General features: G+C 39.8%; 5 protein-coding genes and 1 non-coding gene across 19 annotated transcripts; 4 read left to right on the top strand and 2 right to left on the bottom strand.

The window, feature by feature from the left end:
• Positions 1–40125: 40125 nt before the first annotated feature.
• On the top strand, positions 40126–113200 carry LOC126334694 (dihydrodiol dehydrogenase 3-like). Its single transcript, XM_049997194.1, has 7 exons — positions 40126–40405; positions 56747–56938; positions 60993–61190; positions 61268–61503; positions 83712–83871; positions 83964–84061; positions 113004–113200. The coding sequence occupies exons 1-7, from the start codon at positions 40331–40333 to the stop codon at positions 113044–113046; spliced, it is 1002 nt and encodes a 333-aa protein (XP_049853151.1). The 5' UTR covers positions 40126–40330; the 3' UTR covers positions 113047–113200.
• Positions 113201–163588: 50388 nt separating this feature from the next.
• On the top strand, positions 163589–165526 carry LOC126335923 (probable serine/threonine-protein kinase DDB_G0267686). Its single transcript, XM_049999397.1, has 4 exons — positions 163589–164067; positions 164289–164531; positions 164621–164755; positions 165010–165526. The coding sequence occupies exons 1-4, from the start codon at positions 163589–163591 to the stop codon at positions 165524–165526; spliced, it is 1374 nt and encodes a 457-aa protein (XP_049855354.1).
• Positions 165527–199856: 34330 nt separating this feature from the next.
• On the top strand, positions 199857–201060 carry LOC126334693 (U3 small nucleolar ribonucleoprotein protein IMP4). Its single transcript, XM_049997193.1, has one exon. The coding sequence runs from the start codon at positions 200010–200012 to the stop codon at positions 200949–200951; it is 942 nt and encodes a 313-aa protein (XP_049853150.1). The 5' UTR covers positions 199857–200009; the 3' UTR covers positions 200952–201060.
• A 35529-nt stretch (positions 201061–236589) lies between these two features.
• Positions 236590–466290, bottom strand: LOC126334690 (zinc finger protein ubi-d4). 4 transcript variants are annotated; one of them, XM_049997177.1, is made up of 11 exons: positions 466082–466290; positions 433062–433171; positions 406357–406616; positions 389718–389885; positions 351039–351200; positions 350642–350714; positions 335407–335760; positions 296792–297027; positions 285222–285360; positions 259902–260014; positions 236590–243719 (listed from the first exon to the last, which is right to left on the bottom strand). In XM_049997177.1, exons 1-11 carry the CDS (start codon positions 466153–466155, stop codon positions 243591–243593), a joined length of 1818 nt encoding a protein of 605 aa, XP_049853134.1. In that variant the 5' UTR covers positions 466156–466290; the 3' UTR covers positions 236590–243590. The 4 variants fall into 4 exon arrangements, with proteins under 4 accessions (XP_049853134.1, XP_049853136.1, XP_049853135.1 ...); XM_049997179.1 differs by lacking the exon at positions 335407–335760; XM_049997178.1 differs by lacking the exon at positions 389718–389885 and having other exon boundaries at positions 466082–466278.
• Positions 375479–375553, bottom strand: Trnat-ugu (transfer RNA threonine (anticodon UGU)). The gene has a single exon. It is a non-coding gene; the product is annotated as a tRNA-Thr (tRNA).
• On the top strand, positions 466284–544460 carry LOC126334691 (E3 ubiquitin-protein ligase Hakai). 11 transcript variants are annotated; one of them, XM_049997188.1, is made up of 8 exons: positions 466529–466712; positions 467893–467939; positions 468078–468160; positions 503012–503136; positions 514489–514576; positions 519115–519302; positions 531025–531213; positions 543806–544460. In XM_049997188.1, exons 4-8 carry the CDS (start codon positions 503029–503031, stop codon positions 544421–544423), a joined length of 1191 nt encoding a protein of 396 aa, XP_049853145.1. In that variant the 5' UTR covers positions 466529–466712; positions 467893–467939; positions 468078–468160; positions 503012–503028; the 3' UTR covers positions 544424–544460. The 11 variants fall into 11 exon arrangements, with proteins under 11 accessions (XP_049853138.1, XP_049853147.1, XP_049853139.1 ...); XM_049997187.1 differs by having other exon boundaries at positions 466558–466933; positions 468051–468160; XM_049997183.1 differs by having other exon boundaries at positions 466577–466712; positions 468051–468160.
• Positions 544461–576716: the final 32256 nt, after the last annotated feature.

Here is a 576716-nt window from a genome sequence, read left to right as displayed (position 1 = left end):
GCGCTCTACTGAACTGCACCTGCGCTACACAAGTGGCTGTACAGTGTGTCCGGAAAGTTCTGTATCCCTGGGTTAAAACAGTATATTGTATAATGGAGTGCTACAGCGCATCTGCACGTGCACCATCGAGTCACACTCACAGATTAATGCGTCTCCGTGTCCTCTTCGACATGTTTGCTTCCTAAGCAATTCTTCCCTATTCATTTCCACCTCTCGAACATGATGAGAATTTTTCTATCAGAAAATCACATCCCTCCTGTATCAAGTGCTATATACCGCACGTTCACCATAAAATACTTTTAAAAAACCTTAGCAGCTTCTGCATGTTTGCGACTGCGTGTAGGCTTATATTATCTCTTGAGCAAGCGTGACCTTTGAAAAATTGTCAAAAAACCACGGCAGGCTGCTACTCTCCTCTCCATATCGTTCTCAGACAATTCAGAAACATTGGTCTAAATCCCTTTATTTCCAAAATTTGTTCACCACGATACAAGTTGAGCTATTCTTTTGCAAACTGATGTTACTGGAGACAGCTCATGTAGCGTAACGACGTAAGTTTTGTATAAATGATTTTCTTTTGACATATGACCATGTGCAGACTTCGTCACCAACGTCAGTTACAAAACACTTCAGAATTATTTAAACTCTTTTTATAAGTGGTCGCTGAATGCTTCTTGAACGAAACTGTAATTAAAATCTCATCATTTGAGTCGTATGCGCAGAATTACGTCACTCAGTCCAAATGGTTTGCGCAAACTTTTTTAAATTTAAATATCATTTGTTTTTTCTCAGACATTATATTAACGCAAGAATCTGCTTTAAAAAATATTAAAACCACATTGAATAAACTTTAAAGACTCAAACTCGCGATGAACGTTGTCAAAATTAATAATCTTGTCAAATAAATCAATAATTCTTCATAAATAAATTCTCGGAACACGTATTTAAACTTTTGTAGTACACACTAGTTTATTATTTTCCTGTATACTACATATAGACGTGAACCTGAGCCTTGACAAGATAGGACTGAAAATTTACAACATGATTAAACTTTCTATGACATCATTGTTGTAGAAACATTACAAATTCTTATATTTTCAGTTTTTCGAAGCACGACGCAAAAACTCGGTTTCAGGATCTTCTGTTGCTGTTTGGCTGTCGACCCGCGACGTATAGTGGCCAGTAATTTTCTCTCTGGTCCCGGCAGCGAAGATGCTGTCTCCGTTCGTTGCGCCGCCCTCTCCGTACATGAAACATAAAAATAAATACAAAACTTTAGATAATTCACAACAATTATAAATATTACAAAATACCTAAACAAAACACTAAATTAAACTTACATTCACCTGCAAACTGGGCTGACACTGGTGGATGGGTGACGCTTCAATTTCACGTCCCACTACACTCAGCTGATTGAGCATCGGCGGCACACATTCGCTTCCCGTTTTCTTAAGTCAACTTTGCGGCTTACTGTAGGCTAACTCAAACAAAACCACATTTCTCTGTATCAAGGTTTGTTGCTTTCCGAGGTGGAGCCTTACCACCTTCATTATTTCTGTCATTGTTTTCCCGGACTGTGCATGTTAGATCACTCACTTACAGTCCACTATTCGCCCCTCAGCAGTGAGACTGTGTCCACACGCATCCTCTAGGCTTCACTACCGAAAAAAATACAATACTGAAACCAAAAACCCAATACCACGAAAAATACTTTTCGTCGATCTGAAAGCGAAGATAAAAACAGTTTATTTCGCCAGTTGTTTAGGTAAGACTTGAAAGGTGCGCTTACACCTGTACGCCTTGCGCCCAGTTGCCGTGCGACTGCTTGCCGCAGACACAAGTGGAGGCGCGCCTGTAGTTTGTATGCCTTTTCCTCATCATTTGCGTACTTAGTGTGAGCCCGTACCTCTCGAACTTTACCTTCGTGGTCTTGCCATGATATACTCGTAAAGTAGGAAGCAACCAACATATTGGCTGTCTCTTCTAGGAACGTACGCTGTTGGAATTTTAATAGTAATCCACACAATGATGCACAACGCCTCTCTTTTAGCGTCTCCCACCGAGCTGGTTGTGCATCTAGGTGACACTTCCACGCTTACGAAATGAAACTGTAACGAAACGTGATGTATTTACGTATCTTCTCTAATTCCTCTATCAACCCTATCTGGTATGACTTTGTAACCTTCCAACAGTAAAAATAATATGTATAGCACATTTAGTATAACCTACCAACAGATAAATTCCGTAGCCTACCAATAACAAAATGTGACTAATCTCTCAATAAAGTTGTGGCTCACTTATAATCTTTCAATAATTGACTGTGAATTTAAATTGGTAAATTTTGGACGTCATCAGTGCTGCGTCATGGCCCTGAAAATTCATTTTGAATAAATTGAGAAATCTTACCTCAATGAGGTCGCCGGATAACGCGTATATATCTGCTCGTATAAGAAATTATTCTGGCACAGCCCAGTACAATGCTGGCCGCTAGATTTGTCATGTATAAAAAAAGAAAACTTATTTTTCTTTACGATAATCGGTATGATCATGGATTGCAGAAATTAGTAAATTCTTTAAATTCAAATGAATGATTGTCAAAAAAGTTAATTTTATTTAAAAAATTATTAATATATGATGTTTAAAACATTTACATGGGACTTGATATAACAATAGTACAAATTTTGTTGTAATAAATTACATACGCGCGCACCTATTTTTACCTTATACTACATCGCTTAGGCACCGCCATCGCTCCCCACGACCGGCCTCGCGAACTCCATACACCTGACTGCTAGCTACTACTTACTCCTACTGCTACTGACACTGCTCTTACTGCAGCCAACATTACACTCTGATCTGAGATTCTCTTATAGCTTACATATCGCAGGCAGCGCGTGAGCAATCCATCGAAATTACATCTGCTCGAGTGCGCTAACAATAAATTCCTTAGTCATGGACCTCTTACAACTTCTCTGCATAAAACTGCATCGTCCACGAAAATACTCGTGGAACGTGCGGCTTCTTTACTAGGCATTTATACGTATCGTCAAAAGTAAAGGTTCTGTAACATTCCCTTGGGACATGTCACAAGGTACTTATATATCTGAAGATTTCTCTCTGTTAATAACGAAGTACAAGAAACTCTTAAATCTGGTTTGATATTCCTTACCCTGGTATTTTTTAAATTAGGGGGCAGTGTGCAACTGCATGCGGACGTCAAGGAACGTGGCATAGTGGGCACCGAAATCTACTGATTTCTGGATCTCGTGGTCGAACAGAGCGAGCGCGATCTCTCGCGATCATTGTTTCCGGAATCCATGTTGATTTCTAACAAGCAGATTTGCAGGCTCCAGAAAGGTCATAATACGCGAGGATAAAACTTGTTCCAAAAATCTACAACAGACTGACGTCGGAGATATAGGCATATAGTTTGTGCTTTAGTTTGATGACCTTTATTGAAAACGGCAATGACTTATGCGTTATTGCGGTCATTAGGGACCCTTCGCTCCTCCAGCGACCTATGATAAACAAATCAAGATGAAAATTTCTCCATAAAATATTCGTCTAATACATTTGCTAATGTTTAAGCGTGTTTAGATAGTGGAAAATTGTCAGAATGAAGTACAGCAGCAACATAGACTTCTTACTAATCAGTAAAAAGGAGAATACACTAACGAAATACAGATCACTGTTTACATAAATATAGTTAAACATCTAAAAGTAAAGACAGGATATGTAGGATCCAAAATAAGTATTCGTTTGCTATAGTGAAAACGGCACTGAACACAGCTAGTATGAGGGCTATTTGGAAGTAAGAAACGGTCACGAAATGGAAACCACAGTGAGAATGTTGGGCAGTGTCTCTAGTATGCCTGTAGAAAAAATGGTTCAAATGGCTCAGAGCACTATGGGACTTAACATCTGAGGTCATCAGTCCCCTAGAACTTAGAAGTACTTAAACCTAACTAACCTAAGGACATCACACACATCCATGCCCAAGGCAGGATTCGAACCTGCGACCGTAGCAGTGCACAGTTCCAGACTGAAGGGCCTAGAACCGCTCGGCCACATCGGTCGGCATACCTGTAGACAGCGTCACATTGTTCCTCTCAGTTTTGATTGCATAGTGAGTGCATACAGATGTCAAGAAAATAATGTCTCCCGCCAAGCATTGGCGCCTTCCGCAAGATTTCGCCTGATTCCATCAACCCCACATAACGTAACTGTCGTGCATTTCTTTCTTCATGACACTTCTCAGCCGCACTCCCCAGGACCAGCAAGGACGCTCCTGTGGCATCTTCAGTGGGAATGTTTCAGCACCCACCATTCAGTCCAGATCTGGCTCCCTCTGGTTTCCGTCTCTGCTCAGATGAACCGCTGGTTATGAAGACAAACTGGCACAGACAACAAGATGGAGTTCAGTGTAGAAATTGTCGGGAAGCACAGTAGGCTGCATTCTATGATGAGGGTATTGGAAAGTTGGTACAACGCTAAGACAGACGCCTAAGTCGTAGCGAAGACTATGTAGAAACTTCGTGGGAAGTTGTAACTAACTGTTGCAAATAAAACAGATTTGATTTTCATTGTGGTTTCCACTTCGCGACCTATCGTTACTTACTTTCCGACTAGCCCTCGTACTTAGTAGGGCCTCTATTCCTCTTTATAATCGATTGCATTTTCCTTTGCACGGGTTTCTCCAAATATTCTGTTGTTTGTACTGTAATTTTACGTCATTCGTTTAGTAGAGCGTTCTTTAGACCATTTCTATTAGGCATCTGTTGATTCCTCATATTTTTGTCGAGTATATTCCACAAATCCTCAATTAGATTAATGTCTTACGATGGTGTCGTCATCCAGAGGGGAGTGACAGCAGCCACAGCCTTGCATCTAGAGCTTCACGTTTCGGATCTTTATCTTGTGTGGAAATCCCAGAAAGACCCATTTTATTCACACTTCTGGATAGAGATTTTTTTAAGATGCTCATGTAAACCATATGGTACATAATTCAATCAATAAAACATACATCCCTCACACCAGTTCCCCCATGCAGCCTCGGACAAGTTCTGAACATCCTCCATGTTTAATTGAGGCTGTTATATTTCTCTCTTCGTGTTCACAATTCTTTTTTTTTCATACTGTTACTTGCCCATTTGGCTTCGACAGCTTAAATCGACTCTCGTCATTACGTACAACTTTCTTCCAGAAATCAAACCCATCATATCTTTGTTCTCTTGCAAATGCAGCTCACGTCCTTCTGTTGATGTTATTGATGTGTAGTCTTCTACAGGTTGGTAGGCCTCCATACGCAGCTAAAGCATATATTTTACCACCCGTGCTGAAACAGATTTTCCTGTATGCATTTGAACTGCAGCAGAAAGCTATGGAGCCCTTAGATTTTGATTTTTATTGATTTCTCAACGTAGCTGTCTTTTTCGATCTCAGAGAGTACAGCATAAAGACCGCTCCGTGACTGATTTCCGTACGTTTTGTTCTGATTACATCTGTGTATCATAATATCAAAGTCTTCGCTGTATTTGGAAGTCCTTCAATGATTTCTCTGATTTCTTTAAAAAATTTACGTTTTCGAAACAACTTGATGCGACGTTTTCGATTCATATTAATTAACTGTCACTCAATGGCTATAAAAATAGAGAGAGACCTATCCATAAAACAACTTTTTGAGGAAAGGAAGAGAAATGTGTGTCAGTGCGGCACCATATATAGGATCCTGTTTTCTAGACGAATACTTATTTGACATCAACTGAACAACGATTTTAAATAACGTGCATTTGATCACATGTTAAGCAACGTATGAACCCAAATTTAGGGTTTAACCAAGATAAAGAAATATAAGAGACAGTCAGATGACAACAGAACACCCGCCTCAATAGGAGCATGGAATGGTTCCATCCAAAAGTAATCACCACACGAGTTAAGAAATTTATCCACTGGGAAACGAGACGATCAGTTCCTGTTTCGAAGAACGCCGTCGGCTGCTGACGGATCCACACTTCTTGCACTTTCTCGTCCAACTGAAACCAACGTTCATGTATGTCTTTCTTCATGTCACCAAAGATGTGAAAATCACATGGCGAAGGATCTGGACTGTACGGAGGATGTTGAAACGTTTCCCATCAAATCGCTGAAGCCTAGCCTTCGGGCAGTTGGCGGTGTGGGGACGGGCATTATCGTGTAACAGAATGGTTCCGTCTGACGTTTTAACTTAATGGCGCGTCGGAGTTTGTGCAAAGTGTCTTCACAGTGCTACGCATTGACTGTGGTTCCACGAACGACGAACTCGACGAGCAGAGCGTCCCTGCAGGAGAAGAAAAAGGCTGTCATTACCTTACCGGAACTTCTGTGAACAACTTTGAATTAGCAAGGGAGGTGTGGGATGTTTCCACTGTTGTCTTTGTCATTTGCTCTCGTGCTGTCGGACCCCCATACTGGTAAATGGGCGAAGGCTACAGTTCAGTGATTTGGTTGGGAAACTGTGAAACCTCCGTACAGCCCGGATTTTTCACCATGTGATTTTACATCTTCGGCGACCTGAAGAAAGACATGCGTGGAAGTCGGTTTCAGTTGGACAATGAAGTACAGGAGTGGGTGCGGTTATAGATCCGTCAGCGGTCGACCGCTTTCTACGAAACAGGAACTGATCGTCTCGTCTCCCAATGGCGTAAATGTCTTAAAGCGTGTCGTGATTACTTTTGAAAGGAAACATTCCACGGTCCCGATGTGGCGGGTCTTCGGTTTGATTTGACTGCCACTCATAGCTATTGATCGTTTATTAGCTATTTTTTATGTTGTGCTTGTTATGTTCTATGCGCTGTGGTCGGACGAATACCTTTTGGAGTCACTGTAGGCCTATAGTTTCTTTTGTCTGTTCGACGACCCCTCTTGAAGACGAGAGTGACCTCTCCTCTTTTACAAACACTAGGGACGCTTCGTTTCTCCAGCCAATCACAAAAGGTAGTCATTTTACGTGGTCAAAAGACTACTGAGAAAGAGGTTTCCGCGAAAAAAAAAAAAGAAGGCTACGCAATTCATGAGGGTGGTAGCTGGCTGACCTTCAGGTAGGACACGACGACAGTAATTCTCGCCAGTGCGAGCAGATAGCGACTTCTGAAACTAATTACGTATCGAGTCCCATGCGGCTTTTCGCGGATGATGCTGTAGTATACAGAGAAGTTGCAACATTAGAAAACTGCATCGAAATGCAGGAAGATCTGCAGCGGATAGGCACTTGGTGCAGGGAATGGCAACTGACGTTTAACATACACAAATGTAATGTATTGCGAATACATAGAAAGAAGGATCCTTTATTGTATGATTATGTAATAGCGGAACAAACTCTGGTAGCAGTTACTTCTGTAAAATATCTGAGAGTATGCGTGCGGAACGATTTGAAGTGGAATGATCATATAAAATTAATTGTTGGTAAGGCTATACCAGGTTGAGATTCATTGGGAGAGCCCTTAGAAAATGCAGTCCATCAACAAAGGAGGTGCCTTACAAAACACTCGTTCGACCTATACTCGAGTATTGCTCATCAGTGTGGGATCCGTACCAGGTCGGGCTGACAGACGAGATAGAGAAGATCCAAAGAAGAGCGGCGCGTTTCGTCACAGGGTTATTTGGTAAGCGTGATAGCGTTACGGAGATGTTTAGTGGCAGACTCTGCAAGAGAGGCGCTCTGCATCGCGGTGTAGCTTGCTGTCCAGGTTTCGAGAGGGTGCGTTTCTGGATGAGGTATCGAATATATTGCTTCCCCCTGCTTATACCTCCCGAGGAGATGACGAATGTAAAATTAGAGATACTCTAGCGCGCATTGAGGCTTCCCGGCGAACCATACGCGACTGGAACAGAAAAGGGAGGTAATGACAGTGGCAGGTAAAATGCCCTCCGCCACACACCGTTGGGTGGCTTGCGGAATATAAATATTGACGTAGACGTAGATGTAGACTGCAGCGAAGCTCCAACAGACAAGTGGCGCTCGGCTGCCGGCCGCAGGGATGAAGGGGAGGCAGCGGCCGCTGCTGCGACGCCACCACTTTCGCTGCCTGCTCCCCTCCCCTCCCCAATTCCCTTACCAACCAGCCCCTAATTGCATTTGCCAGCGTCAAATTGTCCTGGCGTTTCGGCAAAGGCAGGGCAGGACACGAGCTGGCCTGCTCTCTTCCTGATGGAACTCTGAAGCGGGCGGGGCGGGAGTGGGGCCAGGGCTTGTCTTTCTTGTTAAAAGAATAATGCGACGCGAGTGCTGGCAAGCGGAGAGCAGCCAGATCCGAACGCCGGAAAAACTGCGCCGACTTCGACAGGCGCTGCTCGGATATCCTCGGGAGTCGCCTCCGAGGAAGGGCCGGTAAGACGCTGGGCGAACTGGCACCGCAGCCGTCGTTCAGGGACTGAGTCGAAACGACAGTTGATTCGAAGTGAAGGAGTGCAGTTGCTTTGTCTTTTTTTTACCAGGCAGATAACGGTTAGCATAAAAGTTCTCTCATATTTACAGCTCTAAGTTTCAAGCAACAGTATTATTTATATGTGACGGTACTAGTATCTGTTCCCGAAAGAACAGTTACCATAGATGAACATGCAGCTTTGCTAGAAATGAAATGATAATTAATTAAATGGACACCCTAGCTGCAAACAGGCATTGATGTACTTCGTTGAGGACATGTTGAAAATGTGTGCTCCAACTTGGACTCGAACCCGGGATCTCCTGCTTACAAGGCAGACGTTCTATCTACTTGAGCCACACTCTCCTCTGTGGCCTCTGTGGTTCAGATGGATAGAGCGTCTGCCATGTAAGCGGGAGATCCCGGGTTCGAGTCCCAGTCGGGGCACACATTTTCAACATGTCCCCAATGAAGTACATCAACGCCTGTTTGCAGCTAGGGTGTCCATTTAATTAATTAGCAGTATTAATGTTGAAAAATTGACTGGCGTACGGAGTGAAACCGAACTTGAGGTTGTTCCAGGACATTTCCTGAGTGTTTTAATGTAAAGCCGATTTTACATGATCGACGTCCTTGTCTCAGTTGACAACTCGAGACAAGTGAGTCTACTGCAGCGCCTCTGGCGTTTTATTCCTGTACTGACAGTGAGTCTCGTATGTCTCGAGTGGTCGCTCTCGCTACAAATCAGCACCAAAACTGCGTATGTTGTGCGAGCTGTCTCCTGTGCAGTTCGGCGCCTCAACGGCGAAATTTCACGAAAAAAAACAAACTATAGTAACAAAATGTAGAAAAAGCAAAATGGAGTATATTAACGACCAAACCAATACTCATAGTTGATGTTCTTGTCAAAGGTCGTGTGGTGACTGCTCTACACTCCTCAGAACTAAACGGAATAGGAAAATTGACATTTACACATTTTAAAACACATAGTTATTTGTTCGAGAAAATATACACGTGCAAATACATGAAACAATATCTAGAACGCAGTAAATTGCGCCTATTCAATTTATCCTTTGTCTATTGTTTTTGGCTCTAACAGCCAAATATCATCGAAAATTATTTCTCTCATCAAATAAATCTGAGTTTCTCGCTGTTGAAATAAATTTCATCTATTTACGTTTCTATTTATGCATATTGTAGGCTTTTTCTCTGTAAAACATAAATATTGGATGATATTAAAGTGCAGTTACAGAGTAACTACAGCAAAACCTTGTGGGTTTTCTGAAGTGTAACTGCGGAACTGATTTACAATTATGGCCACCAGGTGCAAATCTGGCACTGTGGAAGCAAGGAGGATGTATAGAAATGTTTCTTCCAGCCGCGGCAGTTCTAAGCGTCAGTCCGGAACCGAGCGACTGCCACGGCCGCAGGTTCGAATCCTGCCTCGGGCATGGATGTGTGTGATGTCCTTAGGTTAGTCAGGTTTAAGTGGTTCTAAGTTCTAGGAGAGTGATGATCTCAGAAGTTAAGTCCCATAATGCTCAGAGCCATTTTTAAGTGTTTCTAGTAGGAATGGGATGTTGGCAGAAAAGGTCAACCAAGTGAGAAAAGAATAATGTTGATTTTATTATTAACCACCGCTTACACAACTTTTTCAATGTGAGTATGGGAGACGTGTACAAAACGCTGCACAGAGCCAAATTTACACGTACTGGCAACAGTCAGGACTAATTTTTTCAGCACAAAGCAGCTCAACATTAACGCATTAGCATATCTACCAAGTTTCGCTGCCATACGATAATTATAGCCCGCAAATGGACCTTCTTGAGTAGCTGCACTTTAATTATAACCACCTGGTAACTTTTCACTTTCAGATATTTTGTCTCCTTTGTAGTAAACACTAGCAGGAAAAATACCAAGACCTCACGCAATTTTTCAATGTGTCGCGAAAACAAACAAAACAACGTAATAAAGATTAAGAAGACACGAAAGGACCGAATGCATTTCTACAACAGGAAAAGTGCAGCCAGAATTGGTTGTTAGCAGGCACCAACCTAACCTAACCTAACCTAACCTAACTCTCCCATCTTTCTGCGCATGCGCAATGTGCAGCATACGTGGAAATTCTGAGGTTCGGACTCGGCACAATCTATAGATCACTGACATTTTAAACAAACTCGCGATGTGGTTGGCTGCTGATTTACACGCAGTCACCAAAGTGCACGAACTTCTAGTAGTCTATTTTGACCAGAAAGTCGCTAGTGTGAAACACGCTTGGGAGACATGTGGTCTCCAGTGGATCGTAACACAGTAATAATGTAACCATGAATTAGTCAGTAAGTTGCTCCCTATTACCTTTGTTTCTGTGAAAACACCTTCAGGTCAGTGAAAAATCGTATAATACACAATGACCAAAATAAGGAATGATCTAGTTTCTCGTTGGCGTCAATACACAGAAGCAAAAGTACCGTGATACGGTTGCCGTCACTGTGGGAATAGCTGAGCATAGTGTCGTGGATGCCGCGATTCCACTGAACTCAGTGAACCCATAAACGACGTGCATATTGGCCATCTCTTCATCAATAAATCTTTCCATACTACTATGCATCACTGTTAACTTACAACTTACAGTGCCCGAAAAACAAACTCGAAACATACCGAGCAATACGAAATGCAAGCTTAGAGTGAAGAATGACATAGACATTACTGTTATCAAAAGCAGTCACCGTTAAGTCAATAGAACAAGATTTTTTTTTTACAAACAAGACACAAAGAGCATACTGTCGTCATGCAGCTACCGGTCCCAAGCCCGTATAAAGGAGAAAAGTTGGAGTCTAAAGAAGTCATAAACAGTAGCTAGATTTCTACCTCAGTCGTAAGCCTGTTGACATGCATACGTTGACGCGCAACAGAGATCATTCGATTTAGCAAGATGGCAAGTTCCCTGGCACAGAGTACTACCAATGTGGTAACCAATCCATCGCTGCCAAAGTCGACGTCAGTGAGCCGACGGATTCTGGGCGCCTCACACTGGCATGCAGGAGACTGAAAAATAAGAACGGCTGATACATCGTTACACTCAACATTTACTCACCCCTCAAACACGGAAAATTGAAAAACCTTACAGGGGTCCTAGCTAAACACAAAAATAATCATTGTAACAGTGTTGTGAGAGACGGGATATATAGATGAAGCAGCCTTAGAATCAGAACGATATCAGATCCTAAAGGGGAAGCTAAACAAGAGAGCAATGAAGAAAGCACCTCACCTTGAGGCAGGCCTTGTATCCAACAAACAACTCCAGGGAACCATGACTGACTTCAGCTTGCAGTAGGCCCTCCACATTTACCTTTAGGGGAACAAATAAGATACACTATCGCTCATTAATTCCAATAAACCTAATAACTGACATATAACTCCCTTTAGATCCCATATAATACCTTGCCTATGGCTAAGTAAGCGAAAGAGTAGCTCAACATATGTAAACATGTTAGGAAGTATGGTTTTCATCTACATGTAATATTATCCAGAAGAGTGTTACTTACACACAAAATAGTTACCTGAATGGCTACGTTTGTTTACCTGCATGACGAATGAATGCCCATTCCATAGCGCCCTTTTGTTCACTGCAGTGCTGTGATGTCTGTAATTGTACTTCAAACAATGGTACGATACGTACTACATGTTCACCGCGTTTCAGTTCCTTAATGATCGTGTGCACGTCGTTATTATGACTCGAAGAGTGGTGATATCCAAAAACAAACTTTCTGCAGGTGCAGCATTCAGACAAGCAGGTTTATCTATGCCCCAAATAGCGAAACAATGTGGCGCAGCTACAGGGGGAGTGAAATATACCATTCACCGCCAGGTAGTAATAAGGACCTACCATGACCAGAAAGACTTCGTAAAACAACTAAAAGTGGTGACGAAGTCATCACAGTTACTAGTTCGAGAAATATGCTAAAAACAGCAACATAAATTCGCGCAGAATTTGTAGAAATGAACAAAAAAAATCTTTGCACCTGTAACAAGCTGAGTGATTGATGCTGGCTTGAAACGACATGTGACTGCGAAGAAACCACTTCTGAAGCCCGTTAATAAAAAGAACAACTCGAATGGACCAGGAAACATAGTAAGTGGACACTAAGAAGGGAAGAAACTGTTATTTACAGATGTTTTGTGGTACCAGGAGGAGGACATTTGTTTCGAGGGTAATCCCAAAAGTAAGGTCTCCTATTTTTTTATAAGCGCATAGACCTGTTTGTTTCTACAGTGGTTTACATCAGGTGACAGCTTGAACATTTAGCTATTTTTCGACATAAGCACCATTTCTGTCGATGCATTTTCGTAGACGCTGTGGCAGTTTTTGCATGCCCATGTCATACCAGTTCGCCGCCATGCTGTTCAGAAAGTTATGAACTTCTTCTTTCACCTCGTAGTCGGAGCTGAATCGCTTTCCGGCCAAATGTTCTTTTAACCATTCCAGAAAGTTGTCCTGTTCGGTTGCAAGGCGGTGAAGAAATGCGCGGGAAGCATCAACTCGTTGCCGCATGTGGTCTTCAGTCAGCCTGCGTGGGAGCCATCTTGCGAACACCTTCCGGTAGTTCAATGTTTCCGTTAAAATTCTGTGAACGATGCGTCGGGAAACTTCAGGAACCAACGTGCAGAGATCACCAAGGTGACCCGCCGACCTTCACGCATGCTTTGCTTAACATTCGACACTCTCTCCTCAGAAATTGACGGTCTCCCGCTCCTTTGTTCGCCATGGATTTCTGTTCGACCAGCTACAAACTCTCTACACCATTTACGAACATTTTTGACATCCATGCACGTCTCACCATATACTTCTGTCAATTGGCGTTGGGTTTCAATCGGCGCAGTGCCCTTTGCGTTCAAAAACCGAATAACTGTGCGCAATTCACACTTGGCGGTAACATCCAACGGGAGCTCCATTCTCAACGGCTGCCAAGCCAAGACTGAGCGCCTGAGAGTGGCGTACGCATGTTTGCACACGCATGAAGCACTCTTCATCACAGTGTGACCAATTGCCACACAAACAGAGTTACGTGTTTATAAAAAAATAGGAGACCTTACTTTTGGGATTACTCTCGTACCTACCTGCAGGTGAAGGGATAGCTGAGCATTCCACATTCCACCTACGGCTAAACACATGACGGGAGGGGGGAGGGGGGGGCTCTATTATGGTTTAGGGATGTTTTGCAGGAGACAGGGTTGGCAACATTGTGAAAATAAAAGTGTGTGTGGACCAGAAGCACTATCAGCGCGTACTTTAGTATGATACCATACCATGTGGACTGCACTTAATAGGGAAATGGTTCACATTACAACAATGGCCCAAAACAGAAGGAAAAACAGATGGTGTTGAAAGACATGGGGTGGCTGTCCCAATGCGCTGCTTGCAATACTGTTGAAATGGTCTAGGATGAATGGATACATGTATATAGAAAGTTCACATAATAACCATGGAACATCTCTGGAATGTCTTCAGGGTGTGTGGAATGATGTAGAGTCGTAATACCTAAAAAATATTGTTGACGACTTGCCTCGAGTTTGTAAGGCAGTCATTAAGTCCAAGGGACGATAGTTTGATGAAAGTAAAATATAAGTTTTCAGTTAGTATCATACATTTTATTATACATTATATTTGAAATATCTGATAACAGTCCTGGTTTATTGAAGTCAATGAGCAGTGCTGTATACACTATGTTCACTGCACATGAACCCAAAAATGAGATTAACAGAAGAGATTCAAAGAAAGTAGAATAATTTCGGGAGGACCTGGAAGACATAATACCCAAGACACTAACCCAAGAATGTTATCATACTTCTTGGAGACTTTACCGCTCAATTCGGGAATGAAAGAAAATTCAGGAAGATCATTGGGAATTATACAGTCCATGACAGGACTAATCAGTACGCCAGGCGACTGATAAAAGTTTGTAAGAATTTTCATCTGATAATGAAATCTACAGCATTTAAACATCTTTCAAGAAATCAGAAAACATGGTTATCTCCTAATGTTCTGCTAGGAGGGATCCAGATTTGTCATGTGGCTATCTCGAGACATGTGTAGAAGGAAATTAAACTCGTCAAAATCCTGAGGGTGCAAACTTAGATTCAGATTATATTTTCTTTCCAAAATTAAGGTCAATACTCTATTGAGAGCATAGCAAACTAAAAATATAACCTATACTGTAACGTTTGATAGAGAGGCACACGAGCAAAATATATATATTTTTTTAAGATGGGCTTTTTTAAGAGAACTGTCAAGGATGGGGCCAGCTAAAAGATGCACTGTCAGACAGTGCAAAGGAAACCGTTTGCTTGGAGAAAAGAAGAATTAGATTAAATTAGATGTACTTTTCGTTCCATTAGATCCATACTGGAGAGAACCTCCAGGATGTAGAACATTAGAAAAGAAATACACACAATAAATATTTACAAATAAAAACAAATATATTAATGTACCTTCTATGGATATCAAGTGAACTGGTCCTTATGGTGTAAAATAAGTCACAAAATCTTAAACTTTTTTATTTACAAGGTAACAGCAAACTTGTCACAAAACGTGTAAATGTTCAATACACTAAGGTGCACATATCAATGTAGAGGCTATTGTAGCTCCGCATTCTCGATTAGAAAAACGATTTTACATAATACTCGGATTATTTGATATTATTAGTAACATTTACATATCAGTTGGTTCTGCTAAGAAATTCACCAACGGAAAATAGAAGTAGAAAGGGTTGACCACCACTAAATCCTTTAGGATCCTCCTTAACTGGAGTTTATTGTAACAAACCTGTCTCTGGTTGGTACAATGTTATTTAAAATGTGTTTTCCTGAACAATGGATAGCTTTCTTGACTGGAGTAAGTGCCTTTAAAAATTTATGAAGATTCTTTTATTCTACGAACTGAGCTGTTGATTTGAAAAGAGATATATTTTAATGACAAATTTCATTAAGGAATAAATATATTGGGGAACAGTTGTTAATAATCCTAATTCCCTTAAAAGTCCTCTGCAGGATGTTCTTGGGTTCATACCACAAATAGTTTTTATTAGACATTTTTATCTTTGGAAAACTTCAGCTTGGCTTGATGTGTTTCCCCCCAAAAAATGATTCCATATAACATTAAATGAGAGTAAGTGAAATATGCAACAGTATTTATTTTTATATTTCCTATGTCTGACAGCATTCGCATTGCAAATTTAGATTTGTGTAGGTGTTTCAGCAGTTCTGTGGTACGCCCCTCCGAGATGAATTTATTATCAAAATGTAATCCCATGAACTTAGCTCTGTCAATTTTTTTTCTCTGTTAGGCATGTATTTTATTTATTTTGTTTTATTGCTCAATTAACCTCACCAGATTAGGACCTTAAGGCTCTGTCTTACATCTGGCTAGGCACTCCACATAGCAAACATCTTACAAAACATTCCCAATAATAATGATGATAGTAATCATAACTGAGACTAATAACAACAATAATAGTAAAGGGCATTTAGAATTATATAGATTAGCTTAACACATTTGAGTCCACAATTACTATTATCAGAAACGGAATGGATAAAGGAAGAGGAGAATAATGAAATGACAAATAAGGGGGAGTCCAGTGATTGAGAAGAGATATAGTAAATATACAGTATGGTAGTATCTGTTTATTAGCAAGTAGCCATAATTATTGTTCATAGGTTGGCGTGGTATGGTCGAAAAAGCGTACGTACAAATTTATCACACACACAAGCATTCGCCACCAGTTGCAGCTTGCGTGAACTTTTATGCAAGAATTCTTGGAAAATGTCATCACCAGAGCCTATTACAAAGAGTATTGGTATCCCTACAAGCTTCTTTATAAGCTTGGAAGGAAATACTTTTTTATATTTCTGTATTGAATGAAGAGATGCTGACACCTTCTTACAGATCGCATTTGTGTGTTTCGTACAGTCTAAGCGAAAGTCCAAAATGTCCCCAAAGTTCTTTGCAGAAGCAGAAAAGGTTGTTTCCGTGCCATTTGAAGTTAATGGTGGAAGAGATTCTCTGAACACAGAGGCAGTAAGTCTTTTGTGAGCGACTAAGATTGCTTGCGTTTTATTTGGGCTGAGTTTCAACGCCTTTCTCTGTGTCTGCACTGATAGGTCAATTAAATCGGCATTTACTTGGTGGATAGTTGTGCACCAGTTTGTTGGACTTGCACTTACGTGTAACTGTATGTCACCTGCTCGTAGGTGATGTTTCAATGGGAGTTAACGGTTGACACATCATTAACATCTAATGAGAAGAGTAATTGACCCAATACTGATCCTTATGGGGCCTCTAATGGCACAGCCCTCCATTGTTCCAAGCATTAGACACTGTTGGCGGTATGTAAGAACTGAATGGAACCACTGTACAACACTTGAAGAAAAATTCTGATTCGTGAGTTCAGCAAGTAGAATGTCAAAGTCGACACTGTCGAAAGTTTTACTGAAATCCAAAAAAAAAAAAAAAAACACACACACACACACACACACACACACAGTAGTCGCCGCTTTTTGTTCACAGCTTGTTTCATTTCGTCAGTAATTTTTATAAGAGCTGTTCTCGTGCTGTGATTTTGATAGGAACTGAGCTGATATTCATCTTAAAGTTTATTTGATGTTAAATATTTAGTAAAGTGTTGGTGAACTATGTATTCTAAATCCTTAAATAATGGTGGTAGAATGTACATGGGGCTATCGTCAAAGGCAAACAGCCTTCTTGGATAATGTTTTTACGGTTCCCTGCTTCCTGGCGGTATGGAATACGCTAGAGGCCAGAGAATGATTAAGAGTGTCCGTTATGTTGGACACTAGAAGATCGATGTGTAAACTGACCATTTGCACTGTCATATTATCGTCCGCTGCAACTTCCAAATGAATTAGCACAATTGATTTCCGGACAATGTTAGGGCTTACCAGCTGCAAAAAAAAGTTTTTTTGCGTTGATCAAGTAAAGATGTAAGCATGGCAAATTACTCATTTGGACCCTCAATTGGAACTGGAGGTTCAGCTATGAATTTTGGTTTGCCCATTCCTAGAGCACATAGATTTTTCCACAGGTCGGCAGATCTGTGAAAATTCTCAGATAGTGGACATACCTACCGTTGTATACCTCCCAGGTTGACTAACTCGTTTCTGTAGTTGCTTGTAGGTGTGTTGATCACACGTATACAAGGTGGACTCATCTGGGGCAAGGGATATATTAACCAATTTCAAGTAATTTTGGCCTGCTGAATACGAAAATAATAATATTTTTGTCGATTGACTCTAGTTTTTTAGATAAAGTCAATTCATTTATACTGGCAATAAAACTATGAAAAAAGAGGGCAATATTTTTTAAAACGTTTATTTTAAAGTTATCTGATGGTTTCATATAAACAAAGTCCTATAAATGATACAAAGAATAATAAAATTAATCATAAAAACAAAAGCATATAATAAGAACTAGGAAAAAACTTTGTATGAGATTTTCTTCGGTGTTTTTGTTCTGGACAGTACCTCTGCAAGTTCCAGCTGTAGTCTGCTATCAGATGGCGATCCCAACGGCTTTGATATTTTCCTCCATAATCTTGATGTCCTGGTGGAACGGTTCCCCTGTTCTTCGCTGCAATCGCTCCAGATGTCAGGATATTCATCTAAATGATTGTGCAAAAAATGCAATTTGACGCTCATATTAGCTCCTAGTTTTTGGCAATTCTGGAGCATTTTGTCTCCTATTTCGGAATATTCTTCAGCTTTGTGATTCCCCAAACAATTTTTGACAACTGATGCAAAGCTTGTCCATGCTTCCAGTTCAACATGGTTCATGTAGTTTGTTTATAAGAATATGTTCAAAATATTCAAATGTGTGTGAAATTTTATGGGATTTAACTGCTAAGGTCATCAGTCCCTAAGCTTACACACTACTTAACCTAAATCATCCTAAGAACACACACACCCTCTGCCGGGATCAGCCGCACAGTATATGAGTATAGATTTGTGGCCCATCAAAAATTCCTGCTTTTAACTTTTCTACACTGAGATCAGGAAATGACTGACAAATATATTTGAAGCAATTTTCATTCCTATCTAAAGCTTTAACAAATTGTTTTACATCAAGTTTAATATGTAGTGGTGGAAGAATGATTTTTTTCTGACTGACAAACAGTTTACGAACTATGTTATTTTTTCCTATAGCCAGGTTCATTCTTGGCGGCCAGCGTTTCCTACTCTAATGTTCATTTTTCCCACAGCTGTCCCATAGACAAAGAAAATAGGGATATTCAGTGTATCCAATTTGTGGACCCAATACAAAAATTCACCTTTTTTAAATCTACACACATTGACCGCTTATGTCGATGAAATTAAATGTCAAGTTAACATTATGATTTAAGAGAAGTTGAATGAGCTATCGAAAATGAAGCCAATTTATTTCCGTTATGCAGTAACACAAATTTAGAACTTTTTTGATCTATCTGGGAAAAGTCGCCAGTGTTTTGGTTGGTATACTGGAAAACCCATTAAATTTAAAAGCCCAGAAATATCACTATGATATACGATATCATTCGTCTTGTTAAAATATGGAAGAATGTCGCGCCACCTAGTTCAATAGGACATTACTGACAAGCCAGGCGGAAAGCATTGTTTTTCTTTTAGTCTTGACGCAAGAAGCTCAGCTGATTTCTTAGATAAATTTTAAATCTCGAATCAAGTCGTTTAGTTCGTCGTGAGAAAAGTCTTGCAGTGTAGGACTGCGTTCTTTGAATTCACTTTACTACGCTTTTAGTCTGACTGTCTAACATTTTGACGTCATCACACTAACCGTAGGATAAGGAAATAAATATTAGCAAATCTTCACTATGGAAGATAGGTGGTTTGCGGATTGTAGGTTTGGTTAAACCCAAGAGCGCTTTTTGTATTGATTCATTCTTTTACATTCACAGCACAAAAGTAGCAATCATGGAGGTGGTTTCTTAGCTCTATCCAAGTCATCGATATTCCAAACGGAAGGCTTTTTTCGTCCCCCATGAGTCGCCAAGTCGAAGTGACTTCACGCATCTTTTACAAACTTTGTGTGGGGCCCAACATTTACATTGTTGCCAAAGTTTTTTTTCCAAAATATGCCCGATAGCTTTGTTGTACAACATCATTTATACACCGTCGTTACTTTTCTTGACAGTACTTAGCTCATATGTAGCAGAAACGGTTGGGGTTATTAACACAAGACTTCCGTGAATAACTCAAACTTACAGTAACAAAAACGCCCAAACAGAACAATTGCCCGAAGTAACTGACACCATATCACGTTTGTAGAAAAACTGTAACGACTGAGTAACTCAAGAAGCTTCCCTGATCAAAACAATAGAGATAGAAAGGCAAACAATGAAATCTTGTACACATTCTAAAACCGATTTGTGAACGAATCAAAAGTTGATTTTTGAATGTGTACATAGTGTACGTGATGTCTCTGCTAGAGGAATGGTTCAAAAAATGGCTCTGAGCACTATGGCACTTAACATCCATGGTCATAAATCCCCTAGAACAGGCGCCGACTCCATGGGGCCTGCGGGGGCCCGAACCCCCTCAAATACATCAGTAATGAGCCAAAACAAATAATTATTACGGTAGTAGGAAGGTTAACTGAAAACGAGTGCTGTAAATCATGATAGTGTTACGGTGCTGCGGACACACTGTTAGAATGTCCCCGGTGCGCGAACCTTTGGGTAAAGTCTAGCGCCGGCATGCAAGCGCTGCAGCTGCGGCGACGGCGACAGCAACAGCAGAAGGGCCATTTAGCGCCCTTATAAGTCTGAAGTCATGTCTCCGATCAACAATGGGACAGAAGCGCTTGAAGAACTTGGCTGTTCTTCATGCCCACCGACGTGATTATTAGCGTAAATTAAATTAGCTTTTTAAGAAAATACCGTGCGTGAAACTTCCTGGCAGATTATCCTTTCTTTCAGAAGAGCTAGTTCTACGTGGTTCGCAGAAGAGCTTCTGTAAACGTTGGAAAGTAGGAGACGGAAGTACTGGCAGAAGTAAAGCTCTGAGAATGGTGCGTGACTCGTGCTTGGGTAGCTCAGCTGGTAGAGCACTTACCCGCGAAAGGCGAAGGTCCCGAGTTCGAGTCTCGGTCCGGCACACAGTTTTAATCTGCCAGGAAGTTTCATATCAGCGCACACTCCGCTGCAGAGTGAAAATCTCATTCTCTAAATACCGTGTATGTTTCGTTTCTTTTTTCTAGGGCCAAAAAACGTGTCAGGCTTGTCGAGTTTCCCGGAGTGTCGAGTTATCGAGAGTCCAGTTTTCAGGGTTCTAATGTTGATCATATCACTCTAAAATGCTTAAAAAACTTGAAAACTCACTATTTTTCATCTAAAATTTAGAAAATTTCCCGGGGCAAGACGCTGGTATCCCCCCCTCCCCCAATATTTTTTATAATATAGGAAACTAAAACCCGTAAAGACAAGAAATAAGCAAAGCAGTATACACTTCTTTAATCCTTAGGTCCTAGCATTTTTCTCGCTGATCTTGCTACAGCTTTACACGGCGTGCCTTTCTTTCTGTGAAAGAGTCTGTTACCTCATCAAAATTCGTCAAACGTTTAGCTACATGAAAAATCGGAATGTCGTAGTCTGTTAGTGAAGAAGCTGTGAACACGTATACTACCCAAGACTATTTTGTCACTGAATGCTAAGGTAAAACGAAATAGGCCTTTCTCATATTCCATCAGTTGTAACACACGCCAAATAAAAAAGACTGTTTTGGGACAAATGGTCATTTTATGTACCTCACTTACATAAATAACACGACAGAATATAATTCACTAAGTACTAAAATCAAATGCCTACTACAAGCAAAAAGTTTTATGTTAGGAAATAGCTTCGCATGTCATTCACACACTCCAGTTTCCCAAGCATGAGATTGAAAAGTAGTAGCACAAAATTTTTATTTAAATTTTAAATCGTCGTATTTCTCTATATAATTTGTGTGATGTCGCCGTTTCTTCTCCTTCCTCGTTCTACCAAAGAAGAAGGACCAGAAGAAGGCCGCTGCAACCGTGGCCGAAACGTTGGTTTCTCTCCAGCAGCAGTAGTTTTATACATTATGACGCGGTACCATACCCAGGAAACATTTATCTCAGCAAATAACATGTCTTACATTTCCTCGAAAATATATGCTTTATGCGTCAAACTCTTCAGAAATATGTGCGCTACAAATTCGGTTAAGGCTGATCTCCGCCTGAGAAAGCATGGTATGTAGAGGATATAGGTCAGACATGTCACCCACACAAGAACATTGTGATGAACATCAGCGTCATACACGTCTACCCCAATCGGAGAATTTGGCAATTGCAGAACGCTGTCTGAATACAGGACATCGCATGATTTATGAAAAGACGTAGGTTTTATCCTCGGCATCACCTTTCTCGGATTGAATCATTAAGGTAGCAATACATATCCATAGAGCTGATAATCACCAGGGATGCGGGATTTCAACTGAGCACAGCCTGGAAACATGCATTGGCTGCTATTAAATCATGACAAGAAAATCTGGCCGCACTGTTAGTAAACGTAGCGTACAGCGCACGCACCGGAGGGCGTTTGAGTAAGGCGCCATCTATCTGCAAATCATCGTGCATGCATGTTTTCTGCAGCTGTGCGTTCTTTGCGCTGTGTTCTTTAAACAGGTGCAGATACCGTCAGTCGTACCTAGCCAACAGCAAGGTTCGACCACCTGAAGAAGTCGGACAGTTACTCCGACGAAATAGTGTGGAATTTGCACGACGTCATAAGGCGGCTAACCCGTGAAGACTATTTACAACATAACCGCTTGAACAGTCGCATGATCATAATTCATGCCTCCCTAGGAGCTAGTACCCTCTTCTATAATTCCATCAGCCAACCCCTAGTTTATAAATTCTTCCAAAACTGTTGTAGCAATTGTGAGATTCTGCTGTGCCTCTGATACCTGGTGCTTTGTTTCCTGTTGCAATCCTGTGTTGTGTTAGTGGCGTAGCACGCAATGGCCCTCGCAGAAGAAACAAATCTTCAAAGTCTAGCAACAGGTTCTCCAGTTGTACCCTATCCACTCCTCTCAAATGCTTCAATTTCTCACGTAATGTTCTCCCAGCAGCAGCCTCTGCCCCTTCACAGCCAGAGCCCAGTGTTGCTAATAACATTCCGTCTAACAACTTAACTTCTTCGTCAGCAAAATTATCCACACTGGCGGATACTACGTTGCCTCTGACCCTCTATGGTATGTGTACAATACTACGTTTCACCAAACAAGACACCACATCCAGTATGTTACTACACTCCAGCAGCTCGATCATACACAACATATCAACTGGTAATTCAGGCTCCAAATTCATCCATAGCGGCTTCCTGATGCCTCCTGACACCCACTCATGCGAATGAAGCCTTAATGTCATTGCTCGCAGTTTAACTGACTATTTTGTACATTAAACATTCTTCATGACAGATCAACATTGCCAACAGTTTCGCCTATTTGGAATGTTTTCCCAGTAAGTTCTACTGCACGTCGTCAAAAGTCAGTTATGGCATGATTATGATGCAGAAATTCCAACCCTAGGATCATGCTGTACCCCTCAATTACATGAAACATCACTTTTACACATTTCTTAAATCTGGTTGCTTCGAACAAAAAAGCATCATTAACGAGCCCAATGGCCATATATCACTTTCCTCTACCCCACACAAATGATGACATGACTGGTTCCTACTAACTTTCTTAAGGCCACTGCCACATGCACTCCTGTGTGCACCAAAATATTATATCTTTTTAACATCTCTAACATAATCTTGCTGTCTGAGACACCCTTTATAGCACATTCTGCCTCTGCATTCACCTTACTGCATTTACATCTATGGGAAACTCCTGACAGTGGCCGTGTGGCTTCCTCCATAGCTTACAAGACGCTTTCTTGCATCTGGACCATCTCTGTTACCACCCTTGCATCCTTGTTGGTGGCCTGCTCCTCCCCCACTACCATTCGCACTAAATCACTGGACATCTCTATTAACTTCATCACTCCTTCATCGTTGGTAGGCACTGTCTCTGCATATGACCTGTTCATTCACAATTAAAACACTTCACTTTTGATGCACATACATGTTTTCAATCTCTCATCCCTGCATACCTAACAATTTTCTTGTATCTGGAGCTAACCTAACACCAACAAGGAGACTTTTAGGTGCCCCCGTACAAACCCTCCTAGACATCACTGGTGCCGAACCTCTCAGAAAAGCATCGAGTGCTCCCTTCTTGGCCTCCTGCAGCACCATATTTTTCATGTCAACGTTCTGCAATAACTCACAGGTGTGAACATTAAACTTTCTAATCCTAGCTATGAAGTTCTCCACTGCTTCATTATATCTTCTGGACACAGTACTCAACCGCTTCTGAAAAAATTAAACACTATTCTGTTTCCTGGTCTGCTGTTACAACCCCTATCTCAGTTGATGAAAAGTTACTGCTTTATGCAATACTTCTGTGCATCTTACGATCAGTTTCGCTTTCCCAGTCAAACTTAACCTCACAATCTGCAATGACTGGTTATTTGATCAACTCCCTAAGTAAGAACTTCCACAAATGCTACTACAAACTCAGATGATCTGACAGAGAAGAGAAAAACAAGGTTAGCAATAGCCAGATCCGTCCCTAGAACCTGTGATCTCAAAAATTTTATTTTGTGGTCTTTCTCCACAAATGCATTATTTACAACCACACTGTCTCCTCTCAGCTGAGCTACTTGATTCACTGGCAATGCAAGGGCTCCCACTGGTGACACCTTGTTTCTCTGACTTCGCCTCTGCCTCAGCCTTACCAGGTAGTCACAGAGTAATCTATCAAACCACTTTTCTTTTTATTTATAAGCCACTTGGACTTCCTACACAGTCTGTTTGTGTGCTCAAAATGATTACATGTAAAACAATTCTCTGCTACCAATTTAGCACAAGGGGCAGAGTGCACAAGCAAATTATATTGAGTACAAAATGTGGACACCAAGTACTCATTTCTAAAATTCCCCTTAAATTGCAACAAGTGAGGTGGCTCCTCAGACTTTGTAAATGTAAATGAGGGGGGGGGGGGGGGGGAGGCAGCAGCAATGGGTGAATGTGAAGCCTGAATTACCAGTTGTTATGTTGTGTATGATAGGACCACTAGAGGGCAGTGAAATATTAAATACAGAGTGCTGTTTGGTGAAACATATTATTGTATGCATACAAGACAGAGACAGAGGCAAAGTAGTATCTGCCAATGTGGATGGTTTTGCCACAGAAGAAATTAAGTTGTTAAAGGGAATGTTATTAGCTACAGTGGAGATTCCAGACAAGGAAGACAACCACCCAAGGGATGCTGATTATGATGAGGGATAGGCTGCTGCTAGGACTGCATTTCATGGGAAACTGATGTATTTAAGGGGAGTGGATAGGATGCAAATGGAAGACCTGTTGCTACAATTTAAAGATTTGGTTTTTCCTCAAGATCAATTGTGTGCTATGCCAGTAGCACAACACAAGATTGCATTAGGAAACAAAGCACCAGTGTATCAGAGGCAGAGCAGAATCCCACACTTCCTGCAACAAGTTTTGGAGGAATTTATAAACAAATAGTTAGTTGATGGAATTGCAGAAGAGAGTACTAGTTCCTGGGGAGGCAGGAATTGTGATTATGCTGAAAAAGTCTATTGACATCTCAAAGAAGAATCAGTTTTGTTGTGTTACTGCGACCTGAATAGTAATACTGTGACAGATGCCTGCTCATTTTCAAACATTTTGGAGACAATAGATAACATCGAGCAAAGCTGGTGCTTCTAGACAACAGATATAAGGAGTGAGTACCATCAGTTTGAAGTTGCTGCAAAAGACAGACAGAAAACAGTGTTTTCAACACCTTGGGGACACTACCACTACATTAGGATGCCTTTTGGATTTAAGAATGCATCAACAACATTCCAATGGCTGCTGGATGGAGTTCTGAAGGATCTGAAACTGCATCAATGTCTCGTGTATCTTGGTGATATAATTGTCTCTTTTCAAGGGATATGCAAGAGCAGAGACAAAGACTGAGGAACATCTTCAAAAGATTACAAGCAGCCCATTTGACAGACAGCACAGAAAAATATCACTTAGCTATCTGGGCCATATTGTTAGTAAAGATGTTAATACAGGCAGCGCTAGAGTTTCTAATACCGCAAACAATCAAGGAATTACAATCTCTTCTCAGTCTCATAAATTACTGTAGAAAATTTTTCAAGGGGTTCTCAGGCATTGCCAGGCCACTTACACAGTTGCTAAAGAAGGAATTACGTTTATATGACCAGAAGAATGAGAGAAATGCCAGAAAGTATTCATCAAGTTGAAGAGAGTTTTACATCAAATCTGGTGTGGTGTTTCTAGACTTTCAGAAGGAGTTCTTCATTATCATGTGAAGGTTGAATCATGCTCTGGGGTGTGTTTTAAACCAGGAGATCCTGTTGCCTATGCCTCAAGACAGTTGAAAAACAACACAGAAGAATTATTCTACAACAGATAAGGAAATGCTTAGCTTGAAATACAGAGTAATCAACTTCTGGAGTTACCTTTAAGGAAAGTAATTCAAGGTAGTGATGGAGAAGGATACTTTGAAGTGTTTACTTGGTTTGAAGGATGAGACGGGCTTTCAAACTCAGTTGAGAATGAAGTAATCCACAAAGCAGGAAGGAAACATGGCGATGCAGAAAATTAGCAGGAAATTAGCTATAGTACAGGCACTAGGTCAAGATGTTGGGGAATGGAAAACAGTTCAGAACACTGACTGAGGTGTAAGCAGCTTGGCAAACAACAACTATTTAGCATGCACAGCAGATTGTTACATAGAGAGATGAAACTGGAGCCAAGATGAAACTCGAATTGCTACATGATACGGATGATCACATTTTATCAGCCCATGGGGGACGTCAGGCAATCAATCTGAGAGTGTGAGTAAAGTATTAATGGGAGGAAAGCAAAGCTAATGTCAACCGATATTCCAAGAACTGTGTGGATTGTGCTCAGATAGGTGATTTGAGTCAGAAGCAGTTACTGTTACAGAGACTGCTGGAAGTAATTCAACTGTTCAGTTTCATTTGGGGGGGGGGGGGGGGGGAGGGAGGGAGGGGAGTGTTAAGCCCTTTCAATCGAACACTGACAGGTAACCATTTTCTGCTGACCACAATGTTATTGAACAGGTGGCTATTGAACTTTGTGGTGCCAGAAATGATAATAATGGACCAAGGAACAAACTTCATGTCAGATCTGATGAAAGAGTTATGTAAGTAACTGAAGGTGAAAAACTTTACCCACAATGTAATGGAAAAGTGAAATGAGTGCACACACATCTGAAGACACTTAGTCATTACGTGAACTCACACAATTCAGACTGGGATGTATTTATGCTTTCCAGTGAGTGCACACAACACCAAATTACACAATGTACATGGTTGTCACCATGCAAGGTGGCTTATGGGAAGAAGACACCATTTGATATGATTATCCAGAAAGTAGGTATGAAAGGATAGGCAGTATGGGGGTTTGATAGAACAGTAAGGGAAATATGGAAGTATGAGTGAATACCAATCTATTGGAGAAGCAGGAAGAGGCAGTGAAATGAGGACAGGCATTACCTCAGTACAAAGCAGGTCAGTGGGGTTTTTGTTGAGCACATATACCCTGAAGGGAAAACAAAGAACTTCGTAACATGCTACCAGGGCTCGTAAAAAGTAACTGAAGCTACATCACCAGTAAATATGAAGCTACAGGTGCCAATGAGGGTAATAATTGTGCATGCTGGGTTTCTGTGAACATTTAAGGGTGCACTGGAAGCAATTCTATGAGAGGTATTGGTGAAAGTGAGTGAAGAGACGAAAAAGAAGAAGTTGAAGGATGAGCATCTAGGGAGAGAGGTTCAGCAACCTCAGGCTCATTAGACATTAAGGATTGATATGTAGTGTGTCTTTTGTGGTTATAGAATATTTTTCTTTTATTCATAGTATAGAATATTAATGTTATTTTGGATAAATTTATATGTTTTTGTAAGATAGGTTTTATGGTAAGAATATGGAGACATGCTGTTCAGAGACAACAGACTTCTGGGGGGAAGAGGAACTGATACTCGTCCATGTCCCCAGGTTGCCATATGCGATGAAGGCTAAAGAACAAGGACACTAGGTTTGGCAATGCTGTACCTCTTCACTGGAGGTGGAATGGGGGCACTACAGAGTCAGCACCTGGGCAGAGGAGTTGTGTTTCCCACACAACCAGATGTGGTGTTATCTGGTGACAGGTGGTTATTAGGTTTAGTGTTTCATGTGTGGAATTTGTGAAATGAAGTTAAGAGTTTGGAAAAAGGTTTTGCTGGGGTACAACAATTAGTGCTTAGTAGCACAAGGCTCAGAAAAGTCTCGAAGGAACACAAGAATTTGCCTGAGGCACTTGGCTGATTAAAGCCCTAGATGGAGAAGGTGGTCAGAGTGATTCCACGTGAATCCAGGAGAGTAAAAAGTGGTTCAACAGACTCTGAGGGTCATCTTTGAGACAGCAGACTTGTGCGATGTAGGCAAGTTGAACAAAACAGGAGGTTAGCAGGGGCAAATAAATTTTCTGTGGAGTAGCAATCTATGCAGATCATGAACTTGGAGAAAGCATACTGAACAACACAAGCAAGCTATGGTAACTGACTAAGAAAGTCTTGGATTATGACAGGTCCTTGGCTATCACTTGTAACTGGGATCTGGGAGAAGTACAAGGCCAAATTCAGGGTTCTGGATGCAATACTACTGTTAACAAGGCTACTGCAGTCCCTGAGAGATAGTGTCCGGGACTCCAGGGTGGAGTTACTGAATCTGTAAGAAGCTATCCATCAAGGGCTACATGAGCAGTTAAGTATTGTCTTGCTGTAAACTGAAATTACAGTAAGTGGTGGAGGCAAACAGCCAGAACTTTCCATTCTACTAACATAGTCCAATGGTGGTTGTAACAAAATATACCACGTGACTGTACATGTCAGTGAAGGCACCAGTAGCACACAAGCATGCAGGTGTTTAGGTGTATTCTGTGTACACTTATATGGTGAAGTTAGTGGAAATTTGTGCATGCAAGGGAGGAAGGAGTGCTGCTATTTGCAGAACATGGTGGTGAACATACAGTAATGACCAAGAGTGAGCTCTAGTAATACTACAGCAGAGTACTCACCACATGTCTGATGCACAAAATTGTGACAATTAGGAGTACATGCATCACGCAACTCTTCAGGCATAAAACAGAAGAAAGTCCTTGCCAAAAATATGTGATCAAACTGGAGTAATATTTTCAGAGGTCGGGCTTGCATTGGAGATGTCCAAACAAAACCTTACCTTCTTTAACAACACCTGGGAACCTAGCCTGGAACATTCCCTATGCTCTGCCTGTCTCTCATGTATTTGGAATGACAGACCATGTGGAAGGCTGATCCAGGGCTATTTCCAGTTCCCATAAATTGGATACCATGAAGAAGAGATGAAAGGTAAATTTACAGAGTCAGTGATGAAGACAGTAATTTTTGTAGTTGTTAAGAACAGCCAATTTGGAGGTTACATATCAGTTTTACAGATTCGGAGTAAAAGTATTACAATAGAGTTCTGGGCTGGGATACGAGTCAGGACCCAAATCTTCTACATAAGGAATGGCTGTGCAGTGCTTTGACCCAGTCTTTGTTTGTAAAATTATTATTCTTTAACAAAACTAAGGAAAAGCAGCAAGGAAGTGCCACAGAGCATTACATTAACAGTTGCAGCTTGGTAGCCACAAGTGTGGCAACATGTGGGTCACAATAACAGATATGCCAGTGGAATGCACAGTGATTATAGCTGAGCTAAATGGTAAATGGTGTAGCACAACCAAAATGGTGTAGCAAGTGGGGTGGTATCATTACACAAGAACCCCTCTCTTGTTTTGGCAACAAGACTACCGTGAGTTTTTAGTAAAAAAATAGGCACTGGAGGCGTGTAAATAAGTGTGGCTTTTAAGTAAGGGATCCTTCATCATCGCCAATAGGCAGCAGTATCGCCACAATGCTAGAGTAATGCCAGACAACAAAATGAATTAGTACCACCAGCAGCAGCTGTACATTGGAAAATGGGCTGCACCTGCCACCTGCACTAAGTCCTTCACAGGACACAGTGCCTCTGCCCTACTGATCTGCCATCTGTACCTGCTGACAGCAACAATGAGTTCCTAGCAAGATTCGGTGCCAATGCCAGCAATCTTCTGTCTGTGCATAGCCACCTTTGCATTCCACTGCAGTGACATGGGTGTTGGGCCACTGGGCCTACATAATGCCAGGGGAAGTGGCGTTGTGCTGCAACCATGGCCATCTGCAGAGCTGAGGAGCTGCCTCATAAGTTAAATGCCATCACAGCACAAAGCAGTGCATTACTGACATGAATGCCCATGACCTATTGGGTCTGCATCCTCACCAACATGAGGTTCCAGTCCAGCAGTCTCAAGCAAAAGCTGTGGCCCATTCATCAGTCCAGCCAAACTCAGTGAGGAGATGTGTACCTACTTCCCTACAACATGTATGAATAGCAGTAAAGGTCTTTGTAATTATTAACAGTGTTTGCCCTGGGCCCCACTCCCTGTCACCACCACTCACTCATCCCTCAGCATGCCCAACATGCTACACATAGCACACAGAATTGCCTTTGCAGTTTAACCTAGCTACAGCCCATGAACTGTGAGCTGGCCAGTACTGCCAAGCTAAATGTTCCAGCTGAGTGCTGGCATGTGCTCACTAGACAAAGCAATCCACAGTACATGGCTCTGTATGTAATCCAACAAACAAGTAGGATAAAGTAAGGCTTATGACAAAGTGGGCTCGTATCAAACAGGACCACTGAGAATAATGAACACACACAAAAAATGGCACTCACTTCACAGTGAGTGGCAAAGTACGGATGTAGATGATTGGGGTGGTCCATACATGTGGAACCATCCTTCTAAAGGAAAAACAGAAATATGAAATCAACAAGCATGATATTGGAGAGCACTTGATATTCTCCATCTGTAGCTGTTTTGTTTGCACATCTTTAGGTTTGTCTTCAACAGAGCCCATTTCATACAATTTCATGAGGTGTTTCACACTGCACTGAGGGCAATTGATGGTCTGTCTGTGTGTGTTGGTTGGAATTCTCTACAATAACATGGGTGACCCTCTCGCCTGCTATCAGGATAATCCCATTGTGTTTGGTCTGTTTTAATGCCATCAGCTTTCATGTCATCTGAAAGAATAAACATCAGTCATAAATCAGGAATCAATTAAGCTTTGCTCAAACAAAAGACACAGTTGTTTTTCTTGTACTATTCTCTATAAGTTTTATATGACATATGACCCACTTCCATTTGAAAATTAAGATTTGCATCCAATATAGCAGCTTCCAAAGTGGCTGCTATATTGTAACAGAAACTCACAGGTTTTTCCCATCTCTCATCATCTAGAATAATGTGTGTTGTTCAGTGACAAATGTTAAAATGGAAATGGAAATATTAAGCTTGCACTGAGAGATAAGCAACAATTCCTTAATGTAACTGTGTGAGCCGCAGTTTCTTTTCTTTTTTTCTCTTTCCAAAGTAATGGTTTCCTGGTTTATTTTACTTCATTAAACTTTGTCTGAGTAAGCACAAATAGCAGTGTAAAGGCAGTTAATTGTTAACACAGTTTGTAACAGTTGCTTCAATTTGCAATTATATGCCTTCACTGATTCCATATCAATGACATCTCTTCATGATGGAAACTACAGAGCATGCATTTATTCACACATAATATTACATAAAATCCTATAGTAATGAGAGTCTTTTGGAATGTGGAATGAGTCAAGTTTCACATTAACATGTAGAAGTTGCCACTGTAGGCTACTTCTGTAACTTCTCACGCTCATAATCACAGGAATTACTTTACATAGTTACTTTACCAATAGAAACTCCAACTCCTCTGATATTACTTATAATTCTATGTTAACATTGAATTAACATTTAGAATTAAACAGAAGAAGTTATCCAGACTATGAATTTAATGAAAAATTTTATTGGTTATGGTCACAGGTATTTCAATATTAATTTTATTTACGTTTTCAAGATGATGGTAACACAATGATGCTCTTTTGGTAGATGTAGCGTCAGTTTTCTCAGATTTTTGTGCCATAATAAGCATTGTCATTAATTTGTTACAAGTTAGCAACAAGACAGCAGTTTCTGTTACAACATTTTGTGAGTAAGTGTCTACCTTTGTGCATAGAGAAATTATTGCAAGATGAAACCGGCAGTAAGAAGTCTCCAGAACTTGGAAACCCAACACAACAGACTGGTTCTCTCAGAACTTGCTGCTAAAAGGACCAGATTGATTGTTCGCAAGAAGTAGGCAGTCAACTGTTTTTCTCTGTGTACAAGTATTTAAGAGAACAGACTGGGAAAACAGCCACTCTCACTTTTTAGCCAGACTTCTAGGACACAGCAAATGCTCTCATGATTGATATAGTCTGCTGTCATGCTATAAGAACTTGCAATGAAGGTCCCACGTTGGTAGAAGTTCCTACTGAGTGCTGAATGTACAGTATAACAAAAGCAGCTGCTATGAGAATCAGTTATTTAGACCATTTTGTCTTTCACAATTTGTGATAACTCTTTACAGATTTAACAGTGGTAACATGAATGAACTATCACAAACAAGTCTTGACATCAACCACACTGCCACTCAGGTAATGCCAGAACTTTCTACTGCCATTATATCATTACCCATCTATACATCTGTATTAATGTATAAAATAAAACGTAAACACAGAATAAACCTAAATAAAGTCACAAAAAGCATGGCCTCATCATATGTAAAAACAGTGGACATCTAAAATGGCAACCTTCGCTCCTTTCTAACTAAATCATTACAATAACATAATGTATCATGGTATAAATTTAACAAAAGGTCCCAAATATCAGACATGATCCAATGAAAAAGTCCAATAATGTTTAAGATGTGTGCTAAAGATGTATTCGTGTTGTTAGAACCTAATGATGAAAGTGAAAACAACATGGTACAGCCTAACCACAGACCCATTGCAACGTATATGAATCCCACAATTTTGTGACAATGTAGCTCCAAAAAATGAAAAGTCCCTCCTCTGAAAACTCTTGATAACTATGTACCCTTCAATAACAAGATATACCAGACCTCAAGTATTGTTTTCACTATTACACTCTTCTGTGATAAACACTGACCCCTAACTGCAAGAAACAAAACTAAAATACCCACTTTAAACAGCACATTCCTCTATAACAAAGCCCTCCTAGAAAAAAACCGAGGAACCTGAAAACAGATTTAAATACCTATAACCTAACTGCTACAGCTCCATTGTCTCAGGGTTGGACCTTGCCGTTGGTGGGTAGGCTTGCGTGCCTCAGCGATACAGATAGCCGTACCGTAGGTACAACCACAATGGAGGGGTATCTGTTGAGAGGCCAGACAAATGTGTGGTTCCTGAAGAGGGGCAGCAGCCTCTTCAGTAGTTGCAAGGGCAACAGTCTGGATGATTGACTGATCTGGCCTTGTAACAATATCCAAAACGGCCTTGCTGTGCTGGTACTGCGAACGGCTGAAAGCAAGGGGAAAGGGCATACAGCTTTACTGTATGATTAAATGATGATGGCGTCCTCTTGGGTAAAATATTCCAAAGGTAAAATAGTCCCCCATTCGGCGGGAACTACTCAAGAGGATGTCGTTATCAGGAGAAAGAAAACTGGCGTTCTACGGATCGGAGTGTGGAATGTCAGATCGCTTAATCGGGCAGGTAGTTAGAAAATTTAAAAAGGAAAATGGACAGGTTAAAGTTAGCTATAGTGAGAATTAGTGAAGTTCGGTGGCAGGAGGAACAAGACGTCTGGTCTGGTGACTACAGGGTTATAAACACAAAATCAAATAGGGGTAATGCAGGAGTAGGTTTAATAATGAATAGGAAAATAGGAATGCGGGTAAGCTACTACAAACAGCATAGTGAACGCATTTTTGTGGCCAAGATAGATATGAAGCCCACACCTACTACAGTAGTACAAGTTTATGTGCCAACTAGCTCTGCAGATGATGAAGAAATTGAAGAAATGTATGATGAAATAAAAGAAATTATTCAGATAGTGAAGGGAGATGGAAATTTAATAGTCATGGGTGACTGGAATTCAATAGTAGGAAAAGAGAGAGAAGGAAATGTAGTAAGTGGATAAGGATTGGGGCTAAGAAATGAAAGAGGAAGCCGCCTGGTAGAATTTTGCACAGAGCACAACTTAGTCATAGCTAACACTTGGTTTAAGAATCATGAAAGAAGGTTGTATACATGGAAGAACCCTGGAGATACTAAAAGATATCAGACATATTATATAATGGTAAGACAGAGATTTAGGAACCAGGTTTCAAATTGTAAGACATTCTGGGAGAGCATAAGGGAACAATTGTCAGGAATACTGCCTACAGGAAAATTAAAGAGACCTTTGCAGATAAGAGAACCACTTGTATGAACATCAAGAGCTCAGATGGAAGCCCAGTTGTAAGCAAAGAAGGGAAAGCAGAAAGGTGGAAGGAGTATATAGAGGGTCTATACAAGGGCGATGTACTTGAGGACAATGTTATGGAAATGGAAGAGGATGTAGATGAAGATGAAATGGGAGATACGATACTGCGTGAAGAGTTTGACAGGGCACTGAAAGACCTGAGTCGAAACAAGGCCCCAGGAGTAGACAACATTCCATTGGAACTACTGACGGCCTTGGGAGAGCCAGTCCTGACAAAACTCTACCATCTGGTGAGCAAGATGTATGAAACAGGCGAAATACCCTCAGACTTCAAGAAGAATATAATAATTCCAATCCCAAAGAAAGCAGGTGTTGACAGATGTGAAAATTACCGAACAATCAGTTTAATAAGCCATAGCTGCAAAATGCTAACATGAATTCTTTACAGATGATTGGAAAAACTAGTAGAAGCCGACTTCGGGGAATATCAGTTTGGATTCCGTAGAAATACTTAGAAGAAATATTAAGGAAAGGCAAACCTACATTTCTAACATTTGTAGACTTAGAGAAAGCTTTAGACAATGTTGACTGGAATACTCTCTTTCAAATTCTAAAGGTGGCAGGGGTAAAATACAGGGAGCGAATGGCTATTTACAATTTGTACAGAAACCAGATGGCAGCTATAAGAGTCGAGGGGCATGAAAGGGAAGCAGTGGTTGGGAAGGGAGTGGGACAGGGTTGTAGCCTCTCCCCAATGTTATTCAATCTGTATATTGAGCAAGTAGTAAAGGAAACAAAAGAAAAATTCGGAGTAGGTATTAAAATCCATGGAGAAGAAATAAAAACTTTGAGGTTTGCTGATGACATTGTAATTCTGTCAGAGACAGCAAAGGACTTGGAAGAGCAGTTGAATGGAATGGACAGTGTCTTGAGAGGAGTATATAAGATGAACATCAACAAAAGCAAAACGAGGATAATGGAATGTAGTCGAATTAAGTCGGGTGATGCTGAGGGAATTACATTAGGAAATGAGACACTTAAAGGAGTAAAGGAGTTTTGCTATTTGGGGAGCAAAATAACTGATGATGGTCGAAGTACAGAGGATATAAAATGTAGACTGGCAATGGCAAGGAAAGCGTTTCTGAAGAAGAGAAATTTGTTAACATCGAGTATAGATTTAAGTGTCAGGAAGTCTTTTCTGAAAGTATTTATATGGAGTGTAGCCATGTATGGAAGTGAAACATGGACGATAAATAGTTTAGACAAGAAGAGAATAGAAGCTTTCGAAATGTGGTGCTAGAGAAGAATGCTGAAGATTAGATAGGTAGATCACATAACTAATGAGGAAGTATTGAATAGGATTGGGGAGAAGAGAAGTTTGTGGCACAACTTGACCAGAAGAAGGGATTGGTTGGTGGGACATGTTCTGAGACATCAAGCGATCACCAGTTTAGTATTGGAGGGCAGCATGGAGGGTAAAAATCATAGAGGGAAACCAAGAGATGAATACACTAAGCAGGTTCAGAAGGATGTAGGTTGCAGTAGGTACTGGGAGATGAAGAAGCTTGCACAGGATAGAGTAGCATGGAGAGCTGCATCAAACCAGTCTTGGGACTGAAGACCACAACAACAACAACATCTGTCACCCACATCAATATATAATGCTTCATTCTTCTTACCTGTTAATTCTCATTTTTCAGTTTTCTGAGCAATCTCACCAGAATTATCATTAAATTTTTGTTTTATGATTTAATCTTTCTTTGCTATGTCTTCAGTCCTGTCAGTATTGTTCAGGGTGCTTCAATTGCATGTGTTGAGGACCACAATTTATCTGTTTTATTCAAGTCCAAATACAATTTCATTTGACTAGTCTTTGTGATGTTCCCATTCTGTGCCATAATTTATTTGTAGCTTTAATCATATCAGAAGTAGCTGGGCAGGAACAGTTGGATTTATTTCACCCTCCCTGTTGGAAGAGGAATATGATGCTCTCATGTGACAGTTCAAACTGGGCATCCCATTTTTCAAACAGGGGAGCTCATTTTTAGCATAACTTAGCCAACATCTGGGGATACTATAGAATCCCCCAGGAGCAGAGGGAGCACTTTTACATACTCAGCTGTGGTTTCTTTTTTCTAATACTTGAAACATAGCAATATACTAACTTTACACACTATCAACCTTTCTTTATATACCCAAAGTCAAGATGTAAATAAAATAGAAAGAAACTTCCACATGGGAAGAATATATTAAAAACAAAGATTCCAAGACTTACCAAGCAGTAAAGTGCCAGTAGACAGGCACAATAAAATAACACACACACAAAATTTCTAGTTTTTGCAACCAACGGTTGCTTCCTCTTTCCTGAAGAAGCAACCGTTGGTTGCGAAAGCTAGAAATTTTGTTTGTGTGTTTGTGTGTTATTTTATTGTGCCTGTCTACCGGCGCTTTCCCGCTTGGTAAGTCTTGGAATCTTTGTTTTTAATATACAAAGTCAAGATGTGTTTAACATAAACATTAACTGTAGGAATTTGCATCCCTGAGTCCCAGTATTCTGAAAATAATAGAAGAAATGTATCATGAAATACTCTTTTCCTTTGTTTTTGAACAGTAAGTAAATTTAAATTTTCTGCTTCATCTACCAGCAACCCGTTATAGACCTTTGAACTAGAATATAAAACTGCATTCTGAATCCCAGGTAGGGATGCATAGTTTATATGAAAGTTATTTTTGCTTAAACATAATATTGTTTTGACAATATAGGGTTATTGAACTAAACAGGTCATCTTAAATTCACTCTTGTTATTAATCTCTAACACCAATAAGGGGTGCATGTATCGGCACATAACTGCAACATTCCCTAGGTTCCTGAAAGGCATCTGAAAGTTTTTCAGTTATTAACCGTACAAAACATTGCTACTACATACTTATGTAGAGTAAGTACTTTCTGTCTTAGCTGCATTGCCCCAGAAGATTTTGCAGTAGTATACTAATGAGTGAAAGACCCCAAATAATGCAGCTAAACACAATTAGAGAGATGCAAAGCAGGCAGTGTACACCCATTGGTGTCCACTAGATGTAAGCCTGTGTCCACTATTTTCCTGGCTGTGTCTGGTATGGATTTTTAGGCCTTTGTTAGTATACTTGTGTCATCAGCAAACATCACAGTTTTTATAAGCAAAGGAATGCATTTAGCATGTTTTAATACAAGAATATAATAGTAGCTTTTGTGGAACTCTGTTTGTTTTGGTCACTAGTGGACACTCAAGAACCTGCAGAGGTGAAAATGTCAAAGAAAAAAAGTGAAGTATTGAGAGGAACTCTGTATAAAATTCAGAGCAAGTGAAAGTTCACTAGATTAACACAAGACTATATGAGCAGAGTGAAAAATATAGGACCTATATGCGGGAATTCCATTTGGATTGTAGCCCAAAGAAAATACACTTAATACTGTAAGACTCTAGAGGGGGTAGCGGGGAGCAGGTAGAGAGAGAGGACAAGAACCTCAGGAATGGTATTTTGTATCAGTAAGTACAAATGTCCACATTACAGTATGTCATACAGTGAACTGAATAAGCAAGATGGCGTGGGCCGTTAGCTTAAAGAGTCAAAGATCTTGTGATGGTGGAGATATGTTGTTCGTATTTGTCGATGCCACACGTGTTTATATAGTTGACGTATTTTTGAAAGCACAACTGGTTAACTGCTACTCTGTCTGAATTTTGTAAAGTATTCTTCACAAAGAAACACACGCAAAATCTCACACATTAAGTCCTTGTAGAATATTCTATGGTTTTGCCAAACCCATTGATTGTGTAAATTGCAAAATTCTACTCAGTAAACAGAAATGTTATGGTGTATCTCTTGCATCTTCATATGAGAAAGCATTGAGTTATATTGACACTGTCACAGAAATAGAACAAACGGAGAAATAACATGTTTAGAGAACCAGCATTTGAAGCTGACTGCCAAATGATTCTACTGCAGCCAACATACATCACATGTAAGGACCATGAAGATAAGATATGAGAAATTAGGGCTTGTATGGGGGCTTATAGACAGTCATTTTCCCCTGACTCTATTTGCAAGTGGAATAGGAAAGGAAATCACTAGTAGTGGTACAGAGTACCTTGCACCATGCACTGTATGGTGGCTTGCAGAGTATCTATGTAGATATAGATGTAGGTACCAAAAAGTTTGATACTGAATCCACTCTTGATTACTTCAATGAACAGTTCAGAGACTGTAATTTTGGCCAATGGCACATGCCTACTAAGGGCCCAAACTTAGTCTTGCCACACACAGCTCAGATAATTGCTGGAGAGGCTAGCAAACAATATAAGTCTTCATGAAACAAGATTCTTTTTATGCAATTTCAAACAAGCAAAAATGGCCTGCTAGTACACGTAAAAACAAATACTTTGTGCAAGTAATGTTTTAGAGCAGTTCTTGTCTAGAAAATAAGCACTCTAGCTAAAATGCTAAAAAATGTATTAAATACAGTCTTGGCCACAATAAAATGTTTATTTGCAATAGTAACCAGTTTCAGTCAGAATGTGACCATCTTCAGACCATTTACATTGTAATGATAGGCAGTGGCTGTGGAGCAGCAACTGCTGGGAGCAGCTGATGTTTATGGAACCACTACACCTCCTCAGTTTACTACCACCATCTACCATCATGGTATAAATGGTGTGAAGATGGTCATATTCTGACCAAACCCAGTTACTATTGCAAATAAATACAAATTTTTAAACTTTGTACTAAATTCCTTAGGATGCAGATATATAATAAGTTAAAATGGAGTCAACACATAGATAAACTAATCAGGAATCTCTGTTTGGAAAGGTTTGCACTTAGGCCTAAAGACCACTAATCTAACATACATCAAGAAATTTTGAATAACTACTAAATGAAGACAATGAGAAGCCCTACTACTTTGAAAGAAAATTAAAAGAAAGATGAGATTATTGACTTATTTTGCATATTTTCATTCCCTATTTTCTTATAGAAATATCTTCCCCAACAATTATTCAGGAGCAATGAGAATTTTGTAAATAAATGTAGAGCTTCAGAGGTCACTTCAAAGCACTTTGAATTTACTCTTTAATGGCTTTTGTTGCTGAAAATAAAAATTAGTTTCAGCTGGACTGTGATCAATACAATCATACCTGACAAAGCAAAGACTTTGGGATTCTCTATTAAACCAAAAAATTTGGAATCCCTACCAATTCAAAAGAAATTTACAAACATACCTCATTAAAACACTCTGCCTACAAATGATCTGATTAACTTAATCTAAGAACTGAAAATTCCTGTTACCCATATAGCAAGGAGCAGTATTCATGATAACTAATAATGTATTGTAAACAGGCCTCTCTTGTTACAGATTAAGGTAATGATTTTATTTCCAAGATACCAAAGTAATGGAAGATAAACAGCAGCTAATTAAAATAACTGAGGAAGCACCAGCTTTCTTTCATATTTAGTAAGTAGCAATTAGTTGGTATAAGTACAAATAACACTGAGCCTGATAAACAGATAATCTCATGGAGGTGGTGGCTATAGAAATTGTTTTTATTTTTCTTCAAATTTATACAATTTATGTCTGATCCATAGCTTGTGCAAGACATTTGCATCAAAATATAGGACTGTATCTTATTTTAAGTGCTTATCTAGGTGCACTTAAATGTTTAATATATATATATTTATATGTGACAGGTGTCTCTGGATATTTTTTGATTTTTATTTGATAAGAAATTTGTTTATTTTGACAAAAATTACACAATGGGTGAATAAATCAAATCAGTTTATCCTGTATTTCATCTGGAGAAACAGGTTATTGCAGGTAATTTTCTGCTATAATGTATATTTTGACTCATAAACTTGAAATTCTGTGTATCACTTGTGCACACTGAGTATGTAAATAAATAATGTTTATAATTAGAAAGTGAAAAGAGTGTTTCATCAAACAGAGTTGAACTGCCATTAGATATGATATTTAATGTATTATTTTCTTAAAACACTTAAGAATGTTCTTAAGATGTACACACTTTCCCATTTCAGCTTCAACACTGGGTTATATATTCTGTTATCAGATTCTGTAAAGCAGTTATTGCCTGCAGTTATGAAATATTACTTCAGATATTTTCGCTGGAGCAACATGTAACTGACAGACACCAAGAGTAGCCTTATCTTCTTCATTACAGCTAATCTGAACAACATGTGCTATAAAAGGAAACTTTCTTCCAAGGGCAAGTTACATAAGTGGCATATTATCATAGAGTTACTATACAGTGAAGGCTCACTTGCTGTTCTGCTGTGGTGCCTGTGGTAAAGGAGATGTCGGGAAAAGTGAATTTTCTTGAACTGCACAATGGAAGGAAGATGCCTATTATAGGATTGGGCACCTGGGAGGTAAGGATTACACAACACAAATCTGAAATAGTTATTGTTCTATCAAAAGAGAAGATCTTTCTTTCTTAAGGCTCAGTACAGTTAAAGGTATGTTAAGACAGTCATTTAGATGCTGCTGTTAAATGGTTCATAGCTTTGCAGTTTTATGCATACGCATGCATCAACAGCAATAAAACACCCCAACAGCTGATTCAAAAGCTGTTTTTTAGTTTAAGAATTAATTAAAATGGCAATAGTAGTAATTACTATGTTTGTGTCACTTGAAGTTTCTCAAAATTATTACCTCTATGCAGCCAATCCATCTGAAAGTGATCACTATTGTTTTTTTCCCATTTTATTTAAAATTATTTTTTCATGCACTCATCAAACTGGTGGCTTTTTCAGATATCATACCTACAATTAGTTATAAAATGAGCTTACTCTGTAAATTGGAATATGGTGATGACAATAATAACAAATAATTTGTGTCTAATAATGGTCTTGCACTTGCATAAATATAATAATATTAATAATAAAACAGTCTTACTTAAAAATCATACATTTATAAGAAATTAAATCTTCACAGAAATATGAGTTGCTTCACAACCAGTGAAAATGGACTAACAATCTTGCTGCTTAAAAGTCATCTATCAGAAAAGATTTCAGTCTAGCACTGTAACATTTTTAAATGATCTTCAAACTGAATTGTATATCTTATTAACCTGTGTAACTTCCAGACTTATACATGATGATTCAGTTAAGTCATAATGGTGTAGAATTTTGACCCACCAAAACATTTGTGGGTGTTAACTTCCCTTAAGTGTCCTCCAATGCTTTTATAATCCTGCATAGTAGTTTCATGACCAATTTTTCCATCCTTTCTTACTTGTTGCTCTTAGACAGAAACAATTTCCTGGCTTTCCACTATTCCTTAAGTTTTTAAGTGACATGTAAGTTGCCCATTGTCTTCAGTTTAGTTGCTGTTCCTCTTTTATAGCTATTACTAAAGATGATCAGGTGTGGATCCCAGGTGGTGGATAATGGAATTAGCCACATACCAGAAAAATGTTCACTGGAAGCACTTATTTTTTTATCTATATCCATTCGAGGTATCATAGCTAACTATTGAAGAATGAAATAGCATGAAAACTAAGCATCTGGTAAATGGCAAGGGATTCTAAAACTTACAAGGTAGCTCTAACACAGGATAGTTTTCAGGCCATCTCATGTGGATGTGCTTGCAGCCTGGCCAGTAACATTCATACCAGCTAAAGACACAAATGCACAAGCTGACCTACCTGCTGCCAATAACAATTCTGACATGGCACGTGAATCTGCGGGTAGAACTGGCAAACCACAGGAAGATGAGTATGGGAAGAAAGAAAGGCAGACCTTCCACTACAAAAGAAAGGAAAAATTGTCTATAAAAACTGATTTTCCATATTTAGATAGAAGCAACTGAAAGAAACACCATTACTGTCCTTTACATGCTCACACAGCTGTATATTTCAGACCAGTGTTCACAGTCATAGTGCTTAGTGAAATACTGATAACTATAAGTAGACACCTCAGTTTTGATTGTGTAAATCATGACAGTCAGACTTCACTGCTGTTATAGTTCTTAAATTAACTGCATGATGTGTGTGTTTCTCTGTTTAATAGGTCTAATCTTGCATTTTTGTAAGTGTAAATTCATTCAGCCTGTAGCGCAGTAGTTACTTATTTGTTTTGTTTGGAAAGCAACTGTCCAGTTGTTTTGTAAACCAGTCAGTCAGGCTCCAGCTCTCATCTGGTACACAAGTACAATTACGGAGTGGCAAGCTAAGTGTTTATCTTCTCCTGTGTTTTCCTTGTAGTATATTTTATATTTTTTTGTTTTTCTCTGTTTAAGAGGTTTAATCTCATGTTTTTGTAAGTGTATATTCATTCAGTCTCTAGCGCAATAGTTGCCCACTACATAGCTTATTAACACATTAGCGTCCATTGGTGACACATCAGGAGGGTAGCAAGTTACATATCTAGAATTGTCTGTTTTTATAGTTCACTTCTTCAGTTAGTTTTGCTAGGATGGCTAGTATGTGTGCTTACTGTGTTCAGACGAAGGAGGAGCTGGGTGCAGTTTGCAAACAGCTGAATGTGCTTTTGACTACAGATAGTCAGCTTCAGGCTGCTGTCTTGCGGTGCAGCAGTGGCAGAGAATCTGGTGCAATGCATGGGACACCTCAAGAGTCACTTGTTGTGCCCAGGGGTTCTGCTTCCGAGGAACCTCCTAGTGCACCCGACACAGTGGATCCACCCTCACAGCAGGGTGAGTGGAGGGTGGCAAGATGTTTGTGTCATTTGAGGCAGACGGCCAATGTGGAGACTGGCCGCCTGATGTCACCCATTCACCCTGTAAGTAGACACATGGCATGGTCTGAGCAGGCACACAGGGGTATGGGTTTGCTAGTTTTTGGAATCTCCAATGTTAGGCGCATTATGGAGCCCCCATATGCAGATAGTGTTCAGGGCTGGAAAGAAAGCCAATGTGCACTCAGTATGTCTGCACTCGGTATGTCTGCCAGGGGGCCTCATCTGAGATGTGGAGACAGCCTTGCCTGCGACTATCAAGCAGGCAGGGTACAGCCATCTGCATGTTGTGTCTCATGCCAGCACCAACGGCACCTGTGGCATGGGTTCTGAGGAAATCCTCAGTTCTTACGGGCGGCTAGTGGAGGTAGTGAAGACTGCTGGCCTCACACACAGGGTGCAAGCAGAGTTTGCAATTTGTAGCATCATTCCCAGAGTTGATCGGGGTCCTTTAGTTGGGAGCCAAGTGGAGGGTCTCAGCCAAAGGCTTCATCAACTTTGTGATGGTCTTGGCTGCAGGTTTCTAGACCTACACTATCATGTGAGGATTTGTAGAACTCCCCTTGATAGGTTAGGGGAGCACTACACAAAGGAAGCAGCTGCTCAGATAGCAGTGTATTTGTGGAGTGCACATGAGGTTTTTTTAGGATAGGCAGTAATTTGAGGTGCTCTGATAAAGACCAACCATGGTTTAATAATGAAATTTAGCAGAATTTGAGGAAGAAAAGGCTGTTGTACTGTTGGTTCAAAAGATAATGCACAAATGATGACAAGCAAAGGTTAGTAGAGATTCGTGTCTCTGTGGAAAGATCTACGCACAAAGCATACAACTGCCATTGTCAACTTTACCAAAAGATCTAGCAGAGAACTGGAGAAAATGTTGCTTGTAAGTAAAATTGCTAAGCAAAACAGGTCTGAGACTTCCATTCAGTCATCTGTTGACCAGTCTGATGTGGCAGTTGAAGATAGCAAAACAAAAGCTGAAGTTTTAAATTTTATGTTAAAGAAATCATTCGCATAGGATAATCATACAAACGTACCACCATTTGACCATCAGACAGATTCCTGTATGGACAACATAGTAATAAGCATACCTGGCATAGAGAAACAACAGAAAGATTTGAAACCAAATAAATCACCAGGTCCAGATGGAATCACAGTTTGATTTTACAAAGAGTGCCCCTAACTCAGCTTGAATTTATCATGAAACAGACCCACGAAATTACAGACCAATATCCCTCACTTCTGTTTGCTGCATGATACTTGAAAATATTATCAGTTTGACTATAATAAACTTTCTTGAGACTGTGAAGTTTATACCCATGAATCAGAATAGTTTTAGAAAACATCACTCATGCGACTCTCTGATTGCCCTTTTCTCACATGATATACTGCAAATAATGTATGAGTGGTAACAGGCAGATTCCATATTTCCAGGTTTCTGGAAAGCATTGGACATAATACCCCATTGCAGGTTGTTAATGAAGGTACAAGCATATGGAACAAGTTCATAGACATGTGAGTGGCTTGAAGATTTCTTTAAATAATAGAATCCAGTATGTTGTTCTTGACGGCGAGTGTTCATCAGAGACAAGGGTATTGTCAGGAGTGCCACAGGAAAGTGTGATAGGACTGCTGTTGTTCTCTATGTACATACATGATTTGGCAGACAGGGTGGGCAACAATATGCAGTTGTTTGCCAATGATGCCATGGTGTATGGTAAGGTGTTGAAGTTTTGCATCACCTTGGTACAGAAATTTGGATGATGATGATGATGTTTGGTTTGGTTTGTGGGGCACTCAATTGCACGGTTATCAGTGCCTGTACAAATTTCCAACCTTTGCTCAGTCAAATCTTGCCACTTTCAGGAATGATGATGAAATGATGAGGACAACACAAACACCCAGTCGTCTCGAGGCAGATGAAAATCCCCGAACCCACCGGGAATTGAACCTGGGTCCCCTTGCTCAGGAAGCAAGAATGGAACTGCGAGACCATGAACTGCTGACAGAAAATTGGAATAGACATCAACATAAAAGAGATGGTAGTCTAGATTGCTGTACACACCAGTACCTCTAATACCTAGCAGCATGTCCTCTTGCATTGATGCATGCCTGTAGTTGTCGTGGCATACTATACATAAATCTATCAAGGCACTATTGGTCCAGATTGTCCCACTCCTCAACGGCGATTCAGCATAGATATCTCAGAGTGGTTGGTGGGTCATGTGATCAATAAACAGCCCTTTTCAATCTATCCCAGGCATGTTCAATAGGGTTCACCTCTGGAGAACAGGCTGGCCACTCTAGTCGAGTGATGTCATTATCCTGAAGCAAGTTACAATATGTGCACAATGGGGGCACAAATTGTCATCCATGAAGACAAATGCCTCACCAATATGTTGCTGATATGGTTTCACTATTGGTAGATTAGATTAGATTAGATTAGATTAGATTAATACTTGTTCCATAGATCATGAATACGACACTTCGTAATGATGTGGAACGTGTCAGGTTAATGAAAGATGTCTCTACAAGGTATTACATTACACAAAATATTGCATGACACTAATGTTTAAGTTAGTTTTTTTCCCGCCCTTAATTTATATCTAAAAATTCAGCCAATGAGTAATAGGAGTTGTCATCTAGAAATTCTTTTAATTTATTTTTAAATGTTGGTTGACTATCTGTCAGGCTTTTGATGCTGTTTGGTAGGTGACCAAAGACTTTTGTGGCAGCATAATTTACCCCCTTCTGTGCCAAAGTCAGATTTAACCCTGCATAGTGAAGATCATCCTTTCTCCTGGTGTTATAGCTATGCACACTGCTATTACTTTTGAACTGGGCTGGATTATTAACAACAAATTTCATAAGTGAATATATATACTGTGAGGTTACTGTGAGGATCCCTAGATCCTTAAATAGATGGCTGTAAGATGACCGTGGGTGGGCTCCAGCAATTATTCTGATTACACGTTTTTGAGCAATGAATACTTTTCTACTCAATGATGAATTGCCCCAGAATATGATACCATACGAAAGCAGTGAATGAAAGTAGGCATAGTAAGCTAATTTACTGAGATTCTTATCACCAAAATTTGCAATAACCCTAATAGCATACGTAGCCGAACTCAGACGTTTCAGCAGACCATCAATGTGTTTTATCAAAATTTAAAGAGAGTCTGTTTGCTGAGAACCACTTAATAATTTTGTGAAAAACATCATTTACAAGTACATCACTTAGTTCTTGGGTTTTGGATGTTATTACTATACTTGTATCATCAGCAAAAAGAACTAACTTCGCATCTTCATCAATATGGAATGGTAAGTCATTAATGTACACTCCTGGAAATTGAAATAAGAACACCGTGAATTCATTGTCCCAGGAAGGGGAAACTTTATTGACATATTCCTGGGGTCAGATACATCACATGATCACACTGACAGAACCACAGGCACATAGACACAGGCAACAAAGCATGCACAATGTCGGCACTAGTACAGTGTATATCCACCTTTCGCAGCAATGCAGGCTGCTATTCTCCCTTGGAGATGATCGTAGAGATGCTGGATGAAGTCCTGAAGAACAGCTTGCCATGCCATTTCCACCTGGTGCCTCAGTTGGACCAGCGTTTGTGCTGGACGTGCAGACCGCATGAGACGACGCTTCATCCAGTCCCAAACATGCTCAATGGGGGACAGATCCGGAGATCTTGCTGGCCAGGGTAGTTGACTTACACCTTCTAGAGCACGTTGGGTGGCACGGGATACATGCGGACGTGCATTGTCCTGTTGGAACAGCAAGTTCCCTTGCCGGTCTAGGAATGGTAGAACGATGGGTTCGATGACGGTTTGGATGTACCGTGCACTATTCAGTGTCCCCTCGATGATCACCAGAGGTGTACGGCCAGTGTAGGAGATCGTTCCCCACACCATGATGCCGGGTGTTGGCCCTATGTGCCTCGGTCGTATGCAGTCCTGATTGTGGCGCTCACCTGCACGGCGCCAAACACGCATACGACCATCATTGGCACCAAGGCAGAAGCGACTCTCATCGCTGAAGATGACACGTCTCCATTCGTCCCTCCATTCACGCCTGTCGCGACACCACTGGAGGCGGACTGCACGATGTTGGGGCATGAAGACGGAAGACGGCCTAACGGTGTGCGGGACCGTAGCCCAGCTTCATGGAGACGGTTGCGAATGGTCCTCGCCGATACCCCAGGAGCAACAGTGTCCCTAATTTGCTGGGAAGTGGCGGTGCGGTTCCCTACGGCACTGCGTAGGATCCTACGGTCTTGGCGTGCATCCGTGCGTCGCTGCGGTCGGGTCCCAGGTCGACGGGCACATGCACCTTCCGCCGACCACTGGCGACAACATTGATGTACCGTGGAGACCTCACGCCCAACGTGTTGAGCAATTCGGCGGTACTTCCACCCGGCCTCCCGCATGCCCACTATACGCCCTCGCTCAAAGTCCGTCAACTGCACATACGGTTCATGTCCACGCTGTCGCGGCATGCTACCAGTGTTAAAGACTGCGATGGAGCTCCGTATGCCACGGCAAACTGGCTGACACTGACGGCGGCGGTGCACAAATGCTGCGCAGCTAGCGCCATTCGACAGCCAACACCGCGGTTCCTGGTGTGTCCGCTGTGCTGTGCGTGTGATCATTGCTTGTACAGCCCTCTCGCAGTGTCTGGAGCAAGTATGGTGGGTCTGACACACCGGTGTCAATGTGTTCTTTTTTCCATTTCCAGGAGTGTATATCAAGAACAGTAAAGGACCTAAGACCAAACCCTATGGGACCCCGTGCTTGATAGCTCCCCAGTTTGAGGAATCAGCTGTTGTATTAACATTACATGAACCACTTATTTCAACTTTCTGCATTCTTCCAGTTAAGTATGAATTAAACAATTTGTGCACTGCCGCCCTCAAACCATAATGATTTAACTTATCTAAAAGAATTCCATGATTTACACACTCAAAGGCCTTTGAGAGATCACAAAAATACCAATGGGTGAAGTCCGGTTATTCAGAGCATTTAATATTTGATCAGTGAAAGCGTATATAGCATTTTCTGTTGAAAAGCCTTTCTGAAAACCAAACTGACATTTTGTTAGTACTTTATTTTTACATATATGGGAGGCTACTCTTGAATACATTACTTTCTCAAAAATGTTTGATAGAGCTGTCAGAAGAGAGATTGGGCGATAGTTGTTGACATCCGACATTTCCCCCTTTTTATGCAATGGTTTTACAATGGCATATTTCAGTGTATCAGGAAAACACCCTGCTCCAAAGAGGTATTACATACGTGGCTGAGAATCCTAATTTTCTGTGGGGAACAAGCTTTAAGTATCTTGCTGGAAATGCCATCAATTCCGTAAGAGCTTTTACTTTTCAGTGAGTTTATTATTTTACTGATTTCAGAGGGAGAGGTTCGTGGAAATACAGTTGTTTCAAATGGCACAGGTAGGAGGATGGAATTCACATATCGTACAGTCATTATAGCACCTACCATGACCACCAGTGGTGTACGTCAGCCCAGCATAAGGCCACACCAAAACAGCAGGGAACCTCCAACTAGCTGCACTCACTGGACAGTGTGTCTAAGGTGTTCAGCCTGACCAGACGATTGTCTGGTTGAAGGCATATGCGACACTCGTCAGTGAAGAGAATGTGATGCCAATCCTGAGCAGTACATTCAGCATGTTGTTGGGGCCATCTGTACCGTGCTGCATGGTGTCGTGGTTGCAAAGATGGAGCACACCATGGACATCAGGAGTGAAGTTGCACATCATGCAGCCTATTGTGCACAGTTTGAGTCATAAAACAATGTCCTGTGGCTGCATGAAAAGCATTATTCAGCATGGTGGCATTGCTGTCAGGGTTCCTCCGAGCCATAATCCATAGTTAGTGGTCATCCACTGCAATAGTAGCCCTTGGGCAGCCTGGTTGAGGCATGTCATCAACAGTTCCTGTCTCTCTGTATCTCCTCCATGTTCAAACAACATCACTTTGGTTCACTCCGAGAAGCCTGGACACTTCCCTTGTTGAGAGCCCTTCCTGACACAAAGTAACAATGCAGTCATGATCAAACCATGATACTGACTGTCCCAGCACAGTTGAACTACAGGCAACAGGAGCTATGTACCTCCTTCAGGGAGGAATTACTGGAACTGATCTTCTGTTGGAACCCTTCCATCTAATAGGCACTGCTCATGCATGGTTGTTTACATCTTTGGCTGGTGTAGTGACATCTCTGAACAGTCAAATGGACTAAGTCTGTGATCAAATATCCCCAGTCAATGCCTATCTTCAGAAGTTCTGGGAACTGGGGTGACGGAAAACTTTTTTTTGGATGGGTGTACTACAACACACTACTTATTGTTCTCATAAAGACCACAAAGACAAGATTACACTAATTACAGTGCTCACAGATGTGCTTACGCACTCATTCTCCAAACACTCCACATCCAAACTTCACAAGAAGAAGTCCTAATAACTGATACAATGAGAAGTACCATATAACATGCATTTCATAGTATTTTACAGAAAATTCATGTAGCTATACCCATGATTTCTTAGATTACACAAAAGCAAAGGTCTTTTGTTTACAAGTTTTATAAACACAGATATATTTGAACAAATTTTACTGACTTTATCTCTGTGCTGCACTTCAAGTAAATAATGATCATAGTTGAATGAATATTCATTTTTAATCACGTTTGACACTTGTTAACATACTCTTTTAATACCACGTAAAGCAAAGGCATTTCAGAACACAACTGTTACATGTAGTACAGAATGTTAATAGGTCTCATTAAAACTTCTCTTCTTAGGAGTGGTGGGAGTGTGAATAGCTTATAACTCACAGAATTATTGATAAAACTGTAAATATGTGATCTATTGTCCATTTTTCACTGTTTAGGTGTAGATTATGATACAGTCACAAAGTTCTCCATCTCACTCCTAAAGGCATTTTATTCTGTCTGAATAATGTTGATCTCATCAACCAGAATGGAAAAAGTGCTATACCACAATTAGAAACAGCCTCATGTTATTTTGAGAAATGTTTCTAATGTAGCTATTGCTGTAATGAACAAGTTTGATAAAACAAGTCTGGATGAGGAGTGGATATTCTGTGTAAAATAGGAGTAGATGTTTGAGAGTATGACAGATGTATCAATAATTACACATCAGGCAGTCTATGATTCCATCATATAAAGTTTTATTTTTCTCACTTGAAATAATTTATACAAAAAAGACTAAATATCCTGTAGTGACTTTCCTAAAAAGTTTTACAGCTGAAGAGTATTTTTTGAACAAATTGACTCTTTCATTTATATCTTATTCTCAGTCCTACTCGAGCTCAGAATAATTTGTAATAAGTGATGCACCAACTCATAAGATAAATCAAATGTGGCCATGCAAAATTAGACAAAAAAACTTGTTCTCCCACACACCAAAAATTAGTTCTTTCATTTGTATCTTATTTTCAGTCCTACTCAAGCTCAGAATAATCCATAATAAATGAGGCACCAATTCATAAGATAAATCAAATGTGGCCATGAAAAAATAGACAAAAAAACTTGTTCTCCCACACACTAAAAATTAGTTCAAGGAAATATGGATCATCAACCTGACTATCACAGGGAAAATTTTGATGGAATGGTACCCCCCCCCCCCCCCTCCTCTACACACTATGCACACACATATCACCATCTTCAATACTTCTGATCTTGAAGTATCTTACACACCTTTACTGTAGGATATACTAGCTTCAGCTAGTAAAGCTTCACTTCCCTCACTAAAAGTATTACTGCACTGTCATATTGCCCTTTCTCCATAAGCAAGTACACAGATTGTTGTTTAGAATATTGCAGGATAATTCTCTACAATAGCAAACAGCAATTGTTGCACACAAATTATCAATGTTGAACACTATACAGATATTTTCTGCAAAAACAAGTATTTTTATCATCAAGATAATTATTTATAAACATAGTGACACCTGTTAATAGATGATATAAGGCACTGCAGATATTAATCACTAGTAGGAAATACTGTTACTATATTTCCTTTTTTTCTGGAGGTCCCAAAAATATTTTACCTCTAACTAGCAGCAGCACTTCTGTTGTAATGAAACATCAATCAAACCGTTAAATTCTTCTACTCTCTTGACAGTGAGTTGATGTATCAATGGATGTTTCCTGAAAGACTAAAATGTGCAGTAATACCACCAGTATATGAATGTAGAGATAAACAATTGACCTCTGATAATTATAGACTCATCTTTCTCCTTCCAGTTTTCTTGAAAATGTTGGAGAAGAGAGCTTCTAAATATCAAAAACTTATGTGATAATAACCTTTGACAACAGCTGAAAATGGCTTCTGTAAATGCTTCTCTTCAAAGAAAACAATGTTTGATCTATCAAACTCAGCTATGTTAGACTTACAGTTGAAAAATTACCTTTCCCTATTTTCTGTAATCTTATCAAGGCCTTTGATTGTGTAGATTACAAAATGCTGCTTCAAAAATTAATACGGTATAATGTTAAATGCATTCTCCTTAAAAGGATGGAGTCATATCTCAATAGTAAAGAATGGAGGATTCCATTAAAAATTATTTTAGAGGACTACAACTAAATTTGTGATTAACAGGCATGTTGGAAGACTCTTCAAAACCTGAGCTGTTTGCTAATGATGTAAGTATACTGATAAAGGGCCCAGACACATCCACAAGAGAGACAGACAGAAAAATAATGAAACAAGTTGGCAATTGGTTCACAGTAAACAGCTTAACCCGAAATCTTACAAACTCTCACATTATGCATTAACAAACAAATGAAATATCTTATAGGTGCCAGAATACACATACTCATACTTACATCTGCTCAGCTACATTGTTGCAATTACTACATTGTGCCAGCACTGCAGCTAAGCAGGGATGATGGGTTGTGTCAGGTAGAATGCAAAGGGGAGAAAGGAGGCAGGAAGTACGATAAGGGTTGGGAAAAGGCACAGTGAATTTGGAGGGAAGAGAGAGCAGAGAAAGAGGGGGACTGCAGAGAGGGCAGTATGGCTGCAGAACGTTTAAAGGTAAGCCATCCTCACACAGACAGGAAATCCAACTGTATGAGATACAGTGCCAGTGCTATATGACACACACTGGTTTATGTGATGTGACTGTAGTGCTCTCCAGCATCAGCTCTCAGTTCTATGCAGCTTGAAAACCACGCAATTTGTTTACAAAAATGGAGTAGCGTAAAATTCCTATGCTAGCTCTATTAAAATGCAAATTTCCTCCATCTTTTATGTAGTAGTCATGTTGCTCTGTCTGTAGCACAAATAAATAAAGAATTTGACAATACCACAAAAAGGATAGGTCCTGTTCACCATACGGTGGAGATTTTGAGTCGCAGACAGATACAACAAAAAGGCTGCTATACAAGTGAGGTTTTGACCAAAAGACCTTCTTCTAAAGTAGACAACACACACATTCACACAAGTGCAGCTCACAAGCATGACCACTATCTTTGGCCACCAAGGCCTGACTGTGAGCACCTGTGCATGATGGGAGAAGCAATCTGGGTGGTGGCAAGAAGGAAGAGGCTGGGTTGGGGAGGGGGAGAGATTGGAGGTTAGAGATGGGGAATGGGAAAATGCTGTTTGTGGGGACATACAGGGATGTGGTGGGGACAGGGTACAATAGCTAAGTGCAGAGGGAAGGTTAGATGGGTAGGGGAAGGAGGGGGGAAAGGAGCAGAAAAAGAGAGAAGTAAAAAGTCTGTGGGTGCATTGGTAGAAGAGAAGGCTGTGTCGTGCTGAAGTGGGAGCATGGAAGGGAGTAGGTAGGTGAAGGACAGTAACTAATGAATATTGAGGCCAGGAGAGTTACAGGAATGAGGGATATATTGCAAGGAAAGTTCCCATCTGGAAAACTCAGAGAAACTGGTGCTGGCAGGAAGAATTCAGATGGCGGAGGCGGTGAAGCTTTCATCAAAGTGAAGAATATTTTCTTGGCAGCATGCACAGCAGCTGTGTGATCCAGCTGTCTCTTAGCCTTCACAGTTTCTCAGTATCCATTCATCTGGACAGATAGCTTGTTGATTGTCATGCTCATGCAGAACACAGAACGGTAGTTGCAGCTTCGCTTGTAGATCACATGACTGCTTGGAAGGGTAAGTGATGCTTGTGACCAGAGTAGTGTAGGTAGTGGTGGGAGGCTGAATGGAACAGGTCTCGTATCTAGATCTATTACATGGATATGAGGCATGAGGCAAGTGGTTCGAAGCAGGGGTGAAGTAGGAATCGACGAGGATATCGTGTAGGCTTGGTGGGTGCAGAATACAACTGTGGGAGCAGTGGAAAGGATAAAAGTAGGATATTTCTCATTTCAGAACACAACAAGAAGTAGACAAAATTCTGGTGGAGAATACATTTCAGTTACTGCAGCCTGGGCCTTTGGGATGCAGTGGGTAACTGGAGACAGAAGGCTTGGGAGATTTGCTTCCTTGGGAGAATAATTTTGGTCTGTAAAGGCTTCTGTGATACTCTTGATATAGTTGTAGAACAACTGCTCATCACTACAGACGCAATAGCCACAGGTGGCTAGGCTGTGTGGAAGGGACTTCTTTGTATTGAATGGGTGGCAGCTGTCAAAGTGGAAGTATTGCTGGTGGTTTGTAGGTTTGATATGGACTGAGGCACTAATGTAGCCATCTTTGAGGTAGAAATCAATATCGCAGAAGATAGCTTTTGGGTTGAGGAGGACCAGATAAAGCAATAGTGTTGAGGCTCTGGGGGAATATGTATAGGTGTCCTCACCCTTGATTCAGATCGTGAAGATGTCATTAATAAATCTGAACCAGCGGAGTGGTTTGGGATTCTGGATGGTTGGGAAGGATTCCTCCAGATGTCCCTGAATAGGTTGGCATAGGATGGCAATATCTATGAACATATTACAAGACAAGAAGGCAAGTTCCATGTCCAGTTTCTAAGGTCATCAACTTATAAAAGTTTATGAAACTGAACAAACTCACTCTGCTAGACAGAACACTTATATTTAAATAGTATAAAATTTTACACAAAATATTTTTATTATTTTTATAAGAAAGAGTGCCAAACTTTTGAAAAAATGTGAAAGCAAATAAAATACATTTTGATATGTTTGTTGTTGTCTTCAGTCCTGAGACTGGTTTGATGCAGCTCTCCATGCTACTCTGGAATAATCCTGTTACACATTACTTCTCTCAGCGCCTCAATCAATTGTTATATGCTGAACTTCTGTAACAAATGGCTTGCATTTTATGTTATGAAGTACTGAAGGTTTTAATTAAGAATCTATTACTACCTGATATTTAATCATAATAGAGCCTACCACAAAAAATGGGTTTTTGATTAATCATTAATACCATTGGCTTAAAATGGTATACTTTCAAAACACACAAGTTATGATATAAAAATAATTAACACAAAATTTTTTAACCACCAATATGACATTTCCATCATATTATTACAGCAAATTGTACCACCAGTGATGCATTCTTGAGAGATTCCCAATGTGCTGGTGCTTTGAAGCAGCAGATATTCATAGGATACGAGTTTTAATACAAAACTCATCAAATATGGACTTCAGCTGAAAATAACAAAATCCAATCTCCTTAGAGTGTTCTTGCCTTTTATTGGTTCAATGTTTTGTAGTGTGTTGTTGAAATATCACAGAACTTATTTTGGGTTTCAAGTGCAGCAATGCCTCCTCAATGTGAAATAACAGGAAGTGATGTCAAAAACTCATACTCATCCCATGTGAGGACAGCTTTAGGGTCATGGGGCAGGTGGGGAGGTAGGTAGCAGGGATTGAGACCAGAAGGATTATGGGATGGAAGGATGTGTTGCATTCACGTAATTCAAAGAAGGTGGTGTTTGGAAGATGGATACAGATGGCATGAGTGATGAAGCAGATGTCAGCCATTGCAGTTAGGTTTATTATGCTCATTGGCACTTTTTGCTTCTGGATGGTTAGCCTTGCTCTTTGCTACAGTTTGGGAGTGGACACTTGAGGTGAAAAGCTGACTTGTGGTCAGGCCCACATAAATTGCTGTGCACAAATTATAGAAGAGTTGGTATATGATATGATACCTTTCACAATTTGCCTAGCCTCTGGCAGGATACAATAGGTCTGTGATGGGAAAGTAGTAGAATGTCCTGCATGGATGTATTGGGCAAGTGGTTGAGAGTACGTATGGCATAAGGATGGGCTACGATAGCTTATAGATTGGGTGGGTGGTGAAGTATCATGTTGGGAGTGATGTGAGAGATTAAGTATAGACAGCTTATTTCTAAGCACAAAGATAAGTACTCAAAGTCCTGTTGAATGCTATTGTTAAGTCTAAAGATTTCTTGAATTAACAAAGATTTTCAGCTGCAGCTACTGTCAAGGAACTTGAGCTCATCATATAATGTGAAATAATGGAGTGTGAATTGGCCTATTTTTATTGCCTTAAAATGTATATACAAGCAAAAAATCCCTTTACTGTGAATTCACAGTTCATAACTCTGTGCTGAATATAATGAAATTTGTAGAAAAATTCTTTGATATCATGCTGGATATGAGTCACAAAGTGGCTGGAATAACAGATGACCTTGATAAGAGGTACACCAGAAAAACATGGGGCTCAGCACTGAAACTGTTATGTACTTCATGCCACCATGCTTCTAACTAGCGGACACCATCAATTATCAAGGCTGGGCAGAACACCTATTGGTACTTGTCAAAAGTGGGAGGTGACTGCCACCCCACCACAACGTCCAGGAGAGGAGTAGTAGATATACACAGAACATATAACTCAGTAACATCTCATTACGTCACATCATCTAACGACAGCATCTCAGTTTGCTGTCAAAGTATCATGCCTCTGTGACACTCACATCCAGCATGACACATGATAAATTTTTCAGCAACATGTCTGCCACAAAAGACTTCAGTCTCATGTTAATGAAATTTACTTAAGACGGTAATAGATTATGTGCACTCTTTAATTTTGTTTACTTGGTTGCTCTTTACTTTTTTAACATTTTTCTTCTGCTTCATTTTATAATTTTTCCTGCAGTTTACCTTAAGCCCTATTACATTTTCCATTTTATTTTTTGTGAATAACAATAAGTTCATTATGCCTCTCTCTGTTCAGTAATTACTAATTTTTGTGGAACCTAACTACATGAATTGCATGTGATGTTTACTGTCCCATCTCTCCAACTAGTACAGCAGAGGTTTGAGTCAGTTAACGTACACATTTTTGTGTATTTCTGAATTTTGTAACTATTTATTTTAGAGTCAATGTCCTGTGAAACATGTAAATCTTTTTTACAGTTTCTTAAAAAATAAAAACTTGAGATAAAGAAAGACAATGGTAACTTGTGGATCAGTTATCTAATATGGATGTTATGACATAGATTAATCTTTAGACAGTTACTTTTCTTACAAATACGCTTAGAATTTAATCTCCTAATATTTATCTGTGCTACTGTAAGAATAACAAGAATCTAGTATGGCTGCTGCTTACATGTTTTAATTTGAAAGGGTTTTATATTTTCAAGTATTATCTGACATTGAAGTGATAGGAACTTTAGACATGGGTAGGCAGTGTGCCAATGACATGTTTCAACTGCCTTTCTCATTCTTTGCTGTTATCTTTGATAATAATGTCAACACTAAAAACAGGCAACATTCATCACAGATGTTTAGTGTGCAGAATTACCTATTAGTCACATATGTTTTTTGTGGACACTAATCAATCATGTAAAATCATCCCTCATGAAAGTACTTTTTGTTTCAGATGTGTTACAATCTTTGCACTAAATATGTGCTAGAGCCTGATGTGGAGCAAGGCTTTCATTCAATAACTCATTCTATTTTAAATTCAGTGGACATATCTATTTAAAATATCTCTCATGTTTTATAATATATACTTCTCACAAACTTCATAGTGTGATCTTAATTTTATAGGTTCAAATACTGTCAAAGGATGAAGTTGATGACAAAGAATTAGTCAACGCAATAGATGCTGCACTTGAAATTGGTTATAGACACATTGACACAGCTTACCTTTATTGCACAGAGAAAGCTATTGGAAAAGTTTTGAAGAAATGGACTAGTTCTGGAAAAATTAAGAGAGAGGACTTATTTATTACAACTAAGGTAAGAGAGAAGCTGTGTAACATATTTTTAAATTTGTGTTGAGTTCTGATATGCAAAGTAGCTCCTTAAAAAATACATGGTATCATTATGAACACACTGTGTGGTATTCCAATAAATACTTACACAACTGAAGGATTTCCTTGACATGATAGATTAATGATGTGCTTCCAGGTGTTCTGTCATGTTGTTATTTCCAATGGATGCACAACAACTCAGCAGAACACCTGTAAGTGTACCATTAATTACATAAAGACCTGTTCTTAATTTAATTAAACTTTATAGTTTCGAAAACATCAATAACCACTAAATAGAGTAGATTCCACTATTGACTTGACTACAGTCTAGCTTAGTTTATAAATTTTCTTTCTGTTCATGCATTTGTAAGAAATGATAGATCCATTACTTGTACATGAAAATATACTTTACCAACTTAACCACAGACAGTTGAATGGTGATAATGTCTGAGATATTGTGGTATGTATTGTTTTGTCCCATGGTGACACAGAGAACCCAGTCATGTTAAAGTTCTAAAAAAGTATGGAAACAGTGAAATTTCCAGCTAAAGTTGCCACTTTGAGTTGAACTGATAATGACAGATTTTAGAAAACGGGCACTAAAATGAAATGAAATATTTGCATTTTAAAAGTGCAGTTTAAATTAAGTGGTTATCATTTAAATTCCTTTAAAGATATTTTACTCGCAGTAAAATAATTCCATGTATGAAGTCCAGAGAAAAATGTAGGTAAATAATGAAATACACAATGTTTAGAGACAAACTTTGCTCTCCAGAAATGTGTTGTCCAATGTATGAATACACAAATAGTGAACTCTTGCCCCTGGTACTCTTACTAACTCAGGTGTTTATTCACATTCACCAACCTGTCATAGTACGAGTTTAGAGAACATCCCTTCTCTCAGTCATAATTGCCATGATTCTGAAACACCCTTCAGTTGTAGTGGCTTATGAAACATGACACTTTTCTAAGTTCCAGAAGTTTATATTCTTAGAAATAAAGTTTCTGTGGCCTTGCATCTCTTGAAGCACATTACTCATGAGCATTTGTCACACCTCATGAAACCTATATTTTACACTCCAATGAATTTCGTACATCATGTTGAACTTGCTTACTTAAAAAAGTACCAGTTCATATCATTTTTAAAGCATTATTCCTAGTTTCTTTAAGAATATTCATGTCAGATATTGCCATCAGATTTTTAAATCCAGAATGCCTCCAAAAACCACCAAAATTAAATAACTGCCTCATACAGACATGTACAAACATTCAAGAAGTGCTGATAGAGCAGATAAAATTCGTGTAGGTGACTGCTTCCCAGCCCAGTATCTGACAATGCCAACAGGCATCCCAGTTTTACAGTTTCCATTGCAGGTATGATTCACAAATTTTATCTGAATTCTGTGCTATGAGGAAACAGAATTCAGTAAAGAGGACTATAGTGCTTAAGCAGTACTTCTTTTGGTGGTGGCTAGGAGCTAATGTTACATTAGGGAAAACAATTTTTTTTTATTTCAGGCTATGAATGGCTTAAACAGACGACTTTCACTTAACTGAGATTAAAACGTGGTCTTTATTTTCATTTTTTTATGAGAAATTTCTTTGTAATCTTGTTTCTTCAGCAGTTCCTGTAAGTCTGCTTGTTGAGTCGCTCTAATTTCATCTCACTGTTCATCTGTTACATTTTCTCTCAATCTATTCATTTTCTTCCATTGTGAAACAAAATATGCTTCTCACTTCTTATCTGCTTCACTTCTTCACACACCATGATAACAGTAGAGTTAAGACATTTTATAGAAGGGGATAAGAGCAAGGCTGCACAAAAGTTAACAAAATCCAATACCTTAATATTAAGAAAACACAATCTCATAAAACTAACACACCAGCTGAGCATAACAAACTGGGACAAATTATTTCAAAACTGTGATTCCAGTGCCCAAACAGTTTATGAAACATTCCACAATTACTCAACAGGTACTTTAAAAGCCCATCTTGTTCAAAAGAAATATCATAAAACAAGAAAGGGTAAATTGTGGTACACCAAAGAACTGGAGAATCTAAAAAATAAGCTACTGCTGTTGAAGCGCTTGCCAAAGTAAACAATTCTAATGAAATTAAGGATCTCGAAAAAACCACTAAGAAACTGTATAAGAAAGAGTTACAATTGGCGAAACAAAGTACAACACAAATCTCAGTGTCTGTATATGTGCGGATGGATATGTGTGTGTGTGTGTGAGTGTATACCTGTGCCTCTTTCCCCCCAAGGTAAGTCTTTCCACTCCCAGGATTGGAATGACTCCTTACCCTCTCCCTTAAAACCCACATCCTTTCATCTTTCCCTCTCCTTCCCTCTTTCCTGAAGAAGCAACCGTGGGTTGCGAAAGCCTGAAATTTGTGTGTGTGTTTGTGTTTGTTATTGTTTCTATCAGCGTACCAACGCTTTCGTTTGGTAAGTTACAGAATCTTTGTTTATATATATTAAAAACAAAGATTCCAAGACTTACCAAGCAGGAAAGTGCTGGTAGACAGGCACAATAAATAAAACACACAAACACACACACAAAATTTCTAGCTTTCGCAACCGACGGTTGCTTCTTCAGGAAAGAGGGAAGGAGAGGGAAAGACGGAAGGATGTGGGTTTTAAGGGAGAGGGTAAGGAATCATTCCAATCCCGGGAGCGGAAAGACTTACCTTAGAAGTCTTACTCCAAATCCCATTCCACTTTCCTTGACGTTGACCTCCATCTGTCCAATGGCCAGCTTCACACATCCATCCACATCAAACCCACCAACAAGTAACAGTACCTCCATTATGACAGCTGCCACCCATTCCATATCAAACGGTCCCTTCCCTACAGCTTAGGCCTTCGTGGCAAACGAATTTGCTCCAGTCCTGAATCCCTGAACCATTACACCAACAACCTGAAAACAGCTTTCGCATCCCGCAACTACCCTCCCGACCTGGTACAGAAGCAAATAACCAGAGTCACTTCCTCATCCCTCAAACCCAGAACCTCTCACAGAAGAACTCCAAAAGTGCCCCACTTGTGACAGGATACTTCCCGGGACTGGATCAGACTCTGAATGTGGCTCTCCAGCAGGGATACGACTTCCTAAAATCCTGCCCCGAAATGAGATCCATCCTTCATGAAATCCTTCCCACTCCACCAAGAGTGTCTTTCCGCCATCCACCTAACCTTCGTAATCTCTTGGTTCATCCCTATGAAATCCCCAAACCACCTTCCCTACCCTCTGGCTCCTACCCTTGTAACCGCCCCCAGTGTAAAACCTGTCCTATGAACCCTCCCACCACCACCTACTCCAGTCCTGTAACTCGGAAGGTGTACACGATCAAAGGCAGAGCCACGTGTGAAAGCACTCATGTGATTTACCAACTGACCTGCCTACACTGTGACGCTTTCTATGTGGGAATGACCAGCAACAAACTGTCCATTCGCATGAATGGACACAGGCAGACAGTGTTTGTTGGTAACGAGGATCACCCTGTGGCTAAACATGCCTTGGTGCACGGCCAGCACATTTTGGCACAGTGTTACACCGTCCGGGTTATCTGGATACTTCCCACCAACACCAACCTATCCGAACTCCGGAGATGGGAACTTGCCCTTCAATATATCATCTCTTCTCGTTATCCACCAGGCCTCAATCTCCGCTAATTTCAAGTTGCCGCCACTCGTACCTCACCTGTCATTCAACATCATCTTTGCCTGTGCACTTCCGCACTTCTGCCTCGACTGACATCTCTGCCCAAACTCTTTGGCTTTAAATATGTCTGCTTGTGTCTGTATATGTATGGATGGATATGTGTGTGTGTGTGTGTGTGTGTGTGTGCGCGAGTATATACCTATCCTTTTTTCCCCCTAAGTTAAGCCTTTCCGCTCCCGGGATTGGAATGACTCCTTAGTCTCTCCCTTAAAACCCACATCCTTTCATCTTTCCTTTTCCTTCCCTCTTTCCTGACGAAGCAACCGCCGGTTGCGAAAGCTCTTGCAATTTGAAATGTTCTGTATTTTGTTCTAGCTACCAAGCTGGGCAATGAAGCCTGAAAAGGTTGAGAAATACCTTAAAGAATCACTGGCAGCATTGCAGTTATCATATGTTGACTTATATCTGCTTCACCATGCTGTTGGCCTAGTTGAAATCGATGGTGACAATGTAGAGGCATATCACAAGTATCCAACACCTGATGTTACAACAGACCACGTTAGCGTATGGAAGGTATGGTTCGCAGTCATTGTTTTACTCCATCAGACATCTTTGTGAGACATCTACTGAAATATTCTTTTCATTACCAGGCTATGGAAGCACAAGTAGATGCTGGAAGGGCATTGTCAATTGGGCTTTCCAACTTTAATGCTCGCCAGGTCAAGCGTATAGTAAATTCAGCACGCATTAAGCCAGCAAACCTGCAAGTTGAGGCACAACTGTATTGCCAACAGAAAGAGCTCGCTGCCTTTTGCAAGGCCTTAGATATCACTGTGTGTGCTTTTGGCCCTATTGGATCACCAGCTCTAAGTACTACTGGTGCAAAGTAAGTTTACACATTTTTATCTACCACAATGTGAAAGATTTGCAGTTATGGTGCATGACTCCTCATCTTGTTCTTTTATGTTGTTGTCTGAATTCATTCATTTACCTCCAAGTAAAGTTTTAATACAAGTTGTATTACTCTTAGCATTAAATCAAACAGTGGAAAGTCAACAGTATAATACAAACAATATGGTAAGGATAGATTGCTACTCACTACACAGAGGATTGAGTCACACACAGGCACAATGAAAAAGAATGATAGGAATATTCAGCTTTTGGACAACCTTTATTCAGCTTTGGATATCCTTCATCACATGTATAAAACTCAAACACATTCACAAAGAACAACCCACGAACACATGAGCAACAATCCCAATCTTATAATCCTGTTTTCTGATAAAGGTTCCACCAGCATGGTTATGAACCAGAGAGATTACCAGGCAGAGAGACCTAGTCAGCTGTCAGGTACATTCACCTACAAGCTCTGTCACATTCCACAAATTCCACAGGAACTTTGACTCTTCCCCATCCCCCAAGCCCTCCCCTAAGCCTCTCTCCTCACACCCCAGCACTCATCATACTCCTACCTTCTACATGCTTGTTAAAGTACACAAATCTAAACACCCAGGATGCCCCAACATGGCTGGTTACTATGCCCCCAGTCTTCTGACTGGTTTGATGCAACCTGTCATAAATTTCTTTCTGGTCTGTGACACATTTTCATCTCAGAGTAGCAACTGCAAACTATGTCCTTAGTTATTTGTTGGATGTGTCCCAATCTCTATCTTCCTCTACAGTTTTTATCTTGTACAGCTCCCTCTTGTACCATGGAAGTTATTCCCTGACGTCTCAACAGATGTTTTACTATCCTATCACTTCTTCTTGTCAGTGTTTTCTATATTATATTCCTTTCATTGCTGATTCAGCAGAGAACCTCCTCATTCCTTATCTTAACATACACATCTCAGATACTCATATTGTCTTCTGTTCTGGTTTTCCCACAGTCCATATCTCACTCTCAAACAATGCTGTGCTTCAAACATACATTCTCAGAAATTTCTATCTCAAATTAAGACCCATGTTTGATACTAGTAGACTTCTTTGGGCCAGGAATGCTCATTTTGATAGTGTTAGTCTTCTTTTCATGTCTGCCTTGCTCCATCTATCATGGGTTATTTTGCTGACTATGTAGCAGAATTTCTTAACTTCATTTATTTAGTAATCACCAATTATGATGTTAAGTTTCTCACTGTTCTTGTTTATGCTACTTGTCATTACTTTCATCTTTATTCAACTTACTCTCACTTCATATTTGTACTCATTAGACTATCCATTCCATTCAACAGATACTGTAATTCTTCTTTATTTTCACTGAGAATAAGAATGTCATCAGTAAATCTTAACACTGATATCCTCTCAACTTGAGTTTTAATCCCACTCTTGAACCATTTTTTTTATTTCCATCATTGCTTCTTCAACACCTAGACTGAACAGTAGGGGTAAAAGACTTTCCTGTTTCACACACTTTCACCCTTTCTGACCTGTGCACCCCATTCTTGGTCTTGCACTCTTATTGTTACCTCTTGGTTCTTGTACATACTGTATATTAGCTAGCTTTCCCTATAGATTGCTCACATTTTTCTCAGGATTTTGAAGGTCTTGCATCATTTTACATTACTGGTCTCTTGATTTTTCTTCAGTCTTGCCTCTATTATCAACCACAAAGTCAGAAAAGGCCTCTCAGGTTCCTTTACCTTTCCTAAAGCCAAACTGATTGTCATCTAGCAGATCCTCAATTTTCTTTTCCATTCTTCTTTATGTTATTCTTATTAGCAGCTTGGATGTATATGCTGTTAAGCTGATAGTGCAATAACTCTCACACTTGTCAGACTTTTCAATCTTGGGAATTGTGTAGATGATGTTTGATTGTGCAATAATTCTCACACTTGTCAGATTTTTCAGTATTGGGAATTACGTGGATGATGTTTCTTCAAAAGTCCGATGGTATATCACCAGTCTCATACATTCTGCTCATCGGCATGAATAATTATTTTGCTGCCACTTCTTACGGAATGTTAACTCTCCCTTCTGGTTTATTTCATTTTAAATCTTTGAAAGCTCTTCTAAATTCTGTGTCTAGTACTAGATCCCTTATCTCTTCCCTACTGACCCTTGTTTCTTCGTCTATCACGTCACCATGTAAGTCCTCCCTTTCATAGAGGCCCTCAATGTACTCTTTCCGCCTATCCACTTTCTCCTCTGTATTTAACAATGGAATTCCCATTGCACTCTTAATCTTACCACCTTTGCTTCTAGTTTTACCGAAGGTTGTTTTCACTTTTCTATATACTGATTTGGTCCATATGACAATCATGTCTTCTTTGATTTGTTCATTTTTTCACGTAGCCATTTCACCTTATCTTGCCTGCACTTTCTATTTATTTCATATCTTAATGACTTGTATTTCTATATTCCTAAATTTCCCTGAACATTTTAGAACTTCCTTCTTTCTTCGATCAACTGAACTATTTCTTCCATTACCCATGGTTGCTTTACAGTTATCTTCCTTGTACCTATTTTGTCTTTCCACCATCTGTTACTGACCTTTTTAGAGATATGCATTCCTCTTCAACTGAACTACGTAACTGAGCCATTTATTATCAGTCTCTGCAGCCTCAGAGAACTTCAAGTGTATCCCTTCTTCATTAGGACTTCTGTGTTCCACTTCTTTGTGCATTGATTATTTCTGACTAACCTCTTAAACTTAAGCCTACTCTTCATCATTACCAAATTGTATTCTGATTCTGCATTTGTCCCTAGGTACACCTTACAATCCAATGTTGATTTCAGAATCTCTGCCTGACCGAAATCTTCCTGTATCGCCTGGCATTTTCCTAGTATACCTCCTCCTCTTGTGATTCTTGAACAGAGAATTTGATATTACCATTTGAAATTTGTTGCAGAACTTAGTTAGTCTTTTTCATCTCTCATTCCTGCTACCGAGCCCATTTTCTCCTGTAATTTTTTCTTCTACTCCTTCCCCTACTAATTTGTTTAGCTTCCCTGCCGTGTTCAAAATTCTGACATTCCATGCCCCAGCTTGCAGAATGTTATCCTTTTGTTGGTTATTCAATCATTTCTCATGATCACACCTCCTTAGTAGTCCCCTTCTATATACACTCCTGGAAATGGAAAAAAGAACACATTGACGCTGGTGTATCAGACCCACCATACTTGCTCCGGACACTGCGAGAGGGCTGTACAAGCAATGATCACACGCACGGCACAGCGGACACACCAGGAACCGCGGTGTTGGCCGTCAAATGGCGCTAGCTGCACAGCATTTGTGCACCGCCGCCGTCAGTGTCAGCCAGTTTGCCGTGGCATACGGAGCTCCATCGCAGTCTTTAACACTGGTGGCATGCCGTGACAGTGTGGACGTGAACCGTATGTGCAGTTGACGGACTTTGAGCGAGGACGTATAGTGGGCATGCGGGAGGCCGGGTGGACGTACCGCCGAATTGCTCAACACGTTGGGGGTGAGGTCTCCACAGTACATCGATGTTGTCGCCAGTGGTTAGGCGGAAGGTGCACATGCCCGTCGACCTGGGACCGGACCACAGCGACGCACGGATGCACGCCAAGACCGTAGGATCCTACGCAGTGCCGTAGGGGACCGCACCGCCACTTCCCAGCAAATTAGGGACATTTGCTCCTGGGGTATCAGCGAGGACCATTCGCAACCGTCTCCATGAAGCTGGGCTACGGTCCCGCACACTTTTACGCCATCTTCCGCTCATGCCCCAACATCGTGCAGCCCGCCTCCAGTGGTGTCGCAACAGGCGTGAATGGAGGGATGAATGGAGATGTGTCGTCTTCAGCGATGAGAGTCGCTTCTGCCTTGGTGCCAATGATGGTCGTATGCGTGCAGGTGAGCGCCACAATCAGGACTGCATACGACCGAGGCACACAGGGCCAACACCCGGCATCATGCTGTGGGGAGCGATCTCCTACACTGGCCGTACACCTCTGGTGATCATCGAGGGGACACTGAATAGTGCACGGTACATCCAAACCGTCATCGAACCCATCGTTCTACCATTCCTAGACCGGCAAGAGAACTTGCTGTTCCAACAGGACAATGTACGTCCGCATGTATCCCGTGACACCCAACGTCCTCTAGAAGGTGTAAGTCAACCACCCTGGCCAGCAAGATCTCAGGATCTGCCCCCCATTGAGCATGTTTGGGACTGGATGAAGCGTCGTCTCATGCGGTCTGCACGTCCAGCACGAACGCTGGTCCAACTGAGGCGCCAGGTGGAAATGGCATGGCAAGCCGTTCCACAGGACTACATCCAGCATCTCTACGATCGTCTCCATGGGAGAATAGCAGCCTGCATTGCTGCGAAAGGTGGATATACACTGTACTAGTGCCGACATTGTGCATGCTCTGTTGCCTGTGTCTATGTGCCTGTGGTTCTGTCAGTGTGATCATGTGATGTATCTGACCCCAGGAATGTGTCAATAAAGTTTCCGCTTCCTGGGACAATGAATTCACGGTGTTCTTATTTCAATTTCCAGGAGTGTATAACCCACCAAACATTTCCTCCATAGACTCTCCACAGTTCCTGTTTCTTGACCATCTGGTAATCCACCCATCACTGTCAATGCTACCTCCATCTACACTAGTATACCCAATGCCTTGACACTAATGAGCACTACCTTTCCCAACATCCAAGTGCCTCTAGACCTACAACCTCCTTCCACATCACCATGACCAACTACATCCTCACCCACAATTACTACTCCTTGGGAGGTATCATCTACAAACAAATCCGTCGTACACCAATCGGCACCCCATGGCATGATTTTATGTTAACTGAAATGGGCTATCTACAGAAATCCTTGACAGTGACCCATAATCTCAAATCTCTCATGTGTTTCGTATACACTGATGACATCTATATGATATAGACAGGCAATGATGACACCCTATCCACATTCTTCCAGAACTTCAACATTTTCTCCCCCACTCTTTTCACCTAGTTCTCCTCAGCCCAACAAGCCACCTTCCTCAGTGCTGACCTCCACCTCAAGGATGCCCCACCAGTACTTCTGTACACATCATATCTGCCAGCCATCAAGTGACTGTTACTCATACCACACCAAGAAGCACAGCCACCCACAGCCGTTGCAGCTTTAGTGACGAGAAGTCCTTGTCCAAATGTACCAAAGGCCTCACTGAGCTTTCACAGACTGAAATTACACTCCCAGCCAAGTCCAGAAACAGATCTCTCATGCCTTGTCTCCCCACTTAACTGTCATCCCCCAAATTAACTACTGTCATGACTCAGTATCACCAAAAACTGGAGCAATTGAAATACATTTTCTAACAGGGTTTCAACTATCTGTTATCATACTCTGAAATAATAAATATCCGTCCCACTATCCTCCCCATCCCTCCCACAGAGCTATTCTGCTGCCCACCCAATCTATGCAATATATTTGTCCATCCCCATTTCATCCTTGCTCCAAAACACTTGCTTCACAGCTCACACCCCTGCAACACCTGTTGTTTTTACCTCCTTCCATTGCCACCTACTCCAGTCCTGTCACAGGCATCTCCTACCCCATCAAAGATAAGGCTACCTGTGAAAGCAGCCACGGAATCTATCATCTTAGCTGCAACTGAGTGCTGTGTTCTAAAGAGCCAAAGAAACTGGTGCACCCGCCTAATATCGTGTAGGGCTCCCTTGAGCATGCATAAGTCCTGCAACATGGCATGGCATGGACACAACTAATGCCTGAAGTAGTGCTGGGGGGGGGGGGGGGGAGAAATGACACCATGAACCCTGCAGGACTGTCCATAAATCCGTAAGAGTACGAGGGGGTAGAGATCTCTTCTGAACAGCACGTCGCAAGGCATCCCAGATATGCTCAATAATGTTCATGTCTGGGGAGTCTGGTGGCTAGCAGAAGTGTTTAAAATCAGACTGATGTTCCCGGAGCGACTCTGTAGCAATTCTGGACATGTGGGGTGTTGCATTGTCCTGCTGGAATTTCCCAAGTCCATCAGAATGCATAAAGGACATGAATAGATGCAGGTGATGAGACAGGACACTTACATTCATGTCACCTGACAGAGTCATATCTAGATGTAACAGGGGTCCCCACTCCAATTGCACAAGCTTCACACCATTAGAGAGCCTCCACCAGCTTGAACAGTCTCCTGCTAACGTGCACAGTCCATGAACTCATGAGGTTATCTCCATATCTTAGTAAGTTTAGACCTGAAGTTTGGATATTAATTGAAAACTTTTATATTGTTTAGGTAAACAAAGAATTGAGCCTACATTATATAAATGTTTCATTTATTTACAAACTTTACCACTTTGGCTACTTACTAGAGCCATGTACTTGCCACTGTTACAAGCTGAGAAAAATAAGAAATTCAAATGACAGTTGCACTGCAACATACTGGATATTCTTTCTAGCTGCCAATTTTGATTTGGCTCCAGCAGCATACCTGAGAGTTATGTACTGATTAATGAAATAAATAGACTGAATGTTTATATCTTTTGCAACTTTATATCGTATTCTCATGTGGTTTAGAGGTTTCTGCCAGTGGCACTACTTATTCCTTTATAATTTTTTCTCCCATACCCATTAAAGTACTTCTTAAATAAAACTGTGAGACATCTGGAGACACTGTAAGGTTTCAGACTAATTACATAATGGCAATACAGAGATTTTGAAAGCATATTTTAAACTCCAAAACAAACCCATGGGCAGATGGGGACACCAGTCATAATTTATTTATTATGAACCGCACATGAAAACTGAAGAGACTGCCAGAGGTGAAAAATTAAGGGGATGGAATGTGGATAAAACAAAATAACCAGAAACTGCCGAGAATTTCAGATGAATTATTGGATAATTAGTGACTGAAATAGGGGAAATAAATAGAGTACAACAAAAATGGTTACCTTTGAGAGATGAAATACTAAATGCAGCAGAGAGTCAAATAAGTAAGAAAATAAGGCTTTGTAAAAATCCTTGGATATCACTGGAGATAAGGAATTTGGTTGACAAAAGGAGAAACTATAAAATGTAGTAAATGTAGCAGGCAAAAAGGAATTAGTTGTCTACGAATGAGATTGACAGAAAGTGCAAAATGGCTAAGCATGGATGTCTATTGGACACATACAAGACCGTAGGAGCCTACATAACCAGGGGAAAGATAGATACTGACTATAGAAAATTAAAATGACCTTTGGAGAATAGAGAAGTGCCTCAATATCAAGGACTCAGATGGTAAGCCAGTACTAAGCATTGGGAAGGCTGAAAGACGCAAGGATTACGAAGAGGAGTTATAAATGCAAAATGCATTTGTAAACAACATTAAAGAAATAGCAAAGAAAATAAATGAAAGTAAGATGGGAGATACAATACAAAGACAAGAATTTAACAGAGCACTGAAAAAACAAAGTTGAAACAAGGCCACTGGGGTAGATAAGATTCCCACCAAATTATAGAGATCCTTGGAGTAGCCAGAAATGAAACTATTCCACCTACAATATTCATTTAGACAGATGGAATACCCTTACACTTTAAGAAGAATGTAATAACTCCAATTACAAAGAAGGACAGTCCTGACTCCTATGGACCACTGGTTTAGTGAGTCATGGTTCCAAAAAATTGACAGGAATTATTTACAGAAGAATGGAAAAACTGGTGAAAGTTGACTGAAGAAACATTTAAGCATTTGCAAGTTTGGAGAAACATTGTAGTGACAGTATTGACTGGAATACATTCTCTGGAACTCTAGTTAGTGAGGACAACATATAGTGAGCAAAAGGTTATTTACAACTTTTATAGAATCCACATTGCCATTATAAGAATCAAAAGACATAAAAGAGAAGCCGCAGTTGAGAAGGGAGTTTAGCTAATTCACTTTATTAGCTTTGTTGCTCTTGGTAGCTGGTGTTTGTTCTTTCGATCATTGCAACATGCTGAAAACAATCAGTGATGGAAGGATAGTTTGAATAATGTGTTGGAGTGTCTTAGACTACAACTTCTGAACTATGTACCTGGTTTCATTACATTACATTAATACTTGTTCAATAGATCAAGAATATGACATCTCATTATGATATGGAGCATGTCAGTTTAACATAAGATTTCATCTACTGACTACAACAAGTTTTCATTCAGAAATTCTTTGAATCACACAACAGAGGCACAGCTTAAGTCATCTGATGCATCTCACCTGGGGCAGCCAGATGACAATAGTCAAGAATTTTTTGTGTCCAACCAGTCAGACAATAATGCAAAAAGTGCATTTTTCTTGCATATTAATATACAGTCATTAATAAATAAACTCACGGAAATTGAATGTTGGTTGGAAGAATTAAATTACGATGCTCTGCTAATCAATGAGCACTAGTTAAATCATAGTGAACTTGAATTAAGTGTACCTCTCGATACCAATTAGCATGTTACTGTAGAAAAAATTTTTAGCATGGTGGTGTTTCAATCTTCATCAAAGAAACAAACAATTTAGAATATGAAGTGATAGATGTAAATTCTCTTTGTACAGAAGCAGCTTTTGAAGTCTCAGCAATAATGGTACAATATGTGATCAAAAGTATCCAGACACCCCCAAAACCATATGTTTTTCATATTAGGAGCATTGTGCTGCCACTTACTGCCAGGCACTACAAATGAGCAACCTCAGTAGTCGTTAGACATCGTGAGAGAGTAGAATGGGGTGCTCTGCGGGACTCATGGACTTCAAATGTGGTCAGGTGATTGGGTGTCACTTGTGTCATATGACCATATAAGAGATTTCCACACTCCTAAATATCCCTAGGTTCACTGTTTCCAAAGTAATAGTGAAGTGGAAACATAAAGGGACAAGCACAGCACAAAACACACAGGCCGGACTCGTCTGTTGACTGACAGAGACTGCCGACAGTTGAAGATGGTCGTAATGTATAATAGGGAGACATCTACCCAGACCACCACACAGGAATTCTAAACTGTATCACGATCCACTGCAAGTACAACGACAGGTGGGAGCTGAGAAAACTTCGATTTAATCGTCGAGCAGCTGCTCATAAGCCACACATCACACCAGTAAATGTCAAACTAGTCTTTGCTTGATGTAAGGAGCATAAACATTGGCTGATTGAACAGTGGAAAAACATTTGGTGGAGTGCCAAATCACAGTACACAATGTGACGATCCAATGGCAGGATGTGGGTATGGAGAATGGCTGCTGAACGTCATCTGCCAGTGTGTGTAGTGCCAACAGTAAAATTCATAGGCGGTGGTGTTACGGTGTGGTCGTGTTTTTCATGGAGGGGGCTTGACCCCTAGTTGTTTTGCATGGCACTATCACAGCACAGGCCTACACTGATGTTTTATGCACCTTCTTGCTTCCCACTGTTGAAAAGCAATTTGGGGATGGCGACTGCATCTTTCAACATGATCAAGCACTTGTTCATAATGCACAGCATGTGGCAGACTGGTTACACGACAATGGCATCCCTGTAATGGACTGGCCTGCATGAAGTCCTGACTTTTGATCGCTTTTGATCACATAGTGTACCAAGTCATGAACTAATAGTGTACCATTCTCCTAGTAATAACACAGAACAATTCACAGAAAATCTCAAAAAAACTGATAATAATGCTCTTAAAATACAATAATTGGGCACTTTTTATATTTGGTGAAATTAACAAGATATTAGGTATAAAACCAAACTTGTGAAGCATCTAGTAGACATATTAAGATCATTAAACTTCTAATGTCTAAATGACAAACCCACCAGGCTCATTGCTTGCTTAGATAATATAATATGTGACTTTCAGCCAGATAAAACTGAATTTAGTACTGTAAACCTCGACAGTCAGGTCACGCAGGGTTTTGGCTGTGGCACCCCCTAAACAACAAAACAGACAGTTCTTCAACTGAACTAGGAAGAGTAATCAGGCCAATCAATGAACATAACTTAATCAGTTAAAAACCAATCCTAATCACATAAACTGGGATACAGTACTTACTAATTACATGCCTGCCATTGATCAACATGGTAACTTTTAGAATTATTAGTAAAAAAGAAACCTTAACTCACATTGGCCCAAACATCAAAGAAAACATTGAAAGCAGCATCACAGAAAACACCAAAAGCAGAAATGGAGTAATAAACTGCAAGAACTAAGAAACTGGTATGCACTACACCTGCATAGACTTAGGAAAGAAATTATAGTGCACAATGACAGATCACATCAGGATCAAGCTGAGAAGGAAGCTTACACAACAGCAAGGAGGTTGTATAGATCAGAAATTAGAGCAGCCAAGAGGAATGTGAATGACAAGTACAAACTCAATTCAATAAACAAGTGTAAAGCAGCATGGAAAGTTATCAAAAAAGAGATAAGCTCCAAAAATGAACGAAACAACATTTCAGTCCATAAAACACCATAAATGCACACTTTATCAGTTCTGGCTCAAATAATAATCTCACTGAGGATTCAAATAAAGCTGCAGTTTTGCTTCCAGCTCTTGATAGTAGCAATATAACAACTTCTGCTGGACTCGTGTATCCTACAGACAGGTTGGCAAAGCAATTGCTAAACTAATCATATCAAAAATTATAGAATATTGTATGCACAGGCAGATGAACCAGCATTTTGAGCATAATAATCTATTTAGCTCCTCACAATATAATTTCATACCTCATATTTCCACTGTAAAAGCAGTTGAGACTATCATCACAAAAACATATGACTCTTTTGAGACTAAGAAAACAACCTGTGCAACTCTTCTAGATCTGAGGAAAGCTTTTGACCCTGTCTCCCATAGTATACCTATAAAAATTCCTCAATACTATGAAGTTGGAGAGGATGCTCTTCACCTTACTGAGTCATACCTAAGCAACAGAAAGCAGACAGTAACTATAAACAACCAAAGGCCAGACTCATAACCAGTTATGACAGGTGTTCCACAGGACTCAGTACTGGATCCGTTCCTGTTCATTGTATATATAATATGACTTACCCTCATTTCTGCCTTGTCAGGCAGTACTGTATGCAAATGATATGAGTCTAATCATGCAGGTTGACAATCCAGAGGAGCTGCAACACAATGTAAATGTAGCAATGGACCGATGCACTAACTGGTTCCAGGAAAAACTATTTACAAATTAATAACAATAAAACTGAAGACACTGTTTTCAATTTAAGTTGCTCTAATGAAGATCAATAAATAATCAAACCATTAGGTTTCCATACAGACCAGAACCTCACCTGAGCGAGTCATATTGAAAATTTGTGCTCAAAACTTTCTCGAGTGATTTACCTGCTTTACAAACTAAGGAATAATGTAAGCAAAACCCTACTAATATATGCATATTTTGGATTTTTCCACTCCCACCTTATCTATGGAACTCTTCTATGGGATAATTGCCCCAGCTCAAAAATTGTATTAAAGTGGCAAAAAAAGTCTGTCAAATGTATAGCATTGAGTCCAACAGAACCATGTAAACATCACTTCAAACAGTCCCAAGCCTCTAAATGTATAGTTGCCATCTCAGAGTTAAAGAGAATTTAAATAATTTTAACGTAAAATATCAATTGTCCCTACAGAAGGCAAGCTAAGTTTCACAACAGCCACAAATTTTTAGGTCCCAGATTTTTCAATAAACTTTGAAAAGCTGCCCATTCTGCTCCCTATAATATGTTTAAGAATGTTCTAGCAGAGTGCTTCAAAGAGGAAGCATACTACTCATTAAAAGAGTATGAGGAATCAGATTTAAGTGAAATGAAGTTCTGACTACTGTTATATTACATTGTAATAAATTCCTAGTTACAAGTTTCCTACACAGATAATTTTCACATTACTTGTAAAAGGTGCCACTTATGTACACATTTTTATGTAGCCTACTTTATGTATCTTAGCTTTATATGTAAATAATTACACCAATTACATGGAAAATGCTCAAAGGTTAATAAATTCATTCATTCATAATTTGTTTTTAAGTGCTGTTTGGCTATCTGTCAGACGTCTACTCCCATTTGTTAAATGACCAAACACTTTTGTAGCTGCATAATTCACCTCTTCCTGTGCCAAAGTTAGATTTAACCTATAATATCGAAGGTAATACTTTCTTCCAGTGTTTCAGCTATGCATTTTGCTATTATTTTTGAATTGGGATTGGTTATTAATAACAAATTTTATAAGTTAATATATTTTTTGTGAAGATGCAGTGAATATCCCCAGATCCTTAAATAAATGTCTGCAAGGTGATGTTGGGTGGGCTCCAGCTGTTATTCTGATTACACATTTTTGTGCAATGTATACTTTTTCTGTTAGTGATGAATTACCCCAAAATATGATGCCATATGAAACCAGCAAATGAAAATAGGCATAGTAGGCTAATTTTCCGACATGGTTAATAACAAAATTTGCAATAACCCTAATAGCATAAGTAGCTGAATTCAAACATTTCAGTAGATCATCATTGTGTTTCTTCAAATTCAGTTTACCATCAATGCACACACCCAGAAATTTTGAATATTCTGCATTAGCAAGAACCTTCTATTCAAAGTCTATATTTATCAATGGTGTTATGCCATTTACTGTACAGAACTGTATATACTGTATTTTCTCAATAGCTGGTACAGTGTCTACTTGGGTAAACTAAATATAATTAGTGATAAACAGTTTGGATTTAGAAAAGGTAAATCCACAACGGATGCAATGGACTCCCTCGTAAAATTAGTCCTAGATGTGTTCGAGGCTAGGGACTATGCCCAGGCTACATTTTGTGACCTGAGCAGAGCCTTTGACTGTGTAGACCATGACACTGTGCTGAAAAAGCTAGTTTACTATGGTTTTGATGACAACAGTATAAATATGTTCAGGTCTTTTCTAGAGAACCGTCAACAAGTTGTGTGCATTGGTAGGGAGAAATCAAATTTGGTTAATGTTAGGTACGGAGTGCCTCAAGGGTCGGTGCTTGGACCTTTACTGTTTATACTAATGATTAATGACCTGCTCTTATTCATAAATTCTCACACAATATTGTATGCTGATGACACAACTTTTCTACATAAAAGCTCTGATCTAGGTACACTAAAAACACTGACTGAAAATACCCTTGCTCAGTTCTCATTATGGTTCAAAGCTAACGGCTTCCTACTAAATGAAAACAAAACCCAGACACTTTACTTTAGCCTCAAAGAGATTCCCAATTACCAAGAATTAGAAACTGTTAAATTTTTAGGTGTTACTATTGACAATAAATTAACATGGGAACCACACATTAAAAATATATTAGCTAAACTTTCAAGAGTCATTTATCTAATTAGAAATTTAAAAAGACATGTCCCCAATGACTATGTGAGATCAGCATATTTTACCTTCTTCCAAAGCATCATCTCTTATGGAATCTTACTGTGGGGTAGTAGCTGTCATGTAAATGACATTTTACTTTTACAGAAGAAAGTGATCAGAATAATAATGGATTCTGATAAAACAGAACATTGTAAACCTCTGTTTATTAAATTGCAGTGTCTTACAGTAATAAACTTATTCATCTACAATGTTTTATTGTACATTAGAAACAATGTCTCTAATTTTGTGTTGAGAAATGATATTCATAGCCATAATACTAGAAAAAGAACATCTGTAGACGTACCATATCGTAGATTATTAAAATCGCAGAACTCCTACCTAGTTCTCGGACTAAGGATGTTTAATAGACTAAGTGCTGACTTTAAAGAACTGCCTGTAAATATTTTTAAAGCTAAATTATACAAGCTACTAGTGAACAATCCGTTTTACACCATTGATGAATTTTTTAAAGATGAAAATACTGTATTCTAATGTGTACCTATTTTATGTTTAAACCAATTTACATCGATATAGTAGTTTATGTAGAAATATAAGCTCTTGACTTTGTCTATTGCTGTAACCAGCTGAATGACAATAAAATTATTATTATTATTATTATTATTATTAGTGGGATTTATGCTCTGCCATGCACTTCCTGGTGTTTTGCAGAGTGTTGATGTAGATGTAGATTTAGCTATAGAATTTAGTGAGAGTCTATATGTGGAGAACTACTAGATAATTTTCTGAAAGATATTATTTACTCTTTCCTCGGCTAATTCTTGTTTGTTGGGTGTGATTACTATACTTGTATCATCAGCAAAAATAACTAGTTTTGCACCCTCATGAATATAGACTGACAACTCATTAATATATTTTAAAAGCAATAAGGGACCCAAGACTGAATCCTGTGGGACACTTTTCTTGTTACCTTCCCAGTTAGAGAGTTCTGCAGATTTTTGCAGACCATCTGTACTGTTAATTTCAACCTTCTGCATTCTTCCAGTTAAATGTGAATTAAACCGTTTATGCACTGTCCCACACATACCACAATACTTAAGCTTATCTAGAAAATCTCATGATTCACACAGCCAAAAGCCTTTGAGAGATCACAAAAAATTCCAGTGTGTAATTTTCTGTTATTCAGAGTATTTAATAGTTGCTCAGTGAAAGCATATATAGCATTTTATGTTTAGAATCCTTTCTGAAATCCAAATCAACCCTTTGTTAGTACTCCATTTTTACAAATATGTGAAGCTACACTTGAGTACATTACTTTTTCCAAAATTTTGGATAAGTCTGTCAGAAGTGAGATTGGGTAGTAGTTAGCATCAGATGTATCCCCCTTCCAATGCAATTGTTTTACAACAGCATATTTCAGCCTATCTGCAAAAATGCCCTGTTTTAGTGAGCTACTACATATGTGGGTGTGACTCTTATTTATTTGTTGGCAACAAGCTTTAAGTACTCTGTTTAAAATGCCATCAATTCCAGGTGAGCTTTTACTTTTGTGTGAATTTATTATTTTCACTTGTAGAGGTACATTGAATTTCAGTTTTATCAAATTGCATAGTTACTGCCTCTTCCATATACAGCTTTGCTTTTTCTAATGAACAGCTTGATCATATTTTCTCTCTAGAACTTAAAAGGTGATTACTAAAAACATTTTCTACTTCTAACTTTTTGTTAACTGTTAGAAATACAGAGTTACTCAGTTGCCCTGTTTCCCTCTTAACAATATTTAAAACATTTTAATTTTATTATCAGAGGTGCTAATCTCAGACTTAATTATGTAGTTTTGTACTTTTTAATAACATTTATTAATACAGTGCAGTAGCTTTTATAATGTTTGACTCTTTCTGGATCATTATTCCTTCTAGCTATAAGATATATTTCCCTTTTCTGTTTGCAGGGTATCTTTATCCTCTTAGTAAGCCACAATTTTTAGATGCTTACTTACACTTTTATCTCAGTTTTCTAAAGGAAACTGTTTTTAAATATACTCCCAAAGATATCATGAAAGAGGTGAAATTTTAAATTAGCATCAGGTTCCCTATACAGCCCATCCTAGTCTAAGTGTTGCAAGCTTTCCCTAAAATTTGTAATTGTTGACTTATTAATTGCACACACTATTTTGGAGGTTTCTTCATTATAATGTGAAATATACTCCCTGGAACCTGTCATTATTAACAATACTAAGTCATGAAATTGTTAGGTGGTGTATGTGGGAAGATGTCAGTGATATAGACCAAGAAACAGATGGAAAAGACAATGATTTTACAATAGCCAGTGGTCACAGTTCTGCTAGTAGAGGCTCATTCAGAGGAAAACTTCAGGAGAGTTGTGATGGGGACCTTTCTGTTTTTTCAATAAAATACATAAAGTTATAGTTAAAATTAAACCTGTTAAGAGTGCTGATAAAGAAAAATGTAGATCCTAACACTGAATGTCAATTTTGCAGATTTTCTTTTTGTATGTATCAGGTGCAACTGTTATGTGCAAATTAAACCTTGTAATTTAGTTTTATATGAAAATTTACTAGCTCTAGAGCTTTATAATTTTTCAGTATTTAACTCGATTTTCTAACAATTTGTTTATGTGTATTATTTTGAAAAAACTGCGCAAAAGTATATGATTTTGTGTGATAAAAAGTAAAATGCTGCAGGTTTTATTTAGTGCAACAAATCAACATGTATTTAAACATCATTTACATAATTGTAAAATAAAATGTTATCAAACTTAAATTAAAAATTTCATTTGATTTACACCTTAAATCTCAGTTTAAACAGAAGGGGTCTCAGAGACCCCATATCAAGGTATATGTTCAGAAAAGTCAGCTGAGGGTTAATACCACTGTTGAAATAATAACAGTGGATGGTCAGTTCAGGTTTCATGGTTCTCATTTGGATGCAGGTAAAGGAATGATTCACACTTCATTTGGTTACAGTTCTTTTTATGCAGTTTAGTGCAGTAGTACCCTCAGTGAAATAAGTAGCAATTGTTTAGTGTGGTTAAAGGGAAGAAAACCTAAGTCTCAAGTTTAGTCACTATTGTGGGTAGCACAACATGTAATTTCACAAGGATAACACAATTTTTTTTTTTAAGGTTGATTAATCACGGTCAACAAAATTGAATGCAAATTTACAATGTGAAGTAATTACAAGACACTGACACTCATTTAATAAAAAAACATACGACAAGAGCCTGAGATCCAATTCAAGCAAGAGGTGTTTTTGAAGTAAAAAGGCGTGAATTTGCAATGCAGATGACCAGCCAAACATGGTCAGAAGTATATTCAGGAGCACCTGTAAACAAAAAATTCAAGTTCATGAACCTATTCAAATGAAAATTTGAGGAGGCATTGTCTAAGATGGTACATTCTGTTGGGGAATCTGGCAGAAAGAACTGAGTATTGAAAGATATCAAAAAATCCTCTGAAACTCTCAAATATCTCAGATCTATTAAGTAAATAAGTGTGACCCAGCCTTCTTATAGTTCTTTCTCAGAAACAAATGGACATATGGTAAACTGCTTCAGGAAGCAAAAAGAATCCAAAATGATATGACCATAAAGCAGTAAAATAACAAAAGCAAAGCTATTTGGTAAAGATATTTTAATCAATTAACCCTAAAGAACTTTCCAACTTTGTAAACAACTACTTTAGTAGTATAGCAACCAAACTGCAAGAAAAGTTTCCATAAACACAACATACAGCTGCAAATAAGTAAGTACCTTACACAATGCCAGTGGTTCCTATCAATGGGGGGGGGGGGGGGGGGGGGGATCAGGAGGTTTGTACATACAATGGAGAGTAAAATGACTACAGGTCTAGATGATGTTCCAATGTGTCTACTAAAAGACAGAATTAGCAGCATAACAGCACCCCTAACAGACATTGTAAGTGAGTCATTCTCACCAGGTTGCTTCCCTGACTACCTAAAGCATGCAGAATTTCTTCCAGTACATAAAAAACGTGATAGAGAATATGTAGAGAATTACACACCAGTTTCATGACTGTCTTCCTTTCCAAACGCAATAGCAACTATTATGGAAAAGAGACTTATAGATTGTTTAGATAAATATCAACTTCTGTGCAAGGAACAACTTGGCTTCAGGTCTGGAAAAGGAAGAGAACTTTTGTTAACTTTTATATAAATAAAAGCTAACAAAAGTTTCTTTAGAAGCACTAGCTGCAGGAGAACAAGTAACTGGCACTTTTCTAGACCTTGGTAAAGTTTTGACACAGTTGGTCACAAAATACTTCTAGATAAACGGGAAGCAATAGGTATAAGGGGGATGGTAAACAAATGGTTTAGGTCTTCCTAGTAGACAGAGTCTTCTGGACAGAGACTCGAACTCTGGACCTTTGCCTTTTGTGGGCAAGTGCTTTCGTAGAGCACTTTCCCATAAAAGGCAAAGGTCTCAAGCTCAATTCTCAGTCTGGTACACAGTTTTAATCTGCCAGAAAGTTTCATATCAGCATACACTCCGCTACAGAGTGAAAATTTGATTCTGGAAACATCCCCCAGGCTGTGGCTAAGCCATGTCTCAGCAATATCCTTTCTTCCATGTGTATAGTTCTGCAAAGTTTGCAGAAGAGCATCTTGAAGTTTGAATGGTAGCAGACAAGGTACTGGCAGAACTGAAGCTGTGATGACAGGTCGTGAGTCGTGCTTGGTAGAGCACTTGCCCACGAAAGGCAAAAGTTCTGCGTTCAAGCTCAATCTGGCACACAGTTTTAATCTGCCAGGAAGTTTCATATCAGCACACACTTCACTGCAGAGTGAATATTTCATTCTAGATTATAATAATACTTAGAAAGTGTATTACTTGTGTGAACATGTACTTTTTTAAATGGAACAATGCCTATTGACATTAACAAACTAAAAGTAGGGTAAAATAGAATGTGAGTGGTGTTTATTGCAGCCTTCTAGCGAAAATCATTTACAAGATATTGTATTTTGGAAAGTTTCCATGCTGACACTTGTTTGTGCTATTCAACCTGCTTAGTTTCTACATACAATGTTGTTACATTTGTTTACAGTGTGCTTGTGTGTTCCTTGAGTGCAATGTGACTTGCGAGTCATTAGTTTGTGACAGTCATAAATGGGGTTTACCAGTGCAGAAAAATCTGACATGCTCACAGTGTATGGAGAGTGAAGGTGGGATGCAGTTCATTCTTGTACACTGTATGTGGCAAGATATTCCAATAGACATCAACTACAACTATTACAACCTCTTCACCCCAGTTACGTGAAAGTGGTAGTGTAACTCCAGACAGCACAACAGAAGGAAACAGGTGATGACAGAAGAGGAGGAAATTAATAATCTGGTTCTGTTTCAGTTGAGCCACATGTTAGTTCCCATGGAATCGCAATGAGTGGCATGAGTCAGGCAAGTGTCCTATGCATTCTCCATTAACAGAGGCTCCATCTCCATCACATCTCTCTCCACCAAGAGCTGCATGGAAATGATTATGAGAATCATGTTAACTTCTGTTCAGGGATATTAAGACAGGATACTCCAGATGTATTAGTTAGTTTATTAGTTATGAAGCCACATTTATCAGTCATGGTCAGATAAACAGCCAAAACATGCACTATTGGTCTATTGACAATCTCCATTGGCTTTGTTCGGTGGAATGTCAGTGTCCATGAAGTATAAATGAGTGGTGGGATAGTGAACCATCAGCTCACAGGCTCTTTTTTCACAGACAGAACACTGAACACACAGAAGTATAGCAGCCTCCTAACAGACCGTCTTCCACAGATGCTAGAAGATGTTCCTCTGCATAGGAGGAACCTGTGGTACCAACATGATGATTGTCCAACCCATAGTGCATGAAGTACAACAGCATGTCATCACAAATCCAGTTGTTTCTTGGCCATAGTTTTTCAGTGGCCATTCATGCAGACAGACAGCTTCTTAGTTGTCATACCCTCATAGAATGCAGCATAGTGGCTGCATGAATGGCCACCGACAAACTGTGGCCAAGAAACAAGTGGACCACCCTGTTGCTGATCAAGTTGCCAAACATAACATTCTTCGTTTCAATGATTGCTTCACAGCTTTTCTGAATTGCCAGGTAGGAATTTTCCCTGCAATATATTCTACTTTCCCATAACCTTCCTGGCCTCAACCTTCATTAGTCATTGTCCTCTCCCAGCCACCCCCTTCTCTGTTCCCATTCCAGCACTACACAGCCTACATTCATCCATCACACCAGCGTTTTTACTTCTCTCATTTTCTGCTATCCCCCCCCCCCCCCCCCCCCCCCACCTCTCTGCTGCCCTCCATCTAACCTCTTGACTGCACATAGCTGCCCTACCCTTTTTCCACCTCATTCTGGCGTACTCCCCAACAGCAAGTCACTGTCTGCCATCCTTACAGATTCAGATTCAGATTCTTTATTGGTCATTTAGCATTATTACATGCAATAGACTTCATCAGTTCACTTAACCTATTAATTTTACAAAATAAATTTTGATATCGGGCATTTCTAAAAATTATTCTAATGAATAGAATGGATTAGTTAACAAGAAGTTATGAACATTGTCTTTAAATAATTTGTCAGGCTTGATTGGCCCATTTTTAGAAAATTTGTTATATATTTTAATTGCCATATACTTATGACTATTGTTAGTTTTAGCTAATCTATTTTGTGGCAATAGCAGAGAAGTACAGGTTCTTGTATAGTAGTCATGCCTTTGATTTATTACCCTTAAATTAGGTAGTTCAGCAAGTATGTAGTTAACACTGTCAATAATATATAAATTAATAACTGTTAAAATTCTATATTTAATGAACAATGGTTTACAACGTGTTCTATTATCTACCTTAGCCATTACTCTGGTTGCTTTATTCTGGATCACCATTATTTCATTTATTTTTCTGCTGTTTCCCCAGAGTATAACCCATACCTTAAAACAGATTGAAAAAAGGCAAAGTGCGCTCTCCTTACATACTCAAATGTCACACAACACATCAGTCTCTTCAACAACTCTTGACAACCTAACCACTATGTGATCAACATGAGAGTTCCATGTTAGACTGTTGTCGAGTACGATACCTAAAAACTTTGCCTTTTGTTTTTCTATTTTTGTAGTCTTTGATAGACTGAACCACATATTCTGGGTCTTTTCCTCATTTAATAGCAGACCATTGGCATTAAACCATGATATTGCATTTTCTTTTGCCACTTTCATATCACTTACATGGTTATCAAGTACATGGTGTACAGATAGAAAAGTTGTGTCATCTGCATACATATATGTCTTTACATGTATATTTCCTGGTAAGTCATTTATGTGTACAAGGAAAAGAAGTAGTCCCAATTTAGATCCCTGTGGCACTCTGTGTTGAACCTTGAGTATGTTTGACAGATGACTTCCTGAACTCACCACTTGTTTCCTTTTATTGAGGTATGATTTGGTGAGTTTTAAACTTTTATCACATATTCCATAGTACTCAAGTTTAGAGAGCAAAAGTGAGTGGTCAACACAGTCAAAAGCTTTGCTCAGATCACATAAGGTTACCTGTGTGTGCACATGGTCCTCAAATGCTGCTAGAATGTCTTTAACTAAGAGCTCTATGGCATGTATAGCTGACCTTCCTTTTCTGTAACCAAACTGTGATGCACTTAACATACCATCCAGTTCTAGGTACTCATACATTTGCTGATATATTATGCCTATCCCTCCCCCTCCCTGCCCCAGCCTCCTCCTTACGCCCACACAGTAGCCACTACCATCATGCACTGGTGGTGCTGCTCGCAGTATGACCTCACTTGCCTGAGACTCCAGTCATGTGTGTGTGAGTTGCATTTGCGTGAAAGTGCATTTGTATCTAGTTTTGATGAAGACCTTACTAGCCAAAAGCTATATTTGTGATAACCTTTTGCTGTGGCTACCTGCAACTCAAAATCTCTTCTATATGGTGAGTAGCAACTTCTCTTTTTAAAATATTGTTACATTCAATCCTGAAATTTGCATTGTTTGATTTTTGAATCATTAAAACATTTAATGTTTCTCTATTTTGTTTATTAATCAGTCTTGAAAATTTCTGTGTGTATGACATATCCTAATGAAGTGACTGTTACAATGTACAGACATGCAAGTTGTATGCACTGTGGGCTCTTGGGACTATGCATGTGACTTGCTGTAGTGGTATAGGAAATTTCTAACATGTACAAGAAAAAAGAAAATTTTACCAGCTTTAAAATAATTTAACTTATGATTATTTTGTGATAAAAGCAGATTGATTTATGAAGAAATTGTTTTAAAAGACATGATATCATGACTTGCCTATTCCTATCCATACATGATAGAGTACACTACTCATTAGGAAAAGACAAAACAGAACTGTGAATAAATGCAAATGAACACTCTGAGGACACCACAAAGAAAGAGAAACTAATGATACATTTTAGGATGTAAATATTTGAAAAATTACAAAAACCACATGACTATTAAAAAATCAGATCAATGCATGGGTTACTCATGATCATACTAGACATCAGATGTGAAATGTCCTTGCTAATTTCCTCAGAAATTACTTAGTCCAAGATGTTACCTTTTCACATTGACATTTAGTATTTTTATATTGTGATATTATGACCAGCTTGATACTGTTTAGTTAATACCTAATGCAAGGTTACAATATAATATTGTCTTATTTGGAGTGTTCTGATATTGACAATATGTTACAGAATTTAACGAATTCAATTAAAAATCAATATTCATAGTGATATGTTTTCGTGGCAGTTGTTTTACAGAAAGCAGCCAGGATATAAAATAACACTTATTTTTCAGTGTACCCAATTTGTCACCATTGGCAGATCCTGTTGTGAATGAAATTGCAAGGAAGTACAATAGAACACCAGCACAGATCCTTCTTCGGCACTTAATTCAACATGGAATTGCTGTAATTCCAAAGAGTTCAAATCCTAAACGCCTAAAAGAAAATTTCCAGGTATGAAATTATATAATTATGCATCAGTCATTGTTTAAAACAATTTCTCATATAGTTATGGTGATGTGATATAAAACTGTTGTTTGTTTCAGGTGCTTGATTTTGAATTGAAAGAAGATGATATAGATAGACTCGATGCATTAGATAAAGGAGGGAAAGGTCGAATTTTCACTGAAAATGTGATGAGGGGGTTAGTAATTAATAAACCATATTAGTAAGAAGCTGATTTACATACTATATGATTAAAGATTTGAAATTAATGTGTATTTAATAAGCAACAGAAGAAAACAGTAAGTGCACTTATCACTGAGAATGCTACTTAATGCCACAACAATTCAGTAATAGTTTGTTCTTTTTTTAGACAGTGTTTTAGTAATCATAATTAATGTTGAAATTACGAAATTCAGTCACTTCTCTCCTATATCCTCCAAAATTATTATTGATTATTCCCCAAGTACTACCATAGCAACATTCTTAGCTTAACTCATAACATTAGCTATTTTCAAACAATTACTGAATGAGCATTTGAAATTATTACACAACAAAGACAATTAAAGTGCTGGCCAAGACAGCATATGTCATCACACTTACATGAGAGAAAAGACAGAGATGCCAATAATGGATAATAATGTATTGTTACAATACAAAAATGAATGATGATTGGTACCAGCAATCCCATAGAAGCACTTTAGCAGCCTTCAGTCACAGTGTAATATGTATGATCGTGACATCACTTCATCAACCATCAGTCACAGTGTAATATGTGTGACCCCATCTCTCACCTACATAACCCACTGGCCTTTAGAGTTTTAATGCTCCATTTTTTCATAAAAGTCTAATGTCTCCTTTTGAGACTTCATCTGACTCTTTGCACATGATCACTTATCTACTTTGGCATATTTGAAAACCAAATTTCATAGATAAATTAATGTTTATCAATGTTCTTTGCTATAAAAGCTATAAAGTTTTTACAAAGTTGGTAGTTCCTTACATTTGTGGGTACAAGTGAATTTCATACTGAAATAACATTCTGAACACCACTTTCAACGAATAATGCTTTATTATAATTAACATATTTACACAAGTTGATGAGTTCAACAGTAAACAAGAGACTGCCTGAGTCCTCTGTATCAAGTATATCTTAGCAAAGATATTTCACATTACTCGATACATCAATCCATCACAGAACCTTCCCTCAGAGGGTGGAGCACAGAGTAGGAGCAGTTAGAGAAAGGGAACAGGACTTACGTGGAGGAAAGTGAAGACATGACATAATCTTCTAACCATGCTCACTGACATAGAGGTCAACCCACATGGGAGAGTCGGACATGGATAGGCGTAGGTTTTGAGGACTTTGGCTGAACACATTGGACATGAGGTGTGAGTATACTGTTCTCGCCAGTGGAAGTTCGAAGACAGCCATCTACAAAGTTAATAGGTAACTGGAAAACTCAGATGAGTATTAGGTTACAATCAGAGTCTCTGAGGGAGTGAGGTGGTGAATGAATAACAAACAAATAGTCTTTATGACATTGCAAGGAAATATCCTTGATGGGGTACACAGAGACATTGACAGTGAATGTAGCTGTGACAGCAGAAGGCATTGGAAATGAGAGGAAAGGTATGACCAATTCATTACATGCAACACTTTCAGTGCTAGGAACACTATCACTAACACTGCGTCTACAAAGAGGGAAAGTATGGGAGGTGGGGGTGCCTATTGAACACTCACCGATGCAGCTACACTTGTATTGAGCTCTGAGTCCTCATCATCTGAGGTGTGGCTAGCAAGAATCCACACTGGTTTGAGACTGTTTGTGGTTTGCCATTTAGCATGATCATCACAGTATTTACCGATCAACTGAAATCCCGAAGAGGTCCTTAATATCGCAGAGTTATAGCTGGACAAATGGTGTCATCTTGTAACATAATAAAGTCACATCTTCAAAGGTCTCTGTGGAGAAAAATTTGCAGGTGTTTTTGTGCGTGGGGTTGTGGTGTGCACATGCACACAATGTGAGAACAAACTTCCTTGACTGAAGAAGGCGGTACCTCTTCAACAGTAGTATTAAGAGTCTCAACAAATTCAGCAGGTAGGGGATTTCTACCAGTGAGGCTTTCAAATTGTTTTTGTAGACTGTGCATATGCCCAATAGAACCCACAGAAGTGTGTCAGATCATGAGCCTAAGTGAAACATTAAAGCTTCTTTCAGCATTCAGTGCCAGCATTTAACCATTCTGTTACTTTGTGGATGATAAAGCTGTTGTACAAAATTATGCGGCACCACACAGAGTGCACAAGCAGTCAGAGAGCAAAGATTTGAAGTGATGGCCCTGATATGTGATGATGGATGAAGGGCAGCCAAAATGGGAGAGCCACAGAACATGACCGATGAGTTGTTAACTGCTCGCAGAGTCATAGTGGAAGGCATTGGTGGTGTAGTAGACAATGCTGAGGTGTAGCAATAGCATCAGCACCAGTGTCAACCGAGAAGAGTATATCACTTACGAGGTCATGAACATAGTCTGCCTGGTGGTAGTTGTTTATTATGTGATGACAAGTGCTGATGTCGGTTCCCTGTAGAATGCCGGTGCGATGATGGGCCTAATTCAGCTCGTGGCGCAAGTTTGGGTCCAGCAAGTGAGGCCGGCAGCACTCCTGAGCTGCATCCCCATGGTTGATGTGATACCAACACAGAGGATACATGGACTGCAGCTGCGAACTTGGGGAGACATCTGTCATTGCAGTTGTGGATGTGCTTGAGGCAATGCTGGAGGCCATAAGCGCAGGAGTGGTGAGCGCAACAGGCTTGCTACTGCCACCAATAGGTAGCTCCTTGACAGTCAAGGTTTTCAACTAACATGACTTCCTGCAGTTGTGCATGCAACTGCATGCTGAAGTGTTAACATGATTGCCAACCATAGGGAGTGTTGATGAACTCGGCACAGAGATGAGCTGATCATGTCTTATGATTTTGTCGACATTGTCTGCCAGCCATAAATGCATTACTAGCGTGTCAGTATTATGGGATGAAAGTTGTAGTGTGAGAGCGGATGGTATTTTAACTATCCAGAGAAACCACAGCACTCCATCTTTCACCAGGGTGGAGATGATGTGAGCTGACCGAGCAATACTTCATGCACTGTGTGATGAATTGCCTCTTCCAGGGTTATGAATAACTGTAAATTCTGCATGTTTGTAGAGGTTCCTTGTCAGTTATGTGAAGATGAGATCAGATTTCAAATCCATATGCTCATTTAGAGCTGTAAGCAATGTGACAAACCATGCTTTGATGGATAGGATACCATGAACATTCAGAATTCTGTCAACTAGAGAAAACCATACCTTTGTACTGTTGTTAATAGGTGGTAGAAGTTGTAGTAAATGTCCAGAGCAAGACAGCAGAATAGATGGAGCAAACACTGAAAAATGCATTAAGACTGTAGAGGCTGGAGCAGTAGCCAGGCATTTGGCTGTATGCTGTCCTTGAGGTACATGCATATAAACCAGCATTGCAGGCATGGTAGACACATGACAAGTGTGGCAGAAATGGCCAGGGGCTTCAAAAAATTTGGAATGCCTAACTTAGTGATTTGTACATTGTTTACAGATTCAGATGCACTAAATAACCTTAATGTAAGAGCATGGGACAAGGCAGTTTGTGGTAAAAGTTCATTGTTCATGCCCTGTTGCTGTTGCACTGGGTTGAACACTTGTAGATTGTTGTCAAATAGGCCGAGGTTATGTGTATATGTTGGCAATATGGCATCATGGTGGAAAGCCAGAGACCTGGGTTATAGGTTAGGCTTAGCAAGTGATACAAATGGATCTCAAGATATTACAGAATATTCATGCACAGAGAAGCCACTCGACAGAGCAATGTGATATGTAAAATGTCCTAGGAAATGTCCATGGTGCGTAGAAACTATTGCAGCAAAGTTCATTGTCAGCACTGTTTGTTGAGTGAGTTGTGCCATTGATGAAGGAAACTATTCACAGTTTTCAAATTTCACACAATTTGAAGCATCATGATAGCAAATCAGATGGATTTCATAGCAAAATAACATCCCGAGCACCACTTCAAATGAATAATGCTTTATTATAAGTAATACATTTGCACAAGTCAACCACACAGTTTAACAGTGAACAAGAGACTGCCTGGCTCCTTGGTACAGACCAAAGATTTTAGTGCAGATATTCCATATTACTCAATACATTTATCTGCGACACATTGTTTATGGTATTTGAGAAGCTGCTGTCTAACAACATATTTATCCACATAATAAGTTAAATATGGGCTGTGAGCAGCTTGTTTCATCTTTGGGGTACATGCTAAAATCCACCTCCAATCATCACCACGATAATATGCATGTTAAGGATTTAACAACAACTGACAGTATAATGCCTTCCTCCTAATCATCAATAAATTTAATGAAGTTGATAATAAGCCATTGTAACTGCCATGCAGACATTATCCACAATCAGTTTCCAAGCTTCTCCTGCAGTTTAATGATGTGGGCAACTTTAAGACAAAATGTGACTGTCCGTAGTCACATCACCAACTCAATTCCTGGTACATCCAAGTGTACAGTTGACTTTGCTGAGTAATCATTATTTACATGCTCTGTCATGTTTCACTTTTTATTAACTAAATTCCTGAATGGTAGATAATAAATTGTATGGGGCAAGGGAGACACTTATCATACAAAGGAAGCTATGAGTGTGGAGGAAAGAATGATGTGAACTTCTTTTTTGTGGAAGATGGGTATGCTGCAGTATGTTTTCCTAAACCTGTCAAAATAAAATAAAAATTACAAGATTTCAAAGAAAGGCCTTCACATAACCCCATTCCACCCTAACAATGCAGCTGCACATAAGATGGTAAAACCACACACATTTCTTTAAGACATTGCAATACAGACTCTTTCACATTCACCTGGCAGTTGAGATCTACCTTAATATGTTTTCTAGAGTTCTATATCAAACCAAGGAAGAAATAAACCACCTCCAAGGGGATGCAGCTGTTCATTGGGTGGCTAATACACAAGTATTTTTTGAAGACACAATCATGCAGTCTTCCTTTCTCACCTAACAGCCCAGATCTGTCAATCTTTTTACATAAACTTCTAACCAAGACAGAAATAAATCTTACAGTGACATTGGTTTCAGTCCTCAGAAGTAACTGTGCCTGCTTTTGAAGCATTCCTGAAATCTTCCATATGGAAGTATATTGTGAAGCCTTTACTCCATGGTATGAGTCAATACAGAAAAGCATTTTATAAAAATGTGAAGGTGTTAGTTTCTGAAAACTTTCAAACATTCCTTTATTTATGTTTCAACACCAAGTACAAAACGTTCTCCAACATAAACCCTAGTTTAAGAAGCAGTTTTATTTCTTTAAACAAACTGTAAAAAAAAGCTCTATTTGTATCAGAATGGTCAATGCTACTATCAGACTTCTTTTAAAACCCATAATTCAAGTTAATGAGTTTACCAAAAAATAATAGTCCCGTACCTTAAAATTTATTGAGTGCTTGGTATTCAAAGCATAGTCCCTACTCAGCAGAGCAAATGTATCTTATTGCCACATATGGAGTGACTGAAAATTATGAAAAAAAGTAAACAAATCAACCATTTTTAAAGCATTGCCAGTGACACAATGCACTTGCCGATGAATTTTATGGAAATAATGGAAGTAGGTTTTGCTGCTTGCAGTCTATTGTTCATTTAAAGAGTAGATGAATTTCAACAGTGAATAGAAGAATTTAATAGAGCAAGTTTGAAAGCAGACCTGAAATTTGATTATAGTAAGACTAAAATGTAAAACTGTCCACCTCCGTAGCTCAGTGCCAGGTTTGACTCCTTGTACTGCCATGGATTTTTCTTTGGAGGGGTGGGGGGTGGGGGGGGGGGGGGGGCAGTACATGAGTGAAAAGTAGCAGCTTCAAGGTCAAGAAAGCTGACAATGGCCAGAAGAACTGTATGCTGGCCTATGCCCTTCCATACTGCACTTGAATGATGCCATCAGCAGAGGACTACACGGTCTGGGCCAGGTGCATAGCTTGCTACTGCTAAAATCAAAACTCAGTACATTCAAAATAAAAATCGCAAATTAACTATGAACTCATAAAAATAATTTATAAGTTTTTGTTTGTAGAGAAATCAGAGATGATGATTGTATGGAAGGAAAACTGTTTGAGAAAGAAAGTTTGCAATGTTTGTGTATTAACAGTTTTGATTGTGGCAATGAGACATGTACTTTCAATTCCAAACCAAGTCAAAGACTAACAGTAATACGGTGTGCAATGGGGAGATGCATGGTTGGAATTATTAGAAGAAATGGGGAAACAAACAAATGGATCAGAAAATAGACTGAGGCAGAAGATTTAACTGTGCCCGTAATTGGAATGATCGTGGGCAGAACTTGTAGCTAGATGAATGGATGGTAGATGTATCAAGGTGGTACTTTGTTGAAATACAAGAGACTAGAAAACCCAAGATGAAAATGTAATGAAAAGTTGGTAAACGACATTATAAAACATTGAGGAGATTAAGAAGAACCCTTATGAAACCCAAAAATTAAATTTATTGTGTAATAAAATCAGAACAATAGCCAAAATGAAGACTGACTGTTCAAAAGTGCACATTTCCACATCTGTGTAGTCAAAATCCAATGCTTGTTAACATTCAAAACTGCATTGCCTCACCCCATGCACTGTAACATTCTTCAGTCCTCCCTGGCATATTCTCCGCAATGTGATCACGGTGTTGTTACTCAAGCCTGTCCCATTCTTTGGGAAAAGACCTCCTGTAGTCATTCAGCACATGACAGTCCTGCAACAACACACTGAAAATTTCAAGTGGTCCCATGATCAATCAAGTTAATGTTAGCAGACAGTGCAGGCAATTCCATTTGGTTGATTCCTACATCTTACAAGAAGATGATCACAAGGTGGAGTAGGGTGTACTCATGCATTATTACCTTCAAAGGGGCAGCCATTTCTGAAATCTTGACTGCAGGGGTGGACAGTAGATTGGAGGATCATGTTCTGATGCTGCATAGCCATCAGATTACCCTGTACTGCGATGAGAAGCATCCAACATCTGTTAAGGGTATTGGTCCAAAACATAACTGACTCAACTCCCTGAAGAACGCATAGGAGTAGTTCATGCCTAAAACGTTAGTTGGTATCTGCCACCTCCACATTCTTCTACAAGCCATCAGGTGTTAGACAAATACTGCACTCATCAATGTAGAGAATCCAATGTCACTGATCCAGTTTATTCTACAAGCATTTCATTGCCTACCTTATACACAAAACATGGTGGCATGGTACTTGTACTGTTGTTCATAAACAGTGCCTAAAGGGCAAATTGATCACATAAAGATGGTTATACACTGACTATGCTGATACAGCACTCCTAGGTACTTCCAGAAAGGCAGTACATAAAAGCCGCATGGGGTAGCATCTTGTCATGGTCCGGGCAGCTCCCCCCGTTGGGAGTTTGAGTCCTCCCTTGAGCACAGGTGTGTATGCTGTCCATAGTGTAAGTTACACTACTGGCCGTTAAAATTGCTACACCAAGAAGAAATGCAGATGATAAACGGGTATTCATTGAACAAATATATTATACTAGAACTGTCATGTGATTACATTTTCACACAATTTGGATGCATAGATCCTGAGAAATCAGTACCCTTAACAACCACCTCTGGCCATAATAACAGCCTTGACATGCCTGGGCATTGAGTCAAACAGAGCTTGGATTGCGTGTACAGGTACAGCTCCCCATGCAACTTCAATACAATACCACAGTTCATCAAGAGTAGTGACTGGCATATTGTGATGAGCCAGTTGCTTGGCCACCATTGACCAGACGTTTTCAGTTGGTGCTGGACGGGGCAGCACTCGAACATTTTCTGTATACAGAAAGGCCCGTACAGGACCTGCAACATGCACTCGTGCATTATCCTGCTGAAATGTAGGGTTTCACAGGGATCGAATGAAGGGTAGAGCCATGGGTCATAACACATCTGAAATGTAACATCCTCTGTTCAAAGTGCCGTCAATGCGAACAAGAGGTGACCAAGACGTGTAACCAATGGCACCCCATACCATCACGCTGAGTGATACACCAGTATAGCGATGACAAACACATGCTTCCAATGTGTGTTCACTGCGATGTTGCCAAAACACAGATGCGACCATCATGATGCTGTAAACAGAACCTGGATTCATCCAAAAAATGACGTTTTGCCATTCACGCACCCAGGTTTGTCGTTGAGTACACCATCACAGGCACTCCTGTCTGTGATGCAGCATCAAGGGTAACCGCAGCCATGGTCTCCGAGCTGATAGTCCATGCTGATGCAAGCGTCAGTGAACTGTTCATGCAGATGGTTGTTGTCTTGCAAATGAACACCCCCCCCCCCCCTCTTTGGACTCAGGGATCTAGGCGTGGCTGCACGATACATTACAGCCAAGCAGAGAAGATGCCTGTCATCTCAACTGCTAGTGATACAAGGCCATTGGGATCCAGCACAGTGTTCCGTATTACCCTCCTGAACCCACCAATTCCATATTCTGCTAACAGTCATTGGATCTTGATCAACATGAGCAGCAATGTCATGATACGATAAACACAATTAAAATAGGCTACAATCTGACCTTTATCAAAGTCAGAAACATGATGGTACACATTTCTACTCCTTACATGAGGCATCGCAACAACATTTCACCAGGCAACTGCTGTTTGTGTATGAGAAATTGGTTGGAAACTTTCCTCAAGTCAGCACGTTGTAAGTGTTGCCATCGGCACCAACCTTGTGTGAATGCTCTGAAAAGCTAATCATTTGCATATCACAGTATCTTCTTCCTGTCGGTAAATTTTGCATCTGTAGCATGTCATCTTTGTGGTGTAGCAATCTTAATGGCCAGTAGTGTAGTTTAAGTTAGATTAAGCAGTACATAAGCTTAGGGACCGATGACCTCAGCAGTTTGATCCCATAAGACCTTACCACAAATTTCCAAATTTTTGCAGTATATAAATCTGTTGTCTTCTTCTCAGATTACTTATGAATCATGATTTGTAGGTAGCAGAATTTATCTGGTGGTGTTGACTGTGGGAAACCTTTACAAGGCAGACTTTTAATATTTTGGACAGACAATAGTGATTCACTGTTTGAATATAGTGACTGTGGTGTACAATAATTCAGCAGAAAATTTCCCTTGCTGAGAACCTTTCTTGCTGAAAATATTCCAACCAAGTGAAAGCATGTGGAAATGTAGAAAGACTTAAAATTACCAGATTTCAGAATCAGGAACTCCTTCTTCTGGCATAATAGGATTGCACACAAAGGGACTGCTAATGTGCAAGGAAACAAAAGGTTTGACAGAACCGTGGGTCAAGAGAAACTTACCAGAGTGAGAGATTCCAGATAACATGGTGGAGAAAACAGTTGCCATACCGTGACTATGTGTTTCGCAATAAAGGACTGTGTGTTCTCTCTTTCTGTGAATATTCATCCAACACTACAGTTTTTAAAACAATATCTGAAAGCTGGACAATGGTTGCCCACAAACTGGTATAGGACATGATTATTTCACGGATGGCTCATCCTCATCCTTTGATGGACAGGGTTTTGCCAGTAACAGAACTGCTGTAAGTAGTGCTGGGTGTTAAAAAGACACATATTAGAGTGCTATTTTTGTGGAGAGGGGAAGGGGGAACAAACAATTACTGCACGTGGTATTTTGGAGAACATGAGATATGATAGGCCTCATTTCAGGGTATGATTTCAGCAAATCATACTATTGTTGAGGAAAATGGTCCAGGATACTTAATGGCTAATGAGTGAACTCATGTGCTGCTTGTGATAGATTTTGGCAGTACCACAGCTGCTGGCATGGACCAAGAAATTGAACTCTTTTGGTTCTTACCCCTCATAATATTTAATTTTTCCTTTCTTGGGATAATTATCCCAGGATAGGAACCACTGGTCAATGGATTTCTCTTCCCAAGCAGATTTGCTTAGTATGGAGCCCTCCTGGATCCCACGGTTTTATTCCTGATTGTCTATATATCAGTCTTTCATAGATGTAAAAATTATTGGTAAGTAAGATGTAATTATGAAAGGAACCTTCTATGAGGGGAATACTGATATAGTGGAAGGTGCCATGAATGATGACTCAAGGAAATGTCTTATGTCTTTTATATGAGAGAGCAGTATCTATGAAGTAGATTTCAGATGTTGATCCACAAGAGCAGCAATATGTTTAGTGAGGGCTTTGAAACCTATGGGATGACCAATAAAATCAGAACTTTAGAATTTTAGAAGAAGATGGCAGTGAGTACCTTTACAGGGGTAATATGCTTCATGTGTTGAAGTGTGAGTCTTCTGGATGGGCCTGAATTTTAAAGGAGAGACTGGAAGTCGGCTTGAACCTGAGGGTGTGAACCTTCAAACAAATTTCGTAAGTACACGTGTGAAAGCTGGGATGGGCCTGAGTTTCCAGGAAGAGATTGGAGATCAGCTTCAACCAGAGGGTGGGATCCTGATGATATATGTTATAAATACAGGTGTGAGACCTGGCACAAGCCTTTCCCAGGTCTTCTGTTTGTCAAGTACCACAGTACTAAACCCCTATTCTGCTGTGAGGATAATAACTGAGTCCTAGTTTGAGGAAAAGAAGAGTCTTGATTTCAGCAGCAGATATATGGGTTGTGGTCCTGTTGAACAGAGCAGAATTGGCATGTTGAAACAATCGGAAAACCTTTGTAAGGCTTGTAAGTAGGAAGTGGTATTATGCAAGTAGTGGTGCACCAAATTGCAGTCACAGGCAGACAAGGATGAGGTTGGCGTTCAACATTCAAAAGGTTTTGTGCAAGAGTAATTAAAATGAACTAGTTGTTTATATTGTATGGAAAGAAAATCTTCATTTGGGCAACTTGAATGAAAATGGTAAATGAAGAAAAGATGGCTGTGTTTGGGAGTACAGACAGGATTACATATTGATCCCCTTTTGATAACTGTTCCTTGGAACTTCACAGATAGCTTTGTTTGCACTGCCAAATAAAAATAAAATTTAAACTCTTTCTTGTTTTGTCTACTAAACTCAAATCTTGCCTAATACAATAATTCTTTTATTATTCTCATAATGTAATAGATGAATTTTGCTATTTGGGAAGCAGAATAAGTGACGATGGTCAGAGTACGGAGGATATTAAACGTAGACTGACAATGGCTGAAGAAGATAAATTTGTTGACATGGAGTATACATTTAAGTGTCAGGAAGCCCTTTCTGAAAGTATGTGCATGGAGTGTAGCCATGTATGGAAATGGAACATAGATGATAAACAGTTTAGACAAGAAGAGAATAGAAGCTTTTGAGATGTGGTGCTACAGAAGAACGCTGAAGATCAGATAGATAGATCACATAAAATTGTAGAGGGAGACCAAGAGATGAATACAGTAAGCAGATTCAGAAGGATGTAGGTTGCAGTAAGTACTTGGAGATGAGGAGGCTTGCACAGGATAGAGTAGAATGGAAGGTTGCATCAAACCAGTCTTTGGACTGAAGACCACCACCACCACCACCAGAACAACAACAACATCAGCAACAACACAATGTTCACTAAATCTGTTTTGAGTCATGGTCCTGGGTTACTTTTCTTGTGAGTTTTTCTGTATTATTAAGTCACACTGGTAACATTTCCTCCAGCTCATTCCTCTCTAATACCAGAAGACACTTCTGTTTCTGAAAGATAGCAAGTTTACAACTTTCTGTTTGTTTCCATCTGCTTGTGATTGATGAAAAGATGTTCTCTCTTCATATTACATGTTAGATTACAAAAATTTTGTGTCATGATCAGAAGCTGCTTTATTGAAACTAACTACCAGTTTTCTTCATCCAGTCACAAATTGAAACACGTTTCTTATGTTTTTCTTATGCAGCAATTCCACGCAACAAGCTTTAACTCCATCACAACTCGTGCGGTGTGCAGCTGCCAAAACTTTTATTTCAGACAAAACTGAATTATATACTGGTTTCACCGAGTCTACAGTCAAGTATGAAACCATTTGCGTGCAACTCATTCCATGCAACGAATGGAGCAACCCGATGTCATCATGTAAGCTAGGCTTAATGTAAACAGTTGTGATGTCACACTCATCAGAGGCAATTTGCTGTTATGAAGCAATGCATAGTCTTCCTAAAGCCATTGACACATTTTGGTGTTGGCAGACACTTGTGTGAGCACTGTGTTTTGTTGCTGCATATGGCGCATTTCCTTGTCAACTTAGTTTTATTTTCAAAACAAAGATTCCAAGACTTACCAAGCGGGAAAGTGCCAGTAGACAGGCACAATAAAATAACATACAAACACACACACAAAATTACGAGCTTTCGCAACCGGCGGTTGCTTCGTCAGGAAAGAGGGAAGGAAAAGGAAAGATGAAAGGATGTGGGTTTTAAGGGAGAGGGTAAGGAGTCATTCCAGTCCCGGGAGCAGAAAGACTTATCTTACCTTTTATTTTCATATTTTTTTCCTCTCTTTCATGTTTTATTGCTGCAGTATTATTCTGCAGTAGGGAGATACAGTCCTTTCCTTTGTTAGAGTATTGGTTCTTACCAGTCAGTTTTACAAAAATTTAACTCAAAACTAAAACAATGAAACACTCCCATAATTATAAAAATTTCCCTAGTTTTTCCCAGTTTTCTCCCGGATGAAAAAATTCCCAGGTTTTTCCTGCATCTCCCAATTGCCCCGGGTCATATACATCATTATATATATTACCTCATATGGTGTAAGAGTGGTAGACGAATCGCACAGTTGTTACAAAATTGAAACATATGTCCCATTTTCAGCAGATAATGTAATAGGTCAACATCTTTGACATGGCATGATGAACTTTCTCTGTTCTCCCAATGGCTTGAGGGTGGAAGGGGCATATCTGCAGCTGGCAAATTCATAGCATTGACACACAGCTTTATAATATCAGACATGAAATTGGTATCCTCATCTGTAACTAGTGTCCTCAGAACACAAAATGTGAGCAACCGCTTTATGGTCAGGAATTGCAGCCATTACTATATAATGTGAGAATTGGTCAATTACAGCCAATATGTGTTTATTTCTTGTTGGTATTTTATTAAATGGGTCTAAAATGTCCATCTCAAGCATTTCAAATGGTTTAGATGCTTCCTGTAGACGTTGTAACAGAAACAGTTGGTGGCTAACTCATTGTGCACAAGATATGCAGTTCCTGACATATTGCTTAGTATCTAGTTTTCTAGTTTTCCACCAAACTTTTTTGGCAATTTGTCTATCAGTTGCACTTTGCCCACCATGGCTTACAACATGTGGTCATGCACTTGTCCCAAGATGTCATTCTGGAAAACTGCAATACTACCACTTGTAGTCTACGCTTTGTTGTTCTGCACAGCAAGCCATTCTGGCCACAAACTGAGGTTCACTCTTGAACTACTGATAGTCAGCATCAGCAGTTGGAGCCTTTTGCCATTCAGCAATGCTCCTGCCCATCATTTGTAGAACTGCAATTTTTCTACACAAACTTTCAGCATTAGTACGCCTTTTCCCTGGCTTGTGTATTGCCTCATAATCAAATTCACTAAAACTAAGTGCCCACCTTGCTAATCTGCTGTAAGGGTCCTTCAGTTCTAATAACCATTTGAGTGCAGCAGTACGTTGAAGTTCTGGCCATACAAATAACAGCAGAAGTATGTAATATGATAGATTACTGCTAACAGCTCCTTCTCTGGTGTGGAATAATTTTGCTCTCCTTTATTTAACTACCAGGATGTGTACATTACAGATACTCCTTGCCATCTACATTCTGCCTTAAGACAACCTCAAGAATCTTATTACTTGCATCACAAAACAGAATAAAATCTTTTTCAAAATTTAGGAATGTCACAAATGAGTCTGATATTGGTGCTCACTTTATGTCATCCGACATTCAGTAGACCATTCAAATTCTGGACCATTTCATAAGAAACAGTTCAAAGGTCTGGCAATTTCAGCAAAGTCCTTTACAAATTGACAATAATAATTCAGAGAGTGATGAAACTCTGAATCTGTTTAATTGTCTCTGGTGGCGAAAAATTCTGAATGGCTGAGACCAAGCACGGATCTGTTCTCAAACCCTCCTTGCTAACTACATTCCCAAGATAATTTACTTCTGTTCTTGCAAACTGACATTTACTGATGCTTAGCATAGCTCTAGTCATGCTGTTCTCAGTCTTTTGAATACTTCCTACTTCCTCCAGTCGTCATACATGCTCTTCCATGACCTTTGAAAACACTATAATTTGATCAAGGCACATCACACATTGTTTTGGTTTCAGTCTCATAAATACACTATCGAACAATCTCTCAAAGGTGGCAGGTGCATTCTTGAATCTGAATGGCATTTGATGATATTGGAAATGACCCCCCGGAACAGAAAAACCTGTCTTTCGTCAATCCCCTGGCGCTACTTATAGTTGACAATATCTGTTCTTTAAATTCATTGTGGAGAAACAGTTACAGTGACCCAAGTTGTCTAGAGTCTCTGTTATTGGATGTGCATCAGTAATCATTCATGCATTGAGGTATCTGCAGTTGGCAATCTGGTGACTTCTTTGAGACCAGAATTTTGGTTGCTCACCAGGGACTATCCCTATACTCAATAATACCATTAGCTAGCTGCTGGTCAATAAATGCTTAAATTACTCGTTGCATATACCATGGAACTTAGCATGGTTTCTTTAACACTGGAGCATTATTCCCTGGTGGCATTCTGTTTTGCATGTGTGACAGTGCTGGTAATGAACCACACAGATTAAACAAATCCCAGAAATGCAGAAACAAAACTTCTCTTTCATTTCCCTGTAAATGTTTCACTTTATCACTTAATGCAGCTGCACTAACAGTTTGTTTGTGGCAGAGGTCTCACTTGATCTGTCCATGTTGTTTTCCCCCAAAATACCAAAATTAGCAATTAGTAAACCCTTTGGCAGACTCACATCATCCCTGCCAAAATCATCAAGACTGGAAGGAACCATAAATTTTCCATCAATGTTACTGACGCATATTAAACACCCAATTTTTTGTTAATTTCCAAATACTCTACAACATATAATAAATCATTAGGTGTATGGCTGTATCTGTGCTTATCCAGATCAACTTCCCTGTATTATTGCACTTTCGTATCATGCAAATTGATCTTAGTGCCTAGTGTCCACAACTTATTTGGTACCACCTTCATGATAGGTGGAAATCTTGGGACAGTTTAACACTTATAACTGTTGTCCATAGCAGAAACAACGTCCCGCCAAGCTCAACTGTACACTGCCAAAGATCAATTTTTGCCCAATGTTTAGCAAGAAAGTTGAGTCCCAGGATCACACAATACCCCTCACCAACAAGCGGCAATACTTCTACATGCCCTTGTAATCAGTTATTTCCCACATTAAAACTGAACAGTGTCGTCCCCAGTAACATCACCTCATTATCACATACTTCATGTGGTGACCTCAGTCTCTTTCTGCCCAACAATACAGACTGACTGCTGACACAAGACCCTGTGTCAACCAGAAATTTGTGTTCCCCGTGATTTACTTTGCTTACCACACAACATCCCATCTCTGCACATGGCTCTGCAGACTCTTGTTCTACTGGGAATGCCATCTGATGGATGAGGCATTCCTGTTCTTCTTTGATGACCAATTGTTAGGAAGTTGCTTGTCCCATGCTTTCTTCCAACAATCAACTGCTTACTGGCCCAACTCCCCGCATTCATAACATTTGGGCTGATGACATTGTTTCCTGATGTGATCCATGCAGCCACAGCTAAAGGCTTCACTTCAGAAGAAAAAAAACACATACACTAATCACTCTGTCTTCACATAGCAATGTCAATCTCCTCCAGTTGCATAGTAATCCTAATGGCAGCAGATATGTCACTTGGGTTCTCCATTCTCACCCTCCTTGATGTACCAGAAAAATGGGCATGTACACTCAACATGGTCTTATTTTCTCCTGAATCGAGGAGTCCTTGCTCAACCCCCCCCCCCCCCCCCCCAACAGCTTCCCATTGCTTCATTCTCCTATGCAATGTCTTGTTGTCTTGCCCCTGCTGCACTGTATTTGTAACAATGCAGCTATCTACCCCTTCAAAGCTTCCACTGTTTCATTCACAGTAGATGCTCAAGTGTCTGGCATTCGTGTAAATTCCATCTCTCATTATGCCTGAAAAGAAGGAAACTCTACCCACAATTGGCAAGAAATGAATTAAATAACATTTAATATCTAAACTGTATCTTAGCCCAATGAGATTCTGTGCACTGGAATTCTCTGAGACCACACCTACCACACACACTACAGGTAGCTAACACAGCTTGAACACATGGCCTGTCAGGCCCAGATAAATTACAGTACAGACATCTCACTGGCTGCAGCTGAACATTTTTACTGTTCCCATGGAACTAAGACAAGTATACACGTTCCCATGATCAAACAAATGACACTTTTAACATACTGTGAACGTCTCTATGGCTTGACATGGTCGTAACAAAATGCTGAATAAGAAAGCAAACCAATATCAATCACTCATCACAGTGCATTGTTATGAAATGCAACTTGTAGGTGCTGACCTCACATCAAATCTGTGTAGATGGTCAGCTACTGCTGTCCTAGATTTTTGGGTACAGAACTAGGTGTAGACATCTCTACTGCTGGCAAACACTTGCTGAAATCAGATATAGGAGTTGGGTGGAATGCGATGATGGGAACATAACTATGCTCGAGAGCACCAATATAACATCACTCAAGACAACAGATTTATTACAGCAATACAGGATGATCTTCCAAAGTGCCACATCACAGATGGGCTGGCAGAGAAATAGCCTCATCCACAAAAGAGGGCTGGTATGTGCTTGACTTGTGGTTCCACCACTGCAGCAAAGTATCAGGAGGCAGCAGTTATGTGACAGGGTGAATGTCAACCCACAGATGCTGTAGGCCTCCAGCTCTATGCTTCCATCTCCAAAATGCTGGCACCGACATCAAAGATTTTCACTCAGAAGTTGCATCCTTGGTTCATCTGAAGTACTCACTGACTCACTGGGTTCAGCCCTCAGCCCCATTTAGGAGACGAGAGGTGGCAGCATCAGCATCAGCCTCAGGAACAGGATCAGAAGCAGCAGTGGTCCTCTTCTTAAAGGCAGATGATGGACAGTGTCCTGATCATGCAGGTCAAGCCTCCAGCAGGCCTGCATGGTGACAGCGGCCTCAGTGCCCCATCAACATTGCACATTGCCTCAAAGTTGGCAGTGCAGCTGGCAGCAGCAGTATCCTTCTACATGGACTCATGGCTCCATAAACGTTCAAAGACATCTGGGCATGATGAGGGACAACCACCTCAGTAACCTGTCTCACTGGACAGCTGTAACTGACAGAAGGTCTTAAGAGTCTGAGACTACACACTGGGCAGTCAGCAACCAGGCATTTGTTAAGAAGGGTGGGGTATTTAATTTGGCTCTTCACTATCTGCTCTGTGGCAGTGGGAATGGCAGTGACATTATGTGTCCTGGTTTTCCCTCACTGTCAGTTGTCCTAGTGACTTTAGACTTCCACGACTTCATCCTTCAGAGGCTCTTTCCTGCTCGTTCAGCACCTTGATACGTGTTGTTGAGTTGTACCCTGACCACCTGCTTTGTCACTAGTATGATGCTATCTCATGGCTTCCATGATATTATGCTTTGCTTGAAGACTTGGCCACTCGGTCATTCCCCCATGCTGCAAAAGCTTCCATGTCTGCCGCAACTCACTCAACATTTCCTCATAGCCAGCAATCTATTGGTCATTGACATTGGTGGTTCAGCTTCTGGCGGTGCCAAGGTAGAACTTTGACAAATTTTTTGTGTCTGCCAGGGTACTACCCTGGGGCATAGCAAAATGCATACAAACTGTAAAAAGCTAAAAGAAAAAAAAAAAAAGAAATGCCAGACCACTGCAACATTAATACCTGAAAGCTGCAATTGAGATGAAATTACATGAAGCAATGCAGTGATGGTTCCAGAAGAAGAGAGTAGAAGGAGTTCTGGTTTAAGGTCTGATGTAAACAGAAAGCGAAATAGAGTTTAATGAAACTGTATAGACTGAAAGAAAATTTAATGCTTCATCAAGATGACTGGCTCATTTAAACAATGTTACAGGATTCAAGAAATTGCTGTTCAGGGAGAGCAACTTAAAGTTAAAATAAAATTAACAAAGGAGTAGTTGTTGCTATTTGTGAGGGATTCTTCAGTTACATCAAACAAAATAATTTTTCCATGGAACACTTTTACAATACTGATGGAACTGGATTGTACTGTAAGAGCATTCCAACATGAGGTTTAGCCTCTCAGCCTGAAATGCATGCTACTCAAGAAAATACGAGTGGACAAAGGCTTATTGCTCTTTACTGTGCAAATTTAAACTGAAATGGTTTGTTATTGGTGCATAAAAAATACCTACATTCAGCTTTACTTCACTTGCATCAGAAAGGAGTCTCAATGGACAGTACTATTTTCAGAGTCTGGTTCCATTATTTGTTTGTTCCTGCTGTGCATATGTATTTGGAGGGGGGAGGTTTACCTGAAAGAGCTATTCTTTTACTGGACAATGCACCTTGTCATCCTGCAGAAGATGTAGGCTACTGGTTTACGACAATGGAGTGAAGTGCCTTCCACCTTTCCTTACATCAGTCATACAGCCAAAGGACCATGGTGTGAAAAAAGCCATGAAACAATATAATCAATCAAATCTCATGAAACATTTTGTGCAAGAAGATTCAGACATCTTTAGTTTGTGGAAATCCCTGATTGTGCTTGATGGAATCCATAATATTTGTAAGGCTTGGGACAACATGATGATGACAGCCATAGCACACTACTCAAAGAAAATTGCAACAGCCTTTCCTCTGTTAAAAATTACTTTAAGGTTATAGTAGTGAGGAATGTCTGATCAATCCTGTAAACAAATTTCTGGTTGTGAAGCTACAGATGACAATAGTTAAATAGTGATGCCTAGAAACCAGTATTTGTGCAGCTGAGTGATGAGCCTTGGATATGGTGAAAAAAGAGAGTGAAGAGAAGGCAATCAAGGAACACATTATCACACGCACTGAGGTACTGAAATAAGTGGCCTGTTACTAGAGTGAAGAGAAGGCAATCAAGGAACACATTATCACACGCACTGAGGTACTGAAATAAGTGACCTGTTACTAGACTATGCAAAACATGATTTGTTTGACTGTACTGATGCTGTGACTCCCTGGTAAACAACAACCATCCTCAAGTAAAATTAAATCAAAAACTGAGACTGAAAAAATTGGGTGATTTTTACCCCAACATAAACTCAAAGCAAGTGGTCTGAAATAGAGTGCAGTGTAATTTTGCAATTAAATTTTCAGTTTCCAACACATAACATGTAAGTAATGCAGTGGGCTTTTGCAAGTAGCATATAGCACATTTTGTAAATGCAGTAAATTGCAGTTTTCAGTAAAAAGGTATGTTTTGTGTTACCTGTATTTCTCAGTTATCTGTGCAGTCTTGGATCCAATTTACATTCCACCAATTACTTTCCATAACCATTCCTTGTCTCAGTCATAATTATGACTTTTCTTTGCATTGTATTCCTCTGCAGGCATTCCATAAATACTTTCTTAGACTTTCATTCATGTTGCACTGCTTTTAACTTTAAAAATTTCTATTAAAACACCCTCAAGCTCCAGACTTGCATACTTCAAAGGTCTTCACACACCTCACTGGACACCAGTAATGGAATTCTGTTATTTTCATTGTTAACTACCTATGTTCCAATACATCTCTTGAACCACACAAACATTTTAAAAAATATTTGAATTTTTGCAAAACTTTTTCTGTGTTGTTACCTATAGTGCCATCTGCTATCTCAATTAATGCTATGTGGAGTCCACCCAACATAAGATTCTGTTGGGTCTTCTTCATAGTCTCATTATTTTCAGTTGAAACACTTACCAGATTTAAATGATAGCTTCTCACACCCACTGAAAGACATTTTATAGTTTCATTGAATGTAGCATATTCTGTCAAGTGACTACTATCATTTGACTGAAACAGTTGTCTTCTGTGTAATAACTGCCTTTTTTTTATTTGAGATTATCTTTTATTTAGCTTTCCTTCACATCTGATACATCTTTGGCTGTTTACATAAGCACCTGTATTATAAACTGACTTTGTATGTACAAAATGTCTGTATAATTTCAATTTTCTGAGACACTATACTTGTTACTTATTTAAAGTGGCGCACCTGCCCAGTCTTAAATAAATTCTCATAATTTGTTTTTCAGCCTTCCTGTCTGATGAGTTCGTTTCATTCAAGATTAATATCTAGTTTTACTCTTCATCTTATGAGCCTGCAGTTGGAACTTTGCTAACCTTTTTTAATGCCTCTTAGTCCCATAGATTTTCATCTTCACCAATGTTCCTGTGGTGATTATTAGATGCTTTTAACAATTAGTAATGATTTAACACAACACTCTCAAGTTTACTTTTTATTCACGTTCATTATTATTGTACACACAATAAGCAGTTTGCTTGTAATGGATTATATAGCTTTAATAATATAGATTGCTAAACTCCATAAGCTTTGAATGGTCCAACAAAAGTTTACAAGTGGTAAAGACTAACAAAGCAACTTCATTGACTGACATAACTTTACATAATGAACAATAGGTGATGACTGACTCATTCTTATATTAAGAAGTGAGTAGGTCAGATATTACAAAAATGTTAAAATACAAGGCTATTACATTCCAAGTGTTAACATAAGGTTTAGAAGAAGTAAAAAAGTATATAAACACATTCGACAGTGATTTACTTATGTTTAATGATAAATTGTATCCTATTAAACTGGTATAAATAGTGGTTCTGTTTAATGGGGTGGAAGTTTTGCTGCACACACGACTCTACAAAAGCTCACAAAAAATTTTCCAGAAAGTCAAATTTCCTAATTGATATATTTCACAAATTAAATTAAATTATTCTAGGAAAGTCACACATTTTTGGAATCAGAAAAACTGAAGTTACAAAACTATCAGAGTAATTTTGACATCATTACATTTTAAAATTTGAAAATTCTGAAATACAATAATTTTGAATAGGAGTAACATTTGAGTCACACATTTTTCATAAAAGATAAGACATTCTTTAGAAAGACAGGAATGAACACTTTCAAACACTGTAGGCCAATCCTAAAACAAACTGCTATTAGTGGGGTTGTATTTTATAGTGCTCACGGTGTACAAAGCTCTTAATTCATGAATATTTCTTTAAATAAAACGTTTTCATACAAACTAATTATATTGTTACTGCCAATGAGCAACATTATGAGTTACTATTTATGGAAATGGCAGTCTTTTTGTGTAAGTGTGACAGACTTTGATTTGGCTTATGACCATGGCAGTAAAATGTTTTTGTTTATAATAAATTTCTCTTTTGGTGTAACAGTGTGTCACATAGGCTATTTCTATGACTGTCTTCATTCTCATTTACATGGCATGTCATTTGTGAGAAGTCATGAGTATTTCTTATTATAAACAATATATAAACATTAGTAACATGACTGATATTGGTATTAATTAATTGGTAAATACCATGGCTCAGAGGTTCCAACATACCTTCTAGCATACACCTCATTCACCTTATACAGCCACCTCGCTCATCAGCTATATGTCATTCAACTTAGCCTCTGTTTTCCCTGATATATATCCGCATAGAAAACCTATGACTTGTAGCATTATGTCCAGAAAATGTATCAGGAAAGAAAGAAAATGTCTATTTATGCTAGGAGTGGTATGATAATGAATGGAGGAACTCAATCTCGCTATGTTTCATGATCACTTGAAGTTCTAACACAGTTTGGGATCGTTACACCCCATACATTTTTTTCTATTCCTTGATAAAACATGGTCAATTATTTGCTCTTGGAAACTCAGTTTTGTATTAGTTTCTCCACTGGAGGAGTGTGCTGAAGATAAAATATGTTTTTACATTTTAGTAAATTCTACTAATGTGTAACATCTGTTATTTCTGGTATCATAGCCAATGTTTCCAACAGAAGAGTTGTTCTTTGTTTTTGTTCTATCTTTGCATTAAAATCCCCCATCATAACAAGGTCTGGTGTTTGCTGTCATGATGCTTACTGCAATTTTTATTTTTTATTTTATTTCACTTGTCTAGTTCCATAGGAACAAATTGAGGAGCAAATCTACAAGGTCATGGAATGTGTCAGTACATGAAATAACAATTTAAAAGTAATAAGACATAAAATAAATTGTTTATGAACACAAGACAAGGCATATGTTTAATTAAATGCAATCAACAATATAACGTAGGAGTAGCTTAATTTTTCAAGAAACTCCTCAACAGAATTAAAGTGACCCAAGTTGAGTCTGAAAGTGCACAGATTACTGCTAACATTTTTGAATTCTTGTAGTAGCTTATTGGAAATGAATGCAGCAGTATACTGCACACCATTCTGCACTACAGTCAAGGAATTGTGATAAATAGCAGATTGGATTTCTGCCAAATATTAACTGAGTGAAAGCTGCTAATTCTTGGGAATAAGCTGATATTATTAATAAGAAATGACAGTAAAGAGGCCATTGGCAGAAAGCCCAGACCAGTGATCAGGGGTTGACAAGAGATTTGGAAACTTAACACCACTTGTTGCCCGAACTACCCGTTTCTGAGCCAAAAATAACCTTTGAGAATGGGAAGAGTTACCCCAAAAAATATAGTACCATATAACAGAAGTGAATGAAAATACACAAAGCAGACTAATTTTTGAGTCAAATGATCACTTACTTCAGATACCTTATGAATAATAATAAAAATAGCAGCATTAAATCTTTGAACAAGCTCCTGAACGTGGGCTTTCCATGACATTTTACTATATGTCTGGACACCTATAAATTTGAACTGTTCAGTTTCACTAAGTATATGTCCATCCTGTGAAATTAAAACGTTGGGTTTTGTTGAATTGTGTGTTACATACTGCAAAAACTGGGTCTTACTGTGATTTAGCATTAGTTTATTTTCTACAACCCATGAACTGATGTCATGAACTCCACTATTTGAAACAGATCCAATGTTGTACACAACATCTTTTGCTATCAGGCTTAGTGTCATCAATAAACAGATATATTTTAGAATCACTTGTAATACCAGAGGGCATATCAGTCATATAAACAAGGAACAGGATGGCCCCAGCACTGATCCCTGGGGCACCTCCCATTTGACCGTCCCCCACTCAGACTCCACATCACAGCCATTCTCAACAGTGTGAATAATGACTTTTGCTGCCTGTTGTGAAAGTAAGCGGTGAACCAAGTGAAAACTACTCCTCATATCCCATAATGGTCAAACTTCTGCAGCAATATTTTGTGATCAACACAATCAAACGCCTTAGTTAAATCAAAAAAATGTGCCTAGCATTCGAAACCTTTTTTTAAATCCATCCAAAGAAAAGAGAATATAGCATTTTCAGTTGTTAAACCACTTCTAAAGCCGAACTGCACATTTGAGAGCAAATTATGTGATATAAAATGATCACTTCCTTACATACAAAGCCTTTTAAATAACTTTAGCAAACAATGATGTTGTAGAAATAGGTCTAAAATTACCTACATTATTCCCTCTCCCTTTTTATAATGTGGTTTTACTACCGAGTACTTTAATCGTTCAGCAAACCGACCATTCTTAAAGGAAAATTACGAATATGGCTAAATACAGGGCTAACATGTGTAGTGCAGTACTTAAATATTCTGCTAGGCTCTGCGCCATATCCCTGAAAGTCCTTAGTCTTCAATGATTTAATTACGAACTCAATCTCCCCCTTGCCAGTATTACACAGGGGTATTTCAGACATCAATCTCAGAGAAACATTTTCCAAGAGAGTTATATGATCCTCTGTAGAAACTAAGTTTTTATTTAACTCAGCAGTAATACTCAAAAAATTATTGTTAAATACTGTACATATAACTGATTTATCAGTAACAGAAATATTTTAATTACAAACGGACTTTATATCATCAACCTTGTGCTGTTCACCAGACACTTTCTGCACAATTTACCATATGGTTGTAATTTTATCCTATGAATTAGCTATTCTATTTGCATACTACATACTCTTTGTCTTCCTAATAACATTTCATACACCTTGCAGTACTGTTTGTAATGGGCTACTGTAGCTTGATTGTGACTTCTTCTAACATTTTGATATAATTCCCACTTTGTTCTATATGAAATCCTTGTCCCACTTGCCAGCAACCCAGGTTGCCTTTTACTGCTAGTACCTCATTTAGAATGTTCTAATGGAAAGCAACTCTCAAGGAGCATGAGCAATGTGTTCAGGAAAGGATTATATTTGTCATCTATGTTATTGGCACTATAAACATCCTGCCACTCTTGTTCCTTAAAGAGGTATAAAAAACTCTCTACTGCCATTGGATTAGCTTTCCTACATATTTTGTTATTATATAAAACATTTGTTTGAGTAAAAAGACCTCTTAGAGTTAAAATTTATGAATCATTGTCTGAAAGGCCATTCATTCTTTTACTAACAGAATACTCATATACTAATGAAGAATGAATAAAAATATTGTCTATGGCTGTGCTACACAATCTGCATTAGATAATATGAGTTTAGGAGATATACCAACATCCTTTTTCGTTGCACAGTCACTTACAAAATTACTACCGATGTCACCACCAATTTTTGGTACTTCCTATAATGTGAACCAACAAGCTCTCTAGTTTGAGCACAAACGCCTGAAGTCAGAGTTAGGGCACCTATGTTGTTGTTGTTGTGGTCTTCAGTCCTGAGACTGGTTTGATGCAGCTCTCCATGCTATCCTATCCTGTGCAAGCTTCTTCATCTCCCTGTACCTAGTGCAACCTACATCCTTCTGAATCTGCTTAGTGTATTCATCTCTTGGTCTCCCTCTACGATTTTTACCCTCCACGCTCCCCTCCAATGCAATTTGTGACCCCTTGATGCCTCAGAACATGTCGTACTAACCAGTCCCTTCTTCTCATCAAGTTGTGCCACAAACTCCTCTTCTCCCCAATTGTATTCAATACCTCCTCATTAGTTATGTGATCTACCCATCTAATCTTCAGCATTCTTCTGTAGCACCACATTTTGAAAGCTTCTATTCTCTTCCTGTCCAAACTATTTATCGTCCATGTTTAACTTCCATACTTGGCTACACTCCATACAAATACTTTCAAAAATGATTTCCTGGTGCTTAAATCTATACTCTATGTTAACAAATTTCTCCTCTTCAGAAATGCTTTCCTTTCCATTGCCAGTCTACATTTTATATCCTTTCTACTTCGACCATCATCAGTTATTTTGCTCCCGAAATATCAAAACCCCTTTACTACTTTAAGTGTCTCATCTCCTAATCTAATTCCCTCAGTATCACTCAACTTAATTTGACTACATTCCATTATCCTCGTTTTGCTTTTGTTGATGTTCATCTTATATCCTCCTTTCAAGATACTGTCCATTCTGTTTCACTGCTCTTCCAAGTCCTATGCTGTCTCTGACAGAATTACAATGTCATCGGCGAACCTCAATGTTTTTATTTCTTCTCCATGGATTTTAATACCTACTCCCAAATTTTCCTTTATTTCCTTTACTGCTTGCTCAATATACAGATTGAATAACATTGGGGACAGGCTACAACCCTGTCTCACTCCCTTCCCAACCACTGCTTCCCTTTTATGTCCCTCGACTCTTATAACTACCATCTGGTTTCTGTACAAATTGTAAGTAGCCTTTCGCTACCTGTATTTTACCCCTGCCAGCTTTAGAATTTGAAAGAGAGTATTCCAGTCAACATTGTCAAAAGCTTTCTCTAAGTCTACAAATGCTAGAAATGTAGGTTTGCCTTTCCTTAATCTATTTTCTAAGATAAGTCGTAAGGTCAGTATTGGCTCACGTGTTCGAATATTTCTACGGAATCCAAACTGATCTTCCCCGAGGTCTGCTTCTACCAGTTTTTCCATTCGTCTGTAAAGAATTCGAGTTAGTAGCTGTGACTTATTAAACTGATAGTTCGGTAATTTTCACATCTGTCAACACCTGATTTCTTTGGGATTGGAATTATTATATTCTTCTTGAAGACTGAGGGTATTTCGCCTGACTCATACATCTTGCTCACCAGATGGTAGAGTTTTGTCATGACTGACTCTCCCAAGGCCGTCAGTAGTTCTAATGGAATGTTGTCTACTCCCGGGGCCTTGTTTCAGCTCAGGTCTTTCAGTGCTCTGTCAAACTCTCCACGCAGTATCGTATCTCCCATTTCATCGTCATCTACATTCTCTTCCATTTCCATAATATTGTCTTCAAGTACATTGCCCTAGTATAGACCCTCTATATACTCCTTCCACCTTTCTGCTTTCCCTTTTTTTTTGCTTAGAACTGGGTTTTCATCTGAGCTCTTGATATTCATACAATTGGTTCTCTTTTCTATAAAGGTCTCTTTAATTTTCCTGTAGCCAGTATCTATCTTACCCCTAGTGAGATAAGCCTCTACATCCTTACATTTCTATAAACAACAACAATTGGACATTTACTTTCACTAAATTCAACTGCCTCTGCACAACATTAAAATACCTGTTCAGTGCAGTGCCATGCTGTGATACGTCTACTGTCTAAAATGGAATACTGTATTTTATATACATGGATACTCCCCCACTCCACAATGAACTTCTTGGAAAACAGCCAGTTAATCTGTATCCTGGTACAAGAAGCCTCTGAATTGTCAAATTATTTAAGTGATTCTCCAATATATCAAAAATGTTAGAATCAACATCTATAATCAATTCACTAACTTTATCTCTAATACCTCTTATATTTTGATGAAATATGCTAATTCCTTCTCTACTTGGTTACCTGATCTCCTCTGAAAGTGATTCCTTTGTTAGAGGGACTTCCTTTAAGCAGGTATACATATCAGTTGACTTCAATCTAAAAAAGGTGCAGCTCTATCACCAAATACTACAGGAATTTTCCCATGAGTGATCCCACCTCCACTCACTAAACTGTCAACTACAAGCTTTGCCACTTATTGAGGTGCAGGCCGTGCTTAGTGAATCCAGACCTGCTGATAGACTCAACTGACACTAATGCAATGTAAGCCATGCACTCAACCATCAATGCCATCTCCAGCCCCATGTTGACATGCCTAACACCAGCATTAAGATGAGGTCGATCATGGCACTGTAACATTAATGCCAACAGTTTGAGTAGCTGTCTTTACCATGTCACCACCTACATCATATTCTCTGTTCCTATCAAGACTGTTCCTAGCTCCACCCATAATCAGTACCTGGTCCTCTTTCGTAAAATTCCTGTGTAACTCCCCTACATTAACAGTCCCCTGAGACAACCCTGCACTAGGTTTCACAATGCTTGTGAGCTGGTATTTATTCCCCATCACTTTCTGTAACTGAAGGCCCACACGTCTACCACACGGAGTACCAAGCAGCAGAATCCTCTTCTTTCTGTTAGAATTTGCAACTGACTTAGGCTTCCTAACTGCTGAAGACTGCTGCATGTTTCCTACACCTACATTTACAAGAGGCTCCTCTCCACTCACCTCCAACAGTCCACAGCTCGTGGTCTCGTTCTTGCTTCCCGACCTGGGTTCAGTTCCCAGCGGGGTCAGGGATTTTTCACCTGCCTCGAGATGACTGGGTGTTTGTGTTCTCCTCATCATTTCATCATCATTCCTGAAAGAGGTGAGATTAGACTGAGCAAAGTTTGGGAATTTGTACGGGCACTGATAACCACGCAGTTGAGTGCCCCACAAACCAAACATCATCACAAACCAAACATCATCTCACCTCCAACAGTTGGTCAAATCTATTGCATATACGCAAAGTACAACTGTCTTAATATCTCCTCCTCCTAGCTGCCTTCTTACCAACTGCCAGTTTCCATTCCCCAGCACCCTTCACCCTCCTCAACCTTTCTAGTTCCTTCTTTGCATCAACTGCACCTGAAGTGCACAAATCTTACACTCCTGGTCCTCTACCAACTTATTTCTACTATAGATTCTGCATTCCACGGAGAGGATCTCACTAGAATATCCACTGGCTTCCCCACTGCATTCCCCCAAAGAAAATACGTTGAACAAGTCCCCACACCGAAACACACTACTCACAAGCCTACGACAAAGCTTGCACTTCTTACTCATGGTAAAATATTAACAGTTACTGAAAAAACTAAATGTGTATGTTACCTAGGTTCAATTATAATAGAAGAACTATTTAAAGAACTAGCAATTAAGGTCCCCCACCTCCTCATTAAAATGTGAGAATTTTGTTGCATGGGCTTGTATAATTTCCATGGTATATATTGTCTTTATTTATGCACTTCTTACTATTCCATTTGAGATTACTTCAAAATCTGTCATAATTTATCCCATTAAACATGTGAACTGAATGACAGACTGTGATTCAACCAAAATCTCTGTTTCTGTGTACAATTTTCCACCAGATGCACCACATCAGCTTGTTAATGGATTCACTGAAAGCTTCAGTTTATTGAAAAGAGATAGTCTTTTAGCCCATCCATGAGATATATGATCAGAAGTGAATCTGACCATTCCTAGCATATCTGAAACTAACACTAGTTTACCAGATCCTTACAAGAGAGCATTTTATCTTATTCGAGGAAACAAGGTGTAAGTAGCTATAGACTGAATGTGAACTGATTGCAGCAGGGTCAGATGAACTAGATGCAACATTATAGCCTATGAAAACGTATTAGTATTCATTGTGATCAAGGACACAGTTATACTTATGCCTAAGATTTTCACTCGGTAATCTGTTTCACTAAGTCATTCAGTTACATTTATTTATTTATTTCACAACTGTACTTCTGAACAGTTTTTATGTTCATCTTGTGTTGTCTTATAATATTTACACAAACTCACCTACTAGTTGATGTTTACAGGCTAATATTTTATTAGTTTATCTAATGAATCATTAGATGAATTACGTTGTTCTTTTTTTTATTTTGACAGGTATGTCGGGCATCCGGAAAATCCATTTGTTGACAGATACTAGTGGCTCATTTCAGTGGAGAATTCTTCATTGCTTCCAACTCTGTTGGGTATAAAAGTCAACTGTTGTATTTTGTTCCATTTCTTAACAATAAGTTGTGAAATGTAAAATAATGTATACCATGAAGTGTGAAACATTAAATGTGGTCATGATTGGACATCTTTCTTAATACCCTATTGTGGCAATAATGAGATTTGTTGCTCTACTACCTGCAGCATATCCATGAGAATATGCAGCACTCATATCACAAAATACTCAATTTTTTTACATGACTTTGCAACAGAGATCAGTTTACTCAAAAGAACAATGACCACATAAAGTTTCAAAGTTTACAGTTGGGGCTGCATCTCAGTAGCAGCTCAACAGCAATAAAACAAATTATTCATTATATTCAACTTTATCGAAAACAGTCAGGGCTCTTTTAAGGAATTTCAAAGCCCCCTGGGAACTCTGATTTTCAGATCGCCTACTTTGTTTTTAGAATGTAATTTTGATTACACTTTGTATGATTTTAATATTGTTGTGGGTGTGTATGTCCCAATTTTTTCTAGAATGTAATTTTGTTTCCACTTTGTATGATTTTCTTGATTATATATGATTATCATGAATTACATATCTCTCTCTCTCTGCCTCATATGTGTACAGCTCAAATAGTTTTATAGTTTTGATGAAGTGATGAACTGGGGTATCTTTTAATGTATGTACAAAAAGGCCAGCAGTTTGTGAAGTACTAGCTCACCATCTAATTCGCTTGGGTTTGTGTGTAAAACGACATTTTAATTCAATGATTTTTTATATGGACTGTCACGTGTTAAGCTCAAGTTTTAAGGAAACCGGACAGTGGAGGTTTCATAATATCTGTGTTGAAGGTGACTGGTCCATGAATACCAGGGGAAACCTTGAAAAAATTAAACAGTTTTCTAAAGAACGAAACTCAAAGAATACGACTTTTTAACCTAACTCAAAGAATACGATTTTTTTAACCTAACCGTGAAATAAACCATGCCAACTATTTATGTTCATCATAGGTACACATTACACAAAATTCAAACAAAGTAGAAGATTTATTTTTTCCTGTAAGTTCTTTACAGTATTATCCTTAACACAATCAATTGAAAAAATGGTGTTGTCATAAATTGTGGTACAAAACATTTTTAAGTATGATTATCAAAAATTTTGGGAATGACTTCAGAGTTCTTCTTCAAAAATGTATTTGTTTTCACAGTTAAGTCACAAGAGTAGCCTACTCTAAAGTTAAGCATGTTTTAAGACAGTATACAAAATCTCAGCTCTCTAATAGTTTTTAGCCAAAGTGTACCAGAACATGAAATAATTTAACTTTTGGGAAATTCAAGTTACAAATAAAAATTGCTTCTTCTATTAAACTTATACTATTATGTAAACTAGTTGTCACTTGACAGGTAACGGGCTGCAGGGCTCCCGCCACCATAAAACAATGGCAGTCGGCGCTGTCGGCTGCCACTGCGATGCCACTTCGCTCTGCTGAGCTGACTAAGGCATTGTACCAGCCAGTCCTCAGCGAGCCGTTGTAGATGTGTGGGTGAGAGATTTGAGTAACTTGTAGCTTTGCGTGTTTACGATGTCTGATGAAAGCAGTCGCAAGAGAGGGAGGCCGAGGCTGCACACTCCTCGGAAACCTCCAAAAAGTGGCGGACATGGCGTCGTTATACTCAGTCAGGCGTTTGGATACGTGTGTTCCTTAAGCGAGCATTTTGTGAGAGAGAGGGATGCAGGAGGACCTCTCGTTCCTTTGGATAAGGTGGTGGAGCGAACTGCACCTGCTCTGCAAGTTAGCGAACGATCAATAATAAGAACCTGCAAGGAGAAATTCACGAAAGAAGGCTCAAGTGAATCATCTAAATTGGAGACACCTGGGAAGAAGAGGCGACGCATTTTACTCGAGGAAGGAGTACCCAACACTCAAAAAACTACAAGCTACCCTCACAGCGGCTGATCTGTTTCAGGGTAGTAAATCGTCTTTGCATCTCTGGCTGAAAGTTACTAATGGAACGCCAAGATATTGTAGCCTGGCGATGCCGCTTTCTTAGAGGATTAGTGGGGACAAATTTTGATGATATCGTTTGGCTTGATGAAACGTCGGCGAATGCAGGACACAGTTTAAAAAAAAAAGGCTGGACAGATGGTACCATCAGCGGCAGTACGGCAGCTCCGATCGGCAGAGGAAAAAGGATAATTTTAGCACAAGCCGGAAATTCAAAAGGTTACATTCCAAATTATCTGCTGCTATTCAGTTCAAATAAGACGTCAGACTACCACGAAGAGATGAACCACAACACTTTTGTGAAATGATTTGAAGACTGTGTGCTCCAGAACATAACACAAAACTCTTATCATCGTTATGGATAACGCTCCTTATCACTCAGTAATACCAGATAAAGCACCCACAATGGCAACGAGGAAAAATGGCATTGTTAGCTGGTTACAGAAACATAAGGTACAGTTCGACAATAATTTGACAAGGGCAGAATAATTAGAACTTGTATCGCACACAATCCAAAGAACCTGATTTACATTGTGGATGAAGTAGCAAAAAAATACAGGCATAGCTCAGATTGCCTCCTTCCCATTGCCATTTCAACGCAGTAGAGCTGATTTCAGGCTCAGGTTAAATGGCAAATTGCTGGAGAAAATAAGAAATTCACATTAACCGAAGTGGAACGCCTTTTGAAAGTGGCAGTTGAAATTGTGACATCAGAAGACTGGCAGAAGGTAGTGCATCACGTGAAAGGAGTGACATAGGACGCAAGGAACAATGAAGGTATCTTACAACAAAGTGTCTAAGACTTGATTATATCTGTCAATACGAGCAGCAACATTCATCTTTTTTCCTGTGTCATTCTTCTACACTTCTCTTTTTCACACTTCTTCTTCTTATTCTTGCTTCTTTGGTGGCTTCCAACACTGATTTTTCTGCTTCAGAGAGTCTCTTTCGGTCAATGGCTATTAGAGGTCTATGCATATTTAATACACCAGTCACTCCCATCAGTTCCATAACTTTAAACCTTGACACTGCACCATGACTGAAACATAGAACAGCATCTAGCACATGCAGTTTCGAAGTATTTAGTCCTACTAGTACAGTTTTTGCTATCCATTCCCATATACAATTGTTGAAATTTCATTTGGATTTTGAATACTACCATATAAACATTTCTCTAATAATCTTGTGTCGCTAAGATCCCTATATGTAGGTTTTATAACTTCCATTATAGCAAATGGCAAGGAGTGTTTATGGTAGTAGGTCTCACCTTGAGTGACAGCCCTCTGCTAGCCACACCATGAATCATTGCCAGGTGAACAGAGAGTATGACATGAGTTGTCATTCTGTGGAGGATATATGGAAGAAGGTAGCCCATACTGCATTTTTCATTCCCTCAAGGTCATTTTTATTTTATCCTATGGCTTGTCCATAATAATACTGCAACCTGTCTCTTTCCTTAAGTCGACAACATCCACTGATGCACTATCATAAGCTAATTTCTTTCCCTTCAAATTCCTCTTCAAGTTCCTCAATCTTGTACCTAACCTTTTCTGGACATGTCCAACAGATTACATTTTTTCAATTTTTGTGTCAGATTAAGGTCTGGATTCACAAACTTTCTGGTACCCTTTTGAGTCTCCATCTCCCAGGTAAGATCTAGAAACCACACAATATCTCTCCACTGACCTGTGAAGTATCTTCACAACACCTTCAGATTCCATCCCTTCATTAAAACTACTACCATTAATCAAACATTTATGCTTTTCAGTTCCACTAGCACAGCCATGACAGTACTTGGTAACACACTCCACATCAGTGACTTTACCATTGTGCATGTAGGTAGGTGTCACTACACCATTTAGGAAACTATGGCCTTTTCAATGCCAGGATGCATGCTGGGGTGCAGACATACATGTATTGCTGTCATTGATGTCTACATTTCCCTTTACAGTATTTTTCATACTATCATTTGATACTTCTTTTAAAGTCTGTAGAATAATTTTATTGTGCCTGTCAAACCTTGTAAGGGGAGATAAGTCCATAAGAGCACAGAAAATTTGTGCGCTTCTGTACCCTTTGCCCACACACCTCATAGCATAAGCAAGTTTAATAGCTGTGTTATCCACTCTCTGTTTAGTTTTACCACAAGTACATTACATTTTTATTGGTCCTTTTGATCATTTGTCGTACAAGGTACACAATATGATATTGGACAAGTCATTGTGAATAACAATAAATGTTTTTAAATCATACAACAATATTTACATTGATTTAAGCTTAAAATTATCACAACTGAAGGTTCAGCTTCCATACATTACATTTAACCAAAGTAATTCAATGTTTTTTAAAAGTATTTGGCAAGAAATTGTTATGTTTCAAGATATTCATCTACACTATAATAATTTCTTTGCAATAAATATTTATGAACAGCAATTTTAAATTTTGAAGTGTCTTTTATTGTTTTAATGTTTGTAGGTAGCTTATTGTATAGTCTGTTTCCTGTTTGCAGTGGTCCATTTTGTTTTAGTGTTGTGTGTGCATGCTGAACATGTATGTTTATCTCTTGTGTTGCACATGTCGATACTCTGCTTAGTTGACACGAGATTGTTGCTATTTCCTAAGATTCCTTACAAATATAACTACTTGTAAAATGTACGGAGATGGTAGTGGAAGGATACATAGTTTCTTGAATAAGGGCTTGCATGAACTTCTTGATACAGAATTTTTTATGGCTCTTACAATTCTATTGTGGCATATAAAACAGCTTTTGCTAGCAGATGCGTTTCACCAAAAGATTATGCAATATCGCAGTAAGGATTCTGCCTGGGCGAAGTATACATCTTTTAGTGTCTTTTTCGATGTGCAATCAGAAAGTAATTTGATAGTGTAGCAAATGGTATTTAATTTATTTGTAATGTATTTCATATATTGGACCCATCTTAGATCTTCTTGGATCCATATCCCAAGAAATTTTGTAGAGCTTATATTTTCGACAGTCTGGTGCTAGTGGACATTTATTTTGCACTGTGTGTATTTGCATTGTAACTGTTTCGTCTGTGGTTGTTACTAAGCTGTTACCAGAAAACCAGTCTGTAATGTGAGTGGTACAATTGTTAATCTCATGTAGTAATTCTTCTTTGATCCTTCCTTTTATTATCACATTTTGTCATCTGCCAATTTTGTGTAATAATGGCATGGGCTAATCGGTTCCAAGTCATTTACAAAGAGTAGAAACAGAACTGGTCCTAGAATGGAGCCTTGTGGTACACCATACTTGCTTTTCTGAGCAGTAAGATTTCATCTTGTTCCCTTCTTGGATAGTAAGCTCAACTAATTGCTCTCTGTTTTGGAGATATGATTTTATCCATTCATAGGCCGGGTCCCTAATACCTACAGATTCAAGTTTCTGAAGCAAATGTTGTGATTGATGACATTGAATGCTTTAGACAGGTCTAGAAATATGGCTGAGATATGTTCTTTATTGTATATTTCATGTAAGGCTTCATTTAGTAACGCAAAGATAGCTGTTTCAGTAGATTTAGATTTTCGGAATCCATTTTGAGTATCTGAGAAATTATTTTTTTCTATGAAACTGATTATTCTTTTATAATAGATTTTTTCAGTTATTTTGGAAAAACCAGATGATAGTGAGATTGGCCTGTAGTTTGATACTTCTGGTTTTATCCCTTTCTTAAACAGAGGTTTACTTTCGCTGTCCTCAATTTTCTGGGAACACACCTTCTGATAGACACCAGTTACAGATGTCGACAAGTGGCCTGGCTATAAGGGTTGCACATTTCTTCATGATATAGTCAGGGATTTGTCAGTACCAACAGAAAATTTGGGCTTCAGTTCTTTGATTATATTAAGTATTTCCTTTTCATCGATAGAGTATAGAAAAATAGATTTGTTATTTATAGTACATATGGATTGATTTATAAGAGTACATTTTAAATTTTGATTTATAAGATGTTCAGCTATCTGTGTAAAGTAGGAATTAAATTTATTTGCAATTTTTGTAGGTTCAGTTATCACAGATGAGTTCTCCATTAGGCAGTTACTGTTATAGAAGTCTATCTGTTCTGCTGCAGTTTCTTTCCTGACAATATTCCATATGCTTTTTGTCTTATTGATGGAATTTTTTATGTGTGTGTCATTTGACATTATTTTTGCTTGTTTAAAAACATTTTTTGTTATCTTTTTATAGGTTTTGTAATAATAGACAAATTCTTGTGATGTGAGTTGTTTGGATAATCTGTGCAGTAATCTTTTTTTGTTTGAAGATAATAGAAGACCCGGAGTAATCCATTTATTTTTTTGTTTTCCTTGTGTACGTTTTCCTCTGAATTGGAGGAAATCGCAGTTCAAAATAGTAGGAAACATTGTTAATTAAGTTATTATATTTTCCATTTGTGTGTTCGCAGTTATAAATGTCTTCCCAGCTTTCTTGACTCAAGTAATGGAGAAAATTATTTACATTTTCATTACTGTAGTTTCTACTGGTGGTTGTTAGGCAGTGTTTAAGCTGTAGCTCGGTTTCCATACTCAGAGAGAGTTTTTGAGCTGTGTGATCCCCAAAGCCAGTGTTTAGTGTTTCTATTTTATAGTTCATTTCAACATTTACAAAAATCTGATCAATTGTGGTATGTAAAATCTTTGTGATACAAGTTGCTGTTTCTATGGTAGGTTTCATGTTAAAAGTTTGCAAGAGACTCAGTAATTAATTCTTTTCTTTTGTGTCCTTTGCAAAGTCAATATTAAAATCACCACACAGAATAACCCTTCTGTTTCTTTGTGTTAGTCTGTTAAGTGAATATTCCAAACTTTTTAGGAGAGTATTTATGTCACCAGTTGGAACTCTGCATAAACAAATAACAACTAGTTTAATGTCTACCATCTCAACTAATGTCTACTATCTCAACTCTATATCTTTTTCCTTCACTATTTCAACATGAAATTTTATATTTACAAAGTTTATATTGAAACTTCCTGGCAGATTAAAACTGTGTGCCAGACCGAGACTCAAACTCTACACCTTTGCCTTTCACCGTCAAGTGCTCTACCATCTGAGCTGCCCCAGAACGACTCACGCCCCATCCTCACAGCTTCACTTCTGCCAGTACCTCGTCTCCTACCTTCCAGACTTTACAGAAGCTCTCCTGTGAACCTTGCAGAACTAGCACTTCTGAAAGAAAGGATATTGTGGAGACATGGCTTAGCCACAGCCTGGGTGATGATCTGCAAGGTTCACAGGAGAGCTTCTGTAAAGTTTGGAAGGTAGGAGACGAGGTACTGGCAGAAGTGAAGCTGTGAGGACGGGGCATGAGTCGTGCTTGGGTAGCTCAGATGGTAGAGCTCTTGCCCACTAAAGGCACTCCTTTGCAGAGCGAAAATCTCATTCTGAAAGTTTATATTGTTTCTTATGAATATACAACTGCCACCATGTTTAAGAATTTTTCTACAGAAATAACCACCTAGCACAAACTTAGGTAGGGACACAATATGTAACTTGTCCTCATCAAGCCAGTGTTCTGTGAGACACAATAATGAGGTACATTGTAATTCGTTTTTTAATAGGATTTGGATTACACTTGTTTTACTAGTCAGTGTTTGCATATTTTGGTGAAAAGGAATCAAGTTCATATTTTTGTTTTACCTGTGAGTTTTTATTTTGCGTACGCACAGAAAATCCTGGCTGTGAGATGGAGGTTTAGATTTCATCTGATACCGATACATCATTTCTGGTGGTTTTTGAATTTTCTTTCCAGGGAGATGTTTTACAATGGGAATTTAACATTTCTCTGGAATATATTTGCATGCATGTATAATCAAATTCGCTTAAATCACAAAAATTATAAACAGTTCTTAATTTTGATACACAACCTCTTCTACTGCATATCTCCTCAACTAACTTCACACTACTACTGCCACATTCCTTACACTGCAAAGCTTTATTTATTAGTGCAAACAGAGCAGAGAGTTCAACAATGACACAACCTGAAGCAATAGTTGGCCTCTCTATACTGTCAGCATTAATACTGCTAAGCCTATTGTCCAAATATTTCAGTTTTCGCTTGGAGGAGTTGAAGTTGTTCACGTTCTATTTCAGTATTAGAAGAGTTAGTCCATTTCGTGAACCGATTTCCATAAAACTGACGTTGTTTAACACCGAACTTCGTAATTTCTTTAGATTGCTTTCAAGTAGAATAAAAAACTCAGGCACACAATTACTTCGCTATAAACAAAATATTCGCGCCAAACTATAGCACACAATGATTAAGCTCTCTGCAAAAACGAAACACTAGCAACTGTAAAGCTTTTGCAGGGACTATAAAGACATAATGAGAAGCAAAACTTCATTTTAACACAGATGACTGTGTGCCACAGGGACGTCATGATGCGTAAAGCCAGTTTTAAATTCCTCTATTTTTGGTACACACCATGGTCCGTTTTCCTGGAACTAAACTTTTTCTCGTTCAGAAAACTACATAGAATTTTTTAAGACAAAAATAAAAAAAATGATTGTTGACTTAAACTTCCTTTTTTTCAATGAAATAGCTCTGCTGCCCTGGCTGAATTCAATTTGGCTTGGCAGTGTTCAGTGTGATCATTTATGAATTAAATATGCGCAAAACTACCGGAAACTTAACTAAAAAAAGAAAAAGATGCACCCAAAGTATAGAAATACGCACTTAAAATGAACAAACCTGAACGTAAAACTAACATGATATAGAGCTGGAAAAGTAGAATCTGACAATTAATTACGCGTTTGTAATGAACTACTGATGGGCTTGGGAGAGCCAGTCATGACAAAACTCTACCATCTAGTGAGCAAGATGTATGAGACACGCGAAATACCCTCAGACTTCAAGAAGGATATAATAATTCCAATCCCAAAGAAAGCAGGGATCGACAGATGCGAAAATTACCGAACTATCAGTTTAATAAGTCACAGCTACAAAATACTAACGCGAACTCTTTACAGACGAATGGAAAAACTGGTAGAAGCTGACCTCGGGGAAGATCAGTTTGGATTCCATAGAAATATTGGAACACGTGAGGCAATACTGACCTTACAACTTATCTTAGAAGAAAGATTAAGGAAAGGCAAACCTACGTTTCTAGCATTTGTAGACTTGGAGAAAGCTTCTGACAATGTTGACTGGAATAGTCTCTTTCAAATTCTAAAGCTGGCAGGGGTAAAATACAGGTAGCGAAAGGCTATTTACAATTTGTACAGAAACCAGATGGCAGTTATAAGAGTCGAGGGACATAAAAGGGAAGCAGTGGTTTGGAAGGGAGTGAGACAGGGTTGTAGCCTGTCCCCAATGTTATTCAATCTGTATATTGAGCAAGCAGTAAAGGAAACTAAAGAAAAGTTGGGAGTAGGTATTAAAATCCATGGAGAAGAAATAAAAACTTTGAGGTTCGCCAATGACATTGTAATTCTGTCAGAGACAGCAAAGAACTTGGAAGAGCAATTGAACAGAATGGACAGTATCTTGAAAGGAGGATATAAGATGAACATCAACAAAAGCAAAACGAGGATAATGGAATGTAGTCAAATTAAGTTGAGTGATGCTGAGGGAATTAGATTAGGAAATGAGACACTTAAAGTAGTAAAGGAGTTTTGCTATTTGCGGAGCAAAATAACTGATGATGGTCGAAGTAGAAAGGATATAAAATGTAGACTGGCAATGGCAAGGAAAGCGTTTCTGAAGAAGAGAAATTTGTTAACATCGAGTATAGATTTAAGTGTGAGGAAGCCGTTTCTGAAAGTATTTGTATCAAGTGTAGCTATGGATGGAAGTGAAACATGGACGATAAATAGTTTGGACAAGAAGAGAATAAAAGCTTTCAAAATGTGGTGCTACAGAAGAATGCTGAAGATTAGATTGGTAGATCACGTAACTAATGAGGAGGTATTGAACAGAATTAGGGAGAAGAGGAGTATGTGGCACAACTTGACAAAAAGAAGGAACCGGTTAGTAGGACATGTTCTGAGGCATCAATGGATGACAAATTTAGCATTGGAGGGCAGTGTAGAGGTTAGAAGTCGTAGAGGGAGACTAAGAGATGAATACGCTAAGCAGATTCAGAAGGATGTGGATTGCATTAAGTACTGGGAGATGAAGAAGCTTGCACAGGATAGGGCAGCATGGAGAGCTGCATCAAACCAGTCTCAGGACTGAAGACAACAACAACAATGTTACGGTAATACTAAGCTAATTCTGAAATGATTTTAGTTGTGACTGTTATAGCAATTTACAAATGTTTTTCAAATCTTTCAGAAAGGCTTTCCTTACATCTTTCAAAATAGTTTTTATGTTTCGAAAATTCGAAAAAGATTTCGAAAGTCTGTTTTCGTGGACCTTTCACCGTTGACCACACGTTAGTGAAGCTTCACAATGATTCCGATCATAGCTCAGCTGATTGAGTAATACCTTTTACATACACTGCTATAATGTTGCTAAATTATGCATGTAGTTCAATCGATTGTGTCTAATGATAAATAAAATGCACAAACATGATTTTAAGAATTACTCAGGTAAGTCTTCACTTCTATTGCTTTTTTAGTTGCGAAGACCTTCACCAACTTCTCCACATCTAGTGAACATGCAATCTATCTTTCATTTGCTGTTATGGCAAAACACTCTTAGATGCTCATTGAAGACCTCAAATAGCTTTTAATGGTCTATGAATTGAAAAAGCTTTGGTTCTGCAGAGGCAAAACGCACTGCCAATCACAACAATGTTGTTAACGTAGTTGTTACATTTGGAGACACAACTTTCAAGTTCTTTTCTAAGATGTATTGAAGTACCGTAAACATGGCCAACTTTGGCTCTTTGAGAAAACTTTGTCCCACATACAAGGAAAAGATAAATTAATTTCCTCCAGAGACTGTGCTGCAGATTCAGAAAATCCAGGCATTCTATACACTTTGCTAGTATGTATAGTCTCAGTCTAAGTTGGTCATACTTTTTCCAACTATTTTTCATGTTGTAATCATTGTTACTAGGGATTCCCCTCTTTGGTCATGGCAAAGTAGTGCAACAACTTTCTTGTCTGTGGATCTTAATTTCACTATTAAAATTCAAGGAAGTATCAGTTATTTATGTTATTTAATATAAAATAACAATATCCCTTTAATAACCCTTAATAAAGCTTAATTTCTGCGTCCTTTCTTACAACATTTCAGTATTATACATGGTGTTCCAATATAAGTTAGCTTGGACAACTTTGTCCTGGGGCAAAGTCACCCAGTTTCAATTAAATACACTTACATGAGTAATTGTTTTGTAGAGTATCCTAAATGAATGGGCCTAAACACAAATGAAAAATTTTAAGACTCTGTATAAGGATATGTTTCCAAGATTGCTTAAGAAGCTAGTAACAGGAAGCAAAGAAGAAAACATGATATCAGGTTTTAGAAGTATTGGCATTCTGTTGATGCAAATTCAGTCCTGACAAGGCTGTGTGGTGTTGTAAGGTCTGTGAATGTTGAATGTGTCAGTGAAGCATCTCTTGAAAAGGAAAAAGAAGGCAGATTAGAGTTTAATATCTCATCAACAGTGAGGTCATTAGAGATGGGGCAGAAGGTCGGATTATAAATGGCAAAGTTATTAGTCATGCTCTTTCCAAAGGGACCATCCCAGCCCAGAGCATTTTAGGGAAATCACAGAAAACCTCACTCAGTATTTCTTGAATTTGTAATTAGTAAGAGTTCAGAGGCTACACCCATTGTAAGAAGAAAAAATAAATTGATAAATGTGTGGCCTGTAAAATGATCTGAAGAATTTCCTTACACACAGCTTTGCGAGTTTCAAAATCTTTGGCACCTAATTCTTGGGTAACCATCATTTTGTATGAGTGCATGTGAAGATCTCTGTGAAGGATGCTACTTACACTCTTATCAGACAATCCCAGGGCAGCTGCATGTTTAAAAGTGTGGAATGCTTAGGAGATTGCTGTACAGATGCTCTCAAATGCTCCACAATTTCGAGCATCATTGCAGTCTGAGATAAGTCAGGAGAGTTTCTTTTCAATGCAGAACGTGGTGCTCTATTGCCTGGCACCCAAACTCGAACAGTTTTACTATCTGGAACAGAATCATGTCGATCAAGTTCGAACCGAATCCGAAACTCTTGCTGAGTGGTGCTTGCACAGAACCACCATTACAGATACACTACTCTACAAAAAGAGCATCTGTTGAAAATGACCTGTATGGAATACTACTATCGATCGATACCCTCTCCACACCAGTATCCACACTACAGCTCACACAGTATCCTCTCCATATGTGACAGGGCTTTTTGCTGGACCCTATACTTCCTCTGTTTCTGAACACTCCTATGTATAACATTTTGGTTCAATTTCTTCACGACTTATGTACAATATTGACCAACTGATCAAAAAATATTTTCGCAAAACTAAAACAGCAAAAGGGTTAAAGTTGTCCCATAATAGGGCAATATTAGCCCACTTAAGAAAAAAAAGTTTTTTACCTTAACAGTACAGATTAATTATGCACTCTGTATCAAAATATACTCAGAGAACCATCACTGTTATAAATATTAACTGCAAAGTATTGTCGATGGTTCAGATTCCCTCACAGCCAATTCTCGAAAAAATTTCGTATAATAATCGAAGTTTTTGTTAACATATAACTTTTTCCTGATTGTGTTTGTATGGATGGATAACGATTTTCCTCAATGGAACGGAGGGGAGCTGACGAAGAATGACAGTGCCTACACATCTAAAGGGATTGAGAGAGGGGGAATGTTTTATGGGTTCTTGGTCAGTATTGACCACACACGGATGTTCAAATCAAAATGGTTCAAATGGCTCTGAGCACTATGGGACTTAACCTCTGAGGTCATCAGTCCCCTAGAACTTAGAACTACTTAAACCTAACTAAACTAAGGACATCACACACATCCATGCCGGAGGCAGGATTCGAACCTGCGGCCGTAGCGGTCTTGCGTTTCCAGACTGCAACGCCTAGAACCGCTCGGCCACACCGGCCGGCACGGATGTTCTGCCGATCAGCAGCTAATGCATAATTAATACAAGAAAGTGACAGGGTTTATGAAGTTACCCCTAAGTATGACACTGTATGACATAATACAGTAACAGTAAGTAAAATGTGCCATTTTTTAATATCTTCTTTGTCATAAATTCCAAGAAAATGATATAGGATATAGTTGCGCAACTGATCGTCTCCCTTAAAACTACACTATTGGCTATTAAAATTGCTACACCACGAAGATGACGCGCTAAGGACGCGAAATTTAACCGACAGGCAGAAGATGCTGTGATATGCAAATGATTAGCTTTTCAACCATTCACACAAGGTTGGCACCAGTGGCGACACCTACAACGTGCTGACATGAGAGAAGTTTCCAACCGATTTCTCATACACAAACAGCAGTTGACCGGCGTTGCCTGGTGAAACGTTATTGTGATGCCTCGTGTAAGGAGGAGAAATGTGTACCATCACGTTACCGACTTTGATCAAGGTAGGATTGTAGCCTGTTGCGATTGCGGTTTATCGTACCGCAACATTGCTGCTCGCTTTGGTCGAGATCCAATAACTGTTAGCAGAATATGGAATCGGTGGGTTCAGGAAGGTAATACGGAACGCTGTGCTGGATCCCAACTGCCTCGTATCACTAGCAGTCGAGATGACAGGCATCTTAACCGCATGGCTGTAACGGATCGTACAGCCACGTCTCGATCCCTGAGTCAACAGATGGGGACGTTTGCAAGACAACACCCATCTGCACGATCAGTTCGACGACGTTTGCACCAGCATGGCTGCGCTTACCCTTGACGCTGCATCACATACAGGAGCGCCTGTGATGGTGTACTCACCGACGAACCTGGGTGCACGAATGGCAAAACGTCATTTTTTTTTTGGATGAATCCAGGTTCTGTTTACAGCATCATGATGGTCGGATTTGTGTTTGGCGACATCGCGGTGATCGCACGTTGGAAGCGTGTATTCGTCATCGCCACACTGGCTTATCACCCGACGTGATGGTATGTGGTGCCACTGATTACACGTCTCGGTCACCTCTTGTTCGCATTGACGACGCTTTGAACAGTGGACGTTACATTTCAGATGTGTTACGCCCCGTGGCTCTACACTTCATTCGATCCCTGCAAAACCCTACATTTCAGCAGGATAATGCACGACTGCATGTTGCAGGTCCTGTACGGGCCTTTCTGGATACAGAAAATGTTCGACTGCTGCCCTGGCGAGCACATTCTCCAGATCTCTCACCAATTGAAAACGTCTGGTCAGTGGTGGCCGAGCAACTGGCTCGTCACAATACGTCAGTCACTATTCTTGATGAACTGTGGTATCATGTTGAAGCTGCATGGGCAGTTGTACCTGTACACGCCATCCAAGCTCTGTTTGACTTAATGCCCTACCGTATCAAGGCCAATATTACGGCCAGAGGTGGTTGTCCTGGGTACTGATATCTCAGGATCTATGCACCCAAATTGCGTGAAAATGTAATCACATATCAGTTCTAGTATAATATATTTGTCCAATGAATACCCGTTTATCATCTGCATTTCTTCTTGGTGTAGCAATTTTAATGGCCAATAGTGTATGATCACCACAACTTAGAAGAAGTTTATAGTTAAGTGGATCTCTTCCCCTGGAGTGGGTCCGTCCTCATTTTTATTACAACAGTGGCTTTTAAAGTCGGTATTCACTACACACCTATACAAGACTGCACCAATGGCCTGATCGTATAAGTCTGTAACTGCCATTGTCAGAATTTTCCTATTACGTGAAACCCCTAGTCTGCTCCAGCCACCCAAGGGTCCAAATTCAGAATTGCAGACTCACTTAAATTGTTGAGTGTGAAAGTTAGGAAAATGGCAGAACGATGACGTAATGCCAGGAGTAAGAACTGGGTTCGACGCTGGCTGGGAAGAAGGGGTCAAGGCAGAGTCACATGCTTCCTGTGTATGGAGGAGTTGAATCAGAAGATCCACAGTAATTTAGGAACTTCATCAGAATGGATGTGCCTTCTTTTGACAAACCGCTGTCAATTATAAATGACAGAATTTGCACAAATGACACAGAAAAGAGGGAAGCTATTTCTCAGTGGTGAGACTGAAAAGATGTAAAACGACTTCTACAGTCATCACTGGTCGAGACGGCGTAGTTTTTCTGACTTTTGTGACTATTCTTTCAACATGATGTTTTCTCGAACGCTGAAATAATACAAAGATGCAATGAAATCAAGCATGTGTAGTACCTTCACCAGTTAAGGTTATACACACACATATCGAAAATAAATTATATGTGCATTTATGTAAAACATGTAAAGGCAAAATTAAACATTTGTAGACCTACCTTCTTATGGCACAGCATATTCAGAGGATCATATAGGCACCTTACCTTGCTGTATGCCTCAATAAGCATACTCACACTTGCTTTTTTTCGTTCCATTTCTATGATAAGGAGCTAACATTAGATGTACAACTTTTCTCAATGGTAACACAAAAAAGAGAGTTTTCATTTGTTTTATTACTGCATCTATTAAAATATGCTCACTGAAAAATGTGTAGAAGATCTCGCACAATAACCAAAAGAGTCCTCAAGAGCTCACATATTTATCATCTGCTGACCACAGGTCAAAACAATAACAAGCAGAAAGCCTGCTCAAAATGCTGCATTCTGCTCATGCACGCATACACCTCTTCTCTGCTCATGCACAGATCCACAGCAGAACAGAATGGGGTTCCTATTTCTCCCTGGTGAATAAACAGTCAGCTAAATTCACAGCTTCACCCGTACTGCTATTAGATAGCAGACTGCCTGCACCTGACTTGTAAAAGTTAAAGGTAAGTGTACACTTGTCTACAAAATTTAACGATTGTCAATAGACACTGTAGAGGGACTGTCTATAACTATTGAAATAAAGAATGTATACAGTCTGGAACTGTCGCATGTACACATTTCAATGCTTGCTCACCAATGTTAGCTTAATGTGGCTGAGCTTGTTGAGACTGCGGCTCGTGCAGTGATAATAGTTGACAAAGAAAGAAATCAAATGAGGAGACATTGGTGGAAACGTGAACTGTTTGCGGAGGCGCCTTGTTTGTGCTGTAATTACTTTCGACTTTGGAAGCAGATGACACCACCAGCTTCTGAAATTTCGCCCATGTAATCCAAGTGACTTTGAAGAACTGCTTCAGATTCTAAAAGAAAAAATAAAATAAATTTAAAGAAATTATTATAATTTCTCAGAGTTGGGCAGTGATATTGCGTTATCTCGCAAGTGTAGAATCCTGCACAAGACTAATGTGCACGTTTAACAACTATAAGCAGGTTGGGTAACAGATTGTCTGTGTAGTGTGTGAAACTAAGAAATAGTCTTTGCAGGGATTCGTGAACGTGTGTATAAAAACTACAGATAAACATTTATACGAGGGTTGGAACTGAAATAGTGGCAACTACTTATTCACAACTGATACAAAAGAGTTACATCTTTGCACTTGATACTGTCCTTCAAAGTAGTCACCAGCGTTGTGTAGAGCCCCTTGCCAGCGATGTGGAAGGCGTAGTATATCGTTAGCAGATCCTGTTCTGTTGGCGGTGCGAATGGAGCGGTCTACTGTCTGTCGAATCTCTGGAACTGTTCTGAAGCGAATGCCACAAAGTGGTTCCTTCATCAAATTAAATTCACAAGGACTTAAGTGCCGGGGAGGGGGCGTATGATGGATGACACAGTACTCCCCAGTCCCATCGACCGAACAGAGCAGCAACAGCTTGCGTTGTATGTGCCCGCGTATTGTCGTGCAAAATGACGGGTGAGTTGCGCAGAAAGTGTCGCCGTTTCTTTCGCAAAGCTGGTCCCAGGTGATGCTCCAAAATCGAACAGTAATACTGTGAACTGACGGTCTGCCGTGGAGGAACTAAATGCGTTAGCATAACACCCTGACAGTCGTACACGAAAATCACCGTAACTTTCACCATACTGGGGCTCTGACGCGCTTTCGACTTCCGCGGTGACTCTTAATGACACCATTCGTTGGACTGGCGTTTCAGTTTTGGCTCGTAGGATGTTGTTCCTGTTTCGAAAATATAGTGACACCGTTACGTTAGACCGCCCGCTCACAAGTGACTGTGTTTCCCTTGATTGTGCGCACGCCGACGATGTGGGACGGGCGAGTCCATTTGCTTGGAGGTACGGTTGGTATGTCAACAACGTGTGCTATCAGCGACAATAGTAGATTCCATTGCGTAGTGTCTTCACAGCAGTGTTGCCACTGTTTAAGTTCCAACCCACGTATTTGTGCAACAACATTTAAATAGAGTACGAAAAACATAGAAAACTAACATTCACTTATGTCAGCAACAACATATAACTAATTATTAATTAATCAAGTAAAAGGAAAGGCTCACAAACTGTAGAGTATTGCAAGTGAGCCGAAGTGTTTAGGTGGGTATAAATATTCTCAGACACTGTGATCGTTGTTTTCATGATTTCCTTCAGATACAGGTGAGGAAACATAACTGCAATAACTTCCTGAACAGGCGAACTCGCTAGTCATGGAGGATGAGGACGTCGATGTACAAAGTATGCTTGGTAACTGCCTAGCATACAATCCCATTTCCGACCGGAATATAGCGCTGAGTATATTGTGCCAAGCAATACATACCTCCAATTTTGGCCGATTGCAGTTCCTCAGTTTGTTTCAATTCCTTCACTTTTTTACTTTTATTTTTTGCGGTTTGGTGTTTTAAATTGGGCTGTATCTATCGCAGCTATTTATGGCGTTTTCTTTCGAGGCTCTGTGTTACAACTGTCCTGTAAACAAAATTTTTTACCGCTACCTGCTATCACCATTCTCCAATCTAATGTGATCATCAGATACATACTCACTGAACAGACAATTCGTAATACCTTCATACCTACATGTACTAACTAAGGATACTAGGTTCTTGTTACAGATGCCAAAACCTGAAACTGTTTGGAAAGCTATTGCTGACCTGTTTAATACTAGGTGGAATTTCTCTCACTGATTAGGCAGTGTCGATGGCAAGCACACACATATATTGGCTTCAGAACACAATGGGAGCTTCTTTTTTAATCACAAAGGCTCATTCAACGTTGTGCTACTAAGAGTTGCAGGTACTAATTACAAATTCATTTATACTGAAAGCTGAACGTTCATATCCTTTTTTTTTTTTTTTTTTTGGCTATTGATTCTGCTGTTGCATGCATACACAAGCTCTGAGTCTGAGGTATTATTATTGCGAGTAGTAGCGATATACTGATTCATCTGTCTTTCCTTCAATGTTGTTTTCATCGCTAATACTAGCAACATTCGCTAATGCTTGTAACATTGTGTTTCTCAAGGCTGTTCCTAGAAATACTCGCAAATACCATTTGTGTTCAAATGTTTTTCTCATACAATGTATTTTTATTGAAACTTTCACTTCTGTCTCTGACAGGTTTGCATTCTTCGCTTTTCGCATTTTTCCATCTCTTCTTCACTATCTCAAAACAATTTACTGAGTGTCTCTCACATTGAGGCATTTTTGATTCTATTGGCAAGGCCAGTATTACACTGTCAAATTTCTTTGTTACAGTTGATATGTCAAATATTTTTGTCAAAGAAGTTTGATGGTGTAATACGGCAGTTTGTCAAACTCATCTGTCATCAAATAAATTTGATCAAATCGAGAGCTTCCCTGTAGACTTGATCCTAAAAGTCGCTTGTCTTCTGTTCACTGCAATGTGACATGTTACCACATGGAGCACTAGCATCGCTGCAGCATTCTGTCATCTGTAGTGTGTTTATAAACATGGCAGGTAAGTACAACTGGTGTGTACCGACAACTACAAAATCAACAGAGATGTATGAATCTGATGAAGCGCTTTACAACGTGAGGCACCCTGAATACGAAATAGATTAAGAAGATTGGAGAGCTAACCTAACCTAACTCTCTCCTGTAGCAAGGAATCTGATTGTTACACTGAGCCTGTCTTCTACAGATACTGCAGTTCTTAAGTGAATATTGTGTTTTGTGATATGAATATACACTTCACTGAGCAAATACTGAAATGTATGCTCATCCATACTTTAGTAATTTATGTACAACGTGACGTCCTTCACTACAAACTCATGTAACAAGTTTTGTTGAATGCTTTTATCGTATCATTGTAAAACCCATGGCTTCACCCAGGTATGTTTTCTTTGTTTCCCCTACTTCTCTTCCACATGTGCAGACAGTGCAATTGGGGTATATGCAACTGCTGCAGTTAATAACAAGTTGTTGTTGTCAGCCATCTTGAACTTTGAAAAAAAAATATGATGGCAGTGTAATACCCCTTTTTAGTACCATGTCAAAGATCTTTGTCAAATATTTCATCAAATCTTTGACAAAGATATTTGATAGTGTAATACTGGCCTAACTGCTATTTCATCATATCCAATTCAGAAAGCATTACTGACTTTGCTGTGTCCACACAGGTGGGTCGTCGGCCGCGGTTATAGCTGCCCACGTGGAATAAAAGTGGGTATTTTCTGGCCACCAGGTGTTGTGCTGTCAGCAATTGTATGGCTTCCACATCATGTTGGAGTTGGTGGACTGCAGAGGTGTTGACCACTAGAGTGTATGTAGGTACGAATAAAGCTATGTGAAGTAACTGAACTATGTCTAAATGTTGATCCCCTGCTCACCCTAAGCACCTCACGTTCCATGACCACCCATCCTTGATCAGAAACACTTATAAATATTTGTTTTCCAGTTCACAACTGAGTCCGCCACAAACATAGATGTGTAACTCTGGAAATAGCAAAAAAACGAAGTTAGAGTTACACTTACTTACATTGATTTAAGATGTGCATATAGATTAGGCAAATGTACATATACAATTACAGATGTACTTACAGATTATGCACATAAACAGATGTATTAAGTACACTTCAACCTATTTGAAAAAATCAAAGTGGCCACAATAAAAATGGCACTCCTCCATCAATTTAAAACATTGTTGGCTCAAACTTTTTTGTGAGTACATTACATGATAACCGACAACTCCATGTATGGATTTGAAAAAAAATATTGAATTTTTAAAAACTCAATAATCCAAATGTATGAAAAAATTTTTGGTTAGCAGATTCGGTTTATTCACTTACTTCAGCATGCCATAATAAGCTATGAAACGTATTTTCAGCCGACTGTGATTTTTTTCACGATTGGGTAGAAACTGCACCAGGACCTCCACTTAAAGACATTGTGGAATAATTAAAATTTTTGTTAATCAATTTGTCCAAGGAAACGAAAGGTCTGAGTAAAGTCTGTCAGTGTGTGAATTGTCAACATTCAGAATGTAGTGCATTAAAGGTTTTTATTGGTTCCTTTCATTTTTACACTGCTTAAGGCTTGTTGAATAAACCACTCCTGATTATTTAATTTCTTGGGAAAAAAACGACAAGTAGATGTGTCAGTAATTGTGTCCATGCATTGCACTCTGCATGGAATGTAGTATTTTGTTTTGAATTATTTTAGTATTTCCTGGATGCAAAATATTCATGCAGTTGCAGTGGCAAGATGAGGTAAGTTGTGTGCTGTGTGCAGGAGCATTACAGTGTAATTGTTAGGAGATGTTTGAGAATATTTTCAAAATTGCAGTCAGATGGAAGAGAAATGATTTTTCATCATTTATAGGAAGAGTGATGATTTTTTTTACCGAGAACCAATTGAATGAAATTCCAGAAGTTGATTGAATGCTAATATGGTGGTATAAGGGTTTTCATAATACAAGTTTTACAGATACATATCAGATTTTATGACAGTGGTAATAGATAGTCTACAAATTTTTAGATAAAAAGTACAAATAAGGATTATATTGTCAGAGATAGAGCTTTAAGATTTACACACATCTGTTGCCATAATAATAATTTTTGATAATATAACTGTCATCAGGCTAACAATTATAATACTTTTTTATATAAAATTTTCAGTACTGATCTTGGATGCCAAGGCAGATTGTGGAATGTAGTGTTTTTAAGCACACCTCTTTCTACAAAAAATGGGGTAGGACAGTCCCTAAATAAGCCAGCTTGTGAAGTGTTACTCAGGAGAAGACAGCCTGTCCCATTCCGTTTTGTAGCAGATAATGCATTCAAATTATATTTGCATGATGAAGGTCTACATAGATCACAAGCCGAATCATCAGCATCATAGAGGATTTACAACTACAGACTGTGTAGAGCATGAAGGATAATTGAAAATATTTTTGGCATCATGTCATCAAAATTTTGGAGTACTACTAAAACCGGAATCTCTAGATCAACAAGCAGCTACAATATGCCTAGTATTTATTTATTGTCTATAGACACGAAACATCTCTCACTTGTCTATATACAAAATCGCTTGGTTGTCTATAGTCGTTGTCTAGATAGAAGAATCACTAGACTTTGTATGTTAGTGTGCACAAGCACTTTGATGGGTTGCATAATGCCAATTTAACAGCTGCAGGTCTTGACTCTATTAACTAAGCAACAGTTCTTAAGGCTGCAAACAATTCCTCTGCTTCCTTCTTATCCTTTTCAAAGCCATTGGGTATATATTCTTCAGTAACACTAAGTGTTGATTACATTGATTTTACCGTAGTGTCTAATTGCATAGCTTCTTGCTGGACTGTCTTCTCGACTCTGTTAACATGGCAAAGGACACATTGCCATATCACATCATGCAAAGAAAACTTGAACGTTGTGGTTTCTTTAAAGAGAACAGATCCTTCACTGAAACGTACTGAATCATTTTGCAAGTGTTCTTCATCCCTGCAAATGCAAGTATTATGTTATTAAGCTTAGGTCTCACAACCTGAACACTTTCAATCCTGGCCTCCCATCTTATATCACACAGCGCCTTCATTGTCAGGTTTAAGTGATTTTTTGTTTGTTTCCCAGCACTTCAGAGACGCAGCAAACAATGTGAACAATCTTTGAACTACACTAAAAAAAATACAGCGCAATTGCAGATTATTTAAGAGGATCGCAAACAACCAATTTCAAGCTATGAACACAGCAAGGAATACAATAAGATCTTATATTTTCTTCGGTGAGTACCACTCTTCTTGCCCTTCATGTTGCTTCCGTTGTCGTAAGATTGTCACCGATAATCTGCAGGCAATGTGGCTAAGCGCAAATTTAGACGAGTATAGCACGTGTGACGTGACACGACACTGCAGCGCGGCGTGCCGGCTCCGCACATGTCGCATATTGCGGCGCGTACACATATTTCGCACGGCCCAATTGGCGACGCTATGCACTGACAGAACCAAAGCACGCGCACCCTGTTATCTTTCTCAAACGATTTTAACTAAACTACTCACTGAAAATATTTGATTCTTGTCTTACTTGTAGCGTCATGTGCCAACTTCGTGGTGAAGTGCCCATCATCTCGCTAATAGTCATACTTATTGTGATATACACATTTTAGTAAGACGCTACGCAAAACTCAAAGTTTGAAATGAAAAAATAGGGGTCGCTATGATTTTGCTTTTGGTGCGTATTACACCATATGTATGAAATTAGAGCTAACATTTTGAATTTTTGTCAACAGTTGGGGGGAGGTCTCTATCTGTCTCCTATCTCAATAAAATGGACCCTTTTAGCGCATTCACTCCCGACCTCACGCCCACGGAAATGAAATATTCTTAACATCCCTCGTATCTCCTAAACTGCCCGAGATATTGAAACGAGATTTTGGTGAATGAAGGCACACTAGTAGGAGAGTACTTTGCCAGTTCGTAAACACACTGAACTTTCTTATCTATGACGATATATCAATAGTTACACTTCCCTTCTTTTTTTTAACTCCAGTGAGTGTAATTTTTTAAGGGTTATAGGCAGCTAGTGAGACAAGAGTTTCCCAGTATTATAGTAAACGTGACATTTCTTCTCTTATGTTATTAGACCCACGTTGCGTCGGGGCGGTAAATAATAATAAAGAAGTGCGGTTGAAGAGTTTACACACGAATGTGCCTATACAAATGTTGATTAAAAAATGTTATTGCAAATTTGGCTCTCACGTAAGTGTAAGGGGATGATTTCCACACTTGGTGCATTAGATATACTGTTCCACATCCGCGCATTTGTTAGAGTTTTTTGAATTAATTATTCACTCAGACATGAGTACAGTTCATGCTAGGGAACAAAAATTAGGCGATTATTATAGCAAAATCAGTTATTTCACGACACAGTTCAATCACTATTTATTGACGTTGTCCTTTTCCTTCACACAATGGAATTAGCACTGGTGTGACGGTTTACAGTTTTACTTTAATAATAATTTGACTCCGAGCCCCCAGTAGCAGTAATATAGGCTGCTATAAATAAAAACTATTCAAATAATTTGAACAGAACCACAAGTCCCACTGTCCTCTTTGTTCTAGCAGCCGGCCGTGGTGGTCTCGCGGTTCTAGGCGCGCAGTCCGGAACCGTGAGACTGCTAAGGTCACAGGTTCGAATCCTGCCTCGGGCATGGATGTGTGTGATGTCCTTAGGTTAGTTAGGTTTAAGTAGTTCTAAGTTCTAGGGGACAAATGACCACAGCAGTTGAGTCCCATAGTGCTCAGAGCCATTTGAACCATTTTGTTCTAGCAGTTTTTGGCGCCAAATTACAGTTCGCCACATGTTCACTTAACGACGATGTATACCTCGTAAATTGTAGTCGCACAAATAATCGTAGCACTTCCAGTTCATCAAATATATGCTTGCACACTTGCATTATTAAACAATACTCTTTGTCGAAATAAATCGGCGCGAAAAAGAATTCTCAAACGACCAAATGGGCCACTCTCAAGTGGGGCTTGCTCGCCACTCTCCCTCCAAAACGACTGATCAACGACTGAGCCCTGACCAAGATGGCCGCTCGCTTATATAGGCTCGGATGTCCAACCCCCTGGTTATTTAAGTACCAGTCTCACCAGTTAAGGTTGCAAATTTTGATACATACATCCCTCGACAGAAATAAGTACACCATCGGAACCACCCTAAAGAGTACATACTATATACCAAGTTCAATTTCTAAGACTATTCTATGGCCCGTAAATCAACTTTTAGTTTTAACAAAATTTCACCACTTAGCGCAAATTTGTTTGTTGACATCTGTGCTGCAAAGTTTTAACATAGAACAGCATATATCACCGTATTTAGACGTAATCTATAGCAATCTACACATTGCGCTGCTCAAAATCTTCGTATCTATAATAATTAATTAATTATGGGCAATAAATGTTAATAATAATTTGTAAACAATGAAAACTATTGCAAGTCAAGTATATAGTATAAATTAACTAGTTTAAGTTACATGTGATGCCAACCAAAATATTATATAGTGCCGTTCTTTACGTCATGAATTTTCTATTGAATTTTTTAAGCAATTTTCCCTCAAACTTTGTTTATTGCTCTTTACGGGCTTAATTATTTATGAATGTTAACACATGACTACGGCACTCGATCCGCTATGACGAAACGTTTTTAATGGGTGCTCGCTCATTCCTGTAAGTATTCGTGATATTAACCGATTTTGAAGTTACTATAACTTTTGCGCCTCGTGACTTGAAATAAAGATCAGTCTTTCAGAAGGTGCATATTGCTGACCACAATCCACTGCCGTCTCGCTCTTCACCGTAAGTTTAATAGTTTTCGCGTAATGCGCGCAAAACCAAACAATGCCCCAAGCTGCAGGCCACGTGGCCGCCTGGCGATCGTTGCCAAATCTCGTGCGGGCGCGTCATGCGCTTCCGCGATTCGGGCACCATGTAGCGCGTTCGCTTTCCACAAAGCAATCCTTGCATACTAGAAATATTCATCTAGTAACGGGGATTTGTACCGTCACAATGTCCATACAATGATAGTGAAACTTATGTACTTCATATCTCGGACGCTTTTTATCAGGAGCGCAATTGTCATACCTGTTGAAATTATTCCTTTCCGACTTTTTGTAACAGATCGTAGAGATACGTCAGCGTAACAGGTAGCAAGTAGATAACCTTGTTTTACTTTCCTGCCTTGCTTCTAGATCACATGGTTTTGTAATATTCGTTTCTTCCTTATTCACTACGATCACGATGTCTGTCTCTTCTCACGATGTGAAAACATTGTGGAGGCTATACTTCCAGTGGCTAATGGACCGGTTATTAAACTTTGCATTGTTTTTCACAAAGAATAAACAAAACAAAAAAGTAGAGAGATTTATGTAACTGAAAACTACTATGAGCTAAGGAAAATATATGGAGGGCTTAAACGGCGAAAACAGAAACACTGCTCAGTGACAATAAAACTCATTATACGGTAAGGCTGATTTTTCGGATGGGCAATACTTCCGCTGCCCATATGCGCTCTACCGAAGTGAGCATATGGCAGGACTGCCTTCCCGCTCCCCACGTCACTCCTCCCGCGGTGCCTGCGTCACGCGCGGTGAGATAAACTGTGCCGCAACCACAAAGCCACACGATCTGGCGCAGGCGCCTGTCGCGTCCCAGTCGCGTCCCAGTCGCGTCACGTCGCAATTTGAGCGGTCCCATTTGAACCTGTGAAGTTACAAAAACGCGCGCTGCGCTGCGCTGCGCCGCGCCACATGCGCTATACGCGTCTCTATTTGCATCTAGCCTTCAGGTAGGCACGACATTTTGATTTTTGTAAGTTATCGTTCTGCACGTCAGAGAGAGAGAGAGAGAGCAAGTTCTCTTACTGTTAAACAATCTTTGGCGTTGTTGTGGCACAGTCTTCGTTTCTGAGCAGTCTGATACTTGCTTACAAGGAGTTGAGAATACAACAAATTTTCTAACCTGCTTTCATTCTTAGTTGAAATGTGGTGGGTAATGCTCGCTTCACAACAATTCCTACAAATGAGACGTTGTTTTGACGTCACACGCAATATCGACAAGCACATGATCGGCTATCGACTTTGTAACAAGGAAAAATATGAATGTTATTGCTTATTCCGTCTCCCTTACTCCACCTCTCACTTTTTTACTACTGGAGTTAATTTTATTCGGCACGTGGTTTCATTTATTTAGATATGAATATATATATGTAGCAGCAAGTAAGTTGGTACATGGTAACTAGTAACTTTGCTTTACGATATTGAAGTTTGGATTTGCAATGTTCAGGCTGATATAAAACTGAAACTGAGAGCTGATGGCAGAACACAAAATTATTTGTAACAAGGTGCTATGGTTTTGATTCAATGTTATTACACTGTCTTTACTTAGTAATTCTTTCTTCATAAAAGCAAGTAACTTTGAGTAATGTTGAATAAATATTTCACTTTGGCTGTATGAGTCACACTAGCACACATATGTTAAGTTCCAACATGGAGTGGGAGAGGGAATAAACACTTTTATCCTAAATGTGGCACACCGTGGATCAAATTATTACTTTTCCACATCTGCTCTGGATAATCATGTAGGGAACATTCACTTGCTACTGTAACGTAATCAAGAAAAAAAGAAAACTGTATCTGAACTCACTACCTTGCATAGTATTCAGAAAAGTCAGTAATGAAATTCAAATGATCGTTATAGCACTAAATGTTGGTTACGTTATGCAGTGAATCTTTTAGTACTGTTAATTAGAACAGGCGCGCGGCTAGCCCGCATCCTCTTAATCTCAGAGAAAAATTGTAAAATATTGCTTTAGTTTCACAGAGCAAACTTTGCCACAAAATGTGGAAGTGATGAAGTCATAACACAGTTATTCGTTATATTTTTGTGCCCGCATAGAACATTACTTTACAAATTAAATTGAGAATTGCATTGAATAACATAATATAGTCTGCCGGCACTGCTGGAAGCTGTAAGAAAATGATAAATATTATTATGTTACCTCGCGTTACCGGCGAGGCGACTGCGATGCCTGAAATAAATATTTTTTAAATGTGCCGCGTCTGCGGCCGTTGCCCTCGCAGATTGGTACAGCGGCTTCCGCTAAATTAAATGCTGAAAATGTCGGGACGAATGGCTGGTAACTTTACAAATTATTTTAAAAACATATTTGCTCAAACTCTATATATTCAAACAAGCATGCATTAATTTTACACACCTTTTTACAAGAACAAAAGAACAAAAGACTCACGGCCAGCATATACATTTGCTGAACACGCAAGTGTTACTCGTAATGAAACCCAAAGAGAACAGAGAGATTATTACAATGCGATCATAATCACTAATTCATTTAACAAGAACACGGTTTTCAAAGATAATAATATGTCATGGATTCAAAGTTAAAAAATGCATAAAACGTCAAATAATTATGAATGTTCTACATACACACATAATACATTCGTGAATTGTTTACACAGTCTTGCTTTATTGCTTCACTTGGTCATGTTTATTCGTGTTTAAATTATTTCTCTTTCGCCCTGTGTTTGGCACTATATCGATACATGTTAACTGATTTTACACACACGGAAAAAATTCTATCACACGCTTTTTATGACGTCTGGCCAGGAGACGCTACGTGCTAGTCGATTCACTCACAGCAATTTAAGCTACCTTACGTTCCTATCTAACCACACACTCGGAAATCGCCACATGTTGGGAAATAAACAGCCAAATATATGTGTATAGGCAGCATTTGAATTTAACTGCAGTTGGTTTTAGTCGCAGCACTTAACCCTTTACGGCCAGATTTTTTTTTCTTTGATGCTAACAGTTCTCAATTTCTTTTATGTTACTGTGGCTGGCTGGAAATTTCATTAGTGGAAAGACTACTGCAGAAGTATATTTTTTGGTCTTTTATTTCAGTTTCTTCAAAAAGGGACTTTAGACTCCTGTCAGGTCATAATGGTCCAATCATCGACAAATGTACTCTTGAGAACAGTTTTTCGTACAAATAGTTCGCGCTCTCACTGAGACAAAAAAAACTTACATTCGGAACATTCTGAATGAGTTTTTGATTTTCTGTTGTAAATGGCATATTTTTCACTTTTTCCACAATTTGCAATAACGTCAAGCCATTAAATCAAAATTTTGGGTTCAAATGTAAGTGGAAAACCGTTCTTTCTTCTTTCGTTCTGAAAAAGGTTTGATTATATTTCTTTTTATCACAGCCATCTTCAAATTGAATTTTCTTCGGCTTCTTGAGAATAAGTGGCAATATTCTGTTGATGACTACAATGGCGTAGTGTCATTTTTTTGTTGGCCTACAAAGTCGCAAGACGAATTATTCAAGAACGTGTTTTGGTTCAGAATCATCACTTTTCTATGAGTAGCCACAGATAATACATCCCTAAAAGTGCAGCGATATGTTACATTGTATCAGACTAAGAATAAATGAATTGCACCAATCAGGTTCCTAACGAAAGGTAATATTTTGTGCTCTTTTATTTTAAGTCAAACTCTAAAGTCCCCTCATATCTTAAAGGGTTAAAGCTGTACTCTTAGGTTCTCACCTAATCACTCCGGAAATCGCCACATATTCGGAAATAAAGAGCCAAATATTCATGACAAGGGAGAATATCCATGTTACTGTTGCTCGTTTCACTTTCAGTAATTTAATCTGTCCTCTTAGGTTCCTGCCTAACCACACACTGGGAAATAGCCACATATTCAGAAACAAGGATTTTCAGTCATAGTAATTTAAATTGTCCTCTTAGGTTCCTATTTCCATGCACTCGGAAATCACCACACATTCGCAAATAAACAAAGAAATATTTATGACAAGGAAGAATATGAATTTTGTTGTTGCTTGTTTCAGTCACAGCAGTTTAAGCTGACCTCTCAAGTTCTTGCCTAACCAAACAAGGAAATCGCTAAATATTTATTTCATCTTTTGTTCTAAAATCAGAGTGCAAATAACATTGAATACTGCAGAACGTACTTGTGTTACATTCATAATAAAGTATCAGAATGTGTTAACAATTCCAACATGAAAAAAATGGTGGGATGTGAACTTATGCTACCACTTAATCATAGATTTTTGTCTCCTGTCTTGGTTATTATATTCTGTCTTGCAGGCTGATATCGTTGATGCATTATTACATGACATTTAGATAATGTTGACATGTTTGTGATAAATTTTCAGTGCTCCATTATCTCGGAATGACATATTGTAATTTATGAGACAAGTGTGTTTCATGCTTAATTTGTAAACTACTCACGACAATAACTCACTCCTGAGAGAAGATCTTCTATGAAGGCATTAACCGTCGATAAGTCATTTTATAGCAATTTATTATTGCAAATAATTGTGATAAATCATTTCAAGAATAACTTCTTCTTTTTGTAAATCTCCGGTGCCCGTGTCTTGAGAGATGCTCATTTCTTACCCTAACAAAAGTCGATAGCCGATCATGTGGTCATCGATATTGCGTGTGAGGTCAAATGATGTCACGTTTGAGGGAACTATTGTAAAACGAGCTCTACCCAAATGTGGTAGGTGATGGACATATTCAGCAGTGTCATGATGACTTGCGATTGTATCTGTATCTGTTAGATGAAGAAAGATTTATTGTAAAGGACAGCAAGGGTGAATACCTTTATATATATATATATATATATATATATATATATATATATATATATATATATATATATATATATTCTATTGTACATGTGTATGTCACTGAACTCCTCCTAAACGGCTGGACCGATTTGAATGAATTTTTTTCTATGCATTTGGGTGGCGCCCTGGATGGTTTACATTCATAAATCAGATGGCGCTGCAGTCGGTATCTAGGTTAATTATCTATAATGTAACTACACGGCTGGATCGATTTGAATGAATTTTTGTGAATGCATTCAAGTGGGGGCCTGGAAAATTTACATTCTTAAATCAGCACAGTAGGTAGCATTGCATTTTTGTGTGCAATAGTCAGCGTATTATATTCTGATATAAATTAAGTGCATAGGATTTCGTTTATTTTCGACATTTTAATTTCAGTGTATTATACTATGTATGTTTCGTTATTTTCACATTTTAATTTTTTTGCACGGTGTCTTTTGATACTTCAGGTGCCGCACTTAAGTGAATATTAAGTGTACTGTATTATGTTCACATATAAGTTACGTTCATAAAACAATGGCTTGTCTTCGTGGAAGAGGAGGAAATATTGGTCGACGGACTCGGAATTCATAATTAATTCAGAACTGTCGGTTAAATAGATCGTCAGAAGATTGGTTGACAGACAATGAAAGTTTAAGAAACCAGGCTGCAATCAGACGTGCTAATGAAAGTCAAGAGCAACACAACCAACGCCTTCGAGCTAATGCATTGAGACAAAGACTGACCTGTCAACGAGTCACCTACACCTTCAGAACACGTGAACAACAGCGTTTGAATGTGTATCGCGCATTGACACGTGCATCACTTCGTCTCCTTGCGTTTGAATATGAGTCGGACATCAAGTATTCGTCACATTCACAAATTGTAGTCGGTGCTATGAACAAACAATGCCAACACTGTCAAGCACTCAAATACAGAGGTGAATGAGCCGGTTTCTGCTGCGCGTCTATAAAAGTTGTATTGCCACCACTGAATTCGCCGCCAGAACCATTGAAAACACTATTGACTGTAGCTACATTTCAATCTAAATTGTTTTAGCGTAAAATTCGCAAATTCAATTCGTGCTTTCAAATGACATCATTTGGAGCAACAAAAATCGTTCAGAATGAGGATGGTCGCAATTTTCAATCAAAGTTTAAGATTCAGGGCGAAGTGTATTATCAAATTGGTTCTTTGCCGATGCCTGATACCGATACAAAATTTCTGCAAATCTACTTCATGGGTGATGAGGAGCAGCAAATAAACGCACGCTGCCAGTAGAACCATATCGAGCAATAGAGGAGCGAGAAATTGTGGGTATTTTAGAACCGTTTTTACAGAATCACAACCAGTTGGTCCAGTTGTTCAATTCCGTTTCAAACAAACTGCAAAACGACAACTATGCGATCGTCATCAAAGCAGACAAAGTACTACCCGGGCAGCACGCGGGCCGATATAATGCACCGACCACTAATGAAGTTGCAGTTGTTATGGCTGGCGACGGATTTGAACATCGAGATATACGAATCCAACGCAAAGATAACACAGTGCATACGATTGAAGACAGTCATCGCACTTAGATGCTTTGCAATATCCATTGATATTTTGGGAAGGAGAAAATGGATATAATTTAAATATCAAACATAGAAATCCAGCAACAGGTACAATCTACACATGTCATTACCTAATATTTTATTTTTATGCACGATTAATTTCATTTTGTCTTAATTAAATTTTTCCTATGCAGGTCTAGAAACTAGCAAGAAAGTGAGGGCGATGAACTACTATGCATATCGGTTGATGATTCGTGTCAATGAAGACAATAATATTCTCCGATGCTGCCAGCTGTTTCTTCAATATATCGTTGATATGTATGCGAAAATTGAAAGCGAGCGATTACGATACATCAGGTATAATCAAGCGAAACTTCGAGGTGAGGAATACATTCATTTGCATGGTAACGTAATGGAATAACTAATATCAACGACATTGGTACTTCATATATTCCTACATCATAATATATATCACATCATATGCAAGAATATATTCAAGACGCCATGACTTTTGTGCGCGCGTATGGACTACCAGATTTGTTCATTACATTTACGTGTAATCCAAAATGGGATGAAATTAAAATTGCGTTGCTGCCAGGTCAAACTGCAATAGATCGGCACGATATCACTGCAGGTGTTTTCAGACAAAGGTTAAAATCGTTGATGAACTACACTCCTGGAAACTGAAATAAGAACACCGTGAATTCATTTTCCCAGGAAGGGGAAACTTTATTGACACATTCCTGGGGTCAGATACATCACATGATCACACTGACAGAACCACAGGCACATAGACACAGGCAACAGAGCATGCACAATGTCGGCACTAGTACAGTGTATATCCACCTTTCGCAGCAATGCAGGCTGCTATTCTCCCATGGCGACGATCGTAGAGATGCTGGATGTAGTCCTGTGGAACAGCTTGCCATGCCATTTCCACCTGGCGCCTCAGTTGGACCAGCGTTCGTGCTGGACGTGCAGACCGCGTGAGACGACGCTTCATCCAGTCCCAAACATGCTCAATGGGGGACAGGTCCGGAGATCTTGCTGGCCAGGGTAGTGGACTTACACCTTCTAGAGGACGTTGGGTGGCACGGGATACATGCGGACGTGCATTGTCCTGTTGGAATAGCAAGTTCCCTTGCCGGTCTAGGAATAGTAGAACGATGGGTTCGATGACGGTTTGGGTGTACCGTGCACTATTCAGTGTCCCCTCGACGATCACCAGAGGTGTACGGCCAGTGTAGGAGATCGCTCCCCACACCATGATGCCGGGTGTTGGCCCTGTGTGCCTCGGTCGTATGCAGTCCTGATTGTGGCGCTCACCTGCACGGCGCCAAACACGCATACGACCATCATTGGCACCAAGGCAGAAGCGACTTTCATCGCTGAAGACGACACATCTCTCCATTCGTCCCTCCATTCACGCCTGTCGCGACACCACTGGAGGCGGGCTGCACGATGTTGGGGCGTGAGCGGAAGACGGCCTAACGGTGTGCGGGACCGTAGCCCAGCTTCATGGAGACGGTTGCGAATGGTCCTCGCCGATACCCCAGGAGCAACAGTATCCCTAATTTGCTGGGAAGTGGCGGTGCGGTCCCCTACGGCACTGCGTAGGATCCTACGGTCTTGGCGTGCATCCGTGCGTCGCTGCGGTCTGGTCCCAGGTCGACGGGCACGTGCACCTTCCGCCGACCACTGGCGACAACATCGATGTACTGTGGAGACCTCACGCCCCACGTGTTGAGCAATTCGGCGGTACGTCCACCCGGCCTCCCGCATGCCCACTATACGCCCTCGCTCAAAGTCCGTCAACTGCACATACGGTTCACGTCCACGCTGTCGCGACATGCTACCAGTGTTAAAGACTGCGATGGAGCTCCGTATGCTACGCAAACTGGCTGACACTGACGGCGGCGGTGCACAAATGCTGCGCAGCTAGCGCCATTCGACGGCCAACACCTCGGTTCCTGGTGTGTCCGCTGTGACGTGCGTGTGATCATTGCTTGTACAGCCCTCTCGCAGTGTCCGGAGCAAGTATGGTGGGTCTGACACACCGGTGTCAATGTGTTCTTTTTTCCATTTCCAAGAGTGTAGATTATATATTCCAATGTATTTGGAAAGACACATTGCTGGCTGTATTCTGTTGAATGGCAAAAACGAGGTTTTCCACACGCGCATATTTTGATTTGGGTTTCCGAGAAAATACGGTCTGAAGAAATTGATAAAATTATCTCGGCAGAAATTTCGGATCGGAATATCGTTAAGGAATTGTATGAGATTGCTACCGCTAACATTCAGTGTTATAAATATGACGGCTCCGTGCATGAACAATGGAAAATGTACGAAACGTTTTCCAAAAAATTGTATAAATGATACAATCACTAATATCGATGGTTATCCATTGTATCGTCGTAGAGACACTTACCATGGTGGTCAATCACATCAATTACGCATGTCAAACGGTACAACAGTTGACACTGACAACCACTCGGTGGTTACGTATTCACCATTGCTGTGCAAAATCTATAAAGCACACATAAACATTGAGCTTTGCAGTTCGGTGAAGTCCATAAAATATATATGCAAATTTGTCCATAAGTTCAGTGATATGGCTGTATTTGCTGTTCACAATGTTAACGAAAACGATGAAATAACAAGGTATCAAATGGGCCGATACATCAGCAGCAATGAAGCAGTTTGGCGTATTTCGGGTTTTCCGATACACGAAAGAGACTCTGCTATTATACATTTGGCCGTGCACCTTGAAAATGGAGAGCGTGTTTATTTCACGGAAGAGACTGCTCTGCAACGTGCATCAATTGCCCCAAAAACCACATTAACTGAGCTTTTCGAACTATGCAACCGACCAGGTATTCCCAGTCAATTCGCAAAGACATTAATGTATACTGATGCGCCACGATATTTCACATGGAACAAACAGTCAAAAAAGTGGGAACCATGAAAGCGAGGTGTTCCGGTTGAAGGATACGACGACATATTTATGGGAAATACTTTAGGCGGATTATACAAAGTCCATCCACAGCAACGCGACTGTTTCTTCTTGCGTTTATTGTTGGTTAATATTCGTGGACCGACGTCCTTCCAATACTGCGAACATTCAACGGTATTTTGTATGACACATATCATGATGCTTGTCGCGAATTACATTTGCTGGAAGATGACAACCATTGTGATATTACACTTGCAGATGCAGCGTTGAGTTCCTCTCCTCATCAAATTCACCAATTATTTGCCATATTATTGACGCCAACTCATGCTTCTGTCCTCTGGGACAAATATAAAGATTCCATGATCGTTGATCAAGATCCCAATATCGATGTTTCGCAGGAAATATATAAAGAGGCGCTAATAAAGATTGAAGATATTTGCATTATGATTTCGAATATGCCACTCATTCAGTTTAGTATGCCGTCACCTAACCGTCCAGCAACAGACATCATTAACAGCGAGATTCAGCGCGAACAACAGTTCAATACGGTTCGTTGAAAATAATGAGCAACTACTCACTGATGAACAAAAGAATGTATACTATCGAATTAATTTGTCAACTGCAGCAGAACAAGGTGGCACTCGAAAAACGTTTCTCATTTCACTAATACTTGGGCACATTCGATCACAAAATCATATTCCGTTGGCAATTGCTTCATCAGGTATTGCAGCCACTTTGCCTGATTGCGGACGGACTGCACATTCAGCACTCAAGTTGCTGTTGAACATTTACACAAATTCAGATGCAGTGTGCAACATAAAAAAGCACTCCACTATGGATAAAGTTTTGCAAAAATGCGAAATTTTTATGTGGGATGGATGCACTATGGCACACAAGCATTCACTTGAAGCTCTCAAAAGCTTACTGCCGTTGTCTGGTGATTTTAGACAGACATTGCCATTCATTCCACTCGCTACATATGCGGATGAAATTAACGCATGTATATAACAATCTTATCTATGGCGAAATGTCAGTACATTACGTCTTAGCACAAATATATGTGCTCAACTGCAAAACGATTCATTGACACTATCGTTCTCTGAGCAATTGCTCAACATTGGAAATGGAACAATACCATTGCTTGTAGAAACACAATGCATTAAATTACCAGACAATTTCTGCAAAATGGTACATACGAAAGATGCTTTGATTGAAAGCATATTTCCAGATTTCCAAGATAATTGCATTAATCATGCGTGACTTTGTGAACTAGCTATTTCAGCCGCAATAATATCGGTGTTGACGCTATTAACTTCAAAATACAACAGTCATTGCCTGACAATGAGATATTGTTCAAATCGATCGACACTGTTACCGATCCTGACAAAGCGCTCAACTATCCTGTTGAATTTTTGAATTCGCTGGATTTACCAGAAATGCCACCACATAAGTTGCGATTAAAAATTGGCTCACCTATCATTTTGCTTCGGAATTTAAATGCACACAAGCTATGCAAAGTAATAAAAAAATTATGGGCAATGTTCTTGAAGCTACAATTTTTGAATGGCAAATTTGAAGGTGAAGTTGTTCTCCTGCCATGAATCCCAATGATCCCTTCAGACTCACTCATTCCGTTAAGATGTCTGCAATTTCCAATTCGCTTGGCATTTGCCATGAATATTAATAAGCCACAACGTCAAACAATGTCGATTTGTGGGTTGGATCCAGAAAATCCAGTCTTTTCACATGGCCAATTATATGTGGCATGTTCTCGGTTTGGGAAACCGTCAAGTTTATTCATTTATACTCTTCAGGACTTGACTAAAAATATTGTTCATCAACTCGCATTAAGATAAAATTAAACAAACATTACTGATGGTAACGAAATGTTTTTGGAAAAATTTGTGTTATTTGTAATGTGACAACATGACGTCTAGTGAATGCCAGATATAGTCAAGGCACAACGATAAAGTGGATGCTTATGCCATCTGTGGGCCAGAATCGAAGGCAAAGCGGAAGTGCTTATGCCTGGTGGAAGCTAAATTAACGAACGCTACGCGGGAGACAGTGTCTGGCTTGTGCTGCACTCTGACAACGAAATAATAAAAGAATTAAACTAAATAATATTGCTATGTGTAGTAAAAATATACTGTAAATGTAATATTACTTTAATATATGAAAATGTCTGTAACTGAATATTGTAATGCTATGGTATGTTTAATTGTAAATAGAGAACTTGGTGTAATGTAAAATAATGTTTAGGTGTGGGGGGAACCCCCGCGAATGAGAACAGTGTACAGGTTGGCGCATAATATTGGCGATAGAAGTAAGTTGGCGTAGCTCTGAGGCAGAAAAAGTGTTAAGTGGCATAAAAGTGACTGCCGGTGTGTGCTACGGTAGCGTTGCTCATAGACCATTTAGAAGTGAGCTGAAAACAGATATGGACTTCGTTTATCGTAGGGCTACAAGCTAAATGGACACTTAGGCTTGCAAGACGCGGTATTTCGACGGAGATGGGCTTTGAGCGGCAAATTAGTACGGTTTCCCGCTTTGAGGTACATGCACTGCATGGGGCAATGCTGTGTTACTTGCGACGAGTTGCTTGTGCCAACGGCGAGGTGTGAAGGGACTAGTAGCCTCACCCAATGGTGTGTTGTGATCTCAATAACTGATGAGGTACATTGGAGAGCTAACTTCGGTAGCAACGAACTAGAAGTTATCTTACAAGAGTATTATTATGAACAGTAGTTATACGGACGGCATTACCAGTACATTTATGTTTTGTGAATCAGTTTGTGTAACAGTCAAACCAAGTTCTCTACAGTGTGTAAAGTTTGGAGACAATAATTATTTTGTGGTTTACATTGCATTCCCCGAGTGTAATCAATTCTTTATAGGAGATAGCTCATTATTACCCCATATCCAGTGATTTCTATGTGCTGCAACACCAGCGCAAAGTTATGGTGCGTGAGTATCGGCGTAGCTATATTACAAGAGAAAATAGTCGGAATTAACGCCGAAATTGACAGCAGACGCTGCTTCAAAGACAGGTGGAAGATGCTTGGTACTGTGCCACCTGAATTACTATTCAACTCGATGTGGTGGCTTTTCAGTTGATTGCCGTACTCAAAAATTGCTTGGTTCCATCCGAGCAATGTGATTCTCAATTAGTCTTTTCAGTAACTATATTGACAAGCAGCTCTATATTTTTCTTTAATTATGCATTTAAGGAAATTGCTGCCACCACAATACACATTGTTCCTTCAGCACAATGCAAACTCAATAACATTAAATTCAGTAATTGCAGTTTGTGTAGTTTATATTAACCTAAAACAAGTTCAAGTGTATATCATGTGTGTTTATGTATTATGAAACGATTTCAGGCTGTGGTATTGTTTTAAATGAATAATGTCGTCTTGCTAGGCAATATCAAACATACAGAATTAAGTGCTCCATGTTCAGTTGCTTCAAAGAGATTATCAGAGCTAATAATAATCAAATATAGACATAAGCACAATTTTGTTATGAACCATTATCATTATTTATTCCAAAAATTCCGTGTAGTAGTTGGACCATTATAGAGTGTCTATTCAAACCTATTACATGCGAGAGCCGCTTTCCGGAAGTCCGATGCCACATGGTCTAATAATAATACAGTAAATTCAGGTAGTGGCATCGTATATTTTAAAATAAAGAATAATGAAATTATAATATTATTTGTCTTTCATTTCATACTTTGTTTAATATCCTAATCGCTTGAAATATTATGCAGGACAACAGCTGTTGGGTCCGCTAGTACTTTATAAACCTGATGCTCAAATGTGAACATATCACACACCCGGCACTAATACTAAGTATAATATTACCTCCTCAATAATTCGATGCATACAACACCAAATAATACTGACCAAAAATCAACGATGATTGTGCATGTCTCTTACGTTCATCCTGAGAGTCATACCACCATGTCATAGACGCAATCGAGCACATATTAAACAAAAATCCAGACCCCGACAACTACTGCATATTACTCTCACAAGCGCACTTCGTTCTACAGGTGTGCACTAGTGTCCATGTTAAAAGTTATATAGTTGCTTTATTAATCTAGGTACGACGTTACTGCAGAATGAGGTCATTTTTTGTCCCAACAAATACCAAGCTGGTAATCATAGGAATGTGTATTATCAGACCAATACATAGCCCACAATCCAACCTCGTGATAAAATCCTTGAATTTTGAAAGTCCTTCGGCTAAGGAACACGGTATATGACCGGTATTTGCAACTCCCTCACGCCGCTAGATATTTATGCAGTATTTGTAACATATTCTGTCTCAATACCATGTCAGAGGTTCCGTTATATATCCATTGAGTTAAAGGCGATGACTGATTGAGAAGGATCACAGCCACAAGTGAATCATAAGTCGAAACTAGTCATCTTTCTCGAACCTATCTGCTACAGTAAAAATCCAACATTGTCTTAGTTAGTCACTACACATCTTGCAACTGCTTCCATTTCTACTGCTTTGCACATGTTACCATTCCATTTTAAGTTGGAACTGAGCAGAAGTCCGGGAAAGCCATATCCACCACTTTCTGCAACCCGTCTAGAAACAAAGCAAACTGAGTTAGTGGGACAGAACCACGTTTTGGCCATTCGGTGGAAATGCGCGCATTGTGGCATGTTCCCAGACTACATACATGTACTACAGATCCATGTCCATTCAAATCTATCAGCCCAACATTCTATAATTGTTATTCTCTACCGTGCAACAGAGAAAAATTAACAACCATAGAAGATCAAATAATTTCATCTCATATAGAACTCACATATACGCCATTACTCGAGTGATGATTCAAAGCTGCGTTGGGGGTCCAGCGCGGAGAGAGAGAGAGAGAGAGAGAGAGAGATTTGGTAATGCTTCCCAGAATAGCACTGCGTGCAGCCCTCCAAGCATTCTTAACGACATATTTCGTTCCTCACTGAATTTACATGTCAAACTGCTGGTGCTACTACTCCCTGTGTGGATTGAACCTATTAAATACATGCGTATTGATACAGTACAGAGGATTGTTTAAAGTTTCATTCCCTCTACTCTAGGAGAATGACCGTATCCCTTGTACCATACTGTAAATCGCAAGAAACGCTCCCTGTGGTCGTGTTTAGTTGTTTGAAACACTGTTTTCTAACACACATTGTACACTGTCAAAGATTTCGTTTTTCTGCCACGACTTCGTCGCCTGCGCTAGGTTCTAAACTGACATTAAGAAGTTCTGATCCACGGGCTTCCACAGGAAACTAGACATTGCACAGTGTAAATCATATTCTTAGGGCTGATACCATAATATGCCACACATCGAATCATTTTAAATAAAAGACAACTACAACATAAGGAAACCAGAAGAGTTTGCTCGCGTTGTGTAGAGTCTCCAAATTACAGTATGAATGTCATTCACGAGCTCTACCTTTACACTCATGTCTTACACTGACGGTATAGCTGATAACTCTATGTTTCGTTTCGACTCATTCATCATACTGCATTCATGTACATGATCACTGTTCCGGCGCCAACCACCCCAGAAGGTATAGCCCAGCCGCCAAAACTCTCCCTCCAACTCAAACAAGCATTGTCACTCAATCATTATTTCATAACCAACTGCATGTCAACGGATGGGTGGTATGGAAAAGACACCACTGACATACTCAAATTATAAGTATCATAATTGATGGTGTGAACAATTTTAACACTTTTACACTAATTTCAACACAGACCATTGATGTGACAGCATGGCCCCCAGTTTCAGTATCACAGCTAAATCGCCCCTTTTGCATCACTTTGCGAGTATGATTGCAAATGTGGGTACACTACTGGCCATTAAAATTGCTCCACCAAGAAGAAATTAAGATGATAAACAGGTATATTCATTGGACAAATATATTATACTAGAAATGACATGTAATTACATTTTCACGCAATTTGGGTGCATAGATCCTGAGAAATCAGTACCCAGAACAACCACCTCTGACCATAATAACGGCCTTGATATGCCTGGGCATTGAGTCAAACAGAACTTGGATGGCGTGTACAGGTACAGCTGCCCATGCAGCTTCAACACGATTCCACTGTTCATCGAGAGTAGTGACTGGTGTATTGTGATGAGCCAGTTGCTCGGCCAACATTGATCAAACGTTTTCAATTGGTGAGAGGTCTGGAGAATATGCTGGCCAGGGCAGCAGTCGAACATTTTCAGTATCCAGAAAATCCCGTATAGGACCTGCAACCGGTCGTGCATTATCCTGCTGAAATGTAGGGTTTCCCCGGGATCGAATGAAGAATAGAGCCACGGCTCATAACACATCTGAATGTAACGTCCACTGTTCAAAGTGTCGTCTATGCGAACAAGTGGTGACCGAGACGTGTAACCAGTGGCACCCCATACCATCTCACTGAGTGATACGCCACTATGGCGATGACGAATACACGCTTCCAATGTGCGTTCACCGCGATGTCACCAAACACAGATGCTACCATCATGATACTGTAAACAGATCCAGGATTCATCCGAAAAATAACGTTTTGCCATTAGTGCAACCAGCTTCGTCATTGAGTACACCATCTCAGGGGCTCCTGTCTGTGATGCAGCGTCAAGGGTAACCACAGCCATGGTCTCCGACCTGATAGTCCATGCTGCTGCAAACATCATTGAACTGTTCGTGCTGATGGTTGTTGTCTTTCAAACGTCCCCATCTGTTGACTCATGGATTGTGACGTGGCTGCACTATCAGTTACAGCCACGCGGATAAAATGCCTGTCATCACGACTGCTAGTGATACAAGGCTGTTGGGATCCAGCACAGCGTTCCGTATTACCCTCCTGAACCCACTGATTTCATATTCTGCTAACAGTCATTGGATCTCGATTAACGCGAGCAGCAATGTCGCGATACGAGAAACCGCAATCGCGATAGGCTACAATCCGACCTTTACCAAAGTCAGAAACGTGATGGTACGCATTTCTCCACCTTACATGAGACATCACAACAACGTTTCACCAGGCAACACCGGTCAACTGCTGTTTTTGTATGAGAAATCGGTTGGAAACTCTCCTCGTGTCAGCACGTTGTAGGTGTCGCCACCAGCGCCAGCCTTGCGTGAATGTTCTGAAAAGCTAATCATTTGCATATCACAGCATCTTCTGCCTGTCAGTTAAATTTCGCGTCTGTAGCACGTCATCTTCGTGGTGTAGCAATTTTAATGGCCAGTAGTGTAGATTTCTGTGCAATACGTCCATTCATTGTTAATTATTGAACACATACATTGTCAAAGTACATCAGACAGCGCTCTGCATATTTCTACCACTTAGAGCATAGTGTTTAATTTACGATCTACTGCTCAGCGTATGGGAGTCACAGAGCATTCTCCCTGTCTTAAGGTAAAAGACCAACCTCACACAGTCATTGAACACCACACCCTGTAGCACCGTTAGAGAATTAATATCCAAGCAGTCAGAAGAAGTGTGCTACACTCCATGTCTCATGAATGAATATAGCTTCCCAAGTCCCAACCCATCCAAGTGCATGAGATTCTCGAAATGTTACCATGTCTAGGAGCTCAGCACTTCTTACCGATGTATAGTAACAGATTTCAAAGTCCCGTAATGTAGTAGCATACACTTAAGAAGAACAAGAAAAGACTTATTTTTATACATGATGGAGTTCGAGGCGAATTGAGTTGGACACATTTTTACCTAAATCAACGAAGCTATCAACTCTAAATTATTGTTCTAGAGTCTTGGATCTGTACCTGGAAGGTATTAGTAAGATAGAGACCATAAACACACACTCCTAACACTACTGCGTTCTGCTCTTAAAAACGGGTTATAATGTTAGATGGAATACCTTTCCGGCCTATCAGACGTGCAGTCTTCTTTACAGTTTCTCTACGCTGAACTATCTTATCGAATCGTAAAACATTTTCTTTGCATGATACGAGCGCAATATAGCTTTGCAGAGACTTATAGTGTCCACTGTTCCAATCCGATCACGGTTCAGAAATTATACGATGCCTGCATAAGGCCTACATAAAATGATAATTAGTAGCGGGGGATGCATCCTACAAGGAAACAGACAAACGCATAGCAGCAACGTCCGACATGTGAAAATTATAAGTAATTCAGTCACTAACTCTGTAAAAAGTGCATCAGTCGGGCAAATATGTGCACAGGGATTGCAGCGGATAGCAAGCTCTTACTGCTAAGTTAGTTATGACCCTCAAATCTCGATTTTACACCCAATATGCGACTGGAGCGATCGTATAAATCAAAGCTCTTTTAGAGGAGTGTGTCAACTTTCTTCACACATGAGATGGGAGTCCTCTGATGACCGACAGGTTTACCATTAACGATCGCAAGTAGACAGTGCTTTAAAAGACATACGGAACAAGTAGCTGCATACGAGTAGAACGCACGCTATGTCATGTGACTGATGCATCCAGAATCACTGGTACTTCAATAGACGTACAGTATAATGCAGCCTCAATGGGAAAAAATTGACTGCCCCTTATTCCCTTCGTTTCGATGACCACGTTTTACGGGGTTCCTCCTCTTGCAGCATACTTGGTCCCATATACAAATTGTTCGGTGTGAACAAGAAGATAATGAAGAACTTCCTCAATTTCACCGCATTACGCTCTGTATTCATTCAGTATATATACATACTCCCTAGTCACTTCAGATAGCGTTTGCTCTGATTTCTGTATGTCTGTATATATGCACACCTCGTGGACGGTTCCCATAGCCCGCAGTAGACTGGAGTTAGTGTTCGACTGGTAAATTTGATAAGAGCTAATGAGAATTCTCGCTTGATTGTGGTGGGATATAGGAGCAATGAGAACATTTGTGATGTTGCGAGCAGGAAGGCTATCACGTTATGTCCAGGAGGAAGAGTGGATTAGGTGATATTTTGGTAAACAGGTTCTGTTAGGGCACGAATTTTGGCGCGTACGAGCTGAGACAACAAGTAAGTGAGCGTTAACTATTTCTGGTGCACTATAAAAATTACAGAAAGCTGGAATTGGCTGATATTTTTTATTTCACAAAGCCATGTGACGTAAGAATAACACTGAGAATGTTTTAGATGGTGATATATCAGTCAAGCTGGAGTCTGTACATGTGGTTAAATGTGTGTGTCAACATGCTCTGTGGTATTCTGCCTTCAATGGTAAAGACAATTGGCGCAAGGAGATGGCTGGAATATGAGACTGATGTGTACGCGTTTTGGAATGCTATGAATGTATAACAGTGACTGCATAGAGCAGATTTTCACCTGCGATCGGCGGCCGTGACGTGGTGCTGTGACAGAGCGCGGTCCTGGACGGAAGTCTGTGTGTGCTTTGACAGCTGACAGGCGTGTCGACCGCAAATGGGTACGAAAGAGATTGTAGCGTTTGCCCTCTGTAAATATGTCATTGCTCCCTTCTGATAGGCGTCTAGGTGAATAAGTATTGGGATAGGAATTTATCATAAATGAAGCATGAAGAGATGACTCCGCTTGGGGGACGCGGACTGGGGTGGCTTGACAGTTGACTGATGCCTAAGTTATCGCTACCTCCTATGTACTCTAATGGGCGAGGGAGGGGGGAGGGGGGCGGTGGACTATGCTTGTGCATGTTGATGGCATTATTTTTCGAGCAGGTCTGTAGGCTGCGATATGCGCTATTTGTATCGTTTACCAGTACTGAGCGTGTATACACATCAATGTGAAGAATTATTTAGGAGAAGTTTGCTATTGTGTACTGAAGTTACGAGTTAGTTGCGTGTGTGTGGGTTGTACAACATGACCCCCAGGGTGGATCTTTTGTATCAGTGTGATAGATACACACTACAGTTAAATAGGTTGTTTGAAAATAAATAGAGTCACACTATCCTTACTCTCCCCAGCAGCTCGGAGCAGGCTTAGCCTTTTTCCCTCACCATCTTGGTTTATGTCACGAAAGGGGCGATAGCGTCCTCTGCTGGTGTTACTGAGTATAAGACCTAGTGGAGAACACATGGTTTGCCACCATCATGGATAACTGTACTTGCGTCATCAGTTGGTGTCAGTGTGGCGTCCTCTGAGGGCGATGAAATGTACTAAGCCGGTTGGGGTCTGTAGCTCGTGGTAAACCCACTAGGTGGCGCCATATTAGATTACGGTATTTGTGTCATCACCTGACGTCACTACAGCGTCTTCTAGTGCATCGATATGAACTAAGTGAGTTGGGCTATGGACTCAGTACCGAATACACTTGGTGATGGTGCTGCTCTAATTGTTTAAGTAACAGCTGGTGTATGGTTTCGACAGCTGACTATTAGCAACCAGAGTCTTTTAGATGGATTATTATTTTGACTATTTAGGAGTTGTTTGGCTGTCTGGATGTAAATGCTCTGCATTGTTTATGAGTTGTTTGCATGTCTGTAGGTTGTGCAATGTGTTATTTATGACCATTTACAATTAGCAAGAGTGTGTGTAGAGCTTTATACATGAGTTATGTAGAAGTAGTTTGCCGGTCTGTATGCTGTGAGGAAATGCTGAGCGTGTGTTCTGTGATATATATACTCCATCCATAAATAAATTGCTCCCAAATAAATAAAGTACACTCCTTCCTCTCTCCATCAGCGTAGTGCATGCTGAGTCCTTTTACCACCCACCGCTAGGAAGAGATGGCGGTCTGGCGACTTAGGTTAGTGGTGGTGGTGAGCTTCGTTTGCAGCAATTTCTTACGCTGGTAGCGAATATGCAAGAAGCTTTGGTTACTGACAAAATTCAGACTTGACGCCAGTTCCTAGGAGGAAGTGGCAGTTGGGTGGCTGATGTTAGTACAAGTATCCTTTCTTTCGCACCATTGTCTTAGGTTAGTAGAGAAACCGCAAGTGACCTTTCTTTAAAGCCAGAACTCTAACTCAGCGCTGGTTCCTAGGTAGAGGTGGCGGGCTGCACCTTGAAAAGTAGTTGAAATACATAGTTGACCACCTTTTCATACCTACATGAAGTCGAATCATGTGGTCAATAGGAGTGCAGAATTCTAGGGGTAGGGGGTGCTAGGTCATGAATGAACACCGTGCTGATAGTGGGAAAATGTGGAACTTTTCATTCAATCATTGAATATCGGAATTTTAAATTGAATTATTTAACATGAACAAAATTGAAATGCAATTTAGTACTTAGGTAATTGATAGGTTAGATGTGTGATGTGGGTGTTAGAATATTTACAGAAAACTATGTCCGACACGGGTCTGGAGGCGGCGGCCGAGGGTGTGTGACGTAAGGGGTCGGGCGCCCGCAGGCAGGTGGCGCAGTGCATGTCTGGTTATAACGCACACGCACGAGAGAAAGCAGACGATCTTATATCATCACCCAATGACGCGGAGACGTCCTCTGGTGTTGACAATATGAACTAAGTCAGTTGGGCTATGGAACTCGCGGTAAACACAGTGGCTGCCGTCATCTTGAATAACGGTATTTGCGTCATGATCTGACGTCAGGAGAGCGCTCTCTGGTGGCACTGATATGAACTAAGCCAGTTGGAAGCCAGACTCAGTGGCGAACACACCTGCCTGAAATTCGTTAACTAATAAAGACAAGTCAGCTTTTCCCACCATTATCGTAGGTGTACCACAATATCATGTTGGAATTTGAACTTCACAAGATATTTATTGGGGAGGGGAGGTAAATGGAGGTAGGCCAAGTGTTCAATTTTACACCAAGTGGTGGATACACTGGGTGCAGCCACCTTGGATGATCTCACAGTGGCGCTCTCTGGTGGCGACGATATGAACATAGCCAGTTGCAGTCCGGACCTCTTGGCCATTACATGTCCTTGAAACTAGTTAAATAATAAATACAAGTCCATTTTTCCCACCATTGTCATGTTGGAATTTGACCTTCGCGCCATTTCCTGGAGGGATGCTGGTTAGGTTAGTGGAGATTGACCTTCTTCCGGCCAAAATTCAAATTTCCCGCCAAAATCCGCCATCTTGGATGACGTCACTGCCGCCATCTTAGATGACGTCATCGCCGCCATCTTGGATAACGGTACTTTGTTCCAGAACACACTTTGAACCAGTACTAATAATTACTGACATATCCCGCAATATAGACAATACTTAGACAATAAACAGGAACAATTAGCAGGTGTGTTATAAAACCTCAGTAAAGCATATTCTCAAATTCAGTAGATGCAATCCCAAGTAGATGCATTGGTAAAAAATGTGACGAATGCAGTAAGCGAGCTGCAAGACGTGTGCAAAAATTTGCCTACAAAAGTACAAAAGTTAAGCCTAAGAGTGGAGCAGTCAAGTTTAGAGTGAAAATTTGCCAAAAAACAAAGATAAGATATGGGCAGATGTAAAGGAAATTACTGAAAACGCTGAAACTGGGATGTTTGATAAAGGCAGCACCCTTACTGGAAAGGTAGTATCAGAGTGCAAGAATATGTAAATACAGTAGAAGAAACTCTAAAAAAGAAAGAAAGTCGATTTCTAGGTAAAATAGATTCATAAAATTACAACGAAATCCAGAACTGTAGCTGCTTACAGGCGTTGATAAATATCAATAGGGACATTTTTGAAACGTATGTCGTGCCTGGGACTCGAACCCAGGACCTTCTCCTTACATGGTAGAAACTCTATCCAACTGAGCCACCGCGGACACAAAGGACAGGGCTACTGCAGGGACCTATCTCTGGCACTCTCACCATGAGACCCACACTTCCAATTTTCGGTCCACACACTGCATTTGTAGTGTCCCTGCCCACTATACTCATTACTCACTGCAGTCAATCTACCGATTCCCGTGAGAGTTCGGGCAATGTGACTGCATCTGCACTGAAGAAAATCTACATCTACATCTACATCTACATGACTACTCTGCAATTCCCATTTAAGTGCTTGGCAGAGGGTTCTTCGAACCACAATCATACTATCTCTCTACCATTCCACTCCCGAACAGCGCCTGGGAAAAACGAACACCCAAACCATTCTGTTCGAGCTCTGATTTCTCTTATTTTATTTTGATGATTTTGGGCTCAACAAAATATTTTCGCATTCGGAAGAGAAAGTTGGTGACTGAAATTTCGTAAATAGATCTTGCCGCGACGAAAAACGTCTTTGCTTTAATGACTTCCATCCCAACTCTCGTATCATATCTGCCACTCTCTCTCCCCTATTACGTGATAATACAAAACGAGCTGCCCTTTTTTGAACCCTTTCGATGTCCTCCGTCAATCCCACCTGGTAAGGATCCCTCACCGCGCAGCAATATTCTAACAGAAGACGAACGAGTGTAGCGTAAGCTGTCTCTTTAGTGGACTTGTTGCATCTTCTAAGTGTCCTGCCAATGAAACGCAACTTTTGGGTCGCCTTCCCCACAATATTATCTATGTGGTCTTTCCAACTGAAGTTATTCGTAATTTTAACACCCAGGTACTTTGTTGAATTGACAGCCTTGAGAATTGTGCTATTTATCGAGTAATCGAATTCCAACGAATTTCTTTTGGAACTCATCTGGACCACCTCACACTTTTCCTTATTTAGCGTCAACTGCCACTTGCCACACCATACAGCAATCTTTTCTAAATCGCTTTGCAACTGATACTGGTCTTCAGATGACCTTACTAGACGGTAAATTACAGCATCATCTGCAAACAAGCTAAGAGAACTGCTCAGATTGTCACCCAGGTCATTTATATAGATCAGGAACAGTAGAGGTCCCAGGACGCTTCCCTGGGGAACACCTGATATCGCTTCAGTTTTACTCGATGATTTGCCGTCTATTACTACGAACTGCAACCTTCCTGACAGGAAATCACGAGTCCAGTCGCACAACTGAGACGATAGCCCATAGGCCCGCAGCTTGATTAGAAGTCGCTTGTGAGAAACGGTGTCAAAAGCTTTCCGGAAATCCAGAAATACGGAACCAAGCTGAGATCATTGGCCAGTAAGCCTTACCTATATGAAGATAGTATCTGTTCTTTCGGACATGTCCGATCGGCAGCTGGACATGTCGAGCAAGCTCAACTGCCATGCACTATATCACAAACGCACATAAACACGCCTTTCACTGACTGCGAAACATGTTTGTCAACATTACTGGCAGATCAGGGATTACTTAGGCATCGAGGATTTACAGTATTTACCTCTTAAGGGAAAAGACCAAACCCTGTGTTGTTTATCAGAGGATTTCGAAATGTTTTACCTCGTACCTAGACCGAAGCCAGAAAATTAGATTTGTTGTTGGATGCACACAGGAAGACGTTCTGCTTTGGGCTACGAACATGGCGGAACTTAGCGACTACTATGAACAGTTTGAGAGAGTCTTTCTGGATAAATGTTGGTCTGAGGCCGTACAAGTGAGACTCAGATGTGAAGTATTCAACCCAGCTCCATTCAATAGCAAACATGGAAGCTTGAAGGGCTATTTTGAAAAATATTTGAATAAAACCGGATACTGGACGAACCCTGTATCTCAAGCAGATGTGCTCCATATTTTAAAGAGCCGCCTACCAGCCCACGTTAGGGAAAAGCTCATAAGCATTTCGGAACACAACACCAAATACTTTCTAACTGTACTGGACTCAACATATTTGACCAGTACAACCCAAGCCTGTTAACACACAGATGCTGCTACAGAGATTTATGGACCAACAAGTGAACAACGGATTCGTAGTACAACACAGATGGCAACCTTACTCCGCACAGACCTGTGGTAACGGTAACGGTAACGGTAATGACAACGGCAATGGCAAAGGTGTAAATACAAGGACGGATATAAAAAATTTGACAAAAACAACTACAACGGGCAAGTAGAATATGGATAGCCTGTACAATATGCACAGACACAAGCTACTGGCAATTATCAGCCGATCGCTTGGCGAACACAAAACAATACCAGACACTCTACTAATCCACAGACAGAGATTTCCTCCAGCAAAGAAACGCACGTTTGCCGAATACCACGCAAAGGCCGGCCGCTGTGGCGGTGCGGTTCTAGGTGCTTCAGTCTGGAACTGCAAGACCACTATGATCGCAGGTTAGAATCCTGCCTCGGGCATGGAAGTGTGTGATGTCCTTAGGTTAGTTAGGTTTAAGTAGTTCTAAGTTCTAGGGGACTGATGACCTCAGATGTGTCCCATAGTGCTCAGAGCCATTTTTGAACACACAAAGGCAAAGAGAATTTCAGTTGAGAGTCTCACACAATACTAATTGGCGTAATCAAACTCCAACACTCCATATAGTAGAAGTTACTCCTAACCCAGAGACTGATGCCAGTGCGACACCTGAAAACTTGAACCGGTCACGGTACGCTCCTGTTCTGTGACCTGGGAGGAGAGTGGGGGCACAAGCTTGATCGACACTTGCTCCATCAGATATGATCAAGATGAAAGATGATCTGCATCAAAATAATGAGGGTACACAGGAAAACTTGACAGAGGGCAAGGTACAAGCCACTATTTAAGCAAAAATATTTGCCTTGATGTACCCACTGTGCTCTACGCAGGTCCTATGACTAATCTGACGTCACAGGGATTTATCCAAGAACTGAAGTAATGTGGGTGAATATCCACACTGCCAGTGCAAAATTGCAAGGTACAAATTGCGACTGCTCAGAAGTCGAAAGGAGTCAAAATACAAGCCTTAATTCCTATCCAATTAGTGTAGTTTTCTGTATGATGTAATTTTTGACGGTAGATAAATTAGTAGTTTGTAATATCTCTTTATATTCGATGAATTATTCTGATACAATTCTACCCTTGAATGACGTTTACAAAATTTCTATCTTCATACTTGCAGAATCCATGCGCAAAATAGTTTCATACAATAGCTATGCCATGAGCGCATAATTATTCTTTGTAGTACTCTCTCTGGTGGTTGTTAGAAGAAAAAAGCTTCCGACATTGTCTTTGTGCTGATTAGCCTGAGCTTTGTTTGAAGAACTGTAATCTGATTAAATATATATACATTGTTCGAACGAATTGAGAACTACATAGATAGGACCAAAAATTACAGTGGCGCCAGTGTGACAGGACTCTTTTGGACTGTTATATAATATATGTATTTTTTGTTTCATGAAAACCAACGAGAACGAGAGGTAACGAACCTGAAGTGAGATACGGTGCCCATAGTAAAAGATTGCTGATACCAAGAAACGATTTCAACTATTGGACAACACCAAGACTACAGAACAAGGCCAGAAAAATTAATTTTTTATCCTGTGGTTAAAATAGTTTGAAATCAATTTAGAAAGAACTTTTTTCCAGATAGTAGTTAGATTGTAGAACTGTATATTGTGTGATTTTCGTATCTGGACATTGAACTGTATACCATCTGTGAAGTAATTTGAAAGTTAAGTGTGTCTACGACAGTAAATTTAAAACTATATTTAGTGACTAGAACCCGATATTGATAGTTATTTAATGGTATTGACTAGAGCGGCATTTAAAATGTCACTGAATCAGCAACGAGACGTGCAACAGCCTTCAGCTGTTTGCGCAGAAGCAGAGGCCATGGGTAGCAATTCTGAGACTGTTGTGGCTAGCGGTAGCAATATAAACAATCCCGCTGGTTCAGAAAACATTCATACAACAGCTGATAAGAGTTTTGTTGACACATTAGTTGTTATTATGCAACAGTTGTCTCTATTAGCCGAAGGCCAAGCGGAAGTAAAACGAGACTTATCCGTTATACAATCTGAAGTAAAACGAGTCTTATCAGCCATACAAAATGAACTCCAAAATCAATTACCTGAAAATCAAACAGAATTACAAAATCAATTGAGAGCAACCTTTACAGAATTAGATCAGAGATTAAATACCCAGACACAGGAAATAAAAGAACAGGCAGGAAGGACCGAACAGAATCTTATTGCTCAAATTGAGCAGGTCCGCCAACAATGCCAAGAAAACAATAGTAAATTAAAAGCGTAACTAACCGAATATGTATCCGTCAAAATTGACACGATACAAAAACAAATAGAATTGTTTCCTCAAGTAATACAAGCTCAAGAGGACATGCAGTGTCCCGTAGCTATGATACCAGAAATTATAGAATCCCAAGATAATCTAAAGAAGCAATTTGACAAAGTGAAGGAAAAACAGGAGACAGTGGAACATAGAATGAATGTACTTGCGGGAAAGTTTTCAGAAATGATATTAGAGCGGCAAAATTTTCGTTCGGAAACGATAAAGAAACTGTGAAAGTAGCTTTACAGTCAATTTCAGAGAGTTCCGAGGAAAATGTTTTCAACAAAGGGTTAAAGGAAGTTCGTGAACAACTTGGCGAAGAATTCTCGCTTTGGAAAGAAAATATAGATAGATCACTAAATCTCTCGCAGGAGGATTTAGAAACAGTGAGAAGCATGACATTCCGTCCACGTCAAGATCCGATGTAGACAGAACTGGAACGTCACAAGTTAGATTCGATATAACGGATAGCCACAGGGAAAAGTATGAACATGATGATTTTTGGAATCGTAGTACCGTTGAGAAGAAGATGACTAAACAGAGACAGTTTCAAATCTTTAACCCTGACAAAAAGAATGTTCATCCTGTAGTCTTTATTCGAAGTTTCAGAGGTCTATTTCCACGACAGAATGGCAAAAGCTTAGTTTTGTATCTGGATATATACAAGGATTAGGAGAATTGTGGGCATCCGAACAAACATCTTCTTGTAAATGTTATGAAGAATTTGAGCAGGCTTTTCTAGCAAAATATTGGTCTGCTGGAATACTAGAAAGACTTAGGCATAAAGTATTATATCATGAGCCTTTCTCATTTTCTAGAGGATCTCTAAAGAGATATTTTGAGAAATACATTAATAAATCTTTGTATTGGGATGTACCGATTCCTTTGCCGGATATACTTAGGATACTCAAGTCCAGACTACCCACCAGTATAAGGAATCAGCTGTTATATATAAATGATAAGGATATAGACTCATTTATGACTACATTTGATCATATTGATATAACTGAGGAGGACAATAAAAGGGCAAGAGAAATGTCATATCAAAGAAGACTAATAGAAGCGAATCCGAGCTGCAACTCGAATGGGAATGACAGTAATGGTAGCAGTAACAATAATCATAACCAACTACACTCTCTGAGGAGACTTAGAAATGGACAAAATGCAAACAATAATTATTACCATAATAGAAACTTTAGTAATGGTGCAGCGAGGGGCTATTTTAGGAACAATAGGAATTTTAATCGATATAATCCAATGCATGGCAACACAGGACAGTTCTACCAACACCAGCAGAACAACAACAATAATTATAGGATTCAAGCAAGACAATACAGACTGAATTCACCACAACAACCGATAATCACTGAAGTAGCTGAAGAGACAAATACCAATCGGACCAACAATCAGTCAAACTAAACACGACCGCATGATGCCCTGGAGGAGCGGTCAGGAGATGTGTTAGGGGCGAAACAGTAAAATTACAATTGTTAAGATATAATGATCGTGAGCTGTTGACTGAAGAGTTAACAAAGGATTTAATAACGTGTCATAATGACAGATCGAGTGTTCCGGTATCAGAAGTATATGTTGAAATAGAGGAAGTTCCAACGAATGTGATGTTCGACACCGCCGCTTTCGCCAATGTCATCTCAGGCGCTCTTTTTAGGAGAATTATTAGGAAGAAGAAGGTACCAATTTTGCCGGGACAGAACTGCAAAATCATCAGAGCTGTTGGAGCACGCTCTCCCAAAATACAAACAGAATTAGAGATGAAAATGGGAAATGTAGCAATAAAATGCACGTTCCTTGTAGTGGAGTTAGTTATTAGTGGACTGTATTCTTGGTATTGGGAGTATGCAGGAGTACGACTGTCAGATTGATTTTTTGGAAGGAATAGTTAAATTTAGATTAAATGGAGAAGAGATAGCACTGGATTTAAATAGAAAGGAAACTGTGCCTGAGAAATATTGTCATGGTGTCATAATTCAATTAATTGACACTACAAACAGTCGATGGAAGGAGCTTTCAAAGGATTTGATACAGCAGGAGGACTTTAACCAAACAAAAGTGATAAAAGCTAGTGAATCAAATCAGCTTACCGGAGAACAAAGGCAGCAGCTTCATTATTTGTTAGAGGCATATGAAGAGATTTTTGATAAGAAATCAGGAATTATTAAAGGGTATATTTGTCACCTTCAAGTGAAGCCACATCAGACGTACTGTTACCCGCACTATTCGATCCTCTGGTGTTTAAAACAGTCTGTTCAAAGGGAGATAAATAGAATGTTAGAATGGAACTCGATTGAGTCATCAACTACTGCATATTGTTCCCCGCTCTTAGTCGTTCCAAAACCTGGAAGCAACTAAGATTAATTCTGGATGCGAGAGAGATTAATAAAATAATAGTACCTGTATAGATGAATTAATTCAAAATTTGCAGGATGTTTCGTACTTAACTAGTGTTGATTTGAGAAGTTCGTACTGGCAAGTCCAAATGGATGAAGAATCTAGGAAATATACCGCATTTATCTATGCTGGGAGATGTTACCAATTTAGAGTTGTCCCGTTCGGACTTAATATTAGTGCCAGAATATTTATTTCAGCGTTGGATTATGTTCTTGGACCAGAATTGCGTAGTCATATAACTGTGTTTGTTGACGATTTATTAATAGACCAACTCGTTAACGCATCCTTATTATATCACCCTGATATGAACTGTGAGTTCTGTCCACGGATTCATCGGATGTTGGATTAGGTGCTTGTCTCTTCCAAATAAGGAAAATAAAAGGGATACCAAAATTCTGTCCGGCAGCATTTGCTAGTCGAGTGTTATCGCCCTGTGAGAGAGCCTACACGACCACAGAACTTCAAGCACTTGCGGTTATCTGGGCATGACCACAGAACTTCAAGCACTTGCGGTTATCTGGGCATTCAAGGAGTTTAACTATTATCTATATGTTTCGAAAACGATTGTGTATTGTGACCATCAATCACTAACCTTTTTGCAAACATGTAAATTATTACATCCCAGACTGTCACGTTGGACAATGACACTACAACAGTACCAATTTAAAATTATTCATGTGTCTGGCAAAGAAAATATTATTGCAGATGCACTGTCAAGATCCCCAGAAGGATTAACGCTGGAAATAGAATCAGTAAATACTTCGGATTTTCCAGTATTACTGTTGCAGGACAATATCTACAAGACTTATTATGTACATCTTTGTAGAGACATGGGTAATTTACAACGAAAAGACCCTCGATGGAAGAAGATAATTCAGCTAAAGGAACAACAAAATTCAAGGGCTAGTTTAGATCATTATAAATTAGAGAATGGAGTATTATTCTTCAGATGTGGGAAGGACACCAATCCACGGTGGTGTGTATGTATCCCAAAGGAATATGAGGAAAAATTAATTTGGTTTACCCACTTATCATGGGGACATTTTGGTGTAATTAAATTTGCCAATAAAATAGGAGCATACTGTTATTTTCCGAATATTCGGAGAAAAGTGCACCAAACAACACAAAACTGTTTACTCTGTCAAAAGGCAAAAACCGGATAATAGAGGTAGTAAGCATGTTCTGCATTCAGTTATTCCACGAGAGCCAATGGAGTTAATTTCGTGTGATATCTGCAGCTCTCTCCCACGATCAAGAGGAGGAGTCAAATTCATTGTTGGATTCTTTGGCGTGTTTACAAAATATGTAAAACTATATCCACTAAAGTGTGCTACTGCCAGAGCTATTGTAGTGAAAATGGTGTGTGACTATCTTCCGCATGTAGTACTCTCTCTGGTGGTTGTTAGAAGAAAAAAAGCTTCCGAGATTGGCTTCGTGCCGATTAGCCTGGGCTTTGTTTGAAGAACTGTAATCTGATTATTGAGATTTATGACAGAAGATAACTTATACGAAATTGTACGATGAAAAGGGAAATATATATATACATTGCTCCTTCATACAAAATGTGTGTATTTGAAAATTGAGAATTAATGATATTCATCGATATATTGCGTAGTTGTTAATCAGAAGGGAACTTCCGAAAAACTGGATACGAACCTGCATTTAATAATCCAAGAGCTCCATTACTTCTTCGGAAGGTTAAACTTCATCAAAGCCAAATATCAGCTTGATCTGAGGTTTCCCGACTGATTATGCAACGCTCCCAAAATTACGAGGCATTTTATTTGTACAGATTAGCAGACTGCCGCAAAGCACGAGCCTGCAGAGAAGAAGAATCATCGCCTGATTTCATTCCAACACGTAAAATTTTGAGTGACTGAGCTATGACTGTGTTTCCTATCATGAATGATTGATTGCTCGAACGAATTGAGAACTACATAGATAGGACGAAAAATTACAGTTGATTGTTTAACTGGTATGGATACATTTAGAACATACAAAGTACAAATTGATATAGGTAAGAGTCAATGTCACTTCACCGTAAATAACTAATGACTTGAAATAGACTTAATCAGCAAAAGTACTGACAAACGTAAAACTGAAGTTACTCTCGACTTTGAGGTTCAATTGGTAAATCCCATAGTCATGTTTGTCAACACAAACAACAACCAACAGTCGGCAGCAGAAGAGGCAAACGTCGACACAACACCCAGGTAAGTGAATCGAACAGCAAGCGAAACTTTGGGAACTGATACTTGCTTATACACATGTATTTGAAAAAAGACCAGGTACTATTAAGGATTTAGGTCAGTATAAATTTGAAAAATTAATAAACCACGGAATAATGTAGATAGAGAGGTAAAAATGCTTGGAATGACATGGGGTTTTATTAGAACAAAAAAAAGTTCACAAAATGTCCGACAGATGGCGCTGGACAGCAAAAGTCTGTGGCTGCGCATGACAATCGTGTTACAGAATCTCATCATCCCAGCCTTGCTGATAAACACCAGCTGGAACGTACGATGTTTATGCAGGATGGCGCTCCACCCCATATTGCAAGACACATGAAAAATCTCTTGCATGCGTCGTTTGGTGATGATCGTGTACTCAGCCGCCACTTTCGTCATGCTTGGCCTCCCAGGTCCCCAGACTTCAGTCTGTGCGATTATTGGATTTGGTGTTACCTGCAGTCGCAAGTGTATCGTGATCGACTGACATCTCTAGGGATGCTGAAAGACAACATCCGACGCCAATGCCTCACCATAACTCCGGACAAGGTTTACAGTGCTGTTCACAACATTATTCCTCGACTGCAGCTATTGTTGAGGAATGATGGTGGACATATTGAGCATTTCCTGTAAAGAACATCATCTGTGCTTTGTCTTACTTTGTTATGCTATTTATTGCTATTCTGATCAGATGAAGCGCCATCTGTCGGACATTTTTTGAACGTTTGTATTTTTTTGGTTCTAATAAAACCCCATGTCATTCCAAGCACGTGTGTCAATTTGTACCTCTCTATCTACGTTATTCGGTGATTTATTCAGTTTTCAAATTTATACTGACTTTTTGATCACGCGGTACAGGTATTTGAAAAAAGACCAGGTATCATTAAGGATATTGTGTACAAAATGAAAATATATCCTCACGAAACTTTTTCGTTTACTTCGTACCCTATACCATGGACTAAGAGGGAAGCAGTAAGAAAAGAGATTAACAGGGTGCTTGAATAGGGCATAATATAACCATCATTTTCCACCTATTGTAGGCCGCGCGGGATTAGCCGCGCTGTCTCGGGCGCTGCAGTCGTGGACTGTGCAGCTGGTCCCGGCGGAGTTTCGAGTCCTCCCTCGGGCATGGGTGTGTTTGTTTGTCCTTAGGATAATTTAGGTTAAGTAGTGTGTAAGTTTAGGGACTGATGACCTTAGCAGTTAAGTCCCATAAGATTTCACACACATCTGAACATTTTTTGCACTAATTGTAGTCCTAGTTTGACCGTGAGTAAGCTAGATGGCATGGTGCGCTTAGTCCTCGTTGCATGTACATTAATAAGATTATTATACCAGTACGAACACGTCCAGACAATTTAGAAGAACAGCTTATGAAATTCGATGACGCTAAATTTCTTACTATAATAGATCTCTGGTCCTCATAGTAGCAAATAAAACTACATAAAGAAATTTGGAAGTACACCCTCTTCGTACGTGGGGGCAGGAACTTCGAATTTCAAATACAAGGGTTGTCCAGAAAGTAAGTTCCGATCGGTTGCGAAATGGAAACCACTTGGAAAATCCGGTAAAGCTTTGCACAGATGTGTTGGGCAGTGTCTCTAGTATGCCCGTCGATCTTGTCGCGTCGCTCTTTTTAGTTTTGAGTGAACAGTGAACACGTAAAGATGCGTAGGAAATAGCGTCGGCCGCCAAGTATGAGGGTCTGGTTAGAGATTTCGCCTGTGTCATGCAGTCCATATAACACAACAGTCGAGCAGTTCCTTCTTCATGCTCATTCTCGGCTGCACACTTTAGGGCAATGAAGAAGCTCCTGCAGCGTTTCCGATGAGAAGTGTTTGATCACCCACAATACAGTCCGTAATTGGCTCCCCCTGAGTCTCATCTGTGCTCACAAGAACCACAAGCTACGAAGACAAATTTTTTTCACAGACAATGAGCTGCAGACCAGTGCAGATAACTGGCCGAAAGCAAAGGGGGCTGCTTTCTATGACAAGGATACTGGAAAGTTGATACAACGCTACGACAACACACGAAGCTGGAGCGGCGACTATGTAGAGAAGTAGGTGGAAGGTGTGCCTAACTGTTGCAAATAAAACGTTTCTGGTTTTCAGTGTGGTTTCCATTTCGCGACCGATCGGAACTTTCTGGACAACCCTCGTATTACAATCTGGACTGAACGTAACTGCAGGTGTATTTATCTCTGCTCTGGACAAAGTGGCAGGGTCCGAAATTCTGAGTAGCACCGGGCTGGGTGGCCGAGTGGTTCTAGGCGCTAGAGTCTGTAACAGGGCGATCGCCCCGGTCGCATGTTCGAATCCTGCCTCGGGCATGGATGTGTGTGATGTCCTTAGATTAGTTACGTTTAAGTAGTTCTAAGTTCTAAGGGACTGATGACCTTAGAAGTAAGGCCCTTACTGCTCAGAGCCATTTGAATCATTTTTTCTGAGTAGCTTAACAGCATATGTGGACGACCTTTTAAGCGCTACTCCCATTTGGGTAGAACACTTAAGATTAATTGAACAAGTATTGAGCCCCTTTCCCGAACACTGAGTAACAGCAAATCTCAAGAAATATAATTTTGCACAAGAAAAGGTAAAATTTTTAAGACATATAATCTCTCTGCTAGGTATACTGCCAGATCCTAAGAAACTTGATGGCATTAGCAACAGTCCTGTTTCTAAAAGCAAGAGGCAATTAAAGGCATACTTAGGCCTAGTCTCATTTTTCAGGAACTTCATCCCTAACCAACTTATGAACAGTGATGCTTTACTCAATCTTCTCCGGACAAACAGACCTTGGTTACTGGACAAGCAATGTCAAACCAATTTCGAGAACATCAAGTAAGCGTTATTTAATGCTAATATTTTATCTCAACCAGATATGAAGAAGGAATTTTGTTTATGCACTAACGAGTCTTCTCAAGGTCTGGGTGCATGCCTTTTTCAAATGGTAGAAGAAGAGGGAAAACTCATCCCTAAAGTAATTAGCTTCGTCAGCCATATCTTATCCCAAGCTGAACGTTCATATTCAGTTATGGAGTTGGAGGGCTTGGCTGTGATTTGGTTCTTTAAAAAGTCTGAATAGTTTCTTTGGGGTAAACACACAAAGTGCACTGTGACCATCAGTCCCTATTGGTTTTGTTAACTTGTAAATTGCTACGCCGACAGGTAGCCAGGTGGTGTATGTATCTTCAAGAATTCGATTTTGAAATAGAGTACATAAAAGGAAGCCAAAACATAATAGCTGGTGCTATTCCTCGATTACCACAAGGGTTAGAGCAATTTAACGATCCTTTGGAGCAGGAAGGTGAAATAAGAGCTCTGTTGATGAAAGACAAAACACTCCAACCATACTATGTCCACATGTGTAAACAAATGGAGAAATTACAACAGGAAGACACATGCTAGAGTTAGGTAAGAGCGAAACTTATGCAGAATGGTGATGAAAACTTGAAAAGGTTTTTCACTGTTCACTTAGGTGTTCTGTTCCATTGGAACCATCCCAAACAAAAACAATGGCGCATATGTTTGCCAGAGGAATATGTGGCTTATTTTATCTGATACACACACCATACTTGGGGTCATTATGGCACTGCAAAATGTACTGACAAAATAGGTAAATATTGTTATGTCCACAAATTTAGACGAACAATACTACAGGTGGTAAGAAAGCGTATTATCTGCCAGAAAGCAAAACATTCTGATATCACCAAACAGATTGAATTACATCCAATTGTGGCTGAAAAAACTCTAGAAAATGTACCTTTGGATGTGGCTGGACCCTATCCCAGAGGTAAGGGGACATAAAGTAATATAGTAGTTCTGTATGATATTTTTACCAAATATGTAAAACTGTATGCTGTGCAAAACATAGCTGCCAGTTCTTTTAGAAGATGAATAAAAGAAGATTATTTTGAAAGAGTAGGAAAACCAGAAGTCATGTTAACAGATAATACCTCAATTTTTTATTGTAAGTGGAAAGAGTTTGTAGATTCCAACCAAATCAAACTAATTTTAGAATCCAAATTTAATCCTGAAGAATTCCCCATAGAAAATGTGTTTAAGAAATTCCACAGGATTGTGAGAACCTATACACTTCTTAAATATACCAAGTGGATTGAATATGTCACTTCCTTCTTACATGTTGTTAACAACCTTCCCCATACATCAATTGGATTAACACCCAATAAGCTAATATGCAGTTGTGAACAAGTAGACAAGTGAGAGAAACTTTTGACCAAGGTACTGGATCAGAAATTATCTCTGGATAATAAAATACAGCAAGTGGCAATCAACCTTGAAACCCAGGTTAAATACAGGATAGGAATTTATGACAGAAACCTGAAACGTACGACACAATTTTATACAGGACAAAAGGTGTTACTTAGAGCACATTCCACAAATTGGAAAACTGAACTTTAAGTGGCAACTGCTATACACCAGACCATACATAATTACTAAAATCCACTACCTGGAAGCATACAGATTGGTACATACGAACATGGATAAAGACAACAGCCTTTAACCACACAAAGACTTAAGAATGTTAATATATTGAAGAAGGGCTGTATACCCTCTAAGTGGTATACATGTATAATAATATTAGATTGAGGAAGCTGGAAAGTCACGTTCCAGAATTTATGTTAGTTCTTAAGGAAAATTTTTGTTTGTGTTTTTTCTTATATGTCAAAAGTGTAAACGATGAGTGGTTGTAACAAGGAAGAATTTTACTTTTAAGTGCCTAGAGAAGACAATCTTCTAAATACAACGCTTTGCCTCGCGTGTAGCCCAGTTTCAAACAAATAAATGAACTTGTGAAACACACGGTAGTGCACAATGCAATACATGAGTCGCCACAGCGCAAGGGGTATCAAAGAGATGCAGCGCATGCACATTGGGGAACAAATGGATCAACCAACCGCAAGAGCATGCACGCCAGACAGGCACAGCTGGAAGTGTTTGAGCACCCAAAACAAACAAATCTGATGAGCTACAGCATGCACTATCGTTTGTAAAGCCTATTGATTAAACAGGGACATAGAAAATTGAGAGAGAGTCTATACTACGACTGTCTACACAATACACACACACGAAGATAAGCTAAGGAATTATACACACAGGAAATGGACGCTAAACTACGAGATATTTACTTAAGCTATGCACAATATTTACAAATTTAAGTATTGAAAATGCATGCACTAGTGAATGAAACATGGTTGAATTTATGAAAAAGCTATCAGTAGCCCTCAAGCCACTGTACACTTATCTATGAAGATTTAGTTTCAAGTTAGTATTAAATTTTTTCTTCTAGCGATCAGTGCATCGACACATCATAAAGTGAAGAAAGATAAATGCCTGTAGTGTTAGGTACCATATAAACATAAAAAAGGACCACACCACAAGTAAATATAGCTGTAAGTTTATGATACATATGGATGTGGTATTGTGAAAGTATGTGAAGAAGAAAACAGTTGCAGTCTATCACATATCATGATGCTGAACTAAGGTTGATTACTACCAAATAATCAAGGTGTCGAAACCTAACTATTATGAGTGTTGGCTACCCATGAAACCGATAAACACCTGAATTACATTGAAATTATTATGCACTTATGTAAACATTGTTTTACGATCATTACATGTAACATATCGTACTGATGATACAAATCTGAATGATTATCCTTCATACAATAAACATAACACGTAAATATTGAGCTGCACTTTTAAATACTGAATAAGTATTTGCTGTGATTAGTATTGTCAGATCTGAACTGTATTTATAAACAACAAATTATTTTGTTCTTGTGATTACAGTTAAGTCTATTAACAAGACGTAACTGAGCACATAAATGCCTTTCTGTGGAATTTCCTCAACCCTGTATTGTGTAGATCCTTCCTGGAGAATGCTAGAGAGGCAAGTAGTGAGGCGCATAGTACCTATTGCAGTTACTATTGTTTACTTCTTTGATTCTCTTTAATTATTATTGATAAATATGCTCCAACAAGAAGTCATTGTAAATTGAAATGAAATGTATATGAATTTATGCCATAAACGGAAACATAATCTATTATTGTATGAATGTTATGTGAAGCATGTATAACCAAGCAACAGGAAAATCTCTTCTCATATAATTGGCATCGAATAATGCAATGAAAATGAAAACAAACTGACAATCAACGACATTATGTGCAAAAAGGGGAGAGAATATGTTGCAGACTGTAATGTACAGTGTGATTATAATTAAAGTTAAACTTTCAAAACGCTGTCGAAATAACGCCACTGGTCAGAATGACATCAAATTGCAATGGAATATTATTGGAGAACGGAGGAAACGTATGGTAGAAGAAAAAAATAGTGTGAAAGTCTATCAATACGTCGCACTGTATGTGTCAGACTACATACTGAAAACACCTGTCATGTGCACGACCCATTGAAGTTAATATAAACACGATTGGTACATGGCTTTTCCTCCTTTCATGTCTGCGACATTCGTCATTACTGTCTCAATACAGCATCATGCTCTGCTTGTAGAGCTATATTACAAGAACGATAATTATTCACACGTCGCTCTGTAAAAGTTGGTTCGATGACTGCCGTGGGTCTGGAGAAAATGATTCGGAAATTCGAAAAGACGGGTTCTTTTGGTGTGCAACCTAGTATAAGGAGGAAACGAATTGATTCGACGTCAGTGGAAGCAGTGGCCACAGCAACACAGGAGGATACGAGTTGTGGTGTGCAAACAGGTAGTGCATGGAGAATTCCCCGAACATTGGACATACCCATGAGCATGGTGCATAAAATCCTATGAAACATCCTTTACTATCCATTCAAAATTACCCATGTGCACGAGTTGCTTCCTGTTAACCTGCCAGCAAGACACCTTTGTTTCAGAATTTCTTGCTCGCATGGAAGTGGACAATGATTGGCCATGGAAGATTTTGTGGGCAGATGAAGCTCACTTATATCTGACAGGATAGTTCAATATGCAGAATAGTCGAATATGGGCAACGGATAATTCACACACAAAACAACCAGTGCCACTCCATCCTGAAAAGGTCACTGTGTGGTGTGGGTTTGTGGCATCATTTATCATAGGGCCATATTTTTTCGAAGAGACAGGTGTTCCTGGTCCTGTTACTTGTACCGTCACTGGCAAGTACTATGATTGTCTTCTGCACAACCACATCATTCCAGCTCTCCAACATCGTGGATGTGTGAATGGGATCATTTTTATGCAAGATAGGGCACCTTTTCATATTGCAAATTCAGTTAAGCAGCTGCTGTAGCAACATTTCGGAAATGCTAGAATTATCAGCAGTAAATAATGTTGCACTAAATACAATGATGTTACTTCCAACCACAGAGAAAGAAGTCAGTAAAACAATTCAAAAACTAAAAAATAAAAAGTCTGTAGGCTTAGATGAAGTACCAATGTGTGTACTGGAACAATGAATAGGGAGTATGCAAGGTCCCTTAACAAATATAATAAATGAATCTTCCACATCAGGGACATTTCCAGAGCAGTTAAAACAGGTAAGAGTTGTACCTTTGCTTAAGAAAGGTAATTCAGAAGACATAGAAAATTACCAGTCCATTTCCTTCAGTCAAACATTCTCAAAAATAATAGAAGCCATTATGAAACACATATTAATGAATAACCTGAATAAATACAATCTTTTAAGCGAATCACAGTTTGGCTTCTGAAGTGGCAAAAGTATTGAGTGAGCCATAGTAGAATTCACAAAAGATTTACTTGATGCTCTTGATAAAGATGAGTGTGTCACAGGCATATTTTTCGTTCTTTCTAAGGCGTTTAATACAGTGGACCTCAAGATTCTATTACATAAATTAGAAGCATTAGGAATAAGAGGGGTAGCTTAAGACTGGTTTCGATCATACCTAACAGATAGGGTACAAAGCGTAGAGATAACACATACTTCAAATAGATCTAAACATTTAGTAAAACACTTATCAGAACCAAAATATATTAACACAGGCGTTTTGCAAGGTAGCGTATTAGGACCAACAGCATTCCTGATAGACATCAATGACTTTCCCAGTAGTGTTACTCATGGTGAAAAAAACCCTCTACGCTGATGAAACAATATTATAGTAACTGAGAAAACAAGAAAACTCCTTGTTGAGAAAGCAAATTAAACTCTCAAAGAAATTTAAGGTCGGTCAATAAATAATAAAATGGCATTAAACATAAAGAAAACTAAAGCCATGAATTTCAGTTTGAAGAGGAAGAATGACAATTTTAAATTAAATGTAGATGGCACTTCTATAGACTGTGTAACAAATGCAAAATTTCTTGGAATGAATATTGATTCTCAGTGGTGTGAACACACAAAGGTACTTGCAAACAGAATGTCGTCAACATGTTATGCCCTTAGAATCCTATCATCATTGTGTAACATGCAGTGTGTTTTAGTTACGTATTATTCATATGTACACTCAGTTCTTTCCTATGAAATTCTTTTATGGGGAGCAAATGCACAAAATATGAACACACTTTTCAAACTCCAGAAAAGAGCCATAAGAATAATAACCAAAAATATTAGTCGAGCTCATTGTAAAGATCTGTTCAGAACACTAAGGATATTAAATGCTCCATGTGAATACATTTACCAGTCAGTTGTACATGTCAAAAATAACATTGGTAATTACTGCACATACAGCTCTGTCTATGACCATGCAACAAGAGATAGACTCAACTTACATTTACCAAGAAAAATAAACATAAAACTCAAAACAGCATTTTCTACCAAGGAATAAAACTGTAGAATAAATTACTAAAAGAGATTAAAGAAATTGCCAAAATACACTTATTTAAAAAGGCAGCTAAAAGGTACCCATTATGCAATACATTTTATACACTGAAGGATTACTTAGCTAAAACAGAACAGGGATTTGATAAAAAAGTTATACAAATAAATAATAATAATGATTATAAAATATACAACACTCCACATAACACCTTCACTTTATGTTTTTTCCTTCTTTTTTCCTTTCTAGAAATACTTACCCCCAAGCTATTCACAACACAATACTAACACCTCTTCCTCTTTCTGCGCTCAGCGTCTCACTCATTATGGAGGGATGCTGACTCTGCTTTTCAGGATAGAAAATGGGACATTGAAGTACAGAAAATGGCCCAGAGATCACCAGTGTGTGTGTTTGTGTGTGTGTGTGTGTGTGTGTGTGTGTGTGTGTGTGTGTGTGTGTGTTTTGTGAGTGAAGTTTTATGAAACAATATGTGTGTAGTGTGTGTAATTACTGATAGTGAGATATAGTGGACAATATGGCATTACATTATTTAATAAGTCATTTGCAAAAAAAAAAAAGTATTGTGTACCAGGAGTATATCTAATGATTGTCTCTTAACAATAAATCTGTAAATATATGTGTATACAAATTAGCTTATTTTAAATTGCTCTAAATTTGTAAATACTTTGATGTGTCCTATATCCTTGTAAAAAGAGCTCTACAGATGAATAAAGCTACTACTACTACTACTATTAGATTTCCCTACAACCTGGCAATCCCGATCTACAAATCTGAAACCGTGTGACCTCTGGCTGTGGGGCTCTCTGAAAGATGTTTTGTTCAGTGTTCCGACTGCAAACTTAGCTGCACTGAAGGCACGTATTGCACAACACATTCTGAATGTGACCCTGGAAACACTTCGATCAGTTGTGGAACATGGGATTTCTCGATTTCAATTTCTTGTAGATAACGGTGGACAGCATTGAACATGTTTTGCGCCAGTCACATGGAAATTAATAATCCAATTTGATTTTGACTGATACGTTTTATACGGTTTTTTGCCTCAGGACATATAAAAACCGATGCGATTCACGGTCTTTATGTGGTTTTTGACTTCAGCACAATTAAAAATCTATTTTTCCCATCCGATGTGACATGACCTTCCTGTGGTGGATTGTCTTGCGTAACTAACAGTATCATAACTCTACACTTATGCACACTGAGTAGTACAGTTTGTTTAATGCCAAACGTACACCTGAGGCATTGCTGTATGATAGATTCGTCATTTGTAGTTGACCGCTATTAAATTATCATGCTTACAACGCCATCTGTTTCTAAATTTTGTAACTTTTTATTTTTCTTCTGCCATACTTTTTCTCCCTTCTCCGATAATATTTCGTTGCAACTTGACGTCATTCTGACCAGTGGTATTATTTCTACAGCGGTTTGAAAGTTTAACTTTAATTATAATCTCCCTGTATATAAGCAACGATAATGACATGTCAGCAAATGAATAGGATAAGTGTATTTTTTAACTGTATTTGTATTTTATTATGTCATTTGTACAGTATGTAGAAAATACCCTACAGAAACTTTGCGTAATGGACACTCAAAAACAAAAGTCAAAAACGTACGAAAGCTCGCTGCAAAGTGTTAAGTGTATGTGTCTTAAAACAATACGTGAGAGTGCATGTGGTAACTAAAAATGGCAATACTTTGTTTAACATGAATTTCCTGACCTCGACAACGTCGTAAAAGCAGCAAGCAACCTACCTTGTCAACGGATGTTGGATGTACGGCTGGTCTCCCCACTGAATAAGTGAGAGTGACGACGTGAAGTAAATTTCTCGGGCCGCTGATATGGAAACCAGTTGTCACTGCAGCGAAGATTTCACAAAGAATCACGTCGCTGAACACGAACTTCACGAATATGTGCAGTGAAAGCTACTGTAAATGTACGACATGGACGTTGTGCTGTGTGTGCATGCTTTGCAAGCTAAGCAGTGTGCAGATGCTGACTGACAACAATGGGACTATGACGTTCTACATCTACATCTACATCCATACTCCGCAAGCCACCTGACGGTGTGTAGCGGAGGGTACCCTGAGTACCTCTATCTGTTCTCCCTTCTATTCCAGTCTCGTATTGTTCGTGGAAAGAAGGATTGTCGGTATGCTTCTGTGTGGGCTCTAATCTCTCTGATTTTATCCTCATGTTCTCTTCGCGAGATGTACGTAGGAGGGAGCAACATACTGCTTGACTCTTCGGTGAAGGTATGTTCTCGAAACTTTAACAAAAGCCCATACCGAGCTACTGAGCGTCTCTCCTGCAGAGTCTTCTACTGGAGTTTATCTATCATCTGCGTAGCGCTTTCGCGATTACTAAATGATCCTGTAACGAAGCGCTCTGCTCTCCGTTGGATCTTCTCTATCTCTTCTATCAACCCTAACTGGTACGGATCCTACACTGTTGAGCAGTATTCAAGCAGTGGGCGAACAAGCGTACTGTAACCTACTTCCTTTGTTTTCGGATTGCATTTCCTTAGGATTCTTCCAATGAATCTCAGTCTGGCATCTGCTTTACCGACGATCAACTTTATATGATCATTCCACTTTAAATCACTCCTAATGCGTACTCCCAGATAATTTATGGAATTAACTGCTTCCAGTTGCTGACCTGCTATTTTGTAGCTAAATGATAAGGGATCTATCTTTCTATGTATTCGCAGCACATTACACTTGTCTACATTGAGATTCAATTGCCATTCCCTACACAATGCGTCAATTCGCTGCAGATCCTCCTGCATTTCATTTCAGTACAACTTTTCATTGTTGCAACCTCTTGATACACCACAGCATCATCTGCAAAAAGCCTCAGTGAACTTCCGATGTCATCCACAAGGTCATTTATGTATATTGTGAATAGCAACGGTCCTATGACACTCCCCTGCGGCACACCTGAAATCACTCTTACTTCAGAAGACTTCTCTCCATTGAGAATGACATGCTGCGTTCTGTTATCTAGGAACTCCTCAATCCAATCACACAATTGGTCTGATAGTCCGTATTCTCTTACTTTGTTCATTAAACGATTGTGGGGAACTGTGTCAAACGCCTTGCAGAAGTCAAGAAACACGGCATCTACCTGTGAACCCATGTCTATGGCCCTCTGAGTCTCGTGGACGAATAGCGCGAACTGGGTTTCACACGACGTCTTTTTCGAAATCCATGCTGATTCCTACAGAGTAGATTTCTAGTCTCCAGAAAAGTCATTATGCTCGAACATAATACGTGTTCCAAAATTCTACAACTGATCGACGTTAGAGATATAGGTCTATAGTTCTGCACATCTGTTCGACGTCCCTTCTTGAAAACGGGGATGACCTGTGCCCTTTTCCAATCCTTTGGACCGCTTCGCTCTTCTAGAGACCTACAGTACACCGCTGCAAGAAGGGGGCAAGTTCCTTTGCGTACTCTGTGTAAAATCGAACTGGTATCCCATCAGGTCCAGCGGCCTTTTCTCTTTTGAGTGATTTTAATTGTTTCTGTCGTCCAATTCGATATATACCATTTTGTCATCTGTGTGACAATCTAGAGAAGGAACTACAGTGCAGTCTTCCTCTGTGAAACAGCTTTGGGAGAAGACATTTAGTGGTGGTGGTGGTGGAGGTTAGTGTTTAACGTCTCGTCGACAACGAGGTCATTAGAGACGGAGCGCAAGCTCGGGTTAGGGAAGGATTGGGAAGGAAATCGACCGTGCCCTTTCAAAGGAACCATCCTGGCATTTGCCTGAAACGATTTAGGGAAATCAGTATTTCAGCCTTTAGTCTGTCATCCTCTGTTTCAGTACCATTTTGGTCACAGAGTGTCTGGACATTTTGTTTTGATCCACCTACCACTTTGACATAAGACCAAAATTTCTTAGGATTTTCTGCCGAGTCAGTACATAGAACTTCACTTTGGAATTCATTCAACGCCTCTCGCATAGTCCTCCTCACACTACATTTCGCTTTGCGTAATTTTTGTTTGTCTGCAACGCTTTGGCTATGTTTATGTTTGCTGTGAAGTTCCCTTTGCTTTCGCAGCAGTTTTCTAACTCGGTTGTTGTACCACAGTGGCTCTTTTCCATCTCTTACGATCTTGCTTGGCACATACTCATCTAACGCATATTGTACGATGGTTTTGAACTTTATCCACTGATCCTCAACACTATCTGTACTTGAGACAAAACTTTTGTGTTGAGCCAACAAGTATTCTGAAATCTGCTTTTTGTCACTTTTGCTAAACAGAAAAATCTTCCTACCTTTTTTAATATTTCTATTTACAGCTGAAATCATCGATGCAGTAACCGCTTTATGATCGCTGATTCCCTGTTCTGCATTAACTGATTCAAATAGTTTGAGTCTGTTTGTCACCAGAAGGTCTAATATGTTATCGCCACGAGTCGGTTCTCTGTTTAACTGCTCAAGGTAGTTTTCAGATAAAGCACTTAAAAAAATTTCACTGGATTCTTTTTCCCTGCCACCCGTTATGAACGTTTGAGTCTCCCAGTCTATATCCGGCAAATTAAAATTACAAGGTTACAGCAAGCACTTTGTTGAGGGAGAACACTTACATATGTATATGTTAAAAGAATTTGACATGCTCATATAAATGGATAACCATTCAGGATACCTTAAAATGGCAGTAAATAAAGGCTATGCCCATATCGACCAGGATTATCAACCCTCAAAAAAGGAAATAAGCTCAGGCACTGTGCACCTCCATATGATGTAAGTGCACAGTGAAGGCCCATTGTGTTGCATCATATTATTTTTTCGTTCTTCTCTTTCTGATATGTAAGGTGTATGTAAAGTGACTGGATTACAAACACCAACAAAGACAAGTTAATGAGTTGTTTTGTAGCAAGTATAGTGTTTTGATACATCTGTACAAAACAAAATAAGAAATACGCTCTTCAATTTATTAATTCCTGTATCCATATCTGTTTGCTTCAGAAAGCGGTAGGGTATGGAGGTATGCTAGGATCCATCATACCGGTATTGTTAAAAAATGTGTTTTCAACTGTGCATTAAAAGTTTCATAAAAAGTTATTGGAAAGGCAAAAATTATTGGTACATTCAAGACGTACATCCCTGTCTGTTCATCATTTCACCCTGCATCAAGAGGTTCACAGCAGACAAGAAGAATTTACGCAAACACCGGAGGAGCGATCCTGCATTGGCATTGTCATAACCAAGACTATAAACAGTGGAATTAGTGTGAAGCAGTACATAACGCAAATTATGAATATTGACCTTGAATGTATCGATACTGAAGGTCTGTTGATATTGGTATCAGTTAAAGTACACCCAGGACTGTGTACAGATTCTTACCTTACTTTCAGATTTCTTTCAACTATTCTTTTCAATAATTTTTTCCAATTCTTCATGCAATTATTAATAAAATTACATCCCCACACACATATATCACTATTCAGCACTCTGCCTTCCAACGAGCTCTCTCTTGACACCACTGTAATCGCTGATGGTGGTGGTTTGGGGTTACTGGAACACACAGTATAGGACGTCTGTCTTGGAACAGTCTCTGAAGTAACTAATTCGTAAGAGGTCGTTGTGTGACTGTGGTGTTATCAACTGCCCAAATTGATGCTGCAGATGCTGTATTGTGCACCAGAGGCTTACGTCAAACACGATAGTCTTCCTTGCCGGCCGCTGTGGCCGAGCGGTTCTAGGCGCCTCAGTCCAGACCACGCGACTGCTACGGTCCCAGGTTCGAATCTTGCATCAGGCATGGGTGTGTGTAATGTCCTTAGGTTAGTTAGGTTTAAGTAGTTCTAAGTTCTAGGTGACTGATGGCCTAAGATGTTAAGTCCCATAGTGCTCAGAGCCATTTGAACCATTTGATAGTCTTCCCTTTCGTTAATGTTACATGGCGATCTGGAGCCCGGTCATCTTGCAACTGTACATTGTCGTGACCATCACTGAAAGTAATCATGTACAGTTGCCATATTACTGCCAAGTCTATCTGCAGTATTGCAGAAGAAATATCGAGCTTCTCGTAGCCCTAATGCACGAACTCATTTAAACTCAGTGGAGAGTTGATAAGGGCTTCTTTGTCTCCTTAAAGGCTTTCTTGACTAACATCAACTCACCAAGAGCAATTTCAAAGGTAACTAATGCTCACGATCGTTACAGCATACTTAAAGCAAATCTCACCTGCATCCTCCTAGTGGCTCTACTAGCGCCCCTTTTAAGCGACTAGTGCGACATTTGACTATACATAATTTTTCAGCTGCAGGAACACATGTAACACCTTTCGTTTATGTCGCATAACTCATTCTTGGTGTTGTGATTTTTTCATGTCAGTGTACACGTCAAATGTTTCTATTGTCACATTATGATAAACTTCTCTTATTTGCTTCATGAATGTTACATCTGGCAAACTCCAAGAGAAGAAATCACATGAATAAATAGAAAGGAAACTTGTACAATTATGGAAACTGGGTAATATGCAGTTACAGGAATTTTGCTGTCTACACTACACTGTAAGAGAAGAGGTAAGGATTGCACTGCCTAGTTTTTCTTTCCTGAACATAGAGTGGTTGCATATGCGATTTGCACTCTTTCATAATAGGTTATGCGTGGCAGTCTCAATTCTGAACATTCTTACAATAGTTAATAGCTTTAACAGAAGTAAGTATTTAAATGGTTGACTTCATATGAGCATGTGAATGTCACCACGGTTTTTGATGTTTTATCTCAGTCATGTTGTATTCTAGAACTTTCTTGTTCATTAATTGTAATCATTTGTGTGCTGATGATGAGTAATGTTAACTAATTTCACATATGTGGTTTCATTCATTTTGAATGTTATGGAGAGGACTGGGATATTATCTAAAATGAAGCTGCAAACTTTACATGAAACAGAATTTAGTGCTGATGAGAACAAATACGCTGATGTGGCTATACATGATGTAGGCCTATTGGCTCATGAAACTAAATTATGTGCTGAAAGCGAAGTAATAAATCCTATGTTTAATCCAACCACAAGCCATATATCAGATACAAATAGTGCATGCATCCCAGTTTGGTATGCAGTTTATTGGATATCCTACAGCAAATGTACGATCAGTTATCATCTCAAACAACAACCTTATCAGTTCTCATCTACACTTTCTTCTAAATTCTCATCTCAGATGTCAACCACATGTGACAAGATTTCTTTCCAAATAACAAGCTTAACCAATAATGTCTCAAATTTAATATTACAGCAAAATGCTACAAAAGTGATACTGAAAATTTGTCTTTACAATGCAGCACTTTAACTAATGAAGCCACTGCATTGAAAGATAACAATGCTTACACGGGACTCCCCAACAGAATGAAAAAACTGTCTGACAAACAATTTCAAATCAAAGAACCTATTCACAAGCTGGGTTCCAAGGGGTAGACTTTCATTACAGAGTATGAGACCAAGATTAAATTCCAATTGTACACACAAAAAGAAAGTTTCAAGAAAATTATACCAAGAGGATTTCAAACAGGGAAACGCCTATTAATGAAAAACTGAACTCAGAATTTCCACACTGTGTTCAGCAAATGGTTAACGAGGTATTATCACAGGCAGGAACTTTAGGGGAAACTATTAACATGGTTTTAACCTTAATTAAAATAGCTCTAGACAAGACTTGTCGAAGTGGCAAGAAAATATCACTTCACAAGTTAACAGGAACTAATGTCAGCTAAACATAAATTAACTAACTTAAACAACTTTGTTGTTAGAGTAGTAGAAAATCACAGTGGTCCTGCAATATACAAGGCTCGTTCTGTAAGTAATGCCTCCTATTTTTCTTTATGGAAGCTACAAAAGATGCATAAATCACAACAGCACAGCTAAATAAAGCAATATTTCAGCTGCAGACTATCATTTTTCCACATAGTCACCACCATTCGTTATACACCTTTGATAGCGATGAAACAGAGCCTGTATACAGCGCTTGTAAAAATTGGAACCAGATGAGGCTAAACAATTCCTTACAGTTTTGACAACAGCATCTGAGTGTTGAAAATATTCGCCTCATAGTCCATCTATCAGAGGTCCAAAGAGATGGAAGTCTGAAGGCGCTAAATCGGGATCGTACAGTGGATGTGGTAAGACAGTACAGCTGAATTTTGCAATGAGCTGCATGGTCGCAAAAGTGATGTGGAGCTTGACATTATCATGTTGCTGGTGAAAGTTGATCTTCTTCTCTGGCCTTACCCTGGAAATTTGGGCTTTTATCTTAGTCAGTGTTATCTTGTAGTATGTTGAATTCACAGTTTCTCCAGGCACCAGGATATCCAAAAAATTACACCCTGGCTGTCCCGGAAGACTGCATGCATTACTTTGCCTGCAGATGGCTGTGCCTTAAATTTGTTCTTTGACGGAGAATTTGCATGTCGCCATTCCATGGACTGTCTTTTGGATTTCGGTTCACACTAGTGACATCACGTCTCATCTCTGGTGACGATGCTATTCAGAAAATTGTCACCTTCAGCTTCAAGTGGTCCAGCAGGTACTGACAGATTTCTATTTGATGCGTTTTTGTTCTGCTGTAATCAAAATGTTACAACATTGATTCCAATGCATTGCAGCTGACGTTAAACTTTACACACAATTCTCTGGTCACTACCCAAAGATCAGTTGATCAAGACGCTCTTCATTGCGAGGGATGACAGCTGCGCAGGGTCGACCAGGCTGTGACTTGTCATGCACACTCTTTTCACCACCTTGAAAGTACTGTACCCATCGCCTCACATTGCTCACGTATATTATATCGTCTCTATACACTTTCAGCAAGTGTCAGTGGATTTCAATCAGTGCAGTTTCTTCAGCAGTGAGGGATTCAATCACACGTCACTGTTTTACACGCGCATCCATACACACTCCGTTTTGAAACATTCCTCTGCTGGCGCCAGCTACTGCAGTACAATAGAACCCCCTGCAAATGAAAGAGGTTCAAGTATTAGCACTAAGCCAACGACAACTGGCACGGACATCCAAAGTCACCACAAAAAATAGGAGGCATTACTTTCGGAACGACCCTTGTATAAAATAAGGTATGGCTATGATTTAAACAACAGAGGCAAGTCACCCAGCACTGTATTGTATGGGATGAGGACATCACCTCACTTGTTATCTGTGCTGTTGGATACAAGTCCATTAAAACATAGACAATTTCAAGCGTTTAATCGAGATAAGATATGTTCCCACACTTTTGTTTTTATTATGTCTTTCAAAGGTGTAATAGCGAGGTCATGGATTGACCAACAAACAGTTCACTTCATTACAGGTTTCAAACACAGCAAGGCCGCCCTCTGGGCCACAGAGACTACACAGACTTTTCAAGATTATGAGCACTTAGAGTGAGCGTTTATTTAGCTAAGTATAGGTGTTAATGTGTTCAGAAAAGACTCCAAAAGGAGGTCTTTAATCGAAAACTGTTTAATAGCAGACAGGGTACCATCCACAAGTACTCTGAAAAACAATTAAATAAGACTAATATGGGACAAGTCCATATCTAGTTGGGACATTATTAGGATATTGAAACTAAATTGCCTCTGGGTCTTAGGGACAAATTGGTCCATGTACATGACAACAATGTGGAACGCCTTATATTTTTGCTCGACTCACTTGATCTCATACAAAAGTGTGCTAAACTGAATAATAATAACTACAGTTACAGTACAACTCAATCCACTTGCTGTACAGGCAGTGGTATAACAATGGGAGGACAAGAGAGATGTGAATAAATCATGTCACACAGCTGGGAACAACTCACAAGTAAAATGCACAGCAGATTAATAGTGTTCCACCAAATTCACATTAAAAGGAACAAAATGATGACCACTATCATCAAGAATTTTATAGTAACGATAATGGCATTTGCTCAACCATAGTAACCACTATGACAACAATAGTTAGAATTCTGTCATGTGAAATTTCAACAACCACCAGGTATAATAGTAATAATAATATGCAGGAGGTTTTTGCACAGAACTGTACAAATGACGGCGACTGGCAGACGCTGAAGCTCGTTGTAAGCATGACTAAGGTAGCAGAAAGCCATGGTCCACTAATACAGGGTCAACAAACTAAGTCTGACAGCATTGCTCTCAAGTATTGATCGACAGTTGACATGGGGCAACGATTACAACACAGTAAACATATTACATTACAGTGATGACACAGACATCTGAGAGGAACTAACTACACTCCATTTTAAATGCCATGTTCAGAATGAAGAGACTGCACAAGCCATAATACATGAAGTAGTGGGAAAGATACCTACTATGATTGTATTAGACATGGGTGCTATTGTGAGAGTTATATCATCTAATTGGTTTAATAACACCCATACAGTCACTAAAATACCCACACATTCTTAACAGAACTATAGAATCATCAGAGCTGTTAGTATTAAATCATGTAACGTCAAGATGCAAACTCAAGTGGAGGTTACACTAGGAAATGGAATGATAAAATGCCTGTTCCTAATTACAAATAGATCGGTAGTAGAATGCATTCTTGGCATTGATTTTATGTGAGAGAAGGATGCAATACTTGACATCCCATCAGGTAAATGCTTTCTAAATGTCAATAGCCAAAAAGTTATAGTAGAATTAATAAAAACAAAATTAGAGCATGGTAAATACTTCCAGGCCCTTAAAGTAAGACCAAGACACTGCATACCAGTAGCACACCCTCACAGTGTTGTCAGATTGAAAACATTGAAAATCTAGTAATAGGTAATATATTTGAATCCACCACTGTTGAAACATTACAACAAGCACAATCAAGAGATTTATTATTAATGTATGTAGGATGTATGTAGATGAATGCATTAATACATGTATTAATGTACGTTGATGTATTTGGAAACATGCCAGTGTGAAGTGGGAGCTGGCTCCCATGAGCACAATGTCAAAATGTATACTCCATCCCTTGGCTCAAGAGGGCAGCAGTCACTAATGAAATAAAGCAAATGTTTGAATGCATTATAATTGAACCTTCCATGTCGCCTTTTTGTAGTCCACTATTAGCTGTAGCCAAACCTGATGTGAGTATTCATCTGCTTTGGATAGTGGCCATAAATAAGACCAATTTTCCTGTAAGAATCTGACCTGGAAACTTGGATGAACATTTCAAGAATTTCTATGGAATTTAATATCTTGCTAGCATTGATTTAAGAATTCATGTTGGCAGGTAATTCTTAGTAAGGTACCTAGAAAGCATACTGCACTTCACATCCAAAGATTTTTGCTTAGTTTCATTTCTCATTCAGGAGCCTGTCTGTTACAAGTAAACTAAGAGGATAAATCAAAATATTCATGTTACTAGTTTTGCATGTCAGACATTGATGGACTGTGAACATCCCTACACAGCCACAGACTTAAAGACTCTAGTAGTATTAGTAGTATGGGGACTTAAAAAGTTTAATTATTATATTTACAGAAAAAACCTGAAGTTTACTGTAATCTTCAAATGGCGAATTTTTATTGTCTTGAACATTACTCCATCTGCACTTAATGTGTCGGTCTTTGTTTTTAAAAGAACACAATCCTGAAGTCATTCACAGGAAAAGATAACATTGTGGCAGATGCTCTGTCATATCTACCACAGGACCTACCAGAATATACAGAACTTATAGAGCATGTCAATAACTACCACAGTTTAGCTCATGAAGGATAACAATTACTGCCAACATTACGTAGATATGTCTAGAAATGTGGCAGATCTACAGAATGCTTATCAAACATTCATATAAGGTTAAGACACTACTTCCACTTAATCCTACAGATAAGATAAACCAATATTATAAGTTACAGAATGCTGTTCTATTTTATACACATGACACATGATCTGACATATGATGCATTTGCATTTCAACTGAGTGTAAAGATGTCTTAATCTTAAATTGTTATTTTCCAAATATGAGTAGACAGATACAGAAACTCTTAAAAATATATCTTACAAGCCAAAAAGCAGGGACCACAAACAAATGCTATATTACAAAGTTACACCCTTTAACACCTACAAAACTACTGCAAATCATCACAATTGATATAGTAGAAACTTTGCCATTGGCTGGAGGTGGAGTCAACTATGTGGTAGCATTGTATGACATTTTCACTAAGTATGTTGAATTGTATGTTATCAATTCTACTGCAGCAGCTTCAATTGTTAAACAAATAGAAAATAGTTATATACCTATGGATGCCATGTCTGACACTTTGCTGTCAGGTAATGCATAAAACTTCACTTGTCAAACATGGAATACATTTTTACATGAATATAGCATTAAACAGATACTCATATCACATTTTCGTCCGGTAGGAAACTCAAGTGAATAAACGTTTCAAGGATTTAACAGGGTCATTAGGACACAACCACACAGTAATCAAGCGAATTAATAGAATTTTTAGAGCTTTTTGAAAAGTTAGTGAACAATTTATCGCTGTTCAACACACAGTTCACTCACATGTAGCATGTAGGAGAAAAATGAATGGAAAAACGTCTTCCACATCTATTCAAAGAAGAGTGTTCCTGGGAAAAAATGTAAGAAATGTTTAGTCTTCCTCACACAGCAGGCATACCTGTGAAAAATCTACTATGATAGATGATTTAGAAAATGCAGAGATATCAGATAGAAGAGTATATTTTGTGGTGAACTCACCCGAATTCTACACTTCCTCACAAAAGAAACTGTAAATGGCAACTTTTGTATGCAGGTCCTTATAAGATTGTTAGAATTCCACATCTACATCTACATCTACATGAAGGAATTTATCTCCTAGTTTATCCTAATATCGATAAAATCAAGGTATTGTATGATGAAAAGGACTTTAACACATATTTATATAAATGAGTGGACTTATTTATGTTACATTTGATGTTATTTGTTTTAATGTAATTATTATTTATGATCTGTGACTGGATTAACCAAGCATTGTCTGTGTAAAACTTAGTGCTATCTGATAGAAAGGTATCTGTGTGGAATAAAGGAATACTAGGAGGCTAATGCTGGTAGCCTTTGGATATTCATTTGGAAGGAAAAGTTTCAGTTAGTAGTATCTAAGAAGGTTGGGCAACCGGAAGGCTCAGAGCTTGCAGCCTAAGGGTGTCATACCAACTATTACACGTTTTTCAGGTTCCACTATCTATGTAATAAAGAAATGTAGAGTGGCCGAAACTTCGGATAAATTCTAGTGTCCGATACCACCCGTCGACCTTGACCAATGACGCCATACGTAAGGAAAAGATGCTGCAATGGGCAATTTATGAATCGAATGGATTATACTCGTAAACAAATGAATGTAGTGTGCCATAAAACGATACATTTTATGCGACTATTATTTATATGTGAATATCATTTAAACGAGTTGAAGATAACTGAAGTAACTAAGAACACGAGATCAATTACGTGTGTATATATTATGTAATATAATAGAACAGTGTTGTGTATAACCTGTTGCCAGCGATCTGGAAGGCGTAGTATACCGTTAGCAGGCCAGTGATGAAGTGCTCTCTCACAGGCTGCCTGGCGACCGATCCATCGCCTCGGGTAGTTGACGTTCAGGTAGTTACGGACAGATAAGTGCCAATGTGGTGGCTCTCCATACAGTTGACTGTGGAATTTGCAGCTCTCTGCTAGCCCTGCGAGTCGATTTTCCTTGGCTGCGAACAAATGCTTGCTGGATGCGTGCTACATTTTCATCACTCGTTCTCGGCCGTCCAGAACTTTTCCCTTTGCACAAACAACCATTCTCTGTAAACTGTTTATATCAACGTTTAATACACCACCTATCAGGAGGTTTAACACCATACTTCGTTCGAAATGCACGCTGAACGACTGTCGTCGATTCACTTCTGCCGTACTCAATAACACAAAAAGCTTTCTGTTGAGCGGTCGCCATCTTAGCATCAACTGACGCTGACGCCTAGTCAACAGCGCCTCAAGCGAACAAATGTACAACTAAATGCAACTTTATAGCTCTCTTAATTCGCCGACAGATAGTGCTTAGCTCTGCCTTTTGTCGTTGCAGAGTTTTAAATTCCTAAAGTTGTGGTATTCTTTTTGAATCACCCTTTATTTTCCATACGTACTGCAAAAACAATCTAAATAATGAATCGTTGATTAGTTGAAATTGGTAACTAGAAGCAAACTATGTAGGAGGTCATTTCTAGTAACCGATTCCAATATTACTGTTTGTTGTGCAAAAGTCTTATAACATATCAGAAAAGTGCGTAAAAAGTGATCTTGTTAGTGAACTACAGAATACGACTAGATTTCAAAAAATGAAAATCTTTACACACATTACTGCACACCAAAGTGACACCATCTGATGTAGCTCCAAGTAACACCAAGTAAACCGATATCCTGGGAGTGACAGTAAAAATAAGAGAAGTGTAGCAAAAACATCAGAAAGGAAAAGATAATAGTGGCTACATTAAAAGAAACTTACCGCATATGAACTTCCAAACGAGTCAAAGATCGAGGCTGACAAGAACGAAATAAGGGCGTAACAACACGTGATAATGTTAGAAGGTCAAACTGTAACGAAAGAAGCAAAATGTAGAATAACTAATGAAAAAATAATAAGAAACACAAACTTAAGGCACGAATGAGGTACCACTCAAATCAATTCTTCCCGCCCTCAATCAGACGCAAATTTTTAAAACAATAAAAAAAATGAAACGATGAGTCAATCACACAAACCATCCGGCAAAGACACAACAATACCCCTCGGCCCACCATTGTAACCAGAAAATATTAAAACGACAGAAAAACCTCTCTCTAGAGAGACCAAAAAACGAGCACTCGCACAATACAGTAATATGAAAAAACGCAACGTCAAACAAGAAAAAAGTATCAGACCCACCAACACCTAACTAACAAAACGAGTACTGTACATTTTGCTGACTACTTTCATAAATGCAAGAAATAAACAATAACCTTTAGGAATACTCTTCCTCCAACAGTATTGCTCTAAATAGCATTGCAACACAACGAAATCCTTCTCTTTCCCTGCAATGACACCCAATGATTTAAAAAATTTTATAGTTGATTTACTGTCACTCATTTTCTGAAGCAGAATTTTCGCATTAAAAACAACTGACTCATCTATAACGAACAGCATGGAAATCAAGACCTTATAAATCACGACTACTTTCATTAACAAAAGACGGCGAAAACAAATTACGAGATGACAACAAAACAATCTACATTGAATTTGTAATATAGGAGCGTAACGGGGAAATTCAGAGAAATCATTTAACGCTCATCGACAGCAATCTGCGGCATAAACAAAATAACATCACACATTACGTCACTGATCAAAGCCAACGGCTGGTATCGGACAGTAGAATTGACCCGAAACTTCGCTATCCAATCTCTGTTTCTGCACACATCTACTACTCTTCGATGCGTCATTAATCGACGTTTAGTATTACTGTTTTCATAATGTTTTACCTAGTTGTTTTGTTTCTGCCTTTGGCTATTGTATCCACATTTAGAATAAGTTTGCAAATATCCCGACAGAGTGCGCTAGACTACAGTACTGCCATCTAGCGAGAGTTTCATAAGTGATTAGAGGACAAAGCGCGCGAAATTTGACCCATTACTTTACTTTCCTTGCTTGGTGATACTGACTGCTTTTGTTGATACCGTGTGATATTAGAAAGATTCTTTTTCGGAGTGTATTTTGCAAGATTTTAGTGTGTTTTACTTGTTTTTAAATATCTGCGACATACCGTGAGTGTGAAACCACGATATGAATTCAATGTGCAATTTAATAGGTAAAAGCTTGGAACACGGCCATAGGATGAAAGTGAAAGCACTTGGTACACCCAGACCCGATCTAACGATCAATCAAGAACAGAAACAGTGCAGATCCAGGCAAGGATACAAACGTAGTTTTAGTAGAGCAATGTACGATGCAGCTGTGTGGTTGCTAAGTGAAAAATGCATTTTACTGTTTCACCTCTCTTCTTACAAATAGTACTGATAGTGCCTGGACTGAAACTGGTATCACTGACTTAAAGAATTTTCAGGCAAAGGTGAAAAACCATAATTCCAGCGCAAAACATTTAAATGGTTTCAATGCTAGGGAAAGTGAACATTATGTGCCATTTAGACACTGCTTACCACCGTAATATAAAGATATATAATGAAAATGTATCAAAAAATCTGTATATTCTGGGTAAACTAATAGACTGTATTAAATTTTGCAGCAAATTCGAGCTTGCCTTATGGGGCCACGACGAAACAGAAGATTCCAAAAACCCAGGAATTTTTCGAGAATTAGTCAGTCTTATGGCAGAACGGGACTGCGTCTTGAAGCAGCACATTGAGAAATCAGAAAACCGTGTTTTCTTAGGCCTATCGAAGACAATTCAAAATGAACTCCTCTAATCAATTTATGACGTATGCCGCAATCTCATCAGCAGTGAACTGTCGAAGGCAAATTTTCTCGCAATAGAATTTGATGAAACTACTGACTGTGCTGATTTGTCACAATTGGTCCTAATAATTCGCTAAGAGCTACTGGGACAAATAAATGAAAGATTTATTTCCTTTCTACGTCCAAAAAGTCACACTGCAGACGATGTAACTGCAGCTGTTCTCTGCGAGCCAGAGAAAATGAATGTACACGAAACACCTGAAAAACTGATAGCTCAGTGTTATGGCGGTGCTCCTGTTGTAAGTGGCCATAAGAGTGGAGTTCAAACTAAAATTAGAGAAATGTACAGGAATGCTCACTTCTTTATTCAATGTTACCCCCATCAGTTAAATTTAATTGTTGAATGTTGTGTAACTTCAACAAACTTAAGTTCAATAATATAAAAATTATGAACATCGCAAACTGATATATAACAGAGATATTAATTACTATGTGCCCAAGATAGAGGCTATTTACATGCTGCTACCTGTGCCTACAGTGGTTGATAGCTGCACCCATATATAAATAAGGTCAGAGAGGCAGTGATTGGAGACACTTGGCACCGAGCTATCAATCTGTCTGTATCAGTCAAACGCTCTACCTCGGATGATGTCAGAGCTAGGCATGTCTTTGGCATGGCATCCAATACTACAAGCCTAATTTACGTTGGCATCCAGAATCTGAAATGGAACTCATCGTATTTCAGGTCTTCCACAATAAAGAATGGCACAGACATTTGGACCAGCAACCGAGTTTTTGAAGTTAAGGAAATAATGGGGGAGAAAGTGTGTGGCAAGTGTTTAAGAGAACACTATGTGGTACAATTCAAAGTTAGTTACATGAACATGTTTATTGTAATTGTGTAATATGAATAGAATCTTAGAGCATACCACTTCAAAACCACATATACAAATCTTCTCAAATCATGAACAGATTGTTACTATGCCATACGCAGATGAGTAAGGCTTTATTAATTCAGATTAAACATCACAATCAGTCTTTGCATAACTTTTTGCTATACATTGTTTGTCCATCCATTGCACTTCCAAATTTGTTTGGATTTTGGTTTCACAGTCACACTTTAAACAAGAAAAGAGTATTTTATCTTATTTGAAGGATTTAAATTTCTGTATTCTATCTGGCTAATTGTTTGGGAGGTTTTAGATTCATAAAGCAGTACATCGTTGTAATTCCCTGCAGATTCTTGTCTTTTATTGTGTCTCCTTTCTTCTTTTGTATTTCACAATAATGTACTCTTTTGCACTCTCCAGCCAAGATAATTTTAGTCTTATGCCCAATCTTGGAATATTCCTGGACTGTCAGGTTCTCTTGTGGCCAAATCATTAGTGAAATGACTTCTACAAATCCAAGAAGCTTCTGGACGAGTCCATTGCTTACCATCAACTGTAATCCTCTTCAGTGGTACGATCCAAGATGAGGTTAGTCTCAATTTTCGTTCCACAGATCCAAAAATGAGATGATTCTCGTGAGTGGGGAACATGGCAGGAAGAATAACATAAAAAACCTGCAACATATGAGTATGATAATCACTTCCATGATCATTTGTCAGTAGATTGTCAAAATATGTGAATACATTACTATAAACTGGAACTGCTAATATTTACAGAATTAATACACTGTCAGAATGAAACATAATTAGGCAGCTTTAATAAATTTATCATACACAAAACACCGAATCTTGACTGTTTGACCAAGTGTTGTCAAAAATTAAATCTAATACACATTTTTATTTAAGCAGTCTAACAGTTCCTGTTAAGATATTCATCTATAAAGGAGAACGAGTTACCTGCCAAAAAGTCTTTCATACTCTGTTTGAACTGTTGTTTATGTAAAACCAAAATTTCTAATGGTTGCTTCTAATTTATTGAAAATTTGTGTTCCTTAATATTGGACCCATTTTCGGACCAAAGTAAGTAATTTTAGGTCTTAATGTAGATTGTTCTTATTCCTAGTACATATACTATGGTATGAATTGAGATATTGGTTGGAAATAGAGACATAGTATTTGCAACAAATTTCATTAAAGAATAAATATACTGATAAGCAGTGGTTAGAATCCAGTTCCTTGAACAGGTTTCTACATGATGTTCTCGAATTTACGCCATAAATGAGTCTTATTACATGATTTTGAGCTCTAAAAGCTTTTTCTCAGTGTGGTAAGTTGTCCCACAACATGATCCCATACGACAAGGTAGAATGGAAGTAAGCAAAGTATGCAAGTTATTTTATATTTATATATCCTACATCAGACATCATTCATATTGCAAATACAGACTTGTTTAGGCACTTCAGTAATTCTGTGGTATGTCCTTCCAAACTGAATTTATTATTGAGTTGTAATCCCAGAAATTTAACACTGTCAATCTTTTTCATCTGCCTGTCTTCATATGTTATAGACATGGTGGAAGGAAATCTCTCTCAGATCTTGAGCTGCATTTAGTGGGTCTTTGAAAGTTTAGTGACATTGAATTAGCTTTAAACTATTCATTAACATTAGTAAAAATTTGATTAGCAGCCATTTGTAAATTTTTCCTTGACTTGTTATTTACTGCAATGTTTGCACCATCTGCAAACAAAAATATATTAGCATGTAGCAATGTCAAAGACGAGAGGTTATTAATTTACACAAGAAAAAACAATGGACTAAAGTGGAATCTGTTAGTTATGTAAGACTGGTATTTAGGTAAGACCATTTTGCAGCACTGTTGGTAGAACCATATCATTGTAGTTTACTTAAGAGAATGCTCTGATTCACACAGTCAAAGACAGAAAACGCCTGCAGTCTCTAATTTTTTAGCTAATGAATTAAATAAATTCTCACTGTACTTGTAAATAGCCTTCTCTATATCAGAACCCTTAAGGTACCAACCTGTGACTTGGGCAGTATACTATTTGCAGTCAGACGCTTGAGAAAACGCTTGAAAACAACCTTTTCAAAAATATTTAAAACAGCCAGAAAAAGTGAAATTCGTCATTAATTTGATGGTATCTCTTTATCCCACGTTTTTGCCATTGTGACAAAAATCATCCATGTATACTAGCCCTTACTCCTTCAAGGTTGTAGCAAGGCTATCCACTAGAGTCTAGCCATAGCAGTTTGCTTGCTCCCTATAATAAATTGTTCGGTCGCTATGCATTAATGTGCTTACTTAACCTGGCAACAGTCCTGGCTTCAACCCAATTGAGAAGTTGTGGTCAATGGTGAAAATTATAATTTCACAATGGAATCCCTATGACAAAAGTTGACTGCTGGAGAGCATCTTCAATTTGTACTTCAGAGTTATTAAACCAGAAGCCCTCCCACCTTACAGAATCATGGCAGTTATTAAATCAAATGGGTAGCTCAAGAAAGACCGAGAAACATTTCAATATGCTTGGTACCACATAATTTGTAACATTCTGAAATTCTTGGGTTGTGAGGATTTTGTTTTATTTTTAATTAAATTTCAATATTTTTTTTACTGGAAATGTTCAAACATTAGGGAATGTTTTCTGAGACTTTGCAATAAATTATAATGTAAATTTCAACTAAAATAAACTCCAGAATTCAACATTCAACGAAGCTCTGCAAAGTGTCCAGTATTAATGCCACTAATGTAGTTAGAAACGATCAGAATTTCGACACAAGTGTATCAATTAACGTCGTTTATTTACATCTGAGGATGGTCTGTTCTTTTTTATCTAAACTGAAGGTTTTAATGTAGTGACACACAGCGATTGTGCTAAATCGTAATTTTAAAGAAATGATATTGTATCAGGAAATAAAGATTATAATGCTGTACTTTATAATAACAGTATGAAGTACAACAGTGCTAAATATACAGGGTGGTCCATTGACCGCGACCAGGCCAAATATCTCATGAAATAAGAGTCAAACGAAAAAAACTACAAAGAACGAAACTTGTCTAGCTTGAAGGGGGAAACCAGATGGCGCTATGGTTGGCCCGCTAGATGGCGCTGCCACAGGTCATATGGATATCAACTCCGTTTTCTTAAAATAGGAACGTCTATTTTTTATTACATATTCGTGTAGTACGTAAAGAAATATGAATGTTTTAGTTGGAGCACTTTCCGCTTTGTGATAGATGGCGTTGTAATAGTCACATATGGCTCACAATTTAAGACGAACAGTTGATAACAAGTAGGTTTTTTAAATTAAAATACAGGACGTAGGTACATTTGAACATTTTATTTCAGTTGTTCCAATGTAATACATGTACCTTTGTGAACTTATCATTTCTTAGAACGAATGCGGTTACAGTGTGATTACCTGTAAATACCACATTAATGCAATAAATGCTCAAAATGATGTTCGTCAACTTCAATGCATTTGGTAATACGTGTAACTACATTCCTCTCAACAGCGAGTAGTTCGCCTTCCGTAATGTTCGCACATACATTGACAATGCGCTGATGCATGGTGGATCACGACAGCAAATATCCTCCAACTTTCCCTACAGAAAGAAATCCAGGGACGTCAGATCAGGTGAGCGTACGGGCCATGGTATGACGACCAATCCACCTGTCATGAAATATGCTATTCAATACCGCTTCAACCACATGCGAGCTATGTGCCGGACATCCATAATGTTGGAAGTACATCGCCATTCTGTCATGCAGTGAAACATCATGTAGTAACATCGGTAGAACATTACGTAGGAAATCAGCATACATTGCCCCATTTAGATTGTCATCGATAAAATGGGGGCCAATTATCCTTCCTCCCATAATGCAGCACATTACATTAACCCGCCAAGGTCGCTGATGTTCCACATGTCGAAGCCATCGTGGATGTTCCGTTGCCCAACAGTGCATATTATGCCGGTTTACGTTACCGCTGTTGGTGAATGACGCTTCGTCGCTAAATAGAACGCGTGAAAAAATTTGTCATCGTCCCATAATTTCTCTTGTGCCTGGTGGCAGAACTGTACACGACGTACAAAGTCGTCGCCATGCAATCAATTCCTGGTGCATAGAAATATGGTACGGGTGCAATCGATGTTGATGTAGCATTCTGAACACAGACGTTTTTGAGATTCCCGATTCTCGGGCATTTTGTCCGCTACTGATGTGCGGATTAGCCACGACAGCAGCTAAATCAACTACTTGGGCATCATCATTTGTTGCAGATCGTGGTTGACGTTTCACATGTGGCTGAACACTTCCTGTTTCCTTAAATAACGTAACTGTTCCGCGAACGTTACGGACACTTCGATGATGTCGTCCAGGATACCGAGCAGCACACATAGCACACGCCCGTTGGGCATTTTGATCACAATGGCCATACATCAACACGATATCGACCTTTTCTGCAATTGGTAAACTGTTCATTTTAACACGGGTAATGTATCACGAAGCAAATATCGTCCGCACTGGCGGAATGTTACGTGATACCACGTAATTATACGTTTGTGACTATTATAGTGCCATCTATCACAAAGCGAAAAAAGTGATTCAACTAAAACATGCATATTTCTTTACGTATTACTCGAATGTGTAATAAAAATGGGGGTTCCTGATTTTAAAAAACGCAATTAATATCCTTTTTGACCTATGGCAGCGCCATCTAGCGGGCCAACCATAGCGCCATCTGGTTTCCCCCTTCTAGCTAGACGAGTTTCGTTCTTTGTAGTTTTTTCGTTTGAAGCTTATGTCGTGAGATATTTGGCCCGGTCACTATCAATGGACTACCCTGTATAGGCACGATTACATATATGCTATATGCTTCGCAAGTTGTACTTAATTTGAAACTATATTTAAAACGGCTAAATTAGCGCGAGTGTATTTGGCGCCAGTATATGTGTAGCTCAGCTCCTTTGCATTGTGAGATAAAGTCTTTGGTAACAAAGAGTATGGGTAATGTTTGATTTAACACTTCAACACACTAACACAGTTTGTTGTTCGTCAGTTGTGTATAGCACGTGGGTGTTGTGTGTAACTGCTAGTGCGTGTGGCATGTGTTGTGTTTAGTGGAAATAGTGTCCGAACATGTTACGTAGGCAAGCACGGTTGAGGAGGGAGTACCTCTACAGAAAGTCGAAGGAGAATATGGTACGAGCTATTCAAGAGAAGAAAGAAAGACTGAGTCGGTGCCTGGATGAAAATTTACCGATTCACACAGATCTTAGGAAGAACGCAATAGACCTGCAGAAGAAGTTGGAATGGGAAGACAAAGGACCGGAAGTAGCCGTTGCAATTGGGACTGAAAGTGGTGGTGGTGGAATGTCACATGAAGATGATGAATACCGTTGGGCTGGTGTCGAAGACCCGAAGATCATGATAACGACGTCGCGTGATCCATCTTCAAGATTAAAAATGTTCGCCAAGGAGCTAAGATTAATATTCCCCAATTCCCAGCGTATGAACCGTGGTAATTATGAAATGAAACAGTTAATTAATGCATGTCGTGCAAATGATGTTACAGATTTCGTAGTCGTACACGAGCACAGGGGTGTGCCTGACAGTTTAGTGATATGTCATTTACCCTATGGACCAACTGCGTATTTTACAATGTCCGATGTTGTTATGCGGCACGACATACCAGACATTGGAACAATGTCCGAACAATATCCTCATTTAATTTTTCACAATTTTAAAACTCAGCTGGGAAATCGAGTCATGAATATTTTGAAATACTTGTTCCCTGTTCCAAAAGAAGACAGCCATAGAGTTATAACATTTGCAAATCATGATGACTATATATTATTTCAGCACCACACGTTTAAGAAAGTAAATGGAAAAGACATTGAACTAACGGAAGTGGGTCCACGATTTCAATTGAAACTGTATGAAATTAAACTTGGGACTTTAGAGCACGCTGATGCAGCAGACACAGAATGGGCATTGCGACCTTACATGAACACGTCGGCGAAAAGGAGGTTTCTTTCTCCGGATGATGGCTGGGACCAGGATGACGATGTTGAAATATAATATTTTCAGCAAAAACATTTGTATAAATATAAGCCATATTCATCATGTTTTGTACCGTAAACAAAAAATTAAAATGTTTAACACAAATTCTCTCTCAGTTATGGACTAACTGCAGCCTTTTAATACCGCTTCGCCTTCTCATAAGCAATCTTCGGCATATGAGTTTTATTTTCCCGACGAACAGAATATTGGAAGAACTTTAGGGTTTGCTTTCGGTCGTCGTTATCTGCAATCCAAGTTATTTCGACTGGCAGATGCCCAGTTGCAATATAGCGGGTGGTAAACGACGACCGGTGGTATGCTTAAAGCTTCTTTGAATAAACTATCACCATGCAACCTAACCTAGACTCGAGTTATACACAGAGGATCAGTTGTCACCACAATCTACATTCCTAAAACTAATATAGTGTGTGTTCTTTTCCTTTCATGTTTGCACACGCATTAAATGACAATATCATGGGATGCAGTTGACGTTGGATATCAGTAAGTTCAGTTGGCCATTGTTTTTCGGTGTAGCTACAAGAGTGGACATGTCAGCCACAAAGAGATGTGTCTACGAATGTATCAGTCTGGTAGGGCCTAACTATTGAAACCATAGTGTCTTTGTAACATGCGTACACGTCTTCGCTCGGTATATAACTACAGGTTATTACACAGTGAGGGGGAGAACAAAAGTATACTCAACTTCTTCCACTGTTCCTTCAAAAGTGTTCTAATCTTGTCACAAACTTTAAAGTATTAGGTGGGTGCTTCAGACAGAATTTTGGTGGCATCTTCTGAACAGTTAGCAGAAATGGTAGCTTTCTGTAAGATAGCAATATTATTGATGCAGGATTGAGCCCTGTCGTTAAAGTACCGTGAATGGTGAGTATTTTTTTTTTTTTATGTATCGCAACCCTTTGACTGTGACAGTTGTCAAAGCATGGGTGACCCCGAGTGCCGCAACAGTTGCACGCTGATACGAAGTTATATGTTTCTCTACTGCAGATTTGTTGAGAAATTAACTTCTGTAGCACATACTTGTGGTTTAATAAGAAATACATTGGGTTGTTGTACTACTGGTTAACTGTGAGCACACTTTATTGCTTGCTCTAAAGTCAACTGATGATATTTCAATCAATACTGACTCTGTAATCATTTAACGTTAGCAGACTTACATCAGACACTGTAATTTGCTGTGAACGCAGCACACGGTGTTTTGAGGTCTTGTTAATTTGATGTTAGCACTTTTGGTTAAATTTCACTCTACTATCTAATTTGTTGTAAATCCAGTTTCAGTGAACAGCTCATGATTTCTGTCAATTTTACATCTTGATTCATTGCTTTGGGACTGTATTGTCATAATAAAATGCAGTTAATATTTTAAATAAATATTCCTACCTATACCAGTAGTAGTTCAAAGCCTGGAAGAGTAAAAAGTAAAAAGCTGAGAACTGACAAGCATGTCTTCAGTGCACAGTGTATGGGCAGAAGTGTGACAGTACAGCACCTGAGCCATGGTCACTAAATCTCACAGGTAGCAGTCCGAGTTAAATGCAGTTGCCAACATATAAGTATTCCTTACAGTTAAAAAGCAAAGCGCAGGTGGTAGTGATAGTAGATTAACCCAGAAAAGAATGTAGGAAAGTGCCTGGTAATGGTGGAGTTGAATGACAATAGGAGATAGTAAAATCGCAAGATTTATAGTAAATATGGAACACTATAGTGCTTTGTTAGGTATGAATGTATTGTATCTTCTTGCCCTAATAAGAATGAAATGAAAAATGCCTCACCAGACCAGTTACAACTACTTATTTGAAGACCTACAATTTAACATTGAATTTGAATAGTGATTCATTCCAATTTATTTCACACATTACCCCAAGCACTGCCACCATTAAACAACACACCAGATTTAAAAAATCAGAACCAGTGGAAAAAATGCTTCAAATTCTGCTTTTATGGTTTTATATTCCTTCAATCTAACACAAACTGAAGTGCTCCGGACTGTCAGGATTGATATTTCTTGATGTGTGAGTAGATAAGTAAATTTCTGGTAGAATATTGATGTGTTGAACAGAAACTGTAGTTTGCATGCTTTGCAATTTAAGGTATCTTCTTATTGTGTTGATGTAGCAACATTTATTTTCACTCCACATTATATAGAATTACATTGTGTAATGATGCAGCTACAACCGTGAAACTATTTATTGCAAACGGTGTTCTTTAGGAGAAGATATACCATGATAAATCACATACTTTTCCTGTATAGCCTGCTCATTTTTCCTTTTTTGTAGGAGTCAAAATTTATTCTGTTCTCTGTATAAATTATCAGAGTGTATCTTTTTAGATTCAAGGACTGAAAGTTTTTGTTAATTACATTATTTGTTGCACTGCGAATCCCAAACAGTCATACTTTTTTACAGTATGTAGGTAATAATCTCGAAATATCTGCCAGTTTACTCCTATAAATAGAAAGGAAACAAAAAATTATTGTGACGTTGTAAAGTAATAGTTTCTGAAAGCTGCTTATCTCTGTTAATAGCTATATGCTTTTATTTGTTCCACATAACCTACTGTATTATGTTGCCGTACATGTGGAACATTATGTAACAGTCTGTGAGAATCACGATTATCACTAAATACGTAGTTTGTTTCAGTGGTGTGGTGCCCAAGGGAAATTTTGAATCCAATGTTACCACCTATCTACTTTGACCCCCCCCCCCCCCCCCCCAACATTTTCGAAATAGCAGACATAAATCACTCATTGAGATCCAGTATTTGTTGTATCAACAATTGTACAGCTGTTTTTGTCACATCACATTAATTGACCTCACCAACTCTCAACCGAACCTAGACCTCGAGCTACAGCACGGATCACTTAAGTCACCATGACTAAGAAACTAGAACTTGGGTTATACAACAGATCAGTTTGTAACTACAATATACATTAAAAAAAAAAAAAAGCATAAATAGGTCACAATTCTGTCTTATCTCTGTGCCCATTAGACAATGTGCGCCATAATGTGATACATCACTGTTATCACTAGGTTCGGCCCACTAGAGCCTAACTGTACTTTGGTAAAAGTCTAGATCAGGGCCAGTGACACATAGGCTACATGTTTCATGTGGCAATGATTTCACTGCTCGCCTTGAGGTATGACGGGAAGGAATGGCATTTTGTCTGTTGATGGTCTATGCAGCCAGTGTGAAGCAGCAGACAGGTGACGTGGTTTGAAGGAATATTATCTCATCCTCATAGCAGTATACACTGATCAGACAGAACATTATGACCACCTACCTAATAACTGGTATATCCACCATTGGCTTGGCTAACAGATGCGGCGCATTGTGGCATGGAAGCAGCCTTGGGTCACTGGAGGGAATTCGTACCACATCTGCACATATAAGACGCCTTATTCCCGTAAATTCCAGGGAGGGGAAACGGTAATCTCTGACCCTATGTTCAGTTACATTTGAGATGTGTTCGACTGGTTTCAGATCTGACGAATGGGTGTATCAGCACATCAATTGGAACTTGCTAATGTGTTCCTCAAACTGCTCCACCACACTTCTGACCTTGTGACATGGCATATTATTTTGTAGAAAAATGCCACTGCTGTCGGGAAACATTATCATCAGGAATGGGCATACATGGCCTGCAACCAGTGCACAATAATCCTTGGCTGTCATGATGCCTTGCACCACTGGACACATGGATGCCTATGTGAGTGTTTCTCAGAGCGTAATGAAGCTGCCCCCAGCTTGTCTTTGTACAGATGTTGAGGAGCTGTTCCCCTCACATCAGCATGATGAAGAAGGTACAAGGTTTCATCAAACCATGCAGTTCTATGCCACTGCGTCAATGTCCATTGCCGATGGTCACATGCCCCCTTCAGTCGTAGTTGCCAAGGTTGTGGTGTTAACGTTGGCACAGTCATGGGTCATCAGCTGTGGAGGCCCATTGTTAGGAGTGTTCGGTGCACTGTTTGTTTAGGCACACTTTCACTCTGCCCAGCATTAAGGTCTGGTGTTAGATCCACCACAATTCGTCGCCTGACCTGTTTTACCATCTGACCAGCCTATGACATCTGTCAAACTCGGATAGATCATGCACTTCCTCCATTCTATACACGGACAGCTCACTCACTGGTATTAAAGGCACTGTGCATTTGTCTGACTAGCAGTCAGATACATGCTATCCCGTGGATGATGGTAGGTCGGTGGTCATAGTGTTTTCGCTCATCAGTGTATTACAACTTCCAAAATCTACTTGCCAAGCAATGGCAGAAGGAAACACATTACAAAAGACATGGAAATACACAAGCTTTTGGAGCCAGTGGCTACTTCTGGCAGAAAGGTTGAAGGGAAAAGAAGAGGGATGAAGGAAAAGGAATGGATAGAGTTGTGAAAAAGTTGCCCAGAATTACAGGGCCAGGTGACACTTACCAGACAGGATCAAAAGGGAAAACTGATCGTTGGTGCCTGCACTCAATGATATTTGATAACCTGAGAACTTAAAGGTGGAAGATACCCCATCCAGTGTAGGCACCAACAGTCATTCTTTCCATCTCATCCCATCCCATAAGTTTCCCCTACTCAGGGTTCTGGTGACTTTTCCGTAACTCTCCCCATTTCCTAAACAAGATAAGTCCTATTCTTTCATCTCTCTTCTTTTCCAGTCAACCTTTTTGCTAGAAGAAGGTGTCACTGGCTCCAAAAGTTTGCATATTTCGATATCTTTTGTGTGTGTTGTCACCACCTGCCGCTTGTTGAGAATTTTATCTATCTCTCCAGTTATATTATATTGTTAAACATTGGTTGTTTTCATTGACACAACAATCTCTGAAATTGTAACCTATTTGGAGGAAACAGGTGCATATTTTGAGAACAAAGATTATTAATTGAATTTAAGCTGTTCTGTTAGGTCTCAACACAACAACAAGCTTATTATTCATAAAATATTCGAAAGAAACAAGAATATATGACAACAAATAGTATTAATTTAATTTTTGTGAGTAACACTGTCATATTACAACTCACCTAAGGCTTAAGTTAAGCTACATATCAGTCTGGTATCACAACCAGGTATTTTAGCTTCCACATTCACTGGATTCGCCATTTCACAGCCAAGCTGTCACATTCCACCATAATCTAACCTCTGGTTAAGCTACAGACCAGATATCACCACAATCAGCTTGTTTGGCTTTCACATTTGTTGCCTTCGCCAATTCGCTGTCATGTTCCAGTGTAAACACAACCTTGTAATGTGTTAAAAACTCAGAAAAAAAACAGTCGAATATTTGTGAGAAGATTACAATTTTAATTGCTGCTCACTTCGCTCATAGCAATTTGAAGCTGTGCTATTGGGTCCCAGCCGAACCACAACCTCTTAATTTGTGACATATTTGGGAATAAAAACCTGTAAAAACCTGTCAAATAGATATGACAACATCGATGAAGATAATGCCTTACTTATAGCACTAGAAATTCATTTTCTCACCATTCATTGGTTACATGGAAGTATTATCCCATTGGCTATGCCAAATTGATACAGTAGGGGAACACGGCTGTGACTGCCACTGGCCCTGAACTAGACATAGCCGCTATTTCTATTTAGTGTTTACTTATTGCCTAAGAAAATCTTTTTGCACTGAAAGTGTTCAACAAATTAATTGTCCTCCACTCTTCAGAAATTGCTTTTTTATTAGTTTTCTTTGCTTGCTTTTTTTTTGCCTGTTTCTGTGTAAAAGGGTTTATGCTTCTCATCTGCAAATTGTTAATGCCAGTTATTTTGTTCCTCTTTTTAGATGGTTATTTGCTGTATTTCTATAACATCCCTCTGTGATTTTCTACAAGTTGAGAAGTAGGGACCAAGTGTCAGCCAACCCAGCTCCTTCTTGGGACTCCATATGCTCGCTGTGTTGCCTGTTTTGTTGGTATGTGCAGATCCTTTTCAAGTGAGGTCAGTTACATGATGAGGAAAGAGAAAGTCAAACACAGAATGATATATGTAGAACAGATGAGCATGTGGCGTACTGCATTACTAGCCAGCAATGTCACCCCCAGCCACTGACAGTTCATTAAGCTGTACACAGAATTAGTGATTGTGGTATGATTTAGAATTTATTGGATTGTCTTTTTTTATATGTCGTCATATAAACCGTGTTGCCTGAGAACAATTCTAATGTGATCCCACATCTGTTCCTTTCCATTTCATGATTTATGCTCTCTCTTAAATTTGTTGAATATCTTTGAGCTACTCAGCCTGTTGTGTATTACTACAGTGTACACAATACTTTTTGAACTCATTGTTTTGGGAGGAGAGGTGTGGCTTATGCTCTCTCTTAAATTTGTTGAATATCTTTGAGCTACTCAGCCTGTTATGTATTACTACAGTGTACACAATACTTTCTGAACTCATTGTTTTGGGAGGAGAGGTGTGGCAGTGAAACAGAGGGGGGCAAGCTTTGCTTCGCGTTGCAACAAGAAAGGAACAGCTCTCTCTCACTCACTCACACACACACACACATGCACATGCAGTATTGCTTCTAGCATCGGGTCCATTTTGTATTTCTAGACATTTCACTTCTTGGACTCAGCTTCTTGTTCATTTCTTTTCCCAGTCACACTTGAAGAACTGTTTTGTTAGCCTATTGTCAGTATTTTTGACTAGAAGTAAAAAAAAAAGTCTTCTTTATAATTTTCATTATTTTTCTCTATTTTGATATCTTTCATCATTGCTTGTGAATTTCTGTGCTACTTTGCTTCGTATTGAACCTAAAATTTTCTTCCTTATTCTTGCCTCTACTATTTCTGATTTGCCTGATTTATAATTCAGGCCATACTATTGCTCGTACATGATCTGAATGGCTCCATTCAACCAGCACGTGAGGGGACAAGCATGTTGTTCACTCAGCTGTGCAGTATCGTGCAGCTGGCACATCATGTATTTAGAATATGGAAATAGGAAGAGGTATCCAACATCAATATTGTTCACAAGATTGATTTCACATCGTTTTTTCAGATGAGTCCAGTTCTGCATACGGTTTCATAATAGATGGACCCATGTGTGGAGGCTCTTGAGAAGAACCAACAGTGCCAGACTGCATTCATCATATCATATGGGCACATCATCTGATGTGATGGTATGGGGTGTTACTGGATGCATAGCATTATCACCTTTGGTTCACAAGCTGGTAATCTGGATGGCAGCTGGTACATTTCTGAAGTATCTTTGAGCTCTCTCTGGCATTTTCTTTCAACGAGATAGCACAAGACTGCACATTGCCCATGCTGTCCTGACATACCTCGATACAGAGAAAATTTTACTGTTGCCTGGCCAGTGTGTTCTCCAGATCACATACACTGAAAACAAGAGACTGGTACACCACTAGCTCCCAGTCACTGTGATTCATGAACTCTGGCTAAATGCTGAAGCAGCAGTAAATGATGTACCCATATCTGACAGCCAAGTTGATTTCCAACTCAATGCCCATCCCGGTTAGAGGCCAGCTTTGTGTAATAAATTTCACATACTGTATATCCTGAGATCACCTACAAATTTTATCTTGCATTCTTTCTGTTATAGTTCATGCACGCAATATGTAAAATCTCATTATTTGCTATCCTTCCTGGTGTTGCAGTTTTAATTGTCAGCAGTAGTGCATTAGTCTGTGAGTGATTATAGATTTCAAACTGATTATCTGTTCTGAGCAGGTCCTGTCTTTTCTAAAGCCCCCTTAATATTTATTTTGTTGACAGTTGAAAGATTTTTTTCCCTGTTCTGATTAGTAGAATTTTTGAAAATATTGTATTGGAACTGGTAGGACAGAGGTTCCACTGTAGCTATTGAATCTTTTTCTCTCCTTTCACATGATGAGACTTGATTAGGGGAGCTCTCCCTTCATCTAGAATCTTTTTGAATTTCCACAATTATTAAAAGACCATTTACAGATCTTTTATAATCTTTGTTTTTGACCATATTAGGAGTTTAGCTGTTGTTTTTCACAGTTTTTATTGAATTATTCATTGGTTAGTAGAGTACCTACTTGATTTACTGAGAACTTAACACTTTATCAATTTTTTGTGCAAGTTGTGAAGTTTTCTTACATTATAGCTTGTTTCAGTTTTTAAAATGATCTTTTGATCCTCTGTATTGCCGCAATGTTTATTTTCTATGTTCTTTGCATTCCCCACAGCGATCAGTGTTTCTAGTACTTTTCAATTTTTGTATCTTGCTGTTCTTACCACCATACTCTTTTTTTATTTCTGGCCTATCCCAAGCATTTCACTTGCCATAGGGTTGATTTTCCTAGATAGCTCTTGCCATTTAGCAGGTTTAGTTGTTATTATTTCATCTTGAAATTGTTTTATTTCTTCGTGTGACAATTTTTACCTGTTTCATTCTTGAAGCAAATGCTTGGTGCTTGATACCTCTGTGAAGTTATGGTAAAAAATGTCTCATTTGGTATCCCTGACAGACTGTTGTATGTCATACAAGGAGTTCGTGGTTGGGAGTCAGAGTTATCCATGACTCCACTATAAGCAGTGTAAGTATCACATAAAATGGGCAGTGCCATTGGAGTCTTAGCATTCCTCCTGTGACCCCGCAGACTTTGAAGCTAGTTGCACAGTATCTCTAACCGGGATTCTTGTTTATTTTTGGCCTTAGCTCATTTGCATTTGGGTGTGAATACAACACACTGTCGTCTTTTCTTAGTTCCATGTTTCTCCCTGACTGTGCCCCAGTGCCATACTGGGAAGAACACTGTTTAAGTGGTTTAATGGACAAATGATATTCAATTCATTGGGGAGAAATTCTGAACAATGACTGACTTTACACAGAAACAATTGGAGTTCCATCAGATTCTGTAGTGTAGGTAAGTTATCAATAGCCGCTATGTCATGTCCTGTCAGTTTGCCACCATCTTTCAAAAGAAGGTGGCCCAGTTATTCTACTTCTCTCAGAAAAAACTACATATTTTGCAGGTTGACTTAAAGCCTGCTTCTGGCTGTTTAGATAACAGAATCCGAAGGTTAGTGAAATGTTCTTGCCATGAGAAATCTGTGATGATAATTTCACCCTGCTTTAACAGTTCTAAAAGTCTCTGGAAAAGTGGAAAGAGTGCTTGTGATGCTGAATGGCAGGGAAGTATAATGGTATATCACGAAGGGGGTGTTGAGCATAATCTGTTGAGAGGTAAAATCCAAACGAAGCCCACTGCCAAATCAGTTTTCAAAAAACACTCACTGACAGCCAGCTTGGCAAGTATTTCTTTGTCATGGAAAATAGGGTAGCAGTCTGCTATAGATTGGATGTTAATGGTGGACAGAAAATCCCTGCACAAATGAAGTGCTTCTGAAGGCTTATGAATAACGGCCAGTCATAGCCCACAGGCTGGAAGAAACTGGTTCAGTGATGCCCAAGCTGTGCAACCTGTCCAGTTTGCACTTGACAGCTTGTTGCAGAGCGAGAGGGATAGATCAAGCATGACAAATTCTGGGAACAGCCGATGGTGTAAGGGTGATGTGAGCCTCATAGTCTTTTGCAGCACCAAGTCCAGGTGAAAACAGGGCCTCAACTCATGGCAGAGGTCTTTCAAAGCCTGGAATGAAATGGAGTTGAAAACATGGTGCTCAGAGTCCTGAATGCGTTGATACCAGAAATGTTTTCCAATGTCGTACTGTGGATGGTGAAAAAAACATGAAACATGGTCACCCTCATGAGATGCTGATGCTTCAGATTGATCATGAACTGGCCTTGGACAGGAACTGGTTGATTGTCATAACTGGGCAAACTACGATTTGCAGAGAAAAGAGCAGGGCAACCAAAGAGATGATAGGTGTCGAGATTCATGAGAGATGCAGAGTTCCAGGTATTGTCTTGACATGGAACTTTTATCATAATATAGATCTTACTGGGAACACTTGAGCTGCTGGCTGAGCACTGGTGTAACACTATCAACCTCCGTAAACTAAGTGCCTGTGTCTGAGAACTGGCTCTGTGAGCATCCATGGCAAACAGCTAGCAAGTAGTCACATTTATTACAAATCAAACACTGTGCCTGCCAGTGCGGGTAGCAATGATGAGTGTGAGCTTGGAAACAATCAGAATACTTGCACAGGAAAGGGTCACAGTCTGACTCTGACTGGTGCGAAGAAGATGTGTATGGATGCAATGAGGGTGTCAGTGAACGACACCTCGGCTGCAGAAATTTATGCACTGGTGCCACATCCATGATACCCTCAAACTATTCAGTCACTGCCAATGAAACTTACCTTCTTGACTGTAGGATCTTCTAAATGCAAAGCCTCAAAAGACACCTCTGCATCCGGAGGAGAATGGTCAACGACATTGTCTATCAGAGACTCAGCATTGGATTGCGTTCAATGGGCACATGTAAATTGCCACTTCACTTGGGCTCAATCCAAGGCAAGAAAAAAGATTTTTGCAAAGACAAATCCTCTATGTGAAATGCTGTGAAATGTTACTGCACATGTCACATGTAGGAGTTCCAATATTTCTTTGCTTCTTGGTACAGTGAAACAGCTGGGGGACTGGTCAGTCCTACAAATTCTTATTTCCATAATATTTATTCAGCATTTAACATTTTCGCATGATAACTTCATGTAACAGAAAACAAACTCATATTATAAATAATTATTTACTCTACAACATGTTGACATTTCAGTCTTCAGTACAGAAATCTGCAGAGGCCGGTAGCACCATGCGAATTTGTATCCAACTGACAAAGCAAATCCAATTGCTGCTGTTACTGCTCAAACTGCCATTGTTACTATTTAGATAATTGAACCAACACTGAACTCATCATACTTCTGGAACATAGATGAAAATGTGACCACTTTGTCACCAAAAACTGCAGTATCTACATTTCTGTATTGACAACAACCAACACACAATAATACCTCTGCAGTCCAGTAATGTATCAATGTTTGTCATACAGTATCACAGAATTGTCCTATTGGTATGTGAAACCTTCAATGAGCACAGCTAAGCTGGGGAAGGGGATGTGTGTGTGTGTGTGGGGGGGGGGGAAGTGCTATCAGCATGCTGTCACAACCACTTGACCAGCAGCAGCATTGCCAGTGAGAAGCAGGCATTCATTTCAACTTCTTACTGGCGGTGCCAAATACAAATACTGCAGTCCTAAGGATGGCATACATGGGTGTGCTGCAGCAGAAACATGTGCAAAAGAGGTTGTGAGTGGATCCTGTACAGGATTGGTGTGGGTCAAGGATTTTTTGCAGACTGAGATCAGGAGGATTATAGAAACAAAGGATGTGTTACAAGGATAACTCCCATCTACATAGTTAAGAAAAAATGGTGGTGGGAGGTAGGATTCAGATGGCACAGGTTGTAGATATCCTCAGTGTAGCGGAGCAGCTTAAATCACTTAAAAAGGCGAGGCCTCTGGTCCAGACCAGTCAGGTTCCTTTCAGAATATGCTGATGCAATACCTTCATACTTAGCAATTATATACAATTGTTTGCTTGTAGAAAGATCCATATCCAGAGACTGTAAAGCAGGACAAGTCACACCAACACCCAAGAAAGAAAAAAGGGCTCATCAACTGAATTACAGGCCCATATCACTAATATCGATTTGCAGTAGGATTTTGGAACATACACTGTGTTCAACATTAAGAATTACCCTGAAGAAAATGATTTATTGACAAACAGCCAACACACATTCAGAAAATACTCTTCTTGTGAAACAGAACTAGCTCTTTATTCTTACAAAGTATTGAGCACTATTGACAGTGGATGTCAAAATTGATTCCATATCTTTAGATTTCCAGAAGACATTTGACAACATTCTTCACAAGCAACTTCAAATTGTGTGCCTGTGGAATATTGGCTCAGTCGTGTGATTGGATTCATGATTTCCTGTCAAAAGTCACATTTCATAGTAATTGACAGAAAGTCATTGAGTGAAACTGAAATGATACCTACTGCCAAGTACTCCACGTCAGCGACCTCAGTTGTCATTAGACATCGCGAGAGAGCAGAATGGGACACACTGTGGAACTCAAGGACTTCAAACATGGTCAGGTGATTGGGTGTCATTTGTGTCATACGTCTGTATGCGAGATTTCCACACTCCTAAATGTTCCTAGGTCCACTATTTCCGATGTGATAGTGAAGTGGAAATATGAAGGGGCACGTACAGCACAAAAGCGTACAGGCTGACCTCGTCTGTTGACTGTCAGAGGCTGCCGACAGTTGAAGAGGGCCGTAAGGTGTAATAGACAGACATTTATCCAGACCATTACACAGGAATTCAAAACTGCATGAGGATCCACCTCAAGTACTATGACAGTTAGGCAGGAGATGAGAAAACTTGGATTTCATGGTCGAGCAGCTGCTCATAGGCCACACACCACGCTAGCAAATGCCAAACGACACCTCGCTTGGTGTAAGGAGCGTAAACACTGGATGACTGAACAGTGGAAAAATGTTTTGTAGAGTGACGAATCACAGTACACAATGTGGCAAATGCCCAGTGAACTTCATCTGCTAAAGTTTGTAATGCTAACATTAAAATGCAGAGTTGGTGGTGTTATGGTGTGCTCATGTTTTTTATGGAGGGGTGTTGCACCCCTTGTTTTGCGTAACTATCACAGCACACACCTACACTGATGTTTAAAGCACCTTCTTGCTCCCCACTGTTGAAGAGCAATCCGGGGATGGCGACTGCATCTTTCAACACGATCAATCACCTGGTCATAGTGCACAGCCTGTGGCGGGGTTGTTACATGACAATAACATCCCTGTAATGGAATGGCCTGCACAGAGTCCTGACCTGGATCCTATCGAACACCTTTGGGATGTTTAGGAACACTGACTTCATGCCAGGCCTCACTGACTGACATCGATACCTCTCCTCAGTGCAGCACTCCGTGAAGAATGGGTTGCCATTCCCCAAGAAATCTTCCAGCACCTGATTGAACATACGCCTGTGAGAGTGGAGGCTGTCATCAAGGCTAAGGTTGGGCCAACACCATAGTGAATTCCAACATTACCAAAGGAGGGTGCCACGAAATTGTAAGTCATTTGCAGCCAGGTGTCCTGACACCTTATCACATAGTGTGTCTGGCTGCCCCCAATAAAGTGTTATACATTCTCTGCTGTTCCTGAGACAATCTGCTGGACATCTTAAACTGCTGCAGATGATACTGTCATTTACCATCGTGTAATATCACCAGCTGATCAAAATGAATTGCAAAATGATTAAGACAAGATAACTCTATGGTGCAAAAAAGTACTGATTGACTCTAAATAATGAAAAGTGTGAAGTCATCTACATGATGGCTAAAAGGAATCACTAAATTTTGGTTCATGATAAATGATATAAATCTAAAAGCTGTAAACTCAGCTGAACACTTAGGGGTTACAATTGTTAATTACTTAAATTGGAACAGTCACAAAGGTAATGCTTTGGGGAAAACAAGCCAAAGACTGTGATTTATTGGCAGAATACACTTGGAAAATATAACAAGTCTACTAAAAAGACTGCTCACACTATACTTGTCTGCCCTCACCTGGAATATTGCTGTGTGGTGTAGGACCTGCATTAGATAGGATTGGCAGAGGACATTGAATAAGATCAAAGAAGGGCAGCTTCTTCAGTATTATAATGAAATACGGGAGAGTGTTCCTCGGACATAATACACGAATTGGGGTGGCCGACATTAAAACAAACTTGTTTCACAGAGTGTGAAAATATTTTGTTAGCACCCACATATATAGAAAGAAATGATCATCATAAAATAGGATAAATCAGAGCTTGCACAGAAAGATTTAAGTGTTCATTTTTACTGTGTGCTGTTAGAGAGTGGAATGGCACAGAAGTAGCTTGAGGGTTGCTTGATGAACTATCTGCCAGGCAGTTAATTGTGAATTGTAGGGTAATCACGTAGATGTAGGAATGAAAGTTTAATTGCTAAGTTTGAAAGCAATCAGAAAAGTAATACGTCTTCCAGACTCCAATCAGTCTTTAATTCAGCAACAAAGAATTCCAATACAACCCTATTTCTATGTGGGAGCTGGATACAACATTATTTGCAACTCATGATGCAACAGGTTATGGTAGAATTTATGCCATGTTGTGCCACTTCAACATGACCCTGTTCAGTCCAATGTGGAACACAGGAAACATTCCTGACTCATGGAGGGATGTATCCTACAACTTATCTTGAAATGAGGAAAGGCCCACATATGCCCTGATGGTAATTGTGGCAATGCTTTTAATAGCTGTGTCAGGAAGTCCTTGGAGCAAATACATCTGTTGCGTGGTTTAAGTTCTCCCTAGTTTGCTTGCAATGTGGATTCAGGAAATATCATTTCCCCATTGATAAATTGACATTGCTGGATATGACTACATAGCAGGCTTTTCTATGCATGCATCACTTCATGGGGGATATTATTTATATTTTTAATCTTAAGAGGACCTATAATGCCACATGGATGTATAATATTGTTATATTATTCCATGAACTGGTTTTAGGGACATTATTCCATTCCCCATCATTTTTTACAGTATTTCCTACCATTTCACTACTTCAAATATCTAGTCACATATGTTGTGTAAAACAGGTCTCAGTGGAGCATTACCATCTTTGGTGTGCTACAAACAGCATAATACTTATAAGTGGGCAGCCAGACTCCCCTTCAGTGAACAGTTTCCCAATAGTTTGTCCCTCCTCCAACAATGCAGCAATAACATAACATTTGTAATGGTGGTAATACTCACTGCATCAATAAATTGTACACGACTCTTTGTTGCTGCTGAATGGCGAGTACCTCAGAGTGCTCAATTTGTGGTGGCTGTATGTGTGTTTGGTGAACCCACGGTTCCCAACCTGGGGACTGCTCAGTGCTGCCCATATTCCAGGAAACACCATGTGGAACATAGTGTGTCACAAGCAAGAGGGATCTAGGGTAAGCTGTTCCGGTGTGTATTCTTAAATATTTCTACACATAAAGCTCAACCTCAAGATGTTGATACATGCTGATTGAGTGAACAGCATTTGAGCCCAGAAAGTTGTTTAGTTGGCCACTTCTGGGACACCCATCACATCCCTTTTGTCTTAGATCTGCATAGCTAAGCAGGATTCTAAAGCTATTTGATCAGTAGACATTTTGTGGGTTCCATGGTTGTATGGTAAAATGCATGTTATAATAGCAGTCCATCACTCTGTGTTCTTTAGTATCTTGTGGGACTAGAATAGCTTTATTTCTCAAAATGAAAAAAAAGCTGTATTAGGTTGGATTGACTACTGATTGCTACAGAGAAGTTACCAACAGTAAGTGGGTATATCTGTACCAAAATATATTCATTGTAGTGAGAAGGGAAGAACAACCTTCAAGTATATGGCACTCTTTTACATTGAGGAAGCAATAAAAGTAGTCTACTTTGAAATGTGTCTGGAATGTAGTGGTACTAACAGGAACATAAACTGACAAACAAGCAGAATGACTGTCCAACTGCCAAACATTAGACAAAAATCTTCAATATACTGTAATGGTTCCATACATATATCATTTTATTACCAGCCAAAATATTAATTTCACATCATTGCTGCATGACGGGAGAAAGGCAACATTTAGGGAAAATCCTAGTATTAAAAATTTTGGAAAAAAAAAATTGTTTCATGATCACATCTAAGACAATCTGAGCTGCCACCAAGTTTTGATTTCCGTGGACTACCGTTCATGGAATACTGATGTGCATTTGGGTGGAGGCAGGGAACAATGGTGCAAATGGTGTGAAGTCCACAGCTGACTCTTGTCAGGCACAAACAAGAAAATTAATGCACTGTATGAGTCAGTCTTTGCTTTGTATTGGTTCTGAGTTGAGCAATCTATGTTTGCACCACAGATATTCCAGTTAGAATTGATTTCTTTTTAAACGACCATTAAGAAGTTATTACTAGGAGGTGCATGGTCTCTAATTTTATTTCAAGAATATATTCAGATGGTGCAGTGAAGCTATGATGAAATGGCTGCATGAAAAATGTGAAGAAATCAAAAAAGAAACAGTTGTCAGGAGGACTGACTCAGCATATAAAAGTCAAAAACAATCTTCAGTGAAATTAAAAGCATGGGTGGTAATATTACAAGTGCAATGGGAATTTCACTGTTAAATGCAGAGGACAGAGCAGATAGGTGGAAAGAATACATTGAAGACCTCTATGACTTACCTAATGATGTGATTGAATAGGAAACAAGGTTGATATAGAACAGATAGGGTATCGCATATTAGAATCAGAATTTAAAAGAGCTTTGGAGGACTCAAGATCAAATAATGCAGAAGGTATAGATAACATTCCATCAGAATTTCTAAAATCATTTGGGGAAATGGCAATAAAAAGACTATTGACGTTGGTACACAGAATCTGTGAGTTTGGCTACATACCATCTGACTTAAGAAAAAATATCATCCGCACAATTCCGAAGATAACAAAAGCTGACAAGTACAAAAATTATCGCATAATCAGCTTAACAGCTCATGCATACAAGTTTCGACAAGAATAATATACAGAAGAATGGAAAAGAAAATTGAGGATGTGCTAGATGGCAATCTGTTTGGCTTTAGGATAGGTGAAAGTACCAGAGAAGCAATTCCAACATTGTGATTGATAATGGAAACAAAACTAAAGATACATTTGTCAGATTTGTCAATCTGGAAAAAGTGTTCAACAATGTCAATGGGGCAAGATGTTCCAAATTCTGAGAAATATGGGTGTAAGCTATAGGGAAAGACAGGTAATATACAATACGTACAAGAGCTAAGATGGAACAGTAAGACTGGAAGACCAAGAACGAACTGCTCGGATCAAAAAGGGTAAATCAGGGATGCAGTCTTTCACCCCTACTGTTCAATCTATACATCGAAGAAGCAATGATGGAAATTAAAGAAGGGTTCAAGAGTGTAATTAAAATTGAAGGTGAAAGGATATCAATGATAAGATCTGCTGATGACACTGCTATCCTCAGTGAAAGTGAAAAAGAATTACAGGATTGCTGAATGGAATGAATAACCTAATGAATGCAAAATACGGATCAGGAGAGTAAATTAAAGAAAGACGAAAGTAAGGAAAAGTAGCAGAAATAAGAACAGCAAAAAACTTACATCAGGGTTGATGGTCACAAAGTTCGTTAAGTTACGGACTCCTGCTGCCTAGCCAGCAAAATAACCCATGACAGATGGAGCAAGGGTGACATAAAAAGCTGAATAGCACTGGCAAAAAGGGCATTCCTGCCAAGAGAAGTCTACTAGTATCAAACATAGTCTTCTGAGGATGTATGTCAGGAGCACACCATTGTACGGTAGCGAATCATGGACTGTGTGAAAATCAGAAAAGAAGAGAACTGAAGCAGTTGAGATGCGGTGCGACAGAAGTATGTTGAAAATTAGATGGACTTACAGGGTAAGAAATGAGGAGGCCCTCTGAAGAATCAGCGAGGAAAGGAATATATGGGAAACACTGAAAAAAAGAATGGGATAGGATAATAGGACATGTGTTAAGACATCAGGCAATAACTTCAAAGGTACTAGAGAGAGCTGTAGAGGAAAACCCCAGAGTGTGTAGTACATCCAGCAGATAATAGAGGATGTAGGTTGCAAGTGCTACTCTGAGATGAAGAGGTTGGCACAGGAGGAGAATTCGAGGCAGGCTGCATAAGAAAAAAAAGCCAACCTCTTTCACCTGTTTCATTTCCTACATTTTTTCCTTCCATCAGTTTAATTCAATATCTCCTGACCTATCCAAAGACTTCTACCAGGCCTTGTCTTTTCCCCTGTGTGACCCCCTCCTGCATTCACTATTTCTGATCTCAAAGCTGCCCATATGCTTTCAGTTCAGTGTTGCCTTAAGCTCCCTCAGAAACTCTCAACAACCTCTGGTTCCTTCAATTTATCCAGGTCTCATCTCCTTCACTTTTAGTCTTCAGTTCATAAGCCATTCATAATTGCCCCTGGAAATGTCTTGCAGTTTAATGTCTACTTTTGAAATATCGATCTTACCATTATGTAATCAATCTGAAACCTTCCAGTTTCCCCAGATATCTTGCATTTGTATGACTTTAGTAAGCAGTATTTCTGGAAAAAATGTAATGGGTTTCTAAATAAAGTAAGTCCAACATTATGGGAGGTTATAGTTTTTTATGACCTTAGTACAAACTTTCTCAGTAAATGTAAAGAGGAAGCCTCTTGTCAGCCAAATCACATAATTTTAGTAAGACAATAAACCTTGCAATGAGGATAACAGCATCTGGTCACACTTTGGGTCAAATGCTGACTGCTAAGAGAAATTAAAGAGGTCTGTAAATATGTGTAATACAGGGTGTAGCTTTAATAATTCTCATCATCATCAAAGAAGGGTGGGCAAAAATAATAATACACTAAAGGTCAAATGAAGGACCCTAAGTCAGAGAAACATGAACCACTTTAATTTATTACTGCGCAGTGAAGATTGGTCTCCTGTCTATAAAAAGGAAAGTCTGGACACAAAATTCACTGTGTTTCTAAAAAAGCAGGTACAGTACTTTGCTACAGGTTTCCTTCTGCAAATGGTAAATACCATAAATGATACAAGAGGCCATGGCTGGGTCACTAAGGGAATTAAAACTTCTTGCCAGACAAAGAGAGAACTGCACCTAACCTGCAAGGAAGATAATGTGAAAGCAGCTATGCACACTCATTATGAAATATATGCAAAAAAACTATGAAAAGTCATAAAACAGTCAAAAGGAATCCACAATGACATGTGTTTAAAAAATTCCACAAGTAAAGTAGAAGCTAGTGGAACTTCATGAAAAGTGAAACGAGAAAAAATAAGAAAACTAATTTGAATATTGTCTTGTTCTTCTTTCATTTGTGGCTTCACAACCCAGTCTTTACCTTCTTAACAGTTTCCTTCCATTTTGCCCCCTCGTTTATTTTTCTTCTCCATCCTCTGATTCCTAGGGCTCTGATATTTTCTCCCACATTACCCACTGAATGTTTACGTGGTCTTCCTTTTAATCTTCTTCCTGTCAGTTTCCATTAGCAAACCTTTGTAATTCTTGTCTCATCCATCCTAAGTAGATGTCTCTACAGGCTGTTCTTTCACTTTTAATTAAAATTACAGTATTAGCTCCTTGTATGAGATGACCCAACTCATAATTGGTCCTTGTTCTCCAGGTAACATTATTATTTCAGATCCTTCCACAAATTGTCCATAGTATCCTTAATTCAAATACTCTTTAACTGTTGTTCATTAGTGCTGGTTAGCATCCATGCTTCACATCCACATGTAACCACTTGCCTAATCATAACTTTACATTTAGTCACTTTCAACTGTTGGATTAGCATAATTGAAGCCATCAGCTTTTTAAATGTATGATAACACCTATTACCATTTAAAATGAGTGCTTTTATTTCAGTGGACATATAATTTACTTTATTAATATTAGCCCCTAGATATTCAAAATACTCTATGTATTGAAAGTTGAAACCTGCTACTGGCAAGTTATCCAGGTTATTGTCCCCTGTTCTGTGGAATTTCATATATTTAGTTTTTGATTCATTAATTTCGAATCCCTATGCTGTGCGGCTTGTTTCAAGTTCACCAGTACTCTCTCCAGTGACATCCTTTGTCTACTAACAAGTGCAACTTCTACAGCTCATATAGCCAACTGTGTGGCTATTATACCTGTGTGCCCAGTTATTTGCAATTTTCGTATAATTACTCATAAGGTCAAACTGAAAAGCATTGAGAAAAGGGCATCACTTTGTCTAACTCTTTTACTGATATTAAAAGAGTTGGTTAATTCCCCATCCACTCACACCATTGCCTTCAAACCTGCCAAGGTTGCCTTAATAATCAAAATGTATTTGGATGGTATGCCAAACAGTTTAACATCTTCTTACATCTTTTCCCTATTTTGACTATCAAAGGCTTGCTTGAAGTCTGCGTGGATGTTGTTGAGTTCTACAGTATATTCATGTACTTTTTCCTGTATTGGTCTCAGCACAAATAATTGGTCCCAAGTTGATCTGTTAGGCCTAAAGCCACATCTGCATCTATATGATTGCTCTGAAATTCACAATTAAGTGCCTGGCAGACATTTCATCGAACCACCCTCAAACAGCGTCCAGAAAAAACAGATACTTAAATCTTTTCGTGTGAGCTCTTATTTTATTATTATATCATTTCTCCTTATGTAGGTGGGTGCCAACAAAGTATTTTCTCATTATGAGGAGAAAGTTGGTGATTGAAATTTTATGAGAAGGTACTGACATATCTAAAAATGCCTTTTTTTTAAAAAAAATGACTGTCACCCTAATTTGTGTATCAATCTGTAGCATTCTGTCCCCTACTTCGCGATAATACAAAACAAGGTGCCCTTCTCTGAACTTCTTTGATGTCCTCCATCAATCCTATCCAATGTGGATTCCATACTGCACAAGAATACAACATTTCTTTTTTTGGGCGCAAAACATCTAAGGTCATAAGCGCCCAGATAGAACCATAGAATGGCTTAAAAAACTGTTTCAAATTCCAATACAGAAAAGAAGAAAAAACAAATCTAAAACGTCAAGTTGTTACGGAATAGTATCTAAATGACATCAACAAGACACCGGAGTCACCAGGTAGAAATCAAACCTCTTTTGTCATACTGCTTCTTTTTATAACACTTAAAATGCGAGCCACAGATCACACGTCATCCGCTAAAATGTCCGGTAAACTGGGCGGCAGCCCGAACCTGAGACGTAAATGGCTAAAATCAGAGCAAAGGATCAGAAAGTGTCTGACTGTTAATGGCTGGCTACAGAAAGGACAGCGGGGTGCGGGGTCGCCACTCAACAAGTGGCTGTTACAAAAGTGGTAGTGCCCTATTCGCAACTGACCTAACATTTCTTCCTCATGGTGAGACGGCCCTGGAGGAAGTCGGCCAGGCTGTTGGGAGAGGTTTGACTTCTCTGAGTTTGTTCCCCTCAAGGGAGCACCAATGGTCATGCCACAGTGATGTGATACGCTGACAGAGAATATTACGAATATCTTGCGAGGGAACAGAGTAAGAGGCAGGCAGACCAAGATGGACTGCGGCCTTGGCTGCAGCATCAGCAGCGTCATTCCCAGGCATACCAACGAGGGCCAGGAACCCACATGAACATTACTTCGGCTCTCCCATCCAGTAAAAAATGGAGCCAGTCCTGGATCCGTCGAACGATGAGGTGGCCTGGATCTGGATCGTCCAGACTCTGAAGGGCACTGAGGGAGTCAGAGCAGATCACACAGCAAGTGAACTGGTGCCTCCAGACATAGTGAACAGCTTGAGAGAGGGCAAAAAGCTGTATGGTAAAAACTGTGCACTGGTTGAAAAGCCGATATTGAAACTTATCATCCCCAACGACAAAAGCACAACCAACACCGTGGGCGTGTACAAAAACACGCTATCGGCAAGTTGTGAGCAAAGTTCGAGAAAGTTGCAGTGATAGGTCAGCTCCGTAGTTGAATCCTTCGGGAATGAGCTGAGGCCAAAATGAACGCAAACCTGTGTCTGAAGCCAAGGTGGTGAAGAGCTCTCACCCATTCGGAAAGTGGCAGGAAGTGTAAACTGCAGCTGCTGAAGCAGGTAATGAAAGTGGACACTGGGAGACTGCAGAGAAGAAATATACATCTCGTATTGGGGGTCAAGAATGTCATCAAAAAAAGGGTCAAAGGTTGGGTGGCCTCTCATGGAAGAAGGCCAACATGCTTACCTACTGAGCAGCATGTTGCACCGGTATGAGAGTGGTAGTTCACTGGCTTCTGGGTATAGACTCTGAACTGTGCTAGTACGGAAGGCACCAGTGGTGAGACGGATCCCCGAATGGTGGATTGTAGTTCGACAGCGTAAGATAGAGGGCCATGCAGAGGAGTAGACAATGCATCCATAATCCAACTTGGAGTGGACAAGACATCGATAGAGGCGGAGGAAGACAGTCCGGTCAGCTCTCCAAGAGGTACTACTCAATACACGAGGGACATTGAGGGACCGGATGCAGCATGCAGCCAGATAGGACACGTGGGGAGACCAACTGAGTTTCCTATCAAACGTAAACCCTAAGAACTTCACTGCATCCACGAATGGGAGAGCATTTGGGTCCAGTCGTAAGGATGGTGGAAGAAACGCCTTGTACCATCAGAAGCTGATGCGGACTGATTTGGTAGCAGAAAAGGGGAAACCATTTGTGACACTCCACAAACAGAGACATTCCAGACAACGTTGAAGAAGCGTTGCAGGTGACACACCTGCTGGGAGCTGCAATAAATAGTAAAGTCGTCGACGAAAAGAGAGCCAGAAATGCCAGCTGGAAGGCAATCTATAATTGGGTTGATGGCTATGGCGATGAGGATGGCAGTACGGAGCCCTGAGGCACCCCATTCTCCTGTAAAAAGGTGTGGGATAAGGAGGAACCCACATGTGCCCGGCAAACTCGGTCTGTTAAAAATTCCCGGATGAAAGTGGGAAGACTATGGCGAAGGCACCATGTGTGCATAGTATGTAGAATGCCTGTTCGCCTACAGGTATCACAGGCTTTCTCCAAATCAAAGAACACAGCCACTGTTTGACGCTTCTGCAGAAAATTATTCATGATAAACATTGTCAGGGTGACGAGATGATCAACCACTGAGCGTTGCTTTCGGAATGCACACTGAGCATTAGTGAGAAGATGGTGTGACTCCAGCCACCACACTAATCGACCACTGATCATGCTTTTCTTCACCTTACAAATGCTGCTGGTAAGGGAAATTGGATGACAGCTGGAAGAAAGAGATTTATTTTTACCAGGCTTAGGTAGGGGAACAATGGTAGCTTCACATCAAAGCATGGGAAATATACCATCAGACCAAATACGGTTGAAGGTATCGAGGAGGAAGTGTTTTCCCACAGGAGGAAGATTATGCAGCATGAGGACATGAATTGTATTGGGCCCAGGAGCAGAAGACCTGGATGAGGAGAGAGCACGCTCGAGCTCCCTCATAGTACAAGGAGCGTTGTACCATTCTCGATTCACAGGGAGAAAAGAGATTACACAAGCCTCCTCTGCCTTTTTCTGAGGAAGGAAGGCAGGACTTAATGGGTGGAGCTTGAAACCTCCTCAAAGTACTAGGACGTTTCCTGCCACACTCAGCACAGGGATGGGGGAGTGGGCGGTAGTTTCGGAAAGCTGGCGCAGGCCACCCCAAACAAGAGAGGATGGAGTAAAACTGTTGAACGAGCTGGTGAAGGAAACCAAAATGCTTTCTTGCTTTCCTTGATAGTGCGACAGCACTGCACACGTAGTTGCTTGTGGCAGGTGCAGTTGGTTAACGCAGGATGACGGTGAAAGACCGAAGTCCACATCATCAGGCACAAATCGCACTGCCGCACTTCACAGTCCACCAAGGGACCGAGGCCCAACACGGAGAAGTAGTAGAACAAGGGATAGAGCATTCAGCAGCTGAGAGAATAAGATCCACAAGGTGCTCGACTTGATCATCACAGTTTGGAAACGGCCTTTCATCAAAGACTGCCAAGGAGGAATAGAGCCTCCAGTCAGCAAGAGAGAATTTCCAATGAGCGGTCCACTGTGGCGGGGTATGACTGTACAGGCGAGTCACACAAGGGAAGCTGTCACTTGAGTAAGTACTGGAAAGAGCACACTACGCGAGACGTCGAGCGAGCTGGGCAGAGCAGATCAAGAGGTCTAAGTGGGAATAAGTGTGTGTGGAATCAGAGAGAAACGTGACTTTGCCATGTCAAGGCACACAAGATTAGGATGATTAAGAAGTTTCACCAAAATAGAACCTCTTGGGCAGGCGACAGGTGAGCCCCAAAGAGTTTGATGGGCATTGGTGTCACTGAGGAGCAGAAAGGGAGGAGGAAGCTGAGCAACACGCTGCATCCGGTTCGCCCTAGTGACAGCAGAAGACAAAGGGATCTAAATGGTGCAGAGGGAAAAGGTAAATTCGGGAAGGAAAAAACGGGCAGCAACTGCTTGCAGGTGCATGTGCAAGGGGATAGGACAGTGACAAACATCATCTCGTAGAAGCAGCATGTCCCTACCATGAGCAGGGGAAGGCCCATCTGTAGTGAAGTAATATGGGAAAGAGCAAAATGGTCTCAAGGACGTAGCTTGGTTTAAAGACAAACTACAAGTGAACATTGCGATTGCTGGAGCAGCTGGAGGTCTGCCCTGTTAGACTGAAGGCCACAGATATTCCATTGTAAAAGGGCCATAAAATTTAGGAACACTGGAGAATGAATAAGAAACACTCACCTCAACGGCTGCTTAGGGCGAGCCATCGAGGGAGGACGGCCACTGGAATCCACAGGTGGAGGATCTTTATCCATCAACTCAGTGGGATCAATGGAGCTTCATCGGTGTTGGTCAGTTGAAAAGGGCCGACCAGTTGAAGAGGGTCAATGAGTCGGAGAGGGGGAAGACTGTTTGCCTTTGGATGATTGTTTCGATTTTTGGCAATTTGCAGAAGAGCCAGATGGCTGCGAACTCGAGGTATGCAAGAAATCTTCTGAGGAATAATCCTTTTTCAATTGATGGTTCGCTGGCTGCATTGCAACTGTCTTCACCAGTGGGGGCAAAGAGCAGGTAGCAGTATGTACAGCCCGGGAAGTGGGAGATGGTTCATCAGCTTTAAGGCGAAGTGAAATTGCCACTATCAGACTGAACTGTAAATGACAAGTTTGCATACCCATGTGTTTTGAGAGATGGGGAGAGGCTAACACGGTGCTGTAGATTCCAGATGAAGGGACATTTGGTTTACGGCTCGCCAACAGTTTCCGAGCAACAGGAAAAGGTATCTTTTCCTTCACCCTTATCTCCTGAACAGTCCGCTTGTCCTGATAGACAGGACAAGAACAAGAAGCAGCAGCATGTTCTCCATTACAATTAACGCAGCGGGGGGGAAGGAGGTGGACAGGCGCTCTCGTGTGCATCCCTGCTACAAGTGACAGATTTGCCTGTGTTTTTACATGACCTGCTGGTATGATTGAACTGGTGGAATATATAACACCTCAACGGACTGGGAATGTAAGGGCGCACAGAAATGACTTCATAGCCTGTCTTTATCTTGGTAGGAGGCATTAACAAATCAAAAGTCAGGAACAATGTGCAAGTGGTCACCAAATCGGCAGCTTCCTTCTTCATAACTTGATGAACAGCAGTAACACTTTGATCTGATAGATAATTAGTTATTTTGTCCTCCGTCAAACCATACAACAGCCGGGTGTAGATAAAAATGCAGGACAAGTTAAGTGTCCTGTGAGCTTCCACTTTTATAGGATATTCATGGAGGATTTGGGCCTTGAGTAGTTTCTGGGCCTGGAGAGCACTATCAATTTCCAAAAGCACAGTTCCATTGCGGAGACAAGAGTAGGGCTGGTGATGCCATCCATGCCTTTCTGTATAACAAAGGGGTTAACAGTAACAAAAGTCTGGTTTTCGTCTAAACGTGAGACTACTAGATATCGAGGTGCAAAAGGAAGAGACATTGAGGCAGGAGCCTCATTCCACTTTCTTTTATGTGAAATGCTCAGAGAAAGAGAAGGAAAATCAGTCATTGGGAAGAAGTCTCCCTTGATTGCCAGCATCTACAATGGTGAACTCCTTCCAGCCAGGGGCCCTCCATAGGGGAGCCCCCTCCATAGGGGAGCCCCCCCCCCCCCCCACCATAGGTGATTGTCCTCATCTTAGGTCACACCTCCCGAATGACAGATGGAGGGATCAATTGGCAGAGGAGGAAGGCAACAGCTCAGGCAATCACCCCTCCCTGGGCCTGGCCTGTACCAGGGGGTACGTGCGGACCCTACATGCCAATCTGGGGCTGGGAATTACCCATTACCCAGTCTCCTGCTATGCATAAAATGTGTGGGTGGCCGCCAGGCACACACAGGGAGGAGAAGGAAAGACAGGAAGGAAAGGAAGAAAGGAAGAATGGCCTCAAACACCGCAGCGGAGGAAAATGAGAGCAGAACAAAGAAAGGAAGGAACAAGGAAAGAGCGGAGCAGGGAAAATACTGTGTGGTGTGGTTTGTGTCTGTAACGGTACTTGTATTGGTATAGCCTTACTGCCTCTTGACCGTTTCCATCTGCCTGGCTGTACACAAACACCATATCAGCTTGTTCCTGACATGAATAACAGACCATTCTGCTGGCTTACAGTATGCTGTGTCAAGCATACAGCCTCTGACACACAAGGAACAAATGGCACATGGTTAGAGGAACTTTCCATTTACCATGCCATGCCTGCTACCATGGCACTGATGCATTTCCAGACACATGTTAATCAGACTATTTTCCTCCATTTCCTGTGGGAATCCATTCCTGCAGTTTGTTGATTTTATTAATGTTCATCCTGTGTAATCAGTCTGAAACCTTCCAGTTTCCTCAGATCTCTTGCATGTATACAACTTCAGTAAGTAGTATTTATGGAAAACATGTAATGGTTTCTAAATAAGTCCAACAAGATGTGAGGTTATAGTTTTTTATTACCTTAGTACAAACTTTCTCAGTACTTGTAAACAGGAAGCCTCTTGTCAGTCAGGTCATATAATTTTACTGTCACAGTAAACCTTGCGATGTGAATAACACCATCTGCTCACACTGGGTCTAATGCTGAATGATAAAGAGGAATTTGAATTATTTGTAAATTCGTGCAATACATGGTTCCTAATTATAGAGCTTTGATAATTCCCATCACCATTTAAGAAGGGTGGGCAAATAAAACAATGTACTAAAGTTCAAATGAAGGATCTCAAGTCAGAAAAACATAAACCACTTTAATTATTGGACAGTGAAGATTGGTTTGCTGTTTATGAAATGGAAAGTCTGGATACAAAATTCAGCATGTTTATAGGAAAACAGGTAACAGTACTTTTGTACAGGTTGTAATGTAATGGACTACTGAAGAGTGTGATACCACCCTTATAGTCGCATCTGCCCTTGAAGGGTCAGTGCTCCAATTTAATTTCTATGATTTTTTAAATTTAATATTATTGTAGGTAGTATTTAATTTTGCCCAAATCTTTTTTATTATATTATTCTATAATGTGAACTTTATTTGTTTATTTCTGGAGAATATGTTGGCACCAGTGTGAGCCAAAGACATTCATGTGTGAAAGGTAGAGAGTCGGACATTGTTAAGGTGACTGTTGGAGTGAGTTAGTTGGACTGTTGTGGGGAGAGCGTGGTTTTGTGAGGTGGACTGTTGATGGGAGTACGGAAGGAAGTCTGTCGTCTTATATAGAGAGTATGTGATATGAAGATGGAAATTATTGTGAAAAAGTTAAATTAATAAAAATGAAGAATCAATGGTAAAACAAAAAGCGAGTACCAGTTTTCATTAGCACACAAAGTTCATTAGCACACAAAGACCCGGACCTAATATTAACAGTGTTAGATGGATGGAATGCACCATGGCGAGAATCAAGACAACGAGACCAAATTCAGCATTTAAAGGTAAGGTATTTTAATGAGTTTTAGTATTCTGTGATGCATCATTCTTTGTCTAAATATTAAGCTTAACATCGTCTGTTGTAGATACAGACCATCCAAGCTGGCGGGGTGTTGTCAATTGATCATCATAATCTCAGGGTTTGAAATAGCATTTAAATGAATTGAAAGTTGGTCGCTTGATATTTTATTTTCACCCCGGACGAAAGAGGGTACATTACAAGGTTTACCCCTGAAAATGGTAAATATCATAAATGATACAAAAGGCAATGGCTGGATCACTATGAGAATTACAACTTCATGCCAGAAAGAGAGAGAACCGCACCCTGCAAGGATAATAATGGCACAACAGATATGCACATTCACTATGAAATACACCAAAAATTATGGAAAGACAAAAAAATCCATAATGATATGTGTATAAAAAGTTGTATAGTAAAGGAAAAGCCAAGTGGAACTTCATAAAAATAAGGAAACAAGAAAAAATAAGAAAATCAACGCAATATTGTCTCGCTACACAACAATAAAAAGATAACAGAAGCAAGCAGGAAAACAAATATATTCAATGGCTGCTTCACTGGAATAACTGAAAATTTAATTAAAACTATTAATTTCATTGAAAATCAGCAACAGATGGGAAACAAGATCAACTGTTCTACATTACCTGTGTTTGTAGATCATGTTGGTACGATAGGAACAGTCAAGGATATTACAGAAGTAGAAATAACATACTCAGTAGGAACTGATGGCATATCCAGCATGACCTTACTGCTCTCCCTCCAAAATGTAATTGACCCCCCACTCACCTATGTAGCTGCTCATTAGAGTCAGGCATCTTTCCTAAACAGTTAAAACCGTCCAAAGTTATTCCTATATTTGAAGTTGATGACAAAGATAAAGTGATAGAATATCACCCCATTCCAATAACCTCCTGTTTTCTAATGCACTGGAAAAAATAACATGCAATAAGTTAATAAATTGGATATGCAAAAATGGAGTATTAGCCAATTCTCATCCTGGTCACATGTGATTGGAGTGAAGAAGATTAGGAAGGAAACTGAATTATATTATGCACCAAGCCATCAAGCCCACAACCTCAACTTTGGGAAAAGAATAGTCTTTACAGAACTAAAGAAGAACAAAGAAATTATGATGCTACAAGTGGACAAAGGAATACAACTGTCATCTTAGACATCTCTCAGAAGGAAGACAACTTGAAAGACTTATTAAATGAACCCATTTACAAGGAACTAAGGCAGTCACTATGGTTAAGACAGATTGAAAGAAACAGACCTTAATTATGGACTCAAGAACTGACACTGAGACAGTCATGGGATTCATTCCAAAAACTCCATTTCCACCTAAAATTTATGGAGTGTCAAAAGTACACAAAGTAGTCTATATTGAAGACTGACAGTAACTGAGATAAATTTACTTATAAATGGATTTCAAAGTATTTAGCCGGCAAATTAAGGCCTCCAGTTGGCAAGATGGATTCTAAAGTCATGAATTTGAAGCCCTTTATGGGACACACAAAAGCAGAAAGAATTTCACCCATGAACCTCATTGTTCACTTTAGTACAAAATTCCTATTTAGACATGCTGTTGTGGAACAGGCTGTTCCACCTCTTTCTCACAATCAGATGAAAGATGCTTGTGTAAAAATGTTGTTCAGGCTGTTATCGTATAGAGAATCTCCATTGTGTATGGTTCGCTTTTGCTTTGTGCAGAGACTGTAGTAACCTGCACATTACTGCACCTCTGGCATCTGTGACACATGTTGATATGCACATACATTTGAGTAATGTGCCATTTGGCAGCTCAGCTTTTGGAGTACTTCTGTGCAGTGTGGGATCCTTACCAGATAGGATTAACAGAGTACATCTAGAAAGTTCAAAGTAGTGCCCCACATTTTGTATTATCAAGAAATAGGGGACAAAGTGTCACCGACATAATACGGGACTTGGGGTGGACATCATTAAAACAAACGCATTTTTCATTGTGGCGGAATCTTCTCACGAAATTTCAATCACCAACTTTCTCCTCCAAATACTAAAATATTTTGTTGGCACCAACATATACAGGGAGAAGTGATCATCAAAACAAAATAAGAGATGGAGCTTGCACAGAAAGATTTAAGTGTTCTTTTCTTCTGCACACTATTCGAGAGCAGAATAACAGAGAATTATTGTAAAGGTGGTTCGATGAAACCTCTGCCAAGCACTTAAGTGTCATTTGCAGTGTAGCCCTGTAGATGTAGAAGGTGCAATCCTGTCACGACTCTCTAACTGCTCTGGAGGTGGCGTTTATAATTCGACATCACAGCTTGGTGGTGTTTTGGAAAGCATAGAGGAAGCACCTCTGCTGACAATGTAAACATTTGGAAACAGTTGATACAAACTGTGGAGAAATGTCATTCTCTTGTGTGCTGTTCTGAAATTCACTGTAGCTAAGTTGTTCTGAGTAACAAGAGATTTTTCACAAGACATAAACATTCTGAGTATGAGAACAACCATATACAGAACAGTTTTAAAAAGGACATTAAGTCACTTTGTAGTGAGTTGGCATAGATGTGAGCTCTCTTAAAGCCCTTCCACACCCTCTGCAGTTGGAAATGAAGTCCCACAGCACAATCAGTGGCAGTGCATAGCAGGTTCACTGCACCAAGAAAAAGGTGACTGTAAACCCTCAATAAGGTAAAAGTCCCATGAACAACATTGAGGTGACAGATTATCTGAGGAGTGATAAGTTAATTACAACTCATAATTAGGGAACACTCCAATGTCAGTAAAGAAAACTGTTTGAATCCTATAGCAGCATGTCCTGCCTGGCACATGTCAGTTGTTAAGCTATTGTTGTCATCAATTTACTTCAATTGTGATTAAAAACACTATGAATAGACAGGCAGCATAGCAATACAATCTCCCTTATCTCCCTTAGCAGCCGACATGTGGCTGGAGGCCTTGAAGCAACAGCACTTTGTTCAGCTCCATTATTATGCCCATGCTGTTGGTTCAGCTACCTGGATGACAAGTTCACTATATGATCCAAGAAGACTAAAAGCTATACATATTTCACAAACATTTGAAGAATCCACATAAGACAACTCAGTTTACACTTTAAGTAGGGAAGTATAGTGCAATTCCATTGCTTGTTGTGGAAGCATATAGAACATTGAATGGCACAGTAGGACACAAAGTATACTGGAATTCAACACACACAGGTAAGTAATTAGATGCCAAATCTTGCTCTCAGCCAGTGCACTAGAACTCAATCATCTGCTTTCACGCAGCATTTTAAATGTTGTTTGCAATGTAACACTTGAGTTTAAAAGGCTGTGAACAACATTCCTGGTCAATAAGACTCAGAGCTGTGAAAACCAATTGTTGTTGTTGTGTTCTTCAGTCCTGAGACTGGTTTGATGCAGCTCTCCATACAGTAAAGCTGCATGCACTCGGGAAAAATTACGGCTGTAGTTTCCCCTTGCTTTCAGGCGTTCGCAGTACTACAACAGCAAGGCCGTTTTGGTTAGTGTTACAGGGCTAGATCAGTCAATCATCCAGACTGTTGCCCCTGCAACTACTGAAAAGGTTGCTGCCCCTCTTCAGGAACCACACATTTGTCTGGCCTGTCAACAGATACCCCTCCGTGATGGTTGCACCTATGGTATGACTATCTGTATCGTTGAGGCACAAAAGCCTCCCCACCAATGGCAAGGTCCATGGTTCATGTGGAGGGGAGGGGGGGGGGGGGGGGGTGAAAACCAATAAAAGACAGGTAGGACACGGATAAACTGAAGGGTGCATCAGTGACCAAATTTGTAAACATCTTTGTCCAGTTAGTGTACAGCACAAAACACCGAAATATAACAGGTGCAAAGCTAGTGTTACGATTCAGAAGCGCACAACAGCAGTGTTCCAAGTGGCCTGACAGAGAAGTTCCAATATGAGAAAATATGGCATGAAAATCCATATTTTTCTTTTGAAATACTTGATTTAGATGACAATATTTTTCATTTAATATTCATGGATGGGCCTCATAGTCTAGCAAAAAAAGTACATACCTGGAAACAGAAAGGTCTTTGTGACTTTGCAAAATAATATATTCAAAAATTCTCAATCGAAAACTAAGATTAACTTCCTGTGGTTGGAGTTCATGAACACGTAAAATTTTTTAAATGACTTTGTGTTTGCCTTTTGACTGAAAAATTATTTACTTTTAAAACCAAATATTGTACTTTTGACTGCGTGGACAATATCGAGTGGACATAATTGCACTTTAGCTCATATCAAAACCTAAAAATCATTTGAAACAACATAACACAAAAGCTGGTTTCATCGCATTGTGTTCCTGATTATGACTTCTTGTCTGTATTGCACTCTTTGGATTGCATTGTAAGTACGTTTCTTGTATTCTTGCTTGATTTTTACTTGCATCTGTAATACTGGTGGGGGGAGGGGGGGGGGGGGGGTAAATAAATGATTGATTCCATATTTGCTTTTGTTCACATGAAACACAAGCTGGTTTTGTAGCATGGTGTTCTGTGGACTCTCATGTACTTGGTATTGCTTACGAATCCTTGTGTGAACTGCTCAATTTAAGTGTGTGTTAAGTATGTTGTTCTTATTCTACTTTATTTCCGTTTGCATCCATTTTTCATATTTTGACGCATTTAATGGAGAACTCCATGTTAGCAGCTTCTGACAGAATTGGTATTCAACTTTGTTACATCTTATGCTTTGAATGGTGTTTTTCTTGCCACACCATTCAAAGCAGAATTACATACACATTCCATGACAAGATGTAGCATAATAAAGTTGATTACCAATTCTGTCAAATACTGCTGACACTGAGTTCCCCATTAAAAGCGAGAAAGTACAAAAAATGAATGTGAACAAATATTAAGTAGAATATGAACAATATATTTAATACGCATTTAAATCAAGCAGTGCACATGTGGATTCGTAAGCAATAACAAGTATATGAGAGTCCACAGAAAACCATGCTACGAAACTAACTTGTGTTGTATACGAAAAAAAAAATGGACATGGAATCATTTACACCCCCCAATATTACAGATGTGAACAAAATTAAAAAAACAGAATAAGAGAAACATACAATTCAGTTCAACATGCTGTATGTCATAATCAGAAATACAATACAATGAATCAATTATGTGTTTATTATGAAATAAAAACATATATGGAAGACATTAAATCATCGAGTAAGAAGACAGTGGACCATGGTTGTCTTACCGTAAATCCCTATATGAGTTTCACCACCTTGTGTCCAACCTGTCTTCTACAGCATCTGTAATATGCAGGATGTGTTAGGTACTAGCAGTGACAAGATAGGTGCCTGGTGCGTGCAAGGTAGACTGTGAGTGTGGAGAGGAATAGATTAGATCAGTGAAACAGGTAGGCTCGTTGCGACACACTTGGCCCACACCCACACGACGTACGCCCGCCCCCCCCCCCCCCCCCCCCCCCCACACGCACACCAGAGTACTATGTTCAACTTGGGCACCACAACAACTCAGCCATGACCAGATACTAGAAAGGCTGCAGTAAGAAAATAAAATACAGTGAAACTTAGTTTCCAGGGAACCAGGGATGGTGAAGCACAAATCTACAGGTCATTTAAATATAGAATAGAGAGGACTGGTAAAGGCTTCCACCATCCTTGTTACCAGAACTTAACAGGCTGCATGGAATGGAAATCAGAGCATTACTAGCAAGAAACTGTTGCTGCAAGACTCATATCCAGCATGAAGAAAATAGGTCAGATGAGGCACAGTTTAAACTTAAAGGAAGTGTCAAAAGGTATAACTGTGTGTACTGGGTCGAAGATAATCCCCACTTTACTGTTGTAAAGGCAGTGAATTTTCTAGGTAAAAATGTGTGGTGTGGTTTCTTCCCCAGGGGAATCATTGGGCCTTTCTTTTTAAGAAGTACTGTAACTGGAGGAAATTACCTAACAACTTGCAATGATTCCATTTTCCCTGCCATTTGTACAATAGACAGTAATGACAGGTTTTACTGCCAACACGATGGCACCACTCCTGAGGGTGTGCAAGCATACCTGGCTCAAAATTCACCAGGCTAGTGCATACAACGCAGGGGCCAATCAAGTTTCTTGCATACTCTCCAGACCTTATGCCACTCAACTTTTTCTTGTGAAGCACAGTAAAAGATGTTGTGTACCATATAACCTGAACACACTCGGGATGAGATTCAAGTAGTGTGCATACAAATTCCATTGGACACTTTGGTTCAAAGAACAGAATCAGTCGTGACTCATACTCAGAAATGTGATAAGAACTTTCATTTTTAACTTCTACTTTAACCACCTTTTGCATCATTCAGTTTGGGCAGAAAGTACAATTATTTTTCAAATTAGACAATGACATTATTTTTCCCAGAAATTTAGGCTTGTAGGTTGGAAATTAAATTTTCTATGACTGTTTAAATTGTGTATACATTTTCTGATGCACCCTGTATTTGAAGATGATCTTCATTTTACTTACCACGAGGCAGAGGAATCACTAGGAATATAGAAGACTGCAATACATCTGATTTTGCATGAACATTTAGCTTTGAACAGGATATGTTCTGGAATGATCTCCCATGATTTGACCAAAGATCTAAATCATGCTCGTATGACTTAGTTAAGGCAATCATTAAAAAATCTATAGAGTATATACAGAATTTGTAAACAACGCCAAAACAGGAGACAAAACTTGGATGTATTTGGATAAGTATTTTTAAAGTACTGTAAGAAATAATAAAATGATTTGCAACTAACATTTTTTCATTGTTTTTCGTAAATACTTAAAGGACACCTTCATGTATCTTACAGTTAAAGCTATAATTACAGTTAAAACATAAATAGCTGTCCTTGACTACCTTGTAGTTAAAAATCAAACAGATACTGTTGGCTTTATTTGGAGGATTTATGCATAATGGCATAATGGCCTATGCCTTAATGACATATTCTTATCAGTTTTATTGTAGTCAGGAATATCTGTATGTGGTCAAGAACTGATAACAACTGTCTACTTCATCATGGTAACACCTGAATCAAATGGTTAGCTAAATATGGCATTCCAATGATTTCTTACTATATTAGCAGAATTCTTTGTACTATTTTCATCTTCAACCTGGATCTATAGGATACCAACTTGCAATTATGGAAATGCAAACAAACTGACAAGTATTTCTGGAGCTTCTAGAAACAATGAAACTAAAATTCTGCAATATTCAATTGTTATAAGCCAAAGTAAAGTAAATTTATACAAAGGAAACAGAAACACATAATTTGTCTGTACAAATACATGCTACAGCCAAAGCAAAATAAGCCACTCACTACGTATGTGCCAAAAGCAAAACTATAAACCAACCTTGTGTAAAATGATCTCATGGAAACGGGCAGATAAATAAACTTACTTCTTTCACAGCTGTTTGTGCTGGAATGGAACTGATCTTAAATGGAAAGCAGACATATTATTCAAAATGTGTACAATAGTCAAACATTTAGTGAATGAAGATTGTACTTTTCCACCTAGGTTGTTTTTATTTAGATAAAGGAGAAGTGTAAATAAATAAAGTGTATGTGGAAGTACACATCACCTTTATTTGGGACCTATAAATTTCTTTGAGTTCCAGCATCTGATTGCAAAAAGCAGTGATGTAAATGTGGAAGGTAAACAATATGGAATACTTTGAAAACTAATTAAGTATCAAACGAATGCCTGTAACTTCAACCTGTTTCAAAAATAATGTAGAATTTAATAATCATAAAACCAATTCAGTCTATGGGTTCTTTTTTCCCACTGTGAATAGTATACTGGTTAATAAAGAACTTCCATACAGTCCTAGAATGAAACTTTCACTCTACAGCAGAGTGTGCACTGATACGAAACTTCCTGGCAGATTAAAACTGTGTGCCCGGACACCGAGACTCGAACTCGGTCTGGCACACAGTTTTAATCTGTCAGGAAGTTTCAACTTCCATATAGTTTAATAATGAAATTTGGCAAATGTCATGAGGTCTACTGGTAATTAAAACACTGGCAGTAAAACCCTCAGATCCGAGTTCAACACACAAGATGTTCTTGTCAGCAGAATGGATTTAAAAAATAAAAGTAGCTTTAATTCTGCACATTTTTAATACAAAAAATAATTTTATAAAATACAGCACACACATGCCTACTTATTGTACACTGGCAATAGAAACAAGAATATACTGTAATGAGATACAGGTTTAATACATGGACTTAAATTGACATGATAACATACCAACTAATTTGTCACATAAATTCATAACCCTGTTTTAAAACATAAAAATTAACTTTTCATATTTGTTACTTAAAAATACACACAACTGTATAACTGTGCAAAATTTACAATAGAAAGCTAGTTTTGTGCAGACATTACATTACTCACATTGTCCCACATACCACGCAAAGGAAATTAATACTATTGTTAACTTATGATTAAGGCTGACAAATGTTTTACCCTTTAGTGCTATATAATAATGTCCACCTCAAAATAATAAATCACACTAGACAATGTACTTTTTATATTTGCAATACAAATGTTCACAAAATACACAATATTTATTTTGCAAATTGCAGTTTCAGAAACTAAATAAATTGTACTATATTTTTTAATGACTGAAAAGTCTTACCATCATAGGTTGTTTTCCACTCTAACAAATTAAAAATAATCGTATAATTAAGGTTATTCCGCTTCACTTTCAAGATACAAAAGTTGATTTGACTAATGGTATTTTACCAGCAATATCACAACCTCCTCCGATTCATTTGAGCATTCTGGTAGCCTAAATACTGAAAACTTTTTTAAGATGCAGTTTATCTATGGTTAAAAAAAATACATTTTTGTTTCACCTTTCTTTGCATCAGGTGGATTCAGTACAGTTCAGAAGCTGCATGGCACCCACTATTCTGTACTTGCTGGCATTTTGCTGCTGTGCATATTCTGAAAAAAATAAGCACATCAGCAATATCCCAGCATGTACACCTCCTCAATTAAATTGTAAATAGCAGAAAAATAAGATATTTGTCCAAGTAATAATATACATAGAATAAAACAAATAGATACTGCTTTAACCTTACCTAAGAAAAGAAGAGATTCCATAAAATTTGAGAAAAAGAATTAGAAACAGCATAAGAATACAGTATTTGTAGGTTTTAGGCTTTGTGAGTCTGATGGAAATGGAAATGTCATGTGGCCAGGGCCTCCCATCGGGTAGACCATTTGCCAGGTGCAAGTCTTTCGAGATGACGCCACTTCGACAACTTGCGTGTCGATGGGGATGGAATGATGATGATGATGATGATGATGATAAGGACAACACAACACCCAGTCCCTGAGTGGAGAAAATCTCCGACCAAGCCAGGAATCAAACCCGGGCCTTTAGGTATGACATTCTGTCGCACTTACCACTCAGCTACCAGGGGCTGACCCTGAGTGTCTGGTGAAACATTAGGGTAGGGATCTTATTAGAAGGTGACAACCGTATAGCCTATTGTTACAGTTTCTTTCAGAAACTTGAAGGGTCAGAGTAACTAATACAAAAGTAGTTACATGCTGAGAAGCGTAGAAGTACCAGTTGTCTAGAGGATTCTGAAAAGCAAAGAAGTAGCTGTTGTATAGAAGGTAGTACCGTTGGCACTGAAAATGGTGACTGGCCTTTCTTGTACAACTTATTTTGAACATCTTCAGAACTACCTGCTGTCTACTGCAATCATCAGTGCTTCTTTCTGTATTTCCACTACAATGATGATAATTTTCATTTCTACGAATAAAGCATTTTAATTGTATCTCGGATGCTGCTTCTACCCTCCTCTGCCCCCTCCCACCTTTTGTGGGTTTTACACAGATAAAATCTTCCACATTCCAAAAATTATTATCAACCCATGTAAACACTAATGTGCATAGCAGGAAATACTGCAGACTGAATACTTGGATTTTAAATTAACAGCTTTTTTTCTATTCACCTCCAGGAAGTTGTTACACATCAACCCTTTGACTTGAGAGTGGTTTCACTGCGAAACATCTATTTGCTGTGCTGTACCGCCTTGTGGCAGAGGTGCCTGACTGTGAAATGACTGTCTCAACCTTGTTTGTGGTGCATTCTAGTGGACTTCCAAGGAGTTAACTTATCTGATCTTATGAGGGCAGCACTGTGAGGGGAAGTTAGCAGACAGCGAGTGTTTTCCACGCAGGTACAGCATATTGTATTTCAGGGACGTTGTTTTGTTTATACAGATTCTGTACTTGACTCAATGCAAGTAAAATTTTTATTCATGGTAGGACATATTTCTAGGTTATAAATATGAATTATTTTTTAATGAAGCACATTATTTGAAATAGTTATAACCACAAGTGTTAGTGGTGTTGCTCTGAAACCATTGTGCTACTGTGACACCTATCTCGTACACTGTAAGTTATTCTTTTATGCCTGTTTAGATGGACAGAAGAGACACCTTCACCTAATTAGATGAGATTACTGTCCAAAATCTTCTTTTTCAAGATATCCCAAGTGATTTGTCAGAATCTTAAGATGATAATCTGGAGCATATTTTTCAGGCCCTTCGAGAGGAAGCCTCCATGTTGTGATCATCTTTATGGGCCGAGGAAGTAGTTCCTGAAGCTCTAGTTGATATCAGTGAACTACTTCCTTCCACTCAAGCCATTTCAAAACCAAAGTGGGGACATTAGTTCAGTGAAAATCTTCTTGTAAATTTTGTGGAGGAATCTGAACCCTCCTCTAATTTCGATAATCTTTCTTTCCCTGTTCACTTTATCTTTGAACTTTTTATAACCCATACAATTGAAGATCTAGAGTGTCAAACAAACTTATATGTTATGCTGTGATAGCCCTAATAATTTAAATGAAATGAAAGTGATTTTCAATACTAATTTAATTATGCATGTCAAATTGTAACCTAATGATAAGGATTACTTATATTCTTTGTCTGCACTATACAGATGAATATTTGGCCAAAGAATGCTACTGAACAGATTCGTACGCTCCTTTCAAATTTACACACACATGATAATGCAGTACAAAAAGAGAGGGTGGGGGTCTGCAGTCATGACAAACTATATAAAATATGACCATTGCTAAATTCTCTCTCCTAACATACAAAAAGTGTTACAGGCCATCTAAGAAACAGGCCTTTGATGAATCAATGATTAAGTTTAAAGGACGATCTTTTATGAAAATGTATATGCTCCAGAAATTCATATAAAGGATGGTTGAGGGCAGACAAAACGGTGTATTTGTGAATTTCAAGTATACACTGGAAACAAAGAACTTCGGTAGGAAAGGATATCGGTGGGAGAATTTTTCCCCACTTGACAAAGTCTGTGAAAGGTCAAGGTTATGAAAGCTACCAAGACAACTATTTTACATCCATTGTGCTGTTCAAAAATAAAATCTTTGCTTGTGGCACTATTAAAAGTGTACGGAAATACTTGCCACAAATTTTATATCTGAAAAATGTTACACTTGCAGGAAATTAGTGAGGAGGAACTGGGAAGGAGTAACTTGCACTAAATGGATGGACAAAAAACTGTTCATTTTCTTTCAAACTACCATAACCCAAGTGAAGAAACCACTATGGAAAAAATGACCACATTATGTAAGCAATAACTTGTCATATGCGACTGCAATACTTCCACATAAACAGAATGATCAAATCACTACATGAATTAGACGGAAAACATTGGAAATGGGGGCACATATCCATATCATATATATAAAATAAAAACTGAAGGAGCACCGCTGACACTAAAAGAGTTAAGCTATTAGTGACTGAGGGTCCGGGCATTAGAAAGAAACAATAAATACGAAAGAAAATGTAAGAAGTTGGAAAATACCTTGTGTCACAGTGTTTTTACTGGGAAACCATCTATATATTTTGTAAAAAATAGTAAAAATATAGTGTGTTCCAGCAACAATAAACAAGGAAAAGACAAAACTTTAGTAAATATCATATTCGAAGGTGTTTCTGTGACTCACAGGTTTAATACACTAACGAATAAATTCTTTTTTATAATGGTCTTCTAAAGAAGTGAATATTCAGCAAAAACTGAAAGCTTCCTCATGTGTGTATTAAAAATGATTTAGTAAAAATTTAATGACAATGAGAAACCTGTAATTCACAAAGATTCTCTGCACCACATTTCATTTTTCTATGATTATGTACTGCAATGCATATTATTAGTCATAGGTTACAAAGGTGTACCAGATGCTAAAGCTTATTCTTACTTGTAACATTACAAACAAAACCTGTCCTCTAACAAAAATGTCTTCAAGTCAGTTCAGTTCAACGATATTACATCTTTAATAGTATATTCTCTCTGAGCAGAATCATTTGACCTTTCTAATCCACACAGACACTATATAACAACCATGCATAAAGACTACTATAAAAAATATGATCCAGTTTTGTAAAGAATAAAATTATGAATTCCAGTATTTGACTACAATCAAGGCCAAAAAAATCAGAAAATGAGAGTTTTGAGAGTTTATTAATGGTTTTGGAACAGAACAGTTATCATCAAAATATTTTATTCTTTCTCAAGCAGCTGCAGCAGTCTTTCACAGCACTGTAGCTCGGGGAGAATCTGATGATTATATTGATTCCATACAGAAACTTGCTAAGACCATATCTAAGAAATGTAACAAATATCGTAAGTTGTTTGTTACATGATGAAGTTTTATGACATTCACTTCTGTAGCTTCAGTGCATGCCCTCTGATTATTCACCAGTTTCTTTCAATTGCAGACATGCCGTACAGTAATTTAAATTTTTTTGATTCTCTAGTACCCTTTATGTGTGGAGTTTATGTTCCCTCAGTCAATCATCCTCCTGTCCTCTCCAGTCATCATCCTTTTAGTTTGTGTGTGTGTCCTTTCATAATTATTTTCTTTCATGAGCTTATCACTACTTTCCATTCATACACACTGCCTATTATTTTCATATTTTCTTTTACTAGCCTATTACTACTTTCCATTTACACATACTCCCCATTATTTTCATCTTGTATCTGTGTGCCACATTTCCACTTTGGTGGACACAGCTGAAAAATTATATTCAGGCAAGATGTTTTGATACTGTAGGTATGGCAAAATCGCCATGTTTGAATTTGATCATCATTTCTGTTACAATCTGAGCAGCATTTTGTGTGACTCTTCAGTCAACATCAATTCACACTTGAAAAAGAATCTGCTGCTTTAATTTACATTTTATTTTGTGGTAGCAGGCTTCCATTGTTCTCATAGATAGTTGGTGACTACAATATAATCAACTAACTTAGCTAATAGATTCACAATAAGCATTTATTTTTTCAAAATAGCTCTATCATTAGGCACTGAAAATACTGAAACACCATACACAGAATTTAATTTTCCTATACTAGTCAGACAATATTGTATAAGAATTAATTTTTAAGTACATTCAACTTACAATAGCTGCCACACCATATTATATACTGTGTAATAAATTTTACATTAAATTAAAGCATGCACTTACAAAAATATCTGGTTTCAAAAGACAATATTTGCCTACTGTTCGTAAATAATGCAATTTTTTTTTTCAACTGCTATACATTTTCAAAATATTTACACAAATGACTAATGACATAAACACAAACTAGAATCACTGAGTGCATTAAGTACCTGATAGCTTCATTGAAAACACTCATCACACGCAGTACAAAAATGATGACTTGGAACTGGCAAAACACTTGGCATAATCATGAGATGGGACTAGGTTTTAAGTAGTTTTCCATTTCCTGTATAGCATGTGACTATATGTTCTCCAAATTCAATGTTGTACAAACAATACACACTTCTTTTGCAACCTTGTAACTTTATTGGTTTTACCAACATTACCTTGGATAGAGTGCCACTTGAAATTAAATTGTCCCCAAGCAGCTACTAAATATCAAATGAGAATGGAGAAAAAATGATAATTTAAATAGGAAGCACAAACTCCATTAAACATAAAAAAACATTACCCAAAGAAAATGAAGAAGAGTTACAAAACCTTGTCTTCTTTCTTCAGAACCAAATTCTATTTGTGTGGAGGGGAAAGTACAAAAACAGAATGTGGACTAATGTGAACCGTTATTTTCAAACAATTCATATGCTAGTTCCAAAGTTTCACATCTTAGCATTCACAGTAAATCTGACATCTAAAACTAAAGTATAGTCACTAAATGTTACATGTTTCAGCATATGGGAATTTACATAGTAATACAGGGTAACTATATAACATAATAATGAAGCAAACAAGTAGAAATTAAGGAAAATGAGCAAGAGCAATTAACAAGAATTTTTGACACTGAGAATAAACCCATAATGAAAATGTACAAATTGAGTAATAAGAAGTGGAAATAACTAAGTTTTACATTATCAGTGATGTTTTTGAATTATACGCTTGACTGAACCTCATTGTGAAGGCGATAATTATTAAGGATAGAAAATGCAATCCAGAGGCAGGAGCAATCAACAGATAAAACCAATCCTCAGCATACTGTCTTTTAAAACTCACTTCAGCCATAAGTTTGAAATGTTTTCCTTTATCTTTTTGTTTGATAAGTCATTCCTCTAATAGAAAAAGTATTCTCATAACTCGGGTAATTACAGAAGTTTTATTAATAAGTAATACCCAGAAACATTTATCTTTATAAGATTCAATTATAGAAAAAGAAAATCACAGTGAGCATAAAAGTTACAGCTCTATGCCTATTGTCTAAGTCAAAGTCACAAATTGTCATGCTGAATAATATACGTCATGGGAACACATTAACAGTTATAACCAGTCCCTTCATAATGCCAAAATACAATATCAACTTTTTTTAAAGAGCTATGAAAGACATATTCAGTACTATGAACTACTATTGCAAAAGTAGTAGTAGAACATCAAACATTTATAATATAAATACTTCCAATCAGCTACCAAACACGTGATGCTGGTGTGACTTGTTGATGTATTAATACACAATACAAGCTGAAAGTTTACACTAAAACCTCATTCACTTAAGTACCAGAAAAGAATTACATGCAATGAAATATTTCCTGAGTGTGTGTGATAATAAATCTGATAGAAATTATTTTTTATGAAACTCCACAAGACACAGGCGGCAACTCCAAGATCCCTCTGGAGGTGTGGCAAGTGGTGGCGCTAGGCAGTACATGTGGTACCCTCGGTCACAATCATCACAGAAAAGTAACTGGTCCTGAAAGACAGAGAGCACAAGTAATCACTACACTTCAATAATTCTTTCAAAAAATTGCCTTAGTCAGGCCTAGAATCACTCAAATTAAGCAAAGGTCAAATGTAAATGTCAGTTTACAGTAAATGTGATAGAAGAGCTGTAATATAGAATAAGATAGTGTGAAGCTTTAGAAATCAAAGTATTCTGGCAACTCATTAAATGTATATCAAGAAATAAGTAGAGGGAGGGGCTAACTTGGTGGCCGAAAGACCAGCAGGAAACATTCAACCAGGGAGCCACTTCAAGGGAAGAAACATGTGGACTGGAGAATGCAACCAAGTGCAAATACTTTTTTAAACGTTTTATTTTATTGCCAGTACCAGCTTCGAGCTATCATACCATTCTTCATGTGGCTACACTTATTTTAGTGCACTATTATACTCATACCACAAGATGAATACACTAAACACATTCAGAAGGATGTAGGTTGCAGTAGTTATTCAGAGATGAATAGGCTTGCATAGGATATAGTGGCATGGAGAGGAGCATCAAACCAGTCTCTAGATTGAAGACCACAACAACAACAACAACAACAACAACATTATATTCATCAGCAGCATGCCATTTGCTCCTGCACTAAATAAGAATAATTGCATAGTTAGGGCCAATTTAGCTGTGTAGCACTAAGTATGCAATTATTCTTATGCAGTGCAGGAGCAGAAAACATGGTGCTGGCAAATTAATATGATGATAAAATAAATGTAGCCATCTGAAGGTGGGCATGATAGCTCAATTCTGTGAGGTAACGGGCGAGTCACCACTCCCTGAAAATATTCTAAGTTCGGAGGAAGCAGTGGCTGCACGGGCTGCTTGGCAGGCACGGGCTGTTCGGCAGGCCAACAACGTGGTGCCAGTCGTTAGCCGGATTAGAGGGGTACCCCAGCGCATGGTCCAGCTGCGTGCCTGGGAATTCCGCTGTGACGAGGACAGTACTTTGTATCGATGAAGGAGATGTCTATGCCGGGAGTGCCAAAGATGGCGGACTTTGTGAAACCTTAATGACAGACATTTCACAAATTGTTTGGAGATTAATAGTCGCCACATGAATCATGATAACCTCAAAAAGAAACATATACATTACTATTATTTGCATGAAAATTCTGATGGTGTAATCAGATTTTCAATATCTTTATTAGTTTTAAATTTAGTATCTGACTAAATTATACAAGTAACACACAACAACAAATTTAAAAAATCTTAATGCTTCATCTGATTTTGTCGATCGCCATGTCTTTGGAAAGGTCGCAATTGGGATCTCGTCCTGGATTTGTGTCCTGCAAAATGGTAATTCCTTTGCTTTCTGTTATTCAGAACTTTTAAATATATATTTAATGTAGAAAGAGGAAGTGCTGTTACCAAAATATTTTGGGAAGTACTTAACCAACTTAGTTCTAATTGTTACATGATACTTTAATGAATAGTTGGATGAACACAGCGTATATATTTTTTACATACATAATATATAAAAAGGAAAAATTGTTATCAAAAATTTTTACACGTTACTCTAATAAACATTTGCATGGACATAGGCTATATTGTTTCTAAATATAATATATAGATATCAGGATGGTGCATACATCTGTAGTATTCTTGTTTTGCATGTAGGTATTCCAGTTGCTACGGGCCTATTTATTGATTATTTCTTGTTTGTAATTCACTGTTGTTATTTGAGTTTACATATTGTCATTTTGTCAGTTGGAGATAGTGAGTGGAGCTGTGGACGCTAGAAAATGGAATGCCAAGTGAAGAAATCGGAACATTTCTGACTTGTTCTTCTGTTGAATTCGAGAGTGATGTGACAGCAGCAGAAGCAGCCAGAAATATTTGCACTGTGTATGGGAATAGTGCCATTGGACAGAGTATGGCAAGAAAATGGTTTTCTTGTTCCAAGGAGGATTGTTTTGACATTAGTGACTATTCACATTCAGGAAGACCTTTGGAGTTTGATGAAGACTGTTTAAATTCATTAATCCTCAATGACCCATGTCAGAACTGGAAAATGTGATGAACTGTGGTCATTCCATCATCATGTGACATTTGCATACAATGGGAAAAGTTCAAAAATTTTGTGTATGGGTACAGCATGCTCCAAGTCAAAATCACAAAAACCAACAGATGGCATTATATACCTCTCTGCTTGCTTGTCATCAACTAGCTTGTGAACAGCACCGATCATTGCTGGTGATGAGAAATGACACCTTTATACTAACATAAGGAAAAGAAAGGAATGGCGGAGCCTAAACAAAGCAGCAACTCCTCGTACAAAGACCTGTGTGCATCCACAAAAAAGGTAATGTTATGCACCTGGCGGAACAGCAATAGTGTGGTGTGCTACAAATTGCTTACCCAAGGTTTAATCATCACCACTGACATTTACTGTCAACAACTGAGATACCTTGCGTACAGAATTCATGTAGAATGACCAGGAGTACTGTGTGAAGTGACACTACTCCATGATAATGCCTGCCTGCATTCTGCCAGTGAGAATAAACACTATAAAGGAGTTGGGTTGGGAAGTTATTCTGTACCCACTTTATTCCCTTGATCTTGAACCCTCAGATTTTCACCTTTTCTGTTCTCTATCGAACAGCCTTCAAGGAACTTCCTTTCTGGATGAAAATGCACTCTGAACATTGCTCGACAAATTCACTGTCTCAAAACCAAGTGATTTCTACAGCTGCAGAATCCAAAAGTTATCCCAGCATGGGCATAGTGTTGTAAACAGTGAAGGAGTATATATTATTGATGACTAAAGTCTCTGTTCTGTGCATCTGTTGTGTTTATTAAACTTATGGAAAAATGCTTACTTATGCATCGACCCAATATATACATAAAATGTAGTAGGGAAACGAGGTTAGCAAAAATCTTAAATAGTTCTTGACTGATATACTTCATATTTCTACATCATACTCTAATGAACATTTATATAGGCTGCATATGTTTTAAAACCTCAATGTACTCATTTTCTCACAGCCAGTTTTAGTTATGATAGCAAGCATTTAAACTATATTAAAAACAAAGATTTCAAGACTTACCAAGCGGGAAAGCGCCGGCAGACAGGCACAATGAACAAAACACACAAACACACACACAGAATTACTAGCTTTCGTAACCGATGGTTGCTTCTTCAGGAAGGAGAGGGAAAGACGAAAGGATGTGGGTTTTAAGGGAGAGGGTAATGAGTCCAATCCCGGGAGCGGAAAGACTTCCCTTAGGGAGAAAAAAAGGACAGGTGTACACTCACTCGCACACACACACACACACACACACACACACACACACAGACACTCTGCTTGTGTGTGTGTGTGTGTGTGTGTGTGTGTGTGTGTGTGTGTGTGTGTGTGTGTGTGTGTACACCTGTCCTTTTTTTCCCCCTAAGGGAAGTCTTTCCGCTCCCGGGATTGGAATAACTCCTTACCCTCTCCCTTAAAACCCACATCCTTTCGTCTTTCCCTCTCCTTCCTGAAGAAGCAACCATTGGTTGCGAAAGCTAGTAATTCTGTGTGTGTGTTTGTGTGTTTTGTTCATTGGGCCTGTCTGCCGGCGCTTTCCCACTTGGTAAGTCTTGGAATCTTTGTTTTTAATATATTTTTCCCATGTGGAAGTTTCTTTCTATTTTATTTACAAGCATTTAAACTGTTAGACAAATTGTTTCTCCCATATATATTCTTACTCAACATCTACAATTTTAAGCAAAATTTGTGTACAGAATAATGTGCTATTTTGTTTTCTTCTTCACAACTGGTTTTCACGGAGAACAGAGAGTTGTATTAATGGCTTATTATTAGAATACTAGCATGGAATCTGTATTTACAATAATAATCAACAAGGTTCAAGGTCAGAGAGAGTGGGGCTGAAGAGGAAACATATGTTCAATTTCTTTACATATTTAGCAATTGCGAATCACTGCTGGGTTCACTAGTAAATTATATACAAAGGTTTATTGTGAATCCATCAATCTATTAGTGAGAAGTGTATTGTAATCTCTGCAGTAGTTCCTTGGATTAGCCTTTACAGATAAAAAAACACAGCAGAGGACATTAATTTAGTACTGCATATAGAGTCTAAAAAGGAAAGATGAATAATCAGAAATGCACACACGAAAATATCAAGAACTCTGACAGTGGAGACTAGTTTCCAAAGAAATGGTCCACAAGGAAATGAACTGTTAATGTGCATGATGTGGAAAATATGCATTTTGTTCTCCATTTATATTTAACCAGGATCCCATAAAAAAGAATCAATAACAGAATAATATAGAAAATAATGGAACATTAAGAGCAACATAAGATATATTATGGAAATCAAGAAAAACACGAGGAGCCTACAAATTACAATAGAATATCCAACCCCCCCCCCCCCCCCCCAAAAAAAAGGGGGGGAGAGGAAAAAATCAAGAAACTCAAAAGGAAACAAACCAGACCACAAACCAAGATCAACAAACAAACAATGAGAACAGCAATTTCAGCTACAGACAGGATGCTGTGAGGCAAGAGAATGAAGTAGTACTAGGCCAACAAGAAATTGACAAACCCTATTTATAAAATCTACTAAAGTACTTCAATGAAGACCATGAAATGTAAATAAATAAATGACACAAATTTGCAACATTTTTCTAATCTCTGTAGAAATATTATTATGTTATATCAAAAAGTGACGACACTAGAGTTTCTGAAAGTGGAAGACATTGACATGTATATTACATCAATTGACTCTGACAGAAATCCTAAATGTTGAAGATGAAGCCCATAATCACAGTCATTAAAGCTTCTGTGGACCCTATCTGACAGACAGTGGAATGGAATCTTAGATCACTGACGAGTTAAAAATTCAAAACTGTGCAATCAGCAGAGGAAGAAGTTCTTTGGGTTGGCAGGAAGAGACTGTGGATAATTATTTGGACACAGAATCAACAACCATTCCTATGCACTAAATCAGAATTATACACCATGGTATGACATTATTTATCTATTCTTTAGCAGAATCTTTACTAAAACCACTCATAAAAAATCCAAATCTTTGATCTGGATGGAATTCATATGTAAAAGGTTAGGAGTGGGTGAGTCAGAGAAAGAGGTAAAGGGAGTAGGGAAACTGGATCACTTCTTTGCTGTGAATTTCATTTGACTGAGATGTTTCTTTAAGGTTACAGAGAGAAAGGGCTGTTAGTGGTTGGTTATCAAAAGTGAGACGGATAAGGTAACACAATCTGACATTTTTGATCAGAACAGATACAGACAAGTGAGTAAAGAGAAAGAGAATTTTGTTGGTAGGTAGTTCTTATGACAGAAGTGTTGACAACTACTGCAAGATGAACTGGGATCGGAATAGCATGTTACAACTTTGTAAAACCTAGTACTGGTCTGGACCTGGTGTATGTGGATTTATGTTCACCAAGGAAGAAACTGGTTACAGTGGGTGGGCGAGGCAATAATATTAACAGAGGTCTTGAGTACAATATAGAGAGTGATCTGATAAAGACTGTATCAATAACAAAATTATCAGTGTTGGATTTGTATGATCAACCTTATTTGAACACTTCTGTAACAAAAGTTAATTTGTCTTTGGAACAGCTACTTATGTTGTGTGCGGGATCAAACATTTGCATGGTTCCTGTTGATTCTATCAATAGCTGGGATTATACTGGGCATTGCCTTTACCTCATCAGGAAAGGGAAGGGAAACTGGTATGACTGATAGCAGACAACTTCAGGAATAGGCTTTATCATGTATGGTAAAATACTAGGGGTTACAAGCATCACAAGGGCACCTTTTAGGGTATGGAGAACTGACAGGAACCAAGTTTTAAAAGAGGTTCTGACTGAAACAAACAGTTAGTTTGAGAAGGAAACCAAACAACACAATTCTAGAATGCTGCAACAGTTCAAACAGATGTCAGTTGAAATTTTCAAATTTTTACCTATCATCAAAATTTTATTTCTATCTAACCATATCTCAGCCAGTGTGAAATACCAGCTGTCTTTATTGTATTTGCATATTCGAGGACTGAGGAGTGACGTTAACGAACTACTTACATGCATAATCGTCAAACTTAGTTAACATAATCTGTCTCCCTGTACATCATGTCACCACTGGCATTGATGTGTTAAGTGTTATAGGATTTATGTTACTGTCTCAGTTCTGTAGAGAGGAAATGCAGAGAGGAGGAATTTGCACATTCATAAACAATTGGCATAAATTCAACAACCTAGATATTATTAGATTTTGCATGGAACAGCATATGGACATATGTACAGCAGAAGTACAATTTAATAATAAATCCTTTATATCTGCAGGAAATTTTAATCTGATCATAAAACATACTGAATATCTACTGTAAATAAAATAGAAAGAAACTTTCACATGGGAAAAATATATTCAAAACAAAGATTCCAAGACTTACCAAGCGGGAAAGCGCCGGCAGACAGGCACATTAACAAAACACACAAACACACACACAGAATTACTAGCTTTCACAACCGATGGTTGCTTCTTCAGGAAGGAGAGGGAAAGACGAAAGGATGTGGGTTTTAAGGGAGAGGGTAAGGAGTCATTCCAATCCCGGGAGCGGAAAGACTTCCCTTAGGGGAAAAAAAGGACAGGTGTACACTCGCACACACATACACACACATATCCATCCGCACATACACAGACACAAGCAGACATATTGTTTATGAATGTGGAAATTCCTCCTCTCTGCATTTCCTCTCTACAGAACATATGTCTGCTTGTGTCTGTGTATGTGCGGATGGATATGTTTGTGTATGTGTGTGCGAGTGTACACCTGTCCTTTTTTTCCCCTAAGGGAAGTGTTTCCGCTCCCGGGATTGGAATGACTCCTTACCCTCTCCCTTAAAACCCACATCCTTTCGTCTTTCCCTCTCCTTCCTGAAGAAGCAACCATCGGTTGCGAAAGCTAGTAATTCTGTGTGTGTGTTTTGTTAATGTGCCTGTCTGCCGGCGCTTTCCCGCTTGGTAAGTCTTGGAATCTTTGTTTTGAATATCTACTGACCTATTTAATAATTAAGAAACAAAGGAAAGTGGTTAACGGTGATTTTAATATACAACTTCTTAAAAACTCACCCGGTATGAATCAATTGCCGTCAGTAACACATTCATTTACTTAATTCCAACTGAAAACTTCCCAGCACGGATAGCTAACTGGTAAAAAAACAGCAATCAATAATATCTTTATAAAAAGGTCTAGTGAAAAAAGTTCAAGATGGTTCACTTAGCCAAAAACTGATTATTCTCTCACATGAGGCATAGCCTTAGAGAAGACAGCTTCATAGCCATTTGGTAGGATTTGCATGCTCCAGCGAAGTTGATGGCTACGCCGACAGTAGCATAGCTACTTCCACAGTTACCCAAAATGGGCAGGCCTCGATGGAGGAGACAGACAAATCATGTCTCAAAGAGGGCAGGAGAGGAGGGGCTACAGAAACATATGGAAGCCAAACCCTCTAGGAGAGTAAACGCTAAGGGAAAATCCTGGTCTTCCAGATTGGGGGTTGGGTTTGGAGATAACAACTCAATCTCTTAAAATGGAGTTGTGAACACCACACATCGGCCTCAAAAGGATACAGGTTATAGAATGATGACCTGAGGAGGAAAGTATTTAATGAGAAGGAGAACAGATATTATGGTAAACAGCCCCTACTCCTCTTCCATAATGTGAGGACACTTAAGAAACCTAGTAAATTGTAAGAAATCAGAGAAGTACTGGGTCAGAGTGAAAATAGTGGAGCTACAGTAATTATGATGGAAAGGGCAGGGAATGATAGCATTCGAGAAGCATATACTGATGTATAGTGGAGGAGATACAGACCATCATGGTACTGCGTTCCTTATATGTAGGTCAATGAAGGCACATGTTATTAGTTCCATAGCAATCTGTAATATGTTGTCTTCTTTGAGATTTGGGGCAAAATTTTTTAATGTTACACGGAGGATGTGCATGAAGATGAGGAGGATTGACTTTACTCCAAACTGGAGGCAGAAGTCAGCAAAGTTTAAAGGCATGATGTGAAAATGATTCTTGGGGGTCTGAACTCAAAACTAGGGAAAGAAGATGTGTATACAAACATAACAGGAAAAGAAAGCCTGTATGAAGTAAGTAATCATAATGAACTAAGTCTGATAGACTCTGCCATTAGGAAGGAAGTGATGATAAAAAACAAATGGCATTTAAGGAAATATTATTAATAAATGCACTTGGGGATTCCATACAGAGTTACAAGAAACCAAACATATCATGTAAAAATCAAACAATGGAAAATCCTGGACTGAGTGTAACTATATTATGAAAAGGAAAGTTGCCACTCACCATATAGCGGATATGCTGAGTCGCACATAGGCACAACAAAAAGACTGTCACAAATAAATAAAGCTTTCCACCAGTAAGGCTTTCATCAAAAATAGATGAAAGACGCGCGCGCCCACACACACACACACACACACACACACACACACACACACACCTACAGTCTTAGGCAACTGAGGCTGGTTTCAGTTGCCTTAGACTGCAGTTTTGTGTGTGTGTGTGTGTGGGGGGGGGGGGGGGGTCTATTTTTGGTGAAGGCCTTATTGAGCCAAAAGCTTTATTTATTTGTGACAGTCTTTTTGTTGTACCTATCTGTCATCCAGCATCTTTGCTATATGATGTGTGGCAAAAAGATTTTGTAATTATAGATAAACAATATGCATAAGATATTATGGAAGTTAGTAGCTGCAGAGGGGTAGCCATAGCCACAGATCATTACTTGATGTAGGTCAGATATAGACAGAAGACAGTTATGCAAGAAACAAAAAGAGTTTGGGCAAAAAAGGTACACAATATAGAAAGTCTCCAATTAGACAAAAGAAAGAACAGACAGAAGAAAGGGGATGTTGAAACAAAATGAGAGATACTGAAAACAGCCATCAGTAAAGCTGTAGAGAAAGTACTGGGGAGGGTAGAACACAAAGATCAGTTAAATGTTTCAAGGAGGAATGTTCACTGGAAATCCAAGAGAAAATGAAGTGAGGCAAAGAATGTCACATAGGAAAAAAAGTATAGCAGCGGAAGAGTATACAGATAACAGGAAAACGGCACATAAGTTGTGCAAGGCGAAGAAAGGACAGTATGAAAAAAGTAAGATAGAGCAGTTGGACAAAGTGAAGGATGCTAATGAGATATGAAAGTTCTATGAAAAACTGAAGACAGGATTTCAACAGAGAGTAGTCTACTATAGGGATAAATATGGAAACTTAACTGAAGATGAAAGCAAAGCTTTGGGAAGATGGCAAAAATATTTTTCTGAGTTATTCGATGGAAAGATAGGAGGTAATGGAGAGGAAGCCTTGAATCAGGAACGTGAGGAACTGGATTTGGAATTACAAGTAAAGGACTAGGAAGTCGAGCCACCAGACTACGAGTAAGTGAAGAAGGAGGAGAAGAAGAAGAAGAAGAAGAAGAAGACAGCATAAAAGATGAATTATAAACTTTGGGGGAAAGAAAATGGAGATGGCTGTTAATGAATTAATAAAGGAAATACAGGTAAAGGCAGAAATACCTAAGGACTGGAGCTTGGGAATAATATTCCCTTTACATAAGAAAGGCAATAAATAGAGTGTAGCAAATACTGTGCAATTACTCTCTCGGATATAATATGTAAGGCTGAGGGTATTAGCCTGTCAATTAAAATGCTGGATTGAAAGATTACTGGGAGATTATTAGGCTGGAGATAGGAGAAACAGATCCAAAATGGACCACATATTTTTAATTAGTATGGCAGTGATACAGAAATTGGATGAATATGACATGCAACTTCCTTGGTTGTGCATTGATTTTATACAAGCACGTGGCAGTCTAGACAGGAATAAGATTCTCCAAATTATGAAAGATTTTTGAATCCCACTAAGATTAGTGAGATTGTCAGAAACAACAATGAAAGCAACAGTCTGGAAGGTCAATATAGAAGTAGAGTTGTCAGGAGAGTTCCACAAAGAGAGGAGACGGTGACAGGAAGATGTGATTTCTATGCTGCTCTTTAATTTAGCACTACAGAAGGTAATTCAGCAAATGCCAACAAACTAAGAGGGAGCAATATTTAATCAGCAGGTCCAGTTGGTGGTATATGTTGATGATGTAACATGTCAAGAGCTTTGAAGGATGAGTACACTGCATTAGAAGAGTTAGTGCAGACAGAACAAAGTATATGATGCTGGAAGATCCTGGGTTGGGATACAGAAGAGACTTGAATAAAAATAAAAGGGAAAGAATATCAAAGAGCATAAGTATTTAAATTTTTAGGTTTGATAATAACAGAAAATAATGAGATATCAACAGAAATTCAAGAAAGAATAACGAGTGGAAACAGATGCAATTATACCTTGCTGAATACATTCAATTCCAGAAATGCTAGTACGAGTACAAAAATCAAAATACATTTGACTATATTAAAACCCCTAACAATGTATAGATCGGAAGACTGGGTGATAACTAAAAAGAGAGAAGGCTGGTTATCGAAATGGGAAAGGAAGATTCTGAGAAGGATATTTGGGACAGTGAGAGAGCAAGAAATCTGGAGAACAAGACAAATACAGCATTACAGACAGTTTTCAGACACATTAATATTGCAGTGAAAATCAAGCCCGGAAGAATAAGATGGCCTGCTCACATATAGAGAATGCCTTGAAACTCAGTGTTACGAAAGTGCTTAGGGGAAAGCTCGAGGGGAGAACAGGAAGTCCCAGCAAAAGGTGGCTTGAAGATATGGAAGAGGACTTCAGAGCAATGGGGATCAGGAACTGGATAAGGAAAGCAATGGACAAGGACGAATGGAGGCATGTGGCTAAGGAGGTCAAGGTTGCACAAGATCTGTAGTGCAGACCAGTAAGTAACACTACGATGCGACTTAATTCCAACTGCAAACTTCTCAACTACAGAAGTTCATCGCTGAAAAACAGCAGTTCGTACCTTTATAAAAAGGTTCAAGGGGTACCCAGTAAGCCGAAAATTTATTTTTTTAAGAAACTCTTAAAAAAAGCATATTGGAGAGACATAAAATGCTCATGACATGAATGAAAAATGCAACACATTTAATGAAAACAGTTTTTATCCTATTTGAAAACTGTTTTCCAAATTAACACAGATTAAACTCAAGTCCACAAAAAAGCCATGGCTTACTCAAGGGCAAAAAGGAGACTGTACATGCCATTAGAAGCAATTCTGATGATGTTCCTATAGCTCATCACAAGACAAATTACAGAATATTGACAATAGTAATACAAACATCAAAGCAAACACATTATGAGTAAAAGATAGTCCCATCAGGTGGCAAAATAAAGATAATATGGGATATACAGAAAGAGACTGGCCGAACCAGAGACGAGCTTTAACAGTAAATGAAACATTTGCAACAGATGTGTGGAATGTTGCAAAATGTATCAACTGGTGTTTTATAACTGTTACTGAAAACATGGGGTTGTTATGTTCAGTAGATGCTTCCACGAAATAACTCAGATCAACCATTACAAAAATCATCAGTAAGATGATTCTCACTATACCAGCAAAATTAATGTTCACTATAAAATAAAATAAAAATTCAAGTTGTTTTGATAAAATATCAAATATGTTAATTACAAAGTGTTCTTCTGACTTTAGCACCATATAAATCTATTTGTGTAATCATTCATTTATCATTAGAATGTTTCCTGTCTGGCTTAAATATGCTGTTACCCTCTCCGTATACAGAAGACGACAGGAAATATCGTCATATGTCTACCAAATTTCACTTATGCCAAAATACTCACAAATTTTAGGAATGGTAATATAAAAGTGGCTTCCTAACTGTCACAATACAAACAATATTTTATTAAAGTCATAGTTTGGATTCCTAACGGGTTCTGATACCGAGTAGGTTATTTAAACCTTCAGTGAAAATGTACTGATTTGTTAGAGAATAAATCATGGGCTACTGGTAGATTCTGTGCTCGGTCTAAGGCTTTTGACTGTGTAAATCACAATATCCTTTTAATTAAATCAGAATAATGTACTGTAATAGGAAATGCTACAAAATGGTTCCGATCATGATTTCTGGCAGGAAACAAAGAGTATCCACGTGAAAAATTCTTTTAGGAAGATATGAGTCACCACACAACTAGTCACTAAATACATGTAGTGTCCCACTAGGTTCACCTTAGGGCTCTTACTTTTTCTTGTATATATCAATGATCTTCCATTAGTGACATTACCTGATATGAAGTTTATTTTGTTTGCAGATGATACAAATATTGCAACAAATAGCAAATTAAGTATTGTTTCAGAGTCACAGGTTACTGAAATTTTTGTGGACATTAATGAATGCAGCTCAGAAGTTCTATGAGATTTGCTCCCAGTATGTGTCTTAAGCCATGACAACAAGCAGATAGAAGAGGTTACTAGTGGTAAATTCTTGGGATTACAATGAAATTCATTTGGGAGGAGCACACCACAGACCTGCTGAGGTATCAAATCAAATATTTAGTTGCAATGCAGATGCTGTAAGACATAGGTGATACAAAAATAAAAAAGCTAGTGCTATTCACTCAATTTCATACCATGCTGTCACACTGCGACATTTTTTGGTGCAACTTATCAAGCCTAGTTTAAGTTTTCCAAGTCCAAGGTATCTAATACAAATTGTATATAGTGTGAACTGAAGAATGTCCTGCAGAGATCTGCCCAAGAAACTGGGGATACTAGCTACAGCTTCCCAATATACTTATGGTTTGATTAAATTTTTCATAAGTAACATATATCTTTTTCAAATCAACATTTATGTTCATGAAATTAATAACAGAAATGAGAATAATCTTCATAAGTATTTGAAGTCACTTACTTTGGTTCAGTCTAAGAATAATCATATGCACCTCAATATATTGTACATTTATATGTTTTGTGAAGTAAGTTATTACTTATCATATGAAAACCTTTTTCAGATTTTTAAGTTATTCATTTGTCTTTTTTGTTTCATGACACTTACTAAGTCATTGAGGATAATATCACTATGGATCTATGGGATAAAGTATTTCTAATTTAATTTAATCAACCATGGCCTGTTGTTTCATATACATGATTATGCTGCTTCAGGAGCAGCCTGTAACTGGCTTACATGCTGTCTTTCTGGTAGGCAACATAACGCAGAAAAATAACAATTAAGAATACTTTTTACACAAAAGAAAATTATTACTGGCATACTTCAAGTCTCTTCATTAGGCACTTTGTTATTCTTAAATTTTTATAGATGATTTATGATACCATACGTAAGCAGCAGGGACACTGACACTTGCATGTGATAAGATCCTTGTTATTAAAGGACACAATGAAGTTGATTTACAGTTTAAGTCTTTGCGAGAACAACATTTACAAAAAGATGTTTCAGGCACAAATGTATGTTTGTATATGACAATAACACCCTCATCATTCTCTATCAAGCCCGATACTTCATCTGAGCATCTGCCAGATATCTTGAAATAAGCTATTAAAGACAGACACTGCATATTTTATTAATGTGTAGTACAAATTTCACACGTGCGCCAACCTTCTAAGTCTGCTATTGGTGTGCACTGTACTTCCACCAAACATTCAATGCAAAATTGTAAAACAAGTTTTATGGGTAGTGGAGATTCATATGGCGAAAAATCTTGTTTACCAGGAAAGCAAATAATTAGATAATGTATGGAATCCAAATATTTTCATGACTTTTTCCTCGGTGAAGAAGACAGAATATGCCAAAAGGTAATGGTGAACAGCACTCCATAGAACAGCTGGGCTCCACTTCTTACCATTGAGTGCACTGCCTATGACAAGAGTGGTTGGTCTTGTTATTATGACCTTTACATGTGAGCAAAATACATATAGAGTGCTAATAAATTGTGTGTTGTAGGAACCCAACATCAATCTCTGATGGTTCATCTAAAAATGTCTGGAAGATGCCCTGGTGAAATATATTGAATAATGAATGGAAAATTGCTTGCAATTTTACAACGTAAGTTAGTATTCAGTATGGCGGAATTCTTGAAAGAATGCAGGATCTTTAGATATAAGACAGAAAATGCATTTAATGCTGGCTCAACATAGCATTAAATGCATTTTTTGTCCACCTACAAAAATGCATGCCCTATTAGGTACAGTGAAAGGTGACTTGCGGTTCCATAAACCATTTGTTTACCATATCCTGTGTAAATGTGATATGGCATATATCAGGGAAACTGTATTACAGACAAAGCAAGGAACACAGAAGAAACACTGCATTTAAGCAACCAACAAAAGCTGTGTCTGAATAACACTGCATGGCTATAGGGGACTCCATGAAGTATGAGAATGTGCTATTAAAGACTTCATATTTTTGACACTGCGTTCTGAAGGAGGCTATTGAAATATGAGTGGCTGATTGGCTGATCAATAGAGACACTGGGTTCACTCTCAGCAAAGCTGGGGATCCAGCACTTAGCCAACTAAAATCACAGAGTCAGCCGAGAGCAACTTCTGTGCCCGACACAGGTCACAGGAGCACTGAGGGACCAGATTTCATGCCCAGCTTGTGGTGGTGCTGTCTCCCCACCACTCCACCATCGTGGCATGAGGCCGGCAGTGGAGGAAGGGGTGGGGGACAATAAGAGTATAAAAGAGGCAGGATGTAGCAAAGATATTCATTCTACAGCTATCACCTGGAGATGATAGCAAGGTACACTGTTGAAATATTGTGTCACGAATATGACTGCACTTGGCTGGACATCAGACAACAGTACAAACAACAGTATATTATTATCCAAACGATCCCTCACAGCCCAATATGTAACTGAACGGATTACATTTTATTTTTCTTTGCAGAGTAGAACATGTCACAACTTTACATTTAAGTGACCATTGGACTGTGTTAGCACTATGCTAAATTTCATAATGCCACACAAAACCCCTGAGACACAGACTTTTGTGTAATTGAGGCTGGCATACCACTATTGTATCACTGGATGTGTCACCTTTTAGGCATTTGATAGCTGTAACAAGTATTCTTGACAACTTGTCTACTGTGAGATCCACATCATCCAGGTTTCATAACTGACACATGTCATTTGATATGGAGGTGCATAATGTATGCCATTGCCAATGGGCTCAATGCCAAGATACAGGGCTACAACTAAATATGTAAATGCAGCTGAGGGCAAAAGCAAGAAATCTCTGAACAAATACAAGCTACAGAGCATCAAGCATAGAAGATTCTTTATTATAACATTTCACATGTGCTACCCGTCCCAGAGGTAGCTTGTTTTGAAACTTGATGCTGGAAAAAAGTAATTGTTAGCAAGGAGTACAGACAAGTGGTTGGATTTAAACCATTATCATTAATTTGTGTGCTGATTTCCTAGGTTAAATTTCAGCCTTCTATGTCGTGTCTAGCAGAGAAAAGTCCTGTAACTGGTAAACAGTGCATCAGACAGGAATATTCCCCACCCCCTAATTACTCACCTTATACAGGATTGTGAGTTGTGGATTGACTCATAAACAGCAGCAGCTTTCAAACTTTTAATTTTCTCTCTCTTATAAGTGATGTTTTAAATTATATTAAATTAATATATGCAGTGTAAAATAATAATATTTCATTATGTTAAATCACTTCACTGCATTGCACTTAAATAAAATTTACATCTTTGACTCATTTCCATAGTCCCAAGACCCCACTCTCTTCATGGGCTCTATGTAAATCAACTAATGTAATGTAATATAAGGTTCAGCTACATCTCTGAGGACTAGAACAACAGATAATTTCTGAAATATTAGGTGAATGATTTATAACCACTGAACAAACTCCATAAAGATAGCAGTTGCAGAAACTTTCAAGTGTGTTGAACAAATGAAGATCAGTAAATAGTCATTCCTTATTACTTAAACAAACACTCTAGACATAAAATATCACTCTAAATATACAGTCATGTAAAACAAACATAATTTTTTATGGCGTTAGATTAAAACACACAGAGGATAACATCTCTCTCTCTCTCTCTCTCTCTCTCTCTCTCTCTCTCTCTCTCTCTCACACACACACACACACACACACACACACACACACACACACACACACAACAGAGAGAGCAAGAAAACATATTGTCTTATACTTACGTCATTGTCTGAATTTCCACAAATTGAACAGCATTTACATTCGATACATTGCCATCTGTATTTCCGCACTGAAATGATCATGTTAGGTGTGAACTGCAGACAGGTTGGGTGACCTAAATAACGCAAAAAAGTTACTCAAATAATAGACCATTTACACTGGAAGTGTTTTCAATACTTAACACAAAAAAGGTTCAACTTTAGTAACATAACTGAAACATGAAATTGAGTATTTTTGAACTACAAACAATCCTGGAACTTAAATAAAGTTTTCCAGTTACAAAATTATATGCACAAACAACCCATAAAGTAAAACACCAATGCCCATTAGTTGTCTTTCATAATGATCTACTGGTACGTCACAAATGTGAGTAAACTCTACAAATAAATATGAAAATATGTAGTATAGTTTCAAAGGAAGTGTACCTTTAATTCATCCAACCATTTCTCTCTTAAAGTCACAACGTAAAATAAGATCAACTCTTCCAAGTTACAGTCCATATAATGTGGAACGGCATTCTGTTACACATAAAATCTTCACACAATATCTTCAGATCTTATATTTTTATTAGACCTGCTTTTTGCATTACATATCATAACTCTAAATACTTTGCCTCTAAGCTACATCACCTCACACAGAAAAATATGTCACTATGTTAATGAATAACCGTTTTTGGTATTTAATTGGGCACAGGGATTCCACAGATATTACAAAAAATATTAGCTTTACATCCATATCACACAGCTTAACTGACAGAAAAATATTGGATAATGTGCCTCAGGATTAACATGTTCACGTGACAGAAAGTGCAGCACACTAGCTTGTGAAACAGGACTTTGAGTGGGACCTGGTTTGAATATATCAAGCAGATTAATGACCGTTATTCTTGTCCAATGGCCTGGGTGTGGTTTTTATGCAGTTTTCCAAGTTTACTTAGGTGAATGGTTGGTTGTTCCCCAATCTCTGGTTCATAAAATAAAACACAGAATGAATTTCACACGACTCCCACACAGTTGGCGGTTTCAGAAGCAGTGCAAATGTAAGGAGGAATATGGGGAGAAAGGATACTGCAGAAATTGTCAACTAGGTCTAAGTCCAGGATCTTCTAAATGAAATTAAATAACACAGTGCTATTAATGCAGAATCAGCTGACACATTAATAATTTAGAATGAATACACACCAATGTGATATAGATAGCTTTTCTCCAAACCAAACTTGACAGATATATAAAATTTAAACACAAAAATCCTCTAAAGTAGCACTAAATGGATTTGCCAATTATGATGTAATTTCCAATACACACATTTTTTGAAATTCTGAAAGTAGCAGTAATAACATGATGGGAGTGAAAAATTATCTACAGATAGTACAGAAACCAGACAATACTTATAAGAGTGGAGGGACAGGAAAGGAAAGCAGGGTTGTATTCTTTCACCAAAATTATTCAATCTGTACATTGATCAAGTGGCAAAGGAAACCAAGGAGAAATCTGGAAAGGAAATTAAAATTCTGGGAGAAGAAACAAAAACATTTGGGGTCTGCCAGTGACTGCAATTTTGTCAGAGACCACAAAAAATCTGAAGGATCAGAGAAAGAAAATGGATAATGTACTGAAAAGACGTTACAAGGTGAACATAACAAAAGTAAAACATAGGTAATCTAGTGTAGTCAAAATAACCAGGCGATGCTGAAGGAATTAGGCTGGGAAATGAGACACTAAAAGCAGTAGACATATTTTGTTACTTGGGCAGCAAATTAAGTGATGATGGACAAAGTTGAGAAGATATAAAATGTAGACTGATAATCACAAGAAAAGATTTTGTAAAAAGAGAATTTTGTTAACATTTAATATGAATTTAAGGTTACAAAGTCTCTTCTATTTTTATTTGTGGGGGTGTTACCAATAAACAGTTCAGACAAGATGTGAATAGAAACTCTTGAAATGTGATGCTACAGAAGAATCCTAAAACTTACATGGGTAGATCGAATAACTAATGGAGAGGCACCGAATCAAACTGGAGAAAAAAGAAATTTATGGCACAACTAAAGAAGGTATAGATCGATAGGACACATTCTAAGGCATGAATGAATTATCAGTCTGGTATTAAAGGAAGTGAAGAGGAGAAAAACTGTAGAAGGGGCCAAGGCTTCAGTACATTATGCAATTTTAAACGGATGTATGTTGCAGTAGTTGTGCAGAGATGAAAGGGTAGCACAGGATAGACTAGTGTGCAGAGCTGCATCAAACCAGTCTTCAGTCTGAAGACCATAATAAACATTTTATTCCATGACTTAACACTCACTAATACTTAGCTGTCTCCCAATTTATCATAGAAATAACACTTTGTAGATGGTTGATAAATTCACATTGTAAATAAGCTGGTACAGACATTATTTATATCAAAATAATGTACACTCTTAAGCTCACTAGACAAAACATTAATTGCCTTCTTCTCAGTAGCATGCACTCCTTTCATTAGCCTTGATAACTGCTGTGAATCAATTGGCGTGGATTGGATAAGGTTCTGAGATGTACAAGGCATTAACGTAAAACAACTCCTGCCACAAATGCTCGTGACTATCAATCACACTGTGTTGGTGGAATCCATTGAGTTTCGTCTTGTTCCATGAAGCACTAAAGATTTTTTGCTGGGTTCAAAGTGGATGAAGGAAAGAAGGAAGATTGGGTTTGATGTCCCAGCGACATCAAGGTCATTTGAGGTGGAGACAAGCTTCGATTGTGTCAAGGATGGGGAAGGAAATTGGCTGTGCCCTTTCAAAGGAACTATCCTGGCATTTGCCTGAAGCAGTTTAGGAAAATCACAGAAAACCTAAATCTGGATGGCTGGACACGGGTTTGAACTGTTGTTTCTTCCCAAATGTGAATACAGTGTTCTAACAACTGTGACATCTCACTCAGTCTAAGTATATGAATTTGCAAAGGCAGCCCAGACGTGTAATTTCTGCAGAATGTCTCTAATGCCAAGCACAGTTCTGGCCCAATAATTGCTGTTCAGGGACATGGTAGGTAATATGATTTTCATGGAAATGCTGTGTGGCTCTAGGGTTTCCCGTCGGGTAGACCGTTTGCCTGGTGCAAGTCTTTGACGACTTGCGTGTTGATGGGGATGAAATGATAATGACAAGGACAACACAACACCCAGTTCCTGAGCAGAGGAAATCTCCAACCCAGCCGGGAATCGAACCTGGGTCATTAGGTATGACATTCCATTGCGCTGACCACTCAGCTACCAGGTGGTGGACATATGATTTTCATGAAAATGCTGGGCAAATGGCACAATCTGTTTTAAAACATCTCAGAACCTTCCACAGCTTCCATTGCTCCTATCTAGCATGCAGCTCTCCTAGCACACCCTCCCAAGATACATGATGAATACAAAATCAACCTTCATTGACATAATGACAGAAACACGACCTATCTGACTACATGTTTCTGGTTCCCCACAGTCCATGAGCTGTATCTCTTTGCCTAGTGTGGGTGAGCAACTATGTAGGCAAGAACGAGTAAAGCTCTTTTGCATGCATGTTCAATGTAGCTTCTTGTAAGGTGTTGTTTTGCAAACATGTTGAACAGGAGCTTTGTAGCTAGCTATGAAATGGAACACTAGCTAATGGTCTCATCCATAATGATTTTCTCTTGGGTACATTTCAGATGTAAATTACTTGCTAACTTTTGATGTCTGCTGTGGTAAACATATACAAGAGGACATGGTAATCCAACTGAGAAATGAACCGCATTCTTCAAGGGACTGCAAAACACAGTCACCATCTTTTCATATATTCTCTGAGCACCTGACCTGACTCCACCTTTTATATGCCTGAACTTACAATTAGCTTTGACTTGTAGAAATGCACATTTTTTGTTAAGTGTGCTTATGTTGTAGATCACAGAGTATATTTGAGGTAGGAAGATGGTTTTCTTTTACTGTAATGGCAGAAGATGCATTAAACAGTGCACTACATATAGAGCCACGAAATTGGCAAAACATAGGTAACGCAATAGGAACATTATCTGCCTTTTGACATCTGATTGGTCAAGCATGCTTAGATTTAAGAAGTGTATCAATGAAGTGGGCTAAAACTATTTTTCACTGATGGTGACTGCTAACCAATGAACAATACTGTCATCAATACAACTGACATCAGAGCTCAATAAGTATCTCAACAACTGCCTCTGAAATCACCATTTGATAAGAGCCATGAAAAATGAATATTTAGTCAGTGCAAACCCTAAATGTCTCATCAAAACCAAGGAAGTCCACATGATACAAATTATGGAGAACCATGCAACATGACAAACCATAAAAAGTAACACAGTCTAATGAACCATTCTTGATCTTATTCCCCACAACAGTGTAGCTATATCATTAACATCAATATGCAGCAGTATTTTGGAACATATATTGTGTTTGAAGAGAACAGTCAATTCACACACAGTCAACATGGTTTAGAAAATATGATTCTTGTGAAACATAATTGGCTCTTTACACACACAAACAGTTGAGTGCTACCAACAAGGGATTTCAAATTGATTCTGTATTTCTGGATTTGGTTGGTTGGTTGTTTGGGGAAGGAGACCAGACAGCATTGTCATCGGTCTCATCGGATTAGGGAAGGATGGGGAAGGAAGTCGGCCGTGCCCTTTGAGAAGAACCATCCTGGCATTTGCCTGGAGTGATTTAGGGAAATCACGGAAAACCTAAATCAGGATGGCCGGACGGACAGGGGGGGGGGGGGGGGGGGGGGGGGGGTTGAACCGTCGTCCTCCCGAATGCGAGTCCAGTGTCTAACCACTGTGCCACCTCTCTCGGTTTCTGGATTTCCTGAAGGCTTTTGACACTGTACCACACAAGCAGCTTGTAGTGAAATTGCGTGGCTATGGAATATTAGCTCGGTTATGAGACTGGATTTGTAATTTCCTGTCACAGTTCATAGTAACTGATGGAAAGTCATCGAGTAAAACAGTAATGATTTCTGGCATTCCACAAAGCAGTGTTATAGGCTCTTTGCTGTTCCTTATCTATATAAACGATTTAGGAAACAATCTGAGCAGCCATCACAGTTTGGTTGCAGATGATGCTGTCATTTATTGACTAGTAAAGTCATCAGAAGATTAAAGCAAACTGCAAAATGATTTAGAAAAGATATCTGTATGGTGCAAAAATAGGCAATCGACTCCATATAATGAAAAGTGTGAGGTCATCCATATGAGTGCTAAAAGGAATCCATTAAACTTCGGGTGGATGATAAATAAGTAAAATCTAAAGGCCGTAAATTCAACTAAATACCAAGGAATTACAATTGCAAACAACATAAATTGGAAAGAACACACAGAAAATGTTGTAGGGAAGGCAAACAAAAGACTGTGTTTTATTGGCAGGACACAGAATATGAAACAGAACTACTAAAGAGACTGCCTACACTATGCTTGCCCAGCCTCTTTTGGAATACTGCTGTTCAGTGTGGGATCCTTAAGAGATAGGATTGATGGAGAACATTGAGAAAGTTCAAAGGAGAGCTGCACATTTTGTATTATTGGGAAACAGGAGAGAGAATGTCACTGAAATGATACAGGACTTCAGGTGGACATAATTAAAACAAAGGCGTTTTTGAAAACAAAGGCTTTTCTTGTTGTGGAAAAATCTTCTCATGAAATTTCAATCACCAACTTTCTTCTCTGAATGCAAAAATATTTTGTTTGTGCTGACCTACATAGGAAGAAACAATCATCATAATAAAATAAGGGAAATCAGAGCTTGCACAGAAAGTTACAGGTGTTCATTTCTCCAGAGTGCTGTTCAAGATTGGAAAAATAGAGAATTATTGTGAAGGTGGTTCGATGAATCGTCTGCCAGGAAGTTAAATGTGATTTGATGAATAGCCAAGTGGATGTACATTTGGAAGAGGAAGGGAGACATTCAGAGGCTTAAGCATTCAACTGTGTACCTACTGCTTATTGTTGTACATGGAAGCAAAACTCTGATGCTGTAAGTAAGAATTTTCAGTGTTTTATTCACTGTAATGTTGCAAACATAAGCAAAGTATTGACATAGAGAAATTTAACATTTTAGGTGATCAAGGAATCATATTGCAGAGATGTTGTCTTTAATGAGGATGCTGTTTTCCAAGATGACAGTGTTACAGTTCACAGCAGCATGGTTTGTGAAACACGGCGAATGAGCTTCAGTAACTACTGTGAACCAACAAATTTGAATATTAACAAACATCTATGATAAGGCACAGAGCCAATAACCTAACACAGATCTCCATATCTGTCATTATGGGAAGTTTTTCAGTAACTGATGAATGGTACAATATTCCTGTTAGAAACATCTCAAATAGTACTTATTCCTTTAAAAACAAACTACTTCCATACAGCTAGCTATATATGGCCCAAAGCTATGAATCATGTTCATTCAAATGTTTCCACTATTTCTGTATACAACTGTCAGTAGTGTACAACATCTGAAGACAGACTTCGTAACCTGATAAAAGCTCTGACCTTAATATTCTAACATAGTGGTGCCTCAATAATAAAAAAAAAAAAGTTGCATAAAAGTCAGTTTTAAGGAGTATTAAAGTCCTTTGATAATATTCACTACAACAAACAAATGAATTGGTGAAAAGTACAGATACCAACAAATATTACACAAGTTACATGGTTTCACCTCATCTGTTACTGCTTAATTTGCATGTGTTTTTATTTACTGCATTTTATACGATTAGCCTTCCAGGGCATTCTCAAGTGTTGTAGGTACCTGAAACATTGATGGTATGGAGTAATACTCACATAATAGCTCCATATGTCCACCATGGCACATGGGAACATTGACTGCAATGTTTCAGCTTATAAGTAACCGAAACTGTTGCTTTCAAAGTGAGAGCATACTCGTGGAAGTATTTATATATATCAATGATGTAAGTAAAATAGAAAGAAAATTCCACATGGGAAAAATATATTAAAAACAAAGATTCCAAGACTTACCCAGCGGGAAAGCGCCGGTAGACAGGCACAATAAAATAATACACAAACACATACACAAAATTACGAGGTTTCGCAACCGGCGGTTGCTTCGTCAGGAATGAGGGAAGGAGAAGGAAAGATAGGTATATACTCACACACACACACACACACACACACACACACACACACATCCATCCATACATACGTGTGTGTGTGTGTGTGTGTGTGTGTGTGTGTGTGTGTGTGTGTGTGTGTGTGTGTGTGTGTGTGTGTGTGTGTGCGCATGCGTGTGCGCGCGCGCGAGTATATACCTATCCTTTTTTCTTCCTAAGTAAGTCTTTCCGCTCCCGGGATTGGAATGGCTCCTTACCCTCTCCCTTAAAACCCACATCCTTTCATGTTTCCTTCTCCTTCCCTCCTTCCTGACGAAGCAACCGCCGGTTGCGAAAGCTCGTAATTTTGTGTGTGTGTTTGTGTGTTATTTTATTGTGCCTGTCTACCGGCGCTTTCCCGCTTGGTAAGTCTTGGAATCTTTGTTTTTAATATATTTATATATATCGTTAGGAAAGAAAGTTACTTCAATACAGTAAAAGTCCCCTCTGCATGATGTTAACACATTGCTAAAACTTCTTGTGCGCACATTCATACTGACTACACAAACCCATCCTGTAGGGCTGAAATTTGTCCCTTGCGTAAAACACAGTAAATAAAAAACTTGGAAAGCCAGCAAGAAAACAGAGGTGGTGTAACTATGTCTCTCACTTTCAATAAATTCATGACTGAGGTACCCCATATAAATAAAATAAAATATTACAGATACAGAACAAAAAACATGCATTGGCCCTTCACCTATTGTTCAATTATACAGATAAATGTAAGAAAAGCTGTAATAAAGAACTGAATGAAAGTGGCGTATTTTTTCCATTGCTACTCTACAATATAAATTCTGAAATAATAAAGAGAGATATACTACACAAATAGAGTGGATTTTGCACAAATTTTCACACAGTTATAACTTCACGCTAACCTCAAGATTCTGATTGTATTACAGGGTAAGATAACTATGGTAGGAGGGAAAAATTCTTAATTCTTTATGATGATTATTTGGAAAAAGAAGCAAGATAGCAGAATTTTGGAATCAGATTTTTTAAAGTGAGCAGTAACATTAATAGGAAATCTAACAGAAAATAAATATCAGATTTATCAAAAAATGGAAAATCCAGGATGGAATGTAACAACATAACAAAAATGATAGTTGCTATTGACCGTATAGTGAAGATGCTAAGGCGCAGAAGACTTTCTGTGACTCAGCATCTCTGCTGTATGGTATGTAGCAACTATCCTTTTATTATAATGTCAGATTTTTGTAACACAATGTCTGGAAAATGGTAAAAAATAAGGCCGCTATTCTCACAGCAGTTTTCACCTGGATGCCATTTTTCAAATCAAATGCCACAGAAAACCTCAATTAAAATATCTGAAATGTATTGGATTTCAAACTGATGTCATCTGAGCTACTTAAGAAGAAAAATTATATGCTGCAAAAAACACTCTTAGAGCTTTGGTGTGAGGTGTTAGGTAAGATATGCTGGGGGAAGGGTGGACTGTCAGTTTGCTTTAGCACAAGTATTATTGTTGCCAGAAAGGTTGAAAACCTAAACTGCATGAAGAAAATTTGGCTACCATGATGGTATGCAGTGAAATCCACAAGCAAGCAGTTGACATCCGCTCCATTTGCCATCACTGCCTGACCAAATCCGGTTACCACAAAATAAATGTTTTTTGCAGTTGAGATTGTTTGTGTTCATTTTTAAAGTACATTTTGCCAGATCACTGTTTTCCACAGAAACATTCTCAAAAATTACTTTAAACTCAGTTTTGAAACTAATTTTATAATTACACATATAGTAAACACACCACTTTAGTGGTAACTGGACTGAATAAAAACAGTGCCACAGAATTGTAGGGACTATTCTGCTTGCTTAAGGTCATAATTTTTAGGTGACTAACCAATTCACTGCAAATCAATATATATTTCACAAGCACTGACAATGTCAAACTCCAGTTAACTCTTTGTACTCATGAGATTCAGAAGCCTATGGAAGTCTCTAACATGGTCCTGTACTGGCAACTTGAAAGCACAATACATGTTTACAGAATATTTGATTCTCAAAAGGGAGATGTAAGCAGAAGCAAAAGCAGCACTTCGTGTATTACAATGAAATATGATAGGACCATTATAACTCACTTTATACATGATCATCTATCTGATATCAGTTGCTCTTTGAGACTGTTCATAAACGAGTCACACTGAAAGAAAATTAGTTAAAAATTTGGGGAGACCTGCAGATAATCAGCATCTGTTGCAAAAGGAACATAAGCAAATATACTGAAATTCCTGCACTATATAAAGGTGCAATTATACTCATCTTCTCATGCATTTTTTCTGAATGGCACTAGAAAGGGGAAAATGATAGTGGTACACTATGTCACAGATTGTACTGTACTATGAGGAGGAGAGATGTAGCTCTAACACTATATTACTTTACATTCCCTAATGTCTTGTGGCTAATGTTTACATCAAAAATTTCAAGTACTTTTATTAACCTGGAATAGTACTTGGTGTGTTGAAACACTACACAATAAACTCGGTCACAGTTGCCTGCTGACATAAAAGGAACACACATATTCTTGTCTTTGTTGTGTGTTCTTGTAATTTATTTTGCAGATGTGATCTTTCTCACTCTCATTTTAATTTTCTTCCAATCTTCTTCAGTTTTTCCTCAAGTATATTCTACAATTCATTTACTATCAGCACTAAAACTTTCTTGTTCAACACAACCAGAATTTTATTGGCATTACTGTGTTTACACCATAAAAATCCTAAGGAAACACTTGTTGTTTTCTACAAATCCTCAGCATGTTCACATACACTTATGTACACACTTGATTGACTGTATCTATGAGGCAAATCCTTCTGAACTACTTCCATATTGAATAGCTGTAGTCACAGAAATCGACAAACTGACAGAAAAGCTAGTAATATCTATGGCTATATTGTGCAGACCATTGTGAAGTGCATAGCAGAGGGCACTTTCCACTGTACCAGTTATTGGGGCTCCTTCCATTCCATTTATGTATGAAGCACAAGAAGAATGATTATTCACATGCTCCTGTGTGCACTGTAATTAGTCATATCTTGCCTTTGTGGTCTCTGTGGGACTATGTGCACAGGGACTGCAGTATATGCCTAGACTCATAACTTGGAAAACTGGTTCTTCATATAAGTATCCTTTCATGATATGTTTTGTGTTTAACTTCAAGCACCTGCCAGATCAGTTTTTCACCATCTCTGTAATGGTCTTCCAAGGGGCAACCAAACCTGTGATTATTTGTACTGCCCTTCTTTATATATGTTCAGTATCCCCCATTAGACCTTTGTGGTCCAAGTCCCATGCACCTGATAAATATTCTAGGATGAATCTCAAAGGTGTTTTGTACCTAATCTGCTCTGCAGACGCACTGCACATCCCTAGTATTCTACAAATGAGCTGGTATTACTCCTGCTGTAGCTATGTTTGAGCCTATAATCTTTCTATTTGATATTCCTGACAGCCGTTACACCTGGGTATTTGTGTGAGTTAACAAATACCAATTGTGACTCACTGATGATGTAGTCATAGGATACTACATTTTTTGTTTCGTGAAAACGTGCAATATTTTACTTTTCTGGACATGTTTCTCAATGCCTTTGACACTAATCTTTGCAGTGTTGAGAATTAAGTAGGAGCAATACTCCCGGGTTTTCCTTTGTAAAGGAACATCCGAAAACTGAGCTCAGGGTTTCCGATACTGCTCTGCTAACCTCAATTCCAATTCCTGCCTCGTCTATGAGTGTCTGGACACTAACTCTGGTGCTATTAACAGCCTTTATCGATCACCACAATTTCTTTGGGTTTTGGAAAGATCTGTCAACAATATTCTGCTACAGCAGTTTTTGGAAACTTCACACATTAGACTTTTGACAAACAAATGTGTTTTATTTAGTATCTCTTTATCTATAGCCCTACCTTTGTTTTTGGCTTTCAGTTCTTCTAAACTTGAGCCACAGTGTACTACATAATGAAGATTGAAAGATGAATTCACACACATAACATAATACAGATTAGTCGGTGCTATTTCCCTGAAAAGAAAGAGTAACAAACAGAAATGATCCTATATATAAGTTAAAATATGCTGAAAAAAGAAATACAAAAAATGGAAATGTTTTAAAAGAAGATGGAAAAGTCAGTCAGGGTCTTCAAACCAAGAGAAACTAAAAAGGTTAGGCATGGAGGAAATCTAATGATGGGATGAAATTCGCAAATGGAAGATGTTAACAGTACAACCATGGAAGTAGAACAGTTTTTCAGTCTGAGACAAGCACATATGTAACTGAAGTAGGTAGGAGAAACAAAAGAAAAGAAGAAAGACAAATAGTACATAGGGTGAAGATTTGGCTAAAAATAGGGACTTGAACCACCGTTCATTCAATCCAAAGGATTTGATCCACCATTCATTCAATCCAATGTCTTACCTGTGCCTAACCTAGATCAGTGCAAACAGATGTAGTGGCATTGCACTAGAAATATTATTAAATATACTAAATTTCTCTACATTCTTTCATAATCATGGTATACTGTGAACAGAAAACTGATATTAATAAGAATGACTTCACTACTGATGACTGTTGGATGCCGTTCTCCTACTTAGCAACAATCAATACAATTCACACATAAAATATTAACAAATTTCTGAGAGAGAAAAGAGAAATGATACACATCTTAACAAAAGTAACTGGAAATTGTGAATATTATTACGCATTAAATTTCTATTGAAAAAAGAAATGCTGTGGAATGCATGTGACTGAAAAAAAAATGATCTTCAAATAAATTGCTATATATGCTAAAGAAACAGTTTAGTGTGCAAGACACATTTTTAAGTGAGACATGGCTTTTCACAATATTGCGATATATATGATACTATTAGAACAAGAAGCACCACATCAGAACATTAAATACAAAACATGCACATGCTGACAATGAAGTTATTTTGAAAACTGAATGAAGCTGAGTGAAAATTATTTGTCACAACTGTTCTGCTTTAACTGTGGGGAAAATGAAACAAAAATTACTAAATTGGTAACTTAGATTGTAGGGTCGAACCTGCCCTTGTTTGCAAGTTTCTGTATCAGCTACACCAGCAGCTGGTCAGAGGCATGTTGCAATGAGAAGAGGTGAGAAACCAAGACACCTACTGAGAAAACTTTGCAACTGCTGTTTTAGAATCTATATCATTAAATACAAATATTGATGAAAGAAGTGTACATTGCCAACAAAAAAAAAAGTACATTCTTTTGCACTAGCCATGTACCATATTTACTTGAATCTAAGCCGCACATTTTCTTCCGGTATTTGTAATCCAATCAACCACCTGCAGCTTAGAATCGAGTGCAAAGTAAGTGGAAGTTGTGAAAAATATTGGTAGGTGTCGCCACAACTAACTTCTGCCATCGAATATATGTACCGCTACACAGGCATGCTTTGCAGGCACAAAGATAAAGATAAAGACTGGCACCAAAACCTCTGTGTCAGTAAATAAATTAAAGAAAAGGTAGAAGAATGTAAACATTATGCCGTGTATTCTTTCGTGTTTGCTGCTAGCTCATTTAAATCCTGTCTGCCTAAAAAGCTAGAGTGAGACAACAGCAAACACAGCAGAATATACAAGTCATGTCATGTTTATATTCGTATTATTCTTAAGTTCAATAGTGATACAGTCATAAATGAAGCATGGCAACTGACGAGATTTTTAAATCTAAGGTGACTAATTCCTGTGCAGAATGTAATGTACTAAATAGGGGTCTGCAAAGATTTTCAAATGGAGAAAAATTTTCGCTAAACTCTTGTTCAGAACATCTTCTATCATATGCAGTCTATTATTTGGTTCTTGTTGATAATTATCAAAGAAAGCAACCCAGTAAGTAACAACAAATAGCAGTCTCTTGCCATTGTTTTGCTTATGAGACAATTCCTCACTTTTTTTTATTGTAAGCGGCAGTAGCGTGCACAAAATCAAGCCATGCCGCGAGCAGCGACAGGTCGTAAACACTAATTATCAGAATGCGACAAACAATGCGTGACACGGTACAATAATGCATTTTAAGCTTACGTTAGGGTGACGTAAACACCTATAACAAAGAGACTGGCACTTATCAGATCAAAGCAAAATAAGCAATCGATTCAAACCAGATGAAGCACCTTAAAAAGGAAGGGTACCCACATAAATACAGACAGAGTGCCTGACACATAGCAATGGCTACATGTGAAGACTTAACTGTTAAGATTACAACTCGGACCAAACTACTGTAGCTGTATCTTTATCCATTCGACCTAAATTGTGTCTCATTTACAATGGACCAACTTTGTTTCGATTTGAAGGTGCGGTCTAAGACTTTCCTCTCCCCTTGAATTTCGAGTCTCAAATTTCAGGTGCGGCTTAGATTCGGGAAATTTTTTTTCCCTTGATTTTGATTCTCATTTTTCAGGTGCAGCTTAGATTCGAGTAAACATGGTAACTACTGTGCTAAATATTTGTGGCATACTAAAAGATGTATGGGGACTTGACCAGATTCCTACTTTAGGTGCGAGATGCGAGATGCTCTTTCAATTCAACCATTTGAGTGTGGTTTTTTATTGAGTTATAAGGAAACACTTTGATTTAATAGCTTTACAAATATTTAAGCTTTTAGTAAATCTGTCTGCCTTTTTGTTCATTACTTGAATGTGGGTTGTGATCTGCCTTTGCAATCATTTTGGAAATTCTACTGTTGATATACTTCTAAATCTGTTAAGGAATCATGATTGTATATATAGTTTTGTCTGCACTCATACAGATAATAATATTAGACAGATAGCCAAGTTTTGAATTCAACAAGGAATCCACAGTTATTTTGCTAAAGCAACAAATCTAATAATAGTACAAGTTCAACCGACAGAACAACAGATAATTATCTGTGCCAGAAAAATTTGTAGCCTGGCTTCAATAGCCTATGAATGAAATAATTTACAACAGCAAAACTTAACTCAATTACAAGGAAAATTGAAGAATTTAAAACCGAACAGCTTCATCTTTTGATTTCTAAGCTGCATATGATTGAAGTTTGCATTTCATCCAACATATCATAAGAGAATAATGCAATAAATTTTCTTAACATTCCTTTTGGGTCTACTGCTACGTAGCAACACGAAAGACCAGAATACTAAAATAATAAAAATTTCATTGCAGTGTGCTTTCCCTGGGTGTATTCTAGGTCTCAGAGAGAGCTCCTGCCATAGACATCAGCCATACAAAGCTATGTGGTTATATCAATAAAATGAACATTCATATTATAAATATGTTGCTGGATTTTGCAGCTAATGTGTGGAAAATAAAGTGAGGAGGAGGGGGGAAAACCCCAGTGAACATTAACATTTAAATCAAGTTCCAATTTCTTTTCAAACAGATCAGCTTATCTAACAATCTAAATTTGATAGTTCCTTGAACTATTACGGTAATCAGTATTTAGTTAACAGATGACTTTGTTATGATAAAAAAATCACAGTACTGAATATCTATTTTGTTTGCACATTCTTCGGTAACATTAATTTCTATGTGTACTATCAATTTTGCCAAATCATGTGAATTAAAGCATTTTACTGTATCAACAGAGGCATCTGATACCTGACCTAACAAATGATAAATAGTATTCAATCATTTGTAATCAATAATATTTTGTTATGAATACTACAAGCTACACATTCAATTAATTCATTTCCCACACCCTAGAACAGTGTGTGTGTGTGTGAAACAAAATTTTTTGGACCTTCCACTTTTTGTTGCCCATATTTGTGTGATTTATATTGTCTTGGATGATCATGAGTTATATGAATATGTGACAGAAATATTTTATTCCAGTTTGTGTGTGTAAGGTCTGCAATGGGGCCTTGAGTATAGATGTCAAAGTGGTCAAATAACTGACTGAAATTCATCTGATTATTACATTACTTTAAAAAAAATAATATACTAGCAAAACTTTGGTGAATTAACACCTACCTGTTGAAAGTCGCATTAAAGGGGGAAAATGCAATAAGGAATCATACTGTGCCGAAGAACGGTGAATTTTCACACTTGCTAGCACTGAATGTTCTCTGACTGTCAGAATTACTGAATGTGCCTGTGTCCATACATAAAATGAGAAAAACAACAAAGAACAGCACACGTGCCACTTCACAGGTCCTCGGCACACTTTTAAGAATAGGAAAATTAATATTCACATATTTGTTTGACTAAAAGTGTATTTATTGTTATTTTTTTCAAGGGAATGAAGGACAAATGTACTGTTCATTACCAAACTGCAGAATGAGCAAAATTATTTTACAGAACACAAGTACAGACAGAAATACAATACAAAATATCAATCTTTAAATCATATGCAGTGACAGCCAGAGAAATACAGTGAGGACATAAATCAATTCACCATTCTACAAAGCTGGACTGCAAGTCTGTGTTACACATGACTACTGTATGATTCCAGTGGATTGCATTACCAGTTACATAGTAGTTTAATGAAATCAATGAGAAGCAGTAAGTGCCTGATTCTGAGAATAACTCATAATGTATGTGCAACATGAATTTACAATGACAACATTTTAAGTAATTTAAGAAACATCAAAAAAAGTGGTTTTCAATATATTATAAATTGCAGAATATAAACATTTTTTTACAAAATAATACATCTTCTAACAGCAAAAGGCAGAATAAAATGAGAGCAACAACTAACAATTTATTTTGAATAACATAGTGCTGGAAAGTAATGCACATTACAAACTATCACAAGTGAGTATTTCATTTACTACTAATACTTAACAGCAAATATAAGCTGTAACTACTAAAGAACATTAAATTTTTATTTATATTTTGACAAAATATGTCCAATACTTTTTAATGTAAAACGGCAATCATATATTTAAAACAAAATGTTGTTCAAATGTCAGAAGTATCTGCTACTTATTTATATACAAGTTCTTTTCCATAGTTATCATTTTTCAAAATTAAACAATTCAGAGACAGAAAATATAAATGAATATTCTGTAGCAACAGCTGCATGGTGTTCATTCATACTGCTCTTTCTTAATTTTCATGCACACATCCAGCCACACACCCACAGCCACACAAAATTTAGGAACTAAGTTCTTAAGCTCTTGTTTGTTGTTCCACAAGTTTTGGTGTTCCAGAATTTTTCCTGCAATACTGTAAGGATTTTCATTCATAAATATAAAAAACTTACAAACCAAAAAAAGGAAAAATGATGAAATGTAAGGACTGCCACTCAAAAGTTATTAAGATTGACAAAGTTGATAGTTCTAATGAGGTGTTTTCCTACATGTCCATAGAGACTAACGAAGTGCGTTAATAAACATGTTGAATGTTTTGGTGTTTTTTCCATTACTTCCACAGAGACTAATCATCTGTGTTAATAACATAAACAGTTTAAAAATTTTATAAGTAAAAAAAAATACCATTATTTCCCTCCCTGGTTAGCTTAAGAATCAAGTGGTCTACACATTAAATCTCAATAAATCTGTGTATATATATATAAAGTAAAATATATGGTAACATATTACAATTATTACTGCTGACTGAAAAGGCACGTGCTTTAACCATATGGCTCTCAGACAAAAGTTTTAAATATTATAAGCATTCAAATGGCAGTCATACAAACAGTAAAAGTGGAACACAGGTAAAACATGCAGAATATGTGAAAATAATTTTATAACACCATGCAACATTATAATATAACAAGCAAAACTATTTCTTTTCATCATTGTTCCTTTTTTGTGAACACTACGAAGTTTGGAAGATGTACTTCCCAAACACTTTGGTTACCAACGTCAAAAATTATAAAGTTCTGAGCTTCATTATTTGAAATACCTAACAATAATAAAAACAACTGCACAATCAACTGCCAACTGCATTTATTCATAATGTGTACATCACACATAATCTTGTGTTCTCTATGTACCTAATGCAGACAAGGCCAAACAAAAGTCTGCCACTCTCATAACTAATTTCAAGATTCAGCAATTGTTTATTGAATACAGGATTCTCCGATACTTTTATCAAGTGCATTTCCTACCTATGGATCACTTGACAGTGTCGGCATGTTTTTAAACCCATCCAATAAAGATAAGAATTTCAAAACAACTTTGGGGGTATTGACAGTTGTGGTGGTTGGAGTGTTATACATAGCATGAAAACATATTTAGTATAATGAGAAAATTGTATATCACAAACACTATAAAATTATGGTGAAAAGCATTCTGGTTTAAGCTTTTTAATGCCTAAGTTTCATACTTAAATTAGAATTATCTAATAATCTGAAGAACATAGTGAGAATGCCACTCACATAGGTACGTACATGTTTTAATGAGAGATATGACTAAAGAAGTGCAAATACAACAATGTTAACATGAAATATTTTTGTAAAAACAACATATTTAAATACACTGTTTGATAAAAATGCAAACTAATAAATAAATAAGACAAAAATTATCATATCAACACACTTTGGAAGTAATATCACATTATTTATATAAAATTTTAAAAATACATCTACAAACAAATCTGTAATGCATAGTTCAGATTAGTCACTGTTCCTCGAGGTTTGAAAAATGGGCAATTCTAATACTGTAATATCACCTATGAGGTTGACCCTCCTTGGATTCTGCTATATTAACAACACAAATGGACTATGGACTCCCTTATGGAACTAGCACAAAAGATATGTAACATAGATGAATATCAGAGCAAACGTATCATATAAAGAAGTAAGCAAAAATATTTTTTCTGAGTATATATTTCCTATTATATTGTTTTCTTAATGTTTTTGTGAAAAATTCCTTCACGAGTGGTTTATTATGAATATGTTCTGTTTATTAAATTTCTGATAGGGACATTACTGACGATTGTAAACTACTCGAATCCTTTGACTATTATAACCAACAAGTTTTAAGATAAACATTACAATAGAACAACTCTGTGCTCTTGGAATAAATATGCTGTCATCTAAATGGCATAATGATTATGCACTAATATTCTGCATCATTTTAAGAATTTAGATTAAGTGAAAATAACTTGTGGCCTAACAGTCTAGATGTTGTTTGAGATGCATTACCATTAAAGGAGATCCTTTGCTCCCTCAAAGACTTGACTATGAAGACTGATAAAAGCTAGTAAAAATTCTTTCCCAGTGGGTGGAGAAAAAAGGCACAAAGATCAGAAATAGGTAATACAAAACTGAAAAAGATAGTTAAAAATATTTTTAAGATATGTACATGGTAGAGCATTGCAAACACTTTTGCAACATGAAATTATAAAGAGACTAAGAATTGACAAGAAACGGACATAAACAGTAATTTTAAAAGAATTAAAATAGTTTGGCACTTTCTCGCTGATAAGTGGTGGTCAACATACTTATTTCTCATCAACTTGAGCTGCAGTGCAAGTACAATGTAGTTGGCTGGGGCAATGTAGCCATGAAGGCTGTCTGTGGACATGTGCTTTCTGTACAAGTTATGTCAGCAGGAGGACAATCACCAAAAGTTTCATAACATTTTCAGTTTTGTTATTGTGTCGCCTATTTACTACTCAACATCTCAAACTACAAGTTGAGTTATCGCTTTTAAATCCTTCATTACTTATATTCCACCATGGACCTTCCATCACCACATTGCCATAATGAGCAAACAGACAGTGACATACTGAAAATGATAGCTAAACTTTGTAAGAATCCAGTGGCAGCAAAAGAAATTGAAAGCTGCAGAAAAGCAGAACAAAAGGTAAAAGAACAAATGAACAATAAAAAGGCTATCAACAAAAGTAATCACTTAACATAACACCAAGTACTAGAGTATGTTAGCAACAACACTTGAAACAATTTGTACTCTGTTTATTATTGTTTGGTGTTAATGGTTGAAGGGTGAGCGAAGTATGTACCAATGAAAAGAGTAAGGTTTAGAATCAAAGCATTCAAGCTTTGAAGTCATGAAGCAGGAGTATGTGATCTCTCATAATATACACATGGAAGGGAACCAAATTTGACAAAACATACAAAGACAGGCCTCCATTAATGGCAGTTGTAAATACAGTTCTGAACAAAGGGTTTGGCCATCGATGATTGCTACACTTCTCTCGTCGCCTAATTGATCTACCTATTTCTCACAGGTCTGATATTTGCATACTTGTGATACTACCTGGAAGAGACATGCCTCTATCATGTTGTAATATGAAGCACAAGAGGGAAATTGCTGCCTTTCAGCAGGGGAAAGGAACAACATTTCTATGGAAAGATATGACAAACATTTGTATCTTGGGCCCACAGCAAAGGTTGTAAGCAAATTACAATGAGAGATGTCAAAGCCAACAGCAGTTGTGGCATATAATGACATGTCATATCTAGGTTTAATTTCCAATTAGTGCCAGAAAAAATGTGTGAATATATTTGAAATTTAATTACAGTCATTTAAAAAGTCACATGTAATTATTGAGATGTTTGTGATGTATCTTCATATTTTATATAAAATGTCTTTTACTAATGGCATTTTAATCAATAAAAAATTACTAAATTTTGGAACATAATCTATAAAATATTTGTTGCATAAAATGATTAAGCCCAAGTGGGTATGACAAGCTCAGTATCAGTAGGTACACTAGTTTCCATCTACACTGATGGGGGGGAAAAAAGGAAATGAATGATGCTACAAGTACACACTTCTCATAGCACAACAATCATCATGATAGTTTGTGTTGCGAGTACAATTTGTGACCATTCCTCTTGATAGTGAGGTCTCTAGCACTCAAGCTATTGTAAATTAATGAACAAAACTTGCAGGCCAACTAATAGATCTTCCATCTGCACTTTCTCAGTACCATCTACTAAGTCCATATACTACTAAATTTACAGTAAGGACATCAACACTAAGAACCATGGCACAATAAAACCAATTTACAGAGATTAGCGTGATATGTGGAATTCATACCCTGATGAGACAACTGCAATTTGAAATTTGTATGTCAGCTTATCTGACTAGTTCTATGGATTCCTACTTCAGACATTATTAAGGAGATGTTACCCTTCTACCCCAAATAAAATTAACTGCCAAATTCTAAGCTTCAATATAAGAGTAGGTCTACAAAATTGAGGGAATGAGCACAGTTTCCCTTCTATGTTACAGATAAATATCACTGCAACTTTATAGAATGAGAGGCATATCCAAGCAACAATTTTCTGCATGATTGGTTATATATTGATATTGTATCAAGTGAAACAAGATGTGAGCTCATGGCTGAGATATTTCACTACCTAACATTTACCAGGACTGAATGGCTAATTTTACAGATATATAATATCTAAGAAAACTGATTACTTAAACAACTACTTATGAAAACAGATAAACAACTTCAGTTTTCCATTTTCTATAACATTAAAAGCTTAACATGATAACCATATGTCTCTCTCATTTTGTATACTATGCATTCTTGAAATATTTTCTCTGTTTTATCCCCTAATATAAGGTTCAAAGTACTCAAAGAATTAGATCTTATTCTGTAATGGCATAATTACAGCATAAAAAAACCTGGCATAATCAGAGTGGCAATGCTAACTGCTGCTGAGAAATAAATGGACAAGAAGAGTAAGTGGAGGAAGAAGAATGGCATATGACTACAAAAGGAATAGTGGTGCAAAAGAGAAGATCACAAGAAGGAAATCTAAACAGTAGATAATCCTAACAAATCTTGGAATGTGTATTATATGCCTCCTGATTCAATCTCAAAAGACATATGCAAATGAGGATAAAAATAGCAATCAGAGAGAATGCACTAGCAAGGGTAGGTAAAGAAAGAGCAGGATGTAAGGTTAGGGGAAAAATGGGGGCGGGGGGGGGGGGGGGGGGGGGGGAGAGATGGGTGATGAGCTATTTGCTGCCATATAAATAATAAACAAACATTATATGCTGCAAAAATTAACTCCTTTAACAAATAGTATTAACATACATGAAAAACACACTTTATTTCTACATCACTTTCTTAGTACCAATATGAAAAGAGACATGTTTGTACCATTATACTGATTTTTTTAATAGTAAAAATCAAATATCATAAAAAAGTGATGTGGTGGGTAATTAATAATGGTGAGTCAACATTTTATTAAGAGGAACTTTAGTAATATTTGTACTGTGTCCACTCAATTCAGTTATATATTCATTTGTAGTTTGAATTGTACAGTATGCCTAAGAACTAATACTACAGAAAGGAAAACAGTTATTAAAAGGTGACACAACAAAAACAATGATACAAAAGAACACACCTCCACCATTTTCAGCAATGAAATGGTAAACTATGAATAAAGCACACTAAAAAGCAAGGTTTTTAAAATTAACTTTACAGTTCATCAAACTTTCTGACAAAACCTCAAATCTTGGAGAATATGAGCAAAAGAGAAAAGGAAAATGAGAAAAAAAAAATCTTGAAAAAGAGGATGGAGTTCTAAATGGATGAAACAAAGGGAAGACATTAAACACTGCAGTTCATTAATATAGACGAATTAAATTTAAAGGAGCAGTAAGTGGTGAAAGGTTTATGAATTTCATAGTTAGTGCAAAATGATGTGAATGACTCAGGAAAAGAATGCATAATGAAGAAAGGACAACGGTAGCCATTAAAGGAGTATTAAAATTCATTCTTACTAGATTACAGAAATGCACATATTGTAACAGCTGATTTATGTTTCTGGAGATTCGAAACAGCAGTGTGTGTGTGTGTGTGTGTGTGTGTGTGTGTGTGTGTGTGTGTGAGAGAGAGAGAGAGAGAGAGAGAGAGAGAGAGAGAGAGAGAGAGAGAGAGAGAGAGAGAGAGAGAGAGAGAGGAGGGGGGGGGGTGGTCAGAAAGTCAGTACAGTTAGCTTGGTAAAAACTGGAATTTTGACATCTTTTCAATACCTGAACAAAAGCATCACAGACAGGAATAGTAACATCATTACTGTCAGTACAGTAACATGTGATTAATGCTTTCCTGTTTTGTCACTGGTTGACAATCTCAGAAAAAAGTAATCTGTTCATGAAAGACTACTGAAGCTAAGGAGAATTTGTCTTATGAGAAGCTTGGCATAATTTAAGTGCAAAAACAGTTGTGTTTCGCAACTATACAAAATGTTTTAAGAGCACTAGAGACACTGATGTCTCAGTGAACAAGGTGACATACAAGAAAGAAATACAAATTTAATAAACAGTCAGAGTACACTAAAAAGAAATTATGTGGATTACGATGGCATGGCTGTGGAAACCTAAAACAACAATATTTATTTCAATTATGTCAGTTGCTAAGTGTGAAAATGTTCAACGTAATGTGGTGCAAGTAGATACATAGTTATGACTAGATGCTCATTCTGCAGGATGGGAATACAACAGAGAAATGGCAGATGAAGCCGACTGCATTTTTGATATGAGGAACCACATTTTATGTGAAGTTTTCGAGGTGATGGTTAACACAGAATAGATTTACCACGGAAAACTCTATAATTGATTGAAACTGGTAGTATGTCAAGTACTGGTTGTCTAGAAATGTGGTGTAAGGATATGGAAAGAATAATATAGGAATGTCTTATCAAGGGAGAAGTATTCAGAATAACTGAAAATCCTGAGAGGACATTGTGTATCCTAATGCACTTCTCCTCCTTTTCTCCCAGTCTTCTTTTTTTTAGTGTTAGCTTTTCTTCTCTCTCTGCTTAACTGCGTAAGTCTTCTGTTGTGCACCTTTCTACATTTATTTGATGTCCATCTGTCTTGTAGCAAGAAGTTTCTTTTCTTCACATTGCCTTTTCTTCCCCCACTTTACTTTGCATGAGTTCCTCCTATGTCAGATCAAATACAATTACTGTATCAAGTCTCATACTGCCACATCAAAGTGGCTTCTGCTTTATGAAGTATGCCTCAAGGTCACCAAGTGATTGACTCAACAGTTACAAATAATTATTTTAGACTAGCAAAATTGCTATGTTTAGCTATCAAAATTTTGGTAATCATAGCAAAAGCTATAATAAATTCTTAATCTCTTCAAACTGTTTTATCATTCAGAACTTTGCCTATTCCCATTCATTATTACAATATGAACTTTGGGTTACATAGTAAGTCAGCAGTCACAAACAACATAGTAAAATTTGACGATTCTAACACAAATGATACCTGACCTCCTCCAATATAAAATTTCAAATTACTCCATTATCATGACAGACTGTTGTGTATCAAACATACGTACTGATATGACATAATGAATTAGAGAACTAAACTTTTACATGCCAGTCATTCTTTCCACTCATATGTAGAATACAATCCAATCTTAATGATCAATAGCTGTAACTGCTGCATACAGTCATTTATTAACAATTTACATATTTCAAGTTGAAGGAACAATTTTATAAGCAATAGTAGGTAAATTTGATATTAAGAAAGATAAAGTGATCTAAACTGAAATGAAATTCCATTACTGCATCATACTCATGAAACTCCATAGTGAATAAAACTGTACTTGCTGTTTATGGAAGATTTCTCTGCTATGTGCATCATATAGAATTTATCTATATTTTGATTTATTCATTTTGTAAAAAATACACACTATAAATTGTTCAACAAACTCTTAAAATTGTTTGTAAATGGCTGTATAATGACTATGCTGTAAGCAGGTTGGGATAACTTCACTAAACATCTTTTCCATTTACTTACTGTGTATGAACTTTTCTACGCAGAAAATGCATATGCTTATAAATAGAAAATTTGCAATTTCTGTAACTTTATCAGGTCTTTAACTCACAAAAATCGCATTAGGATGATAACAACAGATATTCTGAGTGCTGTCCTGCTGATCTGTAGCACAGAAATGAATGAATATTTTTCTTCTATGGATGTAAGCATATTTTTCACACTTGTTTCTACAGAACTCAACTGTGAACTGACTAAGTCAGGGAATTAGCGTTTATGTTATCTAAACTACATAACCTTTCTGCATGTAGAAAAAGAAGGGAAAAAAAATTCAAATCACTTCCGAGAACAGCAACAAACAACAGTGAAGCAACCATTTCTTCCTGTTATTCTGTTGGAAACCAATTGCATTATGTGCAATGTCACAGGATATAAATGTCTTAATGTTGTGGAAAAAAATAGTCTTTGATAAATAACTTTTGCACTTGACTTTCACAATTTTTTTCTTTGACATAAATTTTTTTATGGAAGCTCTTTGTTTGTATTTTTTTACCATATTTTCTAACACAAAATGTTGATTTTTCCTAATACTTAAAACAAAACTACAAAATTTGGAAAATTCTTTTCTTATCATAAATAAGTTTCAGTGATAATATAAGCTCTTCAGATATTTATATTAAAATGTATAATTATTTAAACTCCAACAGCACTGTTAAAAAATTGCACTATAGCCCTATAAACAAGAAGAAAATTTTCTGAATATTGTTTGTGAGATTCACATGTTTATTATCACAGATACTTAGGCATTTTAGCCTGATCTACAATGAATATAATTGCATCTCTGCTGTCAGATATGTTTCTTCATGTTAGCGGAAATAAGAATGTTAAACTTAAAACACCAAATTGAGCTATCTACGCTAAGGCCTGAAGATGTGTCAATAAACAGATATGAACTGCTTTTGTCCTGAGATATCCTAAAAGGAAGTCAGAATTTGACTTTTCTCATAGAGTAACAATATATATTTGTTAAGTCACTTCAGATTGATTGAAGTGACACAACTGTTATGGAGATTTGTAACTACCCTTATGCTGTTCTAGTAAAAATCCCAAGAGCTTTCCAGTATCATCAAAATCACAAATTGCAGTAAACTGTTTGAAGTGGGAAACAGTAGCTTCCACACAGTAATTTTATAGCTGCATATATATTTCTATGTGGCAACATTTCACAAAACATCATGTATCACAATAAATAATCTTTTTTAATTAACAATAAGAATTTCACTTTACTCTACTTGACAACAGCTCCCTCAGATATATGTCACTGCAGATGTTATTGCCACCTGCATAAAACTCTACATTCAAATGAAATCAGGCTATAATTCTGGGAATCATTACGAAAAATAAAAGAATCAACTGCTTTCAGCAATAAAAAATGGATCATTTTTCCGACGTGATCGTCCTTTACCACGGGCTCTCCGAGAAGGAGGTGGAGTTGTCCGCCTACCTGAGCGTCCACAGTCTGAACAGGACACCAGTTCCTCTGAATGCCCAGTCTTCTTATTCTCCTGGGCATCACCAAGACAGAAATCACAATAAGGGGAAGGTGCAGCGCGGTCCTTTTCTTCTGGCATCAATGTCATTACCTACGAAAAATAAAATTGCTTTTCAGGGGTCAGTTTTATTTTTGCCACCATGTACAATATTAATTCATGATTATTTCTGTATTTGCAGATATATTTTGTCATCTGCATCAAATTATATAATTAAAATGAAATCAGGCATTAGTAATTTGTTAATCTGGCACGTCTACACGAACAAGGAAAATAATTCCTGGATTTTTCCCAAATTACCCAGTTGAAAATAGTTTTTTCCCAGATGAAAATACATTTTTTCCATGTTAAGTGACAGTATTCTTTCCCCCGGAACTATAAAATGTATAAACCGTTTGAAAGGTTCAAGTTCTGTAAACTGACGTATAACTTTGTATATAGATAAAAAAAAACACATTTTTGAAAGATCTTAGATGCGCAACAACATGTACGCTGCATATTTTCGCATTACAATATGCTGCATATTTTTGTATTATGGAAGTATAAATTCGAATTCCACCCAAAACAGCACGTCAGTTTCTGAAGCATTGAAATCGAGATTGCAATGTCCTCTAGTAAGCCAGTCACAGCTCATGTCAAGTAATCTCCCCAGCCGATGACGTCGCATATTCAGAGCATAGGGCACGTGATGTAGACAGCCAATAGCATCATCACTGTTAAGTAGTGCGAACATACAAATAGGAAAAGTCATTGGTTTAATTTAATAATTGTGGTGCAGCTACAAGAAAAGCTAGGCTTCTTCATATAATATTGGTCTCGAAGATCAATAAGCTACAAGAAGAGCTGCATGTGTTACAGTCACAGACATATCACACAAATGCCAGGAAAACTTCAATGACACATATGTCTCGTTTTCTGGGCTTGAAATTCTTATAATTGGTCAGTTCTCAAAATGTTAAGTTTTAAATGAGAGTTAAATGCTGTGTGATTTAAGAAATTCATCGCACATCCTCATACACAACATAATTTATCTTGCACAAAAGGAAATTTACTTTGAAAGCAATACTTTTCAAACCACCATTTGCAATTGAGTGGTCCATTCTTTCCAACACCTACTCGATTGATCATTTCCAATGTTCTACCCATTTTCTGACTTGTACCCCACCTGCGTGCACACCAAAATGACAGCTTAGTATGGCCGAGTGGCTCCTTTACTCCTCCCTGGTGACGTTTGCCAAACAAGATTTCCCCAGTTGTGATGACCGGGTGGACTATCTTACAAACGTTTTCCTTACTGCTGCAGAATGTTCCATTCATCACACTTCCTCTTTACCTCACTGTGTCCCAGTTTCTTGTTGGACTGAGACATCCATATTCCAGCAGCTGAACTTCACACTACCTCCAACTTTCCTGGTTGGTGTGAACCCTTCATCATCTTGGCTTCATGTGGTGGCCCATGTTCATCTTGGCCTTCAATTGCTTCCTAAGGACACTACTACCCAACCTTCCTCTATCGCCTTCATTTACATTACCTTCACATGGAACTTCACGACTGTACCTTTGTGTGCACTGGATGGGTCTCGGACTGACTGTAGTGTTGGTGTGCCTTTATCACTTGCACCGATGTTGTTCAGTATTGGCTTCCGGCACAGTGCTCAGTATTTACAGCAGACCTCTTCGCCCTGTATCAGGTCACGGAGTACATCCAGCAACACAGGCTTTTAAATTGTGTCATCTGCTCAGTCTCTCTCAGCACCCTTCAAAGCCTCTAAGTGTTATAGCCGCCCATCCATTAGTGCAATGAGCCAAGGAAAACTGTCACTTCCTCACTCTTGATGGAGCCACTGTGCTGTTTATGTGGGTTCCTGATCATGTCAGTCTGACAGAAAACAAGGCTCCTGACACTGCTGCCAAGGCTGCAGTCCTTGCATCTCAGCCCACTAGTTCTAATACTCCCTCCGAAGATCTCTGTGTTGGTGTCTGTCAGGAGGTGATGTCACTTTGGCATCCACTGGTCCTCTCTCCATGGGAATTAGCTCCAGGTTATGAAGCCTCTCCCCAGTGTCTTGGATGACCACCTCTTGGCCCTTCCACTGCGAGGAGGTCATTTTAACTAGGTTGCGTATTGGGCACTGCCTTTTTAGCCATTGTCATTGTTAAGTGGTGCTCCCACACCACTTTGTGAACACTGCAGCCAACTTTTAACTATCTACCATTTCCTGATGAAATGCCACTGTTTACATTTCCACTTGGGTTTGCCGTTTTAGCAAACTACGAGTGGGCTGTCGACCGAATTTTACTTTTTATTTGTTGTAGCAATATGGCCAAGACCATTTATTTTTAGTTCTGAACCTCCGTTTCTTTATGGCGTATTTTATAGACCTTTCTCCGCATTTCTGTTTTTAACTGTCTTCTTTCTGTCAATTGGGATCGACGTGTAGTCGTTTTTAACTCTTCTCTTTATCTTTGTGTTTCACAGTTTTGGCATGGGTGCATATGACCCTAGTTGTTTTTGTACCTAATACAAAACAAAACAAAAACCATTCACAATATTTTCCTGCTACCCATTAGAAACAGGTTCATTTCACCAGTTGTCAGAAGCACCAGAAAACAGGCGTTACTGCAAGTGTGCAGCTACAATTAAGAGATCTTAATTACATCATAAATGAAACAGGATATCAGAGGATACTCTAACAGCATTGGAATTTCATAAACCATACTAAAATGCATAATTCGGCTTAAAAGTACAGATTCGTTTGTTCAGATTCTTGATGAAGTAGGCCCCAACCTCATATTAAGCTTTTCAGTGTGGTCTCTGGGATGTAAATTTTCTTGGAACACTCCTATATTATTTCATGATTGGTTCTTCATTATGGCGTAAGGCTGTATGTGCCAAAAGATGAACACATGCATTTGAAATTCAGTGAACAGTTGAAACCAGCCAGTAGTGTGGAATCAAACACTTCATATGATGTAAGTTGACTAACTCAGTGGAAAATAATAATAAAAGCCAAATTTCTTTAACAAACTGACAAAAATAACTTTATTTTCTGCAAGGTGATTTTTGACGGCCAAAAATTTGGAAATAAGAAAACTGTAACTAATGACATATTTTAGCCTTCCGTAATAATGTGAATGTATTTTAATTCGCTTGGTGGCTCCCAGCCACAGAGATCCGTTTTGTGTTCATTTGACATGAGAGCTGTAAACGAAGAGGAAACAGCAAAATCAGGACACATAAACACTGGTCAAGTGGGGACTACTCGCTCCCATCCACAATTCAGACTAATCTGCGTATATGCGAATCTGAGAGGTTGGGCATGTGAGAAAAAGTTTTCTTGGTAGCATATGGCTTGTTGCTACTGCCGATATAACTAAAAGGCACACTTTAAGTACCAGACACTTGTGAGTGCAGTGTGTTTTGTTGTTGCAAATGGAGCATTTCCTTTGCAACTCTAGTTTTCTTTCTTTTTTTTTCTCGTTTATGTTTTATTGATGCAGTATTATTCAGCAGTAGTGAGATATAGTTATATTCTTTGTTAGAGAGCTCAATTCTATTCATGACTCTTGTGATAGTTATGCAGATGTTCAGCACCTTTGGATAGTATGGGTAGTAGCATGTTGCACAAAATCTAAAATATTGTTATTTGATAAAATCTAAACCTGTAGAGTCTTAGAGACTCTGAAATTTGTATTTCACGCGCAGAGGTTAGGAGGAGACCAACTGAGGGCCTGCAACTAACCTGTGTGTGTGTGTGTGTGTGTGTGTGTGTGTGTGTGTGTGTGTGTGTGTGTGTGCGCGCGCACGCTCTCTCTCTCTCTCTCTCTCTCTCTCTCTCTCTCTCTCTCTGAAGACATAGCAGTTATCTATATACCTAAAATACACCCTTTTTTCAGTGTAGGCAATATAAGACACTTAGTCAATCTCCATATGGATTTCAAAACAGTCTCTCAAAAAGAACATGAATTTTTCAATTAACAAAACAGATTATCTAAAATGTAAGTGACAAAATACTGAAAACTATTATTTCCCATAATTTGTGAAAAGCATCTGATTGTGCAGTTCACAAAATTCTCCTAAAAAAGATTCAATATTATTACAGATCTTGTTGATAACAAGTTTTCCCCACATCTAACTAAAAGGATGCAGACTGATGCATTAAGAAACCCAGGGCATGTACATAAAGAAACAGAATATCCAGAATGGGGAATAATGCTGGTAGCTACAGGTTTATCAAAGAATCAACAGTAAATTTGCTCTTTTTCTTGTTATATATAAATGAGCTGTCATCATGTATCCAAGAAACAAAAATATTTATCTTTGCTTTCATCTGAGTACAAGTAATGGAGTAACCTCAACACTTGAAAAGGTAAATAATTTTCTAAACAATTTTAATGACTGGTTCCCTGAAAATGAATTGTCAATAAGCTGTGATAAAACACAATACATCCATTTTGGGTATTAATAATCGCTTCAGATGTATTTTGCTCGTTTATTACTGTACCACTATCGGTGGTACAGTAATCTTGGTTATTAATACCCAAGATGAATACTCATAGCTGTTGTTTACCCTATCTACAAGATTGCCTGCACAATACATCCAATTTGCATTGCACAAAGTCTGTCAATACAATTAGAAATAATATAAAACAAAATTATCTAAATTTTTGAACCTGAACTGGAAATCACATTACAGTCAATCTTAAAGGTATAAGCTCTGTGACTTTTGTTTTATGGATTATATAAGATTTTTTATCTATGAAATAGGATGCTGTGAGTTGATGTTAGTCAAGAATGCCTTTAAGGTGACAAAGACGCCATTATCAACACCTCACATAATTTGAAATAGGTCGTGTAACAGGGCAACGAGGAGCCGGATTTACCTTCTGCGATATTGCACAAATACATGGCAGGAATGTAGCCACCATACATAATTGCTGGCAGCAATGGTCATAGGAATGTAGAGTTGAAAGAATACTGGGCTCTGGTTGGCCACTTGGCATTACTGAGAGGAAAGACCATCACATTTGGCATGTGTCTCTGGCAAATCATACAGGATCTGCAGCAGCAATCTGAGCAGCAGCCGGCACCACAGTGGCAATGAAACTGTTACAAATCGGTTGCTTCAAGGACAGCTCCTAGCCCGACTAACTGTATCGTGCATTCCTATGACACAAAACCACTACCATTTGCGACTTCAGTGGTGTCATGTGAGAGCTCATTGGAGGGCAAGATGGAGGTCTGTGTGTCTTCTGATGAAAGCAGGTTTTGTCTCTGTGCCAGTGATGGCTGTACAGAGGTTAGGAAGAGACCAACTGAGGGCCTGCAACTAATCTGTGTGTGCTGGACACACTGGGCCTGCACTTGCAGTTATGGTCTGGGGTGCAATTTTGTATGACAGCAGAAGCACTCTTGTGCCTATCCCATGCACCCTGACTGCAAATTTGTATGTCAGTATGGTGATTCGACCTGCGACACTGCCAATCATGAACATTCCAATTTTTTTTTGCAACAGGTTAATGCTTGACCAAATATCGCTGTTGTGACCCAGATTGCTCTACAGTGTGTCAACATGTTGCCTTGACCTGCTTGATCACCAGATCTGTCTCCAATCGAGCACACCTGAGATATCATTGGACGACAACTGCAGCGTCATCCACTAATAGCATTAACTGTACCTGTATTGACCGACCAAGTGCAACATGCATGGAACTCCATCCCACCAACTGACATCTGGCACCTGTATAACACAATGCATGCGTTTTTGTGTGCTTTCATTTAATACTCTGGTGGTTAAACCAGTTATTAATGTATCAGCATTCCACATCTGCATGGCTTGTCCTACACTTAACATTACTCTATGGTCTTGCAATGTTAATCACCTACATAGCCCGTATTCTTGAAACTTCATTACTCTACATTAATTATTTTTTAGTGTTGCAGTTTTTTCTGGTAGTGTAGTACACATCATCAGAGAAAACAATATGACAACATTATAACCTTTTAAATGGTTGTCTTAAAATAGGTTTTTTCTCCAATACTGTGATTTATACTTAACTACGTTCAATCTGTCCCTCAATCTCTGTCTTAAACAATCTTACACACACACACACACACACACACACACACACACACACACACACACACACACACACACACACACACACACAGAGAGAGAGAGAGAGAGAGAGAGAGAGAGAGAGAGAGAGAGAGACTGATTTCATCCCAACTGGCTCTAATCAGTTCACTTCAGCATATTTAATAAACCAGTACAGTTCACTATATCATGGTAAGTCAAGTCACGGTCTTCCACCAAATCTATTACCCCAGTAGCACAATTCTCACAAACCCCACTGAAAAACCTTTATTTGTAGTAATCAATAGTAATAGGAGAAATGTTAGGAGAAACATCAGTGGCCAGGTAAGGCCTGGAAGGAAGTTCAGATAGTCTTGCAGTTAAAGTGATAGCTTATGATAAGCATGATAAGGAAGAGATCTGGGTTCGAGCCATGGTCCAGCACACATTTTCATTTTTCACAATGTATTCAAATAGTACTATGCTGAACAGCAAAAGGAAGGTGGTGGTCAGATATGCTTCATTACGACAAATTTCTTTGTGTGCCCAGTCAAATGATCAGAAAACTTCTTTGATGGCTTATGAAAATAATTTTAGTGCTATGACATCTCCTTGCTTGATGTCTCTTCTTTCACTATACTGATAAAACTAACAGAAGCTGAATCATTGAGATTAACTAACGTACTAATATATTTTATATCTAAAAACAAAGATGATGTGACTTACCAAACGAAAGCAGTGGGATGTCGATAGACACACAAACACACACAAACACACACACAAAATTCAAGCTTTCGCAACCAACGGCTGCTTCATCAGGAAAGAGAGGGAAAGACAAAAGGATGTGGGTTTTAAGGGAGAGGGTAAGGAGTCATTCCAATCCCAGGAGCAGAAATACTTACCTTAAGGGGAAAAATTTTTCCCACGTGGAATATTTCCCTAATATAGTTTAATTTAATATCTTCTTCCTCACCAGTTGTTACTACAGATTTGGTTGAAATGGATCCAAAACGTTTCTCAACTTGAAAAGTGTGATTCAGAAGTTTCAAGACTGATTCATTTCTAAGTAGGGGAGCGCATGTGGACCAGTTCCACCAGGTGGGAGAAGTAGTGGGGGTCTCAGGGAACGAACTGACACTGCGGCAGTTGCCTCTGGAACCCGGGAGAGTGCACATCGCTTGCAGTGTGAGTGCATGTCATTGACCTCGGTCAAAAAGTGGGAAAGGCAAAAATGGAGCAGCACTTGGAGCAACGTTATGCGACTAAGTTTTGCGTGCGACTGAATAAAACTGCTATGGAGACTCTTGGTATGATTGAAGAGGTCTTTAAGGTACAAGCCATGTCCCGTGCAATGGTTTCCATGTGGCACAAACGTTTCCAAGATGGCCGCGGGAATGTTGAAGACGACTACCGCTCTGGGAGGCCATCATCACGTCAAACAGATCAAAATGTGGAGAGAGCAGGAACTTTTAAACAATGACCATCGTCTTAGTACTAGATTAATTGTCGATGAACTGGGACTCAGCCAGAGTATGGTGTGGAGGACTGTCATGGAGAATTTGATGATGCGAAAAGTGTGTGCCAAACTGGTGCCAAAAGTTTTGTCAGTGGATCAGAAGAAACGGCGCATGACTGTTCCCAGGAAATGCTCCAATGGTTGAATGTCAATCAGAACCTTCTGGAGAAAGTGGTTACTGGTGATGAGACCTGGGTCTACAAGTACGATCCTGAGTCAAAGTGTCAAAGCTCAGAATGGCACGCTACTTCCTCACCAAAGCCAAAGAAAGTTCGCATGAGCAAGTTGTGTGTGACGTGCATGCTGATTTTATTTCTCTCTCTCTCTCTCTCTCTCTTTTTTTTTTTTTTTTTTACGGTGACTTTTATGCTGGAGTGCTCTGCCGCTTGAGGGATTGAGTTCACCGCTTTCGCCCGGCAATCAAGGCCGATTGGACACTCTGCCATGACAACGCACCCACTCACACATTGCGCGTCGCCGCCGAAGTTTTGGCCAAGTTCAACGTGAAAACACTGCTGCAGCCAACCTACAGCCCCAACTTGGCTCCAAGTGACTTTTTCCTCTTCCCCTGACTCAAGACAGGCCTAAAAGGGAAGCGATTTGACTCCATCAACGCCATCCAACAGGCTTTGATGAGAGCCCTTGGCAGCATGACGCCCAAGGCCTTCCAGAAGGGGTACAAACAGTGGAAGACACGCTGGCAGTGTTGTGTTGATGCTGAAGGATCATATTTTGAAGAATTTTAGTCCACTGTACTTAAATGTCCAATAAATTTCTAGTTCTGAGTTAAGTCTTGAAACTTTTGAATCACACCCTTTATGAATCTCAGACATAGTTGTAATTAACACTCATTACTCTGTTCTGTAATTGTGTTCACGACTTGTAAATGGGCCAGTATGTTGTATCCATTTCTAATGTCAGTTTGCTTATTTGTCTCATGAAAATCTGTCTTCTATATAGCTGATGATAGTTTTCATGAATGTATTTTACATTTCGGACAGGAGGCTGGCAGGTCTATAGTTTCTTATGCATTGCTTGTCTCCCTTTTTGGGAAACAGAATAGATACTCTGTACTAGTTTTGGGAAGTTGTCTACCATGAGAGATATTATGTAAACAATTGTTCATGTTCCTTTTGCTTTATTTTTCCTCCTTTATAGAAAAGATCTCTAGGTTTTTTTTGTTTCTTCATACTTTGAACTGCATTATCTTCACCATCTAGCATTACTTCCAAAATTTTGTTACTTTTATTATAAACTAGAAGTGCTTGTAACTAATCTATTGAACAACCGACAACTGTATCCACTTTGGTGCACATTCACAGTGTGGCGATACCTGTAAGACACCGCTAGCCCACGCCTCTCGCGGTGTGCGTTTAACCCCATTTAAATGACGCGCCAAGCGCGCGCCCAGCGGCTGTACGATTAATTAAATAATCGGCGTGCTCATCACAGTTGAAATCTCTGGTCCAGAGGGACGTGAAAAGGCTGTGGTCCAGAGAGAGAGTAGAGTCAGTCGAGTCTTGTTCAGTCTTAAGAGTCAGTCGAGCTAGAAAGTGTCTTGTGAAACGATCATTCTGTGGGATATTATTAGTGTGATGATTTCTTTTATATGTGTTGTGTTGTCTTCTTCGATGAGTAAAAAAAAAGTATAGGTAAAATAAATTTTTGTGATGTCCATCAATAAGTTCATTCCAGTAAAAATAGAACCACTTCCCTTCACCTTTATTCACCCTTTTTTCTTTCTATACAACAAAAAAACAAAAAACAAAAAATTACCACCCTCCCTTTTTTTTTTTTTTTAATTCCGGACATCACAACAGGAATTGTTATAGGCTATCGTTAGAGGTTATTTCATTTTCAGATTATGTCTTTTGCTTTAATGATGTCTAAGAACACATTAACCAGCTTACTTCAGTGTAGGAAAAACTGTGCATTGCTGCTACCACTAATGTAAGTAGTGGAACTGCTGAACCCATATCTGAAAGCAGTTGTTCTCTAGAACCTACAATAAATGGTGATTCATCATCCACAGGGAGAGAAGACTCATATTTTACAATGTTACTGAAATTCAGTAACAATTTTCTGGTATGTTCTACGTCCTGAAGGACCTCCTCAATACGGATCAATTGGCATGAAAGTAAATCTAATCTAATCTAATCTAATCTAATCTGAACAATATCCAGGAATATGACAGGAAAGATCAGTCGAAGCAAAAAAGCCTAGCAAACATGGGCTCTGAAAAGTATAGCTTAAGAGCTATGAGCACTTGTTCATCTTAGCTACTGTGAAACACACATCTTCTAATCAACAAGTGCTCAAAGCTCTTAAGATATGCACTCTAGAGCCCATGTTTACTATACAATTGTTTCTTATTTTGGGCCATACTACCTCTTCCAAAAACATGGAAAGCAAGGAACTTGCAGTAAAAGATATTTGTTTCGCAGTATCGAAGATGAAGTGCTGAAGGTCTTTTGGAGTCCATGTCTCGAATTATCTTTCCTGCCATACCCCTCAACCCGTACCATCTCTTTCAACATATTACTATCATGTGTTGCAGTAATCAACTCTCTCTCTCTCTCTCTCTCTCTCTCTCTCTCTCTCTCGGGGAGGGGAGTTGCAGCATATAACAATAGATTGGATTTAAATAAATCAATGTATTAACAGACACTAAAAGCTAAATGAAAAATCTCAAGCTGCTCCAGGTCTCAGATTCAGATATTCAGCTGAACTACTTTGTATTTGGAAACTTTGAACATAAGCCTAAAGAGTTGTATGCTACCCATTCTATGCATGCTAACTGTGGGTGAAGATTCGACTGGCATAGTGCATATTTAACTAGTGTATGTGGTAGAGAGAAGAGGGCTCTTTTCAACCATCTGACATTAGTCTTGTACCTCCAATCTCAAACAGAATCTGTAAAATGACCTGGAAACCTTCAGCACCATAATACACACATCTCAAACTCACAAAAACCTGGTATATATGGTAGAGAGAAGAGGGCTCTTTCCAACTGTTTGACATGTCTTTATCTCCAATAACAAACAGAATCTGTAAAATAACTGGAAACCTCTAGCACTATAATCCACACATCTCAAAATCACAAAAATGTAAATCTGTCATCACCTTAAATGGCAGGTTGAAGTCCACAGAACTTGTCTATGTACTGTCCTAGAATATACAGACCTGAGTCATCCTACAGGATTTTTGATTTTATCACATCCATATAACATACCATGCTGTCCATGTTTCAACAACTGTGTCTCATGGTCTGAAAATTTTGATGTAAAAGGAGGAGGCACATGGCCTGTCTCAAAGCTCTGTGTCTCTGACTCACACCAAATAACTTGCAACCTCTCAGCAGGAGAATGCTTTCCTACACAAGGGTATCCCCATACACAAGACAGTCCTAGTGTTGCTGATTCTGAAACAATAGCTCCAAGCCTTCAGTTATAAATTGCAGTGGTTATTCGCTTAACTGTACCTGGCCGGGTCCCATCTCATAAAGCTTGCTATTCACCATCGATAAACTCTTGGCCTGAAACACTATTTTAAATGTTTATGCCCTGTAAAGTACTGAACATTTCGTGAGCCAGTGGGCATCTGAAAGCACGTCTGTAACCTCCCTATCTTAATGAATATCATAATGACAGGCAATTACTTCACCTCTGCAGGAAAGAATTACAAAGTTCATGGAAGGCAGAATAGTGGCCCTTCTGCCACCTCACACTAACTGTAATCCACACAGTATCAACATTTGTACACTCCCATATGCTCCTCTATTAAATAAAAAACATGCCTCTTGCAAACTTTTAAACCCAAGTTCTTAGAATGTGTGATAGTAAGCTTTAAAACACCACTCTATCAGCAAAATGTGAAGTGTTAACCAAATTAAATATAAACAGTTATTAATGATAATTAAACTAATACTCACATCTGTAGCAGGTTTCTTATCAAGTATTGGAGCAGCTGGTGATGTAGTAATTGTACTTGGTGTCTCTTCAGGCACCATTGGTGGCACAACAGGTGGTGGTACAACTGAGAGCACTGGAGCATGAGGTGGTGGTTGCGTTGGTGGTGGTTGTTGTGGTGGTTGTTGTTGGGGTTGTGAAGACACAGGGGGAACCGGTGACTGCACCTGAGACTGTCTGCCGCGCCGAGAACTCCCACCTGAGGGCATATACATATTTTTTAAAAACTATATACATATTTGCATTCATGTCAATTACAATTTGGAACATACTATCCTATATATAAAATAACTCATATTCAATAAACAGAAGGCTGACCCTTTTTTTTGGGGGGGGGGGGGGGGAGGGGGGGTGTTTCTTGCATTATTATACAGGCTTTCCATTATTAATGCATGTTGTAACCTTACATTATAAATGAATGACAACAATATGGTTGACACAGTGTTAGGGTGAAGTACTGGTGAAAACAATGCACTAATCATATTAAAACAAAACAAGAAGCAAAGTAAACAGCAACAATATGCATAAGGTATAATTTGGTTACATCATGACAGTACAAAACATATATTTAATATTCACCAAAACTTTTAATAACATCAGCACAAACAGCATATACGAAATAATGAAAGTTAACTATCATTAAATATATGACAACAGCAATATAAGACTAGGGAGGAAGCAAATAACATGTAGTAATTTAATGTTGGAAAATCTGAGATGGAGTAACAACAGTCTGAAATAGGATACACGGCTACACACCACATAGGGGAGACACCATTCAACAGATGACAAAAGAAGACTGTTAGATGTTATAAGCTATTGCACAGACTCCTTCAAATATACAACACAAACACACACGCACGCACACACGCAAGCACACATGCGCGCGCGGACACGCGCACACACACACGGCCAGTGTCATCTCCAGATGCTGAGGTCTGGCATTGGGCCTTAACATCTGGAAATAACAGTGGTCACATGTGCACCAAGGAAGAACTCTATCTGATAGTTTATAATTCATAACAATCTTCATTCAAAAGGCCTCCATGCCACTTAACACTTGCTCTATGTAGAAAGTATCAATCTAGCCTATTTCATATTATTGTTAATAAACAGGAAATATTAAAATAGCTCAGATGCCCATTCTGAGTACGATTACATTTATCACTGAGAATAACTAATTCAAGATGAATCTACCTCCGATGAAATTTAATTGCAGAAGCTATTTGATACACTAACAGATATATGACTATAAAAAGGCTTAAAATATATGAAAATATGTGTATGGTTGGGTGGGCAGAGCTATGCCACCAAACAGTTTAGCACGTAATTTCAAAGTAGATATAATAAATTGAAAAGAATTCCTTTAAACTGGTTCATTATTCTGCCATTTATACTCATGTCTCTGAATACTCAAATGTTGTTATAAAATGATGTGCATGCCTATCTACTTACATCCATCTGGATGAGCTGTTTTATTCACAACATGAAACCAAACTCCACCCACAAAATTTTACAGATTGTTCAAGGATATTTTCTGAGCAATTTAGAATAAGGGACATTTGGTCTCCTCTGTCTCATTACAAAGTAATCGCATTTCATTTCTTACTCCTCCTTATCTTTGTTTCTGTATTGCACTGAAAATAATGGCACAACAATACAAGTGTAGAGTGTATGTGCTGTGTGTCTTGTTTGGTAACAAATGTACACCATTCACTCAAGGTACTTACTGCTGAAAACAGTAATGCCCAGTTTATTTTTTCTATTCTTGGCTTGTACAATCTCAGAAATTATTGATGCACAATGCCTACCTTGAAGACTGTAACACTGTAATTTGATGGCATTTCTATGCTGTTCTTATGGGTTCTGCATGAACCCACGACAAAATGTGCCACTCTTCCCTGGATCTTCTCTATATCTGTTAACTGTACCTGGCATGGGTTCCAGTCTGATAACCAATATTAAATAATCATAATGAGTCTTCCTGCCTGCTTATGTGCAATACAGTACATTTATTTATTATCAGAGTCAACTACCAAATCCTCCACCAAGAGTTGATCCCCTGCATGTCTTCCTGCATTTTGCTACAATTTTCTGGCTTATGATCTTGGATGTAGGCAAGCATGTACCCACCAACACTGTGTACCATTAGTTATAGAATTGCCCAAAAATACCATAAGTTCTGAGACCTGCAAATCTATGGTGGTACAGACAGCAATCCTGTAAGTCCTTAAAAATTCTATAAATTTACAGAATCAGTCAGATAACAGAGAATAATCTCACATGATACACCTAATAAAGGGTGGGAAACACACACACACACACACACACACACACACACACACACACACACAGGCACACCTCAAGAAAACATGACTGCCTTCTCTGTCAGCTCAGACTGTCACGTTGAGTGGAAATGTGAATTAGGACAGGGAAGGTGGAGGGATAGCAGAATACAGGTGGGGAGAGAGAAGAGTGCTGTCTAGTGTAGCGTGCAGAGCCTAGACGGAGGTATGAGAAGATTGCCAGGCGTTGCATCGGGAGGTTGTGGAGCAGGAATGTGGAGAGGGCGGGGGCAGGAAATGGGGAGTGGAAAAGGAAAGGAGTGAGGAAGGGGCATTGGCAGGTGTGTTGGCATATGGGGGTCACACAATGGGGGTGTGGCGACATGAACAGGAAGAAAATGATAGGACAGAGGGGGCAGAAACTGTTGGGTGGAGGGTGTGGGGGGATAATTTTGGGAGTGGTGAATGTGTTGTAAGGATAACTTACATCTAGGCAGTTCAGAAAAGCTGGTGGTGGTGGAGGGGAGGATCCAGATGGCCAAGGATGTGAAGCAGCTATTGAAATCAAGCATGTTATGTTCAGCACATGTTTTGTCACAGGATGTTCAAACATGCTCTTGGCCACAGTTTGCCAATGGTCCATTCATCCCTGTGGACAGCTGGTAGGTTTTTGTATCAATTTAATAAGATGTGCAATGACTGCAGTAGAGCTGGTATATGACATGGCTGTTTAGTCCTCTCATGCCTCCATCTAGTCCATGCATGCTCCATTATACAGCACTCTTCTCTCACCCTGTTATCCTTCCCCCTTACTTGTCCCAATCCAGACTGCTTCTCAACAACACAGTTGCATTCCAGTCCGAGCTGTCAGAGATGGCGATTATGTGTGCTTGCTTGTATGAATTTGTGTGTATTTCCTTTTCTGAAGAAGGTTTTGGTCAAAAGTTAAACACAACAGTTTTTTCGTTGTGCCTGTCTGCAATTTGTGTCACCTTTTCGGTGAGTAGCAATTTTTCCTTTCCCTAATATTGTTGATATTCCAAACTGGAGTTTTCATGATATAATGTTAATTGGTAACAGTCAGTACAATACTTTACTGCTTAGCATTGACACAAAGATTTAATCTATGTTTTATATAACAAGACATTATATCTAGAATTAGGTTATGTTTGAGACGGATTCTAAGTTGCAATAGCAGCAGGTACTGCGACTTGTTAGGTACTAGATGCTGTGTATTTTCTCATGAAGTAAGACGAAAAAAAAGTGGTTAAAACAACTAAATGTGACAGTAATACTGCAAATATTTTGAATAAAGATAGTGACTGTGCCAAAAGTGAAATGAGAAGACCTGCCACAGTGGAAGGTGCATTATGTACCTCTAAAAGTTGTGCAATAAACTGTGTAACAGGTTCCCTCAATGATACCACTCTTTTGTCTTCTTGTTGGACCTCAGATCAGTGGAATTATTTTAGTACTGAGAATTTATGGATAATTATTAACAAAGGTACGTTATGATGTAATATACATTCAGAAGCAAATTTTATTCCTAACAAGACTCAGGGAATCACATTTTGCAGGAAAGGATGCTTCTTCTTCTTCTTCTTTCTTTTTTTTTTAAATGTAGGCACTAGTTGTGTGTTTAAAATTTTCTGTGAAGGATAGTGACAGTTGTCAATTTATGTTTCTAGACCTGACTGAACTAGATAGTATTATTGCCTTTCTTACAAAGCTCAACTTATTTAGACTGAATATAGACTGTTTAAAAGAATGTCTGATATGCTTTCCTGGGATGGTGCCTCAACATTGATGAGCACAAACACAAACACACACACAAAATTATAGCTTTCGCAACCAACGGTTGCTTCTTCAGGAAAGAGGGAAGGAGAGGGAAAGACGAAAGGATGTGGGTTTTAAAGGATGTGGGTTTTAAGGGAGAGGGTAAGGACTTACCTTAGGGGGAAAAAAGGACAGGTGTACACTCACACACCCACACACGCACACGCACACACACACGCACACACACACATCCATCCGCACATACACAGACACAAGCAGACATTTGTAAAGGCCTTTAATCTGCCAGGAAGTTTCATATCAGTGCACACTCCGCTGCAGAGTGAAAATATCATTCTGGAAACATCCCCCAGGCTGTGGCTAAGCCATGTCTCCGCAGTATCCTTTCTTTCAGGAGTGCTAGTTCTGCTAGGTTCGCAGGAGAGCTTCTGTAAAGTTCGGAAGGTAGGAGACGAGATACTGGCAGAAGTAAAGCTATGATGATCGGGCGTGAGTCGTGCTTCGGTAGCTCAGTTGGTAGAGCACTTGCCCGCGAAAGGCAAAGCTCCCGAGTTCGAGTCCCAATGCACACAGTTTTAATCTGCCAGGAAGTTTCAAGACAGTATCTTGTTTATCAACAATGTAGGAAAAGACAGATTGCTACTTACCATAAAGAAGAGACACAAAGTTGATGATAGGTGTAATTAAAAGACACACACACACAAGTGTGCGCATAAGCAATTCTCATGCACAAACAACCACCAGCTCCAGGATCTTGGGCTGGAATGCAGCATCACAAGGAATGCAAACAGCAATCTTGAGGGGATGGGGATAGGGATGGGGAAAGGGAAGGGATAGTAGTGTACGGGTGTGGAGAGAGATGAACACTGTCCGGTGGTGTGTACAGGAACTAGACTATGAACAGGCACAGTGTCACGAGGTTGTGGGACAGGGAGGTGGGGGACAAAGGAACGAAAAACGAGATGAGCAGGGAAAGACGAGCGGATGTATTGGCAGAGAGCTGCAAATAAACAGGGTGGGAGATGAGAATGGGAAGGAGATGATAGGGCAGAGGGGGGTGAAAACTGTTGGAGGGACGGTGTGGGAACACTATGTTACCGTAAGTTGAAGCTGGGATAATTACAGGAGTGGAGAACGTTTTGTAAGGATAACTCCTATCTGCACAGTTCAGAAAAGCTGGTGGTGGAGGGAAAGGTCCAGATGGCTCAGGTAGTAAAGCAGCCATTGAAACCAAGTGTGTTACATTCAGCAGCATGGTGTGTCACGGGATGGACTACTTTGCTCTTGGCCACATTTTGAAGGTAGAGTGTTCATCCTGGTGGACTGTTGGTTGGTAGTCATACCAATATAAAAAGCTTTTCAATGATAGCAGCATAGCTGTTAAATGACATGGCTGCTTTCACAAGTGGCACAGAATCTGATCGGGTATGACAGATCTTTGACAGGACTGGAATAGGAAGTGCTGGGTGGATGGATTGGGCAGATTTGCACCTGGGTCTCCCACATGTATATGATCCTTGTGGCATGGGGTTGGGATTGCGAGTGACGTAGGGATTGACTAGGATGTTGTGGAGGTTGGGTAGGCGATGGAACATTACTTTAGGAGGGGGTGGGCAGTAGCTTGGGTAGGATGTCCCTCTTTTCAGGGCACGATGATAGATAATCAAAGCCCTGTCAAAGAATGTGGTTCAATTGTTCAATTTCAAGGTGGTAGTGGGTGATGAAGGAGATACTCCTTTGTGGCTGGTTCTTGAGAGTGGTGGGAGATTTGGTGCTGTGAGGGGGAAATGGTATGGAAGATCTGTTTGTGGATTAGGTCTGGAGGATAGTGCCTGTCTATGAAGGCCTTGGTGAGACCTTCAGCATACTGAGCAAGGGAGTTTGTGTCACTGGCAGGTATGCAATCCCTGGGTAGCCTAGCTATATGGGAGGGATTTTTTGGTGTGAAACGGATGACAGTTGTCAAAATGCAGGCACTGTTGATGATTGGTGGCTTTAATGTGAGCAGAGGTGTGGATGGAGCCAGCAAAGAGGAGGTGGTCTACATTGAGAAACGTAGCATGCTGGGTTGAGGAGGATCACATGAAGCAGATAGGAGAGAATGTGTTGAGGTTGTGCAGGAACAGAGATAGGGTGTCTGCATTTTGGCAGCTGTCCCTCTTTTCAGGGCACGATGATAGATAATCAAAGCCCTGTCAAAGAATGTGGTTCAATTGTTCAATTTCGAAGTGGTAGTGGGTGATGAAGGAGATACTCCTTTGTGGCTGGTTCTTGAGAGTGGTGGGAGATTTGGTGCTGTGAGGGGGAAATGGTACGGAAGATCTGTTTGTGGATTAGGTCTGGAGGATAGTGCCTGTCTATGAAGGCCTTGGTGAGACCTTCAGCATACTGAGCAAGGGAGTTTTTGTCACTGGCAGGTATGCAATCCCTGGGTAGCCTAGCTATATGGGAGGGATTTTTTGGTGTGAAACGGATGACAGTTGTCAAAATGCAGGCACTGTTGATGATTGGTGGTTTTAATGTGAGCAGAGGTGTGGATGGAGCCAGCATAGAGGAGGTGGTCTACATTGAGAAACGTAGCATGCTGGGTTGAGAAGGATCACATGAAGCAGATAGGAGAGAATGTGTTGAGGTTGCGCAGGAACAGAGATTGGGTGTCTGCATTTTGGCAGCTGTCACCCCTTTTGCACCAAAAAATCCCTCCCATATAGCCTGGCTACCTGGGGACAGCATATCTGCTGTTTCTAAAACTCCCTTGCTCAGCTGACGGTCTCACCAAGGCCATCATCGACAGGCACTATCCTCAAAACCTAGTCCACAAACAGATCTCCCATGCTATTTACCCTCACACCCCCAATCCTCCCACCACCCCCAAGAACCAGCCACACAGGAGCGTCCCTTTCATCACCCAGTACCACGCTGGAGTGGAACAAGTGAACCACATCCTTTGCCAGGGCTTTGATTACCAATCATTGTGCCCTGAAATGAGGGACATTCTATCCAAAATAATTCCCGTCCCTCCTAAAGTGGTGTTCCGTCGCTACCCAACCTCCATATCATCCTGGTCCATCTGTACACCACTCCCTCTCCCAATCCTAATCCCAACCCCTTGCCACAAGGAACATATCACTGTGGAAGACATAGGTGCAAAACATGCCCAATCCACCCAACCAGCACTTCCTATTCCACTCCTATCACAGGTTTCTTCTACCCCACCAGGGTCCGGGCCACCTATGTAAGCAACTATGCAATTTACCAGCTCTGCTGCTATCATTGCAAAGCTTATTATATTGGTATGACTACCTACTAGCTGTCCACCAGGATGAACAGTCACTCCCAAACTGTGGCCAAGAGCAAAGTAGACCACTCTGTGGCACAGCATGCTGCTGAACATAACACACTTGATTACAATGGCTACTTCACTACCTGAGCTATTTGGATCCTTCCCTCTGCCACCAGCTTTTCTGAACTGTGCAGATAGGAGTTATCCTTACAACACATTCTCCACTCCCACAATTATCCTGGCCTCAACCTATGGTAACATACCATCCCCACACCCTCCCCCCAACAGTTTCCACCACCTCTGTCCTATTATCTCCTCCCCATTCTTATCTCCCAGCCTGTTTATTTGCAACCCTCTGCCAATGCATCCACCCGTCTTCTCTGGCTCCTCTCCTTTTTTCCACACCTCCCTTCCCCACAATCTCCTGATGCTGTGCCAATTGGCAGTTTAGTCCCTGCACACTTCACCATGAAGCATTCATCTCTCCCCCTTCCCGTACACATTATCCCTTCCTCTTCCCCACTGCCTCCAGATTGCTGCTTGCATCCCATCTGATGTTGCATTCCAGCCTGAGATGCTGGAGCTGGCGGTCGTATGTATATCGTAATTGTGCCTGTCTGCAACTTTGTGTGTCTTCTTTATGGTAAGTACCAATCTGTCTTTTCCTAAATTGTTGATATTCATACCTGGAGTTTACATTGGCTAACACTATCTTGTTTGTTTCAGTGCATCACAAAGAAACTAAAAACTGAAGTAAAGACATTTATCATGTAATAGGACACATGAGCTAGAGAAAGCAACTCATGTTGCTGTGACATGCACAGTAGCCCATCAAGACTCAACACTAGACTCAACTGACGACAAAATTTTACTGCTCGCACTTGCGCCTATAGAGTGCGATGAACTGGACAGCCTGTCAAAAAAAATTATTATGTCTGCTTGTGTGTGTATATGTATGGATGGGTGTGTGTGTGTGTGTGTGTGTGTGTGTGTGTGTGTGTGTGTGCGCGCGCCCACACACACACACACACACACACACACACACACACCCATGGATATGTGTGTCTGTGCGAGTGTACACCTGTCCTTTTTTTCCCCCTAAGGTAAGTCTTTCCACTCCCGGGATTGGAATGACTCCTTACCCTCTCCCTTAAAACCCACATCCTTTCGTCTTTCCCTCTCCTTCCCTCTTTCCTGAAGAAGCAACCGTTGGTTGCGAAAGATAGAAATTCTGTGTGTATGTTTTATTTATTGTGCCTATCTACCGGCGCTTTCTCACTTGGTAAGTCTTGGAATCTTTGTTTTTAATATATTTTTCCCATGTGGAAGTTTCTTTATATATTATTTCCACAGTTCCATTGAATACCCTCAGTGTAGTAAAAAGAAGTCATCTACTGTTACAGAACTGATTTAAAGGAACTTCCTCGACTCCCCACCACTGTTTAAAAATCAGCCACATCAATGATTAAATTTTCAATAGGAGGCATGTGACATGACTGTGCTTAATTAAAAGATGATTGTGGACTACTATTCTACAACGCAGTATTCGATAATGGTGAATAATAGAAGGCCCTCTGTATAAATGAGGCACTGATCGGTCGAGGCATTGAGTGGTTGACAGATACATAAAGAAGACTGAAAATGTTCCTAAGCTATAGTAAGGTGCCCTCTTTCAGAGGTAACCTGCACAGAATACACGTACACCTTGCGAGGATAAAAATTTGTGCATGTAAGTTACATTGCAAATGCCACCACATATGACGTCAGAATAATGCATATACAAGTGTGGCTTGAAACAATTATGTTCACAACAATTTTGATCAGTTAACAGTAGGACGATTTTATTATGAAAAAGCTACTACTGGTAGTTTGTTTGGATGATGATTCATGGGTTCTCGGTGTTGCTTAAGCGACAATGTTCACCCAAGGTAGCAGGGTGACAAGTGTACTTTTGGGTCACTGTAGTATCAGTTCACAAATGTAGAGCAGAGACAGCAAAAGATGAAACAATCAAGCAAATCACAGTAACCAAATTTATTAACATACGAGGTATAAATTAGAAGCAATATGTTCTTTGGTGCATTAAAATTAGTTACTACAATTTATGTGTGCAAGACTGGCTCTGATCTGAAAACTAGCAGTCAGAATTAAAAGTGGTAACCAAAAATGTATTTTTTGTTGTACTACATTATTGTAATTTTCACAGCTGACACAGCAATGCTGTTCCATGTATCCAAAGAAATTACTGTGGTACATCTTTCCTCTCTTTCCACAATCCAAGCTGCATGGGAAATCTGTACTTTTCTTACAATTAGATAAGCCAAATAATGAGATATGTGATGACCTGCCAGGTAATTCATTACAAGCATTTTTAGATAGTTTAAAAACATTAATTTGTGGCCATAAAGTCTAAACGACAATAACTGTATTAACAGATCAATACATCATAATAATGCAAAGCAATGAAATGAATCATGTTCTCAGAAGCAGAAAAGGCCTAGTTATAAATATAACAGCAATTATACATTCAGCACTATCAGTACATCAGTTTTGTCAATTTACTTGCGTAATCCAATGTTTTCACATCAGCTTTTTCTGGACACTTTCTTCAAAAGATTAATTACATATGGATGTGTCTGATGTAAGCTAATGAAGTGACATTTTCAGAAAGTGGGAATTATAAAAATGAAAGCGAAATATTATCACAGTACAAAATACAATCCATATACATTCTCCATTAAATTAAGAAGACAAAATCTGCTATGATGCTACACCCAATAAGATATAAATACCAGCTTTTCTAATATCTTTTTGCAATAAAGAAAAAATATTCCTCCCTGTCAATCTCTTTCTCCTCCTCCACATTCTCCAGCTGTATCCTATTACAAAATTTGAAGCATAAATGGGTTCACAAAAGATCAATAAAGCAACATTAATATGCATAACAAAAGAATAAAGATTAAATCAAGGCAAAATAATGGAAGAAACAGAAAGAAATGACAATTAGTGTTCGAAACTATTTAACGATTTATCTACATGAGCATCTACAAAGCAAAATGCAAAATCTGCATCACCATATTACCACAAAAATAACAATTACATTTCAAGCAGTGAACAATCTTAAACACACACATCATATTGCAATATATTACAAAAACAAAACATGAAAGATACAAATGAAACCATATTCATTTGTCAAGAACCTAATACCAGCCTTTCCCTTTTACAAAAGTAAGCTGTGTGTTGAAGTGGCATGTCTGGGCTAAAAGTGTTCAAACATTACTATCTGTAAGAGCAGACTGAAACAAGGGAAACAGAGAGTAAAGTGCATTTTCTCAGTAAGCATTGTTGCTTACCCACTCTATACTTACACTGAATCTTATTTTTTACACATTTGTCATCCCTTTTGCTTTCTTCGTTTAATGTTACTTTTACATCTTATCCTTTAATCACTTAAAATTTAATATCTCATTTTATTCATGTATTTCTGCTGAACATTATTTTTGCTCTGCTTCCTTTACAACATTTTCTGTCAAAGTCACCCATTCCTCTTCTATTGCATTCCGCTTCCCTGTTCCATGCTTAAAAACTCTCAACAATCTATTGGTAGTTTCAATTTATTGAGGCCCGTCTTCTTGGTTTCCTACCTTTTTGCATTTTCTTCCACTTCATTTAGCATTTTATAACTGATAAATTATGGTCAGAATGCATAATGGCTCTTGGAAATGTTTTGCAATTTTAAACAGGATTTATAAATCTATCTTAGAATTGTATAACCTCTCTGAAACTGCAATGACTCGTGCTATTTGTGTGAAACCACATACACAGTGGTGCAAAGTACATAAATATTCTGGGTGTCTACTTTTCTGTTACTTTTTCTCTGATAACCCTTGCTTGTTATTCACTAATATAACTAGCACTAAAATAGCACACACCCCGTTATTACTACAAATTTGGAATAAATCTTTATTTGAGCAGACTACCATATATTTAGTGTCCCCAACGTGATACGAACATGTTAGTACTACCGTGCTGGCTTATATGTTCTGTGTTGCGTCAGAACACACATGCAAATGAATGCTTCAACAGCTATTACTGAGCCAGCACAGAGTAGCAGGGTGACTGGGAGCGTCACAATGACACCATCATCTTTCTGGCAGCAGACCAGTACTGTGCTTTGCACAGCTAGAGAGCCAGTCCATTTTACTGCACATTTCATAAGATGAAACAAAGAGTAGGTAAGTGGTTGCATCACTAATGGAAGATGTGGCCACCGAGGTGCAAGATATTCTCGTGACACCGCTAGAAGTGAAACAGTATCCTGCTACACAGAATACTCTTATTACACACATGTCTCACTTGGAAGTAAAGAGGCTTGAGAAACTTCTACGGGTGGAAGGACTAGGAGATCGACTTCCATCGCAGCCCCTACGGCATCTATGGACACAGCCAGTGATGTGTTTCGTAATATCTGGTTGTCGAAGTTACCTGCTGAATGCATTGTCACAAACAGTGGCTAAGATCGCAGAACCGAATACATACATTGCCATACTGCAAACAGCACATACTAAACAATGGCCATATCAACATTCGTCAAGGACTTGTAACTGTTCGCCTGCAGTGTCAAACATCTGCTGGAATCATAAAAAATTTTGCAAGGACAGGTAGAAAATGCACACTGCCATGTAAATGGAATAATGACACACTATCTGTGGCAGCTTGAGCTATCTCCACTAGTAATACCCGCTGATTATTCATTACAGATTACAGTACAAAAGTGCAACATTTAGTGGATACAGGAGCTGAAGTGTCGCTGTATCCAGCAACTACATTACAGGCCACAACTGTGATAATTATTATTTATATTCCACTGATGACTCAAAGGTTAAGACCTATGGACGAGTTAACTAAAACTCAGTCTTGGTCTCCGTCTAACGTTCGAATGATCATTCATCTTGACCAACATCTCGCAACCGATCTTGGGAGTAGATTTCCTGTCTTGTCCTTCTACAATTTAGCTCCTGACCTGTGAGGGCACCGTCTGAATGATGCAATGACAAATCTTAACTACTCAAGGAAAGCTTAACTACACTCTACCCATGACAGTAAGTGTAATCGCCGAGGACACACAATATATGTCGCTGTTGAAGGATTTACCTGAAGTTATGAGGCTGTCACCTCCATTACAGAAAGTCAACCATATGACAGTGCACCACATGCTCACCACACCAGGTCCACCTACCTACACTCATCGTAGGTGCCTGGCACCTGAGAAGTTAAATGCAGTCAAGCAGGAATTATGCAATATGTTAGCACAAGGTGATGTCAGACTTCGAGTAGAAGCCAGGCAGCCCCAAAGAACAATGGTTGGCGTTCATGTCACAACTACTTCCAGTTAAACATGAGGACCAATCTGGAACAGTAGCTTGTGACACATATAGAGGATTTCTCCACTGCTGTGTATGGTAAGACAAACTTTTCCATGATTGACTTAGTGCGAGCATATTACAGGATAACTGTAATCATGGAGGATGCCCCTGAAACAGCTGCCACTAAACCTTTTGGATTGTTTTGAGTTCACGAGTACAAATGTTCAAGCGTTTCACGGATGAAGTTATGCAAGGCTTCAGTTTCTGCTATGTCTACATACATTAGGTTCTTGTAATGTCAATATCTGAAAAGGAACATTTTACAGCATTTCACTCTGTTGTTTGACCATTTACATGTGCACAGTCTAGTAATAAACTTTTCAAAATGTATTTATGGGACAACAGAAGTTCATTTCCTGGGATACACCCTCCTCAAGATAAAGTACAAGCCATTATCACATATCCTCATCCAGTCAGAATTAGAGAGCTTTGTTTGTTTTTTGGTGTTGTAAATGTTTACCAACGCTTCATTTCTAATCATTTTCTGATCTCAACTCCATTAAATGAAGTACTTAACGAAGCACCAAAACCAAGTAACAGATTACAGTGGACGAGTGAAACAGACTCTGCTTTGCAGGCCACAAAGATCAGACGCTATGTGACTGACACATACTATAGCGCAAGCTGTGCTTCCATTAATGGTCGACACCTCTGCTACCAATGTTGGAGCAGTACTGCAACAGTCATTATGCCATTGTTGGCAATCTCTTGCATTTTACAACCAAACAACAGCGGAGCGACATAAGAGCAGGAATTGTATGCTACATATGCTGCTATAAAAAAATTCAAACAGTACTTGGAAAGTCGACAATTTAGTATTTGTGACTTATATTTTTAAGATGAAGCAGAGCAAGGCATCTACAAAACAGCTGCGGCATTCAGATGACATTGATACATTTTTAACTCGTTTTGTTTATGTACAAGGCAACCTTAACGCGCCCGCAGATGCACTATCCTGTGTCGAAACATTGAATGTAACAGAGCAGACAACAGCACAGATCAAAACTATAGCTACAGCCATTGATTATTATGCTCTTGCTTACGCACATCGTCGTGTTGCATGTTCAACACTGAAACTGTGCCAGCTAAACACACCTGAAATGAGTGCCAAACTGTACTGCGGCATCTCTGCTATGACACCACAACTGTTTGTACTATAAGTACTGTAACAATTTCAAACTCAGGTGATTGCAGCTAAACACAGTTTAGCACAAACTGGAGTTCGAGGCACCATTAAGTTAGTGGCCCATATTGCATACGACCTGCAAAGCATTTGTCAAGAGCTGCATGACATGTCAATGGAATCAAATCTCACGCCATGTCAAGGCACCACTGGGAGCATTTGTTCTCCTAACCAACAATCTGAACATGTTCACATTGACACTGTAGGACCTCTCGCAATTTCTGAAGACTACAGCTACTGCCTCACAATAGTGATGACCGGAAGTGTTTCCAATGAGAGGTATCAAGGCAGAGACGGTAGCACAGACATTCCTTCGTTGGTAGATCGCTCAATTTGTCATGCCTTTACACATCGCTGCTGACCAAAAATGTTAATTAGAAGCTTATCTCTTGATGGTACTGGCAATGTTACTAGGTATTAATTGCACACAAATCATGACCTACCGCCCTGCAGCGAACAGCATGGTTGAGTGTGTATATCAGCTCTAGTGTCGTGCCACACAGAAATGGTCTGAGGCACTGGCTATTGTGCTCCGTGGGCTGTGAATATCTTTCAAGAGTGATCTTATGACACGACAGCCAAACTAGTCTATGGTCAAACATTAAGACTGCCAGCAGAATTTACACATGATGGTACAGATGAAAACATAGTGTCATCAAATATTGCTGTTAAATTGAGAGCACATACTTGCCAGCTTCAGCTCGTTGTCCCCAGATAGCAAACTGGATGAAGTCCATTCATTTTCACAGATTTAGACAGCTGCACACACTTATTTTTGCACGGTGACTCTGTCCGTGAACCACCTCAACCACTGAACGAGGGACCCTGCGAAGTATTACATAGAGGCAACAATACATTCAGAGTTGACACACATGGTGTGCCGACTACAGTTGCCCTTGACCGGATCAAACCTGCATTTATTGTTGGCCATGGTGTGCCGACTACAGCTGCCCTTGACCGGATCAAACCTGCATTTATTGATGCGCAAGATACCACTAAAAAACCACTTACACCAGTTATAAAAAGTAAAGATGCCACAACTGAAACCACCCTGTAACCAACGTCCCTGGATTCAAAAGTGCTGTGACAACATGTTCTGGGCACCATGTCAGATTCAAAATAAAATATCAATGACAATGAAGGGGCGTGGGGCGAGGGATACAGTGACTCGTGCTACTTATGTGAATATGCAGACATGGTGATGTGAAGTACATAAATATTCTGTGTATGTGTACTTTTGCATTATGTATTCTTTGACATTACTTTTTCTCTGCTTCTTATTCACTAATGTAACTAGCACTATGAATAGTATGCAACTTGTAATTAGTATATATATGGGATAAATTTGTATTTTAACAGCTGCAACAAAACATTCTGGTGTCCCTAGGTCTCTTCTACGTACAGGCTTCTTTCATAATACTTAAACCACATTTTTGCAACGATTAAACTGTACTCCATGCAAAATTCTACTGTGTGCCTTTTCCTTTAATTCCTTTCCCACAAAACATGTTCTCCTTTTGTTACAGCTGAATTTCATCTCACCCCCCCCCCCCCCCCTCCCTCACCAATCACAGTTAAAATGTGTAATCTTCATCATGTTCTGATTCCACAGCTAATTAAAATAAATGTTAAGGAAACCACCACAGCTGTTATTTTATGAGCATTCAATAAGCCATGACATGTTTCATTCTATAAAACATCCTCAGGTGACAAAGTGGCAAAGTTTGAAATGCTTATTCACACAATGAAAGTGGAAAGTTGTTTGCTGAAATATGACAAATACAAAGTTTCACTTTGTTGACTGGTTTTGATATAAGGACAGTCAATTAGGTGAAACATTGTACTTGTTATATTTCAACAAGGACATTTCAATGTTTTGTTGAGCGATCAAGCATTTCAGATAGAGACAATGGCACTTTACTCCCATTTTGTCAACTGAGGATGCTTCTATAGAATGAAACCAATTGTGACTTAATGTGCTTAAAATAACAGCTGTGGTGGTTTACTTATCACTAAAATTTTTGTCTCTCATAACATACTACATAATGTATTTTATCTCAAACTTTTTTTTCTATTTCTTCCTCATCTGTTGTGCCATTAGGCATGTAAACATGTACTACTGTGATGGGTCATGGTTTCATTTCTGTATTAAACTGTTTTCTTTACTGTACTAACACATCTAATAAATCTAACATTTCACATTCCCCCCATGCAAGGTTTGCTTTGGTTTTTCTTCTGACTAGTCCCCACCTGGAGATCAGAATGAAAGGCTATAGCTTCGGAATATTGTATCCAATAGGATATCATAATTGTACCATGTAGTACAGTATGTCCTTCCACTACAGCAATGACCATGGTTGAATATGGACCACAACCATGATTTTTATAAAAGTAGGACGTTTCTGTTTAAATGAACACCTCGTTGAAGGATTCATGGCATAGATGATATTATCAGGTGCTAAACGAGTGAAAATAAAGTTTTTGGGCCAAAGTCAATCAAAATTTCCCATTTTGAACAACTTTTGTTTGTAAAGATGGTTCTTGATCTAGTAAATCAATCGACTAGTTTTGAGCTTTTAGCCACAAGTTTTATTTAATGGTCAATGTGGTGTTCAAACTACATCTCACTGACAACAAAGACCTTCCAATCCTATATCATGCAACACCAATGCTACAAACTATCTCCTTTCACATTTCCTTCTACGGAGTTTAAGTCCGCAGTGGTCCCATAAATTGCAATATACGTCACAAAGAATACTATCATAGGGAAGAGAAATATCACTGTACAAGTTCATAAGCACATCTTGCAGCAAATAATCTGACTTCACTACTTTTAACACTTCTTTCAGAACATTCTCTTTTAAAATATTGTTCTGTCTATAAAGAAAGACTTGGGAATCACCAGCTGTATAAGATGTCATATCAAAATCATTTAGATTCAAGCACTTAAACACAGGTCACTATAGAAGTAGAAACCATTGTGACACTCACTACAATATTCTCTTATGGAACAATTATAGTTAAGATTTTAATTGCAGGCACATTACGCTCAACAACCTGAATCTTAAGGAAAATTAAAGGTCCTCTGAGTGTTGACTGGAATAAATATTCAATGAAGACTTCAACCTATCTGTTAATGGTGACAGTAATTATCATATAATATTCAAAACAACAGATAGCAATGATGTTTATTATGTATATGTTCCCATAACTGCATAAAATACAAATAGTCACATACATGTTTACAGATAGTTTCATAAATACTATATACATAACGTTTCAGTCTGCTCTCTCTATAAACTTTTAAAATGGAAGTATTTGTTGGTTTTCTTTAATCACAACAATATTCTATCACTATTGGTCAAGTAAATGAAATATCCCTTTACAAATAAGTTCAGCAGTGTGAAATAGATATAAAATGAACTTCATCAGAAACATTTTTAATCTTTTCAATGGTGATTTTGTTTAATAAACTTGAAAGAAACTGCCCACACACTACAGCAATAGCAGTACAATCTGTAGCTATAAAGAACACAGTCTGTCAAATATATCCTGAAATAGCACATTCAAGTTGTTGAAAGTCAAATGACTTAGCATGTAGCCAAATCATAGCACACAGTAAAAATGGGCAAATGCTCCAACAGATCGTTTTGAAAGAAAGGGATAATTGCATAACAATTGCCACACAGGAAGAGCTCATATGTATTCCAGAAATAATGTTGTTTTATAGAGCTCAAATATAATGCTGGAGAGCAGGGAAAAATATATAAAGGATAGTCATAAAGTTTTAATTTTGTTTGTCTGCAAACATATAATGCTGTCCTGACACACACTGAAATACCCAAGCCAAAACAAAATGATGCACATCATCTCCACTCTATCAGCAGGCTGTGTCATTTCTCTTTGGCTCCTATAATGGTGTGCTTTAGAGTGGGGATTTCAAGGTGTATCAGTACTGCAGATACGGGTGTTTCAAAAATGACCGGTATATTTGAAACGGCAATAAAAACTAAACGAGCAGCAATAGAAATACACCATTTGTTGCAATATGCTTGGGACAACAGTACATTTTTCAGGCGGACAAACTTTCTAAATTACAGTAGTTACAATTTTCAACAACAGATGGCGCTGCAAGTGATGTGAAAGATATAGAAGACAATGCAGTCTGTGGGTGCGCCATTCTGTACGTCGTCTTTCTGCTGTAAGCGTGTGCTGTTCACAACGTGCAAGTGTGCTGTGGACAACATGGTTTATTCCTTAGAACAGAGGATTTTTCTGGTGTTGGAATTCCACCGCCTAGAACACAGTGTTGTTGCAACAAGGCGAAGTTTTCAACGGAGGTTTAATGTAACCAAAGGACCGAAAAGCGATACAATAAAGGATCTGTTTGAAAAATTTCAACGGTCTGGGAACGTGATGGATGAACGTGCTGGAAAGGTAGGGCGACCGCGTATGGCAACCACAGAGGGCAACGCGCAGCTAGTGCAGCAGGTGATCCAAAAGCGGCCTCGGGTTTCCGTTCGCCGTGTTGCAGCTGCGGTCCAAATGACGCCAACGTCCACGTATCGTCTCATGAGCCAGAGTTTACACCTCTATCCATACAAAATTCAAACGCGGCAACCCCTAGCGTCGCTACCATTGCTGCACGAGAGACATTCGCTAACGATATAGTGCACAGGATTGATGACGGCGATATGCATGTGGGCAGCATTTGGTTTACTGACAAAGCTTATTTTTACCTGGACGGCTTCGTCAATAAACAGAACTCGCGCATATGGGGAACCGAAAAGCACCATGTTGCAGTCCCATCGTCCCTGCATCCTCAAAAAGTACTGGTCTGGGCCGCCATTTCTTCCAAAGGAATCATTGGCCCATTTTTCAGATCTGAAACGATTACTGCATCACGCTATCTGGACATTCTTCGTGAATTTGTGGCGGTACAAACTGCCTTAGACGACACTGCGAACACCTCGTGGTTTATGCAAGATGGTGCCCGGCCACATCGCATGGCCGACGTCTTTAATTTCCTGAATGAATATTTCGATGATCGTGTGATTGCTTTGGGCTATCCGAAACATACAGGAGGTGGCGTGGATTGACCTCCCTATTCACCAGACATGAACCCCTGTGACTTCTTTCTGTGGGGACACTTGAAAGACCAGGTGTACCGCCAGAATCCAGAAACAATTGAACAGCTGAAGCAGTACATCTCATCTGCATGTGAAGCCATTCCGCCAGACAAGTTGTCAAAGGTTTCGGGTAATTTCATTCAGAGACTAAGCCATATTAATGCTACGCATGGTGGATATGTGGAAAATATCGTACTATAGAGTTTCCCAGGCCACAGCGCCATCTGTTGTTGACAATTGTAACTATTATAATTTCGAAAGTTTGTCTGCCTGAAAATGTACTGTTGTCCCAAGCATATTGCAACAAACGGTGTATTTCTATCACTGCTCGTTTAGTTTGTATTGCCGTTTCAAATATACCGGTCATTTTTGAAACACCCTGTATGTACCTGCAAAGAAACGAAGGATGGAGCTTTGTTTCTTCAAAGTGATGACAAACTTCATGTTACCCTTCAGATGTATTTTTACAAATGTTTGCACATTTCTTCTACTTCCATATCTCATATAGAATGACAAGAAGAGAGAGATAAACCATAATGGATACATCAAATACTCATATATTAAATAACAAGATGTGAGACGCAGTGCTGAATGTTATTATTTTGTGTCAAATAACATTTCTTTGAAAACCATTCTGACTATTACATAACATCTGCTTCTGATAACACACATATAAATTCAACACACAGGTGGTTGTTCAACTTTAGCAATATCAACACACATCTAAAAGTTCACAATATTTTGGAAGTGGAGTTGGGGTTAGGTTGGGTTGTTGGGGGGAAAGAGACCTGTCAGCGAGGTCAGCGGTCTCATCGGATTAGGGAAGGACAGGGAAGGAAGTTGGCTGTGCCCTTTCAAAGGAACTATCCCGGCATTTGCCATGAGCGATTTAGGAAAATCACGGAAAACCTAAATCAGGATGGCTGGACGCGGGATTGAACAGTCGTCCTCCCGAATGCGAATCCAGTGTGCTAACCATTGCGCCATCTCGCTCGGTTGGAAGAGGAAAATGCAGGATAGTGCACAAATTAAATTCAAGCAAATATGGATACAGGTCTTCCGAACAGCCACCAATGATATTTACAGTAAGCAACTCCAGAAATTTTATACGACGATGCTCATATTGTAAACTGTAGATATATTTAATCACAAAGTTTGTTCCAATATAAGCACCTACACCATATGCAAATATCAATTTCAAAGAGGTATAGCTATTTTTAACAATCTTTGTAAGTCCTCTTTTATATTAGTCGCTTCTAATACAAAGAACTTTTAGTTAAGCACAAGTAACAGCTGCATCAGTACCCTGATGTAGTTTTAATTGTTCTGCAATTTTAACTCTTTCTGCCCTCATGACTCCAACTGGAATCATCAACTTCAGTGGCTTTCATGGTGCATTTCAAACATCAGAAAGCATTATAAGTCATAATTTGATCCCTTGTCAAGACAGTGTGCACAGCTCATTGCACCTCCATACAGTTGCCTACTTCAACAAATTTTATGAGGCACATTCAAAATTCTGGCTGACCTTCACAAAAAAGACTATATGTATGTTGTTACTAATAAAATTGAAGAATGAAATGCATGCATTAGGTTTTAGATAGTGCACCTACATGTTCAAATATTTGCTGTCAAAATGTAGTGACTCCACTTGGGACCAGCAACATTCTACATATGATCTTGTGGTTTGTTAACAGTAAATTATACACGGTGAGTCACAAAGTGCTTTACAACTTTGAAATGATTGAGATAACTTACAGAATCAGTAGATGTGTCATTTTGTAACAAACAATCTCAAGTTTGTTTCACATAGTGCATCAGTACCCCATTCTGCCACTAGTGGCACCAGTATAGTGGACAGTTAAAATGGCTACTTTCACTAGGACAGAGAGTGCTCACTGTTTGTTTTGGTTTCATGAAACGAAATCTGCAACGATTGTTCATTGTAAATTTTGCACCAAATATGCTGAAGAACCTCCAAGCAGGCCTACAATTTACTCTTGGCACAAGAACTTAGTTGAGATGGGTTGTTCACTGCAACATAATAATTCACAAGTTCACCTGCATGTTGATTATGTCAAACGGTTTAGGGAGAGCTATGCCCACAGTCCACAAAAATCAATGTGATGTGCATTTCACGAGTCTGGCATCCCACAAAAGACTGTTTGGCAAGTACAGCATACACATTTACACTGGAAACCATACAGATTCACAATGGCACAGCACATTAGTGATGCAGATACGGTTGCCCGTGGGGAATTCTGTGTGAAAATGTTGTATCGAACAGAAGATGAGACATTCCTGAAAACAATAATCTTTAGCAATGAATCAGCATTTCACATCAGTGGCATGGTGAACACCCACAGCTGCAGAATATGGTACATCGAAAATCCCCAAGCAAACCTGGAACATGCTCATGAGATCCCCAAAATTAATTTTTTTGTGCCCTTTATTCTTCATGGAGAAAACTATCAATGGTATTGTGCATCTGGATATTCTTCAAAAGTTTATAATTCCGCAGAGCAATGAAGATTATCTTCCTTCTTATAACACATGCTCAGTGATTTATTTTAAAGATTTTATACAGATAAAAACTACGAGGGTGGCAACTATTTATTTACAGCTCGTACAAAATAGATATGTGTTTCAAACTTTTACTGACCTTCAAAGTGGTCACCAGCATTGCGTATAACACATTGCCAGCAATGTGGAAGACGTAGGATACTCTTAGCAGTGCCGTTTGTGTTGACAGTTCGAGTGGCATGATCTATTGCCCGACGAATTTGTAGCAGTTCTTAAGTGAATGCCGTGAAGTGTTTCCTTCAGTTTAGAAATCGAGTTGAACTCACGAGGGCTTAAGTCAGGAGAGTGCAGATGGTGATACAGCACATAGCAGCCCCCTCAGTCAAACAAATCAGTAACAGTTTGCACTGTACACGCTAGAGCATTGTCCCGCAAAATGATGGTCAGGTCCTGCAGACAGTGTCATCACGTCTGTCTCTAAGTTGGTTGTAGGTTGTGTTCCAAAAATGAACCCCATAGAGACAGAAGTGATGACACTTTCTGCAGGACCTGACCATCATTTTGCAGGACAATGCTCAAGCACATACAGTGCAAGCTGTTACTGATTTGTTTGACTAATGGGACTGCTAAGTTCTATACCACTTACTGCACTACCCTGACTTAAGCCCTCACGAGTTCAACTCGAATTGTAAACTGTAGGAAACCCTTCACAGCAATCACTTCAGCACTGCTACAAATTTGTCGGGCAATAGACCGCGCCGCTTGAATTGTCAGCACACCAGGCACTGCTAAGAGTATCCTACGACTTCCACATCACTGGCAACAGGTTATACACAATGCTGGTGGCTGCTCTGAAGATCAGTAAAACTTTGTAAGAATTATCTATTTTGTAAAAGCTGTAAATAAATAGTTTCCACTATTCAACCTTCGTATATAGATTACACAAATTTATAGCTAAAATACACAATGTATTGCATTAATCCCGCACATTGCCAGAATAATGCCTTGTGAATGACTTTGGATTTTGAACTACTTGTGTTTGACTAACAATATCATCATTCAAAAACATTGACAATTATGACAACTTGCTCAAAATCAAAACATTTGTGGAAACCCTGAGAAAAGAATTTTATGAAGGATGTATAGGGACTTGGTTTTGAATGTGGTGAAAAATGTACCTGAACCCGAGAACAGCAACTCACTTGTTAATGAATGGTGTACTTAATATAGCTGGCTATGAAACTGAAGTATATAGTTATCCATACGGTGGAAACTGTAAGAAAGAACAGACTGGCAGTGTACCCTGACCAGTCAGTATGGGAGGAAGTTGTCAGGATTCAAGTGCAGAGTAGAGACAAAAGAAAATATTAATTTATTTAATTTGTTTGACAAAATGAGGGACTGCTCTAATCTGGGGGACTGCTCTAATTTGTGACCGCTGCCATCATTTGTGACCACCGCCATCATTTGTGACTGCTCTATCAAATGGGCACATACAATTCTGCTTTAAAAATGATTTTGTTTGTAACAGGAACCAAACCGACACTTTCGATGGATGCTGCTATCACAAACACATTATATTCCGTGTAATTTTTTCGCGAGACATAAAGGCAATATAAAATAAAAATAATTTCTTCACAGATAAAAGGTGAGAAAGGGTTCCTGGAATCATTTTCTGCCACACAATTGTCAAATTTTCAGTAGTCAGTAATGCTGCAGAAACGAACTATTTAAAGGAACCATGGATAATTTAATTCAAGATGACTGATAGATCTGATCACTATTGATGAGGCTAGCAGTTTTTTAAGGATTGCCAGAAACCCACACATTTGGTGGAATTTCAATTAATTACTAAGTAATATTGCCAGGCGAGGTTCCATTTCACTGAGACTTACACTGAACAGTTTTATACAGTGGCATTTTTCCTTTAGTATGGAATATTAAACTTACTTATTAGATAGTAATAAACAAAAAAATAACTAGAGATTAAGATCCTCTCTCAGAAGAATTTATATCAATTCATGCATGATGAAGTGTAAGCTGAACTTCATTTTCATTTTGTAGGTGTGTCTTTTGAAATTAAATTTTGAGTGACTTCACTTAGTAACCTCTGTTGGTATCTGCTATGTTTTACAGTTTCTTAATATTTCAGTTTGGCTTGTCATTCATTGTGAAGAATTTCAGTAATGAGTGTTTGAGATTCATTGCCAAATGATTCATATTTCTATTGGCCCTAAATAGGTCTTCTGATGTTACGTACAGGTCGTCGTCTTCTTTTGCGCAACAGGCTTTAGGTCTATTCCACCTTCACAAACTGTCTGTCCATCTCTCTTTCAATCTTTCTGCCTCTTGTTCACCTACCAATTCCCATTAATGCAAAAATGGCAAGCCATGTGGTGGGCATCCACTGTATTTGTCCCCACCAAATATTACGGTGATTAGTTAATCTATTCTCTGAAGTTCCTTGTTCATGCTCTTATCACACTGTCTAATTTATTATGTGGTGAACTTTTAAGGAGACAGAGATTTGGACCACACAGGATACTAAAATATTTCTAAATATTCTGAGTTCTCCAACTGATTTTGGCATTTACCTGCAGTTACAGCAATTCCCAAAAAATTGGGTTAATGGTGCAGATATCTATTGAGCAGTTACTTCAAGTTTACTGACAAATTTAGTGAAGAAGCACATTCTGTGCGAATGAGGGACTGGAGTCTAATTTCTATTTGAGGAGTTTCATAAAATGTAACTTTTTGTTGCAACAGCTTTTTCACCCAAGTAATTAGATGTGTGTATTTCATATAAACATTGAATTATACTGGTAATTCTGATCTCTCAGGAACCATGAAGCACAAGTTCTGTAATTTTTTTTCCATTTTGCTGATTTAGTTGAACAGATAACTGTAACCCCAAATGTTTACGCCTCTGGAGAAGTAATCAAGTTCATTTATATATCTTATTTGTTCCACTGGTGCATCGCATGCTCCTGTCCATTGGTTGTGGGCCAGCTTAAATATTACAATGAGCTTCCTCTGCATAATCTGTTAGCTATTTCATGTCATTGCTCTGCTTGCAATAGACATCACATTTCTATACCTGGGACTGTCTATGCTTGTACCTCCATTAAAACTGTTCATCACGTGCCTTCATGGTAAACATGATGTTCACACTATTATGTATGCATTACTTGAACATTGACAGGAAATGCAAATATGGTAAGGTCTGAAATGGGAACCATTAAGCTTCCTATGGCTGAATCCAAACCTGCTCAAGTAAAGTAAGGAAATGAAATTGACACAGCTGATGAAATTGTGTCAAACTGAAATGGTTACACCAGGTTTGGAGAAAGTGTGAAATACCTGGAAAATAATAAAGAGAGAGAATTTTTAAATTTTCAATTAACTGTGTAAAACTCCATGGTCAGACACCGGAGTATATGGAGTTAAAAATGTACATTAAAATAAAGGGAAGCTACACGAGATTATATATATATATATATATGGGTAAAAAAAAAAAAGAAAAACGACGCCCTTTATTCTTCTGGTGGAAAAGTGTTGTTATTCTACTGAAGAATTTATTGAGGATATTTTCAAAGTTTGAACAAGGGAACTATACATTTTACTTTTTATACGCTGGAAACTACGGTATGTATTTGGGCAGTAGTATTTTAGAAATGTATACCAAATTATGTGCATTTTTGTATCTCTCTCAAATAATTTTTCTTATTGACACGTCTCCTTTACATCAAATCAAATTATTCGAAAGTTGTATGTAATGAGATGAATAAACCACATTTCACAAGTATTATGAATATATGCACTAGAGATGGATCCATCATGACTAAAGGTTTAAACTCGTCACAGTAGCATAGCAGCAACCAAAAGAGGTTAATTAATATTATTATGGCATTCAGTCTACTGGCTTTTCTCCTAAATTTTGGGAGGGCAGACTGATAAGACAAACTTTTTAAACTAAATAACATATAGAACAAATCAAAGTCTGCTTTCAAGCTAAGTAAACATTGCCAATGTTTCTCCAACTGTCTCAACCTCTCTAAAGTATATAATTTTTCAAGGTCTGCGAAAAATGAGTTTATTTCTGCCATAGTGTCTACACTGGACATGAATTTCTTCCAACTAAGCAGTTTTTTCAGGTTTGTGAAGAAATTTGGAAATTTGTGGTAGAGTCTTATGAGACCAAACTGCAGAGGTCATTGGTCCCTAAGCTTACACACTACTTAATCTAACTTGAACAAACTTATGCTAAGGACAACAACACACCCATGCCCGAGGGAGGACTCGAACCTCCAAGTGCAGAATATATGGGCCCTGTCTGGCAAAGATCTACTCATGAAAAATAAGCAGATGTAGTCCTAAATGGGACAGAAGTATCTTCCTACTCTTGTAAATTAGATCTACCAGCTTATGAGCATAGCTTCCACTGGAGCAAGGAGAAGAATGGCTGTAGCAGTTGAAAAACAAGAGCAAGAGACAGATCATAGGCACCCATGAACTACATAATCACTCAATTAATACCAAGTAGAACTGTGGTCGAAATTGCCTTCAACAACCTCAAACTGAGGGAGGAAATTTCTGGGGGTTTCAGAATCACTTATATATGTACATCTACTCCGCAGGCCACCCCATGTTGCATAGTAGAGAGATATCTTGTACCCCTATTAGCCATTTCCTTGCCTATTTCACTTATAAATAGAGAGAGGTAGCCCTAATTTCCCTTACCTTATCTTCATGGTCCTTACACAAAATGTAAACTGTTGGCAGTAGAATCGTTCTGCCGGTTCTTTGAATTTTTCGTAGTATTTCGCAAAAAGAACACCTTCATCCCTCCACAAATTACCATTTGAGTTCACAAAGCATCTCCACGATACTCGCATGTTGATCGAACACACCAATAACAAATCTAGTACTCCACCTTTGAATTGTTTCAGTGTGTCTCTTCACAGATGAGTCATACTTCCCTATAATTCTTTGAATAAATCAAATTTGACCATTCACCTTACCTGCTACTGTCATGTGCTTCTATTTCATATAGCTTTCAATGTGCAAAGTTTCACACTTCTGAACATTTGGAGCAAGTTGCCGATCTCTACACCACAACACTATCTTATCAAGATCTGACTCCAGTCACAAATTTCACTTATTATCCCATCATACGAGCACACTTTTGACAGCAAGCATAGGTGCAGTATTGAATCAAATGCTTTTTGGAAATCAAGAAATACTGTGTCTACCTGGTTGGCTTGATACAAAGCTTTCAGTGTGTCTTAAAAGTGCAAGTTAGGTTTCACATGATCGATGCTTTTGAAATCAATGCTGGTTGGCATCGAGGTGGTTATTCTGTTCAAGTGCCTTTTTCCATGAAACGGGTAAAGTTTTTTGTTTGAGGGATCTATGATAGATTATAGTTAGAAGATGGGCTAACTCAGATGCATACTCAGTATAGAATGTGACAGGGATTCCATTGGGGCCTGGAATTTGCTCAATTTTAATGATTTCAGTTGTTTCTCACACCAGTGACATTAATACTTATTTCATTCATCTTTTCAGTGATATGAGGATTAAATTGGGGCAGTTCTCCTGAGTTTTCCATTGTAAAGGAACATTTGGAAATGGAGATAAGCATTTCAGCTTTTGCTTTGCTACCCTCCATTTCAGTTCTTGTCTCATTTGCTAGGGACTGGATGCTACCTTTGGTGCCACTAACAACCAGAATTTCTTTCGGTTCTGTGAAAGACCAAACGACAATATTCTGCTATTGTAGTCACTGAACACATCACACATTGCTCTCTTAACAGGCAAACGTGTTTCATTCAGCATCTCTCTACCTACAGTTCTACGCTTTGTTTCACACCTACTATGTAGTAACCTCTGCTTCTTTAGAAGTTTCTTTACAATGATTGTATACCGTGGAGGTTCCCTCCCATTATTAACTGATCTACTGGGTACATATCGACCCAGTGTGTGGTCAACTATTCTTTTACACTTGAGCCAGATTTCCGCTATATGTTCCTAATCTGTGCTGAAAGTTTCAAGTTCCTCATTGAGATATGACACTACTGATTTTTTATCTAGAGTAATGAACATGTATATCTTTCTGCTTGTTTTAGCTGTCTTTTGTACTTTGGTAATCATTGTTGCCGCAACTGTGTGATGGTCACTGATACCAGTTTTGATGTGTACATCCTCAAAGAGGTCAAGTCTAATTGTTGCCATTAGATCCAATACATTTCCACTGTAAGTGGGATTCCTAACTATCTGTTCTACTCAGTTATCGAAGAAGGCATTTAGTAAAGTTTTGCAGGATATCTTATCATGCCCACCACTAACAAAACTGTAATTTTCACAATTGATTATTGGATGATTGAAGTCTCCACTAATGACTGCAGTATGATTGGGGAACTTACGTACAAGTGAACTGAGGTTTTCTCTAAAGTTGATGGTTACGTCACGAGATGAGTCTGATTGGCGAAAGAAAGATTCAAAATCATTTTATGCCCATCCTTGATAATGAGTCCTGCCCAAAAAATCTCACATGCAGCTTCAATTTCTACCTCTGTGGTCCTGAGTTTTGTGTTTACTGTGACAAATACCCCAGCACCATTTCACATTTGCCTACCGTTTTGAGATACCAGATAGCAGAACTCATTTACTACTTTAACAGTCTCATTTCCTAATCTAATTCCCTTAGCATCATCTGATTTAATTGGACTACATTCCATTATCCTCATTTTGCTTTTGTTGATGTTCATCTTATACCCTCCTTTCATGACACTATCCATTCTGTTCAACTGCTCTTCCAAGTCCTTTAAGTTTTTATTTCTTCTCCATGGATTTTAATACCTACTCCAAATTTTTCTTTTGTTTCTTTTACTGTTTGCTCAATATACAGATTGAATAACATCGGGGAGAGGCTACAACCCTGTCTCACTCCATTCCCAACCACTCCCTCCCTTTCATGTCCCTCAACTCATATAACTGCCATCTGGTTCTTCTACAAATTGTAAATAGCCTTTCGCGCCCCTGTATTTTACCCCTGCCACCTTCAGAATTCGAGGGTATGCCAGTCAACATTGTCAGTCGTAGGGTCAGTATTGCCTCATGTGTTCCAACATTTCTACGGAATCCGAACTGATCGTCCCCAAGGGCGGCTTCTACCAGTTTTTTTATTTGTCTGTAAGAATTTGTGTAAGTATTTTGCACCTGTGACTTATTAAACTGATAGTTCGGTAATTTTCACACCTGTCCACCTGCTTTCTTTGGGATTGGAATTATTATATTCTTCTTGAAGTCTGAGAGTATTTCATCTGTCTCATACATCTTGCTCACCAGATGGTAGAGTTTTGTCAGGAGTGGCTCTCCCAAGGCTGTCAGTAGTTCCAATGAAATGTTGTCTACTCCCGGGGCCTTGTTTCGACTCAGGTCTTTCAGTGCTCTGTCAAACTCTTCATGCAGTATCGTATCTCCCATTTCATCTTCATCTACATCCTCTTCCATTTCCATTATAAGAGATAAATACAATTAAATTCATATTCACAAAAATTCTGATTGGAAACAGGATGATATATAGAAAAAATGAAACAAATAAAAAAGTTGACAGTGATCAAAATGATATGACAAAGAAGTGGAAATAAAAATTATATTTAAACCAATTAATTGAATAAAAATAATGATCGAACTAATTTCTATAAAGGTTGAAAATTAATTAAAAAAAAAATCTGCCTCTGACGAGAACTGTACCTACAACCTCCTGAATGCAAAGCTGTTATCCTATCCATTGCACCATGCAGCCAGACTACACAATGGGACTATTCTACTGCTATTACGTATCACACAAAATTCTGAATTTCTTTTTTCATCAATTACTTGCAAATGAGGGCCCACCAGAGTGAATGGTTGCAGTGTGTGATACCTGTGATCTTAACCTACGTTACCATGTAGACAGTTTTAAAAACTGTATCACCTCTGTGGATACCTTTCCTTGTTAGAGAGATTATTGAACATACAGCAAGAAGGGCAGCACAAAATGTCACAGGTGTGACCTATTGAATCTGAGTATAAATGAATTTCCATGCTCGGTGAGAGACTTCAACTATTGTGGGAAGCCCACTTATAAAGTTTCAAGCACCAGTATTTAGTGACGAATCTGAGAATGTATGACAGACTCCTATCTATCTCTCCAATAGGAGGCACAAAGACAAGAGTTTACCAATTACAGAACACACAATTCATCTTCATCTACATCCTCTTCCATTTCCATAATATTGTCCTCAAGTACATCGCCCTTGTATAGGCCCTCTATATACTCCTTCCACCTTCCTGCCTTCCTTTCTTTGCTTAGGATTGGTTTTCCATCTGAGCTCTTGATATTCATACAAGTGGCTCTCTTTTCTCCAAAGGTCTCTTTAATTTTCCTGTAGGCAGTATCCATCTTACCCCTAGTGAGATAAGCCCCTACATCCTTACATTTGTCCTCTAGCCATCCCTGCTTAGCCATTTTGTACTTCCTGTTGATGTCATTTCTGAGATGTCAGTATTTCTTTTTTGCCTGCTTCATTTACTGCATTTTTATATTTTCTCCTTTCATCAATTAAATTCACTATTTCTTCTGTTAGCCAAAGATTTCTACTAGCTTTCGTCTTTTTACCTACTTGATCCTCTGCTGCCTCTGCTTAGCATACCCATTGCTTCTGCTAAACACACACACACACACACACACACACACACACACACACACACGCAAAGAAAGGAAGGCAGGAAGGTGGAAGGTGGCGCACACACACACACACACTGCCGGGAATCGAACCCGGGAACCCGGGCGTGGGAAGCAAGAATGCTACCGCAATACCACGAGATGCGGGCTGTTTCCTTGGGCAGAGTACACAACAAAGCTGCATTAACGCCACTTTGCCACTTCCTGAAGCTAGAGTGGAAGTGTGCATACACAAATAGTTGGTTCGACCAACACCAGCTTGTTGTTGACCACTTCCAGCCACTGTCTTTCCCACTCAGCCAACTCTCTCTTTGTTACCCATTACACTAGCCTGTAGTCGGATATTAAGGTGAACTGTGGTATTTTCCTTGTAAGCCTGTCTTGGCTGCCCTGTCAGCTTTCTCATTCTTCTTGACTCCCCCAGTCCACGGACCCAGTAGAAGCCGCCCCTCCCCCCCTCTCTCTCTCGCTGCCCCCCCCCCCCCCCCCCGTCTTGCCTATCTGGGAGATGGATAGTGTCCTGAACCATTCAACAATCACATATGGTGGTAAAATTTGCTGAATAGCTTTTAGAGCACTGAGAGTGTCTGTAAAGACAAGACACTTGGCTTACACTAAGAAGTCTCATGTTCTCCAGTGCCTTCTTGACCATCCACAGCTCTCCATAGCACACAGAGAAGTGGCATGGTAAGCAGATATTAATGACATAATGGTGAAAGATAAGAGAATACCCAGCACTGTCCCCTTGCTTTGGCCAATGGATGAAAACTGCCATGTGCTCACAACACTGTGAAAAAATGCAGTTACAAACAGTTTTAAATCTATTGATGGTCTGATGGTTTTGCTGTACTTCATCATGTCTAAGTTAGTCCTACACATGGACAGAAAAAAGCATAGTTAACCGATAACCAGTAAACCTTCACTGTATGGATCATTCAACTCAACACTGATAACATGATGTTTGGAGATGGGCCTCACTTTGTATAGTTCTTGCTCTATTGTAAGAGACAGCTCACCAGCCTGTGCACAGAGGCTTGAAATGTGACGAGTGCAGTAGCCTTTTGTACCCCATCTAAGACCTGCACGAGGACAGCATTCAATAAATTTAAAGATAGAAATTCAGCTGAACTATACACAATGCAGCCATAGTCAAGTTGCATGCGGGTGAAGGTTCTATACAGAACGTGAGCAGGCTGGATCGATCTGTTTCCCAGTTCTTACCGTTCAGACATTTTAAGATGTTTAGTGCCTTCAGATATCTACAGATAGACTGTGGACATGTGACAGCCATGTTAACCTCTGACAAAAGATGAGTCCTAAACCACAATGAGGTCTTAAAATTCAAGGTGGTGTCCCACAGCCTGAGTTCTGGGACTGTAAAGGACTGACATGAAGGATTAGAACACACAGTTTTTTTCTTTTTCCTGTAGAAAATTTAAAATCAGTTGTATCAGTCAATTGGTTTAGTATCTTTAAGGGTTAGCTGTAGTTGATGTGTCATATTCATGAGATTAGAGGACGAGTAGAATACTGCAAAGTCATCCACAAGTAAGGAATATTTGACTGGACTCCTTATTGACTTATTATAGTAAAAAGAGCAGTGCTGAAAGCACTATCCCTATGAGTACCATTCTGCTGAAGGAATAGGTTGGAGTTTGTAGCATCGACTTGATACTGGACGTACTGTTTAGTGAGGAGGGACTACAAGCAATACATGAAATCTTCATTCATGCAGTTGATGACAATATTTTGCCTCCAGATGGTATCATACACTTCCCAAACATCAAAGAATACACCAATAAACTGCTTTTTGTGTAGGAATGACTCATTTATCACCCCCTTTGATAGCAGGAGCTTCAAGGGTATAGCGATATTTTCGAAATGTAGATTTGAAATGGCTGAGCAATTCCCTTGTTTTGAGAGTCCACACTAGGCATCAACACGTTATCCTCACTAGATTAGATTAGAGCAGATTTACTTTCATTCCAATTGATCCGTAGTGAGAAGGTCCTCCAGGATGTAGAACATATCAGAAAAACAATAACACATGAAAAATATTTACAACTAAAATAAATAAGCTGATGTAGCTTCCACAGGTCCCAAGTGGAATGATAGTGGTTTTTTTTTTTTTTTTTTTTTTTTTTTTTTTTTTTTTTTTTTTTTTTTTTTAATGAACATTATATGAAAGGATCATTTTACAACACTCATTTACTAAGATTGCATTAACGCAAATTTAAAATTTAAAAAAATGTTTTTATTTATTTATAAGGTGATAAACATATAATAGAACCACTACAATACTTATTTACAATGAACACAATATTGCACTGAAATGGTGCAGAAGTTACATTGTACACACACACACACACACACACACACACACACACACACACACACACACAAATCAAAATCAGTTGGTTCTACTGAGAAATTCATCAGTGGAGTAGGAGGAGTTGGCCACCAATAAATCCTTTAGGCTTATCTTAAACTGAATGTCACTGGTAGTTAAGCTTTTTATTGCTGCTGGCAAGTTATTGAAAATGTGTGTTCCTGAATAATGCATATTTTTTGTACAAGAGTAAGTGACTTTAAATACTTGGGAAGATTATTTCTAGTATTGATTCCATGAACTGAGCTGTTGGTTTGAAAAAGTGATATATTGTTAATGACAAATTTCACTAAGGAATAATTATACTGGGAAGCAATAGTTACTATCCCCAGCTCCCTAAACATGCCTTTGCAGGATGTTCTTGAGTGCACACCAAACATAACTCTCATTGCACATTTTTGTGACCAGAAAACTTTAGGTTGGCTTGATGAACTACCCCAAAAAATAATCCCATATGACATTATGGAGTGAAAGTAAGCATAGTACACCAACTTTTCATTTTTATATCCCCTACGTATGACAGAATTCACATCGCAAATAGAGATTTGTTTAGACACTTCAGCAGTTCTGTGGTGTGCTCCTCCTAGTTGAATTTATTATCAAGCTCTAATCCCCAGAATTTAACACTATCCACTACTTCTTTCTGCTTGTCATTGTATGTTAGGCATATACTCGTGGGAACCCCCTTACAAGTTCTGAACTGCATGTAGTGTGTTTTTTCCAAGTTTAGTGACAAAGAATTGGCTAGGAACCAGTGCTCAATGTCCAAAAATATTTTATTATTTTCCTATACAACAAACATTCCTGTAGCCACCTGGAGATAGCCTGTTCTTTGTTGACTTCAGAAGTGGTATTGGAATTGCCTCCCACAATGGATCTGGATATTTTGTTGAAGAGGCACAAGAGAACTTTTTTGTCTCCATGTTTAGAAGTCTTCGCATGCCATGTTGAATCTTCTCGGGTCCTGGAGCAGTGTCGCAAGCTGCTGTTAGTGAAGACTGTAGTTTCGAAATGAGGAAAGGGTAGTTATATGGTTCCGAATTGCCAGTCGAAAACACTGGACTGTGTTTCTCCATGTGTTCCCATTGTTGGCAAAATCGATGATTCATGTAATAGGCAGAGGTCAAATGACAAAAGTATCTTGCCATTGTCTATGCTATTTCCATAGGTGCTGCTTGAAGGACACAATTTTTTTTAAAAAAAATATGGCAGCTACTGGGCCTGGACTTTTATTCCCTGTGTTGACTCCCATACCTTTGCAGCAAGTGCAGAATGGTCAAGGGCACTTAAGAATTCTCTCCATGCACTCCTTGATGATTCATTTAACTTTGGCCATTACCTGCCGAAAGGCAGGTTGTCTCCACTAAGCTCATTCCTTCCCTTCCTAAAACTACGTAACATAGCTCAACTGTCTCTATCTGCTAACTGACATTCCATCAAGGGACAGATTTTCTTCTAGGCTGGTTTGAAGACAAAGGAACAGATGAACCAGCAGCAATAGTGCATTACAGTCATCAGCACTTTCTGACTGAAGATGGAATTCCAGAGTAATTTCCTGATTAAGAAGATAGTGATAATGGCTCAGAATTTTGGGGAATTAAAGCAAAAAATGTTTCAAACTAAGTATGTTGTATCCTTAGTCAAATTTCCAGTTGGAAAGACTAACTATGTGATTTCAAAGTGGTTTTATTTTAAAATACAACATCAGAAGAGAAAGGCACACACAAATTCACTTCAGGGGGAAGGAGTGATATTAGTCTCCTAAATATCGCACTTATACAGAGGGGAAGACTTTGGTTGAGAGAAAACTATGAACTGGACGACGACTGATCATATGCCAAATATGGCTGTATTTTCCAGCAATTTGACCATTGCAAGAGAATAATGTGTTCTCAGGGAAGCAAGAAGCTGACTGGAAAAGGGTGATTTAAAGATGCATACTATCAGTGTAGTGAGTACAAATTCACACAATGTACATTAAAGTGCTTCAAAATTTATTGTACAACACAGAAAAACATTTCACAGAAGGCCCTCAAAAATCATACAATTTAGATATTACATTTATCTAACAAACTTTTGATGTTAAAGAATTGCATTATTTTTTGAAAAATTCTGTACATGTACACTTATTCAATTTTTCCTCATTTTAAGGACGATGATATAGAAAATACATTACGGAAGTACATATAAATTCAACAGCAAGGTGTTACACACCACTTTTAATTAGAGAAAATATATGTTTTTCATTAATAAAAATACTGCCACCAGGGAATGAACTTCCTAATAAAAGTTACTAGAGTTGAAAAAATCGTAAAAACTGAGATTTTTAGCATAGGTTTCCACTTTACAGCTCAAAATGCAAATTATTAAATTGTTAAATTATTACTACTACAAAGTTATTTCTTTAAGTTATGGATAAAATTGAAGGCTTCTTGGACTTAATCTAATCCAAAACAGCCAGGGGTAAACTATTAAGTAGGTAGTGTATCTGCTCCAGCCTTGTGTTAAAAAATAGTTAGTTATGAAAACATTTAAAATATTCAGTTCACCAAACCATTTGTGAATCCATTAGGGATAGTTTTCCTGGAGTCGTAGGGCCATTTTACTCTAAAAATATATCCAGAAGGCTTACAATTTGTTTATCTGTCTCCAAAGCAAACTAAGTTCATAATCCAAAACTGAGAAATATAAATGTGATTCTCTCTCATATCTGGTGTTCTCTCTCACATTTGACCTGCTTTACTACTACACGGACTGTACTCCAGTGATCACCTCATTACAAAATGTGCTCCATCAGTTATTTATAAATATACTCTCGTGAGCACAGAAACCTACCTGTGTGATTTTCAGGAAAAAGTAATCTGGATTCTGAATAGCTTGCCTCTCTTTTCTAACATCCCCTTAAGGAGGGGTCTCATCCTCACAATATTTGAGTTGCTTTCGCCCTCACATTTCAAATCTTCCCAATCTGTCTAGCTTTCCTCCCCAGGTAAGGAACTAATGATTTTAAAAGTTAGGATACTCTTCTCTACATTGAATTGTCTATTGACAGTGCTTGAAATGTAGCTGCAAGAAGGTAAAATAATGGGCAGTCATTCTGTCCTTCAATTTTATAGTTTTTTTTTTATTTTGGTACAAACTCTTTAAGGAGCATGTCAAAGTTTCTTTAAAGTTCTCATAAATTAAAGAGCTTACGGTGTTATCCTGCTGCAAAAAGCCACTCCCTTTACAATTCTGGCAGACAGAAATAGTAGTATCCCATTATTAGTATATTTTTTAGTTCCTCGTTTACTGGCAAATTTCTGTGGGTTTTTTCATAAGTGTGTGCTTTGATCTTAGGTGCATCATGTGTCATTATGCTGAATAAAAATTTCATAATGGTGAAAAATTAGCAGTTAATTGCTCAAGTAATTATCATTAATAATGACACTGATATCACATAAGCCAGAAACTGCAGATGATTTTCTCATTAGAATCTGTTTCCTTATCAAACTCCCAATCATCAATCACCTCCACATTTTTTGGCTTTGTAATGCTGCTTGGCTTTCTGTTTTCCCTGTCTTCCTGCAACTTTTAATCACATTTCCTTAGCCCCATGCAAAATAGTGAACAAAAGGAAAGTAAGAAATAATAATTACTGCTTTTCCAAATGTGCATTTCTCTGTCTTACAGCAACTTTTAATCACATTTCCTTAACCCCATGGAAAATAGTGAACAAAAAGAAAGAAAGAAATAATAATTACTCCTTTTACAGGTGTGCATTTCTCTGTTCAAAGGAAAGAGAAAGAAAAGTAAAGAGATTGAAAATGTCTTAAAAAGCAATATAAGGTGATTGATATTAACAGTTTGTAGCTCATGTCAAAATTCTCTAATGTAGCTGTCACCTAGACAGCTAAAAAATCTCTCCCAGTGAGTAGTATCAAATGAAAAACAGAGAACAACAACAAATGTTTTAAAGGTAAACGTGGAATATTCTGCAGTTTATTACAAACAAAATTCTCCCATGACCCTGCATAGTAAACTAATATAAAACAATTTAGTAAAGAGACTGTATTAAAGAGTTCTTTGGTATGCGTTACAGGCCATACCCAATTCTTCAGTCTAAAATGATTGTACAAGAAACAGTCACAAATTAAGTATTCATTTACATTAAAATTATGATGAACAGCCAGCTGTCATTAGTGTGCATTATGAAAAGAAGTGACAAAGAACAAAACTAATGAGGTGTCAAAGTATGCAGAATTGGCAATTCTGGAAGTAAAACATATATAGTTCATGTAAATATATAACTAGCAACAGATGATTACAGGTTCCAATGCAAAAAGGAATAATGGTGAAAAATCTGAAATATAAAATTTAATAGCAAATAGAACATTCCCAACTTATTTCACCTGTATGCGAAATAGCTAATTCATGCAAATAAAATGCTGAATAATAACTGCAACTATGGAAAGCATAATTATGGAAATTGAAAAGCTCAATGATGCAAAAGTCACATGATGACTAATGTAAGACAGTAAAAGGAGATGCTACCAGCTGAAAATTGCTACTGGAAATACACAGCACTTAAATCCATGAATATAAAAATCAACTGCATGGCAAAGAACTACAAAATGTCATATGGTGTACAATGGGCTTAAAAAAGATATCTTTTCTCATAAAACATACACATCTACACTCATCACATGATGCTAGCTGTCAAATAAAAATGAACTATGTCAAAAAGTTCCAAAATGGTATCCGCACGCAGGTCAGTCTTTTTGTAATGTGCTCACATTTATAGTGATACAGATGCACGATTGTTGAAACAATTGCTTGTTTAAGTAAGTAACATAAAGACTGGGTATTAATAGCTAGCATAGTGCATGTTCTCATTTGAAATATTCGCACAAGATTTGTTTTATGAAATGCAAACATGTATTTGCTCAGAATGCAGTTGTCATTAGTGTCGAGAATCCACTGGAGAACACAGCGTAAAGACAATTACAACAACACCAAAATGGCTGTTACAACAATACTGTTTCATTAAGTACAAATCTAATGACTAATAATGCACATGTTTTTGTGAGAGACAAATTTAATTCTTAAATGTTTTTCATTATTTCTGAATGTCTTGCACAATATTGGATTTTTAGACTGGCAATGCAGAAACAGTTGGCAGGTTTGATTAAATTAAATGAGATAGTTATCTAAAATTTCTAGCACTCTGATGTTCCATCTAATTTTCTTCTTACAATTAAGAAACTGTGTACCACACCATCAAACAAATAAGTAACTGGTGGAAAGTGTTATGTAACTAGTCAGTTCCTCACACAACTTAAAGGGAAGGAAAAACCGTGCAAGAAGCCTAACTGTGAATATGACAGTGACAGCACTGTGTTAGAATATTTTTCACTCATGAGTTAGCAGTATGAGACTTTCCACATAAAAGGTGGTGTTGCATGAAGCACACAAAATCCTAGTCAGAAGCAGTGGCTTTAGCATCTCAACAGAAATGGTACACAGTCACAACACTCACAAAACACTATGAGAAACCCAATGCATAATTGATTACTGACGTAATTTGAGGAACGCACCAAAATTATTTCACTCACAAATTGGTGGAGAGTAAAAATGATACAAATTCATACAAAATGCAAACACAAAAATAAAAACAACAACAAAGAAATGCAAGCTGATATAATGAAGAAGAAAAAGTAGCTAACAGACTTGAAGGAAGAGCCACAACTACTCTCTACAAGGGGTCATCTCGCTATCTGTCCAGCATGCCAGTCAAGAGGTAGAGGGTATGGCGAGACTCTGACATGAGCTGCCAGCTGGCAGTGAGCGTACCAGGGGCACTTAGGAAGGTGAGGTAACTGTCCTGGAACTTGCTCCAACCTGCCTCCGGTTGTGAAGGCACTGGCACTGGAACCTGCCCAGCTGGGCCAGGGCCCTGCTGTGGTTGCAGAGCCAACGGCTGCAGTTGCTGAGCCTGTGGCGTCTGTCTGGCGAAGGGCTCACCAGCGGGTGTGGGAGCAGCAGACGTGTGGGCAGGCCCGGGTGAGCCCACAACTGGGCTTTGGCCCCCTCCCTGAAGAGGCACCTGTGCCTGCGTCGAAGGGGCATCTCCGCTCTCCTCATCCTTGTGAGAGTGAGTGTAGTGGTACGTGAGCCCAGGTCGGGTCTTGTACCGCGCTCCACACACTGAAACAAACTTAACCTGCACTTCAGACTGCCTAAATGGATATGAGCTGATGTCTCTTCGACCTATAAGTTTTTGTTTGTTTTAAAATTGAAGAATAATAGTTAAAAATGCTGTACTCAAAAGGTAATAAGAGGCTTTGGTTGCAGCTGACAGATACACACTTGGATGTAAACACCGATTTGGACTTTCAGACCACATGGAGCTTAATAGTTGGAAATAATAAAGAATATAACGTTTCAGACAGTAAGTGTTAGGGTGAAAATAAATACAGAGATGGCTAGCACAACAGAAATGTAGCACGAGTCAACGCTCATTCAATGATCCGAAATCCTTACAACTGTATCCTATATTGCAAAATATGATTCCTGTTGCCAACTCCTAGAATGTTTCTTACGGCTGTTTTCGAATTCACTATCAATGTTCAGGTGTGCAAGTCATCACACGGTACACGTAATTGGGTACCGTGCACTAACATTATTTGCTCTTGTTTCCAATCGCATTTCATTCATGGACAGCTTTCATGAAGAAAAACTGTCTTAATACTTCTTCAAATGCCCAAACTCCACTTTTAAAAATAAGGGGTTTGGGGATAGTGGGAAGGTGGTCCTACGATCACTCTTCTCACTGGTTTGATGTGGACCACTATGAATTCCTCTTCTGTGCCAACCTCTTCATCTTAGAATAGCATGTCTAACACTATTATAACCTTCTTAAAAGAAAGGAAAGTTTCTTGTGACTTTAGAGAAGCCCTCCACCTGATGAGTGAGAGCTTTCTTACAGGGTAGTGCCACTGAAATTTCATACACATCCTTGTAGTGCATACCAATTAACTAAATTGTCACAAAATTGTGCACATCTTCTACGAACTTATTTTCTTCAGTAATACGACTTAATATGGATCCCAAAAAGATGAACAGTACTCAAGAATTGGTTCTTAAGCGTTAAGTGTAAGCAGTTTCTTATCAGGAAGTTACACCTTCCCAAAACACTCAACAACCATAGTTTGATGTCTGACTAACCCACTATAAGGAATAGGAAACATTTCTTTTCATTCTTTTCACTGCTTCATCTTCCCCAACATTTTATTTCGTCAGTGCACATTTAGCTTTCACTAGTGATGGTTCTGCCACCACCACCACCACCACCAATATGAATCATCATCGCCACCATTACTCAACCCAACTATCAGCTTAAAACACTGTGTAGAACATAGTTCTTTAGCTTCCACAAATATTTCCCAAGCAAATACTACAGCTAGAGGTCTGTATGGTTGTGGACATCCAGAGTAATAGTGAAACTGCGGATAAAACCTTGCAAGTACATGAATATCTGCAGGTATTTTTGTGGACATCTACATAAATATGTAAATAATTACTTAGTATTGAAATGTTAAAGGTAGGTATCAATATTATCATACAATTTTCATCAAATTGTTATCTTTGCTGTTGATGAATGTGGTTTCATGAGACAGTATGGAATGTCTCTTATAATGTTAGCTGAAAACTAGCAATCAGCAGGCATTCTTGGAATGCTTGCAAGACCCAGGTTTAGCAGAAGTCTGTTTCCATCCTTACTTTCTAGCTGTGACTGTTCTGACTGCAACTATTGACTGTGTTGCCACAACCTTGTCTTTTTTGCAATCTGTCAAAGATGTTTTGTATGACATACATGGCTGCTGGATATCTGTGAGGTGTGAATTCTTAACTTCCTGTTACTGACAACTAATCCTTTTTAATGCTTGGATGAGCACCTAAAGAGTGCATTGGAGTAAACATTACTGAGAGTGCATTAATAAAATTAACACTATGAATATAATCTCATGTATGGTGGAAAAAGCTGACAATATATTAACGCAGGAAACAAAACTGAAATTGTTAATTTGGCAGAAATTTGCTTCCTCTCTTTGGCAAGAAGAAAATCAAAGATATAGTATTTTTTTCTTGTACAATAGTGTATGCTCACACTGCTCAAAAAACTTTAATATCCATGGGCTTGTTGATGAGGATCAAGGGATGGCAGAAGCGGATCAAGGGACTTCCAGATGTGGTGCAGACAGCATCTCTTAACAATGTAGATTTCTAACTGCAGCCTAGCTCAAAGTTTATATATGCCAGTGCCCCTCTCCCATTCATTCAAACTCCATAGATGCTATGCTGCAGACTATTAAACTAATGCCCTGCATGAAAGACAAGACTGGGAGCACAATGCACCAGTTGAGTCCAGTCCTAATCTTTCCTTCTGCAGCAGAGCTTGTCTTGGAACAATCCTCCTTTATTGCTATTATCTCTTAAATTTCATTCATGTATGTTGCACTTGACCACTGCAGTTTCCCACCAAGTGCCTTTCTGTAATTGTTCTTCACTTTACCAAAGCATCCACATTTATCCGTAAAACTCTATAAAAGACATTTACATTTCCTTTGTCTCTCTCATCTAAAGAATCTCTCTGATCTAAAGAACTGTCTGCCTGTCACTGCTCTTTGCTTTATCATTTCCCCATAGCTCTGCACTTATTTTAACTGTACAGCTCAAAAAACAAGCAAATGTGATCTGAAAATTTAGGGCTTATTGTTTACATCCAAATGTGTTTGGCACATGTGCGACAGCCTCCACTTTCACTAATGAGTATAGCTTTCTACTGTTATTCACATTTAATATCTCAATAATTTTATCTGAGAGCTAGTAAAGGATGTTCCACATCCCAGGTCTGTCAATTCATGGAGTGTTTGACTGTGTCTTTTGAAGGGCTTCGCATAAATGAAGAACTCTTCAAAAAATAAAAAATAATAAAGCCTCTTATTAGAGTGACAACTTTCTCTACCAATCAACTGTCTTTTACAGTTAAAATAGTAGTTGGCACTCATTTTTATTAGTCACAACATTGGTGACATCCCCTTTCACACCTATTTTCTGAATGTAGTGAAACAAGAGTATACTAGAGCAGAAATGAACTTTCATAAAACATCCTCTCCACCTGTATTTTCCTGTTGTATTATTAAACGCCAAAGCTTTATGTGGCAGAAATACTGATCAAAAAATTGGACTTCATGGCAATTACCTTGCAATAGTGAGATTAGAATTTTAGGACAGTAAGCCACCTGTGACAAACTGTACCTATAATTGAAACATAAAAGTAAGTAAAAATTCTGTTATGGAACGCGGTAGATGAAAACATTTGATGTAAAAATTTTCTAGTTTGCATCACCACACCACTTAACTACAAATAAGTTACATACTGTTAAATGAAATGAATAAGTTTTAATAGAACAGAGCTTCCTAACGAGAGTGTAATTTACAAGACACCTCTCCAGTGGCAAATAGATGCTTTAGACATACTGGGGGGAAAAAAATTGTTCCATCAGCAAGAAATTTCACTACGATCATTGTCAGCATTTTGGCCGAGGACTGCAATAATTCGTCTAATGCACACCTTTTATATTAGCATGTGCATGTGCAGAGTAGTTTGGTTGTGCAAGATCAGATGCTGACTGCTTAATGCAGTGGGTTTCTTGGCTGCTAGTCTGTGCAATTTAAGCCCAATGTTTGCATAAAATTTTCACGGATTTTGTTTCTTAAGACCTCAAAAAAATAATTATATGAGATGTGTGAGGTCTATTGATTATAAGCAGTCAGGTACTGTCATATGAATTGTTGATGAATGTGTTGTATATTCATTTAAAGAAAATAAATATGTTTTTTTATCAAATGAAGTTTAACAAGTTCAGTTAGATAAGTGCCCTTAGAGTTTCAGAAAAGGATGTTTCTTTGGCAGCACTAAACCTACAATTAGGAAGAAGTGGCAGACCAGAAGATGGTTACCAAGCTTGTGGTGAATACCAAGTAGTGACACAAGCAAAGTAATTTATTATGCCAGCTGAAGAAGAAATTCATGTTAAACACAAGAAATTCTTTATAGACATTACAATCCAGAGGACATATGTGGTATAGGTTACTAGAGTAATAGTCATAAAGAGCACCATTAAACAGCAGGACAAGTAAAGTGTTTTCTCATTTCAACAGTCAGTGCAAAAGAAGCTCTTGTGAATAGGAAATTGGGTGATTTAATAACATTTATAAAAGACAGTCAATACGGAACTGAGACATATGTACATTGAACTGCAAGCAGTTACATCACAAGCTGGTTCTCATACAGTATAATGATCATTATTGATATCTATTTGTCAGCCTTGAAATTTGTTTATGTAAAACAGTAGACAGTAACACAAAAAAACTGCCTTATAAAGGCAGTCAAAATTTACCCATAGGTTATCTTCCCTTCCCTGAGCAATAAACTTATATAAAAGATGAACCATCAAGTTAAATAGATTTTTGTTGAGTTTAACATACAAGAATCTATTCTTTCACTCTCTTCAAAATTTGGTATTTGCAGGTTTAATTAGAACAAAAATTTGGAAACTGATATGAGGTAAAGACCAATGTTCTGTAATTTTCAATGCAAAACAAACTTTAACTGGTATGCAACATTTTTGCCCCCAAATAAGTTATGTTTGGAAGAGAATAGAATGACATACTAACAACAAAAGGCATGAAGATATAAACTGATGGCATAGACAGAACAAAAATGCAGGGATTAAACAGGTAAGATGACAGCATGATGTGGAAAAGAATGGACAACCCAAGAGTGAAGGAGATATTAGTAAATTAAGGCCAGAAGAATCATGATACCAAGGAAAAAAAGATTGGTCTTTATAGTTTTGTGCATGACAAGGTAATTAAAAATGGAGCACAAGCTGAGGTAAGAAAAGCTTTTCCTGTAAGCAGTTTAGAGAAAATACGGAAAAATCTAAATCCTGATAATAAGATAGAGATTTGACACTAATGTCTACTAAATGGAGGTCCAATGTCTTAACTGTTGTCCTCCTCTCTCAGCAAAGCTGCTAATTATTTATAAGTTGCAATATTGGAGATTCAGTGCCCACCTCCACTTTGGAAGTAAGAGTGTTGAAGGTGGGGGATACAAATGCCCAGATTGATATCTTTGTATCACTGCTGTTAATACCACAGAACTGTCAATAATAGGCCATTTGGTGATGTTAATCTGGACAGTTTGCCTAAGACCAACTGACATACTTTACAGTAATACACTTATTTTTGTGTACAACTGGAACACTTAACACTGATAAGTGTTTCAAAATAAGATACTCAACATGTGTGACTCATCCAAATTTATCTTCTGCCTGTCACATCTTCCTTGTTACTAACTATATAATGTAAGACAAAAGTGTTTTCTTTCATTAAGAATAATGGTTGCATAACAGGTTAATAGAAGTGACACACACACACACACACACACACACACACACACACACACACACACACACACACACACACAAGAGGGGGGGAGAGGGGGATAAAAGTGACCTGGAATATATTTACAATGAAACTGGTGCAGAACTGGCTTTTGTTAACGAATATCACAGAAGGCACTGGAAATGGCTATGCTTAATGAGTGAAACTGTGAAGACACTCTGCCTGATGGATAGCAGCAACAGCGTTTTCAATGTTCTGCTGTAGCTATCCAGTGTGTGAGCATCATTTGAGTACAGCTGATACTTCAATTTGCACAGCAGGTAACAATCGCTGTTAGAGAGATTAAGTGACCAAGAGACAATACAGCATCTGCTCACTGAACACATCAAACCTTGCTGAAAATTTTCATACAGCCATTCAAACACCACTCTTGAGAATATGCAGTAGCTCTTTAAAATACTGATAGGGATTTTCTCATGCACAATGGGACATGTTCTGTGAATTCACATACCCTGACAGGCTGAACAAGGCCTCATATGGAGAAATGAAAAACTGAAGATCCAGAAGCCCTGATTCCGCCACCAGCAGAATTCAACATACAAAATTCATCTGGTCACTTTAATTCATGCACAACAGTAAATCTGTAAGGATGCAAGTGAAAAGCCTTTTTAATAATGTTTCACAAGGTGATCTATTAATTAGTGCTTGAGATTTTGTAGTTGTGTGTTACAAGCTTTCCTGTAACTGAGCAAGATTTGTCTGTGTTAACTCTTTTCTGATAGTTACAGTCCCCACTCCACCCCACCCCCCTTTGGCTATAGGGTACATTTCATACAAGTTTGTCACTAACAGGAGACCACATGACAGTTGGATTTTTATATCTTTTTATATTTACAATGCGTGAAGTTCAGAGCTCAAATTTCCACCTCCCATAACATTTCAACGTAACATTCAATAACTTTAGAGAAAACTGTCTTTGAAGTTTTCTGAGCATCTTTAGTACCCTAAAGTAAGATCGGTTCTTCGACAGGCAGTGTTTCTATGTGGTAGAATGCTGACATGACGCGGGGGAGGGGAGAGTGGCAAGTTGATTCCGGGCTGTGGTAAGTTTTTAAACAAAGGTTCATGTTCTTTGCACATTCCTGTGAAGTATAAAATATATAAAAATAGAAGAAATTTAATGTGTAATTTTTTTTAGCTTCAACAATCTTTATTACAAATCTTTGACGGAGGATCAGTAATTAAGAATTTATATTTGTAACAAAAACTAGAGTTTTGTGTGCAATATGTAGTTACAAATAAGGAGATGTGCATTTTCGATAAAAATAAGTTAGTTGTGAATCAATTTGCATTTATTCGATGAATTTTATATTTAAATGACATAGGAATTCGAACTGAATGGAAAAAAGAGATCAAAATGAGATTCAAACCAGCAATTTCATGATTATCAGTCTTGAGCGCTACTCACTTTTTTCCATACTTATGTATTTTACCCCCCTCCAAGAACCATGGACCTTGGTATTCGTGGGAAGACTTTCATGCCTCAGTGATACAGATAGCCGTACCATAGGTGCAACCACAATGGAGGGGTATCTGTTGAGAGGCCAGACAAACTTGTGGTTCCTGAAGAGGGGCAGCAGCCTTTTCAGTAGTTGAAGGGGCAACAGTCTGGATGATTGACTGGCCTGGCCTTCTAACATTAACAAAATGGCCCTGCTGTGCTGGAACTGCAACTGGCTGAAAGCAAGGGGAAACTACAGCCATAATTTTTCCTGAGGGCATGTAGCTTTACTGTATGGTTGATACAGTAGCATGAAGAGCGGCGTCAAACCAGTCTCTGGACTGAAGACCACAACAACATGTATTTTACACTTCACAAAAATGCTTGACGAATATGAACCTTTATTCAAAAATTTGCATCAGACAAGAAGTGAACCCAGGCTCCACATGTGGCAGGAATGTATTCTATCACAGAGGTACACTGCCTCTCAAAAAAACTAATCTGACTTTTAGGTATTCAAGCCGCTTGGAAAATTTCAAATTTATTTTCTTGAGAATTATTGAGAGTTGCATCAAACTATTTTAGGCAAATGATAATTGGGTTTTGAACTTCAAGTACTATGAATATAAAAAATTACAAAAATTTGTTTGCCTTTCCCTCAACATTTCCAATCTTAAACTCCTGCACAAACAATTCTGCACACATTATAAATGAATTGTGCTTGCCTAACACTCTACAATAAACACATGGCACCATTTTGTGTTGCATCCAACTGGTCACCACACACATCTGCTCCTCTCACTCACTCAATGTTATGACACAGCATGTTACGACAGAGCATGCTAGAGATAAACAAGTGCAGACTTATGACCACAACTGATTGGTGCACTGAACTCATGGTTTCTAGCATTTTCTATGATGGGCAATTCTTCTGTTAATTAACAAGGGTCATGCCCATGTCAATCTCATAAATATATTCCTGGCCAGTTTTATTTTAGCACTCTGTATATACATAATTTATGATGAAGTCGTGAAGGAGTTTCCAAACTGATAAGGCCCTCAAACATTCTTACCTCAGAAACCTTAAATCAGCCACTGAGTCTTATCACAGAGCAATTGTCAATGGAAACAAAATCAGCTTGATACAACTTTGTTGCTTGTTTTGCTGTCCAATCTAGTATTCTCATGTAGTTTCTCCTCTTTTTTTTCTTTCTTTTTGGAACTGGATGATGTAGTACATTACATAAAAAATTTAGATAAGTCTACAGCATTCTGGCGTACAAAGTTTTATTGAAACAAAAAATTATGCTAATTTGAATAATTTCATGAATTTCAAAGACAGCTAACTTTTTGAATCAAATTTTAATTCAGAAACAGAAAAACTTCTTGGCTTCTGTCAAGAAATAGGAAATCAAACTAATATGTATGTAGGAAGATTCACCTAATTCATCTAGATGTGATAAGGGACACATTTAGGAGCAAGTAAATAAGGGACACATTTAGGAACAAGTAATGAAATAATTACTTGCCTGATGATATTACACACTGAACTGCGAACTTTGGAAACAATCAAGACTCATCCAACACAGGATCCTAATTTCCAAGATACTTCACATAAAGTCATTTTCTAATTACTTTTCATAAAAATAGAAAAGAAAGTGTCATTCTGCAATAATAATCTCTGCTTTTGCAAATGTATACAGTTTTACAATCCCACTCTGCTAGGTTTGTCAAACTGCTCATAGTACGATAAAACACATCCAGCATATGATCAAATTCATGAAAACTTAATAAATCTCCCAAATCATAAAGACACATTTTATGTACAACAAACTTTGCAGATGTCTTAGTTTGCAGCTTGATTATTTATCTAACTTTTGCTTACAATGTTCCTCCTTGCCAATCATGTTGTCCTTCAATCCCAGTTAATTTCTTGAAACTTAAGTACACCACTTCAAAATCATCATGCTGGTCATAACTTTCCAGATACTCACAGGTGAGCATGACATGTACACAGACCAAGAAAGTTCTTTGCTAGATTCCAATAGATAAGGAAACAGAGAGGAGCCAACCTAATAGAAGCTCGATAATGACTTGAGACACCATTACAGAGTAGCTTCAGAAGAAAATGACGATTAGGGTTGAATGTCTCATCAATGATGGGGTCCTTAGAGACAGAGCACAAGCTCAGACTGTGGAAGGAAATTAGCTGTGCCCTATCACAGGAACCAGCCCAGCATTCATCTTAAGTGCTTTAGGAAATCACAGAAAACCAAAATCTGGATGGGTGGCTGGAGATTTGAACTGACACTCTCCTAACTGCAGTGTCCTATCACACATGGCTTGGTGCTTAAGAACATAATGGATGGTGAAGTTGGAGAAGGCCTTCACCCAGAAATAAATATCAACTGGATGCTGCTGATGAGGGTGATTATGTTTAATTTATTATTTTTTACTTCTTTTTGTGATTTCAATTAACCACAGACACAGCAAACATGGTAATTAAGGCATACTTTTTTGCATGTAACTAGTCTTTTTTTTCACTTCTGTTCACTCTCTCATTTATGGTTTCTGCAAATGTTTACATGAAACAGAGTTTAATTTTCATCTATTTTCATTTTCACTACATTTAATAACATTCACATAAATTTTCCCTCAGTGACCTTGAGAGAAATTATTAAACTGTAGCAATAGGCCCTAGTGCTTGCGTGCAGAAATTTCACAACTGATCTGATAATGATTATTAACATCCCCAATCGAAGACCAAATTGCTCCTGATAACTCTGCTCCAAGTAGTGTCTTTTGCATTAATTGCCTTTCTTACCATTTTCTACTTTGTTTACACATAGAAAGGCGAATGATGCTACCCCACATCTACCATACTTTTAGTGTCGTTCTCTTTTCCCATTTAATTTCTTCAAATTTCTCAGATTTATTCCATATTTCTACACGCACTTGTTTTGTTATGAAATTTTCTGTCCTTCACATTTGTTTCTTGTTTCCATAATAATGAGGTTAATTTTTACTTCACCTTGGTTTTAACACTGACACAGTGTTAATATCAAAACTATCATTATTAAGGGTAAAGCAGGAGAAAGTAAGGTTACAGTTTAACAAACCACTGAAGTAGATGTCATCTGTAGTTTGAAAAAACATTATTCAGGCACTAGGCAAATACTTATTTTAAGAAAAATCCAAACTTTATTCTAATGTAGGATAATTGCAAAAAAAGTTAAACAAGGATGGGTAGTTCAGTGGAACACATCAACCTATCATTCACAAGATACTGGAAACACATTGTTTGCATGTCAGTTTACTGTTTTCATCATTTAGACTATAACACGACAAAAATTCAGCATTGAATGAAGGAAAACATTTTCAAATATGTAAAAAATCTGAGATAAGACAACCAGATCACAAAATATAAAAACACTTATCACTGACTAAATGATGGAAAGCTATCCCCAATCCAAAGGTTTGTTAGAACACAGCAGGATGAATCACTGGGTGACGTTTCCCTAAAAGAGATGCTAGTCGTTGCCTTATCTTTCAAGTGGCTTACTCAGAAAGTTACTGGGGGACCTACAGTTAGGCCAACTCCAAACCACAATGCAACTTAGCATTTTTCACATTAGCAAATTATAGTTACTGGTGAAAGAGAAAAATAAGTGGCAGATTCAATCCTAGGACTGATCAAACCATGGACCTTTGGACTTTTAGTCTGAACTTGCCCACAATCTATGAAGTTACACCTCTGACTATAAGGTCTATTGAATAAACTGATGTAACATTGTTGAGTTCATCATACAATACTATTTTGTAAATATAATTCTGTAGAGAAGTTCTGGTAAAATATAAATCCTCAGGAAGCACTGAATCCTCAACAGACACACACAAGAAAGAAAGAGAACTTGCTAGATTTCATAGGAATCCTTTTCAAGCTTTTGTGTGTGTGTGTGTGTGTGTGTGTGTGTGTGTGTGTGTGTGTGTGTGTGTGTACTCTAGCTCAAAAGAGTATTACTTGAAAAGCTATCATGTTTTCTTTCTTTTTTGTATGTACCTGTCGACAACTCAATGCTTCTGTTTTTCGGTGAGTGGTCTACTTTATTTTGAAAATATGCCATTATCATTTAAATTTAGGTCTCTGAAATGAATCAGACCTGTAGTAGAGTTAGTTTATAACAAAGTGATTGGGATTATAACCTATACCTTAAGTCAGTAATTTTTGCTGTGGTACCTGCAAACCTAAAAAAGACAAAACAGGAAATGCAACTTATTTACCTCAGTAGAAGATGGGTATTGTGTCAGAAATGCATGTCAGTTATAGTCACCAGCAAAACACCAGCCAGGAGATGAAAATCATGGTGAGGAATCACTTTCCAGTAATGTTATAATTTGGACACATTTACTGCACATTTAGCTGTCAGCAGCCCACAACAATAATTGGGAAGAAAGAAACAAGTTTTTAAATACACAAAAATGAAGTACAAACTCTAAATATTTTATTTTATTACAACTTAAGACATTTGTATATTAAAAACATAAAAGACAAAAACATTTAAAGAATGCTCATAAAATATTTTTCTTTTTTACACTCCCAATATCTTGATACAAAAATTGACAAACTGGAGAATTTCGCAGCTGGTTTTCACAAGTTTCTGTTGTTTATCAATTCATGTCTTCTGGAACCATGGGTAACTGGTTACAAATCACACTTAGAAACTTATGAAATAAGTTTCAGTACCTTGAGATAATCTCAAGGCACAAATCATTTACACAATGTGCATCATTCCTAGCAATTAGGGAGGATCCGTATCTGACTGCACATGGACAGTGTGCACTCCTCTGATTGATAATGTAAGTGGAAAGTGGTACTCGCCCAAAGAGAGAGAAGCATTTATGAATGCCCTAACAAGCAGATATTAATGTCTAAGTTTCTTGTCATCTTGTATCACCCTTTCACATTAAGTAATTAGTGTTTAGCATGCCTCAAACAGGAATAGAAAGTCAAACTGTTTACTTTCCGAAAACTTTTCCACTATTTGTTAAATGTGGGTGTTTTTTTTTTTTCTTTTTGATAAAGAGATTTCTTTGCATTCATAAAGAGATTTCTTTGCATTCATAAAGAATTTCTCTTTTTTTAAGTACATCAATGTCATCAAAGAGAACTGCACAGTTAAACATGCCCATGCCATTCAGTGGCTTTTTGGAGTAATGCATAACACTTCACTTCGTTACCTTGCACTGCCCTAACACTACACAAAAGTGTTAAATGTTGGGGGCTCATTTTTGCATCTCATAGCATTTTGTACTCTAGTATACTATTTTCAGTGACATTACTGATACTATGCCAACAATTATTTGTTGGTCAGTCTTTGCACCTGGTAGTTGTTACTACACATTCTGAACCCAAATTGGCATCAATAGAGATTGGACATAAAATGCTTCATTTTCAGTACACGAAATCATTTTTCTCTTTCCTGAAAACTAAGAAATTTTTGTCCTGTGCTTCAAAAACACAGGAACTATGGAAGGGAGAACACTTTCACAGGTATCATGACAAACACAAAGCTTAATACACATTTGTCAAGCCTTTTTTTCTTCTTATAGGAGGATTTGTCATTTTTCAAAAATGAATTTGTGTAATCTTTAGCCATAACATTCAAATTAATAGAAATCAACACAATGAAATATGTAAACAACTGCTGTATCAAAATTATTTTAAAAGTGCTGTTAAGGCCCTAATATACTTCAACATTTGAACTCAAAAGGGCAGTACTACTATCTACATTCACTTTAGGCACCAAGGGGTATCTGTAATAGTTACTGAAGTTATTAGTGTGGTGTAAACCACAATTGCAGTAACACTGCTACTGACTCTTTAATTTTAAAACTGACGTATTTGTGCTTTGATTAAAAATGTATTATAAATTATTTAGATTTCTGAGACTAAAAAGCACATATTACTAAGTGGAGGAAAAAATTTAAAACAAGAGTACTTTATGCAGAATGCTAACTCAAGAATCAGGTAGCCAAATGGCTACTCGAAAACACACAGCTCAATACAATATGCAAATGAGTAAATTTGAATATTGAGATTATTTTGGTGGTGAGAGGTACAAGCAATCATTAACACACAAAGTACCTGTGTTAAAATACCTTAAAAGCCTCTATAACAAACAGTAAAATGACACAGCTACCTAAGAAAGACAAAGTGTGTACCCAGAATTTGAGGTGGAGGAAATTTAATTTTGTTCTGAGTGATGAAATAGTTTGAAGATTCTGCAATAATAACCTTGGGTAAAATTGTTAAAAGTTAATGTCACTTACGTGTCCGGCTTTCTTCTATTTGATACTGAACTAGTTAAGTCTTGTCTGTCTGATGGGACAGGATACGAGTTTGGTTTGTGACAATTCTTTTTATAGAGGGATGGGTACATGCTTAGGAAACAATGAGGCAACAACTTATGGCATTTGTATGCAATCATCATTAGAGTGACATTTACTTTTTGTAAATCAATAGTTAATCAATGAAGTGGATTTAGAATGTAGAGTTAACACTCAATAAAAAGTTATTATTCATCCCATCTTCTCTATTTTTCTGATTCATGAACTAATTGATGAGTTCTTCCTAATACAACTAGTTACATTTTGCCCCGTACATGTATTATTAACATTCGTAATATGTTTAGATTTATTCATATTAACAAACTTGGTTTCATTAAATAGTTACATTGTACTTGCCCAAACTAGCCATTATTATGCATACAATGGCCACATTCTTAGTTTGAGTCTTCTGTAATTGTGTGTAAGCAAACTGATAATCACATGTGTCACGTGTCTTAGTACGAAGAATTCTTAAGTTGTATTTATCAACCATTCTAATAATTAGAATTCCAACAAACGTATTGAAAATATTCTTGTATAACACTAAATGTCTTGAGATGACGAAAAGTGTTGATACAAAACCACTTCAACAAGCAAGGCAGGAGGCATTTTGCTAATGTGGCACATTCTGGTAAACAGTCATCAGTGCCTGTGATATTAATACCAAAGTAAAATAAAATTTCAATTAAGTGGGACATGGTGTGTCATAATAAAGGAAGGAATATATTTTTATGTTTCAGTTTCAATGGTCTACTCAAAGGCCTTTACCTGGACGTGAAAGAAAACATACTGAAATGGTAAAGCATATACATACAGGTAACACTACACCTATATGTTCATGAACTGTCCTGACATTAAGCACACACAGCAAATAGGGTGAAAGGGCCAGGGTACGTCAACTGTTCTGACACAGGGCAGAAAAACTACTCAGTACTGTGCTAATTGAAGAAAAGTATGGGGTAGAGGAAAATCTAGTGTAAAATGAGAACAATAGGAGGATCATTCTATAACATGAAAGATCATTTTAATACAGTATCATCAGAAATTACTAACACCAAACAACAAAACTGATGCATGGATGGTAACCAACCTCACTTCTGTAAAAAACAGTACGCAGTTTGTTCATGTCGTTTTCCAGGCTTTTGAGAATAAATTTCTCTATACTAGATACAGAACTTCCAGTACTGGGATTATCTGCTCTAAAAACCTTTATCATATATGGAAACAGTTCGTTCACTTATTAAGTTCCATTGAATAAGAACCCCAAGTTTCCCCACCACCAGCAGAAGTGAGCTATGAAGCAAGAAGACTATCTTGTAGCAAGCAGCATTCCACTGATTTCACAACAGCTTGCAAGCATAACAGATCAGAGCAAATAAGTGGTTTACAAACACCAAGCAAGTAGAGAATGAGTAGGTTTTGACAACTGTGAAACATATTTACAGCTCAAGTCAACGTAATAAACACTAAAAGATTGCACTACATTAATAGTGTATCAAAATAACTTTCTGAGGCCCAAAATTATGCGCAACATGAAACAGTACAGGTATGAATTGTCAGAATCCCAAATTAAAATGTGTCTGTAGATTAAAAATCATTAAATTAGAGTTTTCAAATACACATTTCACAGAAACCAGCAAATAAGCCTCAACTGTAGTCTCCAAATGCTTATTTTCTGGTTCATTGTCCATATCATGAATTTGATAAATTGTGTCAACTTACGTTCACAGGCAAATGGTTTTTCAGCATCAGAGACAGCATCATAATTCGTTTTCTTGCGACCTCTTCCCTGACCCTAATGCAAACACACAAAGAAAAACATAATTTGAATGTTTTGGGCAAAATAAAACATGGAAATAATGTACATGGAAATAATGTACATATAAATAGAAATAACATGACATTCATACTCAGTAGTTATGGCGTAACTGCCACGAAAAGACCTCGCTAAGTAGTTAATAGAAAGCAAAAATTGCATTAAAAAACATAGTATTTTCCAGAATGTTTCTTTTTTGCCAGTTCTCTCATTTATATCTTCTTTCAAGGAATAATGTTAAGATATGTCACTAGGACAAGATGTCAGTCTTGATTTACATACACATTACAAAATAAATCAAACCTTTGGTTTCTTCACAGCCGGTGAGTCACCTGTCCTTGGCGTTTTCTTTGATTTCTTTTTCCTCTTTGTATATGATTCTTCATAATCATAATCAGAGTCAGGATCCGGATCATCAAATGCTTCCATTTCTTGCATATCCAATTCATCATAATACCAAGCATCCTGTAACAGAAAAATTATTTTCATTTTTGTAATGCTAAAGCCTGAGTTACTGGTATATATGGGATATTAAGATAAATGAATGTTTAGCAGATTAAAAAATACACTGTTTCACATACATAACATAAAAATATTGCACAAAACACAAATACTTTTATAGATTGTGTTAGAAATGATAAGTTTGGTAATTCTAATTTGAAACTGACCAGATCTTTCAAAAGGGCAAGATACAGCAGAACAGGTTTGGTGCAGTGCTGGAATGTAATTGTTAAGGTGTCCATTTACAAAAAGGATAGATTGCAACTCACTGTAAAAATGAAACACTGAAATGCAAACAGGCACAATGAGAAGTTTGTTACACACTAAGCTTGAGGCAAAAACCTTCTTCAGAAAAGAAAGGGCAACAAACACAGCTGTGGTCAGGAGTGGGGCAGGGAAGGAAGATGGATAGCAGACTACAGGTAGGTGGACAGAAGAGCACTGTCTGGTGGAGAGCACAGTGCTCCATGTAGAAGATGGCAGGACAAGCATTGGGAGGCTGTGGGGGAGGGCAGAAGAACAGGGAGCAGAAAAGGAGAAAAAACAGAAAAGGGAAATTACTGCTGGGTGCCCTGGCAGAGACTGAGCACAATGAGGGTGAGGGAATTGGGTGGAAGTTATAGGAAAGAGGGGGGCAGAAACTGTTGGGCGGAGGGTGTGGTGCCAGTAGATTACCGGAACATGAAGCCGGGATACTTTTGGGAGTGGAGAATGTGTTGTAAGGATAACTCCATTCTGCATAGTTCAGAAAAGTTTATGGTGGCGGGGAGGATTCAGATGGCCATTAAAATCAAGCATGTTATGTTCAGCTGCATGTTGCGCCACAGGGTAGTCTACTTTGCTCTTTGCCACAGTTTGGCAGTGGCCTCTCAGTCCAGTAGACAGCTGGTTGGTAGTCATATCAATACAAAAAGCTGTGCAATTATTGCAGTAGAGCTGGTTTGAGATATGGCTGCTTTCGCAGGTGGCCCGGCCTCTGACAGGGTAGGAGAAACCTGAGACAGTACTGGGATAGGAAGTGCTGGATGGGTGGTTTGGGCAGGTCTAGCATCTGGGTCTTCATAGGGGTATGATCCCTGTGGCAAGGGGTTGAGATTGAGAATGGCATAGGTATGGTGTAGGTTGTTGTGGAGTTTGGTGGGCAACAGAAAACTGCCTTTAGGAGGGGTGGGAGGGATCTTGGCTTAGATGGCTTTCATTTCAGGGCATGATGATCAAAGCCACAACAAAGAATGAGATTAAGTTGTTCCAGTCCGGGATGGCAGTGGGTGACGAAGTGGGAAGTGGGCATTCCTTTGTAGCTGGTTCTTGGGGGTGTTGGCAAGATTGGGGTTGTGTCAGGATTGGGGTTGTGTCTTGATATGGCATGGGAAATCTGTTGGTGGAGTAGATCTGGGGGATTGTGCCTGTTTGTGATGGCCTTTGTGACACCATCATACTGGGCAAGGGCGATTTTGTCACTGCAGATAAGACATCTCCACGTGGCCAGGCTGTATGGGAGCAATTTTTTGGTGTGGAAGGGATTGCAGCTGCCAAAATGCTGGTGATGATGGTGACTGGTGAGTTTAATGTGAACAGAGGAATTGATGGAGTCTTTGTGGAGGAGGTGACGGACGACTAGGAAGATGGCACAATGGGTTGAGGAGGACCTGCAGAAAAGCGTATGGGAGAGAAGGCTTTGAGGTTGTGAAGGAATGAGGAAAGGGTGCCTTCACCCTGAATCCAGATCATGAAGATATCATCAATGAACCTAAATCAGACCAGTGGTTTGGGGTTTTGGAAAGCTAGAGCCTCACAAAGGTCTTTGCAGACAAGCACTATCCCACACACCTAGCCCACAAGCAGATTTCCCATGCCATATGCCCACATACACCCCAATCCTCCCACCATCACCAAGAACCAGCAAAGGAGCAGAACCTTCATTACCCAATACTCCGCTGGACTGGAACAACTGAACAAAATCCTTCATCAGGGCTCCAATTGTCTATCATCAAGCCCTGAAATGCGCCACTAGCAACCTGCTGTCTACCAGGATTAATGACCATTGTCAAACTATGGCCAAGAGCAAATTAGACCACTTTGTCGCACAACATGCAGCTAAACATACCATGCTTCCAGAATGAGATTTTCACACTGTAGTCAAGTGTGCACTGATATGAGATTTCCTGGCAGATTAAAACAGTTTGCCAGCCCAAGACTCGAACACGGGACCTTCACCTGCTGTGGGCAAGTTGTCTACCACTGGGCTACCCAAGCATGTCTCGACCCATCCTCAGAGCATTACTTCCACCAGTACCTCATCTCCTACCTTCACAGAAGTCTGCCTGCAAAACTCCTGCAGTCTCAGTCTGGCACACAGTTTTAATCTGGCAGGAAGTTTCATAAATTGCTTGATTTTAATGGCTGCTTCACAACTCAGATAGTTTGAATCCTCACCTTCATCACCAACTTTTCTGAACTATGCAGATGGGAGTTATCCTAACAATCCATTCTCCACTCCCAAACTCATCCCGGCCTGAACCTACGATAATCTACTGTCTACACACCCACCATCCACCAGTTTCTGGCCCCCCTCTGTCTTATAATCTCTTCCCATTCACTTCCCCTCAAACTCATTGTGCTCACTCTCTGCCAAGGCATCCACCCGTCTTCTCCCCTCTCTGCTTCTCTCTTTTTCCATTCCCTGCTCATCCCCATCCCCCTCCACACAGCCTTTTGATGCTGCCAAACTTTGTCCTCCCCCTTCTACAGTAGTCCCTACACACACAGCCAGCCATCACTCTTCTCTTCCACCGCCCATGCTCTGTTATCCCTCCCCCTTTCCTGCTCCACTCCTGATCGCTGTTTTCATTAAATTCAACAGTTGCAGTCCAGCTAGAATGGCTGGGGATGGCAGTCTTGTGCATGAGGGGTGCCCCCTTGTGTGAATGCGTGGTTTCCTTTCTTTTCTGAAGGGTCTGGTCAAAAGCTTAGTGTGTAACAAACTTTTCATTCTGTCTGCATTGCAATGTGTCGTCCTTATTGAAAGTAGCAATCAATATTTTAAGTGCTAATGTTCCAAATTGGGCTTTCCATTGTAAGGTGTCCACTTCATTCATGAACTGAATTTTCAATAAGTGAGTGATTTTTAATGCTAAAGTAATCCTGTATATCTTCCAAGCATCAAAAAGACTAATGCTTTAGGGCATGCACAAGGTAATGACTCAATTTTTTCCATAATTTGGAGTTTGCGTACGATAATTTTTAGTTTCATAAACAAAACCATTGATTAAACTTCCTGGCATATTAAAACTGTGTGACAAACATACTCAAATTCAGGACCTTTGCCTTACCCGGGCGAGTGCTCTACTGACTGAGCTACCCAAGCATGACTCACGACCTGTCCTCACAACTTTAATCCTTCCAGTACCTAGTCTCCTACCTTCCCAATTTCACTGAACCTCGCATGCCAACCTTGCAGAGCTGGCACTTCTGGAAGAAAGGATACTGCAGGGATGTGGCTCAGCTACAACCTGGGAGGAAGTTTCCAGAATTAAATTTTCACTCTGCAGCAGAGTGTGCACTAATATGAAACTTCGTGACATATTAAAACTGTGTGCCACATCGAGACTCTACCTTGGGATTGCCTTTTGTGAGCAAGTGCTCTACAGTCTGAGCTACCCAAGCATGACTCACAACTGATTCTCACAACTTTAATTCTGCAAGTACCTCGTCTCCTACCTTCCAAACTTTGCAGAAGCTCTCCTAGGAACCTTGCGGAACTACCGTTCCAGGAAGAAAGGACATTGCAGAGACATGGATTAGCCACAGCCTCGGGGGTGTTCCCAAAATAAAATTTTCCACTCAGTGCTGATAGGAAACTTACTGGCATATTATTTTAAGATCAGCACACTCTCCGCTGCAGAGTCAATATTTCATTCTGAGAACATCCCCCAGGATGTGGCTAAGACATTTCTCTACAATATCCTTTCTTCCAGGGGGGCTAGTTCTGCACGTTTCACAGGAGACTTCTGTGAAGCCTGGAAGGTAGGAGATGCAGTACAGACAGATTAAAGCTATGCGGATGAATTGTGAGTCATGTTGGGTTGCTCATTCGGTAGAGCACTTGCTCACAAATGGAAAAGGTTCAGAGTTCGAGTCTCAGTCCAGAGTTAAGATTTCATTCTGAAAACTGTTGATAACTATGATAAACTGCTATGTTCACTGTCAAACTTTCACCAACATCAACAATTACAGTACCAAACATATGTTTACATACAATTAATCAAATACTGTGTGAAGTTTGATGATCAATATAAAATCTTGAGGGATATGATTCAGCATTTACAATTAGATATATGTAGCAGTTTCGTGTTTGTGATTCATTCATTCACACATTCATCTGTAAACCATATCAGGAAAAAGAATCTTCAGGAATGAGAAATGAGTCAAATTACACATTAAAAGGAAGAAGCAGCCAATGCAGGGCATATCTGTAATGGCCACTAATATACAATTCTCACAACTGGTAATCTATTCACACTAACACAAGCATAAAAGCAGCGGTTTTGTAAAAAAAACATATTCTTCCATTTTTATCATTATCTCTCATTACTTGTAAAGCAGTGGATAATGGGGACACAGTGTTTATATGTCTTTCTTCTGGGAGACGTCTGTGTGTGTGTGTGTGTGTGTGTGTGTGTGTGTGTGTGTGTGTGTGTGTGTGTGTATGTGATGAGAGTCTTTTTCTTTGGATCATGTCTGCTCTTTACTCTCTTGTAACAATACTTACAAGCATAGATAACTGTTAGTTATTTGCAAGTTATGCAGACAATAATAGTGATCACTGAGTATGACGCAGAATGAGTCAGTCAGCTTACAATTGTGATACACCCTCTCAGTTTTAGTCTGCCAGGAAGTTTCTGATGACAGTTTACATGATTGTCTTTTACACGCACGCACACACACGCACGCACGCACGCACGCACACACACCATTATTACTCATTCAGATATTTTCCTATGCAGCTGGGGATCTCACGTTGGTATAATTTCAATTTATATCTGTAGCTAATTTTATTATGTAAGACATTCTCAACATGACTGGGGAAAGCAGTCAATGATCTTTATGGCTGAATAGATCACTATATTGTGTGCCACACTAAGGTTGAGTGAAGGATAGTATAAGTCATTTCTCCGTTTAGCATTTTATTTATGAATGTTACTGTTGTTTTTAAACTGTGATTGGTTGTTGACAACGAACTTCATGCAGTAACAAATGTACTGTCAGACCACTGTAAGCTTATATGTTTACATTAAAAAGCAGACACCACATTTTAGCCTTGCTACTTATGTGCAGTAAACACTTTCTTCTTTAACGAAACATTGGGCCACAATATGATGTTCTAACATATTGTTGAATGAAAATAGAAGAAAGGAAACTAATCATTGGCATTTTCATCCCAAAAGATTGTTTCTATCCACAAAACAAAAATTGAAGAGCTTAGACTTTGAAGTAGGTCTTTAGCAAGTGACTTTCTGCACAGATTCATGTGAATAAAAACTTCTCAAAATTTAGAATATTCTGTTTTGTTTGTTGTTGTTGTTGTGGTCTTCAGTCCTGTGACTGGTTTGATGCAGCTCTCCATGCTACTCTATCTTGTGCAAGCTTCTTCATCTCCCAGTACCTACTGCAACCTACATCCTTCTGAATCTGCTTAGTGTAGTCATCTCTTGGTCTCCCTCTACGATTTTTACCCTCCATGCTGCCCTCCAATACTAAATTGGTGATCCCTTGATGCCTCAGAACATGTCCTACCAACCGATCCCTTCTTCTGGTCAAGTTGTGCCACAAACTTCTCTTCTCCCCAATCCTGTTCAATACTTCCTCATTAGTTATGTGATCTACCCATTTAATCTTCAGCATTCTTCTGTAGCACCACATTTCGAAAGCTTCTATTCTCTTCTTGTCCAAAATATTTATCGTCCATGTTTCACTTCCATACATGGCTACACTCCATACAAATACTTTCAGAAATGACTTCCTGACACTTAAATTAATACTCGATATTAACAAATTTCTCTTCTTCAGAAACGCTTTCCTTGCCATTGCCAGTCTACATTTTATATCCTCTGTACTTCGACATCATCAGTTATTTTGCTCCCCAAATAGCAAAACTCCTTTACTACTTTAAGTGTCTCATTTCCTAATTTAATTCCCTCAGCGTCACCCAACTTAATTCGGCTACATTCCATTATCCTCGTTTTGCTTTAGTTGATGTTCATCTTATATCCTCCTGTTTTGTTTATTGATTTTTATTTTTGCATAGTTTCTAACAGTGTGATCAGACCTTGTGGTTTTGCAATGGGCAGTTAATAATTTTCACTTTTTTAAATTGTTGTAGTTTCTCCATTGTGTCTGATTATAATACTTGCATAATCACTAAAGGGACAATTTCAGGTTCTTGGATGTAAAATAAGAGACCATTCGTGAATAACAAGAACAAGAGGGTAGACCATACCAATACTTTTGATTTAACTATAGTGATTATTTCCTTTTTGCAGACACTGTTTCACTGTATACGGTCCCCGAGTCTACTGAAGTGACACTATGCCTTCTTTTGGTTTGTTAAGAAGACAGTTCCAAGCAATGCCTCTGATACCATTACATTTAAACTTTTCTGGGATAATAATGTGAACTGTACAATCAAGTGCTTTCAACAAGTTACAGAAAATACCAGTAGACAATATTTTCTCATTTAAATTTTGTACAATCCAATTTGAAAACAGGCACTTGGCACATGGAGAGACCCATTCACAATCCAAACTGAAGCTGATGTTACCTTATTTTGGGTTGGATGAGTTACTGTTCTTGCATAAATAATCTTTTCCAGTAACTCCGAGGAGTTGGTAAGATGCGATACTGAATGGTAATTATCAAAATCTTGCTACTTTTTAGCCCATTTGTCTGACAATAGCGTATTTCAACCTACGAGGATAGTAATAGTCTTGTATTGCATATGCAACTGAGTCAAAGGTGCCCATACAACAGTTTGTGGGGGGAGTGGGGGGCTAAGAGCTGGGGTTACAGAGATTTTAAAAGATGAATGGCAACTTTTTAAGTAATAATAATGACACTTAAATAATAATCTTGAAAGAAAGACACCTGACTACACTACAATTTTTCACTTTCCTGAGAGCTTTGGGGAAGGGGGGGGGGGGGGGGGAGGGACCTTCCCCATTACCCCCAGGTATTGGATGCCCTGGGACTGAATACATTCCAAGTATGTGAAGAGTATGATTTTAATCATTGACATGAGGTGGTATCAACCTTGAGAGTTTTTGCTTTTGAGGGAGTTAATTATATTCTTAATTTCTTTGGCGGAGCGTGGAGTAATTTGATTTGGCATTATGTAAGTGGCATTGAGACTGGTTCTTGCATTTGGTGTATTGTTTTTTATCCTTTGAATAGCCTATGATAAAACTTCTGAGCTGTTTCCAGGGAATCATAAGTAAATATATTGACTGTCTGACTGCTATCATTTACTATTTGGCATTTCTCTTAATAACTAAATCCTCACATTCCTTACCTGATTTTTGAATTTCTCTTTTGACAATTTCTTATACAGATTTACATTTATTATTTGAATGGTTAATTTCAGACATTATGCTGAGGTTTATTTTTTATTTTGTAATCATTTTACTTACTACAGTACACTCTTTCCTAAAATTGGAAACCAGTACTATTTGTTTGCACAACTTCTTCACATAATTTTAGTTTTCTTACACACGTTATTTTGAATCCTTTTGTAATCCATAATCCAGTAGTTTTATCTCGGTACTGTCATACTTCACTGATTTCTTTGGAAAGTAGATGTTAGATATTGATAAAAAACCACCTAGGTTTTGAATTGATATCTGTTACATCACACACAGCAGTCCACTCAAGTTACCATATGGCTGCCTTGGAAATTTCCTTTTCCTCTCCATTAACCATGTCACTTCAATGTGATAAGGGAGTTATTAGGTGTGACTAGTTGTGCAGCATGGTCAGAGATGATATTCTGTAAATGATTCAGTGTTCACCTAGAAATATATAAGTGTATTGCTGCTGTCTGCTATGCTGTACACTTCAATGGCAAAAAACAAAAATATAAGTCAAGTTATAAATGCAATTCCCAAATTCTTTCTTTTACCTGAATATTTCAGAAAGTTCATATCAAAATTTAAATCTCCGCTGATTATCACATTTCCTTCCTTTTGACAGGTAAGTGGCACAACAAATAAATGTTATATATGCAGGGTGTATCACAATTCCTATTACAGGCCTCTGGAGATTGTAGAGGGAACTTTATGTACCAAGTTTTGACAAGGAACTCACGTCCCTAAATGTCAATGTAGCAGGAGTCCGTAAGATGCCCTGTAAACATGGAAGTCAAATCACAGTGTCAAAAGTCATTTGCTATGCAAATTGGCACATTTCACTTGACAAGGAGCTTACAATGCCACTAACATTCAACCAACACTAGTGATTTGATCTTCTTTCAGTTGAGCCCTGTCAAGGCCTCACCTGAACAATGGTATCCCAGCAAGTAAGTTTTGTATTGTCCATGACATCATATAGATCTGGTTTCTAAGGTAACGAGATCTGAATCATTTCATTAGAACAAAAGTGGGAGATTTCAAAGTGATCCAGTCTCAAACATATTTTACATCTAAACAGTACATTTCCAGACATGGATTCCTTACCAAAACTTTATCTAGTAAATCATCTCTACAACCCCAAAAATCCTGTAATGGGAATTGTGGAACATCCCATATATGAAAATTTCCCAGTGGAAGTTGTTTATTGCAAAAATTACAAATAAGTTTTTCAGTGGTAGCAATTAACAAACACATATTTCATATTGTTGGTCTAAGCACAAGCAACTTGACGCTGTTTTTAAAATACATGACAATACCTCAAGTTCTCCATACGTTCCCTATGGGAATAAAATGTTAGCTAATTTATTGTCCTCTGTGTTTATCATACTGATTCCCGTACTTACACCGTGCTCAAATAGACTCAAGTCATCAAATTTATTTTGACATCGTAGACCATGTAAAAAGACAATTGATTTTATTTTTTAGTCATCTAAGAAACTGATGGGCCATGGTAACTTTATTCATGAAAGTTTCTTTAGTGTTTGATACTACATTTAACTCTACTTCTTTTCTAACAGCATGACTGAATGAGGTATTAAGCCAAGGCACACCTCTCACACCCATAACAGCAAGAATTTTATCATTGGTGACAGTGTTGCTCCTTATCTTTTCAGTTAGCATTTCTGCTAATCTATCTTTCCCTCTCCTGGAAAGGGTTAGATTATATCTTATGTACTCCCACCTGCAAACATCAGCAACTGGCGAAACACCACAGTGAGCCACACTCAAAGTCAGCCTCATCCTCATCAATTCCTGGTTAACTTGGCTTACAGCTTTATTTATACCAGTTAGATCATGCTGCTATAGAACCTCAACAAAATCCACATGTGTGTGGGATTACTGCACCCAGCTTACCACTGCCACTCCTCAGATTATATTCTTTGGCCTGCCTGTTGCTTGCTCCATCAGCTACCAATATTGGATCCTATGTACTCAAATCCTTTATTACCTGTTGCCCAAGGCTAGCATTAGGTTTTGCAGCACTTGTAACCAGATACCTTAATCTTAATTTCTCTTGCAGCTCTTCGTCTACACTCCTCGCATGGCACCTGCCTAGCAGTAAGTACTATTACTACTCAACTCTGTTTACAAACCATCATTATTAGTCTGCTGCATCCTATTTTCTTCTACAAATGAATGGGGCTCCTCTTCTTCCACAGGTAACAGGATATACCTGTTAGTGGGCAAGTATAATGGTAACAGAATTATAAAACTACTCTCTTTTTTTACCTTTTTCCCATTACTGTTTCCCACATTCTGCTTTATTTTCCACCTCAATTGTTCTATTTCTTTTCCATGACCTCAGTCTCCATCCGAAGAGTACAATACTTCCCCTCTTGTTCTGTGATCCTACTGTCTTAAGCAACCCCCCCTCCATATCCATAACAGATCCTCATTGGGAACCTTTTACCTTTTGTTCAGTCCCACTGCAGATGTCCAAATGAAACCACAATCCTCATGCAGCAATCTAATGCCAAGGTCTGTGACAGCTGATGTATGTACACACAAAACATCCAATTCCTGTAACTTACAGGCTGGTAGTGTGTGGGTGTGGAGCTCCCAACTGATATCATCTCAGATGACAGCTGCCACCCATTTCATACCAAGAAGTCCCTTCCATACAGCCTAGCCACCCGTGGTTGTCGCATCTGCAGTGATGAGCAGTCCCTCTCTAAATATGCCAAGGGTCTCACTGAAGCCTTCACTGACTGTAATTATCCTCCCATCCTTGTGCAAAAACAAATCTCCCTTGCCTTATCTTTCCAGTCTCCCACCACCTCCCACAGTCTGGCCACATAGGAGCAGTCCCCTCGTAACTCAGTACCATACGGGACTGGAGCAACTGAATTACATTCTCTGGCAGAGTTTCGATTACCTCTCTCATCATGACCTGAAATGAGAATTGTCCTACAAACTATCCTTCCCACTCCTCTTACTGTGGTATTCCACCGCCCACCAAGCCTACACAATATACTCGTCCATCCTTACACAACCCCTGCTCCCAATCTCTTACCTCATGGCTCATACCCCTGTAATAGACCTAGATGCAAGACCTGTCCCATACATCCTCCTACCACCACCCACTCCAGTCCGGTCACTAACATTGCCTATCGCCTCAAAGGTAGGGCTACCTGTGAAACCATTCATGTGATCTACAAGATAAGCTGCAACCACTGTGCTGCATTCTATGTAGGCATGACAACCGACACGCTGTCTGTCCATATGAATGGCCACCTACAAACTGTCGCCAAAAAACCAAAAAAACAAGTGGACCACCCTGTAGCTAAATATGCTGCCAAACATGATACCCCTCATCTCAATGACTGCTTCACAGCCTGTGCCATATGGATCCTTCCCACCAATACCAGTTTTTCTGAATTGCACAGGTGGGAACTTTCCCTGCAATACATCCTACGTTCCAGTAACCCTCCTGGCCTCACCCTTCGTTAGTCACTGTCCTCACCCATCCAGCCCCCCTCACTGTTCCCATTCCAGCACAACACAGCCGTCATTTCACTGCCACACCCAGTCTTAATTTCTTTTATTTTTATTTCTCTCCTTTCCCCTACTTACCCCCTCTCCCCTCCGCACCTTCTCTACTACCCTCCATCTAAATTGCAACACTTCACTGTCCACCACTCCTGCCATACTATCCCTGCCCCTCCCCACCTCAGCCTCCTCCTTACCCCCACCCAGTTACCACTCCCATCATGCATTGGTGCTGCTGCTCGCAGTATAGTTTCAGCTCTCTGAGACTGCAGATGTGTGTGCAAGTTGGGCTTACATGTGTGTGTGTGTGTGTGTGTGTGTGTGTGTGTGTGTGTGTGTGTGTGCGCGCGCGCGCGCGCACACACGTGTGTGTATTTAGTATGTGTGTCTACTGCTGACAAGGGTCTTAATGGCTGAAAGCTATGATTGTGTGAATCTTTTTATTGTGCCTATCGCGGCTCAGCATCTCCACTACATGGTGAGTAGCAACTTTGCTTCTCTCGTATTGTAATGTTGATTCTCATAGATATGCATTAACAAATTAGGCCTACCAGCAGTGAATTCACTGAATACCCTTCCTTGTACCACTTAAACAAAATAAAACTTAAGTCAATTTGTGTACATAAACACCAAGTACTCTGATACTTAGTCTTTTAAATAAAATGGAAATACAAACAAATCAATCTCATGTAAGTTTTTTCTTAGTTCATCACAAACTAATTTACAAAACTAATGCCGAAATAGGCTCTTACCAAATAATACTGACAAAATTAACTGTTGATACACACTCAGCACACCAACTTCACAGCAGTACAAACAACAGTTAAGTCCACAGAGTTACAGTTCCAAATCCTAATCAACTTCCTACCTTCTCCATATTGCAGCCATTTGCCCTCTTTAACTCCTGAATTTTTGCTTTTCTCAACAAAAATTTGCACTCTCTATGCCCTACAGGAGGATTACAAAACAAGTTTATGCTAAACAGTTGTGACGTATATTGTGTTTCACCTACATGTGAACCTTTACTGTATTTACGTAGGTAGCATATCAAAGTGATACAGTTTGTCTGTAAACTAAAGAATACAGTTTCATAATAATGCTTAAGAAGCTGCAAGCATTACCTCTAGACATTTTATTAAACTACTTTAAATGAGCATGTTCACATAATGGTGCAAGTGCTCTGTCTTACACACTGTTAGTTCCCATATTCTCACATCGGGACATGGCTAAGATGCTAAGATCAGTAGATGAGATTGAGAAGGAATAATCTGACATGCCCCCCCCCCCTCCCCCCCGAAAGCCAGATTTGATTATGTCAAGTTTCTGTTGTGTGCATTGCTAAAACAATTGACGGGCTGTTACCTTACTCTGGGACCTCTCAGGAATTGGGACAGATTCTTAGTAAAAACAACTTACTGATCACCATTAACAGTTTATATGCACAGGTTTCCCAAAAAATTCCATTTTGAATGCTGAGAGACAGCCTGTGCATTTAAGTACCTATGAGGTACAGAAAAATCTTTTCCAGCCACACTACTTCAACACAGAAAAATTATCTAGAAATAAATTATATATGTAAATGATACTGAGGTTCCAGGCATCACCAACAGATCCTATTTGACATAGTGTCAAACTGGTATTGGTCAGTAAAGCTCGAACATTTATGACAATAATGATATAAACAATAACACTATAATGAAGAATAATCAGGAAAAAAATCTACTTTGCAAGTATCAGCTGACAACATACAGACAAAAGGAGAGAACATAATAACTTCACAGCTAGAGATTTATTCGAATGAGAAGAAGAGAATCTTTGGAAAATATATCAGTATTCATGGATTTCAGAGAGATGGAGATTTTAAAACGGCAAGTTACAGCTTGCAAAGAAAATATTTGACAGGATAGAGATAAGGGAATGAAACTCTGAAAATATGAAACTGCTAGCAACTGTAAAAGTGAAAGAAATAGATGGAGAAGAAGCAGCCAGGGACAGAAAAAATAAGAATCATAATATAAGACAAAAAAGGAAAAGGAAGTGAGTGAATGAATGAATGAATGAATGGCAGAAATGAAAGCAGAGGATGTTTGACAGAAATTACCAATGTGCATAGCAGACACATTACAGGTGTCTTCCTTAATGGAATGACGGGCATTTTCTTCATGAAGCATGCCTTACAGGTACTTTAAGATAACACAATATTGTCTTGAAATTAGTTGTATATACATGAGATAAATCTCAAAATAAAATATAAAATACTGCTGCTGTAAGGGAAATTGATTTTTACTGGAATAAATAAATAAATAATAGCCAGAAGCCCTATGAATATTTTGTACATAGTTGACTCCAAGAAAATGAAGTTTATGATGTCTTCCACAACCATGATGGGGAGGTCCATCACACAGTGGAAATTAAGGTACACTGTAGCACTAGCAAACTTGTAATGAGTGTGGCAGGAGATTATGTCAAAAAATGATACAGCTCTATGCCATTAATTTTGCTTACAGTCAGGTATCACAAAATGTGGCATAATATTTTTTGTTGATACAACAAAATCTATTGCCATATATTATGATAAAACATTTCAGTTCTTTGTTCTTAATGTGCAACTGTTGCTTACAGATGTCATCGCTCTTTGAACGCAACATGAAAAAGATTGGCCTAAAGCTGTAACAAATTATTTTGTGTTAATTACAGGAAAAGTTAACTGAAATGGAGAAATAACACAGTAACACAATTTCAAAAGCACTCTGCACCTTTTATGGCTCAAATTAGTACATACTAAATTAATGATTTGTATCACATTTCAGATAATGGCATTCAAGACACACAAATAAGTAATGTGTTTTCTTACAAACAACTGTTGTCCTGTATTGCTCTATCATTATGTTCTGAGAATAGCTGTAGGACTGATGATGAATGAATCCTCAATGAATACTTTTCCGTTGTGCTTGCACTTTTTGTTACTGGGTACTCTGTGTCCACACTACATCCATACTCTGAAGAACACTGAAGTGTGTGGCAGAGAGTACATCCCTCAAAGCAAATATTAGGACCCCTTCTCATTCTATTCACATATTTAGTGTAGGAAGAATTACTTTTAAAATGTCTTTGTGTGTTCTGTAATTGGTAAACTCTTGTCTTTGTGCCTCCTATTGGAGAGATAGATAGGAGTCTGTCATACATTCCCAGATTCGTCACTAAATACTGGTGCTTGAAACTTTATAAGTGGGCTTCCCACAATAGTTGAAGTCTCTCACCGAGCATGGAAATTCATTTATACTCAGATTCAATAGGTCACACCTGTGACATTTTGTGCTGCCCTTCTTGCTGTATGTTCAATAATCTCTCTAACAAGGAAAGGTATCCACAGAGGTGATACAGTTTTTGAAACTGTCTACATGGTAACGTAGGTTAAGATCACAGGTATCACACACTGCAACCATTCACTCTGGTGGGCCCTCATTTGCAAGTAATTGATGAAAAAAGAAATTCAGAATTTTGTGTGATACGTAATAGCAGTAGAATAGTCCCATTGTGTAGTCTGGCTGCATGGTGCAATGGATAGGATAACAGCTTTGCATTCAGGAGGTTGTAGGTACAGTTCTCGTCAGAGGTAGATTTTTTTTTTTTTTTTTAAATTACTTTTCAACCTTTATAGAAATTAGTTCGATCATTATTTTTATTCAATTAATTGGTTTAAATGTAATTTTTATTTCCACTCCTTTGTCATATCATTTTGATCACTGTGTCAACTTTTTTATTTGTTTCATTTTTTCTATATATCATCCTGTTTCCAATCAGAATTTTTGTGAATATGAATTTAATTGTATTTATCTCTTATAATGGAAATGGAAGAGGATGTAGATGAAGATGAAATGGGAGATACGATACTGCATGAAGAGTTTGACAGAGCACTGAAAGACCTGAGTCGAAACAAGGCCCCGGGAGTAGACAACATTTCATTGGAACTACTGACAGCCTTGGGAGAGCCAGTCTTGACAAAACTCTACCATCTGGTGAGCAAGATGTATGAGACAGATGAAATACTCTCAGACTTCAAGAAGAATATAATAATTCCAATCCCAAAAAAACCAGGTGTTGACAGATGTGAAAATTAATGAACTATCAGTTTAATAAGTCACAGCTACAAAATACTAATGCGAATTCTTTACAGACGAATGGAAAAACTGGTAGAAGCTGACCTCGGGCAAGATCAGTTCGGATTCTGCAGAAATGTTGGGACACGTGAGGCAATATTGACCCTACGACTTATCTTAGAAAATAGATTAAGGAAAGGCAAACCTACATTTCTAGCATTTGTAGACTTGGAGAAAGCTTTTGACAATGTTGACTGGAATACTCTCTTTCAAATTCTAAAGGTGGCAGGGGTAAAATACAAGGAGCGAAAGGCTATTTACAATTTGTACAGAAACCAGATGGCAGTTATAAGAGTCGAGGGGCATGGAAGGGAAGCAGTGGTTGGGAAGGGAGTGAGACAGGGTTGTAGCCTCTCCCCTATGTTATTCAATCTGTATATTGAGCAAAGAGTAAAGGAAACAAAAGAAAAATTCGGAGTAGGTATTAAAGTCCCTGGAGAAGAAATAATAATGTTGAGGTTCGCCAATGACATTGTATTTCTGTCAGAGACTGCAAAGGACTCAGAGGAGCAGTTGAACAGAATGGACAGTGTCTTGAAAGGAGGGTATAAGATGAACATCAACAAAAGCAAAACGAGGATAATGGAATGTAGTCGAATTAAGTCATGTGATGCTGAGGGAATTAGATTAGGAAATGAGACATTTAAAATAGTAAAGGAGTTTTGCTATTTGGGGAGCAAAATAACATGATGGTCGAAGTAGAGAGGATACAAAATGTAGACTGGCAATGGCAAGGAAAGCGTTTCTGAAGAAGAGAAATTTGTTAACATCAAGTATTGATTTAAGCATCAGGAAGTCGTTTCTGAAAGTATTTGTATGGAGTGTAGCCATGTATGGAAGTGAAACACTGACGATAAATAGCTTGGATAAGAAAAGAAGTGTGGAAGGTAAAAATCGTAGAGGGAGACCAAGAGATGAATATACTAAGTAGATTCAGAAGGATGTAGGTTGCAGTAAGTACTGGGAGATGAAGAAGCTTGCACAGGATAGAGTATCATGGAGAGCTGCGTCAAACCAGTCTCGAGACTGAAGACAACAACAACAACAACAACAACAACAACAACTCTTATAATATTCAATTACTTGAAAAATTCTAATCTATCAGTTGAAAAACAAAAGATGAAACGTTTGTGCAATGGTTTGAAAAATGTATTTTTGTTACTAGATGTGCAATTATTTTGCACAGTAATTGAGATACAAACATTTAACACATAATTCAAGCAGAATAAAAAACAGATATAATGAATTAAATAATGTGGACGGGGGGGAGGGGAAAAAAAAAAACAAAAAACAGGGTGATGAAACAAAATAAATCCAACTGAAATTAATACATAAAAGTAATTAAAAATACCTGAACGAAGATTCAAAGTGAAGAAAGAATGATAGGAAGGAAAATGAGAGCAAATGAAGAAGTTGATATTATTGTTAAAATTATGTGACATAGGAACGGAATTTTAAAAAAATTACATTTAAATCCATTAAGTGAATAAAAGAGGGTCAAAGTCATTTCGATAAAGATTTAATAAAGGGCAAGAGGACCATTTTGATATAAAGATTTAACAACGAAAAAATTTTCTGCCCCTGAGAAGAATCAAACCTATTACCTCCTGCATGGAAAGTGCTTATCCTATCCACTCCAGCTCACAACCAGACTCTATAACGCACCTTTTTTTTTAACACTGTTGAGTGACACACAAAATTCCATTTTTTTTAAAAATTACTCACAAACAAGGGCCCACCAGGGTGAATGGTGGTAGTGTGTGATACTTGGGATCTTAACCTATAATCACTGTATAGACAGTTTCAAAAAGTCAATTGCACCAATGAGGACCTCTCCTTGTAAGCCCTATCAGGCATCTGTCCCACATACCTGAGCAAAATCCTAGGATAGATTGTGCAAGTGCTTTGTTATCAGTCTCTTTTGTAGTGAAGTGGCCACCTATACAAATGTTACACCCAGATATTTATAAGAGTTGGTTTATTCCAATTGTGATTCATCATTATTGTAATCAATGGATACTATCTCTCTCTGATTTACAGGAACACAAAATTTTACAGTTACGACAAATTAAAATATGCTGCCAAGCTCTGCACCACTTTGAAATCTTATTAATAGCTGATCAATTATTTGTGCAGCTTATTTCAGCTGTTTTTCATTTAAGATAAATAAGAGCCTCATTTGCAAAAGGTCTGAGGCTACTATTAAGTATCATGAAAGCAACAGTCCCCTCATACTTCCGTGGGGCATGCCAGAAGCTACTTCTCCATCTATCAATGACTCTCCATCCAAAATCATATGCTGCATCCTCCCTATCAACAATTCGTCAATCCAGTCACAAATTTTGATTGATAACTAACATATTGTATTTTCTGTAAGTCTGTGGTGTTGAAGTCATATTCTTCTCAAAAGTCAAGAAATACTGCAGCTGCCCAATTGCCTTGATCAATGGCTCTCAGGATACTGCATGAGAAAATGATAACTTGTGTTTTGCATTAGCTATGTTTGCGGAATCCATACTGGTTGGCATTCTGATTGAGATACCTCATTATGTCTGAACTCCACATAAGCTCTATGATTCTAAAACTGATGGAAGCAATGATATAGAAGTGCTTTGGCGTATTACTTCTGCTACCTGCTCAGTAATATAGTATAATATAGTCATAAGGTACTATTTCTCTGTATTTTATACACAGGTTTGATCTGTCCTTTTGGTTTGGGGAACCTACAGTGTGCATTCAATCAGTCCCCGAGGTTTGATCAATTTTAGCAAGCTCAACTGTTTCATAATGCCACTGACACTAAAGATAAGTAATTTTGCAGTGGTGCCAGAATCAAACTGGGTCAGAATTACTGAATCTTCCTTTGTGAAGTAGCACTTTAAATAGAATTCTGCATTTCTGCTTTTGCTCTACTACCATTAATTTCAATTCTCATGTCCTTGATGATTATCTAACTATTGTGACACTGATAGTCTTTACATATGAACAAATTTCTTTGGATTCTATGAGAGCTCTTCCGATAAGATTCTGTTACGGTGATCACTGCAGGCTTCACGAATTGCCTTTTGGACAGTCAATTTCATTTCATTCAGCATATCTGTACCTAAGAACTGTAGGTTTTGTTTAACATCTGTTGCACTGGAGTCACAGTTTCTTTGGTAGTTTCCTTACAATGACTGTACACCATGAGGGGTCCCTCCCATTGTGTACTGTTATACTAGGTACTGCATGGTCACCTATTGTTCTGCACTTGAGCCATAGTTTCACTACATGTTTCTGCCCAGGGCTAAATGTTTCCAGTACCTCCTTGGGGTCCAACACTACTGTCTCTCTATCTAGTTTGCTGTAGAAGTAAATCTTCAAAGAGGTCAAGTCTATTTGTTGTCCATCAAGCATGAACCTTTAATTTTTCTGCCCTGCATAGTCTTTAGAGAAAGCAGGATGTCTTATCATATCCATTATTTACACAACTGTCATTATTCCACTCGACTATTGGATGATCAAAGTCTCCTCCAATGTCGAAAATATGACTGGGGAACTTACGTATTTGTGAGTTGAAGTTTTCTCTGAAGTTTCGTGTTGTATCTGGGTGAGTCAGCTGGTTTATAGAGAGACCCAATTAGAAGATTACTCTCACTTTGGATACTGATTCTTACTCAAATCACCTTGTATGAAGTTTCAATTTCTATCTCAGAAGAGGATCTTACAAACTGGCCCTCTTCGATCTTCTTCATTCCTATTGCATGTGAAGGGCAGTGGCACAACATTACTTTCCTAAAGTAGTATGACACACTTTTCAAAAATAAATAAATAAATAAATAAATAAATAAATAAATAAATAAATAGGTAAAAAATATTTGGAATTTGAACATTTGAAATGCTGTTAAGTACAAAACGTTTTGAACATTTCAACAGAGCTGCCGGTAACAAATTGCACAGTGTATAAGACTTATAGTCATGAAGTCACTGGTTTGACTCCTGCTAGTAGCAATATTTTTTAATTCTATGAGGTGTATTCTAAAACTAAGATCCAGTGATCAATATTTAAATGATAGCAGGTCTGAGTGAAGTATTGTGGATGCAGCACTGTCTACTGACTTTCTAGGAAGCTAGTGCAGTATTGATTTGATTCAGCACTTGTTCACCAGATGGTGAGAGCAGGTCTGAATGGGCAAGACAATTTTAGATGCCACCAGTTATGAAGTGTGTGGTGTGATTAGATTTTTACTGGTAAAAAGATCTTCAGCTGCTGAAATCCATCACCTAGCGTATGGACCTGAAATAATGAGTGTCAAACAAGTTGGAAAATGGTGTCTAGAATTTCAAAATGGTGATACAAATATTCACATTGAACAATGGAGTGGCAGGCCCAGTGTTTGGACCGAAGAAATTGTTGATGTTCATCAACTGAATCAAACTCTTCAAAATGATTGGTGGTTGACAATAAGTGATCTGGCTAATGAATTCCAAATGTTGCTCAAACATGACTGTCACTGAATAGCTTTGATATCACAAACTGTGTGTGAGATGGGTTCCAGTAATGCTCATTTATCAGCACAAAGAGCAAAGAATGCTTAGTGCATGACAGTTTTTGGAATGCTATAGACAAGATGGAGATGATTTGTTTTCCCATATTTTTGGAGGTGATGAGATGTGGATATCACACACCAACGCAGAATTGAAACAACAGTCAATGCAGTGGAGCCATTCAAGTTCACCCACACCAAAGTAGTTTGGGTAATCTTCACTCTCAAATTGAAAAACAAAGGCTACCATTTTTTGATTGATTTCATGGTGTGTATACAGCTAACGTATACTATGAAATGCTAACCAAACTGAGAAGTGCGATCCAAAATTGATGCCTTGGGAAAATGTAATTTGGATACTCCTCCTTCATGATAACGCACATCCTCACACTGTTGCCAAAACCAAGGAGAAGATTCAGCTTTTGTTGGGAGCTTTTTAAGCACTCTCCATACAGTACTAACCTTGCAATAAGCAGCTATTTCCCTTTCTTGAATTTGAGGAAGTGGCTGGATGGACAACGATTTCGGGACGATGATGGACTCGAGACTGGTGTTACCAACTGGTTCAATTCCCAGGTATCAGAGTTATATGCACAGAGGTAAAATAATATGAAATATCACACAGAAACTAAAATACTTTTTTGTAATTCTAGAGATTCAATGGTATCTTTGCTACATATTTCTGATATCTACAGGGTGTCCTTAAAGTCCCTATACAACTTCAAAATTTTATTACAACGGCAGTTGCTGAAATATTTTAACAAAATTTCTTTTATTGAATTCACTGTTTATTAAAGTTTTTATACATACTAAAATTTTGTGTTTCAGATACGCTGTTGACAGAAGGAACTGAACCTCTATGAAATGGCAACTCCTCAAGAAAAGGCACAATGTGTGTCCTGGCTTACTGAGACACAATCGGATGTCCAGACTCAACGAAACTTCAGAGCAGAGTATGGAAAAGATCCACCATTGCACCCTTCAATCCGTGCGTGGCACAGAAAATTTATGGAGACAGGGACAGTGTTGGATAAAGGGAGGAGCAAGTGACCACGAACATTCGAGGAAAACATCAATGGCGTTTTAAACATATTCACTTGTTCACCTACGAAGTCCATCCACACTGCTGCCAGACAGTTACAACTACCACGTTCAACTGTGCATAAGGTCCTCCACAAGAACTTACGGTTGTACAATTACAAACTGCAACTGTTACAGACACTTGAGCCAAACGACAAGCCAAAACGGACAAAGTTTGCACTCAACATGCTGGAACGCCTTTCGGAGTATGAAGCATTCCTCAAGCGAGTTTGTTTCAGTGACGAGGCAACTTTTCGTGTTTCTGGTACATTAAACAGACACAATGTGAGACTCTGGGGATCTGAACATCCATATGTGACTAGGGAACTTCAACGGGATAGTCCAAAAGCGAATGTGTGTTGTGGAATCGTGTGCAACCAAATAACTGGTCGATTTTTCTTCAACAATTCAACAATTACTGCAGATGTTTACCTCGACCTTCTGACTGAATATGTAGCACCACAACAGTTTGACTTACAACCAACTATCATTTTCCAGCAAGATGGTGCACCACCACATTGGGGACTGCATGTTAATCGGTTCCTCAATGAAACATTTCCAGCCGATGGATTGGGAGAGATGGGCCAATTCCTTGGCCACCGTGTTCGCCAGGTATCACTCCCTCGGACTTTTTTTTATGTGAGTGTAAAAAATATCATGTATCAAACACAGATTCAGGACATTGCTGACTTGAAGCATAGGATTCGTAATGCCATTGCCACCATTGATGACGCTATGCTACAGCGAACATGGCAAGAGATCGAGTACTATCTTGATGTCGTGCAACTAAATGCGCCCATATAGAGGTCTATTAAACACTGTCAAAAAACTTTTATAAACACTGATTACAATAAAAGGCATTTCACCATCCTGTCTCTTTAAGGTATTAGTAATAATATTCTATAATAGTTAATTAACATTTTCATTTACTAATAAATGTAGATTTGGAACCGAAATTTAAAAAAAGTTTTACAATTGTTACATTATGCACTGAACTGCTGTCAGCTCTCTTACAGGGTTGTCACAAGTTTCTCCAAGTGAAATTCCCTGATTTCCAGACAAGTTTTAGCATTTTTCCCTGACAAATTTTAAGCTCTCAAGGGTAAGTAAAGACACAAGTTGACAAAAAAATGTAAGGACTTTTGTATTTCTGAATGTGTGAGCAAAAATCTTCAGCATTAACATCAACATCTTTTGTAATTAACTGTTTTTAGATGGAGCAAGCAAGCCAAATGGTACGTGTGTTTCATTAAGGTCACCGACATTATTTTATTTCAGTAAAGTGAAACACATTTGGTGACAACAATACACATTTTATTAGAGTCGAAAGACAGATTTGAAATGCCTTCACTGCTTTCCGAAATAATCTCAGAAAAAAGTAGGCCTCTTGAAAGAAATGTATAATGTGGGGAAGAGTTGTGTAAACAAACATTATGGGTGATTGCCAATAAAATGTTGGTTCTACTATGTTCATTATTGTCGGTTATTACTCTCTGTGTTATGCCTATTATTCTGCAGGTATTATATGATTTTTCTTTCAAGAAATACACAAGTACATAGTGTACAAACTGCCAGCAACTGCCGCAGTTTTCTTTGTCTTATCATCCATACTTTCTAATATATAAAATACTATGTACTAGAATAAATAAAATGTCGCACTGTACAATGTACTTGGAATGAGACAGTTGCAATTCCTGAAATCCATCAGCCATGGCCTCTGGTCTGCCAAGGAGCACCACTGTCCTAGGTCCATGGATAAACCATGAAAATCTGTTGCATTACGCATCACACTGACAGGCCCGGTCTGCGAGCAGATCAGTGAAACTAGATCCAACAGGCTGGGTCCCCATATTAGTGGGAAACTTTGGGCTTCAGATTAGCAGGCCCAATCTGTTAGAGATACCCGCGAAAATGGTCTGCACTTTTGGACTGCTATGGAAGTCCACACATGTGGCCAGCTATTCACATGACGCAGACACCATGTTGATGAAATTAGACCACGGTGATCACCCATACAATAGATAATTTGCACAAATACTCTGAGAATTAATAACAATGAAGGTAGGTAGCAACTCACCGTAAAGGTGATCGCTGAGCCGCAGTCAGTCATATATAAAAGACAACCACACTCTCACAACTAAATTTTCAGCCACAGCCTATGTCAGAAAATGAGAGTGCACACACATTCACACAATAACTCAGACAACCCATGCACACATGACCATTGTCTGTGGCTGTTGTGTCATTAATCTCTGAGAATCAGATCCAAACAAACCACTTCTCATGCATCCCTGCCTCTCATCAGCAGCTGCTAGGCTAGCAGAAAGTAGTGGTGGCAGCACTAACTGCAAGCTGAGGGGAGGGGTACAAAGGGGAGAAGCAGTAAGAATGAGAGATTAAGGAAGCGACACACGTATTCAGCTGCGCCTGCAGTGACGAAGCATGACATATGAGTTAACAAACAATTTCCTGCTACTGAAATAAAAATGAGATTTTTCCAATGTGTGTGTGTGTGTGTGTGTGTGTGTGTGTGTGTGTGTGTGTGTGTGTGTGTGTATGTGTGTCCTAAATTTCCCTGATTTCCACAACTTGTGGCAACCCTGCTTGAAATGCTTTTATCACCCACTAGCCTCATTTCCTGATTTAACTGAAAACTTCAGAGAAAACTTTGATTAGCTTGTATGTAAGTCCCCTAGTCAAACTTAATCACTAATGGAGACTTTTAACCATCCAACTATCAACTGGGAGAATTAGAGCTTTGTTACTGATGGGCATGGTAAGACATAGTGTGAAACATTACTAAACACCTTCTCTGAAAACAATCTAGAACGGATAGTTAAGAATCCCTCTAATGGTGGAAATGTATTTGATCTAATGGCAACAAACAGACCTGACCCGTTTGAGGATGTTCACATTGAAATTGGTATCAATGACCATCTCACAGCTGTGGCAACAATGATTACCGAAGTACAAAGGACAGCTAAAAGCAACAGAAAGGTATATATGTTCATTAAACTAGATAAAAAAATCAGTAGTCTCATATCTCAGTGAAGAACTTGAAACTTTCAGCGCAGGGCAGAAACGTGTAGAGGAACTCTGGCTCAAGTTTAAATAGTAGTTAACCATGCACTGGATAAATATGCATCCGGGGAGGAACTTTCATGGTATATATGAAGATGGTATGTCTGAAAGAAAAGATAGCATCGATGACTATGCAGCTCTCTTAGAATGAAATGATAATTAAATCAAGACCCTAAGCTGTTGACAAGTGTTGATATACATCAACAGGGACAACTGAAAATGTGTGCCCCGACCGGGACTCGAACCCGGGGTCTCCTGCTTACATGGCAGACGCTTTATCCATATGAGCCACCGAGGGCACAGCGGATAGTGCAACTGCAGGGATTTATCTCTTGCACACTCCCCATGAGATCCACATTCCCAACGTAATGTCCACACACTACATTCCTAGTGTCCCTACTCATTACACTCATTACTTGCAGCAGACAATCTTACCGAGTCCCGTGAGAGTTCAGGCAATGCGTGTGCATATGACTGAAGATTTATGCAGTTTCTTTCAGACAGAACTTCATTATAGGTAACTGCATCACCTGCAAAAAGTCTGCAAGGACATTGATATTCAACATGAACAGCAAGGGTCCCAACACACTTCCCTGGGGCACGCCTGAAATTACTTTTGCTTCTGACGATGACTCTCCATCCAATCTAACACTGTGTCTTCCCTTCCAAAAAGTCACAAACTTCATTTGATAACGCATATGACGGTAATTTTGACAATTAGTATAGGTATAGTACAAATTCAAATGCTTTTCAAAATTCAAGAAATACAGCATCTACCTGGTTGCCTTAATCCAAAGCTTTCAGTATGTCAGGTGAAAAAAATCGGAGTTGGGTTTAACATGATCGATGTTTTCAGAATACATGCTGATTGGCACTGAGGACGTTGTTCTGTTCAAGATATCTCCTCGTTACATTTGAACACAGAATATGTTCTAAGATTCTACAACAAATTGATGTAAAGGATATGGACAATAGTTTTTTTAGATCGATGGTTTGGATCCCACCAGATGGTGTGAAATTTTTATTTTTAAGTCTTTATGAAAATGACTTTGATCATTACTTTTATTCAATTAATTGGTTTACATGCAATTTTTTTTTAAATTTCTAATCTTTTGCCATGTCATTTCAATCACTGTATTAACCTTTTCATTTGTTCTCATTTCTCTTTGTATCTTTTTTCATTTGGAATCATTGTTCATGTGATTTTAATTATTTTATGTACAAAATTTGATTTACTCTCTTCCTTTTTATCAATTTATTCCATTTATTATTTCTATTCCTCACTTCGCTTGAATTTCATTTCATTTATAATTCCTTCTTTGATTCAAATCTTCATCTCCATTAGTTTTTCCACAGTGCAACAAGAATTTATGTTTTAATAATCTGACTAGTCATTAATATAACAAAAAATGCATTTATGATGCCACTGTAGAGCCAATATAAATAGATTATTTCACCTTTGTTTTTTACCCAATAGGTTGATACTTACAAATATTAAATTTGTGATAGAATAAACCACAATAATTAAAATCACATACATAAGTACTGCAAATGGAAAAGAATGAACGATTGGACGGGAAAATAGCAAATAGAAAAGTTATTAAAATGATGATGTAAAGGATTAAAAATACATTTCAACTAATTAATTGAATAAAAGTCACTTTGAAACAAATTTTAAAATAAAACATTCACAGCACCTGACAAGGTCTGACCCCACACACATCATGAATGCATCTTAACCACTATACTACCCCGTTATCCTGGGGAAGCCCTTTATTTATAAGGCTCTAGCGCAGGGGTGTTCAAATTTTTTAGGCTCGAGATCTACTACATGCAATTTTGACAATTTAGAGATCTAACGATTTTAAAAATTTGTACATAGCAATTTTCTCTCCACCAACAGTTTTAAGTCTACTACTCAATTTTCAAGATGTTACACATGTGGGGAAAAAAAAAATTAAAATATACGCCATCATAAATAGTGAAAAAAGTTTAGTGAGATACTTGGCTTTGCATGTCACTGACAAGTTTATTATTAGTCACTGCTAACCTTACATATTCTTAAAGATAAGGACCAGTCTTGATCCAAAAAATGATAATACATACCATGCCACTTTTACAATGTTAGGGTAGGTTTTCACATTCATTAATTTCCAAAAGTAACATTCATTGTATTCCAACTTTAAAGAAATATTATTTTGAAATCTAATTACTTCCTTTTCAAGTTCAGTCTCACTACAAGAGAAAAGAGCAATTCATTTTACTTGAAATATCCTCTAAATATACATTTCGGAAAAGTTGAGCTTTCCATATGCTGTCTTCAGTGCTAACAGGTGGGCCATTGACTTCTTCAAAGCTTCTTGATCCAATGATGTTTGTTCATCATCAGACAGGTCTGACTGTATTTGAGGAAAGTGTTTCACATTTTATTTCTGTAACTGTGCTTTCAAAGGTCAAGTCATACAGCAAACCCTGAGTGTTCTCCTGGCTCACCGCAAGCTACGCTCACATGTCAAGTTACAGTTCATGAGCAGTAACCTCACCATGCTTGGAGCAAGAGTTAAATGCTGTGAAATGCAGATGGAGACAAAAGAGGCAGATACAGTGTTGTCAGATCTACCACCTACAAATACCATGTGAAACAATCTTTGCCAACAGTCTGGTGTTTCACAAAAACAGTTCGTTTAAGTAGATTTCTCAAAACAATTTTGAAAGACTGACTCAAAAAGCCATGGTGATCGACTGGTTGATTGTGATCCATAGGTTGGGGACCCTTGCTCTAGAGCATCATGCAACATTATTTTTCATTGATTACTCACAAATAAGGGCCCACTTGGGTGAATGGCTGCAGGATGTGATATGTGGGATCCAAACCTACACTACAGTGTAGACGTTTCCAAAAAGTCCATCACACTCCTATGGACCTCTCTCCTACTCAGTTGCAAAAGTTTTGGCATATTATCACTAGGATTTTATTAGTCTCAGAGAGAGAGAGAGAGAGAGAGAGAGAGAGAGAGAGAGAGAGAGAAGGTCTTACAGTTATAATTTCAGGTGTCTGACAGCTATCACTATCTAATCAGAATTATGAGTGAGTGTGCTCCATGAACCGTTAGTTACCTTGGCAGCATCCTCTGATGTGTAGTGTAAGCCTAAGCCATTTAGGAGGACCCTACAGTTCTTAACCATATGATGAAAGTCTATGAATTAATCATTATTTATGCTCTAATATTTCCTTAAAGCTACTTTCATCTTTTGCATGGGCTCTTAGTTTCATCGCCTTTTCACTTCCCAATAGCCTTTAACATCATCTTCCTTTATTCATTATTTTCACCTGTTGTAATTCAGTGGCATTCACTTCTCTCATGCAGCATTACAACGTAAGTCATCACATCTAAACTCCCCAAGCCACCTTACAAAGTATGGCAGACAGTACTTTGAGCACCACTACTGTTTCCCCCCTTTTCCTGTTCCATTCATGTATCATGCCTGGAAAGAATGACTGAAGACAAAAACTCCACACGAGCTCTAATTTCTCCAATCTTCCTGTCATAGTCATTTCATATGTGTGTGTGTGTGTGTGTGTGTGTGTGTGTGTGTGTGTGTGTGTGTGTGTGTGTGTGTAAAAGAAATAAAATGTTGCCCGACTCTTGAAATTTTAACAGTAAATCTGTATGTTATGTAGCAGTGCTTCTTTTTTAGTGTAAACAGCTGCAGTTTAATGAACATCTCTGTAATGCTCTTGCACTTATTAAATGAATCCATGACAAATAATGTTGCTGTCCTTTGGGTCTTCCCTCATCTCCTCTACAAATCACATCTGCTAATCAGTATTATCCACACTGGTGAGTAGCACTCAGAATTTATTGAATGTGGGTTTTGTAGGCTACTTCTTTCATTCTTTTCTTAGGATTCTTCCAATGAGTCTCTATTGGCATCTGCTTTTCCGACAACTGGTTTTATGTGGTCATTCCAATTTAAGTCATTCTGAATGAACATTCCTTGTTAGTTTACAGTTGTTGCTGTTTCCAGTCATTGCTAGGCAATAGGGAAATCAAACAATAAGAGTTCTTTCTGTACATTTATGTACCACATGTTACATTTATTTAGGTACAACACATTAGTTTACTTTTTTTTGAAGATCAACTGTCAGTACTTACACCAAGTGCCAATCCTCTGTAGCTTCCAGCCTTCACTACAATTTTCTGGCACTGCAGCTCTCCTATACCCAACTTTTCTATAATCACTGTCACCATTTACATAACCCACAGCTACATTATTCCACTATCTGTTTATTGTATAGAACTACTTTTTCCACCTCTCAACTCCTTCATTTGAATAAATTCTCATTCCCGGTCTGCTCCAACTTCCCAAACTGCGTAAGTAAATTACTTAACATGGTTGATTTAAATAAAAATGGAAGCATTCTCAGAATTTAGACAGAACGTCTGAGCTTGTGAAGTACAATAAAAAATCTATGTTTTTCTGAACTCTTATTTCATCTGTAACACAACCTTTCACAGTGTGAGTGACGCATAAAGGGAAAACAGAACCTTTTTTTATTTCCTAAAAAATTCCAGCCTAATCATAAGACCCATCTTAAAACCAAACTTGCCACAGTACATTAGAGTGGTAGGTCTCAACACACATGCAGTTGAGGAAATCTACATAAGGAGTATTTTGGCGGGCAAGGAAATAAGTATTGATAGAGAGTTGATCACCAAAATATGCAGTAATAACCAATGTTAAAGCCCAAACACCTCCACAGTGTCTGTGGAAGTGAGAATGTATGACAGTTGATACTTGATCTGGCAGATGATGACATTATGTTCGCCAATCCTCTTGGTGCAATTTAAGAGGAATATGCTGTTTATTGGCACTTGGTTCATCTTGTCCCTCTCACTCAATTGTATTATCAGCAGCTGTGCAAAATAATACTAAATTGCTCAAGCGCTGATTTCTGTCATCCACGTGACATAAATATACACTACTGGCAAATCTGCCTGGCTTCACAAGGATAGCACCAAGTATATATGGCCGGACAACTTGTCTCGCATAGCTGTAATTTTGTTTATGGGCCAGTGTATAGAGTAATGACTGAAATTCAGGGAACAACGTTAGATAACTGAATATACGTTACAGCAATATGCATAATAATGAGAGCGGGGAATCAAAGGTGCCCCAGCGCCGCAGCCATTGCAGGCGGCAATGTAGCTCAGCTTCCATCATTACCATGATATGTCACTCAAAATGCCACTTAAGTCTGGAAGAGATAACAATTATGCTTCATGAGAAATTTCGAACTCCAGTGCCTGTTACGCACATGTATGCAAATCCCAACAGTAGATCCTGAGATTAGTCTGCACATACAGGCAGAAAAAGATGACGAGGGACTTTAGTTTATGCACAGAAGGAGAATATATGTACAGATGTATAGATTCTGGTAGTGATAATATTATGTGGCTCATGGTCTGAAACAAGTGTTTCAATCAGAAATCACTTAAGTGATTTGGGTGTCCATAAGCTCTTATCCAACTGAGGAAAGCGGATTTACACTTAAAAATGGAAACTGAACCATGTTTCCTTTCTGGAAAATCTTCACATTGAGACAGGAATGGTAGCTTAGAAGGGAGAGTGAAAAAATTCGTGGTCTGCCTGTGATTCAGTCCTATGACTTTTTGGTTTCCAAGTACATTTTTTACTGCTAGACCGGAAGGCCAGAAGTGGAAATTTGGTCCAGCTTCACTGCTCTCTGGGGTTACAGCAGTTGTACCACTAGCGGTGATAGTATCATTTTCACAGTACAGGGGTCACAGTTAAGTAAATTTCCAAGAAATATCTGTAAATTACATAGGCAAACCATCTTCATGAATCACTCTATTAGTCAAAACTGGATCTAAATTCCTACAGTAATTCCTGATTGGCCCGAACATACGAACACAAAGTGTGTACCAGCAAAAATCCCTTGAACAAGAACAGAATTCCAGAATTAAAATTTGCTCTGCAAAGGGGTGTGTGCTGAAATCTTTTAAGATTATAACAGTCTGTCAGAAATGAATGGGAAATAAATTACAAGGAGCATACTGAAAAAGACAAGGAAAAGCAAAATGTTTATAAAACAAAACCAGGAAAGGGGACTTGGGCAAGATGGGAAGCAGAACAAGACAAGAAAGTATGTGGCAGACTGCAAAAAATTAGGAGAGTAAACTGAGATACAAGCATGTGAAGAATGATGTAAAGGAAAATGAAGGCTAACAATACGAAGAGGTGATGACAATACTATAAGTAACATCAATATTCTGTTGAGTAACCTGTAGATCGTAAGAGCAGAAACTATGGTTCCAGTTTCATCAACTGAGTCAGATACTCCCTCCTAACATCAGTGTTTCTGGTTTTCAGAGAAAGAACTAGGTTCCAACATCTCCTAGGGCTATCACCATTCACCACTAGTGTCTCTTTCAATTAGAACACCCCCCCCCCCCCCCCCAATCTCTTTCTCTCTTCCAGACTTTTATGATGCATGAAGTAACATTATGTTTTACATTTTTCTGTACCTAATGCTCATACACATGTAGGCAAATTCACAACCCTCCTACTCTTCCCTATTGTGCTCTTTACTATTTTACCATAACACTTCTCTTGTGCCTGAGTAATTTAATTCTCCATGTCTTAATACTGTCCAGATTTCTGCCCTTATTCCATTCCAGGTAACCTTTCTTTTCACAGAGTGTCTACGTGGACAAGGAAAAAAATTTTCCTGGATTTCCCGGTTAAAAGTACACTTTCTCCCGGGCGAAAATACACTTTTTCCATGTTAAGTGACCGTATACTATTCCTTGGCACTGTAAAACTCTTCAATCCTTTGAATGTTTATAGTTTTATACACCGATGTAGAATTTCCCGCCACTTTAGGAAACGAAACTCAGGGGGGAAAAACATGTTTTGAAACACCTTTGATGTGCAGCAATATGTACACTGCATATTTTCATATTACGAAGGTATAAATTCGAATTCCACCAAATACCACATGTTACTTTCTGAAGCACTGAAATCTAGATTGCGATGCGCTTTTGTAAGTCACTCATCACTCATGTCACGTGATCTCACCAACTGATGACACCATAGGACACGTGATGTAGTCAGCCAATAACAAGATCACTCTTAAGTAGTGCGAAAACACAAATAAGTTAATGGTTTAAATTAATATACATAGCATTCACATATAATATTGGTCTCCAAGATTAATAAGTTGGAAGAGAAGCTAAGCTTCCACATATAATGTTGATCTTCTCTGTGCGTGATACACTTTTAAGATACATCACACAAATGTGCCAGTAAAATTTTAATAACGACGTAAATGTGTGATGATCTGAGCTCGAAATTCTTCTAAATGGCCATCCTCAAAGAGTTGATTGAGAGTCAAACACTTTGTTAGTTAAGAAATTCATCGTACATTCTCGCACATAGTTCATCTTGCCTAAAAGGAAATTTGCTTTTAACGTATGTAACACTTTTCAAACCACCGTTCCCAATATTTTCCCGCTATCTGTTAGAAATAGGTTCGTTTCAGGAGTTGCAAGAGAGCAATGATGCAGGAAGGCCTTACGTTCATACGTGTAGGAAATTAAAAGATCTTACATTATGTCATAAAAGAAACAAGACATCAAAGGATACTTCAAGAGCATCGGAATTTTGTGAACCATACTATAATGGATAATTCGGATTAAAGTGCACATTCGTATGTCCAGATTCGGATGTAAATTTTCTTGGAGTACAAGTATTGTACTATCTCATGTTTGGTTCTTTATTATGGCATAATGTCGTACGTGTACTTGAAATCTGCAAACAGTTGAAACCACCCAACAGTGTGAAATTAAACAGTTCGTTTCAAACAAACTGACTGCCTCAGCAGAAAATATTAATAAAAGCCAAATCTCTTTAGCAAACCGACAAAGATAACTTCATTGTTCCTCAAGGCGATTAATGCTTGACTGTCAGAAAGGTGGAAATAAAATCTGAAGTTAATGACATATTTTAGCCATCCGTAATTATACGAATGTATTTTAATTATTTGATATCTCCTTGTCACAAAAATCTGTTTTATCTTTTAACATGAGAGCAATAAACGAAGAAGAAACAACAAAATCACTGAACGTAAACAGAGGTCAAGTGGAGATGACCCACCACAACTCAGACTGCCCTGCGCATCAGGCCCGGATTTACTATATTTCCGAACCGGGGGAATATTAGGTAGTGGCGTCAAGCCACACTTCTGTAAAAAGAAGCGGGAGAAGGTACTACTCATATGCGACTCAACTACGCATGCACAAGAGCCCGCCCGCAACTGCTCAAAGGAATCTAATTTAAACAGTTGTCATGTCATGCTCACCAGAGGCAATTTGTTGTTATGAAGCATTGAATAGTCTTCCAAAAGCCTTTGACACATTTTGCTGTTGGCAGATGCTTGTATGAGCACTGTGTTTTGTTGTTGTATATGGCACATTTCCTTTGCAACTTAAGTTTATTTTACTTTTTTTTTCTCCTCTCTCACTCACTCACTCACTCACTCTCTCTCTCTCTCTCTCTCTCTCTCTCTCTCTCTCTCTCATTCATGTTTTGTTGCCGCAGTGTTATTATGCAGTAGTGGGGTACAGTAATATCATTTGTTAGAGTACTGGTTCTTACCACTCAAAATCACAAAAATTTAACTGAAAACTATAACAACAAAAAATTCCCAGAACTGTAAACAATTCCGGGGTTTTTCCCACTTTTCTCCTGGACGAAAAAATCCCGGGTCATATACACCATGTTTCAAATGTGTAACCTGCTCTTCACAGTCATGTTTCTCCATTTTGCTCTGTTGTAACTTACTGCTGCCCTTGCTAATCTTTGGAACGGCTATATTTAATAGTTTACTCTTTTTGAAAGAATGAAACATTATTGTTGTGCATTCATGTTTTGTGTGCTTAATTATTCCAAACATCGTGTATAGAATTTTAACAATTTACAGTGTACGGTTCATTGTTAACAGCCGTCTGAATTGGTAAATTTGTCGACTGCAAACGAAAATTGAGAAAATAGTATTTCATACTGTTACTAAACACTCCATCAATGAAGACCATGTACTTTGTATTAATGAATCTAAAGTGGTGAAACGATAAAGCGTGCTCCAGTCATCCAGTTGAGGTCACCACAAAGGAAACCATTGACAAAATCCATGCTATGTTAATGCAAGACCACTGAATAAAAATTCATGAGATTGCAAAGACTGTAGGCATCTCAACTGAGCTGTGCATAATATCCTGAATGCAGAATTGGCTATGAAGAATCTGTTTGTGAGGTGGGTGCTGTGACTGCTCACAGTCAGCCAAAAGCATATCCAGCACAGCATTTCAACACGGGCATCAGCACAGCATTTCAGCTTAATGTCTGGCAATGTTCAGTCACTACTTGCAAGACCTTTTGCACTGGTCAGTGACTGTTGATAAAATTTGGGTATATCATTACACACCAGAGTCAAACAGCAGTTAAGGTTGGTTGGTTGGTTTAATGACTAAAGGAACCAAGCTATGAGGCCATCAGTCACTACTACCTGGAATAGGCAAGTCAACAAAACTACACAGCAGAGGAGGGCCTAGTGAATAAACTCAAGGAAAGAAAAAATTTAGGTCTGCCAAAGGTCAACAAAGCCTATGGGAAACGAAGTGAGGTGCCCCATCCAGGGAAGAGCCGGAGCCCCCCCCCCCCCCCCACACACACACACACTCACACAGACAGTGCAATTGGGAACATACCTGCTCCCCCCCCCCCCCATCCCCCACCAAATCAAACAGAATACGCAAGAAGTGGGGAAAAGTGCAAAAGACCAGATAGGGTAAGGGCAGACTACGAAGCCTGGGCAGCCACTATCCATTTGGGGTAGAGGAGGCAACAAAGTGTCATGCCAACCTCTCAATCAGCTGACAAAGCCCCAAACCCCCTTCATGAATCAACTGTTAAACCAGGTCAGTGCTGAGGCATCATCCACTAACACTGGGCGTAATGAGTCAGGAAGATCAAGAGTCCACCACAGGATGGCTAGATTACGACAGTCCACCAAAACGTGGACCACTATCAAATGGACACCATGACAACAGTGGGACAGATCCTCACAATGGAGGAAATGACCATGAGTCAGCCAAATACGGCCACTGTGAAACTGACAAAGGAAGTGGAGTCCTTGCAAGAGGCATGCATAGACGACCCCCACCTATTTATGGTCTCCTTTATCACCCACAGTTTGTTCGGCTAAGTCAGAGTACTTGATGGCATAATACCAATCAAAAAGCCAATTCTGGAGTACCAATCTCAAGAGGCAGCTTCTCAGTAGCCAATTTGACCAGCCTGTCAGGTCATTCTCAAGATCCCCCAATATGACCTGGGGCCCAGAGAAAGACCACTGAGTGTCTACATTGTTTTGAGGGCAAAAAGGGAGTACTGCATAACCAGGATCAACAGATGGCGAGGGCAACACTGGCCAAACTGTTTAAAGAGTGGCTACAGATGCGGAAGGCCCCACTGCTGCAGGAACTCATATGCTCAAGAGCACGAGTGTTAGCTACCAACTCCACTGGGAAAATACTGCAGCCATCCAGCAAGGAGTGGAGTTCATTAAATCCTGTATAAACATAAGCAAAGCTAGTATGACTGGCAACCATCCAAATTGATTACTTCTAAACCCTGAAATGCATCAAGAATGGAGCAGAATTGGTGACAGCCATAGGATGAGCTAAGTACTCAGACTTTGTCAGAGGTCAAAACAGAGTGGTGGATTGGATACGCACCATGGAGATGTACTTGAACAAGCCTGGAGAAGATGGGATAGTGGGGAAACACAGACTTCAGAAAAAAGAATGCAGGTATGGATGACTGTCATAACACCAGACCTGGGATGCTGTTGGGGGAGGTGGATCTCAGTATGTGGAAAGAGGAGACAGTAGTTCGGATGCTCCTGGGGGCAATAGAAGCATAATGTATAAGTGACCAAATTATTGTTTGTGCAGAATCCATAACAATGGAAGCCCTGCCTCCGTTAGGTAGCCGATCACAGGGCTAGTCCAAAAGGCACAAGTTGCCAGAGTACTGGGTCCACAAACTGTAATGTTGAAGATATTGCCAGCTGTATATAAGACCCTGTAGTGTAGACAGCATTGGACCAATACTGTGTAGAGTAGTGTCAGAGTACAGCAATCCATGTCCCTGTTGGTGTTGCTAAGGTACTACTGAAGAGCACTGAGGTGGATGCAACCAACGTGTCTGCTTTAGTTGACAGAGCATGAAGGACCAGCCAAAAAACAATGTGAGTCTACCACATTGAGGGACTGGCCCTCAAGGTACAGATCCAGATGGGGCTGGAATGTAGCCTTTGACACATAATATGTTAAATAACTTGCAGAGAACAATGGTTTAACTGATCGGATGATAGCTGTTCATCTGAAGAGCCAGTTTACCCAATTTCAAAACTGGAATAACAACACTTTCTAGCCACTGGAAAGGGAATTACCCCTTGCTCCAGAGACAGTTATAATGACAAAGTATACAACATTGGCTACCCACTGATAAGTGTTGAAGCATTTAGTTGTGCACCCACTCCAGCCGGGAAGCCTTGTCAGAGCAGAGAGCATGGCTACTGGTGAATTCCTACTCACTAAACAGGGCAATATAAGGCTCCAGGTAGTGGGGAATGAAAGATAAAGGGAATCATACCAGATGGTGTTTGAGAAGGGGGAATGTGGGCAGGTAGTGGACCAACTCTGAGTCCTGGGCAAAATGCTCAGTGATAGTGTCCAACGGGTGAGGATAACCACACATCAGGCAAAAATGCAGTAACCGCACAGCAGGCAAAAATGCAGCTCATCTTTGCCCACACCTGTGAAGAGGTAGTATTTGGCTGTACGGCAGCGACATATTGCTCCCAACAATTCCCTTTCTGTTGTTTAAGAAGATAATGGGCCCTGACAAGAAGCCATATAAAGGCTAGGAGATGAACACAAGAGATGGATGCCATATATAGTGCTAGAGGGCATTGTTGTTGGTTTTTAATAGCCACTGCAATTTCAGGGGTCAAGCATGAGACAGTCTGCCACTGGGGAGAGCCCCATGGGAGAAAAAATTATGCCAAAGCAATTTCAGGGGTCAACCAAGGGATAGTCTTCCATCAGGTAGGACCCCGAGGAAGAAGGAATTGTGCAGAAGCAGCTGTCAAATGGATGGCTTCTGTCAAGCTCTGTATGGACTCACCAACGCTGTCACGTTGTGGAGTGTGGCAGCAGAGAAAAACATCTAAATCTGCATCAGTAAAAGCCCACCTGGGAAGGTGTCTACAAGAGCAATGCTTAAGAAAAGATGAAGACTACCAGAAAATGATAGCTGTCTCACAAATTTTCATGAACTCCCCACGGAATGGAGGGGAGACATCCAGGTTCTACATACAGAAAGATCAATGGCTAAGAAAGTGTTGAGTGCCACATGCCAATCAAAAGTGTGGGAGGTCCTGCGCTGAGGAGGCAGACATCAAGCCCTACCAGCATGTCTTCAACAATCCTGCAGCAGCGAGTGGTCGCAGTACCACCCACAGAGGGTTATGAGTGTTAAAATCCCCAAGGATTTTGTACGCGCCACCCACACACTCGCAAAGAACTGTGGGCCTTCTGGAGAAAAAAAGGCAGTCAAAACAGTGGACAAAGGCTGATGAAAGTGAAACAAAGATGGCAGCCACTATTTTGTCACAGCTCATAAGTGATGGCCACCAGTTTTTTTCGATTCCAAAGGAATAGTCCTCATGGGTTGGTTGGAAAAAGGCAGAACCATAACTGGATGCTGTTATGCTTCACTGTTGGATCATTTGAAACTTGAGCTGGGTGAAAAAAGGCCACTGTTGGTATGCAAAAATGTGTTATTTCACCAGGATAATGAAACATCCCACACATCAGCAATAACAATGGCAGAAGGGCAAGAACTGGACTTCGAATTTGTTCTTCATCCACCTTGCTGATCAGATTTAGACCCAAGTGACTTCTTCCTCTTTCCTAACATGAAACTTTGCTTCCTGGAAAGAAAGTTTCATCAAATGAAGTGATGGTTGCAGTCAATGAGGTTTTTGCAGACTCTGACAGAACTTATTTTTCTGATGGGATGAAAAAGCTGGAGGACTGCTGAACCAAGTGTATGTCCCTCACAGGAGAATATGTCAAGTAAGATGAGCTGCTTACGAAAGAAACATTTTTTCTTGCTTTTCTAGCAGGCTTATCAAACCATCCCCATACAGCAAGAATATTATAGTACATATGTAACAAGACATTTTATGTCAGTATTAAAATTATATATTGGATTTAATAAAGCTCCTGTTGTTTTAGGCTCTCTGTAAGGATATAGTCTACAGCAAAGACAAACTACAATGAGCAGTTTAGCAGAGAGAAATTATTGTTTTCACTGTATAGCTTGATCAACTTCTCACCTATCGAATATTTATATCACATGTTTTTGTGGCTCTTGTAGTAATGTAGCACCTTCTCATAAAATTGCAATGTACTCTCAGTCTGTCTGGTTCAAGTCTTAGTGGAGTTCTTTCAAGATACCATAAGCTGAATTTGTTATGCAAGTTTATGAGGATACTACGCTAATTTTACGTAAAGTCTACAAAATAATTTTGACTAGAGTAAAACATTATGTTCTATGGTCACAACAGTAAGTAGTCTCAATACAAAATTCTAAATAATACAACACTATAGAGAATATTTCAGTGATACACTTACCAGATATGATAATCGCTAAATATTAAAATTCATTAAATATTTCTGAAATAACGAAATGTACGTGTAACCTGCATCCACAATCATATGCTTCATGTAATTTACAGAGTGAGTTTTCCAACAAAAGCTGTCAATTCAAGTATTTAATTTTTTCTGTTCCATATATTCTGGTATTCAAGCACATCTTTAAGCAAACAATCAGTTTTGTCAATTAAAGCCAGATTTTCTGTGGGATTAATAGTGACCTTGCTTTACAGCCAGCTTGATAGCAGACAGTAAAACTGAAGATACCAAGATACTGTTCAATCACATATGCCTTCTTAAAGAAAAATATCCACAGACACCCAATATTTAGCAACCATATGAAAACAAAAATATCCCAACTGCAGTACAATTATTTGTGAGTGGTGTTTAGCATCAGAATTGTGTCAATATTGAAAATTCATTAAGTTCATAATTCCACGTTTGTGACGTCTAGAAAAACAAATACTAACCAGTCTTAAATAGATCTCAGAATTTTGACATGATATTAGTGCAGCAGAAAGATGCAGATTACAGGTGCAAGGAAAAAAAAGCAAACAAACAAACAAAAAACAAGAGGAAGACATATACGGTAATGCCAATGAAGCAAATAAGGTCACTAGTAGAGGTACAAAGTTAAATAGTAGCATATTACTTGTATGTGGCTGGTTTTCATGTTGCTATCCCACGCGCAGTTGGCTGCAAGACCACCAGGTGTTTTGCCCAAGTTGCAAAGGGCATCTTCAGATAGAGCTGGAGAGCTATCTGGAACGAGATAGCCAGGCACCCGGGGTCGATGGGGAGGAGCCTGCCTTGTGGTTGACTGGTGAAATTTAAACCACATTAGGCATTTATGGACAGGAAAGGATGCAAAGGAGCTGTTCTTAGTAAAATGGACAAAATGACTGATGTTATTCCAGCTGTAATCATTGGTTCCAACACAGTGGAGGAAAAATATTAAACTTGATGAACAGAGAAAAGAGAAAATACTTTTAAAAAATACAATCATAATGATTTTTGGAAACACTGCCTTTTTAATTATTTGTTAGAAATGTAAAAACTAAATCAATGTATTGTAAGTTCCGCTTCAAGCAATGAATGTGAAGCAAAAATATTTTGTTAGTGAGACAGACATTTCACCTCCACGCTTCCAGATATGTGAAGGAAAATGAAAGTCTGGAAATAGTGTTACTAGAATGCTAGCCACAAATTTCACAACTTTATAACCACAATACCAGGTCTGAGTTCAGAAGTATTTACCACAAGGAACTTCTTCTCTAGGTCTTTCATTTCCTGTTAACTGAAATTCAGAGAGTTAGGAGAAAATTTTAGTGTTTCAGTATTGTTTTCAATTAGAATTAGTAATGACCAAATCATTGATGTCCTTCAATCTTTAAAAACAACATTTTTTCTAAGAAGTATATGGGACTGGTAAAAGGCATACTTTCATAAGCCACTGTAATCATACAAAAAGTGACAGAAGCATGAATAAGAGATTACATCTGAAATGGCATCAGCCAGACTTTTATGTTCAACATAATTTTTTCCCCTCTTCTGTATAAAGATAAGAAAATACAGAAGAAAAATGAAAATTCACACAAAACATATACATTTTACATCTGGAATATACAACTCCTTTGCCACAGGGTGTTACTTGAAAATGTAGAGTACTACTCTGTAGCTAAAAGTTCCAGATATGAGAAAAGTGAACTGAAGTTCTCTGACAAGTCAACAGTCATTCTCCAATCTTAATTCCAAAAAATGTAAATTTATACAATCCATTAACTGACAAAATTATTTTTAATGCTCAATACACAAATTTTCATGTGCACATTTTAAGGCATATTTGTTGATGCAACAGAAACTTTGACAGGAATTCTTAAAACAAATAGAGAGTAGAAATGAAAGTGCTACTCACAACAGTACATTTATTTATATAGATGCTGACAAGCAGGGTGCATAAGATTTTGAGTAACAGGTGCTACTGTTAATTAACTTGTTCTATGATAAGCAATTCAAGTATGTTTATAACTTCTGCTGCCATGATACTTGAATCTCAGGACCCATTGTCACGTATAAAGTGTACACACAGAAAATTCTATGGCCTATTGACTAATATAATTAGTTCGTTTCAAAAACACGCACATATATTCAAGTGAAAGAGAGAGAGAGAGAGAGACAGAGAGAGAGAGAGAGAGAGAGAGAGAGAGAGAGAGAGAGAGAGGAGAGAGGGGGGGGGGGGGGGGTAACAGAGTTATAAGTAAACATAAACAGATAGAATTTTGACAATAACCAGTGGAAGTAAAACTTACTAATATCCACAAATGACAAAAAAGGCTGAATACAAAATACTAAAAACAAATCTGATAATACATAAATAACCTGAAGAACAAACCCTGTTCCTTTTATTACATTTTCCCCAGCTAGCAACATAACAGTGATGCCGATTCCTAATTGCCTCAGCAACAATTTTTATAATGGAGAGCCTTTCTGCAAAGTTCAGGAGCTTTATACATTTTTGTTCACCTGTAGCAACAGGTGCACAAATAAATATTAATAGTGACTCCAGTAAAATGTAAATTTGTGAAGGCAGTTAGTTACTTAAAAGATAGGTGCACGACCACAGAGGGAATACTCCCAGAGCAGACACTAAAATAAAAATTGCAATGTATTTATCAGGAAGCACAAAGACAAACACAAAAAATAGAGAAAGTTATTTCCAGGACTGTAGCATTGGAAGGATGATTCAGAATATAGCAGATGGGCCTCATAAATTGAATACAAATGGAAGAAATGTAATTGGTAACAATAATACTTAGTGTCGAATGAATCGACAATAACACTGTAGATACTGCTACCCAATGCCACCATTCTTGCATCTGTTGAAACAGTTTTTATGTAATCTAAAATGTTTGTCTGAATATAGTACTAGCTTTCACATCTAAGAATATAAATATTCTTGGTGTCAATTTGCCCCCCCCCCCCCCCCCCCCCCCATGAACCATGGACCTTGCCGTTGGTGGGGAGGCTTGCGTGCCTCAGCGATACAGACAGCCGTACTGTAGGTACAACCACAACGGAAGGGTATCTGTAGAGAGGCCAGACAAACGTGTGGTTCCTGAAAAGGGGCAGCAGCCTTTTCAGTAGTTGCAAGGGCAACAGTCTGGATGATTGACTGATCTGGCCTTGTACCAATAACCAAAACGGCCTTGCTGTGCTGGTACTGCGAACGGCTGAAAGCAAGGGGAAACTATGGCCGTAATTTTTCCCGAGGGCATGCAGCTTCACTGTATGATTAAATGATGATGGCGTCCTCTTGGGTAAAATATTCCGGAGGTAAAATAGTCCCCCATTCGGATCTCCGAGCGGGGACTACTCAAGAGGATGTCGTTATCAGGAGAAAGAAAACTGGCGTTCTACGGATCGGAGTATGGAATGTCAGATCCCTTAATCGGGCAGGTAGGTTAGAAAAATTAAAAAGGGAAATGGATAGGTTAAAGTTAGATATAGTGGGAATTAGTGAAGTTCAGTGGCAGGAGGAACAAGACTTCTGGTCAGGTGACTACAGGGTTATAAACACAAAATCAAACAAGTGTAATGCAGGAGTAGGTTTAATAATGAATAGAAAAATAGGAATGCGGGTAAGCTACTACAAACAGCAAAGTGAACGCATTATTGTGGCCAAGATAGATACAAAGCCCACAAATACTACAGTAGTACAAGTTTATATGCCAACTGGCTCTGCAGATGACGAAGAAATTGAAGAAATGTATGATGAAATAAAAGAAATTATTCAGATAGTGAAGGGAGACGAAAATTTAATAGTCATGGGTGACTGGAATTCGAGTGTAGGAAAAGGGAGAGAAGGAAACATAGTAGGTGAATATGGACTGGGACTAAGAAATGAAAGAGGAAGCCGCCTGGTAGAATTTTGCACAGAGCACAACTTAATCATAGCTAACACTTGGTTTAAGAATCAAGAAAGAAGGTTGTATACATGGAAGAACCCTGCAGATACTAAAAGGTACCAGATAGATTATATAATGGTATGACAGAGATTTAGGAACCGGGTTTTAAATTTTAAGACATTTCCAGGGGCAGATGTGGACTCTGACCACAATCTACTGGTTATGACCTGTAGATTAAAACTGAAGAAACTGCAAAAAGGTGGGAAATTAAGGAGATGGGACCAAGATAAACTGAAAGAACCAGAGGTTGTACAGAGTTTCAGGGAGAGCATAAGGGAACAACTGACAGGAATGGAGGAAAGAAATACAGTAGAAGAAGAGTGGGTAGCTTTGAGGGATGAAGTAGTGAAGGCGGCAGAGGATCAAGTAGGTAAAAAGACGAGGGCTAGTAGAAATCCTTGGGTAACCGAAGAGACATAGAATTTAATTGATGAAAGGAGAAAATATAAAAATGCAGTAAATGAAGCAGGCAAAAAGGAATACAAACGTCTCAAAAATGAGATCGACAGGAGTGCAAAATGGCTAAGCAGGGATGGATAGAGGACAAATGTAAGGATGTAGAGGCTTATCTCACTAGGGCTAAGATAGATACTGCCTACAGGAAAATTAAAGAGACCTTTGGAGAAAAGGGAACCACTTGTATGAATATCAAGAGCTCAGATGGAAACCCAGTTCTAAGCAAAGAAGGAAAAGCAGAAAGATGGAAAGAGTATATAGAGGGTCTGTACAAGGGCGATGTACTTGAGGACAATATTATGGAAATGGAAGAGGATGTAGATGAAGATGAAATGGGAGATATGATATTGCGTGAAGAATTTGACAGAGCACTGAAAGATCTGAGTCGAAACAAGGCCCCGGGAGTAGACAACATTCCATTGGAACTATTGACAGCCTTGGGAGAGCCAGTCCTCACAAAACCCTACCATCTGGTGAGCAAGATGTATGAAACAGGCGAAATACCCCTAGACTTCAAGAAGAATATAATAATTCCAATCCCAAAGAAAGCAGGTGTTGACAGATGTGAAAATTACCGAACAATCAGTTTAATAAGCCACAGCTGCAAAATACTAACACGAATTCTTTACAGACGAATGGAAAAACTAGTAGAAGCCGACCTCGGAGAAGATCAGTTTGGATTCCGTAGAAACACTGGAACACGTGAGGCAATACTGACCTTACGACTTATTTTAGAAGAAAGATTAAGGAAAAGCAAACCTACGTTTCTAGCATTTGTAGACTTAGAGAAAGCTTTTGACAATGTTGACTGGAATACTCTCTTTCAAATTCTAAAGGTGGCAGGGGTAAAATACATGGAGCGAAAGGCTATTTCAATTTGTACAGAGTCGAGGGACATGAAAGGGTGGCAGTGGTTGGGAAGGGAGTGAGACAGAGTTGTAACCTCTCCCCGATGTTATTCAATCCGTACATTGAGCAAGCAGTAAAGGAAACAAAAGAAAATTTCGGAGTAGGTATCAAAGTCCATGGAGAAGAAATAAAAACTTTGAGGTTCGCCGATGACATTGTAATTCTGTCAGAGACAGCAAAGGACTTGGAAGAGCAGTTGAATGGAATGAACAGTGTCCTGCAAGGAGGATATAAGATGAACATTAACAAAAGCAAAATGACGATAATGGAATGTAGTCGAATTAAGTCGGGTGATGCTGAGGGAATTAGATTAGGAAATGAGACACTTAAAGTAGTAAAGGAGTTTTGCTATTTGGGGAGCAAAATAACTGATGATGGTCGAGGTAGAGAGGATATAAAATGTAGACTTTCAATGGCAAGGAAAGCGTTTCTGAAGAAGGGAAATTTGTTAATATTGAGTATTAATTTAAGTGTCAGGAAGTCTTTTCTGAAAGTATTTGTATGGAGTGTAGCCATGTATGGAAGTGAAACATGGACGATAAATAGTTTGGACAATAAGAGAATAGAAGCTTTTGAAATGTGGTGCTACAGAAGAATGCTGTAGATTAGATGGGTAGATCACATAACTAATGAGGAAGTATTGAATAGGATTGGGGAGAAGAGGAGCTTGTGGCACAACTTGACCAGAAGAAGGGATCGGTTGGTAGGACATGTTCTGAGGCATCAAGGGATAACCAATTTAGCATTGAAGGGCAGTGTGGAGGGTAAAAATCGTAGAGGGAGACCAAGAGATGAATACACTAAGCAGATTCAGAAGGATGTAGGTTGCAGTAGGTACTGGGAGATGAAGAAGCTTGCACAGGATAGAGTAGCACGGAGAGCTGCATCAAACCAGTCTCAGGACTTAAGACAACAACAACAACAACTACTACAACAACAACAATAGGTATTTAGTTGAATCAACAATTTTTAAATTTGTATTTTTTTATCTTTTGATTGAAATGTAATGGATTCTTAGTACTTGTATGGAGGTGCTCTTACTTTTTATTTTGTACAGCCAATTGCCAAGTTTCACACCATACAGATATCTCTTCTAAATAATTTTGTAATTTGTACTGATCTTTTGCATCTACATCTAAATCTGCGTACATACTGTGCAAGCCACCTTACAGTGAGTGGTGGAGTGTACCCTATACCACTATTAGTCATTTTCTTTCCTTTTCCACTCGCAGATGGAACAAGGAAAAAATAATTGACTGTATGCCTCCTAATGAACTCTAATTTCTTTGATCTTATCTTTCTGATCAGGTGAAACATACTTTCCTATAATTCGCCCAATAAAAGCAAGTCGACCATCCTTCCCTACCTCAATCATCATATGCTCATTCCATTTCACATCGCTCTGCAAAAGTTACACACAGATATTTAAATGATATGACAGTGTCGAGCAGGACACTACTAATGCTGTATCAAAACATTTCGGGCTTGTTTTTCCTACTCATCCGCAGTAACATACATGTTTCTACAATTACAGCCGGCTGCCATTCATCATATTAATTTTATCCAAGTAATTTTGTATCACCCTACGGTCACTCATCTTTGACACCTGCTAATACGTCACAACATCACATTCATCATATTAATTTTATCCAAGTAATTTTGTATCATCCTACAGTCACTCATCTTTGACACCTGCTAATACATCACATCATCACCAGCAAAAAAAACTGCAGATTGCTGCCCATCCTTTCCAACATCATTTGTATTCATAGAAAATAATAGTGGTTTCATCACACTTCCCTGGGACACTCCTGATGATATCCTTGTCTCTGATGAACACTCACTGTCAAGGGCAACATACTGGGTGCTATTACTTAAGATGTCTTCAAGCCACTCACATATCTGGGATCCTGTTCCATATGTTCGTCCTTCATTACCAATCTACATGGGGTGCCATGTCAAATGCTTTTAGGAATCTAGAAATATGGAATCTGACTGTTGCCTTTCATCCATGGTTGCAGGACATCGTGTGAGAAAATGGCAAGCTGAGTTTCACGTGACCAATCCTTTCCAAAACTGTTCTTATACCTGGACATCTAGGAAATTTATTATATTTGAACTCAGAATATATTCTAGGATTCTGCAGACAGATGTTAGTCTGTAATTTTTGCAGGTCCACTCTTTTCGCTTCTTATATTCAGGAGTCATCTGCACTTTCTTCCATTCATTCGGGACTTTGCACTGGGTGAGAAATTCATGCTAAATGCAAGCTGAATAAGGAACCAACCTCGTAGATTAGCACTGGCATCCTCCAGCATGACAGTGTCAAGTCTCTCATGTAGCATTTAAGTCTTATTATCCTGGTCTTGAATGTATTAATCAGCTACTTTGACAAGGCCATGATTTCCTAAAATCATGCCCTGAAAATGAGGTCCATTCTATCTGAAATTTTGCCCACCACAGCTAGAATAGCTCTTCATTACCATCCCAATCTCCGCACCATCCTTGTCAGACCCTATGTGCCTTCTGCACCCATCTCCCTACCCTATGGCTCCCACCCTGGTGACCATCCCCATTGCAAGACTTGGCCTATGCAACCTCCTACCACCATTTCTTCCAGCCCTGTAATTGGCAAAACGTGTACTATCAAAGAGAGAGCCACCTGTGAAAAGACACTTTGTACACCAGTTGTTATGTAAACGCTGTTTGACTTTTTACATTGACATCACCTTTTTTGCTGCTCCCACCTCTATACATTTTATGCACTTAACTTTTCACTCCTATTAACTCGTGCACAATGTTTTAGTAGTATTCTCTGTCTTGCATAGTGGCTATCTTCGGTCTTCTAGTTCTCAGTTTTTCAAATCTCATCTGGCGCAGTCCTAAACAACCAGTCTTTCCTTCACATCCCTTAAAGTAAGTCTTCTCTGACCCTGGTTTCTGGATGACTTCTCTGAACTCTAATCCTTTTCCTAAACCTCACCAGTTATTTTCCCTGATCCTTCCTCTCCTTCAATCCTTCTGCCAGAGGAAGAAACAACTGGCTCCAAAAGCTTATATGTAATACCTTTTTTGTGTGTGTTCTCCTGTTAGCCACTTGGTCAATAGATTCTTTTATCTATCCAATTACATTATATTTTCAAAAACTGATCACTGTATTTACTGTTTAATTGCTATTTGTATTATAATGGCTCAGGTTTAAAAGTTGACAATAAATGCTTATTGGTCCATCAATATTCTTTTAACATTCCCAAGAGTATTTGGCTTTGCTTTTAAAAATGCTACTCTTTAATTAAAACTGTGTAGGAATGTTTCCAGAACATTCAATCTATAACAGAAGCTTTGCATTGACAAAAGTCTCTTGTTGTTCAAATGCTAATTATCTTTTAAACAGTTTATTGCATTCAAGCAAAGTAGGTTAGGAATAAAGACGTGTACTGTGTGACGGTCACTGTGGAACATTTTGGAAACAATGGTATTCCAACCAGACCAATTCCTCTGCTTCACTACCACAGAACAACTGCATGTGGCACTATTCGTAACAGGCACAACATACAAAACTGTAGATGTAATTGAAATGGGGAGAAACTGAGTTTAAGACAACTGACAAAAAGACTCCTATCAGATGGTGTGATAAAAGTGTGGATTTTGACAACGTGTAATACCACACAAATGGTTGAAACAGAGAAGACTGACAGAAATACTGGCAAAAATGTCAATAAATCCCAAGTATTGTAAATTACAATTCAAGTACGAGTGCTGTTTACCATTGTGACATACTACTGAGCTCACTAAGAGTAACGCATAAGACTGTCAAACGGTATAAGAAACATTTTGTGTGTGTGTGTGTGGGTGTGGGTGTGTGTGTGTGTGTGTGTGTGTGTGTGTGTGTGTGTGTGTGTGTGTGTTTTCTGGATTAGAGCATTTTAAATGCTCATGCTCTCCACAGGTTGATTATAGGGTGAAAACAGCACTTCCAGAGTTTCACCTCCCTCTCATTACAGAAATAGTTGAAAAATATGCAACAGAATGGAGAAAAGCAGGCTAAGGTAGGCACTTCGATGACAAAAGTCCTCTATGATTTACAGGAAGGCATTTTCCAGATGTTATTGTGAGTGAACATCGAAAGAAACATGCACTAATGTGTTGATCTGTGGTTCTCACAAAACAAAGTGGCCAGGAAACCATGGCAACATTTGCAACATACCATTATATGTTGTATCCTGTTTCAAGTCTTATGATGCAAAGAAGCATTATTAATCATCGAGAACTAAAATTGATAGTTGAAATTACTTGACACTCCTGAGTAAATTATTCAAAAAGGAAAGAAAAAAAGGACAAGATATAGATATACATTTATAGTATGACAAAGTTAAAAATTACAAAGTTATATATAGAGTGGGGAAAAGGCACCATTTTTAACTTTGTTAGTACCGGAGCAAAGCCCGTATCAAAAGTAACGAAGAAAAATATAAATGAGTGCAAAACGTGTTCAAATAGTTCTTTCAGATGAAAGAGTTCATTGGCAAATGAACAGATCTGGTGTTTCCGATACTACAATACACACCATCCAGTCACATTACTGCGACCACCTGTCAAACGTTTGAATAACCACTTTTGCACTGCACACCATTGCAAGACGTGCAAGAAGAGAGTCAACACAGATTTTCAATTGGGTTTAAATTGGGCAAGTTGGCTGGCCAGAGGAGTACAGTAAACTGATCCTTGAGCTCTTTGAACTACGCAGATACATTATGAGCTGTGTGACACATTACATTGACCTGCTGCTAGATGTTATCGTGCTGAGGAAAAAACAAACTGTGTGTAGCAGTGGACATGGTGCCCAAGGATAGATGCATACTTTTGTTGATTCACTGTGCATTCCAGAATGACAGGATCACCCACTGAATGCCACAAAAACATCGTCATACCATAATGCACCCTCCCCTCTGGCCTGGATCCTTTTAACAATTGTTGCATGGTGTTTGCTTTCACTCATTTCACACTGACTTTTGAGTGTAAAATATGAGCCATCCAAAAAAAAGGCACCTGTCATCACTCACTGGTCGCCCAGCTGCGCTACTGGTGTGCAAATTCCTGCCTTCATAGCCGATGAACAGCAGTCAGCATCAGTGCATGTACCAGGTGCCTGCTGCTGAGGCCCACAGGCAGCAACATTTGCTGAACAGTCATTGAGGAGGAACTGTTGGTAGTCCCTTGTCTCACCTGGGGAGTCAGTTGCTCAATGTGTATACCCACACTCATGTCCGCGGCCATCATTCACCCCTTTCATCTACGGCCCGTGGTGAACCACAGTTGCCTCAGAGCCAGTTTGTCACATAGGGTATACTTTAACCATGGTGGCACACAAACAGTTTACAAACTTAGCCATTTCAGAAATGTTTCCACCCTTGCCACCTCCACTCTAGCGCTGAGACCTGTCATCTTTGAGTGGATATTGCAAATTAACATCAAACATAGGAGCTGGTCAAATCTAAGTGCAACGGAGCCGTAGTAAGTGATAAAAGGTGTTCCATTGTTGTAGTAGGATGGGGAGAGGGGGTGGGGTGGGGGTTAGAAGCACAAGGGAAGTTAGGTCGCAGGATTATGTTCATGCACTTCCCTCCTTCATAGGTCTACAAACTGAGGAGGTGATCCTCCACTCTGTCTACTACACAACATCATAACAAGCAACTATAGTGTATTTCACAAAGTCCTCCACAGTGGGTCTCATGAATCACTGGTGGCGCAGTATGGAGACATGCCCGGGGAGTGTTTGTTTAATACAAAATACGTTAACACTACGTGGAACACACATGAGAGTTACTAATAACACTAACTCAGATAATGCCTATCAACAGAATCTACATAAATCTCTGCACACAGTTCTACAAGGCCAGAAAAGAAATTGATACTGTGTGTTGAAACAAGCATTCAAATGCTTCAAGTTTCAGAGTTTGAAGCGCCTCTCAATATGTAATTATGAAATATACTGGTAACAAACAGATGTGGTGTTTCAGATACTACAACACCTCTTCCACAAGTGATGTAAATATTCAGGATTAACTCTGACAGTTCAACAAAAACTACACACAATGGTATAAAATTATTTCAACGTGACTGCAACAGTTATACCAGATATCCCAATTTTTTGGCAGTGAAACATTCCTAAGAAACATAGTGAGTACTGTAAAAAGTATTCAAACTTAAAAAGAATTCAAAAGCTTAAAGATTCCAAACTTGAAGCATCTCTCCAGATTTTTTTTTAAAAAAAAGGTGCTAGCAACAGACAGACCAGATTTTTCATCAGCAGCAATATCTATTCCATGGACAAAGTAAATACACAGAGTACATAGCATCAGTTGACTGACACACACACACACACACACACACACACACACACACACACACACACACACACAGTGTGATCAAATTATTCCATGTAAAGGAAAGAATTTGTATTAAAAAAATTTTTTTTTGTTTGTTTTGAAGTTTGTCAGGCCAGAGAACAATCAATTTTATTTATGTACTCAAAAATGCATTCAGATGCATCAGATGTGTGCTTCCACTTGTGAATTGTCTGTGAGTAAATTATAGTGCTAGAATGCACCAAGAGCACAGATGAAGTGGAGTGAGTGGAAGAAGTGATTATACAGCATTTATCTGGCAAGCTCTTGGCACAGCCTATGGCAGGCAAGTTTGTAGCAGAAACAGAGCTACCATGTTATCTGAATTTCATGCTGTTGAACCAATGAAATCATTTGGTTTTGAAGCCACAATAGTAGCTGTGACAAAGATGTTTGCAACTGAAGACTTGCCATATCCTTTTTTCCCCTTTCTTCTCCATTGTATGTTCCAGCGTCACATGTGATATCATTATCAGTTTTGAGTTAATACCAAGCCACCATCAGATGATGTGTTTAAAAAGAAAGAAAAGAGGGTACAGTGAAATATGAAAATATGGTTGTTGAAAGTGGCCTACCCTGGACCACTGATATTCATTTCCTTTCTTATTTCACTCAAATGCAGCAAAGAAAAAATTACTATCTAAATGCTTCCAGAGGTTTCAGTGAAGTAGCACACCACTAATACTTTATTTGACACTACAGGATTGTTTCTGCTACTCATCTCCGTTAATGTGTATTTTCCCACATTTAGAGCAAGCTGACAAGCATCACACCAAATCTACCAAAGTCATCTCGTATCCTCCTACAGTCACTCAAGGACGACACTTCTCCGTACATCAGTCATCAGCAAACAGTTCAGGATAGTTATTCAACCTATCCTTCAGATCATTTATGTATGTATAATATGAATATTTGTGCAATCACAATGGAATCAAACACTGGTTAGTGCCGTGCCTTTTACTGCCAGTCAAATGATGAGGCAGAACATATGGTGTGCATCTTTAAAGAATGGATGTCTAAGGCAATGGAAAGGACGCAGTGGAAGCAGCACTCACTGTTTGACAATGAGATATCCCCAGGGGTAAGAACGACTTTTTTAAACCATCTATACAGTGATGTAGGATAAGGTCCCAGGTATCACACCCTGCAGTCGTTGAACCAAGTGAGTCCTCATTTGTGAGTAGTTGACAAAAACAAAAATTCAGAATTTTATAAGAGACTCAGTACCATTCAGACACTAGTATTTTGTTGACTGATTGCATGGTGTAATGAATAGAGTACAGCCTTCATGTGCAGAAGGTCTTAGGTTCGAATCTTGTGAGGCACTATAAATTTTTTTATTTTTAAATCTTTATCAAAATGACTATGATCATTATTTTTCTTCATTTAATTGGTTTAAATGTATTTTTTTATTTCTGTTCCTTTGTCAATCATTATAATCATCATATCAACTCTTATTTCTTATCAGCTTTTCTTTATATCATATTTTATCCTCTGGAATTTTTGTGAATGTGAATTTAATCACATTTATCTGTTATGACAATATTATGAAGTCTGGCGTCAGCTGCAAGAAACTGTGGTTGTGTGTGTGTGTGTGTGTGTGTGTGTGTGTGTGTGTGTGTGTGTGTGTGTGTGTGTGTACGCGTGCAGGCGCGCATGCTATTTTTGGAAAAGGCCTTGTTGGCCGAAAGCTTATTTTGTGAGTGTCTTTTTGTTGTGCCTACCTTTGACTTAGCATTTCAGCTATATGGTGAGTAGCAACTCTCCTTTACATAATACTGTTACATTCCAGCCTGGATTTTCCATTGTCTGTTGTAATATTTAATCTGTTGTAGCTATGAGGAATGAAATCAGAGCATCAAGTAGGTAAAAATTAGAGGGGTAGTAGAAATCCTTGGGTAACCGAAGAGACATAGAATTTAATTGATGAAAGGAGAAAATAGAAAAATGCAGCAAGTGAAGCAGGCAAAAAGGAATACAAACGTCTCAAAAATGAGATCGACACGAAGTGAAAAATGGCTAAGCAGACATGGCTAGAGGACAAATGTAAGGATGTAGAGGCTTATCTCACTAGGGGTAAGATAGATACTGCCTACAGGAAAATTAAAGAGACCTTTGGAGAAAAGGGAACCACTTGTATGAATATCAAGAGCTCAGATGGAAACCCAGTTCTAAGCAAAGAAGGAAAAGCAGAAAGATGGAAAGAGTATATAGAGGGTCTGTACAAGGGCGATGTACTTGAGGACAATATTATGGAAATGGAAGACGATGTAGATGAAGATGAAATGGGAGATATGATATTGCGTGAAGAATTTGACAGAGCACTGAAAGATCTGAGTCGAAACAAGGCCCAGGGAGTAGACAACATTCCATTGGAACTATTGACAGCCTTGGGAGAGCCAGTCCTGACGGAACTCTACCATCTGGTGAGCAAGATGTATGAAACAGGCGAAATACCCCCAGACTTCAAGAAGAATATAATAATTCCAATCCCAAAGAAAGCAGGTGTTGACAGATGTGAAAATTACCGAACTATCAGTTTAATAAGTCACAGCTGCAAAATACTAACGCGAGTTCTTTACAGACGAATGGAAAAACTAGTAGAAGCCAACCTCGGAGAAGATCAGTTTGGATTCCGTAGAAACACTGGAACACGTGAGGCAATACTGACCCTATGACTTATCTTAGAAGAAAGATTAAGGAAAGGCAAACCTACATTTCTAGCATTTGTAGACTTAGAGAAAGCTTTTGACAATGTTGACTGGAATACTCTCCTTCAAATTCTGAAGGTGGCAGGGGTAAATACAGGGAGCAAAAGGCTATTTACAATTTGTACATAAACCAGATGGCAGTTATAAGAATCGAGGGATATGAAAGGGAAGCAGTGGTTGGGAAGGGAGTGAGTCAGGGTTGTAGCCAATCCCCGATGCTATTCAATCTGTATATTGAGCAAGCAGTAAAGGAAACTAAAGAAAAGTTCGGAGTAGGTATTAAAATCCATGGAGAAGAAATAAAAACTTTGAGGTTCGCTGATGACATTGTAATTCTGTCAGAGACAGCAAAGGACTTGGAAGAGCAGTTGAACGGAATGGACAGTATCTTTACAGGAGGGTATAAGATGAACAACAAAAGCAAAACAAGGATAATGGAATGTAGTCAAATTAAGCCGGGTGATGCTGCGGGAATTACAGTAGGAAATGAGACACTTAAAGTAGTAAAAGAGTTTTGCTATTTGGGGAACAAAATAACTGATAATGGTCGAAGTAGAGAAGATATAAAATGTAGACTGGCAATGGCAAGGAAAACGTTTCTGAAGAAGACAAATTTGTTAACATCTAGTATTGATTTAAGTGTCAGGAAGTCGTTTCTGAAAGTATTTGTATGGAGTGTAGCCATGTATGGAAGTGAAACATGGACGATAAATAGGTTACACAAGAAGAGAATAGAAGCTTTCGAAATGTGGTGCCACAGAAGTGTGCTGAAGATGGGTAGATCACATAAGTAATGAGGAGGTTTAGAATAGAATTGGGAAGAAGAGGTGTTTGTGGCACAAATTGACTAGAAGAAGGAATTGATTGGTAGGACATGTTCTGAGGCATCAAGGCATCACCAATTTAATACTGGAGGGCAGCGTGGAGGGTAAAAATCGTAGAGGGAGACCAAGAGGTGAATACACTAAGCAGATTCAGAAGGATGTAGGCTGCAGTAGGTACAGGGAGATTAAGAGGCTTGCACAGGATAGAGTAGCATGGAGAGCTGCATCAAACCAGTCTCAGGACTGAAGACCACGACAACAACAACAACAACATTTAAATACTTGAAAATCTATTGATTAAAAAACAAAAGCCGATATAATCTATTTACACTGACTGTGTAGTGGGGTCATAAATGTATTTTTCGCTACAAGAAGTGAATTTTTATGGTAACTGACATACCAACATCTAAACCATAACATACATTCTTACAACTCTATGGACAAAATAATGCAGATGAAGGTTTAAATGAAGGAAAGAATTATAACTAAAACGAAATTCAAACAAAATGAGGAATAGAAATAATGAATGCATAACGTGAATTAAAAAAGTAGAATGATATAAGAAAAAAATTAAGTTAAAATTAATTCATAAAATTAATTAAAATCACACGAACAAAGATTTCAAGTGGAAAATCAATGACAAAAGAAGAATGACAGCAACTGAAGAAGTTGATATGATCATTAAAATAATGTGACAAAGGAACAGAAATGAAAAATTAGATTTAAACCAACCAATTGAATAAAAATACCGATTAAAGTCATTTTGATAAAAATTTAAAAATAAAGAAAATTTTAAAGTACCTTGCAAGATTCAAAACCAAGACGTTCTACACAGGAAGACTTTGCCACCTCTGTTTCAACACCAGTCAATGCTATGCTCCTTTTTTCATGTTATTGAGCGTTACACAAAATTATGAATTTTTTTTTCATAAATTACTCACAAACAAGGCCTCACCCGGGTGAATGGCTGCAGGGTGTGATAACTGGGATGTTAAGCTACATCACCGTGTAGATGGTTTCAAAAAGTCAATGACACCACTGGGGATCTCCCCTAGTGCGTACATATAGATCCATGACAACAGGTGCAAAAAGCACAGTGGAGCCCCTGTGTAGAAACAGCACCACTTACTTCTGCTTATCCTGATGTTGAAGTTGTAGGAGCATGCCCAGCACCATACATGCAGATTTACTGTTGTTTGGCCTAAACATATTATAGCTATCCCAGAAGAAACCCAAGCTGCTTAATACTAAGTACACAGTTTCCACTCTGTTCAGCAGCTAATTTGTGCAGACAAATTTGCCACCATCACAACTAGCTTCACCCTCAGAGCCACCACTTCCACTACTGTGGTAGTCATTCTATGAATTCAGGTCATGTCCAGTGCCACCACTACTGCCACCCATCGCTACACATTAGCAGCATTTCAATGCTGCGCTCCCTGAGATCTGATGGAGGTCTATGTGATGCCATCTCATGTCACTATCTACCAAGATACAAGAGAGACCTAAGAGTGAGGAGATGAAGCCCGAGCGAGATATGCCACAAATTATTTTTTTCTGCTCACAAAGCTTGTACAAAATAGCTGTGAACTAAATTGGGGATTTTCAAAATTAAAAAACAATATAAACATCGATAATGTAAATTAAAAGTCAAAAGATGTGCACACAAGAAGAAAGGAAATTATGCCTTAAGGTTGTTAATTATACACCTTACTGCTTCCGGACAATGAATGGGCAGCTACTTCGAAGTAAACTTTTACGATAACAAATCTCTTGAATAGTCATACTATCATAGCATATAAACATTAGCAGTCCCATGGATTATATTTATGATTGACAGATATTAAAAGCAGGTTAATGTATCACAGATGAAGAGGGCATGAAATAAACGACATAAATGAAACTTTCCAAGAGAGCAAACCCTGACCATGCATACTAAATGAACAATTAGTTTTTAAATTGTCTTAAAAATATTGCCATCATGTTGCTAATCAGGAAGAAATAAGGTTTCTGTCTTACCTTCACTACTTCATCTTTTAAGCTGACACTTTCCTTGCTGTCTTCATTGTTGCATACTGCTGGATTCTCAACAGTGCTTATGGTGTGTAAGTCTGCCTCTGGGTCAACCTCTTTTCGACGAGGTTGCATAAAATTCATAAGATATTGCCGCCGCTTTTTCCGCCAACGTTTTGAGGGATATGTGTAAATCTGGCCTTCTACAAGGCCAGGCATTCGTTCACGGGAGCTCATAAACAAATTTGAGTGATTCTGGGCAACGCCTGTCAAAAACAAATGCAAAAGTGAGGAATATGATACATGTCTTAGTAAAAGAAATTATGAACATTAAACTTAACACTTATGAGATGGGCCTGAGTCAAATTCTAGCACTGGTTCATGGCCATAACCAGACCTCATATCTACACAAATGTGCGCCATGCAATGATATAATTTTGCAAGTACATTCAGTAATATATATGGGTGCTGTCTGCATAATGTGTTGCAAACAAATTTAGTAAAGTGTAATAAATTAAAAGTCATCCCTCGAGATTCAGGCTCTCCCTTGAAAGTGTTAAGACAGCATAAAACTGAATTAGGTAGTATATTGCAACCATCAAGTTCTAGGCAAATCAATCACAAGAAACAGATTATCTCACCAAGTAAGGAAAGCCAGAACTAATGACTTAACCACTTCTGCCATCCGAACACACTTCCAGGACTGGACTAAATTTCAAATAGCCAAAATGATTAAAACAGCCGCTTGCGACAAGCAGCAAATCTGGGCTTGAGCCCCGGCCGATAAAAATTTTCATCGGTTTTGAAATATTCTACTGCTGATCCAGTTCTACTGCTGATGTGAGTTCATTTTTGACTGCCCGTTGATCGTCAATGCAGAATCCTAGACACTGCACTGCAGTATTTCATGCCATAGCAGGGAAATGACGAGAGAAAACAGTGTGTCACCCTGAGAGGGAACCACATAATACAATTTTAGCGCAAGGGAGAGTAAATACCAGGACAAATGGAGATATGAGTCGCTCCTGGAAGTGTGTTCAGGAAGCCAAAGTCCTTTAGGCATCTGCTCGTAACAAGCGGGAAATCCAGGTTCGAGTCCCAGTCTGGCACAAATTATCATTTGTAAATTGGTTGGTTGGCTGGTTTATTTGGAGAGAAAGGGACCAAACTACATGGTCATTAGTCCCTTTTTTCCAGATTCAAACACACTACGGAGTAAAATCATTCCCCAAAAGTGTCTGGGAAGTAAAAAAGTTGGAAAACTAACTGGGAACATCACTGAAAGAGAAAATGAAAGGGGGCAAGACAAAAGGAGAGAATGTGTACTAAAAGGGGAAAAAGCGGTAGAAGGTATTAAAAGCAAGAACAAAAGAGAATGAACAGCCACTCTGCACCACACTAAAATCTCCGGGCTAAATGACAACACTAGAGGAATACAGATGGAAAAAGATGAATACCAAGGCGAACAAACAGCAAAGATAGAGTAAGGAAGAGTTAAAATGGAGGAAGGGTGGAGGCCTAGGAGAGAAGGCCAGATGACACTCTTAGATTGTGTGATAGAAACCCACCCTCATGAATAAAATGTACAACTACATCAGCCATTAAGGCATTATCTCCCAAAACTGTTGACAGTGTGGCAGGAAGGTTTAAAGTCCATCATGGAACAGTTAAAACATGGCAGTCCAACAAGATGTTGACGACAGTCATGTGGGAACCACAGTGCCTCAGAGGTGGGTCCTCGTGACGGAGGAGGTGACCATGAGTCAGCCTAGTATGGCTGATGCAGAGCTGGCAAAGGACAACAGAGTCCATGTGAGTGGCTCAAATAGATGACTGCCATACATTCATTGTCTCCTTGATAGTACGCAGTTTATTCAGAGTATTAATGGTTTACCATTCAGTATCCCATATCCCGAAAACTTTATGGCATAAGACTGATCGGAGACCAGTCTCCGGCAGACCGATCTCCAGAGTTGGTTTATTGGTGGCCTGTTTGGCCAGCCTGTCAGTGAGTTCCTTGTCCAGGATCCCAGTATGTCCTGGGGTCCAAATGAAGGACAATGAATGTCCACTGTTTCCGAGAGCATAAAGAGACTCCTGGATAGTCATTGCCAAAGGATGGAGAGGAAAGCACTGGCCGAGAACCTGTAAGCGGCTTAAGGAGTCGCTGTGGATGATGGAGGACTCACCTATGCAGGAGTGGATATGCGCAAGAGCACGAGAGATGGCTACCAACTCTGCAGTGAAAACACTGCAGCTGTCTGGAAAGGAGTGCTATTCAGTACATCCATATAAGCGTAAGTGAAGTCAACGTGACCATCAGTGTACTATATTTCTGAGCCCTGGAACTCACCAAGAATAGAGAAAAATTGAAGGCGGGGGGGGGGGGGGGGGGGGCCTCAGGTGGAACGGATCCTTTTGGGCTTTGCAATAGGTCCAGACGACGCTGTGGCTGAGGTGTCGATGACAGAGGTGTACGTGGCTGGAACTGCAGGAAAGGTGGGAGAGGGAAAGTGTTGAGTTCAGTAAGAAGCAACCAGACACGGACTGCATTTAGAAACCTTGATCTGGGCTGCAGTTACAGAAGATAGATAACTGAGTTAGGGAAAAGGAGACAGCAATTTAGATGGAGAGGCGAAATGTGAATGTGGATGATATAATTTGCAAGCAGTTGTTGTCACATGATCTGCACTGGAGGAAAGCCAGCTTCTATGAGGAGCCTGTTCATTGGGCTTGTTCAGAAAGCTCCCATCTCAAGGTGAACTCCATAGTAGTGTATAGGGTCCAGCAGCCACAACACTGAGGGTGATGCTGAACAATACACCAAGCTCCCATATTCAAGATGGGACTGACAAGGGTTTTTTACAGCTGCAACAGTGTAGAGCAATCAGCACCCCAGTTGGTGTGGCTCAGGCACAGAATAATATTAAGATGCACTCTTCCTTACACTGATAAAAATGGGGAAGCCAAGTTAAGCGAGCATCAAAGACCAAACCCAAAAAGTGGTAAGTCTCCACTACATTATGTAGTTGATCATCAAGGTAAAGTTCCAGATGTAATGACAGTACAACAATGACAGAAGTGCACGACACAAGTCTTGGCAGCTGAAAACTGAAAGCCATGAGTGAGAACCCATGACTGCGCCTTTTGTATGGCTCCCTGCAACCAATGTTCAGCCACACCAATAGAAGAAAAGCAGAAGGAAATACAAAAATTGTCAGCATATAACAAGGGGGTTCTGAGGACCCCACTGCTGCTGCAAAACCACTAATGGCAATTAGAAGGAGTGGGATACTCAATACAGAGCCTGAAGAACCCCACTCTCTTGGATGTGGAGTGAACTGTGTGGAGCACGAATGAGAACTCTGAAAGTGTGGAGCGACAAAACATTCTGTATAAAATCTGGAGTGGGCCCTGGAGATGCCACTCATGCAGAGTAGCGAAGATGTGGTCTCACCAAGTGGTACCATAGATTTTCATCATGTCAAAAAAGATAGGAATAGGACATTGACACCAGGAAAAGGCTTTTCGGATGGCAAATTCCAGGTAGACCAAGTTGTCAGTGGTGGAGCGACCTTTGCCAAAACCACCCTGGGACAGAGCCAGAAGGCCCTGCGGCTCAAGGAGCCAACACCGTCACCAGCTCACCATAAGTTCGGGCAGCTTGCACAGAATGTTGGTGAGACTGATAAGATGATAGCTATGCACATCTAGCGGGCTCATACCAGGTTTTAATACTGGAATGATGATACTTTCTTGCTGTTGCGACGGGAAGTCGCCATCACTCCGGATAAGGTTGAAGACGGCAAGGATGTGGTGCTGGTAATCCACTGACAGATATTTAATCATGTGGGGATTGATGCAGTCTGGTCCAGGTGATACGTCAGGACAATCGGCAAGGGCACTGAGAAATTCCCCTTCACTGAAAGGAGCATTGTATGGCTCCGGGTGGTGTGGAGCAAAAGACAGGTGTTGCTGTTCCACACATTGTTTTAGGAGACGAAAGGCAGGGTGGTAATTCTCAGACGCAGAGGATTGAGCATAATGCTCGGCAAGACGCTTTGTGACTGCATTTGTGTTGGTGTATATTGCTTCATTTGTGGAAATTCCAGGTATACCTGCAGTGGACCAATACCCATAAAGGTAACGGAGCTTGTTCCAAAATTCGGAAGGAGAAGTTCGTGCTCTAATGGTGGAGACGTATTGACGAGTTGACAGACTTGGGCACAGAGCCATTTGAAGGCAATGACGTGCACCAGGAACCAGCAACACTTATGACGTTGGAGGGACCCCCCTATGGTCTCTAATGGCCGTAGTGATTTCCAGTGACCACCAAGGCACTGTCTTCCACCAGGTGCAAGTTTAGGAACAAGGGATTGCCGATTCAGCAGCAGCAAAAATGTTAGTAGTGGTGTTCTGGATCATGTCATCGATGTTGCCATGCAACAGCAATTCAATTGTGGTAGCGGAGGTGAAAGTGTCCCAGTCAGCCTTGGTAAGAGTCCATCTGGGCAAGCATCCAGATGAGTGATGCTGGGAAAGGACAGGAAGAGCAGAAAGTACTCACTACCACACAAGTCATCGTGAGCTCTCCAGTGGAGAGATGATAGAATGCCAGGACTGCAAATGGAGAGATCAGTGGCTGAGTATGTGACATGTGCCACACTGAAATGAGTGAGGGCACCTATATTCAGGAGACAGTGGTCAAGTTGAGTTAGTAGACTCTTGATATCCTTTCCACAACCAGTAATACTGGCTCTGCCCCCAAAGGGTTATGGTCAATAAAACCAACCAGAAGTAGAAAGGTGGGTTGAGGTGGAGCATTAGCACACGTATGCTGTGATACTTAATCACCCGGAGGAAGGTAGATTTTGATTTTGCAGATGGTAATACCCTGCGTTGTCCTCAACCTATCATGTTCAGGTAAAGACGATGGAGGTGGATAGCTGTCACACATCTCTGTCTCCACAGTACACAACAAAGGCTCAATAATACCTGAGATCTGGTGACTGTGATGGCCAGGAGAAATGTGACAATTCATCCTCATGCCCACAAAACCAGTCCTCAACAATGTGAACTGTGTGAGCAGGGGCCCTGCAATTTTGGTCTACCATGTAACCACTGCACAACAAACACTGCAGCATGAGATGGACCTGATCAGCCAAAATTCTCCCACAATTCTTGGCAGTAATGTGACCTTGCACAGTAACTATGGGGGCCATGCAATATCACAATATGGCTGTCCAAATCATCACAGAGTCCTCACAATGATGGTACATAAACTTGGCCAGGACTTAGCAACAGTGTGAAACAACTCTCATCTGATCAGACGACTTTCTTTCATTTGCTCTGTAGCCCAGGTTTTATAGTTCCAGCACCACATTTTCCTGTTACGGAGCATTTGTGTCACTAATGAGTAGTTCTAGCAGTACCATTTGCACTGAAATTCTCTGCTATGGAGGTCCCTTTGTTGTTTCGGTGCTGACAGGATTCACAAGTGCAATTTTCAGTTCTGCAGTGACTTTTGCAGCGACTTTTGCAGCTGTCATCCCCTTATTTTTTGTCACAATGGCCGTCTGTCACCATCATTCAACACACACTTTAATTCGCATTGTGATTTAGTGGGTGATGTTCTTCCACTTTCCCTGTATGCAGTATAAATCTTAGATAATATGCCTCTTGAAAACTCTTTGGCTACCTTAGAAACAGAAGCACCCACCATATGAGCACCAACAATTTTTCTACATCCAAATTCACTAAACTCCAAAATAATGAACTCACAACCACACAGAACACTATTCTGAACATGACTGACACTTTCAATGTACTGATGCACTCACAAATACATAGAACATTGTTGTGAACACAGCTGACACTTGCAACATACTGAGAACAATGCACAGGCTGCATTCTTTGTCAAATACAATTGCACAAGAGGCAGGCTTGGCTAGTATCTGCATTTAGGGTGTTCCTATATTTCTGGCCAACTTCTGTACTTCATATTTGCTATGATATCAAATGATATTATCACAAATTTAAGATCCATTCCAATAACTTCTCTTAACCATTTTTCAATGAAATTACCGCTATCACAGAATACAATTAATCAAAAAGAAACATCGCTGTCTTCTCGCTCTTTGCCTGAAAGCAGATTCCTCAAAACACAGCCTTTTCTTTCCTAGAAGTCATTTTCGCTTTCATTTCAGTCCTCTCCTCTTTTATTACCCCTTACACTTCTAAGACTTCAAAAGTGCTAAACTAATGATCATCATTCTTATTGCCTCAGATATTGTACACTATTTTATACATCATAGATGCTTCTGACACGAATAAATAAAAATTATTTATTATTATAGTTACTCTTACTGTTATTATTGCTAATATTATTATCAAGTTTGTTATGTAATATCTAATTAATATGATTCCTAATTCCTCCATTATTGTATCATCATTAATAATAATAATAAAATTATTACATTTTTTAATAATGCAAATTATTATTTTTGTCCCTGTATTTAATATTCACTCTCTCTCTCTCTCTCTCTCTCTCTCTCTCAATTCTGTATCGATCGCAAGTGGCCAAACATTGTCATAAGAGCTGTAGGAGAATAATCTAAATGCATATTTCATGTAAATATCGAACACTGTCATTCAAAATAAATTGTTGAGAGTTAATTTAAATAAAAGTCCAGAGAGCTTCAGAAAAGTTTCTTTTTTTTTGCCGTCAATAAATCTAGCAAAGTTGCAAAGACGCAGTAGACTGACTAAAGAGAAATAGTTACACGATGAACATTTGAAACCCAGAAAAGAAACAAAGTGTACTATCAAAGCAGTCAACTCTAGCACTGAAAGTCTTTCTAAATGCTAGAACACAAAGAATCTTTGTGAAATGGTTTCCCATTCCAATGGTCAAGAACGAAAGGTAGAACATAGCCCTTGTTCACTTGCAATTTGCATGTAGGAAATCAGGCAGCAGCTCGATGAAGGATTTCTATAATATCATCTGATGACGACACTGTCCACAATGAATTCAGGCACACACACACACCGAACTGCGAGCAATTATCTCACAACAACATGGCCTGAGAGCCCAATGTCATATACATTTGTGTCAAATCAGTGAAAATAGAAGCATACACTGTAAAACTAATTTGTGGTTCACAACTTATAGTATCACAAGAAACACTGACTACATCACTTACAAAATTGTGTGTTCATTTTAAACCATAATGTGTTTAGCATCAGCTCATCATCTCTGGTATTGTTCACTGTATTCAAATACTTAAATATGATCCACAAATACTAGATCAGGCTAGGGCAACTTTGGTGACCCACAGGCCTGATTCAAATAATTACTGAAGCTCTTAGGCCAGATCATCACGTGACGTCACAACAGAGTTCCTAGCACTTACAGTCACAACTATAGTGCCCATGACAATGTTGACAATGTTCATTGGGTAACACAATGACGTGTGTGGCACCCCTTTCCCGTCACGTCACCCCAACAAACTGTGCCTCACAACATGCATTTTTAGTGTACATTAATATGATCTTTACATTTAGTAACGCATCTAGAACACTGCTGCTATTCTTACTATGTTTCATAGAGACTGGCTGCCTTGCGTCGTAAAATGTCATCATGAGAAAATAAATGGCTATAAAAGTAATAACGAAGTTGGTCTGGAAAGTTCTCAGAATCACCACAAGAGGTCAGCACTAGTGCAACGATTTGTTCATGTGATATTCATTGACTATTGCCCATGAACACATGCCATGTCAGTGCTCTTGGAATAGAACTGTGGTGGTGAAGTGGTTCTGTTGTTCCTGCATAGTGATTTGCAAAGATGGGGGAAAAAAATTAAAAAAAAGAAAAAAAGAAAAAGAAAAAAAAAAATCAAGATTCGGAGCAGTGATTAAGTACTTCATAAAGGAAGTTATGAAAGCAAAGGGCATTCATGCCGATTTCCAGAATACACTGGGGGACTCTGCTCCTTCGTATTCAACTGTTGCCAAGTGGACAAATGAATTTAAATTTGGTAGGGAAAGGTTAGATGATTATTTGCGCAGTGGTCGGCAAATTGTGTCACTACTCCAGAAATCATTGAAAAAGTGCACAAAATGGCCATTGAGGATCGCCGATTGAAAGTGCGTGGAATTGATCACGTTTGCCAGATGTCATTGGAAATTGTATATCATATTTTAACTGAAGAATTAGAAATGAAAAAAATTATCTGCAAGATGGGTGCCGCAACTCTTGACACTGGATCAAAAACGCACGAGAATGGACATATCGGAACAATGTTTGGCCCATTTTAGGAGAAACAAACAAGATTTTTTGCACCAGTTTGTGACCACAGATGAAACTTCGGTGCACCACTATACCCCAGAGACAAAAAAAAGTCAAAGAAGTGGAAACATGCTGATCCTCTGGCACCATAGAAAGCAAAGACAATTCCTTTGGCAAGAAAGGTCATGGCATCAGTGTTCTGGGATGTGAAGGGGATTCTGTTTGTCGATATCTCCCCAATGGGCAAACAATTGCTGGAGAATACTATGTTAACCTCTTGGACAAACTGCAATGAAAGATACACGAAGAAAGGCCATGTTTAGCAAGGAAGAAAGTCATCTTCCATCAAAACATGTGCCACCGCCAAATTACACGAACTAAGGCATGCAATTGTTGCCACACCTGCCTTATTCACCTGATATGACTCTGTCAGACTTCCATCTCTTTCCAAGACTAAAAATTTTTCTTGGTGGACGAAGATTCACTTCAAACGCAGAACTGATAGTCAGAGTTGACAACTATTTTGCAGATAGAGATGGGATCCAGGCATCTGAACACTGCTGGACCAAATGCATTAATCCATAAGGAGACTACATTGAAAAATAAAATTTCAGTGATGCAAGTACTTTTTTTTCTATTCCGGTCTGAGAACATTTCAAACTACCCTCATGGTTGCAGTTAGTTCATTATAAATTACCTTCAATTTTAACAACTGCAGTATTCTAATACGTCAATACTGGACAATAATTATTTACTAATGTTAATATGAGGAACAACAAAAAAACAAAATATAGCAATGAGACAAGCAATCCTCTTCAACAAGCAATTAGCAGTAACTTAGCAATTCTGGCCACAGGCAGGTCATTAGAGTGTTTAAAATTTAGAATGTTGATATCCACAATCACTATTAGCAAGTACTTTTTAAATATTAGTCCAATAATAATTTTGTTGACTGATTGCACAGGTATGTGTTGTTTCTGTAAACCTAAATAAATTAACTCATCACTTCTCATTTCATTTTAAAAATTTGTTTAAATTTCTAAATTGCCTGAACTTAGCGTATATCAGGTGTAATTTACAGAAGCCAAACCGGAATAAGGCAAACAACAGAATAGCAAATATCTGAAAATATGTCACAGGTGCAGTACAATGCGAGTGCATTCCTCTCTCTCACTTGAAATGCTTCCATGGGCCAGCCTGAAAGCAATTGCGGGGCGGATCCAGCCTGTGTGCAGCTGGTTCCTACCCCCTCCCCTCCGCCCAATGTTCTAGATGTGTTTCTACTCTTATTAAAATGCATACTTCATTTAGGACAGGCCCACCTTTCATCACAAGAAACCTTCAGTTCGTAATGTAGCTCTTACACCTTCTGCATAGGCTTTTCATTTGGTACACCAAATTCAGCCATATGCTTGCCTGAAACTTCTCTCCCAGCAGAGAGAGCACACAACATTCAAAATTAGTGTCACACTGAACAGAATCAATACAATGAACAAGCGAGCAGGGACAATAACAAAGCATCTCTCTTTGGGTATCGAGGCTTAAATGTCTGTTCAAATTCTGTATCGTGTAAAATACATGTAAGTAAATAAATTTACACAGCCATTACCAATGAAAAAGTATTTCAAAAATAAGCAGATTTCTTCATGACTAATTTGTCGATGACATTCTGGCAAAACAATAAAAAAATGCATGTTATAGTTTTTAGGCCTAAAATAGACAAACAACCATGAACTTCCTATGATTTTTACAGAAATAAATTTGACCTCCAGACAATGACACATGGGTGTCAAAACATGAATGGGTAAATAAAAAAGAAATACATTGTTGTTTGTGTAAGGCGAAGTTCGAAAAACCCAAATACATCATGGCATATCAAAACTGGTCTATTACAACTTGTGCATGCATAATGTACTGTACAGTAGTGTGTGTGTGTGTGTGTGTGTGTGTGTGTGTGTGTGTGTGTGTGTGTGTGTGTGGCGCGCGCTGTAAATCACAAAAGGATTTACCTGAAAGCCAGCAAGTTTTCAGTTTTGTTTATGTGCCAGTTGACGATCCAATGCCTCTACTACTGGTGAAGTGTCACCATTGCTTCTAAATTATTTGCAATAAGAATACTAATTCTGTAGACAGTCATTTTTCACATTCCACTGTTTGAGTGCTTCATTAAATTCTGATAGCCAGTTTAAGCATGTGTTCATTTTCAAGAGCACAAATGGATGCAGAGACATCAGCCTATTAAGTATGTAACAAAAACCAAATGCCATGCACAGTAATACATCCCAGTCATCAATGGAAACGATGCCAATACCCTCTCCTTCGCCTCTCTCAGCTTAAATATAGTGTAGTCAGGCCTACTTCTCTCCAGAAAATGATTTAAAAGTCAGTATTATACAGGTTTATTTCTTGGCACTACAGCCCTTGAAAGGTCTTGGCCAGCATCGCGATATCCTGTCATTTTATCCGGTCCACGGCTTTCCGTCTCCATCCTCGGACACCCAGCTTTTTCACATCATCTTCAATTCTGTCCACCCATCTCTTTCTGGGACGTCCCTTCCGTCATCTGCATCCAGCCTTCCCATCACATATCTTCTTACATGATCTATCTTCCTCCGTTCTAACTATGTGTCCTGCCCACTACAGTCTTCTTATTTTAATGGTAGTAACAATATCAAGTTCTTCAAAAAGTTTTTCTAATTCTGCATTCATACAGATGTGCCAATCTTCTTGATGGTATATTGGTCCATATATTTTAGCAGTAGGTTCCTTTCCTCATTTGCAGTCATGATCCACATCTTGACACCACACTTAACAATTGGTCTTTTAATTGTTTTTTAAATGAGATTTTTATATTTTCATGATAGAAGCTAGCTCCTAAGCATGGCTAGTGCGGCAAAGTAGCATACATTGCCTGCTGCTATTCTAGCTTTCACCTCGCTGGCAATGTCATTTGTCTCTGTGATAGTTGATCCGAGGTATTTGAAGTCTGTCACGCTTTCAAATTACTTGTCGACTATCCTGAGATTGGGAAAGTTTCGTTGGTTGGTCGTTGCCATACATTTGGTCTTTTTGACATTTAATAACAGGCCAAGTTCCCTAGTACCTTTCTCCAGTTGTCGATAGGCATTAGCCAGCACAGCAGTGTTTTGTGCGAGTAATGTCACACCATCTGCGTAGCCTGTGTACCGCAATGAACAATTAAAAATGGTTCTTCCTCTATTTAACTCTGATGTTTATACCAGGGTCAAAGCTGGAACTTTTTTATGGGTACTTAAAGCTATCATTTCTATACGAAAATATTCAAAATACTCAATACCCTCAGGTGTTGCCCCCTCCTACAAACTACCGTATGGCTACCCTTGTCAATGGACATAACTTTGGAGTAAGCATCCACAAACCACTTATACACAATCATTTTCAGCTCAGCCACAAATGTTATTGGCGGCGTGTGATTTTTGCTGCACACTTATGAGGATTGTGTGTTCACATTCACTTGCACACTTGAAAATGAACACCTGCTTGAAACTGATCAGTAGTGCTTAATAAAGTACTCATTTAAGTTAACATCCTGTCGGAAATGATAGCATTATTTAAATTTATTGAACCTGTGGTGCCCACCCAGAAGTCATAATATATTTCTTGATTACAAATGCAATAGCATTCTTGATGAAAACTGATCTGCATGGCACACAAAGAATACCATAGTACACTGTGTCAAAGTCTGTTTGTTCTTTTGTGTCAAAAATGGGTGTCTACTACATTTCCTCATAACATTCTACAACAGTACCCCAGAAATGCCCACTTATAGAGCATTAATCAGTAATACCACATCAACTCACCAGGTCTACTCCTGTAAAACAACTGGTTTCTCTGTTTACTTTGGAGTCCTCCAATTTACTCATGATCTCCTACAACCACAGCCAAGATAACTGAAGGGAGTGTACTACTCAGAAACTCCTATTCACACACTGTTTTAACAGATCCACTGACTAGAGCAGGCACTCAGACTAGTGCAGCAGATAAGAAAAGTCTTCCGCTGACTGCATTTCTATGCTACAGTCATAACACAGTTCTCTATATCGAACATTCTAAATTCATATGGGTGACTGAATCCTAATAAATGTTACACATCAAGTACAACAGCTGAAAGGCACACTTAGGACAACCAAAACAAAGAGCTGTGAAGGTGTAGTGCACTCCTAGAACAGTGTAAGGTGTTTGTCTTGAAATGCATTCATCTCCAGATCCACATTATTTAATTTTTAATAATGGTTCCATTATACTGTGCATTTCAGAGTTTCCTCGTAGTCATAGGGTAGTGGTGCATATCTGAAGGCACTCTCCTGCCAGGAGTGCCCATCAAGCTAATGGAAACATGATGGGCATTACTTATTTAGAAACACTGCTTTCATCAGAGTATCTTCTTAGAATTTTGTATTTTATTCCCACGATAGCTTTGACAAATTTGGAATCTGTCTTGTCTTGTCTAGTCTCCACCTTCACGTCTTCAATTGTTTCTCCATTTCATCTTCCCAGAACTGCAATTCCATATTTCTGGTACTGTGTCAGCTACATTAACCTGCCTTCATCTTTTGGTACCTGAAAATGCTGTCTTCTGAGATGTAATTTCTCAGAGATGTCTTCATAAATCTTTACAAATTCCTTCAGCTCTTTGTGGATTTTCATTTGCTTCTGCTTCAGTTACTGATAAACTTCCTCATTTTTGTCACAATTCGTCCAGTGACACTACATTCCTCTCTCAATTTATCCCTGTGTGATACTAAACGTATTTTGCACATTTTCCAGGTTTTGTCATCACACGGTGTGTCCGCCATCTCATTTACTCAGTCTCATTCCTAACATATTTTGCAGATTTCACTGTTTTTGCAACATCTTATACAACATGCTTGGCATTTCTACCTCCTTCACCAAGCTTTTGGCTTTGCTAACCACTTCCTTTCCACAAATCCTGTGATTGAGATTTTTGGTCATTTCACACCATTCATTTTACATTAGTTATAACCAGGTTACGATCTGAATTTTAACAGTTTCCATCTAAAGTCCCTTCACACTACAGAACACAACCATACCAATGGCTGAAAATTGTAGACACAAGGAACTGCAAGTTCTGTTGGCATCCACTATACATTGTCATCCTTCTCCTCTGAAGACGCTCTCATATTTCGTCATTTGCTTATCCAGTGATGCAGTCTGGTGTTGTTGTTGTTCACATACCAGACCCCTGGTATCAGGTCCCCAGAGCAACTACAGTCCATTACATAAATGTGATGTCTTAATATCCATGCTATCCATTTCCAAATTGATGTTCCTGGCCATGTCCAAATAATCTTAATATGCTAATATAGAATCCATGTCCGGAAATCAAAAACTACCTCTCGCTGCCCAACAGTTACTTCTTTCTGAGAAGGCAATCTGCTTATACACTGAAGCACCAAGGAAACTCTTTTAGGCATGCATATTCAAATACAGAGATACGTAAACAGGCACAATACAGTGCTGCAGTCGGCAATGCCTATATAAGACAACAAGTGGCTGGCACAGTTGTTACATCAGTTACTGCTACAACTATAGCAGGTTATCAAGATTTAAGTGAGTTTGAATGTGGTGTTATAGTCGGCATACGAGCAATAGGCACAGCATCTCTGAGGCAGCAATGACGTGGGGATTTTCCCGTACGACCATTTCATGAGTGTAACGTGAATATCAGGAACCCGGTAAAACTTCAAATCTCTGACACAGGGTTGCCACAAGTTTCCCCAAGTGATATTGCCTAATATTCCCCTGATTCCCAGACAAGTTTTAGGATTTTTCCCTGACAAACTTTGAGATCTCAAGGGTCGATTAAGATGAAAGATAAAAGTCTGTCTTTGCACCTACGGTACAAGAAACAATACTGCAAACGAGGAAATATTCAAAAACACTTAAACGCAGATAGCGTTTCCTGATGTGAGCAAAAATCTTGAGTACTGACATCAACATATTTTGTAATGAACTGTTTTTAGATGGAGAAAGCAAGCCAAATGGTATGTGCATTTCATTAAGACAACTTAGGTTATTTTATTTCAATAAAATGAAACGCTTTTGGTGACAAAAACACGCATTTCCTTGGAGCTGCAAGACAAATTTAAAATACCTTTACTCATTTAAGAAATAACTTCGGAAAAAAATAGGGCTCGAGCTGTATAAGGAGGGGAAGAATTGCGTAAACTACACTGTAGGTGACTGCCAATAAAATGTTGGTTCTACTATGTTAATTATTATCGGTTATTACCCAGTGTGTTATTCCTGTTATTTTAAAGGTATTGCACAATTCTTCTTTTGAGAAATATATGAGTACATGAAGTACAAACTGCGAGCAACTGAAAATTTTCTACTTCTTGCGGTAAATACTTTCTAACATACAAACTACTTTTGGAGTACTAGAACAAATAAAATGTCTATAAAATGCCACACTCCCATATTTGCAGTGAAACAGTCACAATTCCTCTAATACATCATGGCCTCTGGCTTGCTGAGGAGCACTCCTTGGTCCATGGATCAACCATGAAAATCCGCTGTATTACACCACACACAAATCCGGCCTGAAGGCAGATTGTTGAGACTAGATCTAATGGGCAGGGCCTGCACATTAGAAGGGCTTCAGATCAGCAGGCCTGATACATTACAGATACCTACAGAAATGGCCTGTGGTATTGGCCCATTGCAGAAATCCACTCGTATGGCCAGCTATTCATGAGCCACAGACAACATGTCAATGAAATAAGACTGCGGTGATCAATCCATGTAACAGATAACTTGTTCAAATACTATGAGAATCAATAATAATGAAGAAATGTAGTAAGTCAGTGTAAAGATGATTGCTGAGCCACAGACAGGAACACAGAAAAGACAATCATCCTCTCACAACAACATTTTCAGCCATAACTTTTGTCAGAAAATGAGAGCACACACACATTCATACAATCACTCAGTCACAACTCGCACACACGTGACCACTGTCTAAGGCCACTGCATCTACAGTCTCTGAGAATAAGATCCAAACAAACCACTCCTCATGTCTCTCTTCAGCAGTTGCTAGGCTAGCGACAAGAAGTGATGGCAGCACTGACTGCAAGCTAAGGGGAGTGTTAGGAATGGGAGAAGCAGTAGTAATGAGAGAGTACAGAAGCAGTGCACGTACTCAGCTGCACCTAGCTAGTGACTATGCATGACACCACAGTAAACAAACCATTTCATCTACTGAGACAAAAACGAGATTTTTCCATTGTTTTTTTCAGGTTTCCATGATATTTCCCTAATTTCCCTTATGTGTTTGAAATTTCCTGATATTCCCTGATTTCCAGAATCTGTGGCAACCCTGCTGACAATGCTGTGGCTGGAAAAAGATACTGCACAAACAGGATCAACAGCAGCTGAAGAGAATCATTCAATGTGGTAGAAGCGCAACCCTTTCACAAACTGCTGCAGATTTCAATGCTGGGCCATGAACAAGTGTGAATCATTAGCGAAACAACATCGATATGGGCTTTTGGAGCTGAGGGCACACTCATGTACCCTTGATGACTGGGCTTACCTGGGCCCGTCAGCACCGACATTGGACTGTTGATGACTCGAAACATGTTGCCTAGTCAGACGAGTCTCATTTCAAATTGTATCGAGCACATGGACATTTATGGGTATGGAGACAACCTCATGAATCCGTGGACCCTGAATGTCTGCAGGGGACTACCAAGCTGGTGGAGACTGTGGAATGGTGTGGGGCGTGTGCAGTTGGAATGATATGGGACCCTTGACAGATGTAGATACGACTCTTGGCAGGTGACACACTTGTAAGCATTCTGCCAATGCCTGCATCCATTCATGTCCACTGCATATTCTGACAGACTTGGGCAATTCCAGCAGGACAATGCAACACCTCACAAGTCCAGAATTGCTATAGAGTGACTCCAGGAACACACTTCTGAGTTTAAGCACTTTTGCTGTCCACCAAATCCCCAGATATTAACATTATTGAGCACATCTAGGATGCCTTGTGACATGATGTTCAGAAGATATCTCTACCCCCTGAACTCTTATGGAATTACGGAGAGCCCTGCAGGATTCATGGTGTCAATTCCCTTCAGCACTACTTCAAACATTCCGCGCTGTATCGTGCTTCAGTTCTTCTGCAAGCTCACGGGGCCCTACATGATATTAGGCAGGTGTACCAGTTTCTTTGGCTTTTCAGTATCATTATATGGACTTTATCCTCCAAGTTCTTGCATGTGGCTACCATTGGTTTTTCATTTTTGCAAGTCCCCTGTATTGCATCAAAATACTGTATTTCACTGACTTCTGGTGGTTTTTATACAGTACCATAACTTTTCAACTCTTACATTAAAAAAAAAAAACACACATCGAGTTCTCATCAGAGTTAACACTTAAAGAAAAGTTGAAATTCTAAAAGATAAACAGAAAAACTAAAAAGTCATTCACACAAAGTAACGTGTTAATTATGGGGGGGGGGGGGGGGGGCAGACAATAAGACTTGAAGAACTATCTTCAGGGGTATCACTCACCTAGGAAGATAAGTCTAAAGAAACTGACTTGAAATCTAAAATAATGCTGCAGTAGGAAGAAGAATGAGAAGAATGTACTGGAGGAGAATGCTCCATTCCTACTATTGTGAAATCAGGTTGTATTGCCAAGTGGAGTTGGCATCTTTTTCAACATCCATGGGAATACACGTGAATTTACAACAAATGTGCTTGTATTCATCACAAGATTTTTCTACGCTACATGTAACAGCTATATTGTGATACATATGCTCATTCCTTAGTTTCTAAACACAGACTTAAGTACTTTAGGAGGTGCATGAAGGTCGATCTTGGGTGTTGGACTTATATTTTGCAACACAGAAAAGCGTATTCTGTCATCAGTGTTAACTGTAAGAAATAAATACAGTATATTCCAAACCACACTTTGGGAGGGGATGTTTAAGTATCTCTCTCCCTCATAGAACACACACACACACACACACACACACACACACACACACACACACACACACACACACACACACCACTGCAGTCAATGCATGTCTTGTGCAGTTGCTGAAAGATATCTCAAGTCGTCATGGATTATTGGTTGGTTGGTTGGTTTAAAAGGGGGGGGGGGGGGGGGGGGGGGGGAGCGGCCAAAACTGCGAGGTCATCGGTCCCTTTCCCCGAGTAGAACAATTACCCAAGGGAAAGAAGAAGAAAACAAAGATGATGTGAAAGGAAGAACCAGAAGAATGACAGACAACAAACACTACAATGGACAAAACACGATCAGAAAACCACAGAGAGACACAAGGAACAGGGAGAAGAGTTTAAAAACAAGAAAGCAGATTACCATGGCTGGCTGAGCATCAGAATAAAAAAGGAAAAGCCAGCCATTCTTCAACACATTAAAACCTCCACCCTAAAAGCCCTAGGGTGGAGGACACAGAGGGGCAAAGGACATGTGCTAAAATTCAGATCAAATGATAAAACCCACCCTCACAAATAAAATGTAAGACTAAAGCTGCTGTTGAGGCATTGTTGCCCAACACCGAAGGTAGGGTGCTGGGAAAGTTAAAAGTCTGCCTCAGAGTGGCTAAAAGTGGGCAGTCCAGCAAGAGGTGGATGACTGACATTTGAGAGCCACAGCGACACTGAGGTGGGTCCTCGTGATGGAGGACGTGGTGGTGGTTAGTGTTTAATGTCCCGTCGACAATGAGGTCATTAGAGACGGAGCGCAAGCTCGGGTTAGGGAAGGATTGGGAAGGAAATCAGCCGTGCCCTTTCAAAGGAACCATCCCGGCATTTGCCTGAAACGATTTAGGGAAATCACGGAAAACCTAAATCAAGATGGCCGGAGATGGGATTGAACCGTCGTCCTCCCGAATGAGAGTCCAGTGTGCTAACCACTGCGCCACCTCGCTCGGTGATGGAGGAGGTATCCATGTGTGAGCCACATATGGCCAATGCAGAGCCGACAAAAGGGCAACTGATTCCTTGCGAGAAGCCCATAGGGAAGACTTCAACACATTCACAGTCTCCTTAATGACACTCGGTTTGCTGTGCATACTGTTATGCAAATCTGTCTCTCACGGCCAAAACACCTTGCGGCATAAGACAGAGCGCAGATCAGTTTCAGAGAGGCCCATCTCCAAGAGTGGTTTCTGCGTAGCTTGTTTGGCCAGCCTGTCAGCAAAGTCATTGCCTGGGATTCTGATGTGTACTGGGGTGTACACATACATACACACACACACACACACACACACACACACACACACACACACACCACTGAATGACTGGACCATTCCAGGGCAGAGATGTACTCCTGGATGTTCGCTACCAAAGGATGGCAGGGGTAGCACTAGTAGATGGCTTGTAAGTTGCTCAGGGAGTCAGAACAGAGAAGAAACAACCCATCAGAACAGGAACAGATGTACTGAAGTGCACAAGATATGGCCACAAGCTCTGCAGTGAATACACTGCAGCCAGCAGACAAGGAACACTGTTAAATATGGCCTCTGTGGACATAGGCGAAGCCAACATGACCATCATCCATCAAGCCATAGGTGTAAACAACTTCAGAGCCCTGGAGCACATCAAGAATCAAAAGGAAGTGACAGCAGAGAGCGGCAGGGTTAACAGAGTCCTTAGGGGCCATGCAAAAGGTCCAGATGAAGCTTCAGCTGAGGTGTACACCATGGGTGGTTCCAGATGCACAAAACTATTGGCCTATATCTCTGACATCAATCTGTTGTAGAATTTTAGAACATGTTTTTTGCTCGCATAAAATGTTATTTCTTGAAACCCAGAATCTACTGCGTAGGAATCAACATGGATTCCGGAAACTGCGATCGTGTGAGACCCAGCTCGCTTTATTTGTTCATGAGACCCAGAACATATTAGATACAGGCTCCCAGGTAGATGCCATTTTCCTTGACTTCCAGAAGGTGTTCGATACAGTTCCGCACTGTCGCCTGAAACAAAGAGCCTATGGAATATCAGACCAGCTGTGTGGCTGGAATGAAGAGTTTTTAGCAAACAGAATACAACATGTTGTTCTCAATGGACAGACGTCTACAAGGCGTTAAAATAACCTCTGGCCTGGCACAGGGGAGTGTTATGGGACCATTGCTCTTCACAATATATATAAATGCTTTTCGCAAAAGTTGCAGCATAAGAAAGTTGCAGTGAAATGCAGGAAGATCTGCAGCGGATAGGCACTTGGTGCAGGGAGTGGCAACTGACCCTTATCATAGACAAATGTAATGTATTGCGAATACATAGAAAGATTATATGATTATATGACAGCGGAACGAACACTGGTAGCAGTTACTTCTGTATAATATCTGGGAGTATGCGTACGGAACGATTTGAAGTGGAATGATCATATAAAATTAATTGTTGGTAAGGCAGGTGCCAGGTTGAGATTCATTGGGAGAGTCCTTAGAAAACGTAGTCCATCAACAAAGGATATGGCTTACAAAACACTAGTTCGACCTATACTTTAGTATTGCTCTTCAGTGTGGGATCCGTAACAGGTCGGGTTGACAGAGGAGACAGAGAAGATCCAAAGAAGAGCGGCGTGTTTCGTCATTTGGTAAGCATGATAAAATTACGGAGGTGTTTAGAAAACTAAAGTGGCCGACTCTGCAAAAGAGGCGCTCTGCATCGTGGTGTAGCTTGCTGTCCAGGTTTCGAGAGGGTGCATTTCTGTATGAGGTATCAAACATATTGCTTCCCCCTACTTATACCTCCCAAGGGGTAACGAATGTAAAATGAGAGAGATTCGAGTGTGCACGGAGGCTTTCCGGTAATGACAGTGCCCTCCGCCACACACCGTGGAGTGGCTTGCTGAGTGTAAATGTAGATGTAGATGTAGATGCGCCCTCCAGTGGATAGATGGGAGAAGTCCTGGGCTGAAAATTGTTAAAGCAATAGCCAAGTAACTACCATGAGCTACACTGAAATGTGTGGCGGCCCCAGCTCTTAAGAGGCAGAGGTCGAGTTGGGACAGTACATTTTCGACACCTCTGACACGGCCAGTAAGCAAGGTACTACCCCACAAGTGGTTATGGGCATTAAAATCTCCTAAAAGTAGGAAAAGTTTGATCAACTCCCTAATCAGTGCAGTCAATATGTTCAGGGTTACTGCACCATCTGGAAGTGCATATCCTGACATCCACACTCAAAGAGTAGTTTGAAGGGGCACTGGTTCACTACATACTGAGTTCAGGACATGAACACAAACTCCACCTGACACACTATTACATTCGCTACAGTTCTTGTAATATCCCCTGTAGCCATGAACAGCAGGGGCACGCATTGCCAGGAATCAGGTTTCCTGCAGGGCAATACAGAAAGCAGGTGTAAAGCTTAACAGTTGCTGTTGCTCAGCCAGGTGGTGGAAAAAACTGCCGCAATTTCACTGGAGGGTGATGCGATCGTGAGATTGGGAAAGCATGAAACATTCAATGAGGCAGTCTATGCCTCAGGGTCACCTGCTGCCACCGACTTATTTCCTGAACAAGCTATATCCATTGTGTCTGAGGGTCTGGCAAGATCTAGGTCCTCAGCAGATGCCAGAATCTTGACCTCATCCTCAGGCGCAGAGCTTGTAGGCAGTGGTGGTGTGGGTGAACCGCAATTCCCATGGTCTTGGGGGTCATCTTTTTTGCTGATCCTTGTGTTTTTCTGGCTGGGAGGGCTTCACTGATTCAGTTTCTGGAACTGAGGATGATTGTGAAGCCCTACAACCAGCTGCTTTTGGGCACTTCAGCCACTAGCAGGTGTCAGCTTCCCCACTATCAGAAACCTGGGAAAGGAGTGACCCAAAGGATACCTTCCTAGCAAGAGGAGCAGAAGACGACTTATGCTTCTCGAGCTGAGAAGTGGGGACCGGTGTCCCCAATGGTTCTACATATACATATATACTCCACTAGCCACCAAGTGGAGTGTGGCGAAGGGCACAATTCACACCAAAGTTGTATTTCTCCCACTCTGTTCCACTCGCAGATCACACAAGTGAAAAATAACTGTCTGAACGCCTCAGTACGAGCTCTAATTTCCCTTACCTTTGAATGGTGATCATTGCACGATTTGAAAGTTGGTGGTAATAATATATGCTCTACATCCTCGGTGAATATCAGATTTCGGGAATTTAGTGAGCAGCTTCTTCCATTTAGCACGTCGTCTATCTGCAAGTGCGTTCCACTTGAAACTTTCTACAAAATTTGTAATGCTCTCACGATGGCTAAATGTACCAGTCAAGAATCTTGTCACTCTTCTTTGGACCTTCTTAATCTCTTTAATCAGACCTAACTGGTAAGGGTCCCATACAGACAAACAATATTTTAAGACAGGACGAACTAATGTATTGTAAGCAATTTCCTTTGTTGAAGGACTGCAACATTTCAGGATTCTACCAATAAATCACAATCTAGAGTTCGCTTTGCCCAATACTTGTGTAATCTGATCATTCCATTTGAGATCGTTTTGAATAGTCACACCCAGATACTTGACGGATGTTACCAATTCCAAAGGCTGGGCATTTATTTTGTACTCGTACATTAAAGGGGATTTTTGTCTTGTTATACGCAGTAGGTTGCACTTAACTAATATTGAGAGATAACTGCCAGACATTACACCACACATTTATTTTCTGCAAATCCTCATTGATTTGTTCACAACTTTCATGTGATACTACTTTCTTGTAAACTACAGCATCATCGGCAAACAGTCTAATGCTGCTGTCAATACCATCAACCAGATCATTCATGTAAATCGTAAAAAGCAATGGACCTATTACGCTGCCTGAGGCACACCTGAAATTACGCTTGGTTCTGTTGAAGTCACCCATTCAAGACAACATACTGCTCTCTGTCTGTTAGAAAACTTTCTATCCAACCGCATACGTAATCGGATAGACTGTAAACGTGCACTTTTTGGAGCAAGCGACAGTGCGGAACTGAATCAAATGCCTTTTGAAAGTCAAGAAATATGACATCGACCTGGCATCTAGAGCCTGTTGTACATCATGCACATTGAGGCCCAGCTCTGTCTTGCATGACTCTGTTTCCTAAAACCGTGCTGGTTTCTGCACATGAGCTTCTCAGAGTCTTGAAAGGTCATTAAGTCTGAACACAAAATATTTCCCATGATTCTACAACAAATTCATGACAGTGAAATTGGCCGGTAATTATGTGCATCAGATTTTCTGTCCTTTTTATAGATTGCTATGACCGGGGCCTTCTTCCAGTCCCGTGGAACTTTCCGCTGTTCCGATTATCTCCGACAGGTGATGGATAAGAATGGTGCTATATTTGTAGCATAGTCAATATATAATCTTATGGGGATACCGTCTGAGCCAGATGCCTTCCTGGCACCTTGGGATCTTAACTGTTTTACAATCCCAGATACACTAAACACTATGTCAGCCATCCTTGTGTTTCTTCAATAATTGAAAGAGGGAATGGTGCTGCAGTCCTATACCATAAACGAGTTTTTGAAAGCTAGGTTTAGAATTTTGGCCTTCTGTTTATCATCATCCATTACATTACCTGTACTGTCAGCAAGAGAAGGTATTGAATTATTTGTAGTGTTTATAGATTTTACACACGACCAATTTTTTTTTGGAGATAAAATATTGCTTTCAAATTCGTTAAAAGAATCCCTCATTGACCATTTAACAGCTGCTTTCATTTCACATAATTTCTGTTTGTCAACGGGGCAGTGACTACGTTTAAAACAACTGTGCAAAATTCTCTGCTTTCTCAGCAACTTCCTAATATGTTTGTTGTACCAAAGGGGGACAGGTGTAGTCTTTCGGCTCTGAGAGCCCACTGGAGCTCGCAGAACTGATTGGGCTACAACTGTTCTCGTAGTGGTTGCATAAGAAGAGGTCATAGCCACAGGATATAGGCGCTCAAATTTCTTCTTGGCCTCAGTGTAGGTCAGTTTGTCCAGGGTCTTGTATTACATGACTTTACTTTCTTGTTGTAAAATCCTGCAGTCCGGTGAGCAAGGGGAATGATGCTCTCCGCAGTTGACACAGATGGGAGGCGGGGCACATGGAGTACCGGGATGGGATGGACATCCACAATTTCGACATGTGATTGTGGGAAGTACAGTGGGAAGACATAAGTCCAAAATTCCAACACTTAAAGCACTGCATTGGGGGAGGGATATATGGCTTGATATCACAGCAGTAGACCATCACTTTGACTCTCTCAGGTAATGTGTCACCCTCGGAGGCCAAGATGAAGGCACTGGTGACAAACTGATTATCCCTCAGACCCCGATGGACGTGCTGAACTCCTCGCCACTCTAAGTTGGGCGCAGCAAGTCATCAGACTGCAAAAGAAGATCACTGTGAGATATAATACCCTGGACCATATTTATGCTCTTATGATGGTAACGGAAACATCCCCCAGCTTGTCACAAGCGAGTAATGCCGATGACTGGGCATAGGATGCTGTTTTTATCAAGACTGACTCTGACCGTATTTTGGACAAGACCTCCATCTCCTCAATCTTGTCCTCTAAAAACTGAGTCTTCGTCAAAACAAAGGAGTCCCCATCAGCTCTCATACATATGAGGTACCAGGGTGAATAAGGTTTGCTGCCATCGTTGTCCTGGCATTCCTCCCATGGAGTGGCCAAGGAGGGGAACAATTTAGGATCATACTTCCTTGCATTGCACTGAGACTTCGAATGCTTAGAGACTGTTGACCTTTGATCACCAGCAAGTTATGATGCGGCGCACATCATCGGCCCTGATGCCACCCACTCCGACCAGGGGCCCTCCCCACAGGTGCCATCCAGCCACAGCAAAGGCCACCTGGAAGGATGGCCATTACCGGGTGTCCCGATGCCCCAGGGTGACAGGCATCTATGCCTTGGCTTTCGTGGGGAGTTAATGGTGCAGGCATCAGCAGAGTGATCCCTGTGTAGTCAGGGGGCTACAACCAACAGGGTGGCCTCTCCACAACAAACTGACTACCGTACTGGTTATGAGATGCGAAGAATTCAACCGTCACTGTCAGCACAAAAAATGACACTGCATAGTGGGCGGAGGATATCACACCCAGGAAGAGGTCCTCACTCAAGAGATGGAGGGTGAGCCGGACTGCAATGCCACAACGAGAAAGTGGACTCAACATCTCAATGCGTAATGCACCATGTAAGGCGTCTTTACCCAATTGGCTCGCTCTTTGGGAAAATTTTGAAAAATGGAGGTCAAACCCTACAGGGGGCCATCACATAAAGGTCAAAAGGTGCGAGACTCCTTTTAGTCACCTCTTACGACGGGCAGGAATACCTCAGACCTATTCTAACCCCCGGGTCTGCAGGGGGGAATGGATTATTGGAAAAGAAATTCATTCAGGGTAGCTTCAAATTTTCACATTGCTCCTTAATTGTTCTGAGTTATATGCACAGAGTAAACCTTCCATTTTTATGCCGCTTTGTTTCTTCAATTGCATTGTGATTGATCATGAAGTTCTTTCTACTGCTAAATGGAATGGAATAAACTTCCTAATTTTTAACTTCTTAAAATGTCACTGTGCATATGGATACCTTAAATTCGGCTTGTTATCCGTAAGCTGAACCTGCCAATGCCAAAAAATAAAATTGTTGTGTTTTTAAAGTTTCTCACTACATATCACTCATTTATAATTTTCTACAATTTCCAACTAAATCAACTTGTTAAACGTACATTATATTTTTGCAAAATATCTTCATGGAATTATGAGGTGATGTGGGAACAATGTTAACTGACATAACATCAAACTGATGACAGATATTGTGCACTGAATTCAGTTGTAGCAAAAATAAGTAAATAAATAAATAAATAATAAAAAATACTGTGTGCAACTCTTTGTTAAGCATAACTGTGAATTTCTTCATGATAGGAATCAAAATCATGCTTACAGGTGAGATGTTTGTATCTGATGCCTTATTTTACTAACAGTTGCTGCCGCTGCTAATAAGGTGATCTTGTCAGTTGAGTGTTGATCCCATACACTTTAGGTATGAAACTTCTTTTCTTTTTGTGGTTCAATCTAAAGTACAGAGATCAAGAGCTCCACAAAGGGTATGTGTACCACTGATGATCAAAAAGTGACTTTAACAATTCCTAAACTTCATCCCATACTATTTGTTATCCTCAGCAACTGCCATTCAAGGACTCAAGTTTTCACAGGTCACTAATAAGGGATTCACTTCATAATTGCTCAGTAAGCTTTCAAATTTTTATATTTCCCACATGTGTGCACTATCCCACAAGTCGTCATCTTTTAAAGTATTTGCTCAATGTGTTACTTCTTGAAGTGCTACGTATGTCTTAGTGCCCAAAGTTCAATCTGTCTGAGAAACTGTAGACTGTTGGATCATGGATGTGTGTGTAAATTTTTAACTGCACCCACTGTGTAATATGTGTAAAATACTATGCAGTATGGTGCCATGGATGGAAATAAATTAAAACATCTCACAAACAATAATAAAGGACATGGTGGAAGGTTTGAGTATAAACAATTATTAAAGTTATCAACAATAATTAAATATTATACACAGGAAGTCACTTTATGAACCCAAGAAACCAAAAAGGCCATTATAATGTATATATGTCAATAATACCCTTCCTGTCACTCTGGACTGGAATTCCATTTCAAAGAGTGCAAAGACATTAAAATGCGGCCAGTTTACTTAACTCCACTTTCAAATCAGTTTCAAGTTAACCACCTAAGAGATATAATAGTGTTGTATGATATTACTGCTTGCCATCTAGGTGCCAGAGTGGTGTGCTAGTCAGAAGATGGGTGTGTGACATGTACTGCACAGAGAGAAAGATGTAGTGTCACCTGTGTGTTCTGTCTCTGCTCTGCACAGCACTTCCATCTGTTCTTTCCCCTAAGGCCAGCACCCCACATAGCACAGTGTTCATCACTATTAGCCACTGCTCTACTTCCTGTGTTCTTATGTGCACATAATTTCAACATGTATTCCTCTCATTACAAATGGCAGCAATGAACTGGACACCTGCATTTGATGAATTATTAACTACACTGTCTCATTTTTTTAACAGGCACTGGACAGAAGTTTGGAATATAAACCAAAGTCCAGTTATTGGGAAACACAATCTATGTATCTCCCCTCTTGTGGATCAAATTCTGATTGCATAAATACTAGTCATCACCAAGACTTACTTTGCCTGTCCAGTGTATTACATTGCCAAAACACACACACACACACACACACACACACACACACACACACACACACACACCACCTCAACTATGTTAGTGATGATGCATATCCCACTTGCTCAGGACTAGTATGTGGTTTATTAATATTGCAATATTATAAGTAGTGATCAGTTAGAATTACCTGTTTGAGAATCAAGAAATGGCATTCGCAGTCTTCTTTCGATACACAAGCGTGTATTATAAGTTGCCGAATTCTCAATTGTTTCTCTGTAAGTGGCATCATTGAAGAAGCTGCAAAAAAGATATAAGGTGAAAATTCACTAATAATTAAAGCATCAGTTTCGTTACAAAGTAGCTAACATGAATTTGGGAAACAGAAACTCAGACACAAAATAATAATTGCTTTAGCAGCTAAGTACTACTTTCCAAAGACAAACAACTTTTCTCTAAGAATCAGTATAGATTCAGAAAACAATCACTAATGAGAAACAAAGTTTGTTTTCTTCATATGTGACATCTTTCAAATATTAGATGCAACTGAACAGGTATATTCTGCATTCTTAGATTTCTGAAAGATAATGAATTTGTTGACTGCTATTAAAGATATTATCAGCTGCATGTTCTAAAACACTCATAATTCAAGAAATTTACTCATAGAACCTAATACATTTATAATGAGCAATCAATGTTCAGCACAATTGATGTTAACAGAGGAAGTGTGACAAGCAAATCATAATATGTCCACCAGCATTGTAAATATAGATACATGATTCATTAAGAAAGTTCTGCAGCACAATCAGAGTACCTGCTGACAGTACTGTTGTCTACGAGAAAGTACTGTCTTATAATTGTAATGAAAAGCATGACGACTTTGACTATATTTGCACTTGGTGCAACTGAATACCAAGTCTCTCTTAATGCATATAAATGCAAACATTGTCATATGTTGGTGCTTTATTAAACACCTTTCATTCAAAAGCTTTCAGTTATACAGCATCATTTTTATATTTCTTATTTTATCAGCAAAGTGTATATAAAATATCAACAAGAGAGAGTGTTAATTAAAATACATATATTTTGCAAACAAAGGCTTCTCACAATCACAATTTCAGTTTTCTCTAGAAGTGTGCAATCTATTTGTGAAGAAAATCATAGATACCATGAAAAAAGGCATAGCACTGAAGATCAGCAGTAAGTTTACTCTATAAACAAATAAGCTTTTCAGAATGGTGTTTAAGGTTAGTAACACACTGTGAGGAAAAGTGAAATGAATATCTATGAGTTTGTTCAGGTAGAAAGTAATTAATGGCCTGCTCTCTGTTTAAATCATTTCACACAGGATTTTCAATAAATAACATCCCTTTTCTTTTCTCTACATATATATAGAAAGAAACTTCCACATGGGAAAAATATATTAAAAACAAAGATTCCAAGACTTACCATACCAAGCGGGAAAGCGCCGGTAGATAGGCACAATGAATAAAACACACACACAGAATTTCGAGCTTTCGCAACCGGCGGCTGCTTCGTCAGGAAAGAGGGAAGGAAAAGGAAAGATGAAAGGATGTGGGTTTTAAGGGAGAGGGTAAGGAGTCATTCCAATCCTGGGAGCGGAAAGACTTACATTAGGGGGGAAAAAAGGATAGGTATATACTCGCGCGCGCACACACACACACACACACACACACAAGCAGCCATCAGGATAGTTACACACACACACACACACACACACACACACACACACACACACACACACACACACATCCATACATACACAGACACAAGCAGACATATTTAAAGGCAAAGAGTATGGGCAGAGATGTAAGTCAAGGCGGAAGTGTGGAGGCAAAGATGATGTTGAATGACAGGTGAGGTATGAGTGGCGGCAACTTAAAAATTAGCGGAGATTGAGACATGGTGGATAATGAGAAGAGAACATATATTGAAGGGCAAGTTCCCATCTCCAGAGTTCGGATAGGTTGGTGTTGGTGGGAAGTATCCAGATAACTCTGATGGTGTAACACTGTGCCAAGATGTGCTGGCCGTGCACCAAGGCATGTTTAGCCTCAGGGTGATCCTCATTACCAACAAATACTGTCTGCCTGTGTCCATTCATGCGAATGGACAGTTTGTTGCTGGTCATTCCCACATAGAAAGCGTCAGAGTGTAGGCAGGTCAGTTGGTAAATCACGTGGGTGCTTTCACACATGGCTCTGCCTTTGATCATGTACACCTTCCAGGTTACAGGACTGGAGTAGGTGGTGGTGGTGGGAGGGTGCATAGGACAGGTTTTACACCGGGGGCGGTTGCAAGTGGGGCACTTTTGGTGCTCTTCTGTGAGAGGTTCTGGGTTTGAGGGGATGAGGAAGTGGCTCTGGTTATCTGCTTCTGTACCAGGTCGGAAGGGTAGTTGCGGGATGCGAAAGCTGTTTTCAGGTTGTTGGTGTAATGGTCCAGGGATTCAGGACTGGAGCAGATTCATTTGCCACGAAGGCCTAGGCTGTAGGGAAGGGACCGTTTGATATGGAATGGGTGGCAGCTGTCATAATGGAGGTACTGTTGCTTGTTGGTGGGTTTGATGTGGACGGATGTGTCTGTGTATGTATGTATGGATGTGTGTGTGTGTGTGTGTGTGTGTGTGTGTGTGTGTGTGTGTGTGTGTGTGTGTGTGTGCGCGCGCGCGAATATATACCTATCCTTCTTTCCCCCTAAGGTAAGTCTTTCCGCTCCCGGAATTGGAATGACTCCTTACCCTCTCCCTTAAAACCCACATCCTTTCATCTTTCCTTTTCCTTCCCTCTTTCCTGACGAAGCAGCCACCGGTTGTGAAAGCTCGAAATTCTGTGTGTGTGTGTTTTATTCATTGTGCCTATCTACCGGCGCTTTCCCGCTTGGTAAGTCTTGGAATCTTTGTTTTTAATATATATTAATATATATTGTTCAAAACTTCACATACATGCAAATGAACATCAAATTTGAAGTATGTAAAAAGTTTTTAACACATGGCAGAATGAACCATCAAGATAACAGCCACACAAGACATGCATTACAAACAAGGTGCTGTAATTGAAATGGGTGTGTAAAAAGAAATCTTGATGAAAATCCATATAATTTTGAGTGCAGTGTACAGTAATAATGCAATTGATAGGAATACTGTTGTGCAATGGGTAACGAGAGATAAAGTGTCAGGAAGCGCAGAAACTGAACTCCTTGATTGGCCACCGTATAGCGCAGACCTGGCACCTTCAGATTTCCATCTACATCCACATGTACATCTACATGACTACTCTGCAATTCACATTTAAGTGCTTGGCAGAGGGTTCAGCGAACCACAATCATACTATCCCTCTACTATTCCACTCCCGAACAGCAAGCGGGAAAAACGAACACCTAATCCTTTCTGTTCGAGCTCTGATTTCTCTTATTTTATTTTGATGATCATTCCTACCTATGTAGGTTGGGCTCAACAAAATATTTTCGCATTCGGAAGAGAAAGTTGGTGACTGAAATTTCGTAAAAAGGTCTCGCCGCGACGAAAAACGTCTATGCTGTAATGACTTCCATCCCAACTCGTGTATCGTATCTGCCACACTCTCTCCCCTATAACGTGATAATACAAAACGAGCTGCCCTTTTTTGCACCCTTTCGATGCCCTCCGTCAATCCCACCTGGTAAGGATCCGACACCGCGCAGCAATATTCTAACAGAGGACGAATGAGTGTAGTGTAAGCTGTCTCTTTAGTGGACTTGTTGCATCTTCTAAGTGTCCTGCCAATGAAACGCAACCTTTGGCTCGCCTTCCCGACAATATTATCTATGTGGTCCTTCCAACTGAAGTTGTTTGTAATTTTAACACCCAGGTACTTAGTTGAATTGACAGCCTTGAGAATTGTACTATTTATCGAGTAATCGAATTCCAACGGATTTCTTTTGGAACTCATGTGGATCATCTCACACTTTTCGTTATTTAGCATCAACTGCCACCTGACACACCATACAGCAATCTTTTCTAAATCGCTTTGCAACTGATACTGGTCTTCGGATGACCTTACTAGACGGTAAATTACAGCATCATCTGCGAACAATCTAAGAGAACTGCTCAGATTGTCACCCAGGTCATTTATATAGATCAGGAACAGCAGAGGTCCCAGGACGCTTCCCTGGGGAACACCTGATATCACTTCAGTTTTACTCGATGATTTGCCGTCTATTACTACGAACTGCGACCTTCCTGACAGGAAATCACGAATCCAGTCGCACAACTGAGACGATACCCCATACCTCCGCAGCTTGATTAGAAGTCGCTTGTGAGGAACGGTGTCAAAAGCTTTCCGGAAATCTAGAAATACGGAATCAACTTGAGATCCCCTGTCGATAGCGGCCATTAATTCGTGCGAATAAAGAGCTAGCTGTGTTGCACAAGAGCGATGTTTTCTGAAGCCATGCTGATTATGTGTCAATAGATCGTTCCCTTCAAGGTGATTCATAATGACTGAATACAGTATATGCTCCAAAACCCTACTGCAGACCGACGTCAATGATATAGGTCTGTAGTTAAATGGATTACTCCTACTACCCTTCTTGAACACTGGTGCGACCTGCGCAATTTTCCAATCTGTAGGTACAGATCTATCGGTGAGCGAGCGGTTGTATATGAGTGCTAAGTAGGGAGCTATAGTATCAGCGTAATCTGAAAGGAACCTAATCGGTATACAATCTGGACCTGAAGACTTGCCTGTATCAAGCGATTTGAGTTGCTTCGCAACCCCTAAGGTATCTACTTCTAAGAAACTCATGCTAGCAGATGTTCGTGTTTCAAATTCTGGAATATTCCATTCGTCTTCCCTGGTGAAGGAATTTCGGAAAACTGCGTTCAATAACTCCGCTTTAGCGGCACAGTCGTCGATAACAGTACCATCGGCACTGCGCAGCGAAGGTATTGACTGCGTCTTGCCGCTTGTGTACTTTACATACGACCAGAATTTCTTAGGATTTTCTACCAAATTTCGAGACAATGTTTTGTTGTGGAACCTATTAAAGGCATCTCGCATCGAAGTACGTGCCAAATTTCGCGCGTCTGTAAGTTTTAGCCCATCTTCGGGATTTCGCGTTCTTCTGAACTTCGCATGCTTTTTCCGTTGCCTCTGCAACAGCGTTCAGACCTTTTTCGTGTACCACGGGGGATCCGTTCCATCTCTTACCAATTTATGAGGTATGAATATCTCAATTGCTGTTGCTACTATATCTTTGAATTTGAGCCACATCTCGTCTACATTCGCATAGTCAGTTCGGAAGGAATGGAAATTGTCTTTTAGGAAGGCTTCTAGTGACACTTTATCCGCTTTTTTAAATAAAATTATTTTGCGTTTGTTTCTGGTGGATTTGGAAGAAATGGTATTGAGCCTAGCTACAACGACCTTGTGATCACTAATCCCTGTATCAGTCATGATGCTCTCTATCAGCTCTGGATTGTTTGTGGCTAAGAGGTCAAGTGTGTTTTCGCAACCATTTACAATTCGCGTGGGTTCGTGGACTAACTGCTCGAAATAATTTTCGGAGAAAGCATTTAGGACAATCTCGGAAGATGTTTTCTGCCTACCACCGGTTTTGAACAAGTATTTTTGCCAACATACCGAGGGTAGGTTGAAGTCCCCACCAACTATAACCGTATGAGTGGGGTATTTATTTGTTACGAGACTCAAACTTTCTCTGAACTGTTCCGCAACTGTATCATCGGAGTCTGGGGGTCGGTAGAAGGAGCCAATTATTAACTTAATTCGGCTGTTAAGTATAACCTCCACCCATACCAATTCGCACGGAGTATCTACTTCGACTTCACTACAAGATAAACCACTACTGACAGACACAAACACTCCACCACCAATTCTGCCTAATCTATCTTTCCTGAACACCGTCTGAGACTTCGTAAAAATTTCTGCAGAACTTATTTCAGGCTTCAGCCAGCTTTCTGTACCTATAACGATTTCGGCTTCTGTGCTTTCTATTAGTGCTTGAAGCTCAGGGACTTTTCCAGCGCAACTACAACAATTTACAACTATAATTCCAACTGTTCCTTGATCCAAGCACGTCCTGTAATTGCCATGCACCCTTTGACATTGCAGCCCACCCCGTACTTTCCCGAGGCCTTCTAACCTAAAAAACCGCCCAGTCCACGCCACACAGCCTTTGCTACCCGTGTAGCCGCCAGCTGAGTGTAGTGAACTCCTGACCTATTCAGCGGAACCCGAAACCCCACCACCCTATGGCGCAAGTCAAGGAATCTGCAGCCAACAAGGTCGCAAAACCGTCTGAGCCTCTGATTCAGACACTCCACCCGGCTCTGCAGTCGGTTCTGTCAACGATGCTGCAGATGGTGAGCTCTGCCTTCATCTCGTAAACAAGACCAGCAGCCTTCACCAAATCAGATAGCCGCTGGAATCCACAGAGAATTTCCTCAGATCCAAAGCGACACACGTCATTAGTGCCAACATGTGCCACCACCTGCAGTTGGCTGCACCCTGTGCTCTTCATGGCATCCGGAAGGACCCTTTCCACATCAGGAATGACTCCTCCCGGAATGCACACGGAGTGCACACTGGATTTCTTCCCCTCCTTAGCCGCCGTATCCCTAAGGGGCCCCATTACGCGCCTAACATTGGAGCTCCCAACTACCAGTAAGCCCACCCTCTGCGATTGCCCGGACCTTGAAGGCTGAGAATGATCCTCTGAAACAGGGCAGGCAGCTGCATCTGGCTCAGCCAGAGACAGTGCCTGAAACCGGTTTGTCAGACGCACCGGGGAGGCTTTCTGATCAGCCTCCGGGGACATCTGTTTGCATCTCTTAAGGAATCTCAACACAGGACACGCTTTGAAGATAAGAACATAATTCATGAAGTGAAAACAGGGCTACAATCGCAGGAAAGAATTTTGCTAACAGGGAATACATGCTAACAACACAACACTTGTATAAGTCTGTAGAACATGATGGAGACACAATAGAATAATGGTAATGTAAAAAAATGCTGGTTAATATTAAACCCAAATTCTGTCTCTTTAAAAAAAAAAAATGGTCTTATACGAGAACTGTGGGGGATTATGTATCAAACAACTGTCAAAAATTTAGAAATAATTTTTGGTGTAGTCTTCAGTATGAAGATTGGTTTGATGCAGCTCTCCAGGCTGGTCTATCTCGTGCAAGTCTTTTCCTATAAGCATCCTACATCCACTTAAATCTTGGTCCACCTAGGCAAACTATACACTGACCATCCAACAATCCTCCCCCCCCCCCCCCCTTTACCAAATTACCAATTCAATGATGTTCAGGATGTGTCCTATCAACCTATTTCCATGTTTAGTTAAGTTGTGCCACATAGCTCTGCTCCCCCAATTTGATTAGTTATTAAAGCTATCCATCTAATCAACAAAATTCTTCTATAACACCACAATGGTCAGCACAGGATAACCTCAAAGAGGATCACAAGTCTGTCACCCCTAAAGCTAATACACATATTTGTGTCATTGATAGGTTTCAAAACTATCTGTTTTATGTGATTTTCCAATAATGTTATTAGAACAGTTCTGCAATAATTTTGGTTTTGTGTCATTTTTTGCAATCAATTATGGGGTGGCTGCTACCACTCCCATGTAGTATGGTATGAGTGAAAAGTATGTAAAAATGAAATGAGGTTAAGTATTCAATGTATCCCACTGAGAAACCTAGAGGTCGGAAAAAGTATTCAGCACCCACTTTTAGCTTACACTCTATACTTAATCCTGAGTAAACCATTTTGTATGAAACTCAATTTCTAATTAATTTCATATTACACAATCATTTGCATGATAAATCTAAATTAAGTGGAACAAGTAACTTTACATTCACATTGCCAATTACTTTGTAAATATGGCCACATGCTGACCATTATTATTATTATTATTATTATTATTATTATTATTATTATTATTATTAATAGCGAATGTCCCCATAGGAGAACGATAAGCAGGTGATTTATCAATATTTCTTTAGGTTCTTCTTGTTTTGCCAATATTTCTTCATTTTCTCCCCAAAGGCCTTCTTTCTTTCTTCAGTCCACTTTGGTCGGTATGGTTTTGGTGCCGTCTCTGAAGTAAACTTCCACTTGTCAATTTTGCTTCTGAATGTATCCCTGTCTGATGCGTCTGTTATGTCAGTTTTTGCTTTTGTCAAATCCTTCTTAACTTCAGTTACCCAGGGTATTGTTGCTTTAAGTGATGTCACATAGTCCAATAGACGTTTAGTTAACCTGTTTCCAGGTAATCTGTGTAGGTGTCCATAAAATTTCATTCGTCTCTTTCTGATGTCACTTTTGATATTTGATAGTTTTTCAGTTGTTTCGATGGTCTGCAGTCTGTATCCATCTTGTGTGTATCGTGGTCCCAGAATTTTCCTAATAATTTTTCTCTCTATTTTCTTAATATCTTGTAAATCTAGTTTTCTATTCAGTGAGAGCGTTTCACTTGCATATGTGACTGTAGGTTTGATAACTGTGTTGTAGTGTCTGATTTTAGTTCCTTTTGACAGGCATTTTTTGTTATATATGCTTTGAACAAGTCCGAATGCTTTCTTGAATTTCTGTACTCGGTTGTTTTGTGCTATTTTCTCGAGTCCTGTTGGTTCAATAACTTCACCGAGATACTTAAAGTGTTTGACTCTGTTGATTTCACCAAAATTTGTTTCCAGTTTCGGAATATCTAATTTGGAGCACATAAACTCAGTCTTCTCAAAGGAGATTTGCAAGCCAACCTTCTCTGCACATTCTTTAAGGATCTCAATTTGTATTATTGCAGTTTCTTCACTGTCAGTTATAATTGCTAGGTCATCTGCAAACGCTAAATATGGGATGTTCAATTTTCCTTTACCTCTTCCTAGTTCAATTGGTTTCCAGAAGTTTTGTTTCCTTAGTTCGATTTCCCATTCTTCCATTACTTTGTCTAAAACTATGTTGAATAATAGTGGCGAGTTCCCATCTCCTTGTCTTACCCCTGTTTTAATTAAGAATGGTTCCGAGATTTCGTCTATGAATTTAATTTTTGATTTGGTTTCTGTCAGTGTTTGTTCGATTAGTTTTCGGGTTTTGGTGTCTAGTCCACGTTCTTCGAGAATATTAAATAGAGACTGTCTGTCTATAGAGTCATATGCTTTTTTAAAATCAACAAATGTGCACACTATTGGTTTAGACCGGATTGCTTTCATTTTTAAAATAGCTTTAAGGTTAAAGATCTGTTCAGGGCATGATCTGTTAGGTCGAAAGCCTGCTTGGTAGTCTGAAATTGTATGTTCTAGTTGTTCTTGTGCCCTCTTTAGTAGACACGCGGATAAAATTTTATAAGTCACAGGTAAAAGTGAAATGCCTCTGTAGTTGTTTACGTCTGCTCTGTCTCCCTTTTTGTGCAGTGGATGAATTAGTGCACACTTCCAATCCTCTGGAATATTTTCTGTCTGCCAGATTTCTGTGATGATTTGGGTGATCTCTTTTAGGGAGTTTGGGCCAAGGTTCTTCAGTAGTTCAGCTACAATTCCATCCTCTCCTGATGACTTATTATTTTTGAGCTTCTTAATGTGGCTATATATTTCTTCCTGAGTTGGCGCTAGTGAACTTTCATTCGTGCATTCTGGTTGTAATCTGGAGAATCTTGTTTTCGGTTGTGGGCAGTTTAGAAGTTGTGAAAAGTATTTAGCTAGTTCTTGGCAATTTTCTTTGTTAGTTAATGCTAATTTTCCATTTTCTTTCCTGAAACAGAGGTTTCGTGGATTGTATCCTTTGACTTGATTTGCGAACATTTTGTAAAAATCTTGTGTGTTGTGGTTCCTGAAGTCTTCTTCTATTGAGTTTAGTTGTTCATGAAGATATTTTCTTTTAGTTTGCCTAAGTATTTTAGCTGTTTGCTTTCTCACTTCGAAAAATTTCTGTTGCGTGGTTTCTGATTTGTCACAATTGTAATTTAGGAAGGCAAGTCGTCTCTCTTCTATTGCATTATCACAATCTGAATTCCACCATGGGTGTTTGGATTTTTCTTTAATGGGATCAGTTCTCTCGCTTTCTGTACAATTTTTGTTTGGAAATCTCTCCAATTGTTTGCAGGTTGCTTTTCCCATACTTCTGTAATTTTTGATTCTTCGATTTTTTTCAGACCATTATTATTATTATTATTATTATTATTATTATTATTATTATTATTATTATTACTTTAAACGTACAGATGTGAGTTACTAATTCCTACCCACCATCTTTTACAAACTATAATAATAGACGTGTCACCAATATGATAAATGTACACAAGGTTTATTCATGTGTGCTGCTATAGCTCCGCAATCTATCCCTACAGCCTCACAGGGTTCTTATGGTGTGACAGCCCTCCAGCCACCACCCATGAATGAAGGTTTTGGTTTGGAACTGCAGGGATTGGATTTGTAGATATGGGTGTCAAACGAGTGCATCACAGCAATGGAGTAATTACGGGAAGTCGGTGAAACAGCTGCAAATCAAGTGCCGAAGTGGCAAACACCGATCAGAACGTTTCCTGTAGAATGTTCAAGAAAGTTGAGTAATTCCAAGAAAACAGGGAAATTTCAATGAAAATATATTTACTGAGATACAGTTTCCAAAACTGGGCAAAATAAAACTAATATAAACATGTGATTCTCATTTTACAAAACTTTCATTGTAGAACACGTAAATTTTACCATCAATTATTGCATTTTCTCTGCTGAACAAATACAATGGAACAGTGTATTATTGCAACCTTGTCCGTAGTCCAGTGGGCCTTTCTTGAGAGCACAAGACTCTTAAAAAGCAAGTCAGAAAGAAGTAGATTTGTTCATTAGAAGTTAATGTGGTGTGAATATTGTTTCAAAATTAATTATTTTGATTTCAGTATAAACTGTACCCGTGACTCAAAAACATCATTAAGTTTTCTTTACAAAAAGTACATTTATGGAGCTGTACAAGGAAACACTGTGAAAGTATGCTAGTTTACATGTAGCACTCAGCTGTTAAGTCCTTGGTAAAATTAAAGTATGTTAAGAATGAGATTTGTGTCACAGGCAGGACATTACACACTGCATTCTCTGCAAAGTCTCAAGCTATGTCAGACAATAGGTTAAGAGGAATATTGTTTTAGAATGAAGGTACACGTTTTGGGCACTTATTTTGCCCAACAGCATAATGAAAGATATTTTAATTTCAGATTACAATACATAGCAACAATGGCATCAAAGGCATCCAAAATTTTAGAGAAAAGTTGACGTATCAGCTGCATTAAGAAAATAAAGGAGGTGTGGTAAGAAAAGAAGGCAAATAATAAGAAAAAACAATGACTGACAACACAGCACTTCAAAATTAAAGAAACAGAATGAAATAGAACAAAGAACTGTTACAGAATGAAGAAGAAAGAACAGTCCTGTAACTCACTAGTTCAACCTTATAAGTCAGCAAGTTTACTAGGAAAGGCAGTCAGTAGAACAAAGACAGCTTTGCCCAAGAGTTCCAATAAAAGAAGAGTTGTGATGAAGTAGTTGTTACCAGAATATCCAGAAACTGATGCTGCTGCTGCTGCTGCTGCTTCCACAACAGAAATACCACTGTATGGAAATAAAGTTTGTATAAAGAACTTATTTCACAAGTACAAAATTTTTTCTCAAGAGATGACATCTCAAGATATCTTACAGAAAAAAGAGATTGTTTGGTTATTAGAGACATAATTACCAAAGAAAAGTGAATTGTGCAGAAAAGAATAATGCTGAAAACAGTTACAGAATCTATGAACTTTTTAAATCTGACTTTCTGCATCTTACAGCTGTGGCGAACAAAAGTCAATTTTATGATCTTTGACCCACACTTGTTTAACCAACATCTAAAATGCCACATAATGTCTGTATCTGTAAGTAACATTCCAATATGGAGTTTCTTGTAAAATGTTTAAGTGATGGATTTCCACATTTTCTAAATACTACCAAAACACTGGGTCCTAAGTTAGTTTGTACTACAGACTATGAAAAGTGTACGACACGAAATTGTGTTAATTGTAAGTTACAAGGCAGTATCGCAGTCTTATAGATGACAGTGACACATATTAAGAAGTATGTTGATGCAATGGAAAGGAGGCAAGGGAGGGCTGAAGATGTTACTGAAACAGGTCGTGTAAAAGATGTACTCTAGGAAATTGCACACCAGTTACCAGTGTTCACTTATCATTACATTTTGTGAAGCAAACACAATCATACCACTTCCAAGCATCAAAGTCATTCATAATACCAAATGCAGTAGTTCTGCAAATTGATTTTTCAGAAAGTTATACACTTACTATGCAGGACAAAATTCAGAGTGCACATTAGTCACATTGTCAAGTTATATATTCCGGAGGTAAAACAGTCCCCCATTCGGATCTCCGGGCGGGGACTACTCAAGAGGACGTCGTTATCAGGAGAAAGAAAACTGGCATTCTACGGATCGGAGCGTGGAATGTCAGATCCCTTAATCGGGCAGGTAGGTTAGAAAATTTAAAAAGGGAAATGGATAGGTTAAAGTTAGATATAGTGGGAATTAGTGAAGTTCAGTGGCAGGAGGAACAAGTGAATACATGGTTATAAATACAAAATCAAATACGGGTAATGCAGGAGTAGGTTTAATAATGAATAAAAAAATAGGAGTGCGGGTAAGCTACTACAAACAGCATAGTGAATGTATTATAGTGGCCAAGATAGACAAGAAGCCCATGCCTACAACAATAGTACAAGTTTATATGCCAACTAGCTCTGCAGATGACGAAGAAATTGAAGAAATGTATGATGAAATAAAAGAAATTATTCAGGTAGTGAAGGGAGACGAAAATTTGATAGTCATGGGTGACTGGAATTCGACAGTAGGGAAAGGGAGAGAAGAAAATATAGTAGGTGAATATGGATTGGGGCTAAGAAATGAAAGAGGAAGCCGTCTGGTAGAATTTTTCACAGAGCATAAATTAATCATAGCTAACATTTGGTTCAAGAATCATAAAAGAAGGTTGTATACATGGAAGAACCCAGCAGATACTAAAAGGTATCAGATAGATTATATAATGGTATGACAGAGATTTAGGAACCGGGTTTTAAATTGTAAGACATTTCCAGGAGCAGATGTGGACTCTGACCACAATCTATTGGTTATGAACTGTAGATTAAAACTGAAGAAATTGCAAAAAGGTGGGAATTTTTTAGGAGATGGGACCTGGATAAACTGACTAAACCAGAGGTTGTACAGAGTTTCAGGGACAGCATAAGGGAACAATTGACAGGAATGGAGGAAAGAAATACAGTAGAAGACGAATGGGAAGCTCTGAGGGATGAAGTAGTGAAGGCAGCAGAGGATCGAGTAGGTAAAAAGACAAGGACTAGTAGAAATCCTTGGGTAACAGAAGAAATATTGAATTTAATTGATGAAAGGAGAAAATATAAAAATGGAGTAAATGAAGCTGGCAAAAAGGAATACAAATATCTCAAAAATGAGATCAACAGGAAGTGCAAAATGGCTAAGCAGGCATGGCTAGAGGACAAATGTAAGGATGATAGATACTGCCTACAGGAAAATTAAAGAGATCTTTGGAGAAAAGAGAAGCACTTGTATGAATATCAAGAGCTCAGATGGAAACCCAGTTCTAAGCAAAGAAGGGAAAGCGGAAAGGTGGAAGGAGTATATAGAGGGTCTATACAAGGACGATGTACTTGAGGACAATATTATGGAAATGGAAGAGGATGTAGATGAAATGGGGGATACGATACTGCGTGAAGAGTTTGACAGAGCACTGAAAGACCTGAGTCAAAACAAGGCCCCGGGAGTAGATAACATTCTATTACAACTACTGACGGCCTTGGGAGAGCCAGTCCTCACAAAATTCTACTATCTGGTGAGCAAGATGTGCGAGACAGGTGAAATACCCTCAGACTTCAAGAAGAATATAATAATTTCAATCCCAAAGAAAGCAGGTGTTGACAGATGTGAAAATTACCGAACTATCAGTTTAATAAGTCACAGCTGCAGAATACTAACGCGAATTATTTACAGACAAATGGAAGAATTGGTAGAAGCCAACCTCAGGTAAGATCAGTTTGGATTCCATAGAAACACTGGAACACGTGAGGCAATACTGACCTTACGACTTATCTTAGAAGAAAGATTAAGGAAAGGGAAACCTATGTTTCTAGCATTTGTAGACTTAGAGAAAGCTTTTGACAATGTTGACTGGAATACTCTCATTCAAATTCTAAAGGTGGTAGGGGTAAAATACCGGGAGCGAAAGGCTATTTACAATTTGTACAGAAACCAGATGGCAGTTATAAGAGTCGAGGGACATGAATGGGAAGCAGTGGTTGGGAAGGGAGTGGGATAGGGTTGTAGCCTCTCCCCGATGTTATTCAATCTGTGTATTGAGCAAGCAGTGAAGGAAACAAAAGAAAAATTTGGAGTAGGAATTAAAATACACGGAGAAGAAATAAAAACTTTGAGGTTCGCCGATGACGACATAATTCTGTCAGAGACAGCAAAGGACTTGGAAGAGCAGTTGAACAGAATGGATAGTGTCTTGAAGGGAGGATATAAGATGAACATATTCAAAAGCAAAACAAGGGTAATGGAATGCAGTCGAATTAAGTCGGGTGATGCTGAGGGAATTAGATTAGAAAATGAGACACTTAAAGTAGTAAAGGAGTTTTGCTACTTGGGGAGCAAAATAACTGATAATGGTCGAAGTAGAGAAGATATAAAATGGAGACTGGCAATGGCAAGGAAAATGTTTCTGAAGAAGAGAAATTTATTAACATCGAGCATAGATTTAAGTGTCAGGAAGTCATTTCTGAAAGTATTTGTATGGAGTGTAGCCATGTATAGAAGTGTAATGTGGATTATAAATAGTTTGGACAAGAAGAGAACAGAAGCTTTCGAAATGTGGTGCTACAGAAGAATGTTGAAGATTAGGTGGGTAGATCACGTAACTAGTGAGGAAGTATTGAATAGGATTGGGGAGAAGAGAAATTTGTGGCACAACTTGACTAGAAGAAGGGACCGATTGGTAGGACATGTTCTGAGACATCGAGGGATCACCAATTTAGTACTGGAGGGCAGCGTGGAGGGTAAAAATCATAGAGGGAGACCAAGAGATGAATACACTAAGCAGATTCAGAAGGATGTAGGTTGCAGTAGGTACTGGGAGATGAAGGAGCTTGCACAGGACAGATTAGCATGGAGAGCTGCATCAAACCAGTCTGAGGACTGAAGACCACAACAACAACAACAACAACAACAACAACAACAACATATTTGCAGCAGTGGCATGGTTGGAGACTGGCTCTGAGTCTATGATAAATGTCAAGAACCAAATCATGGCAAGCACTAGGTTTGGACATTCTTATTAGAAGTAATAAAAATGTTGGAAATAGAGTTTCCACAAATTAATGAGCAACACATATTTTCCAATGGATGTGCTGGACACCTGAAAATTAATTCACACTTACAAATATGACATTTTTTGGCAACATGTTGGAGATTAGGTCTGTCGACTGGAGTTTTTTGTCACAGCACAAGTCAGAGGTGCTGTTGGTGGCATGGGTAAAGAAAGCACTCTGGAAGAGGGTGAAATCCAACAGTTTCAATGTACAAATTGCAGAGAACTTTGCTGAATATGACAAACACTGCATGAAGTCAATTAGAGTGATTTAAGTTCTCAAGGAAAGAACTGCAGAAAATGTTAAAATCCTGGAACAGAGATTGTCTGAAGTATGTCCTATTCCCGAGTTGCAGTCGTTACATTATTTTTCTTGTGTCAAAGAAGGTCTGCTTAAAGTTGGGGTAACGGCAAAATCAGAGTTGCAGTCTGTTGTTACATTGCCAGGATTAAAACAACAAGAAAATGATCAGTGTTGAAGATTTTGTGGAAGCTGTTCTTCCAGTGACGAGGACAAAATCTTGTCACACATTGCAGAAATTAAGTATGTAGATAATAAAAGTGTCACATTACTTTACATGGAAAGAAGTGGCACATTTTGGGTTTGGCCTGCAGTGTAGGATGAGTCTATTGAAGAAACATCTGTAGTGAAGAGAAAGTTGTGTATTACAACACTGGTGAACAACAGGAGGCAGTTCTCATTTGACTAGCATTTTTTTTAAAGTCTAGTTGAGTTTATTGTCTTTATTCTTTTTTCATGTTGTAGTTTAGCTTAAATAGTATGTATTTCATTGCATAATGTACTGTAATTTAATATTCAAAGCAAATCATACATCAGACACTTTGTCCTGTCTGTAACTACACAACAGATCATATATAGCATCCTACATTGGTGCAACTTAGTAATTCTTTTCTCGTAGCTATATATTTCTTTAATAGAATAATTTAAATTTTATTTGAATGTGGTTTGACGGAATTGTGGCCACTAACAGTGCAGAATTATTGTTCTGATGTCAGTTCCATGTCAATTTCTTGTCCCACCCATAACATCCGTTTTATTTGTTATACTGCAGACAATTCAATACGTGTATCTGAACACTGTATTTGTTACAATTAAAAAGAGTCATCTTGTTGCTTAAAACAGTAACTTTACTTCAAATAACTTACAATTCATAAATGTAAAACACAAAGATTTCTATTGCACATGTCCCACCAGAAATGCAGGAATTGCTCTGTTGTAGAACGTTGCACAATATTACATAATCTTCCAGAAGTTTTGACAGTGTTCTAAAATGTTACAGAACTTTTCCAGAGGTTTAAGGAAGTTCTAAAATATTCTCAAGTGTTTCAGAACACTGCCGAGTGTTCTAGATGATCCTGAATGTTCTTTAACATTTTCAAATGTCCTTGAATGTTTCAGAATGTTCTGAAATGGGATGTTTCTAGAATGACGGTTTCACTCTGCAATGGAGTGTGCGCTGATATGAAGACGTCCTGGTAGATTAAAACTGTGTGCCGGACTTAGTCTCAAACACAGTTTTTGTTTGTCATTTATGCAGTTAAAAGATCACTTAAGCTATGGACCTGCAATTCTAGACAACATGTTAAAGGATAAGCATAACCATGGGAGTGATGATTTGGGAATCTCTGTTGTACATGGAGGATCAAATTACTGTCATTTAAAATAAATCTGTAAGTAGATGTCACAATGATACACACTGTACAGCATCAAAAACAGTAGCATCCACATACAACCCAAGAAAGAATGTGCTTGAAAGCATAAACATACATATGTTAGCCACTGATTTGTTTAAGGTCTAAATATTGATCTTATGAACACCAGAAGTCATAAAGAGGATGAACTCAAAATTATGTTTTTCGCATGCAAAAATTTGAGGCATAACAATGTTATGTTGTTATTGGGCTGCTTATCTGAAGAGGGAATTTTGTAATATGTGACAGTGCTCTGTAGTGTCAAATTACAATGTTTTGAATTTTGTTTGTTGTGTTGCTATTGATGAGTGGCTGGATGTGACAAAAAAATTCAATAGACGTTTGTTGAATGTCGCTATGGACGAGGATACAACCAGCAGCATTAAGTTTTTGCAACTGTATGGCTTCCTTGCCAAATTTGTATAGTGCCATGTTTGTGGGAAGTACAGGAAGCTACTACAGCTGCAATTTCAATATGTTTTATTCTTTTTTATTTGAAAGAAGTGTATGATTCAATTTGTGTTAATTTTATTTTTATTTGTATATTTTGTTGTGGATAAGTGTTAATTGGAGGGTGCGTGGTTTTTGGTGAACTGGGATAGATTTTCTTTTTGTTTTTTAGTATTTTGTTTGTTAATGAATGGTGAATTGTTTGGCTAAATGTAAGTATTAGTCTGGACCAAAGGAAAGATGGCAACACTAATTAGAGCTGTAGTAGCACCTCTGGTGGATATCTACAAAGTAGGTTGCAAACTGATGGAAGTAGTGCGTCTTTCAGTAAATTTGCGAATCAGCACAGAAGAAAAGTGGATGAGGTGATAGACAGATCTGAGGGCCACTGTAGTATAGCCTGACACCCAGCTTAGGTTGAGATGTTACAGTTTGGTTGTGAGTTGCTGAAGTCAACGAATGTGAATGGAAGAAAATCAGCTATGATTTCAGATGGATGTGTAGTGTAGCATGGGTCAATGTTAGGTTTGAACATTATAGTTTGGTCACTTATGTAGCGACACTGAGTCACAATCCCTGTTGTGCAGACTACAGTTCAGCCACAGGAAATGACCAGGACTGTGTATCTACCAGGTGAAACTAAACATCAGCATTCCAGTGGCTCTCTGCAGAGGTCACCAACTGTGAAGGACTATTTTGCACCCCACACATCACTTGCAGCAAACAGTACAAAGCTGCTGCAGTACCACTCCACACTATTATGTAACTCGTGCCCTGTAGCTTAGCTGGCAGTGTGTGTTATTGAATGGAGTCTTTGAGTGTGTCCACAGGAGTGGCTGCTACAGCTGAAGCCATACAGAAGAGGAACTGATATGCTTCAACAATGTTCACAACAGGATGGACACTGCATTGTGCACCAATCTGGAACTTGAGTATTCATGTTCTTTAATAAAAGTGTGTCTTTGGAACTTTGTGCTGTAATCACTTCAATGGTTATGTTTTTAGAGTGCAGGCCTGAAGTTGGGAGGTACATTGATATCAGCAGCACCTCCAAACTGCTACCGGTTTTCTACTTAGGGACCGATACATGTCAGAAACTGGCACGGCGTGAAAATATCAAACCGCACTACTTGTACATCTGGCAATGACACTATACAAGATTTGGACTTGGTACAATTAGAACAATCTTAATACAGCAGTGTGTACTTAGTGGCTATTGACATCAAAGTATTAGGCATTGTTGAATATTTTTGAGTGTTGTCTCCCCCCCCCCCCCCCCCCCCCACCAGCCTGTTGCCAAGTGTGCTGTCAAATCATATCTTTATCTGGGAATCTTAGCTAAGAACAACACTCTATTCAGTCTAATTTCAGATGGTGCAACAAACTGACCTTGCAGCACAAATTCTACAACTCCTGCAGTCCATTAACAAAACACAGGAAAGGCTGTTGCTCAGACTAACAAGACGAAGTAAGGAGCACACCGTCTGCATTCCATCCACTAGATGGAACGATGGAATAATAGACAAGTTACATCACATGCACAGAGTACCACTTCAGGGTAGATAGAACAATCAGTGATGACATACAACAAGCCTCCAGTGCTGGTATGGACATTTATGGGTTAGTGTGATAGATGTTTCTGGGTAACAATCTGAGTGCATTAGTACGCGCAGAAATTAAGGATAAATAGTGTGAGCATTTCGAAAATAAAATTCTTGTAGTGGTATCACACCACAGGTTTTACAGAGGGTACAAGAAAAACCCAGTCTTGTTTCAAGGAATTGGTCAGCATGCTTCAGAGTCTAACCAGAGACTGTGAATGTAAATGTGTACATTCTGAATGTAATCTTTAGCATGTGGATACACCAGTAAGGGACATGCTCCCAGCCCATGCTCCCAATGATAGTTTATGGGATGATCTCATTAGCTCAAATAATCCCACAGTTGGAGAATGTTTATTTGTTATTCAGGTATTTGATTAGACAAAACGAACAGAGCAAATGTCAATCAGGGACGAGCTGAGGTGTTCAATACAGAATAAAGAATTTCATGGCACCAGCAAATTTCCAGTCAACTCTAGTAGGTGGAACTGCAAAACCATTCCTAAAAAAGATAGAAAGTCAAAATTGCAAAATAGGGTAAATCTTGTATTAATATTTCATTACCCATGAATCTGCAAAAACAGTTTAGGAACGTTCAGTACACTACATTCAAGGATAGAACTGAAATTATCGAGGATGACTTTGAAAACAAAATTTACAAAGTAGTGCCAGTGCCAAACGTCACAAAAGAGGTTCTGATGGGTGCCTGATTTAATGGAGGAATGTGCTGTTCACAGTTGACACACATTTTTTCTAAAACTATTGTCACTAGTTCTACTCTTGACTTTATTGGCTTCCCTCAGTTAAATAAAATGCAGTATATGTTGACAAGCCAATCGAATTACAAGACCACTGTACACAAAGTGCTCAGTATGAAAACAAGGCAGTGCAAGCATCGTAGCTGGTGACACATTCTAAAATGGCTGTCAACTTCAAGACCTAGGACTTTACAAATCAAATACTCATAATGGACGAGACAGTGAAATGTGCAAAACTGTGCCAACAGCACATACAAGTATTTTGTGGCACTCCAGGAACATCAAAAACTGCCAGGTGCATGTCACCTTTAAACCTGACTAGATTCCAAAGCATTGCAAGGTTATACTTGTTCCTTATGCACTGCCTGACAAGGTCAAGCAGGAACTGGAGAGGCTGGAAGGTAATGCCATAATTGTTCCCATTTCAAACAATTTTTGTGACACCCTTGGTCATTCAGGAAAAACCAAAAGGAAAGCTTCAACTATGTGGTTACTCCCAATCAACATTATGTGCTCAATCGGTTGTTGGTCCCTATCCTGTCCCCGCCAATTAGGTGCTTCATGGAAGAAAGATTACAATTATCCTTTCCGTCACTACACCTTGCAGGTATGGAGAGACTGTCAGCAGATGTAGGAAACAATGTTTGGACATGCTGAAATTGTACATATTAGAGAAGTAGCCACAGACCTATTCAATCTGGGTGAAACATAAATAGATGATGGCAGTTGTTGGTAAATGTCAGCAGAAGGATGATGATGTCGGCATTACGGGGTGTGGAACTTCCCCTAAAAGGCTTATTACTGGAAGTCTTAGAGCAATGATGGGGTTCACCAGTGAGGCCCAACTAAAATTCTGGGCTAAATCCACCACAGGTGATTAATATTGTCAAATGAATTCCGGAAACTTTGGAAAGTAGCTTGCATGTATGGTTCTCCCAAATCATCCCAAAAGTCAGTCATTGCGATGGACAATGCTCCACATCATAACAGGCCCTAACCGCCGTCTGCTTCACGTCTGCTGTGCAGCGAGCTACCTTAATTTAAGTATTATCTGTATTTTTCTTACTTGTCACTTCTTCTTCTGCGTGTTTTTGCTTTTAGGAAGCTTTAATAGTAGAGTGCTATTAAGTGTTCCATAGATCTCGTGTGTGTTTCGAATACAGTCAGAGAGTCCCTTTAGTCAGCCATAGTGCTCGTAGTGCTAGTGTTTGTTTTCAATACCGTCCAGAGACAGGTAGTGCTATTTTCCTTGTTTCTACAAGAAGTGGTTAGCAATCACAGTTTAGTCAATAATCAACCGCCTTTAGTGAATTAGCAGTCTAGTTAAAAGCTGATTAACACTCTATAGTAAATTGATTTCTTAGGATGGCTAGGATGTGTGGCTGCTGTGTACGGACGCAGGAGGAGCTGGCCACTCTTCGCGAACAGCTGAGCGTGTTGATGGCCGCGGTCAGCCGTCTTCAGGCTGCTGCCTCGGAGTGTAGCGGCAGTGGGGAGTCTGGTGCGTCGCATGGTGCACCCCAGGTGTTACATGCTTCACCCACTGTCCCTGCTGTCGAGACATCTTCGCGGGTACCGGGCGCGGTTGGGCCACCCTCTCCCCAAGGGGAGTGGCGGGTTCAGCGGCGTTCGCGGCGCACGAGGCGGAGGGTCAATGTGGAGGCTGGCCGTGTGGCATCGCCCGCTCTGCCTGTGAGTGGACATGTGGCTGCTCCTTCAGCAAGGTCCGAGCAGGCACACGGGGGGAGGGGTTTATTAGTTATTGGGAGCTCCAACGTTAGGCGGGTGATGGAGCCCCTTAGGGAAATAGCGGAAAGGTCGGGGAAGAAGGCCAGTGTTCACTCTGTCTGCTTGCCGGGGGGTCTCATCCGAGATGTGGAGGAGGCCCTACCGGCGGCGATAGAGAGCACTGGGTGCACCCGACTGCAAATTGTTGCTCATGTCGGCACCAATGACTCTTGCCGTCTGGGTTCAGAGGTCATCCTCAGTTCGTACAGGCGGTTGGCGGAGTTGGTGAAGGTGGAAAGCCTCGCTCGCGGGGTGGAATCAGAGCTAACTATTTGTAGTATCGTTCCGAGAACCGATCGTGGTCCTCTGGTTTGGAGCCGAGTGGAAGGCTTAAACCAGAGGCTCAGACGATTCTGCGGAGAGCTGGGGTGCAAATTTCTCGACCTCCGCTATCGGGTGGAGAAATGTAGGGTCCCCCTGAATAGGTCAGGCGTGCACTACACGCCGGAAGCGGCTACGAGGGTAGCGGAGTACGTGTGGAGTGCACATGGGGTTTTTTTAGGTTAGAGAATTCCCTCCCTAGGCCCGACAAGACGCCTCCTGAGACGCGGCAAGGCAGGAGTAGGCAAAATGCAACAAGGAATAACAATATTAATGTGCTAATAGTAAACTGCAGAAGCGTCTATAGAAAGGTCCCAGAACTGCTCTCATTAATAAACGGTCACAACGCCCATATAGTACTAGGAACAGAAAGTTGGCTGAAACCAGACGTAAACAGTAATGAAATCCTAAACTCTGATTGGAATGTATACCGCAGAGATAGGCTGGACAGTGAAGGGGGAGGCGTGTTTATAGCGATAAGAAGTGCAATAGTATCGAAGGAAATTGACGGAGATTCGAATTGTGAAATGATTTGGGTGAAGGTCACGGTTAAAGCAGGCTCAGACATGGTAATTGGATGTCTCTATAGGCCCCCGGGCTCAGCAGCTGTTGTGGCTCAGCACCTGAAGAATAATTTGGAAAATATTTCGAGTAGATTTCCCCACCATGTTATAGTTCTGGGTGGAGATTTTAATTTGCCGGATATAGACTGGGAGACTCAAACGTTCATAACGGGTGGCAGGGACAAAGAATCCAGTGAAATATTTTTAAGTGCTTTATCTGAAAACTACCTTGAGCAGTTAAACAGAAAACCGACTCGTGGCGATAATATATTAGACCTTCTGGTGACAAACAGACCCGAACTATTTGAATCAGTTAATGCAGAACAGGGAATCAGCGATCATAAAGCGGTTACTGCGTCGATGATTTCAGCCGTAAATATAAATATTAAAAAAGGTAGGAAGATTTTTCTGTTTAGCAAAAGTGACAAAAAGCAGATTACAGAGTACCTGACGGCTCAACACAAAAGTTTTGTCTCAAGTGCAGATAGTGTTGAGGATCAGTGTACAAAGTTCAAAACCATGGTACAATATGCGTTAGATGAGTATGTGCCAAGCAAGATCGTAAGAGATGGAAAAGAGCCACCGTGGTACAACAACCGAGTTAGAAAACTGCTGCGGAAGCAAAGGGAACTTCACAGCAAACATAAACATAGCCAAAGCCTTGCAGACAAACAAAAATTACGCGAAGCGAAATGTAGTGTGAGGAGGGCTATGCGAGAGGCTTTCAATGAATTCGAAAGTAACGTTCTATGTACTGACTTGGCAGAAAATCCTAAGAAATTTTGGTCCTATGTCAAAGCGGTAGGTGGATCAAAACAAAATGTCCAGACACTCTGTGACCAAAATGGTACTGAAACAGAGGATGACAGACTAAAGGCCGAATTACTAAATGTCTTCTTCCAAAGCTGTTTCACAGAGGAAGACTGCACTGTGCTTCCTTCTCTAGATTGTCGCACAGTTGACAAAATGGTAGATATCGAAGTAGACGACAGAGGGATAGAGAAACAATTAAAATCGCTCAAAAGAGGAAAGGCCACTGGTCCTGATGGGATACCAGTTCGATTTTACACAGAGTACGCGAAGGAACTTGCCCCCCTTCTTGCAGCGGTGTACCGTAGGTCTCTAGAAGAGCGAAGCGTTCCAAAGGATTGGAAAAGGGCACAGGTCATCCCCGTTCTCAAGAAGGGACGTCGAACAGATGTGCAGAACTATAGACCTATATCTCTAACGTCGATCAGTTGTAGAATTTTGGAACACGTATTATGTTCGAGTATAATGTCTTTTCTGGAGACTAGAAATCTACTCTGTAGGAATCAGCATGGGTTTCGAAAAAGACGATCGTGTGAAACCCAGCTAGCGCTATTCGTCCATGAGACTCAGAGGGCCTTAGACACGGGTTCACAGGTAGATGCCGTGTTTCTTGACTTCCGCAAGGCGTTTGACACAGTTCCCCATAGTCGTTTAATGAACAAAGTAAGAGCATACGGACTATCAGATCAATTGTGTGATTGGATTGAGGAGTTCCTAGATAACAGAACGCAGCACGTCATTCTCAATGGAGAGAAGTCTTCCGAAGTAAGAGTGATTTCAGGTGTGCCGCAGGGGAGTGTCATAGGACCGTTGCTATTCACAATATACATAAATGACCTGGTGGATGACATCGGAAGTTCACTGAGGCTCTTTGCAGATGATGCTGTGGTGTATCGAGAGGTTGCAACAATGGAAAATTGTACTGAAATGCAGGAGGATCTGCAGCGAATTGACGCATGGTGCACGGAATGGCAATTGAATCTCAATGTAGCGAAGTGTAATGTGATGCGAATACATAGAAAGATAGGTCCCTTATCATTTAGCTACAAAATAGCAGGTCAGCAACTGGAAGCAGTTAATTCCATAAATTATCTGGGAGTACGCATTAGGAGTGATTTAAAATGGAATGATCATATAAAGTTGATCGTCGGTAAAGCAGATGCCAGACTGAGATTCATTGGAAGAATCCTAAGGAAATGCAATCCGACAACAAAGGAAGTAGGTTACAGTACGCTTGTTCGCCCAATGCTTGAATACTGCTCAGCAGTGTGGGATCCGCACCAGGTAGGGTTGATAGAAGAGATAGAGAAGATCCAACGGAGAGCAGCGCGCTTCGTTACAGGATCATTTAGTAATTGCGAAAGCGTTACGGAGATGATAGATAAACTCCAGTGGAAGACTCTGCAGGAGAGACGCTCAGTAGCTCGGTACGGGCTTTTGTTGAAGTTTCGAGAACATACCTTCACCGAAGAGTCAAGCAGTATATTGCTCCCTCCTACGTATATCTCGCGAAGAGACCATGAGGATAAAATCAGAGAGATTAGAGCCCACACAGAAGCATACCGACAATCCTTCTTTCCACGTACAATACGAGACTGGAATAGAAGGGAGAACCGATAGAGGTACTCAGGGTACCCTCCGCCACACACCGTCAGGTGGCTTGCGGAGTACGGATGCAGATGTAGATGTAGATGTAGGCAGTTGGACAAAGCACTGACACAGATATGGTCCCAAAGCAAGGATGTTGGAATGGCTGCAAGAGAGGAGTGTTGCCCGAAATGAAGTCATGATACCAAAAGTAAAACATCTTAGTACAAGCGCAGCATTTCAGGGGACAAGGCGAAAGACAATTTGTTTAAGATTGCAAGTGAATCTCTTCTGTCAGTAACCACTGATGATGGGAAGAGTACTGCAGATAGGTCCAACAACTAGAAGAAAATTACAGGAGGCGTGAAGGTGTCGTAGAATGTCCAATAGACGAAATCATTATTAATATTGCTGAACTGTACAGTAGCGACAATACTGGATCATGCACAGATGAGGAACGTCATGATACTGATTCTGAGTGATTTATCTGTACATACAATTCAGTGTTACATATGTTAATAAATGTACAAAATTGTACTCATTCTCTTTTTATTGCCACAATGTAGGTTTGCCGGTGGTTCTCTTTAATTTTGAATTGTCTATTAGAACTGATACGGAATCTGTGGCAACAAACACCACTTTTCAATGCGAAAATGTTGATTTCACAAATTCTGCCAACTTTCATTATGCCCCGCCTAAGTTTTTACTTTCGTAGATGCACAATATGTAGTATTACACAGCTGTTATGACAGCAGTTAATAGATGGCAATGTCAGAGCCACATGGACCAGAAATTATGTATGAATCAAGTGTGTTGCCAGCACTGCTTGACATTAGTGCAGCTTGTTCCCCCAACACTGCCCCTCTTCCCCTACGTGTTGGGAGTCTGTCGGAGGAGCTTTCTTACTCTGTTCCTGCATGTCCCTCAGAATTTTCTCTTTTTCTTGTGAATAGACTGTATATGAGTCGGTATCAATGTTACATCTTACGAAAAAATGCATACACTAGTTTATAAAGAGCAACAGCTTTTAATCAAGCAAATGTCAAAGAACTTTTTTCTTACTATTATGAACAAGTTATTTGTGCAGGTGATTTTATAGAAGACTGAACATACAACCTAGATGTTTAAGTGCATTCTTTGAGTGCTGAAATGAACTGAATAAACAACCTAGCATAATAAACGAAAATCTAGCTGTTATGAATTGCAGTGGTAGACCTGCAACAGAAAAAGAAAAGTGCCTCAAAGCAAGCACACGTGAAGGACATCTGAAGATATGTAGTCTTTTGCAACAGCAGCAGAAAAAAGTTATGTGGAAATGGGGAGAGGAGGTCCGAGAAAAATCATCAATATTAATATTGGAAAAAAGTAGCTTTCAAGAAATTGAAAAATGGAAAACCAGACAAAAAAATTAAATGCATGGCTACAATTATGTTGGATGAATCTTCTGATCAAATGACTCTGAAGCTCTACATCAAGACCCAATGTCTAGTCCTAAAATATCACAGTGTGAACAAAGTAAAGACTTGATGAAAACAAAAATTAGAAACTTAAATTTGTGTGATGGAAAAGTCTTGGACCTTTCTCCCCTGCAGGAAGCATGAAATTTGCTGAAAATTGCATGCCTCAGTTATACAGATTGCTGGATGGGTATCTGGACAGATGGATTATGGGGGTTTAAGGCACTGAACTACTATGATCACTGGTCCCTCTGCACTATGTATGCCAGAAACATTGGGAAAAAGTCATTCAGTTTTACGCCATAAAAAAGGTAAGATACATCCAAGCAGGCCCACCGCAGCTTGTTACGTTGTGGAAGGTGCACCCAGTGCCTGACCAGGCTCTCCCACCCACTGTATCAGGTCAACAGAATTCGCCAAGTTGTCCACCAGACAGGAGGAGCACTAAAAAAAATTTTAAGAAGAAATTATTACTTGAGATAACATTAAAACTGAGTTGTGATGTTAGGTATTGCTGCAGCCCTCCACCTGGGGGCAGCCAAAGGTTCTCTGGGGCAGAGAATGTGCCAAGAGGAGACCCTCTTCCCCAATGGCAACCAGCAGGACCATAACAATAAAGATTTCAGATAAATGTATACAGTTTACTCTCTCACACAATATTTACAATGTGATTTGCTGCCCTGTCACTATGATTTCACAGACTAACTGCAAAAGCTCACCATGTAGAAGCGAATGTGGGACACACCAACAGGATATTGGTGACCATCAGCTGAGTACTACAATTATAATACGGTGGGGCAGCTTGTCGCAGGATTTATCCATGGGTTAGGTTGTTGAGACTGAACAGAACCAAAGGAGACTGTAGATTCACAGCACACAAAAAGAAGGCTACTACAGTCAGACACTTTTATAGTCTGTAACTTACTGATTGTGGCAATGACACCTTCGTTGTAGCCTCCTTGGTGAGGCAATTCACAAGGTCGCTTTTTGGGATTGCAAAGTGATGCGGGGATCAAAGGCCACCAATGTCTTCAAATTGTTGTAGAGGTCCAACAGGAGATTTTGTATCTGCATTAACCAATGGATGTCAGGAATAACAGGTTGCTCATGAAGCCACTGTAGATTACAAAAGGCTCATGTTATTGTGAAGGCCACACACAATTGCTACTAATTCCTCTCAAAACATGTTGCATCCACTAGGCAGGAAGTGTTGTTTGCTGGTCTTGGGGTACGTAAAGGGTTAGCCTGTTTGGTCTTCATCCCATGAGCCATCGATAAGAGTGACACCAAACTATCAGGAAAAACTAGGCAAAAAAAAAAAAAAAAAAAAAAAAAAAAAAAAAAAAAAAAAAAAAAAAAAAAAAAAAGTGAAGGGTCTGTCACACATCCTTTGGACAAGAGGCATGGGGTTAAAAGGACCAAACTATGAGGTTATAAATCCCTTAATCATTTGTGTATCAAAGCAGGAATAGCCCCAGAGAGCAAGTACACAAAATAAAAATCCCAGTGGACTCTCTTGTACCTGATCGTGAGAAAACTAGCTACACGAACAAAATAAAATCTCAGGAAAGAGAACAATAACAATGAATCTGTCAACTAATGACTGATGTAAAAGAATAAGAAGAATTAAAAATGTTTGAACATCAGGAGTCAGGTTGGAGCAAAGAGCCAGGGCAGCCATTAGCACCTCGGGTTGGAGCAGACAATGGGGCACCCCTCCTATCATTCAAGTTGTGATGAAGGAAGCTGGGATATTTTTATTTACTCTCTTGTTTTGCCATCTGCCTCCTTAAGACGCATTTTTTTAAAACTAATTAACATTAACATACGCGAGTATAATCTGCATTTCCATAAAAGGAAAAGATTGGCTCTCAGCTTTAAAGAATACAACACCAGATCTAATTTCATGCTTAGTTCTGTGTGTGTAATTGATTTTCTAATTTATTTCAACCATTCCTAGTTAGTATCTTTTGTTATAGGATGAAATCAGTAATTGTTTCGTAACAAATTCTATTGTTGACAAATAACAAATATAAATTCTGTACTAATTTTAAACATGTGGAAGACGAAATACTAGCAATCTTAAAGTATCTATTTGGCTCTATTCGAAAACATGTTAGCAAAACCAGCCCTTCATCAATTCCAAAGTAATTAACAGTTTTGTCAAAAGTATTGTTTGCATACTTAGATTTGTTAATTTCATGATTTCAACAAATAATTCGGACTAACTCTTGTAGTAGAAGAAACTGTTAAAAAGAACCAATTTTTTGATGTATTCAGTTAATCGAATGAGTTAAGTTTCAATTGTTATTTCTGTAAATTAAACTTCAAGCAATGTTTAGTTTCAGCAACTATTATTGTGATGATATGTAAGGGCCTGATATTTTTGTCTTGAGACAGTCAGTCCACAGCCGAGTTTCAGACAAGGAACCTGTATTGATTAGGACAACAACAATGCATCAACTTAACAGTGAAATAAGTGTTACACCAATAGGCCGTGTGTTAAAGTAATGACAGTGACTGTTCAGTTTATTTGAAACATTGAAATGTGTGGTTAGGCTTTTACTGCCCATAGACATACAACAGTAAACTATTGTAGCAGTATGTCGATATTTGCCTGCAAAGTACTAATGAGGCTAACAAGAAGATAAACCATAGTGCACTGGCCATATTAAATGTGTATATGTGGGGTTGTGGAAAGTGAAAGTAAACTACGATGAAATGCAAATGTGTACCTGTCAGCTACATTATTTACAGTAGACAATGTCCAAATTACTAAACCCATTTTTCAGTCATTGTAACAACAAGTTTAAGGTTTTACCATAAGACAGCTAAATTAAGGCAGTCCAGTAGGACGTGGGCCACTGTGAGACAGTGGGGTGGATCTTCACATCTGAGGATGTGACCATGGGTTAGCCAAATGTGACCAACGCAAAGCCAACAGACGACAGTAAATTCCCTGTGAGAAGCACAGAGGGAAGACTGCCACATGGTCATGGGCTCCTTTGAGAGCGTCAGTTTATCAGTTTATTCGGAGAAACCAGGGCACATCAATTTGCATTCCAAGCCTTCAGCAACTGTCAGCCTAGAGTTGACCAGAGATCCAGTTCTGGTACCTCCATCTTAAAAAGTTGGCATCCTGGTAGCCAACTTAACCAACCAGTCAGCACGTTCATTCCCTGGGAATCCAATGTGACCAGGGATCATGACTCAGACCTTGTCCTCTGTTTTGGGGGGAGGGGAGGGGGGGGGGGGGTAGACCAGAAAAAAGGGCACAGTAGTTCAGATGCTCAGGGAAGCAGCAAATGTGTATTGCACAGTTGAGCAGCAGTTTTTGGTGCCTAATCTATAGGGGACAAATATCAGCCACTGCAAGTAGGCTGTTCAAAGGGCTGCTCCAAAAGGCACCTACCACACTTTGGAAACTACAATGTTGTATCAGGTCCAGCATCCGCAATGCTGAGCCATACACCAGGCACCCATTATCAAGATGTAGAGCTGCACAAGTGTAGCACAATGTGCAGCCCAGCTGGTGTCACTGAAGCAGCGAAGAGTATTGAGGTGTGACCAACACATCTGCTAAAGTTGCCGAAGATGGGGAAGCCATGTCAATTGGCCATCGAAGACAAATCCCAAAAAATGATAAGACTACACCACACTGAGCATTTGATACTGGAGGCAGAATTCTGTTTCGGGATGGACAGAACGATGGTGACAGAAATGCATGACATTTCTTGGTGGCGGGAATACAGAAGCCATAGGTGACAGCCCATGACTGTCTTTTGTATGGCACCCTGCAGTCTGCATTCAGCAACACCCGCAATTGAGGAGTAATAGTAGATGTAAAATTAGTCGGCATACAAGAGAGGAACATAGGAAATTATGAACGATCTTTCAGACTGCCTACCAACAACCAACTCATTATTCACCATATTCATTTCCTATCGTTCAGCACATGCACACCTTCAGCATGCAATGCAAAGTTACTGGCACTGTGTACTTTTACCAATTCCTTGTGGTTGACTAACTGCAACTGTGATTATAAAAACTTGCACAGTTTTAAAATCTGATGAAGAATCTATATCCTGAAACTTCCTTCCAAATGAAAAGTGTGTGCTCAACTGTGATTCAAACCTAGAACCCAAGCAGATAATGCTATTGCTTGCTGGACTGCCCTCTCCATAGTCTGGAAACTATTTTGTCAGCATAATAAGGACTTTTTTTAACAATGGATAGCTTTCTGCTTAAGATTTCTTGGAATCCCCTTCTGAAGCATGTCATCACATTAACAAAGGTTTGCCAGTCAGCGCACAGCTCTCAAGTTTTAGAAAAACACTTGCCATTTAGAATATTCCCAATATGTTCCCATTACATAAACTACATATTTTTGTAGGAAAAATGATTGCCCTCAAATGGTAATTAAACATAAAAAGTCGGGATGCCTCTTTTGAGATGCAAAACTTTTAATAAAGAAGTATAGGTTTGTGAAAAAATTTTCGACCCTTCTTTCCTAAAATATCTCAAACTAAGTAATTGCAATGCCTGACACTTACTGACTATTCTAACCATAATTTTCTTTACATTATTACAAAAGGAGGGGTTGGGTGTTTGGAATGTGTTTTTAGGGTTGTGGAGGGGCAGTCTGAGAGGGAATTAGTTGGGTTAATTGAGGAGTTTATAGAACCGGGTCCTACTGTAATTTCTTATGCTTTTTCTTCTTATAGGGGGTTGGGTGAGAAGGGGTGAAAGAACTTTGTAGTGAACCATAATTTAGAGTTTAAAAATTATGAGACGGGAGCTTGTACGAATACCACAGAGGGGATGTGGGGGGACCATTACGTCAGTTCTTGGGACGGGGAAGAGGTGCTCTTCTAACCTTCAGTCTCATTTAGATGAGTAATGATGGCGGAAGAGCGTCCCAGATGGCTATTGTTTTTTAAGGGCTATCAGCAAGATGTACAAGTCGAAGGTAGGTAGTTTGGGTGAGTGACTGCAGCTCAGAAATGGGGGGGGGGGGGGGGGGGGAGGTTGGTTTGTGATTTTGTTTCGAAAGATCTATTTTGATGTAGGTTTTGTTGAGTTGTAGTGTGTGACTGAGATTTGTTTATTTTGTGTTCATGGGTATTTTATTTTGGGGTGAGGGGGGAGGTTGTGTTGGGGATGTGGATGGGTTGTGTCTTTCTTTTGGTTGTGTATTTTTTCGTTTCGTGTGTGTGTGTGTGTGTGTGTGTGTGTGTGTGTGTGTGTGTGTGTGTGTGTGTGTGTGTGTGTGTGTGGTGGGGGGGATTTTTGTATTGGTGATTTGGTATCGTGTTGGTTTGTAGGTACGTAGTTGAAGGGAAGCTTTAGATTCCAATTTCTGGTCGTAGCTGTGGGTTTTTTGGTACTGGGGGTCGCTGGTTGACCTATGTGGGTGAAGGGAAATGTTTGATACCAATGGGTGGTTGTGGCTGTTACGGTATCGGGTGTTGCTGTTGTGCTATATAGGTCAAGGGAAGTGTCCGATTCCAATTTGTGATATCGGGAGATGCTGTTGAGGTATATAGGTGAAGAGAAGTGTTCGATTCCAGAGGATATTGTGTTTAGTGGAATTTGGGGAGTTTTGAGTTGCCAGTTTTTTTCGTCGTTTCGTGTGGTTTGGTATGGTGGTGTGTATCTAAATTTGTTTATATTTACTTTGTCCCAAACCAAAAACCCCAATTTCCCACACTTGTCCCATTGGTTTCATTAGGTTTTTTGTGGAACGTGTATGTGTTGGTTTTTCAATGTATTTTCGCGTTTGATGTCATGTTTACGCTAAGACGTCATGGGCGCCATATGGGAGTCCTAGTGTACGGTCGTTTCCGCCACATTTGTGACGTCATGGAACAAAGCAAACGGGTGGAATCGGACGCTTCCGTATTTCCCATTTTCTTTCCACATATGGATACATCAGACATACACGTACTTAGCAGCCTACGGATACAGGGACATCTAACCACAATACATTCATCCTCACTATGGCAGTGAAAGACTGGAATGTGCATCTTGCCAACAAACGAAATCTCTGTGTGCAAAACTGTGCATTTATAAATGACAAAGTCTAAGTGGGAAAAAGTACTACCGCAACAAAATACCAACAATATATACTCTGTTCTGTTTTCTTTGCCAATTCTGAAACGTTCTTTCCAATGAAACTGACAAGAGTCTGGTCCTGTGACTGCTAAATTACGGGCTGGAAGTTACTAAAAGTTCGTAAAGGACCCTAAAAAGTCATACATCATATCATCATTATATTACAGAACGAAGCAGACATTTGCTACAGATAAGTTCAATGACACAATAAAATCCAATTACCAAATGCTAAGATCAACAAGTTCTCGATTTACGGAATATATGGACTTGCAAGAATGAAAAAAGATAATAGCAACGGCAAAAAGTGTAACAAAATAATTTTTTCAGTAATGTAATTCTGTGGATAGCATTAATTATTTACAGGGCCAAATATCATTTCACTGTTTTTTTGCTACTTGTAATTTACTACGAGATTCAAACAGAACAAAAGCAACGAAATGACATCCGCGAACATAGAGCAAAATTGATACCCGAAGTAATTTTGCTAGCAACTTTTAATATTGTGGATTCTCTTTATTGTGGAGGTAATGAGTTTGAAAAGTGTTCGTGTAACTTCTCATAACTCTAATCAAACGAAATGGCGTCTTACCTTTCAATTTTACTTAAAATGGATGGATTAACAACTTCAATTTCACATTTTTCCATTCCCTCGTTCACAGCCATAACGATTTGCCTACTACTAACTACACAAATTCACACTAATGTTTCGAGCTCACTCACAAGCACACCTGACAACAAAAAAATCAATAACAACCTATTCTCAAACTGCCTCCCGGTTCCAAGGATATTATAAAAGGCAACATGTACGAATCGTTACATGTTATCTCTGGTTTATGTGGAGTGTGAATTCATAGGCTGGTTGTGGAAACTGAAAACATTGAGGTTAATTATTTGAATAATAGTATTCCTGCACTGATACATTCATTTGAGTTTTCATTTTAATTCATATCAAACTTGAATTATTCGATCTGAGCACCTGGAAAAACTACAGTTTTGCATCTCACCACTCGCCACAAACAAACGTAAAAATGTGTATGTATTTCTTTCTTAAATTTATGTATGTTGACAGGAAACATTTGACTCGTCATGTGCCCTCAAGGATCTTCTTCCCGACGTGATATATGGCACACGATATGCGAACGAATGAATTAACTCGTGCATGATATGATTTTTGTCTTTTCACTAGAAGAATTGTTTTCTTATAGTGTCCAAACAACACAGTAGGTGCTATGAAACAGTGATATCTCAGTCATAATTATGATGGAAGGTTGCAGAAAAGTCAGCAGTTATTTTTGTGCGATCCGTTGTGGAATTTGGTACAATTAATGAATTATTATATGTGATGATTTCTTTTTTGTGCTTCCGCACCAAAGCTTGAGCGGGCATGCAACAAACACATTTTTTCCATACCATAATACATTAGCGAATGAAAATTGGAAAAGTAAGTTAGCTTGTAGACTGTTTCGTGTCCAGAGTCTGCTATTTTCTGTAATGTAAAATGGATAAACATGTTTCCTATCTTCCTTTTAATTTATTGAACCACATTTATACAAAAATGTATTAATAATGGTTCATGGTAGCCTACTAGGCCATTTTTCTCCAAGCAATCACTTTTTAAGTGAATAGGTATAGGCATTTTTGTCATGTTCGTGAATGTGGAGTCACTAGCAGGTTTCTATAGTGTGTACATTGAGAGTGAAAAGAAACAGCAAAGCTCTTTGTATGCAGGAGAGGATAGTACTTGAGATACCTCTGGTACAGGTATCACAGGTACACGACTCTCAGGAGTTCTTCCAACACACCGATTCAAAGCAGCTGTCAATCGTTTACGGTAGTCAGGGTGATTTCCAGCTGCTTACGAATGTCAGCCAACTCATCCCGTGTTTGAAAACAGCATTCATTTGTTGAAAATTCTTTCCTATACAACACAAAAGTTTCTTGAATACTTCAGGTCACGTGCCCTTTTAATTTCACCACATTTTCTGCTGCATCTGCTTTGATAATTGTGTTGGCTTTGACATCCTGGCAAGAACAGTTCCATTCATCTTCCAGATGATGATGCAATTTGCACATATGCTTTGTTCACAGGATGTTCGTAATCAGGGCCTGGTTTTCCAAACACTCCTATTACAATCTTCACATATTTTCCATTGTCTAACGTATATTTTGTTGTCAATGGAATGTGGTTCACGTACATTTAAATCATCAGTGCTCTCCAGTTCACAATTAATGATTGGCAGAAGGTTCCCAGCAGCACTTTGACTAGTTCTCGACCATTCCACTGTCAAGTTGCATGAACATCTAAATTTTTCCATGCAAGCTCTTTCTTTGTCTTTATTTGTTATTATGGTGGTTTCTCCCTATTTAGGTGAGCATTAACACAATATTTACACTTTTCAGGGGAGAAAGTTGGTGATTTAAATTTTGTGAAATGATCTCACTGCAAGGTAAAACTCCTTTGTTTTAATGATTGGCATCCAGCTCACATATTGTATCCATAACATTCTCCTCTGTTTCACAATAATACTAAATTAGCTGCCTTCTTTGAACTTCTTCAGTGTCATCGGTAAATCTCTTTTGTTAAGGATCCCATACTGCGCAGCAGTACTCTACCAGAAGACTGACAAGCATACTGTGGGCAGTCTCTTTAATAGATATGATGCATCTTGTAAGTATTCTGCCCCTAAAACACAGCATTTGGCTTACCTTCCCCCATAACATTTTCTGTGTAATAGTTATAGTTTAAGTTGTTCATAATTGTAATCCCTAGGTAACTGGTTGAATCAACAATCTTTAGATTTGTATTTTTTTATTGTGTAACTGAAATTTAACAGATTCTTTTTAGTACTCGCATGTAGGATCTAAACATTTTATTGTTCAGTGTCAGTTGTCACTTTTCACACGAAACTAATATCTTGTCTAAATCATTTTGTAGTTTGTATTATCTTCTGATGACTTTATTTGACAGTAAACTATCAGCGTCATCTGCGAACAGAGTGAGAAGGCTCTTCACATTGTCTCCCAGATCGGTTATATAGATTAGAAATAGTGGAGGGCCTATAACAGTTCCTTGGAGATTGCTGTGATGTCACATTTTGATGGGTGTATTCACAGTTTTCATTACTAGTTGGTGAAGCCAACAAATGTGAAAGCAAAAGAACCTAGTTGTAGTGACAGATTGATTGTAGCTGTGTGCAAGGTCCAGATTAGATGGTAACACTTTGGTTTTGAGTTGGTCAAGCCACTAAATGGGAAACTAAAAAGAGCCTGGTTGTGGTGACAGACTAATGTGTAGCTTATCCCATTTGAAAAAAACGCTACTGAGACCACATTGTAGTCATCTTGTTGTTTATGGCATTTGTCGCATGTTTCTCACGTCACTGGTCAAAGCCATTGTCTTATATTGATAATTTCTCTTTATCTGAATCCACCTGAGATTTCCTTTCAATAGCACTCTTTACTTCATGTGAATAAACGCCTTCATTATGTTTCACAAGAAAACTATTTTCTGAATTTTTGCTGTGTGTTAACAGATCGTCGTCTTCAGATTATTTCATAAATTTGGAACTCATAATTGGAACATCAGTGATCTTGTATTGTAATATAAGAAAAACAAACATTCCAGATTGGAAATAGTTTTTTTTATAGTATGGTATGGTATGGTAACCAGTTTGTTGTACATAGACCTTGAGCAGACCAGTAATGTATCCATTGATGATGCTTGGATACAAAGTGTGGAGCCAGGGTAAGTGCAAGAATCATCTGTAGTCAACTGCTAATACTGGAATGTGTACTGCTTCTTTTCTGGTGAAGGAATTTTGAAAAACCATATTTGGTACCCCGCTGTAGTGGCGCTGTCATCAGTAATGTTACTATTGCACAGTGAAGATGTTGATTGTGTGTTGCCACTGGTGTACTTTGAACTTTCTATGACAAGTGCTTCTTGCACTTACACCAGCTCTAGATATCAATTCTATGCATTACCAATAGAAACATTACGGTCTGATGATGGTCTATGTATGAATGAAACCAGGTAAAATGTTACTGCAAATTGATGTTCGTGATGAAGATCTGTAATTCAGCGGACAAGGAGAGATCCACAGCAGTGTAGTAGACTTTTTGAAACTATCCATACAGTGATGTAGGTTAAGAGGGAAATACAGAAGCGTCTGATCCCGCCCGTCTGCTTTGACCCATGACGCCACAAATATGGTGGGAACGACCATAAACCACGATTCTAGTCGGGACGTACACATTATGAGGACGAAAATACATCGAAAAACAAACACACACACTTTCCACAAAAAGCCTAATGACACTAACGGGACAAGTGCGGGAAATGGGGTGCTTTCGGGTGGGAGCAAACTAAATATAATTAAATTTACACACCCACCCCCATACAGAACCACACAAAACGACAAAAAAAAAGAAAAAAACGACATCACAAACACCCCCCCCCCCCCCCCTGGAATTGGACACTTCCCTTGACCTATATAGCTCAACAGCAACTCCCGATCCCATAAATTAGCATCAAACACTTCCCTTGGCCTATAAAGCACAAAAACATCTCCCGATACCAATGTCAACATACACAGCCACACTTTGGGATCGAACACTTCCCTTGACCTGCGCACTGTTAATTTTATCCGTCATATCCATTCCTGAACAAAAACAACAACCAATTAATTTTACTAAAATTACCATACAATCTACAGCAAACAACACTAAATTAACCTTCACATAAAATTGTTAACTCCCTGAAACGAATCCCACTACAAACACAGCCGACTCCCGAACAGTTCTGGATAATGAGCAAAAGCAAAAACAGCCCATTACACCATACAAACGAAAACCCTGAACATACCACCAGGAGCACAACAAAGCACAACACGACAACATCTACAAACACGCCACACTCACAAGCCAAACTTCGCGCCATCAAGACTTCACACACGACAACACCTGTACGTCACAGGTCAAAGCCGACGCATGGGATCAGACACTTCTGTCGACCCGTTAAGAGCCCCAGTACCACACTGCAGTCTTTCACCATGGTGGGCCTTTGTTTGCAAATAATTAATGGAAAAAAGTCCGGAATTTTGTATGACACTCAAAATAGCGCTAAAAAAGTTGACACTTATAGTATGGTTGTATGGTATAGTGGATAGGATAACAGCGTGGCATGCAGGAGATGGCGTGTTAGAATCTTGTCTGGTGCAGTAAGAGTTTTTTTTGTTTTTTTTATTTAATTGTTCAAAATGACTTTGATCATTTTTATTCAATTATTTAATTTATAAGTGTAATTTTTTAATTCCATTCCTTTGTAACATAATTTTAATCATAAAATCAACTTGTTCATTTTCTTTCTTTTTTTAATTATTCTTTCTCCATCTGAAATCTTTGTCATGTGTTTTAATTAATTTTATGTATTAATTTTGATTTAATTTATTTAGTTTTATCACCCTGTCCCCCCGCCCTTATTATGTTCCTTACATCTATTTCTCATTTTTCTTGACTTTTGTTTTGCTTATAAACCCTTCATTTAAATTTTCATATGCATTATTTTGTCCATAGTGCAGTATGTATTAAGATTACATTTTAAGTGTATGTATAACAATTACCATGCAAAAATAAAAAAAATTGCACATCGGGTAACAAAAATATACTTTTTGTACCATTGCACAAATATTAATAGATTCTTTCGTATTTGTTTATTAACTGATAGGTGGGAATTTTCGAATAACTGAATATTATAATATACAAATTTCATTAAATTCATATTCACAAAAATTCTGATTGGAAAAAGGATGATATAAGGAAAAACTGAAACAGTTCATACGCTGGTTAAAATGATGCAACAAAGAAATGGAAATAAAAAAAATACATTTCAACCCATTTATTGAATAAAAAGAGTGATTAGAGTAATTTTGATAAAAATTTAAAAGTAAAAGAGAATTTAGCGCACCTATTATGATTTGAACCCACAATCTCTTGCGTGTGATGCTATTATCCTTTCCATTATAGCACTCAACCAGACTACATGGTGCAACTTTTTTAATGCCATTAAGTCTCGCGAAAAATTCTTATTTTTTTCATCAATTACTGACAAACTAGGGTCCATGAGGGTGAATGGCTGCAGTGTGTGATATCTGGGATCTTAACCTACATCACCATATTGATAGTTTTAAAATGTTGATTGCACCACTTTTCAGTCCATAGGTAGGGGTGTTTTGAGAAGCAAGCAGTTGTATATGTTAAATATGGAGCTATTTTGTCAACATGCTCTGAAAGGAACGTATTTGGTTTACAGTCTGGTCCGGAAGATTACTCTTCATTCAGTGATTTAAGTTTCTTCTCTGCACCAATGGCATGTACTTCTAAGTTACTCATATTGGCAGTTCATGACTGAAATTTATTGCATCATCTTTGGTGAAGGAATTTTGGAACACTGTGTTTAGTACCTCCTGTTAAGTGGCTCTGTCATTGGTAACAATACCGTTGCTATCACACTATGATGGTATTGATTGTGTTGTCGCTGGTGTACTTTGAGAGTTTGCCTTCTTTTAAGGCTGGCATGTTTTTTTTTTTTTTTTTTTCATTGCTTCTGCAACAGTGTTGTGACCTTGTGACAAAACAGGTTAACTCTCATCATTCCCTTTGAATTATGCAGATGAATATGAATAAAGTAGAAGCATTGATGATTCCAATATCTTCAGTCTTTTGTTACATTATTTGACTTGAATCTCTCAGTCGTAGTTAATACTATTTCTCTGACTTTATACATCAACTGGCCTACGCTTACATAATTACGTTAGAAGGGGAATGGAGATTGTCTCGTAAGAAGTTCTCTGTCAAATTTTTTATCTGCTGTTTTAAATAGATTTTTAATTTGGCCTATTTTTGACAGAGTTGCACATTATGGTGTTTAGCCTCACTACAACAATGCTCCAGTCACTAACTCCTGTATTCGTCATGAGACACTCTATTTGCTAAGGACTGTTTATTGCCATGAGGTTTGATATGTTACCACAGCCTATTTACACATAGTGTGGGCTCATGAACTAATTGCTCAAAAGAATTTTTAAGGAAAACATTTAGTAATATTTTGGTCATGTTATGCTTACCACCAATTTAAACTTTGTTTACCCCACCTCGCCCCAAATATTGAAGGTATATTGGATTAAACTTCAACTATAATTGTATGACTTGGATACCTGTTCGAAATGAGACTCAGATATCCCTTGAACCTTTCAGCAACTGTATTATGTGTGTCAGAGAGTCAGTAAAAGAAACCAGTTGTCAATTTATTCCAGATGATGAGTATAACCTCTATCCATACTAACTTGCAGCAACTATGTACTTCAATTTTACTACAAGATAAGCTACTTCTGGCAGCAACTTCCGACCATGTAACATTGGAGCTCTGAACTACCAGTAATGCCCATATCTTGCTGGCCAGGTGGCTTCCTATGAAACAGACCAAGAAACTGCATCTATCTCAGGATCTCTATCAGCCATGCATAGTACCTGAAACCTGTTTGACCAACAAACTTAGGTCTTTCAATCACTCCCCTGGAATGTCTTCCAGAGCCTGCCACCCATTAACATGCTTTACAACTCAATCAAGGGTGAGCGTCAATGTCAATGTGGGCAGTAACTGGGCCAACCATGGTAGCAGACCAATTGGGATAAATGTGGGATCTGCTAGACATCCCTCAGGTCCCCACATCGAATCCACCTTAGTGATGCCCACTAACAGCAACCTCAAGCTGTGTGACCGAAGCAAGCCTGTAGCTGTGAGTGAAGGGTCATGAGTTCAGCTCACATCTGAATACAGCATTCTCAGTTCCTGCCCTTACTAAAGATCGTTGAAACCTAAAATACACGCACATGCAAGGTCACAGTATAATAAACAAATGAACAGTGTACTCTCTCAGTGGTGCTGCGGAGAAAACTGAAGCCTGACTAAATACGAATTCAAAATAATTCCTTTGGAAAGGACAGTGAGATAACTGTTAGTACTACTTGCACCGTTTCATTCTAATTTGCACATGATTCAGCAGCTGAGTTCATATTTTTGATAATCCCTGGCAAGTTCCCCAAGCTTCTTTTCGTCCATTTTCTCCTGAATGTCGAATTTATACATGGAGAGTGTGGTCATTTTTGTTTTGGAGTAATCTCCCACAGATTCAATAAATTTTCTGTGCTTTCTTATTGCATAGACCTTGTGATTTGACTGACCATTATTTCTTCCTGAACTCTATAGTTGACTGGTTCAGGGAACACATTTCTTCTTCTGCAAAGAGAAAATCTCCATCCACACCATGGGCGAGTATAATGATTATTCACTCACTATCATTGTTGAAATTCTCTCAAACCTCCTTTTTTTTAAATTGTAGCGCTTATTCTTTCTCTCCACATTTCCAGTTAAATTATAGGGTATGGGTTCCACCTTTCTGCAAACACACTGTTTTTTTTTTTTTTTTTTTTTTTTTTCCTTTTCAACCAAACACATTGCAGCACCTCTGTGCCATCATAAGTGGTTTTTGTTTATTGAATACTATAAAAAGTGAAAGTATTTTAGGTTATATCTGATTTAACAAAGTGAGGCCTAAAGAAAGTTTTTGTTCATTTTGTTTCTTACCATAATTTTACATTATATGGTTTTGCAGGACTATATGTATGGCATCCTGCATCAATAGCTTGTCACCTGCAAACCAAACGATGTACATGTAAATTTCATCGGTGAATTAACACATCTCTTGGTCATTAAGAAACATGTTTTGGCATGTCAAAATTGTTTTGCATATATAATGGTTACTACTCATGTTTTGTTGTAACGGGTCCTTCTTTTAGGTAAAGCATGGTGAGCACTATGTTGCTGTGTTTCCTAACACACAAAGCGTTCATTTTTTCCGCAAGAGTGTTTGGGGCTGACTTTGAATTTTGTTTACTTTCCTGTGTGTGTATTGGGGGGGGGGGGGGGGTCATGCTATTGTAGTTGGGTGGTGGTTGTGGTCTAATAGGTGATCAACAATGTGTTATGGATGCTGTTACTTATTAAGTGGTCAGCAAATGTTATATGGATGTTCTTACATTTTAGTGCTCTGAGGTGTTCTGAGTATCTTGTGTTAAAGTTCCTAAATATTTTTCCTATGTGGACTGATTGACAGATAAACTCCAGTGGAAGACTCTGCAGGAGAGACACTCAGTAGCTCAGTACGGGCTTTTGTTAAAGCTCCGAGAACATACCTTCACCGAAGAGTCAAGCAGTATATTGCTCCCTCCTACGTATATCTCGGGAAGAGACCATGAGGATAAAATCAGAGAGATTAGAGCCCACACAGAAGCATACCGACAATCCTTCTTTCCACGTACAATACGAGACTGGAATAGAAGGGAGAACCGATAGAGGTACTCAGGGTACCCTCCGCCACACACCGTCAGGTGGCTTGCGGAGTATGGATGTAGATGTAGATGTAGACAGGTGTTGCATGTTCCCCCAAGGGCTTCACCGCTCTTTGGTGAGTACGTGCTTGGCGACCATGAGGCCCCAGCCCTCGCAGCACCAGTTCTCTTTCTGTGCTGCTTGTCTCCTCTTCACCTGCCCTTTTCCCCTCTCTTGGGGAGATGTCTCTTGCCTCCATAGGCTCTTGAAGCTCATTTGCATTGGTTTGCTTGTAGGAATATTCTCTCTTGTACTTCCCTTTCCCTGCAGTCCCCTTTCCCTGTTCCGCTCTCTTTTTCCTCCGCTGCGGCGTTTGAGGCCATTCTTTTTTTCTTTCTTTCCTTCTTATCTTTTCTTCTCCTCCCTGTGTCTGCCTGACAGCCACCCACACATTTGACGCGTGGCAGGAGACAGGGTAACAGGTAATTCCCAGTCCCAGGTTTGCATGTAGGGCCCGCAAATACCCCCGGTACAGGCCAGGCCCAGGGAGGGGTGATTGCCTGAGCTGTTACCTTCCTCCTCTGGCAATTGGTCCCTCCATCTGCCATTTGAGAGGAGTGACCTAAGGTGTGGACAATCACCTAAGGTGGGGGGCTCCCCTTTGGAGGGCCCCTGGCTGGAAGGAGCGCACCATCGGAGACACTGGCAGCCATTGGGGACTTATTCCCAATGACTGATTTTCCTTCTCTTTCTTAGAGTGTTTCACATAAAAGAAAGTGGAATGAGGCTCCTGCCTCAATGTATCTTCCTGTTACGCCTTCATAGCCAATAGTCTCACATTTAGATGAGAACCAGACTATTGCTGCTGTTAACCCCCTTGTTACACAGGAAGGTGTGGATGGTATCACAGGCCCTGTGAAGTCTTGCTCTCATCTCCACAATGGAACTCTGCTTTTGGAAATTGATAGTGCTCTCCAGGCCCAGAAACAAATCGCGGCCCAAATCCTCCACGAATATCCTATAAAAGTGGAGGCTCACAGGACACTTAACTCATCCCACGGTGTTATCTACACCCAGCTCTTAGGTGGTTTGACAGAGGACGAAATAACTAATTATGTATCATATCAGGGCGTTACTTCTGTTTATCGAGTTATGGAGAAGAAAGCTGCCGATTTGGTGCCCACTCGCACATCGTTCCTGACTTTCGATCGGTTGACGCTTCCTACCAAGTAAAGGCAGGCTATGAAGTCATCTCTGTGCACCCTTACATTCCCAATCCGTTGAGGTGTTATTAATGCCACCAGTTCAATCATACTAGCACGTCATGTAAAACACAGCCAAATGTGTCACTTGTAGCAGGGATGCACACGAGAGCAACTGTCCACCTCCTTCCTCCTGCTGCGTCAATTGTAATGGAGAACATGCTGTTTCTTCTTGTTCTTGTACTGTCAATTGGGAGAAGTGGGCTGTTCAGGAGATAAGCGTGAAGGAAAAGGTAACTTTTCCTATTGCCGGAAACTGTTGGCGAACTGTAAACCAAATGTCCCTTCATCTGGAAGCTTCAGCTCCGTGTTTGCCTCTCCCCATTTCACAAAAAACATGGCTACGCAAACTTGTGACTTACAGTTCAGTTTGATAGTGGCAAAGTCGCCTCGCCTTAAAGCTGATGCTCCGTCTGCCGCTTCCCGGGCTGTAGATTCTGCTACGTACTCTTCGCCCTCTCAGACGAAGACAGTTGCAAAGCAGCCAGCGAACTGTCAATTCAAAAAGGGTTATTTCTGGGAAGATTTCTTGTGTGTCGTGAGTTTGCAGCTGTCTAGCTCTTCTTCAGATCACCAAAAGTCAAAACAATTATCCAAAAGCAAACAGTCTTCCCCCTCTCTGACTCATAGGCCCTCGTCGATTTGTCAGTCCTTTTCAGCGGACCGACACCAGGGAAGCTCCGTTGATACTGCTGAGTTGATGGACGATGATCCTACACCTGTGGATTCCAGTGGCCATCTTCCCTCGACGGCTCACCCTAAGTGGCCGTTGAGGTTAGTGCTTCTTATTCATTCTCCTTTATTCCTAAATTTTATGGCCCTTTTACAATGGAATACTGTTACCTTCAGTCTAACAGGGCGGACCTCCAGCTGCTTCTGCAATCACAATGTCCACTAGTAGTCTGTCTCCAAGAAACCATGCTACATCCTCAAGACCATTTTGCTCTTTCCCATTTTACTTCGCTATGGATGGACCTTCCCCTTACGGCAGGCCTTCCTGCTCATGGGGGGGTAATGCCGCTTCTACAAAATGATGTTTGTTATCATTCTATCCCCTTGCACACCCACCTGCAAGCAGTTGCTGCCCGTGTTTTCCATCCCGAATTTACCTTTTCTCTCTGCACCATGTATATCCCTTCATCTTCTGATGTCTCTAAGGCAGACCTGATGCAGTTTGTTGCTCAGCTTCCTCCACCCTTTCTGCCCCTCGGTGACACCAATGCCCATCATCCTCTTTGGGGCTCACCTGTTGCCTGCCCAAGAGATTCTCTTTTGGCAGATCATCTTAATCATCTTAATCTTGCGCCTTAACATCAGCGAAGCCACATTTCTCTCTGATTCCACCCACACATATTCCCACTTATCTCGATCTGCTCTGCCCAGCTCTCTCGCTGTCTTGAGTAGTATGCTCTTTCCTATACTTACTCAAGTGACCACTTCTCTTTTGTGACCTGCCTGAATAGTCGTACCCCACCACAGCAGCTCGCTCATTGGAAATTCTCTCTTGCTGACCAGAGGCTCTATTCCTCCTCGGCAGTCGTTGATGAACAACCGTTTCCCAGCTTTGATGATCAGATCAAGCACCTCATGGACGTTATTCTCTCAGTTGCTAAATTCTCTATCCCTCGTACTACTACTTCTCCTTGTTGGGTCCCGGTCCCTTGGTGGACTGTGGGGCGCGGCAATGCGATTCGTGCCCGAAGAATGCGCTTCGTGTTTTTCACCATCATCATAAGTTAACGAACTGCATCGGCTACAAGTAACTATGTGTGCATTGCCGTTGCACTATCAAGGAAAGCAAGAAAGCATGCTGGGTTTCCTTCACTAGCTCGTCCAACAGTTTTATCCTGTCCTCCTTCATTAGGGGTGGCCTGCGCGAACTTTCTGGGACTAACGCCGCTCCCCGATCCCTGGTCTGACTGTGGTGGGAAATGTCATAGTTGACCCTGTAGATGTTTTCAACACTTTGGACAGGTACGTTGAGGAGGTTTCAAGCTCCACCCACTACCATCCTGCCTCCCTTCCTCGGAAACAGGCGGAGGAGGCTTGTGCAGTCTCTTTTCTCTCTTTGAATCGAGAATGCTACAATACTCCTTTTAATATGAGCGAGCTTGAGCATGCTCTCTCCTCATCCAGGTCTTCTGTTCCTGGGCCCGATACAGTTCATGTCCTTATGCTGCAGGATCTTTCTCCTGCGGGAAAATGCTTCCTCCTCGATACCTACAACCATATTTGGATTGACGGTGTATTTCCCATGCTTTGGCGTGAAGCTACAATTGTTCCCATACCTAAGCTATCGCCTAATTTCCCTCACCAGCAGCGTTTCTAAGGTGATGGAACGCATGATCAATGGCCGATTAATGTGGTGGCTGAAGTCACACCGTCTTCTCACTAATGCTCAGTGTGGGTTCCGAAAGCGCTGCTCAGCAGTTGATCATCTCGTCACTCTGTCGACATTCATCATGAATAATTTTCTGCAGAAGCGTCAAACAGTGGCCATGTTCTTTAATTTGGAGAAAGCCTATGATACCTGTTGGTAGACAGGCATTCTACATACTATGCACACATGAGGCCTTTGCGGTCGTCTTCCCACTGTCCTCCAGGAATTTTTAACAGACCGAGTTTTCTGGGTACGTTTGGGTGCCTCCTTATCCCACACTTTTTCACAGGAGAACGGGGTGCCTCAGGTCTGTACTGAGTGTCGTCCTGTTTGCCATAGCCATCAACCCAATTATGAACTGCCTTCCAGCTGGCATTTCCGGTTCTCTTTTCGTTGACATCTTTGCTGTTTATTGCAGCTCCCAGTAGACGTGTGTACTGCAACGCTGTCTTCAACATTGTCTGGAATGTATCTATTCGTGGAGTGTCAAATATGGTTTTCGCTTTTCTGCTACCAAATCAGTTTGCGTCATGCGTCAACTTCTGGAGGTACGACGCGTTTCTTCCACCGTCCTTATGACTGGGCCAAAATGCTCTCCCGTTTGTGGATGCAATGAAGTACTTAGGGCTGTTCGATAGGAAACTCAGATGGTCTCCTGTGTCCTACCTTGCTGTGTGCTACACCCTGTCCCTCAATGTCCTTTGTGTATTGAGTGCTACCTCTTGGGGAGCTGACTGGACTGACCTCCTCCACCTCTATTGATCTCTTGTCCACTCCAAGTTGGATTATGGATGCATTGTCTACTCCTCTGTACAGCTGTCTATCTTAACGCCGTCTAAATACAATCCACCATTTGAGGATCAGTCTCGCCACTGGTGCCTTCCTTACTAGCCCATGTGAGAGTCTATACGCAGAAGTCGGGGAACCACCACTGTCAGACCGGTGCAACTTCCTACTCAGTAGGTATCCGTGTCGGCTTTCTTCCATGTCAGGTTGCCCAACCTTTGACCCTTTTTTTGATGACATTCTTGACCCCCAATGCGAGATGTACGTTTATTCTCTGCGGCCTCCCAGCACCCTCTTTCATCACCTACTTCAGCAGCTGCAGTTCACACTTCCTGCCACTTTCTGAATGGGTGAGAGCTCTTCACCACCTTGGCTTCAGGCGCAGGTTTGTGTTTATTTTGACCTCAGCTCGTTCCCATAAGATTCAGCTCCGGAGCTGATCTATCGCTGCAAATTTCTCAAACTTCACTCACAACTTGCATATTCTTGTTCACTGATGGTTTCAAGTTTTCCCATGGTGTTGGCTGTGCTTTTGTCGTCAGGGGTGATAACTTTCAACACCAGCTTCTCGGCTAGTGCACAATTTTTACCGCAGAGCTTTTTGCCGTCTCTCAGGCTGTTCACTACGTCTGGAGGCATCAGCTCACTCGCTGTGTGATCTGCTCTGACTCCCTCAGTACCCTTCAGAGTCTGGATGATCCAGATCAAGTCCACCCCATCGTTCGACATATCGAGGACTGCCTCCATTTGTTCCCGGATGGAGGAGCTCAAGTGATGTTCATGTGGATTCCTGGCCATGTTGGTGTGTCTGGGAATGATGCTGCAGCCAAGGCCACAGTCCATCTTGGTCGGCCCGTCTCTTACTCTCTTCCCTCGCAAGATATTCGTAATTTTCTCTATTGGCATATCGCGTCACTTTGCATGACCATTGGTGCTCCCTTCATGGGAACAAACTCAGAGAAGTCAAACTCTCCCATCAGCCTGGTTGATTTCCTCCTGTCCGTCTCGCCGTGAGGAAGTAATGTTAGTTCGGTTGCAAATAGGGCACTGCTGCTTTAGTCACCGCCACTTGAGTGGTGACCCTGCATCCAGCTGTCCTTTCTGTAGCCAGCCATTAACAGTCAGACATTTCCTCATCCTCTGCCATTGTTTTAGCTGCTTATGGCTCAGGGTTGGGCTGCCGCCCGCTTTCCCGGACATTTCAGCGAATGACGTGCAAGCTGTGGCTTGCGTTTTAAGTTTTTTAAAAAGTAGTAATATGACAATAGAGATTTGCTTTCTACCTGGTGACTCCGGTGTTTTGCGATGTCTTTTAGATATTTTTCCGTAACATCTTGACATTTTAGATTTGTTTTTTCTTACTTTCTGTATTGGACCTCAAAACAGTTTTTTTTTTTTAAATCCTTGCAGTCCCAGCGTTTGATGGTTCTATACTTTGCACTTATGACCTTAGATGCTTTGTGCAAAAAAGAAAAGAAAAAAAAATGTTCTTATATTCCTGATCAGTTGCATTTATCTGTGGTTGTCTCCTGTGTTCTGTTTTTGTGTGTGTTTTGGTGTCTATCCTGTATCGTATTTGAATTCCCTGTTTCTTCAATCTATTGCCTATTCTGTGGACAATTTTGTTATTGTCGGTGAGTATGTGCCCTTTTTTTTGTATGTGTGTTGTTGAACTACTGTGGTGTCTTGCATGTGGTCATTGTTTGTACATTGTGTTGATCTGTGTTGTGTATGGTTTTGTGTGTGTCTTGTACTTTCATTCCTTGTCTGTTTACACCATTTGCCTCTGCTATCTGTTTGACAGAATCTGAACATGTTCTAAAAGAGCAAGAAAGACTGGGCGCACCAAATTTTAATGCAAACTCAACCAGGGAATTAGTTGTTGTAGAAATAACACAGATAATCAAAACACACACATCCACCATAATTTCTAGTGAGGAAACCACAGTCAACAAGCTAAAGCAACAACCCCCCCAGGGGCTCCACAACTCTTTTGTGGATACGTGCGTAGCGAGCACGGGATCCCGAGCCGATATGGCCCTCGTTCCTTTCCGGGCCTCATACCTTCCTTTTCCACATCCCTCCCCATCCTCATCTTCGCCCCTCCCTCCCCCCCCACCACCACCACCACCCCCCGCCGCCTCTCACCTCCACCTCATTTCTTCCCTTTCTCCCCCTCTGGGAGTATGTCCGGAGACGGACACATGAAAATGTAACACATTCTTCACTTTCTCTGCTTTCAAGTCTTCGTCCTTCCTTTGTCCTTCTCTTTTCTTTACCTCTTCGCTTTACCCTTTTCTCCGCTGCGGCGTTAAGGACTTCTCTTCTTTCCATTCCCTTTCTTTGTTTTTCCCTTTCTCTTTTTTCCTCCCTCTGCGTGTCTGAAGGCCGACCCGAGCATTTCCTTGCATAGCCAGTGACAGGGTAACGCGTAATTCCCCGTCCCGGGGAGACAGGTAGGCAACGTACATACCTCCTGGTAACGGCCAGGCCCAGGAAGGGGTGATTACCCGAGCTGATACCTTCCGAAAGTGCCGATTGGTCCCTCCGTCCGTTTCTCGGAAGGTGTGACCTGAGGTGTGAACAATCACCTAAGGCGGGAGTGCCCTCTGAGAGGGCCCCTACAAGGGAGGCGCGCCGCCATTGGAGACACCGGTAATCATGAGGGATACTTCCGCAGTGGTTTTCTCATCTTCTACTATGTCTGCTCACAAGCGTAAGTTCAATGAGTCTCAGCCTCCAGCAGTTCTTCCATTGTTGCCGCAGTTCCTTGTTGTTTCTCGGTCTGACGAAGGTCACGACTTCTCCACGGTCAACCCTTTCATTATTCAGAAAGGTGTCGGCCCAATTGCAGGTAAAGCCTTGTTCCAGATTATGAACTGGCACCATGTTGTTAGAAAAAGTCAGTGCCCTCCAGGCACAAAAATTCCTGCGTACGTCACTGCTACACACCTTCCATGTCCGGGTGGAAGCGCAACGCACTTTAAATTACTTACGTGGGGTTGTTTATACACACTCCCTCAACGGATTGTCCAACGAGGAAATTCAACACTACCTGTCTGACCAGGGCGTTACGGCTGTTCATCGAGTCATGAAAAGGGTTGACACGAACATCATTCCAACCCGTACTGTCTTCTTGACATTTGACAGAGTTCAACTCCCATCGAACATAAAAGCGGGGTATGAGATAATTTCCGTTCGCCCTTACATCCCAAACCCTACGCATTGCTATCGGTGCCAGCGGTTCAATCATACCAGCCAGTCCTGTTCCAATCTTGCCAAATGTGTTACGTGTGGCAAGGATGCCCATGAGGGTGCTTGTCCACCTCCATCCCCTCGTTGCATCAACTGTGTGGATGACCACACTGCTTCCTCTAGAGATTGCCCCATTTTTAAAGACGAAAAGCTCATTCAGGAAATCAGAGTGAAGGAAAAGGTGTTGACCTTTTGCTTCTTCAAAATTATTTCCCAGTCGAAAGCCCACTGTGCCTCAGACAGGTAAATACAGCACTGTCCTTGCCGCTCCTCGGCCAACAAAGGAGGCAGCCACACAGACTTGTGATCTCACATTTAGTGCCACGGTCGACAGATCGGCTAGCGCAAAGATCGCCCGTTCAACCTCCCCACTCTCGCCTGCTCACTCTATGGCTCACCCTTCATCGGGTTCTGCTAACTCTCAAACCCAAAAGCCAGACACCCGGACTTCCAAAAAAGAGCCTACTCGTGAAGATTTTTTACGTACTCCAACTTCACAACCATCGGTTCCTCCTTCATCTAAACATCCTGTTTCCAAGAAGGTTAATAAAAATCCCAGTTCCTCTCCTTCTCCACCATGGCGTGTCTCATCTACAGCACAACCTGGCGGTAGCCGCCCTCTGCCATCTTCTGTGTCGCTGAGGCGCACTGCTGGCAGCCGATCAACCGGCCGATCGCTGGTGGCAGGAGCTGCTCCTGAACAACCTATGTATCAGGATCTTCTGCCTTGCGGCTGAATGCTGTTCCATGCTGTCGGTCACAAGCTCTGAGCAGTCGTTGAGTTGAGGGCAACCGTGGTCACATTCTTCCATTTTCTGTCCACCCTATGTCCATTATCCATTTTAATATCTGCGGCACTCGAGTCAGTCGGGTGAATTGTGGATCTTCTTACGATCCTACTCGCCGGTCATCTTCTGTCTTCAGGAAACAATGCTGCATCCCCACGACCGCTTTGTTTTCCCCCATTTTCAGTCAGTCCGATTTGATCTCCCCTGTGTTGAAGGCACTCCAGCACATGGAGGACTCATGATTCTTCTCCATGATACTCTCCATTATCACCCAAACCCCTTAAGCACTTCCAAGCTGTCGCTGTCCTTCTTTCCCTTTCTGGATACACCTTCTCTCTTTGTACTGTATACATTCCATCGTCCACACCAATGGCACGAGCTGATCTCCTTCATCTTCTTGATCAGCTTCCGCCGCCCTATTTGCTGGTTGGGGACTTCAATGTCCACCACCTGCTTTGGGGACTCCACATCCTTGTCCACGTGGCTCACTATTGATAGACGTCTTCCACCAAGTGGATCTTGTTTGCCTCAACACTGGGGACCCTACATTTTTGTCTGCCTTTTGTTTTCGCGTTTTCAGACCCCATCCTACTTTGGCCAACTGTATCCGGTATAAGTAGTTCCGTGCGCGATGCCGTCACGTCATCTGCGATAGCAAGAAGGCAAGCTGGGACTTCTTTACTAGCTCATTTAACACCTTCACTCCCTCCTCGGAAGTTTGGAGTCGGATTCGACTGTTATCCTGCGTGCCTAGTTTCTCGCCGGTCTCTAGGCTCACTGTTGCGCATGATGCATTAGTGGACCCCGTCGCAATTTCTAACTCATTGGGTCAACACTTTGCTGAGATTTTGAGCTCTTCAAATTACCTGCCAGCATTTCTCCCAAAAGAAACATGCAGCGGAAGTGCAACCTCTTGCCTTCTCCGCTCAGAATCGCGAACGCTATAATACTGTTTTCTCCATGCGGGATCTCCAACATGCACTCTCTTCTTCTTGCCCCTTCGCCACAGGACCGGATGGTATCCACAGCCAAATGTTGCTGCATTTATCATACCATAGTCTGTGTTACCTCCTTCACCTTTATAATCGAATTTGCACCGACAGTACTCTCCCCAGATGATGGCAGGAAGCTATTGTCGTTCCTGTTCTGAAACCTGGAAAGGACAAACATCTCCCCTATAGCTATCGCCCCATTTCTCTCACGAGTAGTGTATGTAAGGTTTTGGATCGTATAGTGAATTGCCATTTAGCTTGGTGGCTGGAGTCCCGCAGTCTTTTAACACCTGCCCAATGCAGTTTCCAAAAGCATTGTTCTGCAGTTGACCATCTGTTTGCTCTCTCCACTTATATCATGAACAATTTTCTCCGGAAACGCCAAACAGTAGCAATATTTTTTGATCTGGAGAGAGCATACGATACCTGTTAGAGGACAGGCGTCCTCCGCACAATTTTCTCTTGGGGCTTTCAAGGTCGGCTGCCCCTTTTTCTTCGCGAATTTAAGGCAGAGCACACATTTAGAGTGCGGGTGAATACTACTCTCTCCCAAGAAAACAGGGTACCCCAGGGCTCCGTGCTAAGTGTTGTACTGTTTGCCATTGCCATAAATCCAATTATGGATTGTCTCCTTCCTGATGTCTCGGGATCCCTCTTTGTGGACGATTTTACGATCTTCTACAGCTCTCAATGGACCAGATTTCTTGAACAACATCTTCAAGGATGTCTCAATTGCCTCCACTCTTGGAGCACCGAAATAGGCTTCTGCTTTTCTCCCAGTAAGACCGTTTGTGTTAATTTTTGGCGTCGTATGGAGTTTCTTCCACCTTCCTTACATCTAGGACCTGTCAACCTTCCGTTTTCAGAAGTCGCTAAATTCTTGGTTCTTATGTTTGACAGAAAACTGTGCTGGTCCTATCTTTCGGCTCGCTGTCTGCGATCCCTCAACACCCTCCGTGTCTTGAATAGTACTTCCTGGGGAGCGGACCGACTGATCCTTCTCCGCCTCTACCGCGCCTTAGTGCGCTCAAAATTGGACTATGGAAGCATAGTTTACTCCTCTGCTTGGTCGTCTATTCTTCGACGTCTGGGGCTTTTTACACCAGCCCTGTGGAGAGCCTTTATGCTGAGACTGCTGAACCTCCATTGTCCAATCGGCGAGCTGTCCTTCTGAGTTGTTATGCTAGCCATCAGTCTTCCAAGCCTGCTAATCCGGCCCATGACATTTTTTTCGATGCCTCCTTGGATTTAGGGTATGCAAGCCGCCCTTCTTCCCTACTACCATCGGGTGTCCGCTTCCGTCAACTGCTCCATTCTCTTTCCTTCCGGTTTCCTAAAACTTTCTTGACAACTTGGGGTACAGCATCGGCTTGGCTCCATCCCCGGACCTTCCTGCTCCGTGACCTTTGTCAGTTTCCCAAGGATGGTACCCTTCACTTGTTTATCGTCGGGCACTTGCTGCTCTATGTGCACAAATCAAGGAAGCCACATTTATTTATACTGATGGTTCAAAAACATCGTTTGGTGTAGGGAGTGCCTATATTGTTGGTGACACCCCAAATTGATTTTGGCTTCCCGACCAGTGTTCGGTTTATACTGCGGAGCTTTACGCTATTCTCCAGGCTGTCCAATACATCTGTCACTATCAGCAGATACAGTATGTTATCTGTTCAGATTCTCTCGGCAGTCTCCTCAGTCTCCAAGCTCTCTACCTTGTCCACCCTCTGGTCCACCGGATGTAGGACTGCCTCCACTTGCTCCATTTAGGGGGCGCCTCTGTGGCGTTCCTCTGGATCCCAGGACATGTTGGTATCTGTGGAAATGAGGTGGCCAATATAGCTGCCAAGGCTGCAGTCTCTTCTTCAGCCAGCTATTCGCATGATTCCCTTCGCCGAAGTCATCGTGTTGCTCTTTTATGGCACGCACATTGGTCGACACTTCCCAATAATAAATTGAGGGATGTGAAAGCTCTTCCCTGTGCATGGACCTCTTCCTCCCATATGCGTCGTTGGGAGGAGGTAACTTTAACTAGACTCCGGATAGGGCACTGTCTTTTTAGCCATCAACATCTTTTTATGAGGTGCATTCATGTTCTAAGGCCTCCAATTTTTTTTTTCTAGTTAACTACTCACCCGAAATCGATGAAACTGGCATTACTTCTCAACGTAATCGCCCTGCAGACGTGCACATTTTTCACAACGCTGACACCATGATTACATGGCAGCGGCGAAGGCTTCTTTAGGAGTCTGTTTTGACCACTGGAAAATGGCTGAGGCAATAGCAGCACGGCTGGTGAATGTGCAGCCACGGAGAGTGTCTTTCATTGTTGGAAAAAGCCAAAAGTCACTAGGAGCCAGGTCAGGTGAGTAGGGAGCATGAGGAATCACTTCAAAGTGGTTATCACGAAGAAACTGTTGCATAACATTAGCTCAATGTGCGGGTGCGTTGTCTTGGTGAAACAGTACACGCGCAGCCCTTCCCGGACGTTTTTGTTGCAGTGCAGGAAGGAATTTGTTCTTCAAAACATTTTCGTAGGATGCACCTGTTACCGTAGTGCCCTTTGGAACGCAATGGGTAAGGATTACGCCCTCGCTGTCCCAGAACATGGACACCATCAGTTTTTCAGCACTGGCGATTACCCGAAATTTTTTTGGTGGCGGTGAATCTGTGTGCTTCCATTGAGCTGACTGGTGCTTTGTTCCTGGATTGAAAAATGGCATCCACGTCTCATCCATTGTCACAACCGATGAAAAGAAAGTCCCATTCATGCTGCCATTGCAGGTCAACATTGCTTGGCAACATGCCACACGGGCGCGTATTGACAATGAACGCGGCCTCATTTTAAAACAATGTGCAAGTTTCTTTCCAGTCCGGAGAAAAAAAAATCGGAGGCCTTAGAACTTGAATTCACCTTGTAAGTAGCGATCCTCCCCCACTGTGTCCTCACTGCTCTCAGCTGTGGACGGTAAGACACCTTTTACTTGAGTGCCCCTATTTTACTCCGTTACGTGCCCGCCTACAGCTGTCGCCTGATATATCTTCCATTTTAGCATATGACACGCGCTCAGCCGATCGCGTTCTCGAGTTTATTAGTGCCAGTGAGATGACGTCAGTCATTTGAAGCTCTTTTTGGGGAGAACCAACCCCCTTCTATAGTGGTTTTTTAAGCTTTCCTTGTGTTTTTAGTTTCTCCAATTTTTTGAGTTTCGTTCCCATTGCTGCTGGTTTCCAGTTTCGTTTTTTTACATTTTCCTAAGTCACAGACCGGGTGCTAATGTCCGTAGCAGTTTTAGGCCCTAAAACCATAACAAAAAAAACCTAAAACAAAAATTAAAACTAAACAATTCCATAGTAACAAGGGCGGATAAAGGAATACGTAGTTAAAACATTAGTGTTTCTGAAGGACAACAATGTCACCAAATTGACCAGTGACCCAACAGCAAGCTTTCAGAGGAACACTAAAAAACATCAAAAGTATCTTCTCATAAGGCCAGATAAAACGAATGACAAAAAAAAAAAAAAAAAATCCAAAGACACGCACCATAAGATCTCTGTCAAAGGTGCACATAGAGCATATCCCTTTAAGACTAGCCATCAGATTCAGAAATGCTCCATCACACTACCTAGCCCAACATATACACACATTACTAAAGAACATATACACTTTTGAAAATAACAGAAACCTAGAGAACTCAATGCAGCTAGTAGAGAGATTCACGAACATAGACACGCACCGTACAAAGACTAAAACAACAAGGAAACACACCAATCTCCCTCATTAATAAAATAACAACCATACTCAAGGCTAAACCAGTGTAAAATTACTTTATTTTCAAAAAAGACTTTATTCCTAACATGAAGGGCTGCCAGTGGGATCACCCATTGGTGGCCTTCTAGCCAACATATTTATAAACAACCTAGAGAACAGGATCTTCATACACATAATTAAAAAAAAAGATACAAAGTTGTATATTGGTACTGATATGTTGATGACATAATATTCCTGATTGATGAACCACACACACACACACACACACACACACACACACACACACACATATAGAACTGCCACACAAGGAAATAAACAACTTCCACCCATAAATTCACTTCACATTAGAAACAGAAAGAGACAACACACTAAATTTCCTGGACCTCACCATATGAAAATCAAACAGCACTCATGATTACACACACGCACACACACACACACACAAAGATAAAGGAAAGTAAACAAAATTCAGTGCTAAACTCCCTTGTAATGTACACCTAGAGAATCTAAAAGAAGAAGAAGTCACAACAAAAGATGAGTAGTAACAATTATACGAGGGTTGGAACATAAGTATTGGCAACTATTTATTCACAGCTGATACAAAAGAGTTACATGTTTGCAGCTGTTGCTGTCATTCAAAGTAGTTACCAGCATTGTGTAGACCCCACTGCGGTTGTAAGATGCGACTACAAGGAATCCCTACCCCTCAAGGGGGTAGTTTGCGCCTGCGTCCAGAGACAGACTGTTCAACGACTTACATTTATGGTCATTTTGGTTTTTTGCTTATTCTGGTTTCTTCCTTCCTTTGTTTTTTCCTTTCATTGTCCTTCTCCCTCTCTCACTGTGTTACTTACTTTTTACCTTGCCTTCTTCTCCTTGCCTTCTTGTCCACCCTGTGGTCTCCGCCTTGGCGTTTGAGACAGTCTGACCTTTCTCTCCCCCTCTCCCTTTTTTTTTGCTAATTTTCTTTCCTCCCTGTACATGCCTGAACGCCGACCCCATGTTCACATGCATAGTCGGTGACGGGGTAAAGCATAATTCTCTGCCCTGGGTAGATAATTAGGGCCCGTGCGTACCCCCTGGTAAAGGCCAGGCCCAGGGAGGGGTGATTGCCTGAGCTGACACCTTCCGACCATGCTGATTGGTCCCTCTGTCCGTTTCTTGGGAGGTGTGACCTGAGGTGTAAACATTCACCTAAGGCAGGAGCGCCCTCTGAGAGGGTCCCCACAAGTAAGGAGCGCACCATCGGAGATGCTGGCAATCATAGGGGATGCATCCGCAATGGATTTCTCTTCTTCTTCTCTCTCGACTTCTGCCCAAAAAGGAAACTTGACCAGCCACCAGTGACAAAAGTACTACCACCTGCCCCAAAGTTCCTCGTAGTTTCTAGATCTGAGGACAGAAAGGATTTTTCATCTGTCAACCCTTTCCTTATTCAGAAGGGCGTAGATGCCATAGCCGGACCTGTCAAGTCTTGTACCAGGATGCGTAACGGTACCTTGTTGTTGGAAACTGAGAGAACCTTTCAGGCACAAAAACTCTTTCGGGCCACACTCCTGTACATGTTCCCTGTCCGGGTGGAGGCCCACCGCACTTTGAATTTCGTCGCGTGGTGTGGTATATACTAGATCACTCGACGGATTGACTGACGAGGAGATTCAGTCTTTCCTCGCTGTGCAGGGCATGACAGCTGTCCAGGGAGGTATCGATGCAGACATGCGATCTGACCTTTAGCGCTACGGTTGTCCGTTCGGCCAGTGCTAAGATCGCCCGGTCAGTGTCTCCTCTCCCTCCCATCACCCCTGAGACACAAGCACCTTCATCAGCTTCTGCCACGACTAAGACCCAGAAGGAACCGTCCTGTGAAGACTTCTTACATACCACGAACTCCCAGCCATCGACCAGTACTTCGACTAAACGACCTTCCAAGAAGGCTCATAGGAAGAAAAGTTCTCCTTCTCCACCACGGTGCATTTTTTCTGCTATGCCACCCAGCGGTTGCCGCCCTAGGCCGTCATCCGTTTCTGGCCGCACCGCTGGTAGCCGAACATCTGGCCGTTCACCGGCGGAGGAAGCTCTCCCTCCCGACCATCTTAACATGGTGGCCGACGAACCTATTGAAAAAATGTACAGTGACTCTCTGCCTATTGATAGTGGCAGCAGTGCTCACTCAAAGCCAGGCCCTCAGCGGCCTTCTAGGTGACTCCTTCTTGCTTCTCCTTTTTCTGTTTCTTCTCACGATGGCACTTCTTCATTGGAATATTTGCGGCATTCGCTCCAACCGAAAGGACTTAAAGTTGCTGCTACCCTTGCACTGTCATCTCGTAGTAGCTCTCCAGGAAACAAAGCTACGCCCCTGTGATCGTATTGACTTGGCACACTATACCTCTGTGCGTTTTGACCTATCGCCTGTGGCAGGTATTCGAGCTCATAGAGGGGTTATGTTGCTGGTTCGGGATGATATCTACTACGATCCCATAACATTGCACACCGATCTGCAGGCAGTTTCCGTCTGAATTACTCTCCCCACTTTCACATTTTCCATTTGTACTGTTTACACTCCGTCGTCACCTGCCGTTACTAGGACAGACGTGGTGCAATTTATTGCTCAGCTACCTGCACCATTTTTGTTGACTGGAGACTTCAATGCCCACCATCCCCTTTGGGGCTCTCCAGCATCCTGCCCGAGAGGCTCCCTGTTAGCAGACCTTTTCAACCACCTCAATCTTGTCTGCCTCAATATTGGCGCCCCTACTTTTCTTTCAGACACAACACACACCTATTTCCATTTAGGCCTCTCTGTATGTACTACCCAATTTGCACATCGGTTTGAGTGGTACGCTCTTTCTGATACGTATTCGAGCGACCACTTCCCTTGTGTTATCCATCTCCTGCAGCATACCCCATCTCCATGCTCAACTAGTTCGAACATCTCCTAAGCAGACTGGGGGCTCTTCTTTTCCAGGGCAATATTTCAGGATCAGAACTTCACAAGCTGCGATAGTCAGGTTGCACACCTCAAGGCAGTCATTCTCACTGCTGCTGAATATTCCATCCCTCACACTACTTCTTCTCCACGTTGTGTACCGGTCCCCTGGTGGATCGCAGCATGTAGAGATGCTTTACGTGCTCGTTGACGTGCTTTACGCACCTTTAAACACCACCCTACGATGGCGAATTGTATTAATTATAAACGATTACGTGCGGAGTGGCGTCATGTTATTAAAGAAAGCCAGCTGGGCTGCTTTCACAAGCTCTTGCAACAGTTTTTCTCCTCCTCCTCCTGTTGTCTGGGGTAGCCTGTGCCAGCTATCTGGCACTAATGACCAATCACCAGTTTCTGGCTTGACGGTCGCGAATGACTTTTTTGTGGCCCCTGAGGATGTCTCCAATGCCTTCTGCCGATTTTTTTGCAGAGGTTTCGAGCTCCGCTCATTACCACCCTTGAGGGTCATGTTCCCACATGCTGGTGCGAATCTATTGTAGTCCTGATTCCTAAGCCGGGGAAGGACAAGCACTTGCCTTCCAGTTATCGACCCATTTCCCTTACCAGCTGTGTCTGTAAGGTGATGGAACGAATGGTTAACTCTCGTTTGGTTTGGCTGCTCGAATCTGATGCCTACTTACCAATGTACAATGTGGATTTTGTCGACGCCGCTCTTCTGTTGACAATCTGGTTACCTTGTCAACCTTAATTATGAATAAATTCTTGTGGAAGCGCCAGACAGTGGTAGTGTTCTTTGATTTGGTGAAAGATTATGACACCTGTTATGGAGTGCGGGCATTCTCCGCACCATGCATGCATGGGCCCTTCATGGTTGCCTCCCTCTTTTTATTTGTGCATTTTTAATGGATCGAAAGTTCAGGGTACATGTGGGTTCTACGCCTTTTGCCAGGAGAATGGGGTGCCACAGGGCTCAGTTTTGAGCGTTGCTCTCTTCGCCATAGCGATCAATCCAATAATGGATTGCCTCCCAGCTGATGTATCAGGCTCTCATTTTGTGGACGATTTTACCATCTACTGCAGCTCGTAGCCTTCATGTTTCCTGGAGCGCTGTCTTCAGCATTGTCTTGACCGTCTTTACTCCTGGAGTGTCGCGAATGGCTTCAGTTTTTCTGCCGAGAAGACAGTCTGTATTAACTTCTGGCGCTACAAAGAGTTTCTCCCACCGTCCTTACATCTCTGTCCCGTTGCTCTCCCATTCATGGAGACAACAAAATTTTTAGTTTTTACATTTGACAGGAAACTTAGCTGGTCTCCACATGTGTCATATATGGCTGCCTGTTTGTACTCGTTCCCTAAATGTCCTCCGTGTTCTCAGCAGTACATCGTGGGGAGCAGATCGAACCATCCTACGTCGCCTATATCGGTCGATCGTCCGCTCAAAGCTGGATTATGGGAGCTTTGTATACTCCTCTGCACAGCCCGTCCATCTCATGCCGCCTCAACTCTATACAACATCGGGAGTTACGTCTAGCGATCGGAGTGTTCTATACTAGTCCCGTCAAGAGTCTTCATACAGAAGCCGGTGAATTGCCACTAACCTACTGGCGCGATATACTACTTTGTCCGTATGCATGTTGGCTATTATCAATGCCTGACCACCCGTCTTATCGTTCCTTTCTTGATGACTCTCTCGTCCATCAATATGGGTTGTATGTATCCGCTCTGCTACCCCCTGGAGTTTGCTTTCGTCGCCTCCTTCAGCAACTTGATTTTCCACTCACTGCAACCTTTAGAGTGGGCGAGAGCCAAATGCTACCTTGGCTCCAGGCTCAGGTTTGTGTTCACCTTGACCTCAACTCACTCCCAAAGGAGGTTACCCCAGCTTTGGTATACTGCTCGCGGTTTGTCGAATTTCATTCAAAGTTCATTAATACGATCTTCATTTATACAGATGGATCTAAGACCAGTGACGGTGTCGGGTGTTCGTTTATTGTCGGGGCCCACAGTTTCAAATACTGGTTCCATGGCCATTGTTTGGTCTTCACAGCGGAGCTATTTGCCCTCTATCAGGCTGTTCTTTACATCTGCTGCCACCGACATTCTGCTTATGTCATCTGCTCTGATTCCCTGAGCGCCACCCAGAGCCTCAGTGATCTGTATCCGGTTCACCCTTTCGTGCACCAGATCCAACACTCTCTTCAGCAGCTGGCGGACGACAACTCTCCGCTTACCTTTATGTGGGTTCCTGGCCATGTCGGTATCCCTGGGAACGAAGCTGCAGATGCCGCGGCCAAGGCTGCAGTCCTCCAGCCTCGGACAGCTTCTTGTTGTGTGCCTTCGTCTGATTTTAGCAGGGTCATTTGTCAGCGCATTTTATCGCTGTGGCATGCCGATTGGTCTACACTTACTGAAAACAAGCTTCGGGCCTTAAAACCTCTCCCCAAGGCTTGGACAACCTCTTCACGCCCTTCTCGGCAGGAGGAGGTAGTTTTGGCCCGGTTACAGATTGGACTCTGCCCATGTGGGCAATTGCTGACATTTTAATGTCCTGTCCGAATTGTAATACACTGTGCATTGATCTTGGCCTGCCATGTACTCTGGATGAAATTTTAGCAGATGACCCCGGAGCAGCTGCTCACGTTTTTCGTTTTAGCCTCTTGACAAACCTGTCTAAGGACATTTGATTGTGCTGTTTTCTTTTAATCCCTTGCCTGTTAATGTGCCTTTTATAATGTTGTCCTTTTTAGTTGCTGTTTTCAGATTGTGCAAATGGAGCGATCTACTGCCTGTCGCATCTCTGAAACAGTTCTGAAGCGAATGCCACGAAGTGGTTCCTTCATCTTCGGTATCAAATCAGATTCGCAAGGACTTAATTCCGGGGATTATGGTGGATGGTACAGTACTTTCCCGTCCCATCGACCAAACAGAGCATCCACAGCCCTGCGCTGTATGCACCCACACATTGTCATGCAAAATGATTCGTGGGTTGCGCAGAAGGTGTCGCCGCTTCTTTCATAGGTGATGCTCCAAAAACGAACAGTAATACTATGCATTGACGGTCTTTGCAAAAGAAGCGGCGACACTTTCTGCGCAACCAACCCATCATTTTGTACTGGGTTCAGATGCAAATATTGTGAATGGGTCAGTTCGGGAGATCTTCTCTCTAGCACAATGGAAATAACACACTTTTCTCCACTATAAACACATTGCTGTATCTTAGAGTAAGGTTGAACATCATCAAAAATCACATGCAATATGTTAGTGTCGCAAGATGGTACAGCTTGTTAAATGCACAGTACCGGGTCAAGCAACACTGGTCATTAGCAAATTGGTGCTGATTTACAACTAACCATGAAGACATATACAATTTTCATCTAACCATGTCCTTCTATGAAGTCGCTGGACAGTGGTTTAATCTGATATTGCAAACTTTATATATGATACCTGTATATATTGTCCAGGAAAGGAGGATTTTGTCTCAGAAGTCCTAATGGAATAAAAACAGAAATGCCTATTCCTTGTAAATTTGAAGTGTTTATTCGATATTGAAGAGAAAACATGGAGCAAGAAATTGTGCTTTGTAAATTTTGTGAGGTGCAACCAAAATGCTACATTATCATTGGAGCAGCTGGGAGACATTCAGAATGCATTTGCACATTCCACTGACATATGAAGCAAATGCTTAACATGAGGCTTATTGACACTGACTACAAAGCTCTTGTTGCCAAGATTGTCTGCAATTTGGATGCGAAGGATTGCATGTTTTAACAGTGTGAAAACTGCCCAGGAAGAATAGAATTAGAGAAATATTTAACAGAAGTTTTTGAACACTATGATTTTGCCTATCGGATAGAATTCTAACAATGGATCCACACTGATTGTGATAAACTGGAGCCAAAGCAGCTGTCAGTTGAAGAATTAAGTGAAAAATTTTCCAGTGGTGCTGGATGAAAAATTTCTGAAATGATCCTTTTGCAATATTTACATCTGGATTTGCCTTATTTGTTGTAATTTTAAATTCAGTGCCATGTTTGTGATTGCGTATAATCAAAAATATTTAATTAAGCAGGAAGATATGCTGCTAGGATCATGTCCCAGGCTTTGTCAACAATTGTACCAAGTTGTAGTTCCTCTGTATTTTTTCTTCTTCAAATATCGTACCCTAAAGAGGGTCAAAAAATCTGTGCCTTTTTCTGTGCAGGTTTTTTGAACCCTTTTCATACATTGTGTTGGTTCACAAAATGCTTCACATCTGTCACATTGCATTTTTCTGATTCACAGGCAAAAGTTAAGCAAGATCAGAAAGTAAGAATTTCCTACTTGCTTTTGTCCTGTAACAAGTGTTTCAAACATTGGTTTTGTACATTTTCATGCACATTCATCGAAAAGCCATACAAATAGAAGGCCACTATTTCTTGTATACTTAAGCTCATGATTTAAAATTTTTCACAGTTTCATTTCTAGGATAGGTCTACACCCACAGTAAGTTTCAGGAAACTTGAAGCTCAAGAAGCGGGAGGCCCATGATCGCTTATGGAATGACTCATAGTGATGTCCAGATAGTTTTCATCAGATGCTGTACATATTGAACCTTGTTAGGCAATTCCTAGGCTATATTGGAAATCAGTGGATACTGGTTGTGCACAGTGACATTTGAGTATTCAAATGTAAAGGATAGCAGTGAGTCACAGAATCCATAGTTTTCATCAATTTTTTACATAGTCAGTGTGTTATAACCTTTAATCACAATAATTGCGTGGATATTCACACTCTCTCTTAGAAACAATAGCTGATCACATGATTACAACTCAGTCTCTCGTATTCGACTGCCGTGCGGTGACATGCGGCCGGCGCCGTTCGTAGCTAGGTGGTGCTCCCGCGCTCAGCCGATTTGCGGAGCGCCTCTATCACCGTTTGTGCGTACTGTCGTGGCGGCACTGTTAAATGTCGTGGCACTATCACAACACTTTTCCCCCCTTGAAAAAAATAAACACTCACTTCCTTGGAGACATGGACAGCGCAGAGACATCCATGGCCTCTTGTGAGGCCCCGAGGAGATCCCGCGCAGAGACACGAGAGTATGGTCGAAAATATCCAGGACGGAAGCTCGTGCGTGGAACGTGCCTCCTGGATGAGATGATGGGTGAATACTCCGGAGCAGCATCCATAGGTGTCATTGACCTGGGAGTGTGCTCCAGCGAGATGGGTCGCGGAGAAGGCGGCGTCGCGACTGGTACCGGTTCCGGAGTACTCGGAAGCGGCAGCAACGGCGGCTGCATCAACACGGACAGTAGATCGGCAGCAGTGACAGGACTGGCGTCTCGGGCTGGTGGAGGCGAAGGATGGGGCGGTGGCACCGGCGTGGCCACCACTCGTGGGCGCATCTGGTCGTAATGGTGAACAACCGTGCCATCGCCCGTATGGATTTCACAAAGCCGGCGGCCGCGAAGAGCCTTGACCACCCCTGGAATCCATTTAGGGCGAGATCCATACCCTCGTGCCCACACGTCGGTGCCACCCGAGTATTTTCCCGCACTAGGGGACACAGTACAAGGCCTGACAGGGTGAAGCAGGTGCAGTAGAGTGCGCGGTTGGCGGCCATGCAAGAATTCAGCAGGGCTGCGATCACCCAGAGGCGTGAAGCGATAAGAACTCAGAAATTGCAGCAGGGCGTCATCTGTGGAAAAATCACTAAGGAATTTTTTCATCTGGCATTTGAAAGTGCGGACAAGGCGCTCGACCTCCCCATTCGATTGCGGATGGAAGGGAGGTGCGGTAACATGATGAATCCCTTGTCCAGTACAAAAATCACGGAAGGCCTGCGAAGAGAACTGAGGGCCATTGTCCGTGACGATCGTGGATGGAAGACCTTCTAGCACAAAGATTTTGGACAAAGCCAGCGTCGTCGCTGCAGTGGTGGGCGACGGACATCTAACAACAAACGGAAACTTTGAGAAGGCGTCAATCAACAGTAGCCAATAAGTACCGAGGAAGGGGCCAGCAAAGTCGGCGTGCACCCGTTCCCATGGCTGAGCTGGATCAGGCCACAGAGAGGGCATTGTACGAGGTGCCACCAGTTGTTGAGCACACTGGCCACATGCAGCAACCATGTGGGCGATGTCCAAATCAATACCGGGCCAATAAACGTGCCTGCGGGCCAGGGACTTAGTCCGAGAAATACCCCAATGGCCGCTGTGCAACAGTTTGAGAACATCTTTGCGAAGAGAGGCTGGCACCACGACCCGTGGAGATGCGCCATCCGTGGCCAGAAGAACAACACCATCACGAACAGACAGACGAAGGCGCAAGGCATGGTAGTTGCGAAGGGGATCCGATGCCTGGCCCTCGGTCCTGTCCGGCCAACCTCGTTGAACAAAACCGATCACCCGACGCAGGACCGGGTCCCGCGCAGTAGCTGACGCGACCTGCGAACCTGTAAGTGGAAAGCCCTCGACCGCATGACGTTCTTCCTCATCAATGTGGAAACAGAGGAGTTCATCACAATCGAAAACAGGGTCGGGGCCCCATTGGCAATCGCAACAATGCATCAGCGTTGGCGTGCTGGGCTGTGAGGCGATAGTGAATCTCATAATGAAAACGAGACAAGTATAAGGCCCAACGTTGCAGGCGGTGAGCTGCCTTATCCGGAAGTGACGCCGAGGGGCTGAACAGAGAGACCAGCGGCTTGTGGTCGGTGATGAGGTGAAACTTAGAACCATACAAAAAAACGCTGAACTTTTTAGAGCATAAATGATAGCGAGCGCCTCCTTTTCGATTTGAGAGTAACGCCGTTGCGCCTCGTTGAGGGTCTTGGAAGCATAGGCGATGGGTCGTTCCGACCCATCCTCATACCGATGGGCGAGAACAGCCCCTAGGCCATATTGTAACGCGTCAGTCGCCAGAACCAAGTGCTGACCCGGACGGAATGTGGCAAGACAAGGCGCCGACTGCAAATGAGCCTTCAGGCGGACAAAAGCCTGCTCACACCCGTCGGACCAACAGAAGGGGACGTTTTTGCGTAACAGCTGATGCAGAGGATAAGCTACCGCCATTGCGTATGGAATGAATTTGTGATAATAAGCAATCTTGCCTAGAAACGCCTGAAGTTCTTTGACCGTAGACGGCCGGGGTAGAGCGTTAATGGCCGCAACGTGCTGACAGAGAGGGCGTATACCCTCACGGGACAAGTGGAAACCAAGATACTCAATGGAGGGTTGGAAGAACTGTGACTTGTCCAGATTGCACCTCAACCCAGCCGAATGCAAAACCCGAAACAGTGAACGTAAATTACGAAGGTGCTCCGCAGTGGAGGCTCCCGTGACAACAATGTCATCCAGATAGTTTATGCAGCCGGTAACGGAAGCCGTGAGCTGTTCCAAAAACCGCTGAAAAATGGCCAGTGCGCTAGTGACGCCAAATGGTAATCGCTGGTACTGATACAACCCACAAGGAGTGTTGATAACGAGAAATTCCTTGGAAGAAGCGTCCAACGGCAACTGATGGTACGCCTCCGATAAGTCAAGTTTGGAAAAGAACTGGCCCCCAGCGAGCTTGGTAAACAACTCCTCAGGACGAGGAAGAGGATAAGTGTCAATGAGGCTCTGACCGTTGACAGTGGCTTTAACGTCACCACACAATCGCAGACTCCCGTTTGGTTTAGAAACCACCACGATCGGCGATGCCCATTCGCTGGAGGTAACCGGAAGGAGAATCCCTGAAGCTGTTAACCTGTCTAGCTCAACCTTGACAGGTGCACGCAACGCCACCGGAATAGGGCGTGCCCGGAAAAACTTAGGGCGAGCCGTAGGTTTAAGAGTAATGTGGGCTGCAAAATCCTTGGCACAACCCAGACCAGCAGAGAACACGGACGAAAATTCACAACACAATCCATCCAGCTGTTGATACGGAATGTCCTCAGATATGAGGTGCACATCATCATCAATGGAGAACCCGAACAACTGGAAAGCATCATAACCGAACAGGGTTTCAGTGCCCGCATGATCCACCACATAAAACGTGATGGGCCGAACAACAGACTTGTAGGCAGTGGAAGCATCAAACTGGCCAATGATAGGAATTTTCTGTTGATTATAAGTCCTCAGATTTCGCGTAACTGGAGACAAAGGAGGGGAGCCCAATGCCAAATACGTGCGAGAATTACTGAGAGTTACTGCAGAGCCAGTGTCCACTTGCATGCGGATGTCTTTATTCAGAACACGAACAGTAACAAACAACTTATTTGTTTGAGAAAGCACACAGTGAACATCCATGTCCGACGCCTCGTCCTCGTTGACAGGAACTTTATGGGACTGACACAGAGAAGCAATGTGGCCTTTTTTCCTACATGAATTACACGTGGCCCAACGTTTTGGACACGCTGCCCTGTCGTGCTGTACGAAACAACGGGGGCAAGAAGGAAGCACGGAACGAACCGGCTTCTGTGGTTGCTGGTTTCGCTGCGAGCGTTGTGGCCCAACGCAACGTTGTTTACGCGAGTGAACCGCCGCCACATCTTCGTTCTCCTGTGCAACAGGCAAATTGTCCTTGTCGAGAGTTGACTGTACAGCGCCTACATCGCACCACGCGTCTATTTGCGCGCCAGCAGCGTGAGACACTTCAAAGGATTGAGCGATGCTTAGAACTTCCGACGACGACGGGTTTGGCAGTTGTAGGGCACGTTGCCGAACTTCTTTATCAGGAGCAAGCCGTAGAATAGCATAACCATTGAGTCAGCATAAGACTCGTGATGAGTGTCCGTGACAAACTGACATTTCCTACTCAGACCGTGTAGTTCCGCTGCCCAAGCCCGGTAAGATTGATGGGGCTGTTTACGACACCGGTAGAACGCCACGCGGGCGGCAACGATGTGGGTGTTTTTTCGATAATAGGCAGACAATAATTCACACATTTCTTGGAAGGACAGGGAGGCTGGTTCCCGCAGAGGGGCTAACTGAGATAGCAGCTGATAGACTCGAGGGGAAATCCAAGATAGAAATAACGACTTACATATAGGAGCGTCGACAACACCGAAAGCCAAGAAGTGTTGCCGCAAACGCTTCTCATAATCCTCCCAGTCTTCAGCGGCCTCGTCGTAAGGAGGGAATGGAGGCGGAGAAGAGGAAGACAGACGATGAGTAAGCGATGTCGACAACGCCTGAATCGCTGCCGTTAGCTGTGTTTGTTGAGCCTGAATAGTAGCCGTCAGCTGTGTTGTTCAATGAGCGCTTGCATAAGCTGTTCCATGTCTGCCCCGTCACGAACACGCAAATCCACAACGCAGTGAAAATATCCCATCCTCGTCGCCAAAAAGTGTTATAACCTTTAATCACAATAATTGCGTGGATATTCACACTCTCTCTTAGAAACAATAGCTGATCACATGATTACAACTCAGTGTCTCGTATTCGACTGCCGTGCCGTGACATGCGGCCGGCGCCGTTCATAGCTAGGTGGCGCTCCCGCGCTCAGCCAATTTGCGGAGCGCCTCTATCGCCGTTTGTGCGTACGGTCGTGGCGGCACTGTTAAATGTCGTGGCACTATCACAACACAGTGCACCAATGATGACTATGTTATAGTTGAAATCTAGATCTGCAATAAATTATGGATTCTGGGACTGACTGCTGTCCTTTAGATTTAACTATTGTAGCCAGCTATTGTAAAAACAAAAACAGTTTCAAGGTTTGATTACACATTACTACACTAAAACTGTGCCATAGTTACGTATTATGCAGCAATCACATTGTGTACTATACATCATGTGGTTCTTCTAAGAAATTATCTCTGGAGTATAAGTCAGCCAATAATATAGCCTTTTTTCCCGTCTTACACAGTATTTTCTTTCATATTCCTACTATTCTTTACTTAAAACTGCGCCCCCCCCCCCCCCCACCAATCTTTAATAGCTGCCTTGCTCCACTTGAGAGATTTTCTTTTCATTTTCTGTCTTCATACCTGCAACATCGTCTGTTGTTTACATTTAAATACTGTGTCAAATAATTGCCTCTTTAATCTATGTCTGTATGATCTCCACTATCTATTAGGCTAAAATTGTTGCTTAATTTAATCGAGTAGACATCACCCTTCTGATAAGTCAGTGTCTTTCCAGCTTCACATCTACTTTTATGTTGCCTATTTTATGAAAAGGACAGGTTGCTGCTCAGCACATAGTGGAGATGTTGATTCGTGGACAGGTGTAACAAAAAGACTGCTAAACAAGTAAGCTTTTGATCAAGACACCTTCTTCTGAATTAGACAATACACACACACACACACACACACACACACACACACACACACACACACACACTTGCGCAGATGCCAGTCTCATTTACATGATCACTGTGTCTGACTGTTGAGGCCAGACTGCGAGTGACAGCACATGAGGGGAGAAATAATCTAGGCGGTGGTGGTAAGGCTGAGGCTGTGGTGTGGAGGGTGGATACGAGTGTGTGGGAGTGGGATGGTAAACTCTGCTTGTGGAAGCATACAGGAATGAGGTGGAGAGAGGGTGGGGCAGCTAGGAGCAGTCAGGAGGTTAGACAGAGGGCAGGGGGTGGGGGGTGGGAGTGCAAAAGTAGAGAAGTGAAAAAGACTGTGAGTGCATTGGTAGAATAGAAAACTGGATAGTGCTGGATTGGGAACAGGGAAGGGGATATGTGGGTGAAGAAACAGTAACTAACGAAGGTTGAGGCCACTAGGGTTATGGGTACATAGGCTGTATTGCAGGGTGAGTTTACACCTGCACAGTTCAGAAAAGCTGGTGTTGGTATGAAGGCACAGGCTGTGAAGCAGTCATTGAAATGAAGAACATTATGTTGGACAGCATGTTCAGTAACTGGTTGGTCCAATTGTTTCCTGGTCACAGTTTTCCAGTGGCCTTTGGCCATTCATGCGGGCAGAGAGCTTGTTGGTTGTCATGCCCATGTGGGTGTGACAACCAGCAAGCTGGCTATCCACGTGAATTGCCACTGACAAACTGGCCAAGGGACAGCCGGACCACACAGTTGCTGAGCACGCTGCCAAGACAACATTCTTCATTTCAATGTCTGCTTTAAAGCTTGTACCATCTGGATCCTTCCTACAAATACCATCTTTTCTGAGTTGCGCAGGTGGGAACTCTCCCTGCAATGTAGCCTACATTCTATTAACCCTGCTGGCCTCACCTTTGCTGGTTACTGTTCCTTCAGCCACCTGTCGCCTTCCTGGTTCCCACTCCAGCATGCACAGCCTACTATTCCACAAGCGCATCCAGAGAACTTTTACTTCTTTCCTTTTCCACTCTCTCCCCCCCCCCCCCCCCCCCCCCCCCTGCCGCCTCTGTTTAACCTTCTGACTGCACCTAGCTGGCCTGCCCTGCCCGCAACTTGCTCTGTATGCTCTCACAAAAAGCAGTTTACTATCCCACACCACTACTCTGCTACCTCCCTACCCCAGCCTCCTCCTTACCTCCACCACTAAATTATTTCTCTCATCATGCACTGTCACTTTCAGTCTGGTCTCTGCTGCCAGTGACATTGGCCATGTGTGTATGAGTTGTGTTTGCATATGTGTGTGTGTGTGTGTGTGTGTGTGTGTGTGTGTGTGTGTGTGTGTGTGTGTGTGTAATTTGCCTGGTTCAGAAGAAGGCCATTTATCTAAAAGCTTACTTGTTCAGCAGTCTCTTTGTTGTGCTAGCCTCTAACAACATATTAACTTCTTGGATCACTCCAAATTCCAAAGTTAAGTAGGACTACCACATACCGTATCTTTCTTTATTGTTTAATGAAATGCAGGCAGTTGGTTTCATTTGATGCTTGTCAACATAGTTTTCTATTTGTTTTGTACTGGAAGAATGTGTTAAGGGTGAACAATATTCTGCATGGCAAATTATACTGATGTACAATGTATGTCATGTAATATATTTTTATTTATATGTTTATATGTAAGACTGACTAAACTGCAATTTTTTTCAGTGGTCGGAGGATGAGTAATGGAAACTGATGATTGTAGAGCCAAAAGAATGCGTGGAAGAGCTCGAGGACGTGGTAGGGGGAGGGGAAGGGGAAGGGGCAGAGGACGTGGGAAGAAGGCAATAAAGGTGAGTATGTATAGGTTAGAACTTTGATTAAAAGGTATCAGATAGATTATATAATGGTAAGACAGAGATTAAGGAACCAGGTTTTAAATTGTAAGGCATTTCCGGGGGCAGATGTGGACTCTGACCACAATCTATTGGTTATGACCTGTAGATTAAAACTGAAGAAACTGCAAAAAGGTGGGAATTTAAGGAGATGGGACCTGGATAAACTGAAAGAACCAGAGGTTGTACAGGGTTTCAGGGAGAGCATAAGGGAACAGTTGTCTGGAATGGGTAGCTTTGAGTGATGAAGTAGTGAAGGCAGCAGAGGATCAAGTAGGTAAAAAGACGAGGGCTAGTAGAAGTCCTTGGGTAACAGAAGAAATATTGAATTTAATTGATGAAAGGAGAAAATATAAAAATGCAATAAATGAAGCAGGCAAAAAGGAATACAAACGTCTCAAAAATGAGATCGACAGGAAGTGCAAAATGGCTAAGCAGGGATGGCTAGAGGACAAATGTAAGGTTGTAGAGGCTTATCTCACCAGGGGTAAGATAGATACTGACTACAGGAAAATTAAATAAACCTTTGGAGATAAGAGAACCACTTTTATGAACATCAAGAGCTCAGATGGAAACCCAGTTCTAAGCAAAGAAGGGAAAGCAGAAATGTGGAAAGAGTATATAGAGGGTCTATACAAGGGCGATGTACTTGAGGACAATATTATGGAAATGGAAGAGGATGTAGATGGAGATGAAATGGGAGATACGGTACTGCGTGAAGAGTTTGACAGAGCACTGAAAGACCTGAGTCGAAACAAGGCCCCCGGAGTCGACAACATTCCATTGGAACTACTGACGGCCTTGGGAGAGCCAGTCCAGACAAAACTCTACCATCTGGTGAGCAAGATGTATGAGACAGGCGAAATACCCTCAGACTTAAAGAAGAATATAATAATTTCAATCCCAAAGAAAGCAGGTGTTGACAGATGTGAAAATTACCGAACAATCAGTTTAATAAGCCATAGCTGCAAAATACTAACACGAATTCTTTACAGACAAATGGAAAAACTAATAGAAGCCGACCTCGGGGAAGATAAGTTTGGATTCCGTAGAAATACTGAAACACATGAGGCAAACTGACCTTACGACTCATCTTAGAAGAAAGATTAAGGAAATGCAAACCTTCGTTTCTAGCATTTGTAGACTTAGAGAAAGCTTTTGGCAATGTAGATTGGAATACTCTCTTTCAAATTCTGAAGGTGGCAGGGGTAATTACAGGGAGCGAAAGGCTATTTATAATTTGTACAGAAACCAGATCGCAGTTATAAGAGTTGAGGGACATGAAAGGGAAGTAGTGGTTGGGAAGGGAGAGAGACAGGGTTGTAGCCTCTCCCCGATGTTATTCAATCTGTATATTGAGCAAGCACTAAAACGGAGAAGAAATAAAAACTTTTGAGGTTCGCCGATGACATTATAATTCTGTCAGAGACAGCAAGGGACTTGGAAGAGCAGTTGAATGGAATGGACAGTGTCTTGAGAGGAGTATATAAGATGAACATCAACAAAAGCAAAACGAGGATAATGGAATGTAGTCGAATTAAGTCGGGTGATGCTGAGGGAATTACATTAGGAAATGAGACACTTGAAGTAGTAAAAGAGTTTTTCTATTTGGGGTGCAAAATAACTTATGATGGTTGAAGTAGAGAGGATATAAAATGTAGACTTTCAATGGCAAGGAAAGCGTTTCTGAAGAAGAGAAATTTGTTAACATCAAGTATAGATTTAAGTGTCAGGAAGTCATTTCTGAAAGTATTTGTATTGAGTGTAGCATGTATGGAAGTGAAACATGGACGATAAATAGTTTGGACAAGAAGAGAATAGAAGCTTTCGAAATGTGGTGCTACAGAAGAATGCTGAAGATTAGATGGGTAGATCACATTACTAATGAGGAAGTATTGAATAGGATTGGGGAGAAGAGAAATTTGTGGCACAACTTGACCAGAAGAAGGGATTAATTGGTAGGACATGTTCTGAGGCATCAAGGGGTCACAAATTGCATTGGAGGTTAGCGTGGAGGGTAAAAATCATAGAGGGAGACCAAGAGATGAATACACTAAGCAGATTCAGAAGGATGTAGGTCGCAGTAGGTACTGGGAGATGAAGAGGCTTGCACAGGATAGATGAGCATGGAGAGCTGCATCAAACCAGTCTTAGGACTGAAGACCACAACAACAAGAACATTGTATTAACATATGAAATAGTGGTCTTATGATATTCGCACTGGCCAGAAATAATTTGAATAGAAGAGATTAGAGGCTGACAGACGCACATTATAGATATCATCCATACAAAATACTAAGTAAAAAGAATTTTATTTCAAACTGAAGTTTGACATAATTATTCTGTTTAGAGATTTATCCCGTAGTCTGGGCTTTATTGGATAATTAAATAATTGAGTGATTCACAGGTTATTTGCCCAATTTTTGTGCACAGGCATGTTGTAAAAACCAATTTGCTTGTTGAGTGAGTGTATTTGATTGGTATATGTGTAAAGCTACATATTGACCCTTTAAAATATACTACAAAGTGGGAAAAAATGAAGTCACATGCTTCTTGACAGTTTTACTGATGATTTCAAGAAGTAAGATGCTGTAGTTCCAACAGAGATGATGATAAAATGTTCAATCAGATGATGAGAAGCAATAGTTACACAAGTCAGCGGTGTGTAAATTACTGGAGAGAGGGCGACATCATTGAGTGGAACAGGAGTCAGGTATCTGCCTGAAAGCGGAAGAAGCAAATTACACACCCTAAACGTTTCGCTGATGCTACAAATAAATATATTATTAGGAGCAATTTCTGGAATATTATTAAGAATACAAGGCATTATAATCTTTGCAAAAACTTCCCAGTGTTATTTGCACAGAAGTGGACTTGCAGGCTAGCAAAAAAACTCAGAGACTAACTGTTCCACAGTTTTAAAAGGTATCAGAATAAATAAGTTGCCTTGTTGGAACGAGAGCACGTAATTGCATATGACGTTAGACTTTTATGAGAAATACAATGCCAAAACTTAAGTAGCCAGTTTTTAGTGGAATAGATCCTTTGTCAAGCTTTATGTACAAACAAACATGCATTTTGAGTGCCCTTACATCATGCAAGCTGGACCCACAATGCTGAGATTCTATTTCAGCAGGTGGACTAGGTTGGGGTGGGTGTTGTTGCATTGGTTGCGATAGGTAGGAGAGAGGGAGGAAGGAGACAGTAAGGGGGTTTGGGCGTGCACAGCTAGCAGCTTGGAGAGAGGCAGCAAGCAGGTTTGCTGGCTAAGAATGCAGGAGGGAGAAGTGGCAAGTGCATGTGCTAGTAATGTGATACACGGGTAATGTAGCCAGTGGGATGCGGCACACGATGAACAATGGTGACATGGAGATGTAGATTTGGAGAGGGTGATAGGACAGCGAATAGTACCGTATTTACTCAAATCTAAGCCACACCTGAAAAATGAGACTCGAAATCAAGGGAAAAAAATTTTCCCGAATCTAAGCCACACCTGAAATTTGAACTTGAAATTCAAGGGGAGAGAAAAGTTTTAGATCGCACTTCCAAATCGAAACAAAGTTGGTCCATTGTAACATGAGACACAATTGGGGTCGAATGGATCAAGATAGAGCTACAGTAGTTTGGTTCGAGTCGTAAGCTTAAGAGTTAAGCTGTACCAAGTAGCAATTGTTATGTGTCAGGTGCCCCGTCCTTATTTATACAGGTACCCTTCCTTTTTCACTTTCTTCATCTGATTTGAATTGATTGCTTATTTTGCTTTGATCTGGTAAGTGCCGCTCTCTTTGTTATACATGTTTACGTCACTCTAGGCTGAAAATGCATTATTTTAGTGTCTGATGCTTTGGTTGTCACATTCTGGTAATGAGTGTTTACAACGATCGCGGCATGGCTTGCTTTTGTGCACACTACTGCGGCTTACATTTAAAAAAAATAAAAGAGAGGAATTGTCTCATGTGTGAAACAATGGCAAGAGTCTGCTATTGAGACTGCTATTTGTTGTTACTGCTGCTTTCTTTGATAATGATCAACAAGAATCAAATAATAGACTGTGTATGATAGAAGGTGCTCTGAACGAGATTTTAGCGAAAATTTTTATCCGTTTGAAAATCTTTGCAGATGCCTGTTTAGTACATTACATTCTGCACAGAAATTAGATTCATCTTAGATTTAAAAATCTAGTCAGTTTCCGTGCTTCATTTCTGACTGTATCACGATTCAGTATAAGAATAATGTGAATACAAACATGACATGATATGTATATTCTTCCGCGTTTGCCGTTGTCACTCTAGTTTCGTATTTCATTTGGCAGACAGGATTTAAATGAGATAGCAGCAAACATGAAATAATACATGGCATAATGTTTACATTCTTCTACCTTTTCTTTTAATTTATTTACTAATGCAAAGGTTTGGCACCAGTATTTATCTTGGTGCCTGCAAAGCATGCCTGTGTAGCGCTACATATATTAGATGGCAGAAGTTAGTTGTGGCGGCACCTACCACCATTTTTCAGAACTTCCGCTTACTTTGCACTCAATTGTAAGCCGCAGGAGGTTTTTTGTATTACAAATACCGGAAAAAAGTGTGGCTTAGATTTGAGTAAATACAGTAGACAGTGTGGGAACAGTGGGTTTACAGAGATTGAGACCGGGATGATTAAGAGAACGAATGGTGTATTGCAAGGATAACTCCTATATGTATAATACAGAAAAACTGGTGGTGGAGGGAAGGATCCAGATGGATCTGGTTATGAAGCATTCACCAAACTCCAGTGTGTTGTGCTGAGCTGCATGTTATTCCACTAGCTGCTCAGCTTTGTTCTTGGCCACACTTTGGCAATGGCTCTTCATTCTGGTGGACTGCTGGTTGGTTGTCATACTGACACAAAAAACTGTGCAGTGATTGAAGCAGAGTTGGTGATGACGTTGCTGTTTGCACAGGTTGCCCTACCTCTGGTGGTATAGGATAAGCCTGTGACAGGACTGGAGTAGCAAGTGCTGGATGGGTGGATTGGGCAGGTCTTGCACCTGGGTCTTCTACAGGAATAAGACTGCTGTGGCAAGGGGGTTGGGATTGGGTGTGGGAGTAACAGAAGGATCAGCGATCATAAAGCGGTTACTGCATCAATGATTTCAGCCACAAATAGAAATATTAAAAAAGGTAGGAAGATTTTTTCTGTTTAGCAGTTGTGACAAAAAGCAGATTACAGAGTACCTGATGGCTCAACACACAAGTTTTGTCTCAAGTACTGATAGTGTTGAGGATCAGTGGACAAAGTTCAAAACCATTGCACAATATGCGTTAGATCAGTATGTTCCAAGCAAGATCGTAAGAGATGGAAAAGAGCCACCGAGGTACAACAACTGAGTTAGAAAACTGCTGCAGAAGCAAAGGGAACTTCACAGCAAACATAAACATAGCCAAAGCCTTGCAGGCAAACAAAAATTACGCGATGTGAAATGTAGTGTGAGGATAGCTACTCGAGAGGCGTTCAATGAATTTGAAAGTAAAGTTCTATGTACTGACTTGGCAGAGAGTCATAAGAAATTTTGGTCTTATGTCAAAGTGGTAGGTGGAGCAAAACAAAATGTCCAGACACTCTGTGACCAAAATGGTACTGGAACAGAGGATGACAGACTAAATGCAGAAATACTAAATGTCTTTTTCCAAAGCTGTTTCACAAAGGAAGACTGCACTGTAGTTCCTTCTCTAGACTGTCGCACAGATGACAAAATGGTAGATATCGAAAATAGACGACAGAAGGGTAGAGAAACAATTAAAATCGCTCAAAAGAGGAAAGGCCGCTGGACCTGATGAGGTACCAGTTCGATTTTACACAGAGTGCGCGAAGGAACTTGCCCCCCTTCTTGCAGCGGTGTACCATAGGTCTCTAGAAGAGCGTAGCGTTCCAAAGGATTGGAAAAGGGCACAGGTAATCCCTGTTTTCAAGAAGGGGCGTCGAACAGATGTGCTGAACTATAGACCTATATCTCCATCGTCGATCAGTTGCAGAATTTTGGAACACACATTATGTTTGAGTATAATGACTTTTCTGGGTACTAGAAATCTACTCCGTAGGAACCAGCATGGGTTTCGAAAAAGACGGTCGTGTGAAACCCAGCTCGTGCTATTCGTCCACGACACTCAGAGGGCCATAGACACAGGTTCCCAGGTAGATGCCGTGTTTCTTGACTTTCACAAGGAGTTCGATACAGTTCCCCACAGTCGTTTAATGAACAAAGTAATAGCAAATGGACTATCAGACCAATTGTGTGATTAGATTGAAGAGTTCCTAGATAACAGAATGCAGCATGTCATTCTCAATGGAGAAAAGTCTTCCGAATTAAGAGTGATTTCAGGTGTGCTGCAGGGGAGTGTCATAGGACCATTGCTACTCACAATATACATAAATGAGCTTGTGGTGGATGACATCAGAAGTTCACTGAGGCTTTTTGCAGATGATGCTGTGGTGTATTGAGAGGTTGTAACAATGGAAAATTGTACTGAAATGCAGGAGGATGTGCAGCAAATTGACGCATGGTGCAGGGAATGGCAATTGAATCTCAATGTAGAAAAGTGTAATGTGCTGCGAATACATAGAAAGAAAGATCCCTTATCATTTAGCCACAAAATAGCAGGTCAGCAACTGGAAGCAGTTAATTCCATAAATTATCTGGGAGTACGCATTAGGAGTGATTTAAAATGGGATGATCATATAAAGTTGATTGTCGGTAAAGCAGATGCCAGACTGAGATTCATTGAAAGAATCCTAAGGAAATGCAATCCGAAAACAGAGGAAGTAGATTACAGTTCACTTGTTTGCCCACTGTTTGAATACTGCTCGGCATTGTGGGATCCGTACCTAAAGCATTACGGAGATGACAGATAAACTCTAGTGGAAGACTCTGCTGGAGAGAAGCTCAGTAGCTCGGTACGGGCTTTTGTTAAAGTTTCGAAAACATACCTTCACCGAAGAGTCAAGCAGTATATTGCTCCCTCCTATGTATATCTCGCGAAGAGACCATGAGGATATAATCGGAGAGATTAGAGCCCACACACAAGCATACCAGCAATCCTTCTTTCCACAAACAATACGAGACTGGAATAGAAGGCAGAACTGATGGAGGTACCCCTCCGCCACACACCGTCAGGTCGCTTGCGGAGTATGGGTGTAGATGTAGATGTAGTTGATGTAGACCAGTGTGTATAAGTTGGCTAAGTGATGGAATAACACTTTAAATGGCATGGAAATGATCTTGGGTAAGACATCCGTCATTTATGGGCATGATGATAGAAAATCAAATCCCCAGTGACGAATATGCTTCAATTGTTCCAATCCAGGGTGATATTAGATGACAAGGGGGATGCTCCGTTGTGTTGATTCTTGGGTGTGGTGAGAGGATTAGATGTGTTTGAGAAAATCTATTTGTGGACTAGATTGCGGGAGGTAGTGCCTGTCTGTGAAGGCTCTGGTGAGACCTTCAGCAAATTGGGCAAGGGAGTTCTTGTCACTGCAGGTACGCTGTCCATAGCTGGCTGGGTAGTATGGGAGTGGCTCTTTGGTGTGGAGTGGATAACAGCTGTCAAAATGCAGTTACTGTTGGTGGTTAGTGTGTTTAATATGGACAGAGATGTGGATGGAGCCCTTGGAGGAGGTTGAGGTAAATATCCAGGCAAGTTGCATATTGGGTTGTTGAGGAGGACCAGGTGAAGCAGATGAGAGAGATCATCTTGAGGTTGTGGAGGAATGAGGATTTGGTGTTTGGGCACTGAGTCCAGATCGTAAAGATATCATCAATGAACTTGAACCAGAAAAGGGCTTGGGGTTTTATGAGGCTATGGTGGTTTCATCTAGACAGCCCCTAGAAAGGTTAGCATAGAAGGGCACAATGTGAACTCACTTGGCTGTACCGCATATTTGTTGATATACCCTTCCGTCAAAGGAGACGTAGTTGTTTGAAAGGATATGAACAATGCAGTGCCGCAGAGGTTTATGTATGGAGGGGGAGGGGGGGGGGGGGGGAGACACACTGGCTTGACAAAGGATTCATTTCCTAGAATGTGTGCCTGTCGGCGACTCAGTGCTTGTGCTGCTCAGTATGTGGTCTCATTTTCTCCCGAAGTATTTACAGAAAGTGCCATTTAACATTTAGTTGTTGGCCAAACATGCAAATTGGCCTTTGGACTGCCATACAGAAGAAGACAGTTGTTTTCCTTTTCACAAAAATATATAGTGACACTACTTCTCCTCTTAATTCCACTGATAAATTTTTGAGAGAAAATGGGTCCATCCATACTGTCTAGAACTAAATGCAATAGAATTGGTCTGGAATCTCGAAAAGAATGTAAACTGTAGTCGTAATCATCAAACACCTTATTCTAGAAGCTGAAAGAAATGTTTACTGATGCTTTAGCTGTTAGTAAACAAACATTGTGTCACCAGACCTGGTGGAAGCCTTTAGATGTAATACAATTTCAATTATTTACTTGTCAGTTCTACTGCTTTTATATTCAAGTAACTTCTCTTTTGCCCTCACAAGGTTGACCAGACTTCACACCAGACCTTTCGATCAAAGAGAAGTCTGACATGGTCTCTGAGAATTAAACCCGCCATGCTCAGAACCAGAAACATTAGCCACTAGAGCACAAGGTTACTCTAATTTAGTTGTTGTGACATTAGGTTTCACTAACATTAGCTTGTGATGACTACTGGAAGAGAGATACTTTGGTGAATGAGACAACTGAAAATATGATAAAAATTTATTTGACACTGAACTGAACAAAAAGACAGTATTATCTCTTGTAAATGAAACAGAAGACAACAAATCTGTAGATGCAGTTCAGGGAGCTAGCAACATCACTGAGTAAGGTAGTTTTACCGATGCTGTCAGTGAAGTGGCATGAACAGCAAAGTTGAGACATTCTGTATGTCCTGTTTCTGTCCTTATTCTTTATGGACTCTTTCCTTCCGTGGCATGTACAGAAGTGTAGTGTCTGACAGGGCTACATTTGTAAGAATACTGGAGTGTACCCTATTACTACCATTTATCCCTACTTCTTGGATGTATACACAATTGTGCCACACTCTGGCCAGGTCTTCTGTTCTTTTCACCAGTTAAGAAGAGTGAAACATGCATAAATTCAACAACAAATGTAAACAAATTGGAATAGTCGATAGGCACAAGATTAAAAACAGTTACTAAGCTTTTGGATGATGTGATTCTTCAGAGCTAAGTAGTACATAATACCTGCACAGCTACATTTCCCTAGCCAACATTAGCACCGCATCTCAGTCGGTGTGAGGGAAGAGAGGTATAGCGTGGGAAAGAGAGGGGAGGGGGGGGGGGGGGGTTGAGGTGATCGGAGGGAACAGTTGCTTATGGCAGAATGAAGAAGCAGCAAGTTGTTGTTGTTGCCATGATTTTCAATCCAGTTATGTATTTTATTCTATACAAGATTTAAGGTTTCTCAAACAGAACTATTAGTGATTCAGACTTTCCAGGATACTGAATTGCTGTCAAATGAATGGTGCACAGACAGGCATGTCAGCAATTTAAATACCTGTCTGGTCATCCATATTTACATAGTCCATGGTTTCCCTAACTCATTTATAGCATAAAGCAATAGCCACAATAGCACTTTCGAAAAGGACATACCAATTCCCTTCTCTGTCCTTCCCCAACCCGAGTTTTTTATGACTCCAATCTAGATGAGAAATGAAACTGTAATCTTCCCTGTAATTGAATCCTTTACAAACCCTAATTCTCTATAGCTGTTCTAGCGACTTATCATATTTGACTGGAGTGGAGCAGTTTGCACATTAATTGTCGTGCAGAGGATCCAGGCTACTGGGAAAAGATTTAAGCACATTATCTGGCTTCCGATACTAAAGAGAAGGTGGACCAGTCCCCTACAATGAAGCAGTCACAATTGTGTATGACTGCTGTAGATTTTTCCTTGGTGGAAAGACTAGAACAGTGTGCACTCAGCCTCATGATGCTAATTGAGGAGTTAATTGAATGAGAAGTAGCAGCTCCAGGGGCTGAAAAGTTGACAGTGGCCAGGAGAGTGGTGTGCGGACCCCGAGTCCCTCTCTACAACATCCTGAAAGATGCCACATGGCAAAGGATGATCACGGGGCGTAGTGGTAGAAAACTAGCATGTCCATCAAAAAGTTAGCTTCTATTTACCTCCTCCTCCATGGTAAACTGAATTTTTATGTTAACTTCATTACATTGTTCATGAATAAGTTCTTTTATGACTCAACAGTGCAATCGCATCATCCACATAGTGGAAACAGATGTTTGACTTTTTAATGGCCATGCCTAGTGCCTATGCTTCAGTTTGTACCACAAAAGAGTTAAAAAGCTCCCAGTCATGATCCTATCCATTTGTTCTTAATACTGGTCATTCCATTTAAGTACATAGTCATGGAGTTAATTGGAGAAGAAATGGAATATATCAGACCTTTGTTAGAGATTGGATGATCATCCTTACAAATAGAAAAGTTATTGTAAACATCATGGAGGGTCTCAGTGCCATACATCTGTCTGAGAAATCTAGTACCTGTCATTAAAGTTGTCATTGACAGTATAGAAAATGTCTTGGAAACAGTGGCATGTTATTGTAGTGCATAAACCCATGATCAAGGTGCAGGAATATTTGTCAGACTGAGATGCTTGACAAATGCAGGAAGGAACAGAAATATACAGAATTTTGAGCAATTGTGGACCAGTAATATAAAGAGAATAGTGAAAAAGCAAAGGAGAAACTATTAGATTAGCACTGTTGGAACACATTTTGCAGTGAGGAAACCACAGGATTCAATTTGATAAGATCCAAGTGCTGACATCGACAGGCTGGGAGATAAGCTGCTCAGAGAGACAATAAAGACTGCCAAGCACAACAGTTTTAATGTTACTGGGAAAAGAGTTAAGCACATTATCTGGCTTCCAGTACAAAAGAGAAGGTGCACGAGTCCCCTACAATTGACCAGTCACAATTGTGTACGACAACAGCCAGCTATACTTGAATTTCAAAAACATGTCCTGCCCAACCACAGATTACCTCAATTTCAGTCAGCAGTAAGCACCTGTCTACAGTGAAAGGTAACTTTAATAAGCCTTCCACCTTCTCAAGATGTCCTACACAAAGACATTGTGTTTACCAAGACATTTGTTGATCAAAATATTATAGCATGGAAAATTTTGATATTTTATTCTTGTAGCAAAGAACACATGGCAAAGAATAAGAAAAAGAAGGTAATGTACTGTAAAAGCAATTAATTGTTATACTCCTTTTTATTCAGGTAATTGAAAGTGATGAGGAAGAAACTCCTCTTCAGGCACCAGAAGAAGTGACAGAAGGAAATGAAGAAAACCTGCAGCCTCCAAAAAGTAAGTTACTTGTATACAACATCGAAGTGGAAAATATAACTATCCATAGTTACGTGTGAACCTCATAAATTTTAAATCAAAGTACTGGAGTGGCTAAGACATTGAATTTATATTTTGGAGACATAAGCTTCAAATTCCTTTTCATCTATGCAGATTTATATTGCCGCATTGTGTCTTTCAACAAATTCACAGATGATTACTGTCCCAACCATTCTCCTGTGGAACAAATGCTGTTTCTCTGATAACCTCAATGTCAACCATTTGCCTAGCTTGCAAAAAGTAGCTTGCACGCTTTTGAAGATAAACAGTTTTGAGCAATGCTATGGAAGAACAGTGTACTGACCTGAAGCTGGAACAGTCAAGGATACATTTAATTGTGGGGAGCCAGAGTGTGTCTGGTGAAGTGTTTCCGGTTGTGTGAAGGTGTAAAATTTAGCAGGCCAATGGAAACTTATGAGTAGTTTAAAGAGTGAATTCTAGAACATTCGGTGTAGAAAGTACTTTAAGGAAACTATGCAAATTTCAGAACATGCTGGATTGGAATGAGTTGGGCTGAAGCTATGTACTTTCTTAAAAGAAAAAAAGTGTAGTTTCGATATTGCTTTCTCATCACACATGCCATGATGACAACTGTAAAAGCTATTCACACTTGGAATTTTTGTGTTACCAAGCAAAGAAATGTTTCCAGTTGATGTCTGCTTATGTAGGTTTACTTGCATAGTTTTTTTTAATCACAAGAAAGGCTGGAATGGTACATATCCTGGTCATTTTTGTTAGTGTTTGTTTCCACTCCAGTAAGCTGTATGTGGCTGCTACTTCTTCAATGCAGGCTTTAAGTTGCCAGTATTTGCATTGTTGGTGATAATTGTTTTATGGGCTGTAGACTATGGTCTGATGTATATTTTTCTGTGTAACATTTTGTTTCTTGGTGCTAGAGACATCATCAGAAGCTATAAAAACTCAAAAGCAGTATCAAACCAAAACAAGCTCACACAAAGCTAAACTATTTAAAGGTATCCACACAACGCTCATTTCAAGACATCATAAAATTGCTGCATAAGATCGTGGAGTCGCACCAGTGTGAGAGTCCTCCAAGAACGGTAAACCACAGTATTTAGAGAATGAGCTTGATCATTTATGAACTGTTTTTAGGAGAAACAGCTAGTCTGATGGAGGTAAATAGAGCACTCCTCCCTAAAAGATCTGGAGCTTCTAGTGAAAAAGAGCTGAGTAAAGGGAAAATTTTCCTCTCATTTCTAAAAACAGTTACAGATAACAGCAACAAAGTACTAAGAGGACACAATATTGACACAGTGATTAAACTAATGAGAAAGGTGTACAAATAATTAAACACTGCAGAGGCCCTATGCCCACCACTTGTCACAGCAGGAGTATATAAAATTCCTTGCACATGTGGTCAGTTGCACATAGAAACTTCAAAAAGAAGCATTTACTTCTAACTTAAGGATTGCAAAAGCGAGTGCAGTCTGAGAAATATAAATTAATCAGCAGTAGGAGATCATCCACTAGGAAGTGGGAACCTACAAAATTGCTTCTCTGATATTGTGATTTTAGCAACATCTAATGTATGAATAGGTCACGTAAATTCAAAAGCACAAAAACAATTTCAGCAAAAAAGGAAGAGAATTAAAACTAGACAAGTTGAGGATTTTAATGCTAAATAAAGCAAAAAGTGCCAATTGTTCTATGCTACCAGTTCATTAACAGACATTGGAATGACTTTTCAATCTGGGGTAGCAGTCTGGTGATGTCACAAACCAACTGTTTCGTGAATATGTATACAATGTTCAGTTTGCTAAGCTTGTTTAAATTTGATATTGCTTTGGGTTATTGTAGTCTTTGGTGTGTCTACTACTAAGAGACAAAATGTTAGGTATAGGTTGTCACATAGCAGCCATAGAACAGAAATCACCAACAGTCTACAAATTTCTGGCAAGAGATGGAGGGAGTAGTTATAAGGTAAATGAATAAACCTAAATTAATCTCCCTCTAAAACCCAAAAGACAACCCTCATGAAGCAGTCAGGTAGAAAGAACATATTGCCATGTCAGACACACAAGTAAGCCACATGATGTAAGGGAAATTTTAAGGGCTTTAAATATTACTCTTCACAACAGTACAAGTGCGACATCCATTATCATGTTTCTTGGAAACCTTCCCAGCGATCATCCTCGTATGTTATTCAGTCAGTTGTGCAAGACCCTAATGTAGCTTATACACTTCAATAATTACAACATAACCTTTGTCAGTATCCTTCCTCTTACACTGGTGATATCACTGAGCAATGAAGTTGATCCAAATCTACTGATTAATTCCTATTCACATTCCTCTCTTCAACCTATAGATGCACAAAATATTCTTAGGGTTATTGATACTTCAATTTCTAGGTTTGTATAGATCTTCTTCAATGTTCCTGTTAGGACTGAAGCAGACAGACTTGCATTGTTTCTGAAACCTTATATCTAATATAGCAGTTCTGAATGAAACCGACCATGTGACGTGATGGTGTTGCAACCTGCAGTTCCCAGTTCACTCTAATTCTTTTTTTAGTACTGTTAAATCAGCTTTCTGTTTTCAGATGAATTTTTTTTTGCATTCTTAAATTAAACATTTTGTGCTTTAGAGGCTCATGCTACGTACACCTTTCAGTAAATGTTTTTAATTGTTCAGAACACAAAAAAGTAGCTTTTACCAGCAGAAAATAAATTTTGTTCCTCTTCAAGTGATACCTGAAAATCACAAAGTAGCCCTCAGTAACCATGGTTTTCATTGTTGAATTGTCCTACGCTCTAATGATAGGATATGAATAGAATGAATTTGTTTAGTGAACTTACCACATATTGAGTGTTAAGAATAAATGTTATGTGATAATATGTGGTCTTCATAATTTATTTTGTTCTATGAACTATGTGCAGCAGTATTATTGTTGTAATTGGTGAATGTTATGTTTTATTTACTATCTGGTGTTCATTCTGTTTCTGGTAGAATGAGTGTTGGAACAGTTCATAATACATCACAGACACTATATGCAACTCTATTAGAAAGTAAAGTAAAGTTGAAGCACATCATGCCTACAGTCTTCCTCCACCATCCACCCAAACTAGTAAATGTCTTGGTTCATCTTGGTCTCCTAACCAATTGTCACATGGACCATATTTCTATAAAAGATTTGATCACCATGTCCTATTCCAGTCCTGTTGCAGGCATGGTAATACATATGAGAGACAAGGCCACCTGTGAAAGTGGTCATGTGATACCAGTTCTGCTGCAACATTTGCACAGCCTTTTAGGTGGATGCATGACAGACAACTATCTGTCCTCAATTTCATGACTGCTTTACAAACCATGCCCTAACTATCCCCTCCTCTAATAACAGCTTCTCGGAATTAAAATGGTGGCAATTGCCCCCACAACTCATCCTTTCACCCAGCAGTCCTCTAGGCCACATTTCCACACCTGTCCCCGTGCTTCACACTTCAACCCAGTAATCTATACTCACACTTTTCTTTTCATCCTTGGTTCTTTCTTCCTCAGTCCTCTGCCTCACCCATCCATCCAACTCTCTTTCACATCACTGGTTGGCACTTGTAATTTTACTTACTTTTTCAAAGACAAGCTCACCTGCGCCATGTTCATATTCCATTCTCTTGCAGCCCTTCCCTCCAGTCCATAAAACAACCTTCCCTCCACCAATTCCATTCCCCTCTGTTTTCCTCTTGCTCACACCTTCCATCACTGTCCCTCAGTCCAGCATGTGGGACGTGCAGTCACCTTCCATCACTGTCCCTCAGTCCAGCATGTGGAATGTGCAGTCAAGTGTGTGTGTGTGTGTGTGTGTGTGTGTGTGTGTGTGTGTGTGTGTGTGTGTGTGTGTGTTGCTGTTGGCGAGCGGGGTGCACTCAGCCCTTGTGAAGCAAACTGAGGAGCTACTTGATTGAGAAGTTGAGGCTCCGGTCTCGGAAACTGCCATATGGCCGGGAGAGTGATGTGCTGACCATATGCCCCTCCACATCCGCATCCAGTGATGCCTGTGGGCTGAGGATGACACGGCGGCCTGTCGGTACTGTTGGGCCTTCGTAGCCTGTTCGGATGGAGTTTTAGTTACCTGGAGTCCTTCCCTGATTTGAATTCCAACTAAGATTTTCCCGTGGTTACCTTAAATCGAAGAGTGCAAATATCTAATGGTTCTTTTGAAAAAAGTTGTCTTCATTCTTATCCTTCCCCAACTGATCTTATGTTTCGTTGTAGAAAAACTAAAGTTTGTTCTATTCTAGAACTGATTTATTTTTTGTGCGTCTCCCAGTACACCATAAGGCTACACACTTACTTTTGAACTTCAGTGCTATATTGTTTGCATCATTATACAAGATCTGTGAAGTTCATATTTTGTTTGTATGCAGCATTTATGTAAATGAGTTTACTGCAATTTATTTTTTATATGCCAAGATAGTTTTCTGAACTATTGTGTCTAAATTTACTCATATAAAAATAATGAAAATAAAATTTTCTGTTTTCAGTTGATCTTGAGGCTGACATTTCACAGCTTGAGGCACCAACATTCACAACTATCAACCGAGGTCCTCCGGAACCTATGTTACGACTTCGATGGGACCATCGTGTTAGCCTTATGGGTGAAAAGGTTCTCAATCCCATGATTCACTGTTGTGATAAATGTTTGAAGCCAATTCTGATTTATGGCAGAATGGTATGTATAAATTGCAGACTGATGAACATAAATATAAACCAGTAAGGAAATGTAAATAATTTAGGACTAGAGGAGACTTCTCATCGAATAGAGAGGCGTTGAGTCCAAGCACATCCACACACACACACACACACACACACACACACACACACACACACACACTGTGCCTGCTGCAGACAATGTCCTGCGATTACATTTCAATGGGTGGACTAGGGTGGGGTGGGTGTAGGTAGAGAGGGAGATGGCAGTCAGGAAGAGGGATTGGGGATGGTTATTTAGCTCAGAGGAAGGCAGCAGCTTTCCTGGCTGGGTGTGCGGGAGGGAGGGGTGGCAGGTGATGAGCTAGAAAAGTGGTACATGGATATTGCAGGCAGTGAGGTGTGGCACATGATGAAGGTGATGTGGAGCAATGGTTTGGGATAGGGTGACAGGACAAAGGAAGAAGAATCTGTTCATGCAGTGTGTGGGGTACTGGATTAGTGGAGATTGAGGCCAGTAGGGTTAGGATAGTGAATGTTGTTTTGCAATGATAAGTCCCATGCATGTACATCAAAAAAGCGTGTGGTAGAGGGAAGGATCCATATAGCCCGGGTTGTGAAGCACCCATCAAACTCAAGCATGTCTGCCACTGTGAGACTGCTTTACACTGGGCAGTTGCCATTGATTGTGGTGGGCAACTGGAATACCAACATAGTTATGTAGTGATTGCAGCAGCACTGATGTTTTACATGGCTGCTTTCACAAGTAGCTCTGTCTCTGATGGGACAGGGTGAGAGTTTGACAGGAGTGGAGTGTAAAGAGCAAAGTGTATTGATTGGGCAGGTCTCGCTTCAGGATCTTCCACAGGATTATATCCCCTGTGGCAAGGTTTGGGAGTGAGAGTGGCATAGTGATGGACCACCAGTGTGTAGTTTGAGTGTGCGACAAAATATCACTTCAGGATGGTTGAGAATGATCTTGGGATGTTCCTATTTTCTGAACATGATGATAGTCAAATCCGTGGCGAAGGTTATGGCTAAGTTGTTCCATTGCAGGATGATATTGAGTGACAAGGCGGTATGTATAGTTGAGATGGTGGGAGGACTTGGGATGTGTGAGGATGTGGTACAGAAAATCAGTTCGCAGATTAGATTTGGGGGGGGGGGGGGGGGGGGGTGGTAATGCCTGTCTGTGAAGGCCCTTGTGAGATCTTCAGCACACTGGGCAAGGAAATTCTCTGTCGAGATGTAGAAGTCAACAAAATGGAAGATGGCATGTTGGGTTGAGGAGGACCAGGTGAAGTAGATTCCATTGAATAGTAAGAGAGAGGCATTCCTCATGCACACATTCTCATATGGCTCAAAACTAAGTTACACTCAGTTCAGAGTGATGATATCATTTCCACAGAAATACCAGACCCAAAAGAAGATAGACTGGTGTTTTATACTGTTGCCAAAAGTATGGTGCATAGAATGTGGTGCTAGGAACCTGCATGGCAGACAACAAACTCACAAAAAATTATCCCAGATAACATTTGTGGAACTCACACTGGTGACTACACTAGCCTCAATACAGATGCCATTAACCAGGTGATAAAGGTCACACAGCTACAGTGAGAATGAGAAATGTCAACATTGAAATTGATATCAGCTGGAGTGTGCTACATTTGTCTTTTGTTATCAAAATCATTTGAATCACCTGTCAACATGGTCTATTGCAGTTTCGTCAAATCAGTCGATTACATACACAAATACGTCACCAAGGTCAGCATTCAGCAGCAGTATTCAGTATCGGTAGTTCCAGAGTGTGCATGCGTGAAGTTCAGTTTCAGAGAGGTCAGTACACCAGCAACAATAAGACTGTCCCCCCCTGCAGGTTCGGGGGTTAGACTAGACCCGCGGGATTTTTGCCTGTCGTAAGAGGCGACTAAAAGGAGTCTCAAAAATTTCGGTCTTGTGTTATGGTCCCCTCTCGGCTTTGACCTTCCTGATTTATTCTAAAGAGCGAGCCAATTGGGGAAGGGCGCCTTACATGGTGCACTGTATCTGTCGTGCATTGAGACCTTCAGCTGGCTTTCTCATTGTCGCAATGCTGTCCCACTCGTTTTCCATCTCTTGGGTGAGGATACCTTCCTGGGTGCGATTACCACTACGCACTGTGCTTTTTGTTGAGACGACAACCTTGGGACATTTTTGCACCTAAGATCCAGCACAGTAGCCAGTCCGTTGTGGTGGGGGTGCCATGTACCCTGTTGGTTGTAGCCACCTGACAACACAGGGATCACTCTGCTGATTCCTGCACCGTTAACTCCCCAGGAGTAGATGCCTATCTCCCTGGGGCATCGTTACTCCCGGCAATGGCCATCCTGCCTGGTGGCCCTTCCTGAGGCTGGGTGGCGCCCGTGGGGAGGGCCCTTGATCGGAGTGGGTGGCATCAGGGCGGATGACCCGCAATGAAGCGTGGTAGATCATCTCTCGCTGGTGGCCAGCCGCCAGTTGTCTCTAAGCATTCTCGGGCTCAAGTTAATGCTCAGAAGTATGATCGGAAAACGTTCCCCTCCCTGGCCACACCGTGGGAGGAGCGTTAGTCTCAGGATGGCAGTGACAATTATTCGCCCTGGTTCCTAGTTTGTAAGAGAGCTGATGAGGAGTCTTTCATGTCCACCAAGCCTCAGTTCTTCGTAGAGCATTTAGAGTACAAGCTTGGGGAGGTGGAGGGTTGTTATTGTTACCATCACACCACATATGAGTTTAAATACGGTCCAGGGTATTATTTTCCATAGGGACCTACTTTTGCAGTCTGATGATGAGCTGTGCGCCAACTTAGAGCGTCGAGGTGTGCATTTCGTCCACCGCATTCATTGGTGTCCTAGGGATAATCAGGTTGCTACCGGTGCCTTCATCTTGGCCTTCGAGGGTGGTATATTACCGGAGAAGGTCAAGGTGATGGTCTACCAGTGCGATGTGAAGCCCTATATCCCTCCCCCAGTGCGGTGCTTAAAGTGCTGGAAGTTTGGCCATATGTCTTACCACTGTACTTCCAGCCTCACATGTCGAGATTGCGGACACCAATCACATCCCAATACTCTATGTGCCCCGCCTCCCATCTGTGTCATCTGTGTCAACTGTGGAGAGCATCATTCACCTTGCTCGCCAGACTGCACAATCTTACAGAAAGAGCAAAAAGTCATGGAATATAAGACACTGGACTGAGTGACCTGTAGTGAGGCTAAGAGGAAATATGACCGACTACGTCCTGTGAGAATGAAATCTTTCTAAGCCGTTGCTACAACAACCGTGCTAGCCGCATCAGTTCAGAGAATTTCAGCCGGATCGATGAGCCGTACAACTCCACATGCCGCCTTTCCCGCGGGGGGCTCTATCCACCCTTTGTTCCTGCGCCACCTAGCTCAGGAGCAACACCCTCCCACCCACCGGGGATGTCTGTCCCAGCTTCTCAGCCGGAGAAGTGTCCAACTTCTTCAGCTACTTTCGCTTGAAAGGGGTCCCTCCCTTCCCAGGTTTCCACCAGCGGGAAGGATGACGCCCGACAGTGGCATAAGTTTCCACCAGCAGCTGGTCATAGGGCTTCGCGATCCTCCTCCGTCCCGGAGACTGAATCGGTGAAGCCCTCCCAGCCGGTGAAACCCAAGGTTCAGTGAGAGAAGTCCAAGAGAAAGACCTCTAACGCCAAAGAACTTGCAGTGGCACCCACCCCACCGTACCCTTCGAGTTCTGCATCTGAGGATGAATTGGAGATCCTGGCATCCACTGAGGACCTTGATCTAGCCGGTCCCTCAGACACCATGGATAGCACTTGCACAGGTGCTCAGGTAGTGGCAGCAGGTGACCCAGCAGCATAATCTGCCTCCCCAGTCCCTTCACGCCTTTCTCAGCCATGGACAACACCATCCTCCAGTGGAACTGCAGCGGTTTCTTCCACCATCTACCTGAGCTCTGACAACTTCTCAGCTTTCACCCTTTCCTCTGTATTGCTCTTCAAGAAACTTGGTTTCCGGCAATGCAAACCCCCGCCTTCCGTGGCTTTTGGGGTTATTATAGGAACCTGGCAGCTTATGAAAGGGTATCTGGTGGTATCTGCATCTATATCCTTCACTGCGAGTCTGTCCCTCTACAAACACCTTTAGAGGCTGTTGCTGTTCGGGTGTGGATGCCACAGGCTGTTACTGTCTACAGTCTTTATCTTCCACCAGATGGTGATGTTCCGCAGCATGTCCTGGCTGCGCTGATAGCCCAATTGCCGCCACCTTTCCTGTTACTGGGCGACTTCAACACCCATAATCCTCTGTGGGGTGGGTCAGTGGCTACAGGTTGAGGTGCCACCCTTGAGAATGTATTGACACAGCTCGACCTTTCCATTTTAAATTATGGTGCCTTCACACATTTCAGTGTGGTGCATGGCACGTACTCCGCCATTGACCTTTCGATCTGCAGCCCTAGCCTCTTACCATCTGTCCTATGGAGTGTGCATGACGACCTGTGTGGTAGTGACCACTTCCTGATCTTTCTGTCACTGCCACAGCATCACTATTCTGGGCGCTCTTGCAGATGGGCCATGAATAAGGCTGACTGGGATTTGTTCTCCTCCATGGCCGCTATTGCGCCTGTTTCTAATGAAGCCATTGATGCGGTGGTTCACTCAGTCACTGCCGGCATCGTTACTGCCACAGAATCTGCCATTCCTCGTTCTTCTGGGTCCCCTCAGCGGAGGACTGTGCCTTGGTAGTCGCCTGCGATCGCCGAGGCGATTAAAGATCACAGGTGGGCGCTCCAGCGTCGCAAGCGGCATCCCTCATTAGAAAACCTCATCACCTTTAAACGGCGGACCCGCTGCATCATTCGCCAACACAAGCAAGAGTACTGAGAACGGTATGTCTCCACCATTGGCCTCCATCACAGGTTTGGGCCAAGATTAGGCACCTCTATGGCTATCGGACCCCTGTCAGCGTCCCTGCCCTCTCACTGAATGAAGCAGTTTGTACTGACTCCGACGTAATTGCAAACCGCTTAGCAGACCATTTTGCTCTCAGTTCCGCTTCTGTGAATTGCCCACTAGCCTTCCGCTCCATTAAAGAGCGGTTGGAACATCGGAGCCTTTCATTTCACACCCACCATTCTGAATATTACAATGAATGTTCCATTCAGTGAGTGGGAATTCCACAGTGCCCTAGCCGCTTGCCCTGATACAGCTCCTGAGCCAGATCACATCCACTGTCAGATGCTGAAACACCTCTCAGTGGACTACCAGCAACGCCTCCTCGACCTTTACAACAGTATCTGGGTCGAGTGTGAGTTTCCGTTGCAGTGGCAGGAAAGCATTGTTATCCCCGTTTTGAAACCTGCCAAGAACCCATTGGAGGTGAACAACTACTGCCCCATTAGCCTCACCAACGTTCTGTGCAACACATGGTGAGTTGGCGGCTGAGTTGGGTACTCGAGCCTTGGGACCTTCTGGCTCCATCTGAGGGTGGGTTCCGTAAAGGCCGCTCTGCCACCGAAAATCTGGTGAGCCTGGAGTCAGCCATCCGTACAGCCTTTGCCCGCTGTCAATACCTCGTTGCTGTCTTTTTTGACATGCGGAAGGCGTACGATACAACATGGCACCATCACATCCCCTCTACACTTCATGGTTGGGGTCTTCAGGATCCGCTAGCGATTTTCATCCAAAATTTTCTGTGTCATCGAACCTTCCGCATGCAAGTTGCGGTCTCCTATAGCTCCTCCCAAGTTCAGGAGACCGGGGTGCCACAGGGATCTGTTTTTAAGAGTCTGCCTGTTTTTAATTGCAATTAACGAGCTCGCTGCGGCGGGAACATCTGTCTCAGCGTCCTTGTATGCTGACGAATTCTGCCTCTACTATAGCTCCTTTGGCATTGCAGCTGCTGAACGTCAGCTGCAGGGTGCTATCTGTAAGGCGCAGTCTTGGGCTGTAGTGTATGGCTTCCAGTTTTCGGCTGCCAAGACCTGCGTTAGGCATTTCTGCCAGTGACACACTGTTCACCCTGAGCCGCGGCTTTATCTTGCCGGTGAACTTCTTGCTGTGGTGGAGACACATTGGTTTCTGGGTGTGGTTTTTGATGCCCGGTTGACTTGGCTCCCACATATTCGGCAGTTTAAACTGATGTGTTGGCGGCATCTTAATGCTCTGCGATGCTTGAGCCACACCAGCTGGGGCGCCGACCAGTCTACCCTCTTACAGCTCTACCAGGTGTTAATGCAGTCCTGTCTGGATTATGTGAGCCTGGCTTATGGTTCAGTATCCCCATCTGTGTTGCGGGTGCTGGACCCAATCCTTCACAGCGGGATCCGACTTGCCACTGGAGCTTTCCGGAGCAGCCCAGTGGACAGCATACTTGTGGAGGCAGGTATCCCTCCACTGCGGTTACGGCGCCAACGTTTACTGGCCGCTGATGCTACACGTTTGAAGCTTGCCCTGGCCTCCTAATTATCGTCTCCTGTTCCCTCAGTCAGTTGTCCATCTCCTAGAATGTCAGCCCCGGTTGGGTTGTACGATCGCAGTCCATGTCTGAGAGCTTCTCTCTGGGCTTGGGGTTTTCCCCCTTCCACCTCCTTTCCGGGCCCCTCTGCATACACCCCCATGGTGTGTGCCCCGCCCTTGCCTTCGGCTCAAATTGGCATAGTGCCCGAAGGACTCAGTCCCTCCATAGGCCTACTGCCGTCGCTTTCTTTCCATCCTTGCCACGTATCAGGGCTCTGGCGTTGTTTACACTGACGGTTCGATGGTCGCTAGTCGTGTCGGCTATGCTCTCCCTCTAGGAGACCTTTATGAACAACATTCATTGCTGGCTGGTCGCAGCATTTTCACTGCTGATCTGGGAGCCATTTTTCGTGCCCTAGAGTGTATCCACTCCTGCTCAGGTGAGTCCTTCATTATCTGTAGCGACTCCCTGAGCAGTTTACGAGCTATCGGCCAGTGTTTCCTTTGCTCTCGTCTGGTGATGGCTATCCAGGAGTCCCTCCATACTGCTGCCCGTTGCAGCTGCTCTGTGGTCTTTGTGTGGACCCCAGGCCCTGTTGGGATACCAGGCAATGAACATGTTGACTGCCTGGCCAAACAGGCCACCAGTGAACCAACTCTGGACGTTGGCCTTCCATAGACTGTTTTGCGAGCTGTCTTACGCCGCAAAGTTTTCGAAATTTGGGACACTGAATGGCGCTCCCTGCCTTCACCAAACAAACTTTGGGCCATCAAGGAGGCTACCGGTGTGTGGTGCTCCTCCTTGCGGGTCTCTCGCAAGGAGTCTGTTGTCCTCTGCCAGCAGCGCATTGGGCACACACGGATGACGCACGGCCACTTATTGTGCCATGAGGACCCACCTCTGTGTCGCTACAGATCCGTTTTGACGGTGGTCAACATTTTGTTGGAGTGTCCCCTTTTAACTGTGCTCAGGCAGACGTTCACGTTGCCTGACAAGCTCCCTGACCTTTTAACAAATGACACTGCCATGGCAGGCTTAGTTTTGCATTTTATTCGGGCAGGGGGTTTTTATCACTTAATCTGAGTGTTTGTTATGTTTTTTGTTGTATGTCTGGCTTTTGGCCTACGATTTTAGACTGAGTTTTAGTGTGTTTCTCGGTGGTTGGATTTTCCTTTTTTGTCTCTATGGTCATCCAACCACTGTCACTCTCCGTGTGATTTTACTTTGTTTTGTCTGATCTCTGTCTGAGTCTGTCTTGTCCTGTGTCGTCTGTTGTCATCTCCATCCTTCGTTTTTATTCTGTGTGGGTGTTTGCACTTCTGAAAAAAGGGACGGATGACCATCACAGTCTGGTCCCTTCAATCTCACAAACCAATAAGAGTCTGTGACACATTTTGAATTTCTTAATTCACAGTCAGCATCCCTGTGTTGTTAATCTCACTGTTCACTTTGAAAATGGACTAGTCAGTTTCGCAGAAGAGAATGTATGAATGTGGAAGGAAAAAGGAATATCTGGCATTTCTGTGCAAACGACACCATCAGTTTGAGCTGAGTGTAATGTAGTTTTGAGCCATATGGCAGTGTATGCATGAGGAATGGCTCTCTTTTACTATTCAATGGAATCTGCTTCAGCTGGTCCTCCTCAACTTGACATGCCACCTTCCGACATTAACTTGTACATCTCTGGTGTCTCCAGGTGCACTTGTGACCATATTAAACATACTAACAACCAACAGTATTTGCATCTCAACTGATGCTGCCCCTTCCAAACACAAAAAGTCACTTCCCCACAATCTGACCACCCGTGGGTGGCTTATCTGCAGAAATGACAGAGAATTTCCTTGCCCAGTGTGCTGAAGGTCTTAAAAGGGCCCCCACAGACAGGCACTAACCATCCCACCCTCTCCCCAACCTCCAAATCCTCCCCCCCCCCCCCCCCCTCACCCCACCACAAACCTTGTCCGCAAACAGTTTTTCTGTGCCATATCCTCAACTACAGCCCCTTGTCACTCAGTATCATCCTGCAGGGGAACAACTAGCAGTATCCTTCACCTGGGATTTGACTGTCCATCATCTATCAACATGCTGCACCAGCACATGCAACACTAACAGCATTTTTAATGCTGTGTCAAAACATTATTTTACACAGAAGTACCAAAGTAATATAATGGAATGTCACATCAAAAAAATTGCAAGATCGTAAACAAGGCGCATTAGTTGAAGGCTGTAAGAATCTGTATTCATCTGCTGCATTGCGATGCATATACACAGTACATCCAAATGACAACAAATGCTACTATTTGAGAATTCTACTGATAACTGCCAACAGCCCACCTTTGTTTGCAAATGTGAGAACTATTGATGGCTTAGAATGCCAGATATACAGAGAAGCTTGCTAAAAACTTCATTTATTCGAAAATTGCCAATGTTGGGGAATTTACATTGTCAGTAGTCATCTGTGATAAATACAACCATTCCTCCCTATCTTTGGGACCACTGTTCTCCACCCAACATTATAGCAATCTGTGGTAATAATTCAAAATCCCGAGAGGACTCGAGAAAAGACTTTTGGCTTCATATTTGTACCATTAGCGACAACAAGATCATTCCATTTTCAGACAACATTTCAATGAGGCTCTGATAGAATGCGAAAACATATGCTTAACCAGAAACAACAAAACACTCATTCAGGTTGAGTATTTTTGCACCGCAAAATTCTGTATGTTATTATTATGATTGAGATTTATTGAGAAAACAGTTATTCCACACTAATGCTTGGCGCGCGTTTGTCGAAGCAGATAAACAGTAAATTCTTAGTTACAGCTCAGAAATTGACCTATGACAAAATAACAGATATGGTGGCCATTGGCAGAGGAAGCCTTTTTATTAATGCACGCTGCGGCATAGGTAAAACCCTCCTCCAGCTCTTTGCAATTAGTTCGAAGTTGCTCTCAATGTGAAACTGCTTTGGCTCTTGGGTCATCAGGTATTGTGGATACATTACTGGATGGTAGATAGACAGTGCAGTCAGCCCTCAGAATTCTGTTGAATATGAAATTTGCTGAAGCTCAAATGTGTAATATTTCCAAAGGTTCTGGCATGGGTAAAGAGATGCAAACTTGCAAACTGATTGTACGATATGATTGCACCAAACCACATAACATTTGAACTGCACCACACCACATAACATTTGAACTCCTCAAGATCTGTGCGCAATTGCAAACCCAGTTAGTGGAGCTATCATCTTTTCAGTAGATGGCTTCCGACAGACCCTACCAGTAATATCAAAATTACACCACCTGATGAACTCGGCACTTGCCTCAGAGTGTTGTGCCTTTGCAGAAATCTGCAGAAACCTACGTAAAAGACCAATATGCACATTCATTGGTAGTGCAATGCTTCAAAACAGCTGAGGGCATTGGTAATGGAAAAGTACAAGTTGGTACAGACACAAAGTACATGGCATTTCAATTGAACTTTGTTCCAATTATCAAACAAGTATTCAGAATGTTTTGCTGCCACTTACAAAAATCACTAATGGCTTTGCAAACGTGCTATTTTGGCAGAAAAAAAGAGTATGTCAATTCAGTCAGCTACACAATCCACAAACAAATTGCAGTCTAGTCACCTACAAGTCAATTGACAGTGTCATGAATGCAGATGAAATTATAGAGTATCCAATTGAGTTTTTAAATTCATTGTATCTTTCTTGTGTGCCTTTGCACCATTTGTCGATCAAATCGGTACACCAGTAATTCTTTTGTGCTACATTAATCCATGGCAGTTTTGCAGTGAAACCATCCTCGCTGTCTGCAAAACTGATGCCAAATATCAAAGTGACAATTATGAAAGCCACATCAAAAGGAGATGATGTGCTCATTCCACATATTCTTGTCATTCCTATTGATGTGCCATTTGATTTCAAATGACTGCAATTCCCTGTTTGCGTTTCATTCTCAGAGTCCATCAATAAGGTGCAAGGTCATTTGCTCCCAGTGTGCTGTTTAAGTCTGGAAAATTCATACTTCTCACATGGGCAATTATGTGTTACATGATCTGCTAGCCAGAAAAATTGATTCTGCAGAAGACAGGAAGACCAAAAATTCTGTATTTCCTAAAAAAAACTTGCATAAACTTTTCCAAATTTAATGTAATCCATTAAAAAATCATAGTCTTTCATTTATTTGGTACACGTCAATATGTCTGTTTGTATTTGAGTACCTGTATGTGTGAGGTATTGCAAGGCATGCTGGGCACAGCTAGTAATTAATATTCTTAGTTTAATTGTTTTCCCATATAAAGAGAAGATCAATGACTAAAATTGTATGAGCAAGCAAGTTGAGTACAATTCTTTCAGTTACTGCCTTTAATGTTCTATGAATTTGGCCTATGTTACGGGCTGTTTTCCCAAAACCGGGTGGAAAATCCAGAGAGATTATGGTCAGATGTAAAATATGCTAGCGGCAAGACACGATCCATGCCTTCGCTGTGCAGTAGCAATGGAAATACTATTGATGGCAGTGCTGCCAAAGCAAAGTTACTAAACACAGACCTTCCAAAATTCCTTCACCAAAGAAGCTGTACCGAATAGGTTTGAAATAAATGATGTCATTGAGTGGCTATCATTTAATCACACACAGAAACAGATAATCATTGAAAGTAAAATTCAGAATACAAAATTGTGCTCTTGTATCCACAAATAAACTGGTATGTTGCAAATTGATGCATAATGTAGTCAACAACAAACACAGAAAACATCGTAAAATCAGAATAATCCAGTAAATAATTACCTTTTAATTTATTTCAGGTCTTGTGATGTGGTTACTTTAATTTTAGATGATTGTACTCAAATAGGTTTCTCTATATCAGATAAATAAATCCTTGCTGCTCTCATTTAAAAAATCCCATTTTTTATTGGTCTCAAATCAGATATTTTATTACCAGTTTTAATTTTATTGGTCATATGCTGCTGAGTTTCAAGTGTGTGTGTGTGTGTGTGTGTGTGTGTGTGTGTGTGTGTGTGTGTGTGTGTGTGTGTGTGTGCAAAAAAAGTTTCTCACACTGCACTTCAGTATAGCATCAATATGAAACAGTTGTTTGGTTTGAAATTAGCTTAGTTTCTTGTGGTGAGAGAGAGGTTATATTTTTATTGCACTTTGGCTATTATAGCAGAGATATCTGATAGAAAGAAAAATATTTAATTGATGCTTGAAATACTGATTTTCAGAATCCCATTTCTCTTTTCTAAGTTGGGCATAATAATTCATTATTTTTCTACAACAGATACCATGCAAGCATGTTTTCTGCCTATCCTGTGCAAAGCGCGAGGACAAAGTCTGTCCACGTTGTATGGAAAAAGTAACCAGAGTTGAGCAGACGGGTCTGGGAACTGTTTTTATGTGCACACATGGTGGTACGCGTTATGGAAACACGGGTTGCAGAAGAACATATCTTTCACAACGTGATCTACAGGTAAGTTTCTGGTTAATTGGGGTGCTAAATTTCTGCAAATAATGATCCATTGTCAACAATGTGGATGAGAGAGAGATTGCTGCACACCACACAGTAGAGGCATTGAGTCACAGACAGGCACAAGAAAAAAATATGTGTATATGCAGACTGACGTGACGAATGAAAATTTGTACCAAGGCCGGGAGTCCAGTCCAAGTATGCAGTGCACTAGGTAGATGTGCTAATCAGTTTGCCACCCTGGGTCTGTGGTTTTGCACAGATTACCCTAGTACCCCTCCCTCCCTCAGTCCAAACTCCCATTCGCACCTCAGCCCGCTTGGTACAGATTATCATTCGTCGCTTCAGTCTGCATATATACATCACAGGTCTCTGAAACCATATACACTGAAGTGCCAAAGAAACTGGTATAGACATACATATTCTAATACAGAGATATGTAAACAAGCAGAATACGATGCTGCTGTCGGCAACACCTATATAAGACAGATAGTGTCTAGCAAAGTTGTTAGATTGGTTATGGCTGCTACAATGGCAGGTTATCAAGGTTTAAGTGAGTTTGAAAGTGGTGTTATAGTCGGCGCATGAGTGATGGGACACAGCATCTCTGAGATAGCAATGATGTGGGGATTTTTCCGTGTGACCGTTCAACAAGTGTACCATGAATATCAGGAATCTGGTAAATCACCAAATTTCTTATATTGTTGTGGTCGGAAAAAGACTCTGCAACAACAGGACCAACAGTAACTGAAGCCAATCGTTCAACGTGCCAGAAGTGCTGCTAATTACTGCAGATTTCGATGCTGGGCCATCAACAAGAGTCATCATGTGAATCATTCAACGAAACATCATCGATACGGGGTTTCAGAGCCAAAGGCCCACTTGTGTACCCTTGATGACTGCACGACACATAGCTTTACGCCTCGCCTTTTTATAGGCATGGAGGCAACCTCATGAATCCAGGGATCCTGCAGGTCAGCAGGAGACCGTTCAAGCTGGTGGGGGCTCTGAAATTATGTAGGGCGTATGCAGTTGGAGTGATATGGGACCCTAATACATCTAGATACAGTTCTGACAGGTGACACATATGTAAGCATCCTGTCTGATAACACCTGCATCCATTCATGTCCATTATGCATTCCGAAGAACTTGGGCAATTGCAGCAGGACAATGCGACACCCCGCACATCTAGAAGTGCTACAGTGTGTTTTAACTGTTGTGAGTTTAAACACTTCTGCTGGCCACCAAACACCCCTGACATGAACATTATTGAGCATATCTGGGATGCCTTGAAATGTGCTGTTCAGAAGAGATATCCACCGATTTATAGGCAGCCCTCCAGGATTCATGGTGTCAGTTCCCTCCAGCACTACTTCAGATATCAGTCAAATTCATGCCACATCGTGTTGTGGCACTTCTACATACTCGCAGGGGCCCTACATGATATTAGGCACGTGTACCAGTTTCTTTGGCTCTTCAGTGTAGTTTCATTGATTAGAGCACCAGTTGCCCAAGACACAAGAAGCAATAGGGAAGTAACAGATTTTGTGACATTTTAAGAATAACCAGGAGCAAATTGTGTAGTGTCGTCTGTGATTAGATTAGATTAGATTAGATTAGATTAATACTTGTTCCATAGATCATGAATACGACACTTCGTAATGATGAGGAACGTGTCAGGTTAATAAAAGATGTCTGTACAAGAAATTACGTTACACAAAATATTGCATGACACTAATGATTAAGTTTTTTTTTTTTTAATTTACTTTATATCTAAAAATTCAGCCAATGAGTAGAAGGAGTTGTCATCTAGATATTCTTTTAATTTATTTTTAAATGTTAGTTGGCTATCTGTCAGGCTTTTGATGCTGTTTGGTAGGTGCCCAAAGACTTTTGTGGCAGCATAATTTACCCCTTTCTGTGCCAAAGTCAGATTTAACCCTGCATAGTGAAGATCATCCTTTCTCCTGGTGTTATAGGTATGCACACTGCTATTACTTTTGAATTGGGTTGGATTATTATCAACAAATTTCATAAGGGAATATATATACTGTGAGGTTACTGTGAGGATCCCTAGATCCTTAAATAGATGTCTGCAGGATGACCGTGGGTGGGCTCCAGCAATTATTCTGATTACACGTTTTTGTGCAATGAATACTTTTCTACTCAACGATGAATTACCCCAGAATATGATGCCATACGAAAGCAGTGAATGAAAGTAGGCATAGTAAGCTAATTTACTGAGATTCTTATCACCAAAATTTGCAATAACCCTAATAGCATACGTAGCTGAACTCAGACGTTTCAGCAGACCATCAATGTGTTGCTTCCAGTTTAACCTCTCATCAATGGACACACCTAAAAATTTTGAAAATTCTACCTTAGCTACAGACTTCTGTTCAAATTCTATATTTATTACTGGAGTTGTGCCATTTACTGTACGGAACTGTATATACTGTGTTTTATCAAAATTTAAAGAGAGTCCGTTTGCTGAGAACCACTTAATAATTTTGTGAAAAACATCATTTACAATTACATCACTTAGTTCTTGGTTTTTGGATGTTATTACTATACTTGTATCATCAGCAAAAAGAACTAACTTTGCATCTTCATCAGTGTGGAATGGTAAGTCATTAATGTATATCAAGAACAGTAAAGGACCTAAGACCGAACCCTGTGGGACCCCGTGCTTGATAGCACCCCAGTTTGAGGAATCAGCTGTTTTAACATTACACGAACCACTTATTTCAACTTTCTGCATTCTTCCAGTTAAGTATGAATTAAACCATTTGTGCACTGCCCCACTCAAACCATAATGATTTAGCTTATCTAAAAGAATTCCATGATTTACACAATCAAAGGCCTTTGAGAGATCACAAAAAATACCAATGGGTGATGTCCTGTTATTCAGAGCATTTAATATTTGATCAGTGAAAGCATATATAGCATTTTCTGTTGAAAAGCCTTTCTGAAAACCAAACTGACATTTTGTTAGTACTTTATTTTTACAAATATGGGAGGCTACTCTTGAATACATTACTTTCTCAAAAATTTTTGATAGAGCTGTCAGAAGAGAGATTGGGCGGTAGTTGTTGACATCCGACATATCCCCCTTTTTATGCAATGGTTTTACAATGGCATATTTCAGTCTATCAGGGAAAACACCCTGCTCCAAAGAGCTATTACATACGTGGCTGAGAATTCTACTTATCTTTGGGGAACAAGCTTTAAGTACTTTGCTGGAAATGCCATCAATTCCGTAAGAGCTTTTACTTTTCAGTGAGTTTATTATTTTACTGATTTCAGAGGGAGAGGTTGGTGGAATTACAGCTGTTTCAAACTGTGCAGGTATGGCCTCTTCTATTAATAGCCTTGCCTCTTCTAGTGAAGATCTAGATCCTATTTTCTCCACAACATTTAAAAAATGATTATTCAAAATATTTTCAATTTCTGATTGTTTGTTAGTGCACTTGTCATTCAGTTTTATTGCACTAAAGTCTTCCTGTGCTCTTGGTTGCCCTGTTTCCCTTTCAATAATATTCCAAATTGCTTTAATTTTATTATCAGAGTTACTGATCTCAGACATGATACACATGCTTCTGGACTTTTTAATAACTTTTCTTAGTACCGCACAATAGTTTTTATAATATTGAACAATTTCGGGGTCAGTACTCCATCTTGCTGTTAGATACAGTTCTCTTTTGCGGTTGCAAGATATTCTTATTCCTTTAGTTAGCCAAGGTTTTTTATATGTTTTCTTGGAATTATGTTTAACTATTTTCTTGGGAAAACAATTTTCAAATACCCTTAAAAATGTATTGTGAAATAAGTTATATTTCAAGTTTGCATCGGGTTCCTTATACACTTCATCCCAGTCTAGCTGCTGTAGGCTTTCCCTAAAGTTTGCAATATTTATATTGTTAATTGAACGCACTGCTTTGAAAGTCTGATTTATTATACTGCATGGAGCTATGTCATGTACTGTAACAAGCTGTGCACTATGATCTGAAAGACCATTCTCAACAGGATAAGCATTTATGTCCTTAAACTTATCTTGGTCTATAAAAAAGTTATCTATCAATGTACTGCTGTTCTTTGTTATCCGAGTAGGAAAATCAATGACGGAGCTCAAATTGAAAGAACTGAGTAATACTAAAAGGTCATTCTTCCTATTACACTCTTTCAGGGAATCAACATTGAAATCCCCACAAATGATAATTTGCTTCCCCCTGTCTGACAGATAGCACAACAAAGCATCCAAGTTTTCCAGAAATAGCTGGAAATTCCCTGAGGGGGACCTATACACTGTTACAATTATGAAAGTGCCATCCTTTAGTTTAAGTTCAGTGGCACATGCTTCCATATGTTGCTCTACACAAAATTTTTTAGTTTCTAAATTTTTTGCACTGTGGAAGCTTTTGACATATATGGCAACTCCTCCTCTCATCATATTATCTCTACTTACATGTGCAGCTAATTTGTACCCATTGATGCTAACCTTTTGCATATCAGTGACAATGTGATGCTCAGACAGGCATAGTATATCTATTACATTCTTGGTTTCTATATCTTCTAAACAAAGCAGAAGCTCATCAATTTTATTCTTCAAGCCCCCAATATTTTGATGAAATATACTAACAGTATTTTTCACTTTACTTTTGTGAGTATCTTGAACTTTAACATCTTTAGTACTTTTATTCTTCAATCCCCCAATATTTTGATGAAATATACTAACATTATTTTTCACTTTACTTTTGTGAGTATCTTGAACTTTTTTAACATCTTTAGTACTTGCCTGGCTGAGTTTCCCACTGGACACTGATCTTACACTAAAAAAGAGTTTCCACCATGAGATGTAGTTCCTCCCCCCTTTAAATTTCCTGCTATCAGCCCAGCCAGTTTACCCTTCCCTTTCCTGTTGAGGTGTAGGCCATGTCTAGTATAGTCCCACCTACAGAGTGAATCAACAGGAACCACACCAATGTGTGACCCTGCACCAGATCCAAGTAGCCGTTCCAACTCCAAATTAACTCTCCTGACAGAAGAGGTCAAATGAGGTCGGTCGTGGCGCTCCAGAACCGACACAAACCCAACACTGGTATGATTCGATGCCGATGCAATCTTTGCCAGGTCACACTTTATGCTGTACCCCGGATCTCTGTCAATACTGTTGCCCGGCCCACCCACAATAACCACGGTGTCTTCCTTAGTAAAACCTTTACATAGTGAACCTAAATCCTCTGTAACCTGCCCAAGTTCAGCACTAGGTTTGAAAAAACTTGTGACCTGGTAATCCAACCCTAATTCATCCTGCAGAAGTTGGCCCACACCCCTAGCATGCGAACTACCTAGCAACAAGACTTTCTTTCTCTTTGCAGACTTCCCTACATTCTTAATCAATTTGCTGCTGAAAGCTTGTTGAGCCCTGTGTACATCTACTTCTGTGAGAGGCTCATCAGTTTCTGACTGAGGCAACAGGTCAAACCTATTTTGTACATTAATAACAAAGCTGTCAGAAGAATTTCTTGGCCTGTTCCTCATGCCTGTTGCCACTTCCCACCCCTGTTTACCCTTCTCCCCCCTTAACCTGCCCAGTTCTCGCCTAGCCTCATCTAACTCAGCCTGAAGGGCAGCAATTTTCCCCTCCTGTTCCACAATCTTCCTATCTCTACTGCATAGCCTACAGAACCACTGATGAGTCTCACTCATTTTCCCAATTCCCACGCCACTACAGTCGCCCCAATGAAAAAAGTTACTACATCCATCACACCAGACCCCGGAGCTAACGATCCTACGGCACGTCAGGCACTTTACACTCATGGTACAAATCTATTTTAGTGACAGAAAGACAATTAAGTTACCGGAAAACAATGAAAATACGTGTACGAAAAATTAGGCCTACTCGCGACTATGTAAACAGTGGTTCAGAAGTTTTTTACTGGAAATTACTTAAGAGATGACGATACTCTACAGATATAAAGGGGCAGCAAACGTATTTAGCACACTGAACTATCAGTAAATGCACTTAAGATTGCGGTATGAAGTTTAATCTGAAAACTCAAAAGTTCGGCCTGGCCGCGATATGTAAACAAAATGAACTTTACGTGATTACTGTGAAAATACACGAGTAAGACAAAAACCTTTAATGGTATGCTTGCAGAGCACTATAATTAACGTAATAAATTAGTTTAAAGTGTTAAAAAACAGTTTATTACTACTTAAATTACTTATCTTGTACAAGAGCTGTGACTCAGACGTCCGTGTAGCAGGCGCAGGGCAGGGCTACCAACCTGTTTTGGTAGTTTTGTTTCTGGATTTCTGTGTATTTATTTAATAATTAATAGACACCGTTTCTGCTTTTTTGTTTGTCTTGGAATGTAAACTGATTTTGTGGCATATTACAAGTTACTAACCAGGAGAAAATTATTTAGTCTCAGCTAGTGTTTTGGTAGTTAAGTTTATGTACATGTGCATGTAAATCTGATTTATTAGACACAGTTCTTTTATTTTCATCAGTGTCTACAACTGAGTTCTGTAGCACAGGTCAGTAGTCCTTCGTTTGTCTGTGTAATTTAGTTTTCCAGTCTTTAATATGGATAGGGACTGTGATTGCTGTTTGCGGATGAGAGCCAAGTTGGGGACACTTCGCTCTCAGCTCCAGGCTTCAGTTACACAGCTTGAAGCTGCAAGTGGATGGGCCGGGCAGCATTGTTGTGGGCTGCCCTTGGGGATCCAGTGGACGTCCTGCATGACTCATAAGTCCACCAATTGGTCCACACCGGGGGCCAGTTCAGTTACTGCTTGCTCTCCTCACCCATGTTTGAGTGGAAGGTTGCCTCATGGCGTGGTAGGTGGTTAATGACTTGCCCAGGGGCCAAATGTAAGGTGTCCCCAGTTAGTTTGACAAACAGGTTCCAGATACTGTCTGTGGCTGACACAGTCTTTCAGCCAGATGCAGTTTCAGAGGAAACCTCCCAGCCTGCAATATATGGGCAATCACAGGGGGTGGAATTGTTGGCAGTTGGGAGCTCCAATGTTAAGCACGTTATAGAACCCCTGAGGGACATGGGGGCCAAGGTGGGGAAGAAAGCCATTGTGCACTCTCTGTGCATATTGGGTGGAATGGGTCCTTCCAGGTGCCATGAAATGCACAGGGTGCAGCAGACTGCAGGTGGAGACTCACACCAGTATCAATGTTGTGTGTCTCTTTGGATCAGGAGAGTTTTTCTGGTTTCGAGCTGCTAACAGGAGTGGTAAAGGCTGTCAGAAGTGAAAGCAGAACTCACCATTTGCAGCGTAATCGACAGGACCGATTGTGGACCTCTGGCCCAGAGCTGAGTGGAGGGTCTGAATCAGAGGCTCAGATGGTTTTGCAAACATGTAGGCTGCAGATTCCTTAACTTGCTCGAAAGGGTGGCTTGGTTTTGGGTTTTGCTAAATGGGCCAGGAGTCCATTACACGCAGTAGATGGCTACACATGTAGCAGAGCTGTGTGGTGTGGACTTTACAGTTTTTTAGGTTAGAGGGTCTCAGGAAAACACAAAATGGGTTTCAATCTCGAAAGCTGCAGGTTCAACACAAAAAACATAGATTTAGGCGCCGTCGATATAACAGTTGCGAATTGTCGTACCTGTGTTGGGGAAGTACCAGTGCTCCAAGCACTAATAGAAAGTGCTGATGCTAAAGTCACTATAGGCACTTAAAGCTGGCTACAGCCAGAGAGAAGTTCAGCCAAAATTGCTGTGTAGAACCTAATGGTGTTCAGAAAGGATATGCTAAACACAGTTGGCCGTGGCGTGTTTGATGCTGTTAAAAGTAGTTTGTCATGTAGCGAAATTGAAGTAAGTAGTTCCTGTGAATTAGTATGGGCAACCAGAATAAAATAAAGATTGGATCCTTTTACTGACCTCCCAACTCAGATGATACAATTGCTGAAAGCTTCTAAGAAAACTTGAGTTTAATTTCAAACACATACCTGACTCATACAATTATAATTTTTGGTGGTGACTTCGATTTACCCACGATATGTTGGCAAATATACTTGTTTAAATCTGGAGGTATGCTTAAAATATCATCCAAAATTGTGCTAAATGCATTCTCTGAAAATTATTTCAAACAGTTAGTTCATGAGCCCACTTGAATAGTAAACGGTTGTGGAAACATACTTGACTTCTTAACAACAAATAATCCTGAGCTAATAACGAGCATCAAAACGGATACAGGAATTAGTGAACCCAGAGTTGCTGTAACAAGAGTGAATACCGTAACTCCTAAATCCTCCAAAAACAAATGAAAAATGTTCCTATTCTGCAAAGCAGATAAAAATTTGCCTGGCACTTTACTGAGAAACGACCTCCACTCTTTCCAGATCAACAATGTAAGTGTAGACCAGATGTTATTTGAATTCAAAGAAATAGTATTGACATAATTGAGAGATTTATACCAAATAAATTAACAAAATTGCAGAGCTGATCCCCCGTGGTACACAAAACAGGTCATAACACTGGTGCAGAAACAACAAAAAAAAGCGTGCCAAATTTAAACGAACACAAAATCCCCAAGAGTGGTGATATGGTACAGAAACTTAAAATTTAGCATGGACTTCAATGCGAGATGCTTATAATAGTTTCCACAATGAAACTTTGTCTCGGAACCGGGTGGAAAATCCAGAGAGATTATGGTCAGATGTAAAATATGCTAGCAGCAAGACACAATCCATGCCTTCGCTGTGTAGTAGCAATGGAAATACTATTGATGGCAGTGCTGCCAAAGCGAAGTTACTAAACACAGACCTTCCAAAATTCCTTCACCAAAGAAGAAAGAATTCAAGTCAAGAACAGCTGCCAACGTGAGTAACTTGAAATAGATATTGTCAGAGTAGTGAAGCAGCTGAAATCACTTAATAAAATAAGTCTTCCAGTGCAGACTTACACCATTTAGGTTCCTTTCAGAGTGGATGATGCAATAGCTCCGTGCTTAACAAACATATAAAACTGCTCGCTCGACAAGAGATCCGTACCCAAGTGCACAGGTCACACAAATATTCAAGGAAGGCAAATTAAAAGCCCATATCATTAGGGGTGATATGCTGCAGAATTTTGGAACATATACTGTGTTCAAACGTTACGAATTACCCCGAAGAGGAAGGTCTATAGTCACACAGTCAGCACGGATTCAGAAAACATTGTTCTTGTGAAACACAACTATCTCTTTACTCATGTGAAGTGTTGAGTGCTACATACAAATGATTTCAGATTCATGCCATATTTCTAGGTTTCCAGAAGTCTTTTGACACTGTACCTCATAAGCATCTTGTAATCAAATTGTGAGCTTATGGAATATATCTCAATTACACGACTACATTTGTGATTTCCTATTGGAGAAGTCACAGTGCATAGTAATTCATGGAATACCATCGAGTTAAACAGAAGTGGTTTCTGGCATTCCCCAAGGTTGTGTTATAGGCCCTCTGCTGTTCCTTATCTATATAAATGGTTCAGGAGACATTGTGAGCAGCTGTCTTAGATTGTTTATTGTCGAGTAAAGTCATCAGGAGATCATAAAAAATTGCAAACCACTGTAGAAAATGTGTGTGTATGGTGCGAAAATTGACAATTCACCCCAAATAACAAAAAGTGTGCTGAAAGAAATCCAGTAAACTTCAGTTACATGATAAATCAGTCAATTGTAAAGGCCTAAATTCAACTAAATATTTAGAAGTACAATAACAAACAACTTAAAGAAAGAACACACAGAAAATATTGTAGAAAAGGTGAACCAAAGGTTTATCAGCAGAACACTTAGGAGATTCAACAGCTCTACTAAAAAGACTGGCTACACTACGCTTGTCTGTCATCTTGTGGAGTACTGCTGCGCAGTGTGGGATCCTTGCCAGATGGAATTAACGGAGTACACTAAGAAAGTTCAAAGGAGAGTAGAACATCTTATATTTTCACAAAATAGGGGAGAAAGTGTCACTGACATGGTACAGGATTTGGGGTCGTCATTATTAAAACAAAGGCGCTTCTCATTGCAGTGACATCTTCTCACAACATTTCAATTACCAACTTTCTCCAGATGCAAAAATATTTTATTAGTGCCGACCTGCATATGGAGAAATGATCATCATAATAAAATAAGGGAAATCAACACTTGCATGGAAAGCTACATGTGTTTGTTTTTTCTGCCCACTGTTCGAGAGTGGAATAATAGAGAATTATTGTGAAGGTGGTTCGATGAACCCTCTGCCAGGCACAGAGTATCCATGTAGATGTGGATGTAGCTCCTATACCTGGGTTACAGACAATATCTCCCATTTCATTCAATGCTGAGGTGTGATTCCAATGCTGTTAGAGAGCCCCCACAATGCTGCTGGAGTTTAGGAGTAGTACCAAGTGAGTTGATGTGTGAATGGGAATTTGGATTGAGACGGGTTGTGTAATAGGGCAGTCTTGTGCAGTTGTGCAAAGCCAATTTGTCAGGATGGGGTAGTGCTTAGTGCATCTGCCTAATCAGCAGGAGATCAGAGTTCAAATTCCAGCCTTGGTACAAATTTTTATTCATTGCTTCAATCTGCATATATACATCATAGGTGTTTGAGAAATGAAAGCTTCTCAGGAACCACATAGTTTGATTGGACAATGAAAGAAAATACTAAAAGTATTTCTGCTTTTGGACAAAGTCCTTCTTCAGAAGTAGAAAACTCATGCACACATGGCCACTTGTCTGGGTGTTTGTTTTTGGCAAGACTTTTGGGATCCAAAAAATCACCTGTCTCACCACCACTGGTATCTCATGTAGTATGAGGACAAGGTGCATATATTGTTTAACATTTTTCCGTGTTTTATCAACTGTCTTTCTTCAAACTTTCTCCAGGAGTAGATTCCTCTGCTAACGTATGGTCGTAGAACGTTATCAAAATAATAGTGTCCATTGGACTCAAAATGTATCCCAGCCACAAATTTCCATAAATTTGGGGATAGCTGACTTGATGAAATCTTCAATCTTCCTATGTATTCACTGGTTATTATTCTGCACTTTACAATGGAGAAACCGTTTTGCATCCCAGGAAACAATTGTCATGCAGATAAAATTAAACTTTCATTTTTTAAGCAAGGCTTCGAACTTTGACAAACTGTTTTGACTGTTGTTTTTGTTTCTGGTGTGAAACGGTGCACCTGTGTTTCAATCATTTACTTTTGGTCAACAGTTAACAAATGTGACACTTGTCATGCACATTCCCTTCGCAGTCACCAGTTGTCAAATACCAAACTACACATTTACTTTGTGTTTTCATCTGTGGTGGAAGTTTGGGACATCCTACATACACACAAATGATATTCAAAAGTAGTACAGTCATGTTTGATTTGAACAATTCATTTGTTAACTGTTGGCAATGATAGATCAGACACATTACAACAAACTTTCATAAACTAGATGAATTGTCTTTGGCAATAAACAGTTTTTAAAAAAAATACAGCATTCAACCCAGTCTTCCATTTGTTAGAATTCTGCTACATTTGAATAGCAGACTGCACAGAGTTTGCAAAACATCACAGATCATTACAGTTGCCCTTTTCTGGCCCTAGAACAATCTTTGTGAATACTCAGTAATTGGCTAGAAATATTTTTATACCATAAAATATATTAGAGCCAAAGTATGCTAAGTAAAAAAGCTTTTTCAAGTTTCTGTCAGAGATAGAGGTTGTTCTTACAAGAGATAGATCACCACTTAGTTTCTGCACAAGTTCATAAATGCCCTACTTCTGAGAGAACTTTTCATTCAACGTCTGTCATAAGAATTTAAAACATATTATTTTATCACCTGAAGTGTCAATCTGTCACCTTTTCTGGAAGCTACAAGCAAATGCTATGTACTGCCATATTTACATTACATTTCACGATGAAACCACTGTCATCTGCAAGTAGGATTTTTTTTTTAATCATACCTTCAACTGTTTGTTGAACTATGACTCGAACATGGGGCCTTTGCTTCTCATGGACATGTGCTCTACCAACTGAGCTATCCAAGCATAAGTCACGATCTGCCCTCATGGCTTTAATTGTGCCAGTACCTCATCCCCTGTATTCCAAATTTGGTAAAAGTTTTCCTGCATACTTTGTGGGACTAAGGTACCTGAGAGAAAGGGTATTGTGGAGACATGACTTAGCAATGGCTCAGGGGATTGTTTACAGAGTGAATTCTCACTCTACATTGCTCACTCTGGTGAAGGATAGAAATTATTTATTGATTTTGGAATCACTTGCTAAATTTATGGAACTTTGAAATAGCTTACCCCATCAGAACTGTAAATACATTGAAACAATGGAAATTTGAATTCATTGGATATGGAAATTTGCTATTATTTATTGTTCTCTCATGTATGTTTTACTTCACGTTCATGACAAAAATTAATTGATAAAAAGAATTTAAAAATGTAACGTTAAAATGAGTCCTAAATTCAAATGATATGCTCGTTTGAGTCACTTACTGTCAAATTTTTTCTGTGATTGCACTACTTACTCTGCTATTTTAATTTACTGTGTAACACATTCCTCAATTATTCAGACTTACAACTATGTTTTTTTTTTTCAGGCACACATAAATCACAGGCACATAGCAGTGTCTGTCCAGGACCCACCACAGTTTCCTCTTGTTGTAACAACTGGTAGCAATAATAAACCAGAACCGTTACCTACAACAGCTGCTCCCCCACCTCGCATGAAGCACGATCCCCGTTTACAGCGCTCACCTCCACCTCCTCCACCACCACCCTTTGCTCCCCCACCATCTCACAGGCCACCCATAATGTTTACTTCCAACCCACCCCCCACAATGCGTACTAATCTCATCACAGTACCAATACAAGACTCGACTGCTCCACCACCTGTTATTGTTGATCCCCCACCTTCAGCACCTTACCACCATTACACACAAGCACCACCACCGCAATATACACCATATTCCGTTCCTCCTCCACAACCCAGTTATTACCAAGCACCACCAGGCTACCAAGCAGCACCTGTGGCACAGTATGGTGGACAAGGTGCTGTTCCTCAAGGTACTGCTGCTGTTGCGGCAGCAGCTGCAGCTGCTGCAGCAGCTGCTGTGAGAGCTCCTCAGTACCAAGAACAACAAGTAGTTCAACCATATGGAGCCCCACCACCTCAGCAATGGCAGCATCCACCTAGCAATCCAGCCTTTTACAGATGAAGACTGTGGATTTTCTTTCACTGATTTTGAAAAAGAACTGTAGGCACAGTCTGATAATCAGTGTTAGAAGCTGACAAGAACTATAGACAAATTTTAAAAAATTAAAATTTTGAGCAAATGTTTGTTCATTAGAGAAGCTTATCTTTTGTATGGTTGGCGAACTGTAAAAATACAATTCCGCCTCCACAAAGTAATTAAAGAACATTTTATATTGACAGTCTTTGGTGAAAAGATTATTGATATTTAGTTATTACAATTTTGTATTGATTGTTGTAAAATGTGCAGTGGCCTTTTCTATGAGCAGTTTGTGCAACTAAAAATTAATTTTCCTGTGCAAAATACTTTCTACATTGTAAGTAAATTTTGTATCTAATATCTCAAACGCTATTACTAAGTTTAAAACTTGTAACAGTCCAGATATTATGCCTGAATTATTTATCACTTGCTAAAAAGTTCAGAACAGAAATACAGATTGATTTTGAAAAATTTTTGTCTTTTATCTTGTTACATGCAACTGTAAAACACACAAGTCACATTATAGTAGGCACTGAATGGTGATCTGATGCTAGGTAATTAATGAGATGGTGTCAATGAGTTTACATGAATAGAATAGGATTTTGTGTCATGTAATTTCTAGTTCTACATCGATGATCTGTTTTGTGTTAAAAATCACCTTCATTCACATAAGTCAATCAACATTCTACTGTTATGATTAACGTTTCTTGTTGCCGTATGTGAAAATTATTGCTCTCTACTTATTGACAACTTTTAGTGGTGTTGGTGGTGGTGGTGGTGCTGCTGCTGCTGCTGGACTGTTCATGTTGTTCTCATAATAATTATAAAACATTTCATGTACACTCCTAATTTAACTAATTTGATTTCTTTGAATTGTTGGCACCGATTTTTTACTACTGATTATATTATAGTGTGCAATTTATAGAATTTTCAAGATACCTTATTTTTATGTATATAAATATGTAAAAAAAATGGTACTCTTCTGTGGGAGGAAAAGACCCATGTGCATGTTAAGATAATGATTAATTAACTAAAAGGATAATACTACCTGATGGTATGGTGTGTGTGTACCTGAAGTCGTGTGACTTATTGGCACTCTTTTCAGATCAATGTCTGACCTGAACTTCTCTTCCACAAACAAATTATACTACTCAACAGTAGTAATGTATTTTCTCGATCAGTTGATTCAGTTTCTTGATGACTAAAGTTTCATAAATTCCACTTTTTCTGTTGGCACTTTTTTCTACAATACATGCAGTTACTTCCATTTCTTTCCTCTCCTTTTCATAAAATAGGGCAAATATGTTTTTCAGTTAATATCTATGAGATGTGTAGTTGAACTGAATTGAAAGGTTCATTTGAATAAAGTGCTAACCCACAAGATCACCATTTTTATGGTGTGTCTGTGTATGTGCGGATGGATATGTGTGTGTGTGTGTGTGCGAGTGTACACCTGTCCTTTTTTTCCCCTAAGGGAAGTCTTTCCGCTCCCGGGATTGGAATGACTCCTTACCCTCTCCCTTAAAACCCACGCCCTTTCATTTTTCCCTCTCCTTCCTTCCTTCCTGACGAAGCAACTGCCAGTTGCGAAAGCTTGTAATTCTGTGTGTGTGTTTGTGTGTTTTGTTCATGTGCCTGTCTGCCGGCGCTTTCCCGCTTGGTAAGTCTTGGAATCTTTATTTTTAATATATTTTTCCCATGTGGAAGTTTCTTTCTGTTTTATTTACTTCCACGCAATTTGTTATATAATGCGCATATTGTATTGTGTGTAGCTACTACTACTGTAGTAGCAATGGCAAGGAAAGCGTTTCTGAAGAAGAGAAATTTGTTAACATCGAGTATAGATTTAAGTGTCAGGAAGTCATTTCTGAAAGTATTTGTATGGAGTGTAGCCATGTATGGAAGTGAAACATGGACGATAAATAGTTTAGACAAGAAGAGCATAGAAGCTTTCAGAATGTGGTGCTACAGAAGGATGCTGAAGATTGGATGGGTAGATCACATAACTAATGAGGAAGTATTGAATAGGATTGGGGAGAAGTTGGTGGCACAACTCGACTAGAAGAAGGGATCGATTGGTAGGACATGTTCTGAGGCATCAAGGGATTACCAATTTAGCATTGGAGGGCAGTGTGGAGGGTAAAAATCGTAGAGGGAGACCAAGAGATGAATACACCAAGCAGATTCAGAAGGATGTAGGTTGCAGTAGGTACTGGGAGATGAAGAAGCTTGCATTAGATAGAGTAGCATGGAGAGCTGCATCCAACCAGTCTCAGGAATGAAGACCACAACAACAACAACTACTACTACTGTGTGCACTAACCAAGTATTTGAGAACAAGAGCACTTATAGACTTGCAACAAACTTTGCATGTAATTTCAGACCATTAAAAAAAAATTTTTCTCGTTTATAATCCCCACAAAATGATGAAAGGAAAAAAGTCTATTGCTTACTACATATTCACTGTTGATGCAGTAAGACTGTCACATCAGGCAATATGTTTTAGCTTGTTACTTCTTTAATACCACTTTTGTTGATGACACATTTTGCAGACAGTGTTCATATATTATAGCACTGAATATATGTGCAAAATTATATCATTGTACGGCACATGATTTGATTTTAACAGGGAAGCTAAAACAGCATACCGTATTAACTCGAATCTAAGCCGCACTTTTTTCCCGGTTTTTGTAATCCAAAAATCCTCCTGTGGCTTAGAATCGAGTGCAAAGTAAGCGGAAGTTTTGAAAAATGTTGGTAGGTGCTGCCACAACTAACTTTGGCCGTCAAATGCATGTAGTGCTACACAGGCATGCTTCGCAGGCACAAAGATAAATACTGGCGCCAAAACCTCTGCGTCATAAATAAATTAAAAGAAAAGGTAGAAGAATTTTTGCTGCTATCTCTTTTAAATCCTGTCTACCTAATAAACTACGAAACTAGAGTGAGACAACAGCAAACATGGAAGAATATACGTATCATGTCTTGTTTATATTTGTATTATTCTTATGCTGAATAGTGATACTGTCAGAAATGAAGCACGGCAACTGAGTATATTTTTAAATCTAAGATGACTCTAATTCCTGTGCAGAATGTAATGTACTAAAGAGGTGCCTGCAAAGATTTTCAAACAGAGAAAAATTTTTGCTAAACTCTCGTTCAGAACATCTTCTATCATATGAAGTCTATTATTTGATTATTATCAAAGAAAGCAGCAGTGTAAGTAACAACAAATAGTAGTCTCTTGCCATTGTTTTGCTTATGAGACAATTTCTCTCTCTCTCTCTCTCTCTCTCTCTCTCTCTCTTTTACCACAGTAGCGCGCACGAAAGCAAGCAAGCCATGCCGCAAGCTGCGACAGGTCATAAACACTCCTTATCAGAAAGCGACAAACAATGCATGACGCAGTACAATAATGCAGTTTCAGCTTAGAGTGATGTAAACACCTATAACAAAGAGAATGGCACATATCAGATCAAAGCAAAATAAGGAAACGATTCAAACCAGACGAAGCATGTGAAAAAGAAAGGGTACCCTTACAAATACGGGCGGAGCACCTGGCACATAGCAATGGCTACTCTCATGTTACAATCGACCAACTTTGTTTCAATTTGGAGGTGCGGTCTAAAACTTTTCTCTTCCCTTGAATTTCAGACGCGGCTTAAATTTGGGAAATTTTTCTCTCTCTCTCTCTCTCTCTCTCTCTTTTTTTTTTTTTTTTTTTAGCTTAGATTTGAGTGCGGCTTAGATTCGAGTAAATACGGTAGGTCTAACCCACCACTGCCCGAACCAAAACGAAGTTTATTGTGCGGTATTGCTCCCTGTATATCTAGTAAATCCAACCAGTGCCCTTAAATAGTGCAAGGAGTCCCTCTACCAGTTTTTTGTTAGATACAATTTCTTCTTCAAGTCTGGTTGTCCCAAAGATTCTGCATCTTTTACTGTCCAATGCCCTGCATTCGAAGATTAGTTGTGATGCTGTTTCTTCACTCTCATCACAGATCCTACATTTAAGGTCCTCTTCCATTATACCCATTATGTGTAGGTGTTTTTTGAAATTCCCATGGCCGGTCATCGGTCCAGTCATGAGTTCGATCTCTTTCCTGTTCAATCCCAGGATTACAGAGCTTCTTTTAAAACACAGCTTTGGCATCATTACCTTACCATGTTTTTGTTTATGGACCTTGGTCCAGTATCCTACGTGCTGTTTCCTAAGCCAGTTCGGTAGTACTAATTTGATCATAGCCTTGGTGATTGTCAGGACAGTTCTGGTCTAATAATGGAGTTGTTGCACCCATCCTAGCCAATCTATTGTCTTGTTCATTGCCACAGATCCCTGAGTGGCCGGGGACCCACACAAGGTTCACCCTATTGTTTCCCCCTTTCGTCACCAGAGCCCTGTGGCAATCTGCAACAATCTTAGATCTTGTTACAGGAGCTGCCAATGATTTCAGGGCTGCCTGGGTGTCTGAATAGACGTAGATGCTACGGTCATTGTAGCACCTACATATATTCTCCTCCACACATGCCCTGATTGCAGCAATTTCAGTTTGGAATACGAAGGCCAGTTTTCCTAGAGAGATTATGCCCTCCAGTCTTGGCTGAACCCCCTACACCCCTGCCCGAACACCTTGGTCTGTTTTCGACCCATCAGTGAACCAAACGATGTCCCCCGTATGGTGTCGAACTGTTTTTTCCCACTGCTCCCTGCTTCCAGTTATTATATTTAAGGCTTTCAAAGCAGTTGGGAGTTGTTATATAGTCGGCAGGCATTTCCCCAGCCATTACTATATTTATCTCACTCACTATCTCAGTGAGTGACTCTGGATATCTGAATGAAATCCAGTTTTTGCCAGTTTTAAGTCTGTGTGCCCCAGCTGCCGCCTCCACCTTGACCAAAAGGTGTTAGGTGGAGGCGTGTCCTGCATAGCTTCCATTCCAGCAGTTGACGTGCTGCTAATTCCGCATGTTATGGCAAGCTCCTTAGCTGCAACCTGCTGTTTCACCGTCTTCCACCACACTACGGCCCCATAGGAAGTCCTAGGTCTGACCACTGTGGTGTATATCCAGTGCATACCCCTGGGGCTTAGGCCCCAGTTTTTGCCACAAGCCCTTCTAAGTACACACTGAGTACCTTCTGCCTTGGAGCAGTTACTCTTAATGGGAGGGGTCCACGTTAGCTTCTCATCTAAGGTTACCCTTAGATATTTCACTATCCCCTTCACAGGTAGAATTTCATTAAAGAGCTTTAAAGTCCAACTTCAGTGTTGAATATGTCTCTTCGTAAATTGCACCTCAACAGTCTTCTTAGGACTAACCCTCAGATTCTGTTTAATGCACCAATTTTGTGCAATGTCCAAATCTCCTTGTGCATATTTCTAACTGAGTCAGTAAATTTGCCAAGTACTACTATGACAAGGTCATCTGCTTGTCCTTGGCTGGAGCATTGTCTGGAATTTAATTCCTCAGTGAGTTCATACACCACTAGATTCCACAATAGAGGGGACAAAACTCCTCCTTGAGGGCAGCCTTTAGTGGTGTTAATTACCATCTTTTCATTCATCATGGTAGCCTCTACCTTCCTTCCACTAAGCATGTCCCTGGTCCACCTGCATATAGTGGTCCCCAGGTCATGCACCCCTGCTGCCCTTACCATGGAATCGAAGGTCGTGTTACTGAAGGCCCCCCCTCAATATCCAGGAAGATGCAGAGGGCTTTTTCTTGGAAGTGAAGTGCTTTCTCCACCTTCCCGACGAGAGCTGTCTCACATGATTTACCTGTTTGATTTGCATGTTCGTTTGAATTTAGAGGGGCCCTCCTTAGCCTCCTCTCCCCAACATACACATTAACCAATTTTTCCAATCTTTTGAGAATGGAGGAGGACAGACTGATTGGTCTCATATCCTTAGCCTTGGTATGATCAATTATCCCTGGCGTTGGAATGAAAGCAACCTTCATTGCCCTCCAAGCATTAGGAATGATTCCTAATAACCCTGAACAGCCTGCATAGGACACTTATGAGCTTCTCTCCTACCTGCTGTAGGAGAGCTGGAAAAATTCCATCTGGGCCAGGTGACTTGAACGGTTGGAATGTTCCCGCTGCCCATTGGATTTTATTAAAGTTCACACACTTCTTAGCTGATTCCCAGTCCTCTCCTAGAGTGCCTAAGAACCATTGTCTCTCTGGGATCACATTCTGGTCTGTGTTGTCCAGCAGAGCATACTGAGGAAATTGAGTTTTGAGGAGCAGTTCCAGTGTCTCATGTGTTATCTTTGTATATTCCCCATCCTCTGTCCTCAAAGTACCTCCTGGATTGGTTGGTACTCTAGTGAGAATCTTGTGAAGTCTGCCTTGTGCAGCCGTGCTCTCCACTTCCTCACAGAATGCCCTCCAGGATGCCTTCTTTGCTTGTGTGACTGCAAGATTGTAGTTGACAAGAGCATCATGATATTTAGCCCATTGTCCTTTACGTCTCGCAATATTAAACAGCCTCCGTACCTGTTTTCTTTGCATTTCCAAGTTGTTATTCCACCAAACCAACACTCCTATTTGTGCAATTCTTGGTGATTGTGCAGTTGTCCTGATATGAGGTCACTATGGCCTCTGCTACTTCCTACTGGATTCCTTATTGACGTTTTAATTTCTTATAAGCCTAAATCAAGGTTCCTCCTATATGTCTCCCAGTCTGCTTTCCTGGGTTTCCTATATGTCATGGTCTGTCTGATTCCCATTTCAACCTTGAATTTAATCTACATGTGGTCCGATGAGGATGGCTCCAACACCACATGCCATTGTTTGACATAGCTGCCCATCATCATGGAACTAAAGGTTATGTCAATTACTTCTTCCCCCTTCTGCTAGTCCTGAATGTAGGTTCATTGCCCCTATTCAGGACCTCTAAGTTGTTAGCTAAAAGAAATTCAAGAGGGTACTCACCTCAACTGTTGGCGTCCTTGCTGCCCCACACTAGGTTGTGGGCATTGGCGTCGCATCCCACCAGCAGTTGGTCACCTTGCCGATGGCAAGTCTCTATCAGTCTTCTCACCTCCAAGAGAGGAGGAGAGCTGTCTTAGTAAGGAAGGTATGCTTTGGCCAAAACTATTTCACTCATGATACCTTCCTCACATTGCTGCATTTTAATGGTCACTAAGTCCCTAGAAGAGAAATCCATCATTGGTATGAAAGAAATTCCATTTCTTACATAGATGCATGTTCCGGAGTTTCTTAGATCAGCTTACCTCCATTGCCACTGAGGCCCAATACACCCCCTTTATATAAATAGGGTTCTTGTATTAGGGCCACGTCCACTTCCTGCCTCCCCAGGCAGCGACTCGGGGCAGCAGAGGCCCCTTTACTGTGCTGCAGATTAATTTGCAGCACCTCCAGTCTCCGTCTTGCTGCCATCTTTGATAACCCTGACAGTGACCCTTGAGAACCCTAAAAACAATTTCAGGTCCTAGTCCCGCATCACCTTCAAGAACTTCCCTCCGACCTCTACTACCAGGGTTCATCCTTCTGGTTGATCACTCTCGAATCTTCTGTTGAGACTTTTGGGTTCTGGGCCCCCATTTTCTCATACAGAGACTTAGGAGAGACTTCCCATATGGATCTGTGGTACCCATATTGATATGTTTGCGGTTTCAAGAAGTGTCACTGCCATCATAACCAGTAGCTTCTGCCGGTCGCTGTGCTTCCCGTGATTATTGATAATATTACTAGTGATAAACCAACCCTATAAATCATCGAATTTTGTATGGTGCGACTGCGTACGGGTGCGACAGATTGCGCACGACGACCTGTATCTGAGTGCCTGGAGTTTAAACCTTCACGCTATGTTTATATTAGTAAATTTTTAAAAGTGGGGAATAATCTGCAATACTTCACACAGTAAACTATGGGGTTGATTCCATTTGAGGTACGCTACGTTATTAATCTTTCCTTAACCAGGGGTCTAGTTCACAGACTCGAACTTTCTTTAGCAAGGACCCTAGCTTCTCTTAATACAGCATACATCATATTGGTTACATTTCACATACACTATTACAATAAATAGTACCTGAAAATCACACATATTAATCTACAAATATCTTTTGACTAATTACTGACACGCCTACTATGCTGTGGTGATCTTTCTTTGTTTTAATCAAAGCAATTATCTTTAATACTACATTTTTAACTAATTAATGGAAAATCTCATATAAAGATGTGAAACAATTACTAACAAAGAGATAGAGGGGCTGGCCAGTACTTACCTCAGCTCAGTACAGCCGATAGAAACACAAAAAACAACCGAAAATTTAAGTTCCTAGCTTTCGGAATAAATGTTCCTTCATCAGGGAGGAGAGAGGGGAAAGAAAGGGAAGAAGGGAAAGTGGATTTAGTTACTCACAACCCAGGTTATGAAGCAACAGGGAAAGGAAAACAGGGAAGGTAGCAAGGATGGAGGCATGGTTGTCAGAGGGAAGCCAAAGATATTCTACTGCAGGTACTGTGCCAGCTTCAAACCAAAGAGGATGCATACAGAAGTAAAGAGGTGTATAGTATAAAGATGTAGGATGAAAAGATGCATGAATGGCTAAAGAGGAAAGGGAAAGAGGAGAAGACTGAAAAGTAAATGGGAGTGAGGTTGTTTAACGTAGGTTCAGTCCAGGGGGATGGCGGAATGAAAGGATGTGCTGGAGTGCAAGTTCCCATCTCCGCAGTTCAGAGGGACTGGTGTTGGGTGGGAGAAGCCAAATGGCACATACGGTGTAGCAGGTTCCTAGGTCCCTAGAATTATGCTGGAGGACATGCTCCGCTACTTGTTATTGGACATCTCCTAGGCGGACAGTTCGTCTGTGTCCGTTCATGCGCTCAGCCAGTTTAGTTGTTGTCATACCAATGTAAAAGGCTGTGCAGTGCAGGCATGTCAGCTGATAAATGACATGTGTAGTCTCACACGTGGCCCTGCCTTGAATCTCCAGCACATCCTTTCATCCCGCCATCCCCCTGGACTGAACCTACGTTAAACAACCTCACTCCCATTTACTTTTCAGTCTTCTCCTCTTTTCCTTTCCTCTTTAGCCATTCATACATCTTTTCATCCTACATCTTTATACTATACACCTCTTTACTTCTGTATGCATCCTCTTTGGTTTGAAGTTGGCACAGTACCTACAGTAGAATATCTTTGGCTTCCCTCTGACAACCATGCCTCCATCCTTGCTACCCTCCCTGTTTTCCTTTCCCTGTCGCTTCATAACCTGGGTTGTGAGTAACTAAATCCACTTTCCCTTCTTCCCTTTCTTTCCCCTCTCTCCTCCCTGATGAAGGAACATTTATTCCGAAAGCTAGGAACTTAAATTTTCGGTTGTTTTTTGTGTTTCTATCGGCTGTACTGAGCTGAGGTAAGTACTGGCCAGCCCCTCTATCTCTTTTTTAGTAATACTACATTTTTAATCACTTTAATTTTTTAGTTGTTACACTTCTCAATAGTTTTTCACCCACAGCCTAGTATCCTGAAACTTGCAATTGCAGTACCTTTTGTTGTCTTCTGCTCCAGACTCCTCATTGAATTCCACAGTTATAATGTGGTGTAAATATTTAAATAGAAATTTTCAGACTCAGTAAGACTGATCATGCTTCCGTCATAAATTTGTATCGACATACCAAATGGAGGATTCCGATTACGTGGTCATATGCAGTTGCACTAGGCATTGCATTATTGCGCAACAACACACTTTTCCTGTAACTACTATTTTTCTCGTTCTGCAACTTTTTAATATTTTTATACCACAGAACCACTCCATAAGATGTCGTTTCGACGATGTAATTTTAAATAATTAATAACTTTTAGTGCACTTAGTAATTAGTCTTGACCTGCTCGCGTGTGATACGTCCACTGCCATGCTACCCAATGTCTCGGGTGCTCATTGTTCTTTCTTCCCACTGCCAGCTAGACTGTTCCGTTTGGGTTACCTGGGTGAATCGCCACCTTGCTACTTTTGTAAAATTAATTAGTACATTTACTTATATCCTATTTACTTTCATACTTTCTTTTTCCATCAGTACATATTAATTATCTCTTTTATTCATTCACGTATTATCTATATTTCTTAAACACTATTGAATATTTACTAGGGGGGTAGTGGTCATATAGTTAGGCTTGGCTGCTAGATGGCTCTCCTTGTAGCATCACTAGCCTTGCATCTTCCCAGGGGGATATCATGGGCACCTTGTCCTTGAGCCATTCCACTCTGTGCATAGACAAAAATGAGGGCACCATAATCTAGATAGACCCTCCTGAAGCTGGGTGCTGGGCCTGTCCGCCCCCACCCCCCCTCCATTCTTTTCAAAGAGGGTCATCTCTGCCAATTCCTCTTGCTGCAAGGTGATGGCCACCAGTGGATAGCCTTTCTGGATAACTGCCATCCTAATGAGACTGCAGTACTATAGGTCTGTTTCCCTATTTCTTGCCTTGGTTTTTTCTAGACTCACTTATGCAAGGAATAGGGACTCTTATTCCTCCCTTACCCACTTGGTACTTGTCTTTGATGTAGTTCAGAGAAAGTTTGAGTCTCGTAACAAATAAATACCCCACTCATACGGTTATAGTTGGTGGGGACTTCAACCTACCCTCGGTATGTTGGCAAAAATACTTGTTCAAAACCGGTGGTAGGCACAAAACGTCTTCCGAGATTGTCCTAAATGCATTCTCCGAAAATTATTTAGAGCAGTTAGTCCACGAACCCACGCGAATTGTAAATGGTTGCGAAAACACACTTGACCTCTTGGCCACAAACAATCCAGAGCTGATAGAGAGCATCATGACTGATACAGGGATTAGTGATCACAAGGTCATTGTAGCTAGGCTCAATACCATTTCTTCCAAATCCATCAGAAACAAACGCAAAATAATTTTATTTAAAAAAGCGGATAAAGTACCACTAGAAGCCTTCCTAAAAGACAATTTCCATTCCTTCCGAACTGACTATGCGAATGTAGACGAGATGTGGCTCAAATTCAAAGATATAGTAGCAACAGCAATTGAGATATTCATACCTCATAAATTGGTAAGAGATGGAACGGATCCCCCGTGGTACACAAAAAAGGTCTGAACGCTGTTGCAGAGGCAACGGAAAAAGCATGCGAAGTTCAGAAGAACGCGAAATCCTGAAGATGGGCTAAAATTTACAGACGCGCGAAATTTGGCACGTACTTCGATGCGAGATGCCTTTAATAGGTTCCACAACGAAACATTGTCTCGAAATTTGGTAGAAAATCCGAAGAAATTCTGGTCGTATGTAAAGTACACAAGCGGCAAGACGCAGTCAATACCTTCGCTGCGCAGTGCCGATGGTACTGTTATCGACGACTGCGCCGCTAAAGCGGAGTTATTGAACGCAGTTTTCCGAAATTCCTTCACCAGGGAAGACGAATGGAATATTCCAGAATTTGAAACACGAACATCTGCTAGCATGAGTTTCTTAGAAGTAGATACCTTAGGGGTTGCGAAGCAACTCAAATCGCTTGATACGGGCAAGTCTTCAGGTCCAGATTGTATACCGATTAGGTTCCTTTCAGATTACGCTGATACTATAGCTCCCTACTTAGCACTCATATACAACCGCTCGCTCACCGATAGATCTGTACCTACAGATTGGAAAATTGCGCAGGTCGCACCAGTGTTCAAGAAGGGTAGTAGGAGTAATCCATTTAACTACAGACCTATATCATTGACGTCGGTTTGCAGTAGGGTTTTGGAGCATATACTGTATTCAAACATTATGAATCACCTCGAAGGGAACGATCTATTGACACGTAATCAGCATGGCTTCAGAAAACATCGCTCTTGTGCAACGCAGCTAGCTCTTTATTCGCACGAAGTAATGGCCGCTATCGACAGGGGATCTCAAGTTGATTCCGTATTTCTAGATTTCCGGAAAGCTTTTGACACCGTTCCTCACAAGCGACTTCTAATCAAGCTGCGGAGCTATGGGGTATCGTCTCAGTTGTGCGACTGGATTCGTGATTTCCTGTCAGGAAGGTCGCAGTTCGTAGTAATAGACGGCAAATCATCGAGTAAAACTGAAGTGATATCAGGTGTTCCCCAGGGAAGCGTCCTGGGACCTCTACTGTTCCTGATCTATATAAATGACCTGGGTGACAATCTGAGCAGTTCTCTTAGGTTGTTCGCAGATGATGCTGTAATTTACCGTCTAGTAAGGTCATCCGAAGACCAGTATCAGCTGCAAAGCGATTTAGAAAAGATTGCTGTATGGTGTGTCAGGTGGCAGTTGACGCTAAATAACGAAAAGTGTGAGATGATCCACATGAGTTCCAAAAGAAATCCGTTGGAATTCGATTACTCGATAAATAGTACAATTCTCAAGGCTGTCAATTCAACTAAGTACCTGGGTGTTAAAATTACAAACAACTTCAGTTGGAAGGACCACATAGATAATACTGTCGGGAAGGCGAGCCAAAGGTTGCGTTTCATTGGCAGGACACTTAGAAGATGCAACAAGTCCACTAAAGAGACAGCTTACACTACACTCGTTCGTCCTCTGTTAGAATATTGCTGCGCGGTGTGGGATCCTTACCAGGTGGGATTGACGGAGGACATCGAGAGGGTGCAAAGAAGGGCAGCTCGTTTTGTATTATCGCGTTATAGGGGAGAGAGTGTGGCAGATATGATACACGAGTTGGGATGGAAGTCATTACAGCATAGACGTTTTTCGTCGCGGCGAGACCTTTTTACGAAATTTCAGTCACCAACTTTCTCTTCCGAATGCGAAAATATTTTGTTGAGCCCAACCTACATAGGTAGGAATGATCATCAAAATAAAATAAGAGAAATCAGAGCTCGAACAGAAAGGTTTAGGTGTTCGTTTTTCCCGCTCGCTGTTCGGGAGTGGAATAGTAGAGAGATAGTATGATTGTGGTTCGATGAACCCTCTGCCAAGCACTTAAATGTGAATTGCAGAGTAGTCATGTAGATGTAGATGTAGATGTAGTTGGGGTCTGCGTATCCCCTTCAACCTGAGACAGTTTCTTCCTGATGGGTCTTAGGTTCAAGTCCCTTTAATTCCCTCCACTTGTCTTTAGGAAGCCATTCTTTCCCTTCCTTTTTCCTCTGCTTCCTGAGTAGTTTTCTCCTCTGGACCCCAGACAAGCCTTGTATCTTAATCTGGTCTAGCTTCTTGGTTACAGTTCTCACTTCTGGCTCAGGTCTAGACCCTGATTCAGTAGTGGGAATGCCATCCATCGGTACTGACCCTGATGTTTGGATATCTGAGGCCAGTTTGTCTTTCTTTGTTTTCTTTAGTCGTGTCCATATTGGTCCCACAAGATTTGGGGATCTACAAGGTCCACACCATGAATACCACACGTGGTGTAAGGCTACTTACTCAGGGAGATCACCCGGGCTCCATTTGCAACATATCTTCCCATGTGCCACGCACTCCTCGGCGCAGATTGCATCACACTTTGGGTTGGGTCAGGGTGTTGGGTATTACTAGGAGTGGATAGGGAACTGTATGGCGCACAGTTCACAAAATATGATGTCATAAACACTGAGATGCATGAAAAACTGCCACATTGTGCATGACATTTGAATTCATAATTTCTTTGATACTAACTCTATTCACAATAGACAGTATCCTTATATGGCACTGAATGTACCTATAAAATTTATATGTAGGTGAGGGGTAGAAGAATCTGAACAGAGAAAAGGAACAGGATTATATGGACAGGAAGGGGGGCCAGAGGAAGTGGACATAGAAAGGAAAGAGGTGATGATGGAGTAGTAGATGGACAGAGAGGAAGGGGGGAGGATATGGACCGGTGGGGGGGGGGGGGGGGGGGGGCAGAGGAGATAGGGGGAAGGAAGAGATTGGCTACTACAGTTGAAATAAATACGTACCCAGGCAGTACCGGGTACTCATCTGGTTCCTGGTAAAATGGAGGTCAGCATGTTATTCTGCTGATCCATTCAGTTAATCTTCTTTTTATGCCTTAGCAATATCATCTTTGGATCAAAAACTCAGTCTCCAGAGAAAAACTGTTCACAATACTGCTTAAATTCACTTACATCAGAAGTAGTTATAGTCAAATGCTACAGATTTCATCAGCTGTTATTTTGAGTGAATTTTTTCCCCAGGTGCTAGATGGAAAACTTAAAAAATGATAGAAGTAGCTTAATTACTCTAACTGAAAAACGTGGCTTATTCAAATTTTGTAACAATGACTACAGAGATGATGAAACTAGCCCATGCACACTCTGTAAAAAATGGAGGGAAAGTGAAAGTGTGCTAAGTGTGCCAGGTTAAAATTGTGTTACAGTCTCATTTAGCATGTGTCCCCACTCACCACTCCTTGCTTTCCATGCAATTTCAAACCCTTATGAAACTTGGCATGAATTTTTATTAATGACATCTTTACTACTAATTCTATTTGTAACACATTTTGCAGACAGTATCTTCATATACCACTGAATGCTCCTGCAAAATTATATCATTGTACAACACCCAGTTCAGGAGGTGTGACACCATAAACATTGAGATGAGTGGACAAGTAACTTTTAATTAAAAAGGAGTGTGAATCATCTGGGATAATGAGTGCATTTAGCAACTATTATCAAATTTTAAGCCTTTTCTGATCTTTTTCTCTCTAAAATATCAAATATTTAACATGTCGTCTCATTTGTAAAATCATCAGACACTAAAAAGCAGCATGGATGGTTTTTGGTATGGTATCAGTGTTACATTTCCTGTATGCAGTCCTTAACCCTGTAATTATTTATTTAGCGTATGGCAAGTACAAATCACGTTTATAGAGAAATAAGCTGCTACAATAACTCTATAACTTTGGCACTAAAAAACAAGACATAAAGAATTAAATACAGTTATGTCATGAATTAACATTTAGGTTTTTAATATATTGAACTGCACTTCAATTCGCATCCAGGAAGTCAGTTGTTTGACCTGAGTAGGCTCTCAGAGGGCACTCTGCAATGATGTTTTACATGTTAAGCCAAAGCCTGGAAGTCTGTTCGATGGTTTCAGTAAGGTCTTTACCTGTGGTGGTGCTGATTCTTCCCATTACACTTTCCAGCGTTCTTCAAGACAGAAACAATTTTCCTTCAGATCTTTGGCCCTTATAAGAGGTGGATGTCTAGAGCGCAATCTCTCTCTGTCATTGCCATTGCTCAAAGTGTGAATCGGAAGTTACGGGTTGTTTTGTATTTTTTTTAAAATTCTCTGAATAGCGCATGTTCTCTTCGTAAGTGAGGTGGCGGTATGTGGCTCAGTACAGGTAGCCAGTGAATGGGGGTTGATTTTATTGTACCTGAAATAATCCTCGTAGTTTGGTTCAGTACTGTGTCCACCATCTTGGTGTGAGTGCTCTTTAGCCAAACAGGGGAACAGTACTCTGCCGCTGAGTAGACAAGTCCCAAATCAGAGCATCGCAAGGTAGGGGCGGAGGAGCCCCAGCTGGTACCACATAGTTTCTGAATGATACGGATTTTTGCAGCAGTGTTGATGAGGTGTTTGTAGCTCAGGGTTCTATCTAATGTCACTCCCAGGTATTTTGGATTTTTATTATAAGGCAGAATATTGTTATCAAAATATATCTTAAGGCGTCTGTTAGCCAATTTATTATTCAGGTGGAAACACACAGCCTCAGTTTTAGTTGGACTAGGTTGTAGTCTCCATTCATGGAAGTACGTTCCCAGCAGGGACAAGTCGCTTGTCAGACAGTCTCAGTATGCTCCATATCTTGATGTTGTGTAGCTATGGCCCAGTCATCTGCATATCCGAACTTTTCAGTTTTAGTATTAGGCATATCGGCTATATACATGCTGAAAAGTAGCGATGCCAGGACTGATCCTTGGGGCAAGCCATTATTGAGCTTCATTGTTTTGCTCCTATAATTTCCAAGTATCACCTGGAATGGTCTGTTGCAGAGCATCTCGTTGATAAGGTTAGCCGTTTTCAAACATGGCACGATGCGGAGTAGTTTGTAAATCAGGTCTTGCCACCATACAGTATCATAAGCCGCTGTCAGGTCTATAAATACCACGGATGATTTTTTCTTGTCTTTGGAAGCATGCCTCAATGTAGGAAGTTAGTGAGAGGACTTGATCTGTGCAGCTCCTGTTTGGCCGGAAGCCTGCTTGTTCCATAGGGATACACTTTAGGATATCTGGACTTATTCTGTTACATATAAGTCTCTCCAGTAGTTTGTAGATCATGCTAAGGAGGGCAATTGGGCGGTAGCTGTTTGGTTGGTCATTCAGTTTACCTGGTTTCAGTATCGCTATGATTTTTTCTTTCTTAAGGGTAATTGGTATTTTTCCAGTTTCCATCATGCTGGAGAAAAACTGTGCAAGCCATAATTTTGCAAATTTACCGCAGTGAATCAGAAACTCTGGATGAATTCCATCAAAACCTGGGGCTTTCCGTGGGTTGATGTCTCTCAGAGCCAGTGTTATCTCTTCGATTCAGAAGGGCTGTGAGTGTAGTGAATTGTTTCCTACTAAAGATTTTAACTTTTTAAGTTCCTTTTCAACTTTTATGGTATGAGCTCTATCCCCTGGAGCTCTAGAGGTTTTACTGATGTGTGCCGCAACTGTGTTTGGAGAAATAGAGCTGGTTGGTCGTTGGTTCCTGCTACTGCCACCAAGCTTCCGCAGTAGCAACCACGCCTTTCTGCTTGATTTTGTGAAGTCCATTTTCTCAACAGTCTCTATCCCTTTAGTGCACCTGGCAGCGTCCAGACTGTGCAATAAGTCATCTGCAATCTCCCTATCCCCATGCTCTAGGAACTGTTTATAGAGGCACTCACTCTCTTCGTTCCACCCCCGGCACGTATTCTTTTCTAAATCCCCGGGGAATGCTGTTCTTAGCTGAGCTGATGACTGCTCCCACATATCTTTTGTAATTTTTAAAAGTTGGAGGTATCCATCCAAGGTGTTTATCAAGCTTTTCTGAGAAAGTAGCTCAGTCCGCTTTCTCAAAGTTCCATCTGGGCCAAGGATACAAGGAAATTAGTGGGATAGTAAGGCCTATTTCTATGAGCACCGGACGATGTTGGGAGTGAGGGAAGTCCCCAAGTATTCTGTGGCATGCTGGTATAGGTTTGTTATTAGTGTCAGCCGTAACGAAGCAAAGATCATGGTGGGTTTCAGTTCCCCATGCAGCTGACTTAAATGTACTTTCGTCTTTGGTGTCAAAGATTAGCTGTGTATTGCAATCTTCAGCCAATTTCACCAAGTCTTCACCGTTCTAGTCAGATGTGCGGTATTTCCACAGTTCATGGTGGCTGTTGAAGTCACCCACATATATTGTGGGGTGAGGCAGGGGTTTTAGAACTTGTGGAGGTCACGAGTGGCCTGGAGGTTTGTAGATGTTGTTTACTGTTAGTTCACCTACTTTTACAGTAACTTCGTGGATATCACATGTGGTAGATGTAGAAATAAGGACTGCATCCTCTATGTCCTTTCTAACGTACGTTGCTGTACCATAATGCCTGTGATGTGTAGCACCTATCACGTCATAGCCCATTATTTTACCTCTTGATCTTAGCTGCTCATCGTTTTCTGTATGTGTCTCCTGGATTGCAACTATGTCGATGTTGTAAAATGTTAAAATTTAATGCATGTATTGGCATTTGGCGTTACTTATGCCTTCAATATTAAGTTGGCAGAATCGTACGATCAGTCCAAGCTGTCTAATCAAGTTGCCCTCAGAAGGACACTCAGCATTCCGTTTTCTGTGAGTCATCGTGATTTGATTCTGACCAGGAGATCGTTTACCGATTGTCTGGTCGCCAGTATGGTGCTAGTTCATTCAGCGTTACCCAGGGTGCACGTGTAGTTTTCAACTACGGACGCGAACTAGCTTTACACCCCAAAACCCTGTAATGTTAGATGTTATTAGATTTACTTAGTAAATTTCACTTAATGTTAGATGTTATTAGATTTACTTAGTAAATTTTGCTTGGTCGTCTTTATTGATGTTTGCTGAGAGGGCCCTTCCACTCGGTTCCACCCATGTTACAGCATTCTCCATTGGACTTCATCTCCTTGTGCATGGATGGGTGCTGAAAGAGAGCATTAATTGTCTTTCAAGTTACTTGAATGATGTGAATGACTGAAATTTAACATTCTGTTTTCACACTTATCTTACAAAAATGATCTTGTATGGTATACTTGAGAAAGGCATTAATTTCCTTCCTCTTTCTGGTCAGATGGTATCACCATGTTTTTTTTGGGGGGGGGGGGGGAGTATGATTCTGATGTTTACTGAGATTCAGGTGAAAATGGCTGATACTTGATTATTTTTGGGCCGTTATCGGCAGTACTGTTGCAGAGGCATCTGCTGAAAACGTCAGGGCAATTTTGCAGGTCAGTGTGTGATACAACATTTGAAAAAGAATTCCTTTCATCATCTACACATTTTAGAAATCTCAGTCTGACCTAGTAGCTGGCTCTCTCTCTCTCTCTCTCTTTCTCTCTCTCTCTCTCTCTCTCTCTCTCTCTCTCTCTCTCTTTTTGCAACAAACCCTGTTATACCTATTTCTTTTTTTCTGTGTTCTGTAATGATCATGGATACTCTTTCACTGCCTTTGGCACTCATCCCCAGCAGCAAACAAAAATTGGTACTGCAAATAAAATATTAAGTTTATGATTGATAATATAACATTTTTAATAATATAATATATAAATTTTATGTTTTATTATCACATACTGAAGTTATTGGGCCAAATATGAAATGTAAAATTTGATTTCTTGTTCTACAATGAAACTGTACCTGAGATGTGTAGTTTGTATAAATAGATCATTACGTAAGTAATAGAATAAATAAATATAACATAATATAGAAAAAATATGTATTGAAAATGGCCTTACATTGTTTTTTATGTAGATAATTATGTTAAAGCTAGCATGTAACATGGATGAAGGATGTGGAAGTACCCAAAAAGTATTACAAATATATCTAGGAGGACAGAGAGGGCACACTCATCCAAGAATCAAATGGGACTATGGAGTAATCATCGAGGATCTCTGGAAAATTGTGTATAGGAATTGAAGAGCTCTAGCAGTGGACAAAGATAAATGGCAGAAAATTGTTGAAGAAGCCAAGGCTCTCAATGAGATGCAGAGGAAGAGTAAGAAAAAGAAGAAGAAGAAGAAGAAGAAGAAGAAGAAGAAGATGATGATGATGATGATGATGATGATGATGGTGGTGATGAAGCCAGTTAGATAATAAACCCACAGGGGCATCGCAGAATAGAAAATTTTCCATTTTTTATTGTGATAGTGTTGTAGCAACAACACATATTAAAATACACATTTATGAAGTACTTTCACCAAAGCTAAGCAACACAAATCAATTTTGTTTTAGTACCAGTCATAGGCATTTGCTTACTGCTTCTCTCCATCAGTTGTAAGCACGTTTGTGCTACTAGTACTGACTAGCTCTTAGAAAAAAGCTTGTGCCAGTATTTCTACCTCCCACTGACCAAATAGACTGGCAAGAAAAAGTTAGTTGTGAATTGACTTTTGATGGAGATTTCCGTATTGATTTTCAATCTGGCTGCTTGTGACTGTATCACAGAACAGCTAAAAATCTGACCCAGTGAGACTGGAACACCAATCCAAATCAGCCTTCATTTTACAGGTGAACACATTGCCACAGAACTAGTGAAGATTTTTGGTATTTTTCTTATTGGCTATTACAGATAACTCGCAGCATAAAGGACAAGATTAGATGCATTTTCCACTTGGAATGACTTTCTGGACTCAAAACCTAAATTGATAACCTTACGTTATACATTAAGTGTAAATCATTCAGATTGAACAAACGAATTCTGTTCCCTTCTGTACACCTAAGGGGCATGCATGCCTATGTGGTGTGCTAGTTAAAACAGCAGTACATATAGGGCACAGTGTAAGAGCCATGCAAGCTTATTCTGACATATTAATCCAAAAGCTAATGACTACAGTAACATTCGAAATGAGCTAATACCTCTTAATCAAGGAGGGTCTGGCCAGGCGGACCATGGGTGGCTTGCAACATTTGTTCGGCAGTTTCTGGTGCCAAGGGAAAATCCACTTATAGGTGCACTTGGTGGAAAAGGAATGCCAAAATGGCTGGGGATAGGATAGTAATAAATCAGTCTGGAAGTCCTGGCGCACACTGCACTACTTGCACTACACTGCACACAGTACTCCAATTGCTGATACCGAGGGAACAAACCGGGCGTCTGGCATCAGGCTTTCTATTCCTGTAGTCAGTAGAACCATCTCGAGAAGATGGCATGGAAGAAACACTGTAGCACTTCTCTCATTAAACGGACCATGACACGACAATGCTGATAAGTGTTTGAGAAGAGTTCTGTGGACGACAACATGGGCCACGTGTCGCGCGGATGAGCTGCTGAGAGCATGGCCAGGGATGTTGTCTTGTTGGAGCGGAACAAGAGACTACCTTATCGATGGTTCGGCATGCTTAACATCCAGAAAGTGTGTCTATCTAACTTCTCACTTGGGCAGAAGTGGCCAGTGAGGGTGTTTTGGAGCGGGTTTCTAGTTTACACAGTCTGTCATCTGCTGCTGCAGATGAAGGTGGGGGAAGGAGTCACCACAAGAATATTCTCTGGAAATGGCCCAAAAAATAAAATAAGTTTAGTAGGATATTTCTGTGCCATCCAGCATCAAGTTGCCAAACATATTCTCTGTTCTTGCCCAGATTCAATTGCACCACGAGCAAGAAGAATACCAGTCAAAGTGTTACTTACGTGGACTGGGAAGTGACTGCAGCTGCTGAGGGCCAGAATAACCATAGTATAAGTCAGTGAGTCTTATTTGCTTGCATTGCTGTAAATAGGTTTATGGTCTAGATTATAGTTACTACTAATACTCAGATACACTAACTGCAAACTAAACAACATAAATTAATGACTGTCACAATAATTTTGTGTTTTTCTGTGTTAAATGTATTGCATATTAATAAGTTCATTCACCAGAGGTGATACTTGTTTTGGAGTAACTGCAGTTGTTACATTGTAAACATAATGAACAGGAAACACATCTTCTTTATAATTATAAGAAAATATTTTTCTTGAGATGGCTGTCATTGGCACTTACCCCAAAACAGAGGTACAAAAATGAAGACAAAACAACACAGCATTGATTGCAAAAACTGAACATCCACAGAGAGACTTCTTAAGATGAGAATAAAGAATCAAATCAAGAAAGGCTACTGTGCTAGAAACCATACTCAACAGCGGTAAATGCAGTCTCAAAAAGCCATTAAAATGAAACTTGTGAATCCTGTGCAAGTACGACTCCAGCACCTGCGAACATGAAAGGGGAGGCAGTTGTTATCAGAACATGGAACAAGGAACACCAAACACCAACAGTAATGTCTGGAATAAGTCTTCTGTAACCAAAAGTATCATTCAGTCAGAGGAGTGCCATCTACTTTTATGATTTCAATGTATGGGTTGTTAATGTTGTAGGTCTGGGATAGGGTTTGGAGGAGGAGCCAGTATGTGACCAGAAGTAATGTCATGATGACACAACTGGAAGTGTTACCAGCTTGGATCTTCAGAGTACATAAGAAACTTTGAAAGCAACATTCCAACATACGGTATGTCCCTGGTGTTGCGAAGGTATACGTGAAAGAGTAACTGTGGTGGCTCGAATGCCATGTCTCAAATGGTTTTCTGTGCAATACTTGTAACCTTTACAGAATGGAAATATATCTGCATTCATCTCCTGTAGCAGTATCAGTTCAGTGCATAATTTGTGAAACAAATTAAGTGTAGCTGAATTCTTTTACATTGGTAACAGAGATCAAACTGTGTGTTTCCTTTGTGGTTGAGAGATGGAGATAAATGCACAGTCTATGGCTTGAACTTGCTATGTGATTTTCTAAGTTTGTGTTTAAGATTCTTGCAAAGGGTAAAGATTTTGTGGATTTGTCAGAACAAAGATGCAATCATTATTGCGAAGGATGCAGCTAATAGTAAACCTCCATCAAATCTTTGGAAAGCTGACAGGTTTTTATCCTGAAAGCAACATTAGAGTGCCATGTGACTGAGAATTTTCAAAAATGCTCACCTGTATAAAATCTGCTTCCTGGAAGAAATAGGAGTGCTTTTCCTTTCATGCAGTCAGATTGCTGCGCGTGTTAAATGTAGACCTCCACTTTCTTGTGCTACATATTGGAGACCTGTTTCAGCTCGAGTATGACCATTTTTGACGAAAACAGTGATTTTGTAGGAAATACTACTATTATAATTTTTTTTATAAATTGTGGAACAGAAAGCATTATTGTTTACATACAGTCACTCCCCTCTCCCTTCCCCTACCTATCCCCCACCCATTACCCCTCTCCCACTCCTACATCTGCGGCACTTATATCTGCTCTTAATATATGTGATAGCTATAAATACACTACGGTCTTAGTACATTTTTCAGAAAAAAAACTGGTCAGCATTCGGTAATCGTTATTTTAGTGTCGAAACAGAATTGTATACAATACCACCGGTTGATGGTGTAGATGGTCTTCCAAGAGATTAAAGAACACCATTTTATTTGTTGCAGAGTGCTATTGTTAAGACATTAGGGCGTACACTATGCAGTTCAGTATCATGTTAACTAGTGCATTGCGGCGTGGAAATAGTGCGCCAGAAGCTGCTTGTACTGTGCACTCTGCTAAGCTAGCAGTGGTATGGCATGGAGGAATACCCAAATCCATTACATAACAGTTATAAATAGTAGTCTACACTTATTTTATACATAAACTTGGAAAAAGTGTTGTACAGAGGGAGTAATTGGAACTTACGGTAGGAACTACAGGTCTTCATGTAAGGACTAGATATTGGAGACGGATGACACGATATGTGTTGTGTTTTACAGTAGTGACTCATTGCTGTATCGTGGGATTCCATTCCAACAGTTATCATGTACAATTCACCACCTATAGTGATTTATAGATACATTTAGAAAAATGCATTGTACAGTGGAATTAAATCAGAATTTGTGACAGTAGCTGGGACCACTAACTGTACAGGGTGATCAAAACAGTCTGAAGAAATTGTAAAGAGTAGGTTGGGCTGAGAAATAATTGCTGAGGAAAATGTGCAATAAGTTATGCTGTTTCAGAGTTAACTAGCATTCAAGTTAGGCTGTCGTGCTCCAAAATTCAAGTAGACCATCAAGAGATGTGTTGTCAAACGTGTTCTTTGTTTGGTTTTTAACTAAAGCTCAAGGCTGAGCAGTCTCGTCTGCTATCATCTATGCTATGAGAACAACTGATGTTGATTTTATCTGGAAGGCCGCTGGAATTTGAGCACACAACAACACAATGAGCTACATTTAGTGCTAATTATCTCAGAAGCAGCACATTGTATTGAATTTTTTCTTAACATTTATTTCCTAGCACAACCTATCCTGCAACTCACATAAAAGCTTTTAAGTGTGTTTCTGACCACCCTGTATTCAAGAGACACCCTATATACGCTTTTTAACAAAGGAACTATTATAGAGATATGGTGACATGACGAAACTATGTTCATCCTACACAAGAGCTACGCTGTGGCAGTGAGAGGCATATTGGGGATAACTGGCAATGAAGAACATTTTGAGGAAATAAACGGAAACCCTCATAATAGAATAATATTAGCTTACAGAATAAAACAGTATCATAAGAATTATTTACAAAATGAGTAAGTGAGACTACTTAAACTGCAACTGCTGTGTGGAAGAAGAAAAGTAGGGGAATAGCAATGTTGTTGTAATGACAATAGCGGATATTTTGAGTCGCAGTCAGGCTCAACAAAATAGTACTAAACATGAAACTTTTGGCTAGAAGGCCTTCTTCTGAAAATAGACAAAATAAACACAGACATACATATTCAGACAAACACTGCTCATACACACATGACCACTGTCTGCCAGGGCTAGACTGCGAGCAGCTACGCATGATGGGAGAAGCAATTGGAGTGATTGGTGTGAGGAGGAGGAGGCTGGATTGAGGAAGGTGAGAGACTTTTGGTAAAGTGCTGTTTGTGACAGCATACAGGGATGAGTTGAAGAGAGGGTAGGACAGTTATATACACTTGGGATGCTAGGTGGAGGGGGGTGGGGTGGAAAAGGAGAGAAGTAAAAAGACTGTGGATGTACTCGTGTAATAGACAGCTGTGGAGTGGGAACAGGAAAGCTGGTGTTGGTAGGAAAAATCCAGATGGCACAGGCTGTGAATCATTCATTAAAATGAAGGAAGTTGTGTTGGGCAGTGTGTTCAGAAAATGTGTTTTTGGGCACAGTTTGTTGGTGGCCATTCATGTGGGCTGACATCATTTTGGTTGTCATGCCCACATAGAATGAAGCACACTGGTTGCAGCTTAGCTTGTAGAGCACATAACAGGTTTGACAGGTAGCTCTGCCTTTGATGGAATAGGTGGTTGGTGGGAGAATGTTTGGGACAGGTCTTGCATCTAAGTCTATTACAGGGATATGAACCTTGACACAAGGAATTGGTAGCAGGGACTGTGTAGGCCTGAATGAGGATATTTTGTAAGTTCAGTGGGTGATGGAATACCACTGTGGGAGGGATAGTGGATAGCACATTCCTCATTTTAGTGCACAACGATAGGCAGTCAAACCCTTGGCAGAGAATGTGATTCAGTTGCTCCAGTCCTGGGTAGTACTGAGTCATGAGGGAATGCTTCTCTGTGGCCGGTAGTGCTACTTTGGGAGGTGGTGGGTGACTGGAGAGCTAAGGCATAGGAGATATGTTTCTGTACAAGGCTGGAAGGGTAATAATTATGATTTCCTCAATGAAACCCCTGGTATATTTCGAGATGAACTGCTTGTCACTACAGATGTGACAGCCATGTATGGCTAGGCTTTATGGAAGGTATTTCTTGGTACGGAATGGGTGGCAGCTGTCGAAGTGGAGTTATTGCTGTTGGTTGGTAGATCTGGTGTTGACACAGGTACTGACTAGTCATCTTCGAGGTGGAGGTTAACATAGAGGAAGGTTGCCTTTTGGGTTGAGGAGGACCAGTGAAGCAAATGAGGGAGAAGGTGTTGGAGTTGCAGAAGAATGTAGATAGGGTGTCCCCACCCTCAATCCATATCATGAAGATGTCATCAGTGAATCTGAACCAGGTGAGGGGTTTAGGATTCTAGGTGACTCGGAAGAATTCTTGCAGATGGCCCATGAATAGGATGGTGCCGCACCTGCCCATTGCCATAAGCTGGATTTCTCTCCATTTCTGCTCCCCCTCCATGCCCTCAGTCTAGTCTCCCGAACTATCTGCCCTACCCTCTCTCCACCTTGTACCTGTACACTCCCACAAACAGCAGTATAACGTGCTGCTGTTCTCCCTCCCCTTACCGCCCCAGCCTCCTCTTCACCCACACCACCCAGATTGCTTCTCCCATCATGTGTAGTTGCTCGCAGTGTGGTCCAGACAGGCAGATAGAGTGGTCATTTATGTGTGAGCTGTGTTTGTGTTAATGAGTGTGTGTATGATGTGTATTTCAGGATGTGGCCACCTGGCCATAAACTTACTTGTTCAGTAGTAGTCTTTTTTGTTGTGCCTGTCTGTGCCTCAACATCTTTGCTATATGGAGAGCAGCAGTCTGCCCGTTTCATAATACCGTCAGAGATATATGACAAATATATATCTCAAATCACAGGCCCAGGGGTGGGTGAATTTATCAATAACCATTTTTATAACACTCCCTGATACATCTACATCTGTTGTTGTTGTTGTTGTTGCGGTCTTCAGTCCTGAGACTGGTTTGATGCAGCTCTCCATGCTACTCTATCCTGTGCAAGCTGCTTCATCTCCCAGTACCTACTGCAACCTACATCCTTCTGAATCTGCTTAGTGTAGTCATCTCTTGCTCTCCCTCTACGATTTTTACCCTCCACGCTGCCCTCCAATACCAAATTGGTGATCCCTTGATGCCTCAGAACATGTCCTACCAACCGATCCCTTATTCTGGTCAAGTTGTGCCACAAACTTCTCTTCTCCCCAATCCTATTCAATACTTCCTCATTAGTTATGTGATCTACCCATCTAATCTTCAGCATTCTTCTGTAGCACCACATTTCGAAAGCTTCTATTCTCTTCTTGTCCAAACTATTTATCGTCCATGTTTCACTTCCATACATGGCTACACTCAATACAAATACTTTCAGAAATGACTTCCTGACACTTAAATCTATACTCGATGTTAACAAATTTCTCTTCTTCAGAAACGCTTTCCTTGCCATTGCCAGTCTACATTTTATATCCTCTCTACTTCGACCATCATCAGTTAATTTGCTCCCCAAATCACAAAACTCCTTTACTACTTTAAGTGTCTCATTTCCTAATCTAATTCCCTCAGCATCACCCGACTACATTCCATTATCCTCATTTTACTTTTGTTGATGTTCATCTTATATTCTCCTTTCAAGACACCGTCCATTCCATTCAACTGCTCTTCCAAGTCCTTTGCTGTCTCTGACAGAATTACAATGTCATTGCCAAACTTCAGAGTTTTTATTTCTTCTCCGTGGATTTTAATACCTACTCCGAATTTTTCTTTTGTTTCCTTCACTGCTTGCTCAATATACAGATTGAATAACACCGGGGAGAGGCTACAACCGTGTCTTACTCCCTTCCCAACCACTGCTTCCCTTTCATGTCCCTCGACTCTTATAACTGTGATCTGGTTTCTGTACAAATTATAAATAGCCTTTCACTCCCTGTACTTTACCCCTGCCACCTTCAGAATTTGAAAGATAGTATTCCAATCTACATTGTCAAAAGCTTTCTCTAAGTCTACAAATGCTAGAAACGTAGGTTTGCCTTTCCTTAATCCTTCTTCTAAGTAAGTCGTAGTGTCAGTATTGCCTCACGTGTTCCAGTGTTTCTACGGAATCCAAACTGATCTTCCCCAGGGTCGGCTTCTACTAGTTTTTCCATTCGTCTGTAAAGAATTCGTGTTAATATTTTGCAGCTGTGGCTTATTAAACTGATTGTTCGGTAATTTTCACATCTGTCAACACCTGCTTTCTTTGGGATTGGAATTATTATATTCTTCTTTACGTCTGAGGGTATTTCGCCTGTTTCATACGTCTTGCTCACCAGATGGTAGAGTTTTGTCAGGACTGGCTCTCACAAGGCCATCAGTAGTTCCAGTGGAGTGTTGTCTACTCCCGGGGCCTTGTTTCGACTCAGGTCTTTCAGTGCTCTGTCAAACTCTTCACGCAATATCATATCTCCCATTTCATTTTCATCTACATTCTCTTCCATTTCCATAATATTGTCGTCAAGTGCATCGCCCTTGTATAGACCCTCTATATACTCCTTCCACCTTTCTGCTTTCCTTTCTTTGCTTAGAACTGGGTTTCCATCTGAGTTTTGATGTTCATACAAGTGGTTCTCTTATCTCCAAAGGTCTCTTTAATTTTCCTGTAGGCAGTATCTATCTTACCCCTAGTGAGATAAGCTTCTACATCCTTACATTTGTCCTCTAGCCATCCCTGCTTAGCCATTTTGCACTTCCTGTCGGTCTCATTTTTGAGATGTTTGTATTCCTTTTTGTCAACTTCATTTACTGCATTTTTATATTTTCTCCTTTCATCAATTAAATTCAATATTTCTTCTGTTACCCAAGGATTTCTACTAGCCTTCGTCTTTTTACCTACTTGATCCTCTGCTGCCTTCACTACTTCATCCCTCAAAGCTACCCATTCTTCTTCTACTGTATTTCTCTCCCCCATTCCTGTCAATTGTTCCCTTATGCTCTCCCTGAAACTCTGTACAACCTCTGGTTCTTTCAGTTTATCCAGGTCCCATCTCCTTAATTCCCTACATTTTTGCAGTTTCTTCAGTTTTAATCTACAGGTCATAACCAATAGATTGTGGTCAGAGTCCACATCTGCCCCTGGAAATGTCTTACAATTTAAAACCTGGTTCCTAAATCTCTGTCTTACCATTATATAATCTATATGATACCTTCTAGTATTTCCACTATTCTTCTACGCTTACAACCTTCTTGTATGATTCTGGAGCCAAGTGTTAGCTATGATTAAGTTGTGCTCTGTGCAAAATTCTACCAGACGGCATCCTCTTTCATTTCTTAACCCCAATCCATATTCACCTACTATGTTTCCTTCTCTCCCTTTTCCTACACTCGAATTCCAGTCACCCATGACTACTAAATTTTCATCTCCCTTCACTATCTGAATAATTTCTTTTATACATCTGCATCTATGTTCTGCAAATTACTGAAAAGTGCTTGAAGAGGGTATGTCCCATTGTACCAGTTATTATGTTTTCTTCCCATTCGATTCACATATGGAGAGCTGGAAGAATACAGAGCATGGGAAGAATGATTGTTTCAGTGCCTTTGTGTGTGCTATAATTATTCTAATCTTGTCATTATCCCTCTGTGAGTTATACATAGGGGATTGTAGAGCCATCATTTAAAGCCAGTTCTTGAAACTTTGTACTTAGGATATTTCATGTTCATCTTCAAGAGACTGCCAGTTCAGTTTCTTCAGCATCACTGCAACACTCTCACATGGGTGAAACAAACCTCTGTCAATTTGTGCTGCCCTTCCCTGTATACTTTCAATATCTCCTGTTAATCTTATTTCGTATCTGTCCCAAGTGATTTGTAAGCAATCTCCTTCGTAGATTGACTGTGCTTCCCCAATAATCTACCAATTAACAGAAGTCTACCACCTGCTTTTGCCTTCAACTGAGTTCATGTGATCATTCTATTCAATATCACTGCAAAATGATACACCCAGGTATTTGTATGAGTTTCCTGATTCCAAGTGTGATTTATTGATAGTACAGTCATAGGATATGTAGAGCACAAGGGGTTATTTTTAGGAAATATGGTGCAAAATTGTGATTTAGTGTGTTTCAGTGCGCGATGCGCCAGCCTCACGGCAGACGGAGGCCAGCCAGCGTGTTAGGCAGGTGACACAGTTTTGCTACAAGCGTTGGTATGTGTGTACGTGTGCGGCAGCCATCAGAACACAGCATCAGCAGAATTACGCAGGTGCAGGCTGCATGTGGCGCGGTTGCGTTAGCCAACACATCAAGAACCATCTAATAAGGACGCCAGCAGTGGTCTGCACTATTTAAGGGCATCAGAGGTGGGCGTCGGCATTCGGTTCGACCGATTGGGCATTCAGTCGCTGTTACGTTGCCGTCATCAGTGAGACTGTCCCCGAGGACCAGCCTACGTGGGCCTTGCCCACTGCTGCACCGGTGACTCCCGGCGTCGTCACTAGCCACAGCGTCTGCAGGAGACAGGCTGGGCCGGGCCTCGTGCTGCTAACCTCCTACCGCCAGCGCAGCCGCTGACTGAGCGCGGTGTCGCGTTCCCCGGACTGCATGCATCAGCTTGTCTCCACCACGACACGAGTGGTGGGGCTTAGCTACCGGAAAATGTATTGGAAGAACCAACAATAAAGAGGAAGATTGCTAAAAACAGCCACCTTCTTCCACCCAGCCACACCCTACAACTTCGATCACGTTACCCGCTCCAATCATCCTATTACAAGTGGTGTCAGTCGGGCAACCTGCGCATCACACACTCCTGTTACAATTGGTGATAGTAGTGGTCTCTTCCATGCATTTGGAGGAAATTGTGGCTGGTAAACGACGAGGGTATGTGGCACCTGAGAAGGGCAACAGTGGATCAGCAACTCCTGTAACATGACAAGTAAGTGCCAATATTTCGTTTGGTGGTTTCTCTGAACCTGTAACATAGTCCGTTTTCCCTTCCTGTTCTTCTTTGTGGGCTTACTGTAGTCTTGATTCGATAGCTGGTAGTGATGGAGCAGTCTGTATCAGCCGAAGTGGCTATTCAGCAGCTACTTGAGCGAGTATTGGAATTAGAGATAGAGCTTGCTCGGTCTAAACAAGCGAGCAAAGATTGGTTTCCTGTTAATGCAGTAATTCTTGACACTAACGCTGCGTCTTTGGTCACCCCTTTCTCGGAAAAGCTGTGGAGGATGTTATTATTGGGAAATTGGGGTGCAGAAACACTTTTGCGTGTGACTGAGTTGAAAGTAACTGGGGATGCCAGAGCGTACGTTACATGCCATGAAGAATTAAGGGATGCTCGGACATTTGGAGTATCAAAAAAGGGTTGCTGGAAAGATATCGGAGGAAAAATACGTCTAGATATTATCGAGAACAATTGAGTAGAATGTATCAAAGGAATGGGGAATCAATAGAAGCTTTTGTAGATCGAATTCGAAAAAGCTAACAGATTCAGATAGGGTTAATGAAGCTATTCTGCAGGAAGCTGAGCAGAGGGCATTAGACGCATTTTTGCGGGGAATATAACCCGAAACATCCCACAACTTTAGGATGGAATTCCCTAAGACTCTCAATGAAGCAGTCAGAATCGCTGTGGCTTTATAGGAAGTTGAAACAGTAACAAAGATATCGGACAGGAAAGCAATGTTTAAAGCAGAAATAAAATGTTTCAGATGTGCTCGGATGGGACACGTCTGCAAGGAAATGCAGTACAGGAAATGCAGATGTTGGGGTAATATGGAGCGGAATTGAAATGGGCCCTGGCAGAAACATGATAGAAAACCACAAGGTGGGCCTCACCCCCCTCATTTAAATGGGGCAGGGGGTGGTGTGTCCACTGTGCAACACCCCCGGTAAGGATTAACGTTAGTGAAGAATCAGTGGCAGACTTTTTTCTGACCGGCTTCGTGAGGGGCAGACGGTGCAAATTTTTATTGGATACCGGGTCTCAGGTGTCTGTGGAGAGTAGAAGTGTACTCGGTAAAGTAGAATTAAAACCACCACGCTGGGCGTTAAGTGACGTGGGTGGGGGACAGGTGAAGTCACTCGGATCAGTGGCGTTAAACTTCCGAGTGGAAATGAGGAACTTCCAGGTGAAGGTAGAAGTTCTTTCAGTTGTTGGCAGCAGCTATGATGTCATACTCGGACTGGATTTCCTGGTTCAGCATCACGCAAAATTTAACCTGGAACGGTGTACAGTAGAACTGAACGGAATACAATTTCGCCTAGGTTCTGCTGCCGAAAAACCATTACTGTCACAAGGAAGCGCCCAGATGTCGGGTGGGCCACCTAAACTGTGAATAAGGTCCCTTAGGGTTAACTCGCGGGATACGATACCGAAGGGTACAGGGAAAATAATCTGGGCAGATGTTGGAGCTACCGTGTCGGTAAATTCGTTGTGTGTCGTTGAACCTTTGTCTGAGAATGAACCCCTGATTAAAATGAAGTGTTTTATGCTCCGTAGTGTGTCCTACGTGCGGGAGATAGAAGGAAAAAAGGTTGTGCCTGTCAGTGTTGATAATTTTGGCCTTGAAGAGGTGCAGTTAGCACGGGTACCATAATAGCGAATCTGGAGATTATAGGGGAAGATGAACTGGATAAGGATTTCGCAGCAGATTACACAATGCCGGGAGAGACTGTCAGATGGTTCGCACTGAAGGGTAAAGTAGCACATTTAGAAGGGCAAGACAGAGAAGTCATGGAGAACCTTTTGACGGAGTATAAAGAGTTATTTATTTCTCATGGTCCACTGCCCGCCACACCGTTAGTTCAGTATTACATCCCCAATAGGAATGAAGCACCGGTGTATAAACGTCCATATCGTGTTCCAAAAAGTTTACAGCCTGTCATGGAAGAATTTATTAATCAACATCTAATCTTCAGCATTCTTCTGTAGCACCACATTTCAAAAGCTTCTATTCTCTTCTTGTCCAAACTAGTTATTGTCCATGTTTCATTTTCATACATGGCTACACTACATACAAATACTTTCAGAAAAGACTTCCTGACATTTCCAGTCTACATTTTATATCCACTCTACTTCGACCATCATCAGTTATTTTGCTCCGCAAATAGCAAAATTCCTTTACTACTTTAAGTGTCTCATTCCTAATCTAATTCCCTCACCATCACCTGATTTAATTCGACTACATTCCATTATCCTCGTTTTGCTTTTGTAGATGTTCATCCTTTACCCTCCTTTCAAGACACTGTCCATTCCATTCAACTGCTCTTCCAAGTCCTTTGCTGTCTCTGACAGTATTACAATGTCATCGGTGAACCTCAAAGTTTTCATTTCTTCTCCATGGATTTTAATACCTACTCCAAACTTTTCTTTTGTTTCCTTTATTGCTTGCTCAATATACAGAATGAATAGCATTGGGGAGAAGCTACAACCCTGTCTCACTCCCTTCTCAACCACTGCTTCCCTTT

Source organism: Schistocerca gregaria, chromosome 2, assembly GCF_023897955.1.
Source record: "Schistocerca gregaria isolate iqSchGreg1 chromosome 2, iqSchGreg1.2, whole genome shotgun sequence".
Taxonomy (NCBI): Eukaryota; Metazoa; Arthropoda; class Insecta; order Orthoptera; family Acrididae; genus Schistocerca; species Schistocerca gregaria.
The sequence above is the reverse complement of the archived record's forward strand: the minus strand, read 5'-3'. Positions and strand labels throughout refer to the sequence as shown.

Coding starts and splice junctions, on each gene's coding strand:
- LOC126334694 (XM_049997194.1), top strand. CDS start 40,331: ATGTCGGGAAAAGTGAATTTTCTTGAACTGCACAATGGAAGGAAGATG. Junction 83,872..83,963: donor GCCTAAAAGAAAATTTCCAG/GTATGAAATTAT, acceptor TGTTTGTTTCAG/GTGCTTGATTTTGAATTGAA. Junction 84,062..113,003: donor ACTGAAAATGTGATGAGGGG/GTTAGTAATTAA, acceptor TTATTTTGACAG/GTATGTCGGGCATCCGGAAA.
- LOC126335923 (XM_049999397.1), top strand. CDS start 163,589: ATGTCACTGAATCAGCAACGAGACGTGCAACAGCCTTCAGCTGTTTGC. Junction 164,068..164,288: donor AACAATAGTAAATTAAAAGC/GTAACTAACCGA, acceptor GAAAGTTTTCAG/AAATGATATTAGAGCGGCAA. Junction 164,532..164,620: donor CGTCCACGTCAAGATCCGAT/GTAGACAGAACT, acceptor TTGGAATCGTAG/TACCGTTGAGAAGAAGATGA.
- LOC126334693 (XM_049997193.1), top strand. CDS start 200,010: ATGTTACGTAGGCAAGCACGGTTGAGGAGGGAGTACCTCTACAGAAAG.
- LOC126334690 (XM_049997177.1), bottom strand. CDS start 466,155: ATGGCTGTGAACGAGGGAATGGAAAAATGTGAAATTGAAGTTGTTAAT. Junction 389,886..406,356: donor TAAAAGATGAAGTAGTGAAG/GTAAGACAGAAA, acceptor AAATTTCACCAG/TCAACCACAAGGCAGGCTCC. Junction 285,361..296,791: donor ATAAGAAACCTGCTACAGAT/GTGAGTATTAGT, acceptor TATTTTTCGTAG/GTAATGACATTGATGCCAGA.
- LOC126334691 (XM_049997181.1), top strand. CDS start 503,029: ATGGAAACTGATGATTGTAGAGCCAAAAGAATGCGTGGAAGAGCTCGA. Junction 503,137..514,488: donor GTGGGAAGAAGGCAATAAAG/GTGAGTATGTAT, acceptor CTTTTTATTCAG/GTAATTGAAAGTGATGAGGA. Junction 519,303..531,024: donor TTCTGATTTATGGCAGAATG/GTATGTATAAAT, acceptor TTTCTACAACAG/ATACCATGCAAGCATGTTTT.